Source organism: Chlorocebus sabaeus, chromosome 14 (assembly GCF_047675955.1).
Source record: "Chlorocebus sabaeus isolate Y175 chromosome 14, mChlSab1.0.hap1, whole genome shotgun sequence".
Classification (NCBI taxonomy): Eukaryota; Metazoa; Chordata; class Mammalia; order Primates; family Cercopithecidae; genus Chlorocebus; species Chlorocebus sabaeus.
In genome coordinates, this window is record NC_132917.1 from 85,213,402 (window position 1) to 85,726,447 (window position 513,046).

A 513,046-nucleotide genomic window follows, 5' to 3' on the forward strand; every position below is an offset into this window, starting at 1 on the left:
TACAGGTGTGAGCCACTGCGCCCGACAATTTTAACCATTTTTAAGTGTACAATTTAGTGGCATTACAATGTTATCCAACCATCACTATCCATTTCCAGAACTTTTTCATCATCTCAAACAGAAACTCTGTACCCATTAAAAAATAACTCCCTGTTATCCCCTCCCCTTAGTCCCTGGTAACCTGTATTATAATTTCTGTCTTTATGAATTTGCTTTTTAGTGGTACCCCAAGCTATGCCCTGGTGCTTCCTGGGGAGGGGGACAGGGCTGTTCCACACAGACAGAACAGCCTGCCACAGCACTGTTGTGAGCTCCAGGTATAAACCAGGCTTGTGGAACCTATTATCACTGCTCCCATCTCAGGCTTAGGGTTTCTTTTAGTTGTGATCAAAAAAGGGAGAAAATAGAATTTGGGAGTAGAGAACTTCTTGGGGAATTAATGTCATGAGAAGATAGCTGCCATCATTGCCAGGCTCACCTCATGCCTCCTGTCACTTTATGATCTGGCCTGCAACGCCTCACTCATAGTCAGTCTCTTATTCTAGGACCCACCTCCCAAGACAGACCTTGAAAATAACCATCAAGAAGGCTTTTCAGCATATTTATTTATTTATTTGTTTGTTTATTACAGACAGGGTCTCACTATGTTGCCCAGGCTGGTCTCAAACTCCTGGTCTCAAGCAATTCTCCCACCTGTGCTCCCAAAATGCTGGGATTACAGGCGTGAGTCACCAAGTCCAGCCCCAGCATTCATGTTTAAGATTTATCATGCCAGGCAATGTACTAAACACTTTGCAGTCACCACAACAATATCTCATGGGATCTTCCTGACACGTCTTAGAGAAAGGCATTATCATCCCATCCTACAGATAAAGAGACTAAAGGTCAGAGAGGTTGATCACTGCCCCAGGACACTTGTTAAACAGATGCTCCTTTTGGAAACCATCTCTAGAACAGCCCTGATGCTCAGGCAGAAAGCATCACAAGGAAGTACTCTATCTAGCTAGCAGTCTTCTCTCTCTTGGCTGTCTTGTTGCCAAACTCTGGCCCTCACGTGACCCCAGCCCTGCCTCTTCTTCCATGAGGAAGACCCCTTACCATTACACATCCCCTTTCGCCGCCCCTGGCTCTGCCCGCAGTCCCCCTCCCTGGTCATACCAGAAAGCAGTCTTTGCACAGCCTGAGCCCAACCTGATTCTTCACTAGTGACAACTGAATCCTCAAGTATCTTCAAGTTTGTCTCTGTCCCAAGAGAAGCAGGGCAGGGCTGAGAAAGGATGATGACGGAGTTTGGGTCCTTGGGAGGGAACTGCAGACTTCACCGGCAGGGAGAGGACTTTGCACCCAGAGAGGGAAGCCTGGGACTTGGTCCTAGACCATGGCCCATGGCAAGGGGTCAGCACAGCTGGTGGAGCTACAGGCCTGCGTGGCGCTGTTGGAGGACCAGGTAGTCTGCAGTCAGGGTCCTAGGGCCTTAAGGTGGCCCAGGGAAGGATTCAGTAACACTGGGAAGTCAGATGGGAGGGCAGGTGGGGTGTGCGTGGCCTGTCCACAGGCTCTGCTGGTCCTCAGGATGGAGCTTACAGGTAGAGGACACAGGTGACTGAAAGTGCACAGGACCTGCCAGGAGCCTTGGAGTTGGGCAGTGTTCTGGGCCAACAGCTTGGACTAGAAACTGAAACCAGCACAAATTCTCACATCTGGACCCTGAGGTCGGAAATGGGTAGGAAGAGATGGAGGTAGGGGCTGAGATGGGAGCCGCTGGACCTTACGACTCACCGGCCTCCTTTCCCAGGCAGCTGAGTTTTAAATTTTATTTAACAAATATTTATTTAAGATTTACTCTGCATTGGCCGGGCACGGTGGCTCACGCCTATAATCCCAGCACTTTGGGAGGCCAAGGCGGGCAGATCACGAGGTCAGGAGACCAACCTGGCCAATATGGTGACACCCCGTCTCTACTAAAAATACAAAAATTAGCCGGGCATGGTGGTGCATGCCTGTAATCCCAGCTACTTGGGAGGCTGAGGCAGGAGAATCACTTGAACCCAGGAGATGGAGGTTGCAGTGAGCCAAGATCGTGCCACTGCACTCCAGCCTGGGCGACAAAGCAAGACTCCATCTCAAAAAAAAAAAAAAAAAGATGTGCTATGTATCAGTAAGCATTTTATACATACTACTTAATCCTCACAACCCTCTGAGGAAGGAATTGTTAACTCCATTTTACACATGGGAACGCTAAGGCACAGAGAGGTTAAGTGACTTGCCCAAGGCCACCCAGGATAGGGATTCAAACACAATCAGCCTGGTTGCAGGGCCCTTGCTCTTTACCACCAGGAGGGGAAGTAACGGGCTTTTTCCCCTTCTAAAAGGAAATAGCTCTTGTTTTTCCTGATTTCGAAAGGAACTAAAAAGACACAAAAATATTTAAACAAGATAAAAGGGTATAAACAGAAAAGAAGTCTCTCCAGTAGCCCTTATTAGACACAGACAAGTTTACTTCTGGTTTATAATGTTGCATATTATAACTAGCTCTCGGGAGATTAAATTTGCAAATCAGAATGACAGGCAGGCCCAGTGTGTTGCAAGACTGGGAAACTACGGAAAGCAAGGACTTGGACAGGGAGGAGGAAGTGTTGGGAGTGGTGCATAGTAACTTGTGGTGTCTCTAGAATGAAAGGCCACAAAGGGCATGTTCCAGGGGTTCTAAGGAGGCCCACAGGCCCAGGGGTGGGAGGCTCTGGCACTTATGAATATTCCAGGCTGGCTGTTGGGCCTTCAGGAGCAGAGGCTGGCCCTTGGCAGTGGGCACAGCTGCGGCCTCAAGCTGGCAGGCTGCAGAGGACATCCAGCTTGGCTGCTCTGACACCTTCTCCTGCCCTCTCCCAGCTTATCTCCTGGGTCTGGGACTGGCAGGGGAAAGTGAGCTCCCCTAGGCCCCACCCAGCTTCACTTAATGAGCCCCTCTAGGAGCTCCAGCTGTCAATCACTCTGGCTCCCGGCACAGCCCAAATGTGACTTCAGCCTTCATATTAGGATGAGGCTGGTGAGAAAAGATGCTGGGCATAGCAGCAGCAGGTCTGGTCAGGAGGGCAGTGACTAAGGACTAGCATTTCCTAGGGGATGAGGGTCCCCAGCTCCAATGGGAAGTGGAGCTCCTAAATGATTGGATTGTTTTTCTTTCCTGGCACTTCCAAGAAGCCCAAGGCTACCTTTCTTTCCAGGGTCCCCACAGAGTGTGAGGTGTCTGGGGGAGAGAGTAGAGCTTGCAGGCTAAGCACAGATCAGGTCATGCCCTCACAGGATGAGTGGAGAGCCTGGAAGATGGCGAGCGGCCAAGAAGCCAAAATCAGAAAGCCTGGAGGGGAAACAGAGCAGAGCAGGTGCTCAGGAGCCACCTGGAGATGTCATGGTCTGCTCTGCCATCCGCCCTTCTCAGGGAACCTGCAGCTACAGGGCCATGCACTGAACCACAGGACTCAGGTCTGGAGGGCCTCCGGTCTGTGCCCTTGGTTTCAGGAAGGCTCATTAAGTCCAGCAGCTCAAGGAAAGGGAATTACATCACACTTATGAACACTCAGAGGTGGGGACATTGAAGGCCCTCTCAAAAGCTGCCTACCTACCACAGTCCACTCTCTCTGGCCCCCAAAGACTCAGAACCCCCTCACATGCAAAATGCATTAACTCCTTCCCAAAGTGCCCTAAATTCTCCTTCCATTTCGGCATCAGCTCAAAGTCCAGTTCCGCATCATCATCTCAATCAGGTCCAGGTGTGATGGAGGCTCCTGGGGTGTAGCTCCAACTTTCAAGTGTGTTTCCTCTCCATCTGTGGATTCATGAAAGCAAAGAGACCAGATGTGTGGCCCGCATCAATCCACCTGACATGCAGTGGTGGGACAGACATGGATCACTGTGGTAGAGATTCCTGCTCAAAAATTGGGAAAATGAGACGCAAGAAAACCACTGGTCCACAGAAATTCTCAAATCCAGCCGATTAAAATGTTGGGAGTTCCTTGATGAGGTTTCAAGACCTAGCAATAATTCTCCATGACTTTTGCCTGCATCTTTTAGGCTCTTGGCTGGGCCTCTGAGCCATCCCTCCTTTATCATGAAAGGTAAAAATCCTTTGCACCTGAATGGTTTTCTCAGCCTGTTTCCTCCCAGTAAAATGTTGGAGGTCCAAAAGACTTCTTTCATTTTGTGCATCTTAGTCCCTTTCAACCCAAGCTGGCAGTATTTCTGCTTATATAATTTTCTCAAAAACTTTGTGCATCTTCTGTGACTCTCACCAGAGTTCACTCTATGTGTCAAAAGTCTTGGGCTTCTGCTGGTGGCCGATGCTCTTAAACTTCCTGGAGGACCTATTGTTTTACTGGAAAGGAGCGGGGAGGGACACCCTAATTCTCCTGAAAGAGCCCCGTGTGTGACTAATACTCTGATTCTTTGGTCTTTCTGAAGTCTTAATGAAAGGTGGTAGGTCACACCTTTGCCTTTATTTTATTGCCAGACCATGTTTTCCTGACAGTGCTCAGAAGTAATATTTTTCTTCTTTTTAGAAATGGGGTCTCACTCTGTTGCCTAGGCTGGAATGCAGTGGCACAATCTTGGCTCACTGCAGCCTCCACCTCTCAGGCTCAAGTGATCCTCCCACCTTAGCCTCCGTAGTAGCCGGGACTACAGGTGTGCACCATCATATCCAGCTAATTTTTTTAAATTTTTGTAGAGATAGAGGTCTCACTATGTTGCCAAGACTGGTCTTGAACCTCTGGACTCAAGCAACCTTCGTGCCTCAGCCTCCCAAATTGTAGGGATTATAGGCGTGAGTCACTGCATGCAGCCAAGAAGCCATTTCTTACCTTTCATATAGTTTGCCATCTAGAGAGACTGCAAACTTTCAAAATCATAAAGTCCTGGCTCCTTATTTGTTTAATAGTTTTAATAGTCCTTCCTTTGATTTCTCTTTCTCCTCTTGCAATTTACTATAGGCAGCAAGAAGAAACCAGGAGGCATCTTCAATACTTCACTTGAAAATCTTCTTAACTAGATCACCTAGTTCATTAGCCACATATTCTGGCTTCCACGTGATTTCAGATTGACATGTCACTAAGCTTTCTATCACTATACAATAAGCACACACCCATCCTTCCTCTAGTTTCTAATAATATTTTCCTCATTTCCTTTTTAGCCCCCATTGGCAGCCTCCTCAAAGTCATGATGTTTACTAACAATGTGTTCAAGGCAATTTAGGCTTTTTCTAATATGCTTCTCAAAATCTTCCCAGCCTCTGCACACCAAGGGTTCCAAAGCTGCTCCCACACTTTTAGGTGTTAGTTAGCAGCAGCCCCCCATTTCCAGTTACCAAAATCTGTATTTGTTATCAATGGAGGCACAACAAATTACCCCAAAACGTAATGACTTATAACAACAACACTTATTACCTCATAGTAATAAGTAGTTTCATAGTTTCTATGGCATGCAGATTGCATGGCTTGCTACGATCAAGGTGTTGACTGGGGCTGTGTTCTCATCTGAAAGCTTGACTAAGGAAGGCTCCAGTTCCATGCTTACTCACATTATCGTTGACAGGATTCAGTCCCTCAAGTGTTGTTGGATCAAAGACCTCAGTTCATTGCTTGTTGTAGGCTAGCAGCCACCCTCAGTTTATTGTCGTGTGGGTCTCTCCATCAGACAACTCACAGCATGGCAGCTTGCTTCATCACAGCAAGCCAGTAAGATGAGCCAGAAAAAGAGAGTTTGGGCAGCACAGAATTCACACTCTTTTGTAACCTGAGCTAGGAAAGGGCATCCCATCAATTTACCATATTCTATTTGTTAGAATCAAGTGACTCGGTCCATCCCATGTTCAATGGGAGGGGATTACATGAGAATGTGAATACCAGGAGGTGGAGATTGTTTGGAGCCAGTTCAGAAGCTGCCTACTACATAAGCCTTTTTGAAACTCTCCCCACCTATGGATTTGAAAACACCACACTTGCCAAGTCTTACCCCTTCTCAGCCTTCAGAGATATTGGTGGACCTCAGTTGTCTTCTCATACCACACCTTCTTCCTAGCTGAACTTAATTCCATCGCTACTAGTGACTCTGGGATTCACATGATTAGAAGTACTCAGAGGTACTAAGCTGGCTAGAAGACAAGGCAAGACCTCCTAAAAGGTACAAGGAGTAATATAGTGAATAACCATGTCTTCATCACCAATTTAAGAAATAAAACAAACAATACCAGTTCAGTCCCTGGGCCTGCCTTTCTATTTATATTTTATATGTTCAGCCTTCTCTTCAGAGGCAACTGCTGTCCTGAGTTTGGTGTTTCTTGCTATTATGCATTTCTTCATATTCTTACTACATGTATATGCATTCTTAAGTCATATTTATTATTGTTTTGCATGGTTTAAACTTTCTGCAAACATAGTCATATTATATGCATTTATCTGCTTTGTGTTTACTCTTATTATGTATGTGAGGCTTACCCATATTAATACTTGTGGGTCTGGTTTATTCCTTTCCATTGCTGCATAGTATTCCACTGCATAAACATACCACAATTATGCTCTTAATGAACATTTAGTCTGCTCTTATAAACAATGCACAATGAATATTCTATGTCTCTATTAGCCATATGTGGAAGAGTTTCTGTAGAGTATGGGCTAGAAATAAAATGTAGGATATGTGCATTTGCAAATTTTCTAGATAATAATAACTAGTTCTCCAAAGTTATTGTCTTGAATTTATTCTCCTACCAGCAATGTGTAAGGGTTCAATTTACTCCCTGTTCTTAACATCTGAAGTGTCAGGCATTGAAGTATTTGTTATATGGTGGATGTACAATAGAATGTCATTCCACTACCAGCAGTGTGGTAGACAAGATATTCTTAGGGCATCTCCTATGAAAATGAGAAGAAATAAGAAAGAGAGAGGAAGAAACGAAGGAAAAAATGAAGGAAGGAAGGAAGGAAGGAAGGAAGGAAGGAAGGAAGGAAGGAAGGAGGGAGGGAGGGAGGGAGGGAGGGAGGGAGGGAGGGAAGGAGGGAGGGAGGGAAGGAAATCCTAGATCTTGCCTAAACCATTATTTGTATTGCTTTGCTGGGTTTGTGAGAAATGGAGAGAAATTTTCAAGAGGGAAAAGTCTTGAGAGGCAGAGGTGCCCGGACAGTAAATGCTACCTGCTACCTGCAGTCTTGTAGTCAAGAGATTGATCCTTGGGCCAGTAGCAAAGGGCTGGAATGGGAACTTGGCCTGAGACCTGATGAGAGGAGATAGGAACAAAGAGGGTTAAAGTGACCCTAGGAGAGTGGCTCTCTGGCATGCAACAAAAGAAAATGCAAATTATATTTGGAGGAAACCATCCCCAAAGTAAGCTCTAGGGATTCCTCCCAGATTTAGATAAACCAAATATGAACTCACAATTCATTATCACCAAAGAAACAAAGCTAGAAACACAAAAATATGAAAGCAACAAGGGACTGTCAGTAGCAAGACAGATTTTAAAACAAACTAAGGGTTTAGAAATTAAAAATATAATTGTTGAAATAAAAACTCAATAGACCAATCTCCCTCATGAATATAGATGTGCAAAACCTTAACAAGTATTAGCAAATAAAATTTGGCAATATATAAAAAGAATTATACCTCATGACTAAGCAGGGTTCCAGGGATGGAAGGCCGGTTCAATATTTGAACATCAATCAATATAATTTACCATATTAATAGGCTAAAGAAAAATACCTACGAGATTATATCAATTGATGCAAAAAAAAAGTATTGGACAAAATTCAACACTTTAAATGATTCATGTTCATTATTAAACAAATGACTCCAGAAAAATAGGAGTAGAGAGGATGAATCTCCACAGAATGATGCTGAGGAAAAAAAGTCAATCCAAAAGGTTACATACTGTATGATTCCATTTATATAACATTCTTAAAATGACAGAATTATAGAAATGGGGAATGGCGAATAGATTAATGGTTGCCAGAAATGGGTGGGGTGGGAGAAAAGTATGGGTGGGTATAAAAGGGCAGCATGAGGGATTCTTGGGTGAGCAAATGTTCCATGAGATTCCATAAGCGTGATGGAAATATTCTGTATCTTGATTGCATAATTGTCAATGTCCTGGTTATGATACTGTTCTGTAGTTTTGCAAGATGTTACCATTAGCAGAAACTGGATAGAGTACGTGGTATTTTTCTATGTTATTTCTCCAAACCGCATGTGAATCTACCATTCTCTCAGAATTAAAAGTGAAAAAAAAACTACTCCATGGAAGAGTTAAAGAGAAGAGTATATAAAGATGACGAGAGAATTTATCCAAAATGGAAAGAGAGAGACCAAGGAGATAGAAAATAAGAATAAGAAAATAAGAGACCGGGCGCGGTGGCTCACGCCGGTAATCCCAGCACTTTGGGAGGCCGAGGCAGGCGGATCACGAGGTCAGGAGATAGAGACCATCCTGGCTAACACGATGAAACTCCATCTCTACTAAAAATACAAAAAATTAGCCGGGCGAGGTGGCGGGAGCCTGTAGTCCCAGCTACTCCAGAGGCTGAGGCAAGAGAATGGCGTAAACCCGGGAGACGCGGCTTGCAGTGAGCCGAGATCGCGCCACTGCACTCCAGCCTGGGCAACAGAGCGAGACTCCGTCTCAGAAAAAAAAAAAAAAAAAAAAGAAAAGAAAGAAAATGGAAGAGAGGCATCTTTGAAGTGATAATGGCTGAGAAATGTCTAGTACTGAGGATAGACTAGAACCCATAGCTACAGGAAACAGGATAAATAAACATGAGTCAACACCTGAACACACTGCAGTGGAAATGCAGAACACTTAAGACAGAAATATTTTAAAAGACCACAGGACATACTGGCTAACACGGTGAAACCCCATCTCTACTAAAAATACAAAAAATTAGCCGGTCGTGGTGGCGGGCGCCTGTAGTCCCAGCTACTCGGGAGGCTGAAGCAGGAGAATGGCATGAACCCGGGAGGCGGAGCTTGCAGTGAGCGGAGATCGCGCCACAGCACTCCAGTCTGGGCGACAGAGCGAGACTCCGCCTCAAAAAAAAAAAAAAAAAAAAAAAAAAAAAAAAAAAAAAAAAAGACCACAGGAAAAAACTCACAACACCTGTAAAGAAGCTACAATTAGATCTGCAGTCAATTTCTCATAGCAATTATACAAGCTAGAACACAGTGAAATTATATATGCATACACACCCACATAAAATAGGAAGATCTTTTTAAAATAGACTTTATTTTTCAGAAGAGTTTTAGCTTCACAGCAAAATTGAATGGAAAGTACAGAGACTTCTCATATAATCCCTGTCCCTGCCAACCTTCCCAACTAGGAATATTCTACACGGGAGTGGTGCATTTATTAAAACTGATGAAACTGGCCGGGCGCCGTGGCTCAAGCCTGTAATCCCAGCACTTTGGGAGGCCGAGACGGGCGGATCACGAGGTCAGGAGATCGAGACCATCCAGACCATCCTGGCTAACACGGTGAAACCCCGTCTCTACTAAAAAAATACAAAAAACTAGCCGGGCGAGGTGGGGGACGCCTGTAGTCCCAGCTACTCGGGAGGCTGAGGCAGGAGAATGGCGTGAACCCAGGAGGTGGAGCTTGCAGTGAGCTGAGATCTGGCCACTGCACTCCAGCCTGGGCGACAGAGTGAGACTTCGTCTCAAAAACAACAACAACAACAACAAAAACTGATGAAACTATATGGACACACAGTTATCACTCAAAGTCTATAGTTTAGTCATTATAGTCATTAGGGTTAGCCCCTGGTGTTGCACGTTCTATGAGTTTTGAAAAACGAATAATGAACTGTATCTATCACTATAGGATCATGCAGAATAATTCTATTGCCCTACAAATCCTCTGTGATCTACCCACTCATCCCTTTCTCCCCTCAACCCCTAGCAACCACTGATCTTTTTACTATCTTTTTTTCTTTGTTTTTTACTGTTTCACTTTTCCCAGAATGTCATATACTTTGAATCATACTGTATGCATCCTTTTCAAATTGGCTTCTTTCACTTAGTAATATGCATTTAAGTTTCCTCCATATCTTTTCATGACTTGATTTCTTTTTAGCTCTGACTAATAATCCATTGTCTGAATGTACCAGGGTTTGTTTATCCATTAACCTACTGAAGGGCATCTTGGTTGCTTCCAGGTTTTGACACTCATGAATAATGTTGCTCTGTGCATACATGTGCAGGTTTTCTGTGCACATAAGTTTTCCATTCATTTGGATAAATATCAAGAAGCATGATTGCTAGGTTGACATGTTTTTTAAATTGTTTTAAATATTTAATTTACATACCATGTGATTCTCCCATTTAGAGTGTACAGTTGAGTGTTTTTAATGTATTAACTATCACCACAATCAATTTTAGGACATTTTCATCCACCCTTAAAGGCACCCCATATCCATTACTGTCACTCCCCTATTCTCCCGCTCCTCTCGCCCCAGCCCCTGGCAACCACTAATCTGCTTTCTGTCTCTATATATTTGCCTATTCTGAACATTTCATATAAATAGAATCATACAATACACAGTCTTTCCTGACTGTAATCCCCGCTACCTGAGAGGCTGAGGCAGGAAACTCACTTGAACCCAAGGGGCAGATGTTGCAGTGAGCCGAGATCGTGCCACTACAGTCCAGCCTGGGCAAAAGAGCGAAACTCTATCTCAAAAAAACAAAAAGCACACATTGTCAGCTGGGTGCACAGGCATGTACCTGTAATCTCAGCTACTAGGGAGGCTGAGGCAGGAAGATTGAGTCCAGAAGTTTGAGGCCAGCCTGAGCAATATAGGGAGACCACATCTCAAAAAACAAAAATAAGTCTGGGCATGGTGGGCCATGCCTACAATCCCAACACTTTAGGAGGCTGAGGTGGGAGGATCTCTTGAGCTCAGGAGTTTGAGAACAGCCTGGGCAACATAGTGAGACCCCCATCTCTACAAAAAAAAAAAAATAGCCAGATATGGTGGCACACACCTGGGGTCCCAGCTACTCAGGAGGCTGAGGTGGGAGGATTGCTTTTGCACAGGAGTTCAAGGCCACAGTAAGCCATGATCATGCCACTGCACTCCAGTCTGGGTAACAGAGCAAGACTGTCTCAAAAAAAACAAACCGAAACAAAAAATCCCCCCAAAATAAAAATAAGCGTTGGCACTCAGAATTTTGTCAATGTATCTCCGTTGCCTTTTATTTTTCAATGTCGCCATTTCTTTTAAAAATTAAATACCATTGGCCAGGCGCAGTGGCTCAAGCCTGTAATCCCAGCACTTTGGGAGGTGGAGGCGGGTGGATCACGAGGTCAGGAGATCGAGACTATCCTGGCTAACATGGTGAAACCCCGTCTCTGCTAAAAATACAAAAAACTAGCCGGGCGAGGTGGCGGGCGCCTGTAGTCCCAGCTACTTGGGAGGCTGAGGCGGGAGAATGGCGTGAACCCGGGAGGCGGAGCTTGCAGTGAGCCGAGATCACGCCACTGCACTCCAGCCTGGGAGACACAGTGAGACTCTGTCTCAAAAAAAAAAAAAAAAAAAAAAAAAAAAAAAAATTAAATACCATCCTATGCTAGCTTAGTGAATATAGTATCTTATGTCTCTGAGAATAGGAACTATAGTTTCTTTGAGATTTTCTTTTTTTCTTTTTTTTTTTTTTTTTGAGACGGAGTCTTGCTCTGTTGCCCAGGCTAGAGTACAGTAGCGTGATCTCAGCTCACTGCAGGCTCTGCCTCCCGGGTTCACGCCATTCTCCTGCCTCAGCCTCCCGAGTAACTGGGACTACAGGCGCCCACCACCACATCCGGCTAATTTTTTTTTTTTTTTTTGTATTTTTAGTAGAGACGGGGTTTCACCATGTTAGCCAGGATGGTCTCGATTTCCTGACCTCGTGATCCACCTGCCTCGGCCTTCCAAAGTGCTGGGATTACAGGCGTGAGCCACTGTGCCCGGCCTTCTTTGAGATTTTCTTCTGCTCAGCCTCCCATGAATAAAATTCAGTTAGAAATTGGAATATACTGTTGTTGTGTAGCCGCATGCCCCCACAGTGGAGGCACTTGAAATGATCTTCAAATTGTAGTGTCCACTATAGCCCCTTGAGGAGTTTCTAAAAACTACACATACACCTTCCCGCACCCAGATGTGCTGGTGCAGCGGCTCTGGAAGAGGGCTCATGAATGCACCTCTCAGCCAGCCCACAAAGGCATTTCCACCTTAGTGGCTCCCTGGGAAGGGGCCCTGCCTCTGGATGTCTTGGGAATTAAGTCACATTGTGGTTCTGCTTCCATCTCGAACTTGCAATTCACGTCATCCTCCTGAGCCTCAGTTTTCTGACCCATGGAACAGAGAAAATACCCACCTACCTTCCTCACCCCGTGTTATGTGGACTAATTGAGATGACTGGAAAAAAATCTCTGCAAACCACTCAGTCTTCTCAGGTTGTAAGGGAGAACTATGATGATTTGTGCTGTTTTACCAGCTGAGGGAGTCCTACTATGTGTCCTACCATGTGATGCTACGAGAGGTGCTCAGCTTCTCTGATTATGAAAGGAAAAATTTGGATGCAGTGGTTTTTTTACCCTGTCTGCCCATTGGAATCACCTGCCAATACCTGGGCCCACCTCTGGAGATCCTGCTCCAAAAGGTCTGGAGTGGAACACAGGCATCAGCTTGTTTGAAGATGCTTCCTGAATGATTCTCACATGCAGCCGAGGCTGTACCACAGGCTAGGTGATCAGGAAGGCCTCTGTCAGCTCTAAAAATATTCCAAGTCCTGCGGGGATTGCCAGGCCAGAGACACAGATGGTAGTACCGGATGGGCTGGGGCTATCACAGCAGTTCTCGGCTTCCCCAGCTCTGCTCAGCTCCAGCCAGATCCTCTTCCCAGCCAGCAGGGCCCCCAGTTCACTGTGGCATGAGCAGCTCAGACTGTAAGAGGTCACAGCTGTGCACCTGGCAGACGGCCCCAACACACTGATCCGTGCAGCCTTCTGAGACATCAGCTGCGGGTGGGCTGGGAGGTCAGCTGTCTGGGGGCCAGCTTAGTGCTGAAGCATTTGCAGGCATTGGGGAGTGGGGACTTCCAGCCAGGAGGTGCTGCATTTGAAAAAAAAAATGTTTAAAAAAGTTTCCTGGCTTCATTAAAAAACACACGGTAATTATTAAAAACTTCAACAATGGCCAGGTGCAGTGGCTCATGCCTGGAATCCCAAAACTTTGGGAGGCCGGGTTGGGTGGATCATGAGATCAGGAGATTGAGACCATCCTGGCCAACATGGTGAAACCCTGTCTCTACTAAAAATACAAAAATTAGCTAGGTGTGGTGGTGCATGCTGTGGTCCCAGATACTTAGGAGGCTGAGGGAGGAGAATCACTTGAACCCAGGAGGCGGAGGTTACAGTGAGCTGAGATCACGCCACTGCACTCCAGCCTCACCGACAGAGGGAGACTCCATCTCAAAAAAACAAACAACCAAAAACACAGAGAAATCTTCAACAGCACAGAACAAGGTAAAAAAGGAACAACAAAAATATCACATGGTACGCCACCATTTAGCAATAATCTCTGTTTACACTTGATAATACTTCCAAATGTCCGTGTATGTCATGGCCCTGACAGTTACCTTGTTGAGTGTTTACTCCAGGGCAGGAAAAAGCTAAGGCCTGACTTCATGAAACTGTCACAGGACACAGGATGGCGGGGACTCCTATGACTCCCTTCCCACGGGTTGAAGAAATAGGGTGAGGAATCTGCCCAAGGTTACATCTGGAAGGTGCTGGACTTCAAGCCCAAATCTGTCCAGCTCCAGTGTTCTAATACTAATTTCTACCAAGTGCTAAAGTAGTGGCAGGTTATATTATAGAAATTGTCTTTCAAAAGAGTGAGTTCTGGGTCCTTTTTCACTTAAGGTCTCCTGACCTTTCGCCAAAATCATCAAAATGCTTTTGTTTGTTTGTTTGTTTGTTTCACCAGTGATCAAAGAAAAGCAAATCAGCCAGCTGCAGTGGCCCATGCCTGTAATCCCAGCACTTTGGGAGGCTGAGGAGGGAGAATTGCTTGAGCGCAGGAGTTAGAGACCAGCCTAGGCAATACAGTGAGACCCCCATCTCTACAAAAAATAAAACATTAGCCAGGTGGCCGGGCGCGGTGGCTCAAGCCTGTAATCCCAGCACTTTGGGAGGCCGAGTTGGGCGGATCACGAGGTCAGGAGATCGAGACCATCCTGGCTAACACGGTGAAACCCCGTCTCTACTAAAAAATACAAAAAACTAGCCGGGCGAGGTGGCAGGCGCCTGTAGTCCCAGCTACTTGGGAGGCTGAGGCAGGAGAATGGCGTAAACCCTGGAGGCGGAGCTTGCAGTGAGCTGAGATCCGGCCACTGCACTCTAGCCTGGGTGACAGAGCGAGACTCCGTCTCAAAAAAAAAAAAAAAAAAAAAAAAAAACATTAGCCAGGTATGGTGGTGTGTGCCTATAGTCCCAGCTACTTGGGAGGCTAAGGTGAGAGGAATGCTTGAGCCCAGGAGATCAACGCTGCAGTAAGCTATGATTGCATCACTGAATCCCAGCCTGGGTGACAGAGAAACCTGCTCTCTCAAAAAATAGGGAAAATATCATTTTTTCACATATCACATTGGCAACATTTTAACATAAAACAAGACACATATGAAGAGTTTTAAATGAATGTTCAAATACCTTGATTCAGTAATTTCATATCAAGGAACCTATTCTAAGAAGACAGAGAGGTAGTGGAAGATTTATTCATAAAAATGTTCATCGTGACATTATTCAGAGCTGTGAAAATTGCTGTGGAAAATAATTTGAATGTATAACACGCAACCTCAGAAAATTATGCCAGCACAAAATATCATACTAGAAAGTATATTTAAGGTTGCACATGGTGGCTCACACCTGTAATCCCAGCACTTCGGGAGGCCAAGGCAGGCAGATCACCAGAGGTCAGGAGTCTGAGACCAGTCTGGCCAACATGGTGAAACCCCGTCTTTACTAAAAATACGAAAATCAGCCAGGTGTGGTGGCAGGCGCCTGTAATCCCAGCTACATGGGAGGCTGAGGCAGGAGAATCACTTGAACCCTGGAGGCAGAGACTGCAGTGAGCTGAGGTCGTGCCATTGCACTCCAGCCTAGGTGACAAGAGCAAAACTCCATCTCAAAAAAAAAAAAAAGTATATTTAATAGCACACGAAAATATTTCCAGTATATGTAAAGTGGAAAAAGTAGGATATGGTTCTGATTTGGTGACATTTGTAAAATAAATCCATATAAATTAAACAACATTTCAGTCTTCTTATTACCTAGTAATGTGAAAAGGAAAGGGAAGCTTAGGGTATGGTCAGGACAGGTAGCATTCAAATATAGGCTCGCGGCATACTCACAATTCCTTCTGTTGGTGTGGGGGCCTGCCCAGAAATAGACAGCTAAATAGATTTCAGAAGAGATCTCTATACGGGCCAGAAGGCATCTGCCTCCCAAAGTGTTAAGATCCTGAGTCAGGGCATAACAAAACAAACAAACAAAAAACACACAAAACAAAAAATGGTTTCAGACATGGACCCCAAAGCAACAGTGCCAAGGCCATAGGATCCAAATTACAGATATCAATGTACAAGCAAGTTGCTTCTCCTACCAGTAACAATGAGGCACAGCTCCCTGGTGCATAGCAGAAGGCTGTCTTTACTTAATGATTGCTATGGCTTGAATGTGTCCCCCAGAAAATATGTGTTGGAAATGTAATCCCCAGTGTAGCAGTATTGGGAGATGGGGTTCAATGGGAGTGGTTTAGATCATAAGGGCTCCACCCTTATGAATAGATTAATGCCAATTTTAAAAGAGCTAGACATTGCAAATTCAAGCTCTTGCTTTCTCTTACCATGTGATGCCTTCAGTCATGTTATGATGCAGCAAGAAACCCTCACCAGATGCATCCCTCAATCTTGGACTTCCCAGCCTCCAGAATCATGAACCAAATAAATTTCTGTTTGTTACAAATTAGCCAGTGTGTGGTATTCTGTTATAGCAGCACAAAACAGACTAAGACAACAATGGCTAGTGACACTCTGAGCAAGGCTGGGAGGCCAGGGTTTGCAAATATGAATAGGAACAGCCTAGAAGGACAGTCCAATGTTACCAACACTTATCTCTAAGTGGTGGGATTAACCAATTATTTTTCACCTTTTACATTTCTGTTTTTTCTAAATTTTTTTTGTCCTAAATACATATTACTTTTTGAAAATTCTTTTTTTTTTTTTTTTTTTTTTGAGGCAGAGCCTGGTTCTGTCGCCCAGGCTGGAGTGCAGTGGCCGGATCTCAGCTCACTGCAAGCTCCGCCTCCCGGGTTCCCGCCATTCTCTTGCCTCAGCCTCCTGAGTAGCTGGGACTACAGGCGCCCGCCACCTCGCTCAGCTAGTGTTTTGTATTTTTTTTTTAGTAGAGACGGGGTTTCACCGTGTTAGCCAGGATGGTCTCAATCTCCTGACCTCGTGATCCGCCCGTCTCGGCCTCCCAAAGTGCTGGGATTACAGGCTTGAGCCACCGCACCCGGCCGAAAATTCTTATCAAGAAAAATGTTAAACATATCAAAAGTAAAGAGACTAAAAAAAATTAATCTTCCTCTGTCCATCACTAAGCTTTGGCTATTCTCAACATTCTATCAAACCTGTTTTATCTCTCCACACCCCAATTTTGTTTTTTCCTCAGTATTTTGTTTTATTTTATTGGGACAGGGTCTCATTCTGCCACCCAGGCCAGAGTGCAGTGGCACAATCATGGCTCACTTGAAGCCTCAACCTCTCTGGCTCAAGCAATCCTCCCACCTCAGCCTCCCAAGTAGCTGGGACTACAGGCACATGTCATCATGCTCGGTTAATAATTTATTTATTTTTAGAGACAAGGTCTCACTACGTTGCCCAGTTTGGTCTTGAACTCCTGGCTTCAAGTGATCATCCCTTGCCTCAGCCTCCCAAAGCTGTGGGATTATAGGCATGAGCCACTGTCCCTGGACTTTTCTTCAGTATTTAAAAACAAATCCTAATTTTTCCACGTGAGGCCAGCAAAGCCCCCTCGAGTTGTCTCCTATGTCCTTTTCAAATGACTTAATTGGTCTTTGACAGTTTCTGTGCTTCCTGGCACAGCAAGATATTCCTGCTAGTGCTAGATATTTTTAAATGGTCACAAATTCCGCTCATTCCTGTATGCAGGCTTCTTTGCAATACGACTTTGCAACTTAGAGTTGAGTGGACTCTTGAACAATATGCAGCAGGAGAAATGGGAGGATTTTGCTCCCCCAAAGTACAACAAGGCCCTCTGTTAAAATGACATGTTACCTAATTCCTGTTAAAATGACATGTTACCTAATGCCAAAGAGGTTTTATGTAATACAGTAAAATTAACAACATCTTTATCCAGCCTCTCCCATCAAGACATATGGTTTATTTCTCCTACCTTTGAATCTGGACTTGGCCATGTACCTTGCTTTGGTCAATGGAGCATTACTGATAGTGTAGAGTAGCACTGAGTTCATTTGGCTGAGGCCATTCTCAGTTTTGACACAAGACGGGGAGGCTGCTCATAGAGGATGAGCTCTGTATTGTGTGGAGCAGGATGGCAAGCTGATGGCGTAAGCCCCAATCCGTATTAGTTATCCGTTGCTGAATAACAAAACACTCCAAAATTTACAACCAACAATTATCATCTCATATTATGGTTTCTGTGGGACAGGAATTTGGTAGTTTAGGTAGGTGACTCTAGCTCAGGCTCCCATGAGGTTGCAATCAGGATGTCATCTGGGGATTCAGTCACCTGAAGGCTTGACAGGGTCTGGTGGGGGTCTACCTCCAAGATGGCTCCCTTACTGGACTATTGGCAGGAGGTTTCAGTTCCTCACCATGTGGGACTAGTGTCCCGACATGTTGGTTTCTGGTTTTCCCCCAGGAGAGTGATCCGAGAGAGCTCATGGAGAAAGCCACAACGCTTTTCTTTTCTTAGAGACAGGGTATTGCTCTGTTGCACAGACTGGAATGCAGTGGTGCAATCATTATTCACTGTAATCTCTAACTCCTGGGTTCCAGCGATTCTCCTGCCTCAGCCTCCCACCTCACTGGGACTACACGCACGTGCCACCATGCCTGGCTAATTTTTAAAGTTTTTTGTACAGACAGGGTCTTGCTATATTTTCCAGGCTAGTCTCAAACTCCTGTCCAAAAGCAACCCTCCCGCCTTGGCCTCCCAAAGTGCTGGGATTACAGGTGTGAGCCACCATGCACAGCTGCACATGCTCTGTATGTCCTGATCTTGAATATCACACACTGTCACTTCTGCCACATGCCATTCACTAAGCAAATCACTAGGGATAGCTCATGCTTAAGGGGACGGGAAAGGGGAAATAGGCTCCACTTTTTTTTTTTTTTTTTTTAATACAGAGTCTGGTTCTGTCACCCAGGCTGGAGTGCAGTGTCACGATCTCAGCTCACTGCAACCTCCGCATCCCGAATTCAAGTGATTCTCCTGCCTCAGCCTCCTGAATAGCTGGGATTACAGGTGTGCACCACCATGCCTGGCTAATTTTTTTGCATTTTTAGTAGAAACGGGGTTTCACCATGGCCAGTCTGGTCTCGAACTCCTGGCCTCAGGTGATTCACTCACCTTGGCCTCCCAAAGTGCTGGGATTACAGGTGTGAGCCAGCTCCACCTTTTGAAGGGAAAAATATTCAAAACTTTGTGACATATTTTAGAACACCAAACTCTCTCACTCAAATTTCCTTTCCCAGCTTCCTTATCACTGCCGTTTTACTCACAAGGCAAACACGCCTTACCAGTTTAGTAGAAAATAAGAGGTAAAGTTTCATGCTAAAAACGGAGTTTTTAGTGCTGCAGCTTAACTGTCTATCCTTCTCATTTTGCAGTTACTGTAAACATTGCAAAATGTGAATTGCATATATTAGAAGTGATGTGTATTTTGACACATTCATCATTTTTTCAATTTTCTCATGTAGATATTTACCATACTCTTCCAGTTATATCCTCTTAGAACTAGCATTTGTGTCTTACCAACATGTTTGATAGTCCAATATGCTGATTTTTGAAGATAGATGTAGTATAAAAAAGAAAAGGGGGATTCAAAGCCTAAGCTTACAGAACTTCCCTTTTTTCCTTTTTTTCTTTTTCTTCTTCTTCTTTTTTTTTTTTTTTTTTCTTTTTTGAGATGGAGTCTCACTCTATCACCCAGGCTGGAGTGCAATGGCACGATCTCGGCTCACTGCAACCTCCACATCCCAGGTTCAAGTGATTCTCCCGCCTCAGCCTCCCAAGCAGCCAGGATTACAGGCATCTGCCACCATGCCTGGCTAATTTTTGTGTTTTTAGTAGAGACGGGGTTCCACCATGTTGGCCAGGCTCGTCTAGATCTCCTGACCTCAAGTGATCCACCCACCTTGGCCTCCCAAAATGCTGGGATTATAGGCATAAGTCACTGCACCAGCTTTTTATTTATTTATTTATTTTTAAGAGACAAGGTCTTGCTATGTTGACCCCAGGCTGGTCTCTGGTCTGGAACTCCTAAGCTTAAGGTGTCTCAGCTTCCCAAGTAGCTGGGATTATAGGCACTCCTCCCTGTACCTGACTACAGACACTTCTCAAATTAGCGATGAGAAATTTCAGTTTTCTGAGTCATTTCAATGCACTAGAGAACAAACGACACAAAAAAGTTCATCTACATAATTAAAGATATTTGTAAATGGACTTTACACGGGCTTTGTGTTTTCTATTCCTTTGTGTGTCATCTGTGGTGAACAACCTACACATTCAGCAATGGCTCCCACAAAAGTAAAAAGATACTTGACTACAAATCACAGTCATTTGACAAGTAAAGGGGCTGATTATTGTAAGTAGTTACTGGAATCTTCAAACAGGCTAAAGTTTTTAAAAGTCACAAGTAGCAAAAAGAGTCAGGAAAAAAATTAGTAGCAGAATTATTGCCTAGGACAGGAAAAGTCATATAGTTAATGAGACATTAACAATGCCAGATGGAAACTTAGAGTTGAGTGGACTGTAGAACAATATGCAGCATGAGAAATGGGAGGATTTTGCTCCCCCAAAGTGCAACAAGGCCCTCTGTTAATGACATGTTACCTAATGCCAAAGACATTTTTATGTAATACCGTAAAATTAACAACATCTTTATCCAGACTGAGTCAAGAGATGTCACCAATAAATATAATACCTTAACATTTGTAATATTTGTAAATTGCAATAAAATTCAACGTCATTTTTCGGCTGTAAAGAGCTGCCACAAAATCCATCAAGAAAATGTAGGAATTACACATATATATGCAGCTAACAACAGAAATGCAAAATATGTGAAGCCAAAAAGTGAAAGAATTTTAGAGAGAAATAGACAATTCGACAATAATAGTTTAAGATTTATATGCTTCATTTTCAATAATGAGTAGAACAACTAGACAGAAGGTCGACAAGGAAATAGAAGACTTGAACAGCATTAGAAACCAACTAGACTTAACAGACATCTACAGAACACTCCACCCAGCAAAAGTGGAATCGAAATTTCTGTTAAGTGCACATGGAACGTTCTAAAGATAGATCATATGATGCTCATAAAACAAACCTCAATAAATTTAAAAGGATAGAAATAATACAAATTATGTTCTCCAATTACAATTAAATGGAATTAGAAATCAACAGAGGGAAATTTGGTATATCCACAAATAGGTGGAATTTGTTTTTTAATTATTGACTTGAAGCTCATATAGGTGGAAGTTAAACAACATACTTCTAAATAACAGAAATAATTTTTTTATTTTTTATTTTTTTAGACAGAGTCTCACTTTGTTGTCCAGGCTGGAGTACAACGGTATGATCTCAGCTCACTGCAACCTACGCCTCCCAGGTTCAAGCGATTCTCCTGTCTCAGCCTCCCAGGTAGCTGGGACTACAGGTGCCCACCACCATGCCCGGTTAATTTTTCTATTTTCAGTAGAGATGGGGTTTCACCATATTGGTCAGGCTGGTCTCAAACTTTTGACCTCAGGTGATCCACCTGCCTTGGTCTCCCAAAGTGCTGGGATTACAGGCATGAGCCACTGCGCCTGGCTAAGAAAGAAATTTTTAAGGCCGGGAGCAGTGGCTCATGCCTGTAATCCCAGCACTTTGGGAGGCCAAGACAGGTGGATCATGAAGTCAGGAGTTCGAGACCAGTCTGGCCAACATAGTGAAACCCCATCTCTACTGAAAATACAAAAAAATGAGTGGGGCATGGTGATGTGCACCTGTAATCCAGCTATTCGGGAGGCTGAGGCAGGAGAATCACTTGAACCCGGGAGGCAGAGGGTGCAGTGAGCCGAGATTGCACCACTGCACTCCAGCCTGGGCGAGAGAATGAGACTCCATCTCAAATAAAAAAAAAGAAAGAAAGAAATGTTTAAAAATCAGAAAATACTTTGAGGCAAATGAAAATGAAGGCACACATACCAAAATTTATGGGATACAGCACTAGCAGTGCTTAGAGAGATATTTAGAGCTGTAAATGCCTACATTAAAGAAGAAGAAAAGTCTCAAATAAATAACTTAATCTTCTACTTTAAAAAAATAGGAAGGGGTCTGGCATGGTGGCTCATACCAGTAATCCCAGCGCTTTGGGAGGCTGAGGCAGGAGGATTGCTTGAGTCCAGGAGTTCGAAAGCAGTCTGGGAAACATGGCAAAACTCCATCTCTACAAAAAATACAAAAATTAGCTGAGTGAGGTGGCACAAACCTGTAGTCCCAGCTACTCAGGAGGCTGAGGTGAGAGGATCACCTGAGCCCAGGGAGGTTGAGGCTGCAGTGAGCCATGATTGCACTACTGCACTCTAGCCTGGGAGACAGAGTGAGACTCTGTCTCAAAAGAAAAAGAAAAAGAAATTAGAAAGAGAAGAGCAAACTAAATCCAAAGCAAATGGAAAAAAGAAATTAACAAAGATTAGAACAGAGATACATGTAATACAGAATAGAGAAACAACAGAGAAAATCAACAAAACCAAAAGTTGGTTTTTTGAAAAGATCAATGAAATTGACAATATTTAGCTAGAATAATCAAGGGGGAAAAAAAAAGAGAGAAGACTCAAGCGACTGAAATCAGAAACTGAAATCAGTAAAGAGGAAATTTACTACCAACCTTACGTAAATAAAAAGGATTATAAGAGGCCGGGTGCAGTGGCTCATACCTGTAATCCCAGCACTTTGGGAGGCTGAGGTTGGTGGATCACGAGGTCAAGACATCGAGACCATTCTGGTCAACATGGTGAAACCTTGTCTCTACTAAAAATACAAAAATTAGCTGGGCATGGTGGTGTGCGCCTGTAGTCCCAGCTCCTTGGGAGGCTGAGGCAGGAGAAACTCTTGAACCTCGGAGGTGGAGGTGGCAGTGAGCCAAGATCATTCCACTGCACTCCAGCCTGGCGGCAGAGCGAGACTCCATCTCAAAAAAAAAGAAAAAGGATTGGAAGAGACTACTGACCAGGCTCACACCTGTAATCCCAATGAATTGCTTGAGGCCAGGAGTTTGAGACCAACCTGAGCAACATATAGCGACTCCATCTTTTTTTTTATATTCTTTTTTTTTTTTTTTTTTTTTTTTTGAGACGGAGTCTTGCTCTGTAGCCCGGGCTGGAGTGCAGTGGCCGGATCTCAGCTCACTGCAAGCTCCGCCTCCCGGGTTCACGCCATTCTCCTGCCTCAGCCTCCCGAGTAGCTGGGACTACAGGCGCCCGCCACCTCGCCCGGCTAGTTTTTTGTATTTTTAGTAGAGACGGGGTTTCACCGTGTTAGCCAGGATGGTCTGGATCTCCTGACCTCGTGATCCGCCCGTCTCGGCCTCCCTAAGTGCTGGGATTACAGGCTTGAGCCACCGCGCCCGGCCCTGACTCCATCTTTTTTTAAAAAAAAGTTATTTAATTAGCTGGACATAGTAGGATGCCCATAGTCCTAGCTATTTGGGAGACTGAAGTGGGAGGATTGCTTGAGCCCAAGAGTTCAAGATCGCAGTGAGCTATGATCATGCCACTGCACTCCAGCTTGGGTGAGAGAGTGAGACCTTGTCTCTTAAAAAAAAGAAAGAAAGAAAGAAAGGAAAGGAAAGGAAAGGAAAGGAAAGGAAAGGAAGAAAAAAGTATGTCAACAAACTGGATAACTTAGATGAACAAATTCCTAGATAGACAAAAACTGCAAAAATTACCTGGAAAGAAATAGAAAATCTGAATATATTTATAACAAGCAAAGAAATTGAGTCATTAATCTAAAAGCATTCAACAAAGAAAAGCTACCAGATGGTTTCATTGATGAATTCCCCCCAAATGTTTGAAGAAGAACTAACACCGACCCTTCTCAAACTTTTCCAAAAAATAGAAGAGGATGGAATACTTCCTAACCCATTCTATGAAGTCAGTAGTACCCTGATACCGAAGCCAGATAAAGACATCACAAGAAAAGAAAACTATGAACCAATATCCCTATGCATATAGACACAAAGATCCATAACAAAACACTAGTAAACAAAAGTTTGCAACGTATAAAAAGTTTTATACACCATGACCAGGTGAGATTTATCTCAAGGATGCAAGGTAGGTTCAGTATATGAAAATTGATTAATATACTACATCACATTAATAAAATAAAGGACAAAAACTATGCGATCATCTCAATACAATTAGGAAAAGCACTGGACAACATCTAACACCCTTTCATGACAAAACACACTTAAATTAGAAATGGAAAGAAATTCTCAACCTGATAAAGGGCATTCTGAAAAACCCATAGTTAATAGCATAATTAATGGCGAAAGACTAGATGCCTTCCCCCTAAGATTAGGAGCAAGACAAGGGTGTTCACCAATTGTAATCCACATAGTACTGGAGGATCCAGCCAGGGCAATTAGGCTACAATATGTAATAAAAGCCATCAGGATGAAAAGGTAGAGGTAAAGCTATCTTGATTTGCAAATCATATATATAGAAAATCCTAAGGAATCTAGTAAAAAAATTATTGGAACTAATAAATTTAGCAAGATTGCAAGATATAAGATCAATACATAAAAATTATATTTGCAATGAACAATCTGAAAATGAAATTAGGAAAACTGTTTCATCTACAATACCATCAAAAAGAATAAAATCCTGGGAATATATTTAACTAAAGAAGCATAAAATTTATACTCTGGAAACTATGAAAATATTCATGAAAGAAATGCAAAAGTCCTAAATAAAAAGAAAAATATTACATGTTCATGGATCAAAAGACATAATTTTTTTATCTTGGTGGTCATATTTATTGGAAGAGCTTGAGAGAAATGAAAATACCGTTTAGCGTAGTTATGAGTTATCTGCAAATCAACTCATTTCAGGAGTGGAAGAATCCCCAGAATTATTTCTTAATATCAGAATGTATGCAAGTTTCTCTTTGGAATGTCTTGTACATTTAGGGAGGCCACTGTGCAAAGTCTCCTATTTTCCATACAGGACAAATTCTTTGTTTCAGCCAACTCTCAGTGGAGGGGCAACCAGGACAATGACATCTCCCTGGACAAAGAGCACTGGAATATTCTATTTCATTGATTTATATATCTCTTCATATGTTTCTTCATCAATGTCTACAGTAGTCACAGTTTCTTCCACATCTCCCAAGGTCATGTTTAAATGTTGATCATAAGCATGGTAATCTGCCTCAAAACTCTCGGTCATTTCTCATTTTCACATAAATTAGTTCATCTAGGCTGAGCCTGATAAAATCCAGGGGCTCCTCTACAGTGTTGGTAGTTTGTTGCTGGTCTACATTGTTCGCCATGTTTACAGAAGACGTAAATATTTTAAAATGTATGTATGTATTTTATTTATTTATTTATTTATTTATTTATTGAGATGAAGTTTCACTCTTGTCACCCAGGCTGGACTGCAATGGCGCAATCTCAGCTCACTCTAACCTCTCTCTCCTGGATGCAAGCCATTCTCCTGCCTCAGCCTACAGAGTATCTGGGATTATAAGCATCCAGAACCACACCTGGCCAATTTTTGTATTTTTAGTAGAGACGAGGTTTCACCATGTTGCCTAGGCCTGTCTTGAACTCCTGACCTTAAGTAATCCACCCACCTTGGCCTCCCAAAGTGCTGGGATTACAGGCATGAGCCACCACGTCCAGTCTATTTATTTATTTTTACCATAAGACTTTTTTGTGAATACTTAATATTGTTAAGGTGGCAATGCTCCCCAGATTGATTTACAGATTCCATACAATTCCTATCAAAATCCTAGCTGACTTCTTTGAATAAATTGACAGGCTGATTCTAAAGTTTATTTGGAATTGAAAGGAACTGCGAATAGCCAAAATAATCTTGAAAACGAAGAACAAAGTTAGAGGACTCACGTTTCCTGATTTCAAAACTTAATACAAAGCAACAGTATTCAAGATAATGTGGTACTAGCATAAGGACAGATACATTGATCAATGAACTAGAATTGAGAGTCCAAAAATAAAACCATGTGTCTACAGTCAACTAATTTTTGACAAAGATGTCAAGATCATTCAATGGAGAAAAAATTGTCTTTTCAGCAAATGATGCTGAGAGAACTGGTAGCCATATGCAAAAGAATGAAGTTGGCTTCTTACCATATACAAAAATTAATTTAAAATGAATCTAACACCTAAGTGTAAGAGCTAAAACTATAAAAGCCTTGGAAGAAAACATGAAAGTATTGCAAGAAAAATATTGATTACCTTATATTTGGCAATGGATATTTAGATATGATACCAGTAGCGCAAGCAATCGAAGAAAAAAAGATAAATTGGTCTTGATCAATATTAGAAACCTTTGTGCTTCAAAGGACATTATCAAGAAAGTGATAAGACAGTCCACAGAATGGGAGAAAATTTTATAAATCATATCGCTAATAAGGGATTTATAGCTAAACATATAAAAGACATAAAAAACTCTTACAACTCACACTCAATAAAATACAAATAATTAAATTTTAACATGGGAAAACTACAACAAGGTGAAGGGACTTAGCACTATTGAACTGTATATGTAAAAGGACTAAGATGGTAAATTTTATGTTGTGTATATTTTCACAATTTTTAAAAGTTTTTTAGGCCAGATGGGGTGGCTCACGCCCATAATTCCAGCATTTGGGGAGGCCAAGACAGAAGCCCAGGAGTTTGATACCAGTCTGGGGAAAATAGTAGGACTTCATCTCTACAAAACATTTAAAAATTAGCCAGGCATGGTGGTACATGACTGTAGTCCTAGCTATTCAGGAGGCTGAGGCAGGAGGACTGCTTGAGCCCAGGAGTTCGAGGCTGCAGCGAGCTACAATTACACCACTGCACTCCAGCCTGGGTGACCCAGCAAGACCTCATCTCTGAAAAAACAACAACAACAACAACAAATTTTTTTAATGGGCAAAGGTTCTAAACAGACATTTCTCCAAAGAAGAAATAGAAATGGCTAATGAGCACATGAAAAGATACTCAACATTATGAGTTATCAGGGAAATGCAAATCAAAAGTGAGATACCACTTCACACCCACTAGTATGGTTATAATGAAAAAGATAGTAACAAGTGTTATTGAGAATGCGGAGGAATCAGAACCCTCATATACCGCTGGTGGTAATGCAAAATGGTGCAGCTGCTTTGGAAAACAGTTTAGCACTTCCTCAAATGATTAATTATAAAGTTAACATATGACCTAGCCAATCTACTCCTAGGTGTACTCCCAGAAGAATTTAAAACGTATGTCCACATAATAACTTTTACACAAATGTTTATAGCTTCAGTATTTATAATAACCAAAAAGTAGAAACAACTCAAATGTCTGTCAACTCACAGATCTATAAAGAAAATGTAGAATGATACATCCAAACAATGAAATGTTATTTGGCCATAAGAAGGAATGAAGTAATGGCACAGGCTACAACGTGAATGAACCTGAAAACATTATATTTTCATAATGATATTATAATCATTTTATATGATTCTATTTAAGAGATTAGTGGTTTTCCTGGGCTGGGATGCATTGGGGAGAGAGGAGGTCACAGCTGAAGGGTATGGGGTTCATTTTTGAGGTGATGAAAATGTTCTAAAATTGACTCTGGTGGGCTGGGCGCAGTGGCTCACGCCTGTAATCCCAGCACTTTGGGAGGCCGAGGTAGGAGGATCACGAGGCCAAGGGTTCAAGACCATCCTGGCCAACATGGTGAAAGACCGTCTCTACTAAAAATACAAAAATTAGCCAGACGTGGTGGCATGTGCCTGTACTCTCAGCTACTCGGGAGCTGAGGCAGGAGAATCGATTGAACCCACCAGGTGGAGTTTGTAGCAAGCCGAAATCAAGCCACTGCACTCCAGCCTGTTGGCAGAGCAAGACTCTATCTCAAAAAATAAAAATAAAAAAAAAAATTGACACTGGTGATGGTTGCACATTTCTGTGAATATACTAAAAACCACTGAATTTTATACTTTCAAGCAGTGGATTGTACAGTATGTGAATTATATCCTGATAAAGCTGTTTAAAATTGTTATGAAAAGGAAAGAAATAGATTAATTACAATAAAGGTTGAACTAAGCTTAATATTTTTCAAGAAAGTTTGGTTAAAAAGTCATTTTTAGTTTTCAGTGGGGATGAAACATGCACTATATATCACAGTTGATCAGCATCTTGTGTAGTAGAAATTTGTAACAAGGCTTTGGATTTTTCTGGATAAAGTAAAATAAGGAAGACATTTTTAAAACGAAAAGGTTTCTTTACCTATACTATGGATTTGCATGGGAGTTGACATCCTTTGTGGACTGGAGGGACCACACAAAAAGTGTGTGCTAATAAGTTCAGCAAAATGCACAACTCACAGGAAAAAAAAAAAAAAAAAATTATTGGCCGGGTGCAGTGGCTCATGCCTATAATCCTAGCACTTTGGGAGGCCAAGGTGAATGGATCACCTGAGGTTGAGAGTTCAAGACCAGCCTGACCAACCAGGAGAAACACCATCTTTACTAAAAATACAAAATTAGCTGTGCGTGGTGGTGCTTGGCTGTAATCTCAGCTACTTGGGAGGCTGAGGCAGGAGAATCACTTGAATCAGAGAGGTGGAGGTTGGGGTGAGCCGAGATCGTGCCACTGCACTCCAGTCTGGGTGACAGAGAAAAAGTCTGTCTCAAAAAAAAAAAAAAAAAATTCTCTACTCAAAATGGCATTACTGATTTATTGCTGAATGATTATATCTACATCTTATTAATCACGCTAATGTACCATGAGCTATAGGTATAATTTTTATGCAGGGATTCTCTGAGACCTAAAAATCATTTCAAGAGTTGTTCTAAGCAGTACGGTGGCTCATGCTTGTAATCCCAGCACTCTGGGGGGCCAAAGTGGAAGGACCACTTGAGCCCAAGCATTTGAGAGCAGCCTATGAAGTTTAGTGAGACCTCATCTCTACAAAAAATACAAAAATTAGCTGGGCATAGTGGTGCGTGCCAGCAGTCACATCTACTCAGGAGGCTGAGGTGGGAGGATTTCTGAAGTCCAGGAGGTCCAGGCTGCAGTGAGTTCAACTGCAGTGCCACATTGAACGCCAGCCCGGGTGGCAGTGAGTCCTTGTCTAAGAAAAAAAAAAAAGGAGTTCCTCTGGAGTGAAAGATTGGGAAAGACTGCTCTATAGGCAACCGTTTCTGCTTTCATTATTTATGAAAATATACTTTTAATATATAATTTATATATTCATATTTCCACACTTTTCTTACCCAAAGAATGGCACACTACGCACTGTTCTGTGTCTTGCTTTTTTCCATTTAGCCATATTTTCTGGGATCCCTGGAGGTAGATAGGGGGTCTTCTCATGGCTTTTTACATCTATATAGGACTTCACTGTATAGATGCAACATTCAGATAGTCCCCAAACACCATTTTTATTATTTCCAGTCTTTTATTATATAGTGTTGCAATAGTGTTGCAATGAACTGTCTTGTTTCTATGCCATTTACTGGTTTTGCTAGTGCGTCTTGGGATAGATTCCTAGAAGTAGGATTGCTAAATCAAAGGGTAAATGCATATTCCTTTTCATTAGATATTGCCAAGTTGCCTTCCACAAAGATTATATCATCTTGCATTCCATGAGCAATGTATAGGACACCCTGACTCCCTACATCTCATCATCAGAGTATGTTGTCAAACTTTTGGAGTTTTGCCAATCTGATAGGGGAGAAATATTATCTCGGGGTGATTTTAATTTGCACTTCCGGTCAGGCGCAGTGGCTCGTGCCTGTAATCCCCGGACTTTGGGAGGCCGAGGCAGGCGGATCACTTGAGGTCGGGAGTTGGAGACCAGCCTGGCCAACATGGTGAAACTCTGTCTCTACTAAAAATACAAAAATAAAATAAAATAGAATAGAATAAGCCGGGCATGGTGGCACACGCCTGTAATCCAGCTATTTGGGTGGCTGAGGCAGGAGAATCGCTGGAACCTGGGAGGCGGAGGTTGCAGTGAGCTGAAATCACGCCACTTCTCTCCAGTCCAGGTGACAGAGCCAGACTCCCTCTCAAAAAAAAAAAAAAAAAAAAAAAAAAAAAAGAGAGAAAGAAAACAAGTTGCACTTTCCTCATTATGTAAAAGGCTGAGCATCTTTGCTGTTTGCCTTTCTTTTAGAGACAGGATCTCGCCAGTCACCTAGGCTGGAGTGCAGTGGAGTGATCCACTGCAGCCTGGACCTTCTGGGCTCAAGCAATCCTCCCATCTTAGCCGCCCGAGTAACTGGGACTACAGGCATGTGCCACTGCATCTGGCTGATTTTTTTATTTTTATTTTTTGTAGACAGTGGGTTTCACTATGTTGCCCAGGCTGATCTTGAACTCCTGTCCTCAAGCGATCCTCCCATCTCAGCCCTCTCAAAGGACTGAGATTACACGCATGAGCCACTGATCCTGGCCTCTCTTTTTTACTATCTATGTTCATATCTTTTGCCCTTTCTCCTTCATGATTCTAAAAATCATGAACTCTTTGTATGTTAGGAGTGTTAGTGTGTTATGACTTGTCAATACCTTTTGACAGTTTGTTAATGTCTTTTAAATATTTTAGTTCTTCCTCTCTCTCTCTTCTTATCTCTCATGTTTGCAAATAATTTTTACATCTATATAATAACAGTTATCAGTCTTTTCTTCTATAGCTTCTGATTTTAAAGTTATAAATGTTTTCCCACTCCCAGTTTAAAAAGACACACTCAGTTTTTCTTCTAGTACTTGTTTACATTTTTCATATTTAGATCTCTTACCCATTTGCCATATATTCTGGTATATGAGAAGAATGAAGCTGATGTTATATTTTTGCATATAGGTACACGGTTGCAGTTGTCTCAATACCGTTTGTTTAAAAGTTTGGCTCTTCCCCACTGCTCTGAGATACATCCTTTCATTGATCTGTCTATTCATATACCTACACTATACTCTTTTAATTACAGAAACTTTATAACATTTTAATGTCCTGGAGGGCTAGCCTCCCTATGTATCTCTTTCTTAAACAATTTTACTATTGTTGCTTGTTTATTATTACTATTATTATTATTATTTTGGACACAGGGTCTTGCTTTGTCACCCAGGCTGGAGTACAGTGGCATGAACTTGCCTTGCCGCAAACACTGCCTCCCAGGTTGAAACAGTCCTCCCACTTCAGCCACTCAAGTAGCTGGGACTACAGTCTTGTGACGCCCTGCCCAGCTAATTTTTGTATTTTTGTAGAGATGGGGTCTCACTGTGTTGCCCAGGCTAGTGTTTATTCTTTTTAAAAAAATCTTTAGATAAAAAACTTGTAAGACTACAAAACTATCAAAATCTCGTGGTAATTTCCACTGGGATTATGATTAATATGTCATTTAATTTAGGGAGAACTGACATCTTTATGACAGAATCTTCCTATCCAAGATCACAGTATGTCTTTCCATTTGTTTAAGTCCACGTTTGTGTCTTCCATGTGTGTTTCATAGTTTTTACTCATATAGGTTTTGCACATTTCTTCTGGTCTACATCAAATATTTTACTTTATTGTTGCTATTTTAAGTGGATCTTCTCTCTCATCTCTCATTATATTTTCTGTTCTTTTTATTTTTTTTTCTTTCATGACACAGTTTCACTCTGTCACCCAGGCTGGAGTACAGTGGTGTGATCTCGGCTCACTGCAACCTCCACATCCTGCATTCAAGCGATTCTTGTGCCTCAGCCTCCCGACTAGCTAGGATTACAGGTGTCTGCCACCACAGCCAGCTAATTTTGTATTTTTAGTAGAGATAGGGTTTCACCATGTTGGCCAGGCTGGTCTCCAACTCCTGACCTCAAGTGATCCGCCCACCTTGGCCTCCCAAAGCGCTGGGATTACAGGCATGAGTCACTCACCGCACCAGGCCTTCTCTCATTATATTTCCTAATTTACTTACTGTTTGTATATAGGCAGATGTTTTTTACGTGTTGATTTTTTTTTTCTTTTTTTTTTTTTAGATGAAGTTTTGCTCTTATTGTGAGACTGAAGTGCAATGGCACAGTCTCGGCTCACTGCAAACTCCGCCTCCTGGGTTCAAGCAATTCTCCTCCCTCAGCCTCCCGAGTAGCTGGGATAATAGGCATGCACCATCATGCCTGGCTAATTTTGTATTTTAAGTAGAGAGAGGGTTTCTCCATATTGGTCAGGTTGGTCTCAAACTCCTGACCTCAGGTGATCTGCCTACCTCGGCCTCCCAAAGTGCTGGCCGAGCCACCACACCCATCCCATGTTGATTTTTATATCCAGTTACTTTACTTAGTTTGCTTATTGTTTGTGAGAGTTTTTCTTTCCATCCTTTTGGGTGTTCCAACTAAACAATTATGTTATCTATAAATAGAGATTGCTTTATCTCTTTCTTTTCAATTACTGTGTTTCTTGTCTGATATGATTTCCCTTGTATAATTTGTTTTAACTAATACTTCCAACATAATGTTCATAGAGGAGATAGTAGACATTATTCCTCACTTCAGTTTTTTTTTTTTCTTTTTTTTAGACAGAGTCTCACTCTATCGCCAGGCTGGAGTGCAGTGGCACAATCTTGGCTCATTGCAGCCTCTGCCTCCTGCGTTCAAGTAATTCTCCTTCCTCAGCCTCCTGAGCAGCTGGGACTACAGGCACATGCCACCACGCCGAGCTTACTTTTATGTTTTTATTAGAGATGGAGTTTCACCATGTTGGCCAGGCTGGTCTTAAACTCCTGACCTCAGGAGATCTGCCCACCTGAGCCTCCCAAAATGCTGGGATTACAGGTGTGAGCCACCGCGCCTAGCCAGCATTTTAAAATTAAGATAAGAGGCTAACCCTTGAGGAGTTTTATATCTATATAATCAGATTTGAATTGTGTCATGTGCCTTTTCACATTATTGTTGTGAGTTCCCCTGAAAACAGATGAAGAATTGTCTGCATATTGTTTATGTGGGAAGGTGAGCCCAGAGAACAAGCGTGAGAAATAAGGAGGAATGAAACAGGGAAAGCCAATGCAAGATGCACTGACCAGTTGGCTGGCGTTATAGGTAACCAGTGCTTGATTCTGTGGAGCCATCTGAGGAGCCTTATGAAATGTGCTTCAGAACTGTTTGCCAGGTAATGAAAAGCTAGCTTTGATCAAGATATCTCACATATAAGGGTTGACCATATATGAATGCTGAGAGGGTTTCTGCCGGCATCCATGGCACAGTGTCAGAGAAGCCTTGGAGCAGGAAATAAGCATTATCTTACAGCTTCTGTGGGTCAGGAACGCAGGAATGTCTTAGCTTGATGGTTCTGGTTCAGGATTTCTAATGTGGTTGCAGTTAGGACATCTATAGGTCCTGCAGTTATCTGAAGGCTTAATTGGGGCTACAGAATTCACTTCCTACTGACTCATCCATATGCTTGTTGGCAGGAAGCCTCGGTTCCTTATCAGGCGGACCTCCCCATTGGTTGCTGGAGTGTCCTCACAATATGGCAGCCAACTTTCCCCAGAGCCAGTGATCTACAAGGGGAGGGGAATTAGACTCCACCTTTTGAAGGGAGGAATATCAAAGAATTTGTGGACATATTTTAAATCCAGCAAACTGTCATAATATAATCCAAATAGATCCTGACTATCTGAACATCCTGAAGAATATCACATTGATCCATTTTGTCAATAACATGATGTTAATCAGACCACATGAGTAAGAAGTGGCAAGTAAGTTGAAGCCTTGGTAAGATACACATTTTCCAAAGAATGAGCGATAAATGATAAATCTTAGGAAGATTCTGGGTCCTACCACATCAGTGACGTGTATAGGGATCCACTAAGATGGAAGTACAATACTTGTTAGCCTCTTCGGGTTCTGGAGATGGTATGTTTTATACGGGGGAAAACTACTCTGACTCATTTACTGAATCACATGGAAGGCTGACAACTTTGAATGGGGTCCAGAGTAATGAAAGGCTCTACAGCTGGTTCATGCTGCATTACAAGCAACCCTGCCACTTAGGCCAGGTGACCCAGGAGACTTTGTGATATTAGAGCTTTCTGGGGTGCAAAAACACCTGTAGGAATGTGTGGAAAACCCCAGACAGCTATATGCCACTCAATAAATTGTTCCCGGCATACTCCTGGGTCATGGTAGAGATGAAACAGCTGACTATGAGACATCAAGTGGCCTGTGGTTAGAGCTGCCCATCCTGAGCTGGTTTCTGTCAGACCCATCAAGTCATAATGTTGAGTGGGTCCAGCAGCAGTCCATTATAAAACTGCAGTAGCATATCAGGATTGGGTATCAAGTAGAGCCAGAGGCTAAAAGTAAGCCACTAGCCACATGTCATCCTGTCAACCAGTACTGTTGCATGGATGCCTTTCCCTGTATTCCATTTATGTCCACATAGAAGGTCTTATGACAAACTGATGGAGGAAGCAAAGGCCAAGTTTGATACTGGGATGCACTAGGTTGATTTGTGGGTATAAACCAAAAGCAGACTGGTGATACACTGCTGTCTCACTCAGAGTGGCCCTGAAAGCATGTTGACATGAAATACTCTCATGGTTGGAGCTTTAGGAAGTATGTCTGGTCTTCTACTTTATGTGGAAAGAGAATTGGCCCAAGATGAAAATATACCCAGAAGTGAAGGCAGTGGCAAATGGCTTAATTAAACAGGGACCTGAAAGGAACGAGATTAGAATACTGGGGACAATATTGGAAAGAAGCATGTAAATCAAGAGTCTGCAAACTTTTTCTACAAAGGATCAGAGTAACTGTTTCAGACTCATGGGCCATGTGGTTTCTGTTGCAACTGCACAGCTCTGCTGTTGTAGTATAAAAGCAGCCATATTCAACACATAAATAAGTGGCATGGCTGTGTTCCCATAAAACAGGCAGTGGGTGAATTTGGCCTGAGCTTTAGTTGCCAACCCTTGGTATAGATGGACCCAAAGAAATGGGCAAAAGAAAAATGTGAATATCTTTTTCTGCATTTCATTGACCACATGACAACATCCACCAACAGAAGACTGACTGGACAACCAAATAGACAGGATGACTCAACTAGTTGACATTAACTACCCTCTGTTATCACTCACCCCAGTTCTGGCCAGATCAGCTCACGAATGGAGTAGTCATATGGCAAGGTTGGAGGCTATGAATGGCACAAAAGTATGAGTTCCTACTTACTAAAGCTGGTATTGTTACTTTTGCAAAGCAATGCCCAACCTGCCAGCAGCAGAGGCCAATGCTGAGTCCCCAGCACGGTATCATTCTTCGAGGAGACCAACCACCCACTTTCTGCCAAGATGATTACTAGGCCCTTTCCACTCTAGAAGGAGCATTACTTCATCTTGACTGGAATTAACACATGTTCTAGTTATAGTCTTACCTTTTCTGCCTGCAGGGCCTTGGACAACACTCTGCAAACTCACAGAGTGATATATCAGTATGGAATTCTGCATAGCATTGCCTCTGACCAAGAAACCTAACTTACAGCAAGAGAGTGTGGCAATGGCCACATGACAATGGGAGCCACCAGTCCTGTCATATACCACATCACTCAGAAGCTTCTGGACTCAATAAAGTGAGGGAATAGCCTTTGGAAACCGTAGACAAGATACCAGGATAGAAATGATACTCAACTCGGCGCAGCAGCTCAGGCTGGGCACAGTGGCTCATGCCTGTAATCCCAACACATTGAGAGGCCAAAGCAGGCGGATCACAAGGTCAGGAGTTCGAGACCAGCCTGGTCAATATGGTGAAACCTCGTCTCTACTAAAAATACAAAAATTAGCCGGGCATGGTGGCAGGTGCCTGTAGTCCCAGCTACTCAGGAGGCTGAGGCAGGAGAATCATGTGAACCCAGGAGGTGGAGGTTGCAGTGAGCTGAGATCATGTCACTGTACTCCAACCTTGGTGACAGAGCGAGATTCCATCTCAAAAAAAAAAAAAAAGGGAAAGGAAAAAAGAATTGATACTCAATAAAAATAGGACATCATCTTCCAGGATGCAATATACACCCTAAATCAATGACTATTACATGATATTTTATCCCCAGGAGACATAGTACATGAGTTTGGAAACCAAAGAATGTCAATAGAAATGGCCCCACTTACCATCAATCCCACTGGCCCAGTTGGGAAGTTTGTGCTTCCCATCCCCTCAATTTTAAGGCCTAGAGATCCTGGTTCCCAGAGGGGAATGCTTCCACCAGGAGACATGGTAAGAATCTCCTGTAGCTATTGCCTAGTCACTTTAGGATCCTTGTGCTGAGAGACATCAAGAAAGGAAAGTAGTAACCATACTGTCATAGGTTATTGATCCTCATCATCAGAAGAAGATAGGGCTGCCATTACTCAATAGGGATAGGGAAGAATGTATTTTGCACCCAAGTGGTTTACTGAGAAATCTCTTGGTACTCCCTGCCCAATATTTATGGTAAATGGACAAGGACAGCAGCCACAGTCTAAGAAGAGCATGATGACCATGGCTTTAGGCCACTCAATAATGAGGGTCTGGGCCACCCATCAGATAAGCTATCTAGACCAGCAAAGGTGCTAGCTTAGGATGAGAGAAATCTAGACTCCTAGATTAGAGTGTATATTAAAGGAAGGAGACTGTGGCTCAAGACCAGCTGAAGCAGTGAGGGTGATAGTTTGTCCCAATAACCTTCTTCTCAAAATTTTTCCAGGAAAGAAACTTATTCAGAATCCTGGACCTGTTCCCAGAATTGAATGCACAAAGTAAGCAGATCCAAGTGGTGCAAGGGATAAGCTGTAGTGGATGCTGTGGTATACCACACAGAACTCCCCCTTTAGGATTGAGCTACTCATTTCCCCAGCTGCCGGGAGCTTTGTCTGCCAATGGCTCACAGCCGAATCCTTCTCTAGAAATTTCTCTGGGCAAAAGAGAGCTGCCTTGCCCAAGGTTTTGCCCCTACTGTGGCGGCAGTCCATATCCAACAACTAATCAATATAGGAATACAAAGGTCTGGCACCCTTGCCTCAATTTGGAGCAAATCTAAAGGAATATTCCAGCACTAAAGCTTCCTGTGAGATCCATTAAGTCCTCTCTTGCAATTGTTGTGAATTCAACTTTTCCATCTGCCCAGCCGTGACACAAACACACACACACACCCCCACACCCACAATGTTGAAGGTCTCCCCTATGAGCTCTTCTCCAGAAAGCAGGGCTGCTCACTGCTTGGTGGATATTGCTTCAGATTTCTTTTCTATAGGGCCAATATATCTTTCATAATTTGGAGAAACAATAATAAATTAACAATATTTTAAGGACCAAAAGATGGTAAGAAATGGGATTAGAAAATACCAGAATTTGTTAATCTTAGGGCTCTCAGCAGTAAAAGCTAACTCGCTTTATTAAAATTGTGTGTGTATGTGTGTGTGTGTGTGTAGAGCATGTCCAACTTTAAGATACTAAAAACTTTTTAAGCTACGATCAGAGAAAAGTGCTTGGGTGTCATCTCCTCTTTCAAATCAGAGAGAAAAATAACATAAAGCATGAGAACAATAAAAATAACACAAAATGGCTAGAGGCCACACTGTCCATAATAAACTGAGAAAGGAAAATTGACTTGTTGGAGGAAAATACTAAATAATAAGCCGTTTTTATAAATTGTCATCTTCTCTTTCTTTTTTGTGGAGACGAAGTCCTGCTCTGTCACCCAGGCTGGAGTGCAAGTCGCGATCTCTGCTCACTGCAACCTCCGCCTCCCGGGTTCAAGTGATTCTCCTGCCTCAGCCTCCTGAGTAGCTGGGATTACAGGTGCACACCACTACGCCTGGCTAATTTTTGTATTTATAGTAGACACGGGGTTTCACCATGTTGGGCAGGCTGGTCTCGAACTCCTGACCTCATGATCTGCCTGCCTTGGACTCCCAAAGTGCTGATATTACAGGTGTAAGCCACTGCACCTGGTCGTCATCTTCTCTTTCTATACATAGACCATGTTGAGATTTCCCCCATTGGACCACAAGTGTCCTTAGCAGCTGATTTGTCTGTATAATCAGGACCAGACAAGACATTTCATGGTTCTGTTTTCCAGTTTCATAGATGAGAAAACCAAGGCTTCAGAATACTAAGCTGACTTGTTCAGAGTCACATAGTAATGATTAGAACCCAGATGCAAACTCAAATCCTCACGGCTTTCAGTTTGCCATGTTTTTCTTTCTGGCGACAACAGGAAAGACAGGTTGATGGCACAATCCATTTTTTAAATTCAAAGAATACTTAATAATCATTTATTGAGGTGATTCAGTGCAATTTTTGGTAGATGGGAAAATCCTTCAACTCACGGAATAAGTAGGCTATGCACTCTTGTTCAAATCTTAACTTACCCATAAAATGATTTAATTCCATATCTGCAAAAAGACATAATGATGTAACTAAAAAAAATTCATTGTGACCACAGCAGATTTGTCATGAACAGGCATGCAGTAATATGAAAACACTTCAAATATACACTTTATATTAAACTGGTGTTGCATGCCAGGAACATTTTGAGCCACCTGGAAGGAATATTTATTTCTTTAGAAATGATTACCCTCCCAAAAAAAAGTGCAATTAGGAAACAATTTCTCCAGGTAATTAATGCTCTGTGAAAGAAATCTAGAACAAAAAAAGTAAATAGCTTTAGACTTTGCAGTCAAGATAAGAACAAAACAAATCCTCACCCCCTCTCCACCCCCTCAGCCTCCATTCCTGGTGTATCAGAACAACCACCAGTGATTGCTGCAAGAAATTATCCCAGATTAGAACAAAAACCATTTGTTATGCTTTATACTTTATTTGCCAGTTTGCAGATGATGCTAAAATATGTTGGTCAAATTGACAAAAAGAAATGCAGACTTCTACATATATTCTATTTACTAGAAAATAGCACTAGCTTTAAAATTAGCAGCACAAAATTGGACTTGGGAGCAGTTTACAAATTGGCATTCCTCTATGTTCATGCTCTGTCAAATCTTTGTGTGACTTTTATGTATTGCTAGAGTAGCATGGAGAAAATAATGAAGGATGTTTGAAAAAAGGGGGAAAATCACCCACTTCATCCACCACATGAACACATTCTCATTTTCCTTAAAGACCTTGTCCATATGTGTAATGTAATGATCTGGTACCTATAGTTTTCCATTGTGCTATGTATTGTTTAGCATTGTCTGTGTTGCTACATAGTTCTCTTCAACCTCTATTCAATGTAAAGGAGATGACAGAATCTTAGAGTTTATGTGTGTACACACACACACATATTTATCAATTTCTAATTTGATTACAGTTTACAAACTCAGAACAGGAATATTATTGCATTGACTTACTTTTCAAAGAGCATAGCAGCAAAAGTTCAGCTGTTGAAGAATTTGATGTTACTGAGCATTTAATCAACCTTTCAAAAAACATGATTGCAGCAAGACTTTGAGGTGAAAAGTCCAGATTTTATAAACCTTTTTTTTTTTTTTTTTTTTTTTTGAGACGGAGTCTCGCTCTATTGCCCAGGCTGGAGTGCAGTGGCACAATCTCGGCTCACTGCAAGCTCCACCTGGGTTCACGCCATTCTCCTGCCTCAGCCTCCTGAGCAGCTGGGGCTACAGGCGCCCACCACCACGCCCGGCTAATTTTGTTTTTTTTTTTTTTTTTTGTATTTTTAGTAGAGACGGGGTTTCACCGTGTTAGCCAGGATGGTCTCGATCTCCTGACTTCGTGATCTGCCCACCTCGGCCTCCCAAAGTGCTGGGATTACAGGCATGAGCCACTGCACCTGGCCAAACCTTTCCATTTTTGTGCTTTTGTCTTTTGAGCATTTTTGTCATCGCTTTACCTCAATTTCCTAACAAAAGATATTTTACGGAAATTCCCATCTGGTCTCAACTGAAGAAAGAAGTACAGGAAGTTGCCCTCTTCCAGGCCATGAAAGTCAGTGAGATCCATGGGCCCAAGAGGTCAGGTGTAAAGGGTAGCTGGGCCAGCAAGGGTGGAGACAGTGAGCTCTCCCTAGGTCTGCAGTTGCACAGATGGGAGCAGAGGAAGGTAAGAATGAGGGGCAGCTGGTGCTGTCCCAGGGCATTGCATGGCTCTCTCTGTTTTACCTCCCTGAGAGACTGCAAATTCCCCAGGGCACAAACCATATCCTGGGCAAACTTACCACTAGGTCAGTAGCTGCTGAATTCATGAACAGATGGGTTAATGAACTTACGTCTTGGAGAAAGTTTTGAGGCATTATAGAAAAGTGGAAATCGGCCGGGCGCTATGGCAGATGCCTATAATCCCAGCACTTTCGGGGGCCAAGGCGGGCAGACCACAAGGTCAAGAGTTCGAGACCAGCTTGACCAACATGGTAAAACCCTTCTCTACTAAAAATACAAGAATTAGCCGGGTGTGGTGGCACGTGACTGTAATCCCAGCTCCTCAGGAGGCCGAGGCAGGAGAATCGCTTGAACCCAGAAGGTGAAGGTTACAGTGAGCCGAGACCACACCACTGTACTCCAGCCCAGGTGACAAAGCAAGACTTCATCTCAAAGAAAAAAAAAAAAAAAAGAAGAGGGGAAATAATAATAATGGCCACAAAGTTGTTAGTTTACTTATGCAACAAGTATTTATTGTGCATATACTATTTGTCAGGTATTAATTATGTTGACTATGTTTTCATATGCTTCTTGTTTATTTGGATATACTTTTTGATGAAGTATCCAGTCAAGTATCTTGTCTATTTTCTTCTTGGGTTGTCTGGATTTTTCCTTATGGGTTTATGTAAGTTCTTCATACATTCCAAATGAGTCTCTGGTCAGATATGTGTAAAGCAAATATTATCATCTTGTCTGTGGCTTGCCATTTTACTTTAATAATGATGTTATTTAAGAAATCAAAATTTTTGGCTGGGCGCGGTGGCTCAAGCCTGTAATCCCAGCACTTTGGGAGGCCGAGACGGGCGGATCACGAGGTCAGGAGATCCAGACCATCCTGGCTAACACGGTGAAACCCCGTCTCTACTAAAAAATACAAAAAACTAGCCGGGCGAGGTGGCGGGCACCTGTAGTCCCAGCTACTCGGGAGGCTGAGGCAGGAGAATGGCGTAAACCCGAGAGGCGGAGCTTGCAGTGAGCTGAGATCCGGCCACTGCACTCCAGCCTGGGCGACAGAGCGAGACTCCGTCTCAAAAAAAAAAAAAAAAAAAAAAAAATCAAAATTTTTTACTTTGGGAGGCTGAGGCGGGCAGATCACGAGGTCAGTAGATCAAGACCTTCCTGGCTAACACTGTGAAACCCCATCTCTACTAAAAAAAAAAAAAAAAAAAAAAATCAGCCGGACGTGGTGGCACGCGCCTGTAATCCCAGCTACTCGGGAGGCCGAGGCAGGAGAATTGCTTGAACCCAGGAGGCAGAAGTTGCAGTGAGCTGACATCGCACCACTGCACTCCAGCCTTGGTGATAGAGCAAGATTCCATCTCAAAAAAATAAATAAATAAATAAAAATTCTTAACTTTTCTTTTTGAGGCAGGGTCTCAATCACAGCTCACTGCACCCTCAACCTCCTGGGCTCAAGCGATCCTCTCACTTCAGCCTGCTAAGCAGCTGGGACTACAGGCAAGTGCCACCACACCCAGCTAATTTTGTATCTTTAGTAGAAATGGGGTCTTGCCATATTGGCCAGGCCCGTCTTGAATTCCTGGGCTCAAATGATCTGACTGCTTCAGCCTTCCAGAGTGCTGGGATTACAGGCAGGTGTGTGCCACCACGCCTGGCTCAAAAGTCTTAAGTTTAATATAGACCAGTTTTCACTTTACATTTATAGTTAGTACTCTTGGGTCCTATTGAAGAAATCTTTGCTGACATCAAGGTTATGAAGATATTATCCATATTGTGTCCTAGGAGCTTTGTTGTTTTACTTTAAGTGTAGATCTACAATCCATCTGAAATGTATTTTTGGGTATGCCTTGAATTAGAGATCAAGGTTCTTCCCTCCATATGGATGGTTGCTAATGCCACCCTTTCTCTCTTTCACTGACATGACAACTTTATCAAAAATCAGGTACCATATAAGTGTGGATCTGTGTCTAGATTCTTCCCTTAGTCTAATTGTCTAGACTAGCACCAGGAAGGGGTATTGCACATTTCTTTTTTTCCTTTTTTCTTTTTCTTTTTTTTTTTTTTGAGAACAAGTTTCGCTCTTGTTGCCCAGTCTGGAGTATGGTGGTGCAATCTCAACTCACCGAAACCTCCGCCTCCTAGGTTCAAGCAATTCTGCCTCAGCCTTCCTGAGTAGCTGGGATTACAGGCATGCACCACCACGCCTGGCTAATTTTGTTTTTTGTTTGTTTCTTTCTTTCTTTCTTTTTTATTCTTTTATTTTTATTTATTTATTTTTAATTATACTTTGAGTTCTAGGGTACATGTGCACAATGTGCAGGTTTGTTACATATGTATATATGTGCCATATTGGTGTGCTGCACCCATCAACTCATCATTTACGTTAGGTATATCTCCTAATGCTATCCCTCTCCCCTCCCCCCATTCCATGACAGGCCCCGGTGTATAATGTTCCCCACCCTGTGTCCAAGTGTTCTCATTGTTCAATTCTCACCTATGAGTGAGAACATGTGGTGTTTGGTTTTCTGTCCTTGCGATAGTTTGCTCAAAATGGTGGTTTCCAGCTTCATCTATGTCCCTACAAAGGACACGAACTATCCTTTTTTATGGCTGCATAGTATTCCATGGTGTATATGTGCCACATTTTCTTAATCCAGTCTATCATTGATGGACATTTGGGTTGGTTCCAAGTCTTTGCTATTGTGAATAGTGCCACAATAAACATACGTGTGCATGTGTCTTTATAGCAGCATGATTTATAATCCTTTGGGTATATACCCAGTAATGGGATGGCTGGGTCAAATGGTATTTCTAGTTCTAGATCCTTGAGGAATCACCACACTGTCTTCCACAATGGCTGCGAATCCGTCTGGTCCTGGACTTTTGTTTGGTAGGCTATTAATTATTGCCTCAATTTCAGAGCCCGTTGTTGGTCTATTCAGGGATTCAACTTCTTCCTGGTTTAGTCCTGGGAGGGTGTATATGTCCAGGAATTTATCCATTTCTTCTAGATTTTCTGATTTATTTGTGTCAAGGTGTTTATAATATTCTTTGACAGTAGTTTGTATTTTGGTGGGATTGGTGGTGATACCCCCTTTATCATTTTTTATTGCATCTATTTTATTCTTCTCTCCTTTCTTCTTTATTAGTCTTGCTAGTGGTCTATCAATTTTGTTGATCTTTTAAAAAAACCAACTCCTGGATTCATTGATTTTTTGGAGGGTTTTTTGTGTCTCAATCTCCTTCAGTTCTGCTCTGATCTTAGTTATTTCTTACCTTCTGCTAGCTTTTGAATGTGTTTGCTCTTGCTTCTCAGGTTCTTTTAATTGTGATGTCAGGGTGTCAATTTTAGATCTTTCCTGCTTTCTTTTGTGGGCATTTAGTGCTATAAATTTCCCTCTACACACTGCTTTAAATGTGCCCCAGAGATTCCGTTATGTTGTGTCTTTGTTCTCATTGGTTTCAAAGAACATCTTTATTTCTGCCTTCATTTTGTTATGTACCCAGTAGTCATCCAGGAACAGGTTGTTCAGTTTCCATGTAGTTGAGCAGTTTTGAGTGAGTTTCTTAAACTTGAGTTCTAGTTTGATTGCACTGTGGTCTGAGAGACAGTTTGTTATCATTTCTCTTCTTTTACATTTGCTGAGGAGAGCTTTACTTCCAACTATGTGGTCAATTTTGAAATAAGTGCAATGTGGTGCTGAGAAGAATGTATATTCTGTTGATTTGGGGTGGAGAGTTCTGTAGATGTCTATTAGGTCCGCTTGGTACAGAGCTGAGTTCAATTCCTGGATATCCTTGTTAACTTTCTGTCTCGTTGATCTGTCTAATGTTGACAGTGGAGGTGTTAAAAGTCTCCCATTATTGTGTGGGAGTCTAAGTCTCTTTGTAGGTCTCTAAGGACTTGTTTTATGAATCTGGGTGCTCCTGTATTGAGTGCATATATATTTAGGATAGTTAGCTCTTCTTGTTGAATTGATCCTTTTACCATTATGTAATGGCCTTGTCTCTTTTGATCTTTGTTGGTTGAAAGTCTGTTTTATCAGAGACTAGGATTGCAACCCCTGCTTTTTTTTGTTTTCCATTTGCTTGGTAGATCTTCCTCCATCCCTTTATTTTGAGCCTATGTGTGTCTCTGCATGTGAGATGGGTCTCCTGAATACAGCACACTGATGAGTCTTGACTCTATCCAATTTGCCAGTCTGTGTCTTTTAATTGGAATATTTAGCCCATTTACATTTAAGGTTAATATTGTTATGTGTGAATTTGATCCTGTCATTATGATGTTAGCTGGTTATTTTGCTTGTTAGTTCATGCAGTTTCTTCCTATCATCGATGGTCTTTACAATTTGGCATGTTTTTGCAGTGGCTGGTACCAGTTTTTCCTTTCCATGTTTAATGCTTCCTTCAGGAGCTCTTGTAAGGCAGGCCTGGAGGTGACAAACTCTCTCAGCATTTGTTTGTCTGTAAAGGATTTTATTTCTCCTTCACTTATGAAGCTTAGTTTGGCTGGATATAAAATTCGGAGTTGAAAATTCTTTTCTTTAAGAATGTTGAACATTGGCCCCCACTCTCTTCTGGCTTGTAGAGTTTCTGCTGAGAGATCTGCTGTTAGTCTGATGGGTTTCCCTTTGTGGGTAACCCAACCTTTCTCTCTGGCTGCCCTTAATACTTTTTCCTTCATTTCAACTTTGGTGAATCTGACAATTATGTGACTTGGAGTGACAATTATGTGTCTTGGAGTTGCTCTTCTCGAGGAGTATCTTTATGGCATTCTCTGTATTTCCTGAATTTGAATGTTGGCCTGCCTTGCTAGGTTGGGGAAGTTCTGCTGGATAATACCTGAAGAGTGTTTTCCAACTTGGTTCCATTCTCCTCATCACTTTCAGGTACACCAATCAGACACAGATTTGGTCTCTTCACATAGTCCCATATTTTTTGGGGGGCTTGTTCATTTCTTTTTACTCTTTTTTCTCTAAACTTCTCTTCTTGCTTCAGTTCATTCATTTGATCTTCAATCACTGACACCCTTTCTTCCACTTGATCGAATCAGCTGCTGAAGCTTGTGCATGCGTCACGTAGTTCTCGTGCCATGGTTTTCAGCGCCATCAGGTCATTTAAGGTCTTCTCTATGCTGCTTATTCTAGTTAGCCATTCATCTAATCCTTTTTCAAGGTTTTTAGCTTCTTTGCAATGGGTTCGAACATTGGAGAAGTTTGTTATTATCGATCATCTGAAGCCTTCTCTCAACTCATCAAAGTCATTCTCCATCCAGCTTTGTTCCATTGCTGGTGAGGAGCTGCATTCCTTTGGAGGAGAAGAGGTACTCTGATTTTTAGAATTTTCAGCTTTTCTGCTCTGGCTTCTCCCCATCTTTATGGTTTTATCTATCTTTGGTCTTCAATGATGTTGATGTACAGATGGAGTTTTGGTGTGGATGTCCTTTCTGTTTGTTAGCTTTCCTTCTAACAATCAGGACCCTCAGTTGCAGTTCTGTTGGAGTTTGCTGGAGGTCCACTCCAGACCCTGTTTGCCTGGGTATCACCAGCAGAGGCTGTAGAACAGCAAATATTGCAGAATGGCAAATGTTGCTGCCTGATCCTTCCTCTGGAAGCTTCGTCTCAGAGGGGCACCCAGCTGTATGAGGTGTCGGTCAGCCCCTACTGGGAGGTGTCTCCCGGTTAGGCTACTAGGGGGTCAGGGACTCACTTGAGTAGGCAGTCTGTCCATTCTCAGATCTCAAACTCGGTGCTGGGAGAACCACTACTCTCTTCAAAACTGTCAGACAGGGACGTTTAAGTCTGCAGAAGTTTCTGCTGCCTTTTATTCAGTTATGCCCTGCCCCCAGAGGTGGAGTCTACAGAGGCAGGTAGGCCTCCTTGAGCTGTGGTGGGCTCCACCCAGTTCGAGCTACCCAGCCACTTTGTAATTTTGTATTTTCAGTAGAGACGGGGTTTCTCCATGTTGGTCAGGATTGTCTCAAACTCCCAACCTCAGATGATCCACCCGCTTTGGCCTCCCAAAGTGTTGGGATTACAGGCATGAGGCACTGTGCCCAGCCAGGGCATTGCACATTTCTAACAAGTCTTAAAATCTTTTAGTGCAGACTGGGTGTGGTGGCTCATGCTTATAATGCTAGCACTTTGGGAGACCGAGGTGGGTGGATCACTTAAGGTCAGGAGTTTGAGACCAGCCTGGCCAATATGGTGAAACCCTGTCTCTACTAAAAGTACAAAAATTAGCCAGGTATGGTGGCAGACACCTGTAGTCCCAGCTACTCGGGAGGTTGAGGCAGGAGAATCAGTTGAACCCAGGAGGAGGTTGCAGTGAGCTGAGATGGCATCACTGCACTCCAGCCTGGGTGATGGATTAAGACTGTCTCAAAAAAAAAAAAAAAAAAAAGAAAAGAAAAGAAAAGAAAAGAAAAGAAAAAAAAGAGAAGAAATAAATAAATAAATAAATCTGTTAGTGTAAGTGTTTAGGTTTTGTTCTTCAAGGTCATCTATGCTATTTTTAGCCTTCTACATGCCATATTGTTTTAAAATGTAGGTTTTATTAGTATTCAGGTTTGGTGAGACTGACAGACTAGGTCACAACTGCTATTGAAAAGATAATTTGTTATTCATAGTACCCAAAAAGACAGGGCATGCAGCACCACACAGGGCCACGTGGGGAAGTACCATGGCCAGTTAGGAGGCAGAAGTGAGGAGAAAGCATGGGTAAGAGCCTCTTTTTGTGGTTTTCACAGGTACTATGGGAGAAGCGGTTACAGGCTAAGAAGGACTGGCATTGGTTAGTTTGAATAAATTCAGTAGGCTCCAGGGAGCAGGGGCGGTCCTGAGCTGTCTGGTACCTGGCCCTGGGGTGATTAGGGAAGGGGAATATTGAGGAGTAAGAGCCCTGTGAGAGTGCAACAAAGGAGGAGGTTGGAGGGTATGGGCTCTGGATTGGTTGTTTTGCATCTGAAAGGCTCCCTCACAGGAGAGCCATTTGCTATTTCTAGGAATTAGCTAGCTCTGAGAGGGGCAGTCTCTCCCAGGTCAGCAAGGCCTCCAGGATCTAAAAGATTAATAAAATACAGAAAATAAAAAACATGACTAATACACATATCTATTGTAGAATCAGCTTGTCAATTTATCCACACACACACACACACACACACACACACACGGTTTTGTTATTGGGTTTATATTGAATCTATTCATCAATTTGAGTAGAATTAACATTTTTATAATATTAAATATTCCAGTTGATGAAAACAGAATATTCCTACCTTTTCTTTCTGTTGAAGTCTTCTTTAATTCCCATGAGTAATATTTTTAGTTTTCTATGTAGATGATTTGCATATCTTTTGTTGAATTTATTTCTGGGATTTGGTGAATTTTGATGCTATCTAAATGATATCATTTATTTGATTTTCTCATTGTTGATTGCTAGTATGTAGAAATGCAATTGACATTTGTTATATTGATCTATAGAGAGATTTTGCTAAATTCACTTAATTCTAATAGTTGATGAATTCTTTTACATTTTCTTACATACAAATCACGTTGTCTGAAAATAATGAGTTTTATTTCTTCCCTTCCAACTAATATAATATACCTTTTCATTCTTTTGAGACAGAATTTCTTTCACTCTTGTCACCCAGGCTGGAGTGGAATGGTGAAATCTCTACTCCCCGCAACCTCGTCCTCCCGGGTTTGAGCGATTCTCTCACCTCAGCCTCCTGAGTAGCTGGGATTACAGGCACATGCCACCATGCCCAGCTAATTTTTGTATTTTTAGTAGAGATGGAGTTTCAGCATGTTAGCCAGGCTGGTCTTGAACTCCTGACCTCAGGTATTCTGTCCCTCTCGGCCTCCCAAAGTGCTGGGATTACAAGCGTGAGGCATCACACCCAGCCTTTTTTTTTTTTTTTTTTTTTTGAGATTGAGTCACTCTGTTGCCCAGGCTGGAGTGCCGTGGAGCAATCTTAGTTAATTACAACCTCCAGCTCCCAGGTTCAAGCAATTCTCCTGCCTCAGCCTTCCCAGTAGCTGGGATTACAGGTGTGCACCACCACACCCAGCTAATTTTAGTATTTTTAGTAGAAATGGAGTTTCACCATGTTGGTCAGGCTGGTCTCAGACTCCTGACTTCGAGTTATCAGCCCATCTCACCCTCCCAAAGTGCTAGGATCACAGGCATAAGCCACCGTGCTCGGCCCTTTTTCATTATTTTCTTGCCTTATTATATTGTCTAAGATTTCCTATTGTAAATCTGAATAGAAGTGATGTTAGCAAGCATCCTTTTCTTATTCCCAATCCGAAAGGAAAAGTTTTCGATATTTCATCAAGCATGATATTTACTGTATTTTTTGATTGACAACCTTTACCATATTACAGAAGTTCCTGATATTTCTAGTTTGCCAATAGCTTTTATTTTTTAAAAAACTATACATAGACACTGAATTATATAAAATAATAGTATCTATTGAAGTGATCATATGGTTTTTCTCCTTTATTCTGTAATTGTGGTAAATTATATTGATTAAATTTTTGAATGATAAATCAATTGTCAGTCTTGGAATAAATCCAATTTATCATGACTTACTATTCTTTTTATTTATATTTAAAATTTTTATTTAATTAGTTTATTTAGAGCTGGGATCTCCCTATGTCACCCAAGCTGGTCTTGAACACCTGGCCTCAAGTCTTGACCTTCTGAGTAACTGGGATGATAGGCCTGAGACACTGCACTCAGCTCTATTCGTTTTTTATATATAGCTGAATCCAGTATAATAATATATTATTTTGGCCAGGCACAGTGCCTCATATCTATGATCTTAGCACTTTGAGGGGCCGAGGCAATCATATCACAACCTGGCCAACATGGTGAAAATCCGTCTCTACTAAAAATACAAAAAAATTAGCTGAGTGTGGTGGTGCATGCCCGTAATCCCAGCTACTTGGGCAGCTGAGGCATGAGAATTGCTTGAACCTGGGAGGCGGAGGTTGCAGTGAGCTGAGATCGCACCACTGCACTCCAGCCTGGGTGACAGAGCGAGTCTCTGTCTCGAAAAAAAATTTGTTTTTTATTTTGGATATTTGCATATATGGTAATGAGAAAGATTGGTTGTAATTTTCTTTTCTTACAATATCTTTGTTAGTTGTAGTATCAAGATTATGCTGAACTTATAAAATGAGTATTTCTGCTTTTTCTGTTCTCTGGAAGAGTTTATATAAAATTGTTTATTAGTATCCCTAGGCTGTTGTAACAAAGTACCTCAAATTGGACTGCTTAAAACAACAGAAATATATTCCCTCATAGTTGTGGAGGTTAGAAGTCCAAAATCAAGGAGCAGCAGCGTTGTTGGTTCCTTCTGAGTAGGCTCTGAGGGAGAATCTGCTCCATGCCTCTCTTGTGACTTCCAGTGAAGCCAAACCTCAGTGTTTCTTGGCTCACAGATACATGGCCTCCATCTTCATCTGGCATTCTCTCTGCCTTCTTATAAGGACTCAAGTCATATTGGTTTAGGGGCTCCAGCATGACCTCATTTTAATGAACAGCATCTGCAATGCCCTATTTCCAAATATACTCACATTTGGAATTCTGAGATACTGGGGGTTAAGACTTCAACATATCCATTTTTGGAAGGGACACAATTCAACCCATAGCAGATTGTGTTATTTGTTTCTTTGAAAGTTTAGAATAATTAATCAATGAAAGCCATCTGGGTGTACAATTATATCGTAGGAAAATTTTAAATTATGGATTTCTTTTTTTTTTTTTTTTCCATACAGGGTCTCTCTGTTGCCTAGGCTGGAGTACGGTGGCACAATCACAGCTCACTGAAGCCTCAATTGCCTAGGATCAAGTGATGCTCCCCCTCAGCCCCCAATAAGTAGCTGGGAGTTACAGGTGCTCACCAACACATCTGGCTAATTTTTAAATTTTCTGTAGAGATGGGGTCTCCCAATCTGCACAGGCTGCTTTCAAACTTCTGACCTCAAGCAATCTTCCCACCTCAGCCTCTGAATCTTTTAGGATTACAGGTGCAAGCCACGGCACCTGGCCAGATTCCACTTATTTAACAGTAATAGACCTATTCAGATTTTTCAATTCTTCTTATGTGAGTTGAGGTCAAGTTTTTTAAGGAATTTGTTCATTCATATAAATTTTCAAATTTATTAGCACAGTTGTTCATAATATCCTTTTACTACTTAAGTATTGATATGTTTTGCGTTTTATGGTTCCCTTTCATTACTGTACTATACTTTTTCTTCTTTTTTTTTTTTATTTTTTTGAGACGGAGTCTGGCTCTGTCGCCCAGGCTGGAGTGCAGTGGCCGGATCTCAGCTCACTGCAAGCTCCGCCTCCCGGGTTTACGCCATTCTCCTGCCTCAGCCTCCCAAGTAGCTGGGACTACAGGCGCCCGCCACCTCGCCCGGCTAGTTTTTTGTATTTTTAGTAGAGACGGGGTTTCACCGTGTTAGCCAGATGGTCTCCATCTCCTGACCTCGTGATCCGCCCGTCTCGGCCTCCCAAAGTGCTGGGATTACAGGCTTGAGCCACCGCGCCCGGCTATACTTTTTCTCTTTAAAAATATATTTTATTTTTAAATAAATAAAATGGAATATATTTGCATAATTTCCAAAATTGTAGGGATATTCAAATTTCTTGTTTTCTTTTAAAATTGCTTTTTAGCTTATCTCCACTGTGGTCAAAAAACATACTCTGTATGGCAATTCTTTGAAATTTGCATGTGCACTTAATAAGCATATAGAGGTCACAGGTAGTGGCTCACACCTGTAATCCCAACATTTTGGGAGGCCGAAGTGGGCGGATCACTTGAGGCCAGGAGTTCCAGACCAGCCTGACCAACATGGCCAAACCCCATCTTTACTAAAAATATATATATACAAAAATTAGCCAGGTGTGGTGGCACGTGCCTGTAATCCCAGCTACTCCGGAGGCTGAGGCAGGAGAATCGCTTTAACCCGGGAAGTGGAGGTTGTAGTGAGCCGAGATCGTGCCACTGCACTTCTGCCTGGGCAGCAGACAGTCTGTCTCAAAAAATTAAATTAAACTAAATTAAAAAATAGGGCCAGGTGCGGTCGCTCATGCCTGTAATCCCAGCACTTTGGGAGGCCGAGTATGGTGGATCATGAGGTCAAGAGACTGAGACCATCCTGGCCAACACGGTGAAACCCGTCTCTACTAAAAATACAAAAATTAGCCGGGCGTGGTGGCACGCGCCTGTAGTCCTAGCTACTTGGGAGGCTGAGACAGGGGAATTGCTTGAACCCAGGAGGTGGAGGTTGCAATGTGCCAAGATTGTGCCACTGCACTCCAGCCTGGCGACAGAGCGAGATTCTGTCTCAAAAAATAAAAAAATATATATTTTTAATTTTTAAATAAATAAAATGGAATATATTTGCATAATTTCCAAATTTTTCGGATATTCAAATTTCCTATTTTCTTTTTAAATTGCTTTTTTTTTTTTTTGAGACGGAGTCTTTGCTCTGTCGCCCAGGCTGGAGTGCAGTGGCACGATCTCATCTCACTGCACGCTTCACCTCCCGGGTTCACACCATTCTCCTGCCTCAGCCTCCTGAGTAGCTGGGACTACAGGCGTCTGCCACCACACCTGGCTAGTTTTTTGTATTTTTCAGAAGAGACAGGGTTTCACCATGTTAGGCCAGGATGGTCTTGATCTCCTGACCTCCTGATCTGCCCACCAGCAGCCTCCCAAAGCACGGGGATTACAGACGTGAGCCACAGTGCCTCGCCTTAAAATTGCTTTTTAGCTTATCTCCACTGTGGTCAAAAAACATACTCTGCATGGCCATTCTTTGAAATGTGCATGTGCACTTAAAAAGCATATAGAGGTTGGGCGCAGTGGCTCACGCCTGTAATCCCAGCACTTTGGGAGGCCTAGGCGAGCAGATCACTTGAGGGCAGGAGCTCGAGACCAGCCTGGCAAACATGGTGAAACCTTGTCTCTACCAAAAATACAAAAATTAGCTGGGCGTGGTGGCACACACCTGTAATCCCAGCTACTCGGGAGGCTAAGGAATTGCTTGAACCAGGGCAGCGGAGGTTGCAGTGAGCTGAGATCACACCACTGCACTCCAGCCTGGGTGACAGAGTGAGACCCCATCTCAATTAAAAAACCAAAACAAACAAACAAACAAAAAACCCCATATAGATTCTGCAGTTGTTGTTGTAATGTTTTCCATATATGTCAAGTTTATTAATTGCATTGTTCAAGTTTTCTATATTTTTGTTGATTTTCTGTGGTTTGTTCAGTCAGTTACAGAAAGAGGTATATTAAAATTGCCAGCTATGATTGTAGTTTTGTCTATTTCTCCTTTCCATTCTGCTTTTACGCATATTTTCGAAACTGTGTTATTAGGTAAATGCAAATTTTGAGTTATTTTATCTTCCCCTTTTATCATTACAAAACGTCCCATTTATCTCTACTAATATTTTTGTTTTAAAGCCTACTTCATCTAATATTAGTATAGATAAATCAGCTTTCTTCCCCGCACCCCCACCCCGCCCCCAGCCACTGGAGACAAGAGTCTTGCTCTGTGGCCCAGGCTGAAATCTGGAATTTAATGGCAGAATCTTGCTGCGTCCTGGTTTCAAGCAAGTCTCCTGCCTCAGCCTCCCGAGTAGCTGGGATTACAGGCATGTACCACTATGCCCACCTAATTTTAATTTTTTAAGTTGAGATGAGGTTTCACCTCATCTTGGCTAGGCTGGTCTTGAACTCCTGGGCTCAAGTGATCTGCCTGCCTCAGCCTCCTAAAATGCTGGGATTACAGGCATCAGCCAATGCACTTGGCCTAATCAGCGTTTTATTATTATTTATTTATTTTTAGATAATGTCTCACTCTGTCGCCAGGCTGGAGTGCAGTGGCACAATCTTGGCTCACTGCAACCTCTGCCTCCTGAGTTCAAGTGATTCTCCTGCCTGAGCCTTCCAAGTAGCTGGGACTACAGGTGCATGCTAACACATCCAGCTAATTCTTGTGTTTTTAGTAGAGACGGGGTTTCACCATGTTGGCCAGGATGGTCTCAATCTCTTCACCTCGTGATCCACCCGCCTCAGCCTCCCAAAGTGCTGGGATTACAGGCATGAGCCACCGCGCCCGGCTAATCAGCTTTCTTTAGGTTAGCATTTTTATGTTTATCCTTCTCCCTCTTTTTACTTTCAACCTACTTTGTCATCACCCCAAGGGTGTAGCTTTTGTAAGCAGCAGGTAGTTGCTTTTTAAAAATATACTCTAAAAATCTTGTCTTTAAGTTTGGAGTGTTTAGATCATATACATTTAAAATAATTTCTGAAATTTTGACTTTATTATTTTAATATATTTTTATTTGTCCCATTTGTTAATTTGTGTCTCCTTTCTCCTTTCTTGCTCATTAGTTAGTAATATTCTTTTTTTTTTTTGAGATGAAGCCTCCCTCCGTCACCCAGGCTGGAATGCAGTGGCACAATCTCGGCTCACTGCAACCTCTGCCTCCTGGGTTCGAGTGATTCTCCTACCTCAGCCTCCCAAATAGCTGGGACTATGGGCATGTGCTGCCACGCTCGGCTGATTTTTGTATTTTTAATAGATAAGGGGTTTCACTGTGTTGATCAAGCTGGTCTCAAACTCCTGACCTCAGGTGATCCTCCTGCCTAGGGCATCCAAAGTGCTGGGATTACACGTGTGAGCCATCACACCCAGCCAGTAATACATTCTTTAATGATTCAGTGAGTGTTATTCTAGGGATGACCACATGCATTCTTGACTTTAGAGTGTACCTTATTTATTTATTTATTTATTTATTTATTTATTTATTTATTTATTTATTTTTCCAGACAGAGTCTTGCCGTCTCTCCCAGGCTGGGGTACAGTGATGCAATCTCAGCTCACTGCAACCTCTGCCTTCTGGGTTCAAGCAATTATCCTGCCCCAGCCTTCCTAGTAGCTGAGATTACAGGTGTGCGCTACCATGCCCAGTTAATTTTTGTATTTTTAGTAGATACAGGGTTTCGACATGTTGGCCAGGCTGGTCCCGAACTCCTGACCTCAAGTGACCCACCTCCCCTCAGCCTTCCAAAGCGCTGGGATTACAGGCATGGGCCACCAGGCCTGGCCTGCTAAAGTGTGCTTTAAATTCCTACTTTCACCACTTCTCAGACAACCCTAGTTTGGTTCAATGCCATATCCCCCCTCTGCCTTTTGTGCTATTGTTGTCATGTATTTTATTTTATTTTATTTTATTTTATTTTATTTGAGATGGAGTCTCACTCTGTCACCCAGGCTGCAGTGCAGTGTCACAATCTCAGCTCACTGCAACCTCCACCTCCCGGGTACAAGCAATTATCCTGCCTCAGCCTCCTCAGTAGCTGGGATTGCAAGGGTGCACCACCACATCCAGCTAATTTTTGTATTTTTAGTAGAGACAAGGTTTTGCCATGTTGGCCAGGCTGGTCTCAAACTCCTGACCTCAGGTGATCTGCCTGCCTCAGCCTCCCAAAGTGCTGGGATTACAGGTAAACCACTGCTCCCAGTCCCCATTGACTACTGATGTTATTTTCAATGTCCTAAACTCTTTTGGCAATGGTGAAAGGCAAGTTTATTTTCTCTGGACATAATTCTTCTTTTTTTTTTTTTTTGAGACGGAGTCTTGCTCTGTCGCCCAGGCTGGAGTGCAGTGGCCGGATCTCAGCTCACTGCAAGCTCCGCCTCCCGGGTTTACACCATTCTCCTGCCTCAGTCTCCCGAGTAGCTGGGACTACAGGCACCCGCCACTGTGCCCGGCTAGTTTTTTGTATTTTTTAGTAGAGACAGGGTTTCACCATGTTAGCCGGGATGGTCTCGATCTCTTGACCTTGTGATCCGCCCGTCTTGGCCTCCCAAAGTGCCGGGATTACAGGCTTGAGCCGCCGCGCCCGGCCTTCTCTGGACATATTTCTGTGGCAACTGCTCTTGAGTACAATTTAACTCACCATCAGTAAATAGCTCTCCTTGCTTTACTAACAAGCCTCTAGGACACTTACTTTGTGAAGAAATTTTGCTGTGTGAGATATTCTGATTTCAATTTTTTTTTGAGATGTTGTTTCGCCTTGTTGCCTAGGGTGGAGTGCAATGGTGCGATCTCGGCTCACTGAAACCTCCGCCTCCCAGGTTACAGGCATCCGCTACCACGCGGCTAGTTTTTGTATATTTAGTAGAGACGGGGTTTCGCCTTGTTGACCAGGCTGGTCTTGAATTTCTGACCTCAGGCGATCCACCCTCCTCGGCCTCCCCAAGTGCTGGGATTACAGGTGTGAGCCACCGTGCCTGGCCCTTATAATCTTTTCCAACCACTTAAAAATGTAAAAAAAGTGGCCAGGCAACACGGCTCACACCTGTAAAACCAGCACTTTGGGAGGCCGAGGCGGGCAGATCACCTGAGGTCGGGAATTCGAGACCAGCCTGGCCAACACGGAGAAACCCCATCTCTACTAAAAATACAAATTAGCCAGGTGTGGTGGTGCATGTCTGTAATCCCAACTACTCAGGAGGCTGAGGTAGGAGAATCGCTTGAACCCACAACAAGAGTGAAACTCTATCTCAAAAAAAAAAAAAAATCTTAGCTGAGACCATACAAAAACAGGCAGCAAGCTGTAGTGTGCATGCCCTAGATGGTTGTTTTTGGTTTGGTCTCTATGCCTGCTGCTGCAAATCACCAAATTTTCTGAGGGGATGAAACAGCAGTAAATATAAACTCACCTGAATGAATTTCCCTTCTGGTGTTTTGACTCCTCACGTCCTGGCTGACTTGGTTGACAGCGATGCCTTCAACTCACCTGGGTTTTGTTTTATTTTGGTATTTTATCCAGAGTTTATAGTTGTTCTTGAAGAAAGAGTCAATCTGACATCAATACCCCATTAGAATGGGAAGTGGAAGTCTACATGTTAGTTTTAATTTGCTACTTTTGCTTACCATTATGAGCTTCCTTCTACATTGACAAACATATTTCCACAATGTCATAACATTCCATTAGATGAAAGCACATAACTTCGTAATTCCCTATAGGGGACATTGAGATTGTTTCTAGATTTTTTTACTGTGATGAACACACGTCTACAGGTTTATTTGTGTATCTAGTTGTTTCCTTCAGATAAAATCCTAGAAGTACGTGGGTAAGTCAGAGGTTCACATTTTTAAAGGTATTTCACAGGTATTGCCAAACTCCTCGTTAGAACTGTTACACAATGGTCCAGCATCTATGTGCTTCTTAGCACAGTGGCCAATGCTGGGCGTTACCATTCTTTTCTTCCTTTGCCAATCTGACAGATGAAAACTGGTGGTTATCTCAATGCTGTTTCCATTTGCATTTCTGGTTTATAGGTGTGGTAGGCTGATAATGGCTCACTCCCAAAGCTACATCTATGACCTAATCCCTGGAAACTGAATGTTTAAGGAAAAGAGGTCTTTGCAGATGTGAAGTTAAGGATTTTGACAAGGGCAGGTTATCCAGGTGGTCCTTAAATGCCATCACAAGTATCCTTTCTCTCTCTCTCTCTCTCTCTCTCTCTCTAGATGGAGTCCGCGATCTTGGCTCACCACAACCCCTGCCCTCCGAATTCAAGCGATTCTCCTGCCTCAGCCCCCTGAGTAGCTGGGATCAGAGGAGCCTGCCACCGCGCCTGGCCAATTTTTATTTTTAGTAGAGACGGGGTTTCACCGTGTTGGCCAGGCTGGTCTTGAACTCCTGACCTCGTAATCCACCCACCTCAGCCTCCCAAAGTGCTGGGATTACAGGCGTGAGCCACCGTGACCAGCCACAAGTATCGTTTCTTATGAGAAGGGGACAGAGGGAGATTTGTCACAGACAAAAAAAGGAGAAGGCAATGTGATTACAGAAGCAAGGGTGGGAATGATGTGGTCACAAGCCCCCAGAAGCTGCAAGAGACAAGGGTAGATTCTCTTTGGAGCCTCCAGAGGGAGCATGGCCCTGTCAACACCTCGATTTCTACTCAGTGAAACTGACAGTGGACTTCTGTCTTCCACAACTGTGAGAGGATAAATTTCTGTTGTTTTAAGTCACCAATTTTTCGTGATTTCTGACAGTAGCAACAGGAAACTAATACAATAGGCTTTTCATATATTTATGGACCACAGACATGAAAAATCGTCTTTTAAATCTTATAAAAATAAAATAACACGCAATAATACAAAGAGTGTGATTCTATTTATGTAAATCAGAGTATCTGTAAAAATGTTTACATATGTTCATAACTGCCTAGGAAAGTGTCTGGAAGGATATATACCAAACTAGTAACAGTGGTTAACCAGAGGGAGTTAACTGAAAGTGGTTAACCAGAAGGATACTCTATCCTGGGGGGGAAAGAGGAACTTTTATTTGTTACTCGATACTGCTCAAGATGCATCTGTTATTTGAAAACGTTTTATGAGACTTTGTGAATGGCTTTGGAGATCACTGGACAGGCAATTTTCCCTCGCAATGAACCAAATCCAAAAAGGCATATCTGCTTGTTGTAAAGTTCATAGAAAGCAGAAAACTATCTCTTTTCACTTATCCTTTCCCAGAAATAGTCACTGATAATAATTTGCATCTTCTCAGATTTCTTTCTACGCAGAAGTAAATGTGTATAATTCTTTTAAAAACAAAAATAAAATAGTGAATGTCATATACAGTGCTTCATTTAAAGATGTTCCTCCAAAATCAATCCAGGTCCATGTGCCTGTGTGTGTGTATGGGTTGGGGAGGGTGGTGGGGACACTGCATAGAACTGGCCAGCTGCATGGACTGTGGCTGTAAAGAAAGATGAAGAATGCATGTCACCAAGCTCTCTGATGCTTTGAACCTAGCATATGTGGCTTTGTCCATATGGGTGGGCACCTCTGTAGAAACTCTTCTGCCAGTTGTGCTGAAAATAGTTTTACATAGTTCCATACTGTCTTCCAAGCTGTTTTCAAAGTTTATGCTCTAATAGTTCCCCACGGTGGCTAACACAAGATACTATTCATTTTCTTCAAACTTTCCCGCACCTTAATGTCATTGAAACAGGCATTTCTTTACTAAAAGAAAAAAAATTTTTTTTTGGAGACGATGTCTCGCTATGTTGCCCAGGCTGGTCTCAAACTCCCGGGCTCGAGAGATCCTCCTGCCTCGGCCTCGCGAGTAGAGGGAACTACAGGCACTGGTACTCGCACCACAGGCATTACTTAGGTATGAGGCTGGTTGAGCATTTTTCTCGTGTTCATTGGCTACTCACGCAGCTTTGTGAATAGCTTCGGAGATCACTGGACAGGCAATTTTCTCTCGTAATGAAACAAATCCAAATTCTTTTCGAACCCAAGATCGCGATTTTTCGATTTAGGACCTAGCCCCAAACAACGAAGAAAAGGTGATTTTCAAAATTTCAGCGTGGGAATCTGTATACCTGGACAAGGTCGAAAACCTGGGCTGGGGGTCGCGTTGGAACGCCACAGTAAAGAGGCACGGAAAGCCGCCGGGCATTTTGCGGGGTCCCATAAATGTCCCCAGTCTCTTGGTCTGTGCATCGAGCTCGCGCGCGCTCGGAGGGACTCCAGGCAGGGGGAGGGCCCTGCGGCCAGTCTGTGCGTCTGAGGCTTTCCCGCAGGGGGCAGTGCCGCCTGTCCGCCAGCGCCATACGGTGGGAGGGGGTGTGAACCTGCGCGGAGTTCTGGGGGTTCTTTGGGAGAAAGTTAGGGGACGCGGAGGGGTGGGGGCAAGACTTCCAGGACTCGAGGGAGGCCATGGGGAGGGCCGCCGAGGGTGCAGGGTGGGGCGCAGGAAGGAGGTCCGGGCGAGTTTGGGGTTGGGGGCGGTGCACGCTGCAGGGACACGCAGCCCCCGGAAGGTGCGAGTGTGAACGTGAGTGTGAGTGCGTGTGTGTGTGTGTGTGTGTGTGCGCGCGCGCGCGCGCCGCAGCTCTCCGGGTTCCGCGAGGCGCGCGGGTGTCAGCTTGCAGCCGGGGCTCCTCCCTCCGGCCCCCCTGCCCAGCCCGGCGGTCCCTCCCTCCCTCCCCGCTCGCCCCTCCCCGGCGGGCCAGGGGCTGGGACGCCCCGGCGGAGCAGGCGGCGGCGGCGGCGAGTTGGGGAGCCCTAGGCTCGGCGCTGCCGGAGGGGCCCGAGCCGAGCCGCCTGTGCCCCGGCCGGGCCGCGCCAGGCCCGCTTACCGCGGGGCCACGCCCTGTCAAACTTTGTTGCGGCGGCGAGCGCAGCGGGCCGGCGAGCGGGCGGGAGGGGCGCCGGGCCGGGCCGGGCCGGGCAGGGCGCGGGCGGCTAGGGGCTCCGAGAGCTGCGGCCCCGGCCCGCGGCCCCACCATGCCCCAGCTCGGCGGCGGGGGCGGCGGGGGCGGCGGCGGCGGCAGCGGGGGAGGCAGTGGCTCCAGCGCCGGGGCAGCAGGCGGAGGGGACGACCTCGGGGCGAACGACGAGCTGATCCCCTTCCAGGACGAGGGGGGCGAGGAGCAGGAGCCGAGCAGCGACAGCGCCTCGGCGCAGCGGGACCTAGACGAGGTCAAGTCGTCCCTGGTCAACGAGTCGGAGAACCAGAGCAGCAGCTCGGACTCGGAGGTAAGGAGGCTCCGCGGCCGGCCCCGGGGGATCCCGGCCCTGCGTCCGCTCACCCGCTCTCGCCTTTGTGTCTCCTCCGCAGGCTGAGAGGCGCCCGCAGCCCGCCCGGGACACTTTCCAGAAGCCGCGGGACTATTTCGCCGAAGGTACGTGCCCGCCGGGACAGCCCCCCACTCTCGATCCCCGCTGCGCTCCGCTGCTCAGCCCAGGCGGCCCACGGTCCCCCTTGCTCGGGTGTACGCACTCTTGTCCTCAGCCTCGGCAGCCCCCGTGGGGCGCGCGTTGGGGGCGCTCGGGTCCCCAGTTCCCGCCCCAAGCCCCCTGCCGCGGCGCTGTCCCGGGGGCCCGGGCCTCACCTCAACCTTGGTCTTGTTCGCAGTGAGAAGGCCCCAGGACAGCGCGTTCTTTAAAGGACCCCCATACCCTGGGTACCCCTTCCTGATGATCCCGGACCTGAGCAGCCCGTACCTCTCCAACGGACCCCTGTCTCCCGGAGGAGCGCGCACCGTGAGTGCGCGTCGAGCGCGCCCGGGAGGGTGGGAGGCCGCGGCCCGCAGGATGCGCCCCCGGGCTCGGCCATGGAGTGGGGGATGGGGCCTCCTGCGCCGATCCCAAGCAGAACTTGTTTGCGGAGTTGAACTACTCTCTGGCGGCCCAGCGCGAGGCTGCGCTGGCCAGTGCCTGGATGAAAGTAAAGTTCCTTTAACTTCTCCCCTCTTGCGGGTTGAGGTTTTGGAGTCCACCTCTGGGATCTTCGTTGGTCTCCAGAATTCTTCGCCTGCACCGAAGGAAACTTGGATTTGTGCCCGCTTTGGGGGGGTCTCGCTTTCCTTCTTGGAAATCGGTCAGCTTTCTCTGGCAGTGGGGCAAGGGGCCTGGGGAGCTGGGTTGGCGACGTTGTCCTCCGACTGCGGGTTCACTGGGCTGCTGCAAGCTGGTTCCTAAGAAACCCAGTTTTCGTGGCGGGTTATTCACAGCCCCTGTTCCCACTCCCAACCCTCGCACTGGGGCCTCAGCTTTTCTGCGGAGCTAGTTCTGAATTTTATACTCGTGTAGATGATTTCGAGGCGACCCGAGGCATTCTTCAAGTTGAGGAACTTGGCTTTTTCCCCCTTTTGTCGCCTGCTTTTCTCATTTAAAGCGAGCGCTGCGACACTTTAAACCTGTTAATGGGCGCGTATTGTGTGCTGCGCGCTGGCATTTAGAGCGGTGATTAAGCAAATTGACCGGGCCCCAGACGACGTGCAAATGAGGGCGGATTCCTTCGCCCCCTCTCTCTGGCTCTAAACTCCCGCCCCCCGCGTTGCACGGGGTGCAGCTGGGGGCCGGCGAGGCCTTTGTGTCCCCCAAGCCGCCACTCCACCCCTAGGCTCTCTGCCCAGGTACTGGGTCTGATGACAGATCTTGGGTGAACGCCTGTCTACTGTGTGCCAGGCCCCCTCGTGCTGCTGCTTGGGCGCGATGTGCATCGTAGTTCTTTGCTTCCCGCCTAGCTACCCAGTGCCCGCCACTTCGTTGTCGACGGTGGGTAAGGGGCAGGCAGTGTTGGCCTCTTAGGAGCAGGGTCCCAGCAACCCACTTTATGCTAAGGCTGCCCTGAGGTAACGATGATAATTAAAGTGTGCTGGAGAAAGGCTAGGTGCCGAATGGCCATTCCTGCTGTCACTGTACAGCGGTCGGTGGAGAGCCAAGGCCTCCACATTTGGTTCAGCAGGGGCGCTACCATCACCAGATGGGTTGGAGGGGGATTAACGGGGGCGGTGGGAGAGACTCTGACTGAGGGAGAGGGGAATGGGGAGTGGGACCACACAGACCTCACAGTTTTGCCCCGCGAGGTAGGGAGGCCTTGCTGGCCTGGAGCACCCCAGGAAGTCCTGAATGTAAGTGTCACTTTTGCAGTGAAAACTGAATGTGAGTCTATGGCTGTTGCTTTTTCTCATTAGTGTTAAAAGAAAAGAGGTGCGTGCCAGTCAAAGGCGGGGGATCCACAACCTACTGTAGTCTTCTTTAGGTTTTCAGTGATTCCCACCAGTGCCCACACATGTAGCTTAGTTCTGTAAGTTTTGGTGGGATTCCTGTAACTTTGGGTATGGGGGAGAGTTAATGCCTCTAAAGTCCCATGTTTCCATTTACCATTAGGGTAGCTAGAGAAAGGGGTCTGGGAGGCACTAGCATCTGTGCATCAGCCCTCAGCCAAGTCCTGGTGCAGTTGAAGTCACCAGAAATGACTATTTCACCATCAAATATGACTATGGCTCCCTCAAGGCTATTTCTCCATGCACCCATTTCTCTTTAGGGCATTTTGATTCATCCAGGCTCTGCTGTCTCCTCTCCCTAAGAGCCCAAGTGAAACAGATTTTTGTTAGTGTCCCCTCCTTCCTTCCTTCTATCATATTATGTGTTCTTATGCCTAAGAACTTCCAAAGGCTGATTCTTGCTGATCCTGGAGATTCCTGATTACTAAATCCAGGCCTGTGTGGGATTTTGGAGCCCTCCTGAGGCAGCCGACCTTTCGTCTCTGCGTGCCTCTCTGACTGTCCTCGTTCATCTCTGCAGCTGTTCCCTGCCCTGGCCCAGACACCATCCTCCTTTCAAGCCTCCTAGGACTTGTACTTTCTTGGGGACTTAGTATGTCCCATCCCACTCCCATACCTACATTTTGTCTTCCTGGTGACTTGCCCTTACAGAAGTTAGTTCATTTCCCAGTGTTTCTGTGTCTCTGTGTGCCTTTTGCTGTGTTAGTTCACTGATAAACTGGGGAAGTGTCCTGCCATTAGGTCAGCACAGTTAAACCTAATTTGACCCTGTTCTTTTGCTGCCAATAAGTAAAGCAAATGAGGAAATATTTAAGCACTTGGTTGTCTGGACTATAGGATGGAGATAATGGTTTTCCTCTGGACGATTCTATTAATATAATTAAGGTAATTGTCACTGTAGGCAAATGGTAGGTACAGACAAAGTGGCCTTCTGTTGGTTTCCCAGCCTGGTAAAATGAATGTGGATAGATATGGGTGGGGATTGAGAAGGGAGGAAAGTGCCCAGGATACATGATCCGATCTCTCTGACATCTTAGGTCTTTTTTATTGTTTGGCCTCTAAATTGCACCACTTTAGGCTTTGCTGCTCTAAGGCCTAGAGGTAGTATAAAATTAGGTGACCCCAGTTATCTGCTGCTCTAACACTTCCTCTGGAAATACCAAGCCAGATGCATAAGTGGGAATTGGCTGGAGTATTTTCAGGGTGTTAATGAACCCTAGGAATAGCAGGCAGGAGGCTTCAACAGCCTCACCCACTGGCATAATCCTGCTGAGACCACTGGGGCTGGCCCATCCTACAGTCTGGCCATCTCTCCCCATGAGCCATCACCCTTGCCCTCCACTCTGGTTTGGCTGGGATGCTAGGAAGTAGCCTTTTCCTGAGGCTCTTTAGAGAAGAGGTCCCCTCAGCATGGGATGTGGGCCAAGTCTCTGTGAGCTGCAATTGCTTCTTGTCTGGAGGCCCAGGGACCCTGTGAAGAGAGGAATAACTGCCACAAACCATTTTTCAAATAATCGCATTGAAATTATACATTCATTTCTGAAAAGGCTTCACGGTTTACTAAACCACTTTGGGGCTGTTGCTTAGAACTTTGTTAGGAAAATGTAAGTTGGCTAGGTGCGGTGGCTCACACCTGTGATCCCAGCATTTTGGGAGGCCAAGGCGGGCAGATCACCTGAGGTCAGGAGTTCGAGACCAGCCTGGCCAACATGGTGAAACCCCATCTGTACTAAAAATACAAAAATTAGCCAAGCTTGGTGGCGGGCGCCTGTAATTCCAGCTGCATCGGAGACTGAGGCCTGAGAATCGCTTGAACCCAGGAGGCAGAGGTTGCAGTGAACTGATATCATGCTACTTCACTCCAGCCTGGGCAACAGAGTGAGACTCTGCCTCAAAAAAAAAAAAAAAAAGAAAGAAAATGTAAGTCAACACATTAGAAAGTGAATGCCAAAAATAGTTTAAGACAAAAAAGATCCAAAAAGAAAATGTTGAATGTGGTTCAGCAAGCCAGCTACCACGTGATAGAAAGTAGTTTGACTGTGACCATGAAGTGAGTGCTGATGACATTTTGGGAAGAAACACTTCTAGGTAGTATTGCTCAGGAAGTCTGTGGTTTTTGTGTCCATCTTATAAATTTCAGAACCTTTCCCTTTTTTTTGTTTTTTTTTTTTTGAGACGGAGTCTCGCTCTGTCACCCAGGCTGGAGTGCAGTGGCTGGATCTCAACTCACTGCAAGCTCTGCCTCCCGGGTTTATGCCATTCTCCTACCACAGCCTCCTGAGTAGCTGGGACGACAGGCACCCGCCACCTTGCCCAGCTAGGTTTTTTTTTTTGTATTTTTTAGTAGAGACGGGGTTTCACCGTGTTAGCCAGGATGGTCTCGATCTCCTGACCTCGTGATCCGCCCGTCTCGGCCTCCCTAAGTGCTGGGATTACAGGCTTGAGCCACCGCGCCCGGCTTCAGAACCTTTTTGTGCAGCACAAGCACACAAAAGGCTTTGCTTCATTATTTCTTAGACCATCTCAAGTCAGGTTTTTGTATGAAATTATCCTGGTCCTCAAACGCGTGCTCATTTTTAAGTCCTTTATATCCCACTGCTTCCCTTGGGCAGTCTTTCTTATATCCTGGGAGCTCCTGTTCTTCCAGACCCAGAGGAACCCAAGCAGAAATCTTTGTATACGTATGAAGAGGTTGTCTGTTTTTAGGAGTTGTATGTAAAAGCTAAGGAAATCTTTTCTTTTGGAAGATCAGTATAAACATACTGCTTTTGGTAAAATTCTTTTGAGCCATTTCATCTAAATATAACTTCTGTTTCATTTTTTTTTTTCTAAATATAACTCAGAGTTTAATGAGGGCTTTTCACATGGAACAAGCTTTTGAGAGGGCCTGTGTTGCTGAAGTTTTTGTCCTTGGATTGCTGAGGTGATATTGGTGACAAACTCTGTAGGGAAGGACTGGGAACCTGTCAATCTTTTTTCTTTGGTTGGGTGGATTGGGCAGGGAATAGCTGACTTGATTTGTTATAAGTTTGGAAAGTTATAGTTTGGTTACATTCTTCATTGATCACACTTTTAGGGATTCTTGAAGAAAAGGGAGGCCCCACACACACACACACACACACACACACACACACACACACAATCAATCAATCTAACAGTATATTCTAGCCTTTACAGTGATGTGCAGTGTTACTAAAATAATTGGGAAATAAAGAATGTAAATGATTAACTCACTGGAAAATCTTTTAAATCTTCTATAATAGGAAGGCCCTACTTACATTCTAATTTAGAGATACCTTTTACTTGCCAACCTAGGGAAATTTAGATTTGCACCCCCCCCCCTTTTTTTTTTTTTTTTTTTTTGAGATGGAGTCTTGCTTTGTTGCCCAGGCTGGAGTGCAGAGGTGCGATCTTGGCTCACTGCAAGCTCCGCCTCCCAGGTTCACACCGTTCTCCTACCTCAGCCTTCTGAGTAGCTGGGACTACAGGCGCCCGCCACCATGCCTGGCTAATTTTTTGTTTTTAGTAGAGACGGGGTTTCGCTGTGTTAGCCAGGATGGTCTCCATCTCCTGATCCACCCGCCTCGGCCTCCCAAAGTGCTGGGATTACAGGCGTGAGCCACCGCACCCGGCATAGATTTGCACTCTTATATTTGCACTCTTAAAATGAATTCCTAACTCCTCAACTTCTTCAACTAAAGTCTGTTGGATACCTATCGTGGGCGATGGCTAAGGGACCATGGGAAACAAGATAAGACCCAGACTTTGCCCTAAAGGATTTAAAAATTAAGTAGGAAAGAAGTCAGAGTAGCACTGTAATAAGAAGTTAAGAGGCAGTAAAGCCTGGAGGAGCATTTTCATAATAGAAATTGAGAAAAATTGCTTCCTGGGTGATCCAGGAAGGCAGGTCAAAGAAGTAAGTTTAAACTAGTCCTTAAAACTCAGTCATTCTTTAATCCAGGTAATTCTTGTTAATTTAGAAGAATGTAAATAGTAAGAGGAGGCATTTAGAGTGAAAAAGTGGAAGTCCTCCTTCACTCTCACGGTGGGAGCCAGCACCAGGAGAGCAAAGACATGGAGGAAGGAAAAGTTCAGGGCAATTTGGGATAATGCAGCTTATTTCAGTTCCATTTGCCTGGAAGGATAAGGGGCCAGGACATGGGCTAAGGAACCTAGAATGCCAGGGAAGGAATCTGATCTTATTCAAGAGGCAGCAGAGAACCATCAAAAGTTAGGCAGGGAAGTGACATGACTCGTACATGTGGCTAGAAAGATAATGGTGGATTGGAGGAGGAGGACCTGGAAGGGGATAGAGCAATTAGACTCACAGGAGCCAGGAGTGAGGTGAAAAGGGCTTCAGAGTAGCAGAGTGGAAAGGAAAGGTGGGATGGGAGGAAGTGGGATTCTTGTCTGCACCTCTGTGGGGTGGGGAGGTACCAGATCCAGAAAGTGGCTGATGTGACAGTTAATTCCTGGTGTGCAGGCTCGGGCACCTGGGGACTGACTTCTGCAGGTGGGGAGGCCTTCCCAATCTCTGCCTCCCCAGTGGTGGACAGATGCTTACTGAATATTTTGGCAATAACAGAGCCCACACAGTCTATGAGAGGCTGTCATTAGGAGGAACCCCTTGGTTTCATTGCAGACACGTTAGGTGTGAGGGGATATTGAGGGGATGATTGAAACTGGGTGATGTAAGAGAGGTAGAGAAGAAGGGGAAGGGATGCTTAGAGCAGGGACAGAAGTCATTGAAGGAGGATGGAAGGGAGCACTGGGTAAGGTAGGAGAAACGCTTAGGAACTCCCCTCCCCCTTTCTTTTCCCTCCAGCTTCCATAATGTTGCGTGAAACATGAAAGAAAGGGGGAGGCCAGGTGCGGTGGCTCATACCTGTAATCCCAGCACTTTGGGAGGTCAAGGCGGGTGAATCACCTGAGGTCAGGAGTTTGAGACCAGCCTGGCCAACATGGTGAAAACCCATCTCTGCTAAAAATACAGAAATTAGCTGGGCATGATGGCAGGTACCTGTAATCCCAGGTACTCAGGAGGCTGAGGCAGGAGAATCACTTGAATCCAGGAGGTGGTGCCTGTATCCCAGCTGCTTAGGAGGCTGAGGCAGGAGAATTGCTTTAACCTGGGAGGCAGAGGTTGCAGGGAGTCAAGATTGCGCCATTGCACTCCAGCCTGGGCAATAAGCATGAAACTCCATCCGAAAGGAAGAAAGAATCCAGCCTGGGCAACAAGAGTGAAAGAGAGAGAGAGAGAGAGAAAGAAAGAGAAGAGGGGAGGGAGGGAGGAAGGGAAGAAGGAAAGAAGGAAGGAGAAAGAAAGGGAGTGTCCTTGGTGCTAGATGCCACAGAGAGAGAGGGAACAAGAAGATCGAGGAGTCAAGAGGAGCTTTTGAGCCAGATGCTGTGGCTTGTGCCTGTAATCCCAGCTACTCAGGAGGCTGTGGCAAAAGGATATTTTGAGGCCAGAAGTTCACGACCAGCCTGAGCAACATTACAAGACCCCAACTCTAACAAAATTTTAAAAATTAACTGAGCATGGTGGTAGCTCAAGAGTTCAAGGCTACAGTGAGCTATGATTGTACCACTGTACCCCAGCCTGGGTGACAGAGTGAGACCTTGTCTCTAAGAAATAAATAAAAATAAAAAATAAGAGGAGCTTTTGGAATTCAGCTATTAGGAAGTTACTGGTGCCCACGGAGAGAAGTGTTCCAGACAAGTGGTGGTGGTAAAGGCAGAGAGAAGAGACATTAGCTTAGTGCTTCCCAAGTAGAATAGCCAAGGTGCCAAGCTGCAGACTGGTCTCAGGTGTGGGCCAGTGCCTCCCCCTCAGCTGGAACCCCAGACCAGACTCCCGCAGTTTCAAGCAGCCTCCTCTTTCTATCCTGGTGTACTTTCCACATCCCAGTACCACCACGGGGAACCCCGAAGATTCTAGACAACCCATTTCAAAACCCTGACTATGGAAAGAAGAGGGAAGGGAGGAGCTGCAAGTTTGGGAGAAAGTATATTAGTATATTTGGGATGCTGGAGTGGGAGCCTGTTTGTAGGAGCCATAGGGCAGGCTTGAAGATGAATGGGCAAGAAGATGAGAGTAAGAGGAGGTGAGACTGAGCTTCAAAAGCAGTCAGCCTTCTTCCTTCGTCCATGGAGGGTGCTGTATAGCAGGTGTCCTCCCAGTTTTAAAGACGAGCCCAAGACTTGAAGATGAGGTTTTAGGGGAATGCAGAGGTGAGTTGGCAGAAATGGAGAGTGTGCATTGGAGGACCAGATGGCTTCTTGGTATCTCAGGAAAACCAAGGGCAAGTTGGCTAGAGTGGGGGCCCTGGAATTTTGTTGGCAGCAGGGAGACTGCAGGCCCTTCCTCTCTATCCTCTCATAAAGCCCAAAATGTTGGGAACGTTTTAGCTACATGTTAGATAATGAAATGTTCATGTATTGATTGAAAGGCATGGCACACCTGGGAATTTTTTCCTCCTTTTATTTTCTGGAGCTGGCTGATTTTGAAGAGGGATAGAGAATCAAAATACACTTTGTGCCCTGTGTGGTGGCTCATGCCCATAATCCCAACACTTTGGGAGGTCAAGGTGGGCAGATTGCTTGAGCTCACGAGTTTGAGACCAGCCTGGGCAATATGGCAAAACCCCATCACTACAAAATATACAAAAGCTTAGCTGGGCATGGTGGTGGGCACCAGCTTCTTGGGAGGCTGAGGATCACTTGAGCTTGGGCATGGAGGTTGTAGTGAGCCATGATCACGCCACTGCACTCCAGCCTGAATGACAGAGTGAGACCCTGTTTCCAAAAACAAAAACAAAAAATGTGTGTGTGTTTGTGTTATCTGTGTATATGTACACACAACACAGACACAATTTGTGTGCAGCTAGGGGCAGATATTGAGATATCGAAGTGATAAGTAACTGGGGATAGGGAAGGACTGGGCACTTAAGAGCACATAGAAAACTGCCCCAGATTGTCTATTTTAATCTGTTTTTGGAGGAGGTTTTTGTATATCCCATGTTTTATATTATTTCTCCCAAACTGGATTAGATTTAGTGAATAATAAAACAAATGCAGTTTCCAAAACCTTGGTGTTCAGAAATGAAGGGAACCATGAGGGCAATGAAGGGGACTTGCCCTTTTCCTCTATGCTGTATGTGCTGCCCAGGGAACAGCCCCAGGACACTACAGTTTCTTTCTGAGACTCACAAGGTGTTAGCAATGCTCTGAGTTCACTCTATTGATAGATACGTTTAAGGTTCTCAAATAAATTTCAAACTTCTAAATCTTTCCTTTTTATTGTGTGCATAATCTACAGATTAGGAAAATGATCATCTAATTGAGAAGTATACTTCAAAGTTTGAAAATAAAATCATAAAAATGTTTTCCTAAACATAGCCTTTTTCAGAGTTTTTGTGGATATGGTCAAGGGCGATGACTCTAATTACCTGGGGTCCTCAGGACAGGAAATGAGCTCACACTCATGTTCTCAAACTGTGTCACAGCATTTTTGGAAATCTATTTTCATTTTTATTCAAGAGGAGGAACAAGGCCTCAAGTGTTCACCCTAATTGTAGAAAATAAACATAAACATGCAATTCACAAAAGAACTACTATAAATGGCTGCAAATATGTGAAACTATGTTCAACTTCCCAGGGAGTCAAAAAATACTAATTAATACAAGAATCATCTTTGGCCCATCACATTATGGTTTTGTCTGAAGAAGCCTCTTCAATGCTGGCAAATGTGTGGTAAAATGGCTGCTCTGGCTGCTCTTTTTGGCTGTTCTTAAAGGGCGTAAATAGCTCCACCCCATTTGGAAAGCACTTGGCAATGGCTGCTAAGACTTTAATATTTTTCATAGCTTTTAACCTGCTAAGAAGTAGATACTTGTTCGCATTTTGCTGCTGTGCAAACAGACTTGTAGAGGTCAAGTATCTTGTACAAAGTTACATTGCTGGTAATTGATGGCGCCAAGATTTGAACGTGGTTGTGAGTCCGAAGTCTAGGTCTCCCATTCTGCCCATGTGACTTTACACACATGTCTGATGTAACTAGCCCCTCCTCCTCTCCAGAGAAGGGCACTGACCTTTGTTTCCCAGTTCAGAAATCCTGGTATGAGTTATCAGCTGGGGTTGAGGGTGGATAGATTTGTTCCAGCTTTACACATTGGACCTGAGAATGTACTTTCCTGTTGTAGAAGCAAGTGACAGTTGTGGTTGAAGTTGCTTCCCCAGTGCAGCACTCCAGAGGAGTTAATGACCTTTAGTGGGCTGCCCCAGGAACTTCATCCAAGGAAAAGGTGCTTACCTGCTAACATTTGACCTGTTTGAAAATTGGGGATTATTTTTCCTCGTTGAAATTGGTGAGGGTTGGAAGAATACACAAACGAGTCTTTGGTGTGGAAGAATACCGGAGGAGTAAACTTACTATTCTCGCAATTTGGGTTACAACATAGTTTGGTTAACAAACCCAGCTCTGGTGAACCAAGTGTGCAAATATTATTTCCTTATGGTTCATCTTTTAAAATATTTTATAAATTGGTTGCTTTCTTTAAGTTCTTCGCAAATGAAAACTCAGTCCCAAAAATCTATAAAAGACTATTTCAGCGATAATTGACCATTAAGGAAATACATACTAGGCTGTGTGCGGTAACTCACGCCTGTAATCCCCACGCTTTGGGAGGCCGAGGCGGACAGATAGCCTGAGCTCAGGAGTTCGAGACCAGCTTGGGTAACGTGGCAAAACCCTGTCTCTATAAAAAAAAAAAAAAAAATAGCCAGGAGTGGTACCATGTGCCTGTAATTCCAGCTACTCAGGAAGCTGAGGTGGGAGGATTGCTTGAGCCCAGGCTGTTGAGGCTGCAGTAAGCCAAGATCACGCCACTATACTCCAGCCTGGGTGACAGAGTAAGATCCTGTCTCAAAAAAAAAAATTTTTTTAAACAATAAAGAAATACATACTAAACATTTACACAGTTATTTTGGGAATTGCAGAGGGGGTATTTGTCTTCTTTCCCATCCCCCTTTCTCTCTGTGTGTGTGTGTGTGTTTAAGATGGTTAGAAATCATGAAATTCCACCGGGCACAGTGGCTTCCTCCTGTAATCCCAGCACTTTGGGAGGCCAAGGCGGGAGGATCACTTGAGGTCATGATTTCAAGACCAGCTTGGCCAACATGGTGAAACCCCATCTCTACTAAAAATACAAAAAATTAGCTGGGTGTGGTAGCACACACCTATAATCCCAGCTACTCGGGAGGCTGAGGCAGGAGAATCACTTGAACTCAGGAGGCAGAGGCTTCAGTGGGCCGAGACCATCCCACTGCACTCCAGCCTGGGTGAAAAAGCGAGACTTCGTCTCAAAAAAAAAAGAAATCATGACATTCCATACTTTTTCCTTTACTTCCCGAATGACATTCCAATAATAACATGGTGGAAAGATTAACAAAGGGGGCTTATGATATGATTGATAGAAGGTGGGGAGGCTTTTGGGGTTCTACCTAAGCCATCCTAGAGACCTGGGTATTGCAAAGCACATAATCTTAGATAAATATCTTAGACCTCATTAAAGTGAATGGGGCTATTATACGTAGGAATGTCTATAGAGAATGTGTGGAGAAAGCAGAAAGGTGTAAGTTTGAGAGATGGCAACTGTGATTAAGGAACGGATGGATCTCATTGATAATGAGGAAGAAAAACAAAAGAAATAGGAATGAGTGGTATGAAAAGCAGATCAATTTACAAGTCCAGATTTGTTGGCAGTAGTGCTTTCTGATGTTTGGGACTACACTCCCCTCCGTAAATTCCAAAAAAGGATATGTCAGTGTCATTAAACTGAGCTGGATTTGCAAGACATACCTTCTAGAGGTGGTTGGGTGTTAGACCCTGAGATTCTTATCAAGGACCCTGCGGGAGTGTCCTCTAGCCCTCTCAGCTCGGTGGAACCATCCCGCCCATCCAACAGGTGAGGAGCACAAGCTCAGGGCAGTTGTTGACCTGCCCAAGGGCAAACAATTAGGAGTGATGGAAACAGGACTAGGGTCCGTCTGCACTCCACAGTGGTAAGGCTTCATCTTCCACCACTCAGGGAAGTACACAGCCAGCAGTGCTCCAGAGATGATGTACCTCTTTTTGTTATGTTATTATTTTATTTTATTTTTCATTTATTAAAAACAAAATAGAGACAGGGTCTCACTATGTTGCCCAGGTTGGTCTCGAATGCCTGTGTTCAAGGGATCCTTCCACCTCGACCTCCCAAAGTGCTGGGATTACAGGCTGGAGCCACCGAGCCCAGCTGAGATAATGCACCTTGAAATACTTCTTTATCTAAAACATAACACCTGACTCACAATAAGTGATTCAGTTGTTGATTGTTGACAACATGAATATTTAAACATCAATATTAAAAAACAGCCCCATAAGCACCGTTAATGTTCCAGGGCACTATATCACGCTGTTCTAACTGTTCCTACGCTGAATTCTTGTGCATCTGATATTATCATCTCTATTTTATGCTTGAGGAAGCCAAGACTTTCACAGTAAACCAGGGGCCCAGAGTCACCTCCCCAGAAGGTGACAGAGCCAGCATTCCAGCTGTGGGGGGTTCTAGTTCCACCAGGCTGCAGTTTCCCTCCACTGAAAATTGAGCACCAAATTGACATGACAATGCATGAAAATGCCATTTGGGGCAAGATTCAAAGAAATGGTGTGTAGAAGTAAAAGATGAGTAACATCCCTTGGCATATATTCTTTTCAGTGGCCTTCCTTCCTTCCTTCCTTCCTTCCTTCCTTCCTTCCTTCCTTCCTTCCTTCCTTCCTTCTTTCCCTTCCTTCCCTTCCTTCCCTTCCTTCCTTTCCTTCCCTTTCTTTCCTTTCTTTCCTTTCTTTCCTTTCTTTTTTTGATGGAGTTTCTCTCTTGTTGCCCAGGCTGGAGTGCAGTGGCGCCATCTTGGCTCACTGCAACTTCCATCTCCTGAGTTCAAGCAATTCTCCTGCCTCAGTCTCCCAAGTAGCTGGGATTACAGGCACCTGCCACCACACCCAGCTAATTTTTCATATTTTTAGTAGAGACAGGGTTTCACTGTGTTAGCCAGGATGGTCTTGATGTTCCAACCTCAGGTGATCTGCCTGCGTCGGCCTCCCAAAGTGCTGGGATTATAGGTGTGAGCTGCTGTGCCCGGCTTCAGTGGCATTTCCATCCCTTCCACTCAGGAGGCATTTTTAGTGCCTGACGTAGAATCAAAGCCTTAATAGCTGGCTGATTTACAGTCTCAGGGGTGGTGTTAATTGCTATCTTAATCTTTCTTTGCTTTTCTGCACTCTGCAGCTCCATTGATTCTGTTTTTCCCAATGTCCAAATTCTCTTGTGTTTTTCTTCTGATACTTTGAGGTGGTACACTTGGTTCCTTAAATATCATATGTGAGATGTTAACAGTTCTAGGTGGAGGTACACTGGCAATCAATCCATTCACCCAACTTCTCTGTATGTTTGAAAAAATTTGGAATTAAAAACCCAGGATAAATAAACTAAGTCCTATTTCTTCAGCCACATTCAAAGTCCCTGCGGTCTCACCTCTGGAAACCCTGGGGTCTGCCTGGGCGGTGTCCTCCACCTCAGGCCAAGGTTGCAGCAGGTCCTTATTCTATTGTCCATGATGAAGCTTTTAGTGGGGGATCCGGGTAGCAAAATACCCTCACCCTGTCCTCACTCTGTGGAATCTTCCCTATAATCTGAATTGGGGATTGCTTCTGTGTCCCCCTCCCACCTATCACTCTTCCCCTGCCCCTCCTCACATGATGCTGTGGGAACCCAAACCCCAGCACCTCCTAGATGAGGGCAGTGGTAGAGCACCAGCTGGAGATGGGGAGAGGAGGAAAGACAGGGAGGGGACACCTGGCTCTTGGGGTCCAAGGGGATTCCAGAGAAGGTGAGGGAGAGGAGCCCCAGTCCCAGAGATTGGGGAGGACAGGATCTTGGGGGTCCCAGCTGGGCCGGGGGCCCCAGGACCCTAGCATTAACGTGTAGCCCCTGTGCCGCTTGTGGATGAAGCTGCCCTTGCGGATCCACTCAGTGGCAGACATGGTGCCTGGGTGTTAAATCTGTACACCATATGTAATAATGGTGGGCATCTGTTTGGTGCCTTAGTTTGTTGCCTCGCTCATACTCCTGACCAGCCCCACATCCTCATGCATGTGTGGGTGTAACTGTACATTGGATATACAGATGCGCCCAGACTTAGAATGGGCTTACGTCCAGATAAACCCATCATAAAGTCAAAAAAATGTTAAGTTGGACCATCATAGGTTAGGGACTGTCTGTAGTTTTTACTTATTAGTTATGTTATTGACTTAAACTGTGTTCCGGGTGGGATGCATAGAGGAGAGGTACCATGGGAGGGTAAGAGTCTCGTAGGAGTATTAGAGTGCATGAGCTGAAAATACTTTGCTTTCTACTTTACAACCTAAACTTTTTTGTGTTATAAAATCCTTGTTAGGGAGAGTGAGACACTGGTGCTGAAGCTTTGGAGTGGAAAATGGGTCATCTTCACAAGGGTGTTTGCAGTCGATGCAAAGGAGAGTTCATGCAGGAAGGGGCTGGGATGGGGAGAGTCTGTGGAGTCTGGGACAGCCCTTTAACAAGCAGTTCCTTGGATCTTGCATGGAAAGAGAGGAGAGGAACTTGTCTGGAGAGAAAGAAACCCAAGGCTCCATCCAACAGGGATGGAGAATATTCTATTAACAGGCCAGCCCTTGTCCCTCCAGGTGGCAGTGTGTCTAGGGCGGTCTGGAACTTGGTCTTGGTCGTGGTCTGCGGAGCACTGGGTCCCAGCCGGGTCAGGAGTTGGCTATGTCGCTCTGCCCCAGGACCCTCAGGGAGAATGGGGATAATGACAGTCATAATGATAAATGGGGGCGGACAGTGCTTTGAGAAGCACTGAATTAACACTTTGTCTGAATGGACTGCGTTTTAAAATCAGGATTTGTCCGAGGCTGAAATGAAATATCAGCATCAGAGAATCTCCAGGATGTAAAAAGAAATTAGAAATGTTACCAAAATAATGTACAGTATTATCACAACTGTATTAAGATGTTTAGTAGCCAAATATTTTAACCAACATCTTAACAAGTGGTTACAGTATTTAACAAGTTCTTACAGTATTTAAAATTTTTTTTTTTTTTTTTTTTTTTTTTTTGAGATGGAGTTTCGCTCTTTCGTCTGGGCTGGAGTGAAGTGGCGTGACCTTGGCTCACTGCAACCTCTGCCCCCGCAGAGTCAAGCGATTCTCTCTCCTGCCGCAGCCTCCCAAGTAGCTGGGATTATAGGCACCCACCACCACACCCAGCTAATTTTTGTATTTTTAGTAGAGACGGGGTTTCACCATGTTGGCCAGGCTGGTCTTGAACTCCTGACCTCAGGTGATCCACCCGCCTCGGCCTCCCAAAGTGCTAGGATCACAGGTGTGAGTCACTGCGCCCGGCCCTTAAAAATTTTTTTTTTATAGGAAATGACTAAATGTAGTCAGGGGAGAAGCCAGAAATACATAAACAAAAGTAATTAGTACATCAACATCAGTATTTAGTGCATGTTTTGAATTTACATGGTTGTCAATTCCCTTTTCAAAAACTTAACATATAACTTTAACATAATCACCAGTTTGTGTGAGTTCTTGATCAAAGAGCTATCAACAAGGTGATGTGCATATATATATGTGTGTGTATATGCACACACTAACTTTATAAATAAGTTAAAATTTACATGTAGGATATATATAAGCAATATAATATATAAATATATATTATATTTTAACTTTTAATTGTAGAATAATTTCAGTCACAGAAAATATACAAAAATAGCACAAATAATTCCCTTGTACTTTCCCCTAGATTTGTCTTCTTTCTGTAACTTTTCTTTTTTTGAGAAGGAAGTCTGGCTGCAATGCCCAGGCTGGAGTCAGTGGTGCCATCTCAGCTCACTGCAGCCTCCACCTCCCAGGTGCAAGCAATTCTCCTACCTCAGCCTCCCAAGTAGCTGGGATTACAGGCACCAGCCATTACACCCAGCTAAATTTTGTGTTTTTAATAGAGACAGGTTTCACTATGTTGGCCAGGCAGGTCTCAAACTCCTGACCTCAAGTGATCTGCCTGCCTTGGCCTCCCAAAGTGCTGGGATTACAGGCGTGAGCCACTGCACCTGGCTCTGTAACTTTTTTCCGAGTCATTTGCAAGTAAGTTGCAGGCGTAATGTCCCTTTACTTAAGGGGGCATTATTTGCTAAATTGCATCTCTGATACATATAGAGCATATTTGTGAATCTAAATAAGAAGAAGGAACAAGATATGTTCTACAAACAAGGACATTCGCCAAAGTGCAATTACTGAAATCAGGAAATTAACATAGAGACAGTGCAATTGTCTCATCTATGGAACTTACTCAGATTTTGCCAGTTGTCTTACTGATAGATGTCTTTTGTAGCAAAGGAAAACATTTTTATTTTTATTTACTTTTATTTATTTTTTTAAAACATATTTACTTTTATTTTTATTTTTTGGCTTTAGGATGAGTCCAAGATCACGTCTTACGCTTAATTGTCTCTTAGTCTCCTTTAGTCTAGAAGTTCTTTGGTCTCTGTCTCATGTTCTTGACTCTTTAAAGATTACAGGCCATTTATTTTGCAGAAGGACCTTGACTTTTCTTTTTTTTCCCTGGTGTTTCTTCATGCGTAGCTTTAGGTTGCACATTTTGGGCGTGAAAGGTATGGTGGTGTTCTTATTGTATCTTCTCAGGAACATTATCTATTTTTCCCATTACAGGTGGCACTAATTTTGTTTTCTTGGTTAAAAATCATGTGTTCCAGGTTTTTCCAAGAAAGTTACTACTTTTCTTCTTTGTAATTAGTCAGTACTTTATGGGAGATACTTTGAGACTATGTAAATATCCCATTTCTCATTAAACCTTTACCCAATGATTTTAGTGGCCATGGATGATTCTTGCCAGAAACAATTTCCACTGTGACAGTTGCCAAATTGATGATCAGTTTTTAAAAATTGACAGTTAGGGCAGGAGCAATAATTTTTTCAGTTGCTAGATTGTTTCTGTGACACTTAGAACATATTTGTGAATACTAAATAAGGTGAAGGTATAAGATATCTTGGGGTCTCTCCTTTTTAAGAAATAACAGGTTTTATTTTCTCTGAAGCTTTTATAGTCTTTATTATGTCTGGATCAAAGACGATTTATCAAGAAACTATACTGCAAGATTTTGGAGTTTTTTCCATATGAAATGTTGAGATAGCAAAGTTGACATTCTGCTCAGCATTTTTCATAGGATGTGAGTAACTTCCTAATTAGGTTTTTATCTTGATGACTCCTGTGGAGTTTTTCACAGTCTGGATTTTGCTAAATGCAACCTCATGATATCTTTTAATATGTTTCTCTGTCCCCTGAAGTTCTTGAAGATTGTTAGATTTAGATTTTTGGTCAAGATTCAGAGTGTTTCTCTCTTGCTCTCCCCCATTCCTTCTCTCCTTTTTAACTTATTTTTGCAAGATTGCTTCATATAATAGATGTTGTTTTCCATCAGAGACACTGATTGTCTCTCTGTGATGTCAGCAGCTACTAATTATCAGCACACACATCCTTTACCTCATTCGCAGTTTCAAAATGATGATAGTCTATTTGTATCATTCCCTTGTCTATCAGTTATAATATTTTTTAAAAGAGAAACTACCCCTCACCAACTCTTCAGTTACCTCAGATCAGAAGTCAGCAAACTAAAGTCTACAGGCTAAGACCAGTTTGCTACTTTGTTTTATAAATAAAGTTTTATTAGAACACAGCTATATTCATGCATTTGCATATTGTTTAGGGCAGCTTTGGGGTACTACAAGGTACCCAATTAATTAGCTGTGATTGAAGCCATATGTGGCTCACAGAGCTGGAAAGATTTTCTATCAGGCCCTTTGCAGTAAAAATTTGCTGACCCTTGTTTTAGATCATATGGGGAAAGCAATTTAAATGCCTTATTCTTTCCCTTTATATACCAGTTTCCTCCTGGTTTCATGGCACCCTGTAAAGGTGACCAATGAAGCTTAAGGATAAAATATTATTATGAAATAGATTTAAACCTGCTTAATGTCTTTCCATCCATTTGCAATTATTATCCTATTGATACCCGAACTGTCCCACCTTTAGTCTGCTGGAGCCTCTTCAGGCTGGCTCCTGAGTCCTTGTGACACAATCCTGGTGGTCTTGGATGCTTCTCTGCTTACTGGTCTGGTAGGATAGTCCAGGCACACCTTGTACATTTGTTGTCCCAGACCAGGAGATGGCCATTTCTAGAAGGAGCTCTGTCTTCTTTTAATGGAAAATGTTACTTACAGACCACTGTCTGAACCCTAGGGTTGCATATATAGCTACTAAAGGTTATTGTGTTTAATGTCATGAGTGCACTAAGCAGTTCTGTAGAGACTAGAGGTAGAATATAATATGCCTATTGTAATTTTAAAACAATAAGCATTTATTTGATCTAAAAGGATACACCATTCTCTCTCTCTCTCTCTTTTTTTTTTTTTTGAGACAGAGTTTCGCTCTGTCGCTGAGGCTGGAGTGCAGTGGCACGATCTTGGCTCACTGCAATCTCTGCCTCCCAAGTTCAAGCAATTCTCCTGCCTCAGCCTCCCAAGCAGCTGGGATTACAGGCGCACACACCTCACCTGGCTAGTTTTAGTAGAGATGGGGTTTCACCACGTTGTTCAGGCCAGAGTTTAAGACTCTAGACCTCAGGTGAACTGCCCACCTCGGCCTCCCAAAATGCTGGGATTACAGGTGTGAGCCACCACGCCCAGCCTATTCTCTTTTTTTAAATGTACTCTTAATATTGGTGATTCTGTTCATCAGTCCCACTACTTAATAATTGTATAATTTTACATGATAATTGCTTTCTACATAAAATTAATATTTTTCATGCTTATATTTTACTCTTTCAACAAAAAATAAGCATACATATTTCTACCAACTTATACATTTCAACCAAAGGGTCACAAGGAGATTTTCACTCAAGTTGCACGTGGAATGTTTACCTATTTTTGAAAGGGCATGCTCAGATAATGACAGCAGGTTCGAACAACATGCTTCATTTCCTTAGTTCTCACATTGCTACACGGATGAGATATGTTGGTCATCTATGTGATCACATCATCATCGATCAGCTAGAAGTTCAGGCCTTCTGAAGATTCATGCTAAACCTGGATAACAGATTTCCATTGACTAGTGTAGGCTGAAGCCATATTTTGATGTATTCCCAGGATCTACCTCATAGTTGCAAAGATTAAATAAGGTTCCATATAAGCATGTAGAACAGTGCCTGGCACACACAGCAGGGCTTTGTTAAGAAAAACTCATTATCTGTTTTAGCGGTCCTAGCTTTCAGGATCTTGCTAGCCTCTATAATGTTTTTTGTTTTTTTTTTTTTTTTTTTGGAGACGGAGTCTTACTCTGTCACCCAGGCTGGAGTGCAGTGGCGCGATCTGGGCTCACGCAAGCTCCGCCTCCCAAGTTCACGCCATTCTCCTGCCTCAGCCTCCCAAGCAGCTGGGACTATAGGCGCCTGCCACCACGCCTGGCTAATTTTTTGTATTTTTAGTAGAGACGGGGTTTCACCGTGTTAGCCAGATGGTCTCCATCTCCTGACCTCGTGATCCGCCCACCTCGGCCTCCCAAAGTGCTGGGATTACAGGCATGAGCCTCCGTGCCCAGCTAGCCTCTATAAAATTTAATCTCTACACTGCACTATTCCTAGGACCCTTACTTATGTTTAATTTTGGATTGCTAGTTTTCTAGAATTCATATTCTTAAAGATCCTGGCTGTCCTATTTCTCTTTTGATGATCATTGCCCCTAACACCATTCTTTGCACACAAAGTCTGCCTTCTCTCTGCATATGTGTGAATATCTGTTATGTTTATTTACATTTCCCTCTTTTTTACGCACAGTATGTAATAAACAGCAAAAAAACTGTCTTTCTCTTAGACATTTTAGGTTAACAAGAGACATCATTGTTCACTTCGGGTATTTTTCCATGTGTAATTTTTGATAAGTTGATTGCTAGTGGTTGTTCATTTTTATTTTGCTTTTTATGGAAGTTTTCTCAATTCATCCCAGAATTGAGGCTGTACATCCTTTTAAAAAAAAATAAAGCCGAGATCTGTGCTAGAGTTAGAACATTGAATCTGGCTCGCTGGTTTGTGTCTGGACTTCCCTTCATCTATGTTACTGGGAGTATGTGAGCAGTTGTAGAGGCCATATCGTTTTATAGGCCTGTGCCAAGGAAAATACTTGAGAATTACATTAGCAACTCCAAGGTATTTTGGCTGCTCTGAGAGGACACATGATAGTTTTCCAGTTATATGAACAAGAGCTTTTGTTTTAAAGTTTCTTATAGGCTGTGAGAACAATAGTGCCTCTTTCAGTACTTCCCAGAGTAACATCCTTGGGATGTTAATAGGTAGAACATGCTGGGCTTCATTTCTGCAGGACTTCTCAGGCCTTTAACATGCCAGTGAATCTCATAGAAGGGACTGTATTATGCAGGATTCCTTGGGTTTATTTGACCAAGGCTTTCCTTGTGTTTGGAATACTACCCCTCCGCCTACTCCCCGTCACGCCATGCGTAAGTCTCGCCTCATACTTCCCTGCCTGCCAGACTTAGATGTGGTTCCCTGCTGTAAGTTCTTGGCTCTCTGTACTTGAGCACATTTCACTGTTGGTAAATATGTGGCCTAATAATGATCTGATCCTCTGGATCCTAAACTCACTGAAGAAGGCAGGCAGTGGGTCTGTTTTGTTCCTTCCCTCCTGCGTTCTCAGCACCAGACATAAAGAAGACCATCAAACAAGTGTTTGCCGCCCAGATGAGTGAAGCACCCATAGAACTTTTTTTTTTTTTTTGAGACAGAGTTTTGCTCTGTCACTTAGACCAGAGTGCAGTAGCACAATTTCAGCTCACTGCAACCTCTGCCTCCTGGGTTCAAGTGACTCTCCTGCCTCAGCCTCCTGAGTAGCTGGGACTACAGGCATGTGCCATGACACCAGCTAATTTTTGTACTTTTAATAGAGGTGGGGTTTTACCATGTTGGCCAGGCTAGTCTCAAACTCCTGACCTTGTGATCCTCCTGCCTTGGCCTCCCAAAGTACTGGGATTACAGGCATGGGGCACCACACCCAGCAGAACATTTTTTCTCCCAGTAGCATCTCATGGTGAGAGGTGAAGCCAGCTAGACTTCCTGGGTCAAATGGGGACTTGGAGAACTTTTCTGTCTTACAAGAGGTTTGTAAAATGCACCAATCAGTGCTCTGTAAAAAGGCACCAATCGGTGCTCTGTAGCTAGTTAGAGATTTGTAAAATGGACCAATCAGAACTCTGTAAAATGGACCAATCAGTACTCTGTAAAATGGACCAATCAGCAGGACATAGGTGGGACAAATAAGGGAATAAAAGTTGGCCACCCCAGGCAGCAGCGTCAGCCTTCTCGGGTCCCCTTGTGGAAGCTTTGTTCTTTCGCTCTTTGCAATAAATCTTGTTGCTGCTCACTCTTTGGGTCCGTGCCACCTTTAAGAGATGTAACACTCACTGCGAAGGTCCGCAGCTTCATTCTTGAAGTCAGCGGAGACCACGAACCCACCGGAAGGAACTAACTATGGACACAATGGGACTTGTGTTCCACAGAACCCACTTTGAGAACCATAGATCGGTCTATGGAACTGCTCTAGTCTTGGTACTTCATTTTCAAGTACAAATAGCTAGAATACTGTAGATCTTCATAATTCTAGTTAATTTACTTCATGTTTTCAGCTAACAGAGAAATGTTAACTAATTTAAAGATGAGGCTCAGCACTTGAAATAGTTTGTCTTAGTGGCACACAGAGAATCAGCCAGGATTAGAATGTTAATTTCCTGATACCTGTCCTAGGGCCAGTTACCCACCAGGCCCTTCTGCACCCCACTCTAACGTTGTTAGTTACATAAATAGGAACCAGTGTTTCAGACTGTTGGGGGAGGGGGGAGATCAGATGCCCCTTTGTACACTAATTAACGCAGGCAGAACAAAAGGCCCAGCTTGGTTTTCAAGTTCAAGTTTGGCTCATATGTGGTCCTCAGTGAAGATTATGATCTTGAATAAATTAAAAACAAATGTTAAAGAAGTCATAATGAGGTAAAAAAAAAAAAAAAAAAGGAGTTCAGGATTCTGGTCTTTAAGGACTCAGTGAACAGACTTCTCTTTAAGCTGATATTCACCTCCCCCCCTCCACTTTACCAGTCCCTCTTTGGAACTCCTGTGTTCCGTCTTCGTGATTATTGTTCATTTTTACTTCAATGAGCCAAGTGGGTAGGTATGTATGTCTATGGTCTCATGTCGGTGAGCACAAGCCTCATTCACCAAGCTCTGCTGAACTAGGAAAATAGTACATTGAGAAGTCTGGTCAAATCCACTAAGTCAAAGGGATTTGCACGTCTGGCAACATGCCCTCTTCCTCAGGAATGACCACCGCAGCCTGCTGCCCCAGCCCAGCTTCAGCTTCCTTTTCCTCCAGGGTGCTCAAGGCGAGTGTTCGGGGAGGGAGCACACAGAATCCCCCTGTGTTCTTCTCCCCCAGGCCGAGTTCCCAGTACATTCTTGACCAGGGCAGACCAGATGTGGGGAGCTCTGGGGCCCAGTGCATTTATGCATTAAATGGGACTCTGTATGTATATGCCAAATTAGGTCTGCAGGCAGTCTTTACGAGCACAGTAACCATTTTACAGATGTAAAGAAGCTCAAAAGTCCTGTGTATGTTTGTAGTCTCATTCCCTGTAAAGTTTCCATGAGCACATTTCAAGGCCTCTGTACACAGAAATTGAGTTTCTCTGCTCTCACCAGCTTACCTCTTCGCTGAATCAAAGTTCGCATCGTATTATTTTGTGTGTGTATGCGCATGCACGCACATGTGTGCATGACGAGTAAGTTCTCAACTTGGGGCGGCATTGCCACCCAGGAGACATTTGGCAATACCTGGAGATATTTTGGTTAGAAATATTTTGGTTAGACTTGGGTGGGGCTGGGGGCACATTCTGCTAGTATCTAGAGGGTAGAGGTCAGGGATGTTGCTAACCATCTTACAATGCATAGGATGATTCCTCACAACCAAGAATTATCTGGCCCCAAATGTCCATAGCCGAGGCTGGGAATCCCCGCTGTACATAGACACATACATAAAAATATATTCAGTATATATTTATTTACTGGAAGAGGCCTTAGAGATACCATTAGAATTTTAGTTATAGTTGAGGAAACTGAGGCTCAGAGAGGTGAACAGAGTTCCTAATATCACAAAGCTCTGGGGAAGCATAGCAGGCCCGGAACCTGGGCTTCTGGCTTCTCTGAACAGTACTTTTTGCAGGGATGATAGTTCTTTCTGAACTACTGCTAGATTAAGAACCCTCATTCTTTGGGTGTTCTCTGTGTCCCAGAGGAATATTGCATACATTACTTTGTTTAGTCCTCAGAATGACCCTGCAAGTAGGAACTGGTTATTCTTCCTTTAGTCAAGAGGAAATCAAGACCCAGAGAGGTCAAGATCCTTGCCTGAGGCCATTCAGCAGCCTGGGGCAGGCACTGACTTGGAAATCAGATTTACCCAGCCCCTACCATGTGGCACCGCCTCCCCCAGGGCCATGCTGACAGCTTCTGTAAGCCTGAGGGACAAGGCAGTGAAGATGCGGAACTGGGGACCCACGGGGTTCCTTCCAGTAGTTGCATTCGGAAGCTCCAGTTGGGAAATGGTTAATAATGCCTGATCTTTGTCCCTAAGAGGCCCTGAGTTATTGAACCCATAGGGTTTTCGGGTCTGCAGCCCTTGCTTAGGAGGCCTCTGGGTGAAGAGCAGGAATGATGGTGGCCAGTCTACCTGCAAGGACCAGGGGAACTGGGTAGGGGCAGGACGGAGGGGTCCTGACTGCCTCTCCTGCCTTCCCCTCCCCTCCTCTCCCTCCTTCCCTCCTTTAGGAAGGTCTCAGGTTAGTGGGAGGTGAGGGGCAATTAGTGGTAATTGTTCATCATTTGTGCAGATGGGGCATGGCTTTTAGAGGTGCCTTCTGGGATGGAGAGAGCCTGGGAACTCAGAATGCTACATGGTGGACAGAGGAAAGCAGGCATTTCCAGCGAAGGAGGAAGGTGTGGGGTTGCTCCTGGGAAGGTCAGCTTTACCTATTCCCAGCCATAGTAGTGTAAGGTGCTGGGTGAGTGGGCAGAAGGTGGGGCAGGGGCTAGGAGAGCTGACGGCAAGTGTGGTGCATGGCCCTCAACGTCCACCCCAGTCTAGTCCAGGACTCCTGCTCTGGCTTCTGCAGCCAAACCCGAACAACAGACTGGTAATTGACTTCGTTTAGCTTCCTGTGCCCACCAGCATGGCACTTTAGAACACAGGAGACCCAGTCCCCTCTGGGAGTCCCGTCTCTCCCCTCTCCTTTTGGGTCTGGTGTCCGGGAGACCACGCACATGACTCCTTGTGAAGCTGAAGCCAGTCCAGAACTCCGAGGCCCAGATCCCCGCGGGCTGTTTTAGTGCTTATTCAGTGTATTTTGTCTTGGGGTGATATGAGCCTGTTTAAAAATAATGTCTGCCCAAACTCTTGCCTGAGAGAGGTTTGGGGGCAGAAAGAAAGCTCACATTTGAGTCCTAAGAAAAATCATCATGTCTCGATTGCCAAAATCAGTATAGCTCAGGCCACCTTAGTTTTGGGGGTGTGATAAAGTTTTTACCTCTTTTGGAAAAAAACTCCTGGGATTTTCTATCATGGATATATCTTTCATCTACATGTCCAGCTTTAAGAAAATGTGATTATGCCTCTCTGTAAGTGGATAATTGAGCAGAACAGCATGCTCATTTCTCTCTGTCAGGCCTCGGGTGAAGCGCGGCCCTTTGGAGGTGGTCCAGGCCCTGTGGCTGCAGCTCACCTACTGAAGGGCCTCCTGGTACCGCCACAAGCTGAGACCCAGCCACACTTTCTGTTTGTCCTCAGAAGGTTTGCTCCACCCTAACATAGATCTCTGCTACTGAAAAATGTGTCTCTAAATCTACCTGTATTTCCATCTCTGGTTACAAATTGTCTTGACCCCAGGCAAGCTGCTGTCTCAGAGTTGGCTGCAAGGATGTTGAAGCATAATCCAGCTTTGTGGTAGAGGAGGGCTTCGCAGCACCCTGGATGGTGGGGTTCAGCCTTGAATCAATAAATAGCAGCAGGCTCCAGCTTCAGGAAAAGGGGAGTCCTGGACCAAGAGAGATTGGCGTTTGAGACAGGAAACACTTCCTGGTGTTCTTGCAGTGTCTGCGATTTCTTCCCAGCCTTTTAGGCCTTTCCTAGGGTTTACAGGCTGCCCCCTTGAGCCTGCGTTCTCCTCCTGATGGTGCCCATGCTCTCCGGGCTCCCTGGGCAGACCATTCCCCTCAGGAACCTGGTCTCCTGCTCAGCCTGCAGCTTCTGTAGGTTTAGCTGTCTGTTGGTTGCTCTGGGCTACTCAGGGACCAGTTGTGCAGGCACTGTCCTCTTTTGGCCTTTCTCCCGGCCTTACCAAGTTGTGGTGGTTGTCTGCATGCCCAGTGAAACCTTCTGCAGAAAGGACCAGGAAGGGCACACATTGGCTGCCTGCACTTGGGAAAATCTGAGGGAATGTGAAGGGAAACAGGTTGGCAGTTCCTGGTGCCTTCCAGACCGGTGCTTGCCCTCTCCTCTGCTTGTGGTACAGGCCCTTTGACCTATTGGAGATGGGAGAAGCCCCAAAGAAATTCAAGATCACTTTCAGGCATCCTTGACCCAAGGCCTATGGGAAGGCTTGCGCCCTGGGATGCTTGGGGTAAAGTGTAACATCTGGCCTTCTCTGAGTCCCTCTCACTGCAGACCTGGCCTGACATCCTGCTGGCCTTGCTGGTTTCCTTCTGCCCCTCACGAAGTCCCTCCTTGCTGGCTTTCTCCTGTGCCAAGGGGGCCCAGCTTCCTCCCTAAGCATCTCTGTTGCTTCCCCCTTTGCCTGGCTCCCTCCTCTCCCCAGGCTCCCTGACGGATGGCCACTGGCTCTGTAGGTTTCATAGGCACCTGGGACACTGTCACATGGTGGGGGAGTTTGCGCCACGTTCCATCTCCAGCCAATGCTTTTCTCCCTCTACCTAAAGGCTTTTTTCCTTTCAAAAATTTTAAATTAGCATACAGAAACATTGAGTCTTTGGGTAGACAGTTTACCAGTTTTTAACACATGTACAGATTCATGTAACCACCACTATACTTCCAAATTCCTAAAATCTCCTGTGCCACTCCTTTGTAGTCATGCCCCCTTCCCCCTGGCAGCCACTGCTCTGTTCTCCAACATTCCAACAAAGATTTTTTGGCCACATTGTGTGCATCTTCTGAGAAATGTTGTTGGTACCTTCGGACGTAGAATAAAAGACACGCAAATCACCTCCACTCTCCTGAAGCCTCCCATCTTCCTTGGGATCGCAGGCAAGTGTCACCACACCCAGCTAATTTTTGTATTTTTGGTAGAGATGGGGTTTTACCCTGTTGGCCAGGTTGGTCTTGAACTCCTGACCTCAGGTGATCAGCCCACCTCAGCCTCCCAAAGTGCTGGGATTGCAGGTGTGAGCCACTGCTCCTGGCCTTATTTTTTGAAGTCTTGGTACACCTTTAAAAAAAAAAAGAAGCAGCAGGCTGGGTGCAGTGGCTCACACCTGTAATCCTAGCACTTTTGGAGGCCGAGGTGGGAGGCTCCTTGCTTGAGCCCAGGAGTTCCAGACCAGCTTGAGCCCAGGAGTTCCAGACCAGTCTGAGCAACGTGGCGAAACCCCATCTCTACAAAAAGTACAAAAATTAGCCGGGTGTGGTAGCAATCCCCTGTAGTCCCAGCTACTCAGAGGCTGAGGTGGGAGGATCACTTTGACTTAGGTAAGCAGGCGTTGCCGTGAGCCTAGATGTGCCCCTGCACTCCAGCCTGGAGGACAGAGCAGGACTCTGTCTCAAAAGGGAAAAAAAGGCAGCAGCTTAGTTTTGTTCCAGAAGATTATTTGCAAACGTCAGTAAGAATCCACGCATCACTCCTGTTTAATCCGTGTAAAACAAGGGTGGCTGTTGGGGTCTGTCCGTGTGGAGGAATGAGGACCACTGTCCATTGGCCCACAGATACATGCATGCCCTTAGTGGGTCGGCTTTCGGGAATACACCAGCATCCGTAGAGCTGAGGATTTACCATATGCCTTGTCCTCAGAAAAATCCACTTCCCCTGCCCGTGTCGCCCTGATTACTGTAACAGCTTCAACGCATGAACCAGATTGTTCTCATTTAATGAAGTGTTAACTCTGGGGTCTCCAGGATAACTTGCAGTTGCCCAATTTCCTGGTGAATTTTCAGGTTCTCTAGTGGTTTGGAGACATGAATGAACGCAGGATATTTGTTAAGGTAAATAAAGTCTGTGAAGTGTGATTTACTTTCTTGGTTTTTGGCGCCAGAACTTGAAGTGATGGGCCCTAGCTTGAGGGGCACGGAAGTCAGTGTGAAGCCTGCAGTTATCTTTGCAGGAGGAAGAAGCTGGGCTCTGAGCTGTGAGCAAGGGAGGTGCTTCGGGGCTAGCAGGGCTGCTTCACTGAGCTGGGAGCTCTCCTGCCCGCCCAGGGCTTGCTTCCCCTGCCTCCTGGGATGGGGATGGCTGGCCTCAGAGGAAGGGAAAGATTGCTGTTGGCAGAGGATGAACTCACCCCTGCGGTGTTGGTCTCTGGTCTGGGGAGCCAGGTTAACACGTGAAGCTCGAGCAGCACAGAAGTCCCTGTATCTGTCTTTGTGCAGATTTGGTCCAGGGTAAAAGGATGAGAGTGCCTTTCCACACTGTGGCCTGTGGGTTTGTGGTGATTAACTTGCGGTGGGGCCTGCACTCTAGGGTCGTCCACTTGGTCAGGTTGGTGCCAGGATGCTGGCCTGAGAGCAGGAGCCAGGGCTGGAAGCAGGCCTGGGCGTGGCTGAGTCTTTCGAGGGAGAGCTCAGAGGCTTGTGGTGATCAAACAGAGCTGGAGGGGGAGCCGGGGAACAGTCCCACATGGGAAACAGAGGCTAAAGGTCTAGCGAGGCAGGCCCAGCAAGGCAAGCCAGGTGTTGGGCCACAGGCCTGGTGGTCCGCCCTCAAAAAAGAGGCTTGGAGAGCAGCCCCCTGAAGTTCCCCCAAAAGTTGAGATTTAAAAAAAAAAATCAGAATGCACATGCCTAGCTGGGTGTGGTGATGCGCGCCTATAGTCCTAGCTACTCTGCAGGCTGAGGCAGGAGGGTTCCTTGAGCCCAGGAGTTTGAGGCTGCAGCGAGCTATGATTATGCCACCGCACCCCACCCTGAGCAACAGAGGGAGACCCTCTCTCAAAAAAAAATAAAAAATAAATTAAAAAAAGAAAGTCTGCATGCCTGACTTCTGTGCCCAGAATCTCTGGACATGGGGCCCTGGAACATACATTTATTCAAGGCTCCCTTTTAAAAGTTGGTACACAGGTAGGGTGGCCGCAGTGGGGTCCCAGGCTGCTCTGTGGATCCAGGCAGAAGGCAGCCCCTGCTGGAAGGTCAGGCACTACTTTACCCAAGCCAGGCCACCCCTTATTAAACACCAGCTTCACTCAAACAATGGTTCTTAAATTTTCTTGGTCTCTGAAGACGTATTTTCTCTATTTTTAGCCAAATGGAATGATTTTAGTCCATCATGGGTGAAACTTTCTGATATTCTTTAGTCCCCATGGAAGACTTTCTTGTTTCTCCTTTAAGACCATCTCTGGGGTCACGTTTGGTTGCCTTGAGGGTGTTTGAGTCTCTGCCACAGGGACACTGATAGATAAGGACCTGAGTTGCGGTATGCTCCGTTTTGTGTAGCAGCTGTCAGTTTATTTCTGGAATGAGACTGAGCTTCTGGAAGTCTGGGCATTTGGTTTTGGTTCACCTTTGAGCTCCTGGCATGGAGGAGCTTTGTAACACAAGCTTCCTGAATTGATGTTTTAGTGAAAGGGAGTCCTTTTCAGCTCCCTTTTTCCCACCATTCCCCGCTGTTCATCAGAATTACTCATCCACATGTAGCCAGTAAAGGGCGCCGTAGACTGAACCTGTAGGAAACCAGACTCCAGGCAGCCCCAGAGCATGCTCCCCAGAACCACTAAAATAAACACAAAATGCACTCTCGCCGGATTCTGAGAAGGAAAGGCCCTCCAAGGTCGTAGGGTCCAGTGGCTCTCAACCCTGGCTGCACATTTGAATCATCTGGGGAGCTTTTTAGAAATGGTCATGCCCAACCTCCACCCACAAAGATTTTGATTCAACTGGTCTGGGGTGGGGCTCAGGCTTTGCTGGAATTTTCTGAAAGCTCCCCAGGGGCTTCTAATATGCAGCCAAGTTTGTAAACCACTGCTCTAGTTGAAAGCTCCTCACTGAATATCTGAATGAAAGGATTAAATAGATCCCTGCCTGGTGAGGTATTGGCCCCCTCCCCCATAAGACCATGGGCTGGTGGTAGAGTTGCCAGCAGTTCATTCCTGGGTTCCCTATGCCCCTCCATCACCCAGTCCCATCATCCAACAGACCTACTTTGGACCATCCCTCCTGCCCGACCAGAAGCAGACTCCGAACAGAATCTAATTTCACATCCATCAGTGGGCAAACATAAAGGATGTGATAAGCTCCAAAGTAAGATCTCCTTGTTTCAGGCCATACGTTTGATTTTGAATATTGTATTTTTGTATTAATTTGTTAGGGCTGCCATAACAAAGTACCCCACGCTAGGTGGTTTAAACAACAGGAAGAGTCATTGTCTCACAGTTCTGGAGGCTGGAAGTCCAAGATCAAGGTGTCAGCAGGATTGGTTCCCTCTGAGGCTGTGCGGGAGGGATCTGCTCCAGGCCTCTCTCCTTGGCTTGTAGGGGGCTGCCTTCTCCCTGTGTATTACACAGTAAGACTGTGTATTCATACAGTCTTCCCTCTGTGGGTGTCTGTCTCTGTTCCTGCTTTTTATAAGGACAGCAGTCCTATTGGATTAGGGCTTACTCTAATGACCTCATTTAACTTGATTATCTCCTTCTGTGGATACAGGGTCTCCACATAGAATAGGTACATAGTACACCCTGTCTCCACATAAGGTCACCGTCTGAGGTGTCCCGGGGGTTAGGACTCCAACATAACTTTTTTGCTGGGGGTCTGTGAGGGGGATTCAATTCAACCCATAACAAATATCTTCCAAGCTGGCCACTTTGACTGCAGCCTTTTTGGGTAGCTGCATATTTTTTTTTTCCTTACACCCACTCTCACCCTCGAGTTGCTCAAAACACAGAGCCCAGGCCTGGTTGCCTATCAGCGTTCAGTGTGAACCTGCCCACTGGCTGGCGTCTGCTCTCTGGCTTCTGGGTACACTCGGAGGATGATTGTTTGCATTCGGGCTCCTCCAGAGATGAATATAATTCAGAATCCCTAATTTCCTCATAGTGGCAACAGTGGCTGAAGGGAGAGGTGAACTGTGAGGGATGGGCCCCCCTTGCCTAAGATGAGGGCTGGGATCAGGGGCTGGTGTTAAACATCAGCTGGAGCGGATTGTGAAAATCCTTTGGACAAGAGGGATTTGTTTTAAAGAGAGGCTACTTTGGAATGGACATGGATTCTCGCTAATGAACAGGTGAGGGAGTGGCAGGGATGTGGAGAGGGGGCAGCTTTCCGTTCCCGTGGCTATTCTGTATCAACCGCTGGGGTCCGAGGCTCTCAGCTGGAGCCCACCCACAGACAGAATTCAGGGAAGCTCCAAAAACCTGAATGGAAAGAAATTACATTTTATTTTTACTAACTGAAAATTTGCATTTTCTTCAATTATGAATGTAGGCTATAAACCACAGGGACATTAACAGTACCCATGACTGTCACCAATAGCAATTGCCATTTAAAAAATGTTTGCGGGTACATAGTACAGCTATGTATTTATGGGTACATGAAAGCAAAGTTAATTTTTTACAGCATGGTAGAGTCGTTGTAGATGTCTTGATATACTGTTATCCTTAGCAATTCTTAATACTTCAGAGTTAAGGTTGTTACGAGATTTGCTGCTAGGTCTTATTTAATATGTTAATTAAATATTACCATGGTGGAATATTTAAAATATTTTGATAACTACATCTTACTGTAATTGGTTTCCTTTGCAATACTGTGTATTTAATTTGTGCATTAAGCATCATTCTGAGGAGGCCTCTATGGGCTTCCCTACCCTACTGAGGAGGGGTCTGTGGCACTGACAAGGATAGGGATCCTTGGTTTGCATTTATAGTAACTGTTTCCTGTTCCCAGTCAGTGAATAAATCCTGTAAATGGAGATAACTCTAGATTACAGTCTTGACCATTGTTTGATTTAGTAATAAATTTACAGCTCTTGTTTTTGGCTCCTTGAGGCTAAGCCATATGTGTGCATGTGTGTGTGCCAGTGTAGACTAGGGCTTGCCTTCTTTTCAAAGACATCAGAGATTAGGTAGAAGCTTTTGAACAAGCCCAGCCTTAAATCTGCCCTCCAGTCCTGTTGGATCCTTTTTGGGAAAGCTGGTTCCTGTCCCTGGCCAGTCAGTCTCAAGTGAGTGGGGCTGAGAGGAGCTGTGGGCAAAATAACCGCCCACTCCCTCCAGAGTTACATGCCCTGAGACATGACCTTCTGGGTCACTCTGGAAATGTGCAAACCCTGTTCCAGTGCCCAAGTGGCCTGTGTTGGAGACGCTGAGGCTGGTTGGCTGACAATGCTAAAGCTGGGGTTGGAAGACCTGTTTGGGGCAGCCTGGAAAAACATGTATGGTGCCAGATCATGGGCCCTGGTTGATGTGAAAATAAAATCTGATATAGATCTAGGTTTATGGAACTTGGTTTGTTTTTTGTTTTAATTCTTATTTTTAAATAATGATAGACTTAGGTAGTTGCAAAAATAGGACATAAGATTCGGGAGAACTCCTTCCTCCAGCTTCCCCAGTGGTGTCATCTTATGTAGCTGAAGTTCAATATCAAAACTAGAACATCGCCACTGGCACATTACTGTTAACTAGACTACAGACCTTCAGTCCTCACCATTCTTCATGTTTTCTCTGTGTGTGTGTGTGTGTGTGTGTGTGTGTGTGTAGTTTGCGTGGACAGGTCTATGCAGTTTTATCCCATGTATACATTTGTGTAACTAACACCACAATCAGATACAGAGCTGTTTTATGGAACATATTTTAAAACCTGATCGGGAAGCAAATGGCAGTGAGTTTGCATCAGTTCTGTTTAGCCTCAGGTCACAGTGGTGGTTGTAACATCTGCCTCCTGAGTCACCTGTCTGGTCAGCCTTGGGGCTGGAGGTAGTGATTTGACAGTAGGGCTGAGCCCCAGAGCATTTGGAGTCCAGTGCTAGGTGGGCTATTTACAGGGCTCAGCCTGGATCTGGAGCACTGCAGCAGGAGTCTTGGGTGCCAGTGGCCTCTTGCTTCACAGGCACAAGCACTCTGGGGTTAGACCTTGGGAGCAGAGTCTGTTTCTCTGGGCTGGAGAGCAGGAATAATGTGAGTGAGTGGCAGGGCACAAGGGTACCAGCTGGGTTCTCAAGGGTTCAGAGAAGAGCTCCAGGCCTCACAGGCAATGAGGGGACAGGTCGGGAATAAATAGAGATGCCCTGACTAGACATGGGAGGCGTGGTAAGGGTTGTAGGGTAAAGTCGTAGCCTGGTGGGCATGAGAGTACCCAGGAGCCCTGCCCCATCCTTCCCATGCACACTGGAACTGACTGTGCTGAGTACAGTCAGATCAGACACCACTGCTGGGCATGGCTTCCTGCAGCCTATAATGTGAGATCCGATTACCACAGTAGATGGGAAGGCGTTTGATACAAATCCCAGAACACACTCAAAACTAAGGTGGTGGTTTTGTCCCAAAGCCGCTCATGTGTCGATTGTCTCTTTAGCACCTCTCAGTTAACCAGGACATCTGATTAAGTGGAAAGCTACATTCTCCAACCACAAAGGATAACAGTGTTCATACTGTGTCTGGGTTTTATAGTTTTAGATATCTGGCAATGCTAGTGCGTGTATTTCTATTTTTATTTTTTGTTTGTTGTTTTTTCCAGTTTCCTTGGTTAAAGTTTTCAGCTAGGTACTTACCTTCATAGTCGGAGATAATGCCTGTTCTACACCTGCAAGTGTCATTCTCCTGCCCCACCTTTTCTCCTGGCTGATTCCAGCAATGTGGGACTGCCTGGGGGGTAAGGGGCTAGCACATGGCACAAAACCAGCTCCCAAGAGCAAGTAGTTGGGTACAACCACTATGGAAAACAGTATGGAGGTTCCTCAAAAAACAAAAAATTAATTAAAATTTAAAGAATTATATGATTGTGCAATCTCATTACTGGGTATATATCCAAAAAAATTGTGAAATCACTGTCAAAGAGACCATCTGTACCCCCACGTTCACTGCAGCACTATTCTCAATAGCCAAGTTACAGAAACAACCTGAGTGTCCATCGACAGATGAATGGCTAAAGGAAATGTGGGCTCTGCGCATAAGGAAATATCATTCAGCTTTTTAAAATAAGGAGCCAGACACGGTGGTTCATGCCTGTATTCCCCAGCACTTTGGGAGGCTGAGGCAGGCAGATCACTTGAACCCAGAAGTTCGTGACCAGCCTGGCCAACACAGTGAGACCCCGTGTCTAAGAAAAATACAAAAATAGGCTGAGCATGGTGGCACGCGTCCGTAGTTCCAGCTACTCAGGAGACTGAGGTGGGAGGATCACTTGAGCCCAGGAGTTCGAGGCTGCAGCGAGCTGAGATCCCGCCACTGTACTCCAGGTTGGGCGACAGAACAAGACCCTGTTTCAAAAAAATAAATAAGGAGAAGGAAATCCTGCTGTTTGTGACAACAAATGGATGGACCTGGAGAACATTATGCTAAGTGAAATAAACTAGTCACAGGACAAATACTATATGATTCTACTTATATGTGGAATCGAAAATAGTCAAACTTAATAGAACGTTGGTTGCCAGGGAATGGGGGAAGAAGGAAATGTGTTGTTCAGTGGGTATAAAATTACAGATATGAGATGAGTCAGGTCTACAGCTTTGCTGTACAACATAGTGCCTCTAGTTTAGAGTTGGGTACTTACAATTTTATTAAGAGGGTAGATCTCATGTTAAGTGTTCTTACCAAACACACACACACACACACACACACACACACACGCGCAAAGGGAAACATGGAAGCTTTTGGAGGTGATGATGTGTTTATTACCCTGACATGGTGATGGTATCATGGCTGTATGCACATGTTCAAACTCATGAAATTATCTATATTAAATATGTGCAGTTTTTTGGTATACCAATCATATCTCAACAAAACCGTAAAACGAAAAGAAAAAAAGAGTAAGTGTGGGAACAGTGAAGATGGAGAAGGAGGGGTAGGGGTGGTTTAACCAGGCAGGCCCCACACTGTCCCTGAGGGGGACATCCCAGGTGGTGTGGGGGTATCGGAGAGCTGGGGAGCTGGGTGCTGCCGAGTCTGAGCACCATCCACTGCCTGGTAGAGCTGCGTGGACTGAACCTGGGAGCTGCAGCCCCAGGCAGGCTATCAGAGGAGGGCCACAGGTCCATCTCCATCTGTAAATACAATACAACCTTTTTTTTTTTTTTTTGAGACAGGGCCTCACTCTGTCATCCAGGCTGGCGTGCAGTGGCGCGATCTTGGCTCACTGCAACCTCCGCCTCCCGGGTTCAAGTGATTATCCTGCCTCAGCCTCCTGCGTAGCTGGGACTACAGGCGCCCATACCACGCCCGGCTAATTTTTGTATTTTTAGTAGAGACAGAGTTTCACCATGTTGGTCAGGCTGGTCTCAAACTAATTACCTCAAGTGATCCACCCACCTCGGCCTTCCAAAGTGCAGGGATTACAGGTGTGAGCCATTGCACCCAGGCTAAATATGATTTTTGAAACTAAACTTATGTCAGGAGGACAGGGTTGCTGCAATCCCAGGACAGAATAAATCTGATTGAGAACCTCCTGCCTCTATTTCCTCCATTCAACTTCCCTTGCCCATTAGTATCAGTTTCATCTTCCAAAAACACCATCATTTCATAACTTCATTTCTAGGAAAGCCACAATTGCTGCTCTTCACTTCACACACCAAGTCTAAACTTCCCTGTGTAACTCTCAAAGCTTTCCCGGTCTGATCTCACTGTGTCAGGTCAGCCTTCCTTCTTAGCAGTCCTTCATTCAGCAGTCTTTGAACCTTCCCCACTGAATACACCTAGTGCGCTTCTACCTCCTTCCAGACTCTACCCCGCAGCATGCTGGCCTATCAACTTTGGCTTTGATGACCTGACCTGAGCTCCAGATTAGCCTGTTGTCCGCAGTTTCTTTTGTTTGTTTGTTTGTTTGTTTTTTTAATGAGATGGAGTTTTGCTCTGTTGCCCAGGCTGGAGTACAGTGGTGCAATCATAGCTCACTGCAACCTTAAACTCCTGGGCTCAAGTGATCCTCCCATCTCAACCTCCCAAAGTGCATATTTTCTCATATGTACCTCACAATCGAACACAATTGCCTTATTATAGGATGTATTGTCTTATAACTGCTACATGTCATTTATCTATGTGTGATTAGTGAACAAGATGAAGCATATTGTGTTGGTCCCTAATTGTTTCAGTGCAGAGGCCTTGTCTCCCTAGCCAAGGGGAGGGGAGGGACTTTTAACCAAGGCTGCATTTTTTGGTCCGCCTTGGGCACCTATGCTGCCATGTACCTGCATCTGTGCTGGCTGGGTGACAGTACAACCAGCTCCCATGATGCAGGGCCACACAGCCCTGGTCTGCATTCTTCCTTGGCAGACTCTTCCAGCACAGACTGGAATTTATAGTTACGGTAGTCATTAGCCTGGAATGCAAAGGGCTGGCAATCAGGATTGTTTAAGCTAATGTTTAGGTTTTACTTGGGCACAAGATAGTTAAACTCATTTTGAGATAACTGTGAAAGATCCAAATTGAAAAAGAAGAGCCAACAATACTTTCTTGTTACTAAAAGTTGATATCGCATAAACCTGCTTTCTGCAAACTTGGACCTAGAGCATGACAAGATAGCCTTGAAAGATGAATATTTCAGAGAGAGGAGGATGAGATCCCAAGGGCCAGCAGTGTGCTCACTCTCTGGAATAGCTCCTGCAGCCCAGTGAGTAGAGTTGTGTACCCTGCCTTCCCTTCATTGTGGGGACTGGAGCTGACTTCGCTCTGCTGGGTCATCTTAGGGTTGGGGCAGAGACTGTATCTTCCATAGGTGGATTTCATTTTCAGAAGCATCAAGCCTGGCATTTTCAACAAAGTGAGCAATCTTTGACTGTAAAATCAAGTCAATTTTGGAGGAATAAAAGTCATACATATTCATCAAAAGAAAATGGAGCAATATAGAAAATTGAGATATAAAAAAATTTAAGGAGCAAATAGCTGTGCTCAGGGTTTGGAGTGCCAAATCATGGGTTTGTTCCTGGTGCCATGCCACTGTGTTCTAAAACAAGCCAGAGCCTCCAATGATAATCAGTAGCTCTTCTTGGTTCCTTTTGCCACTGCCTTCCTGCTGTTATCCAAAGACTTCTTCCCTTATTGTAAAGGGAGAGGGTTCTCTCTGATTCTTCTTCCTCTCTCTCTCTCTCTCTCTCTCTCTCTCTCTGCTAATTGGAGAAACTTCTGTTTCATAAAGATCTTAGTACCCGGACATCCCAGGAAAGAAAAATGGTGCCCAGGAAACCCACTCAGAGTGGAGTTTTGAAAGTGAGTTTTTCCTGTCTGCCCAGCAAGCCAGCACATAGTAGGTGTGATGTAGTCTCCCTTGCTGCAGCCACTCCCTGACTGGAACCACAACAGGAGGACAACAGGTGGGCTGTAGACAAAATTATTTCCTTGGATTTTCATGCCTAGGGACATCTTGGAAAATGCACATCTTGAAATTAGTTCTGTAGCCACTTGTCAAAGGAATAATGAGGCTGTTGGTTTTTTAGACTGGGAAAGTGCCTGTTCTCATGCTGCTAATAAAGACATACCTGAGACTGGGTAATTTATAAAGAAAAAAGGGTTAATGAACTAACAGTTCCACGTGGCTGGGGAGGCCTCACAGCCATAGCAGAAGGCAAAGGAGAAGCAGAGGCACGTCTTACATGGTGGCAGGCAAGAGGGCATGTGCAGGGGAACTCCACTTTATAAAACCGTCAGATCTCGTGAGACTTATTCACTATCACGAGAACAGCACAGGAAAGACCTGCCATCATGATTCAGTTACCTCCCACCAGCTCCCTTCCATGACTCGTGGGAATTATGCGAGCTACAATTCGAGATTTAGGTGGGGTCAGAGCCAAACCATATCAGAAGGAGTATGTCAGAATGATTTGGGGGTGCCGTTTTAAAATGCACATCCTGGGCTTCACCCCTGTAATTTCTGCTCCAGATAGGACAAGACTGGGAATCCACAAGAACTTCTAGGGTAATTCTGACCACAGCCAGGCTTGAGAGCTTTGTGGTGTGTACTGCTAGTCACACGACTGGGCAGTAGACATGAATGAGATGATCTGCCTTTGTCAGAGACCTACAGAGCTGCTGTTGTGGGTAAATATTGGGAAGGCCAGGCCTCTTCATAGGGTTCGTATGAAATAGCCATTTTTATGAGTCTGAAATAGTCGATGGTTAGCAATTCTATGCAGTTTGACTGATAGACCCTGGAAGTGAGGCTGGCTGGGCCTGGAGTTGACCATCTCCTGCCTGGTAGCTTTGCAGCCTTGGCCAAATAATTTGGACTCTTCAAGCCTCCATCTTGCATCTCCAGAATGGGGATTATGACATCTCCTTTGCCACATTCTTGTAAAGTGTAGAGTTTACCATGTACATGTCACATGTCCCTGGTACCTCAGTAGCTACTGTTTTTATCCTATTGGGATAAGCATTCCCATCTCCCCCCACCCCATACTGCCCGAAACACATCCCAGGTTACTGCCTGAGTCCTCGTGGACCTTGGGGAGACCAGTTTCTCAGTCTTCACTGCCCCTCGGTGTTCTCCCACACCATCCAATGAAAAGGGCAGTGTCCTCCCCGAGGCCTGTTGGAAATGTCTCCTTGACATTGCCTCCAGAAGGCCCTGATTGCAGCCACGTGTCCACCAGGGGAGCCCCGAGGTGCTTCCCACCTCACATCACACTCAGCCATGTCCAGCTTGGTATATCAACAAGCATCAGACAATGATGTTAGGGCCATGGGGTGTCATTGAGGTGATGGTCGGTCCTCCTGTCCCTCGGAGAGAAGGCAGAGTTCTTCCCACTGAGCTGACCTCCCCGTGGCCCCTCTGGCTGCCACCCCCACACCAACTTTGTTTGATCCGTACTTCTTATTCCCAGACCCACTTGGCACACTCTTGTCATATGGCCTTTCACTTGTTCTGTGTGTCCTTCACCTAGAACATTCTTGTTTGTTTGTTTGAGACAAAGTCTTGTTCTGTTGCCCAGGCTGGAGTGCAGTGGCACGATCTCGGTTCACGGCAACCTCCACCTCTCGGGTTCAAGCGATTCTCCTGCCTTAGCCTCCTGAGTAGCCTCACAGCTAATTTTGTATTTTTGGTAGAGACGGCGTTTCACTATGTTGGTCATGCTGGTCTCTCCTGACCTCAGGTGATCTGCCTGCCTCGGCCTCCCAAAGTGCTGGATTACAGGCATGAGCCACCGCACCTGGCCACCTACAATGTTCTTTATCCTTCCCCATAACTGCAGGCTTGCTCCCCACTCCTTCCCTCCTTTAGTTTAACTGTCACCTCCTTGGTGAGGCTTCCCCTGACCACCCTATTTACAATTGCAGCGTCTGCCCCACCCCCAGCCCTCTTCACCCCTCTCCCAGGTTTATTTGACTCCAGAGCACTCCCGCCATCATTGGTCATTGCCCGTCTCCACTCACTACCATGGAGCACCACAAGGGCTTGTTCACTGCTCTACCCCAGCACCCGGACAGTGCCAGCACACTGGAGGTGCTCAAGAAACATTTTAAAAAGAATGAATAAATGAGTGGTAGCAGTATTTTAAAATACCGAAATTTGCCTCCTTTGCCGCACACACCTTATTTCCTGAGAAAAGTTAAACTTGCCAAATAAATCTTCCTTTCAAAAGGAAAATGAAGATAACAAGCTTGTCTTCTCCCCACCTTTTTCTGCTCTGCCTCAGCAGAGGGGCCTCACAGGGTGACTGATTGAAACTATTCATTCTGAGCATTGGCACAAGCACAGACCTGCCCTTGCACAGTTGAGCCACAGGGGTGTTGGAGGAGCAGGGGAGTGGGTACGGCGGGGGCGGGGGGCTCCAAACAGCAGGTAAGTGTTGGCCCACAGCCTGACATGGAGCACTGGAGACAGGCAGGAGGCGGAGAAACAAAAACAGCACCATGGGGGGAGATATAGAAGCACTCTGCGGGGAGGAGGGGCACGTGATTTTGATCACAGCACAGGGTACCTATTGATTGAATTATTAATAAAGATTAAATTGAATCACACATATCCTATATATGAAGGCAGGGGAATCGCATATACATTCATGCCAGTTTTTGTTTTTCAAGAGACGGCGATCTCGAACTTCCTAAACTCAAGGGGTCCTCTGGCCTCAGCCTCCTGAGTAGTTGGAACTATACGCACGTACCACGGTGCCTGGTTTAAGCCAGTTTTTAAACAACTACTGAGATTTGCATTCCATAGAATTCATTCTTTTTTTTCCTTTTTTCGTTTTTATTTTTGAGATGGAGTCTCTGTCTTGTCGCCTAGGCTAGAGTGCAATGGCGCAATCTCGGCTCACTGCAACCTCCGCCTCCTGGGTTCAAGTGATTCTCCTGCCTCAGCCTCCTGAGTAGCTGGGATTACACCACCATGCCTGGCTAATTTTTGTATTTTTAGTAGAGACAAGGTTTCACCATGTTGGTCAGGCTGGTCTCGAACTCCTGACCTTGTGATCCGCCCACCTCAGCCTCTCAAAGTGCTGGGATTATAGGCGTGAGCCACCACGCCTGACCAGAATTCATTCTTATAAAGTGTACAATTCAGCGTTTTTCAGTATATTCATAGGATTGTGCAACCATCACGACTATCTAAATTTAAAATATTTTCATCACTGCATTAGCAGTCACTTTGTTCTCGTCTCCCCCAACCTTTGGCAGCCACTGGCCTTCTATTTCTATGTTCTGGACCTGTCACATAAAGAGAATCATGCAGTGTGTGGTCTTTGTGATTGGTGTCTTTCACTTAGCCTAGTGTTTTCAAGGTTCCTCTGTGTCATTGTGTGTATCAGCACTTCCTCCCTTTTTGTTCCCAAATACCGTACTGCATTATATGGATATACCACATTTTGTTTATCCATTCATCATTTCGGTTCGTTCTACTTCGTGGCTACCACTGAGTCATTGGAAATGTGACGCAAGGCTCAAGGCTAATGGGGTTTCCTCACTTCCAAAAAAGAGGTGATGTTGCCCACCTGGCAGGTGGGTATGAGGCTCAGCAATGGTACATGCATCTCATTTAGCTGGTCACTGTCAACTCCAAAAATGAGCCTTCCCCATTTCTGTGGCTGTTCTGTGCTGGTGTGCAGTGTGTAAGATGGTCAGTGTTCCTGTGTCTGAACTCATTATCCTAGCACCTGAGACCCTCCTCATGGGATAGCATCCCCCTGACTCCACCCGACAACCATCATTTCTCTTCAGTTTTCATTCCTGCCCAACTGGTTTCTTCACGATCTATGCCCAGGGCCTCCAGCTTTCTCACCCTTGGGCCCTGCTGGGGCATCCAGCCTCTGCTGTTACATCCTCGGGTCACTGCAGGTCTCTGCCCGACCCTACCTTTCTTCCTCCGGACCTCATATTAGACCAGCTCCTCGGGCCTTTTTGGACATGACTGTCTCAAAGTGTTACTATGTATGGTTTTTTGTTTATGTGTGTGATTTTGTGCCCTTGATATCGTTGATTCACCTATGGCCTCAACCAAACCCTCACTGTAACATGGCACAGGCAGTGCCATGTGACATCCTCGTCCCCAGCCCGCCCGGCGCAGCTCACAGTGGGCTCTCTGTGAGTGCTGGCTGGCTCAGTGTCTGGGAGTTGTGAGCCCTTTGCCATGTAACTGGAGAGGGTGGAAGTGTGAATGGAGACACCTGCTCAGTTGTACAATGTTCTTTGGACAGGGGATCAGGTTTAAATCAGTTTGAAGCCTGCTTTACCACCCCCTGCCCCCACAATTGTTATTTCCTGAAAGCATATGGATGGCTGAGCTAGCTGAAAAATTACCCGAATTTTGATAAAAATTTGAACCATGGATTTCCTTTCTGACCATGCCTAGCTGTGTAAATTCCACAGGATAGTAATAGGTGCCCAGCCACCATCCAGCAAGACCTCTGATAAGGTCCATGCGGTGGGGAGCCACCGGGGCAAGTGCTTCCCCTCTCTCCTGGTCATAGGCTTGAGCATGGGTAGCCAGGATGGGGGGTGGGTGCAACTTGAGATAAGCAAATCGACAACAATGAGGTACGCCCTGCCCCGTTCTTTGTCCTCTTGTCAACTTGTGATTTCCCAATGGATCAGATAATCCCCAGTAGCAGATAACTCTGCTGAATTTTTTCACTGCCTCTCTGTTATCTGTATTCATTGTCTGCCTACATAGTAGTGAACGGAGAAAAAAAAGAACATTAAAATAGGAAGCTGGGAATGGCAGGAAGAGGGACTGTAGGCCTGGTAAACAAAAGTTGGCTGTAACATGAGCCAGGATATGGAAGCGTGACCAATACTTTGGACTCTCTCAGTGCTGGCCCTCAGCGGTTCCTGGCTCTCTTCCCTCTTTCGCTATCACCAGCCATGTTTAGGTCAGTCTTTGTTTTTGGCTGTTGTTCCTGAAGGCACATTTATCAGGTGGATCTCTTAAAATCAGGGTTAGGGATTGAAAGTCTAGCTGGGATAATTCCTGTGAAGACAGACTTCCCTCTGATGAAATATTTCCTAGCTTTTGTAGGAAGCCATCTCCTCCTCTTTGCTGTGATAAGAGGTGCTCCCCACCTTTCTGCTTCATGGCAAGGGTTGAAAATGATGGTATTTGTAGGGCATACTGGAGTGAGCCAACAGGCTGGAGGCAGCCAACCCTGGGCATGCAAAGAAGCACCGGTTGGAAGCTCTGGTGTAGCTCTCGTGCAGCAGCAGTCCAGGCCCTGGGACATCTGAGTTTGAGGCGTCAATCCTCCGCTGACTGACCACATGTTTACCCTGCAGCCTGTTGTGGTGTGAAATGAGATCTGGAGCACCTGAGCTCACCAGTGTCTGCAGGTAGATGATTATTTAATACCTTCTTCCCATACATCTTCATGGTCAGGAGACTGGACCTTGGCAATTCTGTTGTTAGCTCCACTTGTAGGAAATTTCTCCCTTATATTTAGCTGTTGTTTTCTCCTCCATTCCACTGTCTGGAGTCCCCATGGCAAGTTCACATCCTCTTTCATGTCCCTGGCTCCAAACGCTTTGGTGTCTCCAGGTAAGTAGTTCTCACTTGGGTTATGACCCTCTCATCCTTCATTATCCTAGAAAAATAATGCTTTTCTGAAAGTTGTATATTCCATGGGAAAATCAGTAGATCTTGGAAGCCTGCCATCTTAGTCCGTTCTGGCTGCTATAACAAAGTGCCAGCCAGGCGCAGTGGTTCACGCCTGTAATCCCAGGACTTCCGGAGGCCGAGGAGGCAGATCAGTTGAAGTCAGGAGTTCAAGACCAGCCTGGCTAACATGGTGAAACTTTGTCTCTACTAAAAATACAAAAATTAGCCAGGTGTGGTGGCGGGCACCTGTAATCCAAGTTACTCAGGAGACTGAGGCAGGAGAATCGTTTAAACCCAGGTGGTGAAGGTTTCAGTGAGCTGAGATCACACCACTGTACTCCAGCCTGGGTGACAGAGCGAGACTCTGTCTCAAAAAAAACAAAAGCAAAGACAAAAACAAAAAACCAACCACAAAGTGCCAGAGGGTGGGTGGACTATATAAATTGCAGACTTTTATTCTCATAGTTTGAGAGGATAGAGGGTGAGATCAGGGTGCTGGCATGGTCGGGGTTTGGTGAGGGCCCTCTTCCAAGTTGCAGACTGCTGACTTCTTGCTTTCCTTACACAGTGGAAAGAGAACAAGCCAGCGCTCTGTCCTCTTCTTATAACCTCTTCTTATAAGGGCACTAATCCCATTCATCACGGCTCCACCCTCATGACCTAATTACCTCCCAAAGGCCCCACCTCCAAATACCGTCACATTGGGGATTGGATTTCAACATAGGAATTTGGTGTCAGGGGTGTGGGGCACAAACCCCTTATATATTTGCCATATGTTTTTTAAAATTTTTAAGTATAAAGGCAACATCCACCACATTATATAAAAAGGAGACCTGGTGTGGTGGCTCATGCCTGTATTCCCAGCACTTTGGGAGGTCGAGGAAGAAGGATCACTTGAGCCCAGGAGTTTGAAAGTGGCCTGGGCAAGAAAACAAGACCCCAGCTCCACAAAAAAATAATAAAAAACTAGCCAGGTGTGGTGGCGCATGTCTGCAGTCCCAGCTACTCAGGAGTCTGAGGCAGAAGGATTGCTTGAGCCCAGGAGTTTGAGGCAGTAGTGAGCCATGATTGCGCCACTGCACTCCAGCCTGGGCAACAGAGCGATACCCTGTCTCTAGAAAATAAAGAAATGAAAAAAGGGAAAAGATGATTATAACCCTACCATCTAACCTGTTTTCATTTGAGTCTTATCTTTGTCTTTATTCTGATGAATTCATATTATATATAGTTATAATCAGAGCATATGTACACCATTTTGGTGGTTTCTTCATTTCACTATATAATAATTTCCCTCAATGTTCTAGGCATTGTAAGGTGAAGACAACAGAACATAGATATCATGTAGCTGCACTAAGCATTGAGATGGCTGCACACCATTCTGTGGAACGGATATAGAGTCATTTGTTAACCAGTGATACTGACAGAGAGCAAGCAGATCAGTGAAGACAGGAGCAGGGCCCCCGACCCCTAGAAAAAGCAGGGACCTTGCCAGGTGAGGAAAAAAATGGTGTGAGGTAGGGCTACACTACGCTCTCAGAAATGTTTCCATGGACAGTAAGCTGTTTAGAGGGGAAAGGAATAAGCTTTTGAGCCATTTGAATTATTTAGAAGAAAAAAACACAGTGCCTTTCTTACACACTTTTCAGAATTTCCTGTGTTTTCACCTGTCATTTGCTGTTTACTGTTTGGGCTTCCTTTCTTGGTAGTAAACACAGTTTGTTTTGTTTAGCCATTTCCTTCCCCCTCAAATACCAACACTGATCGATTCAGTCTTTGCCTGAGTCATGCATGGTTCATGTATCTCTTTCCTTTTATCTATCTCCCCTTAATTCACGCTATTTACTGAACTCCTCCTGTACACCCAAGGCTCCAGAAGGAGCTGGAGAAGGGGTAGGGTGGCAGGGGTGGGAAGGGGACAACTGTGTGGAAAGTCAGCAGGACTGGAATCCTGGCATCTAGGCCCTTTCACGCTCCTGCTCAGAGGGCTCACTCTCTCCAGGCCAGGAATGCTGATATTTAATGAACACTTACTAGATGGTTATTTGTCCATTTTATAGACAGGGAAATTGAGGCCTGCCAGTGTTAACTGACCTTTCTAAGGCCTAGAATCTGAGGTTGGTGCAGCCTCACTGAAGCCCTGGCTTAGCCATGGTTGCCACCCATCCTGTCTGAGCTTTGAGAACCATGGAAACAAGACAGGCAGGGCTGTGTTTTTAGACACTCTTGTCTTAGGTGTCTCAAGGTGGGGGTCACTTTGGAGCCTCAGCCAACCCTACTGTGATTGGATCTTCTGCTTATGGCCTGTTTCAAGGGGAAGTGTAGTATGGGGAGACAGTCAAGAGGATGGATAGAAGAAAGGGGCTGGTTAACCTGAGAGGAGAGAAAGTACCCACCTGTTAGAGCCTGGGGCTGATAAGGGAGGGCTCCTGAAAGACAGAGCTGATGCTTCTCTCCACCTCTGAGCTGCTTTCCCTCCAGAGCCAATGGCTTCTGCAGGCGTTGTCGTCTTTTGCTCCTTAACAGCAAAAAGAGACTAATTGTCTTTATTGCCATGTTAAAATCAATAGAGCCACTCACCCTGAATTCAAAATAATACTGACCTAGGGAATTAAATTGGGACCCCCTGTGGTTTGTTTCCTACTAGCCAGGCACAGAACAGTTTCTTGTTTCCCTTGGAATGAAACACAGCCCGAGTCCTGGAGGAATAGTTCTCAAATGCACCCGGATCATCTGGAGAGCCTGTTAACACACAAGCTGGACTCCACTCCCAGAGTGTTTGATTCGGGGATTCTGGGGTGGGGTCCTGAGAATTTGTATTTCTAAGTTCTCAGGTGATGCAGATGCTGCTGGTCCCAGATGGGACTCTGAGAACCTCTATACTAGGTCATCTCTCAGATTTGGGCCTTTGTTCTCATCTTCCCCCTCCAAAACCTAACATAATCCACTACATGTGGTAGAGAGCCATCTAAAAGAGAGTTTCAGTCAAGGGGCTCTGGCTCAGTCCTGGAGCTGAACTGCCCCCTCCCTTGCTCTGCTCACATCCTTTGCCCCTGAGGCTGAAACCCTCCATTACCTGCCGCTATGCAGGGATTAGGATTAGAACAGGGCTGAGTGGGCTGGTACGGGGAGGGCCCTGCTGTAGTGTTGGTTTAGCTCCTTTTAGCACAAGGAATTTGATGAGCTAAGCATTTTCCATGGCAAGTGCATAAAAAAGATTTCTTACCCTTTTTTGAAAGAAAGAAATATATCCTTTCTCTTGAGTCATCACTATTGTTAGTTGCTGAATGAAAATAAAAGGCTTAAAGCTCTGGTCTTTGAACACTTTTCTCTGGGTGCCTTTCTCAAGCTGTAGAAGATCTCTCGGGTTAATTTTTAATAATTGTTAATGGCTTCACACATAGGGGGCGTCTTGCCTTCCTGTGTAGGGTGTCACTGCCCAGGACATGGCTTAGCCGGGTTCTGGGAACAGCTGCAAGGACGGATGGAGAAAGGGGTAGGAGGCACCAGCTGGGGAGAGGGCCGAGAAGATCTCCTTTGAGAGATGGGGAGGGAGATGTGAGGCTGAGAATCTGGTGTTGAGTTTCTAAACTTCTGATCTGCAAAGTCGTTGTTTTTTTTTTTTTTTTAATTACTTTTTTTACCTTTTTTTTTTTGTAAAGACAAGATCTTGCTATGTTGTATGCTACCCAGGCTGGTCTTGAGCTCCTGGCCTCAAGCGATTGTCCCTCCTTGGCCTCCCATGATGTTGGGATTACAGATGTGAGCTACCACACCCCAAAGTGCTCTTTTTGTTGACCAGTGTTGTGTGAGCCCAGCTACCTGGAGGGTGTGTCTACCTGCCTCATGACGGCTACATCCCACACGTTATCATACCCCTCAAATGTGCCTTCCAACCCCACACAGATTTCTTGTGGTTCCCATCCTGGTGAATCTTCTTGGTTATCCACATTAAAGACCTCAGTGGAATCTTCCACACCACCTGGCTCACGATGGTCTCTGCTCCTTGCCTTTCACATTCTTCAGAGGCTAGTGACCTCCTAAAGTGAGGATTGAGGAAATAACAACCATGATAAGAGTTACAGCTGACCCTGGAGTGTTTCCTGTGCACCAGGAGCCCATTCCAAGTAGCTGTATTTATTCACTCACGTCATCTGTAGCAGCCCCAACACGTAGGTTAGGGCCTATCACTAGCCCCATTTATAGGTGAGGTAGCTGAGGTGCTGGGAGGTTGCATGATGTGCCGAGCGTCTCACAGCCAGCAAATAGCAAGTAGCTAGACTGCTTCCTACCTGGCAGGTCTGAAGCACATGATTCCTAGCCGCAGCCTTGCTAAGGGCCCCTAACAGATGGTGGCCTTCCCCTGGCATCCAGAGTGGCTCTGCTGACTGAAGAAGTCAGTTGTTTCTCCTCTGCAGTTCCTGAGGGAAGGAGAAAAGGGGGAGGCTGGTGGGTTCAGGTTTCATAGACCTAAGAGGCCAGCTGCCCTGTGGCCCCTGCTGAGTCAGGGCTTCTTTTGGGGGATTAGGGAGGAGAGTTGTGAGAGAAAGAGGTGCAGAGAGCAGGGAGCACCTGAGAGAGGGCTGGAAGAAATGGTAAACAGATGGACCCGCCCAACGAGAGTGGCCAGCATGTGCATGTAAGGGGCAGGCAGCATGGAGGGAATGTATTCCTTGTCTAACTTGGCATATAGCCAAAAACTAGGTGTAAGTGAGTAAACCACAGCCTCCAAAACTGCCCCAGGGAAAGGCCCTGCTTTGGAAAGTAGAAGGAGGTATGGGAGGCTCCCAGAGGTACAGGTGTGCCTCCGTGCTGGGCCTGGGCCCGCCTGCTGGGGACAGCAGCAAAAGGGAGCAAGTAACCCAGAGGAAAAAAGAACTATGTGTGTGACTGTGTGGTGGCCAGGAGAGGGTTCAGCACACAAGGGGAACCCCAGACAGCTCCCAGAGCCAAGGGGAAGCATTCCTTTTTATAGTTGAATGATCCCAGGGGAGCAAAAGGCTGGCTGGAGGAAAGGAAGAGGAATTCTGCTTGGAGGAGAAAGTCTGGGACCAAACTGTGTCCCTAGCTAAGGTTACTGGTCCATGTGTCTGCACCTTAAATCTAAGACCATTGGTTCCTTTGTGCCTGTGTATATCCTCAGGGAGGGTTTCCAGGGCGCTCATCTGGTGTTGCTCCTCTTCGGGGCACCTCACTCATTGACCATTAAGCAAGCATTGAGGGGGTGTCAATTTAACAAGTGTCTTGTGTTCAGTGCCAAGGCCAGGGGTACGTACAAGGCATGCTGAATGCAGTCCCTGCCACAAGATCCGTATTTCAATAGGGAGGGAGATGCAGAACTTTGTGTAAAACTGAAACCTTATCGGGCGGGCCCTGTGGTGTCTAAGGCCACACCAGGAGTCTCAGATCCTGCCAAAGGACAGGGGAAAAGGGAGCAGCTGGTGGACATGGTGAGGAGGCAGGATGGACGGGGCGCCTGAAGGAGTTAAGTGGGATTTCAGTTGGAGAGGAAAACCAAAGACGGCAGGGAGAGATGAGGCCCTCCAAACTGAACTTGCTGGTCAGATGGGAGATGGACATCCAAGCCTCTCCATGAGGTCTGGCACGTGGTCTGGGGCACGGTCTGTTCTGCAGCCGTAGCTGCTGGCCTGCGGGACCTGCAGGTAGAGTCTCTGATACTCACTCTTTGTGAGTTAAGGCCAGATGCAGGCTTCAGACACCTTTAACTGAGAAGCAGGTGGGTGCTGGCCTGGGATGCCAGGGAGCTGAGGGTAGAAGGAATGTGTTAATGCCAGCAGCTGTTATCTGATCCTGGCCCTCTGTGACTTCCTCTTCACCCATTGTTAGCATACCAGCCAGACTGAAGGAATGAATGAAGTGGGTAGAGAGGTTCCCAGTCAGGCTGTTCCAGGCAGGATAAGATAACCCTGGTTTTCTGCACTCCAGAGAGCTTGTGCTGCCAGCTTTTGATGCTAGAAAACCCCAGGTGGGACATGACCCTTTGAGTAGACTGGATCTGAAACTGGTGATGATGACTGCTTCAGTAGGGACAGAATAACCACTTTCAAAATAACACTCCAAATGGCTTAGCACAATACAAGTTGATTTCTCTCTCCGTCACAGTCCAGTGCAAGTCTGCATCAGCACTGCCTGTTCATTCAGGAATCCAGATCTTCCTGTCTAAGAGCTCTGCTGTCTTCCTGAGTGGTGGCTCCCACTTGGAGTGTCAGAATCACCTGAGGACTTGTGAAAATACCTTGCCGGGTATAAAGGTCCTGAGAATCCGCATTGCCAACAAATTCTCAGAGGATGCCAATGCTGCTGGTCCTTGGAGAACACTGAGAATCCCTGTTCTAGGGTTTCGTGGTTCCACACTAGAGCATCTGCTTCAAGGGGTGAGAGAGAGCAGAAGTCGGACACAATGACCTCACTTCACTCCAAGGAAGCCTGAGAAATGTAGTCCTTTTGTGCACCCAGGAGGAAAATCAAGTGGTATTGTCTGTGCCACAGTGAAAAGGGGCAGCACAGAGCCTGGTTTAACATGGTCTCTGCCTGAAATACTAGATATCAAAATGCATTTCAAATGGATGGGCAAGTCAGCCAAGAGTGTCACTGACTCATAGGCACAAATGCCTTTCAAGAAGGCAGATCATGAATGGAGGTCATTACTAAATGTATAACTTGTCCTATTGTGCTGGCATCAAGGGGAGTCACCTAGGACTTGGGTTCCTAGGACGGATGACCCGTGGTGTCCCCAGTCCAAGCTTTATATCCTAGGCCTAGGGAAGAATGCGTCAGACAGTAGTCAGATCATTGTTGGACCTGATGGACTTTGCTTCTGACATTTCCATGATTTCGACATGGCTTTCTTGGTGTCTTTGTTGCCTGGTGTCTCTCAGAGCCCATAACCCTGCTGGCTTGAATAAGGCAGTAGGTGTTTTATATTCAGAATCTTAGCCATGGTGAATAAGCATGTCATATATAGTTCAGCCCTGATTTGGGGGAAAATCATCGGGTGAGTCAGCAGGTTTTCTGCCTGTGCCCAGCATTCTGAAGGATGTAAGAGAACATGACTCCAGGATGTTTGGAGAGGCAAAAGCAACCCAAATAAAGTAAGCGAGGACTTAGTGCAGACTGCAAGTGTCTTGGCCAGAGGTGGCATTACAGAGCCCAGCTCAGGATACAGAATGGCTCCAACAACTCCGTACTGCTCAACCCACTTCTGGAGCTTCAGGCTTAGTTATAGAAGCTGCAGTTTCACCAGCACTTAGACAAACAGATGACAGCAAGGGTCTGGGAGGCCTCCGCCTGGAGAAGAGGGAAGTCAAGGGGCATTTCAGCCTTTGAAATCTTTGTAAAGTTGGGTTGTGGTTGTGGGAAGAGAGGTGATATAAGGTGTAATTCCAGGAAGGAGAGCTAGGCCTAAGTTCTCCTCTCCTCAATGGAGTAAGGTTGATTTTTTTTGTTTGTTTTTTTGGTTTTTTTGAGACAGAGTCTCGCTCTGTCGCCCAGGCTGGAGTGCAGTGGCCGGATCTCAGCTCACTGCAAGCTCCGCCTCCCGGGTTCACGCCATTCTCCTGCCTCAGCCTCCCGAGTAGCTGGGACTACAGGTGCCCGCCACCTCGCCTGGCTAGTTTTTTTTTTTTTTTTTAGTAGAGACGGGGTTTCACCGTGTTAGCCAGGATGCTCTCGATCTCCTGACCTCGTGATCCGCCCGTCTCGGCCTCCCAAAGGAGGTTGATTTTTGTCTTGGGGTATGTGGGCACCAGAGCTGTTTACACAGTTTGGCAGATTTCATGTTAAGGAAATGATTTTGGGAAGAAAAGCAGGTGTCCATGTGGGTTAGAAATCTAGAAGGGCATTTTCTATGGAGTGAGCCTTTAGCCAAGCTCTAAAGGCCAGGTAGGATCTGGGTGATCAGGAGGACGCTCCAGTCAGCAGATGGGCAGTGAGGCAGGGAAGAAGGGTGGGACCAGGCCTGGTATCAGAGCTGGGGCTGGCAGGGGAGAGACAGCGTCCAGGAAAGTGGAATCCGCCTGAAGACTGCGGAATCTTCCATGGGGAAGGTAACCCGGAAGCGGTTTCAGAAGTTTGGTTGTTAGTATTCAGATTGGGTATTGGAGGAGAATGAGGGGACAAGGGGCAAATTCAAGAGCCAGCTTCCAGGAAATAGGTCTATAGTCCTTGGTGGTTCTGGTGTCTAGATGATGATGGTGATCATGAAAAAGTCTCTTTGCAGCCCCAGCCCTCAGAGCATGCAGGTTGGAGGCCAGGTTCCTCACCTGGAGAGCCCCGCAGAAGATGATCTCATCAGCCTACCCCTTTCTTGGCCCATCTTCATAGTGTATAAGGACAAGGCCGCAGCACTTGGACCCTCTCTCAGGGGGTGCTGCTGTGCTTAGACTGAGACGGTGGCCCTGCTGATGTTCCCTGCCCTTGCTATGGGGTGGGACAAGGCTAGGGAAACTAACGGCTGTGCTCCCCTCTCTTCTACCTGGGGTAGGTCTTTGCTGTTCAGTTTGGTCAGGCGGCCTGGGCAGTCACATGAGTGATCCCTTCTCATCCTCCCAGCACCCTTACAAGGCAAAGATTCTTAGCAGCCGATCTGTTTTGTTTCTGACTGAAACGAGCTCAGAGAGTCAAGGGCCTGGCCCAGGGTGTCACAGCAAAGTTCAGTGACAGGTTCTGCCTGTGTCTCAGTTCTCTGACTCCACATCTAGAACTTGTTCTCTTCCCCCATTCAAGAGCTTTTATAGCCCCAGATGAAGAATTTCATATTTCTTAGGAAAGTGACTACCTGGGCAAGGACTTAGCAACGCCTGAGAAATTAGCTTCAGGAGAGTGTGCCTTAGTAACATAAGTGTCATAATAACCAGCCTGTATTGAGGGTCTGCTCTGTGCCAGGCCAGCGTTTGAACTCATGAATCTGCATCACAGCATTTTTTTTTTTTTTTTTTAAGAGATGGTGTCTTACTCTGTCACCCAGGCTGGAGTGCAGTGGTGCGATCATAGCTCACTGTAGCCTGAAACTCCTAGGCTAAAGCGATCCCCCCCGCCTCAGCCACCCCATTAGCTGGGACTACAAGCAAGTGCCACCACACTCAGCAACATCACGTCTTACAGAAGAGGAAATGGGAGGCACAGAGAAGAGAGAGGTTAAATGAACTGTCTGGGGTCACACAGGTGGAGCCAGTTTCAAGCAAGAGCCAGCCAGTAGAGTCTCACACTTAACCACAGGGCAGCCAGAGCTCCTCATGGAAGCTCGCTTGTTTACGTGGCCCGGCTCCAGAGAGGGTTGTCCTGTCTATCTCTGCTTGTGGGTTGTCTGGGTAGGCTGCATTAGAGAGAGAGGATATGTCTCAGCCTGACACACCACACTCTGCTGAGGTTGTGGCAGCCCCTGGTTTGGGGTTAGGACGTCTTAGGAAGTGGCAGCTCATGCCTGTGGCGGGTTTTTGTGATGGGCTGATAGAGAGGAAAGTGGTCAGAACTGGGAGGGCCCTCACTGTGCGGGTAGCCCCATGTTGGTTGAGGCCTCCTAGTCTGTGTGTATGCACTGCTGCCTCATTTAACTTGAGGCTTATATCCTCGGAGCAGCCTGCCAGGAGATAGAAGTTTACCTCCCAGTCAGGAGACAATACAGGGAACTTTTTTTTTTTTTTGAGAGGGAGTCTGGCTCTGTTGCCCAGGCTGGAGTGCAGTGGTGCCATTTCGGCTCATTCCAAGTTCCGCCTCCTGGGTTCACACCATTCTCCTGCCTCAACCTCCTGAGTAGCTGGGACTATAGGTGCCTGCCACCATACCCGGCTAATTTTTTGTATGTTTTAGTAGAGAAGGGGTTTCATTGTGTTAGCCAGGATGGTCTCGATCTCCTGACCTTGTGATCTGCCCGCCTCGGCCTTCCAGACGTGAGCCACCGCCATAGGGGACTTTTTTTTTAGAGCTCGTTCAAAGTAACATGGAAAAGCTGAAGATTCTCTGAGTCGCAGTGGCTCCTCCTTGCCATGAGGGGGAGCCATCCGGAGTCAGCGCTTCCTCTGAACACATCCTGCTTGGATGGGACAGGCAGCCATGGTAGCCATAGAGCACATGGGCCTACACTGCTTGGATTTAAATTTTCACTCCTGTTGTTTCCATGATGAACATTCCCCAGTTTCTATGCCATAAATTTATAATTTGGGAAATATGATCACCACTACCATATGGCTCCCATTGTGTCTTCTAATTTAGCAAAGATGATAAATTTGTTTCTAGAAAGTTTTAGGGTTAAAAGCATTCAATTGGATTTGATTCGTTGGAAGTTGGTGATGTGCCTGATGTATCTGTAACAAGAATATCCCATTCTTCAACCATGCTGCACACAGAGTTAGAAGGAGTCCCAAAGAAGGCATTTGCCTGAATAATTCCATAAAACATCTATGTAAAAGAAGACATAAACGGAGGAAGGAAAATACTAGGTAGGTAATAAAGACATTTTTCATACTTTTATCCTGTTTGGAATATAAATTCTTTGTTCTCAGCTAGATTTGTACTATACTAATTGAGGAAAGATAACAACGAACCTCCACCCTTTGACATGTATATGCACTTCTTTTCTTTGCATGTGAATTGGTGGGTACCGTGTATAAATGTCTGCACGTGTTGGCTGAGTGTAGTTTGGTGAACATTCTCCATCCCCTGCCCCCAGCCCTGACTAAGATGCAGAACCAGATACACATTTTGGAAGAATGTTGTCAAGTAGGTGGAACTTGTCAGAACGTCATCTTTTTCCTCTTACCCCTCCCACCCTCATTCATTCTCCAAGTGCCCTTTTCATTTCACTTCCTTTTAGAGCTCCTCTCAGCTGTCAGCTAGAGAAGACCTGATACTCTGATTCACCCCAAGATTCAAAGCTCTCATTTCTTATCTCTCACAAAAGAATTTTCTGGATGAACTGTTAAACCAAAGGTATGACTATCTAATAGTGGAATTTCACTCATGTGGGACAGACTAGATGGGGAGATATTAAGGAAAGAGACTCTTCCTGGTGTACCCAGAATTATAGAACTCAGATGTCCCCATGTGCCCTATGTTTCTTGCTGAAAGTTTTATAGTTTTGTGTTTTACATTTAAGTCTTAAGTCTTACGTTTAAGATCCATTTTGAATTACTTTTCGTATAAGGTGTAATGTTTAGGTTGAGGTTGATTTTCTTTTTCCCCCTCCTGTGGATGTCCACTTGCTGTAGCACACTTTGTTGAAAGGACTACACCTCACCATTGAATTGTTTTTACACCTTTGTAAAAAAGCAAGTGGGCAGTTTGTGTTCCCTATCGTGTTCTGTTGATCTCCATGTGTAGCCCTCTACCAAGACCATGCTGTCAGTTACTGGAGCTATATAGTAAGCCTTAACACTGGGAAGAGAGATTCCTTTATTCTTTTTCAAAATAGTTTTGGCTCTTCTAGGGCCTTTCTCTTGTGTTCACAAAGAAACTTATACATGTGAATATTCATAGCACCTTCATGCAAAATAGCCTCAGTCTGGAAACTATCCAGATGTTCTTCAGTGGTGTATGGTTGACCAAACTGTGGTGTATCTACACCATGGAATACAGCAATAAAAAAGAACAAATTATTGATCACGTACAACAATATAGGTGAGCCTCAAGGAAATGATGCTGAATGAAAAAGTCAGTCTCCAAAGGTTATATACTACATTTGCCATTTATATAACATTCGTGAAATAACAAAATTATAGAGAGGGGGAACAGATGAGTGGTTGCCAGGGGCTAGGGATGGGGAGAATAAAGGAGAGGTGTTGCTCAAAAGGGGTAGTGTGAGAGAATCTGGTGGTGATGGTACAGTTTAGTATTTTGATTGTGGTTGTTACACAAAGCTACACATGTGACAGAATTGCATAGGGCCACACACATGCAAACACACACACACACACACACACACACACGAGTGTTTGTAAAACTGATGAAATCTGAGTAAGTTCTGTGGAGTGTGCCAATGTCAATATCCTAGTTTTGATAGCATGCTAGTTAGCTATGCAAGATGTTAACATCGGGGGAGGCTAGGCTGGATGCTTGGAACCTCCTTGTACACTTTTTTTTCAACTTCCTATGAATCTATAATTATTTTGAAATAAAAAGTTAAAACAAAACAATATTACATTCTGTTTATGTCACATCAAGAATGACAGACCTGTAAAAATACGCATATATGGTTGCCTCTGCAAAAGGAGGCTTCATTTGATTTCTTAACATTTTATTTCTTAAAAAAACCTGGTCTTGAAGCAAACATAACAAATGTTAACATTTGTGAAGTTAGGATGATGGATTTTATTTGTTGTATTTTTCCTTGTCCTTTTTTATGTATGTGAATCATTTCATTATTTAAAAAATAAAATAAATATAAACAAAAGCAATAATTATGCCAGGGTATGTATCTCCCTGGTATCTTGATCCACTCAAAAAAGTGGTCTGAATGTTTAATATTTCCTTAGTAAACTGCTACTTGGTCACAGGCTTCTCTCCATGAATTACTAACTCGGGGTTGGGAAGCCTAAGAACATAATCCATCTTTTTTATTATGACAAGCTAATTTAATTTTAATTGCTCCTTATAGTATTGCATTATGAGGAGGAACTATCTTTAATTATCTTTTTGGGGGGATGTTTCTAAAGTAATATGATCTCAGAAGCAGAGCATTGTCCCTCCCAAAGTAGCCACCTGACTGTGAACTTAAAATATTTGTGTGCAACAGTGTAAATAGACTTCTCTGCTCCTCCAACTGGTGGAGCCTGCCCTTCCCCCTGAAGCAATTAAAAGAATTCCAGGTGGGTGGTTCTCCCCTTCCAGGTCCTATTTAAAAATACAAATGTCGCTTCGAGGATTTTTTTTTTCCTGGAATATATCAAGTGAGTGACACAAGAATTGGGACTCTCCATTCCTGATTTAAATATTGGCCATGTCCTTTCAAGATCGTTTTTCTTGGTGACATGTTAAACAATCTCAGGTCAGTCTGCGTCCTTAAAGATCACTGTGGGTTTCAGGAATGCTGCTAACAGGTAGATGTACACGATGGGCACACGGAGGCGCCCTTCAGCACCTTTGGCTCAGATCCCCATCCTGCTCTTAAAGAAAAGGGCATTCTGTTATTTATTTGTTGGATTTTAATTTCTGCCTCTAGCCCTCTTAAGGCTTCTCCATGTAGTGCCATCCTCTGCTGCAGTTCACCATCGGGGGTGGGAGTGGGGGTGGGGGTGCTGTACAGTTGGCGGCCAAGGATGCCATTGAAAAGTGGAGAAGTCTTCACAGTGCTCTTTGTGGAAGGACGCCTCCCTTCCCGTGGACAAACCCCGGGGCTGGAGCCCTCCCGGCTGCCCAGTGGCTTTTGTGTGTGTGCAGCTTTCAGCTCCTGTCCATCAGGCTGAAAGGGCCCATTCAGGGGCATTCATGCGCCTCTGAGACCCCGGCCGCCTGGACACAATCAGCTGAGAGGGGCGCTGCGAGCCCTGCACATGAGAATGCGCCCACTCGGCCTGCCTCCAATTGTTTGGAGGAGCCCAGGGCCCAGGAGTGAGCCCAGAGGAATGACACTGGACAGCCACTTGGGGTTCATTCATTCCGTGCACTTGGAGCCTCTGGAAGGGAGGGGTGGGAATACCTTGCAGTGAGCTGGGAATGAGCAAGTTCAGGGCTGCTAGGGCTAATCTTTGGTCCTGACCTTCAGCTTTTATCTGTGTGTACACCTCTTGAAGCCCCTGCTTAAGGGTAGAGACCTTGCCTTCTTTATCTTTATGGTCCCACATACCTGAGGCACTCAGTAAGCCCTTGTTGAAGGAGTGAACTGAATTGCTGCTCCTTTCATGTAGCTCCAGGCACACTGATGTACTTTACTATCCTCCGAATAGGCCACAGAATATTCTGCCTCTTGGGGTGTGATCAACCTACTGAAAAGACTGGAATCACCTCTTAGTTCAAAGAGAGTAGACTTTGAGATCTTGGAGGGAGGAAGGACATTTTCAGGGTGGGAAGTTGCCGTAGAACAGGGTGCTGATGGCCAGGGATCTGCATTTGGAATTTGAGAGGCTGAGTAAGGAGCACCGTAGGCCTCTGCAGAGGCCAGCCTTGGGTGGCTGGTTTGCAGGAAGGGGCAGGACCTGGTGCTGACTTGGAACCAGTGGTGGTAGATGTGGAGATGGGAGAATGGACTTCATGGTCACCCTGTAACTTGTACCATTTGGCAGCCAACACCCTCGGAACCTCTGGCACCTGATGACTGACCTAGGAACGTAGGGGAATGAAAAGCACAGGCCAAGATGCTAAGGAGCCTTTGTGTTCCTCAGTTTTAAAAAATTTTGTTTAAGGATCACAGCAGCAGCAGTCGCAGTCGTAGCCAAAGAAATAGTAGAATCTTCTGTTTATTGGGAACTTACTGGACTAAGGGCTTTGTACATAATACTTCACTGACTTAAGCTGTTCTGTTGTGATATATGCCCATGTATGAGTGGTAAGTGCGGTAGGCACTTTAAGGTAGGAAAGGTTATTATTCCCATTTATGGATGCAATACCTGAGGCTCAGAAATACTAAGTGGCTTCCCAAGGTGAGTGGTAGAGCTTCAGTGGAAACAGGGGCTTAGACTCTTAGCAACTCAGGTGAGGGCTGCTGCCAGCATTAATGACTGTGGTGCAGTGAACTGAGTTATCTTTGTAATTTCTCCTTCAGTTTTAAGTGTTAAGAAAGAAGGAAGAAAAGGAAACATACCTCTACTAGTCTTTAAGAGCCTTATAACTTAGTTGGAGAAACGTAGCACACAATATAGAAACACCTTCCAGGCTGCCAGTGCTGAGTGGCGGTATCCATGCTGAGGACAGGTAGGGAAGAGCTTTCCTACTTGTCACATACCCTGGGGAGGTGATCACAAACCCACTGCATGACCTTCCTCCCAAGGAAGGAGTTAGGTTGCCCCATGGCTAAGGGAGGGATGTAGAACCACTTAACATGACATTGGTTTCAAACCATCTGGTCCCACCAGCTTCTTCTGTTAGGCACAGGTGTTATGTGACATCTCACAGACCCTGATCTGGTGCCAGCCTAGGCCAGATCACCGAATCCTGCCTGGCCTTAGCTTCCTGCACTACGCAATGGTACAGAAATGGGATGGCGCCTCTCATAGGGTTAGTTAGTATTTGCATACTGTGTGCTCTGTACTATTCTGTTTAGTGCATTTAGAAGTTGATTTCCTTAGCTGGGCACGGTGACTCATGCCTGTAATCCCAGCACTTTCGGAGGCTGAGGAGGGCGGATCATGAGGTCAGGAGTTCGAGACCAGCCTGGTCAACATGGTGAAACTCTGTCTTTACTAAAAATACAAAAATTAGCCAAGTGTGGTGACAGGCACCTGTAATCCCAGCTACTCGGAAGGCTGAGGCAGGAGAATCGCTTGAAACTGGAAGGCGGAGATTGCAGTGGGCTGAGACTGCGGCATTGCACTTCAGCCTGGGCAACAAGAGTGAAACTGTCTCAAAAAAAAAAAAAAGTTGATTTCCTCATTGGATGTGACCAACTTCCTACAGAGGGAAGAAACTTCATATTCAGGTCCCCTAGGATAAAGCTTTTCATAGGGAGGGGACAAGAATTTAACTCCAGGTCACCAAGAGAAGTCATTTTGCAGCATGGAATTTGGTACACTTTTGTTTTCACTATGGTCCCAGAATCCTTTGTCCTCTGCCAAGGGGAGACTGTGCTGCATAAGGCTGGGTGTTCCAGCTATGTAGCCCTGTGCCTGATGGCAGGTGCAGCCACAGTTAGCTGAGGGGCAGTGGTTTCCATTCAGAGGTCTGTTTCCTTCTACCCTATTTCACCCTAATGAAGATATGTCATCTTGCAAATGACTACATGTTTTCTCTCCTCCTCATTTCTAATCCTGAATTTAAGCATTGGAAAGAGCTTGAGCAAATCAGTCAGCTATCGCTCCCCCACCAAACTCAAGTCTAGTCATCTGCAAAATGGGGCTAGCAGTGAAAACAGTATGAGTTAAATGAGATGATACATGTCAAACATGTAGAGCTCTAATTTTTTTTTTTTTTTTTTTTTTTTTTTTTTTTTTTGAGACAGAGTCTCCATCTGTTGCCCAGGCAATGGTGTGATCTTGACTCACTGCAGCCTCCGCCTCCTGGGTTCAAACGATTCTCATGCCTCAGCCTCCTGGGTAGTTGGGATTACAGGCATATATGCCCAACTGATTTTTGTATTTTTAGTAGAGATGGGGTTTCAGCATGTTGTCCAGGCTGGTCTCAAACTCCTGGCCTCAGGTGATCCACCTGCCTTGGCCTCCCAAAGTACTGGGATTACACATGTGAGCTGCAGCACCTGGCCTGACTAATATTTTTTCTTTTTCTTTTTCTTTTTTTTTTTTTTTTGAGACGGAGTCTTGCTCTTTCACCCAGGCTGGACTGCAGTGGCACTATCTTGGCTCACTGCACGCTCCGCCTCCCGGGTTCATGCCATTCTCCTGCCTCAGCCTCCCAAGTAGCTGGGACTACAGGCGCCCGCCACAAAGCCTGGCTAATTTTTTGTATTTTTAGTAGAGACGGGGTTTCACCATGTTAGCCAGGTGGTCTCGAACTCCTGACCTTGTGATCCGCCCGCCTCAGCCTCCCAAAGTGCTGGAATTACAGGCATGAGCCACCATGTCCGGCCTTTTTTTTTTTTTTTTTTAAAGAAACAATGTCTACCTCTATTGCCCAGGCTGAAGTGCAGTGGTGTGATCACAGCTCATTGCAACTTTGAACTCCTGGGCTCAAGCGATCCTCCTGCCTCAGCCTCCCGAGTAACTGGGACTACAGGAATGCACTATGATCCTTGACTAATTTTTAAATTTTTTTTGTAGAGAAATTTTTGTTTCTCAACCAAGTTTTTGTTGCCCAGGCTGGTCTTGAGCTCGTGGCCTCAAGCAGTCCTCCCACCTCAGCCTCATAAAGCACCGGGATTACAGGCATAAGCCACTGTGCCCGGTCCGTCTGACTTACCTAATTGGGTAATCACTCAATAAAATGAAGTTCTTATTTTTTCGTTTGAATTAATTGTATCGATACCTGGGAGAAGCCAAAGGTTGCTTTGGTAGTTGTGACTCCATTGACTAACCCCGTTTACTGTCCTTAATATTTATGTAGAGCACTCAGGCTAAAATGCCCATGGCTTCCCTGTCCTTTTATCCTCATGGGTGATGGAGAGTAGAGCACAGAGGGCCAAGTGACTTGTCCAGTTTGTGTAGACAGTGACAGTTCCCCATACAGGGCTGTTTCCACAGCTGAGGAGTCAAAGTCTCAGGCAGGTCTCAAAGCTGGCAAGTTTAGACTAAGTGATATTTTGTCTGGGTGGGATTCTGATTGTGCATTTTTCTTTTTTCTTGCTCTAAAGGACATTATTAGGGCCCGGTGCAGTGGCTCATGCTTGTGATCTTAGCACTTTCGGAGGCCAAGGTGGGAGAACTGCTTGACCCCAGGAGTTCAAGACCAGCCTAGGCAACAAAGTGAGACCTCATGTCTGTGTTTAAAAATGAATAAGTAAATTAATAGAGGACATTATCAGTACAACTGGCAGCATTTGAATAAAGTCTGTGGATTGAGTGATAGAATTCTACCAGCAGTAATTTTCTGTTATTTGTTCCTTCTCCTCTACCACTGTTCCACTTGACTAGCATTAAAAAAATAAAAAGCAATTAAAATAAATAAGATGGCAATTTTATGACTAGGTAAACTGGTAATGTAAGAGAATGTCTTTTTGGGGAAATATACACAGAAGTATTTAGACAAAAGGGGGCATCATGTGTACATCTTGCTCTCAAATGGTTTGGGGAAAAATGCATATGGAGAGGGAGAGAAAGATAAAGTAAGTGTAGTTAAATGTTAACATTTGGGGTATTTAGGTGAGGGGTATGTGGAAGTTCATTTTACTATTCTTGCAAACTTCATGTAAGTCTGAAATTATTTTAGTATTTAAAAGTTAAAAAAAAAAAAAAAGGCCTCCTCTGGCTGAGGTGGTAGGAGGGTTAATATGAAAAGATGGGAGAGGGGCTGTGTGATGGAGAGGGGTGGGGTAGAACCCTGGAAGGTGAACCCCTGGGAGTGGAGGACTGAAGACATGTGAATGAAGAGAGGAGAAGAGGGGGAATAAACCATATAAGAAAAGTCCCTGAACAGGGCACCATCCCACCGAGACAGGAGGGATTACCTTCAGGAAATGATGTGGGCAGACTCTAAGGCATTGCCAAGTTGGAATTACAGAATTCAGGAGTGGTGGCTCACACCTGTAATACCAGCACTTTGGGAGGCCAAGGCGCGTGGATCACTTGAGGCCAGCAGTTTGAGTCCAGCTTGGTCAACATGGCAGAACCCCATCTCTACTAAAAATACAAAAATCAGCCGGGCGTAGTGGAGCACACCTGTAATCCCAGCTACTTGGGAGGCTGAGGTAGGACAATCAGGCTGATAATGAGCCAAGAGAAGAGAAGAAACCAAGTCTGCCAAGAGAAATATCATGAATTTGGACCTTGGAGAATGAAAATTGTAGGAAAAGTAGGCAGGGTGGATGGGCAGGGAAACCCAAAGCATGGTCGGGGGTCCTCTGAGGATGATGGGGATCCTGCGACTAAGGCCAGCCAAACCTGAGTCTAGAATTGCGTGCCCCCAGGTGCCCTTGAGCCCAGGGTAAATAGCTGCTGTGATTACAGCAAGCGGCAGTGTGTGCCGTCTCACAGTAAACACTCCGGGAGTGGGTTCTCACAGAAGAATCAGGAGGAAACCCCTGGCATGAGATTTGGAGCGGAATCCCCCTCAAGTTCTTGGGTGGTGGCAGCAGCTGCTGTGGAGTCTCTGGTGCAATCCTTTGGTTCGCAGGCACACTGGTTCACGTTTAATCACCACAAAAATGCTGCTTCGTGTGAAATTATACATGAGTAGTCCTTATTGCAAAAGGTTTAAAGCAAACAGAAGGAATACATCAGAGGCCTCTTTCAGCTCTACCCCCTAGTCCCACCACTGAGGTAACAGGTGTGGACAGTTCATCTCCCTACAGTCCTTTTTCACTACGCCCTGTGGCGTAGTGGCCAGGACTACGGGCTTTCGAGCAAGATCATCTGGGTTCACGAACTACCTCCACTACCTACAAACTTTGTAACCTTGAGCAAGTTACCTACCCTTTTTCTATGCCTATGTTTTCTCATCTGTAAAGTCAGGATAATAACAAAATAATCCCGACTGTTATTATCGTGATAATAACATGATATGCCTTCATGATAGGGTTGTCATGGAGACTGAATGAGTTGGTAGGTGAAAAGAACCAGCACCTGGCACAGTCAGTGCTCAAGAAATGTTAGTGTGCGCGGGATGCGGTGGCTCATGCCTGTAATTGCAACACTTTGGGAGGCTGAGGCGGGAGGATCACTGGAGCCTGAGAGGTCAAGGCTGCAATGAGTTGTGATTGTGCCACTGTACTTCATCCTGGGTGACAGGGCAAGGAGACACTGTCTCAAAAAAATAAATAAATAAGATCTCATTACATATGAAGACAGATTTTCTTGCTGGCTTGCTTGTTTGCTTGCTTTTTTGCTTTCCTTTCTTTCTTTTTTTCCTTCTTTCTTTTTTTGAGACAGGGTCTCACTCTGTTGCCCAAGCTGGAGTGCAGTGGTGGGATCACGTCTCACTGCAGCCTCAACCTCCCAGGCTCAGGAGATCCTCTCACTGTAACCTCCAGAGTAGCTGGGACTACAGGGGCATGCCACCACTCTCGGCCAATTTTTATATTTTTTGTAGAGATGGGTTCTCGCCATGTTGCCCAGACTGGTCTTGTAATCCTGGGCTCAAGCCATCCTCCTGCCTTGGCCTCCCAAACTGCTGGGATTAGAGGTGTGAGCCACCATGCCTGGCACTATTTTCTTTCTTAAAATCCATAAAAGGAGTCCTACTCTGAATATTTTTATCAGTAGCATTCTTAGTTTTGAGCAGTAAGTATCAGCTGACTGAGATCAGAAAAGGGATTTCTTTAAAGGACATTGGGGTGGTTCCCAGTCTTGCTGGGACGGCTGTGGACTCAAACCATGGAGACCAGGCAGCAGCCCAGTCTGTGGCCACAATAGTCACAAAACCAGAGTGGTGAGGACACTGTGCTGTTCATGTTGCTGGCATTTTTCAGCTTCCAGAGTGGGAGGTGAACCCTGCGTCCTGCCAGGACTCATACGAGAAGCAAGGATTCCTAAACTCAGGACAGGAGTTCAGATGCCAGGGGCAAGTGTATCCCTGAATAGTTTATGATTCATTTGAGCCTTTTATGCCCACATAAAAGATGTCATTCTTAATCTTCTCTTAAAGACAAACTTCACTATATTGCTTAGGCTGGAGTCAAACTCCTGGGCTCAAAGGATCCTCCTGCCTCAACATCCCGAGTAGCTAGGACTATAGTGGCGCAGGCCACTGCACCCAGCACATATTATTCTGAGCATTTAGAATATGCTCTGCAGCAGTGATTCTCAGCCCAGCGGCACATTGGAATTACCTGGGGAGCCTGGATGATTTGGAATGTCCAGGCCGGGCCTGGTGGTGGGTCCCAGCCATCAGGACTTCTTTTTCTTTTTTTTTTTATTTAAAGAGACAGGGTCTCACTGTGTTGCCCAGGCTGGTATTAAACTCTTGACCCCAAGTGATGCTCCCACCTTGACCTCCTAAAGTGCTGGGATTACAGGTGCAAGCCACCACACCCAGCCCGGAGTTGATAAGGTTCCAGGCGATTCCAGTGTGTAGTCAAGGTCAGTAACCACAGCTTCTAGAGGATAGGGCATTTAATAATCACCTCTATCTTGGGTAGGTGATGTTATTCCGAATTTATACATGGGAAACCAAGCCTGAGAAAGCATTCCTGCCTTGCTTTATGTCACCTAGTAAGTGAGGCATTCCTACTGCCCAACCCCTTCCCCTGACTGCAGTGACTACTGCTGCCTGCCTGGATGGGGAGGAGGAGCAAGCCTCTTCCTCACCTCCCGGCACTCCCCAGCCGCACCAACCTCCTGCAGGCCGTCCAAACTCCACCGTCTCAGGGCCTTGCCTGCAGGTTTCTCTGCCTGGGTTGGTGTTACCCTCACTTCTCACTTGGACAGTTTCCACTCACCGCCCCCAGCCTAAGTGAGGCCTCCTCTTCTTTTTCCTTTGTGATAGTAAAACAGTATGTGATTGTATATGTATTAATACATTAATCCCAGCACTTTGCAGGGCCGAGGAAGGTAGATCACCTGAGGTCAGGAGTTCGAGACCAACCTGGCCAATACAGTGAAACCCCATCTCTACTAAAAATGCAAAAATTAGCTGGGCGTGGTGGCAGGCTCCTGTAATCCCCGCTATTTGGGAGGCTGAGGTAGGAGAATCGCTTGAACCTGGGAGGCGGAGGTTGCAGTGAGCCGAAATTGCACCACTGCATTCCAGCCTGGGCAACAAGAGCAAAACTCTGTCTCAAAAAAAAAAAAAAAGTAGAAGATTTAGGGAGCGGGGCAGCGCAAATAGGCAAAATGTCCGGTAAGGCTCCTTGTGGGACAGTGATGAAAAAAACACCAACAAACACTGATTTAACTAAAGGCTATCCTAAGATCAAAAGGCAGTCTACTAAAAGCCTGTTAGCATTTGCTACCACTTATCTGTGGAAATTAAGATGTTTTTTGGTTCTCTGAAATCAAAACAAAATTCAAAAATAAAATGCTAGCTGATGTGGCTGATATAAGATGATACAAGACAACGCTCAATCATCACCATGCCTTTTAGGATGCGGCAAAACACCTTTGTTCTTCTCATGGATTCATCTGATTTTTGTGTTGGAGATTTGCATGAGATTTTGCTCGTTACTGAAAATGTTTCCTCTGCTGAGAGTTTGAGCAAACTCCTGGTTGTGCGGAGTGGCCAGGGTTGGGCTCAGCTGGCCAGGTGGCAGGTGCAAAGCAGGATTCTAGAAGGGAGTCTGCCTGTGGCCTCATAGAGGCAGCTTACTTCAGTGAGCAGTGTTGGGTGCGGGAGTGAGGAAGTAGAGGTGGCAGAGGAGGGGTGCAGTGGGGCTGTCAGGGCCATGTGAGGCTGTCTGCAGGACTCCTCAGAAAGGTTCAGTACTCACGTTCAGTGCAAGGAAAGACAAAGACCTTTATTGCTACAAAGTCGGGTGGGGGACTGAAGTCCTCAGATGGTCTACAGGCTTGAAAACCAAATCAAGTTGACCAGCAGCCTTCAGTTACAGTCATGTGGTATTGCTGCGACTTCTGAATTTCCCGTCTGGGGTTTTATTAGCTTTTAGTGAAAGGCGACATTGTGAAGAAACCCAGATTAGAATCCAGCTTATAAAACAGCTGAATGAGAAAGTGGGATAGGGGAGCCAGGAAACTACGTAGAAAATCATTGAGCAATTACTCAACACAATTAAAGCCCAAACACCACTGTCTCATGTGCACTCCTTGAGCTGGCAAGTAGGGAAGTGGGTGCGGTGCCGGAGCCCAGGGAGAGGTATCTGTGGCTCCCTCGCTTCTGGTCTCAGAGGCCTGGAGGGTTCTCTGTTCTGAGCATTTTCCATGAGCAGGGGCTGGTTTCAGGCCCAGACAGACTCCCAAAGCTAAACAAATGAACAGCCCTTGCTGGCCATGACTTTGCCATTTAGAAATGGCTTTGGGGCTCAGAATGAATGGTGAGCCTAATGCGAACCCAACTGACAGACTTCAGCAGCTTTGGGGAAAGTAATAAAAATGAGCCCAGGAGTTTGAGACAAGCCTAGGCAACAAAGTGAGATCCCGTCTTTACAGAAAATTAGCTGGGTGTGGTGGCACACGCCTGTGGTCCTAGCTATTCTGGAGGCTGAGGCAGGAGGATCGCATGAGCCCAAGAGGTTGAGGCTGCAGTAAGCTCTGTTTGTGACACTACACTCCAGTCTGGGTGGCAGAATGAGACCCTTTCTCAAAAATAAAAAGAAAAAAGAAAATGAGACCAGTAGTGGTCTAGATAAGTGAGCACTTTCGGATGGCTTCCCAGAAATAAGTAAGTGATGTAAATCTCAACTTCCCAGCCCTGTAAAGAAGAAAGATTTTTTGCGGGGGTAGGAGGAGGTCGGGAGGAGGCTCCATTTCATCAAATCTGAAGGTAGACTTGAGAGTTTATAGTTTTTCCAGACTGTGAGACTCCACCCAGCCTTTCTGTCTTTGCCAGTGCCAGGATGCTACCTGTCCTACCACCTGTGCTGAGCGGGTGTCCCTAATGTCCGTGATGGTTCAGGCTAGAGTAACTAGAAAAAGAACTCAATTAGGTTCCCAAGGAAGAAACTGTAATTCAATCCCTGCCCAGCTCACAATGGTGACCTCAGTATGTGTCTTAGCCATTTTGCATTTAAGATTCTCCGTCTATAAAATGGCAATCTGCTGATCTTAAAAAAAAATGTGGAAAAGACAATAAAATAAAATCCCAGTTCTACTGAGTTCTAACAGCCAGAAACCATGAGCCATTTAAAATTGTGTTTGTCTCATGTTTATGAGAAAGGATGAAATAACAGATATCTAAACCAACACCAGGGACTCTTTGAAAAGCTCAAATTCTAGGGCAGTGGTTCTCAACTCTGGCTGCACATTAGAATCAACTGGGGAGCTTTTGAAAAACACCAGTCCCCAAACTCCACCCCAGACCAATTAAATCATAATCTCTAGGAAGGAGGTCCAAGCATCTGTATGTTTTTAAAAGCTCCCCAAGTGATTCTAGTGGGCTGCCAGGGTTGGGAGTCATTGTTGGGGTATGCCAGTTGGATATAAAGATTCAGATCTATTTCTAGAAATATTATACAAGATAATTTTTTTATTTCTCTAATAGCTGAAAAATATATCTTATTTATTTTTTAATTGAGATATAAATCACATACCATGAAATTCATCTTATTAAAGTATGCAATTCAGTGGCTTTAGTATACTCACAGAGTTACGCAACCACCACCACTCTCTAATTCCAGAAAAAACCCTTAGCTGTTAGCAGTCACTCTCCTTCCTGACAACCACTCTTCTACTTTCTGTCTCCATGGAATTGCCCATTCTAGGCATTTCATCTAATGGAATCATACAACATGTGGCCTTTTATGTCTAGCTTTTTTCACGTAGCATAACGCTTTCAGGGTTCACTTGTATCATAGCATGTATCTGTACTTCATTCCATTTTGTTTCTGGATAATATCCCGTCGTGTGGATATCCCACATTTTGTTTGTCCATTCATCCGTTGGTGGACGTTGGGGTTGTTTCCACTTTTTGGCTATTGTGGACAGTGCTGCTGTGAGCATTCACATGCAGGTTTTTGTAAGGATGTATGGTTTCAGTTATATTGGGTATACAGTTGACCTTTAAACTATACAGGGGTTAGGACGCCAACCCCTCCTGCAGTCGAAAATCCATGTATAACTTTTGGATCCACAAAACTGAACTACTAATAGCCTACTGCCAATTAACAACTTATTTTCTAAGCTATATGTATTATATACTGTATTCTTACAATAAAGTAAGCTAAAGAAAAGGAAATGTTACTATGAAAACCATAAGGAAGAGAAAATACTGTATTAATACCGTAAGTTTACGTTGTCTGTCTACAAGACGAATTGTCTATCTGAAATGACAGGCAACCACACAGCCGCAGACCTCAATTTCTGGTACACATCAAGCAATTCAACTTTTTCCTGTAATGTCATGACCCTTCTCTTTCCTTGGGAGCACTTTCAGCATCACTAGTGGCACTTCATATGGGGTGCATGGTATTATTCAGGGTTTACGGTATTGCACTAAACACGATGAAAACTACATGAGAACCGCAAGAGATCACTTTTTATTGGAATAAGCAGTTTGCTGGAGAGATGAACTGCTCACATAGAGATCACTAGCATCTAGCTGTTGGATACCTGTGACACTTGAGTTCACAGCAGTAGCAACAGGAGGTGGCTATGAAATTATTACAGTAGTGGCCAGGTGCGGTAGTTCACGCCTGTAATCCTAGTACTTTGGGAGGCCAAGGCAGGTGCATTACCTGAGGTTGGGAGTTCAAGACCAGCCTGGCCAACATGGTGACACCCTGTCTCTACTACAAAAAAATTAGCTGGTGCAGTGGTGCGTGCCTGTAAGTCCAGCTACTCAGGAGGCTGAGGCACAAGAATTCACTTGAACCCGGGAGGCGGAGGTTGCAGTGAGCCAAGATCACACGACTGCACTCTAGCCTGGGCTACAGAGTGAGACTTCGTCTCAAAAAAAAAAAAAAAAAAAAAAAAAAGGCAAAAACAAAAAAATTATTACAGTCATACACTATGTACTGTATTTAATTTTATGCAGTGATTATTTAATATTGCATCTTTGTTTACATTTCTCTTGACTATAAATGGTGCCATGTACAGTCTGTTTGTGCAAAAGTTTTGATAAATTTTAATGTTTTATAATAGATTTATGGTAGTCAATGATAAAATAGACTAGTATGAACATATATTTTATGCATTCATGACATGCCTTTTTCTTAATTTTTTCAACATTTCTAGGCTACATAGTTTACAAGTTTTTCCAAATTGTCACGAATCTCCAAAAAATGTTCCAACATATTTATTGAAATAAATTCACATATGAGTGGATCTACAAAGTTCAAACCTGTGTTGTTCAAGGGTCAACTGTATATCTAGGAGTGGAATTGCTGGGTTACACGGTCATTTTATGTTTAACCATTTGAGGAGCTGCCAGCCTGTTTTCCAAAATGGCTACACCGTTTTACATTGCCACCAGCAGTGTATGAGGGTTCCGGTTTCTCTGCATCCTCATCAACACTTGGCATTATTTTCTGTCCTTTTGACTATAGCTACCCTAATGGATGTGAAGTGGTATGTCATTGTGGTTTGGTTTACCTTTTCCTGATGCCTTATGATATCGGGTACCCTTTAATGTATTTATAGGCCATTGTTAAGTCTTCTCTAGATAAATATCTATTCATGTCTTTTGACATTTTATTTATTTATTTATTTTATTTTATTTTTTTGAGATGGAGTCTTACTCTGTCACCCAGGCTGAAATGCCGTGGTGCCTCTGCTCACTGTAACTTCTACCTCCCAAATTCAAGTGATTCTCCTGCTTTAGCCTCCTGAGTAGCTGGCACTACAGGCACATGCCACCACGCCCGGTTTTGTATTTTTGGTAGAGACGGGGTTTCACCATGTTGGCCAGGCTGGTCTCTAATCCTGACCTCAAGTGATCCTCCCGCTTTGGTCCCCCAAAGTGCTGTGCTGGGATTACAGGCATAAGCCACCATGCCCGGGCTCTTTTGACCTTTTAAAATTGAGTTATTTATCTTTTTATTGTTGAGTTGCAAGAGCTCTTTCTTTATATATTTTGGGTACTAGATCCTTATTAAATACATTATTTGCAGATATTGTCTCTCATTCTGTGGGTTGTCTTTTCACTTTCTTCATAGTATTCTTTGAAGCACAAAAGTTTTTAATTTTGATGAAGTCTAATTTAGCTATATTTTCTGTTATCATTTGTGCTTTAGGTGTCATATCTAAGCAACCACTGCCTAGTCCTAGGTCATAAAATATATGTCTTTAATTTCTTCTAAGAGATTTATAATTTCAGCTCTTAGAGGTCTTTGATCAATTTTGAGTTAATTTTTATGTACAGTGTTAGGTAGATTTTATCACCCCGAAAAGGTAGGAGTCCTGCTTCATTCTGTGCAAGATAACTTGATCATACTAGAATACCGGAGCAGGCCATGGGGCTTGGGAGCTCCAGTCCCTTATTGTAATGGTGAGGCATGTTAGGTGCTGTGAGGTTCAATTGAGAGATAAACACTGACTCTAAGGGCCTATTTGAACCTAAAGTACCTTGTAACTCTTATGAAAGGTTAAAGTGTGTTCTCCATGGTTTCTATGTTCAGTCAATTTTAATAGCATTTCTAACATTGGGAAGCTAGAACTGATTTCTGAGGTATTATGTGTATCTTAACACCAGATTAATGAACATGACCAGAACATTGCATGACTCTATCACAGGTGAGCTGCCAACGCACTGTCATATTTTTAAAGATCTTAATTCTTTGGTAGATAACCAAGATTAGTTGAAATGCAAGTTCGGATTATGGATACATCAGACTCAGCTAAATGGAAAATGTATACCATGGAAGAAAATTAAATTCCAGCCAGGCATGGTAGCTCACGCCCGTAATTCCAGCACTTTAGGAGGCCAAGGTGGAAGGATCACTTGAGGCCAGGAGTTCAAGACCAGCCTGAGCAACATAGCAAGACCCTGTCTCTACAAAAAAATTTTAAAATTAGCCAGGCATGGTGGTATGTGCCTGTAGTCACAGCTACTCAGGAGGCTGAAGTGGGAGGATCACTTGAGCCCAGGAGGTCGAGGCTGCAAGGAGCCATGTTCACACCACTGCACTCCAGCCTGGGTGACTGAGACCCTGTCTCAAAAAAAGGAAAAAAAAAAAACACAAAGAAGAAAGAAAAGGAAGGGAAGAAGGGAAGAAAGTAAGTTCTAAACAGATTAAAAAGAAGTTTAAAAAAATTAAAAGATACCTTTAAGAGTTTTGAAAACGATGTTGAAGCATCCTATAAAAGCCACCGCAAGTGATAATGATGTGATAATAGACCAAAAGAACGCAAGGGAAATCTTCTAAACAGACTCAAACTATACAGAGAGGGGCAGTTTGGAAGGGGAGTTAGATCCCTACCTCATGCCATACTCAAATATATCAACTGAATGAAAGATTTATTTCATTATTCTTTTTACATTTAATAAAGAGGTGCTTGCTAATGGAAGTAAAAAATTCAAATAGTACAAGTAAAATGAAATTCTTCCTTGACTTTATTTTCCCCTCTCTGCCTAGCTCCACTGTACTCTCACTGCTATTTGGTGTGTGTTCTTCCTGGCTGATTTGAATATATACATATACAACTACTATGTATTATTTTGTGTGTTTTTTAACACAAAGAGGATTCTGTTATTTCTATTTGATAACTTGCTTTCCCCCCCCACTTAACAGGGTATCTCAGAGACCTTTCCAGATCAGTACATATGGGCTTACCTCATTCTATTTAGCCACTGTGTTGTATTCCATAGTAGAGATGTACCTTGTAAGCATTCCCATATTGGTAGACATGTTAAGAAAAAAAGAACATACTTGAACACACCTTTGTATGCCCAAACTAGTCTTTCTCCAGCATAGATTCCTAGTAGCAGATTTACTGGGTCTGATGGTATGTGTGCCTTTTATTTTATTGTATTTTTTAGAGGCAGGGTCTTACCATGTTGCCCAGGCTGGACTTGAACTCCTGGTCTTAAGCAAACCTCCCACTTCAGTCTCCCAAGTAGTTGGAACTGTAGGCACATGTACCATGCCCAGCTAGCATTTTAAATTTTAATAAATTCTGCCAAAATACCATCCAAAAAAAGGCTTTGTGAAATTACAATTTTATGAATAGTATGGGAGTGATACCCTTGCCAACTTTTAAAAAATTTAACTTAATCCAATGGGCAGAAATTATACCTCATTGTAGAAGGTATTATTTAGTTTTTTTTCTTTAGTCTATACACAGAAAACTACCTGGAGCTCTCTTTGACAGCACATATACTAAAATTGGAACAGTACAGAGAAGATTAGCATGGCTCCTGTGCAAGAATGGTGCACAAATTTGTGAAGCATTTCATATTTTAAACAACGTACTTAGAGATAGAAAAGAGAAAATTACCTAGAAGTGGAATGAGATTAGGAGAATTAGGAGGATTCGATAGAATTTTTTTCTAGTTAGAATTTTTATTTTCTAAATTGAAATTCTAGTTTCAAGGTGTTGTAAAATAATACAGTTTTAATTTCAAGCTGTTTTAAAATAATAAATGTATATTGCTTTTGGAACTTGAAAAAGAATAAAGATATGTTTAAAAGAAAAATAAAGCCCTCTGGCAACGTAATTTATGTCGCATTTTCTCTCAGTGCTGAGCAGGCCTAGAGTTGAAGGTGGCAGGTGAACTGTATATTAAAAGCCTTTGTCTTCCAGCAGTAGCAATACGGTACTTCTGTATGGCCAATTGTCAACAAAAGCCTGAGCGTTTTGTGTCTTGAAATGATGGACTCATGTGCAGATAGATTGTTGTGTGCATCTGCACTCCCGGCCTGTTCGTAGAAGACTTCCAGGGCAGCAAGCAGAAATGCTCGTCAGCCCACATTCTTATTTATTTATTTATTTATTATTTTTAATACAGAGTCTCACTCTGTTACCCAGGCTGGAGTACAGTGGTGCAATCTTGGTTCGCTGCAGCCTCCACCTCCCGGGTTCAAGCCATCCTCCCACCTCAGCCTCCCAAATAGCTGGGATTACAAGCCTGCTAATTTTTGGATTTTTTTTTAGTAGAGTAGGGGTTTCACTACGTAGGCCAGGCTTGTCTCGAACTTCTGGCCTCAAGTGATCTACCTGCCTTGGCCTCCCAGAGTGTTGGGAGGCGTGAGCCATTGCACCTGGCCTCCACATTCTTGATTCTGGTTGCTCAAGCAGTTTTCTCCACTCTTGTGCTTCTTTAGAGCAGTGGACATGATGTAAAAATTGAATGTTACCACTTTAGTTGGATCCTGAAGATGGATAATTCATTGATAAGGACTGTCATCCACTTGGATGCTTTCTTCAGAGTCCTGTCACCAAGAACGGATTGGCAGTCCACTCTGTAATTCACAGCATGCCTTTATTACTGACAAAGTTCCAAGTGAAGGTAACTGTTAACTGGGACTATTAACTCCCTCTTGTTGGGCTCCTGTACCCTGTCTGCAGGGGCTAGGGCTAGTGGCCATGATGAGAAATGAGCACACATGGCTCAAGAACAGAGCCTGTGATTTGCCCATTGGTACTGAGTCTGCCTTGATGGGAAGTCAGTGGCAATTCTTCCACCTACACATCACTGACCTTGCCTTGTTGATGGCCATCTTATGTGTTGGCTCTTGACCAGAGAGGCTCTGCAGTCACTCTGTGGGGCTGTTTGACCGCAAAATATGTCAATGGGTTAGTGGTTTTATGCCAAGGTAAGATTCTGATAGAAGGCAGTTAAGGTGGTAGTGTAAAAGCGAGGAACAATCATGGTTCTTCTTGAATACAAAACAGTGTTCTCTGCCACTAATTGATTGACTGCGAAGTCCCAGCCTCCAGGATGGGTACTCTTTGTAAGTCATGATTTCATTTAATTTTCCAAAAAGTCCATCCCACGACCTGTAATCTCACAGCTAGCGTGTGACCAACACTATATTGAGAGTGGGGTTTATGCTAATCCAGACTCAGCAAAATCTTGACTAACTGGGACCCTTTCATCTCATCCAACATATTTTTGGGGTCTCCTATGGGCCAGGCACTGGTCCTGGTGCTGGAAGTCCAGAGATAATGCCTCCCTTCAAAGAGTTTCTAGTTCAATAAAGAGAGCCTCATTTAATCAAAAGTGTTGCACATTCTATACTTTTAGGAGAAAATTAATCCCAGGAAACAAACGTCTTAGGAGATATTTTACTCTAGGGAAAAAAGATAATCCAATCTTTTAAGGATTTGTTTTTAAGACAATACACATTAAATCATTCTCCTGAATGTGAATGTTGACACCACTCTCTGGTCAGAAATGTCATTCAGAACAACAGTGTGAAGGGACTTTCGTGGTATTCTGTTGCCCAAAGTGTTTCAGCTATGTTTACTCCTCATACCAAGATTTTTCTCAGACACTCAAGAAGCGTCTTCACATCTTCATTGATGCAGAACAAATAGGAATTTAAACCCACATTTTCATAGTTGATTTTAGTACTCTTTTATAATCAGTGTAGGAGCAAACATTTTAAGTTTGTTCATCCCTTCTATAAATCTTGTAAATAAAGTTGATACTTGCATGTCACTGATGAATTCACTTCCAAGTTACCACCTGCGACCTACCATGCACACAGAGCAGTGGTTGCTGGCAGGTGTGGTCTGACCCTTCTTGTCTTTCACACCACTTTGTCCCTTGTCACAACCAGCAAGCTCCCCCCACTGCACCTGCCTGCGTCCTGTGTGCTCTGCACATCCCTGATTCCCTAATTGTACACAGGTTCTTCCTTTTTTCTTTCTCATGGCACCCTTGGGCACTTATCCGAAACATAGCTTTGTATTTTTTTGTACACACAGCTGCCTGCTAGCTGTCCCTCTAAGAGCAAATACTGTGTCTGTTCTCTTCACCCGTGTATAAAATGGTCATCATGGTGCCTCACTCATCATTAGCTTTTACTAAAGGGTGGGTAGATGGAACGTGAAAGGGTAGGTGGGTGGCTAGATGGACAGATGGAATAGTTCTTTCACCAAATAGAGATGGCCCCTAACTTATGATGGTTTGACTGAACAATTTTTTGATTTTACAATAGTCCTAAAGTAAAACACATTCAGTAGAAACCGTACTTCAGTGCTGTATTCAACAGATTACATGAGATATTCAACATTATTATTATTATTAATTTTTTTTTTTTTTTTTTTTTTTTGTGAGATGGAGTCTCGCTCTGCCGCCCAGGCTGGAGTGCAGTGGCCGGATCTCAGCTCACTGCAAGCTCCGCCTCCCGGGTTTACGCCATTCTCCTGCCTCAGCCTCCCGAATAGCTGGGACTACAGGCGCCCGCCACGTCGCCCGGCTAGTTTTTTGTATTTTTTAGTACAGACGGAGTTTCACTGTGTTAGCCAGGATGGTCTCGATCTCCTGACCTCGTGATCCGCCCGTCTAGGCCTCCCAAAGTGCTGGGATTACAGGCTTCAGCCACCGCGCCCGGCCTCAACATTATTATTAAAAAGGCTTTGTGTTAGGCGTTTTTGCCCAACTGTAGGCTAATGTAAGTATTCTGAGCACGTGTATGGTAGGCTAGGCTAAGCAATGATGTCTGGTAGGTTAGTTCTATTAAATGCATTTTTTTTTTAGACAGAGTCTTGCTCTGTCGCCCAGGCTGGAGTGCAGTGGCCGGATCTCAGCTCACTGCAAGCTCCGCCTCCCGAGTTTACACCATTCTCCTGCCTTAGCCTCCAGAGTAGCTGGGACTACAGGCGCCCGCCACATCGCCCGGCTAGTTTTTTGTACTTTTTAGTAGAGACGGGGTTTCACCATGTTAGCCAGGATGTTCTCGATCTCCTGACCTCGTGATCCGCCCGTCTCGGCCTCCCAAAGTGCTGGGATTACAGGCTTGAGCCACCGTGCCCGGCCTATCTGGCTAATTTTTTGTATTTTTAGTAGAGATGGGGTTTCACCGTGTTAGGCAGGATGGTCTCCATCTGACTTCATGATCCGCCCGCCTCGGCCTCCCAAAGTGTCGGGATTACAGGTGTGAGCCACCGTGCCTGGCCTATTAAATGCATTTTTGACTTAGTATATTTTCAGCCTACAATGGGTTTATCAGGATGTAACCCCATTGTAAGTGGAGGAGCATCTGTACTTGAGTATGGGGTACTTTCTAGTACTGGCCTGTTGCAGTGAATCAGATGTCACCTCTCAAGTCACCTTCCGGCATGGGAGAGAGAGATATGTGTACAACGTGTCAGGTGGGGATGGGCACCACGAGCAAATAGAGCAAGTAAAGCAGAGTCAGGCGGGTAGAGAGAAGAGGTGGGGATATTGTTGTGCATGTGCGTCAGGAAGGGCCTCATAGAGAAGGTGATATTTGAGCAGAGACCCGAAAGAAGTTGAAGGGATGAGCCATATCTAATTCATGGCTAAATTCTCACTTCCGTGTTTTCAGAGTGAATTCTATCTATGTGTCTATCCTGTCTCATGGTGCAGTTTTAGTTTTTGCCACACATCTAAAACTAAATACACCAGGTTTAGTGGAGGAGGGTCCCCGGGAGGATGGGAATGGGAGCTGCCTCTTTTTGTGGAAGGGACAATTCCAGAGTGGGAAAAAGATACTTATGGGCCACATTTTTTATATCTCCAATTTACTTTTTATTGTCTTGAGGAAGTAATAGATCTTTGAAAATGTACATTTTTTTTACTTCTCCTCTTCAGAGACAATATGAAATTAATAAGAACAAGATTACAAAACATTCTGGACTTGGCAGGTTCAGCCTCACTTATATGTCATTGATTTCTTTACATTTTTCTCTGCATCTGTTGTAGGATTTTATAGGAGTCATAGAATAATGGGGTCAAATATTTCTCTTAATCTGAAAGGCGCCACATGAAAACAGGGTGGTCTGGTTGTAAGCGTTTCCTCCAAGTAGGACAGACGAATGTTACATATCCAATTCAGGTAGCAGGCAAGCTGTTTCCGATTGCCAGGAAGGCCCTTAGAACAAGCTGGCCTTCGTAAGTTAGGCTAGAGAGCGAATGAGGCAGTATATCTCTAAGCAGTAGCCCAAAGAGGAAAGTGATTGCTGTCTCCAATGGAGGGATCACAAAGGTGTGGAAGCCTGAGTGATATGTTCGCCTTCCTTTGCCTGCAACTGTGGACACAGTTATATGTGAGGCGGTGGCACTTGTCCTATTCGGGTACATGCATGAGATGGAAAGGCTTAACTGACCATTCGGCAGCCCTTTCCAAACTGGGTGTTTCAGTGGCAGTGCCAGTACTTGCTGGGAATCCTGCTGCTTTTCATGTGGGCTGCCCATTGCTTATGCTCTGAAAAGGCAGTTTGAAACCTCAGTGTCCTAAGGAGCATCTTGGGTGAGAAGAGATTGGGAAATTACACAGAAGATGCTCAGGAACTTCAAACCTGGAAAATGCCAGGGCGGTAATTCTCAAAGTGTTGTCCACAGACCCCTGATTCAGAATCATCACAGGTGCTTGTCGAAATGCGGACTCCTGGGCCCATTCCAAGGCACAGAAGGTGCAGCATTGGAATTGAGGGGCTGTCTCCCAGGGCTGACACGCACGTACATGCAGGCAATGGGGAGCGACATCTTTGCATAGAAACCCACTGAGGCAGCTGTTGCATTTCCTGATTATGAGGTGATTTATTTCCTCTAAAAATGTGTCCTATCACCCCTTCCCAGGGAGTCTAATTTAGCAGATCTGGGGTGGTTCCAGACAGGGAAATCAGATAGAATATTAATGAATTAGGAAACTGTTTTCATTTTTTAGCAGGGAGATCTATTTGAGACATGGGTGTCTCTTGGTAAAATATAAGGCAATTGGATCTCCATATTCTTAGAATCTTGGCAAAGAGAAGGATTCAGAAGGGCCCCACTTAGGTTGTGCCCATGGGGAACTGGATATAGTCTTCACAGGTCAGTGTTGATTCAGCAGTATTTCTTGAGCCCCAGCTCTGGGTGAGGCCCCATGGGGAGCACTTCCAGCCATGCTACCATTAACTGGCTCCTTGTAGTAACCCAGCTGTGCATTTCCCCTTGCCTGCTCTGAGAGGCCTCGCTCCTGCCTGGCCCCTTCCCCACACTCATGGGCATCCCCATCTCCATTCTACCTTCTGCCCTGCTGGGGAGGCTGAGGACCCAGCACAGTTATGGCCCCTGGCTGGAGCCCTGTAGTTTCTCCCCTCGGCAGGCATCTCCACCAGTGCCATGGGGTTGGTGCTAGGTAGACAAGTGTGAAGGGCTAGGAGAGGGGGACAGGGGTTTTACATTGGCACAGTAGCCAAGACGACAAAGGTTGGAAAAGAAAAGGTAAAACTATCACAGTTTGCAGATGTCTACCTGGAAAACCGAAGAGAGTCAAGTGAAAACCCATCATAGCCAAGACTCGTCCAGGGGAGGAAGAGGTTTCACCAGGCCGTTGAAGGAAGTTTCAGAAAATAGTGTGGAGGGAGAGCTGGGTTCATCCAAGTTGTTCCCAGCCCTTTGTCCTTGTCTATTAGGGCCTCTTTCTTTCATGGGCAGTGGCAAAGGAGTGGCGACTTAGTGTTCTAAATAATAACACGGTCATTTCCAGAGTACTTGCCATGTGCCTGGCATCGTTCTAAACATGTATATCAACTAGTTTAATCCTCACAACAGCCCTGTGAGGTGGCGATTTCGGTCAGCATCACCTCATTACCTCCACATACAGGGAGGGAAAATGAAGTGTGGAGAATTGAGGCAACCTGCCCAAGGGTCACATAGGTAACAGGTGGCAGAGCCTAGGAACCTGCATGAGGCACCACCCACACTGCACTGCCTCCTGTCACACAGCAGGATGGGTCTGTCTCCCAGAGGCACCTTGACTTCTGCACTCATAAAACAGGCCACACAGTAGGGATTCAGTATGCATTGTTGAATAGCTTTCATCTCTAGGGCAGTTTTGTCTTCAAGGCAAACAGTGGCCTGAGAGCTCTGAGAATTTAGGTGTCCAGGGATCCAAGTGCTTTCTTATTTACTGAGAGATAGGCATGTCTCTGGTGAGATCCTGCCAAACATAAACTCCTCCTTATTAATAAATTTAGGAATTATCTGGAACCACCAACATGGAGACTATCAACAATATTTACATCAGTTCTCTGAGCTGAAAGGTGTGTGCACAGCACTGCCCCTGATGTCTGTGACTTTCAGTCAGAGACTTAACCTCTCTGATCTTCAGATCTTCACTGGTTTAAAAAGAAAGAGCTGGGTCAGTATTACCAACTTCAACAGGTCATTATGAGGATTAAATGAGACAACACATGGGAAGGGTCTCATCCAGTGCTGGCTCGTAGTGGGGTCTCCGTGAAGGTAAGTCTCTCCCTGTGCCTCCCAGGAGGGCCAACAGCTATGTGGGATTTCACAAAACATTGATGCATTATAGGACCTGCTCCCTGCCCTCACCTAGCTTATAATTTAGGCAAGAAGAGTTTCTGAAACCACAGACATAGAAATCATAATTCCAGGCCACAGCAGGGGAGACCCCACATGGCAGTGCCTGGTCTGGTCTTTCGAGCAGGCATGACCTGTGGCCACGGGCCCAAATCCCTTGTAGCTGTGATTTGGGGCAGGAACAGTGATTTTACAAAGTTAAAAAAAAAAGTCATGTAAAAGTCCAGACTTTCAGCCAGGCATGGTAATCCCAGCTCATGCCTGTAATCCCAGCATTTTGGGAGGCCGAGGTGGGTGGGTCACCTGAGGTCAGGAGTTCAAGACCAGCCTGGCCAACATGATGAAACCCTGTGTCTAGTAAAAATACAAAAATCAGCTGGGTGTGGTGGCATGCACCTGTAATCCCAGCAACTTGGGATGCTGAGGCGGGACAATCGCTTGAACTTAGGAGGCAGACGTTGCATTTAGATCGCGCCATTGCACTCCAGCCTGGGCAACAGAGCAAGACTTCATCTTTTTTTTTTTTTTTGAGACGGAGTCTTGCTCTGTGGCCCAGGCTGGAGTGCAGTGGCCGGATCTCAGCTCACTGCAAGCTCCGCCTCCCGGGTTCACGCCGTTCTCCTGCCTCAGCCTCCCGAGTAGCTGGGACTACAGGCGCCCGCCACCTCGCCTGGCTAGTTTTTTTGTTTTTTGTTTTTTTTAAGTAGAGATGGGGTTTCGCCGTGTTCGCCAGGATGGTCTCGATCTCCTGACCTCGTGATCCACCCGTTTCGGCCTCCCAAAGTGCTGGGATTACAGGCTTGAGCCACCGTGCCCGGCTACTTCATCTTAAAAAAAAAAAAAAAAAAAAATCCAGACTTCTAGCCTGTCTTGAAAAATCAGGAGGTATGGCAACAATGGGCTCAAATTCCTGCATGGTAACAGTCAGCAGCCCCTACATGGTCTGTGGCCACCCCTCCTGCAGAGCTCTGTGGTGTGTCTGGGCTAAGAGTGGGGCTGGGTTCAAACCCTGGACCCACCACTTACCAGCTGGCATGACCTCAAGCAGGTTACCTGACCTCTTCTGTGCGTCTGGGCAGCGGCAGTACCTATGTCCTGATCTTCTTGTGGGGATTTGCTGAGCTTCGGTCTGTGTAAAAGGCCAGAAGCACCTGATAATTATTATTGTGGCTGCTGTTATTATCTTGACTCCTCTCTGCCCAACCCTGGGAAGCATTCATGTGCTTGCTCTGTGGGTTGGAAGAAGGAAAGCTCATCGCAGCCTGGGGATTGATGGATTTTTTAGAGGAGCTGTCTTTTGAATTGGGCCTGAACTGCCTGAGGGAAAAGCCATGGTAGGCAGGGGGACAGCAAAAGTAAAAGCGCAGAGGTGGAAAGTGTGCACCATGTCAAGTGGCTGTCAGCAGAGTCCTTTTGTGACTGTTAAGGGGTTTTCTTTTGTTTCTGTGTGAGTTGCAGATGGGTTTGGGCCTTGGTGCACGTCAGTGCCTTGGACCCCTGAGGAAGGATGTCATCATCCCCAGGTTGGGCATGCACAGTCTTTTTTAGGACAGCGAGATTAACCCGCTGAGCAGGCTGTGGGCAGGGTCATTGTGGGGTCCAGACAGAGACGTGGGGAGGGTCAGAGGACCCTTCTGTGTCATTACAGGAGTGGGAAGTGGAATGGCCCCAAGATGTCCCCTGGGACTCAACCATGACAAAACCTTGTCCCTCAGCAGAAGAGAATCTAGAAAATCTATCTGGCGGAGTCCTGGAAGTGGGTGAGGTGTGGGGTGGGGTAAGAAGGGGTTGTGCAAGACCGGACTGGTGACCCAAGGGAGGCCCAGAAGACGCCTTGAAGGGGAGCACAAAGATGGGGAGGAGAAGCCTCCAGTTTCCCTGTGGCTGGAGCAGGGGAGGGTTTGGGCGCCAGGTGCATGAATGGACCCCAGCTCCTTTTTGGGTGGGAGCAGCCATGACAAGGGACTGTATTAAACTTCGAAATGCAGAACTCTAGAGTAGCCTATGTCTATGCTGATTTTAAGTTCTGAATTTTCTGGTGGTCCTTATTATAGGTAATGAGACATATTCCCCACAAATCAGTGATATCCTATAATTCTACAGTTTCCACATCCCAATGACACCTCTCTGATTGTCTCACACTTAGAAGTAATACCCAAAAATAGCCTTTGAGGAGTCCCATGCCTGGGGTTTTATTTGGAAGGTAAGGTCACTGTATTTATGTATCAGCCACAAATACTTGAATGAGAATGAAAATTCCTAAGGATTTGCCATTTCCGGCTGATGGCACTAGATCCCTTGGAAATGTCCCATGTCATAATATGCCAACACATTTAGAATTTTCAACAGTCATGGAAACAAACAGGTGCTTGGGGCAGCTAAAAATAACCACTCTGGGAAGTGAAACTGGGGCAGTGCCAAGGAGCTAAGGTGGGCAGTACCGCGCTTTCGGGAGAGGTCAAGACTGTGGAGAGAAGGCCAAGAAAAGAAAATTCTGCCCATGACCCTCCTCCCAGCACCCAGGAGTGTGTTTTCTTTTCTCAGAATCTCTCTCCGATGTGCTAGCTCTTTTTGTGTCATCTCAACTGAAACATCTCACAGCTCCAACCCACTGCTCCCATATCTTGCATAGCTTTCTGTCCAGATTTCTGAATTAAAGACTGGATCCAGAGAGTGTCCCACTGTGCATGGATGGGGGGCTTCCTCTCGCCACAGTGAGATGCTCCTGCTGCCATTCTCACCCCGGAACACCCCTGACTTAGCCACCGAGGACCTCTGGGGTGGTGAGAGGCGCGAGGGATGATCGGGGAGTGCTGTGCTCAGCAGCCTGAACTGTGTCAGGGAGCCCAGGCATTCCAGCCCGTGTCATCCTCCCCCTCCCGTGAAGAGCCATAGCCACATCCTCCATGCCCTGCTGCACTTCCCCTGAGGAGTGAAAGATGGTGGCTGTCACCATGTCAAGGATGACGGGTGGCAAGAGGGGTAAACACAGCTTGTTACTACCAGATTCGATTACCGGGTGATGCTCAAAAACAAATGGCCTGGGGCCTCTCTGCCCCTTGAGGGCAGGGGCAGTCTTAGTCACCAGGAGCAGGGTTCCGTGAGGAGGCGTTAGGGATGTTGTGGAATCATCTCCCAAAGCCAGTGCCAGTCGATAGGACTAGTTGTGTTATCTCGAGTTTTCATTGTTGGTAGTTTTGAATTGGGAGCCGTGATTTGACCCTGAGAATAACCAAAACTATACAAAAGACATGTATATTCAAAACAAGACACAATAAGGCTCAAAAACAGAACTGTCTATGGTGATAAAAGTTAGAGTAGGAGTTACCTTGGGGGCAGAGGAATGTTGGCTGGGACAGTATATGCAAGCACCTTCTAGAGTGGTTCCGGAATGTTCTATATCTTGCTCTGATGGTGGTGACACAAGTTTATACAGATGTATTAATTGAGCTGTACATTTAAGATGTGGGGAATCGCTCTGAACCTATTCTAGTAGCGGGGGCTCCCCGAGTTTTAAAAAAGATGTGTACATTTTACTGTATATATACTATATCTCAGTGAATAAGTAACAAATAAAGAAAAAATATGCATAAGGGTGGACTGTGAACAGAGACACCTTGGCAGCATTTGAATAACTTAGCTTTTACCATATTTGGAGTTTGCTATCCCCTGGTCCTAGGTGCTAAAAACCTGATTTGGTTCAGTCCGGACATTTAAAACACCAGACACCGATGGAGAGTAAAATAATGGCAAGTCTCTTCCTAGTTTGACCATCAAGAGAGTAATTTGGAAACTCCATCCCTGTGCCCTGAAACCAGAGTCTGTCCATCCCTCTATAATTAGATGAGCTTCCTGGGGCATCAAGGTCAAGCAGATCCAGCTCTGAATTGCTGTTCTGCCACTTTAACACCAGGATCTTCTAAAAAACAGTTGCCCTCTCTCAGGTTCCGTTTCTTTGTGAATTGGGTGAACTCTTGAGTGTTCTTTAGCAAAGGAGTACCTGTAACGTGCTCCGCCCAGTGGTGAGTCCGTAGCAAGTGATCAATAAATGCTAAAGACGCTGATTGTCGTCGTCGCTACTATCACGAAATTGTGCAGCGTTCCAGGGAACTCCAGGGAGCCACATACCCTCGCCAGTGATGTACCTCTACAATGGCTTCAACAAACAGTTCCCACACGATGCAACTTTTCCTACAGTTGGGCGGGCTCCAGGGTGCAGAGGCCCCCTCTGGCTTGGCAGGATGGCTTGGCTGGAGCCTGTGCTGGTTCTCAGAGCGGGAGCATGGTCGAGTTGGCCAACAGTGTACCCACGTTGAAGCAGCTGTGCCGAACATCTGGCTCTGATTATCTGGCTGGGAATGGCCGGGGGTGGGAGCACTGTGATTTATAGATTGCTCCTTTGGCTGTAAATCCCATCTGTAATTGTGACTTCTCTGTCCCTAATTGTTTGCAGAGAGGAGCGGAGCTCAATGGCTTACAATCCCTGGCAGGGCCCAAGGCTGCTGAGGGGGAGGGATGGTGGTGGTGGTGAGGTTTGTTGCTAGGACACGGCTGTCTTTGTTTTGGTCCCTGCTCAGCAGTGTTTTTAAGGCCCTGTATACATTTCTCTGTATTGTTAATGTAATTTGTTCAGGCAGTGAACAGCCAAGTTCAGCCGAAGGAATCCGATACTCATAACAGAAACACCAGAGGCCAGGTTTTTGTGGTCAAATTAGGGTTTTGAGGCCTCTGAAGAGAATGAAATGTTGGCGCTGGGCGGGGGGACAATCTCCCTTTCTCCTCTTGTGCTGATGCTGGCCTGGGTTCAGCTTCCTTGAGGAGCTTGGCTTTGGGGCACCAAGTCCACTGCATTCAGGGCTGTATTAGGTGGGGAGCCCGGCTGCCCTTCTCCGAGAAAGGGAATGCAGATTTTATTCAAAAGGGAAGAAAGAGCACTAACAAAGTATGAGCAAGTTTGGGCCCTGCCTGCCCAGCCTTTCCTTCCCCCTGGCTCTGGGCAGCATTTCCCCCCTCCCCCACCCTGCATCACTTGACTGGTGAGGAAATAATAGCTGGGCTCTGTTGAGAAGGTATGTGACTGTGCAAAATGCAATTTGCCCGTTTCCGCTGCCCATGAAGACCCGACAGCCCACTTGCCATCTGGGAACCTCGCGCCCTGCTGTGCTTGGAGTTTTCGGAAACGATGGATTCCAAACAACTTCCAGTGAGCGGTTGGTGATATTAAGTTAACTCAGTTCATCTTACCCTTTTTATTTTGCCTCAGAAAGTAAAATAAGATAGAAACAAACATACCAGCCCACAAACATTCCCATGCTTCCTTTTGCTTCTAGAATGCGTATGTTGGGAAATTAATCAGACCAACGTTAGCCCCTTCCTCCCAGCCCTGGAAGAATGCCTGGTGTGCATGCATCCCTCTCTCCAGTTAGCAATTACCAAACACCTTCTGTTGTTACCAAGGAGAGCGTGATAGGGTCCCAGCCCTCCAGAGCTTACAATGTAAGAGAACAAACAGGAACATGAGTCTTTACAATACCTGCGATGAGTGCCAACAAAGTGGAATAAAATGTCACCTGAAATACTTGAGAAAGGGGCTGCTCAAGCTTGGAGAAGGAGGCAGAGGCTTTGGGGAGATGTTTGATCTGAGCCTTGCAGGAGAGAGTCCAAGCATGGGTTCTAGTACTACCCGGATGCAAGCCTTCCTCTCCCTGTGTCCCAGCAAGGAAGAGTTGCCTTCTTAATGACCCCATTCATTGTCCCCAGAATGTGGTGATTTACCAGAAGTCTTCGGAGGCAAGCCATCTCCAATTCAGAAGGGGAATCCCATGTGTGTGTTGAATATGAGGCATTGTTTAAGACACCTCCAGCCCTCACCACATTGGCAAACTAAGAGTGTCAACTTGAAACAAGTGTATCCATTATGGCCATTTTCACTCCACAACAAATGTTTGTAAGTGGCCACCTAAGCTTGTGAACTTCCTAACTTTGATAATTACAAATACGAGGTAGATAAGATTGAAGCAAACCTGGCAAGTTATACTGACTTGCAGCTGAAGCACTCTGAGAAACAGAACAATGTGTTCACTGAAGAAGGAAATCAAGGTGTTCTACACTCTTAATTTCCAAGGTCTTTGTTTAAAGTGAATGAGTTCAAAAGAGGGAAGACACATTCTGCTCACGTTTGATGTCACTCACTACTCATGTCGCAGTATTGGAGTGTCAGAGCCTGTGTCCCAGCTTCTTCCCGTGGGCACCGTGCTCTTAAGCCGTACAGACTCGGATGTTCCACTGCCGACCAGTATCCTCACCAGTGATCCCAAGATGCTGTTGAGGCACTTTTCTTTTTGAGAGTTTACTGACACCCTACCCACCACTGAGTAGCATGTTCCTTGCCCATGATTCCCTTCTGTACTCCCTCCCCCCATACCCTGTACAGGCCAAGTATCCCTTATCCAAAATTCTTGGGGCCAGAAGTGTTTTGCAGTTTTGGAACTCTTACTGGATTTGGGAATGTTTGCATTAAACTGACCAACTGAGCATCTGTAACTGGAAAATCTGACATGCCCCAGTCAGCATCTCATTTGAGTGTCATGTTGGTACTCAAGAAGTTTCAGATTTTGGAGCATTTAGGAGTTTGGATTTTGGGGTTAGGGATGCTCAACTTGTACTAGCACTAAATTGGGTCTAACCAGTTTTTATCAAAATAACTTTTTTCTTGTTTGTCTCCTTCTCTAGACCATGGAATTCCTTGGGGTCAAAAATCATGTCCTCTTCTCCCATGCCTAGAATAATGCCCAAGAGGTGTTCACTATGTATTTATAGGGTGAAATTTTCTTGTATATGTCTTATATCTCTTAAGAAATTGGTTTTCCAGACAATAAATGCTCCCTTTTCAAAGCACTATAATTAACTCTAGCTGTTTTTGATTTAAAATGTTCTCAAATGCATCCCACACTTTTCTAACTTTATTTATTTTATTTATTTATTTATTATTATTATTATTATTATTATTATTATTATTATTAAGACAAGATCTTGCTCTGTCACCCAGGCTGGAGTGCAGTGGCATGATCTTGGCTCACTGCAATTCCGCCTCCCGGGCTCAAGCAATCCTTCTGCCTCAGCCTCCCAAATAACTGGGACTATAGGCACATGCCACCACGCCTGGCTAATGTTTGTATTTTTTGAAGAGATGGGGTTTCACCACATTGCCCAGGTTGGTCTTGAACTCCTGAGTTGAAGGGATTTGCCCGCCTTGGCCTCCCAAAGTTCTGGGATTACAGACTTGAGCTACCACGCCCAGCCTTATCTGACTTCTAGTAGTTCCAAACATCTGTATTAAAATCATGAACTAGGAAATGTTTAGTTAAAATGTCTTTTTATTCCAATGGGGGGCGGGCAGGAAACTGGTGATAGTGTTCTCTCCTAAAGCTTTTGCATTTTTACCTCTAGGAGAGATCCTTGGATATTTACCCAGGCTTTTCCTGACTTGATAGAAGAACTGCTTGGTTATTGGATAGCGCAGTCATCTGCAGATTAGATGGCAACTGACCATCTAGGCAGGGGAAAATATGAGAAGTAATAAGATAAAAGGATACCCTGTGATGGACGGTCATAATGGTGACATAAGATGTTCAGAGCCAGGAGCAGTGGCTCACACCTGTAATCCCAACACTTTGGGATGCTGAAGCGGGAGGATCACTTGAGGCCAGGAGTTCAAGACCAGTCAGGTCAACATAGCCAGACCCTGTCTCTACAAAAAATAAAATAATAAAATAGGCACACAACTGTAGTCCCAGCTACTCGGGAGGCTGAGGTGAGAGGATGGCTTGAGCCCAAAAGTTAGAGGCTGCAGTGAACCATGATTGTGCCCCTGTACTCCAGCTTGGGCAACAGAGTGAAACCCATCTCAAAAAACAAATTTTTTTTTTCCCCCAGAAAAGGCTGTTGTATGCTTTCCATTGAAAGAAAGAAGCAGGATCAGAGAAATGCAGACTAAAACAATGAGATGGCAAAAGTTAAAGTCTAAGAATACTGGTGTTGGCGAGGATGTTTGTTAATAAATGACACATTTGCGTATTATGTTGAAGAATGATTTGGCAATATCTAGTAAAATCAAAGATGCACATATCTTATGACCCAGCAAATCTACTACACATGAGCACAAGGGACATGAACAAGAATATTCCTTGCTGCAACGTTTACAGTAGCATAAACTAGAAACAACATATGTGGCCATGTATGTATTAAATAAATAAATATAGTCATATAGTAGAATATAATGAATTAACTCAGGTCTACATGTATTAACATGAATAAATTCCAAAAGTCTACTCATTAGAAAAAGTAAGTGGCTAGGCTGGGCACAGTTGCTCACACTATAATCCCAGCACTTTGGAAGGCCAAGGCAGTGGGATCACTTGAACCCAGGAGTTCCGCAAGATCAGCATAGGCAGCATAGTGAGACCTCATCTCTTTGAAAAGAAAGAAAGAAACAATAAAGGGCTAAAAGATACCTAAAATGTAGTGCCATGTATAAGAATGTTTGTAACTCCCAATAGAATGAGAACTGCATTTGGTTATACAGGAGAATGCCCTGGTGTTTAGGAGATGGGGGCTGAGGTGTTTGAGGGTAAGGTGTTACAGTATTGACAAATGACTTTCAAATGGTTCTGAAAAATAAAAATGTGTGTGTGTGAATACATACACAGGGGAGGGAGGTAAGCAAAGACAGTGTGTGAACGTGTTAATGATGATTAATCTGGATGAAGGACAGATGGGTGTTTATTGTGCTTTTCCTATAACTTTCCTTTAAAATAGAGTTTTTCAAAATAAAAAAATTGAAGACACTCATTGAGCCCATAAATTGTGGATAATACATGTGTAGTGAAATATATTTAGTGAAAAACATGCAGAGGTATGACAAGCAGTACCTTTAGGACAACAGTTACTTCTGGGAGGGCAGATAAATGAATGACAGATCGGATACTTAAGCTGTATCAATAACACTTTATTCTTTAAGAAGAAAAAAGAGGTGGGGAGCTCTGAGATTAATATGGAAAAATGGTAAACTTTCAATCTGGGGTCCATTAGTGTCTCTACTTACTTTCTCTACTTTAAAATATGTGTGTGTATGTATATATATATATATATATATTTTTTTTTTTTTTTTTGAGACGGAGTCTCACTGTCACCCAGGCTGGAGTACAGTGGCGCAATCTCAGCTTACTGCAACCTGCACCTCCCAGGTTCAAGCGATTCTCCTGCCTCAGCCTCCCGAGTAGCTTGGACTACAGGCATGTGCATCCACGCCCGGCTAATTTTTGTATTTTTGGTAGAGACGGGGTTTCACCATGTTGGCCAGGATGGTCTCGATCTCTTGACCTCATGATCTCCCTGCTTCTGCCTCCCAAAGTACTGGGATTACAGCATGAGCCATTGTGCCCAGCCTATAGTTTTATAACTAAATGATAGTTTATTCCATAACTAAAAATAACATTTTTTAAACTTCAGAAAAGTGGGAATAAATAATTTAGTTTTCATTTTAAAATTAAAGCTTATTTTGAAAGTTATTATGATGCTTAAAAGAGAGAGAAGATATATTTTGTAGCTCTATCCACTGGAAAAGGTTAGAAACAATGATTATCTGAATAGCACTGACTGGCTCCAGTGCTCAGATTATATTCTCCAAATACCATTTCCCAGTTAAAATAAAACCAGGCTCCTGGTAGAAGGAGCTGATTTGATGTATCAGCCTAGATGTATTAACCTGGAATATATTGTTATACAAGAAAGCATGAAAACTACTGAAGACCATTAAAGACCCAAGTCTGCTGTTATGGACTCAGGTACTAGGACTGCTAGATCAGAAGGACTCAGCAGCCAACCTGAATAAGATGGAAAAAATGAAATAATTAGATCATCAAGAATATATTATATTTATTAAAATCCTTAAGTTCACAGTGACACCAAAAAACACAACCAAATAAACAACAACACTGGTCTCCTTTGGAGGACAACAGGGAGCTAAGTCATTATTTTCAGTGTGTTAATAGAGAGACAGAATCACGCATTTATCCTGCCTGTGCTGTGTGCTGTGTGCCACTGGGCCAGTAGTTGAGGAAAGTTTCTCTTTACAGAAATATTTCAGCTAATAAATGAAGAAGAAATAGTCTTGTTCCCTGTCTTAGTTCATTTTGTGTTGCTGTAACAGCACACCACAAACTGGAGAATTTATAAAGGAAAGATATTTACTTGGCTCACAGTTAAGGAGGCTGGGAAGTCCAAGGGCATAGTGCCGGCATCTGCTCAGCATCTGGCGAGGGCCTTCTTGCTGCGTCGTCCTATAGGAGAAAGGCAAGAGAGTTTACACGTGTGTGTGCACAAGATGGCAGGATGGAGGATGGGGGGCAAACTCATACTTTTATCAGGAACCCCCACAGTAAGGACATTAATACATTTATGAGGGCACAGCCCTCATAACCTAATCACCTCTTAAAGTTTCCACTTCTCAACACTGTTGCATTATGGATTAAGTTTGCAAAACATGAACTTTGGAAGACATATTCAAACCATGGCATTCCCTCTCCCCTAAATAAAGTAAAATAACATTGAACCCGAATTTGATCAAGCCTCTAGATCTAATTATTAGTTTACCAGAAATACAATTCAGAAGAACATGTTAGACTGACACCATGAGGATATGATTAGCAAAATCCAGACTTTAAAAAAAAAAAAAAAAACTACAGGAACATCCACGAATAGTACGGGGGCGTGGGCAGGGTGGAAACAGGGAAAGAGAAAGACTCCTAAAGATTAAAAGGCTAAAAAAGACTAAAGGTGGCCAGATGCAGTGGCTCACACCTATAATCCCAGCACTTTTGGAGGCCGAGGAGGGCGGATCACCTGAGGTCAGGAGTTCGAGACCAGCCTGACCAACATGGTAAAACCTTGTCTCTACTAAAAATACAAAATTAACCAGGCATGGTGGCACATGCCTGTAATCCCAGCTACTCGGGAGGCTGAGGCAGGAGAATCAGTTGAAACCAGAGGGTGGAGGTTGCAGTGAGCCGAGATCGGCCATTGCACTCTAGCCTGGGCAACAAGAGTGAGACTGTCTCAAAAAAAAAAAAAAAGACTAAAGGCATGGTGGCTTATGCCTGAATCCCAGCATTTTGGGAGGCCATGGTGTGGATTGCTTGACCTCAGGAGTTCAAGGCCATCCTGGGCAACATGGTGAAACCCCACTATGGTCTCCACCAAAAATACAAAACATTAGCCCGTGACAGTGGTATGCACCTGTCAGCCCAGCTACTTGGGAGGCTTAGTTGTGAGGATTTCTTGAGACAGGGAGGCAGAGGCTGCAGTGAGCCTAGATTGCAGTGCTGCAGTCCAGCCTGGGTGACAGAATGAGACCCCATGTCAAAAAAAAAAAAAAAAAGGTTAAAGGCTTTAAAAAAGAATAAAAGACATAAATTGACCAATAGCAAATGTATGGACCATGCATCGGATCCTGATTGAAATAAACCGTAGGGAAAAATTATTTGTAAGTCATAATATTAGAAAATTATTGTTAACCCTTAAAAACATTTTTTAGGATTTTAAAAAATTTCCTGCTTTCTAGAGATAACACATAGGAATATTTACCAATGAAGTGATAGGCTATCTGGGCTGTGTTTCAAAATAGTCTTGGGCTTATGGGTGGATGAGCAAGGAGTGGGTGGGGGATGGATGAATGGAGATGGGCCATGAGCTAGTAACTGTGGAACCTGTTGGTGGCTTAACCAGATTCATTATATTGTTCTCTCTATTTTTGTGTACTTTGGAAATTTTCCAAAAAGGTTTGTTTTTGAGGTGGAATCTCACTCAGTCACCTAGGGTAGAGTGCAGTGGTACAGTCATAACTCACTGTAGCCTCAAACTCCTGGGCCAAAGCAATCCTCCCACCTCAACCTCCTGAGTAGCTGGGACTATAGGTGTGTGCCATCATGCCCTGCTAATTTTTACAAATTTTTTGTAGAGACAGGGTTTTGAACTCCTCACCTCAAGCGATCCTCTTGCCTTAGCCTCCCAAAGTGCTGGGATTGCAAGCATGAGCCACCATGCCTGGCCACAAAATAAAAGGTTTTAAATATTTCATTTTTATTCACCTGTCAGAATCCCAGGTAGAAGTTAGAGTGTTCGGTGGATGGTTGAGTGTCTGAGCAGGACCCCACAGCCAAGGGGGGTTAGAGGGAGGGGCCGGCAAGGGTAGGGAATAAGTCCTGATCAGGTGAGCTGCTGGAGGTGGATGTATGCGGTGTGTGCTTCCCCACGTAGAGCTGGATAGATATTGGTGTGCTGAGAATGAGAAGGGGGATGAAGAAAGATGCAAAATCCAGCAAGAAGTACCCAAAAGCAACCACCCACAGCAAAAAAATGGGAGAATGAGCGATTTAGCCCCACAAGGCATACACTTTCTAAGACTTTACAAATAAGAATACCTTTAGTCCCTACAGCAACCCTCTCATGAGGTAAGTGCTATTCTTTTTCCCTATTTACCTTATTTTTCCTTTTTTTATTATACTTTAAGTTCTAGGGTACATGTGTACAACGTGCAGGTTTGTTTCATAAGTATACATATGCCATGTTGGTTTGCTGCACCCATCAACTCGTCATTTACATTAGGTATTTCTCCTAACACTATCTCTCCCCCAGCCCCCACCCCCCAACAGGCCCCAGTGTGTGATGTTCCCCTCCCTGTGTCCATGTGTTCTCATTGTTCAGCTCCCACCTATGAGTGAGGACATGTGGTGTATGGTTTTCTGTCCTTGTGATAGTTTGCTGAGAATGATGGTTTCCAGCTTCATCCATGTCCCTGCAAAGGACATGAACTCATCCTTTTTTATGACTGCATAGTATTCCATGGTGTATATGTGCCACATTTTCTTTGTTCAGTCATTTATTGATGGACATTTGGGTTGGTTCCAAGTCTTTGCTATTGTGAATAGTGCTGCAGTAAACATACATGGGCATGTGTCTTTATAGTAGCATGATTTATAATCCTTTGAGTATATACCCAGTAATGGGATGGCTGGGTCAAATGGTATTTCTAGTTCTAGATCCTTGAGGAATCGCCACACTGTCTTCCACAATGGTTGAACTAGTTTACAGTCCCACCAACAGTGTAAAAGTGTTGCTATTTCTCCATATCCTCTCCAGCACCTGTTGTTTCCTGACTTTTTAATGATTGCCATTCTAACTGGTGTGAGATGGTATCTCATTGTGGTTTTGATTTGCATTTCTCTGATGGCCAGTGATGATAAGCATTTTTTCATGTGTCTGTTGGCTGCATAAATGTCTTCTTTTGAGAAGTGTCTGTTCATATCCTTTGCCCACTTTTTGATGGGTTTATTTGTTTTTTTCTTGTAAATTCGTTTAAGTTCTTTGTAGATTCTGGATATTAGTCCTTTGTAAGATGGATAGATTGCAGAAATTTTCTCCCATTCTGTAGGTTGCCTGTTCACTCTGAGGATAGTTTCTTTTGCTGTGCAGAAGCTCTTTAATTAGATCCCATTTGTCTATTTTGGCTTTTGTTGCCATTGCTTTTGGTGTTTTAGTCATGAAGTCTTTGCCCATGCCTATGTCCTGCCTAGGTTTTCTTCTAGGGTTTTTATGGTTTTAGGTCTTACATTTAAGTCTTTAATCCATCTTGAGTTAATTTTGTGTAAGGTGTAAGGAAAGGATCCGGTTTTAGCTTTCTACATATGGCTAGCCAGTTTTCCCAGCACCATTTATTAAATAGGGAATGCTTTCCCCATTGCTTGTTTTTGTCACGTTTGTCAAAGATCAGATGGTTGTAGATGTGCAGTGTTATTTCTGAGGGCTCTATTCTGTTCCATTGGTCTATATATCTGTTTTGGTACCAGTACCATGCTGTTTTGGTTACTGTAGGCTTGTAGTATAGTTTGAAGTCAGGTAGTGTGATACCTCCCGCTTTGTTCTTTTTGCTTAGGATTTTCTTGCCTATGCAGGCTCTTTTTTGGTTCCATATCAAATTTAAAGTAGTTGTTTCCACCTCTGTGAAGAAAGTCATTGGTAGCTTGATGGGGATGGCATTGAATCTATAAATTACCTTGGTGAGTATGGCCATTTTCACGATATTGATTCTTCTATCCATGGGCATGGAATGTTCTTCCATTTGTTTATGTCCTCTTTTATTTCATTGAGCAGTGGTTTGTAGTTCTCCTTGAAGAGGCCCTTCACATCTCTTGTAAGTTGGATTCCTAGGTATTTTACTCTCTTTGAAGCAATTGTGAATGGGAGTTCCCTCATGATTTGGCTCTCTGTTTGTCTGTTATTGGTGTATAGGAATGCTTGTGATCTTTGCACATTGATTTTGTATCCTGAGACATTGCTGAAGTTGCTTACTAGCTTAAGGAGATTTTGGGCTGAGACAATGGGGTTTTCTAAATATACAATCATGTCATCTGCAAACACAGACAATTTGACTTTCTCTTTTCCTAATTGAATACCCTTTATTCCCTTCTCTTGCCTGATTGCCCTGGCCAGAACTTCCAATACTGTGTTGAATAGGAGTGGTGAGAGAGGGCATCCCTGTCTTGTACCAGTTTTCAAAGGGAATGCTTCTAGTTTTTGCTCATTCAGTATGATATTGGCTGTGGGTTTGTCATAAATAGCTCTTATTATTTTGAGATACGTCCCATCAGTACCTAGTTTATTGTGAGTTTTTAGCATGAAGGACTGTTGAATTTTGTCAAAGGCCTTTTCTGCATCTATTGAGATAATCATGTGATTTTTGTCGTTGGTTTTGTTTATGTGATGGATTACGTTTATTGATTTGAGTATATTGAACCAGCCTTGCATCCAGGGATGAATCCAACTTGATCGTGGTGGATAAGCTTTCTGATGTGCTGCTGGATTTGGTTTCCTAGTATTTTATTGAGGATTTTTGCATCGATGTTCATCAGGGATATTAGCCTAAAATTCTTTTTTTGTTGTATCTCTGCTAGGCTTTGGTATCAAGATGATGCTGGCCTCATAAAATGAGTTAGGGAGGATTTCCTCTTTTTCTATTGATTGGAATAGTTTCAGAAGGAATGGTACCAGCTCCATTTTGTACCTCTCCCTATTTTACCATTAAGGAAGCTGACACACAGATAAATTACTTGCGTAAGACAGTAGCAAGTCCTTTAAGTCACTGGCAAAGCCAGGATTTGAACCTGGGCTAGCCTGGAACCTGGCTTCTTCGCTGCTGTGCCACACTGCGCTTCTCTATGTCAGTGCAACTTCCAAGTTTTTGTGGAAATCTGCGACCATAAAGTAGCTTCCTCTCCCAACTTCTCTATTCTCTTAGTTCCCATTCTCCTAATCACCCAAACTTGCTGACTTCAGCTCTTCTCTCCCTCCTGTCCCATAATAACCACTCACTCCTAGGTTCTGTGTATTCTCTAAAACTGTCCTCTGATCCCAGAGCCATCTCTCAGAAGATACAGTTTGTGGTTTTCCAGCCAGGATCACTGCGGTAGTGCCCCTGACTCCAGCTCTTCCCTTTCTGTTTATCTCCTTTTCTTTTTTTCTTTTTTTTAACCTCCCAGTGCACCACTTTCTCCATGTCATTCTCGTGCTTGCAAACCTTCAAGGCATCCTCATTGACCATAGATTGAACACAAGATCTTGCTTCTGAGGCAGCGAGAACAGTCAGGGCTTGGGTTCAAATAGTACCGCTGCTGCCGTTTTACCCTGTGACTCTGCAGGATGGGGATGGGACTCACTCAGGGAGGCTTTAAGATCAAATGTGCAAAAGCATACATGGAGTGCCTGAGACAATACAAGCACTTGATCCCCAGAGTGAGTTGGTGTTTAACAAATGTTCACCCCGATGCTGTTTTGCTCTTTTTCCAGCATCTACCTTGTACAACAACTTTACCAAATCCCTTCTACTGGATATCTTTGGACTTCTCCTCCTGCCCCCACCCCTTTGCACTTAGCTCTGCTCACTGCATTGATCTCCTCTGCTTACACTATCAAACCCCTGCTGGACTCAACTAAAGGAGCCTCTCTCCCCCTCAGGCCTTGGTGACCTGTTCTTCCCATGTACTACTAGAGTACTTGCCACTTGAACAACACCTGGGTTTTCTGGACCATTCGATTTTCAGAAAACTTGGTGGGGGAGAGGGACTGTCAGAGTAATACCCCCTCTTTTTATTTTTATTTTTTAACCAAGTAAGCATATTAAGAGAAACAACAATCCTAATTTCATTCGAAAAAGAATATTTTAATAATAACAAAAAGAGTGGATGGGGGACAAGCTCACCCTAGAGCAAAGGACAGTCTTTTAAATTATATAAGCTTAGCTTTAGTTAAAAACTTGCCTCTTGGCCGGGCGCAGTGGCTCACGCCTGTAATCCCAGCACTTTGGGAGGCCGAGGCGGGTGGATCACGAGGTCAGGAGATCAAGATCATCCTGGTTAACATGGTGAAACACCATCTCTACTAAAAAATACAAAAAATTAGCCAGACGAGGTGGCGGGCACCTGTAGTCCCAGCTACTCAGGAGGCTGAGGCAGGAGAATGGCATGAACCCGGGAGGCAGAGCTTGCAGTGAGCCGAGGTCGTGGCACTGCACTCCAGCCTGGGCGACGGAACCAGACTCTGTCTCCAAAAAAAAAAAAAAAAAACACCTTGCCTCTTCGTTCTTGTTTCTACCATTCTAATAGAAACCAGTGATGCCTGCCACTTATTTGAGTGCATATGGCTCATTTCCCATCCTCCTTATAAGCTCTGGATTCTGGACTGGGCACAGTGGCTCACACCTATAATCCCAACACTTTGGGGCCCAAGATGGGAGGATCTCTTGAGACCAGGAGTTCAAGACCAGGCTGGGTAACATAGTGAGACCCTGTCTCTACAAAAATAAAAATTAGCCAAGCATGGTGCCTTGCACCTGTAGTCCCAGCTACTCAGGAGGCTGAGGTGGGAGGATTGCTTGAACCCAGGAGTTTGAGGCTGTGGTAAACTATGATATCCCTGCTGCACTCCAGCCTGAGTGACAGAGCAAGACCATGTCTTGGAAAAAAAAAAAAAAAAATCAGTCACAAACATTTTCATGTTGTTTGGGTATTTGTTTTTCCATTCAACATTTAATCCTTGAGTAACTCCTAGCAGTCTGGGCAATGTCTTAGGGACTAAGGTATTAAACAGATAGGAGGCTGGGTGTGGTGGCTCATGCCTATAATCCCAACACTTTGGGAGGCCAAGGCAGGAGGATCACTTGAGCCCATGGGTTCAAGATCAGCCTGGGCAACATAGCAAGACCCGGTCTTTATAAAAAATTTGAAAAATTAGCCATGCGTGGTGGTGCACGCCTGTAGTCTCAGCTACTCGGGAAGTTGAGGCGGGAGGATCGCTTGAGACTAGGAGGTCAAGGCTGCAGTGAGCAGTGATTGCACCACTGTACTCCCGCCTGGGCAACAGAGTGAGATAAAATTTTGTTTAATAAAAATAAAATGATAGGGTTCCAGCCTTAGAGGGACTGCATTTCAAGTGAGAGAGAGGGATGAATGTCCAGTCACCAGTGGGGACGTTGTGCTGAGGAAGGGCAGCCTCGACCTTGAAAGGGAGGGAAGAGGTGGATTGGGGCTCCCTTCAAAGTATGCCACCTGACTTGGGGTTCCCAGGGAGTTCAGAATGGTTGGAATTTAGTCACAGGAAGCAAGGAAGGAGATGTTGAGAGATGACCTAGGGAGGTAAGAGACCAGCCCTCAAAGTCGTTCTTTATCATTCTTAGAAATTTGAACCTTAGGCCGGGTGCGGTGGCTCATGCCTGTAATCCCAGCACTTTGGGAGGACGAGGTGGGCAGATCACGAGGTCAGGAGATCGAGACTATCTTGGCTAACACAGTGAAACCCCGTCCCTGCTAAAAAAAAAAAATACATAATAGTAGCCGGGCTTCGTGATGGGTACCTGTCATCCCAGCTACTCAGGAGGCTGAGGCAGGAGAATGGCGTGAACCCGGGAGGCGGAGCTTGCAGTGAGCCGAGATTGCACCATTGCACTCCAGCCTGAGTGACAGAGTGAGACTCTGTCTAAAAAAAGGAAAAGAAAAGAAAAGAAATTAGAACCTTAGGCCGGGCGCGGTGGCTCACACCTGTAATCCCAGCACTTTGGGAGGCCAAGGCATGCGGATCACGAGGTCAAGAGATTGAGACCATCCTGGCCAACATGGTGACAACCCATCTCTACTCAGCATACAAAAAATTAGTCGGGCGTGTTGGCACGCACCTGTAGTCCCAGCTACTCTGGAGGCTGAAGCAGGAGAATCACTTGAACCTGAGAGGCGGAGCTTGCAGTGAGCTGAGATCGCGCTGCTGACTCCAGTCTGGTGACAGAGCGAGACTCCGTCTCAAAAAAAAAAAGGGAAAAAGGGAAGGAAGGAGATTGGAACCTTATTTTGAAGGAAACAGGAGCTATTGAAAACGTGTCCTATAACCCCAATTGTGCTAAAGAGATGAAGAGAGGAAGAACTGAAATTATAGGAACATGTGTACATGTGTGGCTCTATTCTGACAGGACACTAGCTGCACACCAGACTGAGTCACATACAGAGAAGCGGGGAGCACATTCAAAGGGGACATTACTTCGTCTGTCTTGAGCTACTGGAGAGAGAGAAGGGAAGGGAAAAGCATGTTGATTAAAGAAAATTTGGAGATTGGGGAAGATTGTTTTAAATGTTACTTAATCATCCAGCCACCAATATATATCAGTTTTAAAATGGTGGTCCGGGTTGGGTGCAGTGGCTCATACCTGTGATTCCAGCACTTTAGGAGACTGAGGTGGGTGGATCACTTGAGCTCAGGAGTTTTGAGACCAGCCTGGCCAACATGGGAAAACCTGTCTCTACTAAAAATTCAAAAAAATAGCCAGGTGTGGTGGTGCAGCGGAGAGTCCCAGCTACGTGGGCAGCTGAGGCAGGAGGATCGCTTGAACCTGGGAGGTCAAGGCTGCAATGAGCTGAGATAGTGCCACTACTATTCCAGTCTGGATGGCAAAGTGAGACCCTGTCTCAAATAAATAAATTAAATGTTGGTCCACTTTCTGCCAGACCTTTCTTCTGGTGTATAAGTTTTCTGCTTCTCTTTTTCAAATATCATTGTCTTCATACTGAGGTACAACTTGGTGTCCAGCTTTTTTCACTTCGTATTTTATCCTAAGCACTTTCTTCAGTTGACTTCCCTGTTTCCCTGTTTTTAGAAACTCAGGTTTTTCTGGTGCTTTACTCTCATAAACAATAGGGCAGTGCATGATTCTTACGGATTAAGCTTTTTCTGAATTTAGGATTAGTACCCTGGAGTACAATCCTAGACTCGGGCTCATTGAGTACAAGGCTAGAAACATCTTTTTTTGAGATAGAGTTTCACTCTTGTTGCCCAGGCTGGAGTGCAATGGTGTGATCTCGGCTCACTGCAAACTCCACCTCCCGGGTTCAAGTGATTTTCCTGCCTCAGCCTCCCAAGTAGCTGGGATTACAGGCACCCGCCAACACGCCCACCTAATTTCTTGAATTTTTAGTAGAGACAGGGTTTCACCATGTTGACCAGGGTGGTCTCGAACTCCTGTCCTCAGGTGATCCACTCACCTCAGCCTCCCAAAGTAATGGGATTACAGGCATAAGCCACTGACCTCTTGATCCGTCCACCATTGCCTCCCAAAGTGCTGAGATTACAGGCGTGTGCCACCGCGCCCAGCTGACACTGCTTTCTGTGAGGCAACTTTGTTATTGCGAAGAACCAGTACCACTAACATGCTTTTTTAAAAAGCAAAAATTTTAATAGCCTCAAGGCTGCATGCACATTGCCAGAGGAAAAGCCTGAGGGGATGGCTTTTTAATTTGCTGTTAGTTTTCCATAAAGGAACAAATGTCTGAAACTTTCCAAAGCTTAGTCTAAGTTTGAACAGATCCCTGTGTCTTGAAATCTTGGTCCCCTCAGGATTAATGCTCTGTTTAGAGGGAGAGAACATATAAATGTTCCCAGAAACATTATAGGGTACTTGAAAATTCTTTGAAACATATGCAAGTATCTTGCAGATGAACAAGGTTACTAAGCCGGCCAGCAGGAACAGCCAGGTCTAATGTGTACCCCCAGGAAGCCAGGCCTGTTGAGGTGGGTCTGTTAGAGAGCCCTGGGCTGTAGGGTTGCCCACCTGACTCAGCCGTCCAAGCATCTCTCCTCTGTCTGGCATCTCACCCTAGCATCCTGGTTTGTATTCCTACTTTGAGTTGAAACTGGGCTTTTCCACTCGTGAGTAGCTCTAGAAGACCTAAGAACCACTTCACATCTGAGAATGGTCAATTGTTGGCTGAGATCACAGAGTTATCTGGTCCAACTGTTTGTTGCCTGGCTTCTGCCTGAATACCTGCAGTGAGGGAGGCAGCCCAGAGCAAACTGAATTCCTCCTGGTCCACGTGACAGCCTTTCACTTTTCCGAAGATCACCTTCCTCACACTGATGACCTCGTACAACATCATTTTGAATGTCCTCAGCTCTCTGCACGACCCACCCAATACTCTAGGCCACCTGGAAGGGCGTATCCAAGATCAGGACACGAGTCCCTGGGCACCAGGGAGTATGCTGGCCACTGAAGCAGCTTCTTTTTCCAGCACCCATGTTGTAAAATTGAGTCCCCCAAAGTATTTTTTTTTTTTGAGACGGAGTCTCGCTCTGTCGCCCAGGCTGGAGTGCAGTGGCCAGATCTCAGCTCACTGCAAGCTCTGCCTCCCGGGTTTACGCCATTCTCCTGCCTCAGCCTCCTGAGTATCTGGGACTACAGGCGCCCACCACCTCGTCTGGCTAGTTTTTTTGTATTTTTTAGTAGAGACGGGGTTTCACCATGTTAGCCAGGATGGTCTCGATCTCCTGACCTCGTGATCCGCCCGCCTGGGCCTCCCAAAGTGCTGGGATTACAGGCTTGAGCCACCGCACCCGGCCTAGTCCCCCAAAGTTAATGTCCACATGTGTAACTGTCCCTCCCACCATGTCCCCTCCCACACACTATTTCCCACCCCCGGCATGGATATAGGACATCATTTCTGTTAACCTTGTGTTGGTGGGTTTATCCCATTTTTCTAGCGTCGTGTAGGGGTTCTGGGTGTAGACCCTCTGGTCAGGGTAGGTTCAGATCCCACCCTGGGTAAGTCAGCTTCCCTGTGCCTCCGTTTCTTCATCTGTAAAATGAGAGCCTCAACAGCCCCTACTTCAGATGGTGCTCATGAGGATTGAGTTAACGTTAGCAAAGGACTTCGGATGGTGCCTGGTATGCTGTAAGATGGGTGTCATTTCTCATTGTCACACCGTTGAGAGTCCAGATCTTCATCATGTTCCCTCCACATCTGACCAGTGAGCCTCCCAGATCAGCAGCCCACAAGGCGATCGGGTCAGGGCTGAGCAGCTGCCAGAAGAGGCTGGAGACTTGAGGCTCTCATGCAATCCATTCTCGCCTTTGTCTGCTTTGTTCAGGGGGGTCATTTTGTTTTCTGCTCTGTGTGTGTTTGTTTTTGTGGTTGTTATTTTAAGTCTCTCTCAGGAACGCTTTGTGATGCTCAGCCCGGCCAAGCGATCTGTATACATCCTCCATTATTTCTTCTCCATTTCTTTTTAATCAAATTTCCTCCTCTGAACTTCTACCCTCAGATTTATTCATTATCCAACAAATACTGATGGTGCAGCTCCATGGCCCAAAGCTGTTCTGGGGGCCACAGCAATGATATGAGTGTCCTGGGGAAGCTGACGTTCCACAGAGATAAGCAACCATCCATCTGTCTCATTCCACCAAGACCTCTGTGAGGTCCTGTTGACCCCTTTGCTTGATGATCTTGTTTGTTCACCCCTGTGCAGCATCTGGGCATTAAACCCTACTTTTGCATCCTCCTTCCCACTGTTTTCTCCTACTAATTAAGGGGTATCTTCTCCACTGTTATTTTTCTTCCAGTGACATATTCAGGAAGAGCAAGATCTCAAAAAATATAAATGTTGATGTTCCCCACCCAATCCCGGTTGTCATTAGAGTGTTTATACTTATCCACGCAGTGTTTCAGTTCTGGAATACATTCATCTTTACCTTACCCTGGTTAGTGATAACAGCACAGGAATTAAAACCAGTGGGCTACTGTTCAGCTTGGCAGGTGTAACTTCAGAGAACAAAGGGGATTCTTTTTTGTTTTTTTTTGTTTGTGGTATTGTTTTTTATTTTTTATTTTTTGAGACAAGGTCTCCCTCTGTCATCCAGGCTAGAGTGCGGCGAAATCACAGTTCACTGCAGCCTCGACCTCCTGGGCTCAAGAGATCCTCCCATCTCAGCCTTCTGAGTAGCTGGGACTACAGGTGTGTGCCACCATGCCTGGCTAACTTTTGGGTTTGTTTTGTAGAGACGAGGTCTCCCTATGTTGCCCAGGCAGGTTTTGAACTCCTGGGCTCAAGGGGTCCTCCCGCTTCAGCCTCCCAAAGTGTTGGGATTACAGGTGTGAGCATCCACGCCCAGCCTGGGGATTCTTTGTCATTTTATCCTGACCTGAAGAGTCAGCACACTTTCTTTTTGTTCTCTAAAAAGGTTAAATTCAGACATGGTTTTTTGTTTGTTTGTTTGTTTGAGACAGAGTCTCGCTCTGTCACCAGGCTGGAGTGCAATGGCGCGATCTTGGCTCACTGCAACCTCTGCCTCCCAGGTTCAAGTGATTCTCCTGCCTCAGCCTCCCGAGTAGCTGGGACTATAGGCGTATGCCACCACGCCCAGCTAATTTTTGTATTTTTAGTAGAGATGGGTTTTCACCATGTTGGCCAGGGTGATCTCGATCTCTTGACCTCGTGATCCACTCAACTCGGCCTCCCAAAGTGCTGGGATTACAGGTGTGAGGCACCGCGCCCAGCCATTCCACTCTGATTTTAAAGGTTGTGGAAATTTTGGTAGAAACCCTGCCTGGTAAGTTACAGATGGCACTGCATCTTTTGAAGGAATGCCCCCATTCTTTCAAAAAATTGATTTCACGAATTCCCAAACAAATGCTGAAGAATTTCTCACCTCTGAGAAGTCTTGGACCACGTATGCCCCATCCACTGGAATTTATGTTCTACCTGAAGTGGATCGCCTACTTGACTTTTAATTTTTTGTCTGTGGGTTGATACCTTTCTAAATCACAAAAGCACCATGATGCCAAAGGTGGTGAAGATGCCAAAAGTGGTGAGGTCCAGGAAACTCAGAACAGGGCTTTGTCCTTTCATGGACACATGGAAAGAAAGGTGAGGTCAGCTTGAGTGTGCAGATGTTGGCATCATCGAAGGTGAAAGGGTGGCTTGGATTGCAGAGGCTCTGGGGGAGAGGGTTACTGGGGATGGGCTGAGGTTTGGGGATTTAACTTGTTTCTCAAGGGTGTTCTCAAATCCTGCTCTGGATAATTCCCCAACTACCGTTTAATCAGCTGCATTAAACCCTGCCCTGTCTAGTGCACTGTGCTCCAGACAGGGCTCTCCTGGGCTCCCAGTAATAGCTCAATTGTGTGTAAGTGGCTGTGAAGAGGCTCTGTGTGCTGGATGAATAGGCCCCGTCTCCATGGAAACCAGCGCTGACTGAGGGGCTGACCTCTGACCCACTTGTTGCCACCATACTGTTAACCACTGGTACCTCTTTGGGTGGAGAAAGGAAGCAAGGAAATGGCTGTCAGAGTTGTTTTCATTTTCCCTTAGTTTAGGCCTGGGTCTACACTAAGTAGAAATAACATGCTCATATTAATCCAAAGCACTTGGATGTGAATTTGGCTTCATTAGGGACTCTGTCTATCCCTACCCTATCTCCCTGAAGCCATTTTTTTATCCTACAATCTAGGATGCAGCCGAGTGAGCAGGGTTGGTTTATCACCACCCTCTGGGGATGCCAGGAATGTGGCTCCTAAGGGGCAGTGTGGAAAAGAGGAAGGCCCTGTCCTGGGAGCCTCACCCCCTAGGCTCAGGGCTGGCTCCCTTATGGTGTGACCATGGGCACATTTCCTCCTCTGTACCATGGAGCTAATCCCTACCTGCAGCCCAGAACCCTTGCGGAGCTCAACTAGGAGGAGGCAGCCAAGGCGTTATACCTGTGACGTTCTCCACTAGCCAAGGCATTAGGATCTCAAGGGCAAAGGCAAAACGTGTACCTTTTTGGCAATGACATAAATAAAAACTTGGCTACACCTTATAAGGGGCCAGGTGCAGTGGCTCATGCCTGCAATCCCAATATTTTGGGAGGCCAAGGTGGGAGCATTGCTTGAGCCCAGGCGTTCAAGGTCAGCCTAGGTAACATAGGGAGACTCTGTCTCTACCAAAAATAAAAACCCACCAGGCTGGGTACCGTGGCTCATGATTGTAATCCCAGCACTTTGAGAGGCGGAGGCAGGAGGATTGCTTGAGCCCAGGAGTTTCAAGACGAGCTAAGCAATATAGTGAGACCTCGCCTCTACAAAAAAAAATCAAAAACTTAGCCAGGCATGGTGGCATGCACTCAGCTACTTGGGGAGCTGAGGTGAGAGGATCGCCTGAGCCCTGGAGGTCAAGGCTGCAGTGAGCTGTGATTGCACCACTGCACTCCAGCCTGGGTGACAGAGCAAGACCTTGTCTCAAATCATGCCCCTAACACCCCCCACCCCTCCAAAAAAAAAAGCCCCAACCTTGAGAGTCAGGATGGCTTTAACAACCCTGAAGTGAGTTATTTGCTCTGGCCCTGTCTGTATCAGCGAGTATTTCAGACCCTATACCACTCTGTCCATACAGGCAGATTTTTCTGGACTCTGTCCTTTGCTTTGAGATGACTTGGGTTGCCATGGTTGTCCTGGACTCCAGGAGACATCACAGGCAAAAATCAGGTCCATACTTCCCTGGTTTGTCTGCAGAGAGGCCTCTGGTGTGGGTCAGATCCAGGGACTTTCCTTCTATGTTTGCAGCTGGAGGCCTCTGGATGCAATTATGTGAACCCCCTGGTGTGTCCCTGGAGCCCCAGAATGTAAGAACGAATTTTCAAGAGAAAGGTGAGAGACAGGTGCTGGGCTTTTCAGATTTCTGGCTGGGGGGCACCCGGTAAGATAAGTCAGGTAATTTCTTGAAAAGGAAAGAGAGCCTTGCAGGGGATCAGTTGTATGTATCTAACCATGTGTCATGCTCTGGGGGCTGTGTTGGGTTCAGGGGCAACCTAAGGTAAACAGGGCCTCGAGTCTGAGCTCCTGGGAGAAAGTCAGAACGCAAAGTAACAACTTCATTTTAGAGGAGCGTCAAAAGTCTCATGGCTTTCTAGGAATTGCAGTGATAGGGACCAGGAGGAGAGGAGGAGGGACTGCAGGGTCATTTGCAGTGACTGAGATTTCCAAATGCTTTGTTCCCTAAACTTGTCTACCACCACGGGGCTAGGGCATCAGCTCTTTGCATCCCTCAGACCTCAGGTCACTGTTGTAAGTTCTTTTCTTGGCACTGTGATCTCAGATAACCTGCATTAGTCTGAAATAGGATGCTGAGATGCCACCATAGGCTTAGGAGGGGTGCTTTCTAGACCTGTCTGGTTGGGTTTTCCCATCTGCCCTGGAGTATGGTCCAGGAGGTGGTAATCATTTGGAGCACCTCTTAGGACTGGAGAGGCCCAAAATACCTTCAGGCCTTTTGTTATAGTTCTAAGGTGTTTGTTAGAACTCCTGGACAGTTTGTCTAGTGGTTTGTTGTATTTTTTTTAATTTCCAGCAACTTGCCCACACACTTGGCCACGCCTTGGATTGAGAAGGATGCAGTGGTGCAATCACAGCTCACAGTTATAACAGGGATCCACTCTGAAGGATCCCTGTGGCCCCTGCTTGGAGCCCTGGTAACTCCCAGGCCTGCAGTGCAGCCCCCTCTCAGCCTGTCGCTTGCTGTCTGGGGCTTCCACAGTGTGGAGCAGCTGCTCCTTTTCTGGGCTACAGGAAGGCTATGTACAACCTGCACAGGCATCCACAGGATAACTCACTCCAAGCGGTTCAACATGCTTTTCCATCCCCAGAAAGTGCTATTATCCGCATACCAACTATTTACAGGAGATTGGGTTGGGGGCAGCGTTCCCTCTGCCCCAAGTTGTGGGGAGCCAGAAATACACATATATTAACCCTGGTCTTGGAGAGTAGAGAAGAGAGCATCTCTTCATTCTGCAGCTGTGTAAACAGTGGGGTGGGGGGTGGTGTTGCAAAGCTAAGGATAATGGGGGAGGGAGGAGGGGCACGAAGAAGGAGGGAAGGGGGCTGGTGGGGGGGCTGCCAAATCAGGCAGGGTTGGGGAGGGGAGGGTAAGAGCAGGAGGCCTAAAGCGGGGTTCGCAGGCTCCCTGGCTCTTCACATATGGAGGACATGCCTCCACAGAAGCAGGAGGCATGCAAGCAAAGAGAAGTGCGAGCGGACAAAGAGGAAAGTGACGCGGGAGGGAAGGTGATGCGGGCAGGACCCGACAGGTGGTAGCATTCCAGGCGAGGGAGGCTTCCGCCGTGGGCCACTGGGGTCAGCGGGAGGAAAGGCTCTCCCTGCCTGGCTCAGTTGAAGCAGATGATTATTAGGTTCCTGCTGTATACCCAGAGCAGCTCTGGCGCAGTGGTAGTGAGCGAGGTGGGTGGAGATTCAGTTGTGTAAGACATGGGCACTATTCACTAAGAGTCCATAAGCGCATGGGGAAGAAAGGCCACACAGACGACTCCTGGCCTCAGCCCTTTGTGTCCTGTGAAGGGTTTTGGAGGAAGGGGAGGAGCCCCGAAGTCAGGGCAGGCAGCGGGAGGCGGGCTTAGGAGCTTCAGCTGGAGCAAGGAAGGCTGTTCTCCAGGTATAGGGGGAAGGGCACAAGCAGAGACACGGAGCCTTCAGCTGCCTCCTCTGCAAGGAAGATGACTACTCTTCTGGGGCTATTCAGAGCAGCATCTTATCCAGCACATGGCACCTGTGGTAGGAACTGAGTCATCCCGCATAGCCAGGGCCGTGGTTCCTTCATTGATTCTTCCTTCAACACTTCCTTATGGATTGCCTTCTGCCTCCAGTCACTGTTCTAGGATCTGAGGATGGGGCAGAAAACCACACAGGCAAAGTCTGTGCCTTCATGGATATCACATTCTGCTGGGGGGAAACAGACAGTGAACAGATGGAAACACCCAGACAGTAATGATACACCATACAGAGGACTGTGCAGCACAGTGGGCTAGTATCTGAGGGGCTACTTTAGGCTGGGTGGACAGGGAACAATCTTTCGGAGCATTTTATTTATTTATTTATTTATTTATTTATTTATTTATTTATTTTTCTTGAGACAGGGTCTCACTCTGTCGCCCAGGCTGGAGTACTGTGGTGCAATCTCCGCTCACTGCTGCCTCCGCCTCCTGAGTTCAAGCAGTTCTTCTGCGTGAGCCTCCTGAGTAGCTGGGACTATAGGCATCCACCACCACACTGACGAATTTTTGTATTTTCAGTAGAGATGGAGTTTCATCTTGTTGGCCAAGCTGGTATTGGAGCATTTTAAACAGGGGTCCAAGGGTATGACTTCATCTGATATAAAATTTAACATAATTCCCTAACTACTGTGTAGAAAAGAGATGGAAGGAAGGGATAGGAGTTGGGTCCCTGGGGGTCCCTTTTTGGAGTTGTATTTACCCCACTTCCCTCACTGGACCAGGCTGCCAGGCTGAGGCTCCCGCTGCAGTCCCTGTATGTTCTTTCCTAGGCTGTCGGAGGCCTTCCCTGTTGTGGTGCTTTGCCCTCCTTCCCTGCTGCTGTAAGGGTTGCTCCCTGCCCTCCAGACCCCCTCCCTGCCCTGCCATGGACACAGACCCCAGGCAGCATCCTTCCCCCTCATGCTGGGCACAGCGTGGACTGTTTCTTCTCTGTGTGCAAACTCTTCCCAACCCATCATGCCCTGGAAAATGCCATGCCCCTAAATGTAGTGGGAGCAGTGGATTTGGCCCAGGGCTGTCCCTGGCCGCTGGATGACTTTGCACCAGTCTCTCCAGGGTGGTACTGTCCAATAAAAATGCAATATAAGCTGAAGCAGTAATTTTAAATTTTCATGTAGCCACATTAAAAGAGAATGAAGATTGGGCGCGGTGGCTCACGCCTGTAATCCCAGCACTTTGGGAGGCTGAGACAGGCGAATCACTTGAGGTCAGGAGTTCGAGACCAGCCTGACCAACATGGTGAAACCTCTACTAAAAATACAAAAAATTTAGCCGGGCTTGGTGGCACACACCTGTTAATCCCACCTACTGGGAAGGCTGAGGCAGGAGAATCACTTGAACCTGGGAGGCAGAGGTTGCAATGAGCTAAGATCGTACCACTACACTCCTACCTGGGCAACAGAGCAAGACTCCATCTCAAAAAAAAAAAAAAAAGAATGAAAAGGAAGCAAGTAAATTAATTTTAATAGTATATCTTATGTAAGCCAATTCATCAACAGTATTAGCATTTCAACATGTAATCAGTTTAAAGACTGATTACTGAGACATTGGTTCTTTTCTTGTACTGAGTGTTCCGTGTGTGTTGCCTGTGGCCCGCATGCCATTTCCAGGGCTCCATAGCCACATGTGGCAAGTGGCCACAGCGCTGCATGGAGCACGTTGCACAGAGCAGCTCTGGGAGCCTCCCTTTCCTCCTCTGCACAATGGAGATGATTATGTCCCTGCACCTCCCTCTCTCACAAGGCTGTTGTGAACACAGAGGAAGCCGGGAGACTGCTGTGGAGATGAAGGATGTTTTAAACCTCAGGCTGTCGTCGCAGAGGGTGTGGATGGCAAATCGGAGAGGAGTCAAAGGGCTGATGTGGGAACTTCCCTCCTGATTCTAACAGTTCCCGTGTTAGAGGTGAAGGAGATAACTGAGAAACACACAGATGATAAAAACCCATCGACAGGGCATGGTGGCTCACGCCTGTAATCCCAGCACTTTGGGAGGCCAAGGCAGATGGATCGCTTGAGGTCAAACCCCATCTCTACTTAAAATACAAAAAAAAAAAAAAAAAAATTAGCTGCACATGGTGGCGGGTGCCTGTAATCCCAGCTACTCTGAGGCAGGAGAATCGCTTGAACCCGGGTGGCAGAGGTTGCAGTGAGCCGAGATCACGCCAGTGCACTCCAGCCTGGGCCATAGAGTGAGACTCTGCCTCAAAACAAAAAACAAAAAACAAAAAACAGTTGCCTGAAATAGTGCTTATACTTACAGATTAAGTCACCCAGGGGCAGAATTTTGTGCCTGCTGAAATTTGAAAAACTAATCTTGCAGCAAAATAGAGAAAAATATGTTTCTTTCCTAAACTATGGTAATAGTAAAAGTATGCGATGCTTTTTGTTAAGTTTTATTTTAATGGAAATATTAAATCTGTGCCTTTTGTTTTTGTTTTTAAGGAAATGGAGAAAGGAAGGAAGCTGGAGGGTTTAAATTCATTATGCTAGCTTTAGATTCTGTAAAATCAGGAAATCAGAAAGTACAAGTTCTCAGAGTAGTGACATTTAACTCGATTGGGAAGGGCCCGCCCAAGGTCACCCTTTTAAAGGGTTTGTCTTCCTTTTCAACATTTTTTACACAGCATGTCTTTTGGAGCTCAGCAGTTTTTGCTCTCTTTCTTTCTCAGTGTGGGAACAGAAGTTGGCACACGAGCGTTTCCTCATTTGACTCTTGAAGTGCCCTGTCCTCAGTGCCTTCTACGTGGTGGTGCATAGTAGAAGTTTGTTGACTGACTGAGTCTAGAGGATGGGAGCAGAGGAACAGCAGGGAGGAGCCTCTTCCCACTATTTGGTCCAGAGTAGCTGCACTTTTTTTTTTTTTTTTTTTTTGAGATGGAGTCTGGCTCTGTCGCCCAGGCTGGAGTGCAGTGGCCCGGATCTCAGCTCACTGCAAGCTCCGCCTCCCGGGTTTACGCCATTCTCCTGCCTCAGCCTCCTGAGTAGCTGGGACTATAGGCGCCCGCCACCTCGCCCGGCTAGTTTTTTTGTATTTTTTAGTAGAGACGGGGTTTCGCCGTGTTCGCCAGGATGGTCTCGATCTCCTGACCTCGTGATCCGCCCGTCTCGGCCTCCCAAAGTGCTGGGATTACAGGCTTGAGCCACCGCGCCCGGCCAGCTGCACTTTTTTGTTGTTGTTGTTTTGAGATGGAGTTTCATTCTTATTGCTTAGGCTGGAGTACAGTGGTGCCATCTTGGCTCACTGCAACCTCTGCCTCCCGGGTTCAAGTGATTCTCCTGCCTCGGCCTCCTAAGAGCTAGGATTACAGGCACCTGCCAGCATGCCCAGCTGTATTTTTAGTAGAAACAGGGTTTCACGATGTTGATCAGGCTAGTCTCGAACTCCTGATCTCAGGTGATCTGCCCGCCTCAGCCTCCTAAAGTGTTGGGATTACAGGCATGAGCCACCACACCCGACCTGGATGCACTTTTAAGCAGTCCTTGTTCATGGATGATAATTCAGGCCCCAGATATATTTTTATTTTATTGACTTCCTTAGAAACTTAAAAAAAGAAATTAAATACAGCCACTGTTTATTTTTAGTATTTTAACTAAACTCTCTGTTGGACTCTATTTGTATTTCCTTAGGACCTGGATGACTCCGTGAGTACAGGAATAGTTTGCTTTTTGGTAAATATTCCTTTCAGGTTTCTCTTTGCTTGCTTGCTCTTTTGCTGGGGGGCGGTGGGGTAGGGGGCAAGAAAAGATTTTTGAATCACCAGAACCTAAGAACATCTGTAAGTCTAAGGGACCATCTTAAAGAAGCCAGTGAGAACTTCTTCCACTATCTGGATCACTTAAAATCAAACCAAGCATTTACCTACAAGGCCCCAGGGGCTCTGACATTTATGATCTCATAATTCTTCCATTGATACCATGAGGCTGGAAACCTTATGGTTGCTGGCTTCCCTGGGGCCCTCGGCTGCCTCTGGGCTGCCAACATAGAACCCACGTCACATAAAGCCCTGGCCCAAGTAAAATGCCAACATCCGGGCCAAATCCACACTTTTCCATTTGTGAACAGGTTGCACTTAAGAATTACTTCCCTTCTTTCTGGGAAGTCTCAAATAATAGAAGGAATTGTCCTCCATCCCCTTGAGGTTTTGTCAGCTTGACGTCCTCATCCAAGCCTGACCACAGCCGTTATGACAGCATGAATGCAAACACCACCTCTCCTGACCTAGACGCTGCACCCAGCTGTGCCCACTTCTGCTGTAGGGAGAGTCAGTGAGGTCCATCTACAACCTTCCTCCTTTTCCTTGAATGGGGCTTGGCATTGAGGTTTGTGCACACCCTGTATAGAAGGCAAGTGCTAAGGCCCAGCCTTGTCCCCAGGCTCAGTTTTTCTGAAGACTTTGTCACTCCTGCTCACAGCACCCACTTTCTCCCCTTCCACATAGGATGTGTTGCTTCCTCCTGTTTCTTCTCTTTGCAGACCTCCAGTTTTCTGTCTCCTTCAAGAAATATCACCAGGGCCTCTATCTCCCCTTTTCTCTGCCTCCCTGTTGAAGCAGATGTTTTACCTCAGCCTTTCCTAGTACACTGTACTATTTTAAAAACTCTTGAATGAAAGGGCATGTTTTCCTTTCCTTTCCCCGTTTAGATTACACACCTCTGGCAGTGTGGCCTCCCACAAGTCTTAAAGATCTCAACGCACCAACATGTTGGCACATAGTAGTTAACAATAAGTAACTGTTCAATTGGCTTCTAGTTGAACCTCATATATCTTGGTTAACATGTGCAGGATTGGTATGCGTTCAGCCCCAATTATTCCACCCTTAGCTCATTTTTGCAGTTTATTAATAATCAGTTGGCATGCAGTTTCGAAAGAACTAATTCTGTAATAACATGTTTTGGCTACTCCTCGGCGCCATTACATGCCTGAGGTCCCTTGCTGTCCCTTTGTGTTTTTGATGAAAGGTAACAGCCTAGTGTTTCCAGCCATCACCCAGAGGTGGGAGCAGATCCGGCTGCTGCAGCTTATTGCTAGGAATGGGTGAGGCTGAGTGGAAGCCTTAGTAACTCAGGTGCGACTCTTAAGCTTTGATTTCCGAAAGGGCCATTTTGTGCCTTACTCGTGAAGTGGCCTTTTGTGACATAGTGGCCCCCTCTGTGCAGGATTCGAGGGGACGGGAGGGGGAACATACCCAGCGACTCCACGTGGGGAAGTTGCATTTCCACATCATTCACAGGGGATCCTGTGTTTTTGGAATTGTCTGGGTGTGAACAGCATAAGAGGTGCTAGAAACTCAGCAAGGGAAGCAGGAGCTGGGCCAGGAGGAGAAGACTGGGGATGGGCTGAGGAGAGAGAAGTACCTGGCCAGAGGCAGCCCCAGGCATGGGTCTTGGGTTCTCAGTAGGCAGGATTCTGGCTCGGGATGAGAGGTGAGGCTTCATTCAGGAGATACACGCTGAGCCACCCACTATGTGCCAGGCACCCTAGAAAAGGCCAAATATTCATATTGTGACTTCACACGGGTCCTCTGCCGGGAGGAGCTGCCCTGCTGGCCACGGACCACGTTGTGAACAGCACCCCCTGGGGTTGGAAGATGTGGTGGGCGGGGTCCAGAATCCAGCCGCAGGGAAAGAACCAGCAGGCAAACTGTGGGATCCTGGCCTGCTGAGAAGTGTTCAGGGTAAAGTTTGCTCGTTCATTCATTTATTTTATATTTATGGAAGGCCTCACAGGGAGGTGACAAACTCTATAGACACATACACGGAGGAAGAGCACGCCAAGCAGAGGGAACAGCAGGTACAAAGGGGATGGCACTTGGCAGGTTCCAGGAGCAGGCAGAACAGAGTGACTGGAGCAGAGTGGGCAAGGCTAGGGGGCAGCACTTAAGGAGGCACAGTCAGAAAGGGGACAGGGGGCCAGTCACAGGGGCATGCAGCCCATGGTGAAGCCTTTTGACTGTGAGATGGGGAGCAGTGAGGGGTCCTGAGCAGAGAGGTGACATGATCCAACCTTTATTTTAACATAGTGCCGTGGCTGCCATGATATAGACCGGAGGGGTCAAGGGTAGAAAATGAGAGACAGGTTGTGGGGCCACTGGGGCCTGGATGGTGGCAGTAGAAATGGGGAAAGTTCTCAGATTTTGGCGCCGTTTTGAAGGAAGACTGACAGGATTTGCTGATGGACCAAATGTGGGAAGCAAGAGGAAGAAGAGTTAGGAATGAATGGCTCCCAGGCCGTGGGAAAGAAGGAAGTGTCATTGACAGAAATGGAGAAGACTGTGGGAGGGGCAGGTTTGGGAGGAAATAATCAGGAGCTCTGTTTGGGACATGTTGTATTGGAGATACTTTTTAGACATCCATTGGGGAGGGTGATAGGCAGTGGGGTTGTTGGGTCTGGAAGTCAGAGATGAGCTCTAGATTAGAGACTGAGACTTCAGTCATCAGCATGTTGATGGTACCGGAGGAGACCCCTGGGACTGAAGCTGAGAAAAAAAGAGGTCAAGGGCTGAGCCGTGGGCACTACAGCTTTTGCACACTGGAGAAAAGAGCAGGAACTGGCAAAGGAGACTGAGAAGGAGCAGCCAGAGAGGTAGGAGGAGACCTGGTGAGCACCGCTTTCCTGCAGCCAAGGAGGGGAGTGTAAGAAGGAAGAGGGGGCCGGGCCCGGTGGCTCAAGCCTGTAATCCTAGCACTTTGGGAGGCCGAGACAGGTGGATCACGAGGTCAGGAGATCGAGACCATCCTGGCTAACACAGTGAAACCCCGTCTCTACTAAAAAATACAAAAAACTAGCCACGTGAGTTGGCGGGCGCCTGTAATCCCAGCTACTCGGGAGGCTGAGGCAGGAGAATGGCGTAAACCTGGGAGGTGGAGCTTACAGTGAGCTGAGATCCGGCCACTGCACTCCAGCCTGGGCGACAGAGCGAGACTCCGTCTCAAAAAAAAAAAAGGAAGAGGGGCTGCTGCTGAAGGTCGAAGGTCGAGTGAGATGAGGGCTGAGAAACAACCATTAGGTTTAGCAAAGGCAGGTTTCTGCTGTCCTCAGACTTGGCACTCTGCTGGGTTCCAGGACAGATTCCAGAATAGAATCTGGTATCAAGACAGATACCAGGGAGAGGAGGCTCTTCAAAATCCCAGGCATGTCTGGCCCCCTAGGAGACTCAGGAAAAAGTCTCCAGACTTGGAACCTGGACTGGACTCCCTTATCTGAGAAGGTTGGTGTAATCAATAGTTTGGTGTCAGGCTCCCATAGAGAATGGGGTGAAGCTCACTATGGCTCAGCACTGGCTTAGGATAGTGGGCCATAGGGGGTCCCCTTCTCGGATGGAAGACTGAAGGCAAGCCTCTTCACCAGGTATCAGTCATCAGTCCCTCTTCCCTCTAAGATGGGCCAGGTCAGCTGATAAGGCTTCCCACTGGCACAGTGCAACCAGAAGCCCCAGATGGGGACCTGGAACCACATGGTTCATCTTTGAGCTACAAGGTCAGGCCTGTGCCTGTTTAAAACAGACCAACAGTTGCCCATATACCAAAAGCAGTTTGTCAGATGGAAACAGTTAAAGGATGGCCATGTTCCTCTTGGGCAGTGCAGTGCCGGTTTTGGTCACCCAGTGACTGACCCGCTCTCCTTTGTCCAGAAAGATCTCCATGTGAATGGCAGTCAGGTGCCCCCCGTGAGTGTGGCTTAGGACAGGACTGTCCACAGTGCTGACTCAATGCAATGGTGTTACTGATTGCTGCTGCTAGTGGTGGTGGTTGGCTTGGTTCTGGCCTCCAGATGTAACAGTGCCATCCAGGCAAGTGAAATCATGCATTGGGAAAAATTGATGATGGACATCTCAACACAGTTGGGTAGAGTTTCCCTTGCAATTACTCGTAAGCTTCACAGGCTTAGTGGAATCTTAAAGTGCCCTCAAAGGAAAACTCAATTAGATCAAAGTGGATTTAATTACTTAATGAATTCTAAATGTGTCAAAATTGACAGGCAAGCTTGTTTGGGGGCCTGGGAGAGGGAAGTACTATGAAGAGTGTCACATGCCTTTCATGACAGAGCAGAAGGGAGCTCACCTCCCACACAGCCCCACCCACATGTTCCCAGATTGACATACTTAGGACTCACATCCATTATCTCATTTCATCCTCAAAATAGTTCTAAGAATTAAGTGCAGCTGGTATAATCACTCCTATTTAATAGACTGTGAGCTTAGGCTTATTGAGGTGATGGATTTGCCCCTGGCAAGGGGAGGCTCTCCACGCAGGTCTCCTGACTTCTCCATCTGGCCATTGCTCAGTGGGGGACGAAGTAGCCCCTCTGACATGTGTACTCACAGATATTGCCATCAGCATTTATTAATAACAGATGAGCCAAGGACTCAGCAGAATTGCAATCCTAAGGACTCTCAAGCATTTCTCTCAAGATATTTGTTTCTTACCTCATGAAATCATGCAGTCTAGTCATTATCTGATACATGTACCCCCATGATGGTTTTGACCACCACCCTTCTTCCCTCGTGTCCACTTGTAGAACGGGAGAATTGCTCTGTGCCTGATGTCACCATAGGTCCTGGCTACCCACCATTCTCTGTAAAGAGTGAGTGCCAAGAGCTTTCAGTGAGGTACATTCCACTGGAGTGGGAGGTTTTAGCAGCTCTTTCCTTCATAACTGAAACAAGTGATTGATTGTGCTATTACCAGGCTGTGTTTGTTCTCCCCGCTGGGTTTGCATCCCTACAAGAAGCCCCCTCTGTCTTTTTGCAGGTGCTTGAGCAAGTACACCTTGCTAGTGAGCAGTTCAACAGACTCCATTTTCTTAGAGAAACTGGTGAAGTGAACAGAGCTTACCAGGATACAGTCTCCAAATTAGCACAGTACGTTTTATTGTTATTAATATTACCATGACCACTATTATTAATAGTCTCTCCCTCTTACACAAACACATTCACTCATATGCATCCTATTTCAGAAGGTTAATCTTGTTAAAGACTGACATAATTTTCACATTTTACTTTGAACACCGAATACAAGTGTAGGAGGCCAGAAAGCAACAGCTAAGTTAGACCCTAGTCCATAAATTCCAATCCCTCATAAGAAGAAATCTCTTCCAATGAGACCTTTTGTTTTTCCTGCCCCAAGGTGAATGTTTTGAGAAACTTTGCATCAAATCAGTTCAGATACTTGTCTTTAACTTGCAAAACTTAAACAAATGGACTTTTTTCTACTAGCACTATTTTAGGATTCACAGAAAATCCAGTCTCCTTCTTAAGCAGTTGAATTTAGGTTTTTGCCAAAATTGTGAGGGTTTGAAAATCGGCTTTAAATTTAGAGCATGCCTATGGTAAGGTTGTGCGGGTATCCTATGGCTCTGTAGAATTAAGCATTAACATTGCAGCTGGATTCTATTTCTTTGTGAACATGCAAATTAACATCTTCAGTGGCTTCCTCTGCCTGCATACTTATATCAGCCTCCAAATGTGTTATTTGTTATTAAAATCACCATATTTATGTGTGGAGGTTTGCGGTGACTTTCCCAGATGCAGTGATCCTAATTGTAACCATACAGGTTATTCAAACATAGCTTGGGTATTTAAAACAGAAGTGAATCTAGGCCAGCATGCAGTTAGTTGAGTGTAATGTAGATGTGAAAGGAGTCCTTGTGGCCGGTAGTGTTCGGTTCTGTTAGCTCCAAGAATATATCTTCCTATGGCGATTAAATAATGTGCAACTGACCTGGGTCCTTCCAGGTACCTAATTTTAAACCAGGAGTCATAATAGATTTATAAATCTGTAGGCTTTACTGGTATTTGCTTTCTGTGAACAGGAAATCTAGGGAGGCTGCTAACTTCCCCACTGCAATATGGGAGGCAGATGTTCCCCAAATGTGACTTTGGGGGCTCTCTGGGGTTTAATAACAAACACTTGCTTGGTTATTGGGACTGGTGCTTCTTCAACTCACACATCCATGGGAACCACCTGAAGAGATTGTGTAAATGCAGATTCTGCTTCAGTAGGGCTGTGGTGGGCTGGAACTCTGCATTTCTAACACAATCACACATAGTGCTGATGGTACTGGTCCAGGGAGCACACTTGGAGTAGCAGGATCTGGAGCCAAATAAATACAACCCAGTCTCCAAACTAGAGCAGACAGGCCCCCAGGAAGCTGTTTCCATGGGCCCTGGATGTTACCAGCCTTCCCGTCCCACTTATACACACTTACATTTGCAGAGGAGAAATGGTGAACACCTGACAACATTTGTTTAATTTTTATCGTCGTGGGGCCTTTTGGGAGGGAGGAAGAAGAGTATCTCAGCCAACCACCAATTCCCACCCCCAAAACCATCAAGATTGTTAGCATTGTGCTTGTAGTTTTCCAAAAATGTACATGAACATGGCTGATCCACCCACTTTGACCTTGCCAATAACAGAGGCAGCTCAGCCAGGAGTGAGTGATTGGTCCAGAATAAACCCACCTAGGTGGCAGTCAGTTCTTTACTGCCCTGTTTAGACCTGGCCTGAGGATTGACATTTCCTTTAACTGTCTCAAATGAGAGCTATCCTGGGCTGCTTCCAGCAACCCGCGCCTCCTCCCAGACTCTGCAATCCTGTGGGTGCTCCATAAATACTTGTTGACTGACTTGACTCATTCCCTTGGGGAGGGAAGAAAAAACCAAGAGGAAGTAGGGAAAGGGGGAGTGAACTTGGTTTTCTTTCTCTTGTAAGTATCATAAGGAAATACCGAGCCTGATGTCTGACTGTTGGCAGAATATGACTGTTTGCATTCTACAAAGTAGCATTTGAAATTTTAGTTTTTATTTTTCACTAGTTGCAGTTTTTCTCTTTGGGTAATGAATGCAAAAAGTGGTTCCCTTTGGAGTTTCCAACTGGGAACCCAGCAGGAGAACCAGCTGCTGACGCTGCCACTACTGCTAAGGAAGAAGTGGTCCCTCGCTGGCCTGTGCTGGTGTGGGCCCCGATTCTTGTGCAGTTACCCTTGCATGGGTGAGCAGAGACCTTCTGGGTTTTTGCTCTGGCGACACCCAGTTTTTGATTGTTTACAGGCTGAGTTTTCCCTAGTTGTTCAGCTGTGAGAATCTGAGGATATATTTGTTCTTTCCTAATTGCATCCTGGGCCTCTTTCCTTTTTTTCCCTCCAGAAGTGGAAGGCATTTTTCTGCCTTGACAAAGTGTACCAAGCAAAGGGGCCTGTTGTACTCCAGAACCCCCTTCTCAAGGTGACCTCAGTTGCCACTCATCTGCTTTTCTGGGGAACCTTCCTCACAGCCTGCACAGCTGTCTCCCTTAAGAACCCTTCCTGGTACAAAGCCTCCATAAAATTCATTTGCTCTTGAGTCTTAGCTCTGGTGGAGCATATTCCTGAGTTTTTTTGCACACTGGGCCTCCATCCAGGCCTTTTCCTGGGAGGGTAGAAAACCCATGGGCTCTGGCGGATGGGGAAAAGCCCTCAGTTCTGGATCTGGAAGCATCACTTACCAATTGCAGCCATGAGCAAGGTTTTGCTATTCTGTGCCTCAGTTTCCTCATCTGCGAGAAGGTGATAACACTATTTCTTTATCCCACTGTGTTCTGAGGAGCGAGTGAGTTTGCAGTGTAAAGACATAGGCAGTGCTAGGGACAGAGAAAGGTAACATTTGTTTTTGTTGTTTTTCTGTAGCATTTGTATCTAATTCAGTAGACTGTGTGCCCAGTAAATTGAGTCCTTTAAATTAATGATAGAAAGAGAAGTGGGGAAATGGGTTATAAGCAGTGATGTACTGGTAAATATTTAACAGTCAGCTCCTGGTGGGGAGGATTGTGCCCTGATTAGTGTTTGCCAATTTCCATGATGTAAATACTCTCCCCGTGGCTGATTTCAAGCTACCAATGTGACATCCCTGAACACTGAGTTTGAAGGAGATGCCAGTACACCAGTGCCAACTGCTCTGGTCCACTACTGGAAGGCATCTGCAATAGATCAGAGCCATAAGGCGCCCACCACCCCTGACCTTCTCATCTTGCCACGCACAGGAATTGGTAAGTGGGCCTTTTAAAAAAGCACTTGGTAATATATTAAATATTAAACATAGACTAGTTCGAAAGTGAGATTTTTTTTTTTTTTTTTTTTTTGAGACGGAGTCTCACTCTGTCGCCCAGGCTGTAGTGTGGTGGTGCAATCTTGGCTCACTGAAACCTCCACCTCTTGGGTTCAAGCGATTGTCGTGCCTCAGCCTCCTGAGTAGCTGGGATTACAGGCGTGTGCCACCACGCCCGGCTAATTTTTGTATTTTTAGTAGAGACGGGGTTTCGCCATGTTGGCCAGGCTGGTCTCGAACTCCTGGCCTCAAATGATCGCCCACCTCAGCCTCCCAAAGTAGTAGGATTACAGGCGTGATCCACCATGCCCAGCTGAAAAATGAGATTTTTAATAAGCCTGGCTAGCTTTGTATTACACTATTTTGTGTTTTGTGTGTGTTAAAAGCTCCCAAGTTGTGCCGTCCCCTGCAAAGAAAGCCCTGAATGCACAGAATTAGGCACATCTTGAGGACAGATAACCTTTGAGAGAGACCTTTTGGAGCCACTAAAGGAAGGCAAAGGAGAAACTGTAGTCTCGGAGAATACTTAGTGTTCAGACTGAGCAGCAAAAAAGTGTTAAAAGAAGTAATTAACAGCTGGATTCTAAATAGCAGCTAAGAGTTAGGCAGGGGCCTGAGAACATGGCCTGAGGCCACCAGAAGGTGGGAGAGAGATAAACCAGCCTATATTTAGGAGTAAAACAAATGGCAGGATCAGGGCCCACTTTGTATTTAAGAGGTTTGTGTGGTTTGTTTACTTGGGTTTTGTTTTTTGCTGTAACTAATTTAACAATTTAGGAGTGGAAAGAAAAATTAACCAATTTATCTTGCTGTCTGAATAATGTTTTGCAATAACCAAGAATAGGTCAGTGGACCAAGTGGGTAGGTCACTGCCCTGCTTAATGACCCATGTCCGGATATTATTATGTCTAAATTATAATCAGCACTCATTTCCATTGCACACAAAGAGAAGCTTGTGAGGAAGAAATAAAAAGCCTTTGCCTTTTATTGTGTACAGTATATAGTGTAAACAGTAGGGGCCTAATACATGTTTGTTTCCATAAAGGCTTTTTCTAGCAGCTGTGATCAGCAGGGGAAAGGACCTGCCTAAAGGCATCACACCGCTAATTGGGGCCGAGTTAGAACCCAAGTCTCTGGGCCCGGCTTGAGGCTGTTTACTTCTTCAGGACAGAGGGGACCATCTGGATATAAGAGCTGAAGGAGAGAGACCAGACCAGAGCGTCTATTCAGGTCGCTCTTGTAAATCGCCGCTTTTTGATAGTTCCCTGTGACTGGCATCTGATTCAGAAAATGTCACAAGAAGTTACCTACTGCTTGCCCCTTAAACTAGCTGACGGTTTCCCATTCAAGTTCAGATTGCAATTCAGAGACACTCTAGGCTAGGCGCAGTGGCTCACGCCTATAATCCCAGTACTTTGGGAGGCGGAGGCAGGCAGATCACTTGAGTCTCAGGAGTTTGAGACCAGACTGGGCAACACAGCAAAAGCTATCACTACAAACGGTACAAAAAATTAGCCAGGCGTGGTGGCACATACCTGTAATCCTAGCCACTTGGGAGTCTGAGGTAGGAAGATCACTTGAACCCAGGAGGTCAAGACTGCAGTGAGCCGTGACTGTGCCACTGCACTCCAGCCCAGGAGACAGAGTGAGATCCTTTCTCAAAACACATACACACACACACACACACACACACTCTCTCTCACACTCTAGATGCTTCTCTGCTGCTGTGTGTGCATTGGGTGGTACAGTGACAAGAGGGCTGGGGGAGGCAGACGTCACAGAAAGGACTCTGAGGGAAGTGAGTGGTGCACCCAGGGAAACTGGGGCCATGGGTGGTCCTCCCACATCCTTCCCGCAGGCTAGCTGTGCCTCTGGACTCTCGGTTGTTTTCATCTAAGGAAACTTATTTTGAAGCCATATTCATGGCAGTTGCAGGTACCCACCCCTGAGCATTCGCAGGACTTGTAGATAATTCACCTACATGGTCTCAGGCAGTTACACCCTGTGATAATTTATAGCCACCCGTTCAGGCAGACAATTCCACATGAGCGTTTGCTATCACCCTGCTACCCTGACCCAAGCCTCAGTGTGACCCATCGGCATGGCCTCTCCAAAAGAGGTCCGTTCCCTGGGAGTCTGGGGAGTCCCTGACTCCCGGGAGAGTAGCAGAGCCAAGAAGGGGGAAAGACCACAAAGAAGCAGTGTGTTTTTGAAGGAGTGAATGTTTTCTACAGCCCATTTCCAAAGAACAGTCTAGAAATGCTTGCACACAAACAGTGTCATCAGAGTAAGTGTGTGGTTTCCAAGCAGCCCCCACCACAAGCTCTGTGAGGCCTGTCCTTGCCAGGGAGCCCAACCTTAGCCCCTAGTGTCTAGCTCCCCAGGGAGCTTTTCTGAGCACTAGTCCTCCCTTCTCTGGGCCCAGATCGGCAGGCTGCAACTTCTAGGGCTGAATGGATGGCAGCTGAAGGAAACAGAACGGCTTTCTGATTTTAAAACCTCAGAAAACCTAAAAACTTCATCTCTATTGCTTACTTTAGGAAATTTTAGGCCCTTTCTCAGAGGGCCTAAAATTAGACCTTCTCCACTCCCAACCAAACCATGTCATGACATGGAAGAATGTGGTTCCTGACCTAATGACCCATTTCTGTAAAAATGAGGTAGGATGTGTAGACAGTGTAGTAAGACTATGGAACAATAGACCATGAGCCAGTGTCACCTTCAGTGTAAACATTAGGGATCCAGGCTTCTGAAGAAGTGTTGGAAACTCTATTAAACCACATAAGTTTGGGATTTTTCTTTCTGTAGCATACATATGTGGCTTAGTGTTTGATTTTAAAAATAGGATGTTCATGGCCATTTTCATGAATAGTTTGACAGCCAGTCAGAAGTGTAAATGTCATTTTACCTAAATGCAACTGCTGTTGTTCCTAAGGACAGAAACCTGCTCACATGGGGGTGCGGGGAGGTCTGGTCAGTTGGCTGTTTGACCCACCTGGTTACGACCTCCATGCTTTGTCCTAAGTTGGCTGGTTCACGCTGGCAAGTCAATGCAGAAATATTGGTCAGGTTCCTACTAATTGTAAGGATTGGGTTGAACGTTGCAGGAGGTAAGTAAAAGATGAGTGAGGTCATGACCTTATATAGGAACTGTCTGTTGCCTGGTCCACCAGAGCCACAACACAAGTAGTGGAACTGATCTCAAGGCAGGGAAAGGTTAGTGTCACAAGAGAAGAACAGGGAGCTTTGGAGCGTCAGAGAAAGAAGGGTATTAGGCTATCTCCCTGACCTTAAAAGAAATCTTCCCCCTTTTATGACAAACCCACAGCCAATATCATACTGAATGGGCAAAAACTGGAAAAATTCCCTTTGAAAACTGGCACAAGACAGGGATGCCCTCTCTCACCACTCCTATTCAACATAGTGTTGGAAGTTCTGGCTAGGGCAATTAGGCAAGAGAAAGAAATCAAGGGTATTCAGTTAGGAAAAGAAGAAGTCAAATTGTCCCTGTTTGCAGATGACATGATTGTATATTTAGAAAACCCCATTGTCTCAGCCCAAAATCTCCTTAAGCTGATAAGCAACTTCAGCAAAGTCTCAGGATACAAAATTAACGTGCAAAAATCACAAGCATTCTTATACACCAGTAACAGACAAACAGAGAGCCAAATCATGAATGAACTTCCATTCACAATTGCTTCAAAGAGAATAAAATACCTAGGAATCCAACTTACAAGGGATGTAAAGGACCTCTTCAAGGAGAACTACAAACCACTGCTCAGTGAAATAAAAGAGGACACAAACAAATGGAAGAACATACCATGCTCATGGATAGGAAGAATCAATATCGTGAAAATGGCCATACTGCCCAAGGTAATTTATAGATTCAATGCCATCCCCATCAAGCTACCAATGAGTTTCTTCACAGAATTGGAAAAAACTGCTTTAAAGTTCATATGGAACCAAAAAAGAGCCCGCATCTCCAAGACAATCCTAAGTCAAAAGAACAAAGCCGGAGGCATCACGCTACCTGACTTCAAACTATACTACAAGGCTACAGTAACCAAAACAGCATGGTACTGGTACCAAAACAGAGATATAGACCAATGGAACAGAACAGAGTCCTCAGAAATAATACCACACATCTACAGCCATCTGATCTTTGACAAACCTGAGAGAAACAAGAAATGGGGAAAGGATTCCCTGTTTAATAAATGGTGCTGAGAAAATTGGCTAGCCATAAGTAGAAAGCTGAAACTGGATCCTTTCCTTACTCCTTATACGAAAATTAATTCAAGATGGATTAGAGACTTAAATGTTAGACCTAATACCATAAAAGTCCTAGAGGAAAACCTAGGTAGTACCATTCAGGACATAGGCATGGGCAAAGACTTCATGTGTAAAACACCAAAAGCAACAGCAGCAAAAGCCAAAATTGACAAATGGGATCTCATTAAACTAAAGAGCTTCTGCACAGCAAAAGAAACTACCATCAGAGTGAACAGGCAACCTACAGAATGGGAGAAAATTTTTGCAATCTACTCATCTGACAAAGGGCTAATATCCAGAACCTACAAAGAACTCCAACAAATTTACAAGAAAAAAACAAACAACCCCATCAAAAAGTGGGCAAAGGATATGAACAGACATTTCTCAAAAGAAGACATTCATACAGCCAACAGACACATGAAAAAATGCTCATCATCACTGGCCATCAGAGAAATGCAAATCAAAACCACAATGAGATACCATCTCACACCAGTCAGAATGGCGATCATTAAAAAGTCAGGAAACAACAGGTGCTGGAGAGGATGTGGAGAAATAGGAACACTTTTACACTGTTGGTGGGATTGTAAACTAGCTCAACCATTATGGAAAACAGTATGGCGATTCCTCAAGGATCTAGAACTAGATGTACCATATGACCCAGCCATCCCATTACTGGGTATATACCCAAAGGATTATAAATCATGCTGCTATAAAGACACATGCACACGTATGTTTATTGCGGCACTATTCACAATAGCAAAGACTTGGAATCAACCCAAATGTCCATCAGTGACAGATTGGATTAAGAAAATGTGGCACATATACACCATGGAATACTATGCAGCCATAAAAAAGGATGAGTTTGTGTCCGTTGTAGGGACATGGATGCAGCTGGAAACCATCATTCTTAGCAAACTGTCACAAGAACAGAAAACCAAACACCACATGTTCTCACTCATAGGTGGGAACTGAACAATGAGATCACTTGGACTCGGGAAGGGGAACATCACACACCGGGGCCTATCATGGGGAGAGGGGAGGGGGAGGGATTGCATTGGGAGTTATACCTGATGTAAATGACGAGTTGATGGGTGCAGCACACCAACATGGCACAAGTATACATATGTAACAAACCTGCCCGTTATGCACATGTACCCTACAACTTAAAGTATAATAATAATAAATAAATTTAAAAAAAAAAAAAAAGAAAAAGAAATCTTCCCCCTTTTTACTACCATTATAAGAGTTTACCTACTCCAGCCCCTGTGCATGCTAAGCGTTCACTCAGTTAAACCACCACACAATCTTCGGAACTAGATTATGCTAATACCTTTTCAACATGTGGGAGCTGAGGCTCAGAAAGATTAACTTTAGATAAGATAACGACTGGTAAAGGGTACAGTCGTGATTCAGTCCTAGCTCAGCAGATCCCACTGTCATCTGTGACTTTGCAGGGTGGGAGGGAGTGGCAGCAGGAGACTGAGTGGGAGCCCTTGGGTCTTTGGGATGGTTTCACCTTTGGAAGATCCAGGCCCCTCTTGCCATGAGAGTCCCACGAAGGGCTCATGGCCTGGAGCGGGTGGAAAGGCAGGAAGCCCAGCTGGGCATGGAGCAGCTGGAGGAGTGCCTTATTTGAGGCTGCTCTTGCATCATCTCATTAGGGATAATCATTTGTAGACTTGCTGCCACTGCAAACCATCAGCCCTGCTCAAATTTTCCCTGCAGCAGTGATGATGAAGTGATTCCTTAAAAGAACTAAGTACTAAGAAGTGATTCCTTAGCAGAACTGCTGAGTAACACAGTTAATTCGGACTTGGGGTGGATGTCAGTGTGAAATAGGGGGTCTTCTGAGTTATAAAACCTTTCAAAAGGAGCACAGGTTTATTGCTTCTGAACTTCACCAGGAATTGAAGCCAGATTGGCAAGGGGGTTCCCTGCACGAAGTCATCTGTGTGTCTCTTGTAGGTCAGTGATGCTTTTTCCTGCATCTGGGGGCTCGAAGGTTGTTTCATGGCCATTTAGATATTCCCCTTAGAGTCTTGCTTGCAGTTAATCTGTACTGTCTGTAAAAAGGGTTTGCCTAGCAAAGGTAAACTCCAGCACCCCGACCCACATTAATGAGTTTTGCCTGTGTAAACCACGTTAATTGTGGTTGTTGCTTTTTAATTGTCCTGAAGTTTCTTGTATGTTAACTGCCCCAGGCTAGAACTCTGGTTTCTGTTCCGTTGGGGGCTCTATTCTCACTCCTACCCAAATAGCCTCACCAGTCTGCACTGAGATCTGCTCCTCTGCCCCCAGCCTGTCTGGCATTAGTACTAAGAGAATGAAGCTCAGAAAAACAGCCTCACTGGCCTAGACGAGGAGGCACAGGTATGTGGGGAAAACAGGAGTGGATGCCACAAGGTTTTCTTGTGAGGGTCTGAAACTACCAGGTCAAGAGAAGAAAGACTTCAGATTGTCACTGTTGGATGTCTTAATATGAGGAAGGACTCAAACAGAGCTGTCCGCTGCTGCAACTGGCTGTCTTGAGAGGTGGTGACCTTTCTCCAGAAGGGTGGAAACTGTAACCAGACAACTACTTGGTGAAGCAGCATACAGAGAGATCGCCCTTCTGATGATGCGCCCAGTCTGAGGCCTCACTAGGCCAAGAGTGCGTCGCCTGGGAGCTTGTTAGAAACTTACCATCCTGGGCCCCACCACACACCTCTTGACCCAGACTGCATCTTAACAGGATCCTCAGCTAATGCATGCAATTGTTCACTGCCAGGGCCTCCAGTTCAGGACCAGGGTGCATGAGCATCACCTGGAGGAGATTTCTAATACAAATGCAGAGGCTGAGCTGCTGGCCTAGGACATGGAAGGATCATTCCCATACCTCACAGTCCAGCTCTCTCCCCATTCCCTCCCCCCTGCTTGCTGTTGCGTTTCCAAGTTCATGCCTGTGTGCACACCTGTACCCAAGGGAATAGGAAAATGGCTTTGACGTATTGAATCATGTCTACAAGCTGCTTCAGTCAGGGTTCCTGCTTGCTGAGAGACCAGACAGCTTTCCCAGGGAGCCCTAGGGCAGGGGCCTGAGGCACCTGCTTCCTGTTACGTCCCCTGAGGACTCCGCTTTGCCAGGAGAAAGGAGAAGCCTAAACAGGGTGGGCCAAGTCTGCGAGGCCTGCCTGGGGCTGCCCTTTGCCTTCCCAGCGCTTCAGTCCCTGATCGTTCAGGCCCCTTGTAGGCCAGAATGTCCCAGATTAGATGGGATGGGAAGGGTGTCTTCTGGTTGCTGTAGGCCCACATTAGGGGAGTACCCTCTTCGGTCCCACCTGGGGCAGGTGCCCAGAGCCAGGAATGAGCCACCTGTTCCTGTGTGTGTGGAGTCTGGGAGCCCCTTGCACTGTTGGCCAGTGGTCACTGTGCAGTGATTGACTGGGCTCAGCGTCTGTAGCCTTTGTCTCAGCCCCTGGCATCCCTCCCCGAGGATCATTGTCTGGGTTGGTGGGTGTTAATCTGCAGCTCCTGAGAAGCTGCCTGGCAAATGGGAGGTTAATGTGCAAACAGCGGGGAGCATTGTCCGTGTGTGAGGCTGGACAGCAAGTGGGAGGGAAATAGTTAAAAATCCTATTCATGGCCCAGGAGGGGAGGAGGGGTGGGCGCAGGAGCAGGCCCGGCCTTGTGCTAATCTTGCTGGAATGTAACTAGTTCGGGCAGTTTCTGGCTTCGATGTGTTCTGGGGCCGGTTGGCGTCCCCCCAGTACATCGACGTTGCGTCCACGCACCGAAGGCTGCTCTTTGTGTTCTCCGCAGCCACAACTTAGAGGCGACCGAGTCAGACTGCTTTAAGTTGTAAGGATGGGGAGGGAGGAAGCTCAGCGAGGCAGTTGTGCTATCCACGGTGGGGGAATCCACAGGCTCCTTCTCTGTTGGAGGATTTGGGTGGGGGAAGGGAATGGGCAGAAGAGAATGTTCAAGGAGAAAGACCCCAAACCTGTTGGGTCAGGCTGCTCAGCTGCCTGGAGGCCTGGGAATGCCTAGGGGGAAGCCCCTGCTTCCGGACACACAATCAATTACATATAACAGTGGGGCCTTGTGTGTGTGTGGGCGGGACACTGGGAGGAGTCGGCTCACAGCTCATGTTTTAATGCTTTACAAGGAGAGTGTGTTCATGCATTGCTTTTGCAACTTATAATCAATTTAAAACATTCTATATCTTGATCTAGGCTGGTGGTTACATTAATATTTACATATTGAACCAGGTGTGGTAGCTCATGCCTGTAATTTGGGAGGCTGAGGTGGATGGATCACCTGAGGTGTCAGGAGTTCGAGACCAGCCTGGCCAACATGAAAACCCTGTCTCTAATAAAAATACAAAAATTAGCCGGGTGTGGTGGCAGGTGGCTGTAATCCCAGCCACTTGGGAAGCTGAGGCAGGAGAATCCCTTGAACCTGGAAGGCAGAGGTTGCACTGAGCCGAGATCGCACCATTGCACTCCAACCTGGGTGACAGAGTGAGACTCTGTCTGAAAAAAAAAAAAGAAAAATACATATTAAAAATTTACTAGATCCTGGGCAACATAGTGAGACCCCCACCTTTACAAAAAATTTTAAGAATTAACTGGGTGTAGTGGCACATGTCTGTGGTCTCAGCTACTCAAGAGGCTGAATCAGGAGGATCACTTGAGCCCAGGAGTTCGAGGCTACAGTGAGCTCTGGTTGAGTCATTGCACCTCAGCCTGGTCAACAGAGCAAAATCCTGTCTTAAAAATTCATTGAGCCGCATATGAGATTTGTGTACTTGCTTGTATATACATATTATACCTTAGTTTTAAACATTTTAAATTAAAAAAATAAAAATCCCTCCTTCCTGACCTTCCAAGGCCTTGGCTGGCCAGCACAGCGGCAGGAAGGAAGAACAGGGTCCCCGGCGTAGCTCCAGGGCATCCTCGGACTGCCTGGTGGAGTTTGCACTGAGCTCCCACACCGCTGTTTGGAAACAGAATGAAGTTGCACAGCAGCCAGATTCTGGGGCTTCCCCACCCAAGTTTGCCACTTTGCTCACGGGATTTGAAGAAAGCATCAAAGGCAGCAGCTTTAGAAAATAGCTCCAAGGGCCCCACTTGGTGTGAGGTCACCTTCTCAGCTCACAGAGGGCTGTGGTGCCAGCTGCTGGCCACACATGCCCACGGGGCTGCTCTGGCCCTGCCTGACCCTGACTGGCTTCCGCGTGCACCCTGTGGGGAGCCCACGCCCACTGCACGGCATACCCACCAGGTGCTGCTGCCCTCCTGAACTCTGTGGGACACGCTGCTGCCCACATGGGGACTGCCCCAGAAGCAGGACCCTGGATTGCTCCTCTGCTGCCTGCCCCCTCCTGCCACATAGTGAGGGTTCCACATTATGAATGTCATGGTTCCTTCCGGCTCTTGATTTTCCATGATTCGGGATCAGGAAATGATTTTCCTCTGAGTATTTTTAGGCCATGAGACTCAGTATAACAGTCAAATCCTGGCTGCACAACCCCTAGCTGTGTGGCCTTGGATAAATTAAAATCTCTCTAATCTTAGTTTCCTCATATGTGAAATGGGAATAACAACAATACTAAACTCAGTAGGGCTGATGAGGATTAAGTGAAAATCAGACTAATGTTGTATTCATTATCTGGGATAAAGGTTAGCCTGTATCATCATCATAATCAAAACCACACGCCACAGTGTGCCTCACAGTCCAGTGAGCCGAATCCTTGCCTGTGCACACTGTACCCCTAGACCTGAGAGGGGGGCCCTGCTCTGACCACCCCAGCCACTTCCTTCCTGACCAGACCAGGAATCCACGGAGCTGAGGATCCAAAGAATGGGATCCCGAGGCTTGAGAGCCTGCCTGGCTCTTCCCTGGACATGCACCAAGCCACTGGTGTGCACACCTGTAGATTGAGGTGGAGGGCTCACATTTGCCTGGGGCTGAGCTTTATGGGGGGCTGAGATGTCTGGGGTGTTTCCATGTGTGGTCCCAAGACCTCGTAGGACAAGATGGAACTGGGAATGGTGGGGGTGCCAGATCGGGCTCTCTTACCACCACCGCATTCTGGTACAGAACCCAGGAGTCTGGGAATTCTAAATTCGAGCCTGGCCTTTTCATAGCATTCATATTTGTCAAGGGAGGAGGACAGAATGTATTTAACAGTTTGTCAGCTTGAGTTACAACTTTTACATGTGTAAGCATATGGACTTACATCTATGTTCTTGTCCCAAACCCTGCAGATATTGGGGTTGGGGGGCTGTCTGCATGCCCTTCCTTTCCCAGTGAGTGACCATCACTGACCTCTGAGACTTAAGACAAATTGTAGCCATGCCCACCTCCGAAGCTATCTTTAGGAAAACAGTGTCCTAGGTCCTTTCAGTTCAAAACCCTTGCTTATTTGTTAATAGGAATACATTGGTTCTAGAATACAACCTTGCCCTGTGGAAACTGCCATCTGCACTCTCCAAGGTCTAGTTCAGATCCCACCTCTTGGCTTCACTCTGTAATACCCCCACACTCTGTGACACCCCCACTCTATGACATTTACCATTTGGGACGGAAGCCCTGTCCTCCCTACCTATAGCTGAGGCCACCTCCCAAGACACATCGTCATTCTGTCCCCCACAGCACCACACACAGCGGCTGCGCATGGTGGATGCACAGTGAGTATTTGTGGAATGAGCGGCCGAGCCGCTGCAGACTGATGAGTGTTCTGGGGCCTGTGTTGGTTTTCTAAAACTGCTCTGTCGGTAAGCACGCCCCCCCCCCACACCCCCCCCAATCCCCGTGTAAATGTATTCAGATCCTAAAGAAAATCAGGCAGCCACCCTTTAAAAAGCCCGATAAACCCCTTCATTTGTATTATCTTTGGGCAGGGTTTGCTCGGGAATTTGTATCTGTAGGAGATCTTAGTGCTCGCTGCTTGGAGGCAAATTGTTGGCATTCATTTGTTCTTTCAGTGGCTTGGCCCTATAAAGCAGAGGTCTGGCCTGAGGGAAAATTGTGAAAGAATCTGAGTTTGTCTGTGGGGTAGAAATTAAACAGCTTCTCTAGGCCTTGCCCTCAAACTTCAGCCCTGTTTACTATTGAAGACTGTATGTCTCAAGGGGTAAAGAGAGCCGTGGGATAATGGAGACTGAAAAAATGTTGAGATTTAGCCATTTTGTTTTCTTTTTTCCTTGGAGAATAATCTTTTGGGAAAAACTTGGATAGAGACCCTTTGAGCCATACAATTTTTTAAAGTTGAATTCAAGCCTCTAGTCATGGCTTGATTCGTTTTTTTCTGAACAATGAACAAAGAAATGCTGGTAGAGAGCCTTGAAATGCAGGGATGTTGAATGAGGAAAGGAAAAAGGAGGGCGGTGAATGTTCCTGAGCACTGGCTGGACCCTGCAGAAGCTTCCGATCATTCTGGAGGTCTGCAGAACTTGGTGGCTGGGACACCAGATATTGTGCATATATGAGGGGAGGGCCTCTGAGAACTCCCAAGAGGCCCCCAGCACCCCCCAGCTGACCTTTCACAGTTGGCACTAAACTGCAGGCTTCTCTCCTTTGTCCATTTCCAGGTGCAAATTGCAGCACCTGGAACTAAGACATCCCTGGAGGGCAGAACTTCCAAACTCACCCCCATTCATTAAGGCAAACACTGCTTCATCCACAGTGTTACAGTAACATCAGCAAGAAGAAATGATGATCATGGTTGATAGCTGTCAAGTGCTTACAGCGAACCAGTTGCTTCCGGTGCCCTTCTCTATTTAATCTTGGTATGGCAGTGTACGGTCGGCAGGGGACTGGAATTTAAGCAAAAGAAGAAATACTGATGTTTCCAATTCATCATTTAAAGAGACCTTCTACGTGGCCGGACACGGTGGCTCACATCTATAATCCCAATACTTTGGGAGGTTGAGACGGGTGGATTGCTTGAGCCCAGGAGTTCAAGACCAGCCTGGGCAACATAGTGAGCCTCGTCTCTACAGTACAGGAAAAAAAATAGCAGGGCATGGTGATGCGTGCATGTAGTCCCAGCTACCCGGCGGTAGACGTTGAGGTAGGAGGATTACTTGAGCCCTGGGAGGTCAAGGCTGCAGTGAGCCAAGATCGTACCACTGCACTCCAACCCCAGGGACAGAGTGAGACCCCATCTCAAAAAATAAATAAACAAATAGACTTTGTACGCAAGGCCTGGCCATTTGTTAACCCGTGTGAAAGATGTTTTGGTGGCCATTTAATGAACATATGTTGAATAATGTGCTCTACTGTGTAAGATACAAAGGGAAAAAAGATACAAAAGGAAAAAAGAAAACTCAGTATCACCTCAGCCCCTTCTGATAGAACTGGTGTGTCCAAGCGGCAACATCCTAAAATAGTTGTCCTCCACTCTGGGATGTAAAAGAAGTTCTTCTGGGATTTGGTTTTATTACAGTGACCAAGAATTTGCTCTCCCTCAGTTATCACATCTACTGTGACAGGCCCTGCACACGTCCTGTGAGATCCTACCTGCCAAGAACCCGTCTGCCATTTCTCATTAGTATCTTTGTGGTTTGCAGTCACCTATGTAGAATTTGTACATATACTCAAGTGTTATTAGTTTTCAATTACTTCCTCAATTATTGCTGGGGTGTGTGTGTGTGTGTGTGTGTGTGGGTGGTATTTCGTAGCCAGAGCTACAAAATGTATCTCCAATAATATTAGTAGAATTTCTTCAGCCCCTAAAACCCACCGTAAAAGTTAACTATAATAACAAGGCCCGTAGGCCTGTACACAAGGGCATTTGGTTTCTATCGAAGTGTATTACACAGGCCAGACCTCTGGATTCTCCACCTCTGGAGAGCTGTTTAAAGCAGGCATTAAAAGGAAGATCATTTTCAGTGTGTTTGTGATAATGAAGCATGTGTGTGCTCACGAAGGATACCTCCCTGGACAATGCCTGGAAGAGGACTTTGTGAAGTGGAGGCTGTACATGATTCCACCAGCAAGCATGTATCTTGACAAAGGTTGTAAGGACAAGAAGTTGTGCCTTAGCTGTAACCAAAACCCAGCCTAAGCAGTCAGGTGAGTTGAAGCAGATGTTGTCAAAGCTAAAAAGAAACCAAGCATGGTGGCTCACACCTGTAATCCCAGCACCTTGGGAGGCTGAGTGAGGCAGTGGGATTATTGAAGCCAGGAGTTTGAGAGCAGCCTGGGCAACATAGCAAGATCCCATCTGTTAAAAAAAAATCAGCTGAGTGTGGTGATGTGTGCCTATAGTCCCAGCTACTCAAGAGGCTAAGGTGGGAGGATCACTTGAGCCCAGGAGGCCACAGTGAGCCATGATCATACCTCTGCTCTCCAGTCTGGGCAACAAAGCAAGACAGCATCTCTTTCTTTTTTTTCCTTTTTTTTTTTTTTTTTTTAATACAAACAATCCCATAGCATTTATTGCCATCTTGTAATAATCAAAACAATACGAATAAATGTTCATATCGGATAAAGGACATCTAAAAACAAACTGTATCCTTCTCAACAATTTCTCACTTCATTGATCATTTCTGGTTGGAGACACTTTGTAGCAGAGTAATATCTCCTTTTAGCATGATCCAACCCAGTTTTCTTGACTTTGTTTTAGAATGAATCTCTTCCACATCATCTAATAACAAGGTTCAGATACTCATTAAAACCAGTGATACAGCCTTCTGTCCACATATTCCCTTGCTCATAGAGCCACACCTGAATCCACGATCTGTTTTGTAAGTGTCTGAAGATGAGGTTGATGGGCTGCACCATAACCTTCTGCACTTTCTGGCCTGGCCATGGTACGCCGTAGTGGAATTCCACAAAGAGCACACCTGCACGCTGCCTCTGAGAGCAACTTCCAGAATCAAGACACCGTCTCTTAAAAAAAAAAAAAAAGCTTAAAAAGAGTAAGATGTAGGTTTAGGGCTACCTCCCCTGAGGAATTCTTTTGGATCCCTCTAGCCTCGGACCAGCCAAGCAGAATATGGAGAAAGGAGTCTATAGAGGCTGCTGTCAAGTTCAGGGTGAAAATACGAGCATTTCCAAGCATTTCATCAAGGACTTGTTAAAGATCCAGGTTTGGAGTCTCCAAGGAAGAGTTTTTTTAAAGATGTTGCCAAAAGGAAAAGAGATCAAACCAGCAGAATGAATTCCCCATCATATACATGGGGGATACCCAGGAACTCACAGGGTCTCTTGGGAACTCTGAAAGCAGTTAGAGAACAAGCATATGGGTTGTGGTCCCTGGAGTTGGAACCTGATGCCATCCTCCAATAAGTTCTCCAGCGGATTCCCTCTGGAAGGCTACTCATGGACCCGGGGAGAAATGACACCAAGAGTGGGGAACTAGAGGCTAACACTGGCACCTGCTACTGCAGTGGCTTCAGATACCCTACCCCTACCCCAAATTTGGGCCAGACCAGGGGCTGTGGAACTCCAGAAAGAAGGGCCTCAGAGCGAGGGAGAAGGAGAGAGTGTCATCTACATCATGACAGTTGCACACTTTCCACATGCAACTGAGGAAAGCTCAGGTCCCTCAGCAGCCCTTTGCCTGCACTTGGGCCAATGACCAAAGGTACCCAGGGTGGTGGTCCAGTCACTGGCGAAAGCATGGCAGCCTTTTGGCAAAAGACTTGGGGACGTAAATAGTGAAATACTCAGAGAATGGAGTAATTGGCTGGCTAGAACATGAATGGAGGGTGGTGTTGGGAATAGGCAGTTGGAGATGGGAAGGGTAGGCCAGGGCCTTAATGCCCACAGAGCAGTTAGGTTTTTTACTGCAGGCATTGGGGAACCACTGGAGCTTTTGTGGGGTTGGATGGGGGTGGGGGGGAAGTAGCAATTGCAGGAAGGGTGGGCTGGCCTGGGGAGGTGCTGCAGGCAGGAGAGCAGCTCAGTCTTTACAGAGGTCCAGGGCAGTGAGCAGCAGAGAGAAAGGGAAACAATTGGAGAAACAGTCCAAGTTAGAATAACAAGACTTGGTCCCCTGTCAGTTGTAGAGAGTGCGGGAAAGAGAAGAGGCCAGAATGATGCCCAAAGTTTGTACAATCCTCAGGGTGACCGCATGTCCTGGTTTACATCATCGGTCATAATTGTTAAAGGTGTTCCCTTTCACTTTCAAAGGAGCCCTGGTTGATAGGATAGAGGAAACAGGATCAGGGCTGGATTTCGATGAGTCTGTATGGGATTGAGCTGCCTGTAGCATGGTATCAAGGAAGCACTTGGAGATGAGGAGGAAGGCTGGAGCCAGCTGCAGAGATGAGCATGATCACCAAGTGGGTGCCAACCTGCAGGGGGAGGAGGAGACTATCCAGAGAACACCAGCTTTCGAGGCATAGGCCAAGGCCCTGAGGAGCGGCTGGAGAGGTAAGTGGAAAACCAGCCGAAAGGGTACCCCAGAAGCTGAGGGACCTCTTAGGGAAAAGACCTGGAAGATGACATTGGGTTTGGTAGTTAGGAGGTCAGCAGTGGCCTTAGCGAGAACAGGGCCAGTGACGTGGAAGGCAGGTGGCAGTGGACTGAATGATTGGAGGGAGTGGAGGGATTGACAGTGGGGGTTTGAGGGTTTTGTAAAGAGCTTGTAAGGGAGAGACGGCCTCAGCACAGGGCCCATCCAACTGTGGGTCTCCAACCAATTGCACTGATTTTTCCTGCCCATTTTTCCTTCTTTGAAGGGAAAAATGGAAATGGAAGAGGAAGAAATCAATGGCCCATTTGAACCACGACTTTGAGTTTAATTCAGCATGTGTTTGAGTGACTCTGAGTGAGTACTCCTGACCTCCAGGAATGGATAGAATGGAACATGGAAAATCAAGGTGAATCAAATGAGAATTTGGCCAATGGACTTACAAAAAAGTGTTCAAATGGGCCACACCTACCCAGTCTGGTGCTGTGCATGTATCACAAATCCTCGGACATGAGATGGAGTTGTCACCTGGTCAGTGATTGGGTTTCAGAGTCTGGACAGGAACTGGGGACTCAGGAAGGAAGTGGCAAAGATGTGGAATTTTCGGGTCATCATCAGGCCTGAAGAAGACCTGATCACCACCCAGTCTCGGTCCCCAAACAGCTGCTTGTGAAAGTTCTGTAACCAACCTCACACATAGGCTATGCCTAGAATTGGTGTTCTACTAGGTCACTCAGGAAATGACGGGGGATTTGAGAAATGTTTTTAGAGCTTTTGTGCTCTGAAATGTACCCTCCTTCCCAGCCCAACTAGCCTAGCCTGGATGCTTGAAATTCCATAAAGACCAAGCCCTAGATTTGATTGGAGAGTTGGGGGAATGCGTTGCAGCCCCTCTCCCAACCCAGAAAGAAGGCATGTAATGTGCTAACGCCGTGAGGAATGTTTATGGCGTATGGGTTATGATAGTGAATTTGTCCAGTAAACCATCAGGAAACTTGTGTGGGCATTTCCTGTCTCACCTTCTGATGGCTAATTTATGAGGGCTCCTCTCAGGTTATAGATCCTCCATTTTTACCAGAAGCTTCCACCTTGAGCCTTATAATGGATCCGCTGGAATGAAGATATGTATTCTAGGCAAGGATTTAGGTAGCGGAGAACCATGAACCTGGCACACCATGGCACTAAACAGTGTTTAATTGGTAAGTGGGTTTATGCTTGCTCTGGGCTGTGAAAGAAGAATGTAGAAGAGCCAGGACCATAGATCCGGGAAGGTCATCTTTGAAAGAGAAGCCCAAATAATGGGTAGAAACTGCAGAAAGTTATGGAGGGGTAGGTGTGAGCATTTGGGGACCACTCTGACCTCACATTAACATTACCTGGGAGCTATAAAAAAAAAAAAAAAAATAGATGCTTGAGCCCCACCCTGGAAGAGTTAAATCCTAATGGGGAAGGCGGACAGGAATCAGTGTTTTTAAAGCTCCTCCCAGCAACCCTGATGCCAGTGAGACTGAGAACTAGCAGACTGGGTTGTCTTCTCTGGTTGAATTGGCGTCCAGACCTTCCCCCAGAGGGGAATCCCTCTGGAAGGGAAAGAGTGGAGGAGAGTGTCCAGGGCGGGGCTGTAGAGCGGACCCTTCCTCAGCCACGGAAGGACTCATGCAGCTGGCAGTCACAGCACTTACTGGCCCCAGCTTATGTTGCCCAGGAACCACTGAAGGGTTCCAAATGGCTGAGGTCACATTTTTCCAGGCCATAATGGGGACGATTGGGAAGGTTGTCAGGGGCAAGACCCCATTCAAAAGAAAACAGCACTCAGAAGTTCAGAAATGAGAGGCTGAAGATTTGAATATAGACTTTACTATTTTTTTTTTCTGAGTGTTTTTATATATTTAATTTTTTTAAATTAAAAAGTGATTCCCATTGCGCATATTTGCATTTACCTTTTAAAATCAATGTATGTTTAGCCAAAAGAATAAAATAAAAACATCCATAATCTTGTCGTCCAGAGAGATAAGTTCAACTCACCTCTTAATATATGTTCTTCCAGATTTCTCAACACATACATAAAGATACCTGTTTTACAAAAGTAGGATTCGATACATGTTTTTTCTTTTTTTAAGCACTCCCCATTACACAGGTGGAAATACATGTTTTGTATCTTGCTTTTTCACTTAACAGCGTAAACACCTTTCTGTTTCTGTAAATAACCACCTGCTACATAAATTCAGATGTCATAATTGTAGCATAAAGCATTGAGTATCTTTCAGCTATTATAAACAGCTCTTCAGTGAACATCCTTGCATTCTATATTTTGCTTGCATCCTTAATTATTTCCTTAGGAGGCGCTCCTAGAGACAATAAGCCTTCAGAAGACTTGATACATACTTCCAAATTGCACAAGAAAGGATTTACTAATTTACTTTCCCACCAACAGGGTATTAAAAAGTGCCTGTGGTAATTAAAGGGGGAAAAGGCCACTGCCAACATGAGAGACTAAAAGTATTTAACTCATTACTGAGTTCATAACTTCTTTGTCTCACATTCTGCAAACAAATGGGAGTAGAACCCAGAGATTTTCTTTGACGGCTTGGTGCCCAGCCCAAGATTTTTGTTGTCTGGCCCACCAGGTCACCGGCTCCGGGGTTTTCACTGCAACAGGTATCCTTGTCCAGGGCCTTTGTTTCCCGCTGGTCATTGGCCCAGCATGCTTCCGGTGGGCACTTGGCAACCACCAGGGGGCAGTGTGGAGCTGTTGAGCATGCTTGGCATGCCTTCTGGCTTATCCATATTGAAATTTTGAATAGTACAAGTATTATTTTGTTGTGTTTTATGACTTCTCAGATTGGTATTTATAATATTGATTTGCTTACACTAGTATTTCATCCCTTTCCAATTATTTTTATGTTTATATGTTGTAAAAAAAATAACCTAATCCATCATAGCTCTTCTGTAGCTGGAGGCCAGGACACCTGGGTTGTTCTGATCCCAGCTCTGCCGGTGTCCTCTGTGACCTTGGTGGGACAGCTCACCCCATGGGCCTGACTGCCTTTATCTGAGGAGCGCCAGGATGGGCTGCAGGAGTGGTGTGTTTTCTTCTCTTCCAGCACTAGCATAATGAAAGGATTAAGAGTTGGCCTTGACCGGGTGTGGTTACTCATGCCTGTAATCCCACCACTTGGGAGGCCGAGGCGGGAGGATCACTTGATTTCAGGAGTTCAAGACCAGCCTGGCCAACATGGTGAAACCCTGTCTCTACAAAAATACAAAACTTAGCCGGGTGTGGTAGTATGCACCTGTAACCCAGCTACTTGGGAGGCTGAGGTGGAAGAATCACTTGAACCTGGGAGGCGGAGATTGCAGTGAGCCAAGATTGTGCCATTGCATTCCAGCCTGGGTGACAGAGCGAGACTCCATCTCAAAAAAAAACAAAAAAAAGAGGTGGCCTTTGGGGCTGGGTGTGGTGGCTCACACATGTAATCCCAGCACTTTGGGAGGCCAAGGCAGATGGATCACTCGAGGTCAGGAGTTCAAGACCAACCTGGCCAACATGGTGAAACCTTGTCTCTACTAAAAATTCAAAAATCAGCTGGCATGGTGGTGCACACCTGTAATCCTAGTTACTCAGGAGGCAGAGGCAGGAAAATCACTTGAGCCCAGGCGGTAGAGGTTGTAGTGAGCCAAGATCACACCACTGCACTCCAGCCTGGGTGACAGAGAAAGACTCTGTCTCAAAAATAAATAAATAAAGAGTTGACTTTGAGATAGACTTGGGCAAGTTAGTTAACCTTTTTGTACTTTAATCCCTCCATCTGTTAAATGAGGATAATAATAGCATCAACTTATAAGGGTGTTAAACAAAATAACACATGGAGTATCTGGCACAAGGTAACTCATCGCTAAATGTTTTCTTTAAAGAAATCTGTTTATCCAAGATTTATGCAGACAGTTTCCTGTCCTTGGCTTTGGCACACACTTATTTGCTTATCTGAAGTGATATTAATATCAACCAGAGTATGAATTTCAGAAGTGCTGTATTCCACAGCAGGGTTGAACGGCAGAATCCCAGCATCAAGGCCCCCAGCTACAAAAGAGTTAGGATGTTTTTGCTTATTTTTTATAATATATTAACTATAGGGGAAAATATAAAAATAGAGGCAGATATGATATCGGTAAATGTTTTTTATTCGATCATTTTAGGTAAATGGAGTCTTACTCGCCTGATAGGGTCTCCACTGGCAGCGGACCTTCCCATTCCCTTTATCCATCATTCTCCCAAAAAGTGATGGTTTCTCTGTTCTCACCCTAGGTCAACTAAATTAGGGTCTAGGGCAACAACCCCAGGAGTGTGACCACTAATTGCCTTTGAATACAACATTTCCACTAGAGCTGCCTGGGAGGCAACACCTCCAGAGAGAAGGACTTGCACCTCTAATTTGGTTAATCCTAGAACACCCTGCAGTAATCATCAAGCACCTCTCACAAATGTTATGCTGTGCTAAAGGCTGTGGCGACCCAAAGGGCAAATAAGATTGGATGCTTTTTTTTTTTTTTTTTGAGACGGAGTCTTGCTCTTGTCACCCAGGCTGGAGTGCAGTGGTGCGATTTCGGCTCGCTGCAACCTCTGCCTCCTGAGTTGCTGGGATTACAGGCTCCCGCCACCATGCCCTGCTAGTTTTTGTACTTTTCATAGAGACCAGGTTTCACCATGTTGGCCAGGCTGGTCTCGAACTCCTGACCTCAGGTGATCCACCCTCCTCGGCTTCCCAAAGTGCTGGGATTATAGGCGTCAGCCACCATGCCTGGCTTGGATGCCTTTCTGAAGCAGCAGGTTAAAAAAAAAAAAAAAAAAAAAAAAAAAAAAAGACTGGATGCCTATCCCCAAATTGCTTAGGAGAAGCTAAGCGAGGAAATGTGAGCCTGGCTGTGAGCTGGAAAGTCAGCGGGCAGCAAGGTGTGTGACCGACCTGGAGGAACAAGTGTGGGGCAAGGTAAATGTAAGTGAATTGCAAGACCGTGGTAGTTGAGATGGAAAAAACACAGGACTTGATGGGCTAGATGATAAAGTGAGGAAGAAAGTGGAGGAATAGATGTCTGAGGTTTTGACCCTGCAGGTACGTGAGAAGAGAGAGAGAGTAGATCTTGGTGAGAAGCAATTTGGGGAGAAAATAGTGGTGTATCCTGGGAAGCTCTGACCTTTGAGTTTGTGTGCAGAACCTCTTTCTCCAGTTCCTAGGGGTGCCCTCATCCACAACTGGCAGTGGCCCCTGGATGGCCACAAACATGCAATCCTACAGCAGTATTCCCCAGATGTCACTTACTCGCCTAATCTTTGCCACATACCACCTATACTATTTACATAATAATTTTTTTTTGAATTGATTCACTTTTTTCCACTTTTTAAAAATGGAGCTTCACTGTAAGCAACGGTATCCAAGATATCAAACTTTGCCTGTAACGTGTATGTCTAATTGTATATATGTATATACATGTGCATACACATACATAAAAAATACACATACATATTTATGTATTTATAATTTTGTTTGGCTATATATATACATTTTTGTTTTGTTTTGTAGAGATAGGGTTTCACCATGTTGCCCAGGCTGGTGTTGAATTCCTGGGCTCAGGTGAGCCTCCCAAAGTGCTGGGCTTACAGGCATGAGCCACCACACCCTGCCAAAAATACATACATATTTTAAGGCCTATTAATGTAAATATTTTAGGTACTAAAAAATAGGAGGTGTTGTTTAATAGAATTGAGATGGGAACTGGAAACAACACTCTTCATGAAGTGAGGAGGAAGAGGCATGATGAGTTTGGGTATTGTGATAATGCACACAAGGTATCTGACACACATGCCCATAATCAGTGGAAAACTTTTTTTTTTTTTTTTTTTTGGTGGCATAAAGACAAACTTTATTGAGGCTGTCAGCACTAGTTCTCTTTCTCCTGCACAGTCTTGGTTCCCCGGAGACGTCCAGTCCGGCGGGCAGCAATGAGACCCACTTTGCAGCCAGCAGGGGCATCTCTGCGGATGGTAGAGGGCTTGCCGATGTCCTGGTGGTTGCCATCTCCGAAAGGATGCTCCACAGGATTCATGGCCACACCCCGTACTCGTGGCCAGCAGTTCCTCTTTGCCTTATATTTGTGGTAGGCCCGGCCAGCCTTCAAGATGGGTTTGTCAATTCGGCCACCTCCAGCCACCACACCAACCACAGCTCTGTTGGCTGAGGAGATAACCTTCTTGGAGCCGGAGGGCAGCTTCACACGGGTCTTCTTGGTCTCAGGGTTGTGGGAGATAACGGTGGCATAGTTCCCTGATGCCCGGGCCAGCTTGCCACGGTCTCCAGGCTTCTCCTCCAGGCAGCACACGATCGTACCCTCAGGCATGGTGCCCACAGGGAGCACATTGCCAATGTTGAGCTGGGCCTTCTTGCCGCAATACACAAACTGTCCCGTGTGAATGCCCTCGGCGGCAGTGAACAGCTCCGTCTGCTTCTTAAACCGGTACGGATCCCGGAAGACCACCTTGGCGAGCGGTGCGCCACGGCCCGGATCGTGGATGATGTCCTTCACGATACCCTTGATGTAGCCGTGCCGCTCGGCGAAATCCACGGCGCGCAGGCGCGCAGCGCCCTTACGGTGCTTCACATGCGTGCGAAACACAGACCCGGCGCCCTTCCTCTGTCCACGGATCACACGGCCCATGGCGACGGGTCCAGCTCACTAGCGCGGCCGAAAGAGGAATCAGTGGAAAACTTCTCAGCCCTTCCACTGTCCATCATAACTTCCTGCACGCTCCCTTCAATATGGACAGAAAATCGTGTTGTTCCCTGAGATATGTAAGCCTCATGTGCACCCACATTTGCATACACACTAGGGTAGGGTGCAGGACCCGTTCTTCAGGCTCCTTTATCAGGAGCAATGGCCCTGTGTAGAGGTGGCTGGTGTGACCCTTATTCTCCTGTGTCCTTGTTCACCTGTGAGGTCAGAGATCTCTCCTGGAACTGTCCGTCTATGGAGGGGCCGCCTCAGACATTTCCCCTCTCCTGGTGCCCAGGAGTTGTTGACTTTGGCCAGCGGCTGGGTCTGCAGGAGCCGCGGGGAAAGGTTCTAGGCTGGAAGGCAGCTCCAGGCTGCCTGGCTGTTCTTTTGTGTTGAGTATTTCACTGGCCCCAGATAAGCGCTTCCTGTTCCCCATTGATTATACACAGATCCTGCTTCCTTTCCCCTCAATACCTGGGATGCTTTCCAGCTTCTCCTCCCATAGGGGAAAATCCATAAACTTTAGAATTCTCAGGCTTGCTTTTGGTCAATGGACTTTCTGCAAATTATGACTGTTTTTGCCATCCAGTCATATTCCTGGTGAAGCCTTCACCGCCGTCTAGGAGCTGAGTTCCGCTTTGTGCCAGTCAAGAGAGATGCTTCTATGACCTGGTTTCTGCCCCCTCCTTCTCACCCGACAGAACATCTGTATCTACCTCCTGGCCTAAATCAGAGAGAATAAATAGACTGCACCTTACACGTCAGTTTTAATCAACTGTTAGTAGCTGCCTGGTATATCGTGTTGAGGATTCTGAGGTCTTACCCAGCTTTAGTAAGAAAGGGTACCGTGGTCTACTAGCAGTGTCTGCCACAAGCACAGAGGGATGAGACCGCGCCTGTGCTCCGTATTTGCTATCCCAAGATTCCAAGATCAGTTGGAAGTTTCTTATTTGTTTATTTATTTAGAGACAGTCTCAGTCTGTCACCCAGGCGGGAGTGCAGTGGCATGATCACAGCTCACTGCAGCCTCGAACTCCAGGGCTGAATTGATCCTCCCAGCTCAGCCTCTCAGGTAGCTGGGACTACAAGCGTGCACCACCACATCTGGCTAATTTTTTTTGTATTTTTGTAGAGACGGGGTCTCACTTTGTTTCCCAGGCTGATCTTGAACTCCTGGGCTCAAGTGATCCACCTGCCTCAGCTTCCCAAAATGCTGCGATTACAAGTGTGAGTCCCATTCCCACCCACAAGTTTCTAGAAGGCAGAAATCATGTCCTTGTACCCTTAGAGTTTCAACATAACCGCCCAGACCCTGTATTCTAAGGCCAGTGTCAAGTAAATCCAACAGCCTCCAGCAGGCTCAGTTTCCTTTTTTTTTGGAGACGGAGTCTCCCTCTGTCACCCAGGCTGGAGTGCAGTGGTGCGATCTCAGCTCACTGCAGCTTCCACCTCCCAGATTCAAGCAATTCTCCTGCCTCAGCCTCCTAAGTAGCTAGGATTACAGGCGCCTGCCACCACACCCGGCTAATTTTTGTATTTTTAGTAGAGACGGGGTTTCACCATATTGGCCATGCTGGTCTTGAACTCCTGACCTCGTGATCTGCCGGCCTCAGCCTCCCAAAATGCAGTTTCCCACGCCCAGCCCAGTTTCCCATTTTTTAAATGAACGTCATAATATCTTCTTTACCTATATCCAGGAGTCAGTAATAGCAAATCAGATAATTAATATGGAATGCTTTCAAAAGTAAAACAACTATGGAAGTATATCCTGCCTGCGGGACCCAGCACAGATGCCACTTCCTCTGTGAGGTTTTCAGTTATTCCACGATAACTCTTGCCCATTGCAATCCCTGTCTTATCTGAACCTGTCATTTGTAGGCTTATAGTCTAGTTATTTATGTACTTTAAAAAATCTCTCCTGTGGTATATCATGCACATAAACAGACACCTTTTAGATGAGATACTCACTAAACATCGATGGAGGGCCCTGTACAGAACTGTCACTGCATCGTGGTCATCTGGTAGGCAGTCCTGTAAGAACAGGTAGCTTCCTGCTAGCTTTAAACAGCATCGTTTTATATTTTAGAAAGATATTTCTAGAGGCAAGTGAAGGGTAGACAGGAAGAGATGAACTGAGACCAGGAGACTCAGTGGAGAGAGGATTTGGGACCCCTTCATGTCTGTCCACTACCCTATTCTTGGACAAGAGACATTTTGTCAGCGTGAGGCAAAGCAACCTGCCGATGTGGCTGGCAGCCCACCACCACCCCTTTCAAACTGGGTTGCCCGCACCCCCGCTGCCTTCCTCCTGGGTGAAAACCTGCAGGAGCTCAGGCAAACCCAGAAGGCTGCTGCGGGGGCCTCTCCATGGAATAGGCTCCAAAGATGTCCAGAAGCCATGAAACTTGGTGACCCAGAGCAGGTTAGAGGGGGTGACTAAAGGCATTAAAGTGGATTCTGTGGTGTCTGGTTAGGTACACTGAAGGCACAGGATTGAAAATAATTCATCTGGCGTTACTCTTAATAGCTTTGCTTACTGTTACTATGATATAAGACATACTGATTGTAAAAATTTCAAGTGAAGAGGAAAAATACAAAAAAGGAACTAATAAAATTGCCTGAAATGTTAAAAATCCAGCGATAACATTTGGGTGACTATGCTTCCAGATTATTTAACTGGCTCTTCTCACTGAACAGTTTGTCCAGGACAGTTTATTCAAGTCAATAAATGTGGATGGCCAGGCTTGGTAGCTCAAAGCTGTAATCCCAAGCACTTTGGGAGACTAAGGCGGGAGGATCACTTAAGGTCAAGAGTTTGAGACCAGCCTGGGCAACATAGTGAGACCCTGTCTCTACCAAAAAAAAAAAAAAAATAGCCGGGTGGTGTGGTGCTAGCCTGTAGTCCCAGCTATGCAGGAGGCTGATGTGGGAGGATTGCTTGATTCCATGAAGTTGAGGCTGCAGTGAGCTACAATCGTGCCACTGTACTCCAGCCTGGCCGACAGGGCAAGACCCTATCAATCAAGTTGAGGCTGCAGTGAGCTACAATCGTGCCACTGTACTCCAGCCTGGCCGACAGGGCAAGACCCTATCAATCAATCCATTAACCAATATATCAATAAAAAATCACCCAGAAGGCATGCAGAACCTGCAGCCACAGGGCAGGAGGGAGGAGAGGCTTCCCCAGAGCTGCCCATGGCATGTGGTAGTTCAAAAGCCAGTTGCCTTTATTTTCTTTCTGAAGTCATCCATGGCCTTGCAAAGACAGGAGAGTGTCTACAGAGACAGTGGAGGGAGTGGAACAGAAGCCAGCCTGCTGGGGGCTGAGAAGTACCTGGGAGGTGGGGAGGGCATGTAAGCAGCCTGTGTACGTTCTGGGAAGGGAAAGGAGGAGAACCAGAAGGGGCAGCTGCCCACCAGCAGCTTCCTGGGCTCTCCTCCCACCGCCTCCTCACTCACAGCAGCCCACAGACTCAGCCTCAGCTCCTCCTCTCTGGCCTCTTCCCCCGAGTGAAGATCAAGTGCAGGAGGGGTTGCACCGGCTGTGCCAGCTGCAGGGAGCCCACAGACCCCTCCTGTGTTTCACCTGCAGTGACTCCATACTCGTCCTCCCCCGTCCCTGCCACCCAGCAGATTGTGTGCCCACTTCCTCTGTGCCACACACATCTTTTTTCCCTCCTTCAGATCATCACCCATACAGAGGACAGTTCGCAGCCTCGCTCATTACAAAAGTAATGGAAACTCCAGCAAGGGACTTTTTTTACCTGTCAGTTTGGCAAAGTTTAAACAGTTTAATAACCTTGTATGGGCAAGGAAGTGGGGAAATAAGCCCTCTCCCAGGTTGCTGTTAGCAGTGTCAACTAGGAGAAATTTAATAGCACTCTTCAGAACTTAAATGTGCTTATCTTTGACCTAGTGATTCTCCTTGCAGCTGGAAATGTGTCCTCCCACTATAGACATACATGGGCGACATGGTGAGCGTTCAAGGGTGTGCACTGCAGCAAAGCCTGGGAAACAGCTCCATGTCTGTGAGCATGGGCCCCTCGAGTGTGTTGTGGCACCACGCTATGGTGGCTGCTATGTAGCTGTAACCCAGGAGGCACCACCCTATGGTGGCTGCTATGTAGCTGTAACCCAGGAGGCAGCTCTGCGGGGAGGGCTGTGGGACCAGCCCTACTATGCTGACAAATGGAGTGGGGGCAGAGTGGCATGGGTGGGTATGTGCAGGCCGGAGAACAGGCTGCAGGCTGCAGGCTGTGAAGGAGAAAGGCATTTGCTCTTTCAGCCCAGTCTGAGCTCCTGGTCAGAGGCCAGCAGGTGGACTCTGCATCCCGTGGGGGCAGAGCAGATGTTCTCACCTGAGGGCCTGAGGGGAGGGAAGCATGTCAGTAGATTCCCAGGCACGCAGCAACAGGGGAGAGACAGAGGGAGGGGCCCGGCAGGGTTCACCTCAGGGAAAGGAGGACCGGGCCTCCAAAGTCAGTTTCCACAAAGACACTTCCTGCAGCGCGTTGGTGACTGGGCAGTGAGCACGGACACTGCCCAGGCCCAGCAAACCCAAGGTCACAGCCGGTGGGAGAGGCAGCTTGCGACTCAGCAGGCCCAGCACTCCAGGCTGCAGAAATGCAGACCCAAAAACAAGTTGAACTTTGACATTGTTTGAAAACCTAGGGCTGTGTCCCAGGGGTCCCCCTGGTCAGAGCCACCACAGAATGGCTATGCCTAGTGCTCTGGGAGCAGAGTTTTCCCTCCTCCAGAGCACGCAGCTGTCAGGGGGACATACCTAGCCAAGTGTCCGACTCTCCATCAAGACCTCAAGCAGGCGCACGTCAGCTGAAAACCATGTGTGTCTCAGCTTTCCAGCCATCCCAGCAAGTCAGGACACATCTGAGACCACTGCCCCCCCAACCCAGCTCCTGCCCACGTGCATTGGTGTGCCCGAGCCAACTGGCACCCAGACAATTGGAAGCATCTCTTCCGCACTGCTCATCATGGTACCTTGAAATCAGTGGGCGTATTTACACCATGAATACCAGCAAATGCTTTGGTTTTTCACTTTGTTTTTTGCTTAGAGAGCCAGTTGTTAGGTATTTACCAACACACCACTGAACCAGACCTCTCTCCCCACGAAGCGCCATAGATCTATGAGTGGCCAAGCTCTGTGTTAATTGGCTCTTCCCCTCCCCCAGGTAAAGTGCAGGTCACAGGCTCATAGAATACCAATAACTTACACATTTAGTGACTGATCACAGATTTCTTACAAGCTCCTCACATGCCTCACACTCTGCCTGGTCCTCTCCAGTGTGAGAGGACACTCAGCTTGAGTTTGACAGCCACACGTGAGATAATCACTCTGCCAGGCAGTAGGTGTTCTTATTCCTGTTTTACATGTGGAAACCAGAGGTTCTGAAAGGTGAGGTACACAGGCACACAGCTTGTAAGTGGGGTTCAGCTAGGACCCTTGATTCCATATTTGTTGAACACCTCAACACTGTCAGCACTCTCAGTGCCCTCTGTGTTTAGACAAATAGCTGCATTCGATTTTTCCTTCCAAAGGAGACCATCTAGTCCAGGCCCCTGCTTCAGGCTGATGAAGTAAAATATTCCCATTTTAAAGGTGAGAAGATGGAGTCCAGAAAGGTTAGAAAGAGCCTGGAACCCGGATCTCTTGCCTCTTGTGCTCTAAAATGAAAGCTTGACTTCTGAGGGGGAGCCAGTTTTTAAAAACAAACCTTGTGTCAAATCTGGGAGGCAAAATTGCCAGGTTCTTTGGAATGGGAGGGGAAAACAGTAGTTTGAGATCATCCAAAAAAGAAAGAGTCATTTGGGGAAAGCCGGGGAAAGAGGTGTTTATGGTGAAACTGACACCTAATTGACACACTCTTACTATTCAGTCATGAAATGCTTTTGGACCCCTCTGCTACCAGTGCATGGGCTTTAAAACCATTTGTTGACTAAATGCTGCGACAGGTGCTAGAGAGAGCAAAGTAACTTCATGGGTTTAAGACCAGTGCAGGCTGGGTGCACTGGCTCACCCCTGTAATGCCAGCAGAATTGGAGGTGAAGGCGGGCAGATCACTTGAGCTCAGGAGTTTGAGACCAGCAAGGGCAACATGGTGAAACCCTGTCTCTACCAGAAGTACAAAAAATTAGGCAGGCGTGGTGGCGCATGCCTGTGGTCCCACCTACTTGAGTGGCTGAGATTGGAGGATTCTGGAGCCCAGGAGGTGGAGGTTGCAGTGACCTATGATTGTGCCACTGCACTTACGACAGAGCGAGACTCCATCTCAAAAAAAAAAAAAAAAAAAAAATACCTCAAGAAAGAATCTAACCTACACTCAGGTAAAACAAAAAATGTCGTGTTTGGGATTTAGTGCCATCCACAAAGTTACACAAAGGCGTAAACAACTCATTCTCAGGGATAAGAGTATAAAACTTCTTTTATACTTTTGCCCCTGGTACTTTGTCTAATCCATCTTGTTTGGAAACAAGTTCTTTACACTTTCATTTTCTCTTATTGACTGCTGAAAACTAAAAATGTTTTCCCAGTTGGGAAAGCTTTTCTGTCTCCCTATTCCCAAATTCATTGCTAGTGTTGATGTATTTTCAAACTTGGATCCATTTGTGAACTTTACTACAGAAGATAGAAACGGGTCTCCAGGAACTGGCCAAGTTGGGCATCCCAGCCTCCATGCTACGTTTACATATTCTCGGCAGAACTAAGCCAGTTACTGTGAGAAGCGGGCATTGCCCACGAGTGAAATGGGCTCCCGTGTGTGTTGCCTCTCTAAAGGCTTCAGGGAGAGGCTGTTCAACCCCACATTACAGATGTGGAAACTGGGCCTAAGCTCACTGCATTAATACAGCATGGGACAGGGTTTCAACACATCATGATTGCCGGGTTCTAGGTGAGGAATTGAGCTGCACGCATGATCCTTGAGGAGCTTACAGTCCCAAGGACAGGCAGAGTGTGTAAATGAGGAAGAGTAGCCTGGTGAGTGTTGTGGGAATACCGTGTGCCGCTCCTCGAGAGCGACGGACTCTTGGAGGACTCATGCCAGGGAGGGTGACCTTGGGAGAACTGGGTTTTGAAGAAGCGGTTCAAGTTTCCCACGAGTGAAGGATGCAGTAAAGGCCGCAGCAGGCCGGGGAGCAGCGGGGCCACGTGGTGCATTCAGAGTGCAGTGAGGACTGTGCAGCCGGGGTTGGGGGTGTGAGGGCGGAAGCCAGAAGGATAGGGTGGTGCGGGATTGCTGGTGAGTTTGGGGGCTTTATCTCTTGACCCCAGAAACCAACCAGGGAAGTGTTTTGAGCAGGGGAGAGATTGGCTGGTGTTTAGAAAGCTGACTCTGGTAGGATTTGCAGTACAGTCCAGGTGAGAAACGACTGCAACTGTGGCAGAATGGAGAGGGGAGGCACAGATCACTTCTTCACATTTGTCATTTATAATATGGTTATAGTATAGGTTCCTGTTACATAGAGCCTCTAAGAGGACAAGGAGAGCATTTTGAATAATGTCATTGTCACTGTGGTGGGAAGCCGCCTGCACCCGGGGTTTGGGGGTAGCCTTGGGTTCTGGGTGGCAGTGGGACTTTAAATCTCCTGAAGAGCCTGGGAAACCCTTGCTTCTCTATCACAGGGGACCCTGGCTCTGGGTCCCCAAAGTCACTATTTACCATAGGGGTCCAGAGAGGCAGGAAGGACCGGTCACCAAAACTGGGACCCTTTGCGTCTGCTGATAGGCGGGTGGCCAAAAATGGGCGAGACTGTGGCTGGAGAAAGGGGCGCTTTATCTGCCTACTGGGCCTGTCCTCTAGAAGCAGCGGAAGGCGTTCTCTGGGCTGGAGTTTTCTCACCTGCGCAGTTTTGGGAGCTGACTTGTTTTCCTTGCGTGCAACTGTGGGAGCTGTGGATTCTGTAACATGAAGCTTTGTTTCCTCTGTTGCCCAGGCCCTGCTTAAAGGCTTTTCTGTGAGAACGTGTGAACAGGGAGAATGTGGGCGTTCCCCAGAGCCCTGTAGAGTCCTGTTCACACTAAGCAAGTGTGGGACAGGGTGAGGACGGCTGGGGCGGGGCCCTCCCTACCTTCTGGGAGCCGGAGGGTTAATCTCCATAGCTCATTGGCAGTCCTGCCTCTGTACAGGGCATGCTGGGATTTCCTCCCAGCTGTTTTACATCACGAAGATTTGTGTGTTGGGGAAATTCCAGGGCACAGCTGCAATTAATCTGCTCCATGGCTCCAATCAAAGCGAGGAGTCTGTAGGATGGATTCTCCGCCTCCCTGCAGGAAAGGGGGCTCTAGCTCTCTAGTGACAGCATCTTTCGGAGGGACCCTTCCGGAGATCCACATTGAGTAGAAACAGCCCTCCTGGCCAAATGCTCACCCCAAGGAGGCTCTAAGGAGGAACCCAAAACATTGAGAAAGAGAGGAGCAGAGCCCCTCTAAATAATAAAGCCACAAGAACACTGATGGCAACACTCGATAAAGATGTTACCCAAAGAAAAGAAAACTTTGTTCACCTTTACTTAGGAATGTAAGTCAAAAATTTAGAACGTGATTAGCATTCCACAACATAGCATAAGAAGGAACAAACCACCATGACCAAATAGGGCTTACCTGGGAAACGCAAAAATGCCTTCATGTAAGAAAATCTATTGCTATATATACATCTCATACATGAGTCAAATAAGAGAAACCACATGACCATTTTGGTAAATGCTGAGAGAAAAATGCAACAACTGCTCCAATGAAAACAATGTAAAAATAGGATTAGAATCATCCTTCCTTAACAAGGTAAAGACGTGTTTTAAACCACAGCCTCAATCTACTTAACTGGGAACCACAGTAGCAGAACCCCAGTCCCCAGAAAAGAGTTTCTCAGATTCAGTGAGATTGGAAAACTGCATATCTGTCCTGTCTTTGGTAGTCATGATGCATGTAAATCGAAGACAGTAGTACCTGCCACTTGGGTTTGGTGTTTTCCTTTCTATTTTTGAGTATCCAAAAGAGAGTATTTAAGCCATAGAAAGCACCCCAGAAGTGGGAGCGATAGCTGTTGCTTGGCCATCAGTTGTACTGATGCCGTACATCATTTCTTCTTTTTTTTTTTTTGACGGAATCTCACTCTGTTGCCCAGGCTGGAGTACAGTGGCACAATCTTGGCTCACTACAACCTCTGCTTCCCGGGTTCAAGCGATTCTCCTGCCTCCTGAGTAGCTGGGATTACAGGCACGCACCACCGCGCCCAGCGAATTTTTTGTATTATTTTAGTAGAGATGCGGTTTCACCATGTTGGCCCAGTTGGTCTCGAACTCCTGACCTCGCCATCCGCCCGCCTTGGACTCCTAAAGTGCTGGGATTACAGACATGGGCCACCGCGCCCGGCCATCATCATTTCAATGTGTTATGTTCCAGTGGACATCCCCCAGTGGGGAGGTGGCTGAACCAGCCTGTGTACACATCTTCGCTATGCGCAGAAGCCCAGCCATGACACACTGGTCAGGAGCTGGGCCTTGCAGAGCCACTTAAATGTAGCCTAGACTGGGCATGGAGAATCCAGCAGTTTTAACCCGCCCACATACCATTACCATGCAAAGAATCTAAGCACAGTCGCCCATCACTTGCTTCCCCAAGGACGTGCTCCCACCCTGAGTGACTGCCCTCGGGTGATGGTGGGGTTGGCCTCACAGCTAAGAAGAGCTTTCTTGGCTGCACATGGTGGCTCACACCTGTAATCCCGGCACTTTGCAAGAGCGAGGCGGGAGGATTGCTTGAGCCCGGACATTGAAGACCAGCCTGGGCAACATAGCAAGACCCCCGTCTCTAAAACTAAAAAATAAAAATAAACAAACAAAAGAACTTTATTTCCACGCTAGTTGGGCTGGGCCTGACCTAGGAATTCAGAACTACCTGGCCACCTTCAAATGTCTGGTTCTGCAGTGGAAGAGGATTACAACGGGTGTCGTTGGCTCCTGCTGCCCCAGTTCATGGTTCTGGGAAGCTCAACTGTCCCTTCAGAGGTGTGATGGAGAGGCTGTCCGTGGCCAAGCTGTAGGGACTCCAAAGTCTTAGAGCTCTTCCTCCACCCCCATCAGTCATCTCCAAATCTTAAAAAGATGAATAGAAAAGAGTAAGCGACGATCCTCCGTACCCCTGCCTCCCAGAGTGAGTCCCTCCCTGCACAGCGCCCCCGCACCACCCCAGGCATGGCTGGAGCAGGGTGAGTCCCAGTGAGATGCTCACTGTTCCCAGGACCACCTCTCCTTTCTGCTCTTTTCCCTCACACTGCCTGACTTATCTCTAGGGGACCAAGTATCAATGGTAGGCACGGCCAGTGGTCTCCTCCCAGCAGAAGCCAAGACTTCTTGTTATGTAGATAAAACAAGTGCGTGGTCAGACACCCAAAAGAGTGGCTATTACTGAACACCCTTGCTATGAATGTGTGTACAAAAGACAAGCATATATAAATGTACCTGTACCTTGATATCCCTAGCACCAAGGCAGACAAACCCTCATGGAGCTCATGGTGTATTAGGTACCAGCTCCTTGGCCACTGGAGCAGTGATTCTCAGTTGGGAAGGGAAGAGTCTCTCCCTCAGCCCCAGGAGACATTTGGCAAAGTCTGGAGACATTTTTGATTATTTATATGGGAGTGCATCAGCATTTAGTATTATAGGTAGAGGCCAAAGTCGTTGTTAAACTTTACAGGACAGCCCACCACCCCCAATAAAAAAAAATTATACAGCCCAAAATGTCATAGTGCCGAGATTGAGAAACCCTGCGCTACAGTCCTACAAGCCAGCTCTGCCAGACAATCTGTAAGGTCACTTGAGAGTATTATTTAAGACCCAAAACTCTAGCACCGTCCCAAACCAGGGTTCACGTTTCTTTGAACCGCCCCCATATGATCTAAGGACATCCCGGTAAGCCAACAAGAATGAATGTGTGTCTTTGTGGCCCTAAATAGGGAGCAGATGCTGGTAGAGTTGATGGATTTTAGGAACCCATCTGTCCTGTTTAATGTTAGGGGCTATAGATTTGGGATACTTCTCTTCAGCACCTTATAGTTGCTATTGCAGTTCAATTTTTAAAACCAGAAATGTTCAAGTTGTTGCTTCTAGAAAAACTAGTGTTTAGGCTTTAAGTGCAAGCTCTGGGCACCTTCGGCATCCCTCCAGGAGAACACTGACATGCATGGACCGGTTTCTGGATGGCCAGCCCCGTGCAAGACAGAGAAGGAGAGAGAAAACACATCCGAGCAAAGAAAAGGCTGTGGGTGGGGAGTTGAGGAAGACAGTCTTAGGAAAAGCTTTATGACTCGGTGTTGTGAAAGATGTGGGATTTGAAGTCAAGAGACCTAGGCTCTGGCTTCAGCTGTCTTGTATGAAGTTGGGCAAGCCGTTTAGCCTTTGCTTATGTCCATTAGCTCCTTTTTTTTTTTTTTTTTTTTTTTTTTGAGACAGGGTCTCACTCTGTCACTCAGGCTGGAGTACAGTGGTGTGATCTCAGTTCACTCCAACCTCTGCGTCCCGGGTTGAAGTGATTCTTCTGCCTCAGCCTCCCAAGTAGCTGGGTCTACAGGTGTACACCACCACGCCCGGCTAATTTTTGTATTTTTAGTAAGAGACAGGGTTTCACTATATTGGCCAGGCTGGTCTTGAACTCTTAACCTCAAATGATTTGCCCACCTCGGCCTCCCAAAGTGCTAGGATTACAGGCGTAGCCACTGCGCCCAGCCTAGCTCCTTTTAAAATTTGGGGTAGTCACCCCTACTTGTAATTGCGGGGTTGTTGTGAAGATTATACTGGGTTTTATGTGTGAAAATGCTTTGACAACTGCAAATGTAGCACAAATGTTATTCACAGTGGAAATGAGTTTTAACTAATACCAATATTTGCCCAGTGCTTTTAACTTGCCACAGGCATTGAAATCCCAGTTACTTCATGTAGTGTGTGTGGGCTCTGGGTAGGGGAAGGGATGGGTGGTGGTGGGAAGGGAGGAAGAAGATAGGGTAGCAGAGGACAGGGACAGAGGTGAGACCCCATTTGAGGGGTGGGGGTACAGAGGTCACAAAGTGAAAAGACTGTCTTAATTCATAGGGCTTCATTCCCACTTCGCACCAGGTCTCCCACGCCAGGCCTGCTTGGCCCATCCCATGTGCTAGGCTGGTCTATGACACATGTGGCCTTAAGTTGTTCCTGCCCATGGACACCTTTTTGAAAGTCCAGTCCCTGCCGTCTTGGTCAAGACTTATGGTGAATGAAGAGCAAAGGGGCCTTCTGGGGCTCTTCCCATCGCCCTCCTGCTCCTGTACACAGCAGAGCCAAATTGTGGTGGGTTTTTCCTGATATTACATGACCAGAGCCAGGGATGATTCAAAGGCTTCTTTTTTTTTTCTTTCTTGAGACAGAGTCTCACTCTGTTGTCCAGGCTGTAGCACAGTGGCACAATCTTGGCTCACTGCAACCTCCGCCCCCCAGATTCAAGTGATTCTCCTGCCTCAGCCTCCCAAGTAGCTGGGACTATAGGCCTGCGCCACCACATCCAGCTATTTTTTGTATTTTTAGTAGAGATGAAGTTTCACCATGTTGGCCAGGCTGATCTTGAACTCCTGACCTCAAGTGATCCGTCCGCCTCGGCCTCCCAAAGTGCTGGGATTACGGCGTGAGCCACTGCATGCAGCCAAAGACTTCTTTCTGTGAAACTTCCTGGAGCCACCACTTTCCATTACAGCTTTCATTCTTAAAGGAGTCTCAAGAATTCTGCAGAGGCTGCTTGCGGGTCTGCTGCCCAGAAGCAACCTGTCAGTGTTGACACTAACACAACATGTGTGCTTTTGCTCCTGGCAAAGACTAATGGTTTGCTTATGGAAATAATAGGCGTCATTTATCAAATGTCTCCCATGTGCGAGGCACTGTGTTCAATATGTGACACTGTCCCTAGTCCTCCGAGCAACCTGTACTGTGAGTGATAATAACCTTGCCTTACAAATGCTGAAACTGGGACTCCGAGTTGTTAATCACTCGTTCGGGGTCACACAGCCTGTGTTGGCAGAGTAAGAGCCTGAACCCATGAATGCAGGGTTCCGGAGCCCAGAAGGGCCCTGCTCCACTCAGCTCATTCTTTCCAGGCTTTTGGCAAGGACTGTGCCATGCCAGAGAGAGAGAGAGAGAGAGAGAGAGAGGGAGAGAGAGTTGGAGAGGTACTGTTTGGTTTGGGTTTTTTGCACTGATGTGGGAAAGAATGGGGTACTGAGTAATCTTTTCAAGGTTGAGAGACGCTATAATGAAGTAAAGCTCAGCGTCCTTGAGTTGGGGTAGATGTTGCCCATGACTCTGTGTCAGGCAGATGACTTTTATTCATTCATTCCCAGATACTTCTGGACAGCTGTTTCGTGGGGAGCATTGTGTGTGCATGTCGTAAGCGCTGGAAATGGATGGGGCAGGATGGCCGTCTGGGAGCCTCTGCTTCCTTGATCAGCTCTGCCTGTCCGTGACTACAGCATAGGGAGGGGACTTGAGCCTCACCAATAGGTTCTTTGACTATGTTGATTGGTTGTGCTGAAGTGGATCGGTTCTCACCGCCACTTAAACTTCAGCTTAGTTGCCATTCGTGTCCCCACCAAAATGACAGAGGGCATGGTGAGGGTGGTGGTGATTGTAAATATATGCTTGCCCCTGTTATAATCATTTGGAAATCGATCCAGTACAGGGCATGTGGCGTGAAAATGCAGGCCACCCCAATGGCCTGCCCCGGCGCCCTAACAGCAGAGCCCAGCAAACTGTGGGTACTTGTGAGGCCTCATCTCACCAACAGCTTTTTCTTTTCTGTTCCCTGTACAGTACCTGCAGATGAAATGGCCCCTCCTCGATGTCCCCTCCAGCGCCACAGTCAAGGACACAAGGTCACCATCTCCAGCACACTTGGTAAGTCTGTTTCACCTCAAAGCACCAAAGGGCCACTATTCCTGGCCTCATCCCTTGCCACTGCCTTCTGCCATCGTGCTGAAGCAGATGGGGTCCAACAGTGTTTCCTCAAATGTGTGAGTACAGTGAGGAGGAGCTGAGTGCTTGGGGCTCCAATTGGGTTGTGACCTCAACACACACACCACACCGCCTTGGATGTTGTGTAATTGGAAGAGCTGCCCCCCAACCCCCACGGCCCTGGCTGCTCACCTGGGTTCATCATGGAAGCCTGCCTCCGATCCTTCCCGGCTGCCATCTGAACCTGCCGCCCACTTCACGTGGGTAAGGGTGGCCTCTCTCTCCTGTTGAGGCTCACCCAGAATTGCCTCCTCTTCTCCCTCATAGCTGCCAGGCAATGTTGAAGAGGCTCTTCTGCACAGGATGTTATAGGAAATGATTTAATAGGACATATGCAAACAAATGCTCCTCAGGGCATCCGAGCCTTTTCTGCCAGGCCCTGTGGCAATACCAGCTGGAAAGGAGGGTCTGGACAATCCTGGGAGACTGGAGCAGTAGGTCCAAGCAGTTCCTTTGACCTCTTCAGGACATGCAAAGGACTGAAACCCATAGCTGATAAGAGATGCTCCTGGAACAGAGCCAGATATCCTACTTTCCTGGGTTTTCCTGGGCGCTTGGGTCAACAGTTGCCTTAAGACGCACTCACCCCACAAGCTGACTGGTGCTTGCCCACTGTACAGTGAGCCTCAGAATCAGGGGATGCGGTTAGAAGGGAACCCCTTCCTGCATGGCCTGTGCATTTTACAGACAAGCAGACCTAGGGCTTCACTGTTACTGCCCTGTACTAGGTATGAGGCATTGGGCTTCTATGATGTTTATTAAAGTTTAATTATAGAAAATTTTAAAGATGTGTAAAAGTAGAGAGAATTATATAATGAATCTCCATGTTCCCTTCACCCAGAATTTCCCTCCTGCTACACTGGGTTTTAAAGCAAATCCCAGACATTATTTCATCTCATAGGACATTTTAAGAGATGCTGATAATTCTTATTCATTAAAAGCTTAGAGTCTAGCAGAAGAGAAAGAAGATGTGTGCAGAAAGCTAAATAAATGCCGGGCGCGGTGGCTTAAGCCTGTAATCCCAGCACTTTGGGAGGCTGAGACGGGCGGATCACGAGGTCAGGAGATCGAGACCATCCCGGCTAACACGGTGAAACCCCATCTCTACTAAAAATACAAAAAATTAGCCGGGCGTGGTGGTGGGCGCCTGTAGTCCCAGCTTCTCGGGAGGCTGAGGCAGGAGAATGACATAAACCCGGGAGGTGGAGCTTGCAGTGAGCTGAGATCCGGCCACTGCACTCCAGCCTGGGCGACAGAGCGAGACTCCGTCTCAAAAAAAAAAAAAAAAGAAAAAAAAAAAAGCTAAATAAATAAGGGTGCAGGGAGCCCGTGTGAGTTCCAGTAATCAGGAGACACACTCCTGTGGAGCCCTTGGGATTTTACACTGGGATCTACAGTGGGATGCCACATGCAGCTCTCAGGTGATTGTCACAGCCATCACCAGGGAGTCAGGCAAGGATGACAGTGGAAGGAACTGTGAGTGGCGGGACCAGCCATCTAGGAAAGGCAGCAGGTTCTGCGGCCAGTCGCCAAGGCACAAGCTGCTCGTTGAACAAGCACCCCACACCTCAGGCATAAGCCAGGGTAGTGGCCAAGTATGAGGCGCAGGTGCCCTCTAGTGGTGCCAGTCAGTCCTGGTGGAGGATGTCCGGACCACATCTGCCCACCCTAGACCTGGCTGGTGCCCCGCACCTCCCCCCAGTGCAGCCATCTCTGTTTCAGATCTGTGCCTTCCTCCACCTCTCCTGTGCCGTCCCCCAGCCCACTCCTGAAGACCTGAGATGACTGGGCCCTCTGTCTTAGTGTCTCTCTGAATACTGTCGCATCTCCATCTACTTTTCAAGAACGTTATTTCCGGCCGGGCGCAGTGGCTCAAGCCTGTGATCCCAGCACTTTGGGAGGCCGAGACGGGCAGATCATGAGGTCAGGAGATCGAGACCATCCTGGCTAACGCGGTGAAACCCCATCTCTACTAAAAATACAAAAAAACTAGCCGGGCGAGGTGACAGGCGCCTGTAGTCCCAGCTACTCGGGAGGCTGAGGCAGGAGAATGGTGTAAACCCAGGAGGCGGAGCTTGCAGTGAGCTGAGATCCGGCCACTGCACTCCAGCCTAGGTGACAGAGTGAGACTCCGTCTCAAAAAAAAAAAAACAAAAAACAAAAAACAATAACACGTTATTTCCCTTTAAAAACTAACACATGAGGCTGGGTGCGGTGGCTCACGCCTGTAATCCCAGCACTTTGGGAGGCTGAGGCGGGCAGGTCTCCTGAGGTCAGGAGTTCAAGACCAGCCTGACCAATGTGGAGAAACCTTGTCTCTACTAAAAATACAAAATTAGCCAGGCGTGGTGGCGCATACCTGTAATTTCAACTACTCGGGAGGCTTAGGTAGGAGAATCACCTGAGCCCGGGAGGTGGAGGTTGCAGTGAGCCGAGATTGTACCATTGAACTCCAGCATGGGCAACAAGAGCAAAACTCCGTCTAAAAAAAAAAAAGGCATGGTGGCTTGCACCTGTAATTGCCGCTATTTGTGAGGCTGAAGCAGGAGAATTGCTTGAACCCGGAAGGTGGAAGTTGCAGTGAGCTGAGATTGCGCCATTGCACTCCAGGCTGGGCAACAGAGCAAGACTCTGTCTCAAAAAAAAAAAACCTGACACATGGGGGCCGGGTGTGATGGCTCACACCTTTAATCTCAACACTTTGGGAGGCCAAGAGGGGAGGATTGCTTGAGGCCAGGAGTTTGAGACCAGTCTGGGCAACATGGCGAGATCTCTACACAAAAAAAATTTTTTTTTTTTTTTTGGAGACGGAGTTTCGCTCTTGTTGCCCAGGCTAGAGTGCAGTGATGTGATCTTGGCTCACCACAACCTCTGCCTCCTGGGTTCAAGCGATTCTCCTGCCTCAGCCTCCCAAGTAGCTGGGATTATCTGCCTTCCTCAGCCTCCCAAAGTGCTGGGATTACAGGCGTGAGCCACTGCACCCAGCCAAAATTTTTTAAATTAGCCAGATGCGGTCATTCACACCTATAGTCCTGTCTACTCAGGAGGCTGAGGCAGGAGGCTGTCTTGAGCCTGGGAGTTCGAACCTTTGGTGAGCCATGATTGCGCCACTGCACTCTAGCCTGGATGACAGTGTGAGACCCTGTCGTGAACAAAAAACAAAACTAACACGTGTACTCTGAGTTTCCCATTTTTCCTTTTGCACAGAGCAATCCTTCTCTGAGAAATGAAAGAAAAACCCTGTGTTCAGCCTTCCTGCCCCTGTGAGCACCGTCCTGTTTCTTTTTTAATGTTTACCACCTGACTTCCCTCACCTCTGTCACCTCCTTTATTCTGCCACTCCACTGTAGCCCAGCTCAGCGCTCCAGTCGCCATCTAATAACTAACTCCACTCATTTTCCTGCTTTTTTGCAACACAGCTGACACCCAAGCCTTGACTACGCTCTGCTTCCTGTAAATCTTTTCATTGACTCTGAGATACTGTATGGATACACATAATCAGTTGTTTGTCCTTTCTAAGCTTCCATTTTCTTTCTAGACTTTCATTCAAATAAATCAGGTCTTCATGATCACTTACTCTCAATGTTTGTGACAGAAAAATATCCCATCAAGAGAGTTGTAGGACTCTCAAGAAAGTTCTTCACCCACAGTTCCAACTGCCAGACAAACATCTGACCATTGCAGATGTGTGCTCTGCAAATAATCAGCCAGCATTGTGGTGGGGCAGGGGTCCCTTATTTTGTCTAAGGGCAGAGAAGCATGAACCGTTACCACACATGGCATTATAGATAGCAACATGGATAATTTTCTAGTATATGTTATATTATCATAGTCTGTATTGGAATATAGCAAAGCAGAAACAGGCCTCAAAAACTTAAGGAACATTCATGGGAGAAAATCTTAACATTAACTGGGAATTCAACAGATGGGGAGAAGACCATCATTCTGAATTTTTGAGGCAGAGCATCTCATTCCAACAAGAGGTGTGGATGTGCAGGAGCAAAACCTGAGCTACCCGGGGAGGAGGGTATATGAGTGGGAGGCTGTATAATACACTTGGTTGAAATCCCAGATCCACCTCTTTCTATTTATGCAGCTCCAAGCAAATTACCTCATCTCTCTTTGCCTTGGTTTCCTCATCTATTAAATGGGGATTAGAAGAGGACTGACTTCATAGAGTCGTTGTGCAAAAATGAGCCAGTGTATTGTAATTAGTCTAGAATTGTGCCTCTACTACAAAGTAAGTCCTCAATAACTATTAGCTTACTACTCCCAGCATCACCACCACTACTACCGCTACCTCTACTATTATTAAATGAGAAGGAAAGAACAATGAAAATACTGTTTAATTAGCAAAACTAAGAGGTAATGAGGGCCTGAATTAGGTGCCAGAATAAATGGACAGATTGCAGAGGTAACAGAGATAATAAGCCTATAGAATTTAGCATCTAATCCCCCAAGGATATGATTTAATTGGTCTGGGGTGCGGCTGGTATCTTAGTTTTTAAGCTCCCCAGGAGATTCTAAGGGGCAGCCAGAGTTGAGGATCATTGTTGTAATTGCAAATCACAGACCAGAGGCGGAGTGGAAGGAGGACCTAGAGACATCCCAGTTTACTTGATGCGGCTCTCCAGGCTAGACGTGTGAACAGGACTTGAAGGTTTTTCAGAGGGAGTCACAGAGGTTTGGACACTGGCTTTTTTGTTAAAATACTCGAGCTTATGAAATGTATTTTAGAGTCAGGAGTAAAATATTTAAGATGAGATTTGCCCTGGGAGTTGAGCAAGTGAAAGAAACAGCTTGCATACTTGCAGAGATTTAGTGAGTCATGTAGAAGCTGCCTAACAAGGAAGTATGTCTAAGCAAGTCACAACTGGGCCAGGGTGCAGGATGAAGTTAAGTATTAATAATTTGGATTTTACACCTTCAAAACAAGCTCTAAAGACTAACAGTAACATTATATAAGCAACTCTTTGTAAGATCCGATCAGTGTAATCTCATCACTTGCAGATTATTATCCAGACCTCTCACCATGGCCCCACATGCCAGGTGCCTGTCTTCCCTCCACTCTCCCGCAGGAGCACTGTGTCCAGCCACACAAAACACATATGTGCCCCTCTAGAATATAAGCAACACGAAGACAGGAATCGCATCTGAGTGCCTGTTGTAATGCTCGGGAACATTTGTTGAATGAATGGAAGAATGAACGGTCTGGTAAAAAGTTAATAACCCTTCTCTACCCATATTTACCCAAGATCCAACCCCTTTTTTCTTTCAGAACTGTTTTTTAATTTTAAAAAATCTTTTTTTGAAACCATAAAAGTAATGCATGTACTATGTAGAACTCTTGTGAAAATGCCAGAAAACACAGAAAAAGATCTGTAATCCCACAACCCACAAACATTTTGTTCAATAGTATTTCAGTCTGGGGGTGGGGGTTGTGTGTGTGTGTACTTATAACTTGCTTTCTATCTGGTGATCAAAATGCTACCTGTCCAGGTAGATGCCTAATAAATTCTACTGAGTTACAGGCCAGAGGCCAGAAGACAAATAATCTAGGTAATTTGGAAATGGTTGCAGTTCTCCAAAACTTTAGAGTGACTTAATCCAGCTTTTTGGAAAGTGGTCAGATATTCATGGTTTTTTTAAATGCAAATTTTAGCTGTTAGGCCGAGCATCCAGAATCAGAAAAGGGACCTAGGGAGTAAGGAGTTGAGGGATAGAGGAAGGTGTAGAGAAAAATCTACATGAGGTTAGTGCAAAGGCAGAAATATCTACCAACTTTGAAACTTTGCCACCTCTCTCTTCCTGGTTGCCTTTTATTTAAACATTTTAAATATAGATATAGATGGTTTCCAGTTGTTCGTTTGTTTTGAGACAGTCTCACTCTTGCCCAGACTGGAGTACAGTGGTGCAAACTCAGCTTACTGCAAACCTCCGTCTTCTGGGTTCAAGAGATTCTCCTGCCTCAGCCTTTCGAGTAGCTGGGATTAAAGGTGTTCACTGCCATGCGCAGCTAATTTTTTTGTATTTTTACTAGAGACAGGGTTTCACCATGTTGGCCAGGCTGGTCTCGCACTCCTGGCCTCAAGTGATCCGCCCGCCTTAGCCTCCTAAAGTGCTGAGATTACAGGCACAAGCCACCAAGCCTGGCCCAATTTTTTATTTTTTTCCCCGAGACAGAGTCTCACTGTTTCGCCCAGGCTGGAGTGCAGTGGCATGATTTCAACTCACTGCAACTTTCACCTCCCAGGTTCAAGCAATTCTCCCTGTCTCAGCCTCCCAAGTAGCTGGGATTACAGGCGCCTGCCACCACACCTGGCTAATTTTTGTATTTTTTAGTAGCGATGGGGTTTCGCGTGTTAACCAGGCTGGTCTTGAACTCCTGACCTCGGGTGATCTGCCTGCCTTGGCCTCCCAAAGTGCTTGGATTACAGGTGTGAGCCACCGCGCCTGGCCCCATTTTTTAAGCTAAAGTTAACATCCTGTGCATATATTTTTATACGTGTGCGCTTTTCCCCCATTTAAAAAAAATTAGAGATAGGGTTTCATTATGTTGTTCAACCTGGCATTGTACTTCTGGCCTCAAGTGATCCTCCTACCTCAGTCTCCAAAAGTACTAGGATTACAGGCATGAACCATCATGCCCAACCTCCCCATTTTTAAGATACAATTTACATATAGTGAAATTCACACAAGTATATAGTTCTGTGAGTTTTGACAAACTTCTACAGTCATACATGAGTTCACCACAATCAAGATATAGAACAGTTCTCCTAGTCAGCTTAGCTTGATATGAAAAGTAAAATTAAAAAAGATATAGAACAGTTCTGTGTTAGGGTTCTCCAGGGAAACAGAACCAAGGTGATGTATGTGTATATAGTGAATGAGTGAGCGGGTGAGTGAGAATGTGTAGAGGGAGAAAGATTTAAGAGGGTAGGCTGGAGACTGGCAGGAAAGACTTACTGTCTTAAGTCTAAAGGCAGTCTGCTGGCAGAGTTCCATTCAATTTTCAGGTTCAATAATAATCCTCTTTGGCACCATTCATTCTCTGTCCTTCCAGCCCACCAGGATGGGAGCTGGGAGCTGTGCCCCTGAGGCCCTGGGCGGCAGCCACACCTTCTGAATCCCCTCTTGGGGTCATTCTTCCCTCTTCTTGAAGTATAACAAATGTTTGCAGCCGCATCACTATAGCCCATTCTATAGAAGTCTGACAGCCTTCTTTCCCTTCGTCCTGTCTTTGTCCGCTTTAATCCAAAAGGGCAATATTTCTGCTCAGGTGGTTGATTGAATCCATGAGTCATAACCCCAGTCTCCTTAGTATCTGATTGTCCAGCCACACCATTGGTGTTCTCTCAGGAACACACCTCATTTTTTTTGCAGTGAGGCTAGGCTGAGAATTTTCTAAATTTTCAAGTTCTGGTTCCTTTTTGCTTAACAATAATTTACTTCTCACATTTTACTATAAGCAGTAAGGAGAAACCAAGCCGCATCTTCAGCACTTTGCTTAGAAATAACTTGTGCTGAATATCTAAATTCATCACCCACAAGTTCTACCTTTCACAAAACACTACAACATAAGTCAGTCATGTTTCTTCGCACTTTGTAACAAGAATCACCTTTCCACTAGTTCCATTAACATGTTCCCCATTTCCATCTGAAGCCTCACCAGAAGCACCTTTAACATCCATATTTTTGGGGTTTTGTTTTTGTGTGTATGTGTTTGTTTTGGTTTTGGTTTTGTGGTTTTGTTTTTGTTTTTGAGACGGAGTTTCACTCTTGTCACCCAAGCAGGAGTGCAATGGCACGTGATCTCAGCTCACTGCAACCTGCACCTTCTAGGTTCAAGCAATTCTCCTGCCTCAGCCTCCCGGATTTTGGTTTTTTGTGTTTTGTTGAGACAGGGTCTCACTCTGTCACCCAGGCTGTAGTGCAGTGGCATGATCATAGCTCACTGCAGCCTCAAACTCAAGCATTCCTCCCTACTCAGCCTCCCAAGTAGCTAGGACTATAGGTGTGCACCACCACGTCCAGCTATTTTGATTATTTTTTGTAGAGATGGGGTTCCACTATATGGCCCAAGCTGGTCTTGACCTCCCAGGCTCCAGTGATCCTCCTGCCTCAGCCTCCCAAAGTGCTGGGATTACTGGTCGTATATATTTTTAAGGGAGAATGGGAACATTTAAATGGTAGCTGCCTTTGGGAAGTGGGGAGGAGCATAAGACTGGTGGAGTGTTTAAAAAGATTTAACTTTCTGTGATGTTTTATTTAAGAAAAAAGAACAAAATTTAAAAGCTATAAAAACAATCCCACGTGGCAGGTTTTGGGTGTGGTATCATTCTTTATACTTTTCTGTGTTTCTCAAAAAATATTTTTGTAGACTTTATGTCTTAAGTCAGCTATTTGTCTTTTTTGTCACCCACGCTGGAGTGCAGTGGCACAGTCTCGACTCACTGCAACCTCCACCTCCCGGGCTCAAGTGATCCTCCCACCTCAGCCTCCCAAGTAGCTGGAACCCCAGGCATGTACCATCATGCCCAGCTACTTTTTTGTATTTCTCATAGAGATGGGGTTTTGGCATGTTCACCACGCTGGTCTCAAACTCCTGGGCTCAAGCAATCTGGCCGCCTTAGCCTCCCAAAGTGCTGGGAATACAGGCACACCCAGCCCAAGTCAACTATTTCTTTGATAATGCTGTGTAACAAACAATTCAGTGGCTTACATTAGCTAACATTTCTTTTTCCACTGATTGACCTGTGGGTCACCTGGAGTGACTCTTTTAGCTTGTTAAGGGGGAGGTTCAGGTCTTTTCCACATGGCTCTTATCCCAGGACCAGGGGCTGTCTAGGGCATGTCCTTCTCATGGCATGTGGCAGACACAAAAGAAGGGAAGCATATTGAAAGCTTCTTCTCACTTCATTTCATGTCTGCAAATATTTCATTGGTCAGATCAAGTCATAAGGTGATATGGTATGGATCTGTGTCCCCACCCAAACCTCATGTCTAACTGTAATCCCCAATGTTGGAGGTAGGGCCTGGTGGGAGGTGACTGAATCACGGGAGTGGTCCTTCATGAATGGTTTAGCACCATCTCCTGGTGCCATTCTTGTGATGGCGAGCCAAGTTTTTGCAAGATCTGGTCATTTAAAAGTGTGCAGCACCTCCCCCCACTCTTTCTCTCTTATTCTTCCTCCACCATGTAAGATGCGCCTGCTCCCCTTCACCTTCCTCCATGATTAAAAGTTTCCTGAGGCCTCCCCAGGAGCCGAGCAGGTGCCAGCATCATGCTTTCTGTACAGCCTGTGTAACTGTGAGCCAATTAAACCTCTTTTCTTTATAAATTACCCAGTCTCAGGTATTTCTTTATAGCAATGCAAGAACAGACTAATACATTAGGGACAAGTCTAATACTGATGGGGCAAGGGAAGGAAAGAGAATTATAAATAAATAATAAAAGCAAACACATGGCTACATCCTGACCTGTTGATCTTGTTTAGTATTTGAGATTCAAGAATGTAGAACAGGGCGGGGCGCGGTGGCTCACACCTATAATCCCAGCACTTTGGGAGGCCAAGGTGGGCGGATCACGAGATCAGGAGATCGAGACCATCCTGGCTAACACAATGAAACCCCGTCTCTACTTAAAATACAAAAAACTAGCCGGGCGTGGTGGCGGGCGCCTGTAGTCCCAGCTACTCGAGAGGCTGAGGCAGGAGAATGGCGTGAACCCGGGAGGCGGAGCTTGCAGTGATCAGAGATGGCGCCACCGCACTCCAGCCTGGGCAACACAGTGAGACTCTGACTCAAAAAAAAAAAAATGAAGAATATACTCCAAACAGAAATAAATTATTATTGCAAGTGTTAACAGTCTCGTGTCCAATTACTTTCTGTCAGTGTTTAGTATCTTCAGCAGGATCAAAACTAGAATTTCTCTTGGTTGTCATCTTCTCAGTATTCGAAGGACCCACCAAGACTGTTTAGACACTGGCAGCATCTTCCTAATCATCTCGTTGGTGGGTCTCTTGGGCAGGCATCGGAGTCATCTAGGGAACTTGTTAAAACAAAGATTGCTGAACCCCACCCCTAGAGTTTCTGATGGAATTTAGATGTGGCTTGAGGAATTTTTTTTTTTAATTTTTCTGAGACCGAGTCTCGCTCTGTCGCCCAGGCTGCACAATCGTGATTGTGCAACCTCCACCTCCTGGGTTCACGCCATTCTCCTGCCTCAGCCTCCTGAGTAGCTGGGACTACAGGCGCCCACTACCACGCCCGGCTAATTTTTTACGTTTTTTAGTAGAGACGGGGTTTCACCATGTTAGCCAGGATGGTCTCCTGACCTCATGATCCACCCGCCTCAGCCTCCCAAAGTGCGGGGATTACAGGCATGAGCCACCGCGCCCAGCTGAGCATTGGGAATTTTAAAAGCTCTCTGGATGATTTCAGCTTTGCAGCCCTTGTGAGAACCATTTCTAGAACAGTGGTTCTCAAACCTAAGCAGGCACCAGAGTCATCTAGAGAACTTAGTGAAACACAAACCACTGGACTCCACTCCCAGAGTTGGATTCAGTGGTTCGCAGTAGGTCAAGCCTGAGAATTTACATTCTAACAAGTTTCCAGGTGATGCTTAGGCTGCTGGTCTGGGCTTTGAGAACCACTGAGCTTTGAGAACCACTGGCATAGGGGCATTGTCTGCACTAATAATGGTAAACACTCAGTTTTAGCATTGCAAATTGGGTCACTCTCGGGAGCAAACTGGAGAGTTTCCTGTCGAAGTATTGATTGCTGAGCCAGTGCTGGATGTTCTCTTAAAGAGCATCAATAGCTCTGCCCCAGCTGTGAGCTGAGAAACCTGATGCTGCTTAACATGCCAATTCTCAAAAATATTCGTTGGAATTTCCCTTTTACAACTGTACATATAGCCAGGCTCAGTGACTCACACCTGTAATCCCAGCACTTTGGGAAGCTGAGGTGGGAGGATCACTTGAGCTCAGGAGTTCGAGACCAGCCTGGACAACATAGTGTGACCTCATGTTTACTAAAAATAAAAAAAATTAGCCAGGCGTGGTGGCGCATACCTGCAGTCCCAGCTACTCGGGAGAGTGAGGTAGGAGGATTGCTTGAGCCCAGAAAGTCGAGGCTGCAGTGAGCCATGATCAGGTCACTGCACTCCAGCTTGGGTGACCAAGTGAGGCCCTGTCTGAAAAAAAAAAATTAATAAAATTGTACATAGCTTCTCCATCTTCTCACCAGTATACCTGTGTAGATGCAGAAATCTCCAAAACCCATAGCATATCCTGTTGGTGCTCTGTACTACCCTCAATACTGATTGTAATTCTTAGTACACAGTATTAACTTCTGGGTATTATTTTAACTCCCAGAAAAGTTTCAGGAATAATACAAGGAACTCCCATATAACCTTTATCCATATTCACACATTTTCCCCTTGGGCTTTATGCTTTTCTGTTTCTCTTTCTCTCTTTTTTTCTTTTCTGAAAAGTTTGAGAGTAACTTGGAAACATTGTGACCCTTTACCCTTAAATATTTTAGCTGTATTACCTAAGAACAAAGGCATTCTCTTAAATAATCATGGTACAGTCCTCAAAATGAAGAAAGTGACGGTTACCTTTTTTTTTTTTTTTTTTTTTTTTTGAGACAGATTCTCATTCTGTCACCCAGGCTGGAGTACAGTGGCACGATCTCGGCTCACTGCAGCCTCCGCCTCCTGGGTTCAAGTAATTCTCCTACCTCAACCTCCTGAGTAGCTGGAATTGCAGGCACCTGCCACCACGCCCAGCTAATTTTTGTATTTTTAGTAGAAATGGGGTTTCACTATGTTGGCCAGGCTGGTCTCAAACTCCTGACCTCAAATGATCCACCTGCCTTGGCCTCCCAAAGTGCTGGGATTATAGGTTTGAGCCATCACACCCACCCAGTAACATTAACTTTTCATATTATTATCTAACTCACAATATAGATTGAAATTTTGGCCTGTGTCCCAGTAATGTCCGTGATAGCCATGTGTTTCTCCGGGTCCCGGGTTCCACCCGGCATCATGGATTACATGTAGCTATCATGTCTCTTTCGTTTCCTTGAATCCAGCAGAGCTCCTTAGCCTTTCTTTGTCTTTCTTGACCTTCACATTTTTTGAGAAGTACAGGCCAGCTGTTTTGTAGAATGTCCCTTAGTTTGGGTTTGTCTGATGTTTCGTCATGGTTAGATTCAGACTGTGCATTTTTGGCCAGAATGTCACTGCACTAAAGTTGCATCCTCGGTACATCATTTCAGGAGGCAGCCCTACAGTCTGCCTTTGTCCCAGTATTAGTGATGTTAGCGTCAACTGTTTGGATTAGGTGGTGTCTGGCAAACGTTTCCACCGTAGGGTAACAATTTTTCCCTTTGTAATTAATAAGTGTTTTGTAGGGAGAGGCTCCGAGGCTAAGCCAATGCCCTATTTCTCATCAATTTTTCACCCACTAGTTTTAGTAGGTAGTGATGGTTTTCCACCTGCATCATTCCTTCCATGCATTTCTGCTATTGAGCTTTGGCATCTTTGAAATTCTTACTCATGTCACCTAGCTCCTTGATCTTTGTATAGACTGGAGTTGACTTTCTGGCAAGTCACATTTGTGCCACTTGTAACAGTGATGAGAAAGTCACTGATAGATACAGAGAAAAAAAATTAAAAAGCCATTCTACAAATAGTGTTTCTAAAGAAGAGACCAAACCAAATGAAAAGAGGCAACTAAGAAAGTTAAAATGGGCTCTAAAAACAAAAACTTGAATTTATGGATCGAAAGAGCTCCTTTGAATTCTATAAAACTCAATGAAAATTGACATTCACCTAGACACATCCTAAAAACAATTCAAATTGCAAGGGTTTATAAATGTTTTCCTTCAAGCATCCATGCAGAAGAGAAGAAAAGGCCAATGCCAAAGGAACAAAAATAAAGGTAACCTTAGGACTGTCTTTTTCCACCCTTAATACCAGCAAACAGTGAGAAGAGAAGAGTTTGGGTAAGGAACGGCTTATTCAAAGAATGACAAATTGTGTCCTACTTGCAAAGATCTCAAAAACATACCATTGCTCAGAAGGACCTGAAAGCATATTCCAGTTCCCTGAGCATTTTCTGTCTCCTGTTGCCCTGCAGAGACTCTTGACTTACCTTCACATTTTTCGTAGCCTGCAGCACGCCGCTTTCAGGAGCTGAGGAAGTATTTGTTGACACATCCATACAGACCCTCATTCTCTCTGCCGCAGTCCACTGGCCTGCTGTGGGTCCTCACACGTGCTATGGCAGGCATACTACACTAGTGTTTCTTCAGCCAAAGTGTCCTTTCCCACAATCAGCGTGTCCAGCTCCCCACTTCTTTCAGTCATTTTGAAAGTCATGTTCTCAGGCCAGGCGCAGTGCCTCACACCTGTAATCCCAGCATTTGTGGGGCCTAGGCAGGCAGATTGCTTAGTCCAGGAGTTCGAGACCAGCCTGAGCAACATGGCAAAACCCCATCTCTACGAAAATTACAAAAATTAGCCCAGCATGGTGGGAAGATCCCGTGAGCCTAGGAGGCAGAAGTTGCAGTGAACTGAGATCACACCACTGCACTCCAGCCTAAGGGGACAGAGTTGAGACTCTGTCTCCAAAAAGCAATCATTTTCTCATTGACATCTTCCCTAGTCATCCTGCGAAACATCCTGTTTAACCTACTCACCCCTCTATATTTCTTTTCTGCTTTCTCTTAGTTTTTCTTCTTAGCATTTTAACATTGTATTAAAATATTTTAGTAGACTTACTTATCGATCTAATATTTTTTATTTTATTTTATTTTTGTTTGGGACAGAGTCTCACTCTGTTGCCCAGGCTGGAGTGCAGTGGCATGATCTCAGCTCACTGCAACCTCCGCCTCCCGGGTTCAAGCAATTCTCCTACCTCAGTCTCCCAAGTAGCTGGTATTACAGGCGCGTGCCACTACACCTGACTAATTTTTGCATTTTTAGTAGAGATGGAGTTTCACCATGTTGACCAGGCTGGTCTTGAACTCCTGACCTCAAGTGATCCACCTGCCTCAGCCTCCCAAAGTGCTGGGATTACAGGCATGAGCCACTGCACCCGGCCTATTTTATTTTTAATACGTGTTTTATTTATTGTCTTCCCAACTAGAATATAAGTAGTGTGTTTGTTTGTTTGCATTGCTATAAAGAAATGCCTGAGGCTTGGTAATTTATAAAGCAAGAGTTTTATTTGGACTTACGGTTCTGCAGGCTGTACAGGAAGTGTGGTGCCAGCATCTGCTTCTGGGGAGGGCCTCAGGAAGCTTCAAGTCATGGCGGAAAGCAAAGGGGGAGTAGGTGCATCTTGCAGCGAGAGAGGGAACAAGGGGCAGGGGGTAGGTGCCACACCCTTAAACAATCAGATCTCACGTGAGAGAGTGAGAACTAACTTATTACCATGAGGAGGGCACCAAGACATTCAAGAGGGACCCGCCCCCATGACCCAAACACCTCCCACCAGGCCCCACTTCCAACAACGGAGGTCACATTTCAGTATGAGATCTGGAGGGGACAGACATCCAAACCATATCAAGTACCATGAGAAGAGGTATTTTTACCTAAATAGGTAAGATTCTCTATGGCTTCCACAAGACCTAGAACAGTGCCTGGCACATAGTAGATCCAAAAGTACATGTTCTTTTTTATTGTTATGATCCATATTTTCTGCAGGGCCAGGTAGTTCAGCAACGCAGCGACATCATCAGAGACCCAGGCCCTTTGTGTCTCTGTCAGCCTCCTCCCCTTTGGCTGCCCAACTCGGTGCCTGCCCTACAGATTCCCCACAAACATTTAACCAGTTAACGAAAGGGTGAAGGGCCGGGTACAGTGGCTCATGCCTGTAATCCCACTACATTGGGAGGCCAAGGTGGGCAGATCACTTGAAGTCAGGAGTTCAAGACCAACCTGGCCAACATGGTGAAACCCCATGTCTACTAAAAATACAAAAATTCGCTGGGCATGGTGGCGCGCGGCTGTCGACCCAGGTACTCGGGAGGCTGAGGCAGGAGAATTGCTTGAACTTGGGAGGCGGAGGTTGCAGTGAGCCGATATCGCACCATCGCACTCCAGCCTGGCGACAGAGCGAGACTCCATCTCAAAAAAAAAAAAGTATGTGAGAGAGGGCACATGGCTTCCTAGGGAGACCAGAGTTTAAAGACATTTGGCTTGTACCAACTCTACAAACAGACTGAAATAGATGGGAAACACCTGAGCTAAAAAGAGCTGGCCTGCAGGGCTTGCCTGAGGATTTAGGTCTGAGGTGGCTCTGAGGGGCTCTTTGGATGCTTCTGGATTCAGCTGCCTGGCCATGCACACCCATGCCCAAGCTTGTGTGTTTTGTCCCTGTTGGGGTTATCCACAGCGGAGTGTGGGTGGTGGTTCCCTGCATTCCTAGTCCTCGGTTTGGGTTTATGCTGTGAACATCCTGCCCCTGGAGGCAGCTGAGGAGAGAAAGGAGCAGGAACTTTTACTGGGACAGAACCCTGCAAGGAGAACCTTCCTTCTGGGAGGCCACATCCACTTCCCGCAGTCTCTCCTGGTTCATTTTGTGGACAATGATGCCACCTAGTGGGAAACAGTAAGAACTCACAGCATTTCGACAACTTTACATAGATTTTCAAATAAAAATTTCCCTACTTTAGCCGGGCGCGGTGGCTCAAGCCTGTAATCCCAGCACTTTGGGAGGCCGAGACGGGCGGATCACGAGGTCAGGAGATCGAGACCATCCTGGCTAACACGGTGAAACCCCATCTCTACTAAAAAATACAAAAAACTAGCCGGGCGAGGTGGCGGGCGTCTGTAGTCCCAGCTACTCGGGACACTGAGGCAGGAGAATGTCGTAAACCCGGGAGGCGGAGCTTGCAGTGAGCTGAGATCCGGCCACAGCACTCCAGCCTGGGCGACAGAGCGACGACTCCGTCTCAAAAAAAAAAATTTCTCTACTTTGTATTAGGTTGGTGCAAAAGTAATTGTGGTTTTGCCATTAAAAGTATGGCCAAAACCACAATTACTTTTGCACCAACCTAATGCTTAATTCTGTTACCCATTGAGTGCTGTTTGCTGGTTTCTCCTCAGGCCAAACTACAGCACGTGAGCAATCAGGATTTCCTAATGCTATCACCAGTTTTTAAGACGGCTATAAATGATGTAAATAAATGTAAATTTAAAACTGTTGCAGAGGCTGGGCGTGATGGCTCACACCTGTAATCCCAGCACTTTGGGAGGCCAAGGCGGGTTTGGGCGGCGGGGGGCATCGCTTGATGTCAGGAGTTCGAAACCAGCCAGGCCAACATAGTGAAACCCCATCTCTACTAAAAATACAAAAAGCATTAGCCGGGCATGGTGGTGGGCGCCTGTAATCCCAGCTACTTGGGAGGCTGAAGCAGGAGAATCATTTGAACCCAGGAGGCAGAGGTTGCAGTGAACCGAGATCACACCACTTGCACTCCAGTCTGGGTGACAGAGCGAGACACCATCTCAAAATAAAATTAAATAAAACTAATGCAGAGGCCCGGCACAGTGGCTCACACCTGTAATCCCAGCATTTTAGGAGACCAAGGTGGGTGGATTGCTTGAGCCCAGGAGTTCGAGAACAGCCTGGACAACATGGCAAAATTGCGTCTCAACAAAAAATTAGCAAGGCGTGGCAGTGCGCACCTGTAGTCCGTGCTACCTGGGAGGCTGAGGTGGGAGGATTGCTTGAACCTGGGAGACAGAGGCTGCAGTGAACCAAGATTGCACCACTGCACTCCAGCCTGGGCAACAGAGTGAGACCCTGTCTCAAACACACACACACACACACACACACAAAACTGATGCACAGAAAGTCTTAATGAAAGGAGATATGCCAAAATGACCATAGTGACAGGGTTAGGATGGTGTGGTTAGTTGTCTAAATGCTTTGTGATACAATTATGATATAGTTTGTATTTCTTAGAAAGTTTGTGTTATTCATAGTACATTTTTTTAAGTAGTAGATCATGGTGAAAGTAAAGTTGGAAAATATGGAAAGAGACAATAAAAACAAAATTACTCATAGTTTCACCACTCAAACATAACTGTTGTTTACATTTTTGGTGTGCTTCTATTTAGCCTTTTTTTTTTTAATTACAGAGTTTATTTATTTTTTAATTGCGATTATTTATTTTCACTCTGGTAATAATTCTATTTCATTTATAATACTAAAAGTCACGCTTTAGACAAAGCTGTTTCTAGAAACTCTACCATTAAGATGCATTGGCTTCCTGGATATCTGATCTTAAAATAATTTTTAACACTTTTGTGTAATATGTTCATGTATATGGAGATATCTTCAAAAACAAATAATTGGACAGGTGAAAACAGTAAGAAGACAGTAATTTTTAAATTCACTGTGCAACATCCGGTGAGCCCGCCAGCCGCCAGCAGGGCCCAGCTGTGTGCTGGCACCACCTGGTGGTCATGGTTATGAACAGTTTAATTCTCCGCCTCTCCTCTGCTTGGCACACTGAAAAGGAACAAGGTTGTGGTGAGCTCAAGGATACCCAGGAAATCTATGGATTGGAGTTTGCATTATGAGTACCAAATAGGCACCACATGAAAGGAAAGAAAGGGCTCATGGAATCTATGAAATGAAAAATTCAAACAGGAACTTTTGGAGTTGTAGCCCTTGGGTCACCTCCAAATCATCATTTTTACAAATCGCTCTCTCTTTTTTTTTTTGAGATGGAGTCTTGCTCTGCCACCCAGGGGCTGGAGTGCAGTGGCACGATCTCGGCTCACTGCAGCCTCTGCCTCCCGGGTTCCAGTGATTCTCCTGCCTCAGCCTCCTGGGTAGCTGGGACTATAGGCGCACACCACCACGCCCAGCTAATTTTTGTATTTTTAGTAGATACGGGGTTTCACCATGTTGGCCAGGCTGGTCTTGAACTCCTGACCTCAGGTGTTCCGCCCACCTTGGCCTCCCCAAATGCTGGGATTACAGGCGTGAGTCATCGCGCCCGGCCACAATTCTCTTTTAAAAAGAAATCTCTTCTCCGCTTGTAACTCATTTATCTTACTACATTCTCTTACAAAAAACAATGTCTGTCCTTTCTCTGTGATAGATAAGTTTTACATTTTGAGAAGGTTCTGGGAGAGGCAGGTTGTACAAGAGAAAACATTCTTGTTTATTAGAGCCATAAACAGCTGATATGAATCCCAGCTCTGCCACTTACTAACTGTGTCCCAGGCTAAGTCATGTAATCTTTCTGGGCTGTTCCCTCTTCTCTGGAATGGGGGTAATCACAACTTCTTTTCTAGGTTATAAGGACTAGACATTATGCCTAGTGCTGTGTTTGTAGTGCAGGCTTCAGTGACGTGTAGATGTTTTTAAAATAAAAAGCCTTATGGATAAGGCAGATTAGGTTGAAACAATTAAAAAGTTAATTCAGTTTACCAATTCTTGGACGCACAAGTTTTTCCCATGTTAACGTCTCTAAAGATGTGTCTGTGGTGTGCCAGCGTTTTTCTTTCTCAATAGCTTTATAAAATAATGGTGCTCCTTCCATTTGCTGGTGTTTTACACAGAATGTGGTAATGAGGTCAGCAGAATAAAGTGCTGCAGAGAGAAGTGTTGCAAGCGCTTTGGGGTTGTGTCTGTAAAGCCTGAATATGAGATTTGGTGGTATGAGGTCTAATGGGGACAACTCTCCCCCTGCCCTGTTCGCAGTCCCAGACTTGAACCTAACAGCGACTGTTTCTATGAAGTTTATTTCAAAAATGTGTGTTAAACCTTTTCAGGGCCGGGCGCAGTGACTCACACCTGTAATCCCAGCACTTTGGGAGGCCGAGGCAGGTGGATCACCTGAGATCAGGAGTTCAAGACCAGCCTGGCCCACAGGGTGAAACCCCATCTCTACTAAAAATATCAAAAATTAGCCGGGCATGGTGGCAGATGCCTGTAATCCCTGTTTCTCCAGAGGCTGAGACAGGAGAATTGCTTGAACCCGGGAGGTGGAGGTTGCCGTGAGCCGAGACTGTGCCACTGCACTCCAGCCTGGGCAACAGAGCAAGACTCCATCTAAAAAAAACCAAAAAACAAAAAAAACCTTTTCAGATTCAGTGAGATGACACAGCGCAGATCATCCCCCAGCAGCTTGTAGTATTTTCCGCATACAGTGCACGCGAGGGGAGCGATGGAGGGCTGTCTTGTGGGAGAAGCTGGAGGGTGGGTATGATCCCTTCTCAAGTCCTGCTACTTCCTTCTCTGCTGTGTCCACTGCTGTCAACTCTCAGGGACTGTTTTGAGGACTGAATGGGATATTGCCTGGAAAATACCTGGCACGTAGTTGATTCTGTAAATAACAGCTGGTCGTACTGTCTATCTCCTTGGCAACTATTCCTGGTCTCTTTTTCTCTCTTTCAGTCCAATAAAGTTCCTGTCGTTCAGCACCCACATCACATGCATCCGCTGACTCCCCTCATCACCTACAGCAATGACCACTTCTCCCCCGGCTCCCCTCCCACCCACCTCTCCCCAGAGATCGATCCAAAGACAGGTAAGTGGTCTGCCACTCAGGCAGCGCTGCCGCAGGGCAGGTGGCTTCTCTTTTGTGGGAACATAACAGCCCTTGAATCAGGTTGACCTGGGGTCAAACCATCGCTCTTTGTCTCGGGAGTCTTTGGACCTTGTGTGCTAACTTTAGCCTTGTCGTTTTTTTCATCTGTACCTCCCCGTACCTTCCCCACCGTAGGGTCATAAGGCCCAGAGGGAATTCAGCAGTGAAGCACAGGGCCTGGCTCCACAGGCAACGTTTGGGGTGACTGCCCAAGTCCAGCCCCGCTGTGGGCCGTGCTTCCCTACACCAAGACACCTTTGCCCGAAACTGAACATTTTTCAATAGATTTCATCAGTCTAAGCAGACATAGAAGTGCAACCATAAAGCAGTGAGGCCAAACTGGCTTTTATTTATTTATTTATTTCAGACAGTCTTGCTGTGTCGCCCAAGCTGGAGTGCAGTAGTGTGATCTCAGCTCACTGCAGCCCGGGCTCAAGCAGTCCTCCTACTCAGCCTCCTGAGTTGCTGTGACCACAGGCGCATGCCCCCATGCCCTTGCCCAGCTAATTTTTGTATTTTTAGTAGAGATGGGTTTTTGCCATGTTGCCCAGGCTGGTCTCAAACTCCTGGGCTCAAGCAATCAACTCACCTCAGTGTGGGGATTGCCAGTGTGTGCCACTGTGCCCAACCTGAGCTGGCTTTTTTTGTTGTTGTTGACAACAACTTGCCCACCAGACCTGTCCATTCCAGGGAGCCACCGTCTTTATAGCATTCACACAGAGTGGCCAGGGGAAGGCAAAGCGTTTTTGGGGCCCCTCTTTGGAGAAATAAGTCACTACAAGTGACAGATCATGAGGAAGACACATGTGGAGGAGGAATCCAAAGTTTATTTCTCCATGAATGAGGCGGGCTTTCTAGAGACTTAGTTCACCAATGACTCTTGTCATTGATCTTGTGGGTCCTGTCCTCTCTTCCAGGACACTGGCTTCTATATCACAGCCAGCTGGAAGGTACTCTTCACAGAGATGGAATCCATGCAGCTAGAGAAGGGTGCATTAGTCCTGCCTTCCCTGAGTGTGTCCTTGACTGACTGGTGAGAGCTGCTAGGGAGGTGACAGAGGGCAAGGACAATGCCACAAGCGCCCGCTAGGCTGCAGAGCAGCAGGGACATAGGGCAGGATGCTCCCATTTGATGTTCGTTGCGACGCTCTGGCAGGGCAAGGGGCAGTCTGACACATCTCTCTTTGGAAGCAGGAATCCCCCGGCCCCCTCACCCATCCGAGCTGTCACCGTATTACCCACTGTCTCCCGGAGCTGTCGGACAAATCCCCCACCCCCTCGGCTGGCTCGTCCCACAGTAAGGAACCCACAGCCTCTCTTCCCCCTGCTCCCTCCTTGCGCCGAGCCCTGCCTCTGTGCCCTGCGTGCCCTGCACTGTGGAGCCCCCTCAGAGGCAAGCCCAGGACTAAGCCTCCCTGCTCCCGCCCGGGCAGCTTGCTCCCGGCTCTGCCTTCCCGCTTCCTTCCCTTATTTCTCATCCCCTCTTCCCAAGCGCCTCTCCTCCCCTGCCCTGAGCTTTCCCAGTGTGCTGACCAGATTTCCTCACCCTCACAGGCAAGGCCAGCCCATGTACTCCCTTCCTCCTGGTGGCTTCCGGCACCCTTACCCCGCCCTCGCCATGAACGCCTCGATGTCCAGGTGAGTTCCGGGGCTGGGGCTGTCCACGTTTGTCTTAGCGACCACGCCATTTCTGACCATGAAACAGCTTTTCCTTGCCAGGTAATGAGCCAGCATAGGGCTCACCCTTCCCCCAACCTCTCTTTGGTCAAGCACCTTCTTGTGCCCCGCGCTTCCCACCCCCAGGTCAGAATGGAGACCACAGGGTCACTGTCCCCATCTCTCCAACAAAAGGATTTCAAAGCCCCAGCGCTCTGCCTCCTGCCGTGGGCTCTGGTACAGAAGCATTTTGAGGACAGGTGCTCCCCGACTTAGGACAGAGCCACGTCCTGATAAACCCATCATACATTGAAAACACAACTTTCACCTTAGAATATTTGCAACATATGATGGTTTTATCCAGACATAACCCCATCTAGGTCAAACAGAGTACTGAATTCATACCGTTTTTGCACCATCATAAAGTCAAAAATCCTAAGTTGTGGACTGTCTGTATATTGCACTGAAGCCAGGGACTGGGAGATGATGGATTTTTCCTGAAATGATGTCAGGAGAGGAGACAGTGAAAGGGGATTTCTGTCTTAGGGACCAGCTCTACCTGACAGTGAAAACTCTGAGGACAGAGGAAAAGCCGCCCACAGCCTAAGCCCTTCTTTTCCCCAGCGTGCCCGGGCCTCTGACCCTCCACCCCTTTTGTGTGTTTCATCCCGCCTGCTTCCAGCACCAGATGGGCAGCCTGGGTGTTGGTGGGGAGAGGGAAGAGGCATTAGGCATCTCCCAAACCTGGTTCTCTAGAAGACGACAAATAGCCTTCTAGTCCTCAGACTCGGCCCCACGGACATACCTGTGCCCTCAAGGCAGAGAGCCACCGTGTCCTCTGCCGGGTGGCAGGTATCCAGCCTGAATCCCTCTGTTATCATTTGTTTCTATCCGGTGCACAGCCTGGTCTCCAGTCGGTTCTCTCCTCACATGGTGGCTCCTGCCCACCCTGGCCTGCCCACCTCAGGGATCCCCCACCCTGCCATCGTCTCCCCCATCGTCAAGCAGGAACCGGCACCCCCCAGCCTGAGCCCTGCAGTGAGCGCGTAAGTAAACGGCAACCTGGATTGCGGGTGGGAGGGTACAGGCTGAGAAGAGGGGTGTCCACGCACTGAGCAGCAAATGCCATGTACTCTTCTCTCTCGGTGTCACTCAGCAGGCAGCACAGCCTTCCCAGCCAGGCTCTCCCTCTCCGTCGGGACTTACTCCCTTGGACCTTCTGGGTCCCTGTCCTTTCAGGGACATGGTGCATCTTCTCTCCTATTAAGAAAAGATTTACTGTCAGGTCTCAGAGGCTGAAGAGAACCTGAGAAAGCTTTTAACTCCCCCTCCTCCCCACCATAAGGTATATGGAAGGGTGAGGCCCAGAAAGGAGACAGTGTTTTCTTAAGGACTCATGGTGGCCTGGTGGCCTAGCTGAGACAAGCACCAGGGTCCTTCCCTTGGCCGTGTGCCATAAAGATGGCAGGAAGCCAAAGTCAGTGCTCCCTGCAGATCCCAGGAGACCCCACCCTTGGTTCTGCCCCGAGTGTCCCACACTGTGTCCTGTCACCGTCGCCAGCACCTGCCAGCTCCAGTGAGAGCTCATCTCAGCACCCCCACCACGCTCTGTTCCTGTCAGGAAATTAGAGAGTAGATTTTCAAAGAATCTGGCTTGGAGATCATTCAAAGGTGGGAAACTAGGGGAGGAAGGTGCTCAGGCGCTGAGCGCAGCCATGGGGCCACTTGAATTAGCATCCAGGCAGCCCGCGCCCCTCCCCAGAGACAGTCAGCAGCGTCTCAGTGACAGGCAGGGATTGATGAGTCGTGTAACACCTGACACATACTAACCTACAATCACGTGCCTTCCCAGGAAATCACCAGTCACCGTGAAAAAGGAGGAAGAAAAGAAGCCCCACGTGAAGAAGCCTCTGAATGCCTTCATGTTGTATATGAAGGAGATGAGAGCCAAGGTGGTGGCTGAGTGCACCCTGAAGGAAAGTGCGGCCATTAACCAGATCCTGGGAAGAAAGGTAAGACCTGCCCTCACCCTCCAGGCCACGGGGGCAGCATCCCTGCATTGATGGCTCCGTGTCGTCTCTGACCCTCTCTCCCCCAGTGGCACAACCTGTCTCGAGAAGAACAGGCCAAGTACTACGAGCTGGCCCGGAAGGAGCGGCAGCTTCACTCGCAGCTCTACCCGACCTGGTCAGCCCGGGACAACTACGTAAGTGCACGCTCTGGGCAGAGGACGCTCAGACCCCAACAGCAGCCTCTACAAGAGGAGGAAGGGCAAAGGAAAGCAACTGCATTTATAGAGGACTCTTAAGATGAGGGAGAAGCCCATACTTCTCTAGAAATAGGGAAGACGTTTTAATTCTCAGGAAGTCAACAAGTCCTGAGGACGGACTTCAGTTTATGCATTTCCCTTTGAACTGGACTCTGCCCTCGATTTCATAACACAGGGCACATGGTTAGCTGTGGTGGGAAGAGTGTCTCTAGCTACTCCTAACCCATGGCTCAAAGACCAGTGTGTGAGCCTCAGGGGGCGTGTCTCTGAGCTCCCGGAAACCAAGCTAATTTTTGCATGCGTGTTCTTCTTTGCTTTTCTTCTGGTAAGAGGACCTACAGTTGCATCAAACTTTCAAAGGGACCTGGGACCCCTCAGAAAAGATCAAGAAGCACTGTTCAAGGCCTTCCAAGAAGGCCTTGGACACCCAACCTGGAGGGGAAATGCATTTGTAGGGGAGGAAGGGCTCCCTCTGCCTCCTCGCGGGTTCCCACGGGTGTGATCTGAATCGTTTCTCTCTCCACACCCTCCCTGAGGGATCAAGAGCAGTAAAGGGCAACGTCCTGTATTCTCTCTGATCTGGGAGCCCCTGAGAAGCCAGCATTCTTCTCTCTCGGCTTAACTCTTCCTTTTGCTATATTTTCCAGGGTAAGAAAAAGAAGAGGAAGAGAGAAAAGCAGCTGTCCCAGACACAGTCACAGCAGCAAGTCCAGGAGGCAGAGGGTGCGTCTGGGGGCACTGGCCTCTTCTGCTTTTCCTTCCGTCACAGCCACACCTGCCCATGCCGTCTCTAGCTCCATGACGGGTCAGGGCTTCTGCCTCGGTGTTCGCAGGCAGGTGTTACTACCCCTTTCTCGAGGTGGCCACTTAAGAGGCTCTGAGATGTGAAGGCATTTTCCCAGGTACTCTGCTTCAGTGGCGGTGGTAGGATTTGATCCCAGGACTTTGTCACTTCAAAGCCTAGGCACTTTTTAATTCCGTTGAAAAGTGAATCATCCTACCTGAGGGTTAATGGAATGAGGCTGAAATTGTTTTTGAAATGCCCTTAGGAAAACAGCACATGAGCCCCTGACATCCCACCTGTCAGTGGATCCAGGACAGCCAGGGTTTCCTTGGATGTTTCTTTGGTTGAACACCAGAAAAAATAGTTTGCTTGGGTTTAGGAGGCACTTTGTGTCAAAACCATGTATAAAATCTCTTTATACCAGAATCATGCCTAGCACAGAAAGATGCTCACACTGTGACGACTATTATTAATATTTAGGTCACACCTCTATCTCATGCTTACTCCAGGACAAGTGTATCGCTGCTTGCATGATGTAAAGTGCTTTCAGTCTCTCTCCTTCCTTCGTCCCTTCCTCCCTCCCTGCCTCCCTCCCATTCTCCCTCCCTTTCTCCTTCCCTCCCTCCCTATTTCCTTCCCTCTCTTTCTCCCTCCCTCCCTTTCTCCTTCCCTGCCTCCCTATTTCCTTCCCTCCCTTCCTCCCTCCCCTCCTCCTTTCCTTCCTTCCTTCCATTACACATAGGAGTGCACATGAGTGGGACCCGTGCGTGCTGCGGAACCCACTGTCTGGCACGCTGCTCAGCAGGTATCGCTCTCTCTGACTGTGTTAATACCATAAGCCAGAGATTTCAAAGCAAACCGGAGATTCATCCCAAAAGTTGCGAGCTTTAGAAAGGGAGGGTGGTCCTGTGAGACACTGAGCCATCTTCTCTCCAATCCGATGCTGGGTGGATCTTCATCAGTTTGGGCGTTGCCTCTTCTCTGTGCGCTGGGTATTTGTGAATGCAGTTTCCTAGTCTTGAAAGCCTTGGAAGTAATGTCAGGTCCTCGCCAAAAGCATGCCTGTGTCTCCAAAGCACGTGTATCACCAGGGCTGTTCTCAGCCTCCGCCTCCCAGAGCTATAGCTGCTCACTCTTTCTTGTATTTTCCCCCTAGGTGCTCTGGCCTCCAAGAGCAAGAAGCCATGTGTTCAGTACCTGCCCCCCGAGAAGCCCTGTGACAGCCCTGCCTCCTCCCACGGGAGCATGCTGGACTCCCCGGCCACCCCCTCTGCAGCGCTGGCCTCACCAGCTGCCCCTGCTGCCACCCATTCGGAGCAAGCCCAGCCCCTCTCCCTCACCACCAAACCAGAAACCCGGGCCCAGCTGGCTCTCCACTCTGCTGCCTTCTTGTCAGCTAAGGCTGCAGCCTCCTCCTCTGGCCAGATGGGCAGCCAGCCTCCCCTCCTGTCCCGGCCCCTCCCCCTTGGGTCCATGCCCACAGCTCTGCTGGCCTCTCCCCCGTCCTTTCCCGCCACACTCCATGCCCACCAGGCCCTCCCGGTGCTACAGGCCCAGCCTCTTTCCCTGGTCACCAAGTCTGCCCACTAAGCTGCCCCCTGACCCCTGCAGGCTGTCACATGACTCATTGAGTAGTAATGATTCAGAAGAAAAAGAAAAAGGAGACTTTATTGGTCAATATTTGACCACTCTGGACTGTTCTGTAAAGTGGCTGGTAACAACAGCACTTTACAGTTTGTAGATGTAACCAGTAGCTGATCTTAAGGCTTTTTTAAAAAACAAAACAAAACAACAAAAAAAAATCTTTATAAGAAAAAGAACTGAAAAGTAGCGTGCTGTTCGTCCCGTAGGTGCTGTGGTGGATGGACCTGGGCAGAGGGTGCCTCTCTCTCTACCTCTCTCGCACTTTCTGTCTCCTGTCTCTTCTCGCCCCCGCCGCCTGCCCCAGCTTCTCCCACTCCATCTGCAGCTCTGCCATTGTGATATTTCCTGTTACCCAGTCCAAGTTTTCATCGTCTGCTCAATACCGTGGGTTCTTCTTCGTCCTCTGTCCTCTGCCCAGTGTGAGGCCATCACCATGTGAGAAGACATCTTGGCCTGATTTGCTGCCACCAGCATCCCCTCCCTCAGTGGGCCCAAACTCGCCAACCCCAGCTTTCAGTGGAGCAAGTGGGTCCTCTGAAATGGTTTCCCCCCAACCCCCCCATTTAAAGGGACTCAAGGTGCCTGCCACTTCCTCAGCGAAGAAGTCTGTGTTCCTCCCTGTCCTTGCCAGTGGCGATCATCCCCTCACAGCCCCAGAGTGGCAGGCAGGACCGGCCCCATGGTCTGGCTCCTGTCACCTGGGTCCGTGCCAGCACAATCTGCCAAAGTTCTAGAGACCTTGTTCCCTTCCCCATCACCTCACATGCTTCTTCTGTGTGTATTTCTTTTTGTTTTTATGGTTTTTGGAGCAATTTAAATTCCCAGTTGTTTATTTTCACAAAAGAAAATAAAATTGCAGTTGCAAGACCTTTTCTGAGTGTTTTCTTTAGTGCTTTTGTTGAATCAAACCACCGGTTTCACTTCCAAACCCTGTGTTAGACTTTCGCATATATGCAAAGGAAGATTGCCACTTGCCACAGGGGAATGTAAGGCATGCCTGACACCCTCAGAAAACCTGAGCCCAGCTTCCTGTCTCCAATGTACACAGGCCAGTCAGTGTCTGTGACTGAGCTGCAAAGGGGGGAATCATGTTTACCGTTGATTTAAATGAATTTGCCACCTGGAAGACATTCAGCTTATGCTTCTATCACCCATTTGACTTGTAATTGCCAAGATGTGAGGAAGCATCTTTTGGACACTTTCCATAGTATCTAGCACCACAATTAATTTTTTTGTAACAGTTTTATGGAGACATACTTCAGCCATTTAAAGTTACACTTCACCCATTTAAAGTATACAGTTCAACCGGCAGAGCCGCTCTTGCCTATAATCCCAATGCTTTGAGAGGCTGAGGCAGGAAGATGACTTGAAGCCAGGAGTTCAGGACCAGCCTGGGCAACATAGCAAGACCTGATCTCTTAAAAAAAAAAAAAAATTAGCTGGGGATGGGGACTACAAGCCTGTAGTCCCATCTACTCAAGAGGCTGAGGCAGGAGGATCGCTTGAGCCCAGGAGTTCAAGGCTGCAGTGAGCTATGATTGTGCCACTGCATTCCAGCCTTGTCGACAGAGTAAGACTCTGCCTCAAATAAAAAATGTATACAATTCAGGCCAGGTGTGGTGGCTCACTCCTGTAATCCTACCACTTTGGGAGGCCGAGGTGGGTGGATCACCTGAGGTCAGGAGTTTGAGACCAGCCTGGCCAACATGGCGAAATCCCGTCTCTACTAAAAATACAAAAATTAGCCAGGCATGATGGTGCGTGCCTGTTATCCCAGCTACTCAGGAGGCTGAGACAGGAGAATCACTTGAACCCGGGAGGCGGAGGTTGCAGTGAGCCGAGATGGCGCCACTGCACTCTAACTTGCGCAACAGAGCAAAACTTCATCTCAGAAAAGAAAAAAAAAGTAGACAATTCATCGGCTGTATGTTCAGAGTTACGCACCTATCACCACAGTCGATTTTAGAAAGATTTTGTCAGCCCCAGAGGAAGCCCCATATCCTCTGAAAATCACTCCACATTTTGCCCATCTCCCCCAGCCCTAGGCAACTGCTAATCTACTTTCCGTCTCCGAACTTGTCTATTCTAGACATTTCATATACAGTCATGCATCGCTTAGCACCTGAGACAACGTTCTCACAAATGCATCGTTGGGCAATTGCACTGTGCGAACGTCATAGAATGTAGTTAGAAAAACCCAGATGGGGGGCCAGGCGCGGTGGCTCAAGCCTGTAATCCCAGCACTTTGGGAGGCCGAGACGGGCGGATCATGAGGTCAGAAGATCGAGACCATCCTGGCTAACACGGTGAAACCCCGTCTCTACTAAAAATACAAAAAAACTAGCCGGGCGCGGTGGCGGGCGCCTGTAGTCCCAGCTACACGGGAGGCTGAGGCAGGAGAATGGTGTGAACCCAGGAAGCGGAGCTTGCAGTGAGTGGAGATCGCGCCGCTGCACTCCAGCCTGGGGGACAGAGCGAGACTCCGTCTCAAAAAAAAAAAAGAAAAGAAAAGAAAAAAATCCAGATGGTATACACACCTAGGCTATGTGGTCTAGCCTACTGCTCCTAGGTTACAAGCCTGTACAGCATGCTACTGTAGTGAATACTGTAGGTGACTGTGACACAGTGGTGAGCGTTTGTGTATCTAAACTTAGAAAAGGTGGCTAGGTGTAGTGGCTCACGCCTGTAATCCCAGCACTTTGGGAGGCCAAGGCAGGCAGATCACCTCAGATGGGGAGTTCGAGACCAGCCTGGCCAACATGAAGAAACCCCGTCTCTACTAAAAATACAAAAATTAGCCAGGTGTGTGGCACATGCTTGTAATCCCAGCTACTCAGGAGGCTGAGGCACAAGAATCACTTGAACCCAGGAGGCAGAGGTTGCAGTGAGCCAAAAGTGCACCACTGCACTCCACCCTGGGTGACAGAGTGAGATTCTTTCTCAAAAAAAACAAAAACAAAACATAGAAAAGGTGCAGTAAAATCTGGTGTAAAAGATAAAAGATGGGCCGGGTGTGGTGGCTCACACCTGTAATCCCAGCACTTTGGGAGGCCGAGCAAGTGGATCACCTGAGGTCAGGAGTTAGCGACCAGCGTGGCCAACATGATGAAACCCTGTCTCTACTAAAAATACAAGAATTAACGGCGTGGTGGCGGGTGCCTGTAATCCCAGCTACTCAGGAGGCTGAAGCAGGAGAATTGCTTGAACCCAGGAGGCAGAGGTTGCAGTGAGCCAAGATTGCACCATTGCTCTCCAGCCTGGGCAACAAGATCAAAACTCTGTCTTAGAAAAAAGGCCGGGCGCGGTGGCTCAAGCCTGTAATCCCAGCACTTTGGGAGGCCGAGGCGGGCGGATCACGAGGTCAGGAGATCGAGACCATCCTGGCTAACCCGGTGAAACCTCGTCTCTACTAAAAAAATACAAAAAAACTAGCCGGGCGTGGTGGCGGGCGCCTGTAGTCTCAGCTGCTCGGGAGGCTGAGGCAGGAGAATGGCGTAAACCCGGGAGGCGGAGCTTGCAGTGAGCTGAGATCCGGCCACTGCACTCCAGCCTGGGTGACAGAGCGAGACTCCGTCTCAAAAAAAAAAAAAAAAAAAAAAGATAAAAGATGGCAGAGCTGTATAGGGCATTTCCCAGGCATGGAGTGTGCGGGACTGGGAGCTGCTCTGGGTGTGTCAGTGAGTGGTGAGTGACCGTGACGCTGTACACTTAGGCAATACTAGGTTTATACAGAATTATTTTTCTTCAAGAATAAATTAACCTTAGTTTAACTTTTTTACTTTATCAACTTAAACACTTTTTGGCTCTTGTAATAACACTTAGCTTAAAACACAAATACATTGTACAGCTGCACAAAAATATTTTCTTTATATCCTTATTCTGTGAGCTTTTTTCTAATTAAAGTCTTTTTGGGGGCTGGGTGGAGTGGCTTACGCCTGTTAATCCCAGCATTTTGGGAGGCCGAGTTGCGCAGATCACTTGAGGTCAAGAGTTTGAGACCACGACCTTGAAACCCCAACTCTACTAAAAATATAAAAATTAGCCGGACATGGTGGCAGGTGCCTGTAATCCCAACTACTAGGGAGGCTGAGGCAGGAGACTCTCTTGAACCCGGGAGGTGGAGGTTGCAGTGGGCTGAGATCACACCACTGCACACCACTCTGGGCAGCAGTGCGAGACTCCTTCTCAAAGAAAACAAAAACAAAAACTTTTTTTTTTTACTCCTTAAACTTTTTTGTTTAAAACAATAAAAGTATAGCAAATACATAAACCAGTAACATGTCATTTCTTTCATTAAAAAGTACTATAGGCTGGCACGGTGGCTCACGCCTGTAATCCCAACACACTGGGAGGCCGAGGAAGGTGGATCACCTGAGGATAGGAGTTCGAGACCAGCCTGGCCAACATGGTGAAACCTTCTCTACTAAAAATACAAAACTCGCCTGTAGCCCCAGCTACTCGGGAGGCTGAGGGCAGATAATCACTTGAAGCTGGGAGATGGAGGTTGCAGTGAGCCAAGATCGTGCCATTGCACTCCAGCCTGAGAGACAAGAGTGAGATTCTGTCTCAAAAAAAAAAAAAAAAAAAAGTACTATTTACTGCACATAATTCTGTGTGATAGACTTCTTTATATCACTGGCAGTGCAGTGAGTTTGTTTTCACCAACATCACCACAAACATGTGTGACACTGTGCATTGCCTTAGGATTGCTGTAGTACCACTAGGCAGTAAGAATTTTTCAGCTCCATTATAATCTGAGGGGACCACCCTTGTATATGCAGTACATTGTTGAACATAAGCAGTTATTCAGCCCCTGACTGTTTCTTTGAAAAGGAACCCTGACAGCAGAGAAAGGCCTGGATTTCTATCAGATGGGCTTCAACCCTTGAGGTTTCTCCAGGGCTTTGGGTAAAGGAAAGACAGAGTCCATACACACACAGGAATGGATGCAGAGCCAGGGAAAGGAAGCCCAGAGCAGTTGTAGGATAGTCTGAGAGCCCTTAAAGATATTCACTCACTTTGCAATTTCCCAGGTGACTGCCTTGCCAGAGTCTAGGTAGCTGGACTCCAAGGTCTGAGCAATGGGCATAGTCAGAGAGAGATCCAAGGGGGCCGTGGGCCTTCCTCTTTCCCCGGGGCTCACAGACACTCAGCCAAGCACTTGTGCCTGCAGGTGTCAGTGTGAAGAAGGGGCATGAGTTGGTGAACATCTATTGCCCCATTGCGGTCTCCAACACAGGGCTGTTCAACACCTATGAGCACCTACTGCCGGGGAATGCCCGCCGTCTGCCAGGTAAAAGGCGGGTCTGCACTGCCCCTCTTGCAGGTTCCCCAACGTGTCCCCTTCTGGAGCCAGCTTGCTCCATTTGGGTCATGCTTCCCCTCTTCTTGGCCGGCCCTCTGACTGTACTTAAGCAACAAGGTGAGAAGGCTGCCTCTAATGTCATCCTAACCCTACCACTGAATGTTGGGGAAACTGAGGCCCATACAGATTAATTACAGTCCTGAGGCCACTCAGCTGAAAGGGGCAGGGCTGAGTGGAGTAGCTGGTCTGATTTGAAAGCTCCAGCTCCTCCCACTCTTCCGGGCTGAGCGGGTTTCCAGAGAAGAGGCCTCAGGAGGAGAAGCAGGAGAGCAGGCAGCCCACAGGGAGCAGAGCCGCTGAGCCACCGCGGCTGAGGTCCCGCCACTTCATGTAACTGGATGCATCTGGTGTGATCTGAGGAAGGGAGGCTGCTGGGAAGGGCGAACCAGGAACCCAGCAGGGGTGAGAGAGAGGGGCCCAGATGAAGGGCTCAGGCTGGGGCGGGAGCTGGAGACCACAGAGCAGCTCCGATGTGGTGTGGTGGAAACCCTGGCTGGTGCAAGAGCCAGAGAGCAAAGAGCCCTGACCCCAAAGGGTGGGCCCGGGACTGCTCCCTGAGGAGCCGGGGAAGGGGAGAGCAGAGTAGGCTGGGGGGTAAAACAAGGTCCCGGCCTTCCTCATGGGGACTGGGTGGTATGTGAGTTGTGATTGTCTCCAGGGCATAGGGTGGCTCCACCTATGCCAGCCTCTCTTTCCCTTGCCCCACGTGGCTGGGCCTACAGCCTGCACGGCCTCCCCTCTCTCAGACCTGGGGAGCTGAGGGGGTGAGGCAGAGACAGCCCAGGGGCAGAGTATGGGGGTTAGGCATGGTGCACAGACAGCCTCTGCCTTTGTTACTTCCTACCTTTCTCTCTGTGACACTGATCTCCCTTCTCCCCTGTCCCAGGACCTCTGGGCACTGACACTGTCCTGGCCAGGCCCAGCATCTTACCCAGGCAGCCCAGCTAGAGCCATCTGTCCCTCTTGCACTCCATCCCTGTTCCTGTGTTTCTTCCTCCTGAATACAACCTGAGGGCCTCACAAATATTTAGTTATACGAATGAAGCAGGCCAGGCGCAGTGACTCATGCCTTCAATCCCCAGCACTTTGGGAGGCCAAGGCGGGCAGATCACTTGAGGTCAGGAGTTCGAAAATAGCCTGGCCAATGTGGTGAAACCCCATCTCTACTGAAAATACAAACATTAGTGGGTGTGGTGGTACGTGCCTGTAATCCCAGCTACTCGGGAGGCTGAGGCAGGAGAATCGCTTGAGCCTGGGAGGCGGAGGTTGCAGTGAGCAGAGATCACGCAACTGCACTCCAGCCTGGGCGACAGAGCAAGACTCCATCTAAAAATAAATGTTTTTTAAAAAAGGAAAAAGCAGAGGAGCCAGGGGCCCAGCATCCCTCAGGCAGGTGCCAGAGCTGGTCCCGGGAATGGGAAGACAGCAGAAGAATCTGTGGGGGCAGTTTCTGGAATACTGGTCTCGGGTCATCTGCTGAGGAGTGGGGAAGCCCAGCTGTTTAGGTCTGGGGGACATCAGGTGCCCCACAGTGGCTGCGGCCTCTGCCATAGTGCAGTTCTTCCCTCCTCCCTCCAGCTGAGTCCTGAGATGCCAAGTACCAGTCAGGCCACCTGCCTTTGCTCACATGCATGGCATCCCTCTGGAGGCCTACGTGTTCTGACGTCACACTAGGAATCATGCATGTTCACTCACTCCATGGCTGCATAAAAGTTAATCCTGAAATCAGGCTGGTAATGAGCTGCTGTTCACGTGTGTGGTCTTCATAGAGGGAGCCCAGTCACGCGCTTCCCACTTCAAGACATGAAGGGGAAGATGGGAGGCAGTAAGCCTGACCCTCCTGCAGGTGCTAAGCCAGTTCATGGGGGTTGAGGACCAGGGCTGGGCGTTGCCTGCCTCTGAAGGGGCTTGGAGCACAGACGGGGGAGGTGGAAGAATAGGAACCCAGGGCAGTGTCCTTCCCAGGTAAGAGGAGACAGAAGAGCAGACGCCTGCCAACGTCAAGTTGAAATAGCTGTAAAACTGGCCTGGGCACTGAGGATAAGGCTCAGGACACAGTGAGCGGGCACCCTGAAGCTCTCCTGGGAGCAGGGAGTGGCAGTCTCTGGTCATAGTTCACACAGGCACCACCCACTCCCCTTGGCAGGTGTGAAGCAGCAGCTGGGGATGGTGCGGCCTGGCTTAGGCATGATGTCTGTTTTCATCTGCCTGCAAGGCACCAAGGAGGACCTGCATCTGCCGTCCACCAACTACTATGTTTACTATGACACGGACATGGACCAGGCGTAAGGTGCACGTGTGTGTGTGTGTGTGTGTTGCACGTGCCTCCCTGCTTGACTCAGAATGAGCAGAGGATATGGAATGGGAGGAAATGGGCAATATCTAATTTGCTCCTGGAAGTTTGTCACCTCAAGGCTGTGGCTCAGCTTCACCCCTGTGGGGAGTCCCTAGGGCTGAGCAGTCCTTACAGTGGTTCTGGGGTTTTGAGGACAAAAGCCTGAAGATTGCACCACACTCCTGTCACACGCAGGATGGAGCGCTATGTCTCCATGCCCAGGGAAAAGGCTGCGGAACACATCCCTCTTCTGTTCATCGCTTTCCCATCAGCCAAGGATCCGACCTGGGAGGACCGATTCCCAGGTGGGGCTGCGGGTCCTGGGTGAGAGGCTGGAGGGAGGGGCCGGGCAGTAGTAATATCAGCTCTGACCCCCAGGCCGGTCCAGCATGACCATGCTCATACCCAGCGCCTATGAGTGGTTTGAGGAGTGGCAGGCGGAGCTGAAGGGAAAGCGGGGCAGTGACTATGAGACCTTCAAAAACTCCTCTGTGGAAGCCTCTATGTCAGTGGTCATGAAACTGTTCCCACAGCTGGAGGGGAAGGTAGGGGGTAAAATATTTGGGGTGGTGACGGACCTCATGGTGCGATTTCTGCCCTTTCCCTGCAAAGACAGGGGAATCGGGTCCCACGACATGAGCCCCAGGGAAGGACAGGGCACCCATACCCGCAGTCAGCAAATGGGAGACAGTGGAAGAGGGAGGGGAGCCAGGATCTCACGTGCCCGCCCCACCCTTTGTGCCCTCAGGTGGAGAGTGTGACTGCAGGATCCCCACTCACCAACCAGTTTTATCTGGCTGCTCCCCAAGGCGCCTGCTACGGGGCTGACCACAACCTGGGCCGCCTGCACCCTCATGTGATAGCCTTCTTGAGGGCCCAGAGCCCCATCCCCAACCTCTACCTGACAGGTATACTCACTGCCCCATGTTGTCAGGACCTGAGACCCTGGGCCCCTGTTGCCCAACATCCTCTCTTCCTGTCCTCAGGCCCTGCTGTCCCCTGCAGCTTCCCATCCCCTGAGCAGGGCTGCCTGGGCAGGCTGTGGCCCCGGTCCTGATTGGAGCCAGCTCTGGGTGGCCCTCATGTGGAGGGAAGAGCACCAGGGCCCCACCCTCCCCTGGGCCTGCCTGGGTCACACTCAGGGGCCTCTGCTCTTGCCTCCTAGGCCAGGATATTTTCACCTGTGGGCTGGCCGGGGCCCTGCAAGGTACCCTGCTGTGCAGCAGTGCCATCCTGAAGCGGAACTTGTACTCAGACCTTAAGGATCTTGGCTCTAGGATCCAGGCACAGAAGAAGAATTAGTTCCATCAGGGAGGAGTCAGAGGAATCTGCCCAATGGCTGGGGCATCTCCCTTGACTTAACCCATAATGTCTTTCTGCATTAGTTCCTTGCACATATAAGGCAATTTGGTTCTGATTTGGTTCTGATTCCTGAAGACAGGCCTAGTTTAAATCACAATTCCGAGTCTGGGGCAATGGAATCATTGCTTCCAGCTGGGGCAGATGAGATCATTATGCCTTTTATAACATCCTGTCCCTACTAACAGGGTATTGACTTGGATAGCTTGATGTCTCATGACGAGCAGCGCTCTGCATCCCTCACCCATGCCTCCTCACTCAGTGATCAAACAGAAAATTCCATCGGTGGATAGAACCCCTGGCAGTGTTGTCAGCTAAAGCTGGTGGGTTCAGTTCTGTCTTGTGGCTTCTGCTCTCATTCACTTAGTGCTGTGCTGCACAGTTCTACACTGTCGAAGGAGAAGGGAGACTAATGAGGCTTAACTCAAAACCTGGGCATGGTTTTGGTTGCCATTCCATAGGTTTGGAGAGCTCTAGATCTCTTTTGTGCTGGGTTCAGTGGCTCTTCAGGGCACGGGAAATGCCTGTGTCTGGCCCGGTGTGGTCTGGAGCTTTGGGGTAACAGCAGGATCCATAAGTTATTAGCGGGCACGTCAGATGATAATATCCAATTCATATGGAAGTCCTGGGTCTGTCTTCCTTATGATCGGGGTGGCATCTGGTTCTCGATGTGCCCGCATCAAGGCACCTTCAGGGAGCTCAGTACCTGAGCCTCAATCAAGCCTCATCCTCCAAATATGCGGGGAAGGGTGATGCAGGGAAGGGTGACGTCAGGAGTCAGGTCATGGACAGGTTAGAAGATTACCTTATTGTGTTGAGACAGGCTGCAAGGCATTCCAGACAATGGCACAGCAGGGGACAGCACAGGGAGGCAACAGAGTGTTCCCAGCAATGGCCCAGCTACTGAAAGCAACAGAGGCAGCCAGGCTGGGAGGAGTCAGGTGGTAGGAGAGTTGGTCAGGAGCAGAACATGGAAAGCCAGAGAAAGTGTGCAAAGCTCAGAAATGGCATCTGCAATTACTGGTACCCGTGTGTGTTGGATGGAAGGTGAAGGAAGGCTCAAAAGGCATAAAAAGGACCTTTCACTTATGTTAAACTGACATGCCAAAGGTCTTATTGTAGTTCATCTTAATGTAATATTCATAAATTTATTGACCGGGTGCCGTGGCTCACGCCTGTAATCCCAGCACTTTGGGAGGCCAAGGTGGGCGGATCACGAGGAAGAGATTGAGACCAATCCTGGCCAACATGGTGAAACTGCATCTTCACTAAAAATACAAAAATTACCTGGGTGTGGTGGCGCACACCTGTAGTCCCAGCTACTCAGGAGGCTGAGTTAGGAGAATCGCTGAACCTGGGAGGCGGAGGTTGCAGTGAGCCAAGATCGCACCACTGCACTCCAGGCTGGTGACAGAGCAAGACTCTATCTCAAAAATAAAATAAAATAAAATAAATAAATGTATTAAATCCATTGCTTTAACATTTTGAAATTTATTTTGGTTTCTGTTCAACAAAACAAAACAAAACTACATTGGGATGGCATTAACTGAAGCTCGGAAAAACATTATGCACTGAAAAATACTTCTCATTAGACCGCAACAAGCTTTAAAAAAATAAAATTAAGTAATTAAGTTACAAAAAGCTGAAAATATAAAACATTGTGGAAACAGTAGCCATCTATTAACTGGGAAAATACAAAAGAAGAGAAACAATTTCAACTATTAATAATGTATCAAACATGAAGTCTGGTGAATTAAAGGTGTATCTATCAGAGGGTGAAGGGCTGGGCTTACCCACTGACATACTATACAGCTCAGACCCAAACCCTTCACAAAGGAGACTCTAAGTTTACATCTGACTTGCGGAACTAGCTGAATGGAGTCACTGTTAGCTCTGGAGATACCATTAAATTAAACCTCAAAATCTCTCCCAAGGACTCTTGCTCAAGCAAGTCACACTAAACCCAACCTTTCTAACAGGGGTTTTCAGGAAACGGCCTGCAGAAGCACAGCGTCTGGTGCCTCACACAGCTTCCTCCACACTGCAAGTTCTCTAGTTCTCATCACGCCCACAGCATCTGGCATCAGGTTACCCTGTACAGTCAAGGGCCATAGAATTAACCAGCAGGGAAATTCCAGAGGTTTAGAATTCTATCAGCACGTGTCACTGGAAGCCATCATGGGGGTACTACGTCAGAGCATATGTAACTAGCTGTCAAGTCTTTCCCCGTTGCCTCAGCCTTTCTACACAGACTGGCCTTCGACCTCCCCTGAGTCCGGAACTAGACTCTTTCAGCAACTCTATTCAGGGATCTGCAGCAGGAAAACTGCTTCCTCTATTAACATATATGACTGAAGCACAGATTTGTCTAACAGAAATCACCCTTCACCCAGAAGCTGGGCGCAGAAAGGGAAGCCCTTAGCTGACTATAGGAGGTGCCTCTTGTGGCTGCACGTGCTTCTTATACCCCCCAGCTTGAACAATGCCTCAGCCAGCTCACCCTCATCCACACAATCTCCAGGAAACATGCTTCAAACATTCTATCTTTGAAAAGACACCATGCAGAAAATAAGTTTTCCTTTGTTGTGTGGTATTTTCTTCAGTGCCTTTTTTTTTTTTTTTTTTGAGACGGAGTCTTGCTCTATTGGCAGGCTCAAGTGGTGCAGTGGCATGATCTCAGCTCAGTGCAACCTCCGGCTCCCGGATTCAAGCAATTCTCCCGCTTCACTCTCCCTAGTAGCTAGGACTACAGGTGCACGCCACCACGCCCGGCTAATTTTTGTATTTTTATTAGAGACAGGGTTTCACCATGTTGGCCAGGATGGTCTCGATCTCTTGACCTCGTGATCCACCCACCTCGGCCTCCCAAAGTGCTGGGATTACAGGGGTGAGCCACCGTGCCCTGCCTTTCTTCAGTGCAATTTCTAAAGAGAAACTTAAATCCTGTTGTATTCTTTCAACACAAGCAATGATACTTCTCAGAGTCTGCTCAAAAGCTCAGCTCTGTGGACTCCGTGACAATATGTACTCGTCCACTGCCATTCCTCTTGGTTTCTGAAACCAACCTTTCTTCCTGCTCTCCTCTTCAAGAGCAAAACCCAACACGTATAAGGCCACAGCAAGTGGTAGCCAGGAAAAGCTGTGGGACCCCACATTTGAGTCACATCCATATGGCATGGAGAAAGAAAACATATCTGCCAGAAGGAACTGAACTCTGGAAGTCCTAAGGAAGGTCACCATGCTCGGCAGACAGGAAAGCATTGCCAAGGGCTGTCCCTCAAGAACTTAGTTTAGTTGGGGAGACCAGAAAGACTTCAGATCCTGACTGCCCTGGTTTGTTGAAGTTCTGAAAGGAGTGGCATGATGAAGAGCTAGTGGAGCTGAGGGAAGGAGTCGACAGCGTGGGGTGGGGTAGTGAGGAAGGTGTACGAGGAAACGAGCTGGGCCCTGAAGAAACAGGCAGATTGGGGAAGGCAGGAGAAAGAAGAGAAGGAAGAGAAAACTAACCAAAGCCGGAAAGTCGAGGGCACAGCCAGAATAAAGGCACAGATGGGCACCCCACAGGAGGGACCTTGGCCAGGTTGGGATGCAGAGAAAGGCAGGAGGGTGTCAATCTATAGCATCCTGAACCCCAAAAAGTCTGTAACTGGATTCTCTAAGCCTCGAGAAGTTCAGACCAAAGCTTCAGACCAGGGCAAATATTTTGGAAAGATCAGTCTTTCCAAGATTGAACTTCCTTCCAAGAAGCTGCACAGGAAACCCAGTAAATGTGGATCTGAAAACAGAAAATCCAAGAGAGAAGTAAAACGGGCTGGGGGTGGGCAACAAGAGAAGCAAGGAAAACGAAAAGACTGTAGCTAAGGATCTTTTATTTTTTAAAAAACGGATAGGACTTTGGTGATGAGAGAGAAAAAGGGCAAAAGTCTGCAGTTAGGAATTCAGGTGACTGAAGACTGACCTGGACAGTTGGAAGGGGCAGGCTGATGGGAGAAGAGAGAAATTCCTTTCTGTGACAACCAAGCTGAACTATTCGATACCAGCAGCACTGGGTTCTTTAGGTACTAAGCCAAGACAGAGACTTGGGAATCACTCACTCCAAGGATGAAGAATGGATGTGAATGGCTAAGGAGACAGTCAAAGGAATAGAGAGGCCTGGCTTTGAGGGCCTCTTTCCCACCAGCACAAGATAAGGCAAAGGACCATTTGTCAGAGACATCAAGAAAGGGGAATTTCCATTTGGATGGTCAACAGTGTCCAGTTCCATCAAGGACAAGACTAAGCTTTGAGAAAAAGCCATGGATTTGGTAATCTGATAACTGGTAACCTTTAGAAAAGCATAGTTGACAGACAGAGACCGAAGTGAGTTGGTAAAAGTCATGAAGAGAATGAATGGCAACTTAAGGGAAGCAACATGCTGGAGAAGTTGAGTAGCAGGATGAATAACAAATAGGACAGTTGGGAACAGAAAAATCCAGGTGCATATGAAGGTGGAAGGAAAGGAGCTGGTATAGATGGGCACAATCAGAAAACACGAGGAGGGGAAAGGCAGGGATAAGGGAGGCAGGCAGGGAGAGAGATGTGCAATAGCCACGGTCTTAGGGGATGCTAGAGGAGCCTAAAAGAAGATTCCTCAGGTTGGTGCAAAGTATTAGAAGACTGATGCATCAGTACAGAGAATGACCCAAGGGTAGGTCTTCATTCCTTACCTCCATAAAGTAGGCTACCTGCCAAGAATGAAAATGTCAACTCAAAGCTATGGGCTGTTTTAAGCAAGGTGGAAGATAATATAAGAAGCATGGTCCTTTCTTCAGACTTACTGCCTTGACAGCACAGAATCATCTTTTGTCCCTCATCTCCCAAGTTATTGGTACTTCCCTGAGATCAGCTCAAAAACAACTCTCTTTAGGCTGTCTACAAAGTGGAAGAGCATGACTAGAAGAGATAAACCTTCAAACAATAGTGTGGTCTAAGACACTAACCTCACTTATCCCAGGGGAACCCACAGAATCTCTGCATTTGCATTAACTCCTGACATGGCATGGAAGAATAATTTTTATCAAATGCCCTTGGCATCTTATATCAGATTAAAGGACCATTAAATACACTGAGGTAAAAATGGGCAGAGAGTATGGTTAGTTTCTATTAATAAATCTAAGTCTATTTTAGGCAACAAAGGCCAAATGGACTTTGTGGGAAATGTATCTCATAAAAGCCCTTTGGAAAAACTGCAGCCCAAAACCAAAACCCTCCTTCATGTTTTCTCGTTTGAAACATGAAGTTGCCCTATTTCAAAAAGTTCCTACTGAGTATGATTGTGTGAAAGATCACACTATTTCAAATCATATTTATTTTAAAAATCTGTGATGGGACAGTGGCCTATTAGGAAGCCCAAGTTCTGTTTTATGCTCGGCACAACCAAGTGGAGGCTGATTCACTTTGTTTCAAGTTACATAAAATAATCAGAAAATCAAGAAGATCTCATGCTAGACAGGTTAGACTTGCACCCAGAAAAGCATTTTTTTTTTAACCTGCTGTTTTGGTTTGCTGCTGAAGTCTTTGAAGAGAATTATGTATTCAAAGTAGCTCTTTGCCCGTTGGCATTTCCCCATCTTCTATGTCTTCTGTAGGGCACATCCCCCCCAAAGTAAGAGGCCTTAGTAGAAAAGCACTTCTACCTGCAGTTTTCCCCTAGGTCTGCAGAGAGAAACAGTGAGAGTGCAATGCCACAATCAAGGGCCAACTTTCCTACAGAGCCCGGGCCCCAAGGGAGGGTGGTCAGCAGCACAACCTGCCCAGACTGGGATATCCCTTTGGTCATAGCCGTGTTTCCACATGGCCCTCCACTCACACTCAGAGGAGGAATGGATGGAAGCCACCAGCATAAATAAGGGGAACACAGAAGAACGATGTCACCAAAGTGCAGGTGCAAACCCCAAAGCAACCCTCTACCTCTGCCAGCCCAGACTTGTCACTAAATCCTAGAGGAGGGTGTCTCTTAGGTCACAGTACTTTTTTCTTCATTTCTTTTGATTTAGAAACAAATCAGCAGGGAGGACAAGGTTCTCAAGGACAAAAAATTCAAAGCTGAAACGAGAGCAGCACAATCCATTGGTGACGTTCATCTTTTTCCAGAGGAATGTACCATTCTGTTATGACTTTGGGGAGAAAAAAAAGATCTTTTAGGAGGTGCAGGGAATTCAGAATTAAGACATACTGATCCACCATCACAGAAACAGCAATTAATTAAAATAGCACACAAAATGATTTTTAAAGTTTGAAATGAAACATAACACTAGAAAGATATACACTTGGAGAGATAGGAATCCTGGCTACTGCTTCATACTGTTCTGTATTGTGAATTATTTACATGTGTTTTTTGTTTTTGTTTTGTTTTGTTTTTGAGACGGAGTCTTGCTCTGTCGCCCAGGCTGGAGTGCAGTGGCATGATCTTGGCTCACTGCAACCTCTGCCTCCGAAGTTCAAGCGACTCCCCCACCTTGGCCTCCCCAGTAGTAGCTGGGATTACCACGCCCAGCTAATTTTTATATTTTTAGTAGAGATGGAGTTTCACCACGTTGGCCAGACTGATCTCGAACTCCTGACCTCAGGTGATCTGCCTGCCTCGGCCTCCCAAACTGTTGGGATTACAGGCGTGAACCACTGTGCCCAGCCACGTGTGTATTTTTAAACAAATCATAAGCCGGGCATGGTGGCTCACGCCTGTAATCCCAGCACTCTGGGAGGCTGAGGTAGGTGGATCACTTGAGGTCAGGGGTTCAAGACCAGCCTGGCCAAAAGGGTGAAACCCCGTCTCTACTAAAAATCTAAAAATTAGCTGGGTGTGGTGGTGGGTGCCCGTAATCCCAGCTACTCGGGAGGCTGAGGTGGGAGAACTGCTTGAACCTGGGTGGTGGAGGTTACAGTAAGCCAAGATTGAGCCACTGCACTCCAGCCTGGACAACAGAGTAAGACTCTGTCTCAAAAACAAACAAATACCAGCCTAGACAACAGAGTGAGACTGTCTCAAAAACAAACAAATATCATAAAAAGGGGAAATACTTAAAGTCAATTATCTGAAAAGGTAGTAGTCCAGAGCTAAATTGTAAAGCTGGCCTATTGGACTAGTTAGCAAAGATGTTGTGAGTTCAGTGGCTCGTGCTGTAGCTAATACTGAGTTGTACAAGAGAATCATGTTCCCTGCAGGAAGTTTGGGAACAATTCATACTTGGGCCACCAATGGTTCTTTGCCAATGTCCTGCTTGTTGCTATGCTGAAACCAGAAGGAAGGGTGCACGCTGGTAGCAACGTAGTAGAGTACACTCTTCCTACTTAGACAGATTGTCTTTAGAGACCCTTGCTCAGCTCTGCTGCCATGGGGTGTGTTGAGGGAAGTCAGGGACCCCAAACGGAGGGACCGGCTGGAGCCACAGCAGAGGAACATAAATTGTGAAGATTTCATGGACATTTATCACTTCCCTAGTAATACTCTTATAATTTCTTACGCCTGTCTTACTTTTTTTTTTTTTTTTTTTTTGAGGCGGAGTGTAGCTCTGTCGCCCAGGCTGGAGTGCAGTGGCCGGATCTCAGCTCACTGCAAGCTCCGCCTCCTGGGTTCACGCCATTCTCCTGCCTCAGCCTCCCAAGTAGCTGGGACTACAGGCGCCCGCCACCTCGCCCGGCTAGTTTTTTGTAGTTTTTAGTAGAGACGGGGTTTCACCGTGTGAACCAGGATGGTCTCGATCTCCTGACCTCGTGATCTGCCCGTCTCGGCCTCCCAAAGTGCTGGGATTACAGGCTTGAGCCACCGCGCCCGGCCCGCGCCTGTCTTACTTTAATCTCTTAATCCTGTTATCTTCGTAAGCTGAGGATGTACATCACCTCAGGACCCTGTGATGATTGTGTTAACTGTACAAACTGATTGTAAAATGTGTATATTTGAACAATATGAAATCTGACTGTAAAACATGGGTGTTTTAACAATATGAAATCAGTGCACCTTGAAAAAGAACAGAACAGCAGCAATTTTCAGGGAACAAGGGAAGGCAACCATAAGGTCTGACTGTCTGTGGGGTTGGGCAGAATAGAGACATATTTTTCTTCTTGCAGAGAGCCTATAAACGGATGTGCAAGTAGGAGAGACATTGCTAAATTCTTCTTCTAGCAAGGAGTATTAAATATTAAGACCCTAGGAAAAGAACTGCATTTCTGGAGGGAGGTCTATAAACGGCCGCTCTGGGAGTGTCTGTCTTACGCAGTTAAGATAAGGACTGAAATATGCCCTGGTCTCCTGCAGTACCCTCAGGCTTATTAGGGTAGGGAAAAAAAATCCCACCCTGGTAAACTTGAGGTCAGACCTGTTCTCTGCTCTCAAACTCTGTTTTCTGTTGTTTAAGATGTTTATCAAGACAATATGTGCATAGCTGAACACAGAACCTTATCAGTAATTTTAATTTTGCCCTTTGCCTTGTGATTTTTGCTTTGCCCTTTGCCTTGTGATCTTTATTGCCCTTTGAGGCATGTGATCTTTGTGACCTACTCCCTGTTCATACACCCCCTCCCCTTCTGAAATCCCTAATAAAAATTTGCTAGTTTTTGCAGCTCAGGGGGACATCACGGTCCTGCCAATATATGATGTCACCCCCAGAGGCCCAGCTATAAAATTCCTCTCTTTGTACTCTTTCTCTTTATTTCTCAGACCAGCCGATACTTAGGAAAAATAGAAAGAACCTACGCTGAAATACTGGGAGCGGGTTCCCCCAATAGGGGTGGAAGGAGGGCTTATCTCTCTGACAGAGGAATCAATTGGCTGTACTCAGGAACTCCAGCCCACAGTGCTTAAGCCAGGCTCATGTGGGGAGTTGGAGGCCTATGTGCTTCTGGGCTTCTGTTTCCAGTGAGCGTAGTCTAGCGCTTTACCACATAAAGTGTGGATCCAGTGGCATTTGTTTTCACCTGAGAACTTCCTAAGAATGTAGACATAAGCCGGGCATGGTGGCTCATGCCTGTAATCCCAGCACTTTGGGAGGTTGAGGCGGATCACCTGAGGTTGGGAGTTCGAGACCAGCCTGACCAACATGGAGAAACCCCATCTCTACCAAAAATACAAAATTAGCTGGCGTGGTGGTGGCACTTGTAATCCTAGCTACTTGGGAGGCTGAGGCAGGAGAATAGCTTGAACCCAGGAAGCAGAGGTTGTAGTGAGCCGAGATTGCACCACTGTACTCCAGCCTGGGCAACAAGAGCGAAACTCTGTCTCCAAAAAAAAAAAAATGTAGAAATATAGGCTCCACCCCCGATCAAATGAATCAGACAATGTTTTTTATCAAAATTCCCCAAGGTTATTCAAATGCCTATTAAAGTTTATGGAGCGCTGGTAGAATGCAAAAAGCTCAGGACTGGGAGACCAGGGAGTTGCTATCAGGTCCTGATTTTGCCACTAACTTGCAGTAGAAACTTAGCGGAAAAAAAAAAAATGAGTGTTTCTGTGTGGGCTTATTTCCTCAGCTGTTAAGGGAGGGAGCTGCTGTAGAGTATTCGAAGGTCTCTTCTAGCTCTAACGTCAGAGATATGTGTATCTAGATGTTTCTAGTTTGTTGTCTAAAAAGGGCGAATGCAACAGCAACAGCACCCCCAGAATCGGCCACTGCTGCCATAGCAAACGCAAGCCCACTACTGGGTCCATCTAACGTTAACTATCCCTCCCGTGGACCTGGCTCCTCCTTCCTTACCTTCTGGTCCAAGCGTTGGTAGTCACTGGCCTTTGGCCGCCGGGTGACTTTAGATCTTTTTCCTTCCAGGACAAAAGCAATGATCTGAGGAAAAGAAAAAGAAAATGATTAACAGGTAATGACATAGTTCAGTCTCTGAAATCAGAGGCAGTCACCTGGTAGCATATTTGTCAATGACCCTGACTGTAGAAAGAGCAGTACACTCACAGAGGTCTATTTAAACTATAATCAGTTTAAAAAAGACAGAGCCTAATTACATCAGAATCTTTTGTATTGCTTAATAGGAAATAACAAATAGAAGGCTTTCTGAGTTCTAGCGTGTGGGAGGAAGTCTGTATGATTCATTCAAAGGTACACAAGTCAAGGATCTATCAACTCCTTCCTAGAGATATCTACAATAGAACATTCCTTTAAAAATAATCATAATCAGAATTTCCTATCTACAAATGTACTCTTTCGCCCCACGTTGCTACATCAACTATACTATCACTCTCATTTCATGACCAAGGTTACCCTGCATAATGGACACTTGGACATAGAATAACAAATGCACTTTTTTGGCCGGGCGCAGTGGCTCAAGCCTGTAATCCCAGTACTTTGGGAGGCTGAGACAGGCGGATCACGAGGTCAGGAGATCAAGACCATCCTGGCTAACACGGTGAAATCCCGTCTCTACTAAAAAATACAAAAAAAACTAGCCAGGCGTGGTGGCGGGCGCCTGTAGTCCCAGCTACTCGGGAGGCTGAGGCAGGAGAATGGCGTAAACCTGGGAGGCGGAGCTTGCAGTGAGCTGAGATCCAGCCACTGCACTCCAGCCTGGGTGACAGAGCGAGACTCCATCTCAAAAAAAAAAAAAAAGAAATGCACTTTTTTTTCTTTGAAGAAAGGTCTCACCCTGTCACCCAGGCTGGAGTGCAATGGCGTAATCATGGCTCACTGAAGCCTCGACCTCCCACAGTCAAGCCATCCTCCCACTTCAGCCTCCAGACTAGCTGGGCCCACACACGTCCACCACCACATCTGGCTAATTTTTTTATTGTATGTAGAGACGAGGTCTTGCTTTGTTGGCCAGGCTGGTCTCGAACTCCTGGGCTCAAGCGATCCTCCCGCCTCAGCCTCCCAAAGTGCTGGGATTACAGGCATGAGCCACTGCACCCAGTCAGGAATGCACATTTTTACTAAAGGTCTTCCCCTCTATTATTTCTAGCCACAGGCCTCATGGCCAGAAATGGACTCTCCAATTTTAAGCAGGTTACAGAGACTAGCTTCTAAATTTTGGGGGCTCAATACGAAATGCAATCAGAGTAGTTGCTAATAAACAGACCAAACCCTGCCGAAAAAGTAACAGTTGTACGTTTCTGTGTAATTTCTGGGCTTTCTTCTAATTATTATTAATTGCAGAAGTCCCTGGGCTCCTTGCTGCTGGTATTGAAGATGTAGTAATTGAAACTATTCTCTGTGCCACTGATGGAAAAGAGAATGTTGGGAAAGGAAACTAGAAATGATATGTCGTCTCAAGAATGGAAAAAGGATGGAAGGTACGTGCTTTAACTGTCAAGTACTCAGGTCCTCTGAGGCTGTGAAGGGCCCAAGTGCAAAGTTATGGGAGGAGATTCCACGTCAGGTCAGATCCTAATAATGGCCTAACTTGGCTCCTAATGCAGTAGCAGAGAACATTCAAAGTAAACAGATGACAGGATAAAAACACGATTCACAAAACGAGTAAAAACGCCTAATGGGGCCCGAGGAAAAAAAATGAAGTTTGTTTTAAAGTCCCCAGTGCTCACGGGCATCCAGTGATAGGATACCCACCCAAACCCAAGCTTCCAGGGTGCTGGAAACTCCACTCCCCTCCTGAAGGCCGCTCTAGACCTACCTTCCGCTTGTTGTGATGAGCGATATAGAGGACTGCCACAAGAATGGCTGCAGTCACCAGATATGCAAAGAAGTGGCTGCTCTCCGCGCTGGCACTTCCAGAACTCTCCCCATAACCGTCATCCTTCTCGCTACCCCTGGAATCCAAAAGTGTTCCTTCACGGTTTTCACTGGAGGCAGAACTGGACATCTTTTCTTTCTCTTCTTTGGGCGGTGAGCCCTCCTCGGGTCCTGTATCATCATCTTCAGCCTCTTTGGGCTCCACATCCTCAGTAGGCTCTGAAGACTTAATTTCCTCCTGCGGGGAAGAAATGAGGTCAGTGTCCTCCCCAGATTCGGTTTTGAAAGCATGAGGAGAAAGCTTCCCTTTGTCAGCTAACTGGTTTGTGTCCGCCTTGGGGAGCTCCTTATTATCAGAAGGGTTGGAGACGGGCTTGGAATGGTCTTTCCTGGAAGGCTGCTCTGGAACCACCTTGCTAGGGCCGTCTTTTGGGGTCTGCTCCTCCGCACCTGACTTGCTAGACCCGTCTATTGGGCCCTGCTCCTCTGCACCGGACTTGTTAGAGGCGTCTTTTGGAGTCTGCTTCTCTGCACCTGACTTGCTAGGGACGTCTTTTGGGATCTGATCCTCCGCACCCGACTTGCTAGAGCCGTCGGCACCCGACTTATTAGGGACGTCTTGTGGGGTCGGCGCCTCCGCACCCGATTTGCTAGTGCTGTCTTTCGTGGTTTGCGCCTCCGCACCCGATTTGCTAGTGCTGTCTTTCGTGGTTTGCGCCTCCGAACCCGACTTGCTAGGGCTGTCTTTTTGGGTCTTTGCCTCCGCACCCGACTTGCTGGAGCTGTCTTTTGTGATCTGAGCCTCCGAACCTGACTTGCTAGAGCTGTCTTTTTGGGTCTTTGCCTCCGCACCCGACTTGCTGGAGCTGTCTTTTGTGATCTGAGCCTCCGAACCTGACTTGCTAGAGCTGTCTTTTTGGGTCTTTGCCTCCGCACCCGACTTGTTGGGGTTGTCTTCTGGGGTCTGCGCCTCCGCACCCGACTTGCTAGGGCTGTCTTTTGAAGTCTGCGGCTCTGAATCCGACCTGCTAGGGCTGTCTACTGAAGTGTGCGGCTCCGAATCCGACCTGGTAGAGCCTCCAGGCCGTTGGCTCAAGGTGGGGTAAGTAGAGACGTTTTCTGTAGAAGGCCGAACTCCAGCTTCCTCTTTCTTGACACTTGCGGTGTCCGAGAACGGCGCGGCTCCTAAAATAGAAAAATGAGTTAGCACCAGAGAAGGGCAGGCCGGAAGAAGGAACTCCTCAGAGCTGGAAGATATCGGGAGCAGCGGGGAAACAGGGATTGGGGGGTGGGGCGGGAGATGATGGCGAGCGGAGAGGTGGGTCGGGCAGGGAAGAAGCGAGCCTAGAAGTTACCTGCCCAGGTGAAAATGGGGGACCTGGGGGCAACAGTGGCATGCGGGATAGAGGGTCTTACCAGCCGCTGCGACGCTCAGGAGGACTAACGCAACCACGAACCTCATCCTGCTCGAATAGCGCTTCCGCCCTCTAACGCTCTCGCGAGATCCGCGCGCAGGGCCGCTCTCCAGTCCCGCCCCTGCTGCGCGCGTCTTTCCGTCTCCGGCTTCCGCCAAGACAAAGGGCGAGATTTGCTGGGGCCGCTGCTGCTGATGTCTGCGCTCGCCTTCCGCTGCGGTGGTTACGGTCGCTGAGTGGAAGGTGAGCCTCTTATTCCTGGTTTCTCGTCTCTACCACAGCCGCAACAGACTGGCCCTCCGTTTTTCGTCCTCTCCGCCGCGTACTTCCGAGACCTTACAGGCATAGCTGGAGCTCCCTGGCCTCTCGCACTGGCAGCGGAAGTGAGGTCACTAGCGGCAGACGCCTCTTGGCCACCACCATCCTGTGCTTGCGTTTCTATGCTCTGCTTTTTTCGTGTTTCCCTCTTGGTAGTATACAAACATGCTGTGCTCTGGTCTCTCCCATGTGGGAACAAATCCATCCGATCACCTACAAAGCGTTGCCTTCGCATCCCGGCCCTCCTCCTTCCCTACCCCACAGAGACGGTGTTCTCCGAGGTCGTCAAACATCTTTTCCAAAAAGTGCAGCCTTTTTCTGGTCGTAAAAGTACAGAAGCAGAAAACAAAACCTGACTGCCACCCTTCCGGGATAATCACTATTAATGTTTTAGTGTATTGTCTGCCCTCTAAACATTTAATGTTTTTGAATAGATAATACAGTATAATGTTTCAGAAATGAGAACCAGATTTTAAAGTAAATAGACCTTTCTTAGAAGAGTCTTCCTACTCCTCCACAGGTTACCGCTTACATTAGTTTATTATGTTTCCATTTAGTTTTGTAAAAAAAAAAAAAAAAGGACACTTTCCCTTCTTAATTAGTGTATTTCTCTTTTATTTTATGCAGATTTATTTTCTCCGCATATTGGGATAATCAGGTAAATGGTTTTGTATCCCACCGTTTACAGTTACTGTTATGTTTATACATTAAATGTTTGAAATCACTTTATGAACGATTGCCAGGCTTGGTGCTTAGGAGACAGTGATTTAAGAAATGATAGGTCTTAAATGAGATTACATCAAGTTAAAAAGCTTCTGCACAGCAAAGGAAACAGTGAAGAAATAACCTACATAATGAGAGAACTATTCGCAAGCTATCCATCCGACAAGGGATTAATAACTAGAATATATAAGAAACTCAAGGAAAAAAATATAATTAAAAAATGGGCACCAGCCAGGGCAACATGATGAAACCCTGTGTCTACCAAAAGTACAAAAAATTAGCCGGGCATGGTGGCCTGTGCATGTAATCCCAGCTACTCAGAAGGCTGAGGATGGGAGGATTATTTGAGCCTGGGAGGCGGAGATTGCAGTGAGTGAGCCAAAATCTTATCACTGCATTCCAGCCTAGGCAACCATCTCAAAAAAAGAAAAAAAAAAAGGGCAAAAGACCTGCTGAATAGACATATCTCAAAAAGATGATATACAAATGGCCAACATAGAAATGGTATGTGAAAAGATGCTCACTATCACTAATCATCAGGGAAATGCAAATCCAGACCACAATGAGAGATCATCTTAGCCCAGTTAGAATGGCTGTTATCGAAAGAAAAAAAAAAATACGTAATGTTGACAAGGATGAGAAGAAAAGGGAATGCTCATATCCTGTTGGTGGGAATGTAGATTAGTACAGCCATTATGGAAAACAGTATTGGCAGGGCATGCAGGCTCACACCTGTAGTCCCAGCACCTTGGGAGGCTGAGGCAGGCAGATGACTTGAGCCCAGGAGTTCGAAATCAGCCTGGGCAATGTAGCAAGACTCTGTCTCTATAAAAAAATAAAGGAAAACAGCACAGAGTTTCTCAGAAACTAAAAATAGAACTGCCATATGATCCAGTATTCCCACTGCTGAGTATGTATCCAAAAGAAAGGAAATAAGTATGTCAAAGAGATATATACTCTTGTAATCCCAGCACTTTGGGAGGCTGAGGCGGGAGGATCGTGTGAGCCCAGGAGTTCCAGACCAGACTGGGCAACATGGCAAGACCCCATCTCTCTCTTTTTTTTTTTTTTTTTTTTTTTGAGACAGTCTTACTCTGTCACCCAGGCTTGAGTGCAGTGGCACGATTTCAGCTCACTGCAATCTCCATCTCCTGGGCTCTAGTGATCCCCCACCTCAGCCTTCCAAGTAGCTGAGACTAGTGGATCTCATGAAAGTAGAGGTGGCTACCAGAGGCTGGGAGGGGATGAGGAGAGGGAAGATGAAGAGAAGTTGGTTAATGGGTACAAAAATACAGATACATAAAAAGAGTAAGTATGTTCTGTAGTCAATACAGTAGAAAAATTATGGTTAACAATAACATCGTATATTTCAAAAGAGAAGAATTGTAATGTTCCCGATACAAAGAATAGATAAATATTTGAGGTGATAGATATCCCAGTTACTCTGATTTGGTCATTAAATATTGTATACCTGTATAAAAATACCACATGTACACCATAAATATGTACAACTATATAAAAAAAATTTTTTTTGAGACAGAGTTTTGCTCTTGTTGCCCAGGCTGGAGTGCAATGGCGCGTTCTTGGCTCAGCACAACCTCTGCCTCCCAGGTTCAAGTGATTCTCCTGCCTCAGCCTCCCGAGTAACTGGGACTACAGGCATGCACCAGCACACCCAGCTAATTTTGTATTTTTAGTAGAGACAGGATTTCTCCACGTTGGTCAGGCTGGTCTTGAACTCCTGACCTTAGGTGATCCACCCTCTTCAGCCTCCCAAAACGCTGGGATTACAGGCGTGAGCCACCGCGCCCAGCCCTATATCAAGTTTTTAAGGTAGGTATTAACTTCATGGAGCATGCAATCTTTTGGGGTACATAAATATTAAATATCTACACAAACGTGTGCGTGCATGCACATTCCAAGAACTGCCAGAAAGAAAAGTACAGAAACTATGAGATCATTTGAGGAAGGGACCCTTAAGCTGAGAACTGAAGGTTGTAGCTGTGTCCCAGGTGAAGAGGAAAGGAAGAGGAGGATGAGCTTTCCTGGCTGAGTGCACAGCATGTATTAGGTTGGTGCAAAATCAATTGCGTTCTGGCCGTTTGACAAAAACAGCAATTACTTTTGCACCAACCTAATACAATGGTCTGCAGACAGGTGGGAACCTGGTATTTTGTGTAAGTCTAAAGACTACAGTTGTCAGATAATAGAGAAGAAGGAGAAAGGCAGGAAAGAGGCTGGAACAGAGCCAAATTAAAGAACAAATGATCTGAGAATTGTCTAGAACATGAATCTACTAAGCACAAAAAGTACAACAGGAAATATGCCAGTTAACTTTGTGGGTTTTGTTTTGTTTTGAGATGGAGTCTCCCTCTGTTGCCCAGGCTGGAGTGCAGTGACGTGATCTCAGCTCACTGCAGCCTCCGCCTCCCGGGTTCAAACGATTCTCCCGCCTCAACCTACTGCCTAGCTGAGATTACAGGCACCCACCACCACGCCCGGCTAATTTTTGTATCTTTAGTAGAAACGGGATTTCACCATGTTGGCCAGGCTGGTCTGAAACACCTGGCCTCAAGTGATCCACCCACCTCGGCCTCCCAAAGTGCTGAGATTACAGGCATGAGCCACTGCGCCCGGCCATATGCCAGTGAACTTTGATTGAAATGTAAACTAGTCCCACTCCTGCCAGAAAGAACTACAGCTGCCAGGGGAAATAACTCCTCTGTAGTCTACTGAGTACAATATTTGGCTTACATGATGTGCAGTTCTAGTCAATTAGAATTCTTCAGAATTTCAAGGAATAGTACATGTAGTGGCATATAATTTTCAGGAACAAGTGCTTTATTTTTATTTTATTATTATTTTTTGAGACAGGGTCTCATTCTGTCACCCAGGCTGGATATTTTTTAATTTAAAAAACAATTAATATGTTCTCAGTATGTTTCTGTGTCGAAGAAAATGTCTGTCACACATACACTCATTACTGAAGAGAAAATAAGAGTTACAGGAAGTGAGAAATCTTTTGCCAAACTATTTCAGAACCTTGACTCCACTTTGGCTGAAAGAAATGAACTGGTAAATCAATTTGTTTCTAAAAGAAAACTCTGGCCAGGTGCAGTGACTCTTGCCTGTAATCCCAGCACTTTGGTTGGGAGGCTGAGGCTGGCTGATTGAGCCCAGGAGTTCAAGACCACCCTGGGCAACGTGGTGAAACCTCGTCTCTACAAATAATTTTAAAAATTAGCTGGGCATGGTGTGCACCTACAGCCCCAGGAGCACTGAGATGGTAGAATTGCTTGAGCGTCGTAGGTGGAGGCTGTGGTGAGCTGTGATCAGGTCACTGCACTCCAGCCTTGGCAACAAAATGAGACACTGTCCTAAAAAATGAAAAAAAAAAAAAAAAAAAAAAAGGATTAAATTTTGGCTGGGTGGGGTGGCTCAAGCCTGTAATTCCAGCACTTTGGGAGGCCGAGGCAGGCGGATCATTTGAGATCTGGAGTTCGAGACCAGCATGACCTACATGGTGAAACCCTGTCTCTACTAAAAATACAAAAAAAGTTAGCTGGGCATGGTGGTGCATGCCTGTAATCTCAGCTACTTGGGAGGCTGAGGCAGGAGAATCACTTGAACTTGGGAGGCAGAGGTTGCAGTGAGCTGAGACTGCACCACTGCACTCCAGCTTAGGCAACAGAGCAAGACTCTCTCAAAAAAAGGAAAAGAAAATTATTTCTATCTCCCCTAAATAAATGTCTGACTAACATTTAAAGATACTGGCTTATCAAGGGTATGTGTGTCTGGTGAGGGAACAGTAAATTATTAAGCCTGACCTGGTGTCCAAATTACTAGACAATAGAGGAAAGGAGTCCAAATCATGCAGAACTCATGGGCCATGTCTAGTGTTTTATATTTTATCTTAACAATAATGATATTGCTAAAGTTTTAAGTAGGGGAAAAATAGAATTGGGATTTTTTAAAGACAGTCAAATTTAGCAATGGGGTGTTATATATTAACACCAAGTGTAGTGATACTAATGTTAATAAGTTGTGATAACCCAATACCATCACACCAGCTAAGGGTGGGGAGTTTTTGTTGTTTCAATTTATTTTTTATTTTATTTTATTTTTGTTTTTGAGACAGTCTCACTCTGTCGCCCAGGCAGGAGTGCAATGGCACAATCTCGGCTCACTGCAACCTCCGCCTCCCGGGTTCAAGCAATTCTCCTGTTTCAGCCTCCCAAGTAGCTGGTATTACAGGCGCCCACCACCACACCCAGCTAATTTTTGTATTTTAGTAGAGGCAGGGTTTCACCGTGTTGGCCAAACTGGTCTTAAACTCCTAACCTCAAGTGATCCACCCACCTTGGCCTCCCAGAGTGTTGGGATTACAGGCGTGAGCCACCGGGCTCAGCCAAATTTTTAAATATTACTCTGGTTGTATCGTGAAGAACTTGAGTGGGGAGGGAGGAGTGAATTTAAGAGTTGAGAGACTAATGCAGTAGTTCAAGTAGGACTAGTGTAGGGACAGTGAGAATGGAGGAAAGTAATTGGACTCAAGATAAATCTGAAGGTAATACTCACAAGCCTTGAAGATGGGCTGGGTGTGGGGGAAAGGAGTGATGGTGAGGAAGGTGTGGAGGTGTCCTTTCCCTGAGGGAAGGAACACTAATGGAGAAGCAAGTCTGATGGGGGTGGGACATATAAAATGAATTTGCTTATGGTTAATTGCTTCTGTGTAGTTTGGACCATGAGACAGCCGGGTGAAAATATCTAGTTGGAAATGTGATCATGGAGTTCAAAGGTAAGTATAGGAACAATTTTTCTAACTAAATATTGTTCAAAACAGGATTGTTAATGGTTTCATAAAAAGTAATCTATTAGTTTATCGTAATTGTGACAGTTCTCTTACTATTGGACATCTGTATTATTTTTAGTTTTCTATTGTTAGTAACTATTGTTAAGTACTGGTTAGGTGCCTTTTAAGATAAGATAAACCCTCAGAAAGATTAAGTAGGCCTGTTAGAGTGGCTCATGCCTGTAATCCCAGCACTTTGGGAGGCCAAGAGGATCCCTTGAAGCCAGGAGTTTGAGACCAGCCTGGTCAACAAATTGAGACCCTGTCTCTATAAAAAAATTTAAAAATTAGTGTGGCTTGAGACCAGGAGTTGGAGATTACAGTGAGCTATGATCTCTGCATCCCAGCCTGGGTGACTGAGTGAGAACCAATCTCTGAAGAAAAGAAAGAAAGAAATAAAGATTAAGCAATTCTATTATTTTGCCAAAGCTTTGATAGCAGTGAGTATTATTAATCTGCCAAATAGATAGGAAAAACATAGTCCTTAAGTGTTATTCTTTAATACTTATTGCACAAATAATTTACATGACCTTGGACAATTTAATTACTTTAAATATTTGTTTCTTTATTGTTATTATTATTGTGTTGAGACAGGGTCTCGCTCTGACGCCCAGGCTGGAGTGCAATGGTGTGATCTTGGCACACTGCAACCTCTATGTCCTGGATTTGAGCAGTTCTCGTGCCTCAGCCTCCTGAGTAGCTGGGACTACCGGTGTGTGCCACCATACCCAGCTAATTTTTATATTTTTAGTAGAGACAGGGTTTCACCATGTTGGCCAGGCTGGTCTTAAACTCCTGACCTCAAGTGATCCGCCCACCTTGGCCTCCCTAAGTACTGAGATTATAGATGCATGCCACCACACCCAGCCTATTTCTTCATTAGGAAATGGAAATTAAAATGTTAAGAATTAGATGATTCATGTAAAATATAGTGTTTAACACTATATGTAGCATATAATGCTCTAAAATTATTATTGTAGTATGTTCATTATAGAAAAATTATAAAACAAAGATAAACCAAAGTAAGAAAGATGTTTCTTTTTTTTTCCCCTTTTTTTTTTGAGACCGACCATAGCTCACTGCAGCCTTGACCTCCCAGGCTCAAGTAATCCTCCCACCTCAGCCTCCCAAGTAGCTGGGACTACAGGTGCACGCCACCACACCTAGCTAATTTTTAAACTTTTTGTAGAGACAAGCTGCTGCCCAGGCTGGTCTTGAACTATGTTGCCTAGGCTGGTTTTGAACTCCTGGGCTCAAGCAATCCTCCCACCTCAGCCTCCCAAAGTGTTGCAATTACACATATGAGCCACCATACCTGGCCAGAAAAATATTCTTAATCGAGAGCTATTATCATTAATATTTTGTTGGTCCTCCTTTCCTATAGTAATATATGTGCATTTAATTGTTAACCAAAAATAAAGCAAGTTATAAAGCCATATGTTGGCCGGGCACAGTGGCTCACACCTGTAATCCCAGCACTTTGGGAGGCCAAGGCAGGTGGATCACTTGAGGTCAGGAGTTCAAGACCAGCCTGGCCAACATGGCATAACCCCATCTCTGCTAAAAATACAAAAATTAGCCAGGCATGGTGGCGGGTGCCTGTAATCCTAGCTACTCGGGAGGCTGAGACACAAGAATCACTTTAATCCAGGAGGCAAAGGCTGCAGTGAGCTGAGATCGTGCCACTGCACTCCAGCCTGGGCAACAGAGCGAGATTCTGTCTAAAAAAAATTAAAACAGGCCGGGCATGGTGGCTCATGCCTGTAATCCCAGCACTTTGGGAGGCCAAGACGGGAGGATCACGAGGTCAGGAGTTCAAGACCAACCTGACCAAAATAGTGAAACCCCATCTCTACTAAAAATACAAAAATTAGCCAGGCATGGTGGTGTGTGCCTGTAGTCCCAGCTACTTGGGAGACTGAGGCAGGAGAATCACTTGAACCTAGGAGGTGGAGGTTGCAGTGAGCTGCGATCTTGCCATGCACTCCAACTTGGGCAACAGAGTGAGACTTCGTCTCAAAAAAAAAAAAAAAAAAAAAATCCTTATGTAAAATTTTTACCTTGCAGGCCTCTTTGTGGCCTTTAGTGCTATACCTAGTCAGGTCAGTTGTCTTCTGGGACACTATCTCATTGTTTTCCATCATTTCTTTTCTCCACATCCTTTGAGATCAACATACAGAAATCAACTGTGTTTCTATACCTTTGCAGTGGACAATCTGAAAATGAAATAAGAAATAATTGCATTTCTGAATAGTATTTTAAAAATCCATAGAAATAAATTTAACGAAAGAATTGCAAAATTTGTGTTGTGAAAACTACAAAACGTTGAAAGAAATTAAAGAAGACCTAAAGAAATGGAAAGATATCCTATATTCATGGATTGGAAGACAGAATTTTGTTAACATGGCTATGCTCCCCAAATTGGTCTACACACAGTTTCTATTAAACACAGTCTCTATTAAGATTCCTGCTGGCTTGGTGCAGAATCGACAAGCATATTCCACAATACATATGGAAATGCAAGAGGCATAGAAAAGCAAAAACAGACTTGAAAAAGAATAAAACTGAAGGACTCATACTTCCCGGTTTCAAAACTCACCAAAAAGCTGGAGTAATTAGGGCAGTGTGCTACTGGCAAAAAGACATGAAGAGAAGCATCTTTGTTAACTACCTCAAGAGGTCAGCTTCACAATTTAGCCCTGGACTACTAGCTTCTCAGATAATTGGCCTTAAGGAGTTTCCCCTCTTCATTATAACTTTTCTTTCAATTGGGGGAAAGAAAACTACATGTAAATAATTCAAAATAATACAGAACAGTGTGAAGCAGAGTCAGGATTCCCATCTCTCCATCAAGTGTATTTCTTTCTAGTGTATGTCTGATTTCTAACTGACTTTAAAAATCATTCTGTGGGGCCAGGCATGATGGCTCACATAATCCCAGCACTTAGGGAGGGCTGCAGGTAGGAGGATTGCTTGAGCCCAGGAGTTTGAGATCAGCATGGGAAACATAGCAAGACCCCATCTCTACACACACAGACACACACACACACACACACACACACACACACACACACACACACACATTAGACATGTGGCTCTTGGCCTGCTGTCTCAGGTATTTGGGAGGCTGAGGTGGAAGGATTGTTTGAGCCCAGGAGGTCAAGGCTGCAGTGACCTGTGATCGCACCACTGCACTCCAGCCTGAGAGAAGAGTGAGACCCTGTCTCAAAATAATAATAATAATAATTTTGTGTGACTTTTTTTTTTTTGAATCAGAGTCTCGCTCTGTTGCCCAGGCTGGAGTGCAATGGTGGGATCTTTGCTCACTGCAGCCTCTGCCCCCTGGGTTCAAGCGATTCTCCTGCTTCAGCCTCCTATGTAGCTGTGATTACAAGTGCTCACCACCACACCCGACTACGTTTTATATTTTTAGTGGAGACAGGGTTTTGCCATGTTGGCCGGGCTGACCTTGAACTCCTGACCTTAGGTGATCGGCTGCCTCGGCCTCCCAGAATGCTGAAGTTACAGGTGTGACCCACCACTCCTGGTTCACAAACTCCATTTTGCCTTTGGCAGAGGACATGTTTTCTTTCTTCATGCCCTCTGGGTATGAAAGGGGTCCCCAAGCTTTTCCTGGCTACCACTTGCTCTGACCTTATACATGTTGGGTTTTGCTCTTAAAGAGGACAGCAGGAAAAAAGGTTGGTTTCAGAAACCAAGAGGGTTGGCAGTGGATGTGCAGATTTTGTCACGGAGTCTACAGAGCTCAGCTTTTGAGCCTCTGAGAAGTTTCATTTCTTGTGCAGAAAGAGTACAACTGAATTCAAGTTTGCCTTTAGAATTGCACTGAATAAAATACTGCACACTAAAGGAAAGCTTATTTTCTGCACGGTTGTCTTTTCAAAGACAGAATATCTGAAGCATGTTTCCTAGAGATTGTGTGGATGAGGGTGCGCTGGCAGAGGCATCACTCAAGCTACGGGTGGTGTGTAAGAAGCACATGGAGCCACAAGAGGCACCTCCTATAGTCAGCTAAAGGCTTCCCTTTCTCTGCCCAGCTTTTGGTTGAAGAGTGATTTTTTTTTTTTTCTTTTTTTTTGAGATGGAATTTTGCTCTTGCCCAGGCTGGAGTGCAATGGCACGATCTCGGCTCACCACAATCTCCTGGGTTCAAGTGATTCTCCAGCCTCAGCCTCCTGAGTAGCTGGGACTACAGGCATGCACCACCACGCTCGGATAATTTTGTATTTTTAGTAGAGACGGGGTTTCTCCATGTTAGTCAGGCTGGTCTCGAACTCCTGACTTCAGGTGATCTGCCTGCCTCGGCCTCCCAGAGTGCTGCGATTACAGGCGTGAGCCACTGTGCCCGGTGAAGGGTGATTTCTATTAGACGAATCTGTGCTTCAGTCATGGATGTTAATAGAGAAACCTGTTTTCCTGCTACAGATTCCTGAGTAGAATTGCTGAAAGAGTCCACTTCTAGACTCAAGGGTAGTCGAAGACCAGTTTATGTAGAAAGGCTGAGGCAACTGGGAAAGACCTGACAGCTAATTACATATATTCTGACATAGTTCCCCCATAGTGGCTTTTAGTGACACATGTGCTGATAGAATTCTAAACCTCTAAAATTCCCCTGCTGGTGATGCTGGTGTCTTCTTCTGTGCTTGTTTGTACAGGGTAACCTGATGCAGAATGCTGCAAGTGTGCTGAGAGCTAGAAGGCTGTGAAAACTCTTGCTAGGAAGGTTGGGCTTGGCATGACTTGCTCCAGTAGGAATCCTGGGGAGAGATTTTCAGCTTTAATTAAACAGTACATCCAGAGCAAAGGGTGACTCTCAACTCAGGTAGTTCTACAGGTCTGATGTGAATTTTGCCAAATCTCCCAATTTGTTTGTTTTGTTTTTTCAGAGAGAGGGTTTGCCCTGTCACTCTGGTTGGAGTGTAGTGGTGTGATCATAGCTCACTGCAGCCTCACACTCCTGGGTTCAAACAATCCTCCCACCTCAGCCTCCCAAACTACTGGGATTACAGACATGAGCCATTGTACTTGGCCAAATCTCCCAATTTAGAAATGCCTCTGTAAAGGGTTTGGGTCTATGTTTGGTTTTTTTGTTTGTTTGTTCTGTTTTGAGACGGGGTCCCACTCTCTTGCTCAGGCTGGAGTGCAGTGTCACAATCTTGGCTCACTGCATCCTCCACCTCCCGGGCTGAAGTGATCCTCCCACCTCAGCCTCCTGAATAGCTGGGACTACAGGGGCACACCACCATGCCCAGCTAATTTTTCTGGGCGGGTGTGGGTGAGGTGGCGACTTTATTTATACAGACAGGGTTTTGCCATGTTGCTCAGGCTGGTCTTGAGCTCCCGAGCGCAAGTAATCTACCTGCCTTTGCCTCCCAAAGTTCTGGGATTACAGGCGTGAGCCAAAGCACTCAGCCCTGAGCTGTATGGTACTTCAAACTGCCAATACGCCAGCCCCCGACACTCTGATTGGTATTCCTTTAATTCATCAGACCCCATGTGCAATAAATGACTGAATGTTGAAATTGTTCTTTGTTTGCCCAATCAGTAGATGGCCACTTTTTGTAACTTTATAATTACTTAATTTTATTTTTTTAAAGCTTATTTTGCTGTTTTTCAGTGTATAGTGTTTTACTGAGCTTCTGCAAATGCCATCACAGTTTTGTTTCGTTGAACAAAAAACATAAACTTCAAATGTTAAAGCAATGGAATCAATAAATTTATTGTTACATTAACGTGAACTACAAAGCAACCTTTAGTATATCTGATACCAAAGACATAACTGAAAAGTCATTTTGCCAAACCTTGAGCTTGCATTCACATACCCATCTAACTCTCACATGTGCTAATTAACGGCAAATGCCATTTCTGGGCTTCGCACACATTCTGTCGCTTTCCCTTTTCTGAGGTGACTTCCCTTCCTTACCCCACACCTCCCAGAGCTGTCCCCAGGTGTGCCCTTGCCTGGACAGCCCTGCAGCCTGCTTCAGCCCAGCAAAGTATTCATCTTACCAGTCCATGACCTGATTCCTGACGTTACCCTTCGCTGCATCACCCTTCCCTGCGTATTTGGAGGATGAAGCTTGATTGAGGCTCAGGTACTAGCTCCCTGAAGGTGCCTTGATGCTGGCACATCGAGAACCAGATGCCACCCCGATCATAAGGACGACAGACCCAGGACTTCCATATGAATTGGATATTATCATCTGACGTGCCCCCTAGTAACTGATGGATCCCACTGTTACCCCAAAGCTCCAGACCACACCGGGCCAGACACAGGCATTTCCCGTGCCCTGAAGAGCCACTGAACCCAGCACAAAAGAGATCTAGAGCTCTCCAAACCTATGGAATGGCAACCAAAACCATGCCCAGGTTTTGAGTTAAGCCTCATTAGTCTCCCTTCTCCTTCGACAGTGTAGAACTGTGCAGCACAGCACTAAGTGAATGAGAGCAGAAGCCACAAGACAGAACTGAACCCACCAGCTTTAGCTGACAACACTGCCAGGGGTTCTATCCACCGATGGAATTTTCTGTTTGATCACTGAGTGAGGAGGCATGGGTGAGGGATGCAGAGCGCTGCTCGTCATGAGACATCAAGCTATCCAAGTCAATACCCTGTTAGTAGGGACAGGATGTTATAAAAGGCATAATGATCTCATCTGCCCCAGCTGGAAGCAATGATTCCATTGCCCCAGACTCGGAATTGTGATTTAAACTAGGCCTGTCTTCAGGAATCAGAACCAAATCAGAACCAAATTGCCTTATATGTGCAAGGAACTAATGCAGAAAGACATTATGGGTTAAGTCAAGGGAGATGCCCCAGCCATTGGGCGGATTCCTCTGACTCCTCCCTGATGGAACTAATTCTTCTTCTTCTGTGCCTGGATCCTAGAGCCAAGATCCTTAAGGTCTGAGTACAAGTTCCGCTTCAGGATGGCACTACTGCACAGCAAGGCACCTTGCAGGGCCCCGACCAGCCCACAGGTGAAGATATCCTGGCCTAGGAGGCAAGAGCAGAGGCCCCTGAGCGTGACCCAGGCAGGCCCAGGGGAGGGTGGGGCCCTGGTGCTCTTCCCTCCACATGAGGGCCACCCAGAGCTGGCTCCAGTCAGGACCGGGGCCACAGCCTGCCCAGGCAGCCCTGCTCAGGGGATGGAAAGCTGCAGGGGACAGCAGGGCCTGAGGACAGGAAGAGAGGACGTTGGGCAACAGGGGCCCAGGGTCTCAGGTCCTGACAACATGGGGCAGTGAGTATACCTGTCAGGTAGAGGTTGGGGATGGGGCTCTGGGCCCTCAAGGAGGCCATCACACGAGGGTGCAGGCGGTCCAGGTCATGGTCAGCCCCGTAGCAGGCGCCTCGGGGAGCAGCCAGATAGAACTGGTGGGTGAGTGGGGATCCTGCAGTCACACTCTCCACCTGAGGGCACAAAGGGTGGGGCGGGCACGTGAGATCCTGGCTCCCCTCCCTCTTCTACTGTCTCCCATTTGCTGACTGCGGGTATGGGTGCCCTGTCCTTCCCTGGGGCTCATGTCATGGGGCCCGATTCCCCTGTCTTTGTAAGGAAAGGGCAGAAATGACACCATGAGGTCCGTCACCACCCCAAGTATTTTACCCCCTACCTTCCCCTCCAGCTGTGGGAACAGTTTCATGACCACTGACATAGAGGCTTCCACAAAGGAGTCTTTGAAGGTCTCATAGTCACTGCCCCGCTTTCCCTTCAGCTCCGCCTGCCACTCCTCAAACCACTCATAGGCGCTGGGTATGAGCATGGTCATGCTGGACCGGCCTGGGGGTCAGAGCTGATATTACTACTGCCCGGCCCCTCCCTCCAGCCTCTCACCCAGGACCCGCAGCCCCACCTGGGAATCGGTCCTCCCAGGTCGGATCCTTGGCTGATGGGAAAGCGATGAACAGAAGAGGGATGTGTTCCGCAGCCTTTTCCCTGGGCATGGAGACGTAGCGCTCCATCCTGCGTGTGACAGGAGTGTGGTGCAATCTTCAGGCTTTTGTCCTCAAAACCCCAGAACCACTGCAAGGACTGCTCAGCCCTAGGGACTCCCCACAGGGGTGAAGCTGAGCCACAGCCTTGAGGTGACAAACTTCCAGGAGCAAATTAGATATTGCCCATTTCCTCCCATTCCATATCCTCTGCTCATTCTGAGTCAAGCAGGGAGGCACGTGCAACACACACACACACACACACACACAGACACATGCGTCTTACGCCTGGTCCATGTCCGTGTCATAGTAAACATAGTAGTTGGTGGATGGCAGATGCAGGTCCTCCTTGGTGCCTTGCAGGCAGATGAAAACAGACATCATGCCTAAGCCAGGCCGCACCATCCCCAGCTGCTGCTTCACACCTGCCAAGGGGAGTGGGTGGTGCCTGTGTGAACTATGACCAGAGACAGCCACTCCCTGCTCCTAGGAGAGCCTTGGGATGCCAGCTCTGGCACCTGCCTGAGGCATGCCAGGTCCCTGGCCACTCTGCTTCCTTCATTTAACTAAATATTTTTGAGGCCTTCAGATCATGTTCAGGAGGAAAATTCACAGACAAGGGAAAATTTTAACCAGATGGTGGGAGGGGGGTAGGAGGGACAGGTGACTCTAGCAGGGCTGCCTGGCCAGGACAGTATCAGTGCCCAGAGGTCCTGGGACAGGGAAGAAGGGAGGTCATGGTCACAAAGAGAAAGGTAGGAAGTAGCAAAGGCAGAGTCTGCCTGTGCACCATGCCTGACCCCCCTGCTGTGCCCCTTGGCCATCTCTGCCTCACCCCTTCAGCTCCTGAGAGTCAGAGAGAGGGGAGGCCGTGCAGGCTGCAGGCTCAGCTACGAGGGGCAAAGAAAGGAGAGGCTGGCACTGGTGAAACCACCCTATGCCCTGGAGACAATCACAACTCACATACCACCAGTCCCCGTGAGGAAAGCCAGGACCTCGCTTTAACCCCCAGCCCGCTCTGCTGTCCCCTTCCCTGGTTCCTTAGGGAGCAGCTCCCGGGCCCACCCTCTGGGGTCAGGGCTCCTTCCCCTGCTCTCTGGCTCCTGCACCAGCCAAGGTTTCCACCACACCACATCCGGAGCTGCTCTGTGCTCTCCAGCTCCCGCCCCAGCCTGAGCCCTTCATCTGGGCCCCTCTCTCTCACTCCTGCTGGGTTCCTGGTTCGCCCTTCCCAGCGGCCTCCCTTCCTCAGATCACACCAGATGCATCCAGTTACATGAAGTGGCGGGACCTCAGCCGCGGTGGCTCGGCGGCTCTGCTCCCTGTGGGCTGCCTGCTCTCCTGCTTCTCCTCCTGAGGCTACTTCTCTGGAAGCCCCCTCAACCCAGAAGGGTGAGAGGAGCTGGAGCTTTCAAATCAGACCAGCTACTCCACTCAGCCCTGCCCCTTTCAGCTGAGTGGCCTCAGGACTGTAATTAATCTGTATGGGCCTCAGTTTCCCCAACATTCAATGGTAGGGTTAGGATGACATTAGAGGCAGCCTTCTCACCTTGTTGCTTAAGTACAGTCAGAGGGCCGGCCAAGAAGAGGGGAAGCATGACCCAAATGGAGCAAGCTGGCTCCAGAAGGGGACACGTTGGGGAACCTGCAAGAGGGGCAGTGCAGACCTGCCTTTTACCTGGCAGACAGCGGGCATTCCCCGGCAGTAGGTGCTCATAGGTGTTGAACAGCCCTGCATTGGAGACCACGACGGGGCAATAGATGTTCACCAGCTCATGCCCCTTCTTCACACTGACACCTGCAGGCACAAGTGCTTGGCTGAGGGTCTGTGAGCCCCGGGGAAAGAGGAAGGCCCACGGCCCCCATGGATCTCTCTCTGCCTGTGCCCATTTCTCAGACCTTGGAGTCCAGCTACCTAGACTCAGGCAGGGCAGGCCCCTGGGAAAATGCAAAGTGAGTGAATATTTTCAAGTGCTTTCAGCCTATCCTACAACTGCTTGGGCTTACTTTTCCTAGCTCTGTACCCACCTGCGTGTGTGTGTTTGTGTGTACTCTGTGTTTGAGCCAAATCCCAGACAAAGCTCAAGGGCTAAAGCACTTCCAGTGGAAATCCAGGCCCTTTTCTCTGCTGCCAGAGTTGCTTCCAAATACTCTTTAATACTCTCCAATCGGGGCTGAGCACATTGGCTCATGCCTGTACTCTCAGCACTTTGGGAGTCCAAGGTAAGAGGACTGATTGCTTGTATATAGGAATTCAAGACCAGCCTGGGCAACATAGTGAGACCCTGTCTCTACAAAAAAAAAAAAAAAAAAAAAAAAATTAAAAAAAAATTAAATTAAGCTGTATGGGGTTGTGCACACCTGTAGTCCTATCTCCTCAGCCAGACGAATGGGTTCAGCCCAGGAATTAAACGCTACAGTGAGCTCTGATGACACTACCACACTCTAGCCTGGGCAACAGAGTGAGACTGTGTCTCTAAAAAAATGAATGAATGAATAAAATAAAAATCAAACCCTGCAATGATGCCTTATCCTGGATAAGAGAACCTCTGAAATCTTACAGCAGCCTGTGCAATGTGGTCCCTTCTGTGTGTCCAGCTCCATCCATCTCTGCTCACTCTCACTAAACTCCCACTAAACTATTAGGCAGAACCAATATCAAACAGCTGAGAGTCAACCATTTTTCACCTACAAAAATGGCAGTTTGTCATTGTTCAACCTAATACTTCTGGATGCCTGAAAACACTCAGCTCTTTCATGTCTCCATGTTTTTGTGCATGCTGCTTCCCCTTCCCGGAATATTCTCCAACCTCATCTGTTTGCTAGGTTCATCTCACCCTTTATTACTCAACTCCACACTGTGCCTCCAGGAGGCTTCCCTTGTTCCACTATGCTGTCTGTTACCCCCATCCTTAGCACAGTCCTCCAGATGGCATGTAAATGAATGGTTTTTGTTTTTGTTTTTGTTTAAGACGAAGCCTCACTCTATTGCCCAGACTGGAGTGCAGCGGCGCGATCTCAGCTCACTGCAACCTCTTCCTCCTGGGTTCACGCAATTCTCCTGCCTCAGCCTTCCAAGTAGCTGGGATTACAGGCTCCCAGCACTGTGCCTGGCTAATTTTGGTATTTTCAATAAACACAGGGTTTCACCATATTGGCCCGGCTGGTCTTGAACTCCTGACCTTGTGATCCACGCACCTCGGCCTCCCAAAGTGCTGGGATTACAGGCGTGAGCCACAGCGCCCGGCCCTGGCTAATGTTTGTATTTTTGGTAAAGACAGGGTTTCACCATGTTGGCCAGGCTGGTCCCAAACTCCCGACCTCAGGCGATCTGCCTGCCTTGGCCACCCAAAGTGCTGGGATTACAGGCATGAGCCACCGGCGCCCGACCTCTTTTATCTCTATCTTTTATTACCTAGCACTTGAAAAACAAATATATCTGGATTGTATTTACCTCAATTGATAAATCTACCTTGCTTCCTGGACCCCTTTCAGCTAGGAGAACTTGTTCACGGACATCAGAGAAAACCTTGCCCAACTGACATCCACCTCTCTCTTACCACCCAGTAACTTATCAGTCTCTTCTACTAATGGATTCTCTCAGATCACTGATGGCCTTTTCTCCTTGATTTTTTATTTTGCACTGGGTCCCCCACTTATCACCTCCTTCAAAGGTTCCTCTGATAAATGCATGTCTATACCAGCCCAGTTTTTCCCAGGCCTCTTTTTGTCTGTTTCCCTGGCTTCTTTAAGCACCCATTAGTCATGGATGGCCTGTTCTGTTTAACAGACTCCTTCTTGCACAGACCCTCTATTCCAAGAGTAATTTATACTGGGATTCGGAGTCCCTATCCAGGTTACAGCATCAATCTGAGCCAGTGTAATAAGGTTCTAGGCCTCACTTTACAGACAGAGGCAGGGAACCTTGCTGGCCTCCATACTACCCTGTGGAATCTAAGGTTATTCATTCATTCCATCGGTCACTGAGCAACATTTATTGAGCCTCTAATATGTGCTAAGATTTATAGATACAAAGATAAAAGACAGTCTCTACACTCAAGAAGACAATTGGCTGGTCACGGTGGCTCACGCCTGTAATCCCAGCACTTTGGGAGGCCGAGGCGGGCGCATCACAAGTTCAGCAGATGGAGACTCTCTTGGCTAACACATGGTGAAACCCCGTCTCTACTAAAAATACAAAAAATTAACCGGGCGTGGTGGCAGGCACCTGTAGTCCCAGCTACTCGGGAGGCTGAGGCAGGAGAATGGCGTGAACCTGGGAGGTGGAGCTTACAGCGAGCTGAGATCAGGCCACTGCACTCCAGCCTGGGCGACAGAGCAAGACTCCATCTCAAAAAAAAAAAAAAAGACAGTCATAGATTACTGGGTAAATAATTTTATCGGCCGGGCGCGGTGGCTCAAGCCTGTAATCCCAGCACTTTGGGAGGCCGAGACAGGCGGATCACGAGGTCAGGAGATCGAGACCATCCTGGCTAACATGGTGAAACCCCGTCTCTACTAAAAAATACAAAAAACTAGCCGGGTGAGGTGGCGGGCGCCTGTAGTCCCAGCTACTCGGGAGGCTGAGGCAGGAGAAGGGCGTAAACCCGGGAGGCGGAGCTTGCAGTGAGCTGAGATCCGGCCACTGCACCCCAGCCTGGGCGACAGAGCCAGACTCTGTCTCAAAAAAAATAAAAAATAAAAAAATAATAATAATTTTATCTATTAAATAAATAACAAAATACTGTTCTTTGGGGACCATGCAATCCTTTATTTTTCTTTTTTTTTAATTTTTTTTTTAGACAGTGTCTCACTCTGTTGCCCAGGATGGGGTGCAGTGGTACAATCTCGGCTCACTGCAATCTCTACCTCCCGGGTTTAAGCAATTCTTCTGCCTCAGCCTCCCAAGTAGCTGGGACTACAGGTGCATGCCACCACACCCAGCTAATTTTTGTATTTTTAGTAGAGATGGGGTTTCACCATATTGGCCAGGCTAGTCTCAAACTCCTGACCTTGTGATCCGCCTCAGCTTCCCAAAGTGCTGGGATTACAGGCATGAGCCACCATGCCCGGCCATATGTTTCTTTTTTTTTTTTTTTTTACTTTTTTTTTTTTTTAACTTTTTTTTTTTTTTTTTTTAAAGAGACAGGGTTTAACCATGTTTCCCAGGCTGGTCTCAAATTCCTGAGCTCAAGCGATCCTCCCATCTCAGCTTCCCAAAGTGTTGGGATTACAGGCGTAGACCACCATGCCCAGCTGATCCTTTATCTTTCCTGCTTCCTTTTTATTTCTGGACTAATCACTATTCCTGGACCCTGCTCTGGGGCAGATTCTCACCTTTAGCCCCCATAAGAAGGTCAGTTCTCCTACTCCGTCTGGTCTTAGGGACACCTCAGGTCTCGTCCACACCAACCCAGGGACCCAGAAGGGCAGGGCAGGGCTCTCACCACAGGCTTTCCCAGCTGAGTCCAGCAACACACTTTGCACAGTGGCCCTTGTAAGGACAGCGCCCCCAGCCCGCTGAATCACAGGGATGGTATGGAAGGCAATTTCACTGGAACCCCCTCGGGGATAAAAGGCTCCTTTCAGGTAGTGGTTAACCAGCAGAGCGTGCATGGAAAAGGCACTGTGACGGGGGGTGACACCTGCAGAAGGAAGGAAGGGTGGTGAGCAGGCAAAAGCAGGCACCAGCACCATTCAGAAACGAATGTGGAATTCTGTGAGATAACACATAGCCCAGTCTATCCAAGGATCCACACGTTCCTCAGGGTTCAAGGCAGTCAGAAGAGACTTTCCATCCAGTCATGGGGTACCTTAGAAATCTTGGCACCAGTAGGAATATCCTCCCTGCAAACTGCCATGCTGCCAAGACCAGGGAAGACAGTGTTGGTTGAACTGAAAAATCATCCAGGGCATGGATGAAGAGAATTTTGACCAAGGAGTCCAGCAGGTGGCCAGACTTCTCATCTACAAGCTCCACAGGGCCTGGGGTTTACACTGCTCCATATCAGTCAGTCAGGCAGGGTCAAGAAGAAAGACTGAGAGACGAGAGGGTAGCCCTTCCTCCTCCAGAAGCTGCCCAGAGCCCATGGCCAGTACCTACCGTAAGTGGGGAAGATGTAGCTGAGCACTGCCTGGAGCTCAGAGGAGGCCCCCAGCTGCTGCAGGACCTCAGCCAGGCTCTGGGTGGATGCATGAAGGAATGGAGAGAAACGAGTCAGCAGCCCACACCTGTCGAGGAGCTGAATCACGGGCAATGGGAGGAACTTCAACAGGATGGCATGAGTGACTCCATTGGATACCACCTGGGGGAGTGAATGAGGAGAGCAGGCCTCACCTCTGGAACCGCTGTGACAGAACTGCTATCCCCATAGCCTGGACCAGCCGGAGGATCCAGCAACACTTACCCTTGACTGAACTTTGCTGAATTTGACTTTTAAAAAAAATCTATACTCTGTGAATTTTTCCTGTCCTACACTTGGATGAGTCCTTCTTTTACTTTTTATTTTCCTGCTCAAATTCCTTTTCAAAAATCCCAGTCTGGTCTCGGATGAGTAAAAAGGAGTAGTGATCTGATGTCACGGAAGCCAGCCTAGTCAGGGAGGAGAGCAGGGCATCCCTGGAGGCCAGGGGGACAGCAGCAGCCGTGCAGTCAAGGCTCCAGAGAGAGAGACAGAGAACTGGATGAACTCGGGTGGAGGCTGAGCTAAGAACAGATATGACTCTTCCTCCCTTCCTGCCTCTCCCCACTGCACTCTCCACCCCCAGTGCCTCCACTAATAATGAAGAAAGTCAGTCTTGTCGGGAATAAACTCTGGGTCCTCAGCATGTCCATGTTACCTTAACCAGCTTTATATACTTGTCAATGATAGCTTCCTCCTGTGGAAACTTCTCTTTGAGGCCCTGAATGTAGGCTTTCTCTCCACTGTACATGGGGTACTCCTTTCGGCCATTAGGCCCTTCCAGTACCATGATGTCAAAAGGAGAAGACATGGGAACCCAGTCCAGCTGCCCTTCAGTGATCTGGTCCAAGATAAAACGGCCAATGCTGCCCTCCTCCATACGCCCAATGTAATGGATTCCTGTTGGGAGATGGAAAAACAAGGTAGTAAAGGCATACGAGAATTGAGCCCTGGAAAGGTGGCTGAGGAAGTGAGGTGGAAGAGGTTATCTGGCCTGGCCAAGTTCATGCCCAGAGTGAGCTGCCCACCCTGTCTGTAGGGAGGTGTCACAGCAGAAACTACCAGATCCCTGCCCGGCTCAACTCCCAATAGCTATGCTGTCACATAAGAAAAGTGCCCAGAGGCTGGGCACGGTGGCTCACACCTGTAATCCCAGCACTTTGGGAGGCTGAGGGAGGTGGATCACTTGAGGTCAGGAGTTCGAGACCAGCCTGGCCAACATGGAGAAACCCCGTCTCTACTAAAATACAAAAAAATTAGCAGGGTGTAGTGGCCCACTTGGTGGGATTACTGAGTGTAATCCCAGCCACTCAGGAGACTGAGGCATGAGAACCACTCGAACTCAGGAGGTGGAGGTTACAGTAAGCTGGGATCACACCACTGCGCTCCAGCCTGGGTGACGAAGTGAGACTCTGTCTGAAACAAACAAACAAAAAAAGTGCCCAGAGAGAAGACGGCACTTCCAAAACAACAGAAATGCTCAGTATCACCCCACAAGGGCTGCTCCAAGCCTCTTCAACATATAGCCATGCTCCCAACCCTTTTCCACACAAGCCTTACCTGTGTCAAATTCAAGGCCATTCTCTCCAAAGGTATGACAGGAGCCCCCTGCCTTGGTATGTTGTTCCAGCACCAGGACTCGCTTGCCAGCTTTCGCTAGAATTGCAGCTGCAGCCAGACCCCCAAAGCCACTGCCAATTACCACCACATCCAGCTTCTCCGGCACTCGGCTGGCTGAAAAAGCTACAGCAGAAGGGCCAAAGGGTGGGTTTCTCAGGCAGGGGCAGGGAAATAGCAAAGATAGGGAAACCAAAGAAGACTTCTCTAGCTTGTACAGTGCAAGAAACCTCTCGAGCAGTTTGGCATGGAACTCTTGACTAACATGTTTCAAACATTTCACCTGGGAATACTCAGAACCAGCCAGGCAGATTTGGGGTTTTGTGTTTTTGTTTTTTGAGACAGGGTCTCGCGCTGGCCCAGGCTGAAGTGCAGTGATGTGATCACAGCTCACTGCAGCCTTGAACTCCTGGCCTCAAGCAATCCTCCTGCCTCTGGCTCCCGAGTAGCTAGGACTACGGGTGCATGCCACCATGCCTAGATAATTTATTTTTATTTTTATTTTTATTTATTTTTGAGACAAGAGTCTCGCTCTGTCACCCAGGCTGGAGTGCAGTGGCGCAATCTCCGCTTACTGCAAGCTCTGCCACCCGGGTTCACGCCATTCTCCTGCCTCAGTCTCCCGAGTAGCTGGGACTACAGGCGCCCGCCACCACGCCTGGCTAATTTTTTTTTTAATATATACTTTTTAGTAGAGACGGGGTTTCACCGTGTTAGCCAGGATGGTCTCGATCTCCTGACCTCATGATCCACCCGCCTCGGCCTCCCCAAGTGCTGGGATTACAGGCATGAGCCACTGCGCCCGGCCTGTTTTATTTTTTATAGAGACAAAGTCTTGCTATGTTGCCCAGGCTGGTCTTGAACTCCTGGCCTCAAGTGATCCACCCACCTCGGCCTCCCAAAGTGCTGGGATTACAGGCATGAGCCACCATGCCCAGCCCACAGGCCGGGTTTCTTTGGAAGATGCAGGGTCTGCAAGCAACAGTGGAGTAGCTGGGTCTTATGGTGGCTCTTCCAGGTCCTGATGGAAAGGCTTGGGCAGGACAGAACTGCTCAGAGGCTGCAGCTCTGAGAAATCACAGCACCAGCCCGTCCCATAGGGAAGGTCTGGGGGCATTGCTGAGGGAGGCAGCACCTTCTCAGAAGACAAAACTGGATAGCAAGTGGTGCTATACGGGTACTTCCAACACAAGATCTGTTCTTTAAATCACTGGCAAAGAACTGAGATCTGGGATGTTTCAAGATACAAGAGAACTTGGCAGACTGCTTATTTTTTGAATGTTTTTAGAGAGATCAATAGTAAAAAAAAAATTTAATATGTAAATATATAAGATAAATATATGAAACAAGTTTCACAATGCAATACTTAGTGGAACTACGTATCATGCACTCTGATATTTTTTATTCTACTGCATTCTAAAATGTTAGTTGTGACCCAGCACGATGGTTCACGCCTGTAATATCCCAACATTCTGGGAGGCCAAGGTGGGCAGATCGCTTGAGGCCAGGAGTTCGAGAGCCTAGACAACATGTTGAAACCCTGTCTCTACTAAAAATACAAAAATTAGCTGGGCACGCACACCTCTCGGGAGGCTGAGGCACGATAATCACTTGAACCCAGGAAGCGGAAGTTGCAGTGAGCAGAGATCGCACCACGGCACCCTAGCATGGGCAACAGAGCGAGACTCTGTTTCAATAAATCAATAAATAATGCCAGTTGCAACTCACTAAATTGATTTCAGAGCCCACTAATAGATCACAACGCGGTTTGAAAAACAGTTAAACTAGTCATCTCATTTTTAGACCAGCCCAGGTAGGGGCTAATGGTTATGCAGCAAATTAGTGACAGTTCAAACTAAAACTCAGTTCTCGGAAGTCCAGATGATTAGTCCTTCCACTTAGAACAGTACTGTCTCCGATTGTGCAGCAAGATATGACACGGAGAATTCTAAAATGCACAAGTGAGAGGGACTCTGTAGAGCAAACAGATGATCCATTATTTTTTAAAGCAGCAGAACTCTTTAAACCCTAGAAGCAACCACAAAATATGTTTTAAAGATGAGAGTGGAGAGCAGGCTCTGAGCCTGAGGCACCCTGTTGAATCTCTGCCAAAGTTTCAGAACTAGGGTTCAATCCTTACGACTTGAGACCATGCAAAGCCTGTTAAATCACCAGACGGGCAAAATGCAATTTCCTATGCAAGTTGGGACACATTTCTGTGTTGTCCCCCACACCCCTGAGCTCTCATGGGAGGGTAGGTGAAAAAGTTAAAGTCCTGGAACCAAGTGGAGGAATGTCTCTTACCAGGTCCGTGAGCTGCCGGGATTACAAGTGGCAGGGCGGGTGCCAAGACCTTGCAAACCAAGGACAGTCACCGCGCCCTTGGGACTACTATTCCCGGGGCCTGCTAGGGCGAAGGCTATGGGGCCTGCTAGGGCGAAGGCTATCGGGGCCTGCTAGGGCGAAGGCTATCGGGGCCTGCTAGGGCGAAGGCTATCGGGGCCTGCTAGGGCGAAGGCTATCGGGGCCTGCTAGGGCGAAGGCTATGGGGCCTGCTAGGGCGAAGGCTATCGGGGCCTGCTAGGGCGAAGGCTATAGAAGTGTCGGACACTAAAGCAGGGCTCCTCCCCGTGCAAGGAAGCCCTCCCAGTACTTTACATATGGGGAAACTGAGGCCCGGGTCTGGTAGCGGCTGCCTTGGCAAAATGAGAACCCAAACCTGTGAGAATGCCTGAAGTGCAGCCCCGGATCCCAGGGTCCCTCCTACTACCTTGTTTGAGAACCTTCTTCCTGGCCTCCTTGTCAGTTACCAGGGGCGCTGGTGGCCGTTTGACGTCTTCGGAGAAAGGATTCGGGGATTTGCCAGAGAACAGTCCCGAGTAAACTTTGCAGACGACGGCCAGCAGCAGCACGCTCAGAAGCAGCACCAGCGGAAGCCACATTTCGCCGGCCTCGGGTCGGGTAAATGGGACAGCTCCGACTGCGCTCAGCCTCTAGGACTGTGGCTCCGCCCGGGCTAATTCGCTCTTCAGTCAGGAGGCGGAGGCAGCTTTGAGCACTAATTAACCAGCCAGCCAGCCAGCCAGCGAGAAGCCAGCAATCTGGTGACGATTGACCCTCCCGGCTCTCCGTATTTCTTTTGCAGCGCATGGTTTCCATTGCCTACTGGGAAGTGTAGTTCTCGGGGCCAGGGGAGACGGCACGGAAGAGGCCTGTGCGCAAGAGCAGATGAGGCCTAGCAGAGGCGGCGGGATCTCCAAGTTTGGAAAGCTGTGTTAAGGGTGAGAACGCGTTAACACCTGCCAAGGGGTTAACCCCTTTGTTAAGCTCCCTAACCCCTTTGATAAGCTGGTTGGTGCCTTTGTGGAGCTAGCAGCCGGCCTGAGGAGGGAGGGAGAATGTGATCCGGTGGAAACGATGACTGCAGGGCGAGACAAGGCCTAGAGTTGTAAGACTGAAAGAGAATCCCGACTGGGAGACAGGAGTCTTGAGTTCTGGTCCTGGCTCTGCCCTGGACTCGCTGCCCTGAGGTGTTAAATTGCTTTCCTCCTCTTACGCCTCCAGGCAATGCGAAAGTTCTGTCCAAAGTCCGCACACAACCCCTGTCTGACTGGGTATCTTGAATTGAAATCTCTGTTCTGCGCATCACAGCCGGTGAGCCTGTGGCTCTGTGCCCCTCAACATGGCCCATAGTTTTGTCCTGGGAGCCTGCCTCGGACAGAGTCCTTTATGGCGGGTCCCTAATGACACCCCATCCGTGGGGAACCTGGGGGACGGGGAGCCGCCTACGGACGAGCACGGTGAAAGGATCAGCGAAGGGCCGGTCTAATTTAAATTCCTATGCAGAGAGTCTAACCTCCAGCAAGCAGTTGAAGAATCATACCCCCTCCTTGCCTAAAGTGGATGCACAATGAATACTTGATTTGAGAAGGATCCATTTTTATAGGAAGGCTGTTAACTTAGGTCCAACTATCAGGAACTTGCCTTTGAGTACTTCCTTTTTTGACAGTTGTTGCTCTTTTCTTCTCTGATACAGACAGTGACTGTCCCTACTGAAGGCCCCAGGAGTAGTCCAGCCAGATGTGGAAAACTGGTCACGATTCTACGCTACTTGGTTCATTTTCTACACAGCAACAGAAGAGCCTTCCTGAGACTGCTATTACCATACCCGCCTGTCATCTTGCCAAGGCTGGCCAATGTGTGTTTTGGCATACATAGGCTGTCATGGAGGCCATGGTGGAGGAAAAGGAAAGGGGGGGCAGATGTTGAGGCCCCAAAGGCCACAGTGAGAACAGTTCAGTTCCTGAGGTGCCAAGACTAAGGGGGCACTGTCCTGCCCCCAGGATTACAATGAGCCACATGTCCAGCCCAAGAGCCAGGAGGTATTCTTCCTCTCAGTGTTAGTAATCAAAGCATCCTGACACCAGCAGCCAGTTCTTATGGAATCCTGATCATTATTACCACAGTGGAGGGCTGAACTCGTAGAGAGGCTACCCTCCTTCGTTAGTCACCCAAGCCTGTGAACTATGATTGTCAGTTGTATGTGGGCCATCTGCCCACTTAGGATGCAATTTTTGATGTGACAGACATCCCAGATGTCCAATTCCCCCGTGATGAGGTATGAGCCTCGTCCAGCCCTTTTCCTCAGGGAAGCAATGTCAGATGAAAGACGTAGAGTTGCCCAAACTGGCTAGCCAGTTTGTACTGCCACATGTACAGTGTTGGTGATAACTGAGAAAGGTTAGAACATTGTGTTGCATTTTGAATTTCTACCATCGTTGGAACGAGGTCTAGTATTATCAGCCCCAGACCCAACCTGTGTGTGAGGCCTAAACAAAGCCTGAGCACTTCAGCTAAGACGACCCACCAAGTTGCCACCTTTAGCCTAACCCCTTTGATAAGCTGGCCCAGGTGCCAGTAACTCCATTGTCAGAAACAGACCCCATCCCTTCTAGTGGTGTTGCTGCCTTTTGGGCACAGAATCCAGCCCACAGACCCCTGCATGGTTCCCTTTTTGCCGTCCTGTGGCATGGGTAGTAAGAGGGAAGCATTTGGCTGGGGCAACTCGTTCATTCAGAATAAATTCACAGCTGCTTAAATTTTGTCAACAGGCCGGGCGCGTTGGCTCACGCCTGTATTCCCAGCACTTTGGGAGGCCGAGGCAGGTGAATCACGAGGTCAGGAGTTCGAGACCAGCCTACAACATAGTGAAACCCGTCTTTACTGAAAATAGAAAAATTAGCCAGGTGTGGTGGTACACACCTGTAATTCCAGCTACTTGGGAGACTGGGGCAGGAGAATCGCTTGAACCCAGGAGGCAGAGGTTGCAGTGAGCCGAGATCGCACCACTGCACTCCAGCCTGGGCAACAGGGCAAGACTCCATCTCAAAAAAAAAAAAAAATTGTCAGCAGAGGCATAACTGAATGATGAAACCAGTTTTCTTTTTCAATGTCCTTTTTTTCTTTTGGGCAGAGCCGAGGCTTCAAAGACCTCAGGGGACTTCTCTCAGTACTCACAGAAACCTCCTACACCCTCAGATGGCACAAAGGGACCATTTTCTTACTCTTAGTCTGAGTGACTGCCAAGAAGGAAGGCAAAGGTAGAGGAACTGGATCTCTGGCTCTCCACATAGCTTCTGATCTCAGACCTTATTAAAACCCTTTCTGGGCCCAAAGACAAAGCTCACATGAACAAATGATTTTGAGTCATGAATGAAAAATCTTGCTTGAGTCATGAATGAATTCAGAGATAGACAGGTAAGCATGCACTCTTATTTGGGAAAGATGGTGTTGGTTTGAGATATATCGTTAAGTATAGTAAGAATATCTTAAGAGAATATGAAGCTTTAGAAAAATTTAGAAACACTCATTATAGTTCTCTTTGTTCGATAAGAAGGAGCTTCTATTCACCTCAGGGTCAATTGCTTTTCCTGATAGCTTGTTTTCTGACTGAGTTACGAGATTTTTGTTTTCTTTTTGCTTGGGTAGTGGGGAGAATTTCATTGAGAAATCACCCTCAATGAAATTGATTTGTATTTCATTGATTTGGATCATTTACCTTACTAGCCTCTTCCCTGTGAAATGCTTGCTTTGGCCTGATCATCCTCAGGACTCAGTTCAATGTGATGTGATGTGTCTTTGTATAAGCTGGGCACCTAACCCTACATACCTTACCTTTCATGCTACCTTGCCCACCCAAAAATGGTCTTAAATGGTGGCTGTGGCATTCAGTGGCCAGACTGGGACAAAGCCTTTGCTTTGGGTCTCCAGAAAGATTTTCTTCACTGTAGTAAGATGTGAACTGTTCCAAAGAGGGAAGTCTTTGGACACTGGAGGGGACTGAATTGGAGAAGGAAAGGAAGGATGAAATGAATACCAGGTACACAGACCCCTGCAGGAAGTTGTTCAGCACAATGAATCACCAAATATTTTAGAGATAAAATTTCAACAAAAATTTGAGACAAATATTTTGTGCTTAGTACTGTGCCAATGGGTGTGAAACATATAAAAGAAATATAAGAGCCTGGGCACAGTGGCTCACACCTGTAATCCCAGCACTTTGGGAGGCCAAGGTGGGTGGATCCCCTAGGCCGGGAGTTGGAGAGCAGCCTGGCTAACTTGATGAAACCCTGTCTTTACTAAAAATACAAAATTAGCTGGGCATGGTGGTGCATGCCTGTGATCCCAGCTACCCAGGAAGCTGAGGCAAGAGAATTCCTTGAACCCAGGAGGTGGAGGTTGCCGTGAGCTGGGATCACACCATTGCAGTCCAGCCTGGGTGACAAAGTGAGACCCTGTCTCCAAAAAAAAACAAGAAAACAAAAAAAAAAATGTAAGAGAAGGTCCTTCTACAGGCCTTTTGCAGAGGAACTTTTGCTGTATACAAGGGTTACTGGACTTACGGGCATGAGACAGCATTGTAGCCCCAGCTAGTCAGGTAGGTTGCCTTGAGTAGGTGGAATTGACCTTGATCAGAGAAGAGGGTGAAGGTGTATTCTGAAGGAAAACTACATGAATGAAGGAATGGAAGTGAGGAGAGGATCTGCCGCAGGTGTGTTGATTGTATTACAGTGGGAAATCATAATGTTTAGCCATCATGAGCTCCGTTACCAGGGAGTTTGGTTAGCTGTGGGGTGTTTTGGCCTCCATCCTTGCTCTGGAACATGAAGAAATGAAAGGTATGCTTAATGAGCATTAGTTGGAAACGGGAAAAAAAAAAAAAAAGCAGAAGGATTAGAGTAACAGGATGATCTGGGATTCCAGGGCTTTGGCATAATACATTCACATGGTTCAAAATCCAAAAAGTACAGAAGGATATACGTATTCTGAAGAAACCGCCTTCCACCCTTGTCCCCCAGCCACTCAGTTTTTCTGCTGGAGGCAAGGCTACTGCTTCCTTGGGTATAACTCTGAAAATGGTCTCTGCAGAGACAAGCAAATGTGCTTATGTACTTTTAAAAAATAAAATGGTAAAATAGTGTATAGACTTTGTCCTTTGCTTTTTCACCTAACACATCATGAAGATTGTCCCATATTGCTTGTAAAGCACTTTCTTATTTGTCTTTATGGCTATATAGTATCTTACTGAGTGAATGTGCTTTTATTTATGTAATCAGCCCATTAGTGAACATTTAGGTTTTTCCAGCCTTTCGCTATTATAAACAATGTGACAAAGGATCACACTATAAATGTAAACATGTCGTTTTGCACATGGATGATTATATCTGTTAGATAAATTACTAGAATGCAGTATCAGGCCCCACATATACAAAACATGTATGATTTTGTTAGGTACTGTCAAGCTGTAGGGGTGGTAATAGTTTAATCTCCAGTGTGTTGTGCACTCTAGTCAAGGTACATGTTATCAGACTTTTCGATCTTTGATAATCTGACTAATAAAACAGTAGTTTTACATGACTTTTTTTTTTTTTTGAGATGGAGTCTTTCTCTGTTGCCCAGGCTGGAGTGCAATGACACCATCTTGGCTCACTGCACCCTCTGCCTCCCGGGTTCAAGTGATTCTCCTGCCTCAGTTTTTCGAGTAGCTGGGATTACAGGTGCGTGCCACCACGCCCAGCTACTTTTTTGTATTTTTAGTAGAGACGGGGTTTCACCACGTTGGCCAGCCTGGTCTTGAACTCCAGACCTGAGGTGATCCACCCACCTCAGCCTCCCAAAGTGCTGGGATTGTACAGGCGTGAGCCACCACACCCAGCGACGTGTTTTTTTGTTTGTTTGTTTTAATGAATGAGGTTGAACATTTGTTCATATGTTTAAAACCAATTTGTGATTGTGCAGGATGGCTCGTGTCTGTAATCCCAGCACTTTGGGATGCCAAGGTGGCTTGAGCCCAGAATTTGAGACCAGCCTGAGCAACCATATGTAGACCCCATGGCTACATGGGCATGGTGGTGTGCACCTGTGGTCCCCGCTACTTGAAAGGCTGAGGTGGGAGAATCCCTTGAGCCAAGAAGTGAGTGAGCCATGATCGTGCAGTCCCAGGTGAAGCAACAGAGCGAGGCTCTATCTCAAAAAAAAAAAACCCAACATGGAGAAATCCCGTCTCTACTAAAAATACTCTACTAAAAATTAGCCGGGCGTGGTGGTGCATGCCTATAATCCCAGCTACTCAGGAGGCTGAGGCAGGAGAATTGATTGAACCCAGGAGGCACAGGTTGCGGTGAGCTGAGATTGCGACATTGCACTCCGGCCTGGGCAACAAGAGCAAAACTCCATCTCAAAAGAAGAAAAGAAAAACCACCATTTGGGTTACCTTTTGCGTAAACCGTCTGTATCCTTTTTCTAATGTTTCCACTGGGTTGGTTTTCCTTTTTTTTTTTGAGACGGAGTCTCACTCTGTTGCCCAGGCTGGAGTGCAGTGGTGTAATCTCAGCCTACTGCAACTTCCACCTCCCAGGTTGAAGCAATTCTCGTGCCTCAGCCACCTGAGTAGCTGGGATTACAGGCATGTGCCACTACACCCAGCTAATTTTTGTACTTTTTAGTAGACATTGGGTTTCACCATGTTGGCTAGGCTGGTCTTGAACTCCTGACCTCAAGAGATCCTCCTGCCTTGGTCTCCCAAAGTACTAGGATTACAGGCGTGGGCCACCGTGCCCGGCTGGTTTTTCTTTTTTGCCTTAATGATTTTTTTTTTATCTGAGATTAAACTTTATTAAAGGTACTTTTCCAGAAAATTCAGTAAATATGGTAATACAGGAAGAAATTTAGGCTCATAAGTCTTTTAAATTTTTACATAATCTTTAATGATGTTGATCAGGAAATTCTTTCTTTGGTAGAATTACTTCTCCAGTCTGCAGAATTGTATCACCTGGGAATATTCTGGGCTTCTTTTCAACGATGCCATATGGTTTTTTTAGATACATGATACTTCGCGGTGCTCTATATGTTCAGAGAAACTTCTCTAGTAACGAACAGTAGAAATGATGGGTTTTTTTAAAAAAAAAAACAGTAGAGACAGGATCTCCTCATGTTGCCCAGGCTGCTCTTGAACTCCTGGGCTCAACAATCCTCCTGCCTCAGCTTCCCAAAGTGCTGGGATTATAGCTGTGAGCCACCACACCTGGTGATTTTTAGGATTTTAAAAGAACACATTGAAAAATTAGCTCTGTATCTGTGAAATGAGTTACAAACGATTGGCTGAGTATTTTGGTCATTTTTTTGTTTTTAATCTGTAGCAGGGGATAGGTTTGGCTGAGCAGAAAGGCCATAGCAAACTGCTTCACTAAACTTCACTCACTCAGAACCCTCAGACTTTAAAGAGCCAGGAAATCGGTATAAAACTTTTGAGATAACAGTAACTAAGCTTTTTGCAGTTTTTCTTAGGACCAGATTAAATAGAAGTTTTCCTTTACAGTATGGAAAGTATGGTTGATATCTCTGGAGTTCAACCTTTTTTTGTGGTACTGGGAAAAGGTGTGACATTTACCTTTGCAGGGACACAGATGGAGCTGGAGGCCATTATCTTTAGCAAACTAACACAGAACAGAATCTATATACCACATATCCTCACTTATAAGTGGGAGCTAAATGATGAGAACACATGGACACACAGAAGGGAACAATGCACACTGGGGCCTATTGGAAAGTGGAGGGCGGGAAGAGGGAGAGGATCAGGAAAAATAACTAATAGGTACTAGGCCAAATACCTGGCTGATGAAATAACCTGTACAACAAACCCCTGTGACACAAGTTTACCTATGTAACAAACTTGCACATGTACCCCTGCACTTAAAAGTTAAAGAAAAAAAAGGTATGGCATTTAAACTATTATCTTTGGGGGATTAATATGTGCCTGGGAGATTGACCCTTGTCTGTTTTACAGGGCAAAAGAATGTCTGCTGGATATTCTCCATCATATGACAACGACAAGAGTGTTCTGGCTTTCAGAGGAATCCCTGTACGTATCCCCCACACCTTGGTACCTTCTGCCAGGGCTTTTGTTGTGTGTTACCGTGTGGTGCCAGAACTATGCTAGACACTGGGGACACAAGGGTGGCGTAGACCTTAGCTTCCAGGAGCTCACACTTGAGGGGAGTGAGGGGAGGGTGTATGGAATACAAACATACAAAACAACTTCTATTTAATAAGATAATTGCTATAATGAAGCAGGCTATAAAACGCAGAGAAAATACCAAAGGCATACCACAGTCTGAAATGAGTGTATGAATTTTTGTTTATTTACATTCAAGGTGGACATACACTTGTCCCCAACATCACCCAACTTCCACATCATAGTTGAAGTTTTCCAGGTACCTCAATTTAAAATTGATTTCAAGGCCAGGCACAGTGGCTTATGCCTGTAATCCCAGCACTTTGGGAGGCTGAGGCAGGCGGATCACTTGAGGTCAGGAGTTCAAGACCAGCCTGGCCAACACAGTGAAACCCCATCTCTACTGAAAATACAAAAACTAGGCCGGGCGCGGTGGCTCAAGCCTGTAATCCCAGCACTTTGGGAGGCCGAGACGGGCGGATCACGAGGTCAGGAGATCGAGACCATCCTGGCTAACCCGGTGAAACCCCGTCTCTACTAAAAAAAATACAAAAAACTAGCCGGGTGAGGTGGCGGGCGCCTGTAGTCCCAGCTACTCGGGAGGCTGAGGCAGGAGAATGGCGTGAACCCGGGAGGCGGAGCTTGCAGTGAGCAGAGATCCGGCCACTGCACTCCAGCCTGGGCGACAGAGCAAGACTCCGTCTCAAAAAAAAAAAAAAAAAAAAAAAAGAAAATACAAAAACTAGCTGGGTGTGGTGATCCACACCTGTATTCTCAGCTACTCGGGAGGCTGAGATGGGAGGAGCATTTGAGCCTAGGAGGTGGAGGTTGCAGTGAACCAAGATCAGGCCGCTGCACTCCAGCCTGGGCAACAGAGTGAGACTCCATCTCAGAAAGTAAATAAATAAAAAGTAAAAAAAATAAAATTGACTTCAGTCACCCCATCAGGGCACACTAGATCCTTTTGGCCTCCAGTGTCAAGGACATTCAGTACAGTGGATGGGAAGTGTTTGTGTATATGGGGGTATGTGGATTCTATCCTCACACTAAAGGTCAGCTGCCTCTACAGATCTCAGAGTTGAAGAACCATGGCATTCTCCAGGCTCTGACCACAGAAGCTAATGAATGGGAGCCACATGGTAAGGTTCCCTTCAGGGCCCTTGGAGTCTGGGTAGGGCCCTTGGAGTCTGGGTGGGACCCAAGTCAGACTTTCCCATGGATCTGCTGTTCATCATTTGAATTTCTCTCACTACTTGTCTTTCAGAATTTTGTAGATTTATCATTCGTTGGGGAAAAGTAGAATCAACACTGAATTAGGAATCAAAAGACTTGAGTTCTGATCTTCCACTGCTAGTGGTTTACTCTGTGCCTCTGGGCAAGCCATATGATCTCTCATATTAGTACCTCCCTTATCCTCAAAGGGATGTTATGAAAATGAGACACCATATGGGAAAATCCTTTGAAAAGTTGTTCTACTTTATCTGCTTTGCAAGGCGCTTCCCCATACTATATTTAAGTTCACTTCACTTGCCAAGTGATTACGGAGAAAGGTACAGTCCAACCTGGCCAACATGGTGAAACCCCATTGTATTAGTCTGTTTTCATGCTGTTGATAAAGACATACCCAAGACTGGGAGGAAAAAGAGGTTTAATGGACTTACAGTTCCACATACCTGGGGAGGTCTCACAAACATGGTGGAAGGCAAGGAGGAGCAAGTCACATCTTACATGGATGGTGGCAGGCGAAGAGAGAACTTGTGCAGGGAAACTCCTGTTTTTAAAACCATCAGATCTTGTGAGACTTATTCACTGTCATGAGAACAGCACAGCAAAGACTGGCCCCCATGATTCAATTATGTCCCACTAGGTCCCTCCCACAACACATGGAAATTATGGGACTTACAAGGTGAGAGTTGGGTGGGGACACAGAGCCAAACCACATCACCATCTCTACTAAAAATATTTTAAAAATTAGCCAGGTGTAGTGGTATGCATCTGTAATTCCAGCTACTCTGGAGGCTAAGGCACAAGAATTGTATGAACCCAGAAGATGGAGGTTGCAGTGAACCAAGATTGTACCACTGCACCCATACCTGGCCACTAGAAATATGAACTTTTAAAAAAATAATATATATTTTTTTAGAGACAGGGCCTTGCTCTGTCCCCCAGGCTGGAGTGCAGTGGTGCAATCATAGAACTTGTGGGTTCAAGCAGTCTTCCCACCTCAATCTCCTGAGTAACTGTGTATCACCAGGCCTAGCTAATTTTTTTTTTTTTTTAAGAGACAGGTTCGCCGGGCACAGTGGCTCACACCTGTAACTCCAGTACTTTGGGAGGCCGAGGCAGGCAAATCACAAGGTCAGGAGTTCAAGACCAGCCTGACCAACATGGTTAAACCCCGTCTCTACTAAAAATACAAAAATTAGCTGGGCGTGGTGGCGCATGCCGGTAATCCCAGCTACTCAGCAGGCTGAGGCAGGAGAATCACTTGAACCTGGGAGGCAGAGGTTGCAGTGAGCCGAGATCGTGCCACTGTACTCCAGCCTGGCAGCAAAGCAAGACTCCATCTCAAAAAAAAAAAAAAAGAAAAGAGACAGGTTCTTGCTGTGTTGCTCAGGCTGATCCTCACCTTAGCCTCCTAAGTATCTGGGAATGTAAGTGTGAGCTTCTATGCATAGCTAAAAAACATTCTAATATAGGAACATCATTTGGACATCTGTGAAGTTTCTTTTAAGGGAATTTTATGTTTATAGTGACAAACCCAGCATTAATATATTAATAATTTTTAGTTTAAATGCATATATATATATATTTCCCCCCTCCCAGGGACAGGGTCTCGCTCTGTTGTCCAGGCTGAAGTGTAGTTATGTGATTATAGCTCACTCCAGCCTTGAACTCCTGGGCTCCAGCAGGGACTACAGGTGTGCATTACCATGCCTAGCTAATTTTTTAAAAATTTTATGTAGAGACGGTCTCATTATGTTGCCCAGGCTGGTCTCAAACTCCTGGCTCAAATGATCCTCCCACTTTGGCCTCTCAAAATGCTGGGATTACAGGCATGGTGGCATGTGCCTATGTCTCTGGCTAACTAAAAAAAAAAAGTAAAAAATAAATGTAGGCTGGGCACAGTGACCCACGCCTGTAATCCCCGCACTTTGGGTGGCTGAGGCGGGCGGATCACGAGGTCAGGAGTTCTCTACTAAAAATACAAAAATTAGCCAGGAGAACCGCTTGAACCCAGGAGGCAGAGGTTGCAGTGAACCGAGATCGCACCACTGCATTCCAGCCTGGGCAACACAAAAAAAAAATAATAATATAATAATAAATAAATAAAAATGTAAAAAAAGAATTAATAAGCTGACTCAATTGGCAGTGCTGTTGACTATATGAGTAAGTGGAAGAGAGCTGAAATAAAGGAGACAATTATAAAAAGGAAAAAAGATAACTGAATTAATATGAGCTGTGTTAATTATCCTGAATATTTGTCCTTTGCCCTTGTGTTCTTCTGTTGGTCGGGGAAAACAGTATTTATGTCACACGTAGGAAGCGTCTGCCTCGTTCCAAGAGAAAAGGAGAAGAAGCTCTTAATGTGGTTTGGGCATTTGTGTTTTTAGGCACCAGCTTGCTATTGCTGGTGGAAACCTTGAACTTTTGCTGACTAACCTGTTTTGATAGCATATTCTCACCCCCTTGCCACTGTGGTTCCTGCTCCTGGCTCACAGACTTTGATCAAGCTGTGTGTTGGCAAGGGCGTATGGGGTTGGGGAGGGATTGGTTAAGTTGCTGGTACATGAGGCTCTGACAGGTGAAGAATTAATAAATCAATAAAGCTGCATGAAGGTAAAAGGGTGAAGGATCCTGTTCAACTTCACAATAAGCATTGCGTCCTGCTGTTCTACTCATCCCCTAACCCCGTTTTTTTTTTTGAAACAGAGTCTCACTCTTGCCGCCCAGGTTGGAGTGCAATGGCGCAATCTTGGTTCACTGCAACCTCTGCCTCCTGGGTTCAAGTGATTCTCCTGCCTCAGCCTCCCAACTAGCTGGGATTACGGGCACCCACCACTGTACCCAGCTAATTTTTTTGTTTCTTTGTTTTTTGTTTTTTTAGTAGAGACGGTTTCACCATGTTGGCCAGGCTGGTCTCGAACTCCTGACCTCAGATGATCCACCCACCTCAGCGTCCCATAGTGCTAGGATTACAGGCGTGAGCCACTGCATCCAGCCTTCTCTTCCCTTTGTGTTCAGCCACTTTGTCCCTCCTTTTTAGCTCTTATGCTGAAAGCAAGTTTTATTTTCTTGATCATCCAAGGTCGAATATTCTCTTAAAGCTGTCTTAGAAACTCCAAGGCTCAGTGTCTGCTACTCCGGAGTGGAGCGGGTGAGATGGAATTTCCTAGAGGTCCAGACATTTAGGACCCTGGACCCATCTCACCCGCTGCCTCTGGCCATTGCCGTGCTGGACCTGAGCCCACACCTGTGTTGATGATAGTGGCTTACCTTTGGGCCACATGCTGTCCTAGTAAGTAGAAGAATTACCCTATCCTCACAACAGCCCCATGAGGGGTTACAGATGATAAGTAACTTGCTTGAAGACATACAGCTAGTAAGAGGCAGAGATGAAGCATTCACATGTAGTTTGGCTCTCAAGTGTACTTTCAGTAACTATCCTCTACTGCTTCCCAGCCGCTTTCTCTTCCTTATTATCTATTAGTGTCTGGTAGCATTTCATTTAATCTGCAGGTATATTCTCCCTACAATTTATTGCCATGTGATGTCCTCAGCCAAGATTGTGAGGCAGAGAGGAGCTGTCCTAACCTACTTTACCACTGAGGCTGGAGAGGTCATATTTTTGGTATTAAACTGGAGTCTCTCCATCCTTCACATTGTTGATGTCCTCTGTAGCAAACTGGAAAAGTCAGTGACAGAAGATGCCGCTAGCAGTTTGAGCCAGAGAGTGACAGCTCTGGTTTGGAGAAAAGGGCTGGGTGGTGGCTCTAGAAAGCCCATCCTTCTGCTTTTTTTCTCCCCCTTGTATTCTGCTTTCATTCATTCATTCATTCATCAGACATTTGTTGAGCACCTATTATGTGTCAAGCTCTGTGCTAAGCTCTGGAAAACCTGGCCCTATGTAGCTCACCATGGAGCAGGAGAAACAATGACTAGTCTATGATAAGCACGGGTTGTCAGGGTCTCACAGAGCAGTGACCCCTCATCTGGACCCATGAGATCAAAGAAGGCATCCAGGAGAGGATGGTGTCAGAGCTAACTGAAGAATGAGAAGGAGCTGCACCAGCAGGGGTTGGAACTGATGGTGGCAGTGCCTGGAGTCTTGATTCCAGCAGAGGGAGAGCAGTCTGTGAAAAGGCAGCAAGGGTGGGAGAGGGCAGAGCACATGGAGGAACTTCAGGTAGTTCTGGATGGCCCTGGGGCAAAGCTAGAGAGGTAAGAAGAATCTACAAATGTTCCTCGAGTTAAGGTGAACTTCCATCCCAATAAACCCATTTGGAAGCAAAAAATATAAGTCGAAAGTGCATTTAAGGCTGGTCCGAGTAGAATGATGTTTACAACGAATTGATCACAACCAGTTACAGATGTTTCTGTTCCTTCTCCACTCCCACTTCTTCACCTGACTAGCCTTTAAAAAAACAAAAAATTTAAAAACAAAAAGAAAAGAAAAATGCATTTAATATCCTGATAAATCCATCTAAAAGTCAAACAATTATAAGTGGAACTGTCACGAGTTAGGAACCATCTGTAGATCGTGAAGTTATGTGGGTACTGTGCTGTAGAGTATGGGTTTTATCTTGAGGACTATGGAGAATCCCTGGAGGGTTTTGAGCAGTGATGTCTGATCTTACTTTTCTTTTTTTTTTAAGGCGGAGTCTCGCTGTGTCGCCCAGGCTGAAGTGCAGTGCCACGATCTCTGCTCACTGCAAGCTCTGCCTCCTGGGTTCACACATTCTCCTGCCTCAGCCTCTGGAGTAGCTGGGACTACAGGCGCCTGCCACCATGCCCGGCTTATTTTTTGTATTTTTGGTAGAGACGGGGTTTCACTGTGTTAGCCAGGATGGTCTCGATCTCCTGACCTTGTGATCCGCCCGCCTCGGCCTCCCAAAGTGCTAGAATTACAGGCATGAGCCACCACGCCTGGCCCGATCTTACTTTTCAAAAGCTCACTCTAGCAAACCTGTGAGGAGAGGATCAGAGGGTGTTAAGACCCAAGGCAGCTGGATGTGGTAGTACATGCCTATAGTCCCAGGTGCTCAGGAGGTTGAAGCAGGAGGATTGCTTGAGTCCAGGAGTTCTGGGCTGTAGTGTGCTGTGCTGATCAGGTGGCCCCACTAAGTTCAGCATCAATATGGGGACCACCCAAGAGTGGGGGACCACCAGATGGCCTAAGGAAGGGTGAACTGGCCCAGGTCAGAAATGGAGCAGTTCAAAAATCCTGTGCTGATCAATAGTGGGATCATACCTGTGAATAGCCACCGTACTCCAGTCTGGGCAACACAGTGAAACCCCATCTCTTAAAAAAAAAATTAGGCCCAAGGCAGGCAGACAAGGCTGGGATCTGCAGTAGAGGCCCAGACATACTTAGATCTCAGAGGGTCTCCTTTTCTCCCACTATTGCAGTTGTGAGTACAGAGGTGGTCAGAGCCCAAGAAGAATGGGAAGCTGTGGACACCATCCAGCCAGAGACAGGTAACTGTAGGAATGCTGCTGTCTCCCCATAGCCCCTCTGCCAGCAAAGGCAACATTCACACATATGGCAAATGTTTCTGTGAGTCTGGGACTAGGAGACAGAATTCCTAAGAGTGCTCATTTTAACTATATAACATAGATTACAATATCTTTTTCAAATCCGAATATGATGATATCCTATCTATGGAGGAAACCAGAGTGAAGGCCATGGAGAAAGGGCTGCCATCCCTGTCCATCTTCCACCCAGCCGTGAGAGAAGACAGGGTTGACCTTGGTTAGGGCAGCTTCTACAGAGTGGCGAGGTTGGGCAGGAGGATGGAGACAGGGCCCCTGTGTGAGGCTGCTCAGGTTGTTTACTGCACAAGGAAATCCCTGGGGATGGGAGCTGAAGCAGTCTGCTGGAAGGCTCTGAAGGCTGAATAAAAATTGTCTCTTGTTTCTTTCTAAGAGGTTTGGATGAAGCAATAGAACTAGGACTTATATCTAGCCTGAGCCTCTATTGAGCTCCTGGGGCCAGTGAATAGTATCAGCCATCACCTATATTGCTAACTGATCAGTTAATTCCCTATTGGCTATAACAGAGGTGTGTGGTTGGGGGTTCCTGTACAGGATGTAAGAAGGGAAGAGTGGAAATTAGGAAAGGCCCCTAAACAAACTAGTTGCATGCTCTTATGTGGGTACCCACCCCAGGCAGTGACTTGCCCCCTCACAGATGAGAGAATTTAGGGATCACCTTGTGGGGCAGATCTGCCCCATACTCACTGCAGAGGTTGGCCTAGCACGACTGAATAGCCTAGTCCAAAAAGAGAGTCATCTTCGCAGATAATGCCAGCCTCTTGAAAGAAGATTGGTTGTAGCTGTAGGTGTCTGATGTTCAACTGAAAGTCAGTGCTTGGCTTGGAGGTGACAAGTAGGAGGACCTCAGTAAACGTTTGCTGACAGAATGACTCCTATAAATCCTGGCATGTCTTCCCTTTTTCCACAGGGAGCCAGGCTAACTCAGAGCAGCCTGGGCAGCTAATCTCCTTCAGTGAGGCCCTGCAGTACTTCCAGACTGTGGACCTTTCCTCCTTCAAGGTATGATGGTAGCAGGGTTTGGAGCCTCAAGCAAAGTGCCTTTTCCCCAGGAGCCAAGCTTCTGTCCCACCAGGATAGGGCACTGGGCAAGCAAATCTCCCCTAAGATCTTGGTGCCCAGGATCATGGGTGGCCTAGGACCCATACTTCATTTGGGGCCTTGGTAGCTTTTGTGGGACTGTGCCCTTACAGCTCCTGTGGCCCTGTTGTTCAGGGGCCTGTATAACTGTTTCTCCACTCTTCCCTTTTAGGGATGGGGACATCTAGAATCAAGTACTAGGCAAGGCTAACTGTTGAGGGAGCTGAGTAATTCATGGCCAGTGGAGGAAAACCTTCCATTCCCTCAAGGAACCAGAAGCTATTTAGGAATTTAAGAAAGATATAAGTTGGAAAAAGAAGAAATATTTGGGGGAATAAATGCTAGGGGTGGGTTAGGTGCTGGGCATAGTGGCTCACACCTGTAATACCAGCACTTTTGGAGGAGTTTGAGGTGAGGGGGTCACTTGAGCCCAGGAGTTCAAACCTACAGTAAGCTATGATCACACCTGGGCAACAGAGTAGGACCCTGTCTCTGTAAAAAATAAAAAAAAACTGGGGAGCTTTCTGGGACATATTGAGTAACAATACATTTAGATAAATGTGATTTCAGGTCTTCTACTTAAATCCTGGCTCAGGGGAGAGAGGCTAAAAAGATAGGAACCAAGTTGTTTTATAGGACCCAGAGAGCCAAAAGCTACCGAAATCAGAATGTTCTAAGGCTTGCAGTAGTGACCCTGGGCCATGAGAAGCCAACATGACCTCACTTGGGAAGTGCTGGTTGTGACCAAAAGATCCCAGCTACCCTTCAGAGTCATCTAACTCCAGTGAATCCCCACCTCCTGGGAAACCTGTCCTGGCATTTGTCTGACTGCCTGGGGGAGCTGGGCATGTGTAACCCCTGTGGGAGTTAGTGGAATAGCTAGTTCTGGAAAAGCCCAGAGGACTAAATGCAAATAATGGCTGATAATACCTACCCTTGGGGATGTCTCTTTCACCTTGCAAAAAATCTGGGAGCTGGAAGAGCCCGGCTCTAGAGACAACAGGTGCCTTGCAACTTCTGCCTCCTTCCCCTGGCCCAAAGACCAGCCAGCTAGCTGGGGGAATTCCTTTCTGCAAGCGCTGCCTCTGGTCTGAGCCTGATGGGAAGTTGGTTAAGGGAGATGAAGCAACACTCTGCCCATTGCCTGCAACTTCTTCCCCAGAAAAGAATCCAGCCAACTATTCGAAGGACTGGGCTCGCTGCCCTTCGACACTACCTCTTCGGGCCTCCAAAGCTCCACCAGGGCCTTCGGGAAGAAAGGGACTTGGTCCTGACCATTGCTCAATGTGAGTGCAATGTGAGCCCACAGGGGAGTTGCTGCATCTGCGGTGAGGCAAGACCCTGTGTGCTGATACTGTTGCTGAGGCTAAGCCAGGAATATTGCATGTACCGTGGTTGGCGGGTGAGATTGGGAGCTGAGAATTGGAAGTCTTGAGCACAGTCCAGATCTCACATTCTCTGAGAAGCACCCAGTTCTCCCATGAGGGGCAATCTGGCAGACAGTGTGGGTGTGTTTTGGGGCAGGTGGCCTGGATAGCCAAGACCCAGTGCATGGCCGAGTCCTCCAGACCATCTATAAGAAGCTGACCGGCTCCAAGTTTGACTGTGCCCTTCATGGAGACCACTGGGAGGACCTGGGCTTTCAGGGTAAGAGGAAGGAGCAGCTCATCTTCTTTTTCATGCCTCTGATTCCAGGACTAGAGTGAGAGGCCAGGTCGTTCTCATCCAGCACTATGAGGGGGAAGATCTCAGGGGAGTATTCTGGGAGGAGGGTGTAGCAAATGCAAAAGCCGTGAGGGGGCGCCTGCTTTCTCTGCTTGAAAAATAGCCAGAGTAGGTCTGGCGTGGTGGCTCATTCCTGTAATCCCAGCACTTGGGGAGGCTGAGGAGGGTGGATCACTTGAGGTCTGGAGTTCGACACCAGCCTGGCCAACGTGGTGAAACCCCATCTCTACTAAAAATACAAAAATTAGGGCCGGGTGTGGTGACTCATGCCTGTAATCCCAGCACTTTGGGAGGCTTAGGTAAGTGGATCATGAGGTCAAGAGTTTGAGACCAGCCTGGCCAACATAGTGTAACCCATCTCTACTAAAAATAGAAAATTTAGCCAGGCATGGTGGTGTGCACCTGTAATCCCAGCTACTCAGGAGGCTGAGGCAGGAGAATTGCTTGAACCTGGGAGGCGGAGGTTGCAGTGAGCTGAGATTGCACCATGGTACTCCAGCCTGGGCGACAGAGCAAGACTCTGTATCGGAAAAAAATAAAAAATAAAAATTAGCCAGGCATGGTGGCACGTGCCTGTAATCTCAGCTACTCAGGAGACTGAGGCAGGAAAATCACTTGAACCAGGGAGGCAGAGGTTGCAGTGAATGGAGATCACACCACTGCACTCCAGCCTAGGTGACAAAGGGAGACTCTGTCTCAGAAAAGAAAAATAGCGAGAGTGTGGCTGAGGTGGAGACGAAAGGGACAGGAGAAAAGATCACTTGGTGGTCTTTTAGGCTGTTGTATACATTTACTCTAAGTGATATGTAAAACACTGGAGTGATGTGACTTAGAATCTGGCATTTTTGGGTTTTTTCCTCTCTAAAAAATATTTATGAAAATTTTATCATATATTATTTTACTTTCTGAGTGAAACAGAATCATTTCACCAGTTTTTAGGTTGTACTATTTTTTTTCAAAACCGTATCAAATTGGCCAGGCATGGTTGCTCATGCCTGTAATCCCAGCACTTTGGGAGGCCAAGGCAGGTGGATCACCTGAGGTCAGGAGTTTAAGACCAGCCTGGCCAACATGACAAAACACCATTTCTACTAAAAATACAAAAATTAGCCAGGTGTGGTGGCACGTGCCTGTAGTCCCAGCTACTCAGGAGGCTGAGGCAGGAGAATTGCTTGAACCCAGGAAAAAGAGGTTGCAGTGAGCTGGGATTGCACCACTGTACTCAGCCTGGGTGACAGAGTGAGACTCCATCTCAAAAAAATAAAAAATAAAAATAAACAAAACCATATCAAATTATATTTGTATAGAATAGGGAAATATCTTAATTTTGAAAGGAAACTTTAAGGCAGGGCACAGTGGCTCACTCCTGTAATCCCAGCACATTGGGAGGCTGAGGCAGGCAGATGACTTGAGGTCGAGTTCAAGACCAGCCTGGCCAACATGGTGAAACCCCATCTCTACTGAAAATACATAAATTAGCCGGGTGTAGTGGCATGCACGTGTAATCCCAGCTACTCAGGAGGCTGAGGCAGGAGAATCGCTTGAACCTGGGAGGTGGAGGTTGAACCCAAGATCACACCACTGCACTCCAGCCTGGGTGACAGAACAAGACTCTGTCTCAAAAAAATTTTAAAAAAATTTAAAAAAAAGATAAAAGGAAACGTTATGTACTCCTAATTAACTGGTGGTCTGTTGGTGTGGCAACATGGTTACGTCCCTGTTCCCTCTCTCATCTATCATGTAATCGTCTTAAATGTATCCTCTCTATATATAGAGAATCACACCAGCAATGTTAAGATTTTTGTTTCAATCAACAAACATAATTTTTTTGAGGAGGGGTTCTCGTGAAGAACCAGAAAACCTGCTAGACAAATTATAAAAGAGCTGTGACACTGCAATAAACGTAATTTCTAAATCTCTGGAGAAAAAGGAAAATCTGGGCCAGGCACGGTGGCTCACGCCTGTAATTCCAGCACTTTGGGAGGCTGAAGTGGGAGGATCACGAGATCAGGAGTTCAAGACCACCCTGGTCAAAATAGTGAAACCCCGTCTCTACTAAAAATACAAAAATTAGCTGGGCATGGTGGCACGTGCCTGTAATCCCAGCTACTTGGGAGGCTGAGGCAGGAGAATTGCTTGAACCCAGGAGGTGGAGGTTGCAGTGAGCCAAGATCTCACCACTGCACTCCAGCTTGGGCAACAGAGTGAGACTTGGTCTCAAAAAAAAAAGAAAAAGAAAAAGAAAAATGTTGTGTTTACTCTTTCCATTGTTTGTTCTTCCTTCCTAATATTCCAAAGTTCCCTCTTTTATTTTTTTTCTATTTCAAGGACTTCCTTTAGTTATTCTCTTAGGATAGGTCTGCTGGCTATAAATTGTCTTTGTTTTCCTTCATCTGAGAATGTCTCAGTTTCCTCTTCACTTCTGAATTCTGTGGATATAAAATTCCAGGTTGACACTTCGTTTTATTCAGCACTTGAAAATGTGCTGCTTCCTTCTGGCCTGCGTAGTTTCTGATGAGAAATCCACTGTCATTTGAATGATCTCTCCCTCGTAAGTAAGGAGTTCATAGTCTCTTTCTGCTTTCAAAATCTTTTCTGTGCCAGGCATGGTGGCTCACACTTGTAATCCCAGCACTTTGGGAGGCCGAGACAGGAGGATTGCTTGAGACAAGAAGTTCAAGACCAGCATGGGCAACACTGCAAGACCCTATCTCTACAAAAAAAATTTTTTTTTTCTTGAGATGGAGTCTCACTCTGTTGCCCAGGCTGGAGTGCAGTGGCACGATCTCAGCTCACTGCAACCTCCACCTCCCGGGTTCAAGCAATTCTCCTGCCCAGCCTTCTAAGTAGCTGGGACTACAGGCCTGTGCCACCACACCCAGCTTTTTTTTGTATTTTTTAGCAGAGATGGGGTTTCACCATGTTGGCCAGGCTGGTCTTGAACTCCTGACCTCAAGTGATCCACCTGCATGAGCCTCCCAAAGTGCTGGGATTACAGGCGTGAGCCACCATGCCTGGCCAAAAAAAAAAAAATTTTTTTTTAGTAGCCAGGTGTGGTGATGCACGCCTGTAGTCCCAGCTACTGGGCAGGCTGAGGCAGAAGGATTGCTTGAGCCCAAGAAGTGGAAGCTGCAGTGAGCTGGGATCACACTACACCCCAGCCTGGGTGACAAAGTGAGACTGTCTCAAAAGAAAGATCTTTGCTGGCCGGGCGCAGTGGCTCACGCCTGTAATCCCAGCATTTTGGGAGACCGAGGCAGGCGGATCATGAAGTCAGGAGTTCGAGACCAGCCTGGCCAATACGGTGAAACCCCGTCTCTACTAAAAAAATACAAAAATTAGCTGGGTGTGGTGGCACGTGCCTATAGTCCCAGCTACTTGGTAGATGGAGGCGGAGGTTGCAGCGAGCTGAGATTGCATCACTGCACTCTAGCCTGGGCAACAGAGCAAGACTCCGTCTCAAAAAAAAAAAAATCTTTGCTTTGTCTTTGGTTTTCAGGAATTTGACTGTGATGTGTCATTGTGTGGATTTCTTTGGGCCTCTCTTGTTTGAGGTTAGCTCAGCATCTTGAGTCTGTAGGTTTGTGTCTTTTGCCAAATTTAGTCAATTTTCAGCCATGATTCCTTTAAATACTTTCTTCAGCTCCACACTTTGTCCTCTCTTGTGGGATTCCAATGATACAAATGCTATCTTTGTTCATTTTTAAAAATCTTTGTTATAGCCTCAGATCTCTAAGGCTCTGTTCATTTTGGTTTTTGCTTTTCTGTCCCTCTGTTGTTCATATTATGTAATTCTATTGTTACTGTCCCATATTCAAGTTCACTGATTCTCTCCTCTGCTGTCTCTGTTCTCCTGTTGACCCCATCCAGAGAGTTTTTAGTTCTAGTTATTCTATTTTTCAGTTCTAAAGTTTCTATTTGGTTATTCTTTATATCTGCTGTTTCTTTACTGAAACTTTCTATTCTTTCATTTTTTCAAAGTGTATTTGTTCATAATTGCTTACCAAAGGCATTCTATGGTAGATACTATAGTCATTTTCTATCATTGCTGTAATAAATTACCGCAAACCTAGTGGCTTAAAACAACACAAATTATTATCTTACAGTTTTCTAGTTCAGAAGTCTGACTCAGGTCTCACTGAGAACCTGTGTTCAAGATCAAGGTGTTGACAGCACAGTGTTCTTTTTGGAGGCTCTGGAGGAGAATCCATTTCCTTGCCTTTTGCAGCTTCTGGAGGCCACCTCCATTCCTCCATCTTCAAAGCCAGAAACAGCATCTCTCTGAGCCCGATTCTTCACAACTCTTTCTCTGGCTCTGGGCTTCTGCCTTTCTTTTACACTTTTAAGGACCCTTCCGATGACATGGGGTCCACCCAGACAGTCCAGGATCATCTCCCTTTCTGCTGATCAGCAACTTTAGTGCTACCTGCAGTCTTAATCCCCTTTGCTATGTTACATAACATAGTCATAGCTTCTGGGGACATGGCCATCGTGGGGCGGGGGGATTATTTTGCCTACCACGGCTGCTTTAAATTCCTTGTCAAATAATTCCAACAACTGTGTTATCTCAGTGTTGGTGTCTGTTGATCATCTTTTCTCATTCAAATTGAGAATTACCTAGTTCTTGGTGTAACAAGTGATTTTTTATTGTATCTTAGACATTTTGGATAGTTTGTATGAGACTCTGGATCTTACTTAAATCTACTTTAGCAGGCCTCCTCTGTTACTGTGCCAGCAGGGGAAGGAGGGACGTCACCTTGTTACTGCCAGGTGGGGGTGGAAGTCCAGGTATCCCATTTGGCTTATACTAATACCAAGTTTGAGACCAGCCTGGCCAACATGGCTGGTGGGGCAGGGGTACCTCGTTACTCTTCCTATGTGACTTCCACATCGCACAGGAGGCAAGGGGCTCCTTACCCCTGGGAAAGATAAAGTCCCAGCTCCCCGCTGGGCCTTCTCTGATGCTACCCTTGTGGAGCTAAGGGTGCCTTGACAGTCAGGCCAGGATGGAAGTCTAGGGTCCCTACTCCGCCTTTTCTGGAGAAGATTGGGGATAGGGCCACAGTTTTCTCTGTGGTGTTTTGCTGCAGTAGGGTGGGTGTTGGCTAAAACTTTCTGTCTTGCTACACTGCCTCTTTCTCCACGCTTTGGCTAGAGAGAGCAGCTTTCCTTGGGGCTTTTTAGTCTGCTCCCATTGGCATTTCTGGGTTGCTGTCTTCTCCAGCACCACTTGGGATATATTAGGCAAAAAGAAACCCAGGAATTCACCAGAGAGTCATTTCTCAGCTCTCAGGATTCTTAATAAGTCTGTCTTCCCTCCTTTCAGAGTCTTCTGTTTATTTTATATAGTAATGTCCAGGGCTTTTAGCTGTACTTAGTGGGAGGAATAGGCAGAAAGTGCATAATTCATCTTGTTCCAGAACTGTAAATTCAGCCTTTTTTGTTAAGGATCACTCTGGTTGTTTTGTGGAGAAGTGACTGTCAAGGGTCATAGACAGTGGCAAGAAAACTAATGTGGGAGGCTGCCCCAGGGCGCTGGGATCCCCATTTGGTGCGTAGCCCCTGCTTAGCTCATTAGAATGAGCCCCACAAGTGTGGCAGAAAGTGGACCTGTGCTGCTTATGCTCTCCTAGCCTGGGAAGAGGCCAGTGTCAGGGCAGCTTCCCACGGCAAGCTCTTAACGCATTGCTGGCTGTCACACCCTGTTTCCTCATGGCCCCTGTTACAGGAGCGAATCCAGCCACAGACCTGAGAGGCGCAGGCTTCCTTGCCCTCCTGCATCTGCTGTACCTGGTGATGGACTCAAAGACCTTGCTGATGGCACAGGAGATTTTCCGCCTGTCTCGTCACCACATCCAGGTGAGACTTTGGTGGGAAGCCAGAGGAAAGGAAGGGGCTGTGGAGCTAGGACCTGAGTGGCCCAGAGGGCTCCCAGGACAGCTGAGACAAACCAGGAATGGGCTTCCCCATCAGTCTGACCTGCAATGAAATATGAGCTCTACCGTTTATTAGCTGTGTAGCTCAAGCAAGTTCCTGAACTCCTCAGAGCCTTGACTCCTTCATCTGCAGAATGGAAATCATAATGTTGTTAGAAATGCTTGTTCTTTGCTGCCGTAAAGAAATTGCACTTGAACGTTAATTTCTTCAGCAAGGCTATTTTTTTACTTTCTACAGAAAGGGTACATTAGCTAGCAGTTTTGCCACAAGAGTACACTGAATAAAGGAGACAGGGTCATTTATAACTTGACCCGTCTACTTTACTGCTGTGTCCGGTTACTATTGGCTGGAACGGGACTTCACATTCTGTATTTGTCCTGATTGGCTAGCAACTTAGAACTTTTTAAAAGAGGCAAAGGCAGAGGAGAACAAAGGAAGGGGGAAGTAACTTGTGGAATGCTGAGAAAGGTAAAAAACACCTTCAAATAAGGATGAGGAACAGGCTATGACTTAATGCTTGCTTGGACTAGTATAAGCATGCCAGGGCAATATTTAGGCTAAATTGTGGGAGCTAAAAACATAAAGTACATTGATTTCTTTATTATGGCTAGTAGATATTTAAGAATGTTAGCAGAGGTCTTTGAATAAATTTTGCTTCTAAGAGAAGTTACTATTTAACTTAAGTAGATGGGGAGGAAAGTCTTTGAAGAGGAACCTCTACTCTCCTTTTTACAGTGTGAGCCCCGAAAATCTGAGGTCTCAGTTAATTTAGAAAGTTTATTTTGCCAAGGTTGAGAACACACGCCCGCCCATGACACAGCCTCAGGAGGTCCTGATGATATGTGCCCAAGATAATAAGAGCACAGCTTGGTTTTATGCATTTTAGGGAGACATGAGACATCAATTAACATATGTAAGAATGAACATTCATTCGGTCCAGGCGGGATGACTAGCAGCAAAAGCAGGAGGACTCCGAAGCAGGGAGGGGGCTTCTAGGTCATAGGTAGATAAGAGATAAATGATCACATTTGAATTTCTGATTAGCCTCTCCAAAGTAGGGAATCAAATATGCATTTGTCTCAGTGAGCAGAGGGGCAACTTTGAATAGAATCGGAGGCAGGTTTGCCCTAAGCAGTTCCTGGCTTGACATTTCGCTTTAGCTTAGTGATTTTGGGGGCCCAAGATCTATTCCTTTCACATTTTCCCCCTTTTCTTTTTTGAAATCTTTTGGAGAAAGCATTTTAGAAGAAAATGAATCTCTGGCCTTAGGTTTCATCTGATCTCTTATAGCTAGGATGGTTTATTCCTAGACGGATAGGTTCTGAGTTATTAGGAAAGTTCATTTTTGGAAAGTTGTGAAGTCTCATGTCCTATGAAGAGAAAATACGGGAGAAAGGGAGAAAACAACAAACAAAAGAACAATCCTAGAAAATCAATATAGGACACATTACTCTGAAGTCTATATATCAGTAAGCAGGTATGAAAGTGGCTTATGTGTGTAAATAGGTTGCTGTTATTTTCTTCTGAAGTTGTCTGGCTTCAGTTTGCAGGGCTGCAAGAAAGCACGGCTTAGTTTTCAGTAACTCCAAATTAGGAAAATGGAAAAAAAAAGGAGGCAAAGAAATTGAAAACATTATTTTGTTTTGTTTTGTTTTTTTGGAGACAGAGTCTCGCTCTGTCCTGTTGCCCAGGCTGGAGTGCAGTGGCGCGATCATGCACACTGCAACCTTTGCCTTCCAGGTTCAAGCGATTCTCCTGCCTCAGCCTCCTGAGTAGTTGGGATTACAGGCACACGCCACCATACCCAGCTAATTTTTGTATTTTTAGTAGAGACGGGGTTTCACCATGTTGGTCAGGCTGGTTTCAAACTCCTGACCTCTGATCCACCCACCTCAGCCTCCCAGAGTGCTGGGATTACAGATGTGAGCCACCGTGCCCGGCCAAAAACATTATTTTGAAGGCTTGTAGCCAAGGAAAATTAGAATTCAGCACAAACTGTAGAAAATTATTAAAATTGAAAAACATTAGGCAATGCTAGGATCTCATGACAGGTGTACTATAGTTTTTAAAACATAATTTTTCTTTCTCCAGTTTCCTGTTTTTACTAAAGACAAATCATGGTAGGAACGATTTGCTTTATAATACTTGGCCAGATTATTTGTATAAAATACAGCAAGAATAATTATTTTTCACATAGGCTTTTTTAAAACATTGACTTTGATGGGACTTTGTTATTTAGAAGGAATCTCAGGCAAGACTTTTTTAAAGCCAAGCCTTGCCATGGATTTGTACCATCAAATATCTATGAGTTGGGTGAATTTCCTCTCCTCTTGAGGTTCCAAGATAAACCTGGGGCTCCTGGGCCTGTCGTAAAGTAACATTCTTTTCTTAACACAAGTCAGAAACCCTGTTCAGGGACTGTGTACACAAAATATGAGGCCAGTTTCCCAAGGGCTTTATTGGCTCCATAAATCAAGTTTGATTCCTTGAAAGAAAGAACACGGTTCCAGTCAAAGCCTTGGTAAAATAATCAGTTTCTCCAGTTGTGTCCTGTTACCAGTGAAAACAGATTCTTATTGTGCTTATGCAAATAACTATATTGCCATAAATTAAGAGTACTCACAAATAGTTTCCAAATCCTGGAGAAATCAGATAGAGAGAAACAAATATGTTCCAAATTTTGGTCATAGGAATATACTAAATTGTTAAAAGCTGTCAATAGCTCAAAAGAAAAGTTTGAAGACTCTGAAAAACAAAACAAAGGATCAGCAATGTTTTAAGCAAAAAGCCAAAAAAATTATTTCAGTCCATGCAGTTAATTCCTGTTCTGCTTTGATATTCATGAGCATTTGAGCTCTCCATGAGTCTGAAAGTTTATCCTCTATTCTTATGTCACAGTCTTCAAAGTTATCAGAAACCTGCATTCAAGAGCCCCTGTTAGAGTTTTATAGATGATGATTATTATTCATTTATTTTTAGACTAGTCTTGCTCTGTCGCGCAAGATGAAGTGCAGTGGTGCAATCTTGGCTCATGGCAACCTCCACCTACCAGGTTCAAGCGATTCTACTGCTCAGCCTCCCAAGTAGCTGGGATTACAGGCACCTGCCACCACACCCAGTTAATTTTTGTATTATTAGTAGAGACAGGGTTTTGCCATGTTGGCTAGGCTGGTCTTGAACTCCTGACCTCAAGTGATATGCTTGCCTCAGCCTCCCAAAGTGCTGAGATTACAGGCATGAGCCACCATGCCCGGCCTATTACAGCTGATTATAAAACCACCTTCTAAAGAGGACCAAGCAACACAACAATTGTCTGTGGATGACAAAGTTTTAGGGAAGCCATCAATGACACAGTTCATAAGAAAATGTGTTACCTCTGTGGCACACAACAATTTAGCATAACAGTTATAATTATTACTGACAATATCCACTAAGTTATATCAGAATTATAGGAGTTTCCCATAATTTTAGAACACATACCAATAACATATTTATACAAATACAGCCCAAAGAAAATAATAAACCATTTCATATTTAACATTATATAATTTTTATACCAAATACAATTTTTATACAAAATAAGCCAAATTATGTCATTTTTGGACATTATGGAGACTTACATCTTAAAGGATTAATCAGGTCAGAAAAAGACATAATTTATGATTTGATTTTGGAAAGTTTGTCAAATATTAAAGGTTTAAAACTTGATATCACAAAATAGGATCGCAGGACATTGTAAAATAAGTCATTCTTTTAACCAAAGCGATAACTCAAGGATTTCAAAAAGAAGGTGAAAATATCCATTCCTTGAGAGTAGAGACTTGATTTTTCAATCAATAAGCCCTAATAAAAACAGCATGAAGCCAATTAAATTTGTTTTTCAAAATTTTATAAACAATCTATAAAATTTTAATCTTGACCATAAGATATAACTTCCATAAGCCTTTTATAACCTTTATAACCTTTCTTAAGGAGTTGCTTAATGCTTCAAGAAAATCTTGTTAATTTGACACAGGGGGTCACGTGCTGCTTTTGCATCAGTGTACCTTTGACATTCATGATTAATTTATAAAGAAACTTTACCTATTTTATCTTTCAAAAATCAGCTCTTACAATCTCATGCACCCACCTCTTCTGCAAGAGTCCCTGGGCCTTGAGGAGTTGAGTAGCTTTAATTTCTGGCCCTGTGTCTTAGGGATGCAGTTTATCCTGATTGGCATCTTCTACCAGGCCTGAAGATGAGGCTTTAATTGCTGTCAATGTTTAAGATTTGGCAAGGCATAGGGCTGGGTGCGGTGGCTCACGCATGTAATCCTAGCACTTTGGGAGGCGAGGCGGGCAGATCACGAGGTCAGGAGATCGAGACCATACTGCCTAACATGGTGAACCCCATCTCTAACTAAAAATACAAAAAATTAGCCGGGTGTGGTGGCAGGTGCCTGTAGTCCCAGCTACTTGGCTGAGGCAGGGGAATGGCATGAACCCAGGAGGTGGAGCTTGTAGTGGGCCAAGATCACGCCACTGCACTCCAGCCTGGGCGACAGAGCAAGACTCTATCTCAAAAAAAAAAAAAAAAAGATTTGACGAGACAGCGTCCGAGCCCCAGAGCAAGGTGTTGGCAGATCTGAAGACAGCATGTACACAGCCATTCCCCAGAGTGGCTCTCCATTCCCAGGCTCAGTGCAGGATCCAGGCCTGCATGTGTGGCGGGTGGAGAAGCTGAAGCCAGTGCCCGTGGCACGAGAGAACCAGGGCATCTTCTTCTCGGGGGACTCCTACCTAGTGCTGCACAATGGCCCAGAAGAGGTTTCCCATCTGCACCTGTGGATAGATCAGCAGTCATCCCGGGATGAGCAGGGGGCCTGTGCCGTGCTGGCTGTGCACCTCAACACGCTGCTGGGAGAGCGGCCTGTGCAGCACCGCGAGGTGCAGGGCAATGAGTCCGACCTCTTCATGAGCTACTTCCCACGAGGCCTCAAGTACCAGGAAGGTGGTGTGGAGTCAGCATTTCACAAGACCTCCATAGGAGCCCCAGCTGCCATCAAGAAACTCTACCAGGTGAAGGGGAAGAAGAACATCCGTGCCACCAAGCGGGCACTGAACTGTGACAGCTTCAGCACTGGGGACTGCTTCATCCTGGACCTGGGCCAGAACATCTTCGCCTGGTGTGGTGGAAAGTCCAACATCCTGGAACGCAACAAGGCGAGGGACCTGGCCCTGGCCATCCGGGACAGTGAGCGACAGGGCAAGGCCCAGGTGGAGATTGTCACTGATGGGGAGGAGCCTGCTGAGATGATCCAGGTCCTGGGCCCCAAGCCTGCTCTGAAGGAGGGCAACCCCGAGGCAGACCTCACAGCTGACAAGGCAAATGCCCAGGCCGCAGCTCTGTATAAGGTCTCTGATGCCACTGGACAGATGAACCTGACCAAGGTGGCTGACTCCAGCCCCTTTGCCCTTGAACTGCTGATATCTGATGACTGCTTCGTGCTGGACAACGGACTCTGTGGCAAGATCTATATCTGGAAGGGGCGAAAAGCGAATGAGAAGGAGCGGCAGGCAGCCCTGCAAGTGGCCGAGGGCTTCATCTCGCGCATGCAGTACGCCCTGAACACCCAGGTGGAGATTCTGCCCCAGGGCCGTGAGAGTCCCATCTTCAAGCAATTTTTCAAGGACTGGAAATGAGGGTGGGCGTCTTCCTGCCCCATGCTTCTCTGCCCCCCACCGCCTGCCTACTTGCTTCTCTGGCTGCCTAGTCAGTGCAGAGGTGTCCCCTGCAGGTGTTCAATAAAGGAGACAAGTGCTTTCCCAGCTCTTTTCCTGCAAAAAAAAAAAAAAAGATTTGACAGGACATGGTGTTCTTTTTTAGACCCAGGAGTTAAAACCCTGTAACTCAATGTCGCAAGGACTTTTTTTTTTTTTTTTTTTTGAAACAGAGCCTCATTTTTGTCACCCAGGCTGGAGCGCAGTACGTGATCTTTGCTCACTGAAACCTCCACCTCCCCAGTTCAAATGATTCTCCTGCCTCAGCATCCCGAGTAGCTGGGACTACAGGTGCGCACCACCGTGTCCATCTAATTTTTGTATTTTTAGTAGAGATGGGGTTTCACTATGTTGATCAGGCTGGTCTCGAACTCCTGACCTCAGGTGACCCACCCACCTTGGCCTCCCAAAGTGCTGGGATTACAGGTGTGGGCCACCACATCCGGCCAGTACCTTAAAAGCACATACAGAAAGATACATGGATGTAATAACCTTAATTTAAAAACAAGATAATTCAGTTACTTATCTAGGGATGGGTCTCAGGCTGTAGACTGCTGTCTACCACCCTAGAAGCAGGAAAAAAGCAAAAACAAAAACAAAAAAACCCAGCTCATCTTCCCTGTTAGAAGTGAGCTCAAACTCCAGAAAGGAGTTACCTGCCTTCCATTGTCATCGAAATAGGAAATCTTGCCTTCCTTGTTAAAAGCAAGTAAAACTCCAAGTAAAAAGAGGAGTTGTACAACAAAATAAACTTTAGATCTTGTTTGTTTGTTTTGAGATGGAGTTTCACTCTGCCACCCAGGCTGAGTGCAGTGGCGCAATCTTGGTTCACTGCAACCTCCACCTCCCGGGTTCAAGCAAGTCTCCTGCCTCAGTCTCCTGAGTAGCTGGGGTTAAACAGGTGCCCGCCACCACACCTGGCTAATTTTTTGTATTTTTAGTAAAGACAGAGTTTCACCATATTAGTCAGGCTGGTCTTGAACTCCTGACCTCAGGTGATCCATCTGTTTTGGCCTCCCAAAGTGTTGGGATTATAGGTGTGAGCCACCGCACCCAGCCAAAGATCTTCACCAAATTTGGGGAAATCAGGGATTCTCTGGAGGGGGTGTTCTCAGACCCTCCTCAGCAAATTGTTGTATTGGTTTGAGCCATAAAATTAGCTCATACTGGTACCAAGCACTGATAGGAGATTTGTCAAAGGTCAGGGACATCTCCACTCAGAATCCATCCATAGTTACCAAAATGTGAACCTTGAAAATCTGAGACAGGTCTCAGTTAATTTAGAAAGTTTATTTTTCCAAGGTTGAAAATGCACGGCTGTGACACAGCCTCAGGAGGTGCTGATGACATGTGCCTAAGGTCATCAGAGCACAGCTTGGTTTTACAGTTTTAGGAAGATGTGAGACATCAATTAAAACTGTAAAATGAGCATTGGTTCCTCCGGAAAGGTGGGAGGACTGGAAGCAAAAGTGGGATGAACCGGAAGCAGGGAGGGGGTTTCCAGGTCATAGGTAGATAAGAGACAAATGTTGTGTTCTTTTGAGCATCTGATTAGCCTTTCCAAAGGAGGCAGTGGGATATGCATTTATCTCAGTGAGATACTTTAATTTATAATAATTTATCTCAGTGACTTTGAATAGAATGGGAGGCAGGTTTATACTAAGCAGTTTCCAGCTTGACATTTCCCTTTAGCTTAGTGATTTGGGGAACCCAAGGTATTTTCTTTTCACAATAGAAACTTCAGCTGGCTCACTGGGAAAATTAGAGACAATGTACAAAAGTAGCAAGCACAGCTGTGATGTTGCTGTTTCAACTCTTTGCCCTCCCTGAGGAAATCCGTTGCACAGGGGTAGCGTCCCTTGGCCCTGAAAGAGAAGAGTTGGCCTTCACGTGTCCAAGAGGAGGAGATGGACCTCCATGAATCATGTGAGCCACAGGCTTACCAACAGGCCAGAGGTGCTTTGGTAGCTCCTCTGTCTCTGTCTGGACCTGCCCTCTGGTGTTGGGTTTTATAGTTTTCTCAAGTAGCAAAAGGTGGCAATCCCTCCATCTTATTTTTATTTTTATTTTTTGAGACAGATTCTCATCCTGTCACCCAGGCTGGAATGCAGGGGCACAATCATAGCTCACTGCAACCTCGACCTCCCAGGCTCAAGCAGTCCTCCCACCTCAGCCTCCCAAGTAGCTGGGACTACAGGTGTGTGGTACCATACCCAGCTAATTTTATTTTTTAATAGTCTCTCCATTTTAGAAAACAAATTTGACCTGTTTCCTGCCATCTGTCTATCCCATATTCATGGGACCTAGGATTCATTCATTCACTGAATGAAGATTTTTTCAACATCCCTTGGTGCTAGTTATTCTTCTTGGTGCTTGGGATACATCAGTCGGTAAATAAAACAAGATTCTTCCAGCAGAGATGACCATAAGCTCAGTATAGCAATACGTTATAGAGTGCCCTACAAGATAATAAGTACTAAGGAAAAAATAAATAAGATAGAGTTGACGGAATGTGGAGAGGTGGTTACAGTATTTTTATAGGGTGGTCAGGGTAGCTGTCATGAGAGGGTGAGACTTAAACCAAACCTTGGAGGTGGGAATGTTAGCCAAGCTGATATCTGGGAGAAGAACACACCAGGCAGAGGGATTAGCTAGAACTAAGGACTCAAGAAAGGAATGTGTCTAGCATAGGTAATGAGTAGTAGGGAAGCCACCTGGAGTGGAAAGAACACAGGAAGGGCAGTAGGAGAGGCAGTCATAGAGCTGATGGGCCAGAGGGTGCAGGACCTAGCAGGCTATGAAAAGGACTCTAGACTCTAGGTTTTATGCTGGGTAAAATGAGGAGCCACTGCAGGGCTTTGAGCAGCAGAGTGACACAATCCAACTTGCCTTTTTTTTTTTTTTTTTAATGGATCCTACCAACTGCTAAGTTAAGAATAATTTCCAGTGAGGGCTGTTGTAATAAGTTAGAGATGATACTCGTTTGGACCAGCATTATTTTCAGAGGTGTTGGTGCAAAGTGGTCAGATTCTGGTTGTAGAATGTCGAGTATATGGGCTTAAGAGAGTAGAGCCAGCGTGTTTTTCTAATGGACTGGATGTGAGTTTAAGAAAAAAAAAAAGGGCTGGGTGTGGTGGCTCACGCCTGTAATCCCAGCATTTTGGGCAGAGGCAGGAGGATCACTTGAACCCAGGAGTTTCAGGCCAATCTGGGCAACAGCAGGACAGAGGGAGACCCTGTATCAAAAAAAACACAAACAGGCTGGGCGCAGTGGCTCACGCCTGTAATCCCAGCACTTTGGGAGGCCAAGGCGGGTGGATCACAAGGTCAAGAGATCAAGACTATACTGGCCAATATGGTGAAACCCTGTCTCAACTAAAAATACAAAAATTAGCCTGGCATGGTGGCGTGTGCCTGTAATCTCAGTTGCTCAGGAGGCTGAGGCAGGAGAATCGGTTGAACTCAGGAGGCAGAGATTGCAGTGAGCCGGGATTATGCCACTGCACCCCACCCTGGCGACAGAGCAAGACTCCGTCTCAGAAAAAAACAAAAAACAAAAAACCACAAAGAAACACTTTAGCTTCCTCTCTTATAACATGTGAAAATAATTTCAACCTCACAGAGGCGTCCCAGGTTGTAGATAAACAATGTAAAGCGCCAGGCACATTAGGCACTATCTCGTGTTTTTTAAATCAGTTGAATACATATCTGCTTACACACACACACACATTCACACACACGCACACACACACTCACAAGCATCAGTAAGGTGGATCCGTTCTTGAATCTGAAACATTTTCTATGCAAAACAAATACTCATACAGTTCCTGCCACCCAAGCAGTTTTTCATTTCTAACTTGTACTGAATAGCTCTATCTTTTTAGAAGAAACACCCATTAAATCTCAAGGCTTCCCATATGCCTGTCTATTCCGGGACACATTGAAGGGGACCAGAGTGGGCCTTCGTGAGTATCTGGTCTGGAGATATACTGGGACCTCACAAACTGAGGAAGTAGGCATATTCTCTGGTCTTCATGATTCAGGAAGGGAATATCTGGGTCAAGTTTGAGAACTGTGGTTGTTAGCTTATGAAACGGTGTGGTCTCTTGGAGGGACATTGCTTTGTTGTATCAGATGCCCAGAGGTTGAGGAGTATCTTAGCTATCACTGGTCCAGCCCTCTCATTTTAGAGGTAAGAAAACAGAGACCAGACGGGAAATGGCTTCCTCAGAATCCTCCAGCTGAGATCAGTCTCGAAGTCTCAGAGATCAGTCATCTCTGACCTCAGTTCTCCTTCTTGTGGCTTATGAAGACTCTCTTTTAAGACCTGCCTGCAGAAATATGGAAACCATGGTAGAAACCACGGTATATTGCCGGCTCAGAATCCCCCATTTGTTTTCAAAGAAGGGCTTGAATGAGGTGAGGGAGCAAGTCACTCAGATGTCAGGAAAGAGCGTCCAGGCAGAGGGAACAGCAAGATGAGAGAGGAGATCCTGCATACTTCAGTCTTCACACACCTAGACTGGCCACTCTCACCTGTCTCTTATCCCTTCGCCTGCTGGCCTTTGAGGAATTCATCAGAGACTTTTATTTACTCCATGTCAGACAATAAGAAACAATAGCAGGCCGGGTGCAGTGGGTCACGCCTGTTATCCCAGCACTTTGGGAGGCTGAGGCAGGTGGATCACGAGGTCAGGAGTTCAAGACCAACCTGACCAACATGGTGAAACCCCGTCTCTACTAAAAATACCAAAGTTAGCTGGGCGTGGAGGTGCATGCCTGTAATCCCAGCTACTCGGGAGGCTGGGGCAGGAGAATCGCTTGAACCCGGGAGGCAGAGGTTGCAGTGAGCAGAGATCACGCCACAGTACTGCAACCTGGGTGACAGGGCGAGACTCTGTCTCAAAAAAAAAAAAGAAAAAGAAAAGCAATAGCGGTAAAGTCAACAATAATGTATCATATACTTAAAAATTTGTTAAGAGGGCTGGGCACAGTGGCTCACACCTGTAATCCCAGCACTTTGGGAGGCCAAGGCAGACAGATCATCTGAGGTCAGGAGTTAGAGACCAACCTGGCCAACATGGTGAAACCCCATCTCTACTAAGAATACAAAAATTAGGCAGGTGTGGTGGCCCATGCCTGAAATCCCAGCTACTCCAGGCTGAGGCAGGAGAATCATTTGAACCCAGGAGGCAGAGGTTGCAGTGAGCCAAGATCGCTCCACTGCACTCCAGCCTGGGCAACAGAGCCAGACTCTGTCTCGAAAAAAAAATTTTGTTAAGAGGTTAGAGCTGGCTGAGTGCGGTGGCTCACGCCTGTAATCCCAGCACTTTGGGAGGCCGAGGCGGGTGGATCACCTGAGGTCAGGAATTCAAGACCAGCCTGACCAACATGGTGAAACCCTGTCTCTACTAAAAATACAAAAATTAGCTGGGCATGGTGGCAGGCACCTGTAATCCCAGTTACTCGGGAGGCTGAGGCAGAAGCATAGCTTGAACCCAGGAGGCGGAGGTTGCAGTGACCTGAGATCATGCCACTGCGCTCCAGCCAGGGCAGCAGAGCAAGACTCTGTCTCATGAATAAATAAATAAATAAATAAATAAATAAATAAATAAATTTTAACTTGACCGGCAACACTCATGAATCTTGAAAACAAAGAGTTTTCCAAGAGAGAATCTATAAGATCAGAATACCAACTGGGGGATATAGTCCTACCAGCAGCCAGTCTCGTGCTCTCCTAAGGAGAGAGTTGAAGTTTTAGGTACCCATGGGACAACCTGTTAAAGGAGAATTGTCCCAAATTGCAAACGCTAGGGGGACTCCCAGACTCCCAGACTCCCATCCATCCCAGTGGTATGGAAGTGCTTCAGCCACGCTGTCCTAAGAGTAGCGCTACAGCACAGTCGCACTGAGAGAGGCACCATGTATCGGGTTCCCTGCTGGCAGGCCAGGAAGCACTTTATAATGATGCTTACTGGCTGGGCACGGTGGCTCACGCCTATAATCCTAGTACTTTGGGAGGCTAAGGCAGGCGGATCACTTGAGGTCAGGAGTTTGAGGCCAGCCTGGGCAACATGGCGAAACCCAGTCTCTAATAAAAATACAAAAGTTTGGCTGGGTTGCTGGCGCATGCCTGTAATCCCAGCTACCCCGGAGGCTGAGGCATGAGAATCCCTTGAACCTGGGAAGCGGAGGTTGCAGTGAGCCAAGTTCACACCACTGCACTCCAGCCTAGGCGACGGAGTGGGACTCCGTCTCAAAACACACACACACACACACACACACAAATAATGCTTACTTACAGACAACAATTTGTATAGTTTTCTAAGCAGTTTCCATCACTCCATTCCATCAACACGCCCATCCTGTGAGAGAGGCAGGGCAGAGATGAGCCTCATCAATCTCCCCTTGCAGCAGAGGAATGTGCGGGTAAGAGAGTCCAAATGTTTCTGAACAAAGCCATAGCTCGTGCGTGGTGAAGCTGGGCCTAGCCCTGTCTCCTGGCCTGGCGGTGGCGGTGGGCTCTGTACAGCATTGATTCCCAGCCAGCAGCACACCCTGAAGGGTCACATAGCAGTGGGAGTGCAGATGCTTAGACTTTCCCCATCAGAACCACTCAATTGGAATCTTCAGGGTTGGGGCCAGGTCAGCAGTAGCCACAAAAGATGCTCTGGTCTTCCTGCTTCAGCAGACAAAGGTTTCTAAGCCCAAATGTGAGGCATGAGGATAAATGAAATTGTAAATGGAGGCACAAAAATGTCCAGGTCTGAGTTCCTCTGTTGTGTTTTAGTCAGTTTCCTAATCACAGCCTCAGTGCAGTATTTTAGCTCTAAACAATGCTTCTTAGGTCTGAGGGAACTTCTGAAGGAAAGGAGACATGTAGATCTGAAATCCAAGTTTTTACCGTTTTTTGATAAGTAGGCTTTTTTTTTTTTTTTTTTTTTTTTTTTTGAGTTGGAGTCTCACTCTGTCACCAGGCTGGAGTGCAGTGGCACGATCTCAGCTCACTGCAACCTCCGCCTCCTGAGTTCAAGCAATTCTTCTGCCTCAGTCTCCCAAGTAGCTGGGATTACAAGTGCCCACCACTACACCTAGCTAACTTTTGTGTTTTTAGGAGAGACGGGGTTTCACCATGTTGGCCAGGCTAGTCTTGTACTCCTGACCTCAAGTGATGCGCCCACCTCAGCCTCCCAGATTGCTGGGATTACAGGCGTGAGCCACCACGCCTGGCCAATAAGCGGGCTTTTTAAGAATGTTCCCAGGCTGGGTATGGTGGCTCACGCCTGTAATCCCAGCACTTTGGGAGGCCGAGGCAGGCAGATCACCTGAGGTCGGGAGTTTGAGACCAGCCTAATCAACAGATCAACATGGAGAAACCTCGTCTCTACTAAAAATACAAAATTAGCCAAGCATGGTGGCACACGCCTGTAATTCCAGCTACTCAGGAGGCTGAGGCAGGAGAATTGCTTGAATCTGGGAGGCAGAGGTTGTGGTGAACCAAGATCGTGCCATTGCACTCCAGCCTGAGTAACAAGAGTGAAACTCCGTCTTAAAAAAAAAAAAAAAATGTTCCTGAGAATGGATGAACATTAAGTCCAGGTCCTCTGTTAATAATGTTGTTACTATACTGTTCTTCTCATATTTATTTTTAGATTGAAAAAAATCAAGGGAAGGGATGATATTATGCAAGTATATATGATCATTAAATAGGCAATACGTGAAGGTACAGAGGTGTACATGAAGGTCAGCACCAATGCTGTTCTCAGCTACCCATGTTGAGGCAAGGATAATACTGATGAACATTTGTTAATACCTACTTGGGCCAGGTGCAGTGCCTAGTATTTTGCACATGTGATCTTAAGTAATGCTCACGGCAACTCTGTGAGGTGGGTAGTGGGATAAAATGTTAACTGTTGACAAAATCTATCTCATAAGGCCAGGTGCGGTGGCTGATGCCTGTAGTCCCAGCACTTTGGGAGGCCGAGGCAGGAGGATCACTTGAGGTCAGGAGTTTGAGACCAGCTTGACCAACATGGTGAAACCCTGTCTCTACTGAAAATACAAAGTTAGCCAGGCGTGGTGGCACGTGCCTATAGTCCCAGCTATTTGGGAGGCTGAGGTAGGAGAATCCCTTGAGCCCAGGAGACAGAGGTTGCAGTGAACTGAGATCACGCCACTGCACTGCACTCCAGCCTGGGCAACAGAGCAAGACTCCATCTCAAAAAAAAAAAAAGGGCCGGGTGCGGTGGCTCAAGCCTGTAATCCCAGCACTTTGGGAGGCCGAGACAGGCGGATCACGAGGTCAGGAGATCGAGACCATCCTGGCTAACACCTGAAACCCCGTCTCTACTAAAAAATACAAAAAACTAGCCGGGCGAGGTGGCGGGCGCCTGTAGTCCCAGCTACTCGGGAGGCTGAGGCAGGAGAATGGCGTGAACCCGGGAGGCGGAGCTTGCAGTGAGCTGAGATTGCCACTGCACTCCAGCCTGGGCGACAGAGCGAGACTGTCTTAAAAAAAAAAAAAAGAAAAAAAGAAAAAGTCTGTCTCATGGAGTTGTTGTAATGATTAGTGACTTGACTCTATCCAGTGTGGCACTAACGCTGGATTTCCAAGCATTCATTAGGTTCAATGATTCCTAAGAGACTCAAGGGACTCTACTTATAGTTATACTTAACAGTTCTGATTTAGTACAATGGAAGCAAAATCAGCAAAGGGAAGAAGTGCATGGGACAAAGTCCGTAGGAAACCAGGTGCTAATGTCCAAGAGGCCTCTCCCAGTGGAATCAGACAGAACGCACTTCATTCTTCCACTGCCAAATTGTCAACACGTGTAAAATGTCACCAATCAGGGAAGCTCATTAGAGGTACCTTGTACTCAAGGTTTTTACCATGACATACTGGTCATGTAGGCATCCTCTGCCTAGCACATACCAAAATTCTAGAATCGTAGAGGGAAAGCTGGTGTTCTGCATAAAGTATCTTTTTTGTGTTTGCTTTTTTGAAAAAAAAAAATGTGTTTTTGTAGAGACAGGATCTCACCATGTTGCCCAGGCTGGTCTTGAACTCCTAGACTCAAGTGATCCTTCCGCCTGTAATCCCAAAGTGCTGGATTGTGAGCCCTGGGCCCAGCCAGCAAAAACTATCTTGTTTGCCTGAGCAGTTGAGGAACAATGTTAGGAAATGATGGGAACCATCTCAAAATCCAAGTTCTCAGCTGTCAGCCATGGCCTGATCTAAGAATTTTCTAAGGCTCAGGCTCTAAGGAGTCTCAGGCCTGCTGTGTTAACTTTTTTCTGCACAGCACTCAAAGTTTATTTCCTTTTTGATTTTGAGAGATGGGAAGGCTGAGTTTCACAGAGGTTGGGTGGCCTTCTCAAGGACACACAGCTACCAGGTAGCCAGGCCAAGATCTGGAATTCAGGTATCATGGAAGACCCTGAGAAAAATCTCTGTGGAGCCAGAAGAGCTTCTGCAGTTCAACACTGTCCAGAACTTTCTGCAGTGACAGAAGTGGTCTAGATAGTGGAAATGCACCATCCAGTACAGCAGCCACTAAGCACACATGACTACTGAGCACTAGAAATGTGGCTAGTACCACTAAGGAGCCGAATTTGTGTTTGTTTTTAATGTTTAATTCATTTAAATAGCTGCATGCAGCTGGTCGCCACCATACTGGGCAGTACAGTTCTATACTATAATGTAATGGATTTTTCTTCAATTGGGAAGCAGGTGGGATAAATAGATCTTGGTTCTTGTTCTGTACTAAAGAATGCACTGGTCTATGTGTTCCTCTCACTTGGCGCCCTTGTGTATGTGCAACAGGGGAAAATAACATGTCATGTCTGCAAGTTCCCTGAAAAAAAAAAAGACCCTTTCCATTCAGCGATTATGCAAGCTTGGTTTCATTGTTATTAAAGAAAGGAGCTTGCCTGACTAAACATAGAGCATTAAAGCTGCCCCCGTAGGGGATTCTGAGGCCGGTCCTGGTGAAGCTCCCTTGCTGGACTCAGGCTGCCTCCTCTCGGCTTCTGACCTGCACAGCCGGTTCTCAGGCCTCTGTGTTATCAGGAAACGGGGTGTGCCGGCAAGTCAGGATGACCTTCTACCCATGTGCGTCTTCTCTGTCTGCCTTAGTATGAGGCGCGAGTGAGCAGCCAGACAACCAGAAGCCCAGAGAAGGGGAGAAGAGACTTTAAAGTCTCTTCCTGTAGGGCTAGTTAGAGCACTGAACTTCTCTTCTGTCTTCATCCTGACGCCAGGAGGTGATATGGGCCCAGGGGGTGGGTCTGCTGCAGGCCAAGGAGAGCTCATGGATGATGAAGAGGCTGGAGAGCTAGCACGGGGGTTATAAACACCAGCTCTGGAGCAAATAACCTCAGTTGGTATCCTGGTTCCCATGCCTTAGGAAAGTTACTTAAGGTCACTGAGCCTTAGTTCCTCATCTGTAAGATGGGAAGAAGATTATTGGGAAAATTAAGTGAGAGTAGTAATAATATCAGCTGTTGCCTCTGGGGCTGTGCTTGCCTGCGAGCCACACCAGGCTGCAGATGACAGGAAACACAGTGAGAGCTGGAGTTGCTGCTGACTGGGCGCCCCCTCCATTCCAGCAATTCCCTTTCTGTTTGATGTCCGTGAACATCACCCACATCGCCATCCAGGCCTTGAGAGAGGAGTGTCTTTCCAGGTGAGTCCCCAAACACCAGCTGGTTAGAGTGACCCAGCAAAGCCTGGTTCATCCCCACTCTGGCTTCATTTTCCCCAGCTCTACTCCACCTGCCGGCTCCTGGAGGGCCTGGACAAAGTCCCCAGGCACCAGTCTTCCCAGGACATCTCTCCTCCCACCCGTGGCTTTAGATGTCAGGCTCCTGGGGAATGGTGGGGGCATCCTGGGTTTGGGCTTGCTCCCCTGGGGAAATGGGGAGGGCGGGTGGGAGGGCACCCAGGTCTCAGCCTTCATCCACTGCTGAGCAGGTCACCCCACCTTCTTCCTGCAGAGAGTGTAATCGGCAGCAGAAGGTCATCCCCGTGGTGAACAGCTTCTATGCCGCCACATTCCTCCACCTTGCACATGTCTGGAGGACACAGCGGAAGACCATCTCAGACTCCAGCTTTGTCCTCAAAGGTGTGCTCTTTCTTCTGGGGAGGCCTAGGCTCCTGAGTGCACAGTGTCCCGGGTTCAGAGAGTCCAAGGTGGTTGCTAGACTGGTTTTAGCTGCAGTTCTTCCCCATCCACACTTTCTCAAATTCTAGCTTACCAAAATCTCCATCACCCACACCCTGGAGCCTGCTAGTTCTCCTTTCTCTGCCCTGACTGTTGCCCCTTTCTGGCCTTATACTAATGACGAGCATATATTCTGATCAAAAATTGGGAGTTGGGGTCCAATAGTTGGACTATTCAAAGTTGCAGTTGTCTGGACAAGGTAGAGTGCGTGGTCCCTGTGTCTGTATCTGGCTCCCCGGGCTACCTCTCTGGTGATCTCTCCATCTGAGGCTCCTTCACCTTTCTCTCCATGGGATAGGGGTTGGGGGTGCTCCCTAGAGCTGCTAGGCTTGAGGCCCTGACTGTTGTGTCACCAAGACCCCCCTCAAGCCTTCTGCTCCCCAATTCTCTCTGTTGCAGACTTGGAAGTATTGGCCAAGAAGAGCCCACGGCGGCTGCTGAAGACCCTGGAGCTGTACTTGGCCAGAGTGTCAAAGGGACAGGCCTCCTTGTTGGGGGCACAGAAGTGCTGTGGGCCAGAAGCCCCTCCCTTCAAAGATCTCACCTTCACAGGCAAGAGTGACCTGCAGCCTCACTCTTCCTAAGGCATGTGGCTGATCTGAACTCCGAGATGGATGGAGGTGTAAAGACTGAGCTGCAGGGGCTTTCACAGGGTCAGTGGAAACCATGTCAGGAGGCTGGCCAGGCCGCACCCCTTGCTGTCTCAGCAGACGGGATATAGGAAGCTCCTGGGCTTAGCTGTGGAAAACCAAGTACCCTCACTGGGATGGGACATGAGGGCAGCTAGACTTCACCCCCTCCCTGCAGACCTGCCTCCAAAGCAAGGAGAATTCTGCCTTAATCTGTGGGCTCCAGTCTCCAAGGTTGAGTTCCAGTGTATCCCACTGGGAGTGAATGGATCATGAGGTGGGATGGCCCCATCTGGATGTTCTGCAGATCCACACATGGAAGGAGATTCCCAAGTAGAGGCAGCCAGAATTCTAACTCCCTGGCGGCGGCGGGGCTTCCAGGCACTGGTGTCTGTGTTGTTAGAACTCAGAGGAAGAGGGCAGGGGCAGCACCCGATGGGGCAGCATGATCCAAGCAAGGGGCCTGGTCCTCAGTGGGGCTGGGGTACGGAGGTACCTCACCAGGTGGGTGTCAGGCCCCCTCTAGAGTTTCTGGCCATTCACTTACCACTCTGTTCTCCCCCTGACCCCCGCTCCATTGTTTATGATGGGAAAATGGACATTTGGCTAGGTGTCTCTCATGGCTGCTCCATCCTAGCCCCCACAAGCTAGGGCTTTCTTGTGTAGAGGCTGTGCCCGCCCCATGATGGGTTTCTGGCCTAATTGAGGGAAGGAGGAAATTCATACCAGCAGTTTTCAAATAAAGGAATTGTTCCAATTAAGCATCTTAGGTGTTTTTTTCCAAGACAAGTCTTGCACCATCCTGTGGTCCTGTTGTTCCAGGACCTGGTTAGAGCCAGGCACACCCAAGGTGAAGGCATAGGTAGGTTCCAGCCTGGTCATGGGCTCCAGGAGACAGAAGGTTGCCGTGCTACAGCCAAACCCTGCTGAGTTCATAGGACGTCCATCCTCTGCTATACTTACACGCCCAAAGACTCCTTGCAGGGTCTAGCCAGTGGATGAGGTAGCCCAGTTCTTGTTCAGATTGACTGGTATAAGGGCATCCGCATAGCATTTTTCCTGCATCTGCTTCTAGGAAAGGCCAGCAGTGTTGGTTCCTTCCTGAAAGAGCCTCCAGGCCAGGGTACCTGAGCTGGGGAGTGGGGGGCAGGTAAGAGCCCCACTATGCTGCCTTCTGTCCTCTGGACTCCCTCATGTGGAATGCTATGAAAGACCACTATCTAGCCCTGCAGGCCTCTTTAAGTCTGACCTACTGCAGGGGGGAACCATCATAGAGGTGGGGAAGAGAGGTGGCCACCCAGGCCTGGAGGGGAACTCCTGACTGCTGTCAGCAGAATGCCTCAAGGGTGGGGCTGGTAACAAACCAACCCCATAGTTTGCCTTGTGTTGTCTGCCGGACCTGAACTAACCCTTTCATTCACAATACTTCCAGTCTGGTCCTCAGCTAACCAGCAAAGATGGCAGGGAGATTGCTGGGCATGGCATGGCAGGAGCTGGAACGCAGGGGAGAAAAGCTGCAGCTCGGCCTCCACTTTGGAGCATCAGGTTGGGTGATTCTTCCCTCTGCAGGGTCCTTTCTTCCCACCTCCCACCTGTTTAGTGCCCCCCAGATGACAGAGTACTCACAGCTTCAGACCCTGGAACATTAGCAATGATGTAGTCTGATAATATTAAATTTACAGTTCTGTTAATGAACTGGTGGTGAGAGGTACCTGAACCCTCTGAAAGTAGATGCAAAAACCTTTTTATTTTTTTTTTAAACAGGATCTCACTCTGTCACCCAGGCTGGAGTGCAGTGGCGTGATCTCGGCTCACTGCAACCTCCACCTCCCAGGCTCAAACCATCCTCCCACTTCAGCCTCCTGAGTAGCTGGGACTACAGGTGTGTGCCACCATGCCCAGCTAATTTTTGTATTTTTGGTAGAGATGGGGTTTCACCATGTTCCCCACGCTGGTCTCAAACCCCAGAGCTCAGGCATTCTGCCTGCCTCTGCCTCCCAAAATGCAGAGATTACAGGTATGAGCCACCGTGTCCAGCCACAAAAATCTTAATCTGTGTATATTTATAGGGAAAGGGCCTAGGCCTTTCATAGGAGGATTAAAATACTCCCTACCTCTACAAAGGTTGTCAGAACCACTAATGTAGTGCAACCTTTATTCTCTCCCCTTTAAAAAACCATCCCTGGCACCTGCTCTTTATGTAGACTGTCAAGTAGGGCTGAGAAGTCTGCGGAGAAGATAGGGAGGCAGATGCACAGAGGAGCTCATTTCTTTTTTACTTTTATTTTTTGAGTCAGAGTCTCTGTCACCCAGGCTGGAGTGCACTTGTACAATCTCGGCTCACTGCAACCTCTACCTCCCGGGTTCAAGCGATTCTCCTGCCTCAGCCTCCCAAGTAGCTGAGATTACAGGCATGCACAACCATGCCCGGCTAATTTTTTTGTATTTTTAGTAGAGACGGGGTTTCCATGTTGGCCAGACTGGTCTCAAACTCCTGATCACAAATGATCCGCCCGTCTTGCCCTCCCAAACTGCTGGTGTTACAGGCATGAGCCACCGCACCCGGCCGGGGTATCTTTGGTTCTTGGCACAAAATCAGCAAGTTCAACTTGCCGATTGATCAGAATTTTTGTTTTGGGATGAAAGAATCCAATTTCTAGAGCTTGGAAGCCACATTGCCCAGAGGACCTGGGGGTGAGGGTGAGTCAGGGTGGTTGCAGCCTTGCCAAGCCTCATGGCCTCTGGTCCGAGCTGACACAGGCTCACTCACACCCTGCTCGTGGCCCCCGCGCATGCCTTCTCAGATGGGACCTCTTTTTGGCTACTGCATTCTCCCTGCTATTCAGCTCTCTAGCCTCTGACATCCAACCACCGCTTCATTACACAAGAGAATGAACCAAGGTCTAGCAAAGGAAAGTAACTTGCCTGGGATCACAGAGGCAGGGTAAGAACCAGACTGAAGACTGTCCATGCTAGCCTGGTGCTTTTCGCACAGCCCTGCAGTGGCCCTGGGCTCACCAGCCAAACATGCAGTGCAGTGTGCCTACGAAGTAATAAGCCAGGCTTGGTACAGTTGTGAAAAGCTGGACAGCTTTTCTTGCTCAGCGAGCAATGCTGGCGAGCATATGTCACTTGAAGCCGCCTGGCAGTGCTTTATTAGGGCATCTGAGGAAATACTGGCTTAAATGGAGCTGCATCCCAAGCCCATCGCCACAACCTTCTCCCTGTTGGGAATGTGAGACTGAACTGAACCCCTGGATGAAAGTGATCCTGAGGCCTGGCACTGTACCACCTCCTTATTGGGTTCACAGCAGTCCCTGCAGGCCTGGCTGGGACTCCTCAGTCATGCAAAGCAGCTCTGGTGCCTCCAAGGCTGTGCAATTGTCATCTGTGTGCTACTCCACCCCCAGCATGGGGATGAACCCAGGTGAATAGGTGGGTGACAGAATCAGCCCAGGTCAGGCGGTGCAGGAAAAGAGCTGGGAAAACACTTGTCTCCTTTATTGAACACCTGCAGGGGGCACCTCTGCACTGACCAGGCAGCCAGAGAAGGAAGTAGGCAGGCGGTGGGGGGCAGAGAAGCATGGGGCAGGAAGACGCCCACCCTCATTTCCAGTCCTTGAAAAATTGCTTGAAGATGGGACTCTCACGGCCCTGGGGCAGAATCTCCACCTGCAGGGACAGTGGGGGAGAAGTCTGATTCACAAAGTTGCACATCTGCCTCAGCCCGGGAGGACAGGACGGGGCCAGAGCCAGGGAGGAGAGTGTGGGCGCCCGGCCTGAGTCCATGTGCAGTCCAGGCCAGGAAAGCTCCCCTGGATGAGCCACGAGATGAGAACCAAGGTTTCAGGGACGCAGACAGAAGCAACAGACTGCTTCAAGGACGTGGATGCACAGTTCAATAAACGCCACCAACTGTAGGTGAGCCCTGTCAGCTCCCCGCGGGATGACTTGTGGACACTGTGCTGCGGCTGGAGGGGTGGCACCAGCCAGGGGCAATCGCCCAGAGGAGGAGCACCCAGTTCTCTGTGTGCCCAGGGGAGTGCTGCCCAACATCCTCTTTGAAAATAATAAGTATTTTGACATTTTGAAGGACTGAGATGGGCTTTCTCACTGGATGGGTCTAAGAGGGAGGCCTGGTTGTTCCTGACAGTGCCCGAGGCGCTCTTGCCCTTCCTGGCCAATTTGAGGGGTCAGGGGCCACAGGAAGAGCCCTAGGAGGAGGGCTGGGGGCATGGGCATCTCCTCACCTGGGTGTTCAGGGCGTACTGCATGTGCGAGATGAAGCCCTCGGCCACTTGCAGAGCTGCCTGCCGCTCCTTCTCATTCGCTTTTCGCCCTGGATCATAGGAAGGAGATTTTAAAAAAGATCAGGGACCCTCTTTAGCCCCCATCCCATTTTTCTTGAGGAAATTTAAGGGAGTCCACAGAAGAGCCAGCAATTTTTACAATAAATAGACCAGGGGTCTCAAGAATGCTGAGGGGCTCTTTGGAGATGTGGAGTCAGTCCCTTAAGAATTTTCCCACACTGGTAGCACCAAGGTAGATGAAAACCCCTCTTCTGCCCGGGTCTGATCATGCAAACCTGTTCTAACCTGGGCCCCTTGAATATTTCAGGGAGAGGAACAGGTGTTCACCCTAGCATCAGACTGTGAGGTTACAGGTCTCCTTTTCCCCCAGGACCCCTCACCTCTTGAGTTCATCAAGCCTTTTCTGAAAAACTAAATAAGACAAAGGGTACAATTTATTATAGAGGTGAACTTACTCCCATAATGCTGGCAGGGCTACACTGGCCTAACGGTTATGCTAACTAAGTGCTTACAAAAATGAAGACCCCACATAATCCAGTCATTTCTGCTGGCAGTCCTGAGAACTCAAACTGCTCATTCCAGGCTTTTTTATTTTTACTTTTTCTGAGACACAGTCTCGTTCTGTCACCTAGGCTGGAGTGCAGCGGCACCATCACAGCTCACTACAGTCTCAACCTCCCAGGCTCAAGCAATCCGCCCACCACAGCCTCCCGTGTAGCTGGGACCACAGGTGCACGCCACCACGCTCAGCTAATTTTTGTTTTTTTGTAGAGAAGTGATATTTTGCCACGTTGCCCAGGCTGCCACACATTTTTCCAAGGAAATGATGCCGAAACGATGCCATGATGTGGTTGTCTCTCTAGGCAGGCTATAAAATGCCATGAACTACAATGTATCTGAAATTAATATGCTGGATTCCTTCCTCTGTCAACTGACCAGCTGCCCCCCTACCCATGAGATCCTTCTCTTCCTGGCCTCCCAAGTCTCCTGTTTCTCCTCTGGTTTCTCTTTCCATAGTGGTTGGGTTCCTTGCTCCGGTTTACACATGCTTCTGTGGGCCTCTGGGAACCCCCCTCTGCTTGGCATTGGTTCTATGGGATATGTGCCCTCTGGCAGTAGAGAAAAGGCAGCCCTGCCGCGCACGCACGCCTCTCTCTTCCCACTTTTGCTGCTCCCAGCTCCTTCCTTTCACCTCTATCTCTGCTGAGTTTCAGAAGCAATACTATGAAATGCCTGGTAGCAGCTATCTGTAGATACCCACCTACTTGTCTGCCTTCCTGACCAGGCTAGGGTCTCGCATTTTCTCTGCCTTGGTTGACCCCACGACTGGGTGTTGAGCAAATGCTATTGCTGAAAATTCTCAGACCCTAGACAGACTCAGAACAAGTTTGTTTCATTTTCAGTCAAACCAAGTAGAACAGGCTCTGCCCAACAGTGTTTCTATTTCCAGAAGATAGAATCTCTTGGAAAAACCAGTTCTACAGGTTCACCACTCACTGCATAAAATGATGTTTAAGTTGTCTAAAATTCATTTCTGTCAAACCTTGAGGCAGAATCCCAGGATCAGGGATCCCAGAAGCCCTGAAAGTCTAGAGCTTGGCTAGGGCAGTGGTTCTCAAAGTGTGGTCCCTGGCGCCAGCGGCACAGACGTAACCCGGAAACTTGGTAGAGATGCCCGTTCTGCCCCACTCCAGACCTAATCAGTCAGAATCCCTGGGGATGGAGCCCAGCCATCTAAACAGGCCCTGAGGTGATTCTGAGGCTTGCTGAAGTTTCAGAGTCATTGTCTAGAATTTAGGAGGTAGGAACAGCAAAGAGAAAATGGTGAGGCAGTGGCTCATGTCTATAATCCCAGCACTTTGGGAGGCCGAGGCAGGCGGATTACTTGAGGTCAGAAGTTTGAGACCAGCCTGGTGGTGAAACCCCATCTCTATTAAAAATACAAAAATTAGCCGGGCGTGGTGGCGGGCACCTGTAGTCCCAGCTACTCGGGAGGCTAAGGCAGGAGAATCGCTTGAACCCAGGGGGTGGAGATTGCAGTGAGCTGAGATTGCGCCACTGCACTCCAGCCTGGGTGACAGAGCGAGACTCAGTCTCCAAAAAAAAAAGAAAGAAAACAGTGATGCCTGTGCCATGGCTCACGCCTGTAATCCCAGCACTTTGGGAGGCCAAGGTGAAGATCACTGGAACCCGAGAGTTTGATACCATCCTGGGCAACACAGAGAGACCCCATCTCTATCTTTAAAAAACATTTTTTAAAGAGAGAGAAAATGGCCAGCTAGAAGCACGTAGGCTCCCTGAGGCTGTCTTTTACAAGCAGCTGGACAGGCTGAGCCCTGCAAAGGGAAGCCTGCCCAGGTCAGAGAAGCTACAGGCATCTCAGGCTGTTACAGAGGAGCCACGTACCCTTCCAGATATAGATCTTGCCACAGAGCCCGTTGTCCAGCACAAAGCAGTCATCAGATATCAGCAGTTCAAGGGCAAAGGGGCTGGAGTCAGCCACCTTGGTCAGGTTCATCTGTCCAGTGGCATCAGAGACCTGGGGAAGACGGACAGTGCCTGATCTCACCCCCCACACACCAGCCCTCACCTCAGCCTGAGGAGGGGGAGGCTGGCCCTCCCTTGCTCCCTCCCACTCTGCCCCACTGCCCACCGCCCAGGTCCCAGGAGCAGACAAGAGAGTGAAGACCTGAAAAGCAAATTCCAGGCAGCCACACTCCCTCCCATCACCCCAATCCCTGCAGCACAGGGGCCCCGAACCCATTTGGAAATTAGGTGGATTCCAAATTACAAAGAAATGCACAGAATTCAAGAAAGAAAAGCTCAGCATTGGCTTCAAGCCTTCACCAAGCATGGGCTGGAAGTGAGGTGCACTCATCTCAGCAGGGCCTGCCTTCCGCCCACTCCCCATCCTCCTCTCACTCCCAGTCCTGTATAACTCCCCACCTCCCACCCCGGTTCCAGCCCCACCTTCCCCCTGCCTTCTCCCCTCCACCCTGCTTGCACGCAGCTGTGCTGTGCAGGCTCCCACCCTCCCTGCTGCCGGGTCCCAGGGCAGGCTTGTGGGGCCCACCTTATACAGAGCTGCGGCCTGGGCGTTTGCCTTGTCAGCTGTGAGGTCTTCCTCGGGGTTGCCCTCCTTCAGAGCAGGCTTGGGGCCCAGGACCTGCAGGGGCCGGAGCAGGTCAGGTTTATAGGGACCCCTGCCCTGGAACTTCCCAGCCCATCATGCCCAGGGTCACAGCTTCTGGTGGAGCAAACTGTGCCCTGCACTAGGGCACCCAGCAGAGGTGAGGTGAGTGTCCAGCCCACCCCACCAGCGAGGCTGCTCAGCCTCGAGGATGAGCATCTACTCAGAGGGGCACCCTGTGAGCTGGCCACAGCCCAAGGCAGTACCCCAGATGCCCCCTGCCACCCTCCACCGGCCACCCTCAGCCCTCAGCTCATCACCACCTCTCTTGGCCACTTTCAAGCAGAGGCTCCCGGCTGCCCACTCCAATGTCCCCCAACCTGGATCATCTCAGCAGGCTCCTCCCCATCAGTGACAATCTCCACCTGGGCCTTGCCCTGTCGCTCACTGTCCCGGATGGCCAGGGCCAGGTCCCTCGCCTTGTTGCGTTCCAGGATGTTGGACTTTCCACCACACCAGGCGAAGATGTTCTGCAGGGAAGCAGGAAAGCCCGGGTCAGAGCCAGGTGCCTGTATCCTGCTCCCCGGCTCAGAGAAGGGCCCACAGCTCTCCCTCTCTCCTCTCTGAACTGTCCCTGAGGCAGGACAATCAGGAAGGCAGAGCAAAGCACAGAGGGCTCTCTGAGAATGCCCACGACCACCCTCTGCAACTGTTTCTCTGCCCACCTGCCATCTGTCTTCCTTTCTTTTTTTTTCAAGACAGGGTCTCACTCTGTCATCTAGGCTGGAGTGCAAAGACATGATCATGGCTCACTGCAGCCTCGACATCACAGGCTCAAGCAATCCTTGCACCTTAGCTTCTAAGCAGCTGGGACTATAGGCACGTGCCACCATGCCTGGCTAATTTCTTAATTTTTTGTAGAAATGGGGTCCCACTATATTGCCCAGGCTGGTTACAAACTGCTGGGCTCAAGCCTCTTTCTTTTTCTTTTTTTTTTTTTTTTTTTGAGATGGAGTTTCACTATTGTTGCCCAGGCTGGAGTGCAATGGTACCATCTTAGCTCACCGCAACCTCCACCTCCTGGGTTCAAGAGATTCTCCTGTCTCAGCCTGCCGAGTAGCTGGGATTACAAGCATGTGCCACCATGCCCGGCTAATTTTGTATTTTTAGTAGAGATGCGGTTTCTCCATGTTGGTCAGGCTGGTCTCGAACTCCCGACCTCAGGTGATCTGCCCACCTCAGCCTCCCAAAGTGCTGGGATTACAGGCGTGAGCCACTGCGCCCAGCGCCTCTTTTTCTTCCCATCACATATCTCCTATGTTTAATCGTCTCTTACCACCTATCTCCACCTACTAGAAAGTGAGCTTCATTAGGACATGAAGGTTTTGTTTGGCTTTGCTCACTGCTGTGGGTCCACTGCTAAAACAGAGCCTGGCATGGATTTAGGTGCAAAATAAATATTGACTGACTGAGTGAAGGACTGGATGGGTGAATGGCTGAATGTCTCCTTGAGCGCAGCATCTCACACTCCTACCCACCGCCCTGCCTGGCAGAGCCCCTGTCACCTCTCCTCTTCTGGTAATGGAGAGGTCTGTTCACCCATCCCCTTCCTTGTCTCAGCACGTGTAGGCCTCCTCACCAAGAGCTCCTGGATTGATTTCTCTGCCCCAAATCTTCACCGCCACAAGATGCAGCCCATACTCCTCAGCCAGTCAATCTCCTCATGACCTGGGGATCACCTTCCACCTTCCTTAGCAATTTCCCACTCGCTGCTCCTGTCCCCCAGCCCGGGTCCCAGTCTCATTAGACCCCTGGTGTGTGCATGTCTGCACCTTTCCCCGCCTTGGTGGCTCAGCTCACCTTCTCCCTTTGCCTGGAGTGGCATCTCCCCTTCTATAGGTCTAGCCCAATGTCACCTTCCTGGGACAATTGGCTTCGGCTCAGGCTAGAGGGCCCCTCCCTGCCTCAAGCCCCCCCAGCACATGGCAGCTGTCCCCCTTAAAGTCCTCATCACATCCTGCCTCAGGTTATGGCAAGTGACCGGCCCATCTTGGCTGCCTCCCCAGAGCGAGCGTTTATGGTCCCTGTGCTGGCTCAGAGAGGGCATCATAGATTCACTGAATGAAGAGATCAGTGACTGAATTAATGAATGGTCTGGCAGGCAGTGAACTCAGAGGCTTCCAAGAGGGGGGAGAAAGCTCCAGAGCATCAGAGGCAATGTCTAGATGGCAGAAGGAGGCTGGCATCAGTCCTTACAAATATAGGGATGTTCTCCAATGGTCAGAGGGCTCTGACTTGGAATGGGCTTACAGCTTCTCAGCTTCTCTCCCTCTTTCCTGGCCTCCTGCCCCTCTGTCCTTGTAAAGGATGGTGCCAATATGGAGTGCTCAGTCTGGCCAGCCTACCCACCTGGCCCAGGTCCAGGATGAAGCAGTCCCCAGTGTTGAAGCTGTCCCAGTTCAGTGCCCGCTCGGTGGCACGGATGTTCTTCTTCCCCTTCACCTGGTAGAGTTTCTTGATGGCAGCTGGGGCTCCTGTGGAGGTCTTGTGAAATGCTGACTCCACACCACCTTCCTGCAGCCCAGACAGCCCATCTGAGTGGACTGACAGGAGACCCAGAGCCCTCTGCACCCCATCCCACTGGGAGACGGGCAGAAAGGTGGGGATCCAGCCCCAAAGGCACCCGGGTCTTCTGCAGTTAAGAACCAGCCAGAAGCGGGGCTGGCTCTGAGAGAAGCTGCAGGGTGGGGGTGCCTGGAGGTGGGCTCTGACCTGGTACTTGAGGCCTCGTGGGAAGTAGCTCATGAAGAGGTCGGACTCATTGCCCTGCACCTCGCGGTGCTGCACAGGCCGCTCTCCCAGCAGCGTGTTGAGGTGCACAGCCAGCACGGCACAGGCCCCCTGCTCATCCCGGGATGACTGCTGACCTGGGACAAGTGGGAGAGGGCAGGGCAAGGCCCTTGTGATCCATGCCAGACCCCTCCCTCCCCTGCCTGGGCCCAACCTTCCCCCATCCAGATCCCCTTACCTATCCACAGGTGCAGATGGGAAACCTCTTCTGGGCCATTGTGCAGCACTAGGTAGGAGTCCCCCGAGAAGAAGATGCCCTGGTTCTCTCGTGCCACGGGCACTGGCTTCAGCTTCTCCACCCGCCACACATGCAGGCCTGGATCCTGCACTGAGCCTGGGAATGGAGAGCCACTGCGAGAAGAGAGAGGGTTGACAGCAGCCTGGACCCACTGGCCCAAGCATAGCCCTGGGCAGGCCTGGCGACTGCAGTCTGGGGATGAGGAGAGCGGTGGGGAGGGGCAGCCCTTGGAGGTGAAGAAGGGGAAGTTGTGAAAGGAGATGGGGCATGCAGCTTACCTCTGGGGAATGGCTGTGTACATGCTGTCTTCAGATCTGGAAAGCAAGAAGAAGCCATTATTATTACAAATGCTGCAAAAAGGACCTCTCACGTGGGACTGGAAAGGCCCTTCCCAGTAGCCAAGTACTTTCATATTCATCAACTACTTCATCTCTAGGAGCCCTAGTTCCATTATGCAGACAAAGAAAATGAGTCTCAGAAATTCTAAGTCTAAGGCCACACAGTTAGTGAGTGGTTCATGGAAATAAGGTCTCTGACCCCTGGGCCAGGGTCTTCCCTCTTCTGAGATCTCACAGACATTAAAATAAGAGCAGAAATTAACAGAAAACAGAAACGAGAGAAGAGTAATGAATCTTTTTTTTTTTTTTTTTGAGACTGAGTCTCACTCTGTTGCCCAGGCTGGAGTGCAGTGGTGCGATCTCACCTCACTGCAACCTCCGCCTCCTGGGTTCAAGTAATCCTCTGGTCTCAGCCTCCCAAGTAGCTGGGATTACAGGCACCACTATCACACCTGGCTAATTTTTGTATTTTTAGTAGAGACAGGGTTTTGCCATGTTGCCCAGGCTGGTGTTGAACTCCTGACCTCAAGTGATTTGCCCAACTCAGCCTCCCAAAGTGCTGAGATTATAGGCATGAGCCACCATGACTGGCCTCAAGTTGGCTTTTTTTTTTTGGAGACAGAGTCTCACTCTGTCACTCAGGCTGGAGTGTAGTGGTGTGATCTCAGCTCACTGCAACCTCTGCCTCCTGAGTTTGACTCATTCTTGTGCCTCAGCTTCCCAAGTAGCTGGGATTACAGGCCCACACCACCACGCCTGGCTAATTTTTGTATTTTTAGTAGAGACAGTGTTTCACCATGTTGGCCAGGCTGATCTTAAACTACTGACCTTAGATGATTCACCCGCCTCGGCCTCCCAAAGTGCTGGGATTACAGGCATGAGCCACTGCACCCGGCAAGTTGTTTTTTTAAACCAATAAAATTGATAAATCTTTAGACAAACTGATTAGCAGAAAGAGAAAACACAAATCTCAATACAGAAATGAGAGATATGAGATCACCACAGATTTTACAGATATTAAAAGGATAAAGGGAATATTATAAAAACTTTATGCCAATATATTCAACCACTTATATAAAATGGGCAAATTCCTTCATAGATACAAATTATGACAGTTCACTCAAGAAGACACAGATTATCTGAACAGTGGCCATATCTATTAAGGAAAATAAATCTGTAGTAAAAAACTCATTCCCTCCAAAACCCAAGCCCAGATGGCTTCATTGGTAATTTCTACCAAAAATTTAAAAAGGATATAATATCAATTATACACAAAATCTTCAAAAAAAAATAGATGACAGAACACTTCTCAATTCATCCTATGCTGCCACCATTCTCCTGATAACAAAACCAGATAAATAAATTACACAAAAAGAAAATTACAGATCAATATTGCTCATGAACATACACATTAAAAAATTTACAAAATTTGGCTGGGCACGGTGGCTCATGCCTGTAATCCCAGCACTTTGGGAGGCCAAGGTGAGTAGATCACAAGGTCAGGAGTTTGAGACCAGCCTGGCCAACATGGTGAAACCCTATCTCTACTAAAAATACAAAAATTTGCTGGGTGTGGTGACATGTGCCTATGGTCCTAGCTACTCAGGAGGATGAGGCGTGAGAATCGTTTGAACCCAGGAGGGAGAGGCTGCAGTGAACTGAGACCATGCCATTGCACTCCAGCCTGGGTGACAGAGTGAGACTCCATCTCAAAAAAAAAGAAAAAAAAAAAAGAAAATTAACAAAATTTTAGCAAACGAAATCAAATAATATACAAAAAATAAACCATGATGACCAAATGAGGTTTACCCCAGGAATGCAAGGTTGGTTTAATATCTGAAAATCAGGGTGACAATAGCTAATAATAATGCAGTGTATATTTCAAGATAGCCAGGAGAGAGGATTTGAATGTTATCATCACAAAGAAATGATACATGTTTAAAATGATAGATACGCTAATTACCTTGATTTGATCATTATACAGTGAAACATCACACTGCACCTGCTAAGTATGTACAACTATCATCTGTCAATTATAAATTTAAAATAAATAAATAAAGCAGCTCACAATGCAAAAAAAAAAAAAACCACCAAAATTTGAAAATCAATGCTATCCACCCTATTAACAAACATCTATGTGTAATCATCTCAATAGATGCAGAAACAGCATTTAGCAAAATTCTACATTCATTCCTAGTTTTAAATTTTTTCAAGCCTGGGCAATAGAGGGAGACCCCAACCCTACAAAAATTTTAAAAATCAGCCAAGGCCAGGTGCAGTGGCTCACACCTGTAATCCCAGCACTTTGGGAGGCCGAGGTGGGCAGATCATGAGGTCAGGAGTTCGAGATCAGTCTGGCCAACATGGTGAAACCCCATCTCTACTAAAATACAAAAATTAGCTGGGCGTGGTGGCATGCATCTGTAATCCCAGCTACTCGGGAGGCTGAGGCAGGAGAATTGCTTGAACCCAGAAGGCAGAGGTTGCAGTGAGCCAAGATCATGCCACTGCACTCCAGCCTGGGTGACAGAGTGAGACTCTGTCTCAAAAAATAAATAAATAAATAAATCAGCCAAATGTGGTAGTGCAAGCCTGTAATACCAGATCCCAGCTACCCAGGAGGCTGAGGAGGGAGTATCGCTTGAGCCCAGGAGGTAGAGGCTGCAGTAAGCCAAGATCATGCCACTGAACTGCAACCTGGATGACAGTGAGTCCCTGTCTCAAAAAAAAAAAGAAAAAAAAATTTTTTTTTTACCCACAAACTAGGAATAGAAGGAAACCTCCTTAACTTGATAAAAAGGCATCTGTTAAAATACAACAAACAAACCCTTCACCTAACATTATACTTAATGGCTGCTCTAATTCTAAACTCCCTCCCTGGGAAATTTCACCCACTCCCAGGCATCAGCTATCAATTCTGTACGCCCAGCTTCCCTCAAATGCCAGAATGATGAACATCATCCTTATTCTGTGGGCCAATGGGAGTAACTTTTTCTGGACAAAAGTCATTCAAAGGAAAAAATGCTAAACACAAGCATTTAAAAAAAATATATTATCTTTTGAAAAAATTCAGAAAATGTAAGCGCTACAGCTCCACTCACTGTCGCTTTCATAGGTTCCCATCACTAGAGGATTTCTTTTTTTGGCTCAAAATGCAGAGATCACAGAGCCAGCATGCACTCCGTACATAATACAATTCATGCTGTGCATCCATTCGGACAGAGTCTGTGTAAGGTGAGCCCCAGTGGCACGGGGTAAGGGCTTGGGGAATTGGAGGGTAAAAATGCAAGTTGGCACCATCAGGAGATCCTTGGGGGCTGGGGCAGCAGGATCAGGAAGTGCAACATTTGGCGGGGGCCAGGGAAGTTGGGGGTCAGGGGAAGGTAGATGACAGAGCAGAAGGTATTAAGTCTGAGTAGGAAACAAAGAGGGACGGGTCAAGGGCAGTGATAATGGATGTGAAATGCTGTGTGAATTATGACTTTCCTTTTCCTTTCCCAACCTACAAAATAGTGGAAGGCATATTTTGGCACCACGATTCCGGAGGAGGAGCCACAGACAGCAGAGGTTTGCAGAGGGAAACTTTAAGGTTTCTCCATCCCACAGAGGATCACATGCTGCGCCCACATCCCCTGCAACAGGCAGCCCGGCCTGTGACCCAGGCCTGAGATGGTGAAGTGGCTGCCCCAAGCTGAAGCCATCAGGGAGAGCTAAGGAATGAGACGTGGAGTGTGCCAATTGTCAGCTTTACTATTTTTCATTCTGTGTTTAACTCAAAATCAGCCAACATGCCAGAGAGCCACATCAGGGTTTGGATGAAAGGGGTTTGGCAGGCAGGGTGCAGTGGCTCAGGCCTGTAATCCTAGCACTTTGGGAGGCCGAGGTGGGTGGATTATTTGAGGTCAGGAGTTTGAGACCAGCCTGGCCAACATGGTGAAACCCCGTCTCTACTAAAAGCACAAAAATTATGCGGAAATCACTTGAACCCGGGAGGTGGAGATTGCGGTGAGCCAAGATCTGTGCCACTGCACTCCAGCCTCGGCAATGGAGCAAGACTTGGTCTCAAAAAAAAAAAAAAAAAAAGAGAAAAGAAAGGAGGTTGGCTGCCTGTTAGAATGACCATGGGACCTGATTAAAATGTTGGTACTGAAAAATATTCTTTGCTTGGCCAAACTTTAATCAGGCTTCTGAACCTCCCTGTAGGCCCATCTGTGTGCTTGAAAAATCCAGTTTTAGCAAAAGAACCCTGCTAAGGCCATTTAGCCAGAACCCCCTACCCTTGATATCTGGTCAATCTGATAATCGTCAATATCTGAATGGGTTCCTCATCCCCCTGCCCCCGCCGCCCCGTGATGTCTGATCACTTTGGCCTGTATTAAGCAAGAATCCTGTTAGGGGCCGGGTGCAATACAAAATTAGCTGGGCATTGTGGCGCATGCCTGTAATCCCAGCTACTCAGGAGGCTGAGGTAGGAGAATCACTTGAACCTGGAAGGCAGAGGTTGTGGTGAGCCAAGATCACGCCATTGCACTCCAGCCTGGGCAACAAGAGCGAAAGTCCGTCTCAAAAAAAAAAAAAAAAAATCCTATTAGGTCAGTCTAGCCAGCATCTCTTTATCCTTGACATTTCCTCTTAGTAATTTTCTTTCTTTTTTTTTATTTTTGAGACAGAGTCTCACTCTGCTGCCCAGGCTGCAGTGCAGTGGCACTGTCTCAGCTCATTGCAACCTTTGCTTCCTGAGTTCAAGCAATTCTCCTGCCTCAGCCTCCTGTGCAGTGGGATTAGAGGCATGCACCACCACGCCTGGCTAATTTTTTGTACTGTTAGTAGAGATGAGGTTTCACCATGTCGGCCAGGCTGGTCTTGAAGTCCTGACCTCAGCTGATCACCCACCTTGACCTCCCAAAGTGCTAGGATTACAGGCATAAGCCACTGTGCCCGGTCCATATTTTTTTTCTTTAACAGTGCCCAAGCCCCTGGTCTGAGGATCTGATTCCACAGGTCTGGAGTGAGGCTTGATCACCCATACTTTGAACATATGCTCAAAGTGATGGTAGTACTTCCAGTGAATTCTGTCCAGAACAGTGTCAAATGCTCGCCTGCACATTAGAATCATTTGGGGGCTTTTGAAAAACCCCAGTGCCAGCCAGGCATGGTGGCTCACACCTATAATTCCAGCACTTTGGGAGGCCGAGGTGAGTGGAATGCTTGAGCTCAGGAGTTTAAGACCAGCCTGGGCAACATGGTGAAACCCTGTCTCTACAAAATATATAAAAATTAGCTGGGCGTGGTGGCACATGCCTGTAATCCTAGCTACTTGGGAGGTTGCAGCACAAGAATTGCTTGAACTTGGGAGGTGGAGGTTGTAGTAAGCCGAAATCACACCACTGCACTCCAGCCTGGGCGACAGAGTGAGACTCTGTCTCAAAAAAAAAAAAAAAAAGTAATTTACAGAAAAATAAGAAAGAAAAACCCCAGTGTCTAGCTTCCGTATTGGACTCATTAAAACCAGACTTTCTGGGTGGAGCCTGGATATCAGTGTTTGAGAAGCTCCAGATGACTCTAATGCTTGGTCAGGGCTGAAACTCCTGCTGCCTCATCAGATCTCTGTCCTTTTGTTCCAGTCTCTCCTGGGGAAGGGTCCACCCTGACCTCTGGCCTTTCATTATTTCCCCTTTCCCAGCCCTCTGTCCAAGCCCACAGCTCCTCGAGCTTCCTCAGTGTCCACGTTCACCCTTATATCCATTAAAGCCCCGTCATCCTAGGCTGGGCGCAGTGGCTCACGCCTGTAATCCCAGCACTTTGGAAGACTGAGGCGGGTGGATCACCTGAGGTCAGGAGTTCAAGACCAGCCTGGCCAACATGGTGAAACCCCATCTCTGCTAAAAATACAAAATTAGCCAGGCATGGTGGTGCATGCCTGTAGTTCCAGCTACTCAGGAGGCCGAGGCAGGAGAATCGCTGGAACCCGGGAGGCTGAGGTTGCAGTGTGCTGAGATGATGGCACCACTGCACTCTAGCCTGGGCAACAGAGCAAGACTCCGTCTCAGAAAGAAAAAAAAAAAAAAAAGGTTCCTCATCCTTCCAGGCCTGTATCAAGCCCCAGCTGTCCAAGGCAACTTTCAGGGCATTCAGTGGCCTCCACCTTCTCTGGGAGTCCTCCCAGCCCTCTCCCCTGGGAGCACATACTTTAGCCTGTTTTATAGCATAACCTGGCTGCTTCATGTCTCAACTGAAGCATGGTGGCACGTGATGGCACAGAGGACACATCTGATGCCTCTGTTCCTCAAGCAGCCCAGGAATGAGTCTATTCAACTCCACTCAAGGTCTGTGCTGGGGGCTTGGCACTGGGGGAGAGGTACACAGAGACAAAGAATAGCCCATGTTTCATGGTTTAGCTGCAGGGTGCAGTGAACAAGGGAGCCATCATACCCAGTGAAACCGCAGACAAACTTCCTCTAGGTGGAGAATGTCACAGAATCACAGATGTCAGCATTAGAAAGTGCTAAAGTTCTTATCTAGTCCTACTCTGCCTGCACCACCCTACACATACCCACACACGCACAATGCAGAAATCTCTTCTATAGCATCCCTTACCATCCTCTGCTTGAAGGCTTCCAGTGATGGGGAACTCACCACCTTACCAAACAGCCTCTTCTACACCTCTTAAAGACTTTACTTTTCCCCACTCTGCCATAGTGTGGTGAGTTACGGACCTGCCCATCTCCACTACCACACTGTGGGGTCCTGTAGGGCAGGAAGTGTATTTTGCCTCTAGATCTAGCGGGAACCTCATGCAGGTGCTCAAAGAATGCATTCGATTAACTGGACCTGCTGGGCTCCGATTATTAGACTGGGGTGGCACCTAAGGGATAGCCCAGGATTTCAAAAGGCTGGGACAGGCTGGAGCAGCCCCAGGAGGCAGACAGCAGGGGCTAGAGGTCCCATCAGACTGCCACGGGGCTGGGGGTGGGGAGGAGGCAAGCCCTGCTGCCTATCCCATGGTCCTGACTTAGGCTGTCTTTGAGGACACACTGGGGGACCTGGGAGAGGGGGGTGCCGTTACACACACCTTTAAGGAAAGACTTGACAGCCATCAGAGGGACAAAAATCCTGCCGGGGTCCAGTGGTACCTTTACCTTCCTCAGATCCTGATTTCACTGACCCCCAGTAGGTCTCTTCCCTTCACAGTCCCTGCTTGCCCCTAGGTGTGAAATGAAACAGCACCTCCCCTTCTCCTGGAGCAGGGGTGGAGAGGTAGGTGTCCACACTAGAAACCACACCGGCTCTCCCAGCCTGGGACATGGCATTCTCAGAATCTGGGTCCAGAGGCCTCATTTGGGGATTCCAAATGGTTTTTCCCCTGATACCAAATAGGTCTCCTACCCTTCCCCAGGTTCCACCACTTCCTCCCTCCCCACATCCTACCTCAGACAGTCCACCTAGACCCTCAGCCAAGGTCTTCCAGAGTTTGCAAAATAATCAAATGTGCCACTTGCATTTGAATTCAAATGGCTAGGACTGCCCTGCCCCCTCCCCAAGCCACTCGCAACCAAATAGCCAGTCACACCACAGTCCTGTCTTGGGGACAGGCAGCTTCTAATCTGATTTCACCTCTAGTCTGGCTGAGGGCCTTCAGGAGCAGTGTGGTGGCCTCTTTCAGGAGGTCTGGCACAGCTGGGACAAGCCCTGACCCAAGAGTCCCTCCACGTGCAGCGTGGGCACAGCCCACCCATCCTCCCCGGCAGCTTCGCGGCTGCCATCAGATTAGGTGCCTGGAGCCTGGCATTAGGCTGGCAGGACAGTGGGCTGAGGGAACACCACCCCGGCACAAAGTGATATCCAGAAATGTGGGTCTCTGTTCCCAGACCACCACCGCCGGCCCTCGCCTGCCCACCCAGGAGGGTACCAGCTAGCCTCGCTGGCAGCCACCCTGCCACCTTCACTTTTCAACACTCCTACCTTCCTTTCTTGCTCCTACTTCTGCTTCGTAGGTTCGTCTTCCTTCCAGCCTGCCCCACCCGGCTTCTCACTTCCCTCTTACTTCTCTGCCTGCCCCACCCACCAGCCCCACCCCTGGGCTCTTTCCCCAGCCGGTGTGGAGGCCATGTCCCCCGACAGGGAGGGGCAGGCAGTGCTGGGAGGCCAGTAGGCCTGAAGCAGAAGAGCAAGCACTGGGGTGGGCAGTGGGTATGCCAGGCCGTCTCCTCAGAGGGGCCCACAGGGAGGCTGGAGATCCACACAGTCCCATCACAATGGCCTGAGCCCGCTGCAGGTCACGGCCAAGGCAGATCAGGGAGGGCATCTCTGAGTCTGAGACCAGCAAGGAAAGCCATGCTCTCCATTCAGGGCCTGGAGCAGGCGCTGCACAGCTCCCACCGCTGCTGGGTTAGTCACATTTCCTGGGCAGGGTCACTGGCTCCACATCCCTTTTTCCTCCTCCCTCAACTTGTCTTTCTCCTTGCCCCGAAAGCAAGTGTTTGACGTTTTTTAAGATCAGCTTTTTGGTTTTTATTTTTATTTTTTCTGACACAGGGCTCACTCTGTCACACAAGCTGGAGTGCAGTGGCATGATCACAGCTAACTGCAGCCTTGATCTCCTGGGCTCAAGCGATCCTCCTGCCTCAGCCTCCTGAGCAGCTGAGACCACAAGCCTGCACCAACACGCCGACTAATTGTTTTATTTTTTCTGGAGACAGAGTCTTGCTACCCAGGCTGGTCTAGAACTCCTGAGCTGAAGCAATCCTCCCACTTCGGCCTCCCAAAGTGCTGAGATTACAGGCACCGGCTACTGCGCCTGGCTAAGCTCAGTTCTCAGGGAGTGGCTGAGGCCATAAAACATTCTTTGCCATCTTCCGCATGCCACGCTGACGCCTCTACCCATTGATCTGCTTCTCATTCACCAGATGTTTATCAACATGCCTTTTGGGCCTTGGGCCCTCTGAGAGACAGCCCATCCAGAATTGGCCCGGGGCAACTATCCTTCCTACATCACAGTCACCGGACCGAGACCACACCCTAAAGCACGTCTCCTCCAACTCACTGGCTTTCCGGAGGACACTGAGGTCCTGAGAGCACAAGAGACTGCCCACAAACACACAGGGAGCGGAAGCCCCCGCAAGGGAGGCTCCCATTCCCTTCTGAATCCCTGGGGGAAGGATGAGCGGACTCGGTATGAGGCTCCAGGAGAAAGTGAGCACCCAGTTATGCAGCCACACAAGCGTGGCTCCTCTGCCACGCTTGGAGCCAAGCTGGCCTGTCCTGGAAAGGTATTGGTCAGCAGGCTGGCTTGAGACAAGGCTCCAGGTTCAGGGTCAAGGCCTGGGGCACTGGAGCAAAATCTAGAACAAGTCTTCCTAATTAGCAGACCTTCAAACCAAACCTCATTATTTGACTGCATAGGAAAAGTCTGGAGAAATTATAGTACTGGATGGGCTGGGCATGGTGGCTCACTCCGGTAATCCCAGCACTTTGGGAGACTGAGGCAGGCTGATTACCTGAGGTCAGGAGTTCAAGACCAGTCTGGCCAATACAGTGAAACCCAGTCTCTACTAAAAATACAAAAATTAGCCAGGCATGGTCATGGGTGCCTGTAATCCCAGCTACTGCAGAGGCTGAAGTAGAAGAATCGCTTGAACCCAGGAGGCGGAGGCTGCAGAGAGCGGAGATGGCACACTGCACTCCAGCCTGGGAGACAAAGCAAGACTCCATCTCAAAACAAACAAACAAACAAACAAACAAAAAAACTGGATGAATGTTTCTTATTGAAATGAAATTGATAAAATTTCACTAGAGCAAGACAGGAAGTTAAATGTTCTCCCCAAAGAACATGGCCTGTAGCTAGCTTCCAAGTGTCTCCATGACCAAACTGCCAGCCTTAAAAATAGGGTAGTGTGGGCCGGGCACCGTGGCTCACACCTGTAATCCCGCGCACTTCTGTAATTCCAGCTATTCAGGAGGCCGAGGCAGGAGAATCACTTGAACCCGGGAGGCGGAGGTTGCAGTGAGCCGAGATCGTGCCATTGCACTCCAGCCTGGGTGACTGGGCAAGACTCTGTCTCAAATAATAATAATAACAACAATAATAATAGGGTAGTTTGGTGGAGGGTGGGAGGAGGGAGAGATTCAGGAAAATAACTAATGGGTACTAGGCTTAATACCGAGGAGACAAAATAATCTGTACAACAAAGCCTCAAGACACAAGTTTACCTACATAACAAACCTGCACATGTACCCCTGAACTTTAAAGTTTAAAAAAGAGAAAAAAGGATAGTTTGCATTGGAATCTCAGTAGGGCCTAGTTCCCACAAAACCAGAGGCTGGGCAGTTAACCTGGTAGAGTGATAAGAGTTAGACAATTTGGCTCCTCACTCGCTGTGCAAGTGACTTCACCTCCTGGAGCCTCCCTGTGCCCCAATCTATAACACGTGCACACAGTTAAATGTGAAGAGGAAATGAGATCCTATGATTAATGAGCAAATAATACATGCTCAATAAACCCAAACTTCTTTCTCTTCCCTTTAGTTTTCACTGTGCCAGCAGCACCAGAGGGTAGCAATGTGCCTGGCCCCTCCCCGCAGAGTACTCTCCTGTTTCCATTCCCAGCCCCAGCGCTGGAAAGGTTCATTGATGTTGGTCACACCAGCGCATACCTTGGGTAGCTCTTAAGTTCTGGCTTGTGTGACCCACGGAGGGGACAAGGATCAATGGGAATCACTGTTCCTCACACTCAGCCTTTCTAGGCTAAAGCCTCTCCCATCACCACAGAAAAAAAAAAACGAGGGAGAGCTTTCCACATAACAGCTAAACAATTGACTGGGCACAGTGGCTCACACCTGTAATCTCGACACTCTGGGAGGCTGTGGCGGGCGGATTACCTGAGGTCAGAATTTCGAGACCAGCCTGACTAACGTGGCGAAACCCCGTCTCTATTAATAACACAAAACTTAGGCCGGGCGCGGTGGCTCAAGCCCGTGATCCCAGCACTTTGAGAGACCGGGACAGGCGGATCACGAGGTCAGGAAATCGAGACTATCCTGGCTACCACGGTGAAACCCCGTCTCTACTAAAAAAAAATACAAAAAACTAGCCGGGCGTGGTTGCGGGCGCCTGTAGTCCCAGCTACTCGGGAGGCTGAGGCAGGAGAATGGCGTGGACCCGGGAGGCGGAGCTTGCAGTGAGCTGAGATCCGGCCACTGCACTCCAGCCTGGGCGACAGAGTGAGACTCCGTCTCAAAAAAAAAAAAAAAAAAAAAAAAAAAAAATTAGCTAGCTGGGCGTGGTGGCGGGCGCCAATAATCTCAGCTCTCAGCTACTCAGGAGGCTAAGGCAGGAGAATCGCTTGAACCCGGGAGGCGGAGGGTGCAGTGAGCCGAGATCTCACCATTGCACTCCAGCCTGGGCAACAAAAGCAAAACTCCGTCTCAAAAACAAACAACAACAGAGAAACAAAAGGGCCGGTCGCTCAGCCGAGGACTCTTGGGAGAGGCTAGGAACTCAATGCACATGCTAATAAGTTATCTGGTAACGACGCTCTAGAACTAGTTTTTTACCAGACGCACAGTGTTCCTACCCTTGTGGTCTCCCCTGAGCACTACTGCTTAGTTTGTCCCAAATGAAGTAAAATAAAGCATTTCTTTAGCACAGACCCAACCTCTCCCGCCTCTTCTTACAGGAAGCCAGGAAACGGCGCGCCTCTAAGAGCGGCCCCCGGCTGTGGGAGAAGAGGAGGGAGCGGGGCGCTCCCGAACCGGTTAAGCCCGTTCGACCCCTACAGAGGGAGCCCGGGTCCCCGGCGACCGGACCCCGAAGCGCGCTACTTGCCTGCCAACACCTTGCTCTGGGGCTCTGGGCGCTGTCTCAGCCGCCCCCCGCCCCCTGGAGCTGCGCAGCCAGGAGCCGCCCGCAGTGAGTCAGAGGGAGGGGCCCGGCCGGTCTGAGCTGGCGGGGCGCCCCTATGGGAGACTGGGGCACCCGAAAGGGTCCTAGAATTGGGGGTGAGAAGGAAGATATAGGGGAAGCTAAGGACAAGCTTATTATGCTGTAAACTTTGCGAGAGAATTGCAGTGTTCACTTCCATTCAATCGTTAGGCCCCCGGCCTCAATCACCCTGTGACTAGCTACTGTTCTGTGAGAGCCTACTATGTGCTTGGTGCGCCCTCACATCTACCATCATTATTCCTGCTGGAAACATGAAGTCTTGAGGAGGCTCAGAGAGGGTAAGTAACTTGTCCACAGTGTCACACTGCTAGTTCAGTAGCAAAACCAGATTTTTTTTTTTTTTTTTTTTTTTTTTTTTTTTTTTTTTTTTTGAGACAGGGTCTTCCCTGTCGCGGGACCTGGAATGCGGTGGTGTGATCATGGCTCACTACAGCCTCAACCTCCCAGGCTTAAGCAATCCTCCAGCCTCAGCCTCCTGAGTAGCTGGGACTGCAGGCATGTGCCACCAACGCCCAGCTAACTTCTTCTTCTTCTTCTTTTTTGGAGAGATTGGGTCTCACTCTCTTGCCCAGGCTGGTCTCAAACTCCTGGGCTCAAGCGATCCTCCTGCTTTGGCCTCCCAAAGTGCTAGCATTACAGGCACGAGCCACTGCACCCAACCGCTGAACCAGGATTCTAACCCAGGCTGATCTGACCTGCAACACCCGATCCTTCTGTTCTTTATTCAGAGGAAAACAGGCCAACCAGTGTCTGCACCAGGAGGCCTGGCCTTCTGGAAATGTGTTGGACAGTGAAGGGTCTACAGTTCCGCTTTGGCTCCTGAATGTGACATAGCCAACCCATGAGAGATGTCAGTTGACAAAGAGCATGAGGGTCAGGCCATGGCCTCGTGACACAGTGGTAAGATAATTTTCTGGGAGGCAGCTTCAAAAATCCCAACCAGAATAAGTTTTTCTGAAGCCCACGGGTGGGGCCTAGGGTAAGGAAACAATCTTGCTATCTGGTTGACCTCAGACAAGCACACTCCAGCAAGGAGTGCACAGAAACCATCTCCCTCTGCCTACTATCTGCCTTTCTTTGACCAATTCTGCTCACTCTGCAGACTCAGCTTAAATATCCCTCCTCTGAAACTCCCACCTCAGGCTCCCCAGGTATTCTGGACATCAAGCCACTGGGCCACCTGCATCTACACCCCCATGGAACACTTCTCAGGCATACCCGATAGCAAAAGTGGACTTGGATCCATGGGCAGCCTGGCCTGCTTCCAGACAACTGGGTCTCTCCAAGGTCGTTCAATAGTCCTCCCAGAGCATTCAGTTTTGTTTTGTTTAGGTCAAATTTATAGTGAAATGCACAAATCATGTGTAGATTTAAATGAGTTTTGACAGATGCAACACCTATGTAACCCACATCCCTACCAAGATATAAAACACTTCTATCACACTGGAAAGTTCCCTCCCCACCATGTTTTATGGTGTACCACAGGTGCCTCCTCCACCACAATGTTAGCACCTCTAGCCAGGTACCATGTCAAGTCATCCTTGCAACCTCAGCATCCTGCCTAGCACCCAGCAGGTAATAGGCATTCAAAAAAAATTTTACTGAATGTATTAACAGATCAGACAGCAAAACCCCCACATTCTAATACTGCCCAGATTCTGTTGCCTTGGGATAATCCCTTAAGACTTCCTAGCCACAGATTCCTTACCTGTGAAACAACCACAGAAGCCCCCATCCTCTTACCTTGGAAGGTTGTGAGGATTCAATGAGAGGCTGCTTTTTTCTTTTTTCTTTCCTTCCTTCCTTCCTTCCTTCCTTCCTTCCTTCCTTCCTTCCTTCCTTCCTTCCTTCCTTCCTTCCTTCCTTCCTTCCTTCCTTTTCTCTTTCTTTCTTTCTTTCTTTTTCTTTCTTTTTTAAAGACAGGGTCTTGCTCTGTCACCTAGGCTCTGGAGTGCAGTGGCATGATCATAGCTCACTGCAGCCTTGAACTCCTGAGCTCAAGTGATCCTTCTGCCTCGGCCTCCCAAAGTGCTGACATTACAGGAGTGAGCCACTGTGCCCAGCCGGGAGGATCTGCAAAAAGAATGAAGGCCTGGACAATGCAAGGTACCATTACCATTATTAATAAACTCCTACTTCTAGGATGAACATCTGGCTGAAGAAAACCAGGAGAAAGAAGCACTGGACACTGGCTTCCGGGCTTGGCTGCTTGGGCTCTGGCCAAGGTCTGGGGATGTCCAGGACAATCAGCTTTCTGCTTCTGTGTCCATAATCTCAGGGTATGGACTCATTTCCAGTGCTGAGAAGTTCTGAAATTGCAAGATTCTTCCTAGCAAGTTCCTGACCTGTCTTCTAACTACCATGCCATGTGGCCCTCTCTGGGCCTCAGTTTCCCATCTGTGAATGAAAGCACTAGACTCGAAGGGTCCCTTCTGGCTCCTCTAATTCCAACCCAGAGGCACAGCTCATGCTGAGCAGTTGCATTTCCTCATCACGGGGGACTGACAGGGATCTTTTGCAATGCTTAATTCCAGCATCAAAAGTCCCCCAAATATTCCTTTTTTTTTTTTCTTTTTTTGAGATGGAGTCTCACTCTCGTCGCCCAAGCTGGAGTGCAATGGCACAATCTCAGCTCACTGCAACGTTCCCCTCTCCAGTTCAAGTGATTCTCCTGCCTCAGCCTCCTGATTAGCTGGGACTACAGGCACACGCCACTACGCCCGGCTAATTTTTTTGTATTTTTAGTAGAGACGGGGTTTCATTTTGGCCAGGCTAGTCTTGAACTCCTGATCTCAGGTGATCCTCCTGCCTCGGCCTCCCAAAGTGTTGGGATTATAGGTGTGAGGCACCTCACCTGCCCCAAATATTCCTTTGAAGACATTGATTCGGGATGCTTCTAGTCATTAAATTTGATTTGCAAATGAATTTTTCTGGATCACCTCACAGGCCCTGGGGAATGGCCAGGGGTCTGGGTAGCCATATTTTCTGAATAAAGCTCAAAACCAAAACTTTGGTTTTGCCTTTTCTTAAATCACTGATAGGTGCTCAGGGGCAACCAGAACAGTGACATGCTGGAATTCCTTGTGACTTCTTGGGAAAGTGGGACTGTCCAGTACAGCATGAGTGGTCTGGGGAGGGCACCAGGTGCCTGGGATGGGGGGACGAGTCCTACTCATCTACCTACCAACACTACTGAGTGCTGCCACTGTATGCCAGGTGCTATCTTTGATATGATTTTCTCATTTAATCCTCGCATTTACTCTCTAATATGGATCCTCTTATTATCCTCTTTTGACAGAGGAGGAAACAGAGATAAAGTAGGTCAAAATCACTTGTTTTAGGTCCCACTTAGTAAGCGGTAGAGGATGGGTGGGAAGCCACATTGTGGGAGTCCATGCCCTCCCCACTATCACTGCATGCTGGCGCCAGCTGCGAGTCCTTTCACATGCAAAGAGCAAAGAGCTAGCTCAGCTCTTACTTATTTATGTGAGGCACACTCTGGCTCATGTCGCCCAGGCTGGAGTGCAGTGGCACCATCTCGGCTCACTGCAAACTCAGCCTCCTGAGTTCAAGTCATTCTCCTGCCTCAGCCTTCCGAGCAGCTGGGATCACAGGCATGTGCCACCACACCCGGGTAATTTTTTGTATTTTTAGTAGAGACGGGATTTCACGATGTTGGCCAGGCTGGTCTTAAACTCCTGACCTCAAGTGATCCAGGAGACCTCAGGAGACCTCAGTCTCCCAAAGTGCTGCGATTATAGGCCTGAGCCACCTCGTCTGGTCTCAGCTTTTGCTCTAGATACCTTGCTTAAAAAAATATGTTTCAAAATAATTATAGACTCACAAAAAGTTGCAGAAACAGTACTGAGTACTGATAGATGCTGCAACCTAGATGAATTTTGAAAACATGTTGCTAAGTGAAAGAAACCAGTTACAAAAGAAACCAGTTACATACACATACTGTATGGTTCCATTTATATGAAATGTTCACAAAAGCCAAATCTATAGAAAGTAGATTAGTGGTTGCCTAGGGCTGAAGAGGATGGAGGGGGTTGGGGAAGGGACTGCTAATGGGTACAGGTTTATTTTGGGGATGATGAAGTGTTCCAAAATTAGATTGTGATAATGGTTACACAACTCTGAACATACTAAAACACTGAATTGTACACTTTAAATGGGTGAATTATATGGTATATTATATCTCAATAAAATTGTCAACAAGCAAAGAAAAAGTGAAAGGGCTCTGTAACCTTTGAGTTTCCTGACCCATCTGCACCCCACTTAAAAAAATTAAAAAGGTCTAGGGAAATCTTATCACCCAGCTTCTCCCAAAGGGGATTTCTTACATAATTATAGTAAGTGTACCGTCCCTTTTCCTTTTTTTTTTTTTTTTTTGAGACAGAGTCTCACTGTGTAACCCAGGCTGGAGGGTAGTGACAAAATCACATAATCTCAGCTCACTGCAACCTCTGCCTCCTGGGTTCAAGCGATTCTCCTGCCTCAGCCTCCCAAGTAGCTGGGATTATAGGCATGTGCCACCACCCCCGGATAGTTTTTGTATTTTTAGTAGAGATGGGGTTTCGACATGTTGGCTAGGCTGGTCTTGAACCCCTGATGTCAGGTGGTCTGCCCGGCTCGGCCTCCCAAAATTCTAGGATTACAGACGTGAGCCACTGCGCCCGGCCATACCCTCCCTTTTAAGGCGAGGCTCTTGAAGGCCCAGACCTTTTCTCCAGTGCGTTCAGGTCTGATCCTGATGATAATAACACCTCACTCATACTCCGCACTTTACAGTTTACAAAACACCCCTCCTCCTCACCCCCTCCCAAACCCGGTTTATTTTTATCGTTAAAGCAGAGTTGAAGGCCAGGGTGGACCATAAGTTTTCTTGGTCACAAGAGACTTCCTCCCTCCCTGGGCTCCCCTCTGTAGTGGTGCCAAATAAAAATTTGATCCGTCAAGCCTGTGGTAACCAGCGCTAATATACACAGCCAGTCCTGGGTAGGCCTGTTCATTATTGTGAAACACTACTGATTGCACACTCTTACATCGAAAGGGCCCAGGACCTCGCCTGGCCCAGCCTTGCCTGCCAGGCCTGGGCTGGGTCTCCCAGTCCAAATTCTCACAAGAGGGCCGACTCAGGCCAGAGCGCGCCCCTCTTTGTGCCTCAGTTTGCCCACCTAGAGGTTAGTCCCGTAGGCGTGGCGGGTACATCTCAGGATCGGCAGAAAGTGCCACTGGGAGCCCAGCTGGAGTCGCGGGCCTTGCGCCGGGCCCACTGTCCAGATTCAGGGCTCACGAGAAAAACGAGGACTCAGGAGAGCTGCACGCCCGGCCAGAGCCCTAGAACCCTACGAACTATAAATCCCAGCAGACCGTGGGCCGCGGGGCGGGGTCTCGGAAGCTGCGGCCTGCGGTGCCTTTGCTGAGCCCAGGTCCGGAAGGCCTTCGGGGACGGGATCACCACAACAGACCGGACACACACACACACAGTCTCTCACACACACAGTCACACACACACGCTCGCGCCCGACGGGAGTACAACAGAGCCCCCCGGACACACACAGTCACACACACACACGCTCGCGCCCGACGGGAGTACAACAGAGCCCCCCGGACACACACAGTCACACACACACACGCTCGCGCGCGACGGGAGCACAACAGACCACCTCCCCCGGACACACACAGTCACACACACACACGCTCGCGCGCGATGGGAGCACAACAGACCCCCCCCCCGGACACACACAGTCACACACACACACGCTCGCGCGCGACGGGAGCACAACAGACACCCCCCCCCCCGCCGGACACATAGACACACACACGCACACACACACACACGCTTGCGCGCGCCCGCGCGTTCTGGCCCTACCCCTACAAACTACAAATCCCGGCAGGCAGCGGGCCGTGGGGCGGGGCCTTGGGTGCTGATCCGGACGCACCAGGCAGGGTGGGGTTCCGGTGGCTGGGTGGAGGCTCTCCTGCTGGGGAGGAGATGGCCTTCTCTTCTCACAAACCCAGCTCCCCACCCCTGCACGCGCCGCTCTGCCCTGGAGTCGCTGGTCCGAGCCCTCCTTCTCTGCGAACCTGAGCCCCGCCGTGCCCTCCCTACGAGGTTGGGGCCGTGGGAGAAGATGGTGGGCGGGGGGTTGGGCCCACAGCCTAATAGGGACGCAGAGTGGCCTCCTGAACCCTTCCTCCATCGCCTAGAGTAAACTCCCATTCCTGGAGGGAGGAGCAGCCCAGACCCTGAGACTGGACTAGGTCCGTTAGGGTCCCTGTGTGACCTGCAGGACTCATGGAGAAGCCCCCGGAAGGCCTGGGTCCTCCAAGTCAGGGATGTAGGTTCCAGGGTGTTCAGGCCGCGGTATCTGACCATCGTCGGCGCCCTGCGCCCAGGCATCAATTTTGCATGGCAGAGTCAAGGTGAGGTTAGGAGGCTGCCCGGAGGTAATAACCAGGTCACTCGCATTCACCATGCTCTCTCTCAAAGCACTCTCCTCACACCTCAGGGTCAAATGTCAGAACTCTTGTCCTAACTTCCCAGGTTGCCCAAAGAGCTTCTGAGGCGCTACAGAAGGGACTTACCCAGACCCTTCAGTGCAAGCCAGGAACTCAGGGTCCGGCCTGCTCGGTGGGATGAGCTGTACTGAGGCCCTACTTCATCCACCCTCCTGGGCCAGGGTGGCCTCTTTCCAGAGGCCTCTTCTCAGCTGATTTCTGGCTCCCAAGTGGGAGACTCAGGTTACACCTGTATCGGGAGCAGTGACACCACAGTGGCCAGCAACTCATTGGACTTTCTGTCTCTAACTCCATTTTCAGCTTTTACACTTCCTGATCTGGGCATATACTGCTACATCCTGGATCATCAAGGAAGGAGGAAAATAGCTAGTCAAAGAAGGTTTAGCCATGACCTTGTGTGTCAGTGAGATGTCATTCTTGTGTGATTAGGTCTAGGCGACCTACTTCCTAGAAACACTTCATTTAATCTCTAAACAACCTAGAAACAGCTCCAGAAGGGATATTCAAAGTAGATTGCCCAGACTCTCTTGATAGCAGATGTGGGGTTCGTATTAACTGGTCGAGTGGTCTCTAAGCATGCCCATTTCTGCTTGGGAAGTTCTCAAAGGTTCGGTTTTCTGAGTGTTTCTGTTACAACAATCAGCCTTTTGTCGAGTAGCCCTTCTGCCCCTAGAGACGAGAGATAGGTACCATAGAAACTTGGAGACAGCTATTGACTAAGTCCCTGGACTCTTTTAAGAAGAGTCCATTCTCTCTTTTTTTTGAGACGGAGTCTCGCTTTGTCGCCCCGGCTGAAGTGCAGTGGTGCAATCTCGGTCCACTGCAACCTCTGCCTCCTAGCTTAAGCGGTTTTCCTGCCTCAGCCTCCCAAATAGCTGAGATTATGGGATTACAGACGCACACCACCATGCCTGGCTAAATTTTGTATTTTTAGTAGAGATGGGTTTTCACCATGTTGGCCAGGCTGGTCTCCAACTCCTGACCTCAGGTGACCAGCCCACTTCAGCCTCCCAAAGTGCTGGGATGACAGGCATGAGCCACTGCACCTGGCGTGAGCCCATTCTCTTATTATTAGAAATCTTATTATCAGAATGTGAGCTTCTGCATTCCAAGGCTTAGCACCAGACCCCAAAGTCAGTAATGACCCTTGGGACACGCAGTGTGCCAAAAGCCGTTTAATGCCCATTCCTGCCCCTTAAAGATCCAATCAGCAAATCAGCAGGGTACAGTTAAAGTCACAGAGCAGTATTGTTAGGTCATTACAGGGAATGTGGCTAAGGAAGGGCAAAGCCCAGCAAAAGTTGGGTTCTTTCGCTCCATGGGCCTTGCCTTTATTTACCTTCCTGATGACTAAAGCCTGGGTCGGTGGTCCTCCAGGCCTCGCCTCTTCCACCATCAGCCTCCGGGCCCAGGAAATGAGCGACAGGCTGCCATGCCCCTCCTAACCACCAGGGGTCGCCCTCTCCTGTGGAATGACTGCTCAGGTCCCCACAGTGGCCCGGGAGGGGATGAGGGAACTGTGGCTTTGGCTCCGTGTACATCGTATGGCCTTGGCCAACATCCATTCTTCTTTGGCCTCGGCTTTTCTGTTGGTAAAAGGGAGCGGGAGTGATCGATCTCAGGACCCTCCAGGACCATCAAGGAAGGAGGTGGGGTTGGAGATGTCGGGGAGACACCATGTCCAGTCTCTCCTAAAGGGGAGGGTAGAAGAGGGGCTGGGAGCAGGAGAAGCTTGGCTCCCGGGCTTTGTGCTGAAGAAGGAAGCCTAAGCAGGGCCATGTTACATTTGGTGGAGGAGTGAGAGGGTAGGGGAGGAACAAGACGCTGGCCGCTCCCGCTAAGGAAGGCAAATAGAGGAAAGGACCCAGTGGGGTGGAGAAGGTCAGCCAGAGGTATCCAGAGAACCAGAGAAGGTGAGTGTGAGGGAGTCCTTGGTGATCCATCTGCACTGGGGAAAAGGGTTTTCAAGAGATAAACACGGCCGGGACCTCGGGGGATTGTGCCTCAGCCTAGGCCTGGTAGTCGATGACATATGGACAGGAAATGGGCAAGACACGGGCCTTTCAGAGAGGAGAGACCAAAGATGTTTGCAGAGAGGCAGGCTTTGCACAACCTGTAAAGAATGAGTAAGACTTGAATAGCAGCTACAACAAATATTGATTGAGAGCCTGCTGTGTGCCAGGCTGTGGGCCCGGCTCTTGGAATTTGGCCGTGAACTTGGCAGACACAGTGGCTGCCCATTTACATAGCATGTAGTCAAGTGTGGGAGTTTATAGTCTAGCTGCGAAATAAACCTGTAGGTTTAATTATGGTGGGAGCTCAGAGAGTGGGGTAGGGGACTGCCCTGGTCTGGAACCCCTGCTGCTGAGGAAGGGTCACCTGAGCTAGGGCCTGCAGGAGGAGGGAGGAAAGGGGCCAGGATGTTTCAGAGGAGGAATAGCAAGTGTATACACCAGATAAGAAGGGCCTGGTGGAGATTAGAAAGGGTGGAAAGAAACCATGTCACACTGTGTTTGCAACCACTCTCCCCCACAACCAGCCTCACCCAGGTTTCCTGTGCACTTGGCCACCTCCTGGGCTCTCTTGGGGGCAGAAACTGGACAGCTAAAGAGACTGTGACTGAGTGCAGGATAAAGAGCCGAGGTGGAGGGGAGAGGGCTGGGCTCTGGGAGACGGGGACATCTGTGAAGAAGATATTGCCATTTTGGGGGCAACAGTTTTTGAAGTATGATACACATATAGAAGAGTCCTTTTTTTCTTTCTTTTCTTTTCTTTTCTTTTCTTTTCTTTTCTTTTCTTTTCTTTTCATTGTTTTGCTGCATATTAAGAATGCCCTCTTGGCCGAGTGCAGTGGTTTACGCCTGTGATTCCAAGACTTTGGGAGGCTGAGGCGGGTGGATTGCTTGAGCCCAAAAGTTCAAGACGAGCCTGAACAACATAGTGAGACCCCATATCTGTTTTTAAATTTAAAAAATAAAAAAGAATGCTCTCTCTCTTTGTCATATTCAGTAAGAATTGAGTAAATATCTAGAAATTTAACTAAAAGTTCCTTAAGTCAACAGGAAGCAGAATGGTCTGCCTGGGCCTCAGTCATGTTGGAAGAGCAGAGAGAGAAGATGAATGTGAGGAAGTCCCTGGGAAACAATGGAGGGACTGGGACTGGGGAGGTATGAAGGGCCTGATCTTTCCAGGCATCAAGAAGCATTTGGTCTGTGTTCAAGGAGCCATGAGGAGTCACTCAAGGGTTTTAGGCAGAGCTGTGACACGACCAGAGCTACTATGAGCAAAGGTTCCGGAACAGGGCAGGGCAGGACAGGTGAGTGGGACAGACGGAAGAGGGTGCTTCTGGCTCAGACACTGTACCCTAGAGGCTGGGGAAAGCCAACCTCAACTTTCAGCCCTGAGCCTAACCCTTGGAGAACCTGAGCAGAACTAGTGGAATGCCCTCCAGAAAAACAGACAAACTACACACCAGACTTTTGTTTGTTTGCTTGCTTGTTTGTTTTGTTTTGAGACGGTGTTTCACTCTTGTCACCCAGGCTGGAGTGCAATAGTGCGATCTCAGCTCACAAAAACCAGACAAACTACACACCAGACTTTTGTTTGTTTGCTTGCTTGTTTGTTTTGTTTTGAGACGGTGTTTCACTCTTGTCACCCAGGCTGGAGTGCAATAGTGCGATCTCAGCTCACTGCAACCTCTGCCTCCCAGGTTCAAGCAGTTCTCCTGCCTTAGCCTCCCTAGTAGCTAAGATTGCAGGCACGTGCCACCACAACTGGCTAATTTTTGTATTTTTAGTAGAGACAGGGTTTCACCATGTTGGCCAGGCTGGTCTCGAACTCCTGACCTCAGATGATCTGCTGGCCTTGGCCTCTCAAAGTGCTGGGATTACAGGCATGAACCGCTGCACCGGCCGGTTTTTTTTTTTTTTTTTTGAGACGAGTCTCACTCTGTTGCCCAGGCTGGAATGCAATGGCACAATGTTGGTTCACTGCAACCCCCACCTCCCAAGTTCAAGCGATTCTCCTGTCTAAGCCTCCTGCGTAACTGGGATTATAGGTGTGTGCTACCACGCCCGGTTAATTTTTTATATTTTTAGTAGAGACGGGGTTTTACCACGTTGGCCGGGCTGGTCTCGAACTCTTGACCTCAATGGATCCACCTGCCTTGACCTCCCAAAGTGCTGGGGTTACAGGCGTGAGCCACTGTGCCTGGCCAGCAAACTACACACCAGACTTTCTACCCACTGCCAGGGGAGACAGAGGGATGGTCTCTCACAAAGCTCTGAAACTGTGGCAAGAAATGATTGTGCACCAGGGAGGGATGGGGCAGAGGCCTCTTCTAGGGAGCCATCTGTCCCTCGCTCTGTCAGCCCTTCTTTGCCCATCACAGCTGTCCCCAGAGTCAGCTGAGTCAGCAGGCCTGTGACGGCAGCAGGCGAGGGAGGAAGAGGGGCCTCTGCCAGCTTGTGCGAAGCCAGCCCCATCATCCATTGGCCCAGGACAGCCCCTTCCCTCCATACTGCAAACTGCTGTCCACCAGGATTGCCCCTGGCTTTAATGTGAACCCAACCACAGAGTTCAGTTGGCTGTAGGCCCTTCCACCAGGAACGTCTTGGGCCTCTAACCTGAGCACCTGCTCTGGCAAAAATGTCCTGAGGACTCAAGGCCCCTTGCCCTCATGGGGGCTCCTCCACATGCAGCTCCCTGCCCCACCATGTCCCCCTATTTCCTCAGGGACAGACCTCTCCCCACACACTTGGCCCTAACCTCATGTTCAGAAAGTTCTTTCCTTTCTACCCCACCTAAACTTCAGTTGCCTTTGTGGGTTCCCACTCTGCTTGGAGAGGAATCCTTGTGTCATCAGTACCTCTCTTCCACTCCCCTCAAGAACGGAAACCTGGCTTTCCCGTACTGGCCCCCACATAACCTCCCATTGGCCTGGCCTCCTGCTCCCTGGCCCTACCTTCCCCTGGTGTCTCTGTCTTCCTGTGCTTCCTCATATTTGAAGTCCAGATCACATCTCCCTCCGTCTTTCCCTTCCTCCCTTCTTTTTCTTTCTCTCTATATTGATTTTTTTAAATTATAAAAATAATTAATGGTGTGGCACAGTAGGTCACACCTATAATCCCAACACTTTGGGAGGCTGAGGCAGGAGGATCACTTGAGGCCAGGAGTTTGAGACCATCCTGGGCCACATAGCAAGACCTCATGTCTACAAAAAATGTTTAAAAATTAGCTGGGCCTAGTGGTATGAGCATGTAGTCCTAGCTGCTTGGGAGGCTGAGGCTGGAGGATCACTTGAGTCCTAACCTAAACTTGAGGCATGAGTTTGAGGTTGCAGTGGTCTATGGTGGTGCCACTGCACTCCAGCCTGGGTGACAGGGTGAGACCCTATCTCTAAAAATAAATAGTCCTGGCTGGGCACGGTGGCTTACACCTGTAATCCCAGCACTTTGGGAGGCTGAGGCAGGTGGATCACAAGGTCAGAAGTTTGAGACCAGCCTGGCCAACATAGTGAAACCCCATCTCTACTAAACATACAAAAATTAGCCGGGCATGGTGACGCGTGCCTGTAACCCCAGCTACTTGGGAGGCTGAAAAAGGAGATTCGCTTGAACCTGGGAGGCGGAGGTTGCAGTGAGCCGAGATCATGCCACTGCACTCCAGCCTGGGCAACAGAGCAAGACTCCATCTCAAAATAAATAAATAAATATTCCCAAGACTGTACAGGTATAATGCTATCACATTTAGTTCTTTCTGGTTCGACCTTCCCAGGAGACACCCATACCTGGGTTCACTGTTTGGGTTTCTTGGCATCCATTTGGTGGTCCCACTGACTCTGAGGTTTCATCCCCAGATTAAAGTTCTTTTTTTTTTTTGAGACGGAGTTTCACTCTTACTGCCCAGGCTTGAGTGCAGTGGCGCAATCTCGGCTTACTGCAACCTCTGCCTCCCAGGTTCAAGCTATTCTCCTGCCTCAACCTCCTGAGAGCTGGGATTACAGGTGCCTGCCATAATGCCTGGCTAATTATTTTGTATTTCTTTAGTAGAGACAGGGTTTCACCATGTTGGCCAGACTGGTTTCAAACTCCTGACCTCAGGTGATCCACCCGCCTCAGCCTCCCAAAGTGTTGGGATTATAAGCATGAGCCACCATGCCTGGCTGGATTAAAGTTCTTAACTGAAAGTAAGAGAAACAGACTCTAGCTAGTTTAGGCTGGAAAATAATTTATTAAAACTATTCTGTAGCTCATAGTATCTCCAGCAGGGCCAGAGAGTTAGCCAGGAATAATGTCCCAAAGGTCACAGCCAAGCCAGCCTGGCAGAGCCATCCTGGGCACTGACACCACTGTTTGCCAATGCCACTGATTTGGGCCCTGGGTGGTGGTGCTAAGGGCTCACCCCCCTAAGCCTCTGGAAACAGGATTTGGCTGTCACCACCCTCTCAGGGTGCCTTCGTCTTGGTGCCTGCTACAGATTCAGAGTCTGGCACGGGGCCTCTGGCTGGCACAGCCTGCACCTCAGTGGCAAGGGGAGGTTGGGAAGGCCTCACCTGGCTTCTGCAATTGGAAACGAGGATTCATGAGGTGGAGAACTCCCCAAATGTAGGGCATGTTTAGCAGCCAAAAAGGATGGCAGATGTCCCCTTCTGTTCTTGGTGAGCCCAGCCACCCACATCTCCGCGGCTCTTCCTCCACATGCTGTGCTCTCCCACCTCTGAGACCTCTGACCACAGCCTGCTTACCTGTCCCCCTGCAGGTCCTCAGAGCCACCTCCAGACTCCTCCTTGCAATGGATCTCACTTCACTCACACCAGGGGTCCCGGCTACACTTCGCCATCTGCTCTGTCTGCTGGCAAAAATGACCTTGAGTATTTCTTCCATATGTAGGTTTTTGTCCATGGTTCCAGGCTCATAACTCCCACAGCTCTGTTTAGAGCCTTTGGTTATGATGTTGGCTGTGTTAGGCTTCAGGAGCAGGCCTCGGGAAACAGAATCTCTCTGGCTTTGTCCTGTCCTCCTTTCACCTGCCCAAGGCTGGACTCTAATCTTCCTCCACCTTTGTGATTGTGTGACCCTAATTCCAGAGAGGGTCCTGCCTCATACGCTGGGGGAAGGAATGCTGTAGGCATGAATCTTCCATAAAAACCCAAGAGGCCTGGTTCAGAGAGCTTCTGCATAGCTGACCACGTGGAGGCTCCTGGAATGTGGTATGCCCAGGGAGGGCACAGAGCCTCCACACCCATTCCCACTATTTCTGCCCTATGCATCTCTTCATCTGCATCCTTTGCAATATCCTTCGTAATAAACCAGTAAACATAAGTAAGTGTTTCTCTGAATTCTGTGAGCTGCTGCTCCAGCAAATTAATCAAACCCAAAGAAGAGGTTGTGGGAACCCCAGCTTGAAGCCAGTTGGTCGGAAGTTCTGGAGGCCCAGACTTGTGCCTGGTATCTGAGGTGGCAGGACGGGCCTGTTGGGGACTGAGCCCTCAACCTGTGGGCTCTGACTCTGTCTCCAGGTAGGTAGTATTGGAAGTGGATTGGAGGACACCCCACTGTGTCTGCTGCAGAGCTGATTGCTCACTGGGTGGTGGGGAGAACTGCCCACCCTGCCACCACATTTGGTCACAGAAGTCTGCTCTGTGTTGATTGCTGTTGTGTGAGAGCAGGGGAGAAATCCATTTGAGTTTTTTCTAAACTAGGCTGTGTGTTTTCTGAGGGTGGATTTAGACTGCCTTGGGCCCATGGCCTGTTCTCAGTAGCTGAGACCTGAAAAAGTTGGAGAATCACTTTGTGCTGTGGAAGGACCATAAAACAGGCACTTAGGTGCTGCCGGACAATGGGGCATTATACCTTCAAAATGTGAATTTCTAGCAAGTCCGCTTCCAGGAATTCATCCCAGGGAATATCTATGGTGTGTACAGAGCAATTCCGTGCCAAAGATGGATACAGAGGGTATCCCAATCTGCCTGTGTGACGACATGAGGCCACAGAGGCAGGCCTCTTTCCTTTCCCTTCTCCCAGATCTGCCCAGGCCAGTGCCCCACCCAGATGGCATGGACTCTGCCCTCTGCCTGGGGCCCTTTCACTCACCCAAGCCCTGGCATTTGCCTATGCAAAGCCCTGAGCAGAGAAGGGAGGTGGCTAGAGGGAGGGCAGCGTGCACTGGGAAACTCGCTCAGGCTAAGGTTTACAGTGGGGTGGTGTCCAGAACCTCCTACTGACCCTGATTCCAAATGAGGCCCCCTTGGGTGAGGGAAATTGTCCCTTGCCTTATGGTTTAAATGTGGAAGAAAGGTCAGCTGGGAGTGGAGGACAAAGAATAGACCCAGTAGAACCAATTCTGGGTGAGGATTTGTTCTTCTTGTTTTTTCCGTTTTTCCCTTTGTACCAAATGGGCCCCCTGTGAAGCCACCCCAATGACTCTTCTTGGTTTCTTGGATGCCCTTTTGCCTGCAGGTCCCAGGAATTGTCTGGTCTTCCTCTCCATCCCTGGGTGTCTCTCCAGTGCCCCCAGCCTGGTGGCCTCCAAAGATGCAAGTACATGGGCTTATTTCTCCTTTGCACCAACAACCAGGATGCCACCGAAGTAATAAGCACCAGAAAGCTCCAGGGCCTTAGAAGTCCTCGTGTCATCATTCATGATTGGGCTCTGTGTTTCCTCATTCCCTGACTTAAACAGTCAGACACCAGGCCCCGGCCCTCATTTTTATCGCGACAGAGTTCCAAAGTTCACTCAGGTAACAGAGCCCCTGGAAGTCATAAGCTCCTTGAGGAAGGTCACAATTAGCACTGCTAATTCCATCGTAGGAAAGGAGGGTCCAGACCCAATCCTGGTGAGGTACAGAATGCTTAGCTTTTAGGGCACAGGCTCTGAGGCAGGCAGAGCTCAGGTTGAATCCCATTTCCAACACTTGCTAATTGCATGACCTCAGGAAAGCTATTCAACTTCTCAGAGCCTCAGTGTTATGACTGAATTGTGTTCCCTTAAAATTCATATGCTAAAATCCTAACCCCCCATGTGACTATTTAGAGATAGGGTCTTTAGGGAGGTCATTAAAAATAAATAAGGTCATGGGGGTGGGGCCCTAATCTGAGAGTGTGGGTGCCTTCATAAGAAGAAGAGTTACCAGAACCGCCTCTCTCTGCGCGTGCACAGACAAGAGGTCATGTGAGGACAGAGAGAAAGCAGCTGTTTACAAGCCAAGAAGAGAGGCCGCATCACAAACCAATCCTTATGGCACCTTGATCTTGGACTTCTAGCTCCAGAACAGTGAGAAAATGATATTTCTGTTGCTTAAGCCACATAGTTTGTGGGTTTTGGTTATGGCAGCCCGAGCTGACTAATACACTCAGTTTCCTCATTTGAAAAGCAGGGATAAAACCAGTACTTGCAGCATGACGTTACTGTGAGAATCCAATGAGGAAACACACGTAATGCCTGCCTGCTTCGTTTTCCTATGGCATCTTCAATGCCTGGAACAGTCTCTGGCAGACAGTGGATGTTCAATAAATACCCACTGAATGGATAAATGCATCCATCAAAAAATGAAGCTGTCACACTAAATATGAGAGCCTCTTTCTAAGCGCCTCCCTCACCTTCATTTCCTTAATCATTGGTTACCACTCACCAGCAAACGACAACAGCAGTAAAGCGTTTAAGAAAAGTGTCTGCAAGGCCAGCCTGCTGTTTTTAATTGGATCTGCCTAATAACGTAATGTTGTCTATGAGTTGAGAAAGGTGACACTTATCAGAGAGCTGAAGGAAGCCTGAGAACACTGGTCCAGCTTAACTTTTCCTCTTGTTGGGCAGAGGGGCTGGAGACCACAGACGGGGGAGGCCTGCCTTGGGGAGGCTCAGAGACCTGGGGTTGGGCTCTGGGAGTGTCCTGGATGAAGTTGGTCTGGGGTTGGAGGCCACAGCAGATCTACCTTCCTGGTGTTTAGGAGATGCAAATGATGGGAACAATGGAGCCCTTGTCCCCAGGCCATTTGTGGCAGATCCTGGGCTCCAGGGAGGCAAAGCTTCTCTGCCTCTGCCATGGTAAGATGTGGTCCCAGGACGGGACAGCCCCAGGTACACAAACCTGCCCACCCGGGAGGCCCAGGACTCCGCCACGGAGAGGCATCCCGGCTGCACTGACCCCTCTACTCTCCACCCTGGCTCTTTCCAGGACAAGCGCAGTGGGAGCAGGCCCCGGTGAGTACTGGGGCTCCTCTCTCCCCTGCCTTCCCGTCTTGTCTCTCTCTACCCCTCCTCTCCTGGGCACAGCCATCCCAGGAGCTGTGCTGACTCTGCCTGGCTCCTCTCTGCCCAGGGAGACCATTCACACGCCTCCACTTCCTGTCAGCACTAGGGCTCCCTGGCTCCTGGCTTTCCCAGGGCACCAACTCATGCAGTTATGCGCCCACTGGCACCAGCTCTGCCCCCAGCCGCCTCCTCTGCTGCCCTGCTCCCAGGGCCTCTGTCAGTCACATTGTCATGGATGTGAATGTCCCACAACACAGTGTCTGTCTCATACAAACTCGAGGGCCCCTTGGGCAGAGTTGACTAGAATGTGCTTGCAGGCTGTGGCCACCGCTCCCACCCCCCAGATGTGTAGGTAAGTGACACAATGGGTCAGGGGGGCCCAACAGACTGGGATCCCTTGCAAGTCAGGTCCCCCCAGAGTGACTCTGCACACCTCCTGCCTCCCAGAGCCCAGCACTGCTGAGTCACAGGGGCCTAGCTCTCCCATCTGTCTTGGCCAGAATCAAGGGTGCGGGGGACAGGGGATGGGCATTGGTGGAAGGGCCCCTTGTTTCCAAACTGCCTACCTCAGTGGCCCTGCGACAGCATTGGAAATACCTGTGATGAGTGGTTTCTTTGAGTTGAAGCACTGAAGCTGTCCAGGGTGGGTGGTTTATTATACTGGGGAAAGGTGGGCAGGGAGGAGGTGAGGCCAGCCTGTCTGTCCAGACTCCCCAGGTTGGAGAGAAGATGCTCCCAGCCCTTCCTTTCTGCCTGCCCCAGGGACTTGGAGACACAAGGTGAGTCTGGCTACTGAGGTTGGGGTGGGGGAGGCAGCTGCTAGAGCCTGCCCTGAACACCCTCTCCCCTCCATTCCTGCTGTGCATCCCTTCCTCCAGGCCCAGGAGGAGGACGAGGAGGAGAATAAGTACGAGCTGCCGCCCTGTGAAGCTCTGCCCCTCAGTCTAGCCCCTGCCCACCTTCCTGGCACTGAGGAGGACTCCTTGTACCTGGGTGAGGGCTGGGAGGTGGGAGGCAGGGAGACCAGGTGCTTGGGTAGGGCAGGAGGGTCCCCACAAGACAAGAGGGCATAGGCCTTGCCTCTCCTCCCCTCCCCGCACTGAGGCAGCAAGGGAGGCCTCAGCTGGCAGTCACCAGGGCCTCTTGGTTAGGCAGGGAGAGAGAGAGATGAAGGAACTGAGGGAGGGAGGAGGGGAGGGACGAAGAAGAGTGGGAAGGGAAGAGGAGGAGTGGTGTAACCAGGGCAACAGCGGGGGCCTGGCATTCCCCTTCTGAGATCCCAACACTTCTTCAGGCCAAGGGCGGGGGTGCTGGGAGAGCCCCGGCTGCCGCTGGCATCCCACTCCCACTGCTCAGCTCCTCGGCCAGGTGGGGGCAGGGAAATTGCCCGCCTCCAGTTGCCATGGAGACTGGGCTGTCAGGAAGCCAATGAACAAGGGGAGTGAGGGAAGGAGGAGGAAATGGAGGCTGGTGTTGGGGGGGGGGCGGGAGGAAAATGGGAACCTACCTGGGAGGAACCCACCAACTCACAACACATGCGGTCTTTTCCAGATCACTCTGGCCCCCTGGGTCCGTCAAAGCCATCGCCACCCCTGCCTCAGCCCAGCATGGTGAGAGGCCTCCCCAGAAGTCCCTCCTTCCCCACTCGCCCCACCCCAGGCTGCCATTTCCCAGTGAGTGAATCTTAGAGGCATCTCATTTGCAAGATTCCCCCACATTTGCATTCAAGAGGCCCCTGAAAAATCAGATGCCAGATGCATGAGAAGCCAGAGCCTTGCCGCTGTCAGTCACTCCTCCAGCTCGCCTGACCTGGTCCTTCCACCCTCCCCTTCAGCTTCCCCCACAGTGCCCTTCTCATCTGTCTGAGGGGGAAGGGAGGGGCTCAGCTGCCCTTCCCTTGGATTCCGGTACCTGAGGACCCCTCCCCATCTCTAGAGTGAAGAAATCCCTTCCTCAGCTGCCAGTCACTGCCAGCTCCCATTCTCACCTTTATCCCAGTGGGACTTTATGGATTTTGAAAGCTACCACCTTTATCATACATTTCACTGGAATTTTTGTAAAAAGCAGGGAGTGATTCACAACAAAGAAAGAGCCACAGGGTAGAAGCAAAGAGAAGAGTCATCCCTTTTGTACATTTTTTAAAGCTACACAGATACAAGTGGTCCCATCCCATCCTATCCTGCCCCATCCTTGCCCTCCTGGAAGGAAACTGGTGCCTCAGTTTCCTTCCCTCATCCGCCCTCACGGGCCCCACAGTGCCCACAGCTGACGGGAGCAGTGAGCCTGCTGGTGGCCAGGAAGCAGAGACCTGTCTTCGGGAGGCGAGGTAATGGTGATGTCCTCTCTTTCTGTGGCTCCACCCTGGGACGGGGAGTCCTCCCACCACGGAGTAGAGCTGTGCTTGCCTGACATGGGTCTCATACCCTGCCCTTTCATGGCACTCCCCTGGCTGTGCCCCTTTATACCTACCAATCCTCTAAGGTAGGCAGGCAGGCGGCGGTGTCTCTAATGAAATGAATGAGGAGACTGCGGCCCAGAGATACGAAATGCTGTGCCTAAGATCCCACAGAAGCAGTCTGCTCTTTTTTTTTTTTTTTGGCTCGGCTGCTCGGATTTTTTTTTTTTTTTTTTGAGTCAGAGTCTCACTCTGTTACCCAGACTGCAGTGCAGTGGCACGATCTTGGCTCACTGCAATCTCTGCCTCCCGGGTTCAAGTGATTTCTGGCTAATTTTTGTATTTTTAGTAGAGATGGGATTTCACCATGTTGGCCAGGCTGGCGTCGAACTCCTGACCTCAAGTGATCTGCCTGCCTTGGCCTCCCAAAGTGCTGGGAATTACAGGCATGAGCCACTGTGCCCGGCTGCTATGATTTTTTGAACAGTCCAAAGTCTTTGGAGCCAGGCCTGGCAAGTTTGCTGGGAGGTCAGGACAGGCGACACCATAGGGCTGTGCAGAGAACTACTAGGGGATGAGAAAAGCTTTCTCATGGGGTTTCAAAGCTGGCTCTGAGATGCCCTCCTCAGAGGCGCCCTAAGGAGTCTCTGTTCTTTCAGCCTCAGTCCCACTGAATTCCTTTCTGCTCCCTGCCCTGCGTGACAGGTGGTTCTCTCCTTTTCCTTCCAGAGCAGGGTGCATCGTCCAGAGTGGTGAGCAGCCCTTCCATCTCCTCCTCACTTTCCAGGGTTCTGGTTAGGAAACCGCAGGGGTGGGGTGGGGGGTTAGAGAGGAGAAATATCCCTGAAACCAAGGGAAAAGGCCCAGAGCAGGGCCCCTGCCCCTTGGCCACAGGCCCCTGGCAGGCAATGAGCCAGCTGTCCTGAGGGTGCTGCCCAGGGCTCCTCCTCACAGTCTCCGAGAGCTGGGTCCCGTGGGCACCTCTGAAGGGGAAGGTGCTAGTGGGATGCCCCCTCTTGGACAGAGGAGAAATCGTAATCATTCAAGCTGGCTCCCAGAAGGGATCACCATGTGAGGAGGGAGTGAGGTGCCTGCCACTCTAAATCTAAATCGATGGCTCCTCCCCCAAAACCCCTAGTCCTTAATGGAACCCCAGGACTGGTTAAACCCATGGTCCCACACACCCCTCCCTACCTTAGGTGCTAGGCCCTCCAAAGAAACCTGATGAGGACCTCTACTTGGAATGTGAGCCCGATGCAGGTGAGCCCCTCCCTCAGCTCCAGATCCCTCCTGCCGGAGTCCCTCAGCTGCCTACAGCACAACACTCTCTCCTGGCTCCATCTGCTTCCCTTGCCATGCACACCTCAGGCCCATGCACGCCTCCTTCTACCCCCTGCCCCCGCAGCTGTCCCCTAGAAGCCACCTTTGCCCACCCTCACTCCACCCCAGCTCAATAATCTCCTTCTTCTAGCAGGAAGGAAATCGTCTTTTCCCTCTGTAGCCCCAGTTGGGAGCGCCTCCACTGCTGAGGTGAGGAGGGGCTGGGAGCAGGCTGTAGGGAGGGGTTCCGGGAGCAGAGCCTGAGAGTCCTCCCCCAGGAACCCTCTTGGGCTGAAGGATGCACCACCGTGAGAACACATATTGAACACACATGTGCGGCACCCCGCCGTGCCCCAGACAGGGACACCTCTTTTTTCTGCCTGCGGGGGACTCAGTTGAACAAAGGCGATGGGAATGCAAATAACTGCACCCTGTGTCCTCGGCTCCCCATGCCGGATCGAGTGCCCTGGCACGTCTCTGAGTGGCTGTGTGTATGCACAGGACAGTGACCTGCTGGCTCAGCCTTGGTACTCAGGGAATTGTGACCGCCATGCTGTTGAGAGTGCCCTGCTTCGCTTACAAAAGGTGGGCAGCCACGGACCCTGGGTCTTCTCCGAAACCCCTTCCACTCACAAGCTGTAGCTGGCAGAGCAGTGGGGAGCAGGAGAGCCAGGAGGGTTCTGGCCTCATGATGGCTCAGGGCTGTGGGAGGCCCATTGGAAGATGAGGTTGATGGCTGGGGTCTCCTCCACAGGATGGGGCCTACACCGTGCGCCCCAGCTCAGGGCCTCATGGCTCCCAGCCCTTCACCCTGGCAGTACTTCTCCGAGGCCGGGTCTTCAACATTCCCATCCGGCGGCTGGATGGTGGACACCACTATGCCCTGGGCCGGGAGGGCAGGAACCATGAGGAGGTGGGAGCCGGAGGAGGCAGGGGCCTAAGGAGGGACAGCAGAGCAGTATCCCGGGCCCAGCCAAGAGCATTTGTCTCGGGAAAAACCCTCATTTTGTATCTTTCTGGGGTAGGCAGAAATGACAGAGCCTAGAGCCCTGAACTCCTTCCCAGATGCCTGGCCCTCTGGTGGGGAGGTGCCCCTCCTGCCATGACTCAGTCTGCATAGGGTCGAGGTAGGGGCCTTTGTGCCTTTAATGAACCCAGCTGGGAGGAGGGTGGAGTCCAGGATCTTCAGACTCTCGTCTACTTCCCCCGAGGACTCAACGTTGCACCCAGCATTTGCCAGGATGCAAACTAGAGACACCCATCACACCGCTCCCCACACTGGAGTACCAGGGCAGAGGCATGCCCTGGGGTCAGTTTGATCTAGCCTTGGACATAGGAGTCTGGCCAGCGGCGTGCCCATGGGTGCAGCAGCAGGAAAGTTGTCTGAGGCCTGGAACGGGGCAGCAAAATGGCAGTGGAGCAGCATGGGGCAAGCAGGAAGGAAGATATCTAGAAAAATGTCAAAAGTCCCTTTGCCAGAGTCCCATAGTTGCCTCAGGAAGTTGCTCCCAGCATGAGGCTCATGGGACTCACGGATGCTCTGCCTCCCTGGCCAGCTCTTCTCCTCCGTGGCCACCATGGTCCAGCACTTCATGCGGCACCCTCTGTCCCTTGTGGACAGACACAGTGGCAGCCGGGAACTCACCTGCCTGCTCTTCCCCACCAAGCCTTGAGGCCACAGTGAGGTACACATGGCCTTTGGCCCCAGTTTGCTTCTTGCCCCGCCCAATCTTGGGCTATCTTCCTCTCTCCTTTCCCACCCCTCCTCACCCTAGCCTTTCCCAGTGCCTGCAAGCAGCTTTAATGGGAAAAGGCTGCCTGGAAACCCAGGGAAGGGTCCTGGAGTCCCCACCCCGTGCTCACCTAGAGCCTCACACTGCCTTCTCTGTTGCCTCTCCAAGACTGACACCCTCTTCCCAGCCTCCAGGAATGCAGGTGTCTGCCCAGTTCACTAAGTCCTGGATGAAGGAACCGTGGTGACGTCTCACATCTACTTGGGGGCCTAGGGCACCCTGAGAGGGACTGGCCTGCCTTGTACAAGTTTGCTTTCAATAAATAAGAAAAAATTGTTGAATAAATTATTGAATCTGCTAAAGGAAGCACAGGTGGCCTGCACGAGGGAGGCCCCACGGTTCTCAAGTGTCACAGGGCAGACTAGCCTGGAGTTATGGAGATGCAGGAGCCAGGACCGGGCGGAAAAGGCCAGTCGTTTCTACCCCAGATTGAGGCTTTTACTTTCACATGCTCTGTGTGGTGGAGGCCAGGCCGAGTGGCTGATTTTTGTTTTGATTTGTGGGAGTTGGGGTGGGGAAGGGAGGGAGGCTCAGTGCTGTCTGACACCCTATTAAAGGAGAATGGAGTCCATTACCTACTCCTCCAACACCTACTTAGGTACAGTGCTCCCAGGGGAGTGATGAGCCTGATTTTGGGAGCTTGGTGTTGTCTAGAGGAGGGGAGACAGTGGGCCCCGATCTGATGCTCCAGTCTAGGGTCAAAGCTAGGGAAAGCTGAACAGTGACGCTCAGAGAAGACAGGACGGCGGGCGAGAGCTTGGGGGACGGTGGGAGGTGGAGGGGCGCTCCAGGTCCCCAGGCGGTCAGGCGGAGCTTGGGACAGGGCTCGGGACAGGGTGCGGACCCCGAGGCCCAGGGAGCTCCGGGTGGCCGGCGGCCTGCAGGCGGGCGAGGGCGTCGGGCGCCGCAGGGCAGGCCACGGGGCGGGGGCGTCTCGGGCCCTGGCGTGGCGCCCGGAACACCCCGTGCCGGAAGCTCCATGTGACCGTGACTCCGCAGAACCCGCAAGCGCCGCGAAACAAAGGGCGGCTCTGCGGCTGCCTCGCGCTCAGGCTGGCACCGAGGGACCGGACCCTCATCCCACTCCGCACCCCCGGGCCTGCTGGCCCTGCTTGCCTTGCGACCCTGGGCTCTGGCAGGGCCGGGAGGCGCGGGAACCCCGCTGGGGATGGGGCCGGCGGGCGGGCACTGAGGACACTGAGAGGCAAGCGCGAGGCTGGGGGCGGGGTGCGGGGCGGCAGGGCGTGAACGGTCTCCGTCACTGCCGGCTCCTGCGGATTACTGCCTTGGAACCTTCATTTCTTGCTTGTAATAAGGGGAAGATAATCGTCCCTACGTAATCGTCCTCCGGTTAGGAAGCTTAAGTGAGACATGCCACATAAAGGGATGCCTGCGTAAAGGGGTGCCCGATGGGGGGAAGGAAACACTCACCGAATTCGGGGCAATTAGCTGCCACTGTCAAAATCGCTGGGAAGGCACAGTTATTGGCCAGGGCACCAGGAAAGGGTACGGGCTGGGGCAGCCGGCATAGGGGTGGGGGCGGGTGGACACCGGTGTGTGTGTGTGTGAGGAAGAGACCAGCAGCAGGGGCCTCTAGCAGAAACAGGAGAATAGGAGACCCCAAGACACGCCCTCAGCCTCACTGGCCCCTCCCTGGTTCTCTCCAGACCCTGGCCTCCGTCCTCCACACCTTCCCCAGCCTCATCCCGCAGGCCCGCAGGGGCTGTGGAAGCTAGGGAGCTTGGCACCTTGGGCTGGGACTCAAAGTACAGTCAGCCCCCTAGTATCTCCGCAACAGCTTTACAGGTTCCACTTTCCTAGGGGAGCTCTCCACTCTGTGGCCACAAAGGCCTGGGGGCTTAGGGGCCTGTTATTACTGAGCCCCACAGCCATGAGGCCTTAAGTCAGGGGAGTAGAAGTTACAGCCCAGAGCTCCGGAAGTTAATGGCCCAACAGGGACTCTGATTTTTCCCATCTTAGGGACTAACTTCAAGGAACTAGCTTCCATTCCTCCCCTCCCTGGGGAGAAAGAGAGGAGGAACAGCCAGGCAGTGGGACAGTGTGTAAATGGGGCCCTTGAGGGCAAAAAGGAACATGTTGCCTGCCCAGTGCCTCCTAGGCTTGCAGGCCTGAGCACATGGCCCTTGTCCGGGGAGCCTTCACCACTCCCCCAGCCTGGGCCCAAGTACTTAGGCCATCATCTCTTCACTCCCAGGACAGACCGGCTAGTACTACCCACTACTGTGTATTCAGGGCCTGGAATACAGTAGGTGGCGCATATTTATTGAAAGAGTCATCAAATAGGTCAAGTCTATTCTGGATTCCTCTAAAGCTGATAACATTCTTTTATCAGGGCCTCCTTTGTTAAGAGAAAAGTCCAATCCAGTGCTGTCCAATAGAACTTTCTGTGACGATAGAAATGTTCTATATCTGCATTGTGGAGTACAGTAGCCACCAGCCACTGGGGGATCATCAAGCACTTGGAATGTGGCTAGTGTAACTGAGGAACTGAATTGTTCATTGACGATTTAATTACTTTTAAATAGCCACATATAGCCAGGGATTCCAAGTCTCGTGCCTTCCCAAGTGTGAGGGGCAGTGGGAAAAGCTGGAGAGGTCGGCAGGGGCTAGGTCTGGAGGAGCGTGGGAGGCCTCCATAAGGCACTGGGGAGTCATGGAGGCTCTGAGCAGGGGTGGATGCAGGAGGGATGATGGTATCCTAGGAGCATCTCTCTGGTTGTGTAGTGCTGAATGGGCCAGAGGGGCCGCATAGAGGCCGGGGGAATATTTAAGGGCTGATATTTAAGAATGATATTCTTATCATTCAGGTGAGACATCACTCATTGATTTTTCACCATGCCAGCATCCCTCCAAGTACCCCATCCACATTTCCTCCCACCCAGCAGGCCAGATTCTAGAAAATTCTAGGCAGGGTCACCAACCAGGGGATTAAGTCTTTGAGAAGTGCCGTTTGGAGGCTGGGTGAGGTGGCTTACACCTGTAATCCCAGCCCGCTGAGGCGGGCAGATCACTTGAGGTCAGGAGTTTGAGACCAGCCTGGCCAACGTGATGAAACCCTGTCTCTACTGAAAATACAAAAATTACCTGGGCCTAGTGGGACATGCCTGTAATCCCAGCTACTTGGGAGGCTGAGGCAGGAGAATTGCTTGAACCCGGGGAGGTGGAGGTTGCAGTGAGCTGACATCGCGTCACTGCACTCCAGCCTGAGCGACAGAGCAGGACTCTGTCTCAAAAAAAAAAAAAAAAAAAAAAAAGTGCCTTTTGGTGAAGAAGCCCGTGTATTATATACAGACAATGGGTTACCTGTCTCCAGTGGCCGGGGAGGGTCTGTAGGACATGGGAGCTGAGGGACTCTGCAGCTGAGAAGGGCATGAAAGCCTCAGCAAAACCACACCTGCCAGGGCTCAGAACATGGTCTAAGCAAACTTCTGCTAGGCTTTCAGCTTTTGGTTTCTGAAGAGGCAGCCTGATCTTTGGTGAAAACATGGACAGAAGGACCCAAGTTTCATTCTGGCTCAGCTACTCACTTCCTGCTTAACTTTAGCCTCAGTCTCGCCACTTTTATTTTATGTTTTTGAAACCTAGTATCACTCTGTCACCCAGGCTGGAGTGCAGTGGTACAATCTCTGCTCACTGCAACCTCCACCTCCAGGGTTCAAGCAGTACTCCTGCCTCAGCCTCCTGAGTAGCTGGGATTACAGGTGCCCGCCATCACACCCAGCTAATTTTTGTATTTTTTTTAGTAGAGATGGGTTTCACCATGTTGGCCAGGCTGGTCTTGAATCTCAAGTGATCCACCCACCTTGGCCTCCCAAAGTGCGAGGATTACAGGTGTGACCCACCATGCCCGGCCAGTCTCTCCACTTTTAAAATGGGGTTAATAATACATATGTCTCAGGATTGTTGTGAGGATGAGAAATGATATAAATAACATGTATAGGCTGGGTGCAGTGGCTCACACCTGTAATCCCAGCACTTCATGGGACCACGGTGGAAGGATCACTTGAGCTCAGGAATTCGAGAATAATCTGGCCAAAAAAAAAAAAAAAAATCCATCACTACGAAAAAAATTTAAAAATTAGCTGGGTGTGGTGGTGTGTGCTTGTAGTCTCAGCTACTTGAGTCTTCAAGGTTGAGGCTGCAGTGAGCCGTGATCACGTCACTGCACCCTAGCCTGAGCAACAAAGCAAGACCCTGTCTCAAGAAACAAAACATGGATTTAATATATACTTTGCGGCCATAGAAAAAGAATGAGATCTTGCCCTTTGCAGAGACATGGATGGAGCTGGGGGCCATTATCCTTAGCAAACTAACACAGGACCAGAAGACCAAATACCGCATGTTCTCACCTGTAAGTGGGTGCTAAGTGATGAGAACACATGGATGTGTAGCAAGAAACAACACGCATTGGGGCCTATCGAAGAGGGGAGGGTGGGAGGAGGGAGAAGATCAGGAAAAATAACTAATGGGTACAAGGCTTAGTATCTGGGTGATGAAATAATCTGTACAACAAACCCCTATGACACAAGTTTACCTATGTAGCAAACATGCACATGTACCCCTGCACTTAAAAGTTAAAAAGATCCATATACTGACTGAGTGAGGTGGCTCACGCCTGTAATCCCAACACTTTAGGAAGCCAAGGCGGGACGAGCTCAGGAGATTGAGACCATTCTGGCCAACGTGGTGAAACCCCATCTCTACTAAAAAAAAAAAAAAAATTAGCTGGGCCTGGTGGTGGGCACCTGTAGTCCCAGCTACTCAGGAGGCTGAGGCAGGAGAATCGCTTGAACCCAGGAGGCAGAGGCTGCAGTGAGCCAAGATCACGCCACTGCACTCCAGCCTGGGAGACAGAGCGAGACTCCGTCTCAAAAAAAACAAAAACAAAACAAAACAAAAAACCCTGTATACTTAGCCTAATACAGAGCTTGACATGTAATAGGAGCCATATGATTGGTACCTAATAATAATAATAACTGTGATTTGGCAAAGCTTGGTTCAGGTCACTTTTGTGCCGCATTTTTAAGGACTTAGTCTTTCCCAATATACACACATACTTACGATGCCTTTAGGCGCTGTAGGTACTGTAATAATTATTGTTGTTGTTTTTTAAATTTTTTTTTCAGGGAGCTTTCTGGTAAAAACTGGAAAGCCTGCTAGACGAATTCTAAAAGAGCTGTAACATTAATAATGATTGTTTTGTCTGCCCACCGGGCTTTCCTGTTCCCCTTCTGGTAACACAATCCACTTCCGCCACTATAGATCAGGCATGTGACCTAGGTCTGACTGGGACCAAACACGGCCGTGAAAACCTCTTCACGTTGAGAGAGAGAAGCCAGCCCTCTTTCCAAATCTGAGCTGCAAATGGCCACCTTTCCTGCCATGTGAAAAGAGCAGAAGTGAAGCAAAGACAAAGGAAAAGAGTCTTGGAGACTTTGGGTCCTGCCCCAAAGCCACAGTATTTGCCGTAGTGCCCCTCCCAGTTATGTGAGCTAGAAACGTCCTTTTTGGTTTAAGCTGGTGGGAATATGGCTTCTGATCTTTGTAAAGAAGACTCCAGGCCGGGTGCAGTGGCTCACACCTGTAATCCTAGTGCTTTGGGAGGCCAAGGAGGAAGGATCGCTTGAGCTCAGGAGTTTGAGACCATCTTGGGCAACATAGTGAGACCCCTGTCTCTACAAAAAAATAAAAAGAAAAATATTAGCAGGGGTAGTGATGTGTGCCTGTAGTCCTAATTACTTGGGAGGCTGAGACAAGAGGATTGCTTGAGCCTGGGAGTTCTGGGCTGTAGTGTGCTATGCCATTCTGGTGTCTGAACTTAGTGGCATCAGTATGGTGACCTCCCAAGAGTGGGTGATCACCAGATTGCCTAAGCAGGGGTGAACCTGCCCAGGTAGGAAACAGAGCAGGTTAAAACTCTTGTGCTGATCAATAGTGGGATCCTACCTGGGAACAGCCACTTGCAGTACAGCCTGGGCAACACCGTAAGACCCCATCTCTTAAAAAGAGAAGAAGAGGAAGACTCCTGCCCAGTATAGGCACTCATGTCAGGGAGGTCAGGAGATTCATCTGAAGCACAGAGCAGTTAGTGGTAGAACTGTTAATAGAACTTAGACTTGTCTGGTCATCTCTGAATTTACCATAAACTATACCATACATTCCAGTGTTCACTCACAAATAGTAATTGAGTGCTTACTATGTGCCAGGCACCAAACCAGCATCTCACTTTTTCTCTACACCTGCTGAGGGATTCTCCCTCCCCAGCTTAACTCCCAGTCTCTAGGAACCCTTGAGTCAGGGGACATGAGAAACAGCCTTTCTCTACCAGGATAGGGCCCAGCACACTCACTGTCTTCCCAGAATCAATATTCCCAGAACTCTTAAGTGCTAAGGATGCAAGAGGAGTCAGTCAGCTACCCACCCACCTACCCTCGTACTTACCTGCCTACCTACATTCTGTGGTTCTGCCCAGCATGGAGTAAGTCCTAGCCCTGGCCCAGGGACCCCAGCTAGGCCCCTGCCTGCACACCTCTCTGAGCAACTGTGCTCCTGTTGCCCTCATGTCTGCAGTGATCATTTTGGGGAATACTGAAGTTGTTTTCAAAGTGCTTTTGGGCTGGGCACAGTGGCTCATGCCTGTAATCCCAGCACTTTGGGAGGCTGAGGTGGGCAGATCACTCAAGCTTAGGAGTTCGGGATCTGCCTGGGCAACATAGCGAGACCCTGTCTCTGTAAGTAAATAAAAGTACTTTTGATCTAAATTCTCCTGAGTGTTCCCTTTCTTTACTTTGCAAAGCTGGTTGAAGAGAAAGAGAGGTGGCAGGAGCAGAAGGATGTCAGGACAGTAGTTTCCAAATCTGGTCCTCAGAACACCCATGGACCATGATGATGATCGCCATGTCATCATTGGTGACCAAAAAAAAAAAAAAGAGAGAGAGACAGAGAAAAACACAACCTGTGGCATGAGCATTTTTTTTTTTAAACAGAGTCTTATTCTGTCACCCAGGCTGGAATGCAGTGGCGCAATCTCAGCTCACTGCAACCAGCATGAGCTTTTTCTGTGCAAAACTATTCCATTTAAGGGCCTTCTTTTAAATGGAAGTCAAGTTATTCCTCCTTTCTTGGTGTTAAATTACATTTTCTTGGCTGGGCGTGGTGGCTTACGACTGTGTTCCCAACACTTTGGAAGGCCAAGGCGGGTGGGTCACCTAAGGTCAGGAGTCCAAGACCAGCCTGGCCAACATGATGAAACCCCGTCTCTACTAAAAATACAAAAAATTAGCTGGGCATGGTGGTGGACACCTGTAATCCCAGCCACTCGGGAGGCTGAGGCATGAGAATCGCTTGAACCTGGGAGGCGGAGGTTGCAATGAGCTGAGATTGCGCCACTGCACTCCAGCCTGGGCAACAAGAGCGAAACTCCATCTCAAAATATATGTGTGTGTGTGTGTGTGTGTGTGTGTGTGTGTGTATTCTTTCAAGTCACTTGATTTTGCTGGGCCTCAGTTTCCTCATCTTTAAAATAGGGTGAGATGGGCAGGGTGGTTGGCCTCAAGGATCCCTAAGGGTCTTTCCAACTCCAGTATTCCTATTAGAGGCTGCCTGGGACTATGCCTCTCCCACAGCCTGGGCCGCCTCCCAACTCCCACCCCACTCACCCCAGCACCCGCTCCCCTGTGCCCCCCACCAGCCCTTCTACTTAGCTTCACAAGGTGTGCCCTCCTAAGTGTCCTCTGGGGAGAAGTGCCCCCTCCACCACTCACTCTGGATTCCCAGGAGATACAGTGGATAAAAGGCAAACGTGGGTTTCAGACATTCTAATGTGGATTGACCCAGCTTCCATGCAGCTGGGAAGTTGGAGGGACAGAAGATGGGAGATGAGGAGCAAAAGCACAACAGGCACCAGGGTAGGGGCTGGGTGGGGAAAGAGCATTGAAAGGGAGGTTCTGGCCAAGTCATAATAGCATAGATTCCTTGGACATCTGAGCTGCTGGGCTCCAAGGCTTCCTTGTCCTGGCTCCTCACATTATAGATGAAGAAATTAAGGCCCACGGAGGGGAGAGGTGTTTGTGAATGGAGGGAAACGGGTAACTACATTTTTCCTCTAGCAGCTCCTCAGCTGAGGGAAAGTCCTGCCTGTGGGAAGGAATCAAGGAAGAGATGTTGGGAAACTGAGGCCAGAGCACTATTAGGACTCACCAGGACAAGGGCCCTGGGTTCCCGTGAGCCTGTGTTCCTGCTCCCCCGCCTACTTTCTGTTCCAGCTCCTTCTCCAATCTCCTTTCCTTTGCCTGCAGACCTCAGCTCTGCTCTCAGGACATCCCAGATAGCAGCCCTGATGCTCAGAACAGACTTTTCTCCCCAGTGCACATCCACTTTTGCACCTCAAGAAGATCCAGGGATAAAGAAGGTACCAGGCAATCCCAAACACTGGGGCTGGGTCCCAGGGAGAACAACTGAGCCAGCCGTCTCACCTGCGAACCTCCCGTCACCTTAAGCCCTGAGATGCAATGGCAATCATCCATGGCCACTTTGGAAGCCTCCCTGATGCACTGTTGCCTTGCACCTGCAGCACCTGCAGCTGTTGGTGGGGGCTCATTTTTATATTTAATTTTTTGGAGACGAGGTTTCTCTCGCCCAGACTGGAGTGCAATAGTGCAATCATGACTCACTGCAGCCTTAAACTCCTGGGCTCAACTCCTGGGCTCAAGCAATCCTCCCCCCTCAGCTTCTTGAGTAGAGCTGAGACTACAGGGCACACTACCATTCTGGTTATTTTTTAAATTTTTTGTAGAGACAGAATCTCACTATGTTGTTCAGGTGGGTCTCGAACTTCTTGGCCTCAAGTAATCCTCCTGCCTTGGCCTCCCAAGGTGTTGGGATTACAGGCATGAGCCACTGCTCCCAGCTGGAGGGTCATTTTTAAAGCGGTGATGTCATGACCAGAGAGAAACCAGCCCCCACAGTTCCCAGATTAGCCTGGGAGATGCCCACCAACTTAGGAAGGCTTCCAGCAAACAGGCCTTGGGCAGGCTGGGTGATCTCCCAGGCCCTAGGCTGTGTCTGCCCTTAATTGCACAGAATGTTCACTGCCTGGGAAGCTGGGAGCTGGGACAGCTGGGCGACCTGGAAATGGAGGGGCTGAGGAGCTCTAGGCTGGCCTGCTCCTCCTTGCCACCCTCTTCCTGATAACAACAGACAAGGCTGGGAGGCTCCTGGGAGCCTGCTGCCTAATTCCCAGGGCCTGGCAGCCAGCCCTGCAGCTGATGCAAGACCAGGGGTGGGTGAGCTCAGCTTGTCCCCAGCACCCAGAGCCTCTCGCACCTGGCATGGCCTTGAAAATGCATCTATTCATGCCCCCTCTGCCTCAGCCTCTTAGAGTACAGCTCCATTCCTTCTGAAAGTATAGGGGGGCCACCTAAGGATCTGGAAGGAGGCCTTGCTTGTGGAATGGGGTGGGAATTAGGCAGCAGGTTCCCAGGAGCCTCCTGGCCTTGTCTGTTGCTATCAGGGAGAGGGTGACAAGGAGGAGCAGGGCAGCCTGAAGCTACTTAGCCCCTCCATTTCCAGGTCATTTCTGAGCATCTCTGAGTCAACCCCACACCTCTGCATGGGCAGCCTAAGAGCAGTGTGGGGACTAGAGCCCCACCTCTAGGGACCTCTGCAGTGGAATAGAGGGGCCGGGCTCCCTGCGGGCTCTGCCCCTCAGGGTCTGTCCACACCAGCCCACTTCCTCTTCTGGGAGAGGTCAGACAGCCCCTGGGAAGTCTCCAGACCTTCTTATGCTGTGAGAAGATGGACTTTCCTCCTCTGGTTCTCCCCTTTTACTGGACATCCAGGCCCAACGTAGGAAGGCTGGGGCCTATCACTCTTCAACAGCCCTCAGGTGTCATCAGCTCAGGACCAGGATTCATTCAGCGTCTATTTACTGAGAGCTCTGTCATAAGAATGTGACAAATAATAACTGGACACATATCAAATGCATGCCTCATCTTACAAAGTACTCTTGCAATTAGTGTTTTGAGGGATCCTAATGATGATGCGGTAAAGTAGGGAGGCCTTAGGTGGAGAAGCTGAGGCCCAGGGAGCTGAAGTGGCAGAACCAGGAGTCACACCACAGGGTCTTCCCATATCCTCCTGATACTTTAGTCCTGCCCCATGCACATGCACTGAGCAGGAGGCGGGCTGCCAGCCACATGTTCGACTGTCACAGGACACCAGCTGGGACAGGGAGCAGAGAACAGTATTTCCCATGGGCAGTGGTGGATGTAGGCTGGGAGACCAGGACTTGTGGATTTAGGGTAGTGGCATGCCAGAGCCACACCTGTCTGCGAGGGACTGGAGACAGGCTGAGGAGCAGGGAGGGTACGTGGAGCACTGGCGCTGTGCCTCCTTTTACCGTAGCTGTTTGCTTAGACAATACTCAGCTGTCCTGCTGAGCTCAGGCTGGCACCAGCGGGATTGGGTCTGTTGCCTGGGGATTGAGGCTGGCTACAGGACCGGCTCCTCCAGTTCTGGCCAAGGACCAGTGGCCTTGGCCATTACTGGCCTCCTTGCTGATGCCAGGGTTGAACAAGGCCTTTCCAGTCTGCCCATTGTATCTGGGGCCTGCCCTTTCTCCTCAACCCCGTCTGACCGTCTCTGGGGGCCCCTGCACCCACCTTCATGACTCCTGGCCAACCCTCCCAGCAGCTCTTGCAGCATATGCAACTTCTGCTGCTGGCGAGCTCAGGCAGCTGGACTCATGGGCAGGCGAGAACACGGTGCCCTGCACTGGAGGGCAGGCACAGGCTGTGCCAACTGCACCCACCTCTCCCAGACGTAGGCCTGGCAGGGAGGCCTGTGGTGTAGGCAAGAACTCTCTGGAAAGAGCGATGAGGAGGCCCAGCCTGCTGAGCACTCCAAACCCTTCTTCTACTCTCCTGTCCTTTCACTGAGAGGAGATCTAAAGAATAAAGTTTGGTTGGGTGCGGTGGCTCACGCTTGTAATCCCAGCACTTTAGGAGGCTGAGGCGGGCGGATCACCTGAGGTTGGGAGTTCGAGGCCAGCCTGACCAACATGGAGAAACCTCGTCTCTACTAAAAATACAAAATTAACCAGGCATGGTGGCACTTGCCTGTAATCCCAGCTACTCGGGAGGCTGAGGCAGGAGAATCACTTGAACCCAGGAGGTGGAGGTTGCAGTGAGCTAAGATCGCGCCATTGCCCTCCAGCCTAGGCCACAAGAGCGAAACTCCACCTCAAAAAAAAAAAAAAGGAATAAAGTTTAACTCCTGACTCTGCCCCAACCTGGAACCAATTCCTAGAACCACCTGAATCACTTTTTTCTTTTTCTTTTTTTTTTGAGACAGAGTTTCACTCTGTGCCCAAGCTGGAGTGCAGTGGCATGATCTCAGCTCACTACAGCCTCTGCCTCCCGAGTTCAAGTGATTCTCGTGCCTCAGCCTCCCAAGTAGCTGGGATTATAGGCACCCACCACCACGCTAATTTTTGTATTTTTAGTAGAGACTGGGTTTCACCCTGTTGGCCAGGCTGGTCTAGAACTCCTGACCTCAGGTCATTGGCCCGCCTCGGCCACCCAAAATGCTAGGATTACAGGCATGAGCCACCGCGCCCGGCTCATTTGAATCACTCTTTTTTTCTTTTTTTTTTTTGAGATGGAGTTTCGCTCTAATTGCCCACGCTGGAGTGCAATGGCGCGATCTCGGCTCACCACAACCTCCGCCTCCCCAGTTAAAGCAATTCTTCTGCCTCAGCCTTCTGAGTAGCTGGGATTACGGGCATACACCACCATGCCCAGCAATTTTATATTTTTAGTAGAGACAAGGTTTCTCCACGTTGGTTAGGCTGGTCTCAAACTCCCAGCCTCATGTGATCTGCCAGCCTCGGCCTCCCAAAGTGCTGGGACTACAGGCATGAGCCCCTGCGCCTGACTGAATCACTTTTAAGTTTGATTTCTCTTTATTTGTTACTAGACATTACAATTACATGGTATTACATTTAAAAAGTGCAAAAGAGTATAATACACAAAAAATCAATTCTCCCCCCATGCACCTGTGGCTCACCTGCCCCGTTCTCCAGGGGCAAGCAGTGCTACCAGTCTTTTGTATATCTTTCCAAAGATAAGGCTGCATTAACCACTGAATTTTTTTATTATCTGAACTCACATGGCAAGGTCACAACTCACTTAACTCCTATGCTTGGGATGAGGAAGGACAAACTCCTCTGCTTTGAACATTCCTTGAGAACCAAAAGGAAATGACCAGAGACAGGCTCTTCCCATCACAGGCCCTCACTCCAGTGCTCTCTCCCCTCATATCCCTCCACCTGTTACCCCACTGGACTCCCAAGGCAGAAGCGAAGAACAGATGGTATTGGCCTCCTTGTTTCTTAGGAAACCTGAGGATCTGAGAATTAAGGAGACCCAAGGTCGCAGCTAACAGGGGCACCCTCAGTTTTTCATATCATCGCCCCACTTCCCTATTATCTTCTCTTCCCTTGAGTTCTTAAATATGAGCTTGAGTTCTTAAATATCTCACCAAAACTTGTCTGTGGAGATCTCAAGGACATGGTCAAGGACTCTTCTTCTTGGATCATCTCTTGTGAGCTGGACTCTGAGCTGGGCCCCAGAGCAGCCTCTCAGCAGTGGCTGAGGACGCTGGCTGAATGCAGTGAGAGAGGGAGGGGGTCTGCTGTTCTTCCAGGGGCACCCCGAGGCCCTGCGGTTTCTCCCAGGACACACACACATCCCTGGCCACCAAACCCACTGGCCCACGGACCCTGTGCCTCATGAGTTCCTTTTTGCGCAGCTGGCTCTGTTAATGCCCCTGCTCAGAAGACCAAGGCCGTGGGTTGGCTCCCTTGGGGTGGGGCCTCCCATGGTGAGACATTCTGTTCCTTGGCCATGAACTGAACAGAGGGTTGCACATTATAACAGGATGACAAAAAGAGACTGTCCCTGCATGAAATGGAAAATGCACAGTTCTCTAGCGGAAAGGGTGACTCCTCCTGTGATCCCCTCCTCCTCCCAGTTCCTTCTCACCCCACCTCTACGATCTGTGGGGTTTTTCTGAGATGAGCCCTCATCTGTTATATCTTCACATTCTGTCTTTGACATAAAAGCTAACTTCAATAAAGCAGGGCTTGGCTGGGCGTAGTGGCTCACGCCCGTAATCCCAGCAATTTGGGTGACCAGGGAAGGTGGATCACCTGAGGTCAGGAGTTCGAGACCAGTCTGGCCAACAAGGTGAAACCCCATCTCTACTAAAAATACGGTAACAAAAAAAATTAGCCGGGCATGGTGGTACATGCCTGTAATCCCAGCTACTTGGGAGGCTGAAGCAGGAGAATTGCTTGAACCTGGGAAGCAGAGGTTGCAATGAGCTGAGATCGCACCACTGCACTCCAGCCTGGGCAACAGCCAGACTCCGTCACAAAAAATAAATAAATAAAAATAAAGTAAAGCAGGTCTCTCTCTAAACATCACTGAGTGCCTAGAAGAATCAGGTTCTCAGGAAACAGGATAATAAGCAGGCTTCAGAGGGTATGAGCTGTGGCTGATTAGTAGTGCAACAGGGACAAGAGGAGAGTTTTATTTATTTCAGAGAACAGAAAGTAGCTGCCATGGCTGTTTTGTGAAACCAGGCTCAGTTCTAGGGTGGGTTTGAGGACATCACTGCAGTGAGAGACCCTGAGACGCGACCCATGAGCCAGAGGGGCTCTGACTTGAGAGGATCAGAAGGCCGGGCTGCTGGAGGGAGAAGAACAGGTCAAGTCACGGGGCTGGAATCAGAGAGGGGATTCCTGAGGATGGAGAAGGGTGAGGGGATGGCGAATCTATGGTGTGACAGGCCATGGGTCACAGAGAAGGGATCTGGAGGCTCCATTTGGGTGTTTCTACCACCTGAAAATTTGTGTGCTCACCAAAGAACTCGTCTGTTCTAACACCTGGGACCCTTTCCTGCTTCCTCATTCTGCCCAAGGTGTCACTGTACTGAAGGGCCAGGGTCTCACCTGACACTCACCAGGCTCCTGAGAGACCAAAGCTCTATTGTGGCTGTCAGGCCCCACCTGCCTACCTGGAATTTCATCCATGGTCTCCTGACAAGTGCTGCTCCCCACGGCACCCTCATCGCCTGTTCCCTCCTGATTTCCACTGCGGTGTCTGTGTGAGGCGGAAGAGGATGACTGCTGCATTACATTGGATGGATTGGCTGTTCAACCATTGACCACTAAAAATGGCAGCCTCTGTCAAGTGCAGTGGCTCACGCCTGTAATCCCAGCACTTTGGTACACTGAGGCAGGAAGATCGCTTGAGCCCAAGAGTTTGAAACCAGCCTGAGATACCCCATCTCAACAACAAAAATTTTTAAAAATATTAATGGCTGGAAGTGGTGGCTGACTCCTATAATCCCAGTGCTTTGGAAGGCCAAGGAAGGCAGATCACTTGATCTCAGGAGTTCAAGACAAGCCTGGAAACATAGCGAGACCCTACTTCATTTAAAAAAAAAAGGTAAAAGTAAATTTTAAAAAACGTAATCAGCTGTGCTGGTGTGTGCCTGTAATCCCAGCTACTCAGGAGGCTGAGGCAGAAGAATCACTTGAACCTGGGAAGTGGAGGCTGCAGTGAGTCATGATCATGCCACTGCACTCCAGCCTGGGCAACAGAGGGAGATCCTGTCTCTCAAAAAAAAAAAAAAAAAAAAAAAATGGCAGCCTTTCTTTAATACAGCCGTAATGACACCAGGCCTCCAGGGTAACTATTGACAAAGTGCTAGCCCGATCACCCACCTATAGCATGAATTCAGTCTATGAACAACACTAATAACAGAAACACGAGGGTTCACATTTTATTTTTTTAGAGACAGATTCTTGCTTTGTAGCCCAGGTTCGCCTTGAGCTCCCAGGCTCCAGTGACCCTCCAGCCTAAGCCTCCCGAGTAGCTGGGATTACAGGTGTGCTCCACCACACCCGGCTGGGATCATGTTTATTAAACACATCCTTACTTGGCCTCTAAGACACCACCCTTTCTGGGATCTTCTTTAACATCACTAGCCCCTCCTTCCCCATTTATATTTCTGGTTTCTCTTCATTTTCCTGATGTCAAAATACTGCAGGGCCCCAGAAGGACTGCAGGAGTCAGTCCTTCTCTTCTCTGTCCTTGTTCACACTCCAGGTGACCTCATCCAGGCTCTTAGCTTTAAGATCAATCTCTCTATGCTGACTTCTCCCAAATTTGTATCTCCAGCCCTGACCTGTTGCCTGAACTCCGGGTTTGAATATCCAACTGCCTAATCAACACCGTGACCTGGGTGTCTAATAGACACAGCTGGCAAAATATCCAAAATTAAAGTTTTATTTGTACCCCAGACCTGCTCCTTCTGCAGCCTTACCTAGCTCAGTAAACAATACCTTCATCTTCTCCATGCTCATACCAAAACCAGACAAAGGACTCTTCCTTGACCTGTTTCATCTACTCAAAATCGACATTAATATACCAGCAAGGCTAGACATGGTGGCTCATGCCTATAATCCCAGCACTTTGGAAGGCCAAGGTGGGAGGATCACTTGAGTACAGGAGTTAAAAGGCCAGCTTGGCCAACATGGCAACACCCCATCTCTACAACAAATACAAAAATTAGCTGGGCATGGTGGTGCTTGTGTGTACACCCAGCTACTCAGGGGGCTGAGGTGGGATGATCGCCTGAGCCCGGGAGGGCAAGGCTGTAGTGAGCTGAGATTACAACCGCTGTACTCCAACCTGAGCGACAGAGCAAGACTCTGTCTCACAAAATAAATAAATAAATAAATTAAATAAAATAAAAATAAATAAATCAGCAAACCCTGTTGACTCTACCTTCAAAATATACCCACCACTGGCCCTGCTGCCACTAATCCTAGCCACTGAAGTCTTGACCACAGCCTACCAGGCCTTGGCCCGCTGCCACCTCCCTGGCTCCATCTCCTGCCACTGACTTTTCCCTTGACCCCTGCCGCACTGGCCTCAGACACGCAAGCCCACTCTTGCCTTGAGTGCATTGCTGTCTTCTCAGCCTGAAATTCTCTCCCCCAAACACTCACAAAACTGGCTGTTTTGTTTCCTTTTGGTCTCTGCTCAGATGTCACCCCTCAGTGAGGCCTCCCCACACTACTCTAAGACAAGCAAATCTTCCCACACTCCACATTCTAGATTCCTCCTCTTTGCATTTTTTTCATATCATATGTGTGTGTGTGTGTGTGCACGTGAGTGCACGTTTATAGAAATAAAATATCACGGCTGGGCGCAGTGGCTCACACCTGTAATCCCAGCACTTTGGGAGGCCGAGGTAGGCAGATCACAAGGTCAGGGGATCGAGACCATCCTGGCTAACATGGTGAAACCTCATCTCTACTAAACAGAAAAATTAGCCGGGCGTGGTGGCAGGCGCCTGTAATCCCAGCTACTCAGGAGGCTAAGGCAGGAGAATGGCGTGAACCCAGGAGGTGGAGCTTGCAGTGAGCAAGATCGCATCATTGCACTCCAGCCTGGGTGACAGAACCAGACTCCGTCTCAAAAAAAAAAAAAAAAAAATCACTAATTTCCAAATTTCCTGAATTGGGCGATGACTGCTCTAGCTACTCCCTGCTCGACAGGGGCAAAGAAGTCTCACTCTGTCCCCCAGGCTGGAGTGCAGTGCCACGATCTCGGCTCACTGCAACTTCTGCCTCCTGGGTTCAAGTGTTTCTCCTGCCTCAACCTCTCGAGTAACTGGGATTACAGGCGTCTGCCACAATGCCTGGCTAATTTTTGTATTTTTAGTAGAGATTGTGTTTTGCCGTATTGATTAATCTGGTCTCAAACTCCTGACCTCAAGTGATCCACTCACCTTGGCCTCCCAAAGTTCTGGGATTACAGGTGTGAGCCACTGCACCTGACTTTTTTTTTTTTTTTTTTTTTTTATTGAGACGGGGTCCTGTGCTCTGTTGCTCAGGCTGGAGTGCAGTGGTAGTATCATGGCTCACTGTAGTCTCAATCTCCCAGGCTCAAACCATCCTCTAGCCTCAGCCTCCTGAGTAAATGGAGCTATAGGTCTGTGCCACCATACCTGGCTAATATTTTAATTTTTTGTAGAGATGGGGGGTCTCACTATATTGCCCAGACTGGTTTTGAACTCCTGGGCTCAAGGGAGTCTTCTGCCTTAGCCTCCCAAAGTGCTGGGATTACAGGCATGAGCCACTATGCTTCTTCTAGGCTATTTATTATGTCCCTCTCCTCTCTAAACTATAAAAACTCAATGAGGATGAAGAATTTGCTGGAATCGTTTCCTGCTAGAGCCTAGCAGGTAGAACAGTGTCTGGTACATAGTTCGTGTTAAAAGAAAAGCTTCAGCTGAATTAAATGTAAAAGCTGAGCAATGAATGATTCCCGAATCAGGCAGCCTCCTGAGCCAGAGTAGGCCCAGAGACTGCAGTGTAGCCACGTGGTGGAAGAAGATTTATGGACAGAAAAAGGAAAGTGACACACAGAAAACGGAAGCGAGGCTCAGAAACAGCTGGATTGGTTACAGCTTTGCATTTGCCTTATTTGAACACAGTTTGAGGAGTTGGCCACATTTGATTGGCCAAAACTCAGTGATTGGCATGAGAGTAGATCACAGTTTGTTTACACTTCCATTTAGGCTGTAGTTCATGATGTACAGAGAAACCTTTAGGCCAAAATTAAAATATGTAAGGAGGCCAGGCGCGGTGGCTCACACCTGTAATCTCAGCACTTTGGGAGACCAAGGCAGGCGATCACCTGAGGTCAAGAGTTCAAGACCAGACTGCCCAACATGGTGACACCCCGTCTCTACTAAAAATACAAAATTTAGCTGGGTGTGGTGGCGTGCACTTGTAATCCCAGCTACTTGGGAGGCTGAGGCAGGAGAATTGCTTGAACCCGGGAGGTGGATGTTGCAGTGAGCCAAGATCATGCCATTGCACTCCAGCCTGGGCAATAGAGTGAGACTCTGTCAAAAACAGAGAAAGAAAGAAGGAAGGAAAGAAAGAGAGAGAGGGACGGAGGGAGGGAGGGAGTGAGGAAGGAAGGAAGGAAGGAAGGAAGGAAGGAAGGAAGGAAGGAAGGAAGGAAGGAAGGAAGAGAAAGAAAGAAACAAAGAAACTCCAAAAAAAAAAAATTAGCCAGGCATGATAGTGGATGCCTATGGTCCCAGCTACATGGAAGGCTGAAGCAGGAGGATCACTTGACCCCAGGAAGTTGAGGCTGCAGTGAGCCATGTTCATGCCACTGCACTCCAGCCTGGATGACAGAGCAAGACTCAGTTTAAAAAAAAAATTGACCAGGTGCGGTGGCTCAAGCCTGTAATCCCAGCACTTTGGGAGGCTGAGACGGGTGAATCACGAGATCAGGAGATCGAGACCATTCTGGCTAACACGGTGAAACCCTGTCTCTACTAAAAAATACAAAAAAAAAAAAAAAAAAACGAGCCGGGTGAGGTGGCGGGCGCCTGTAGTCCCAGCTACTCGGGAGGCTGAGGCAGGAGAATGGCGTAAACCCAGGAGGAGGAGCTTGCAGTGAGCTGAGATCCGGCCACTGCACTCCAGCCTGGGTGACAGAGCAAGACTCCGTCTCAAAAAAAAAAAAAAAAAAAAAAAAAAATTACAACCCATCCACTAATCACAAATCCTGCATTCTAATCTTCTAATGCCAACAGGAAGGAAGTAAAGGCATGTATAATGATGTATAATGGGCATAGAAAGACAGTCAGGCTTTGGCCAGAGGAAACATAGAAAGGCGGTCTCTCCCAGTGTGTCCAGAGTTGGTTCCTTCCGGTGGATTCGTGGTCTCACTGATTTCAAGAATGAAGCCATGGACCTTTGTAGTTAGTGTTACAGCTCTTAAAGGTGGCACGGACCTAAAGAGTGAGCAGCAGCAAGATTTATTGTGAAGAACAAAAGAACAAAGCTTCCACAGCATGGAAGAGGACCCGAGTGGGTTGCCACTGCTGGCTGGGGGTGGCCAGCTTTTATTCCCTTACTTGTCCCTGCCCATGTCCTGCTGATTGGTCCATTTTACAAACCTCTAGCTAGCCACAGAGTGCTGATTGGTGCGTTTTTACAGAGCACTGATTGGTGCATTTTACAAACCTCTAGCTAGCTACAGAGTGCTGATTGGTGCATTTTACAATCCTCTTGTAAGACAGAAAAGTTCTCTAAGTCCTACTCAACCCAGGGAGTCCAGCTGGGTTCACCTGTCAATCCCCTCTCAAACAGGACACCCCAACTGCTGTTGGGAACTGGACAATGACCGCTCTAGCTACTTCCTGCTGGATAGGGGCAAAGAAGGGGCCCTGCAGTGGTAGTGTCCCCCAGAGGGGAACTCTCTAGGTCAGCCAAAGGGTCAGTGGGTCGGTCCAGGGGTCCTTGGTAGAAGTTGTTAGTTGAGCTTATTTGGGGTTCCTCCTATCACCTGTAGCTTGATGGCATTGATCCTGGAGGAAACAAATTTGAAAAGGAGGTTAAAAATACAGGGCCCGAAGGCGAGTAATAGCAAGATGACTGTCACAGGACCTAGAAAGGGGAGAAGCCATGTCGCCCAACTCCAGAGGTTGGTATAAGAGTTTGAAAGGCGTTGTCTGATTTCAGAAGCCTTTTCCTGTAAACTCTGAGCAGTGTCTCATACTATCCCTCACTGCTTAGTGTGAAAACAACACTCTTCCCCTAAGAAGGTGCAGTCTTCCTTTCTCAACAGTGAGGAGAGTCACTACTGCCAAAGAGTCTATTTGGGATCACAGAATAAGGATAGATTTTTTTTATTTCTTGCAAACTGTCTGAGAAATCCTTTGAGAGTGTGTGGTAGTAGGATAGTGAAGTGGACAAACCTGCTATTCCGGTTCCTGCAGCAGTGGCCACTCCTAACCCTATACGTAGGGGTATTAGTTATATGGCCCTGCACTGATGGACTTGAGCTTTGAGGAGCACTGATAGAGTCTGATTTCCTGGGGCAATGTTAATGTTGGGACTTGGGAAGTCTAAAGCGCAGATGCCTGTCCAGTTGGTGGGGAGCCAGATAAAGGTTGAAGTTCAACATAAGAAGAATATGCCTTGGCTGGATAGACAGAAATTTTCCCTGGCTTTTAAAGGAATAGGATACAGTGTTTCTTAACTACTTCTATCTCTCTCTTTGACTTTCTGTCTTTCCCCTCTGTCTCTCTTTCCCCTCTGCTGATCTTTCCCTGCCTCTGCCAGCTGCTTATGCTGCTGTTCTCCCCTCTCCTTCCCCTTTTTGATGACTTCAGCCGTGTAAGACTGCCACCTCCTTGGGTTTTTGCACTGCATGCAATAACTCCATGATTTCCTTGTGGTATTTAATGGGGGTTGCTATCTGTATATACATTTATTCTTTTCCCCTTTCCCAGTCCTAAGGCTTGGGTAAGTGCCACTAGTTCTGCTAACTGGGCGCTGGTCCCTGGGGGAAGAGGCTTACTTTCAAGTACTGTTACATCACTAACTATGGCATAATCTGCCCTTCATATCCCATTATCCACAAATGAACTTCCATCGGTATATAGGTTAAGGTCAGGATTAGCTAAGGGGACTTCTAAGAGATCCTCTCGGGCAGCATAAGTCTGGGCTACAATTTGTTGGCAGTCATGCTCAATTGTTTCCCCATCCTCTGGGAGAAAAGTGGCAGGGTTGAGGGTCACACATGTGCATATTTGAAGCCCCGATCCCTCAAAGAGTAGCACCTGGTATCTAAGCAGGCAGTTGTCTGATAGCCATAAACTTCCTTTGGCAACTAGTATGCCATTTACATCATGAGTAGTCCAGACAGTGAGATCCTTTCCTTGTATTATTTTGATAGCCTCTGATACTAAGATGGCCACCACTGTAACTACCCAAAAACAGTGAGGCCAGCCTTTTGCTATTATATCAATTTTCTTTCTTAGGTATGCCACTGGTTGTGGGGTTGTCCCATGAGTCTGAGTAAGGACTCCAAGAGCTATTCTGGATCTCTCCATGACATATAAACAGAAGTTTTGTCCTGTGGGAAGGCTTAAGGCCGGAGTTTGTACTAGGGCCTGCTTTAAGGTTTTGAAGGCTGTTTCTGCCTCTGGTTCTCATTCTACTAGATGAGTATTTGCCCTCTGGGTCTCTTTGATTAGAGTATAGAGGGGCCTGACTATCCTGCTGTATTGGGGATCCATAGTTGGCAAAGGCTGGTGATTCCAAGGAACCCCTGCAACTGTTTGGTGTCTTAGGGCAAGGATAAGCCAGTATAGGCTGTATTCATTCCTTGCTGAGGGCCCTAGTTCCTCTGGCTAAGATTAGGCCTAGATATTTGACTTGTTGTAGGCAGAGCTGGGCCTTCCATTTAGATGCCTTGTAGCCTTGATTAGCTAGGAAGTTCAAGAGATCTAGAGTAGCCTGCTGGCACGAGGCTTCTGAGCTGGCAGCCAAAAGGAAATCATCCACATACTGGGAGTCAGAGTGCAGGGGAATAGAGAAGAAGGCATCCTTGAGGTCCAGAACCTTGAACCATTCTGCTTCCTCTGGTATTTGAGAGAGCAGGGTATAGGGGTTGGGTGCAACTGGATAGAGAGGAATTACTGCCTCATTGATGAGTCTAAGATCTTGCACTAGTCTCCAGTGACCATTCAATTTTTGAACTCCTAGAATTGGGGTGTTGCAGGGACTGCTGCATTTTCTTACTAAGCTTAGAGCTTTTAAATGTCTAACCATATCCTGTAATCCTTTATGAGCTTCAGGCCTTAAGGGATATTGCCTTTGATAAGGTAAAGCGGTGGGGTATTTTAGCCTGATTTGGACTGGGCAAGCAGGGAACAACAAATGAGTAACTTGTTCCCCATATTCATGTAGATAATAGCTCCAGCTTTGGCTAATATGTCCCTCCCTAATAAGGGTATGGGACTTTCAGGCATAACAAGAAAGGCATGTGAAAAGAGCAAAGTCTCCCAATTACAACTGAGGAGGTGGGAGAAATACCTGGTTACAGGCTGTCCCAGGATTCCTCAGATGGTAACAGACCTTGAGGACAGCTGTCCGGGGCAGGAGATTAACACTGAGAAAGCCGCAGCAGTGTCCAGGAGGAAGTCAATTTCCTTGTCTTCAATGGTTAAACATACCTGGGGCTCAGTGAGGGTGATAACATGAGCTAGCATTTGCCCTGGGCACCCTCAGTCCTGTTGTTGGATCATCTGGTTGGGGGCTTCTGGCCCAGAGAACCTTTGTCCCCTGGGGCAGTACACCTTCCAGTGATTGTCTCAGCATAGTGGACAAGAGCAAGGGGGTGACTTGTTTCTCATTGGACAATCTTTTTTAAAGTGTCCTTGCAAACCACACTGATAACAAGCCCTACCGGGTGATTGGCCTGCTCCATTTCCTGTCCTTTTGAACCACAAGGTTTGTTTGTCTGAGGGCCATGACAAAGGCTGCAGCCTTTCTCTGATCTCACTTTTACTTTTTGGCCTGTTCTTCTTGGTCCCCATTATAGAACACCGAGGTTGCCAGGTTTAATAATGCCTCCAGATTTTGTTCAGGGCCTGGGGCTCATTTTTGGACCTTTCTTCTGATATCTGCAGCTGACTGGGTAACAAACTTATCTTTGAGGATCAACTGACCCTCGAGGGAATTGGGAGGGAGTATATTTTCTTAAGGCCTCCCATAGCTGCTTGAGGAGGGCGGAAGGATTTTCTTCCTTTCCCTGAGTTACGGTGGACATCACTGAATAATTCATGGGCTTTTTCCTAATTTTCCTTAGTCCTTCTAGAACACAGGTCAACAGATGTTTATGACTCCAGTCCCCATGATCTGAGTCGAGGTCCCAGTGAGGATCCATACTGGGGATAACTTGCTGACCAGTAGGGAATTTGTCCCTTTCTTCAGCTGTCATTCTATCATTTACTTGACTAAGATACCAGGTATCTCCAAACTCTTGGGCTGCAGCTAAAGCCGCATTCTTTTCATTAAAGACCAGGGTTTGATCTAACAATAGCATGACATCTCTCCAAATGAGGTCAAAGGTTTGCCCTAGACCCTATAGGACATCTGTATACCTAACAGGATCATCTGAAAACTTCCCCAGGTCTACCTTGATCTGCTTTAAATCAGAGAGGGAGAAGGGGACATGTACCCAGGTTGGGCCAAATTCCCCTCCCGCTACAGCTTCAAGGGGACATAACCAATAGCCAGGGGTTTTTTGTGGTCCTTTGGAGATTTCTTTTCTTGTTTGCTTCTGGGTGGGGGAGATTCTGGGTGGGAGGCTTATCTTTAATAGGAAGGGGAGCTATAGGAAGACTAGGATATGGAAGTAAGCTGAGAGGTCCTCCTGTGGGATGTAAACTGCAAGCTTTGCATAGTTGTGGAGTATCCTTCAATGAAAAGAAAGCTTGGACATAAGGTATCTCACTCCTTTTGCCTTCCCTCTTACAGAAAAGGTCAAACTGCAGGATAATATTGTAATTTATACTCCCCTCAGGTGGCCATTTTTCCCCATCAGAGAGAGAATACTGGGGCCAGGCCAAAGTGCAGAAAAAAATGAGCCACCTCTTTTTCAGGGTTTGCAGGTCAAATTGGTCCTAATGGCTTAGGATGCATTTCAAGGTGAGCCTGTTGATGCCTGAGTGTTTCCCATCTGAAAGAAAAAAAACGCCCATGGTTTTGGTTTGTTTGTTTTCCCCCCTTGCTCAAGAACCCGCAATGGTCCCTGGACCCTGCTGATAGGAATAGCTGCACTCACCAACACAGCAGCAGATCCCCCTCTTGCTCAAGAATCCACAATGGTCCCTGGACCCTGTTGATAGGAATAGTTGCGCTCACCGATGCAGCAGCAAAAACACTAGTTTTCCTCCTAGACCACAAGGAGGACCGAGGAAGGTCAGATTTAGTGACCCTTACTAATGCATTCTTGAAAACCTATTAGTGTACTAAGCATTTTTTCCTGTTAGCACTGGGACCTTACCCTTGTTCTATAAAGATTATATGCCCCAAAAATTGAGTGGAGGGCCATACCCTGAGGGAGGGAAGGGATTTCTAGGGTTGGAAGAGTGACGCCTTTTGTCCTCACTTCTCATCATATGAATAGGAAGGATATCATTTCTGAGGCTCCCCACATCCTAGCTTTGGGAATAGCCTTTGTTAGGCTTGCTAGTCTGAGGAGGGATCCTAAAATTCCAGATAGTTCCCCCTGACAAAATGGGGCTTTGGGCAAAAATTATGTCTTTCTGATTGGTGAACCTGGCTGCCTAAAGAAAAGAACAGAGTCCCAAAAATTATACTAGAAATCATTCTTATAGAAGAAACTGGAAAAGTACCACAAACAGGGAGTGGTTTTTAGAAGTGGGACTAGCCTCAGAGAAGAGAGGCGAGAGGAAGTTTGTCTGAGAGGTGTTAGGACCCAGGAGGCAAGAGTCGGGATACATAGAATAGATGGGCAAGTGTCGCTTGGGCGATGTGATTTTGAGAGTTCTGCTCATGGCTACAGGGCCAACCAACTTTTTGTTGGAATCCCGGAGCTGAATAGCTTTCCTCTCTGTTGACCCTCGGCTCAGCCCAGAAGTACAGGAAAAGCAGAAGCTGGTTCCAGGAAAACCAACGCTCCCAATGCCAAAGAGTCGGGGTTGTTAGAGAGCCCTTTCCCAGAAGGCCTGACACCCGTGTCTTTAGTCCGGCAGCTGCACTAGTCGTTTTTAACTGCTTGACAGGTGCCCAGTGTTTAGCCCCCAAATTCTAAGGAAAAGTAGGACAGAATAGTAAGCAAAAAAGGTCCGATGGTACTCACCACTTGGCAATAGTCCCCTCATGGTTGCGAAGATGTGTCCAGAGTTGGTTCTCTCTGGTGGGTTTGTGGTCCCGCTGACTTCAAGAATGAAGCCGCGGACCTTTGTGGTGAGTGTTACAGCTCTTAAAGGTGGCACGGACCCAAAGAGTGAACAGCAGCAAGATTTATTGTGAAGAGCGAAAGAACAAAGCTTCCACAGCGTGGAAGGGGACCCAAGTGGGTTGCCATTGCTGGCTGGGGGTGGCTAGCTTTTATTCCCTTACTTGTCCTCACCCGTACCCTGCTGATTGGTCCATTTTACAAACCTCCAGCTAGCCACAGAGTGCTGATTGGTGCGTTTTTACAGAGCACTGATTGGTGCATTTTACAAACCTCTAGCTAGCTACGGAGTGCTGATTGGTGCATTTTAAAATTCTCTTGTAAGACAGAAAAGTTCTCCAAGTCCCCACTCGACCCAGGAAGTCCAGCTGGCTTCACCACTCACCAGCAGGGGACAGACAAGTAGGAAGGGACAAGGAGATCAGAGGGCAGGAGTGGAAGCAGGGTGGGAAGGAGGGGGAATTGGGACCCTGGGAGCAGTGACAGGTAAGATAAGGTAGGAGGAAGGTATAGAGAGCTATGAAAAGTAGCTCAGGCTGAGGAATTTGGACCCAACAAAGGAAGCCTGAGAGTGGGTTGGAGACACTGCAGGTGGGGAGGCTGCTTGGGGATGATGAAGGATTTTTAGCAGAGATAACTCAAAGAGCAATGCAGTGTGGAGGTTACAGGACCGGGAAGAGTCTGAGTTCACTCCCAAGGTGAGTGGCTAGTGACTGGGTGAAAAGTCAGGAAGGTGAAAAGGCTCAGGAAGAGGGAAAGGGCAGGATGGGCTCAATCCTGGTTGTTGAGACTTGGCTGGGAACAGGTCTACGAGCTATGATGTACCAGAGGAGACTGTCAAGATTATCAAGCGGATGTTTCCATGAGGAGACGCCACTGAGGGAAACAGAGGGTGGAGGAAGAGGCACAGGACACCTCTCCAGTGTAGACTGTCCACTGCCCCTAGACCAAGCCTGCACTCCCCGGCCGGGTGTGCAGGGCCCTCCACATCCCAGGCCTACTCACTTCCTCCTGCCTTCTCTCTCACTCGGAGAGGCCCTCCACTCCCAGGGGACTGTGCCTCCTCCAGCACTAACTCTTCAGTCACACCACTTTGCTTGCCTCCATGGGCTGGGCTGCCATCTTCCCTGATGGTCTCATGCTTCCCAATCCTCAGCTGCATTGTCAGTTCTGGAGCACCTGATGCCTGGAGCCACAGCAGTGGGCACACAGCATAATCCCCACAAACAACCCTTGACTTGACTTCCCTTTTCGGCTCTCCTCTCACCACCCAAACTTCAGCTCTGTCAGCCTCACTCCCCGCTGATGGCCGAGCTTGTCTCAGAGTTGTAGGTAACCTTGGCGTTTGTGCCACACGTTGCTGACCAGGGGCAGACTTAGCTGTGTAAGCCTGGTTCAGACTCCTCCAGCAGTCACATAGATCAGCTTTAATGTGCCCACGAATCCCTGGGCTTTTTGTTTAAATACGCATTCCAGTGGGTGAGCCTGGGCTAAGCTGGAGATCTGTGTTTCTAACAAGCTCCCAGGTGATACTGATGACCACGCTTTGAGTAACGAAGACATGGAGGACTTTTGGCTTCAGTTTTCACATTCACCACAGAGAGCTCTGACCACTTCACTGGGTTACCACGGAATCAACTGAATTCGTGTTTGTGAAAAGAAAACAAAAACCAAAGGTGCTGGGCAAATGTGAGATTCACCATCTATCCCATGTCTTGCTGCCAGGATGATGGTAATAAATACACAAAAGTCCTTGATTGCTTAGCAGATGCCCAACAAATGTTAGGTGCTCCTCGCCCAGAGCCTTCAAGTTTGAACTCAGCCGCTGAGTGGGCTCTCGGCTCATGACTTCATTCCTCTGCTCACTCCACTTATTGGATCTGCTGTCACTCTGGCTTGGCCTTGATCATATCTCCCCATCCCCTCCCATCAGCCCCACCATAACACCCCCTTTTTTTTTTTTTTTTTTTTTTTAAGACAGGACCTCATTCAGTTGCCCAGGCTGGAGTGTGGTAGTATGATCATGGTTCACTGCAGCCTCAAATTCCCACCTCAACCTCCCAAATGTGTGGGACTATAGGTGCAAGCCACCACACCTGGCTAATTATTTGTGTAATAGAAATGGGGTCTTGGCCAGGCATGGTGGCTCACACCTGGAGTTCGAGACCAACCTGACCATCATGGTGAAACCGTGTCTCTACTAAATACAAAAACTTAGTCGGGAATGGTGGCACATGCCTGTAATCCCAGCTACTCTGGAGGTTGAGGCAGGAGAATCGCTTGAACCTGGGAGGCAGAGGTTGCAGTGAACCGAGATCGCACCACTGCACTACCGCCTGGGCAACAGTGAGAGATACTCTGTCTCAAAAACAAAATTAAAAAAATGTTTTTAAATAAATAAATAAAAGAAATGGGGTCTCACTATGTTGCTCAGGCTGGTCTTGAGCTCCTTGGCTCAAGTGACTCTCCTGCCTTGGCTTCCCAAAGTGCTAGGATTACAGGCATGAGCCACTGCACCCAGCCCACAGACGGTTTTTGATGTTTGTAACAGAGTTCCATGCTGACGCCAGCCTTTTCTGGGTGGGGTTTTATTCTGCCTGATTTGTGTGTCAACTTGACAGCCACAGCCCTCTCACTGCCAGATACAATAGGATAAATGTCACAGTCATTACCAGCAGCGGATGATTAAAATGGTGACTAACTGGGTACCTGTGCCAAGGGAGAGGTAGGAGTTGAAAATAATTCCTAGGTTTCAAGCCTGGGAGGTGCAAGAATGATGAGGTCAATTTGGAGCATTGAACCCTGGGGCCAACGTGGGTGAGACAACAGGGTGGAAGAGTTCCTCAGGCGGGGGGAAGTGTGGGACTGAAGGTGAGGGAGAGGGCGTGGGGGTTTACAGATACCCATAGAGATGTAATCGCTGAATCTGCGTAGAGAGAAAAGAGCAGAAGACTGAGGATAAGACGTTTGGAAACATCTGTTTATTCATGTAGCCAAAATAAATTCCAGAAGAGGGTCATTTTGGCCAGGTTCTCAAGCAGGCCATGTTTCTTCCCAGGTCCCAAATGGCTCCCATCCTGGCCCTAGCACGGAGGGGCATAGGGTGGCGGGCAGGAGGGCAGTGGGGTCTGGGCCTCACTTTCACAACAGGTCTCAAATTTAGACTCGTGATGTTATTTCCAAATAGGATTATATCATACCTACAGTCACAGATAGAGAGGCCCTGTCAGCTCCCTCGTCCCATCCAGGTGCAGCGAGCATCAGGTTTCCTGTGAACATCAGCTCCCACCAGGAGCTGGGAAGGGTCCCTTTTCTAGGGATTGTCCTTCTCCATCTCTGTGACTGTGTGAGCCACCATGTGTGTAATGTGTCTCCACTGTCCCTGCCACACTGTCGGTCCCTCTTGGGACAGGGGCCTATTCCCACATACAATCATGGTGCTGTACTCCTCTTGCCAAAATTAATTGGTAGAGGAGAACACCTGACTCAAACTGGACCAACATGTCACTTAAAGGGGGTCAATGTGTCACTCTCCAGGGGTTTTGTTGCCCTGTTTGAGAGTCAAATGTATTTCCCTATGTAAAATTTAAAGTAACGACAACAAAAAGGTGGCAGAAATCAATGAATATTTCCCCTCTGGAATCCACTAACATGCTGGTGGAGGAATTTGTAAATAGACATAAATGAATAAGAACAAAGAGAACCTGTGAGGAGATAGAGCAACAGATTTTGGAAGCTAGATATCAGTGATTACTGAGAAGAACTGAGAATGTTGAATACTGTCAGCTGCAGGAAAAAACAAGTGGTAACAAAGTAGTAACCCAAGAATCCCCTAAAAGCCTCCAGGTACCACCTGAAGTAAGGTTAAAGATGAGCCTAAAAATGAAGACTCATTAAATGTCTATTTTAGAAACAGTTAGGGCTGGGCGCAGTGGCTCACGCCTGTAATCCCACCGCTTTGGGAGGCCAAGGCGGGTGGATCACCTGAGGTCAGAAGTTCGAGACCAGCTTGGCCAACATGGTGAAACCCGGTCTCTACTAAAAATACAAGAATTAGCTGGGCGCGGTGGCATGCACCTGTAATCCCAGTTACTCAGAAGGCTGAGGCAGGAGAATCGCTTGAACCCAGGAGGCAGAGGTTGCAGTGAGCTGAGATCGCGCCACTGCACTCCAGCCTGGGTGACAGAGCAAGACTCTGTCTCAAAAAAAAAAGAAGAAGAAGAAGAAGAAGAAGAAGAAGAAGAAGAAGAAGAAGCAGTTAGACCTCAATCCCTCCCCCATTGCCCTCCAGTGAGTGACTGTCCCTCCTCCACCCCAGCAAAAGACACTCGTGGCTTCTACTAGGAAAGGATAAAACTGAGGTTTTCTGTGCTAAGAGTCATCAGTTACAGTTGAGAGCTCGGGTATCTTATTGGAGTAGGATCACCCTTCACACTAAATGAAGATACCGACATCTCTTGTCCCCCACTCAGTAACCAGAACTCTGGCAGTCACATTTTTTCCATCTGGGCAGGAGATTGGAAGAAACATTTCCAGGAAATCTGACGAAGCCAATTAAAAAAAAAAAAAAAAAGAAAGAAAAGAAAAGAAAGCCGTGCAGATACTGACATCAGAGGTTTCCCAAAGTACTGGCCCAGCAGGATCATCTACTGTGAAGTCCGCAGTGGACAATCCCCCATGTGTCCATGGGGCTTCCAACTGGTTTTTCTGCACCCCACTCTTTTCTTTTTTCTAAGTTTTATTTTTTTTAAAGACTAGTCAAATGCAGCAATGAGAAGGGAAGAAAGAGTAGAACAAGGAGTTTGATCTGTAACTGACAGTGAACAATCAATTCAGATAACTCACTACCTTCAGATCAATGTACCCCACTCTTTAAAAATGTCTGCAGACAAGAAGTCCCTAGGATGGTGACCAATTGAGATCCCAAAATCCTCCTAAATGGAAGGCCTAGGCTAGGTTGTGGTGGCTCATGCCTGTAATCCCAACACTTTGGGAGGCTGAGGCAGGTGGACCGCTTGAGATCAGGAGTTTGAGATCAGCCTGGCCAACATGGTGAAACCCTGTCTCCACAAAAAAATACAAAAATTAGCTGGGCATGGTGGTAAGCCCAGCCCATGGCCCACCAGCCACTCTCTTGGGGCACAAACAATACTCTTAAGTCTTTATTAGTAAGGACATTTCTCCAGGCACCTGAGAAGAAAGTTCAGAGTTCATGTGGCCTAGAATAACACCTTGTGATAGTGAGGGCATAGACAGGCAAGAACTCTTCCCTGAACTGTCAGTAAGAATGTGCAACTAGATGGGCCTCTCTGGCAAGCAACTTGGTAATACACACAAAACACTTTCAGAATTTACATTCCCTTTGACACAGCAATTCTTCTAGAAATTTCTATGGAAGAAATAATTAAGGATGCTAGCAGAACTGTTTAGACTAGCAAAAAAGCTAGAAATGACCTAACTATCTAACAGTAGAGAATTTGCCAACACATTTATATGATGGAATTACAGTCAGCTGGCAACATCCACTATAGTAGTTTTAAAACAAATTTTGAGTGGATGTGTCAATAAGTCAAATTTATTTTTATTATGGAGTAACCATTTTGGTTAAATTTTTTTTCAGGTTTTTTTTTTTTTCTTTTTTGAGACAGAGTTTTGCTCTGTCACCCAGACTTGAGTGCAATAGCACAATCTCGGCTCACTGAAACCTCTGCCTCCTGAGTTCAAGCCATTCTCCTGCCTCATCAGCCTCCCGAGTAGCTGGGACTATAGGCACGTGCCACCACGCCTGGCTAATTTTTGTATTTTTAGTAGAGATGTGGTTTCACCATGTTGGCCAGGCAGGCCTCGAACTCCTGACCTCAGGTGATCTGCCTGCCTCAGCTTCCCAAAGTGCTGGGTGAGATTACAGGCATGAGCCACCGTGCCTGGCCCATTTTGGTTAAGTTTTAAGAGGTACAGAAATTTAAATTAAGTTATTATACATACTGTGAAAGTTCCTGATAATAAAAGGAAATTTCAGTTTGTCACAAATACAGTAGTTTTTCTAAATTGTATATAAATATATCTCTTCAAAGATAGAGACTATGCTGCCCACAAATCTCCTGCAATGCATTTGTTTCACTTTTCAAATAAACTCCACACAGGTAGTGCATCTACTGTTATATACCAAATTATAATCTGCATTATACATTGCATTTTCAGGTATTGAATTACTAATGTGTCTTTACTACAGCCAATTATATTTACAATGTAATTCAACTAGAACATACTATTATAGTATAGATATTACTTAAATCATATTCATAAGGCTATGAACATATTAATAAAGTACATTACACATATATTTGTGAAATTCTGATACCTTCGAATAGCAATAGATTGATACAGAATAAACCAGAAAATCTAATAATCTGGCTTATTCTATACATAACCATGGTCTTGGTCTATGTGTCTGGTCTACATATAGTTATTGAACTTTCACTGTATTATAAAAATTTGAAGCATACCAAAATTTTTCAAGGAAAAAAAGTAAAAAACAAAAATAAAATAAATTTGATCTAAATTCCTCCATTCAGAATAATTCACTGTTGACATTTAGTAACTATCATTCCAGATGTTTCTATGTAAATATACAGATAAAAATGAGAATGAAAGATTGTATGTGTTTGTGTGTGTGCACATGTGTAGGTGACAAAGAGAAATAGTTTACAGAGAATGGAAATATCCATGGTAGCAATACAAAAAAAATGAGACCACATTTTCTTTTTTTTTTTTTTGAGACAGAGTCTCTCTCTGTTGTCCAGGTTGTAGTGCAGTGGCATGATCTTGGCTCACTGCAAGCTCCACCTCCCGGGTTCAAGTGATTTCCCTGCCTCAGCCTCCCAAGTAGCTGGAATTACAGGCACTTGCTATCATGCCCAACTAATTTTTGTATTTTTAGTAGAGACAGGGTTTTGCCAAGTTGGCCAGGCTAATCTCGAACTTCTGACCTCAGGCGATCCGCCCGCCTCAGCCTTCCAAAGTACTGGGATTAAAGGCGTGAGCCACTGCACCCAGGCCCACTTTTTCTCTTTTTTCTTTTTTTTAGACAGAGTCTTGCTCTGTTGCCCAGGCTGGACTGCAGTGGCTCAATCTCAGCTCACTGCAAGCTCCACCTCCCGGGATCAAGTGCTGGGATTATAGGCGTGAGCCATGGCACCCGGCCACATTTTCTTAAAAAACAAAAGCATGACTTTTTTTTTTTTTTGAGATGGAGTCTCACTTTGTTGCCCAGGCTGGAGTGCAGTGGTGTTATCTCAGCTCGCTGCAACCTCCACCTCCCACATTCAAGCAATTCTCTGCCTCAGCCTCCCAAGTAGCTTGGATTACAGGCACCTGCCACCAAACCATGCTAATTTTTGTGTTTTTAGTAGAGATGGAGTTTTACCATTTTGGCCAGGCTGGTCTTGAACTCCTAACCTCGTGAATCACCCACCTCGGCCTCCCAAAGCACTGGGATTACAGGCGTGAGCCACCGCACCTGGCCCTTTTTAATTTTAAAAACCTTTTTGACTCTTCTGTGATAACACTTAGGTTAAAACACAAACACATTGTACAGCTTTACAAAAATATTTTCTTTCTTTTCTTTTCTCTCTCTCTCTTTTTTTTTTTTTTTTTTTTTTTTTTTTGAGACAGAGTCTCCCTCTGTAGCCCAGGCTAAAATGCAACGGCACGATCTCGGCTCACTGCAACCTCCACCTCCCAGTTCAAGCAATTCTACTGCCTCAGTCTCCTGAGTAGCTGGGATTACAGGCATGCGCCACCATGCCCACTAACTTTGGTATTTTTAGTGGAGACGGGGTTTCACCATGTTGGTCAGGCTGGTCTTGAACTCCTGACCTTGTGATCCGCCCACCTCAGCCTCCCAAAGTGCTGGGATTACAGGTGTGAGCCACCACGCCTGGCCTTCTTTTTTCTTTTTTGAGACAGGGTCTCACTCTGTCATCCAGGCCAGAGTGCAGTCGCATTATCAGGGCTCACTGCAGCCTCAACCTCCTGGGCTCAGGTGATCCACCCACCTCAGCCCTCCACCTTCCACCCAGTGGCTGGGAGTACAGATAAGTACTGCCATGCTGGCCTAATTTTTAAAGTTTTCTTTGTAGAGACAAGGTCTTGCTATGTTGCCTAGGCTAGTCTCGAACTCCCAGGCTCAAGCAATCCTCTCACCTCAGACTCCCAAAGTGCTGGGATTACAGGTATGAGCCACCACACCTAGTCAAAAGTTTTTTGTTTTGTTTGTTTTGTTTTTTGAGACAGGCTCTCCCTGTGTTGCTCAGGATGGAGTGCAGTGGCTCAGTATTGGCTCACTGCAACCTTGACCTCCTGAGCTCAAGCGATCCTCTCACTTTAGCCACCGAAGTAGTTTGGGACTATAGCCACACACCACCACACCTAGCTAAGCTTGCTTATTTTTTGTAGAGATGAGGTCTCACTATGTTGCCCAGGCTAGTCTCAAACTCCTGAGCTCAAGTGTAATCCCAAAGTGTTGGGATTACAGGCTCACCACTGTGCCTAGCCCAAAAATTTTTAAAAATAAAATTTTTAAAAATGGAAAAAAGTGACCAGGCATAGTGGCTCACACCTGTAATCCCAGCACTTTGGGAGGCTGAGGTGGGAGCATCGTTTGAGATCCTGAATTTGAGGTTGCAGTGAGCACTCTAGCCTGGGTGGTGACAGAGTGAGAACTTGCATCAAACAAACAAACAAACAAAAACAACTAAGACACACACACTCACATTAGCCTAGGCCTACACAGAGTCAGGATCATTGATATCCCTGTCTCCCACCTCCACATCTTGTCCCAGGCAACAGGAATTTTTCAGGTCTATTATAATCTTACGGGATCATCATCATATATGCAGTCCATTTTTTATCAAAACACTGTTATGCAGTACATGACTGTATGTATTAGTCTGTTCTCACATTGCTATAAAGAAATACCTGAGACTGGGTAATTTATAAAGAAAAGAGATTTAACTGGCTCCTGTTTCTGCACGCTGTACAAGAAGCATGGCAGCTTCTGCTTGCCTTCTGGGGAGGTCTCAGGGAGCTTTCAGTCATGGTGGAAGGCAAAAGGGAAGCAGGCATTTTACATTTTACATGGTGGGAACAAGAGGAAGAGACAGAAGGGGAAAGATGCCACAAACTTTTAAACAACCAGATCTCATAATAACTCGCTCACTATCACAAGAAGAGCTCTGAGGGAATGGTTCCAAACCATTCATGAGAAATTTGCCCCTGTAATCCAATCACCTCCCTCCAGGCCCTACCTCCAACACTGGGAATTACTATTTGACATGAGATTTGTTGGAGACACAGATCCAAATCATATTACTGTACTTCTATCATTTTAGTCTTTCATCATCTATACATTCTTTGAAATCATAAAGTATTTACTGGACTCTCTTTTCCACAAAGTAATCCTTATTCTGATGTATGTTTTTCATTTATTTTTTGCTTATGTGTCTTAGTCCATTTTGTGCTGCTATAAAAGAATATCTAAGGCTGGGTAATTTATAAAAATCAGGAAGTTATTGGCTCATGGTTCTAGTCCGAGAGCATGGTGCTGGCATCTGCTCAGAATTTGATGAGAGTCTTCCTATGGCATCATCCCATGGCAGAATGTGGACGGGCAAGAGAGAGCAAGAGAGAGTGGTCAGGGAAGGGAGCCTAACTTGTCCTTTTATAAGCAGCATATTCCTGAAATAATAGCATTAATTTATTCATGAGGACAGAGTCCTCATGACCTACTCACTTCTTAAAAATCCCACCTCTCAACACTGTTGCATTGGGAATCAAGATCCCAGTACATGAACTTTGGGGGACACATTTAAACTGTAGCAGGTGGGGACCACTTATGATCTAGGAGCAAAGTGAAGGAAGGGGGTTGGAAGTTTCACCATTCAGGGAACAAATTTACTTTTCTCCCCTCCATGGTTAACATTTGGTATTTAGCCTTCCAGACAAGATACATACATAATTTTTCCTCACAAAATGAGATTACCATATACATGCTATTTTTTGTTGTTGTTGTTTTTTGAGACAGAGTCTTGCTCTGTTGCCCAGCCTGGAATGCAGTGGCACCATCTCGGCTCACTATAATCTGCGCCTCCCAGGTTCAAGCAATTCTTATGTCTCAGTCTTCTGAGCAGCTGGGATTACAGGCACACACCACCACACCCAGCTAATTCTTGTATTTTTAGTAAAGATGGGGTTTTGCCATGTTGGCCAGGCTGGTCTCGAACTCCTGACCTCAAGCAATTCACCTGCCTCAGCCTCCCAAAGTGCTGGGACTATAGGTGTGAGCCACTGTGCCCGGCTTTACATGCTATTTTGTAATCTGTTTTCTTCATGTCATACATGCCAAGCATGTTTTTATGTCATCAAATATATCACTCTCACATTATTTAAGTAGCATTCCATTGGCACGATATATCACATTTTGTTTAATCCAATCCCCTATTCATAGACATTTCTATTGTTTACAGTAATTTATTATTGGAGTCAAACTGATGCACAATTTTAATTTTAATTTTTTTGAGACAGAGTCTCACTCTGCTGCCCAGACTGGAGTACACTGGTGCGATCTTGGTTCACCGCAACCTCCGCCTCCCAGGCTCAAGCCATTCTCCTGCCTCAACCTCCCAAGTAGCTGGGACCACCGGCATGTGGCACCACATCCAGCTAATTTTTGTATTTTTAGTAGAGATGGGGGTTGTACCTTGTTGGTCAGGCTGGTCTCGAACTCCCGACCTCAAGCGATCTGCCCACCTCGGCCTCCCAAAGTGCTGGAATTACAGACTTGAGTCACTGTGCCCAGCCAGACCTCCTCTTAATCCCTGTGTTTCTAATTCCACATAACTTTACTGTCGCCCTTAAGGTCTGTGTCCCCAAGTCCAGAGCATTTCAGATTTAGTTCCTTCAAGGCCCGAATCCCCAATTTCCTGCTTATACTGGTGGTCACCCTGGTTTTAAGGAGTGGAGGAAGGGGCCTATGATCTAGCAATTCAATATTCAGCTGTTTCCACCCCCACCTTACACACAGTCTCTGGTGCCTTCATGGAGTCTGCAGACGTGTCAAACCGTACCTTCCTGCACTTTGCTACCCTAGTTGCTTCTCTCATCTACCGATGTTTCCTGAGTCATGTGGGTGCGGGTGAGGATTGGCCCTTTTCTATTCCTTCACTGGCTTTTCAGTAAGGTTTTGGGTGGGGGAGGATATAAATACCACCTTGTTTAACTGGAAGCTGCATTAATTATACAAAAATCTTTGTGATCATTGCTCATCTTTGAAAGAGACCAGTTATTGGTTAAAAATTAATCTGGAGAAAGATGAGGCAAGTGACCTGGAACAGACCACAGTTTTCAGCTGACTTTTTTTCTTCAAACGACTTATCACCAAATGTGTTTTCTCCTCTGTCTTGGGCCATATCCCCCATTTTCAGGATGTAGGAGGTCAGTGTAGCAACAGACCCTAAGATAGACTTTCTAATGATTGCTGTTCCCTTAGCCCCTCTCCTCTGACTCCCTCTCCAGCAGCAGTTTTCTCATCTGGGAGGCTGAGACATAGATGGTTAACATGGATCTATACATAACTTCTCTGTTAGTTCCACCTCTCCCACTCCCTACTGTTTGGGTGAGGGAGAAGGGACAAGATGGAGGAAGGTGAACAAGAAGGCATAATCCATGTTGCTTCCGGGTTCTTCCTCACCAACTTTCCCGCGCACGGGAAAATGCAGCCCGCCCAGGGAAGATACAGATCAACTCAGCATGCGCCAGGTGATGTCAATCCGAAGAGATCGAAACTTACCCGGCCACGCCTACGGAGACGCCCCTATCACACCCTTATCCCGCCCACTGCCCTCCCCCTTCCAGTACCAATGCATAAAAGTCCGCTGCTGGCAGGAGGCGGGGTGACTTCTTCGGCCCCCGCATTTGTGGACCGGAGAACATCACCCGAGAGCGCCGGCGCGACTTCCCTGGCCCCCCACACCTGAGGACCAGAGAACCTCGTCCGAGAGTGTATGCTTATTTGCAATAAAAGACTGCCACTTTCTTATGTACTTTGGCCTCATGTTTAATTACTTAGCTCTCCTAAATTAAGTTACATTAAGTTAAATTAAAACAAAACATCTACATCCTGCAGGGTAGAACTGACTTCTCTGGAGTCATTCCAGCTGCTTGCCTTTTGTGGTTCTAAATAATGGATCATTAAGTTGGACCTTCCAGAACAGTGCCCTTATCTGTACTTGTCAGTTTGGGATTGTGCCACCACCAAGCCTTTGAAGCTAAAGACAGGTACAGGAATGTTTAGCACTGTCTGTAATAGCAAAAAGCTGAAAACATACAAATGACTGTCACCAGGAGGATGAGTAAATACAACATCACATACTCATATCATCGAACACAATTCTTCAGTGAAAATGAAACTATCACTGTACATGGTAGTAGTTAGGGGTGTGTGTATGTGTGTGTGGTGGAGGGGGAGGGTGGTGGGCAGAGTCTCACTCTGTCCCCTAGGCTGGAGTGCAGTGGAGCAATCTCAGCTCACTGTAACAATCGATTCTCCTGCCTCAGCCTCCCGAGTAGCTGGGATAACAGGTGCACGCCACCATGCTTGGCTAATTTTTGTATTTTTGGTAGAGATGGTGTTGGGGTCCGCGTGTTTCCTAAACAAAGGAATGAACACACAAGACAACACAAGACAAGACAAACATGGCGGCCGCCTCGAATGGCGTGCTCTGCTTTATTTTATACAGTCGTTTGTGGAATGTTGCCAAGTCACAAGACACATTGTTGTTTTTCTGACCTTTCCCTGACTTTCTGGATTTTCAAGATGTTTACACATAAACAAGCCCCCAACGCCCTGCTTCGTTTGCAAGAGCAGGACTTATCAGGAACGTCTCATTTGCGAGCACGTAGTCCTCTACAGATGGGATTTCACTACGTTGGCCAGGCTGGTCTTGAACTCCTGACGTCAAGTGATCCACCTGCCTCAGCCTCTCAAAGTGCCGGGATTACAGGTGTGCCACCACACCCGGCCGCAGTTGAGCCTTAAAAGCACACAGCTAAGTGAAAAAAGTTAGTCGCAGAAGACTATATACTTGACTGAATGATTTCATTTATATAAAATGCAAAAGTTCCCTGGAACCGAAACATATTGTGTGAGAAAATATGCAGGAAGAATAACACTCAGAAAAAGAAGGGAATTATTATTAAGTTACGTTCAGGATGGTAGTTATCACGGGCGGGAGAGGAAGAGGATGTGACTGAGGAGGGGCACACAGGAGTCTTCAAAGTCACCAGTTAAATTCCATTTTCTTTTGTTTTGAGATAGGGTGTTGCTATGTTGTTCAAGCTGGCCTTGAACTCCCAGACTCAAGGGATCCTCCTGCCTCAGCCTCCCAAGTAGCTGGGACTGCACAAGTACACCACCAAGCCCAGCTTCTATTTTCTTAAAGCTAGTTAACAAGTACATGTTTTCACTTTCGTTATTAGTGAAACTACACACATGTTAAGTACATTCTTTGTTGGAACAATATTTCAAACTAGTAACTGGAGTGATTACTCTCTTTCCTCGTCTTCTAAAAGATGGAGTTGTTTCTCTTTTTGATTTTTGGAGGGTTTTAAGGTGGGGAGAGGAGTAAAAAATAAAATACTTTTTTTTTTTTGAGACAGTGTTTTGTTCTGTCGCCCAAGCTAGAGTGCAGTGGCACCATCTCAGCTCACTGTAACCTCTGCCTCTCAGGTTCAAGTGATTCTCGTGCCTCAGCCTCTTGAGTAGCTAGGATTATAGGCTCCTGCCACCAAGCCCAGCTAATTTTTGTATTTTTAGTAGAAACGGGGTAGTAGAAACGAGGTTTCACCATGTTGGCCAGGCTGGTCTCAAACTCCTGACTTCAAGTGATCTGCCCGCCTCAGCCTCCCAAAGTTCTGGGATTACAGGTGTGAGCCACTGCGGCCGGCGTTGTTTGTTTGTTTGTTTTTGTTTTTGTTTTTTTGGTTTTTTTTTTTTTTTTGAGACGAAGTCTTGCTCTGTCGCCCAGGCTGGGGTGCAGTGGTGCGATCTCGGCTCACTGCAAGCTCCGCCTCCCGGGTTTCCGCCATTCTCCTGGCTCAGCCTCCCGAGTAGCTAGGACTACAGGCGCCCACAACTGTGCCCAGCTAATTTTTTGTATTTTTAGTAGAGACAGGGTTTCACCGTGGTCTCGATCTCCTGACCTTGTGATCCGCCCGCCTCGGCCTCCCAAAGTGCTGGGATTACAGGCGTGAGCCACCGCGCCCGGCTGTTTGTTTGTTTTTGAAACAGAGTTTTGCTCCTCTTGCCCAGGCTGGAGTTCGGTGGCATGATCTTGACTCACTGCAACCTCTGCCTCCTGGGTTCAAGTGATTCTCCTGTCTCAGACTCCCAAGGAGCTGGGATTACAGGTGTCTGCCACCATGCCTGGCTAATTTTTGTAGTTTTGGTAGAGATGGGGTTTTGCCATGTTGGCCAGGCTGGTCTCGAACTCCTGATCTCAGGTGATCTGCCCACCTTGGCCTCCCAAAATGCTGGGATTACAGGTGTGAGTCACCATGCCTGGCCAAAAAATACTTTTATCACTCCCTTCCTCCAGCTGTCTATGACTTTCTCCAGGGGGTAAATAATTCACATACACAGCCTGTGAAGGCGCTGGCATTATGGACCTTGGATTTGCAAATAACACTGAAAAAAGCAAGTCCACGGAAAACTGATAATCAAGAAGCTTTATGACTTCCAGGATTGCTTATTATTAAAACCCCTGAAAGGAAAATGGCTTTAATTCAGAAACTGGCTTGTGGAGTGGTGGCGGGGCAGTGGCGAGGCAGGGTTGATGCAACGGGAACTGGAAGAAGAAGCTACTGTGAGGGGAGGCCTACCCACATCCGGCGCCCTAGTGGACTGGCGCCATCTCAGCTGGCATGACATCTGCTGGAGCTGTAGGTATTTCTCCCACTCAGGAGCTCTGGATCTGTTGATGCCCGCATATGTGAATTGGGCCCCAGGGCTCTATGCCATGGCCTAGAAAAGGCTTCATGTCAGAACTTGGTGGATGGGGGTCGGGGAGGGGTGGGAGGTGGGACAGGCACCATGCCAAGAAAGGTCAACAGAGTCTTGTTGTGCCTGGGAGGGAATTTGGACTTTACCCTGAGAGAAATGAGAAACTGTTCAAGGGTTTCAGCCAGGAAAAGGCAGGATAATCTTTTTTTTTTTTCCCGATAGGGTCTTGCTCTGTCACCCAGGCTGAAGTGCAGTGGTGCAATCGAATAACTGGGACCACAGGTGCATGCCCTCACACCTGGTTTATTTTTTATTAATATTGTTTTGTAAATATAGGGTCTCACTGTGTGCCCAGTCTAGTCTCAAACTCCTGGTCTCAAGCAAGCCTCCTGCCTCAACCTCCCACAGTGCTGGGATTATAGGTGTGAGCTACTGCACCCGGCCCAGGATACGATTTGATTGAGAAAATACATAATGAAAAAATGCTACGCACAGTAAAACTTCAGTGACTCATTTAAAGGAAGCTATACTGTATCATCACATCAGCAGCTACATAGATTATGAGAATGTCCATATGTAGGCAAAAGATATTTTCATTCTACAGACAATCCTGAGGACATGTAAGGATTTAGGAACATTCGGCAAAGACCCTGTGCCCTAACTCCCCACTCCCCTAGGGCTGAAGACTCACAGTTTAGGCATTCCTGATCCAGTTAATGGCAATGTTAAACTGTTCTTTTCTTTTTCTTTTTTGAGATGGAGTTTTGCTCTTGTCACCCACCCAGGCTGGAGTGCAGTGGCACGATCTTGGCTCACTGCAACCTCCACCTCCCAGGTCCAAGCAATTCTCCTGCCTCAGTCTCCGGAGTAGCTGGGATTACAGATGCCTGCTACCATGCCCAGCTAATTTTTTGTATTTTCACCATGTTGGCCAGGCTGGTCTCGAACTCATGACCTCCCATGATCCACCCTCCTCGGCATCCCAGAGTGCTGGGATTACAGGTGTGAGCCAGTACCCCCGGCCTGAACTGCTCTTTTTGACAGCAATGAACAAGTTCAGCTTCATCTTTCCTTAGGTTCGTAAGACCATGTCTCCAACATCAAAGGAAAGCATGCCTTCTTATTTGTTGTAAGGGACACACAACCAAGTTACCATTTAAATATATGTGAAAAATAAAAGAGGATCTAATACTCAACATGTATTTATACTATTTAGGACTGTCAGCAAGACTCTATTGCCCATGTGATTTTATAAATAGTATTATGACAACAGTTTAGAATTTGTCTGACTGCACATTGACTCATTTAATCCTCACAACGTCTGCTGGGGTAGGTGCTGTTATTGCAGTTGGCATACAATACAATTGATTATGTAATTTCTTGTTGAATATTCATGTTCTATGATCAGTTCCATGAGAGCAGGAAGCTTGTCTTGTTTATCCTTGTGTCCCTTTTGCCTACAACAGGGCCTGGTATGTGGTAAGCATTCAGAATGTATTTACTGAATAAATTTTGTATTCCCCTTTACAAGTGAGGACAGAAAGGCTTAGAGATGTTAAATAGCTTACCAACCGTTAGGTCACCAGCTAATCCAAACTCACATCTGTTGAACTTCATCTTCTTACTAGCTCTCAAGTAGTCTAAGGTTTTATAAAGATCACATAGCTTGGTCCAGTTCCTAGCTATTAAACAGAAAGCTATTGAGAGATTAACAAACACCTTTTTAAAGATTCTTCCTTTGTTTTTAACCTAGGAAGACATAAAACAGAATTCTGAAAACATAAAACAGAATTCAGAGGAGAGTGGTAGTGGAATGGTTGTGTTTAAACTTGCCATGTTTTATAAAGACATTACATTGAGAAATTCACACCTGGCATTTGAGAACAAAAGCTGGCATAGAACTTGGAGGAAGTATTGTTAGGAATTCACCCAATTAAATCTTCCTAAGCTTATTATCTATAAAGCTCATGTTTTATTAAAATATAGCTCATATGGCTTTATAGCTCTTTCACCTCAACTGAAATCTTTGGTAGGGTTGTTGGGGGGCCTCCAGTTTTCATAGCCACCCGGTATTGATCATTCTTACCGCTGACATGGTGAAGCTCCGTCTCTACTAAAAAAAATAATAATAATACAAAAAAGTAGCCGGGCGAGGTGGCGGGCGCCTGTAGTCCCAGCTACTCGGGAGACTGAGGCAGGAGAATGGCGTAAACCCGGGAGGCGGAGCTTGCAGTGAGCTGAGATCTGGCCACTGCACTCCAGTCTGGGCGACAGAGCAAGACTCCATCTCAAAAAAAAAAAAAAATAGTTGGCCAAGGAAGCCTGGGTCCTTGCCAGCCCCTTCACCACACCCAGCCCTGCCCCGGAACAAATTTCCTTACAAAATACCCAATACTCCAAGGCCTCTGGAAGAAGCATGGAAAACTAAGATTACCGTTTTCCATAGGAAGGATATTGAAGTAACTTTCACAAGCTACCTATGGTAAAAGATGGAATGTAAAGTCTTGGAGAAAGGGCTGTAGTGGGAGTAAGTGGCAAGTCCTGGCCTATTCCCATTCCATCCCATTTCTAGGCAGGAGTCTAGCCAAGCTGCCAACTGGGCCCCAGCCAGACAAGACAAGAGCAACTGATCTGTGAACATACCCTGCCCAAGAGATGAGCCCAGACCTTGTCTTCTCTCTGGGTTCCATCACCCAGAGTGTGAAGAGAATGGGAACTCCAAAAAACCAGCCTGAGACTTCATACTTTCTCTCTCACTGCAATGTGGGCAGAGGCCCATGTGCAAAGGTCTCAGGAACTTGAATTCCCTGTAGTTTTAGTAACTAATATTGGTATAGATTTTGACAGTACAACATTTTTTCACATGCATCTTTCCACTGAGGTTGATACACAAATATTACTGTCCCCAAATTAGAGATGAACAAAGAGATTTCATTACTTGTCTAAAGCTGTATCACTCCCTGCATATCCAGCCTCCTGGTGGACTATTGTTCAATCATGAGTTTGGCTTTCCTCCCTCTTCAAATCAATCATCTGTGACTTTTACATCACTAGCACTCAATCTTTGGTGGATGCTACGTAGAGAATCTAAGGAACACTTTGGGTTCTCTTTCCAGAAAAAAGCACATCTATACACACACACACACACACACACACACACACATATCTGTTAGCTCTCAGGACTCTTGGTGATCCCCTGATGACCATGGACACAGGGCTGAGAATTCTTCTTTTATAAATAATGTATGTGAGACCAAAGGGACATAATAACCAAACACAATGTGTAAACCATGATCGAATCCTGGTTCAAAAATTCAGCTATGGAACACATTTCAGGAACCACTATAAAAATGTGAATACGGTATATATATTAGGTTTCATTATGGAATTTTCTCAGGTGACGCAAGGGTAATTTTCTATGATGTGATAATAGTGTTTATTATTATCAGAGTATCCTGATTTTTAGGAGATACCTAAATATTTTGGGGTGACATAATATGAAGTTCTTAACGTATTTTCAAATGGTTCAGAAAAAAATATAGAAAGATACAAGATTGAACCACATGAAATTTGCCTATATATATATATATATATATATTTTTTTTTTTTTGGCAGGGGATAGAGTTTCGCTCTTGTTGCCCAGGCTGCAGTACAATGGCAGGATCTCGGCTCACTGCAACCTCCACCTCCCAGGTTCAAGCGATTCTCGTTTCTCAGCATCTCGAGTAGCTGGGATTACAGGCATGTGTCACCGTGCCCGGGGAATTTTGTCTTTTTAGTAGAGACGGGGTTTCTCCATGTTGGTCAGGCTGGTCTCAAGCCCCCAACCTCAGGTGATCCACCCATCTCGGCCTCCCAAAGTGCTGGGATTACAAGCGTGAGCCGATTTACAAGCACCCAGCTGATTTAACCTAATTTATAAAGGAAATATTGTAAACTATTAAAAGTAGTTTAATCTGGGTGGTAGTATATGGATGTTAATTGAAAAGTTATTTTAACTTTTCTGTACATTAGGAAATTTTGCATGATACATAAATTTTCATAATAAAATGTGTGTGGAGGGGAATAGTTTCTGTTTCTTTGTGATAGCTCTCAAATCTGCCACTATATTAGTTACCTATTACGGTGGAACATAACAAATTACCCCAAAATTTAGTGGTTTAAAACTACAAACATTTCTGGGTATAATCAAAAGAATTGAGAGCAGGGACTCAAAGAAACATCGCACACTCATATATTCATAGATCATTATTCATAATGTGCAAAAGAGGGAAGGAACCCAAGTGTCCCTCCACAGATGAGTGGATAAGGAAAATGTGGTATATACATACAATCGAATACTATTCGGCCATAAAAAGGAACATAAAAAGGAACAAAATTCTGACATGTGCTACAATCTGAATGAACCTTGTAGATAAGCCAAGTCACAAAAGGCTAATGCTACATGATTCTATTTATATGAGATAGCTAGAGGAGAATGGTGGTTGTCAACAGATGGGGAAGGGGAGATGGGCAGCTGTTTCTTAATGGGTGAGTTTCAGCTGGTAAAGATGAAAAAGTTCTGGAGGTAGATGATGGTGGTGGTTGCACAACAATGTGAATGTATTTAAACCACTGAACTGTACACTTAACTGGTTCAAATGGGCCAGGCACAGCGAGGTGTAGTAGCTTGTGCCTGTAATTCCTGCACTTTTGGAGACCTAAGCGGGAGGATCACTGAGGCCAGGAGTTCAAGACCAGCTTGGGAAACATAGTGAGACCCATGTTTACAAAAATACACAAATTAAAATTTAAAAATTAGCTGGGCTTGCTGGCATGCACCTGTAGTCCTGGCTACTCAGGAGACTGAGATGAGAGGATCGCCTGAGCCCAGGAGTTCGAGGCAGAAGTGATCTAGGATCATGCTACTGTATTCCAGCCTGGGAGCCTGGGCAACAGAGCAAGTGCATTCCAGCCTGGATGACAGAGCAAGACCTCAGCTCAAACAAACAAACAAACGAAAACCAATAACAACAACAACAAAACCCCAAGAAACCTCAAAATTCCAATCTAGTTACTACATATAGGTCAAAGTTCAGTATCTTTGGGTGGCACAAAGGTCTTCTGAGCTGGTGACTTATAAACTAAAAGACAATCCATCCAAAATAGTGACTGAGAAGTATAGGTTAACATGATGACAGCTCTCCTTCAGCAAAAGGAAGAGTGGGAAGCATGCAGTTATCACTGCACCAAGTCCAACTGGGGAGGAGTGGAGGCTTCTAGCCACTGGTGTCACTGGCACCTTGGGTTATTGTAATCTCCCAGGATAGAAATAAAGGGAGATCGGCCAGGCGCAGTGGCTCACGCTTGTAATCCCAGCACTTTGGGAGGCCAAGGCGGGCAGATCTCAAGGTCAGGAGATTGAGACCATCCTGGTTAACATGGTGAAACTCGTCTCTACTAAAACTACAAAAAAAATTAGCCAGGCATGATGGTGGGCACCTGTAGTCCCAGCTACTCGGGAGGCTGAGGCAGGAGAACGGTGTGAACCCAGGAGGCAGAGCTTGCAGTGAGCTGACATCGCACCATTGCACTCCAGCCTGGGCAACAGAGCGAGACTCTGTCTCAAATAAATAAATAAATAAATAAATAAATAAATAAATAAAGGGAGATTACCAGATACAGCAGCAAAGAAAAAGTTCATTTTAGCTTGTGCACAAGGGAGCCAGCACCAAGAAAGGAGAAGGCACGGGCTCCTCCCCAAGATTAGTCTGTGGGTTAGTCTTTCTATAAGGGTCACATCAGGGTGTGTAGAGGAGGGATTTTTCTAGTGCTTATGCAGTGCTAAACATGCTTCTTCATACATTGTATGTAGTATTAGCATTTTAAATCTCTATCCCTGGGCATGATTTTTAGCATTAAAATAAGAAAGGGGTAATTATAGGTTGAAGTTTAAGTCTAACTGCACATGCAGTGCTCCAGAGAAATCCCTAGCCCCCTGAAATAGGAGCTTGTGGTTAATGGTTAATGGCTTCTTGAATCTTTTGTTACTGATTGGCTGAAAGTTAGATAAGCTAGAGCTTGAGTGAGGAACCGTTGTTTGTTTGTTTGTTTTGTAGGTACAGGGTCTCACTATGTTGCCCAGTCTGGCTTTGAACTCCAGCAATCCTCTGGCTAAGGCCTCCCAAAGTGCTGGGATTACAGGGACCAGCCACCACACCTGGCCTGTGAGACAAGGACTTTTACCCTCTTCCTCCAGACCATCTTAAAAGAGAGAACCAACCAGCCTGCCTGTCCACTGGCAGTGGGGTAAGCTGCCTGGTTAGCCCGTCTGGCAGCCCTAGGTTCTCCCATCTGGGAGAAGCAACCTAGTCTATTGTCCTTTGTGGCCATGGCTCTGCCTTCTCTGAAGTTCCTCCCTTTCCCTTGTGCCCCATGGCCACATCTGAGTGGGCATGGAAAGTACGCTTCTTGGAGCTGCACAGCATTTACATTGTTTACTGCTGGTGCCTATTTAGGGCCTGGGGTATGCCTTAAGGAGTTGAACTGCCACAGATTGTGGCAGACCAGTCTTGAAATTTCTTTGGCAGTCTTGAGATTTATCAAGCTGTACTCTACAACTTGTAGGCTTTTATGTAAAGATGTTGTAATTCAATAATTTAAGAAAGGTGTGTCTTGGAAGCAATGGAATACAGTATGTCAAGGGAATGGCCGAGCATGGTGGCTCACGCTTATAATCCCAGCACTTTGTGAGGCCAACGCAAGTGGATCACTTGAGGTCAGGAGTTCAAGATCAGCCTGGCCAACATGGTGAAACCCCGTTTCTACTAAAAAAATACAAAAATTAGCCAGGCATGGTGGTGGGCACCTGTAGTCCCAGCTACTCGGGAGGCTGAGGTGGGAGAATCACTTGAACCTGGGAGGCAGAGATTGCAGTGAGCCAAAAGTGTGCCATTGCACTCCAGCCAGGTGGCAGAGCGAGACCCTCTCTCAAAACAAACAAAGAAACAAAGAAACAAACAGCATATGAAGAGGAGACAGATGGGCAGAGCAGAGACAGCAACTGCCAGATGAGGGTCTCTAGGGTTAAAAGAAATAATCTTGGTTCCAAGTGGAAGCAAAAATTTGGGAGTCTAGTAAGTTTTCAAGGAAACTCTTGTTGTGTGTGGTTGTTGTGTGTGCTAAAAACTACATTATTTTAGAACCATCAAAACTAACCTATAATGTTAGAAGTCAGGAAAGTGATTACCCGTGAAGGGAGTAGTGACTGGAAGGCTTATGTTATGGCTGATGTTATGTTTCTGGATCACACAGGTGTGATCACTTGATGAAATTTTATCAACCTGTACTCTATGATTTGTGTGTTTTCATGTACCTATATCATCCATATTTTTGTGTGTGACTGTGATTTGTTTATTCTTATTGCTGTCTAGTATTGTATCATGTTGCTATTACCACAAATTATGTATCCATTCCACTGTTTGATAGGTGTTCGGGGGTAGTCACCAGTTTAGTAAATAGCGCTGCTATGAATATTTTCAGGTTTGTTTGTTGATGAATTTACGTACATGTTTCCGTTGGGTATTGTTCCAGCTACCTATTACTGAATGACAAAGTGTCCCAAAATGTAATGGCACCAAACAACACTCATTTTATTAATCTCACGGGCTCTGTGAGGAACTTAAACGGGGCATGGAAGTTATGGTTCGCTCTGCTCCACCCTGCCTGGGGCCTCAGTTGGGAAACCCAGATGGTTGGGGGTGACTTGAATGGCTAGGGCTGGAGTCATGTGGAGACTTCTTGCTCACAAATCTGGTGTCTGGGCTGGAATAACTCAAAGCCTGCACTCACCTGAGACTAAACCTCAAGTTCTCTCTCCCTAGCCTGCCCCTGTGACTTAGGCATCCTCACAGCAGGGTGGCCTTGATGTGGTCAAACTTCCTACCTAGAGGGCCAGGAATCTAAGAGCAAGTATTCTAGAAAGAAAACGGGCCAGGTGCAGTGGCTCACGCCTGTAATCCCAGCACTATGGGAGGCCGAGGCAGGTGGATCACCTGAGGTCAGGAGTTTGAGACCAGCCTGGCCAACATGGTGAAAACCTGTCTCTACTAAAAATACAAAAATATTAGCTGGGCATGGCGATGGGTGCCTGTAAACAAAACTGCACATACTCAGCACTGGAATTTCTGGGCCACAGAATTTCATATGCTTAGCTTTAGTGCTACCAGCCAATTTTACAAAGCAATTATATCGGCGTTACCACCGTGAGCAGTGTATGAGCGCTTTGGTTGGACTACATTCCTTCATTTTTCATTTTAGCTATTCTGGTGGCTGTGAAGTAGCAGCACACTGTGATCTTAATTTGCATTTCCTTTGGATTTTCCTGATGCATAATGATACAAGCTATAGTGGACTGAATGGTGGCTCTAAAAGATATCAGGTGCTCAAACTTCAGGAAGTAGTGAATGTTGCCTTACATGGTCAAGTTTTTGCAGCTGTGATTAAATTAAAGATTTTGAGATGAGATTATTCTGGATTATCTGGTGAGCCCTAAATGTCATCATAGGTGTTTTTACAAGACAGAGTCAGAGGGAGATTAGATATTCACATAGAAGCTGAGGACAAGGCCAGGTGTGGTGGTTCACACCTGTAAGCCCAGCTCTTTGAGAGGCTGAGGCAGGTGGATCACTTGAGGCCAGGAGTTCAAAGCCAGCCTGGGCAACATGACAAACCCCCATCTCTTCTAAAAATACAAAAATTAGCCAGGCACAGTAGTGTGCTCCTATAGTCCCAGCTACTTGGGAGGCTAAGGCATGAGAACCACTTGAACCTGGGAGGTGGAGGTTACAGTGAGCCAAGATCGCTCCAGTGCATTCCAGGCTGGGTGACAGCAAGACTTCCGAGACTCCACCTCAAAAGAAAAAAAAAGAGGTTGAGGGCAAGATGGAGGAGTGATGCAGCCACAAGCCAAAGGGAGCCAGCAACTACCAGCAGCCCCCAGAAGTTAAAAGGGCCAAGGAATGGATCTTCCTCAGAGCCTCCAGAGGGAGCATGGCCTTGCCAATACCTTGATTTTGGACTTCTTGTCTCCAGAACTTTGAGAATAAATTTCTGCTGTTTTTAAGCCACCATGATTGTGGGAATTTGTTACAGCAGCCCCAGGAAACTAACACAAGCATATTTTTATTTGTTTTTTCACTGTTATTTTGTCTTCCTTTATGAAGATAAAATAATGAAGATAAAATATACTCACTCATGTATATTGCCTGTTTTTTACTGGGCGGTCTGCCATTTGTTTATTGATTTTTAGGGTTTTAAAAATGCATATTCTGGATATAAACTGAACTGGTTCAAGTTCTCTTGGAAGCAGAGATTGAGGTGGAGTTAGATGTGTCAAAGGAGCCAGGTGTGGTGGCATGGCCGTGTACTCCCAGCTACTCGGGAGGCTGAGGCAGGAGGACCACTTGAGCCCAGGAGGTGAAGGCTGCAGTGACCTATGATTGTGCCACTGCACTCCATGCTGGGCAACAGAGCAAGACTTTGCCTCTTTTAAAAAAATGTTTTTCAGGCCAGGCACGATAGCTCACGCCTGTATTTCCAGTACTTTGGGAGGCCAAGGCAAGTGGATCACCTGAGGTCAGGAGTTCGAAACCTGCCTGGCCAACATGGTGAAACCCCATCTCCACTATAAATACAAAAATTAGCCAGGTGTGGTATGAGTGCCTGTAATCCCAGCTACTTGGGAGGCTGAGGCAGGAGAATCACTTGAACCTGGGAGGCGGAGGTTGCAGTGAGCTGAGATCATGCCACTGCTCTCCAGCCTGGACAATAGAGTGGGACTCAGTCTCAAAAAAATAAAAATAAAAATAAAAATAAATAAACCTGGAAGCCAGGAGCAGTGGTACGTGCCTGTAGTCCCAGCTACTCAGGAGACTGAGGCAGGAGGATCGCATGAGCCCAGGATTTCGAGTTCAATCTGAGCAACATAGCAAGACCCCACCACTAAAAAATAAAAAATTAATAAAAAAGAAATTAAAGCAGAGAATTAATAAATATTAAATATTTATTAATTCATTAAAAAAACAAACTCATTACATGTTAACATCAGAGTGATGAGGCAAGGCATGGTGGCCCATGCCTGTAATCCCTGTACTCTGGGAGGCTGAGGCAGGCGGATCACTTGAGGTCAAGAGTTCAAGACCAGCCTGGCCAACATGGTGAAACCCCATCTCTACTAAAAATACAAAAAAATTATCCGGGAATGGTGGCAGGCGCCTGTAATCTCAGCTACTTGGGAAGTTAAGGCAGAAAAATCACTTGAATCTGGGAGGCGGAGGTTGCATTGAGCCAAGATCATGCCACTGTACTCCAGCCTGGGCAACAGAGCAAGACTCCATCTCTAAATAAATAAATAAATAAATGGGCCAGGCACAGTGGCTCACACCTGTAATCCCAGCACTTTGGGAGGCCAAGGTGGGCAGATCAACTGAGGTCAGGAGTTCAAGACCAGTGTGGCCAACATGGTGAAACCCCATCTCTACTAAAAATACAAAAATTAGCCAGGCATGGTGGTAGGCCCCTGTAATCCCAGCTACTCAGGAGGCAGAGGCAGATGAATCACTTGAACTCGAGAGGTGGAGGTTGCAGTGAGCTGACATTGCACCATTGTACTCCAGCCTGGGCAACGAGAATGAAACTCCATCTTGAAAAATAAATAATAAATAAATAAATAAATAAATAAATAAATAAATTTACATAACAAGTCTTACCTTTCTTCATTGCCATCTTGTTTTAACTGGGTCTTCACATTCTTCTTCCTTGGTTTAGGCAAATGATGCTATAGTATTTAGATCTGAAGTCTCAGCTCCATGCTTTTTTTTTTTTGAGACACAGTCTTGCTCTGTCACTCTCTCTGTAGTGCAGGGATGCAATCTCAGCTCACTGCAACCTCTGCCTCCTGGATTCATATGGTTCTTGTGCCTCAGCCTCCCAAGTAGCTGGGATTACAAGCATCCATCACCATGTCCAGCAAATATTTTGTATTTTTAGTAACGATGGGATTTGCCATGTTGGTTAGGCTGCTCTCAAATTTCTGGCTTCAGGTGATCTGCCAGCCTTGGCCTCCCAAAGTGCTGGGATTACAAGCATGAGCCACTGCCTCCAACCAGCTCTGTGCTTTTGAGATATAAATTTTCTACCTTGTTCCACCTAAGAAGCATCCCTTTAGAAATGCAAATTTAGGGTTCCTTAGCTAACAATTGTTTAGGGCATTGAAATGGGTAATTGAAAGGCTGATAGTTTGAATGGGGAAAAGAAAAACTATTTGAAAGCTGGCAAATGAGAAATTGTTAAGGAAACTGTAAGTTAAGGAAGCTATAAGTTAAGGAAGCTCTAAGTTCTGCTTCTGTCTGTGGGTCTCTATGTCTATATGTACTATGCATATGTGATGACATTTGGTAAATAAAGCTAGTTTTTAAATTATTAGTAAAATGTGCTAGGTGCAGTGGCTCACACCTGTAATCCCAGCACTTTGGGAGGCTGAGGCGGGCGGATCATGAGGTCAGGAGACTGAGACCATCCTGGGTAACATAGTGAAACCCTGTCTCTACTTAAAAAAAAAAAAAAAAAAAAAAAAAAACCACAAAAATTAGCTGGGTGTGGTGGCACGTGCCTGTAATCCCAGGTACTCGGGAGGCTGAGGCAGGAGAATCACTTGAACCTGGGAGGTGGAGGCTGCAGTGAGCTGAGATCATGTCACTGTACTCCAGCCCAGTGACAAAGCTAGACACCATCTCAAAAATAAATAAATACATAAATAAAATAAAATAAAATAATTAGTAAAAATGAAATTGGAAGGCCATATGTGGTGGCTCACACCTGTAATCTCAGCATTTTGGGAGGCCAAAGTGGGCAGATTGCTTGAGCCCAGGAGTTGAAGATTAGCCTGGGCAACATGGCAAAACTGTGTCTCTATAAAAAATACAAAAATTAGCCAGGCGTGGTGGTGTGTGCCTATAGTCCCAGCTACTCAGGAGGCTGAGGTGGAAGGATCACCTGAGCCTGGGGAGGTTGAGGCTGCAGTGAGCCGTAATCACTCCACTGCATGCCATCCTGGGCGACAGAGTGAGACCCTATCTCCAGAAAAAAAAAGAAGAAGAAAGAAAGAAAGAAAAAAGAAAGACAGACAGAGAGAAAGAGAGAAAGAAAGAAAGAAAGAGAGAGAGAGAGAGGGAGGGAGGGAGGGAGGGAAATTGGAACGGCTTTAGAATGGTCAGTTAAATATAATTGTTTTTGCCTGGGTCTACTGATCAGACAGGTTTACATTGTCTCTATTATATGTTTGTTTGTTTGTTTGTTTGTTTGTTTGTTTTTTGCTTTTGTTTTTGAGATGGAGTTTTGCTCTTGTTGCCTAGGCTGGAGTGCAAGTGGTGAGATCTCAGCTCACCACAACCTCCATCTCCCGGGTTCAAGTGATTCTCCTGCCTCAGCCTTCCAAGCTGAACTACAGGTGTATGCCACCACATCTGGCTAATTTTTGTATTTGTAGTAGAGACAGGATTTCACCATGTTGGCCAAGCTGGTCTCGAACTCCTAACCTCAAGTGATCTGCTCACCTTGGCCTCCCAAAGTGCTGGGATTACAGGCGTGAGCCACCGCACCCAGCCTATTACATGTTTTAAGGTCATAAAACTGCTGCTCCTGTAATATTTCTTAAATTTGCTTGATTTGTCTGCGAGCTAAAGCTGTAAGGTCTGGCTGCTGGGCTCCCTGAAACCTTGCACACATCTTACTGTATGATTGTATTTGGTTTTGAGTCTCTGGATTCTGGGGTCTGGACAGGTGACCATAGTGAGGCCTGCAGAAATATGCATGTCCTCACTCTTTGGACCACCAGCTGCAAGGCAGAGCCAAACCCAATATGGCCCCATCATCCCTGGCTCAGCTGTGCTACCTGGCCATGCTGGATGTGGTTTGATCCTCCAGGAATTTGCTTCACAGCTCTTTCCTCTGTCCCAAGCTCTATGCCTGATGTGTAAATTCAGGACCCAAAGGGCACAAAAAAACAAAAAACTACTAAATGTAAGCAAAACAACTCTGTGTACAGCATGTATAAAGAAAAGCAAGATATATTTGGGGGGATAAAAGTTTTAAAGGCATTAAGATGTGTGTTTGTTGAGAAAAAATAATTTTGTATATTGAAGAAGTTATTTAAAGGTTTTCTTTGTTTGTTTGTTTTTGACAGGATCTCTCACTCTGTCACTCAGGCTAGAGTGCAGTGGAGCAATCATGGCTGACTGCAGCCTTGACCTGCCAGGCTCAGGCAGTCCTCTCACCTCAGCCTCTTGAGTAGCTGGACTATAGGTGTGTGCTGCCACATCCAGCTGATTTTCTCTTTTTTTTCTTTTTTCTTTTTTTTCTTTTTGAGACAGAGTTTTGCTCTTGCTGCCCAGGCTGGAGTGCAATGGCTCCATCTCGGCTCACCACAACCTCTGCTTCCAGAGTTCAAGCAATTCTCCTGCCTCGGCCTCCCGAGTAGCTGGGATTACAGGCATGTGCCACCATGCCTGGCTAATTTTGTATTTTTAGTAGAGACAGAGTTGCTCCATGTTGGTCAGGCAGGTCTTGAACTCCTGACCTCAGGTGATCCACCTGCCTCAGCCTCCCAAAGTGCTAGGATTACAGGCATGAGCCACCGCGCCTGGCTAACCCAGCTGATTTTGAAACTCTTTTTGTAAAGATGGGGTCTCACAATGTTTCCCAGGCTGATCTCAAATTCCTTGGGCTCAAGTGATCCTCCTACCTCAGCCTCCCAAAGTGCTGGGGTTACAGGCATGAGCCACTGTGCCCAGCCTTAAAGGTTGTTTTTAAATGAAGAAAAAAGATATCAATAACATTAAATGAAAGTAGAAAGTTGGGAAGAGAAAGAGAATAGAGAAAAAAGGTATAAGAGATTATAAAAGGTTTGTGAAAATCTTGTGGGTCAAAAGCTGACTGAAACTGGATGGATTTATAAGGTTTTAATTATTTATTTATTTTAGAAAACTGATGTTTATTTTCCATCAACCTTATTTCCACATTGCTTAAGAGACTATAGAGGAGTAGCTTAAGCCCACTCAGTGGTTGTTCCTACCCATTTAGTGGCCTGAGCAGTGGACGCTGCAGACCAGTCTTCCGTGGCAGGCTGAGCACTCCACTCTTCAGTAGGAACCTGCTAAATAGGCACAGAGGGCACCTGCATGCTTTCAGACCAGTGTGCAACTTCAGGCTGAGGAGCAGTGAATTCAGGAGGGGGAGCAGTCTATTTACCCTGAAATTCCTTCTTGATCACAGCTTTTTTAGCAGCTCTTCCTTATCAACCTTCCTTCTCAATCGGTTCAGGATCTCTAAAAAAGTAGAGATCAGGTATAACCTCCCTTGGGTGTTCAATGGAGATGGTGTCATGCATGCTCAGAACTTCTCAGGCCAGCCTCCACATCAAACCCACTGAATGAGCTCTCTTGTTGTATTTAATGGCAATGTCCATACAGTACAGAGGAGAATCTGTGTTACACAGAGCTGTGGTAGGCAGGTTAACATAAAAGTCCTATGTAGGAGGCCACTGGTCAGCTCTGGGACCAGTAAACACCAGAAGACATGGCCCCCAGAAGGTTGTCTGGATCTGGTTAGTGAAAGTTCCAAGAATGAAACAGCCAGCAATAGGAGTGGCTCCAATGGCAGCAACAACTTCAGCACTGCCAACCAGGTAGTATTCCTGGAGGATATGATGCTAACATCAGCGGGGTTTTCAATGGCACAAGCTGCCAACATAAGCTTCTCCAGATTTATGATGTTGATGCCATCACTTTTCCATTTATAGATGTGCTGTTCCATTTGGAAGTCAAGGTTGGTGCTACCTAAGTGGCTTTCTGCTGCAAGGAACTTGAGGACACCCTTCTCCTTAATTTCCAGAACAATCACTCTCCAAACATTGTAAAAGTTTCTCTTTAAGTTATGACAGGGCTGGACACAGTGTTTCATGCCTTTGATCCCAGCACTTTGAGAGGTTAAGGTATGAGGATTGCTCAAACCCAGGAGTTTGAAACCAGACCTGGCAGCATAGTGAGACCCCATCTCTATTTTAAATAAATAAATAAAAAGTTATGATGGGAATCCAGAACAATGGATCTATGGTCCCTTCTCTAAGTAGTGAGGAAAGGCAAAGTTTCATTAAAGTTAGCTTTAGTATTGATAATACACTATACGGAACTAAAATTTGATTTTATCTTTTGAGTAAGAATTTTGTATAGTTTTGTTGTTTTTGTTTGTTTCAACAGTCTTACTCTGTTGCCAAGGCTGCAATGCCATGGCATGATCTCAGCTCACTGCAACCTGCACCCCCTGGGTTCAATCGATTCCCATGCCTCAACCTCCCAAGTAGCTGGGATTACAGGCATGCACCACCATGCTCAGCTAATTTTTTTGTATTTTTGGCAGAGATGGGGTTTCACCACATTGGCCAGGCTGGTCTTGAACTCCTGACTTCAAGTGATCTGCCTGCTTCGGCCTCCCAAAGTGCTGGGATTACAGGCGTGAGCCACCAAGCCCAGCCTGTGTAGGATTAATAAGAGATAGTAAAATATTTTTGTTCACCTTTGAGTAAACTGCAAAAAACAAAAAACAAACACAAACAAACAAACAAAAACGGAAGAGACAGATTCTATCTCAGGCTGTCTTTATTAAGTCTTTCGATTGTTAGAAGAACAGACTATTTTCTATCCGAGAATAAAGGTTTTTGCTTTTTAAAACCTTTTAATTATCACTTTGGCTAAATAAATTTTATCCTATTTTTGTTGTTGTTTGTTTGTTTTTGAGATGGAGTCTCGCTCTGCCGCCCAGACTGATGTGTAGTGGTGCGATCTCGGCTCACTGCAACCTCTGCCTCCCGGGCTCAGCAATTCTCCCGCCTCAGCCTCCTGCGTAACTGGGATTACAGGCACTCACCACTACACCCAGCTAATTTTTATATTTTTAGTAGAGACGGGTTTTCACCATGCTGGCCAGGCTGGCCTCGAACTCTCCCTCAGCCTCCCAAAGTGCTGGGATTACAGGCGTAATCCACTGTGCCCAGCCTCCTATTTTGATTTTTAAAATTTTTGACAGGCTTCTCAAATCAAATTTTAAATTCAAAACAAAGTCTTTTAGGCCACAAACTAACTTTGCAATGCTACAGGGGGCCCCTCAGCATCCAAAAGAGAGATAATAAACAGGCTTATTTAATATGTTCAATGACATGGGAAGCATTGTCAAAAAAGAAATGATGTTTAACTTTCTTTCTTTTTTTTTTTTGTTTTGCTTTATTGTTTTTTTGAGACAGGGTTTTGCTCTTGTTGCCCAGGTTGGAGTTCTATGGCGCAATCTCGGCTCACCGCAACCTCCACCTCCCGAGTTCAAGCGATTTTCCTGCCTCAGCCTCCCGAGTAGCTGGGATTACAGGCATGCGCCACCACACCCGGCTAATTTTGTATTTTTAGTAGAGATGGGGTTTCTCCATGTTGGTCAGGCTGGTCTCAAACCCCCGATGTTAGGTGATCCACCCTCCTCAGCCTCCCAAAGTGCTGGGATTACAGGCGTGAGCCACCATGCCTGGCCTAATGTTTAACTTTCAAATTACATTTTGGATATATTATTAATGTAGGTTCCAAAATTGGCTGGGCACAGTGGCTCATGCCTGTAATCCCAGCACTTTGGGAGGCTGAGGTGGGTGGATCGCCTGAGGTCAGGAGTTTGAGACCAGCCTGGCCAACATGGTGAAAACCTATCTCTACTAAAAATACAAAAAAAGTAGCTGAGCATGGTGGCAGGCACCTGTAATCCCAGCTACTCAGGAGGCTGAGGCAGGAGAATAGCTTGAACCTGGGAGATGGAGGTTGCAGTGAGCCAAGATCACACCATTGCACTCCAGCCGGGGCAACAAGAGAAAAACTTAGTCTCAAAAACGAACAAACAAACAAAAACATAAAACTGTATGAGTTTCCTAAAATTCTGATATGTCTCGGTATAAGTCACAGTTATGGCTATTATGTTAAATTATTACAGTCCACAGAAATAACCAAATTTCCTTGTCAATTGGGTCTTTATGACCATTTTAAATTGTTTCCACAGTTAATTACTTAATTCTGATGCATTTTCTGAAAGTTCTTTACAAGCAAGTAAAATCACAGAGTGTTGTGTCTTCAAGGAGGTTCATGGAAAGAATATAAAGGACCTTGACAAGCACTTTTTTTTTTTAAGACAGAGTCTCATTCTATCACCCAGGCTGGAGTGCGATAGCATGATCTCGGCTCATTGAAACCTCTGCTTCCTAAGTAGCTGGGACTACAGGCATGTGCCACCAAGCCCAGATAATTTTTGTATTTTTTTGTAGAGACAGGATTTTACCATGTTGCCCATGCTGGTCTTGAACTCCTGAACTCAAGTGATCTGCCCGCCTCAGACTCCCAAAGTGATAGGATTACAGATATGACCTACCATGCCTGGCCATTGCCGGATTTTCATGCTAAATCGGCAAGTACTGAAATTGTTAGGATACGCAGTTTGAATGAACTCCATGGTCCAAGTCAGATTACCTGTGATAACCCAGTTTTTATTTATTTACTTATTTTGAGACAAGGTCAGGCTCTATCACCCAGGCTGGAGTGCGGTGATGCAATTGCGGCTCACTGTAACCTCCTTCGTCACCCCTTCCCCACTCCCCACCTAAGCCCTGCAAGTAGCTGGGACTACAGACATGCACCACCACTCCTGGCTGGTTTTTGTATTTTTTGTAGAGGTGGGGTTTCACCATGTTGCCCAGGCTGGTCTTGATCTTTGAGTTCAAAGGATCCATCTGTCTCGGCCTCCCAAAGTGGTGGGATTACACGTGTGAGCCACCACACCACGCCAACCCAGTTATTAAACAGTACTATTCACCTAAATTGGAAAAACAAAATTGGTATTGAAGAAGATATATACCCAATGTTAAGCATAAACTCATGGAGAGCCTGGACAGCTGCCTTATCTTCCACTCTTAAAAGCTCTATACTCCATGACACATTATGATAGAGATTAAATGATCCAAATAGAAAATGTGTGCATGTGTGTGTGTGTATATGTGTGTGTGTGTGGTGTGACTGTTTTAAATTGCTAAAACGGTTTTTGACCAATGTTTGGTTTGTGAAATCCATAATTCTGGGGAAACAATAAAAACTTCAGGTACACTTCTGCTACCTGATTGGCCATTTGAACATTTATAGAGGGAGTTCATTCAATTGTCATTCAGAATGCTTATTTTCTGGTTGTATAGAAGCTTTCACATGAAAGAAGTCTGATGATCTAACAGTAGCTAAAAGTTTATTAGGAAATGTGTTTTTTTCAGGGGGCATTCCTGGAGAAATCTCCAGTGATAAAGGTATTTGTTTCATTGAACAAATTGTAAAACAGTTAAATAAGAAACTACAGATAAAATAGTACTAGGCAAAGCTAAGTAAATCAACTGGATTGCCTTGGTCAAAGGTATCGCAGATTGATGACAATTAGATCCACTTTCAGCAGAAAACATAAGTTGACCCTTTATAAAACAGTCACTGGAAAGCCTATGCCCCTAAATAATAGAAACTCATGGCTGGGTGTGGTGGCTCACACCTGTAACTCCAGCAGTTTGGGAGGCCGAGGCGGGTGGATCACCTGAGGTGAGGAGTTCCAAGCCAGCCTGGCTAACGTGGTGAAACCCCATCTCCACAAAAATACAAAAATTAGCCAGGCGTGGTGGTGCACGCGTGTAATCCCAGGTGCTCTGGAGGCTGAGGCAGGAGAATCCCTTGAACCCGGGATGTGGAGACTGCAGTGAGCCGAGACTGAGCCACTGCACTTCAGCCTGACTGACAGAGCGAGACTCTATCTCAAAAAAAAAATAAAAACAAAAACAAAAACAAAACAAAACAAAACAAAAACTCATGTATCTTCTGCTCCTAAACTTTGATATGACTGACTGTGGCTTTAATGTATTATGCCAAAGTGCATTTTCACCAGGTAAAGGAAGCTTTTCATGATCCACTGACTGAGGACAATTAAATCCTTCATGATCTAGAACACAGAGATTGGGTCTTCTAGAAACAACAGAGAAAGACTACCCTTGCCACTCACACTGCAGCAAAACTTTAGGACCTTGAATCTTGGGTCTGTAATCTCACAACTCAGAAGGGCCCCTCAGAAGACTCTTGGAGCTGTATAACTGTTGGAGACCTTAAGGTAAAGCTAACCAGGGAAGTTTCTCCCTAGAAGCAGATGGAATCCTAGATGTGGAAAGCTTTCTCAAGATCACAGATCAAGACTTCTTTGCCATCATGAGACTTTTACCTATCTTAATTTTTTTCCTTGCTTATGCCTCTATGAAGATTAGAACCAGAAAAAGTCTCGTGTGGATCCACGGGGTATACTTTTATTTGTGGAGGATTTCACAGCTAACCTTATGCATGAGCAACCTTATGCCTTGATGGATAGAAGATGAAGGGCCAAAGTGGGTGAGGAATTTTCACGGTACCTTTGTAGCTCCATGATCAGTCAGAAACAGAACATTGGTCTATTTCTTTTAACCTACATTATACGTTGAAGCAAACATTGCCAGGGGGCCTTCACCCTTCTGAATGGGCATAAATTGTTAGGTTGCTTTTTCCATGATTTGGGGTAAATGAGGCAATGATTAGAAATTTGTCCCTCATAATAGGCTCTATAGCAGATTGTACTATAAACACTACGCTAAAGACTTCTTTGAATTTCTTGCTAAAGTTGTGCTACATAATAGAACTGCTCTAGGCTACTTACTGGCTGAACAGAGAAGAATCTGTGCAGTTGCTGACTATATATATATATATTTAGAGACAGGGTCTCACTATGTTGCCCAAGCTGGTTTCGAACTCCTGGGCTCAAGCAATCCTCTTGCCTGGGCCTCCCAAAGTGCTGGGTTACAGGTGTGAGCCGCCATACTCAGCCAGTTGCTGACACTTCTTGTTGCACATGGATGAATACATCAGGTACTATAGAGATCCATTAGCAGGGGATTAACAAACTGGCTGCTTGGTTGAAACTCACAGACCCTTTATCAAGCTTATTCTTTAATCTATTTAATTTTAGTTGGTTCAGTTCATGAGGACCCTGGCTAAGCAGCATACTCCAAACTCTCGGTATTGTCCTTCTGGTAGTCATAATAGTCGTCTCCCTGGTGAACTATATCCTCTCAAAAATTGTAAATATTTACATGCAGCCATCCATAGAATGTCAAATGGTCTCTCTTCAACTGGGATGACAAAATATCAAAGAAATACATAATCATGAGGACACAGTAATCTATGAAAGACATGTTGAGACCAGAAGCCCAAAATGATCATAACTGAGAGCAGCAATTAGCGATGTTTTGCTCACACTCTCACTTAAGTGACAACATGACCAAAAGGGGAGAATTGCTCAACAAAACTATGGGAGGCCACTGTTTTGGATTGAACTCATGCACTAGGCCCCAACAGGCTAGATTGGATCTAACCAAATGGAGTCCCTCATGCTAAATGCAGCACAATCAAACTAAAACTTTAAGGAAGCATATGGATCCCCAAAGAGACCAGGATTTTTTTCTCCAGAAAAGAAGGGATTATAGTATAATAAAGAAGTCCTCTCTGCTCTAATCTTTACAAAAATGTAATCTAAATTCTTCATTCTCATCTTATAAAACACACTCTTCTGCTGTTTCTCAGTGGGATTTGAAACCAGGTAAGTCTACTTGCTATGGTGACAGAGTGACAGCAATATATAAAGTCTGGTCAACCTCTTCATTTTAGGAGGTTGAGGTTGACTAAAAGGAAGAAATTGTTCAATTAAGTTTAGCCTAAAGCTGCCTGCTTACATATTTTAAGTTTAGTCTGTATACATAATAAACTGTAACCTAACTGGATGTGTAAACAGACAGTACCAATCACTGAGTTTTAGCAAATCACAGGTGGTCAACTGTTCAAACCATGTTCAAATAAGACAAACACCGATCTGTAACCAACATGGCTATTTCTATACCTCACTTCCACTTTCTTTTTCAATTTTACTTATTTATTTATTTAGAGACAGAGTCTTACTCTGTTGTACAGGCTGGAGTGCAGTGGTGCAATCTTGGCTCACTGCAACCTCCGCCTCCCAGGTTCAAGAGATTCTTCTGCCTTGGCCTCCTGAGTAGCTGGGCTTACAGATGTGCACCACAACGCCCGGCTAATGTTTGTATTTTTAGTAGAGAAGGAGTTTCACCATTTGGCTAACCTGTTCTCAAACTCCTGACCTCAAGTGATCCACTCGCCTTGGCCTCCCAAAGTGCTGGGATTACAGGCGTGAGCCACCACACCTGGTCTGATTTCCATTTTCTGTATGTCATTTTCCCTTTTTTGTTTTTGTTTTTGTTTTTGTTTTGTTTTGTTTTGAGACAAAGTCTTGCTCTATCATCCTCCAGACTGGAGTGCAGTGGGATGATCGTGGCTCACTGCAACCACCACCTCCTGGCATCGAGCCATCCTCCCACTTCACCCTCCTGAGTAGCCAGAACTATAGGTGCACACCACCATGCCCAGCTAATTTTTTTTTTTTTTTTTTTTAATAGAGACAGGGTTTCAACATATTGCCCAAGCTGGTCTTGAACTCCTGGGCTCAGATGATCCGCTCTCCTTGGCCTCCCAAAGTGCTGGGATTAGAGGCGTGAGTCACCACCCCTGGCCCATTTTCCTTTTCCTGTCCATAAATTCCTCTCTGACCACATGGCAGCACCAGAATCCCTCTGGTTCAGGGAGTTACCGGATTCATGAATCATTCTTTGCTCAATTAAACTCTGTTAACTTTAAAATGTCTAAACTTTTTCTGGCCGGGCATGGGGGCTCATGCCTGTAATCCCAGGTGGGTGAATCACCTGAGGTCAGGAGTTTAAGACCAGCCTGGCCAACATGATGAAACCCCCATCTCTACCAAAAATACAAAAATTAGCTGGGCAGGGTGGCAGGTGCCTGTAATTCCAGCTACTTAGGAGGCTGAGGCAACAAAATCGCTTGAACCCAGGAGGCAGAGATTGCAGTGAGCTGAGATCGTGCCACTGCACTCCAGCCTGGGCGACAGAGGGAGACTCTGTCTCAAAAATAAATAAATAAAATTTTCTTTTAACATGTGTAAGACGCTGGGCGCGGTAGCTCATGCCTATAATCCCAGCACTTTGGGAGGCCAAGGCGGGTGGATCACCTGAGGTCAGGAGTTTGAGACCAGCCTGACCAGCATGGTGAAACTCTGTCTCTACTGAAAAATACAAAAATTATCTGGGCGTGGTGGCAAGTGCCTGTAATCCCGGCTACTCAGAGGGTGAAGCAGGAGAATCACTTGAACCCGGGAGGAGGAGGTTGCAGTGAGCTGAGATCATGCCATTGCACTCCAGCCTGGGCAACGAAGCAAGACTCTGTCTCAAAAAAAAAAACAAAAAACAGAAAACGTGTAAGAGGAAAGGTCTTATACTTACTAATATAAACGAATTGAGAACCAAATGCTCCATTCGCCTGTCCTGCTGCTCTGGAGATGTCACCTCTCTCCTACTGCTTTTGAGGCCCAGGTTTTCAGTTATTCCCAGGCTCCTTTGTCATGTCGTCCTTGCCTTCCCTCAAGCACTCATGACCAAAGAATAAGTAGGCCAAGTAGATAACGTTCTTTAAAAAGAGTGCAGAGTTCCTGCCCTATTCATCTCCACTTTCCAAATACCTTTTGGCTTCAGCTTATCTCATTTTTGCAGCTTTAGGACCTAACGAAAACTGCCCATGAAGGAGCAGGCAGGTTCTCTCTTTGTGAAGAGGCTCCTTGTGCCTCCAGCTGGGGGAAGCGCTAGAACTGCAGTAACAAGAAGAGCACCCAAGAAATCAAGTCTGTTTCCTTCCCCATTTTCAGAGGACTGTGGAGATCTCAAACAAAGCCAGCTAGGCACAGATTTCTTTAGAGCCTTGGGTTCTTTCCTGTACCAAACATTTTAAATTGTTATGCAAATTATAAATTCGTCAGCTTTATCCTTTATGGCTTTTGGCTTTTCAGTCTTGCTTGGAAAGAAGTTTCCTAATCCCCATATATATATTTTTTAAGTTCTTCTTTACTTATTTCTGGTACTTTCATGTTGTTTAACTCCTCAATCCATTTGAGATTTATTCTGGGGCTCTCCCCCAAATTAATGGGTTAATCCCTCTAACAGCATTTCTCCACTTTTTTGAAATGTCCCCTTTAAGAAGTAAAATATGGCCAGGCGCGGTGGCTCAAGCCTGTAATCCCAGCACTTTGGGAGGCCGAGACGGGCGGATCACGAGGTCAGGAGATCGAGACCATCCTAGCTAACACGGGTGAAACCCCGTCTCTACTTAAAAAAAAAAAAAAAAAAAAAAGAAGTAAAATATTCTTTTTTTCCCATTGTTGTTTCTGAATTGGATTCTGTTCCATTGATTTATTCCACTGATTCAGGGTCAGCACCATGTTGTTTTTATTCTTATAGCTTCAAGGTATCTTTTGATATCTAAAAGGACATCCTCTTGTTTTTCTTATTTTCCCAATTTTTCTTGGTTGTTTTATACTTTAGTTTTGCAACCTAGAGCAAGTTATATAAATCTGCATCTGTTTTCTCACCTGAAAAGGTTAAGACTGTGGGCTCTGCAGCCTTTATATTGTCTGGGTACCAGTAAGGGTCCACCCAGGGAAACAGAGTCTTCTAGGGGGGCCATCTGGTGGGATCTGAAACCCCATAGAAGCTGCCTGATGGGAGCTGAGATCATGGAGGGAGGGCCTGCAGGGTAGATGTGAGAGCCACCTAGGGACATAACTGTTGCCAGAGACACTACAGGAAGAAGAGAAAGAGAGACAGATACCTTGGCTTCTCTCCACCTCCTCGCTCTCTCCCAGCTTTCCATTGGCTGAACCAACCTGGAAGCCAGAGAGCAAGGGAGCCTGGGAAACGCAGTTCTCTGTGATATAGCACAAAGGCTCAGAAAGGCAGAGAATTAGTCGGAGAGGAAAAGGCAGTTGACCACAGCTGTTTGTTAGCTGTGTGACCTTGAGGAAGTTAGTCAACCTCAGTTGCCTTAGTTTCCTCCTTCAAAAAGTGGAGATGAATAATAATAGTACTTTCCTCACAAGGCCATTGTGAAGATTAAATGCATTAATACATGTTACATATTTTGTATTGTTTAATTTAATAAGTGTTATTTATTATTATTGTATAAAATGAAGATAGCAATACCTATCTTGCAGACAACTATAAAATGTTTACAGGCTGTTCTGCCTATGGAGTAGTCATTCTTTTTCCTTTATTTTCTTAATAAACTTGCTTTCACTTTAAAAAAAAAAAAAATTTTTTTTACAGGCCAGACATGGTGGCTCATGCCCGTAGTCCCAACACTTCGTGAGGTCAAGACAGGAGGATCATTTGAGGCCAGGAGTTTAAGACTAGCCTGAGCAACACAGTGAGATCCAGTCCCTACAAAAAAATTTAAAATTGGGGTAAGGGGGAGGGTTTCAAATTTTAAAAAAATTAAAAATTAGCCTTGGCCAGGCATGGTGGCTCATGCCTCCCAGCTACTTGGGAGGCTGAGGTAGGCAGATTACCTGAGGTCAGGAGTTCAAGACCAGCCTGACCAACATGGAGAAACCTCATCTCTACTGAAAATACAAAATTAGCTGGGCATGGTGGTACATGCCTGTAATCCCAGCTACTTGGGAGGGTGAGGCAGGAGAATCGCTTGAACCTGGGAGGTGGAGGTTGCGGTGAGCTGAGATGGCGCCATTGCACTCCAGCCTGGGCAGCAAGGGAGAAACTCCACTTAAAAAAAAAAAAAAAAAAAAAAATTAGCCATGTGTGGTGATGCTTGCCTGTAGTCCTAATTACTCAGGAGGCTGAGGTGGGAAGATCACTTGGGCCTAGGAGTTCGAGGCTGCTGTGTGAGCCCTAATTGCACCACTGCACTCCATCCTGGGTGCCCCCAAAAAGAGGTTTGCACCATGTTGTGCACATAATACTAGGTACTTCATAAATGTTAGTCCCCCTTGTAGCCCAGTGCCTTAGTGTGTGCTCACTAATGTCTGTAGCTGATAATAACAATGGCCTTGACCTGGGGAGGCAGATTTTTCTTGCACCGCCAGAGATCTAGGAGGACTCTGGAGGGCTGGGACTTCAGTAGTCCAGGCAATGCACCCCCCTACATCAGCGTATATGAACACACACAGGGATGCATTTGGAGTCACATCTGCATTCTTTTCTGGAGCTTCTCTTCTTGATCCCATTGGTGCCCCTTCTTTGATTTTAGCCTGAATTTTTTTTTTTTTTTTTTTGGCTCATGCTGATAATTGTCTGTTTTTGCACTCACATACATGCTGCCAGCCTTCATGAGCATACAACTTCCTGTGTGCATTAAATACTTTACCACCTATTGCCCCAACTGATCCTCCCAACAAGCCCCCTGATGCAGCCAGGGAAGCTTCACTATCCCCATTGAATAGTAGCAGAAGCCAAGACTTTGAGAGGACAGGTGTCTGAACAAAGACCCACAGGGAGTAGACTGAGTAGTCAGGACTTGGGACGAGGCCTTCTCACTCTAGCTCAGGACTCTTCCTGCTAATATCCCAGGCTGCCTCCACAAGCATGTGTGAGTTAATGCACACACACACTCACACTAATACACCCACCGCTAAACACACACATAATAGATTCAATATCTCTGAAGGAAGGGTTCATGCCTTATCCATTTCCTGCTACAGATAAAGTACCTGGCAGCTGAAACATAATAAGTGATTGTGGAATTGAGTTGACCTTGACTGCTACACTGGACCCCCTTGAGGGACTAACAAGGAGAACACAGATGAGGGCCACAGCCAAAGCCAGAGCCAGAGTCCAAGTCCATCTTGACAGAACTCAGACAAGACTTTGGCCCTCACTTCTGGCTCCATCCATGCCCCTCATAGCACCCACAGAGCAGAGGGGCCTGGTCACAAGGAGGGGCTGAGATGCCTGGGGAAATGGATCTGACCATGTGAGCTGAGGCTTCTCTGAAGGTGAGTCTTAACCGACCCCGCCCTAGTAGTGGTGAATCGAGTGCCCTGCCCTGTTCTATGCTGCCGAGAGCAGTGTCTGAACCACGAGCGCCTTTTAACGCTGCAGGTTCTGCCGCAGGACGTGGAAAACCTTCTTCTAGAGGGGCGTGTGAGAACTCTGGCATGCTCCAAAACTACTGTGCTGGTCAACCAATTGCCTCAGCTGGCTACCCAGGGTCTGGCACCCACACTGGTCCCTGGCAAGCCGTTCTGCACAGAGGTTTTCACACACATGGGCATGGAGCACTGGCAGGAAGTACGGGACATTAGAAATTAGAAGCCCAAGCTAGTAACACAGATCACCATTCAGGCTTCACTTTTTGCCAGCCACTTCTACATAAATATATCTGGTTCTACCCTTCACCCAGCCAAGGCATGGGCGCTACTGGCCTCTGACTCAGCTCTCTTCACTGGCCTCAGCTGTTAAACCTGCTCCCTTTTGCTATTCTGCAGATGCTAAGCATGCAACTGGTTTGGTATGGCTTTGCATCCGTGCTCTTTCTCATAATCCTTAGATGGGAGGCCACTGTGTCCTCTGGGTCTGCAGGACTTCCAGGGCAGGGGCACAGGGCAGGCCCAACACAGGTGTCCAGGGAGCTGCTCACACTACTGCTGTGTGCTCTTGGGAGTCCTGTCGGCTGTTCCATTCTCCTCTCTGCCCACAGAGGTCACAGTGCCCTTGCGAGTAAGCAGGAGAAAGCAGGGTCATGAATTAGCAACTGGAAAGGATACATGCCAAAAGCCTTGCTGTGAAATCCAGGACCCCGCACCAGCTGCCCCAAGGTCCCTCTGGCTCATTTCCTCCTGTTCTTTCCTCACGTCACTCCTTATTTTTCCTGGAACACGCCAGGCCCACTTCTGCCCCAGGGCCTTTACATCACATGCCATCCAGAGAACCTGGTGCTCCCTTCCGGGTTCCTGCTTAGCTTTTGTTCTAATGTCTTTTTCCTTTTTATTTTTATTTTTATTTTTTTGAATCATGGTCTTGCTTTGTCACCCAGGCTAGGCTGCAGTGGTGTGATCAATGCTCACTGTAGCTTTGAATACCTGACCTCAAGTGATCCTCTCGCCTTGGCCTACCAAGAGCTGGGATTACAGGCATATGCCATGGTGCCCAACTCTAATGTTATTTACTCATTGAGGCCTTCCTTAGCTGATGTCTCTACAATTGCAAGCCCCTACCCCTCCCCACCCCCCACCATCTGCTTTTTCCTTGGTGCCTGTACCGTCTATCTTATCTCATTGATGGTTGCTCTCCCCACCTCAGTGTTTTCATCTGTTTGCCTGCTGCTGCATCACCAGCACTGCAATGGTGTCAGTGATATCTGTTAGATGCATGAATGAGGGGGGCTGGACTGTGAGCTGATGAGGTTCTTGCTATGGCTGACTCCAGGCAGCCATGTGGTTTGGCCCAGTTCCACTCCCTTCTGGGTCTGACTCAATTCATCTGGGTAATGAGGAGGGCACATGAGCTGCTATGTAAGCTGCCCTCCAGCAGTAATAATTGATGAGTCCAGGCAGTATCCACTTACCATGCCAAAGAGGTCCAAGCAGCAGGCAACAGGGGAAGGGAGGCAGGAAGCAGCTGCCAGGATGACTAACTGGGATCTCATGTCATTGGCCCCACGTGCCAATCCTTATAGGCCTCAGCAAAGCTCAGGACTATTAGCTCCTGAGACTTACACAGTCTCCTTGCCTGACCTGTCCCTCAGTGACACTTGAAAAATAACTCAGTCAGGCATGATGGTACACGTCTGTATTTCCAGTTACTTGGGAGGCTGAGGCGGGAAGATCACTTGTGCCCAGGAGGTTGAGGCTGCAGTGAGCCCTGATCACTCCACTGCATTCCAGCCTGGGCAACAGAGCAAGATTCTGACTCAACAAACAAACAAAGAAACAAATAAAAAAGCAAAAGAAAAATAAAAAATAACTAATAACTTCATTTTCATCTTACAGTGGTGACACGGAGGCCTGGAGCAGGAATACAGGCTGACACCAGGCAGCCATGTGGTTGGGGCCAGTCCCGCTCCCTTCTAGGCCTGATTCAGTTCATCTGGCTAATGAGGAGGGCACATGAGCCTTCTGTACCGGCTGGGCCTGCTGCCTCAGTGACCACCAAGCCAATTGTGTGTTCCCCTTATTCAGCACCTTCATACCTTCATACCTTCATCCGGTTTTGCCCATCTGAGCTCAATCAATTCTTCCATCTTCACAGGGAGGTAGCCTTCTCTCAGTCCCCAAACCCTTGATAAGGGAACGCACCACCACCTCGCAAGCCTACCTGACTTGAGTGTATCACAGTTTTCCACCTAATTATTTGTTGTCCTGGATTATTTCATGTATGTATGTCTGATCTCTCCATAAGACTGTAAACTTACTGAGGGCAGAGACGACACTTACCTTTCCATATCCTACACAGATTTAGCCTGGTGCCTATTCACTGGGCGATCAGTGATGAGTTTACCTGGATTTACTAATTTGTGATATTTACAAAGAATACATTTGGGAAAATGTATATTTGTTTACAGATGTTAAAAGGAAAATGTAAAATACAAGGCTGTATGTACAGCCTGATAATCACAGTGTCGACTATATGTTCATATGGGTAAAACTGGAAGGCAATTGGTAAAAATAAAAATAGTAGTGTAAGGGCTGTTAGATTACGAGTGATTTGTTTAAATAATCTGTGAATATTGTTACTGAATTGTTGATGCATTTCAAAAGTCTTTTTTTTTTTTTTTATCCTAACCAGTAGACCACCAGGGATAAAATGATTTTTAAAAATACATAGAGGGCTTTAGGAGTCATTGAAACATTCTACTCTTGGATGTAAGCTCATTAAGTCTTTCTTAGCGACTACTAGGGAATGGTAACAGGGTGGGTGGGGGGCTTGGCAGTCTTTTTTTTTTTTTTTTTTTTTTGAGACGGAGTCTCGCTCTGTGGCCCAGGCTGGGGTGCAGTGGCCGGATCTCAGCTCACTGCAAGCTCCGCCTCCCGGGTTCACGCCATTCTCCTGCCTCAGCCTCCCAAGTAGGTAGCTGGGACTACAGGCGCCCGCCACCTCGCCTGGCTAGTTTTTTGCACTTTTTAGTAGAGACGGGGTTTCACCGTGTTAGCCAGGATGGTCTCGATCTCCTGACCTCGTGATCCGCCCGTCTCGGCCTCCCAAAGTGCTGGGATTACAGGCTTGAGTCACCGCGCCCGGCCGGCAGTCTTTTAGAGACTTTACTCACGGAATATTTATACAAAAATAGCTGAGCAAAGGAGGAAAAATATTCAAAGTTGATTTTTTTGCCTGCAAACATTAATTCCGTGGGGAAAGGACAGAAAGATAAACAGTTTAAAATAACCAAGTGAAATCATGTGAGCTTTTCTCTCTCTCTCAACAAGGATGGGATGTCCATGAAGTCTCTTGGAGCTTCCCGGTTTTTTTGTGCTCTGAAGCTCCAGCAGTGGGGAGTGGGGCTGAAAGAGGGAGACAGTGGGTGGTACGCCCATCCCTCCAGGCAGGAACTGCCCTGGCACAGGTTTCCTCTTGATTCCCTAACTGCTCTTTACATGTTTATTTTATCTCTATCAGACTGTGGGCTCTCACAGATGAAGACCATACTCTTCCTGCAAAATGCTCGGTCCCACAGCACATGTAATATCTAAGAGGAACCTGAGAGGTCACTGGTCTAATTCCCGCATCAGACAAGAGAGGACCAGACTCAGAGGCATGTGCCACAGCGACACAGCCAGGTTTCTTTGGGGGCCTGGTCTCAGAGAGCTCTGGACTGCTCAAGCCTGTCCTTGACAGTGGCTTTGCTCAGCCTGGACATTCAGAGTGTCCTTCTGATACGAGTGTATTGAGTCGTCACCCCTGGGCCAGAAAGATGGCAAAACAAAGATGAGAAAAGGTCAAAATACCAAGCTCCCTAACATTGAGCATATTATAATTCAGAGGGAAAGATAGGGCACGTCCACAGACAACGAGAATACAAAGCAGAAAGCAAGGATGAGTTGCAAGAGGCACATACCTAGTCGGGAAAGAGCCTGTTGGGGAGATGCACTGAAAAAGGCTCCAATGGCATTAAGCCAGCCCTTGAATGGGGATCAAAATGATGCAAATGAGGTCAGAGAAACTGAATCAGTTCATTTATTTAACAAATACTTACTGACAATCATGTGCCAAACAAGGATCTAGGTACTCAGGAAACATCTCTCTACTAGCCTCATGGAGCTTACATTCAAACAAGGGTGGGGGACAGATGCTAAACAAAATATATAAGTAAAAGTAGGTTAGATGGGCTGGTGGGAATGTAAAATGATGCAGCCATTGTGGAAAACTGTATGGTGGTTCCTCAAAAAATTAAACATAACATTACCATTTGATGCACCAATTCCACTTCTAGGCATACACACAAAAGAATTGGCCGGGTGCAGTGGCTCATACCTGTAATCCCAGCATTTTGGGAGGCTGAGGTGGGCGGATCACGAGGTCAGGAGTTCAAGACCAGCCTGACCAACATGGTGAAACCCCATCTCTACTAAAAATACAAAAATTAACCAGGTGTTGTAGTGCATGCCTATAGTCCCAACTACTCGAGAGGCTGAGTCAGGAGAATCGTTTGAACCCAGGAGGTGGAGGTTGCAGTGAGCCGAGATCTCACCACTGCATTCCAGCCTGGGCAACAGAGCGAGATTCCATCTCAAAAAAAAAAAATTGAAAGCAGGGACTCGAAGAGATATTTGTACACTCATGTTCATAGCAGCATTATTCACAATAGCCAAAAAGTAGAAGCAACTCAAATGTCCTTTGACAGATGAATGGATAAACAAACTATGGCATATACAGACTATGCAATATTATTCAGTCTTTTTTTTTTTTTTTTTTTTTGAGATGGGGTTTGGCTCTTGTTGCCCAGGCTGGAGTGCAACAGCGCAAACTCTGGCTCCCGGGTTCAAGTGATTCTCCTGCCTCAGCATCCAAAGTAGCTGGGATTACAGGCGTGCACCACCACGCCCAGCTAATTTTGTATTTTTAGTAGAGGTGGGGTTTCACCATGTTAGTCAGGGTGGTCTCAAACTCCTGACCTCAGGTGATCCACCCGCCTCGACCTCCCAAAATGATGGGATTACAGGCGTGAGCCACCATGCCTGGCTAGTCAGTCTTAAAAAGGAACAGAATTCTGGCTGGACACGGTGGCTCATGCCTGTAATCCCTACACTTTGGGAGGCTGAGGCAGGTGGATCACCTGAGGTCAGGAGTTCAAGACCAGCCTGATTGCCTGATCAACATGGTGAAACTCTGTCTCTACTAAAAATATAAAAATTAGCCAGGTGTGGTGGCATGCACCTGTAGTCCCAGCTACTCAGGAGGCTGAGACAGGACAATTGCTTGAACCTGGGAGGCAGAGGTTGCAGTGAGCCGAGATTGCACTACTGCATTCCAGAATGGGCGACAGAGTGAGACTCTGCCTTAAAAAAAAAAAAAAAAAAAAAAAAAAAGGAGGCCTGGCATGGTGGCTTACGCCTGTAATCCCAGCACTTTGGGAGGCCGAGGTGGGCGGATCACAAGGTCAGGAGATCGAGACCTTCCTGGCTAACACAGTGAAACCCCGTCTCTACTAAAAATACAAAAAGTAGCCGGGCGTGGTGGCGGGCACCTGTAGTCCCAGGTACTGGGGTGGCTGAGGCAGGAGGATGGCGGGAACCCAGGAGGCGGAGTTTGCAAGGAGTGGAGATTGCGCCACTGCATTCCAGCCTGGGTGACAGAGCAAGACTCCATCTCAAAAAAAAAAAAAAAAGAGTAACAAAATTCTGACACAAGCTACCACAATCCTCAAAGACATTGTGCTCAGTGAAATAAACCAGACATAAAAGGACAAAGATTGGCCAGGCTTGGTGGCTGGCCGAGTACAGTGGCTCATGCCTATAATCCCAGCACTTTGGGAGGCCAAGGCAGGTGGATCGCCAGAGGTCAGGAGTTCGAGACCAGCCTGGCCAATGTGGTGAAACCTCGTGAATACAAAAATTAGCAAGGCATGGTGGAGGATGCCTGTAATCCCAGCTACTTGGGAGGCTGAGGCAGGAGAATCACTTGAACCCAAGAGGTGGAGGTTGTAGTAAGCCGAGATCATGCCACTTCACTCCAACCTGGGCGACAGAGCAAGACTCCATCTCAAAAAAAAAAAAGAGAGAGAGAAGGATTGTAGGATTACAGTTACATGAGGCACCTAGTGTAGTCAAATTCACAGAGACAGAAAGTAGAATGGTGGTTACCAAGGGCTGGGGGGAGTGGGGAACGGGGTGGGGGGTAGTGTTCAAAGAGTATAGAGCTTCAACAGTTGAGGAAGATGCAAAAGGTCTGGAGATGGATAATGGTGATGGCTGCACAGCAACGTGAATCTAATTAATGCCACTGAACATTTACAAACTATTAAAATGGTAATTTTTATGTGGTGTATATTTTACCACAGTGAAATAAGTAAATAAAATAATTGGGAAGGGAGTAGGTTAGATGGTTTAAGTGTCATGGGAAAAAAATGAATAAATCAGGGAAGAGGGATGGGGTGAAGCATCAGTTTTCAACAGGGCAGCCAGGGTGGCCAGGGAAAGACTCACTGAGAAAGCAGGATATGAGTAAAGACCTGAAGGAGGTGAGGGAGTGAGCCATACAGCAATCTGGGGGAAGAGTGGTCCAAACAGAGGAATCAGCAACTGCAAAGTTCCTGAAGCAGGAATGGCAATGGGGCCACTGTGCTAGAGCCATTTTCTTTATTTTATTTTACTTTATTTTACTTTATTTTATTTTTTAGATGGAGTCTTGCTCTATTGCCAGGCTAGAGTGCAGTGGTGTGATCTTGGTTCATTGCAACCTCTGCTTCCTGGGTTCAAGTGATTCTCCTGCCTCAGCCTCCCGACCAGCTGGGATTAAAAGCATGTGCCACCACGCCCCTCTAATTTTGTATTTTTAGTAGAGATGGGGTTTCTCTATGTTGGTCAGGCTGGTTTCGAACTCGTGACCTCAGATGATCCACCCGCCTCGGCCTCCCAAAGTGCTGGGATTACAGGCGTAAGCTACCATGCCCGGCCAACTCTGTGCCTCTTCGATCAGTTCCAGGGGTACCAGGGAAACTGCTTATGAGTGGAATTTAGAAAAATCTCCCCCAGCAGTGGGGGAAAATGCACAGTGCATAGGACCTTTTTTGGGTGGGGAGTTGGGAGAATGAATGTATTAATCTTGTAGTGAAGTCACCTTAGATCCTAGTCGTTATGCTTCTTTCAGGAATATGACCACTCAGACCATAAGAGTGGATGTGACCACAGTTTCATTTCTCTGGAAATGATTCTGCCAGAACAGGAACTGAGAATTTTTTCTCTGTGACCTCTGGGTGAGTTTGTGTTCCATGAGAACATTGGGCTTTGCATTTCTCATTACACTGCTCTCATAGCTCTTGGGTTTGGAAGAGGTCACTGTCATCAAACTTTTTATGACTTTAGCCCTCAGAGAACCAAGGACAAAGGTGAATAAAGAACATATCCAAGGTAGAAAGCTCCAACACCCCCGAGATGTTTACTTTCCATAAAACCCGGAGTCTCACGCCAGAAGCATTACATAAAAATAAAGCCAGGGTAGCCAAATGCAAACTGTAGAGTTATCAACAGTGATGTGAGATGAAGTCTTTTGTTCAAGATCCTTTACTTGCCAGATGCAAAAGATAGTAAAATGGATTCTTTTATTCTTGAAACTTTGCCAGCCTCAAGGCTAATGCCCACTACAGCTGCATTAAAGGCTCTGAGGATCTCTGCCAAGTTGTGTTGATGGCTAAGAACCAGCGATGATTTCAGGGGACCTTTCTCAATCTGCCAGCCCTGCCATCTTGGCCTAGCCCACAGGCCACTGCCTGACCCAGTCTGATTTATAGCTCCCATGGGATTGCTGTCAAAAAAGGATCCTGTGGGATCCTTTCATAGAGGCTAATACTCACAGAACGCTTTTAGAAAACGAGCTTAAAGTTTAATGTTGAGGGATGTTGTGGGCCTAAGGGTGGTCCTGGAGGGACCTTCTCTGAAATTCTGTGCTAGGAGCCAGGACTCAGTGTGTCTCAGCCACAGTGTTGTGGAAAGAGCATAGGATTGAGGGACAAGAAGTCCAAGATCAGTTTTTCTTCAACTTTATTTCAGTATAACTGGCAACTAACAACTCTACATATTTAAGGTGTACAACTTAATTTTTTTTTGGCGGGGGTGGGGGTGTTTGTTTTTTTCTTTTGTTTTGTTTTGAGACGGAGTTTTGCTCTTGTCGCCCAGGCTGGAGTGCAGTGGCGTGATCTTGGCTCACTGCAACCTTCTGCCTCCCGGATTCCAGCAATTCTCGTGCCTCAGCCTCCCAAATAGCTGGGATTACTGCCAGCTACCATCATGCCCGGCTAATTTTTGTATTTTTAGTACAGATGGGGTTTCACACATTGGTCAGGCTGGTCTCGAACTCCTGAGCTCAGGTGATCCACCCTCCTCGGCCTCCCAAAGTGCTGAGATTATAGGCATGAGCCACCATGCCCAGCCCGTTTTTTGGTTTTTTTTTTAGAGACAGGGCCTCTGTCTGCTGCCCAGGCTGACTACAGTGGTACAATCTCGGCTACACTGCAACCTTCACTTCCCAGGCTCAAGTGATCCTCCTGCCTCAGCCTCCCAAGTATCTGGGACTATAAGTGCATGCCCTACACCTGGCTACTTTTTTATTTCTTGTAGAGATGAGGTCTCTGTATGTTGCCCAGGCTGGTCTCGAACTCCTAGGCTCAAATGATCCTCCCACCTCAGCCCCGAAAAGTGCTGGGATTACAGGCATCAGCCATCATGCTGGTCCAACTTAATGTTTTGATATAGGTATACATTATGAAACAATCACCACAATTAAGACTATTAACATGTTCATCACCTCACATAATTATCTATTCATTATTATTATTATTATTATTTTGAGACCGAGTCTCCCTCTGTCACTCATGCTGGAGTGCAGTAGCACGATCTTGGCTCACTGCAGCCTCTACCCCCGGGTTCAAGTGATTCTTGTGCCTCAGCCTCCCAAGTAGCTGGGATTACAGGCATGTGCCACCATGCCTGGCTAATTTTTGTATTTTTAGTAGAGTCAAGGTTTCGCTATGTTGGCCAGGCTGGTCTTGAACACCTGGCCTCAAGTGATCTACAAGCCTTGGCCTCTCAAATTGTTGAGATTACAGGCATGAACCACCATGCCTGACCTATTATTTTTTCCTTTGCTTTGTTTTGTTTTGTTAGAGTCTCACTCTGTCACCCAGGATGGGGTACAGTGGCAGGATCTTGGCTCACTGTAACCTCTGCCTCCCGGGTTCAAGTGATTCTCCAGCCTCGGTTTCCCAAGTAGCTGGGACTACAGGCGTGCACCACCATGCGCAGCTAATTTTTGTATTTTTTAGTACAGACAGGGTTTCACTATATGTTGGCCAGGCTGGTCTTAAACTCCTGACCTCAGGTGATCCACCTGCCTTGGCCTCCCAAAGTGCTGGGATTACAGGTGTGAGCCACCACGCCCAGCCCTACTATTATTTTTTAAAAGGAAGTCTGAGGTTTACTCATGGATTCACCTCTGTGCTGGATATCTTCTGTTGCCTACTCCACCTGGGAGCCACTCCCTACTCTCTCTCTTCAGTGCCCAGGAGGCTGACATGTGTAGAAACCTCAGCAGGCCCCCTTGAACTCTGGCTTCCAGTAAGGCCAACGAGGGTCTCCGTTAGGGAATCAGAGGGGTTGGGTGTTAATTATCCTGAGTTCTTAGACCTAGGAGGTCTCTGTGCACTGACACTGGAGGCCTCTCCAGTTCCGGTGACCTAGCCCTCCTTCCTCCCTGCGTGGCAGGCCTATGTAGCTCCCCACAACAACACACCCTGTGGCTTCCCTGCACCCTGCCCCTACTTTTGTAAAGAGTTCCTTTATTAGGTTCTGCTGAAATTATCCAACTGGAGTGTGCCCTCTGTTTCTTGCCAAGACCCTGACCAATGTAGCCACCAATGAGTCCAGTGACCCTGGTCACACCACTTAAGCCCCGTGGCTTTGGTTTCTTCATCTTTATTTATTTATTTTTAATTTTTTTATTTTTAAAAAATTTATTTTTATTCTTATTATTTTTGGGTTTTTTTTAGATGGAGTCTCGCTCTGTGACCTAGGCTGGAGTGCAGTGGCAGGATTTCGGCTCACTGCAACCTCCACCCTCAGGGTTCAAGTGATTCTCTGGCCTCAGCCTCCAGAGTAGCTGGGATTACAGGTATCTGCCACCACGCCTGGCTAATTTTTGTATTTTTAGTAGAGACGGGGTTTCACCATGTAGGCCAGGCTGCTCTCGAACTCTTGACCTCAAGTGATGTGCCCACCTTGGCCTCCCAAAATGCTGGGATTACAGGCGTGAGCCACCGTGCCTAGCCTAAAATGCCAGTTCTTACACACTCGCTTCACGGCTCTTTCACAAGGATTATAATAGATATAAAGCACGAAACAAATATAATCTTTTTTTTTTTTTAAGATAATGTGCTTTCTAAGTTTCACAATTCCAGAATGCCTAAAAATAACAAGTTGTCTTTTATATCAAGATACTGCTACCAATATTCAATGGCTCAAATATGAACTTTGAGCAGTTTTTCTAAAATTCACAATGGTTTTTACTGAGTACCCAAAAGGCTAAACTAGATTTCACTCTGATAAACATAATCATATTACGTGACTCAATAATATTAAGTCCTAAAATCTGTCCCAACTCAGGCAGATAAGAGAGCTAAGATAAAAACATTTTTAATATTTTGTACCCAACAGGGTAGTAATGATTTGTATTTTATTAGAAAAACTCTAAATAAAGACATTTGCATATTTTTCATTTTAGAAAAATAAAAACAGATTTGTTATCACCATTGGCTACCAAGATATGGTGCTGGAAAAAATATATCGCTAGATTTGAAAGATAGGTCCCCACTTTAAGTGCAAGTTTCTTTTTTGTTTTTGTTTTTTTTTTTGAGACGGAGTCTCGCTCTGTCGCCCAGGCTGGAGTGCAGTGGCCCGATCTCAGCTCACTGCAAGCTCCGCCTCCCGGGTTCACGCCATTCTCCTGCCTCAGCCTCCCGAGTAGCTGGGACTACAGGCGCCCGCCACCGCGCCCGGCTAGTTTTTTGTATTTTTTAGTAGAGACGGGGTTTCACCATGTTAGCCAGGATGGTCTCGATCTCCTGACCTCGTGATCCGCCCGTCTCGGCCTCCCAAAGTGCTAGGATTACAGGCTTGAGCCACCGCGCCCGGCCAGAGAAATCCTAGTTTGGTGTTACAAAACTTGAGCTCAGACCACAGGGATTCCGTAGCCGACGAGGATGGGATTCGAACCCACGTGTGCAAAGCACAATGGATTAGCAGTCCATCGCCTTAACCACTCGGCCACCTCGTCTTCAGACTCTTTTTTTGAGACGGAGTCTCACTCTGTCGCCCAGGGCTGGAGTGCAGTGGCCAGATCTCAGCTCACTGCAAGCTCTGCCTCCCGGGTTTACGCCATTCTCCTGCCTCAGCCTCCCAAGTAGCTGGGTCTACAGACGACTGCCACCTTGCCCGGCTAGTTTTTTGTATTTTTTTTAGTAGAGACGGGGTTTCACCAGGTTAGCCAGGATGGTCTCAATCTCCTGACCTCGTGATCCGCCCGTCTCGGCCTCCCAAAGTGCTGGGATTACAGGCTTGAGCCACCGTGCCCAGCCCTAAGTGCAAGTTTTGATGCATTCTGTGTGATCTTAAGCAAAGCATTTAATCCCTCTAATGTTTTTTTTATCAGGTCTGTATTCAGGTGAGAGTTCTCACTTAAATGTTAGATCAAAGTGAAAGTCCTTTGTAACTGAAATTGGGCTATTTGTAATTGATCCCCCAAGGCTTCTTTAAATACTGTCATCTCTGATTATTCTTATCTGATTAGGATATGGAGAGGAAGCACTGAGGGCTGCCCTGATTTGAGATTCACAGGGGAGCCGGGCGCGGTGGCTCAAGCCTGTAATCCCAGCACTTTGGGAGGCCGAGACGGGCGGATCACGAGGTCAGGAAATCGAGACCATCCTGGCTAACACAGTGAAACCCCGTCTCTACTAAAAAATACAAAAAACTAGCCGGGCGAGGTGGCGGGCGCCTGTAGCCCCAGCTACTCGGGAGGCTGAGGCAGGAGAATGGCGCAAACCCGGGAGGCGGAGCTTGCAGTGAGCTGAGATCGGGCCACTGCACTCCAGCCTGGGCGACAGCGCGAGACTCCCTCTCAAAAAAAAAAAAAAAAAAAAAAAAAGAGAGATTCACAGGGGAATGGCCCTAAGTCTTTGAGGAAGACAGTGAGGGGACCAGGCAGAAGGAGGGCCAGAAGTCCCAATTGAATTGACCTAGTAGTTTTTTTGTTTGTTTTTTTTAAACCGAGTCTCACTCTGTCATCCAGACTGAAGTGCAGTGGCGAGATCTTGGCTCACTGCAACCTCCACCTCCTGGGTTCAAGCAATTATCCTGCCTTATCCTCCTGAGTAGCTGAGACTATGGGTGTGTGGTACCACACCAGGGTAATTTTTGTATTTTTAGTAGAGATGAGGTTTCACTATGTTGGCCAGGCTGGTCTTGAACTCCTGACCTCAGGTGATCTGGCCGCCTCAGCCTCCCAAAGTGCTGGGATTATAGGCATGAGCCACCACACCCAGACTGACCTAGCATTTAAGAGGTTTTAGCCATGCTATGTTGGCTATGGTTCAGACACAGAAGTGAGCTCAGGGGTGAATAAAACAAAGGCCTTTCCTTCAAGGACTTTAAAGCTAGGGAGCTCCATGTAACATGAGGAAATTTAGTGTGGTTCACACAAAGAGCTTTTCAGGACGCAAGGGAGAGGCTGAGCCTCAAGTGGAGCCTGGGTCCGAGACAGGACATGGCACCTGTGCAGGGAGGAGGCTGGCTGTGGGGAGGGGCAAATGACTCTAGGAAGGTAGGACTGAGTGGGGCTGCCCAGGTCTTCAAAGTCAAGCTTGACAAAGTTTGCATTCAATGCATTAAGAAATAGAAGACTACTGTGCATTTTTTAGCAAAACAATACCAAAGTAAGGCCAGGCAAGGTTGCTCAGCCTGTAATCCCAGCACTTTGAGAGACTGAGGGGGGTGGATCACCTGAGGTCAGGAGTTCAAGACCGGACTTGCCAACATGGTGCAACCCCATCTCTACTAAAAATACAAAATAGCTGGGCCTGGTGGCGGGTGCCTGTAATCCCAGCTACTCGGGAGGCTGAAGCAGGAGGATTGCTTGAACCCGGGAGGTGGAGGGTGCAGTGAGCTGAGATCACACCACTGCCGTCCAGCCTGGGTGACAGAGCAAGACTCCATTTCAAAAAAAAAAAAAAAATCCCAAGGTGAAAGTGAATTTTTAAGAAAATAGGTTTTGGCCCGGCATGGTGGCTCACGCCAATAATCCTAGCACTTTGGGAGGCCGACTCAGTGGATCATCTGACGTCAGGAGTTTGAGATCAGCCTGGCCAACATGGTGAAACCCCATCTCCAGTGAAAATACAAAAATTAGCTGGGTGTGGTGGTGTGCACCTGTAGTATCAGCTACTCAGGAGGCTGAGGCAGGAGAATCGTTCGAATCCAGGAGGCAGAGGTTGCGGTTGCCCGAAATAGTGCCACTGCACTCCAGCCTGGTCGACAGAGCCAGTCTCTGTCCCCCCAAAAAAAACAAAAAACAAAAAAAGGGGGTGGGGGTGGAGGCGGGGAATGGGTTTTGCAGCGATAGGCAGGATGAAGTGGCAAGAACGCAGGGGAAAAAAAATAACACCAAGCAGATTTTTTTTCACTACTTTTATTTCTTATTTTATTTATTTATTTATTTTTGAGATGGAGTCTCGCTCTGTCACCCAGGCTGGGGTGCAGTGGCGCAATCTCGGCTCACTGCAAGCTCCGCCTCCTGGGTTCACGCCACTCTCCTGCCTCAGCCTCCCGAGTAGCTGGGACTACAGGTGCCCACCACCACGCCCGGCTAATCTTTCGTATTTTTAGTAGAGATGGGGTTTCACTGTGTTAGCCAGGAGGGTCTCGACTCCTGACCTCGTGATCCGCCTGCCTCGGCCTCCCAAAGTGCTGGGATTACAGGCGTGAGCCACCATGCCCGGCCTTTTTTTCACTCCTTTAAAGACAACTAGATACTTGCGGTGTAACCCATGAATTAGGATGGGTGGTTGTACTCCCCTCACAGAAAAGTCCTTCCCAGAATAATGTATGTTCTCCCTTTATCATATTTTTTAAAAACCAAGGTGTAAAATCAAGCAATGTTCTCCCTTTAGACATTGTTTATCTACTCTTCAGAACAAGAAGCTTGTGCTATTGTGAGGTGACTGTCATGGCACTACAGGTCCCAAATCATATGGGGACTCTGCTCAGCACCCTGTGGATTCACAATCACAGATTTCCACTCCTCACACTCCAGCTACAAAAAAATATATTGTATAGACATTTATATGCGTATGTATGGGCATTTTTAAAAAAGCATTCGTGCTTATGCAATATTAACCCATTGGTATTTCAGAGATGGTGACAGAGGTCTGATCTGGCACCCTTAGTTTCTTTGGGAATCAGCGTTCCTTTATCAACTCACCCTCCAGACTTGGTTTAGCAGCAGAAGCCTATCTGGCTCTCCCAGGCACAGGCTTTGGCCCTTCCTGCACAGCCTCAGAAGTGCCTGGATCACCTCCGTCAGCAGCTAATGACCTTCTGTCTCAAGTTCAAGTTGTTTGTTTACCTTTCTTAGGCTGAGTCATTAAAAGAAATGTATTAGTTTACTTCTTCAACTTCTCTATTCTCTAGAATTTAGCTTCCTTATTTTACACACGACAAGATAAAGGAGTTATACTGGATATTTTGTAGCAGATTCGGGGTGGGGGATGACGGTGGGGGGAGACAGAAGGAGGGCCTGATCTGCAATAGAAAAAGACAGAATGATTCTTGTATTAATGTTTGTTTTTCATTTATTTTTTTTCCCTGCATGATCATGTTCACCATCATGTCCTGAAAGGCAACACCTAAGGGCAAAGAAGATGTGGAAGAGCCTGCCCCACCTGACTGCCATCACCCCTGCACTCTGGGGGTTGGCAATCCAGCTGGGCAGCATGCATAGAATGACCTGGATTTTCTGGGCCAGAATAGAAGTCAAGAGGAAGGGGAGATGCACAAAGGCCAAGGTAGTCAGAGAAGGTTTAGATGAGAAGAGGCCCTGAAAGGTGTGTGGGACCTGGAAACGGCAGAGTGGTGGGTTCTGGGCAGGGAGGCATCCAAAGTGAAGCTGTGTCCGGGCACGATGGCTCACGCCTGTAATCCCAGCACTTTGAGAGGCTGAGGTGGGCAGATAACCTGAGGTCAGGAGTTCAAGACCAGCCTGGCCAACATGGTAAAACCGTAAAAATATTTTCTAAAAATAGAAAAATTAGCGGGTCATGCGCGTCCCTGTAATCCCAGCTACTCAGAAGGCTGTGGCAGAAGAATTGCTTGAATCCGGGAGGTGGAGATTGCAGTGACCTGAGATTCCGCGACTGCACTCCAGCCTGGGCAATAGAGTGAGAGATTCCATCTCAAAAAAAAAAAAAAGATGGCTGGGCGCGGTGGCTCACACCTGTAATCGCAGCACTTTGGGAGGCCGAGGCGGGCAGATTACGAGGTCAGGAGATCAAGACCATCCTGGCTAACACAGTGAAACCCTATCTCTTCTAAAAATACAAAAAAAATTAGCTGGGCGTGGTGGCAGGTACCTGTAGTCCTGGCTACTCAGGAGGCTGAGGCAGGAGAATGGCATGAACCTGGAAAGCGGAGCTTGCAGTGAGCTGAGATCCGGCCACTGCACTTCAGCCTGGGCGAGACTCGGTCTCAAAAAAGAAAAAAAGAAACAGAAAGGAAATGAAGCTGCAGAGGCCAAGACGGGCTGGATGTATCTAAAGAATGTGGCATGTTGCGGGGCTGGGAATGCAGAGACGGGGGTGAAAACCTGGGAAAGCAGAGCCTTGTCACAGAGCAGGCACTTGGAACCCAGGGTCTCTGGCCAGCTTCAGGGGTCCTGAGCCCTGAAACTGTGCTTCAAATGGGGTGTGTTTGTGCAAGCTTCTGCAGAGATGGCCATAGGAGTCAAAGGAGTTTGGGGAGAGATTTACATGCGTTGGCTAAAGGTTCTGGTTTCTATGGAAACCAATAAGTTTGGGAGTGGAGAAGAAGCGAGGTATCACGGGAAAAACAGTTTTTAGATGTGGGGTTTGTTGTTGCTATTGTTTTAGTTTTTATTTTTTATTTATTTATTTTTTTCTGAGACGGAGTCTTGCTCTGTCAGCCAGGCTGGAGTGGAGTGGCGCAATCTCAGCTCACGCCAACCTCTGCTCCCAGGTTTAAGCAATTCTCCTGCCTCAGCCTCCGGAGTAGCTGGGAGGGACTACAGGTGCATGCCATCACGCCTGGCTAATTTTTGTATTTTTAGTAGAGACGGGGTTTTGGCATGTTGGCCAGGCTGGTCTCGAACTCCTGACCTCAGGTGATCCACCTGCCTCAGCCTCCCAAAGTGCTAGGATTACAGGCGTGAGCCACCCCGCCAGGCCTAGTTTTTTTTTTTTTTTAAAGATTAATCCAGGAATGGTGAGTTAGAATGGAGAGGAACTCAGATGGGGAAACTTTAAGTTTCAGTCCCTTTTGGTATAGGCATGATGTGAAAAAAGGCCCCAAAACAATGAAGGAATGGGCAGGAGAAACATCAGAAAAGATGAATTGGCAAGATTTTATGACTGCATGTGATAGGAGAAAAAGAATGTCCCAGTGACCCACAGGTGACTAAGATTTTAGCCTAGGCACGGTGTAACTAGGTTTCTGCATAATGTTAGCTTATTTCTATAAGTTACTGCTTTTTGGGTTTTTTGTTTTTGTTTTTGTTTTGAGACAGAGTCTTGCTCTGTCACCCAGGCTGGAGTACGGTGGTGTGATCTTGGCTCACTGCAACCTCCATATCCTGGATTCAAGCAGTTCTTGTGCCTCAGCCTCCTGAGTAGCTGGAATTACAGACATGGGCCACCACGCCCAGTTAATTTTTGTACTAGTAGAGATGGGTTTTTTTCATGTTGCCAGGCTGGTTTTGAACTCTTGGCCTCAAGTGATCCATCTGCTTTGGCCTCCCAAAGTACTGGGATTACAGGCATGAGCCACCGCTCTCGGCCTAACTTACTGATTTTAACAAGAGGTTTTGCTTACAAATTGTACCAATCACAATTTCTGGAGGATCATTTTCTTGAGGGATCAATGTGCCTTCTCAAAAGGATGTATGAGAGGTCAATAAACTTTGAACTCCTTCCTAGACAGGAAAGTTATGCCAGGACACCCTATCAAGCTGACAGTGTCAAAATAGGTCAGTTTCCAGGAGAAAGTCATGAAAGGCCTTAGGGATTCATTCATTGGTTTTCACTATGATATCCTTTTTTAAAATAATTATTATAAAGACAATGCGTAGAGTAGAAAAAATAGGAGAAAGGATTTCTACTTTTGGCTTTGGCAAATAGATCCCTGAACAATCCTACTGACTGAAGTAACAAAATGCTCAAAAAAGTTTAATATTTATTGAAAGTCTACTACAATCAAGACAATTTTGAATTTTAAAACAATGAGGTTTTTTTTTTTTTTTTTTTTTTGAGATGGAGTCTTGCTCTGTCTCCCAGTCTGCAGTGCAATGGTGCAATCTTGGCTCACTGCAAACTCCACCTCCCAGGTCCCAGCAATTTCTGCCTCAGCCTCCCAAGTAGCTAGGATTACAGGCACGAGCCACCATGCCCAGCTTAACAATGACTTTTTTTAAAAATTGAGATGAGGGTCTCACTATGTTGCCCAGGCCGGTCTCAAGCTCCTGGGTTCAAGTGATCCTCCCTTGGCCTTCCAAAGTGCTGAGATTACAGGCATGAGCCACCGTGCCCAGCCAAAACAATGATTTTTAAAGGCAAGCTATAATAAAGAAATTAACTTAAATTCCAATTTCACTTAGTTGAGGAAATATTAAAATTTTTATTAGCTTGAAAAGAAAGTAAGGTGATTAGTCAAAAACACTGCTTGTTTCCAGATACCTGTTTGGTTTTCACTGGGATGTTTTGGCTTTGGGTCCACAGAGTTTGCTCTTGTCTGTATGGCTCTGAGTGGTGCCTGTAAGATGGAGAGAACACTACAGATGAGATCCGCCGAATCATCTAGGCCAAGTTGTCACCTTTCACTCCCAGAAGTGTGGCCACTGTGGTACAAGCTGACAAGCTTCTCCCTGGCCCTGCCTCAAAGTCCCTCTCCAACAGGTCTGATAGATCCCAAAGATGAATGCAGCAGGGCCTGAGGCTTGGGACTACATGGGAAGATGGAGAACTCCCTCAGAAAAACAATCAAACATCATAAAGGTAAGTTGACAATGTGCAAACTTTAGGACCCAGAAATATCCCCAGAGAAACTCTTGACCATGGACCCCAGCAGTCACACACAAAAATGTTCATAGCAGCATCTGCGTGGCCAGGCGCGGTGGCTCACGCCTGTAATCCTAACACTCTGGGAGGCCGAGGCGGGTGGATCACGAGGTCAGGAGTTTGAGACCAGCCTGGCCAACATGGTGAAACCCCGTCTCTATTGAAAATACAAAAATTAGCCGGGCATGGTGGCGGGTGCCTATAATCCCAGCTACTAGGGAGGCTGAGGCAGGAGAATCACTTGAACCTGGGGGATGGAGGTTACAGTGAGCCAACATCGTGCCATTGCACTCCAGCTTGTGTGACAGAGCAAGACTCCACCTCAAACAAATAAACAACAACAACAAAAAAACATAGCAGCACTTGCCAGTACTAGCAAAAAATCTCAAGGCCAAGTATAGTGGCTCACACCTCTAATCCCAGCACTTTCGGAGGCCAAGGTAGGTGGATCACTTGAGTCCAGGAGTTTGAGACCAGCCTGGGCAACATGGCGAAACCTGTGTCTAGAAAAAAAAAAAATTAGCCAGGCATGGTGGCACACGCCTGTGGTCCCAGCTCCTTGGGAGGCTGAGGTGGGAGGATCACTTGAGCCTGGGAGGCAGAGGTTGCAGTGAGTCATGATCCTGCCACTGCACTCCAGCCTGAATGAGAGCGAGACCCTGTGTCAAAAAAAAAGGCAAACAACCCAAATGTCCATTGATAGGAGAATGGAGAAGAAAACAGCAGAAGGGTCACACGGTGGAATATGAGACAGCTACAGCTGCAGCACAGATGTCACATACATCATGTGAAGAGGTGAGAATAGCAAACTGAAGAATATGTGCAGTATGATTTATTTTATACAATGTTCAAAAGCATGCAAAACAGCATATTGTTTACAGACGCATATTTTGGAGGTAAGATTATGAAGAAAAGCAAGATAATTATAAACAAAATTTAGGAGGGGGATGGGATGGAGAAGGGCAGGCAAAAGGGCTTTAATGGTGTTGGTTGTAATCTGTACCTTAAACTGGGTGTGGGTAGTAGGGTGTCCATTTTTTATACTCTGCTCATGTGATCTATTCTTTTGCAAGCATTTAACATTTAATTAAATTTTGAAAAACTAGATGTAGCAGAGGTCTCCTCAAAAAATATAATTACAAAACGTTATCCTCCTAATCCCAGAACTCAAAACTCATCAACTCTCTCTTTGTTTAACAGTCAAACAAACAAAAAAAAGACCAAGTTAACATATAGAGCAAATATAGATGGAGAAAAATGACCCAAGTGGCTGAATTTCTCTGTCTTCTGGATCACATTTGTCTTTTAGCAATTTTTTTTTTTTTTTTTTTTTTTTTGAGACGGAGTCTCACTCTGTCACCTGGGCTGGAGTGCAGTGGCGTGATCTCAGCTCACTGCAACCTCTGCCTTCCAGGTTCAAGCAATTCTCCTGCCTCAGTCTCCCAAGTAGCTGGGACTACAGGCGCACACCACTACGCCCAGCTAACTTTTGCATTTTCAGTGGAGACGGGTTTTCACCATGTTGGCCAGGCTGGTCTCGAACTCCTGCCCTCAGGTGATCCACCCACTTTGGTCTCCCAAAGTGCTAGGATTACAGGCGTGAGCCACCATGCCCGGCCTAGCAATTTAAAAAAATATTTAGGCCAGGCACAGTGGCTCACCCCTGTAATCCCACCACTTTGGGAGGCCAAGGCAGGCAGATCGCCTGAGGTCAGGAGAAGAAGACCAGCATGGCCAAAATGGTGAAACCCCATCTCTACAAAAAATGCAAAAATTAGTTGGGCATGGTGGCAGGCGTCTGTAATCCCAGCTACTTGGGAGGCGGAGACAGGAGAATCCCGTGAACCCAGGAGACCGAGGTTGCAGTGAGATCATGCCACTGGCACTCCAGCCAAACTCTGTCTCCAAAAAAAAAAAAAATTCATTCATTATTGTAGTCACAAATACTTCTTCAGCATCTCATAAACCAAGCAATAAAGATAAACAAGGACAGATGCTGCACAGCAAAAGCACTGGAAGCTGGAGCAGTGCTTCAGCCACAGGCAACTGGGCCTTAGGACATGTACTTCATTTATTTACTTCATTTTTTGTGGAGATGGGGTCTTGCTGTATTGCCCAGGCTGGTCTCAGACTCCTGGACTCAAGTGATCCCACCTCGGCCTCCCAAAGTGTTTGGATTACAGACATGAGCCACCACCCCCACTGGGATCCGTACTTTAGAGCAAGCAGTGGTCCCCTAAACTTTTTGGCACCAGAAACCAGTTTTGTGGAAGATAATTTCTCCACAGACGGGTTGGTAAGGGGGATGATTTGTGGATGATTCAAGCACATTACACTTATTGTACACTTTCTTTCTTTCTTTTTTGAGAGGAACTCTTGCTGTCGCCAGGCTGGAGTACAGTGCAGTGATCGCCGTGATCTTGGCTCACTGCAATCTCCACCTCCTGGGTTCAAGTGATTCTCCTGCCTCAGTCTCCTGAGTAGCTAGGACTACAGGTGTAAGCCACCATGCCCAGCTAATTTTTATATTTTTAGTTACCATGTTGGCCAGGCTGGTCTCGATCTCTTGACCTTGTGATCTGCCCGCCTTGGCCTCCCAGAGTGCTGGGATTACAGGCGTGAGGCATGAGCCACCACACCCGGCCTATGCACTTTATTTCTATTATTACATTGTACCATGTAATGAAATAATATACAACTCACCATAATGTAGAATCAGTGGGAGCCCTGAGCTTATTTTCTTGCAACTGGATGGTCCCATCTGGGGAGGATGGGAGACAGTGATAGATCATCAGGCATTAGATTCTCATAAGGAGCACATAGCCTGGATCCCTCATGTGCTCAGTTCACAGTAGGGTTCCAGCTCCTATGAGCATCCAGTGCTGCTGCTGAGCTGACAAAAAGCAGAGTTCAGGTGGTAACGCAAACCATGGGGAGCGGCTGTAAATACAGATAAAGCTTTGCTTACTGGCCTGTGCTCACCTCCTGCTGTGCAGCCTGGTTCCTAACAGGGCACAGACTGGTATTGGGGTGGGGGATTGGGGACCCCTTGCTTTAGAGAGTAATAAGAGCAGATGTCTGTTGCATGGCAGGCCATGTTCTAAGCATTTTACATATTCTATACAACACGTAGGAATTCACTGGGTCCTCACTTTGCAACAATCCTAATGAGGTAGATGTTATCATGATCCCCATCTCACAGAAGAGGAAATTGATAGGCACAGAGGGGTCGAGTGACCATCCATAAGGTCACACAGCTTATAAGTGCTGAGCCAGGATTCAAAGTCTGACACACTGGTGTTCCTGACCACCACACTCTGCTGCCCCTCATGCTTCCCTGAGAAGGTGACACTCTGGCTGAGACCTGAGTGATGAACAGCAGTCAGGCAACAGTAGAGGAGGGAGATGAATGAAAGGCCAGGCAGAGGGGGATGGATGAAAGGTCACCTGAAGGTCATACAAGGAGTTAAAATAAATATTTAGTCACACAGAGTGTGAAAGATCCATCCAGCTGAGAATAGTCCTCCTTCGTTTCGTTTCTTTTGGACCTTGGCTGAAAAGGGCAGTGCAGGGATGAGGCGAGGTCTGGGGGAGGTGGTTTGAGCTCTGTGGTCATTTTCTCTGGGTAAGAGGCAGACCTTGGTGCCAGGATCTGAGGGCTTCTAAAGGCCCTGGCAACAGCTACCAGGGCTCCTGGGAAAGTCCACAGGCATCCAGGACCCTGCAGCCTTGGCAGCCCCTCAATCCCCTCTTGGCCTTGTTTCCCAAAGGACCCAACATCAATCAGGCACAAGAACCTAAAGCACGACCTAGCAAACAGCTGGCAAACTATTTTTAAAATCCAATTTAAAGTTGTATATGTATAAGCTCCAGTGGATTTCTCTGGGGAATTCTATCTTTCAAGTGGAAAATTTTTTTTTAAAGTCAAATAAGGTAATCTCTATTTTGATTCCCATCAAACCCCAGTGTGGGGCCCTGCAGCAAACGGTAAGTGCTAATCCACTTTAAGCACAAGCAAGTCAGAGCTTGGGAGTCAGCGAGCCTCCAGGATCCAGAGAGAAAGGTCAGGACTGCTGATATTTATCATGTTAACACTGTTAGTGTGCGTTTGACTCTGTCCAGCACAGGAAAAGAAAGAAAAGACATGAATTTTGGCTGCTGGAGTGGAGGAAAGCCAGGCTTCCGGGATCTGCCCATAAGTTGTGCAGCTCCTTAAACCTTAGATTCCCCCTAGCTCTCTTCCAAAAAAATAAATACATAAATAGAGGAACCAAAAGAGACAAGAGGGAGAGAGCAGGGTTCTGAGGCAGGAAATGGAGCAGAGACAGTGAGAGGCAGGGCAGAGGGATGGGGAGGCATCAGGCCCAGCACTCCACAGCCTGCTAGGCTAAGCTCAGCCATGGCCTTTTTTGTGATTCTGCAGCTGCCAAGCTTAGGCCTCAGGCGCCGATGGAGCGATAAAGCATCTATCTTGTGCCAGGGCCAGCAGCACAGTGTACCCTGCAAGGTCGGCAGCTCTTTGCTTCTCCCAACAAACACCTTTTTCTGCATTCAGCAACCCAGATTTATTTGTCTGGGCTTTTCATCTTTCTGAGATCTAAAGTTACAACTTGGACAGATAGATCTAGAGAAGGATTTCTCCTACATTTTCTCCCCTACAGTGCACTTTGCAAATGTCATTGCTCCTGCCTCACAGTTTCTGTTTAAACATAAACAAAACACAAACTTTAGGATAATCTAAAAGGACCCTTGGCTACCTGGGGGGTCAGATCTGCTGTGGCTACCCTTTCCCCCACTCTGCCCCCACCAGTCATGTTCCAAGCAGGCAAGGTATTGAGACATTGGAAGGAGAGAGCAATGCTGGACAGACATCCTGGGGTGGAGAGGGGAGGGTCCCAGAGTGAAGAGAGAGAACTAGAAGGAAGCTCCTGACAGAAACGCTTTGTAATTTGCCTACCATGAAGGGGTCCACAGAGGTTACAGGAGGCTGCTTTCAGTAAAAAAGGCAGTTCCACTGGGAGGGGAGTAGGCCAGGGAGCCCTACCTGCCCCTTCTGTCTGCAGTCATGATGTATGTGATCATAGTTTCACCAGAAAGTTCATGTTCAAGTATAACCATTTAAAAAGTCATTCTTGGCTGAGCGCGGTGGCTCATGCCTGTAATCCCGACAGTTTGGAAGGCTCAGGCAGGCGAATTGCTTGAGCCCAGGCGTTCAAGACCAGCCAAGGCAACATGGCGAGACCCCCGTCTCTACAGAAAAATACAAAAATTAGCTGGGCGTGGTGGCACACACCTGTAGTCTCAGCTACTTGGAAGACTGAAGTGGGAGGATCGCTTGAGCCCAGGTCAAGGCTGTGATTATGCCACTGCACTCCAGCCTGGGTGACAGAGTGAAACTCTGTCTCTAAATAAATAAAAAAAAATTAAAAAATATATGGCAGTGGCCATAAACTGCTTATAACTGCATGCAACAGTATGGATAAATCTAGCAGATACGATGTTGATTTAAAAAGTCAGACACAAAAAAATATACTATTTTTGGTCCATTTTTTAAAATTATAAAAACAGCAAAAACTAATCTATTAATTAGATTAGTTTAACTAATCTGATCTTCCTGGAGAAGCAGATAAAAAGTGTAGGCTGGGCGCAGTGGCTCACGCCTGTAATCCCAGCACTTTGGGAGGCTGAGGTGGGTGGATCACCTGCGGCCAAAACCAGCCTGGCCAACATGGTAAAACCTCGTCTCTACTAAAAATACAAAAATTAGCCAGGCATGGTGGTGGGCGCCCGTGATCCCAGCTATGTGGGAAGCTGAAGCAGGAAAATTATTTGAACCCGGGAGGTGGAGGTTGTGGTGAGCCAAGGTCACGCCACTGCACTCCAGCCTGGTTGACAGAGTGAGACTCTGTCTCAAAAAAAAAAAGAAGGGGGGTGGTAAAAGAGTTCAGAGGGACTTCTGGGGTGCCGCCATGCTTGGTTTCTTCTTCATCTGGATGCTAGTTGTATGAGGTGTGCTAGTTTGTGGAAATTCTGTGATCTATACACTTCCCAATATGTACCTTTTCCTGCATGGATGCTGTATATCAATAAGAAAAAATTAAGGATGAAAAAGCCATCATGCATGGTATCAAGCTTATTGAAGGAGACAGTGAGATAATTTTAGTTCAGCATGGCAAATGCGGTAACAGGAAAATACATGATGTGTGTTATTAGCAATACAGAAAAGGAGGAACAAGTATCTCAGGCTCAGAGATGTGATAGGGTCATGGGGGCCTCCTGAAGAGACACTAGAGCAAAATAGGAGCTGAACCTCATCCTCAGAGGCTGAATGCACTGCTTGAAAAAGAAGATGAGTATGGTTTCAGGCACATTGATGGAGGGAAAGATAAGATGTTAGAGGCACTCACCCCTGAGGGCCTTGTTTGGTCCTTGAAGTAGGAAGAGGAGATTGGCCACAAAGATCAGAGTGGAAGTGAGAGAGGAGAAGTGAAGCATCTAAATGATATTCTAATAATTTTGAATAATTGGTGAATGAGAGCCAGAGCCCACCAAGGAGAAGTTTAAGGAAAAAAACTGACGGTTGGCATGGAGGTGTAAATCGTGAATTTGGAGGAATCTGGAGTGGAGTTATTCTTATTGGCTGAGTGGCCTTTTTCAGGAACAGAAACAGAAAATCCAGAGGTGGGGTTTTAGTGGGCAGATGTGGCAAGAGCAGGAGAATTGGCACTGGTGAGGAGTGGCCTAAAAAACCAGCCATGGTGTCCAGCCAGGAGCACAGAACAGTCATCTGTGACCCCACTCCCTCCTGGTTTTCCTCTCCCGGCTCTGATCACTCCTTCTCAGCCTTACTGCCGGGTTCCTCTTCTTCCACCCAACCCTTAAGGGTAAGGTGATCTCTAGGGTCCCACTCATTTGGTCTACACAATTTCCTTATATTGAGTTTCAACTGCCACTTTCTCTGATTTTGCTGTGTCTTCAAAAGCAAACTGCTCCACGTCTCATCTACATCGTCCATCTTCAACCCAGAATTCTTGGAGCACTAGATCCATAGATCTGCTCAATGTGTTCACATGCAGCATGTTCCTCAACTCATCATTTTCTTTTTTTCTTTTTATTTATTTATTTATTTATTATTATTATTATTATTATTATTTTTGAGATGGAGTCTCGCTCTGTCACCCCGGCTGGAGTGCAGTGGCGCTATCTGGGCTCACTGCAAGCTCCGCTCCTGGGTTCATGCCATTCTCCTGCCTCAGCCTCCTGAGTAGCTGGCACTACAGGCGCCTGCCACCATGCTTGGCTAATTTTTTTGTATTTTTAGTAGAGACGGGGTTTCACCGTGTTAGCCAGGTTGATCTCGATCTCCTGACCTCGTGATCCGCCCACCTCGGCCTTCCAAAGTGCTGGGATTACAGGTGTGAGCCACCGTGCCCGGCCAAAAATACGCTTTTTAAAATTAGACTTACATTCACCTAGTATAGAAAATTCAAATAATATAGAAAAGTGCCAAATAAAAAGCAAAATTTACTCTTCCTCCAGTCCCCAGTGCCACTCTCCAAACGCTACCACCACTTGTTTTGAATCCTTCCTGAAAAGTCTACATATACCTGTATATCTCTTTTTTAATCTAACACAAATGAGATCATATTACCTTGCATATTGTTTTCTGGCATAACATATTTAGAAGAACTTTCCCTATCAGCATATATACTCCTACCTCCTATTTCAGTGATTGCATACTTTTCCATTACATGGATATATTTAACCAGTCTCCTGCTGATGGATGTCTAAGTGCTTTCCAGTTTTTTGTTATTACAATGTTTCAGTGAACATCCTTGCACATGATTTTGGCATAATTTTTCCAGCAAAATTACCACTAGGCAAATTCCTAGTGGTAGAATTGCTGAGTCAACCAGTACCTGCATCAAAATGTTGACAGACATTGCTAAATTACCCTCCAGAAGACCTGAATCTATTTGTACACTCCCAGCAACAATGTATGAGGGTGTCTGTTCTCCATAATCTTGTAAATACTGGGCATTACACAATTTTTATTGTTTTCTAATATGATAAAAAATGGAAACTCATTCTGCTTTACATTTCTTTGACTATGAGCGAGGTTGAATATCTTTTCACATACTTATTGACTATTTGTATTTCTTGTAATCTGTTCACATCCTCTGCCTGTACGGTGGTTACTTTATGAGTCCAGCTGTCTGAACCATTGTCTATTGACCTAGGGAAGTTAATAGAGTGATAGAACTCCATGAATTTCACCTTTTCCAAGTAGGAGCCTCAGTCAATCAAAGAAGATTGAACAGCCCTAAAATGTTCAAGTAAGGGACTGCTCGCTCCTGGTGCTTTCTGTCCATTGGTGCTTAGCTGACCACCTGACTGCTAGAAACTCCTTGATCATCCAGAGCTTTCAAGTTGGAGCAGTCGGCCGGGCGCGGTGGCTCACGTCTGTAAAACCAGCACTTTGGGAGGCTGAAGCAGGCAGATCACAAGGTCAGGAGATCGAGATCATCCTGGCTAACACGGTGAAACCCCGTCTCTACTAAATATACAAAAAATTGGCCAGGCGTGATGGCACGTGCCTGTAGTCCCAGCTACTCAGGAGGCTGAGGCAGGAGAATGGCGTGAACCTTAAAGGCGGAGCTTGCAGTGAGCCGAGATCGCACCACTGCACTACAGCCTGGGCAACAGAGCGAGACTCTGTCTCAAAAAAAAAAAAAAACTTAGCAGTCACCATCTTCTCCCTTCTCCCATTTGGTGCATAACATCAGGAACAGGTGGCAAGGGAACTGACCAGGCCCAGAGCCATTTGTCTCTTTGGGAAATAACTGCAGTGGCACAAATCAATAAGCTTTGACCCAGTACTTCTACTCTGACCTATTATTCTACTTTGGGAAATCTTTCCTAAAGAAAGAATTCCAAATATAAAAAAAACTTCTATGCACAAGAAGTTCATTTACAGTGTTAAGTAATGGAAAACTAACTTCAAACAGCCTGTATGTACAACACTCAGGAATTGCTCAGAAAATCCTTTGAATTTATTATCATGGAGTCGTTAATGATTACGAATATAAAGACAGGGTGATGACAGAAAAATGCTAATAATACAATGATTTAACATTTGATGAAACTAATACATTTACACTATTTACATACAAATATATTTAAATTATACTTTTTAAAAACCCAAAAGGTATGTTAACAGCAGTTTTGCTAAAGAACTGGCAGTACAGGCCGGGCGCGGTGGCTCAAGCCTGTAATCCCAGCACTTTGGGAGGCCGAGACGGGCGGATCACGAGGTCAGGAGATCAAGACCATCCTGGCTAACCCGGTGAAACCCCGTCTCTACTAAAAAATACAAAAATCTAGCCGGGCGAGGTGGCGGGCGCCTGTAGTCCCAGCTACTCGGGAGGCTGAGGCAGGAGAATGGCGGGAACCCCGGAGGCGGAGCTTGCAGTGAGCTGAGATCCGGCCACTGCACTCCAGCCTGGGCGACAGAGCAAGACTCCATCTCAAAAAAAAAAAAAAAAAAAAAAAAAAGACAATTTTCGTAATTGAGATATAATTCACATACCATAAAACTCACCTTTTTGATGTATGTCAGTGATGTTTAGTATATTCATAGTGTTTTGTAACCATTACCACTATGTAATTCCAGAACATCTTTATCTCCCCAAAAAGAAACTCCATACTCTTAGCAGTTACTCTCCATTCCCTTCTTCCACCAGCCCCTGGCCACTACAAATCTACTTTTTGTTTCTATGGATTTGATTTTCCTATACTGGCTTTTTTTTTTTTTTTTTTTTGAAACAGGGTCTCACTCTGTCAACCAGGCTGGAGTGCTGTGGCACAATCACAGCTCACTGCAGCCTCAACCTCCCAAGCTCAGGTGATCCTCCCACCTCAGCCTCCCTAGTAGCTGGGACTACAGGTGTGTGCCAACCACGTCTGGCTAATTTGTGTATTTTTTGTAGAGATGGGGTTTCACCATGTTGCCCAGGCTGGACTCAAACTCCTGAGCTCAAGTGATCCTTCTATCTTGGCCTCCCAAAGTTCTGGGATGACAAGATGAGCTACCGCACCCAGCCCAGACATTTCATATACATGGAACTACACATTGTAAGGTTTTTGTCACTGATTTTTTTCACTTAGCATAATGTCTTCAAGATCCATCTATGTTGGCTGGGCATGGTGGCTCATGCCTGTAATCCCAGCACTTTGGGAGGCAAGGCGGTCAGGAGTTCGAGACCAGTCTGGCCAACATGGTGAAACTCCATATCTACTAAAAATATAAAAAACTAGCCAGGCATGATGGCAGGCACCTGTAATCCCAGCTACTTGGGAGGCTGAGGCAGGAGAATTGCTTGAACCCGGGAGGCGGAGTTTTGCAGTGAGCCAAGTTCATGCCACTGCACTCCAGCCTGGGTGACGGAGGGAGACTCTGTCTCAGAAAAAAAAGAAAAAAGATTCATCCATGTTGTGGCATGTATCAGTACTTTATTCCTTTTTATGGCCAAATAATATTCCATTATATGGATATACCACATTATATTTATCCACTCATCAGCTGATGTACATTTGGTTGCTTCTACCTTTTGACTACAATGAAAAGTTGCTATGAACATTTGTGTACAAGTTTTTGTGTAAACATGTGTTGCAGCTCTCTTGAGTATATACCTCGGAGTGGGCTTGCTGGGTCATATAGTAACTATGTTTAACTTTTTGAGAAACTACAGAACTGTTTTCCAGTGTGGCTGCACCAGTTTACATTCCCACCAGCAGTGTACATGTGTTCCAATTTCTCCACATCCTTGTTAACACTTGTTAGATTCAGGATTTGTCAACATTTTCTCTCATTCTGTGGGCTGTCTTTTCGCTTTCTTGATAGTGTCCGTTAACACCAAAGAAGTTTTTAATTTTGATGAGGTCCAATTTAGCTCATCTTTCTTTGGCTGCTTATGTTTTTGGTGTCATTTCTAAGAAACCAAGATGATGGGCCGGGTGCAGTAGCTCACGCCTGTAATCTTAGCACTTTGGGAGGCCAAGGCGGGCCAATCACCTGAAGTTAGGAGTTCAAGACCTGTCTGGCCAACACGGCGAAATCCCATCTAAATTAGCCTGGCATAGTGGTAGGTGCCTGTAATCCCAGCTACTTGGGAGGCTGAGGCAGGAGAATCACTTGAACCCAGGAGGCAGAGGTTGTAGTGAGCCAAGATTGCACCACTGCACTCTGGCCTAGGTGACAGAGTGAGACTCCATCTCAAAAAAAAAAAATCATGGCGCTGGGCGCGGTGGCTCATGCCTATAATTCCAGCACTTTGGGCGGCTGAGGCAGGCGGATCACAAGGTCAGGAGATTGAGACCATCCTGGCTAACACAGTGAAAACCCGTCTCTACTAAAAATACAAAAAATTAGCCGGGTGTGGTGGTGGGCGCCTGTAGTCCCAGCTGCTCGGGAGGCTGAGGCAGGAGAATGGCGTGAACCCGGGAGGCGGAACTTGCAGTGAGCTGAGATGGCGCCACTGCATTCTAGCCTAGGCAAGAGTGTGAGACTCTGTCTCAAAAAAAAATAAATAAATAAAAAGAAATCATGGCAGGAGGTCAAGGGGAGAGAGTTAGAGCCTGGCAGCGCCAGTGTTGGTGGCAGCAATAGGCCTGGCATGGGCAGGATTCCAGGGAGAGTGCAGAGTCTGTACACACCAGGCGATGCCCACAAGGGCTACCCATCAGGTAACTTATGACAGGTAGTTCTCAAGGCCCAGCCAGACTACAGACACCATGAGTGTAGTCCAATCTCCAAGTAAGATTCTCAAACTAAAGGAATGCCTAGGACAGTGTTGCCCCTGGATATAGAGTATCTCAGGACACCGAAGCTTAGGCTGGGACTGTGACAGTATCCATGATATGTATGGGGGTGGGGGTGTCTATTGTGTATATTTTGCTTATTTGAAAAATAAAAAGTTCAGTGGTCCATCAGGTGACAAATGACTTCAGAAGAATCAACACAATGAAGCATGGGTTGGCTGTCCTTCTTTTCACAGAGGGCTCTGCAGTGGTGATGGCACTTCTGAGGCAGGTTATCTGGTATTTGGGAGCTTCCCCATAGACGGTGTGTCATGGAAAATGCTTGCTTTGGCCAGGCATGATGGCTCATGCCTGTAGTCCCAGCACTTTGGGAGGCTGAGGTAGGCAGATCGCCTGAGCTCCGTTGTTCGAGACCAACCTGAGCAATATGGTGAAACCCTCTATCTACAAAAAAAGATATAAAAATTAGCCAGGTATGGTGGCATGTGCCTGTAGTTCCAGCTACCCAGGAAGCTGAGGTAGGAGGATTGCTTGAGCCCAGGAGGTTGCAGTGAGCCAAGATTACAACACTACATAGAGAGAGAGACCATGTCTAAAAAAAAAAAAGAAAAGCCTTCTTTCCTTGCACTGGGGGAGCTCACTAGGCTGAACCACTGCCGCCTGGCTGCTGTAGCCTCTTTATTTACCACACTCCACACCCTAGAGATAACTCACATTTGCTGCTAATCTTTTTTGGTTAACTTGCAGAAATTATTCTTACAAATTTTTACAATTTCAAATAACATGAGTTAGTACAGGAAAAGTATAAATCCCACCCACAGAGATACTCTGTGGCATGCAGATTCCCAGAATTTATTCTATGAACCAAAAAAATATACACTTGTGGCCAGGCATGGTGGCTCATGCTTGTAATCCCAGCACTTTGTGAGGCTGAGGCGGGCACTTGAGATCAGAAGTTCGAGACCAGCCTGGCTAACACAGTGAAACCCCGTCTCTACTAAAAATCCAAAAAGGAGAGCAGATGACAGCATTCCCAAGTATCTTCTGCCCCTAGAGTAAAGGTGAAGATCCATACAGACACACAGTCATGGCACCACCTCCTCTTTAGGTCTGATTAATTTGCTAGAGTGGGCCAGGCACGGTGGCTCATGCCTGTAATCCCAGCACTTTGGGAGGCGGAGGTGGGCAGATCACCTGAGGTCAGGAATTCGAGACCAGCCTGGCCAACGTGGCAAAACCCGGTCTCTACTAAAAATACAAAAATTAGCTGGGCATGGTGGCAGGCGCCTATAATCCCAGTTACTCATAGGCTGAGGCAGCAGAATCACTTGAACTTGGGAGCGGAGGCTTCAGTGAGCTGAGATCGCACCACTTCACTCCAGCCTGAGTGGAAGAGCGAAACTCTGTCTCAAAAAAAAAATTTTTTTTTTTGCTAGAGTGGCTCACATTACTGTGGCTCACCTGTCAGCCTCCAGCTGTTCAGCTCTCCAGAAGCTCTCTGAACCCAGTTCTCCTGGGTTTTTATGGAAGCTTCACAACCTTAGCATTCCTTGTCCCAGGGTATGGGGTAGGACCATCTCTGGAATGAGGGTGTTATGGCCCACCATCGGAAAGGCAGGGCAAGATTAAAGTCCTGCCTTGGGGCTGGTGAAAGAGAGGCAGGAAAGAGTCAGAGAGATTCTGTTTCCTGAGGCCTGTTCCTGAGTCCTAACACTCCCAACACTGTAACAAAAGACTGTATAACAAGAGCTATGGGAGTTAGGAACCAGGAACCATGGATAAAAACATATATAGATTCACACATATATTAACATCACATCTATCAACGAGGTTGAGCATTTTTTTCATATGTTTATTGCAATTTGCATTTTCTCCTTGGTGAGCTACCTACTTACTTTATGTTGTGTATATTTTCCCACAGTAAAAGAGAAGGAAATGATTTACAGCTCTACATAGTATCCTAGAGAGATGGTCATGAAAATTGTTAAGAAAAAAAAAATCCATGTTTCTCTGAATAGTAAGATGCGTGCATGTGTATGTTCACAGAAAAAGGAATGGGAGGATATAAACCAAATTGTTAATACTAATGACCTCAGGGAGTATGCAGTATTTACTGTTTGGCTATAAGAAGGGGCATGAATTTAGAGGTCAGATCAGGCTCAAGTCCCTAGCTCCATTACTGATTTGATGTGTGACATGGACGAATAACCTGCCACTTTCTTCATCTGTAAAACAGGAAGAGAAATAGAGCTGTTGTGAGGAGTAGATATTACAACAGTGCCTGTCACAATAAAGTGTAGCTATTGTCATCATATTATAATTTCCTTCAGTGTCTTCTTCACTGTACCGTATCTATTCTTCCATTTAGGACTTCTTTATTGGGACTGTAAAAATATTTAAGTATCAAAAGAGAAAAACATAGAAATAAAAACAAAATACAAAAAGCCTAATAATGAGGGGGTTCACATAGGACTTGTTTCTGATCCCACTAGAACTAGCTTGCCTCTGAGGCCATCTAAGCTTTGCCTCTAAAGGACTGGCACAAATTTGAAGACACGTGACCTACATTTCTTTCTTCTTGGCCTGTCTTCACATAGAAGATGCTCTTAAGACACATAGCCTAGGAGCCTCCTTCTCAACATCTCCACAGCTTCCCTTGCTCTTTGCTATCCCTACTGTCACCTTCCTCTTTTCTTCTGCCACATGAACAGCTTCTTGCACTGCAAATGTTTTCTGGAACTCTCTCCCTGACTGACAGGCTGATAAGGAGTTATTTTATTTGCTGTTTGAGTTACAAATACCATTTTTATCCAATCTCAACTTTGCCTTTTTTGTAGGGCTACTGCTACATTAATGTTCTCTGGCTTGAGAAATCTGAAGCCTTTAGGCAGTGATTAGATTTTTCCTATGTGCTTTACAACACTTCACATTCAACAAATTCATTAATGATAAACAGGAAATAAACCAATAATTTCTCCTGGTTTAGTTCACCCTTAGGACACTCATCTATGAAATCAGAAATCTTATTCCTGTCAGAACAGGAGGCCATGTGCTTTCCTGTTAACAAAGAAGTCTTAATTTTATTAATTACAATGCTTACAACTAAAACAAAGCAGGACCTCTTTCCATCGATTTCACATGATCGCCAGAGTCTCTTATTTCTCTGCTCCCTTCTGCCATCTTTTGTTTGTTTGTTTGTTTGGTTTTTTTTTAGACGAGTCTCGCTCTGTCACCCAGGCTGGAGTGCAGTGGAGCGATCTTGGCTCACTGCAAGCTCCGCCTCCCGGGTTCACGTCATTCTCCTGCCTCAGCCTCCTGATTAGCTGGGACTACAGGCGCCCACCACCATGCCTGGCTAATTTTTTGTATTTTCAGTAGAGACGGGGTTTCACAGTGTTAGCCAGGATGGTCTCAATCTCCTGACCTCGTGATCTGCCCGCCTCGGCCTCCCAAAGTGCTGCCATTACAGGTATGAGCCACCGCGCCCGGCCCCCTTCTGCCATCTTTATATTCATTCACCTTTCATTTCCTTCCCTTCCTTTCTTGTTTCTCCCTCTTGAACATTTCTAAGCACCTTGTGTGCGCCAGGCATTCAGTAACAAAGCTTGAGCAAAACAGCCCACCTTCTCATTATCATGGAACTTACAAGCCTAACTGGGAATTGGAGACATTCATCAAATAATCACCAAATCTAATTTTAAACTGTACTTAGTGCCATGAAAGAAAACACTTTGTGACAAATCTATGTAGACCAAGGCTTCATCCAGGAAGTGGTAGCTGAGCTCGAGTGAGAAGGATGCGGAGTTAGCCAGACATCTCCCCACATTTAGAGGGCCGAGTGGGCAGAGACCAGGATTGTCATAGCATTTGCTCCTGGGTCTGACTCACAGATGTGCTCGTAAATATTTGTGGAAGGGAGGAAGGGACAATATGAATAATATAAAATGAATGAAAATGTGTCCTGCTTTGTTTTGATAGTATGCAATTAATAAAATTAACTGCTACTAACTAAAAAAAAAAAAAAAAAATCTAAACTAGAAGACAGAAAGGGGAGTGTGGCACAAGACAAGGTTGCAGAAGTAGCAGCCAAATCACACCGGGGCCTTGAGTATGTAGAGATTTCAGTCTGTATCCCAACAACAATTGAAAGCCACTGAAAGTAAATCACAGGAAATAGAGCTAATTTTTTTACAGCTTACATTAAAACAAATTATGTAATAGATGCTGTGCTAGACTGTACTTGCACTATTTCAATCCTTGAAACAATCCTATGATGTACTATTAATATTCCAATTTTACAGAATGAGGATACTGAGGCATAGAGAGGTCGTGACTCCAAACCCCTACTCTTACTGTATTACACCTACACACTATTCACAAGTGAGAGAAGTAGGTAAGCAACTATGTACAGCTGGTTCTCATCTCCTTGGCAGGCCTAGCCCCACTGTGGAGTTGGTAGCACAGGGGTATCAGGATTTATTGACTTTACGCCCCTTGTTCTGACTCCCTAATAAAATAACCTTCTAATTATATTCTGGCTTCCCATATAGATTTTTCTGCTGGGAAATAATGCACTGACCAGCCTACACACGCGTTTTGTTCCAGTTGACAATTTTATTGCTCATTGTAAGTTAATTGGCATTCTGCTTAAAAAAAGATAACAAACAAAAAAATTTAATAGTCTTATACAGTTGCTTTCCCATGAAGAGTTAGCTTGAAAAGTAAAAAGCAACGAATAAAAATATCATGATCTATTGTCTCTTTTGTGGTCGAACCTTTTCTTGCTGGCTGCTGTGGTCACTGAGTATGGTGATAAGCCCTTTCTTTACCTTCTTTGTCGGTGTTCCCAGCACAGCTCAAGTGCTTCCTTTGTTTCCCGCTGAGCCTTTAGCAAATCCCACCTTTCCTCCCTCACCGGCGGAGAGGATTGTTCTAGGGGAATGCACCTCGTTCTACTGCCTCCAGCAGTAGGCAGCTGGAGACTGTTACAAGGGGTCTCCTTCACCTCCCCAGCGTAAAGTGCATCCCATGCTAGGCGCAGGCCGTTCTCTGAGAACCTCATTAAACCCGGCGTTCTTGTCACGCGCTCCGCTCAGGGCCACCGGGCCACCAGGCCACCAGCCCCTGACCAGACTTGCACTGAGGCCCAGCCCCAGAACAAGCTGCGGAGACCCCCGCCCCCAAGGCGGGCTCCCTCCAAACGGGACTCCCTACTCCTTGCTGGCTCAATTTTTGTTTCGCTCTTTTCCCCTGTCTATAATTCCTTTATTGGGCAAAACTGGGACAAACGCAGGTGGACATTTTAAAGTGAAAGCTTAATGAAACAGCCCATTCCACGCCGTCAAGAGTTGTACTTAAGCACATTCAAGGGAACTAATAGCCCCTACCCACCAAAAAAGAAATGTTCGTTCCATATTCTCCTGAACAGAGGATTGAAACATCGATTTTTTTCCCCCCCTTCAAAGGCACAGTTAGGCCACAGGGCAAGGACGGCCTTGGGAGCGGCCTCCTTTCTCTCTGGGGAGAAAGACTGGAGCGCTGCCTCCACTTTTAAGTCCACGAAGGGCGAAGGGCGAGGGTCCCTCAGAAACTTGAGCGCAGGGGAGCGAGGAGGAGGGCGATTGTTTAAATCGATGGCAGCACCCTCATTGATCTGCTTTCTGGCCATCTTCAGCAGAGCCATTCACCAGGAAATGACTAGAAGGTGGGCCGGCGCTCCTCAGATTTCCCGGGGCCCGCAGCAAGCCGGGCGGGGACGCCGAAGGAAGACCGTGAGGAGCCCTCGCTGGCCAGCCAAGATGGCCACCTTCACATGGCCGACCGCCACCGGCTCCCTGCCACCCGGCATCTAGAGGCGGGGCGGCCAGAAAGACCCCAGCCGAAGCACAAAACCTCCGCGATTCCCGCCGCCTCCGCTGGGGGACGCGACCTCCGGGAAAGCTATCCCGGCCAACGGTCGGAAGGGAGGTGCCATGTCACAGCACAGGGGAGCGGGTCCGGCAAGCCCCAGTCGCTTTTTCTCCCACATCAAACAAGGAAGAGCAAAACCCCCCGTCTCCTCGCGTCTGCATTTTTCCCCTAGCTCTAGCGGCTCAATATAACTAAACGGTCCCTGGAGGGCCGGGTTGCGTCGGCCCCTCCCGCGGCCGCGCAGTGTGGTTCAGCCCGGGCTCCGCGGGGCGCGCTGCCCTTCCTCCTCCGACCCCCGCGCAAGTGGTGCATTGGCGCGCGGCGCCGAGAGGCGGGGCCCGAGCCGGGCGCGCGCGGGCGGTGCTCTATAAATACCGGGCCGCGCCGCCCGCCGCTTCGTTCGCTCCGCGCCGCCTGCCTGCTCCGAGTAGGACGCTGTCCGCAGCTTGCGCATTTCGCAGCCGCTGCCGCCTCGCCGCTGCTCCTTCGCAACGCCACTTCCACTCACCGACACCAACATGAACGGACAGCTCAACGGCTTCCATGAGGCGTTCATCGAGGAGGGCACGTTCCTCTTCACCTCAGAGTCGGTGGGGGAAGGCCACCCAGGTGAGGGGACGACCTGAAGCGAAGCGTGGGGCGGGGCGGAAGGCAGCGCCGAGGTCCGGCGGCGGCGGGTCCCGCGCGGGTTGTCCTCGTCCGCCCGGTGGTGGGAAGAGCGGCGACCGCGCGCTTTCCTCGTGGCGCCGCCAGGGCCTGGCGCGTGGCCGCCGCTCCTCTTCCCCCTCCCTTTCCTCTTTTCCCCTCCTCACTCCTCCCCTTCCATTCGGTCGCGCGCCTCGGCATGCGGAAGGTTCCAGAAAACGGGAAGGGCGGGGGCTGTGGTCGCTAACGTGTTCTAGCCGGGAAGGGAGGGCACTGTTAACCCCTCCAGGTCCTGCCGTCTGACAAACCTGGAGTGGGCGACCCGAGCCGCCCCGCGTGCTCGCGTCCGGCCCTCGGGAGCGCGCGCCCCGCATTGCAGCGGCGACCACGTGTTTGCCGCATGTGGTGTCTGGGCGAGGGGGAGCCGTGGGCCTCCCTGGCTCTCCTGGCCCTCGGTTTGAGGGGTGGGGGGCCCATGCCTCGCGACGTCGTCTGGCTCCACTGCCTCAGTGGTTAGGTCTTGACCACACACTGGAGAATACGCACATGCTCTTCGGCGGATATGGCCTTGCCTTCAAGGTGATGGCCTCTGACTAAATATAGCGCATGTGGAAGAAGGCAGTCCTTATTTGGACCCCTTGTGAAAAGGATGGGAAGGATGAATTAGGAGCTGCCATTGCTTTGGGTTCCCTTTTAAATTCTTCGGTGCTGCCGTTAGTCAGGGTTTTACTTCAGACTTTGTCCGCTTAACCGCCATTATGGGGATCAATTGGCACGTGAAGGAGGAGTAAAGCTATTTCCAGGAACTGAAAATCTAAGCCTGAGCATATCGGCTAGTAAAGATGTTTATTTGGCTCCTAAATTAGGCTGTTTCTGCCCTTAGAATGACCGCAGTAGCTATCTGGTGGCTTTAGGGTCTGGTCAGTTTACTGTGCCCATGATGAAATTCCCGTTAAGTAACTTAGTGATGTGAGAGGACAAACCCGGGATCTAGATGAGTGCTGAAGGTTAGCTGTTAACACCAGTTAGTAGTAGACTGAAGTCTTAAGCCTGCAGTCTGGCTTCCACATTGTTTGGATTCTGTTTTGGGTGGTTATAGAAAATTGAGAAAAACGAACTTGGATTGGGGGATATTTACTTTTTCCTTCTTCCTCCTAAACAGTAGATGATAAAGCAGGGAGAAGTTGGACATGGATATGTTTGAGGATTTTCTACACTGTTGAGCTTTTGTTTCCTGCCTCCTAATAACAAAATCAGATAATTGCCATTTTAGTCACAAAATGCCTTTCCTTTAATTGTTTAATTGAATTCTCTTGTTGCTTATTATAATTGGTGCTCCTTAAGATTAGGGAAACTGGCCTGTGGCCTCAGTTCTACCAGAACCCCAGGTGCACAGGGGTTTGGTACAGTTTTGGAAGTGAATATGATATAGGGCAAATTCTGTTCTTTAAAGGAGATAGGACTAACAGTTCACCTTTCTGGTGGTTGGTTAGATTTATAATGCAAACCTTGAATTTTAGGGGTAACGTGCATATACAATGAATTAAGATGTATTAAGCATGTTTCTTTAAAACCTCCAAAGATTTTACAGATAGTTACAGGGAGGGAACTTGCATATATAGATAACTTTGTTTAAAGTTAAAGAAATTGAGCCAGGAATTTCTCTTTTCCAGATAAGATTTGTGACCAGATCAGTGATGCTGTCCTTGATGCCCACCTTCAACAGGATCCTGATGCCAAAGTAGCTTGTGGTAGGTTCAGAATGGGTTTATCAACTGGTGGAAAGATAGCATAAAAATTATTTTTACAGAAGTGATGCTTGAGTTGAATGTCTCTTTTTATTAGAAACTGTTGCTAAAACTGGAATGATCCTTCTTGCTGGGGAAATTACATCCAGAGCTGCTGTTGACTACCAGAAAGTGGTTCGTGAAGCTGTTAAACACATTGGATACGATGATTCTTCCAAAGGTGTGTTTTAATAATTTTGCTCATTTTTTTCTAGGTAATAGCTAGTGAGGTTTGAAGAAACTCCAGTTCTTGCTAATCCTAAACTCAAGTTGTATTTTACTATACACTAAGCCTTATTCTGTTCATTCTTTAAAAGGTCTAATGGTTTAGCTATATCTGATTTCTTCAGCAGTGTTTAGAATTCCAGATAATTGCTGTAAACGGGAGGTATTTCTAGGACCTAAACAAGATGTGTTTTTTGCTTATAGGGTTCGACTACAAGACTTGTAATGTGCTGGTAGCCTTGGAGCAACAGTCACCAGATATTGCTCAAGGTGTTCATCTTGACAGAAATGAAGAAGATATTGGTGCTGGAGACCAGGTATCTTGGTGTAGAGGCTGTTTTAATCTCTTCTAACATTAAATTCTGGAGCTTGATCACATTGGTGACTTTTCCTTCTTTAGGGCTTAATGTTTGGCTATGCCACTGATGAAACTGAGGAGTGTATGCCTTTAACCATTGTCTTGGCACACAAGCTAAATGCCAAACTGGCAGAACTGCGCCGTAATGGCACTTTGCCTTGGTTACGCCCTGATTCTAAAACTCAAGTAAGTGATGATCATAAAGCTTGGTTGTCTTCATTACATCAGCATAGAAGATCATAATTTTGATAATAGCTAACTGAAAAAGCATTTGTTTTGCTGTATTGTAACTTCAGGTAGAGAAACAAATGCAAAGCTATTGTTTGGTATACTGTTCTGATGACCTGTGTTGCCTTCAAGGTTACTGTGCAGTATATGCAGGATCGAGGTGCTGTGCTTCCCATCAGAGTCCACACAATTGTTATATCTGTTCAGCATGATGAAGAGGTTTGTCTTGATGAGATGAGGGATGCCCTAAAGGAGAAAGTCATCAAAGCAGTTGTGCCTGCAAAATACCTTGATGAGGATACAATCTACCACCTACAGCCAAGTGGCAGATTTGTTATTGGTGGGCCTCAGGTAATGTCATTTCATTGCATTTTTCTAGATTTTTGATGGTTACTTAAAATTTTGCCCACTACATTTTTTTCAGGCTTTCTGAAACCTACATGTGAATCATCGGAGGATATTTGCTGAGTGAATTCAGAATAGGCAACCGTATCCACTTGGAAAGCACTAGGCATAAAGTAACTTAAATCCTGTAATTTCAGGGTGATGCTGGTTTGACTGGACGGAAAATCATTGTGGACACTTATGGCGGTTGGGGTGCTCATGGAGGAGGTGCCTTTTCAGGAAAGGATTATACCAAGGTCGACCGTTCAGCTGCTTATGCTGCTCGTTGGGTGGCAAAATCCCTTGTTAAAGGAGGTCTGTGCCGGAGGGTTCTTGTTCAGGTATATACTCTTTATATGACTGCAACGATTAAAAGTCATGTAAGTGGGAGGGTATTTAGTAGTAATCTACTTAACTGCTTGTTTTATACCAATGTATTACACAAGTATGTGGGTCTTTTCAGTCACTGATTCTTATGACATTTGAATCCTTTTAGGTCTCTTATGCTATTGGAGTTTCTCATCCATTATCTATCTCCATTTTCCATTATGGTACCTCTCAGAAGAGTGAGAGAGAGCTATTAGAGATTGTGAAGAAGAATTTCGATCTCCGCCCTGGGGTCATTGTCAGGTAAAGATGGTAAAGCCTATTGCTAGTCAAGTATTGAGGGTGTGGGTGCGTGTATATATACACTTAAAGCTGAGGAGGTGAAGGTGTGAAGGAAGACTCCTCAAATGGAAATATATTTTAATTCCTAGAACAGTTTTGAACTGCTGCCTTAGTGAAGACTTAGTTATTAGAGAAATTTAAAATTATGGTGCTCCATGGCTTAGGCGAACCACTCTAGAGAATCTTCCAGATTTGGTATTTGGGAGCTTTGTGCTCTTCTTACCTAAGGGTGTTAAGAAAATAGAGATAAAGTGGGATGCTCAAGGCTTGTTACAGTGTAAAAACCATGGTAGGGTGTGGGCAGCGGGACCTTGGTAAGTATTCTTTGATCTCAGATGAGCTTTTTGACAATTGAAATTTCTCAGAATAATGACAAGTTTTCGTATTTGTTGAGCCAGGGACGGAAAAAACAACTATAGTTACTAATAAGGACTGTGCAAGGAGTTTGGACACCAGGGAAGTAACACTTTTGCCACAAATTTTTTTCCTAGCATATCCCAGAGAACTCATTTGCCAGAGCTCTTGAAAATGAGTCTTGCTGATTGTTTTGCTTTATTTTAATTTATTGCTACATATTAAGTTACGGACTTGTATATTCCAGGGATCTGGATCTGAAGAAGCCAATTTATCAGAGGACTGCAGCCTATGGCCACTTTGGTAGGGACAGCTTCCCATGGGAAGTGCCCAAAAAGCTTAAATATTGAAAGTGTTAGCCTTTTTTCCCCAGACTTGTTGGCGTAGGCTACAGAGAAGCCTTCAAGCTCTGAGGGAAAGGGCCCTCCTTCCTAAATTTTCCTGTCCTCTTTCAGCTCCTGATCACTTGCAGTCACTCTAGTCAATGACATGAATTTTAGCTTTTGTGGGGGACTGTAAGTTGGGCTTGCTATTCTGTCCCTAGGTGTTTTGTTCACCATTATAATGAATTTAGTGAGCATAGGTGATCCATGTAACTGCCTAGAAACAACACTGTAGTAAATAATGCTTTGAAATTGAATCTTTGTGCCCTATCACCCAACGCTCCAAAGTCATAATTGCATTGACTTTCCCACCAGATGCTGAAAATGTCCTTGTAATGTGCACGTAAAGTACTTGTAGTTCCACTTATAGCCTGTCTGGCAATGCCACAGCCCTGTCAGCATGAATTTGTAATGTCTTGAGCTCTATTATGAATGTGAAGCCTTCCCCTTACCCTCCCTGTAACTTGATCCACTTCTAATTATGTAGCTCTTTTGTCAGGGAGTGTTCCCTATCCAATCAATCTTGCATGTAACGCAAGTTCCCAGTTGGAGCTCTAGCCTGACATCAAAAAAAGGCAGTTACCATTAAACCATCTCCCTGGTGCTTATGCTCTTAATTGCCACCTCTAACAGCACCAAATCAAAATCTCTCCACTTTCAGCTGTCTTTTGGAGGACGTACGTAATAAGGTTTTAATTTAGTAAACCAATCCTATGCATGGTTTCAGCACTAGCCAAACCTCACCAACTCCTAGTTCTAGAAAAACAGGCACTTGGCAGCCTTGTGATGTCATACAGAGAAGTCACAGGGCAGTACCTGAGGGTCTGTAGGTTGCACACTTTGGTACCAGATAACTTTTTTTTTTCTTTATAAGAAAGCCTGAGTACTCCACACTGCACAATAACTCCTCCCAGGGTTTTAACTTTGTTTTATTTTCAAAACCAGGTCCAATGAGCTTTCTGAACAGCTGGTGTAGCTACAGAGAAACCAGCTTCCTTCAGAGAGCAGTGCTTTTGGCGGGGAGGAGGAAATCCCTTCATACTTGAACGTTTTCTAATTGCTTATTTATTGTATTCTGGGGTATGGCGTAAGTACAGAGAAGCCATCACCTCAGATGGCAGCTTTTAAAAGATTTTTTTTTTTCTCTCAACACCATGATTCCTTTAACATGTTTCCAGCATTCCCAGGTAGGCCAAGGTGTCCTACAGAAAAACCTTGGGTTAGACCTACAGGGGGTCTGGCTGGTGTTAACAGAAGGGAGGGCAGAGCTGGTGCGGCTGGCCATGGAGAAAGCTGACTTGGCTGGTGTGGTACAGAGAAGCCAGCTTGTTTACATGCTTATTCCATGACTGCTTGCCCTAAGCAGAAAGTGCCTTTCAGGATCTATTTTTGGAGGTTTATTACGTATGTCTGGTTCTCAATTCCAACAGTTTAATGAAGATCTAAATAAAATGCTAGGTTCTACCTTAACTGTGTCTGTTACTCATTTCTGTTACAGTGCTTTGGGGCCAGGCATGGTAGTACATGCCTGTAATCCCAACACTTCGAAAGGCTGAGGTAGGAGGATCACTTGAACATAGAAGTTGGAAGCTGTAGCGAACCATTATTAAGCCACTGCGCTCTAGCCTGGGTGACAGAGTTTGGCTCTTGAAAAATGCTATCATATGAATATGACCTGAGAATACTGTATGTGTATCTCTAACCCTCAATTGCAATCCATAATTAGCCATAATTGAGGAAAATAACCTCAATCCCTAGACCCACTGTAGGCATTTAAAGGCCTAAGCAAGATTTGGTCCTAGTCTACTTAGGCCAAAATTTATGTGTCCTTATTGCAGTAGCCATTCAATGCCATTTTTAAGTTTTCAACTAAGATGCAGAGCTTCAAACTATTGAAGGCATAAAATTCACTACAAGTATTAACCTGGAAGTGGTAATGTCCAAGTCCTGGCAATTTAAGCCTATTAATCTGCATACATTTTTAAATTAGGAGCTTCTTTTTAAGGGTTGTAGTTTCATGTTCCCATTTGAGAAGTTCTAAAACATGATTTCTAGTTTATCTTGGAGAGATACATATGCAGATGAAATTAAAATGCTATAAATTTCCAAAGGCTTAAATTTCATTTATGGCGGGTTGTATAGAAAATCCATAGACCACACTGGCCTTGAACCTAGGAGCTACATGCTTGGAATACATTTCTAGCAGCATCTGAATGGTAGTCCAGCTTTTTACTCTGCAAATGTAGAGCCAAGGAATGCTTGCTTATGCCTGTTTGCATGGAGACTTGAAATCTGGAGTCTGCACCGTGGCTCACACCTGTAATCCCAGCACTTTGGGAGGCCAAGGTGGGCAAATCACGAGACCATCCTGGCTAACAGTGAAACCCCATCTCTACTAAAAATACAAAAAAATAGCTGGGTGTGGTGGTGGCTACCTGTAGTCCCAGCTACTCATGGGAGGCCAAGGTAGGAGAATGGTGTGAACTGGAGAGGTGGGGCTTGCAGTGAGCTAAAATCGCACCACCACACTCTGGACTGGGCAACAGTGAGACTGTCTAAAAAAGTTGGAAATCTGGGCATGGTAGCTCACGCCTGTAATCCCCGTGCTTTGGGAGGCTGATAGAGGTGGATCACCTGAGGTCAGACTGGCAAACTGAAACCCTGTCTACCAAAAATACAAAAATTAGCTGGGTGTGGTGTCAGGTGCGTGTAATCACAGCTACTCAGGAGGCTGAGGCAGGAGAATCACTTGAACCCAGGAGGCAGAGGTTGCAGTGAGCTGAGATGGCACCACTGCACTCCAGCCTGGGCCAGAGCAGGGCTTCTCAAAAAACTTGGAAATCTGTTGGGAAGTAGGGGGAGAGCAAGGTTAAAACCTATGCAGGTATATCAATTAGACTTGTTCCAACTTGAGAACCTGAATTTTGCATGTAATTGAAATGTTCCAGAACAAGTCTGGCAGTTAAAGGAGTTTTTAGATACCAAATACACTACAGATAACCATATTGGCTACATTCGGGGAATGAGCATGGATAGGTGCCTCGAAGTTGGTAGACAGCGTAAGTTTTCAAAAGTAACCACTTTAAGGTTATGTTCAGTATTTGTTAAGTAAACAAAGATTCCCCAACCTTCAAGGAGCTTGTGGACTAAGGGGATAGTGTCCTGCCCAGCCTAGGGGAAAAGTATCCTAAAGGTATTTAAGGTGGTGGGTGAACATTAGGCCACAGAGAACAGAAGCGAAGGAGGGAAAGCATAACAGCAGGGGATGATAAGGGTGATTATAAAGTTAAGAATCAAAGCATTGAGTATGACTTAAAGGAATGTCTTTAGGTTGAAAATTCTGTATATAACCTGCCTAAAAAGTTTCAAAGGGGATGGATACCCATCAGGGGCAAAGATCCAAATCCTGAGGGTAGAATGAGGAGGATGTATACTAAAGTCTTTTGGCTAAAAGGACATTAATAGCCCGTTTTTAGAATGGCTACAGTTGCAACCCAACTTTACCCCACTGAACAACCTTTGTTACCAGTATTTACATGACCACTTTTTCTTTCCACCTCACCCTACCCCCAACATTTTCCTTGGAAAAATCGGTCAGAGAGGTGGTATACTAACAGTCTGGGGAAGGCAGCATCCTTGCCCATATTCAGAAAAATACTTTTCCAAGTGTCTTCTGCCAAATAACTCTTGGGACTTTTGTTACCAGTCAAGTAGGTACAGCGAGTTTGGCAAACAGAAGGAAAGAGCTAAACTTGCTGGCAAACGACATAGTACCAAGGTATCTTCTATCGTGTTACTATGAGAAAAGATCTGCAAAAGGATTGAAAATCAGCGTCCCTCCCACGCATTCTTACAAAGTAATCAGGGGACCCTGCACCACAGCCATTGCTTGCCTATACAATACCTTGAATTAGGGATTTTCCACCAAACCCCACTTGGCCTCCTCAGTGGTGGGGGAGGGAGGCAATCTGCTTGACAACTAACATGTCGGCCTTGTCCGGTCTATCCCTAACTAATGCTAATACAAAGGTTGAAAATACAGATGTAGGTAGTGATGAAAACAGATCTGGCTGGGTGCAGTGGCTCACACCTGTAATCCCAGCACTTTGGGAGGCCAAGGCAGGTGGATAGGTCAGGAGTTTGAGACCAGCCTGGCCAATGTGGGAAACTCCGTCTCTACTAAAAATACCAAAAATTAGTTGGGCGTGGTGGTGGGCACCTGTAGTCCCAGCTACGTGGGAGGCTGAAGTGGGAGAATCGCTTAAACCCAGAAGGTGGAGGCTGCAGTGAGCCAAGATCGTGCCACTGAACTCCAGCCTGAGTGATAGAGTGAAACCCTGTCTTTAAAAAAAATAGATTCAAGAGGTATCCAGGAGGTAAAATTGATGGGACTTGGCAATTATAAGAAATGCAAGGAAAAGGGAAGAGTCAAGGCTGATGACCTAGAGATAACAGCTTGGTTAAGGTATAGAGCTGCCATTCAATAATAAAGAATAAGCAAGTCTGAGTTGGGGGTGAATGTAAGTTCTGTTTAGGATGAACTGAGCTTGACAGCTCTGTGGGATATCCAGGTGGAACTTAGACCTATATGTCTAGGGCACAGCAAAGAAACCTAGCATCACTGGAAATCCTGGAGTAGACACAATCATCTGAAGTATGTATAGTGAAAAGGCAGTGGCTTAGGAAAGAACCCTGGGAACACTGTCCGAGGAGGAGTAGGGGAGAGTATAAGAGAAGCCTGCAAAAAGAGATGCAATTATTTACAGAAGTTACTGAGACTGCCAATTTACTACCAGTCCCTGCTACAAGTCCATGAGCTCCCAAAGCAGGGATCCTTTCTTATAACCCTGCATTCTCGCTTCCTAGCTCAGTGCCAACCCTTTTCATTTTCACTGAACTGAGGAGCTTTCTGAGTTACCTTTGTACACCCAAATGTACAAAATGTCTAAGCATTCCCTAATCCCTTACTAAATTTGGTTAATTCTTACTTTACCTCCCCTTCTGCTCACTAAAGGCTAGAATAATACCAAATACTAAGCTTATTTTTAGAGAAAATCTAGCAATCATCTAGATTTCCTTATTTAACTTTGATGCTGCTATTCTGACTGCTCTCATAAGTCAGAGTTTTGCTAGTGAAACACTTACTGGGTGTATATAGATAATAGGAACAAAGAAGGACCAAAATTGCAAGGAAGATAAATTTATGTGCATTTACAACCTGACCACCATCCAATTATACTTTTAATTAAGAAAACACATTTTAAGCTACATTATTTCAGATTATCAGTGATGCTGAAAATTCCAAGTGGCAGGGTGCGGGACCTTAAGTCAAATAGACGTTAAGTTCAAACCATCAGTCCATCCCTCACTAGCTATATGTCTTTGGGCAAATTATTTTACTTCTCAGCCTAATGTGGTAAGGCAGGTAACACTGCTCACACGGTGTGTAGCACATAGCAAACACTTGGGAACAGCTACTCATCGTGGTATATTAAATTGCTTTTCCCCAAGGGCCACTTTATTTACTTATTTTGAGATGAAGTCTTGCTCTGTTGCCCAGGCTGGAGTACAGTGGCTTGATCTCAGCTCACTGCAACCTCCACCTCCCAGGCCCAAGCGACTCTCATGCCTCAATCTCCTGGGTAGTTGGATTACAGGCACCTGCCACCACGTCCAGGTAATTTTTGTATTTTTAGTAGAGACGGGGGTTTTGCCATGTTGGCCAGGCTGGTCTCGAACTCCTGGCCTTAAGTGATCTGCCCACCTCAGCCTCCCAGAATGCTGGGATTATGGGCATGAGCCATGGCACCCAGGCCCCAAAAAGCCACTTTAAACCTTACTCTTACCATCTTATCCTAGGAAGACAGTTTCACATTGCTTCTAACCTCCTCCTGGCCTCTCAATCTTGGATTGTTAAATCTTATTTGCTTTATTTCCTTGGTTCCTCTAAGTTATAATCTTGGAGTTAAAAACAGCTTTAGACCAAAAAAAAAAAAAATGCAAAAAACTTTTGAGAATTTTTTTCAAATAAATGTCCATTGCATAGAATGGGTCTGTGACTGGCTGCTTCTACATCTGCACCCAACATCTGGCCCCCTTCAGAACTCTGAGTGGACAGGATCAGGATTTGACTCAGGAGGATTAGGATGTGAAGAATCCATGTTTGAAGGACTCAGTTCTCCAACTGGCTCAAAGGGTCTCAAGTTTGCATAAGTCACCTCCTGGGCCAGCTGCTCCAGGGAAGGGCGGCCTAATATCAGATTTCGAAGTGAGATACAAGTCATCAGGAAGCTGAAAAACAGGAAAAAGCAGACCAAGTTCAAACTCCTGTTTCACCAGAAGAATTTCAGCTAAAGCCCTTAGAAGGCACCTGGTCCTCGCTCTTCCCACACAGGCATATATGGGAATCTCGCCCCAAGTGACCCTCCATCTCCCAGCTGGAAGGGTACCCCACTCTTTATACAGTCTGGTAGAGGATTCCAGGATAGGGTAGGAACAGCCCACAGAGAGGCTAGAGATAAGCTAAGGCAGAACAAGAAAGCAGGCCATCAGATATAGGCCACTTATTCTTCCAGTAAATCAAGGAGAAGAATGGCAGAAAAAGATATCTAGCACTAAACTGTCCTTTCCTATATGAGTCTCTAGTGTTACCCTCCCCAGGGGAAAGTTACCAAGCTTGCCAACATATGATGGCAATGACAAATACTGTTGTGAACTTACCTGCGGCGAAAGACATAGAGCTTTCGCAACAAGAAGTGGAAGAATCGCTCGTGGAAAGGAGTATTTCGCCGGCGTTCAATCGCCTGGAGCCTTTGTTGGCGTCTGAGAAAGGTCTGAACCAGAGGTGTTGGCTCAGGGCCCCCTTTTACTTCCCCTTCCAACAGAGGCTGCAGCTCTGGGGGTAGAGGCCCTGTTTCTGCCCGGAAGACAGAAAAAAGGAATCACTGAGATGGATCACTCTCTCCCCTTAGAACTCCCCTTCTGCCAGCTAGAGACTTCAAGTTCACTCTTGAATGGCTAGAACATCATTCATAACCCCGACTTCTTGAAACCAGGGGCTATGGCTATCTCAGTCCAAATGTTCATACACTCACCACTTCCATTCTCCACCTTTTCCTTTAATTCTTGCAGATATGCCAGGTCTTGCTCCAGTGCAAGCTCTGTAGTGTTGACATAGATGTACATGTAGCAGGAAGGGCTAGGTGATGTCGTATACACCTTATGGTACTCACCAGCAGGCAACTGACAAGGGAGAAGAAATGGATAAATTTCATCAGCTTTTCTCTAGCCAGCCTATGGCCTCCCTACTCTGACTCTTGGCTTCTTTCTACTCAATTGTGTTTTGGAATTGAAAGTAACTGACTTCTAGAATCCTGGATGAGGCTATTCACAGTCCGAGGGGCCCTTGTTTTTTGAGATCCACTGCATTACTGCTATGGTAAAATATTTTCAGTCTATAATAAATGAACCTTGCTCATCTAAGCTTTCTGCCATTGTTTTTTAAATTGTTAGGGGTCTCACTATGTTGCTCAGGCTGACTGAATTCCTGGCTTCCCACCTCAGCCTCCTAAGAAGCTGGGATTACTGGTGTGAGCCACTGCGCTCAGCTCTTTCTGCTGTTGTTAATCCCAGCAAAATACCTGCATTTTTTCTCCCGCTCGAAGAGTCTGGTTCTTCTGTTCTGCCACAAGCTCCACAGTCACTTCCCCCTGCAGCAGCTGGATGCTAGTGTTGCCCAGGTCTTCACTCACAAAATTTTCCAGGTGCAGTCCTGCCAGACCAACAGAGTTCATCATCCCACCCTATGGTAGAGTGAACTCACTCCCAGCCAGAACAGAGACATCACACCTTTACCACCATCATCTCCTTAGGTTTCAAAAACATTCCCTCTCCCCTCCCACCACATGGAATGTCCCTAGCCAAGGCAGTCAGAAGGAAAGACAGAAAAGCCTCTCCTCACTTTCCTCCATACCAGGGAAATCTGCAATGAAGACCACCTCAGTGTGGTTGTCCAGGCTGCTCTTGATTTCCTGTAACTTAGCCCTCCAGGGAGACAGGTCCATCAAGAGTGGTTGCACCCAGGATGTGCGCTGAAAGGGGGACCAAGCGGCCTGCACGATGTCCACACGAGGGTCAAAAATCCTTAGAAAGAAAACCATGTTCTAAGGACATCACAGCCACCCACCCACCAGAACTTCCAGTTCCGTCCCTTTCATCATTCCCAAGGACAGGGAATAGAAGTAGAAGAAATGGCCTATGTCAGCATGTTATTGCCAGTCCAGGGCAGAGAGAGAAGGCAGAAGAGATCTGGAGCACTGGGAATAATCGGGGTTAGCAGCTACCTGAGAAGGCATTGTGTTAACAGTGTTTAAAAGAACAAGTCAACTCACTTTTCTCCTGGATGATGGTGCCCCCTGCTGGAAGCAACCAGCTATGCCCACAACCAGATCAATGGGGACATGCACTAGAGGAAGGACAGCCTTTTAAGCAAGACAAATACCAGGAAGCAAGGGCTGTTCATCTTGGTAAAAAGAACTGTGCTTCATTTTTTTCCCACTCTCTGCTCCCCTTGCCCACCTCTGCTGGAAGCGGTCATTGATGGAGACCCAAATATCAAAGTAGATCTGGGGCTCAGTGACATTATACTTGGGAAGCAGGCGGCTCAGGCAAGTGGCATATTGCTTCAGCATGTCTGCATGATCCTTCCATCGCCGGCTCTGTGTAAATACCTGCCCCAAACCCCCATATTAGTCCCACCTCAACATTATCAACTTCCCAGACAGGTCATGCACTGCCAATGGCACAATGAGATCCCTGCCTGCTGCCCATTCTGGTTAGAAAAAAACGGAACTTGCCTTTGGGAATGAATTTTTCATTGCTGGGCTAGTGGTGCTTACTTTTCCTAAATCTAATCTCAGTTCAAGGAAATGAATGACATTGCCCTATCTCAACCCACACAAAAGATAGTTCAATCTGGCTCTTGAGAAAAGGCAAAGCAGACTCAAATTTGTTTTGCTTTATGGTGTGTGTAAGACAAAACCAGACCCCAAAGCACAAGCAGGCTCTGAAGAACAGTAAATTGTCAGCATCAGACATCTCACCCCAGGGTTAAGATAGCCCAGTTCGCCAGTGCGGCCATCACGGTAGGTGATCTTCACGTGCTGGTGGGAGCGGGAGTGCACCATCATGTCCCAGGAATAGCCGTACAGCCCATTTGTCCAGTTGTTATAGCCCTGGGAAGGCAGCGCAGAGGGGATTCAGCTCAATACTTCTCACTGACCCCATCCCCTACCAAGAAGGGGCTGCGAAACCAGCCCTTCTTTCCCAACTGTTGTCATCCGTCCCTTTCTAAGCCCAGTGTACACTCCACAGCCCCTACAAACCTGGGTGAGAAAATGAGAATAGGGCAGGAATAGCTGCTCCAGGAGGTAGAGCAGAGTAAAGGCAGCTCCCAGCTGATGGCGCAGCCCTGGTTTCTGGCCACCTTTGCCCTGGCTCCTCTTATACACACAGGAAACACTGGGCTGAGGGGCTGCCTTGAGGGGCAACAGTTCTTGCAACCTCTGGGGGCAGTGGGACACCAGCTTCCGAGGCCACTCAGGGGAACAGAAGACAGGGCTGCTGGCCAGCATGACGTAGGAGAACATACCTAGGAAAGCAGGGAGAAAATATAAATTTCAGGAGGAGTTTGGTTGGGCCTCTTCAACCCTGTTCCCTTAGGAGACTTCTCCCAGGTGTTTCACTGAAAAGGAAAGCAGTTCTTTTTTTTCTTTTTTTTTTTTTTGAGACAGATTCTTGCTCTGTTGCCCAGGCTGGAGTGCAGTGGCATGATCTCAGCTCACTGCAACCTCTGCCTCCTGGGTTCAAGTGATTCTCTTGCCTCAGCCTCCCAAGTAGCTGGGATTACAGGCATGCGCCACCATGCTCAGCTAAGTTTTGTATTTTTAGTAGAGACAGGGTCTCACCCTGTTGGCCAGGCCGGTCTCGAACTCCTGACCTCAGGTGATCCACCCACCTCGGCGTCCCAAAGTGCTAGGATTACAAACGTGAGCCACCACGCCCAGCCGGAAAGTAGTTCTTAACTGTAAGGTATTTGTTCTTCCTGGAGATTCCTTACTGTACAACATACTAAGCCCAGAAGTCCCAATCCTCTTATCCCCATTTATGCCTACTTCATAGTGACTGCCCTGGGTTTAATTTAGCTACTGCTCACACCACCCTCTCCCACTCCCAAACAATGCCTCTGGCTATTAGCATCCCTTCCTGCAGAACTATGGTTCCTGTTTCCTACCAGGCTACAGGTACTGACCAATGCTGAAAAGCTGGGAATTCATGCAGTGGAAGTAGGACACAAAGAACAGGCCAATGGATCTTGAGGCATCAAAAAAGAGCAGGAAACCAGCTGAGAGGTCAAGCAGCAGCCCACCCCAGTGCACGACCAGCAGGCTAGTCAGCTCCTCGGACAACAACAGTCTGCAAACACATGGAGAAAGTTCAAGCACCAGCCCACTAGAGAACACATCAGTCAAAGCACATTCACAGCACAAATGTGCCTTGGCTACTCCAGTGGCTGGGTAGATGCCTAAGGTACATAATCCACCCATGAAAACACTCCTCTAGGTTGTTTGTTGTTGTTGTTCAAACGAAGTTTCACTCTGTCACCTAGACTGGAAGGCAGTGGCATGATCATGGCACACTGTAGCTTCAAACTCCTGGGCTCAAGCAATCCTCCTGCCTCAGCCTCCCAAGTAGCTGGGACCACAGGCACATGCCACCATGCCTGTTTTTAAAATTTTTTTTGTAGAGACAGGGTCTTATGTTGCTCAGGCTGGTCTTGAACTCCTGGGCTCAAGCAATCCTTCCACCCTAGCATCCCAAAGTGCCGGGATTACAGGAATGAGCTACCATGCCCAGCCCCCTCTACATTTTCACAGCTTTAGGTGTTCAATGTTTTCTAACATATCCTTTGTAATAAGCAAGGGCAGATCTCCTAGGACAAAATCTGACTGAGATGTGTGTGTGTTGTGGAAGGCAGGTTCCCCACGGAGGTCATGAGTGAGAGGAAACGTTAAAAGGTAAATGCTTGGCTAACAAAATAATGAAGTCAAACTCCAGGAACTGGAAAATAACAGGGAAGAAAAAAGAGAATAAAGTAAAACAAGAGGAAAGAAGAAATGGGAAGAAGATAGAAATCAGAGAGGTGACCCTTTGTTTTGTGGAAGTGGTAATAATGGTTTTGTCAGAGCCTACACAGTGAGTGCCCATCTTCTCAGTACATCAGCTGCAGGGCTCTGATGGGAGGCTACAGTGGCAAGGCAAGGACACAGACACCATCCAAGGCAGTTGCTGAGGGCACTGGCTCACTCACCGAGTCAGCCAGTTCTGGCTCTTTCCTTTCCTTTTTAAATTTCTTTTCCTTTCTTGCCCATCTATACCATATATCTCCCAAGAGCAGCTACGGCTTAGTCTTTTGATACCACTGACTCTGCTTCCGCTGAATGGGGAGATGAGTGGACGAACGAAGGCATATGGCAAATTCAGGCAAAGTAGGAACAGGTGCCATTACTGAGAGAGATGAGTCACCTGCTCTGTCCCCATGCCTCCAAGAGGCCTCCACCGTGACTGCCACTCACTTGAAGGGACTGAAGAGCCAGTGCCGGGACAAATATTCCATGGAATAGCCTTCAACCCAGTCTGCATCCAGCTTTTTCACACCCGCAATGAAGTACACAATGAAGATCTGAAAATAAAATGTAACATAAAGTTCAAGCCAAAAGAGTCTTTTCTACAGATAGGCAAGAATAAAATAAGGAGCATATAGTTAGGACAACTTTAATCCATGCTCCTGAGTTACAGTCTTTGACCCAAATATTATAGTCCTTGACCCAAATAATCTACTTACATATTTTTTAAATGAATAAAACAAATACTGATCTGAGTCCAGGGCCCAAGGAAGAATAGACCCCGTCTTCTATTCATTCATCTCAGAAATTCACTCATCCAACCAGCATTTATTGACATCCAACCAATGCCAGCGATAGTATCAGGCACCAAGGAAGAAGTCATAAAGCACAGACTGAATCCTTTCTCTTTGTCATGAAGATTCCAATCTAGCAGGGACAAAGCTCTAGTCTTTCCTTGACAAATGAGAGAATTCAGAGATTAAGGGATTGGAAAAAATGAGAAGCCAGCCTAGTTTTCCAGCAAAGGGTAAAAACAGAAGATCCAGGGAGGCAGCGGAGACTGTAGTCTGGCAGTGGGATGGCCATGCTGACCACATGGCTGTCAAGGAGTTCCTCCCTCTGTCCTAAAATGCCATACCTGGCCACGCAGCACTGCATAGTTCCAGAGGGGCACGTGGGCATTCCTCCTACGGGCATTCAGTAGACCGTCCACGGACCTATACCGAGGGAGGTAAACATAGGGGGGTGCTGCTTAATCCAGCTACCATCCCATCTTTCCTTTTATACACGATAATCCTATCTATCCTGGGCACATCTCCCATATCCTCCCTGGTTATTCTGAGACCTTTTAGAATTATATGAGCAAATTCTAACGTGATTATACAAGTCATAGAAGAAATATTGCTACTAAGTTATAACAGCAAAAATTCAGTATTTCTTGTTAGCTCACAGTTGAGTTTGTTGTAATGGATCAAATCAGGAAAAAAGGACTACAATACTAGAAAATTACTGAAAAAGGGAAGGAATTTGGAGTGTTTGAAAAGCTATGTGTATGTAAATAAATATGCATTGTATTATCTTTAAAACAAAAATCAAAACACTCAACAGCAGAGTAACACACAACATAAACTAACGTTTCATAGACCTGGATGCCAGGATCCAGTATAAGAGGGTCCCTGCTAAAAGCTTGTATTCTGGAAGAGAACTGATAAACCCAGGCTACTAACACCAGATGTACTCTGGGGAAGCAGAAGCAAAGCATGTTTTCAAGAAGTAGAAGCTGGGAAAGAGGCAGCTTACACTGTGGTCAAGAGCACTGGACTCTGCAGTCAAGAACGCCTGGACTTACTGCCGTTTCTTAACCACTAGCTGACCTTAGGCAAATTCTTCACTGTCCAATACTCAGCTTCTTTATCTTTAAAATGGGAACAGGCCAGGCTCAGTAGCTCATGCCTATAATACCAACATTTTGGGAAGCTAAAGTGAGAGAATCGCTAGAGCCCAGGAGTTTGAGGTTGCAGTGAGCTATGACTGCACCACTGCACTCTGGCCTCGGTGACAGAGCAAGACCCTGACTCCAAAAAACAAAATGTGAATAGCACCATCGACCTTATAGGGTTTCAATGAGGAAAAATTCTAAATATTTAGTATAGTGCCTGCCATGTGGAAAACCCTGAATAAATGATATGTGATTTTTTCAAAATGCATAAAGTCATAAAAATGGAAATTCTGACTAGCCTGAGCAACATAGTGAGATCCTGTCTCTACAAAAAATTTTAAAAATTAGCTGAGTGTGGCCGGGCGCGGTGGCTCACGCCTGTAATCCCAGCACTTTGGGAGGCCGAGGCGGGCGGATCACGAGGTCAGGAGATCGAGACCATCCTGGCTAACACGGTGAAACCCCGTCTCCACTAAAAATACAAAAAAATTAGCTAGGCGTGGTGGTGCGTGCCTGTAGTCCCAGCTACTCGGAGGCTGAGGCAGGAGAATGGCGTGAACCCAGGAGGCGGAGCTTGCAGTGAGCCGAGATGGTGCCACTGCACTCCAGCCTGGGCGACAAAGTGAGACTCTGTCTCAAAAAAAAAAAAAAAAAAATTAGCTGAGTGTGGTGGCACACACCTGTTGTTCCAGCTACTCTGGAGGCTGAGATGGAAGGATCACCTGAACCCAAGAAGGTTGAGGCTGCAGTGAGCTATGAGCACACCACTGCACTCTAGCCTGGGTGACACAGTGAGATGCCATTTCAACAAATACCCTCACAACAGAACTTTTCAGAGATATTCTATCAAAACTGCCTCAATTCTCTAAAATCAGAGCTGGCCATTCTGAATGAGTTTCAAATTTTACCAAAGGGGTATTTGTATGTGTGTATTAACAAATAGGCTGGGCGCAGTGGCTCATGCCTGTAATCCCAGCACTTTGGGAGGTCGAGGTGGGAGGATTGCTTGAGCCCAGAAGTTCAAGACCAGCCTGGGCAACAAAGCAAGACCCCATCTCTATTTAAAAATAAATAAATAGGCCGGGCGCGGTGGCTCACGCCTGTAATCCCAGCACTTTGGGAGGCCGAGGCGGGCGGATCACGAGGTCAGGAGATCGAGACCATCCTGGCTAACACGGTGAAACCCCGTCTCTACTAAAAATGCAAAAAATTAGCCGGGCGAGGTGGCGGGCGCCTGTAGTCCCGGCTACCCGGGAGGCTGAGGCAGGAGAATGGCGTGAACCCGGGAGGTGGAGCTTGCAGTGAGCCGAGATCGCGCCACTGCACTCCAGCCTGGGCAACTGAGCCAGACTCCGTCTCAAAAAAAAAAAAAAAAAAGAAAAAATAAATAAATAAAAAGAAAAATAAATAAAACTTAATAACTGTTAATGAATTCAATGTTTGAGATTTTTTTCCCCACTCATTTTATTGACACCTATTTTATTGCTTCTCACTCAACATATAAAGAATCCTTAAGGTCATCTGCCATGCCACCTCATCTTCAAATCCCTTCTCCAACTCCCCTGGGAGACAGTCACCTAAGCCAGAAATGGGGAAGGGTTACCTCCTCCCAGAACAGCAATGCTGAGCAGCCCTGGTGGGCCCTCTTCTCCTGACGTGAACTCTGCCTCACAGCAACTTCTACTTTTGGCTCTAACTCTGCCCTTCTGGGCTTACACAGAGAGAGTCTGCTCCCTCTTCTACATAACCACCCTTGAAGTATCTGAAAACAGCTATGTCTGGCTTTAGTATTCTCTTTTTCTCTCTAAGAGGGTTACAAGAAGTGAATAAATCAAGGCACCTGGGGAGATATGGAAAGAATGAAGGGGTGGGATGGAGACATTTTGCTTTTTGTCATCCCAAGTGCTCCAACTAGTTGGCCCTTTCCCCTCCCAAATCCACCCAGATCAAAGTGACCTTGGAACCATATTTTGCAAAGCATGACTGAAAATATCCTGACAGGGGCAAATTCTAGAACCTCACTGGGCCCCTATCTCTGATAACCATCCTAAACCAGCCAACCCCTCCCCTTTGTCCCCCCAGACTCATACCAGTAGTGGTTTGCATCCATGAACGTCAGCTGAAAGGCCAACAACCCATACAGATAGGAGTGGTTGTTCCATGATGTCTTGTCCAGGAGAAACACATACCAGTATGGCAGCAGGAATAACACACAGCTTATCCGGTAGCACAGGCCCAGCATCATGCCCAGTGCCCCTGGGATTTGTAGGGAGAGGATTAAGAGGTCAAGAGATCACCACAGGCCCGGTTTCCCTGGGCCAGGATATGGTTGGAATTAAGAAAAATCAAGCATTGTATAATCAGGTAAAACTAAACGAAAATTAGATGCTATCTTAACATTTTAAAAAGAATTATGGGACAACAGCTCAGGTAACACACAGGTCAACAGCATGAAATTGATCACAGCAGAAGTGAAATAAGGTGCCAGACTTTGACCATTCACCAGCATGCTTCTATTTCTGTGTTTCTGGCAGGCCAGTCAATATTTCCATCTCTCCCACAGTTCCCCTCACCCAGAAACATGATGGTGTAGACAAGATACATCCAGTCAAGTGGCAGTGGGCGTAGGGCATCCAGCAAGGGGAAGCGGCACACATCCAGCCCATCAAGGTATTTTCGGTCCAGGGAGCTGAGTCCCCGCTCCTGGGGAATGTCTAGCACCATCAAGAACCCTAAGAAGGCAATAGGAGAGTTGGTCATTGGGCCTCAGCTAAGGAAGCAGTAGAATACAGTGGAACACAGTTGAGAGTGTGCAGCTCCAGGGTCAGACTTCTTTTCTAACTTTGGCTCTGCCATTTATTCAGTATTAATTATTGAGTGCCTACTCTGCACAATACTGTATCAGTTGTGCCATCTAGAACAGCCCCTGCAGCTCAGTTAACCAATTCCCCATTTGTGAGAAGGGGAATATGTCACAGGACTACAGAGAGGATTAAATTAGGGAATTGCACAAAATGCTATAAAAACTGTTAGGGTCTTGACAGCTATGAAGATCCAACCTACTGAGCTTCAGAAAGTGCTCTGGGAGGCAGGGCATGGTGGCTCACGCCTGTAATCCCAGCACTTTAGGAGGCCGAGGTGGCCAGATCACTTGAGGTTGGGAATTTGAGACCAGCCTGACCAACATGGAGAAACCCCGTCTCTACTAAAAATACAAAAAAATCAGCCAGGCGTGGTGCCACATGCCTGTAATCTCAGCTACTCAGGAGGCTGAAGCAGGAGAATCACTTGAACCCGGGTGGCGGAGGTTACAGTGAGCCAAGATCACACCATTGCACTCCAGCCTGGGCAACAAGATCGAAACTCTATCTCAAAAAAAAGAAAGAAAAGAAAAGAAAAGAGCTCTGGGAGTTCTTCTCAACCTTTTCTGCTTCCTGGCACACCCCAAAAACTGTTGCATTTCGTCAACACTCTGGGAATAAACAGAAGGGGCTACTCAGATCAGGAAGCCAGCTTGAGATAAGGCAGGTTTCTCAACCTCAGGACTCGTCACATTTTGTGCTGGTTAATTATTTATTGAGAGGGATTATCCAACGCACTACAGGACATTTAGGAGCATCCCTGACCTCTATACAGATGCCAGCAGTCACCTATTCTTCCTCCCCCAAGTTGTGACAACTAAAAATGTCTCTAAACATTGCCAAACGTCTCCCAAGGAGCAAAACTGCCTCCAGTTGAGAACTACTGGGCTAAGGGGACTAATATCTCCGCATATCTGTAAACCATTCCAAGCACACCATGCTGCGGCCTCAGTTAAGAAGCTCTCAATTAGAGAGTCACAGCCAAAATGTACGGCCCCGGTGACCCCCTGCTCTGTTTCTCTGAGTCCTCTGGGCAACCTCATGCCACAAGCAAAATGGGTCACTGCTGCCTGGCCTCTACATATCATACAGCCTGAGATCAAAGCATTTCTAGCTGGGCTCGGTGGCTCATGCCTTTAATCCCAGCACTTTGGGAAGCTGATGTGGGTGGATCACCTGAGGTCAGGAGTTTGAGACCAGCCTGGCCAACATGGTGAAACCCCGTCTCTACTAAAAATACAAAAATAAAATAAAATAAAAAATTAGCCGGGTGGGGTGGGCGCCTGTAATCCCAGCTACTTGGGAGGCTGAGGCAGGAGAATCGCTTGAACCCGGGTGGCGGAGGTTACAGTGAGCCAAGATCGCACCATTGCACTCCAGAATGGGCAACAAGAGCGAAAGTCCGTCTAAGAAAAAGAAATAAGAAAAAAAGCATTTCTGACCACCAAGTAAATCCTAACTGGAGGAGGCAAAGTAGGTTTAATCCTAAACTTCGAGAAGACCTCTTCTTTTATACCAATATCTTCAGCTCTGAGGAAAAGGGAGCTAAGTCTACTTGCAACCAAAAAATCGACGATTGTCACTCTCCCACTCCCAACCAACCTGCTCCCACCCATAAACTAGACTCACCAAAAAGAAAACGAAAGACAGCCAGGCTTGCAGGGTCCGTTGGTCGATTCAGCAAGGTCACCAGCCTCCGCCAGCTGGACAAATCTGTCCACTCAAAACCCAAGAGTTTCCCCATTCGGCTGCCCTGCCTGGGCCCTGGGATCAGTTCAGCCTTGTCTTTCTGTACTTTATCTGCAACCAATAATTGGAGAAAATGTGTGTGTGGGGGTGGGCTCCACCTCAAATCACAGAAATCACAGCACCAACGGCCCAGAGCTTCCGCCCACCCAGGTTGGCTCAATAAGGTTGCCTCAATGATCTGACTATAGGAAACATCCCTGCAGTGCAGCCCCTTCTCCAAGATACCCCAATGTCCCAAAACCCCTCAGACTACAGCTCCCTAACAGCAAAGTGTTCCCGAATATCATCATCGTCCAGAAGCCGCAGGCTGCAAATGTCTCACAGCACGCCACGCCCCCTTCCCGACGGAGGCCCCCCCCTCACCAGGAGACACTGGGCGTCCTCCCTCCCCCGCCCCTCTGAGACCAGTGCTCCTCGGAACTCTCCGCCGGAGGGCGGGGTCCTAAGCCTACCTAAGCTGGGCGAAGTCCGCGCGAACCGGGCAGACACCGCCATTGCTCTGCGCAGGAGGAAGGTGGGTCACAGCAGCCGCGTCTGAACAGAAGCCGCCAGGAAAATTTGCTTCCCTAGGCTCCGCCTCCCGACGCGTCAGCAGCTGTGCGGCCGGCCGCAAAGCGCCAGCACTGTCGTAAGTACTCCCCCCACCGGCGGCGCTGGATTCCTTGCTTGGCGGCAGGGGGTGGAACGAGGAGCCTTGGGGCGGGGCAAAGATACCCCTTAGTGCCGATGGTCCCCAGGCGCACGGCCCGACTGGCATTTTATGCCTTCCGAGGGGCGTCTTCTTTTTAAACACTGAAAAGAGTCTGAGTTCCCCAACTTCCTTGGGTCCTCCCCGACACCATTAGTCCTCTCCGTCGCTCCGTCCCTGCAGTGCTCTCTGGTGTGAGGGATCGGGTGCAAAGGGCAAACTTTTTGTCAGATATTGACGCCGAATTGAGGATGCGCCTGGAAGGGCTGCCCGGGTTTTGAGCTATTGCAAGACCCCTTCACTTTACTTTCCAGGACCTGCAAAGAACCGAGGTTTCAAAGCGGTAGGGGTCGGGCACTGCCCACGCTTGTAATCCCAGCAGTTTGGAAGGCCAAGGCGGGAGGATCGATAAAGAACAACAACAACAACAAAAAGGCAACAACATAAACAGAAAAACCACTGAAAAAAAAAGTTAGCTGTGTGTCGCGCGTTCCTGTGGTTTCAGCTACTCGGGAGGCTGAGGTGGGAGGTTCGCTTGAGCCCAGGAGTTCGAAGCTGCAGCGAGCTGTGATCGCACCACTGCACTGCAGCCTGGGCGACTGAGTGAGACCCTGTCTAAAAACAAACAAACAAACAAACAAAAAACACAGGTGCAGCAGCTCACGCCTGTAATCCCAGCAATTTGAGAGGCCGAAGCGGGCAGATCATGAGGTCAGGAGTTCGAGACCAGCCTGGTCAACATGGTGAAACCCCGTCTCTACTAAAAATATGAAAGTTATCCGGGCATGGTGGCGCGCGCCTGTAATCCCAGCTACTCGGGAGGCTGAAGCAGGAGAACCACTTGAACCCAGGAGGCGGAGGTTGCAGTGAGCCAAGATTGCACCACTGCATTCCAGCCTGGGCGACAGAGTGAGACTCCATCTCAAAAAACAAACAAAAAGCGAAAAAGAAAGAGAAAGGAAAGAAAAGGCGGGAAGAAAAGAAAGAAGGAAAATAAAAAGCAGCCAGGGAAACAGGAACAACATAACCGAAGAGGGGATACAGAGCAAGGGCAGTAAGTAGAGTGTGGCCCATCAGAGAAGGTTCTCAGGCGAGTCTGGAACAGAATTGCAATACCTAAATCTCTCCACTGGGTAGCCATCAGGAAAAGAATAAGGCATCCCAGAGAAGTAGTTCTCAAACTGTTGGGTCTTGGGAACCATTTACAGTGTTAGAAATTATAGAAGATCCTAAAAGCTTTGTTTACATGGATTATATCTTTTAATATTTGCCATATTAGAAATTTTTTTGGCTGGGCGCGGTGGTTCACGCCTGTAATCTCAGCACTTTGGGAGGATGAGGCGGGTGATCATGAGGTCAGGAGATCGAGACCATCCTGGGTAACACGGTGAAACCCCATCTCTACTAAAAATACAAAAAATTAGCCGGGCGTGGTGGCAGGTGCCTGTAGTCCCAGCTATTCGGGAGGCTGAGGCAGGAGAATCGCTTGAACCCGGGAAACATAGGTTGCAGTGAGCCCACATTGCGCCACTATACTCCAGCCAGGGTGAAAGGGCAATACTCTGTCTCAAAAAAAAAAAAAAAAAAAAAAAAAAAAAAAAACCTTTCTAGCTTGTACTACAAAGGAAAAAAAAAAATGCCATGTTTCTGTAGTCTCAGCTATTCCCAGCTTTTCTGGAGGCTGAGGCAGGACAACCACTCAGTTCAGGAGTTTGAGACCAGCCGGGGCAACGTAACGGGATCCATCTCAAGGTAAAAAAAAAAAAAGCTATCAAGCCATTAAAAAACATGGAGGAACCTTAAATTCATATTGCTAAGTGAAATAAATCAATGTGGGGCCGGGCGCGGTGGCTCACGCCTGTAATCCCAGCACTTTGGGGGGCTGAGGCGGACGGATCACGAGGTCAGGAGATCGAGACCATCCTGGCTAATACGGTGAAACCCCGTCTCTACTGAAAATATAAAAAAATTAGCAGGGCGCGGTGGCAGGCGCCTGTAGTCCCAGCTACTCAGGAGCCTGAGGCAGGAGAATGGCGTGAACCTGGGAGGCGGAGCTTGCAGTGAGCTGAGATTGTGCCACTGCGGTCCGGCCTGGGTGAAAGAGCGAGACTCCGTCTCAAAAAAAAAAAAAAAAAAAGAAATCAATGTGGAAAGACTACAAACTATGATTCCATCTATATGACATACATACATATGTATATGACATATATGTATATGTATGTATATATGTATGTATATGTATATATACATATATACATGTATATGTCATATACACATATATAACATATATATGTATTTTTTTGAGTCAAAGTCTTGCTATGTTGCCCAAGATGGTCTTAAACTCCTGGTCTCAAGCAATCCTCCTGCTTCAGCCTTCCAAAGTGCTGGGATTACAGGCATGAGGCACTGTGTTTGGCCCCAACTGTATGATATTCTGAAAAGGCTAAACTATGGAGACAATAAAAAGATCAGTGACTGCCAGGGAGGTGGAGTTGGGGGGAGGAAGGAATGGTAGGTGGAGCACAGGGGAGTTTTACAGAAGTGAAACTATTTTGTATGATGTTGTAATAGTGTCATGGTGGATACATGTCACGTGTGGAAACCCATAGAATGTACAATGCAAAGAGTAAAGCCTAATGTAACTTATGGACTTTGTTAATTATAATGTATCAATATGGACTATTTTTTTTTTTTTTTTTGAGACAGAGTTTCCCTCTTGTTGCCCAGGCTGGAGTGCAATGTCTCGGCTCACTGCAACCTCTGCCTCCCAGTTTAAAGCGATTCTCCTGCCTCAGCCTCCTGAGTAGCTGGGATTACAGGCACCCACCTTCACGCCCAGCTAATTTTTTGTATTTTTAGTGAAGACGGGTTTTCACTATGTTGGCCAGGCTGGTCTTGAACTCCTGACTTCAGGCGATCCACCCACCTCGGCCTCCCAAAGTGCTGGGATTACAGGCATGAGCCACTACGCCTGGCTGGACTATGTTAATAGTATACCAATACTGGCTCATCAGTTGTAACAAATATACCACACTAATGCAAAAGATTAATAATAGGAGAAATGGGAGCCTGAAGGGGGATATGGGAACTCTCTGTACTTTCTTCTTCTTCTTCTTCTTTTTTTTTTTTTTTTTTTTTGTTTTGAGACAGTCTCCCTCTGTTGCCTAGGCTGGAAGGGCAGTGTCGCAATCTTGACTCACTGCAGCCTTGACCTTCTGGGCTCAAGTGATCCTCCCACCTCAGCCTCCCAAGTAGATGGACTACAGGGTGCATCACTGCACCTGGCTAATTTTTTTTATTTTTTGTAGAGATGGGGTTTCAGATTTTGCCCAGCCTGGTCTCAAACTCCTGAGCTCAAGTGATCCTTCCTCTTTGGCCTCCGAAATTGCTGGGATTAAAGGCGTGAGCCATTGCTCCCAGCCTGGAATTCTCTGTACTTTCTGCTCAATTTTTCTGTAAGCCTAAAATTGTCCCTCCAAAATAGTCTGTCAGTTAATTACTTAATTTATTTATTTATTTATTTATTTTGAGATGGAGTCTCGCTCTGTCACCAGGCTGGAGTGCAGTGGCACAATCTTGGCTCACTGCAACCTCCGCTTCCCACATTCAAGTGATTCTCCTGCTTCCTGAGTAGCTGGGACTACAAGTGCACACCACCACGCCCATCTAATTTTTGTATTTTTAGTAAAGACAGGGTTTCACCATGTTGGCCAGGACGGTCTTGAGCTCTTGACCTCGTGACCTCGTGACCTCGTGATCCACCCACCTCAGCTTCCCAAAGTGCTGGAATTACAGGTGTGAGCCACCTCGCCCTGATCTGCCCACCTCGGCCTCCCAAAGTGCTAGGATTACAGGTGTGAGCCACCTCACCCGGCCTAGTCTGTTAATTTAAAAATAACCATAGGCTAGGCACAGTGGCTCACACCTGTAATCCCAGCACTTTGGGAGGCTGAGGAGGGAGGATTACTTGAGCTCAGGAGTTTGAGACCAGCCTGTGCAACATGGTGACACCCCATCTCTACAAAAAATTACAAAAAATACAAAAAGTAGCCAGGTGCAGTGGTGCATGCCCGGAGTCCCAGCTACTTGGGAGGCTGAGGTGGGAGAACTGCTTGAGCTCGGGAGGTCGAGGCCACAGTGAGCTGCCACTGTGCCACTGCACTCCAGCCTGGACAATGGAGCAAGACCCTGTCTCAAAGAAAGAAAGAGAGGGAGAGGGAAAGAGAAAGAAAGAAAAGAAAAAATAGGCTGTGGCCGGGCGCGGTGGCTCACGCCTGTAATCCCAGCACTTTGGGAGGCCGAGGCGGGCGGATCACAAGGTCAGGAGATCGAGATCATGGTGAAACCCCGTCTCTACTAAAAATAGAAAAAATTAGCTGGGCGCAGTGGCGGGCGCCTGTAGTCCCAGCTACTGGGGAGGCTGAGGTAGGAGAATGGCGTGAACCCGGGAGGCGGAGCTTGCAGTGAGCCGAGATTGCGCCACTGCACTCCAGCCTGGTAGACAGAGCGAGACTCCGTCTCAAAAAAAAAAAAAAAAAAAAAAAAAAAAAAAGAAAAAATAGGCTGTAATTGACTTACTGCTTGTATTCTTCATCAAAGAATGCAATTGGACACTGTCTGCTTTTCTGGGTGTGTGCATCAAAGGGATACTTGAAAGTGAAAACAATGAGAGAAATATTTTAAAATCATGTCTAATGAGGGTCTAGTATCCAGAATATGTAAAGAACTCCTGCAACTCAACAATGAAAAAGACAACCCAAATAAAAATAGGCAGAGGGGCTGGGCACAGTGGCTCACACCCATAATCCCAAAACTTTGGGAGGCCAAGGTGGGAGGATCGCTTGAGGTCAGGAGTTTGAGACCAGCCTGGATGACATGGTGAAACCCCATCTCTACAAAAAAGTACAAAAAACTGGCCGGGTGTGGTGTCCACCCCTAGTTAATTTTTTGTACAAATCTGGTTTCTCCATGTTGCCCAGGCTGGTCTCAAACTCCTGATCTCAAGCAATCCTCCTGCCCTGGCCTCCCAAAGTGTTTGGATTATGGGCGTGAGCCACTGCACCAGGCCAAAGGTTAGTTTATCTGCATGAGTGCTTTTTCTTGACAAACCATGAGACAACTATTGTATGCAGAAGTGCCATATGCATATTTCCCATTTCTTCACACAAAATATTAAAAAGACATGTACTGTAGGGTCAAGATTTAATACAATTAATAATTTGTACTGCTTCATCAAGGATTTTCTTTTTCTTTTTTTTTTCTTTGAGACCGAGTCTTACTATATCACCAGGCTGGAGTGCAGTGGCATGATCTTGGCTCACTGCAACCTCCGACCCTGGTTCAAGTGATTCTCCTGCCTCAGCCTCCCAAGTAGCTGGGATTACAGTCACGCACCCAACACACCCAGCTAATCTTTGTATTTTTAGTAGAGACAAGGTTTTACCATGTTGGCCAGGCTGGTCTTGAACTCCTGACCTCAGGTGATCCACCTGCCTCAGCCTCCCAAAGTGCTGGGATTACAGGTGTGAGCCACTATGCCTGGCTTCATCAAGGACATTCTTAATAGAAAGTGGCACTTTTAAAAATTGCAAGTGCATGGCATTCAGGAATACAATGGCTACTACTACAATTTGATGCCATCATCTTCATTTCTGCTTAGTTGCCAGCACTTTTACCCACCATTGCTTTTGCATCATCAGTACAAATGGCAGCCGTTAAAAAGGCAAATACCTCAGTAATTTTGTCTTCGAAGCTCCCAGGAGTTCCTAGGCCACACACCGAGAACTATTGTCCTAAAGGAAAAGAATGGCAGAGGTAGACACATAAAAGGGGCTATTGGTACCAGACAGATTTATAGCAGGAGGAATCACCAGGCAAACTGTGTTCCCGCTGTTGAGGATATAGCTCACTTCTAGGTTATCCTAACAGGCAAGGCAGGCAGGTCAAGTCACTGTTTTTTTGTTTTTTTGTTTTTTTGTTTTTTTGTTTTTTTTGTTTTTGAAACCAAGTCTCACTCTGTTGCCCAGGCTGGAGTGCAACGGCACGATCTGAGCTCACTGCAACCTCCGCCTCCTAGGTTCAAGCGATTCTCCTGCCTCAGCCTCCTGAGTAGCTGGGATTACAGAGCCTGCCACCACGCCGGGCTAATTTTTGTATTTTTAGTAGAGACGGGGTTTCACCATATTGACCAGGCTGGTCTCAAACTGCTGACTTCAAGTGATCCACCCGCCTTGGCTGCCCAAAGTGTTGGGATTACAGGCGTAAGCCACCATGCCTGGACCCATCTTTCTTTCTAGAGACAGGGTCTCACTATGTTGCCCAGGCTGGAGTACAATGGCTATTCACAGGTGCAATCCCACTACTGATCAGCATGGGAGTTTTGACCTGCTCTGTTTCCCACATGGGCCGGTTCACCGCTCCTTAGGCAACCTGGTGGTTTCTTGCTCCTGGGAGGTCACCATAATAATGTTGAGCTTAGTGCAGATACCTGATGGGCATAGCACACTATAGCGCAGAACTCCTGGGCTCTAGTGATCCTCCTGCCCCAACCTCCCAAGTAGCTGAGACTACAGGTACCTGCCACCACACCTGGCTTTTTTTTTTTTTTTTTTTTTTTGAGACAGGTTCTCACTCTGTCACCCAGGCTGAGTGGCATGATCACAGCTCACTGCACACGACATCCTGGATTCAAGTGATCGCCTTGCCTCAGCCTCCTGAGGAGCTGGGACTAGGCGTGCACCCCCATACCCGGCTAATTTCTTATATTTTGGAGAGACAATGTCTCACTACGTTGCCCAAGCTGGTCTCAAACTCTTGAACACAAGTGATCCTCCCACCTTGGCCTCCAAAAGTGCTGGGATTATAGGCATAAGCCGTTGCTCCCAGTCTGAGATGGATTTCTTAATCCACTATCAAATACTGGCCCAAACGAATTCAGTTTGGCTTAGGAAATTTGTATCAACTCTTCTAGGACTACTCAGTATTAATGCTTCCATTAAGTTCAGCATTTATGGTCTGCTATGTGCTAAGGACTGAACAAGTTACAGAGAGGGAAAAATGACTAAATTGTAGCCTCTGTCCTCTAGGAGTTAAAGGGTAAGGAAACAGATGATAATAATAAAAGAATTTTAAAATAATAGGATAATAATAACAGTAATAGAATGTAGAAAGTCACAAATACTGTTAAATAAGTGCTATGGGAGCATTGAGGAAGAAATGAATTACACTAGGGAAATCAGGAAAGCTTTTTTTTGAGACAGGGTCTTCGGGTCTCACTTGGGCTTTGAAGGATGGGTGCAGTTTTGAAAGGAGAGAGGGAAATCACGTTCTTTTCAAAATTTTTTTTAATTTAAAAAATATTTTGGCCAGCCCCGGTGGCTCACACCTGTAATCCCAGCACTTCGGGAGGCCAAGGCAGGTGGATCATCTGAGGTCAGGAGTTCAAGACCAGCCTGGCCAACGTGGCGAAACCCCATCTCTACTAAAAATACAAAAATTAGCCAGGCATGGTTGTGCATGCCTGTAATTCCAGTTACGTGGGAGGCTGAGGCAGGAGAACTGCTTAAACCCAGGAGGTGGAGGTTGCATTGAGCTGAGATCGTGCCACTGCACTCCAGCCTGGGTGACAGAGTGAGACTCCATTTCTAAAATAAGATAAAATAAAATAAAAAGAAAATCGGCCGGGCGCAGTGGCTCATGCCTGCAATCCCAGCACTTTGGGAGGTTGAGGAGGACAGATCATGAGGTCAAGAGATCAAGACCATCCTGGCCAACATAATGAAACCCTGTCTCTGCCAAAAAAATATAAAATTTAGCTGGGCATGGTGGCAGGTGCCTGTAGTTCCAGCTACTCTGGAGGCTGAGGCCGAAGAATCGCTTAAACCCTGGAGGCGTTTGCAGTGAGCTGAGATCACGCCACTGCAGTCCAGTCTGGCGACAGAACGAGACTCTGTCTCAAAAATAAAATAAAATAAAAATAAAAAAAAATAATAAAATAAAAAATATTTTATAGAGATGGGGTCTCATTATGTTGACCAGACTCATCTGGAACTCCTGCCCTCAAGGCATCCTCCTGCCTTGGCCTCCCAAAGTGATGTGATTACAGGCATGAGCCACCTCACCCAGCTGGAAATCAAAAGTTCTTAATACTCTTGGGTGAACGAGAGTATTCTGTGTAGGAAACATACAGCTAATAGCCGGGCACGGTGGCTCACACCTGTAATCCCAGCATTTAGGGAGGCCGAGGCGGGTGGATCACGAGGTCAGGAGTTCAAGATCAGCCTGGCCAAGATGTTGAAACCCCATCTCTACTAAAAATACAAAAATTAGCCAGGCGTGGCATCGGGCGCCTGTAATCCCAGCTACTTGGGAGGCTGAGGCAGAGAATTACTTGAACCTGGGAGGCAGAGGTTGCAGCGAGCTGAGATTGCACCACTGCACTCCAGCCTGGTGACAGAGTGAGACTCTATCTCAAAAAAAAAAAAGGTATAGAAAAAAGAAAAATACAGCTAATAAATGAGCTTGCTAACTCAGTACCTCCAGTTTTTCCTTTCAGGACCAATATACAAAGATTTGTGATATTTAGCATTCATTTATCCATAAAATAGGCCAAAGTTTAGGAAAGAAATTTCTCAATAAATGCTTTCCAACAAAAATCATCTTTCTCTGCACTGTGGAGAAAGAAGCTTTCTTTCAGACTTCTCAGTTCAATATCTGAAAACTTTAGTGAGTTGCCTACATGTATAGGAAATACGTCATATACTACAAAGGGTACCAAAGTGAGACTCAGTCCCTGCCTGCGTTTATAGGACTTAAAGTGTTGGAGGGGGTCAAATATGTATGACAAAGTGTGTGAAAGATTCTTTGAAAGAATTAAAATGTGATGGAGATCAGAACAGGAACAAGTTAGCTTCGGTGGGGAAATCTCTAAAGCTTCATGGAGGCTATGTCTTAAATGTGAATAGAATTGTCATAAGCAGTGATGACTGAAGGCTTTAGGCAAAGATATAGAAGGGGAATGGTGTACGATGTTTGAGAAAGGACATGTAATTTGGTTGACTGGAGGGCTGGGAGGTGAATCTAATGGGAGAGAAGTTTAGAAAAGCAGGTTGAGAACAGTCTTGGAATGCCATTCTAAGAAGTCTGGGCTTTATCCTGGAGGCAGGATGGAGCATACAATATGTGTTTCTGGAAGACAGTAATCAACCACGGAGGAATAGATGGGAAAAGAAAGGTGAATTTAGAGGGGATTGGAATTGTCCAGGGAGGAGATCATGCTGCTGGCATTAACCAGGAGGCAGGAGCTGGTGGACCAAGGAGGTGGTGGATATGAGAGGCATGACCAAGAATGAACCAATTGCCTGATTTTTGTGCCCCTGTAAATAAATAAATAAATAAAGTATGAACTAAGGCTTGGTGATGACCTTGCATGTGGAGCATGCTTTGTGGTTCCTAGCTTGAGAAACAGGTAGAATGGGATCCCACCCAGGAGGAGGAATGTGGAGAAAAGATAAAGGGTTTGGTTTGGGTGTTGGACATGTCTGTGAACTGTCCAGGGCATTGGAGAAGCAGCATTGGTAGTTGAGGGAGAGGCCCAGGCTAGACATAATACATTTGGGGATTGTCCACAAATGGCTATTGAAGCCGTAGAGGCACTGCACTTCCCTATAGGGAGACCAGGGTTTTCTCAGCCTCAAAACAATTAACATTTTGGTCCAGATTCTTTCTTGTGAGAGGGTGTCCTTTGCATTGTAGGATATCTTAGCAACATCCTTGGCCTCAACCCACCAGACACTAGTAGCACCCCTACCACCAGCTGTGACAACCCAAAATGTCTCCAGACACTGTGAAATGACACCTGAAAGGCAAAATCACCCCACTGAGAAACACTGCTCTAAAACGGAGCTGGTTCTCCTCAGAAGTCGGAAGATGACCAAGGGGCCAGGCACAATGGTTCAGGCCTGTAATCACAGCACTTTGGGAGGCCGAGGCGGGCGGATCATGGGGTCAGGAGATCAAGACCAACCTGGCTAACACGGTGAAACCCTGTCTCTACTAAAAATACAAAAAATTAGTCGGGTGTGGTAGCACGTGCCTGTAGTCCCAGCTATTCAGGAGGCTGAGGCAGGAGAATCACTTGAACCTGGGAGGCGGAGGTGGCAGTGAGCCGAGATAGTGCCACTGCACTCCAGCCTGGGTGACAGAGTGAGACTCCATTGAAAGAAAGGAAGGAAGGAAGGAGAGGAAGGAAAGGAAAAGGAAAAAGGAAAGAAAGAAAGGAAGGAAGGAAGGAAGAAAGAGAAACGAAGGAAGGAAGGAAGGAAGGAAGGAAGGAAGGAAGGAAGGAAGGAAGGAAGGAAGGAAGGAAAGAAAGAAAGAAAAAGAAAGAAAGAAAGAAAGATGGCCAAGGGCAGAATCTCTGGGTTCTAGGGGCACATTCAGAGAGTAAAAGGGCACATTAGGAGACAGGTGGGATGGCCAGCAGTGTAACAGGCTACAGAGAAAAGGTTTGGAAACAGAAATAAACCTTGGCAGTGGTGAGAACTTCATGATCCTTCAGGAAGCAGGTTCGGTTGAGTCTCCTGAATGTACCTTTTCCTTGTTCTCCAGCCTTTTTCCTCTGAGATATAGGAGTAAACTGCCCAACTGAGGCATAAATCAGAAGACTGGGATATATGCCAAGGGTTATGTACCTGAAAGTTTGCTTGGTTCCCTTTTCAGGTGGTAATAGTCCCTTTCTCTTAGTTTCTCATTCAGTTTTCTCCATGAGTCTCCTTTTTCTTTTCCTTTCTTTTTCTTTTTCTTTTTTTCTTTTTTTTTTTTTGAGATGGGGTTTTGCTCTTGTTGCCCAGGCTGGAGTGCAATGGCGCAATCTCAGCTCACTGCAACCTTCGCCTCCCCAGTTCAAGCATTTCTCCTGCCTCAGCCTCCTAAGTAGCTGGGACTAGAGGAATGTGCCACCACGTCCAGCTAATTTTTTGTATTAAGTAGAGACAAGGTTTCACCATGTTGGCTAGGCTGGTCTTGAACTCCTGACCTCAGATGATCCACCTGCCTTGGCCTCCCAAAGTGCTGGGATTACAGGTGTGGGCCACTGTGCCCCACCTTTTTTTTTTTTTTTTTTTTTTTTTTTTTGAGATGGGGTCTGGCCCTGGCTCTGTGACCCAGATTGGAGTGCAGTAGGGCACGATCTCAGCTCACTGCAGCCTCCACCTCCAAGGCTCAAGCAATCCTCCCACCTCAGCCTCCCAAAGTAGCTGGGACTACAGGTGTGTGTCACCACGCCTAGCCAATCTTTACATTTTCAGTAGAGACGGGGTTTTGCAGTATTGGCCAGGCTGGTCTCTAACTCTCGGTCTCAAGAGATCCACCAGCCTCAGCCTCCCAAAGTACTGGGATTACAGGCATGAACCACCGCACCCAGCCTATCTTAATCCCATTTTGCAAATGAAGTGACTTGCCTGAAACTGCACAGCCAGGGGTAGTAGTGTAGAAGAGTAGGAGATCAGATGTCACCCTAGTCTTTTGAACACACAGGGAATTGCTAGGAAGTTGGGGCTTTATCCTGGAGGCAGGGTGGAGCATACTTAAATACCTGTTTTGGGAAGATAGCAATCAGTCACAGAGGAGTAGGTGAGAAAAGAAAGGTGAGTTTAGAGGGAATTGGAATTGTCCAGGGAAGAGATCATGCTGGCATTAACTAGGAGGAAGGGGCTGGCATGGAAAGGAGGAGGTGTATATGAGAGGCACGACCGAGAATAAACCAAGATTTGGTCCATTGCTTCTTGGGCTACAACTCCTACGACCTAGCAGTTCAGCAGTTTTTCCCTACAAAGTCACTTTACAAAAAAAAAAAAAAAATTATATATATATATATACACACATATAAAATGTTTGAGGCTGGGGTGGTGGCTTACACCTGTAATCCCAGCACTTTGGAAGGCTGAGGTGGGCAGATCACTTGAGGTCAGGAGTTCGAGACCAGCCTGCCCAACATGGTGAAACCCTATCTCTACTGAAAATAGAAAAATTAGCTGAGCGTAGTGGCACAGGCCTGTATTCCCAGCTACTTGGGAGGCTGAGGCAGAAGAATCACTTGAACCCAGGAGGTGGAGGTTGCAGTGAGCCGAGACTGCGTCACTACACTCCAGCTTGGGCAACAAGAGTGAAACTCCTTCTCAAAAAAAGAAAAAGCAAAAAGAAAAAGACAGGGTCTCACTATGTTGCTCAGGCTGGTCCTGAAATCCCAGGCTCAAGCAATCCTCTCACCTCACCCTCCCAAAGTGCTGGGATTACAGGTGTGAGCCACCGCACCTGGTCTACTGAGTTTTTTGAGTGCTAAGCACAGATGATGAGGTAACTGAGGCTTACAGTTGTTATGCGAGTTTGTCCCAGGTCGTGTAAATATTAAGGTATGGATCAGCCACCATGCCCAGCAATAAGCCACATTACAATATATATTTTAACGTTTTTTACTAATCACATAATTTACATTTTTCTACTGGCCAAATTTTAAAAGTAAGAGAAACAGGGCTGGGTGCAGTGGCTCACGCCTGAAATGCCCACACTTTGGGAGGCTGAGGCAGGAGGATTGCTTGAAACTAGCTACAATGAACTATGATTGTCACCCAGGTTGGAGTGCAGTGGTGCAATCTCGGCTCACTGCAACCTCCGCTTCCCGGGTTCAAGTGATTCTGTTGCCTCAGCCTCCCGAGTAGCTGGGATTACAGGCAATCACCATCACGTCCAGCTAATTTTTGTATTTTTAGTAGAGACGAGGTTTCACCATGTTGGCCAGGCTGGTCTTGATCTCCTGACCTCATGATCGGCCCACCTCAGCCTCACAACGTGCTGGGATTACAGGCGTGAGCCACCATCCCTGGCCGAAATTAATTGTATTAATCTTTATTTAACTCAATATAGCCAAACATTATTGCACCACATAATCAATATATAAAATTATTATTATTATCATTTTTAGTGACAGGGTCTAGCTCTGTCACCCAGGCTGGAGTGCAGTGGCACTATCATAGCTCACTGCTCTCTCACACCCCTGGGCTCAAGTGATCTGTCTGTGCTAGCTCTCCAAGCAGCTAGGACTATGGACATGCACCACCATGCCTGGCTAATTAGGATTTTATTATTAATTAATTAATTTATTTATTTATTTATTTTGAGACAGAGTCTCACTCTTGTTGCCCAGGCTGGAGTACAATGGTGCGATCTTGGCTCACCGCAACCTCTGCCTCCTGGGTTCAAGCAATTCTCCTTCCTTAGCCTCCAAGTAGCTAGGATTACAGGCATGCGCCACCATGCCTGGCTAATTTTGTATTTTTAGTAGAGACAGGGTTTCTCCATGTTGGTCAGGCTGGTCTCGAACTCCCGACCTCAGGTGATCTGCCCGTCTTGGCCTCCCAAAGTGCTGGGATTACAGGTGTGAGCCACCACGCCCAGCCAATTTTATTTTTTTATTTTACTTTATTTATTTTTATTTTTTACATCATCATCATTATTATTATTGTTTGAGACAGAGTCTCACTCTGTCACCCAGGCTGAATTGCAAGGGTACAATCTCGGCTCACTGCAACCTCCGCTTCCAGGGTTCAAGCAATTCTCCTGCCTCAGCCTCCTGAGTAGCTGGGATTACAGGCATGCGCCACCATGCCCGGCAAATTTTGTATTTTTAGTAGAGATGGGGTTTCGACATGTTGATCAGGCTGGTCTCGAACTCCTGACCTCAGATGATCCACTGCCTCAGCATCCCAATGTGCTGCCTCCTGGGTTCAGAAGGCAGGGATTACAGGCGTAAGCCACTGCGTCCAGCAGTTTTATTTTTTTTATAGAGACAGGGTCTTGATATGTTGCCCGGGCTTATATATAATATTTGCTGAGTGTGGTGGTTTTTGCCTATAATCCCAGCACTTTGGGAGGTTGAGGTGGGAGAATCGCTTGAGGTTTGGAGTTTGAGACCAGTTTGGGCACACAACAAGACACTGTCTCCAAAAAAAAAAAATTAGCTAAACATGGTGGCCCTTGCCTGTAGTCCCAGCTGACTGGGGAGGGTGAGGTGGGAAGATTGCTTGAGCCCAGGAGTTCAAGACTGCAGTGAGCTTGAACACACTGTACTGCACTCTAACCTGGATGACAGAGTGGGACCCTGCCTCTAAAAACAACAACAAAAAAGCTACAGGGGTCCGAAGTTTATTTAAAGCCTTTAAAAAGGTATTTGTGGCTGGGCGGGTGGCTCACGCCTGTAATCCCAGCACTTTGGGAGGCCGAGGCAGGTAGATCACCCGAGGTCAGGTGTTTGAGAACACCCTGGCTAACATGGTAAGACCCTGTCTCTACTAAAAATACAAAAAAAATTAGCCGTGCCTGCTGGCATGCACCTGTGGTCCCAGCTACTAGGGAGGCTGAAGCAGGAGAATCACTTGAACCTGGGAGGCAGAGGCTGCAGTGAGCCGAGATAGCGCCATTGCACTCCAGTCTGGGTGACAAGAGAGAAACGTCTCAAAAAAAAAAAAAAAAAAAAAAGGTTTTGTGTCTGGATGTGGTGGCTTACACCTATGATCCCATCACTTTGGGAAGCCGAGGAGGGAGGATTACTTGAGAGCAGGAGTTTGAGACCAGCCTGGGCAACATGGTAAGACCCCCATGTCTACGAAAAGTTTTAAAATAAATTAGCCAGACATGGTGGTTTGCACCTGTAGTTTCAGTTACTGGGGAGGCTGAGGCAGGATGATCGCTGTAGCCCCAGAGTTCAAGGCTGCAGTGTGCTACAATCATGCCACTGGACTCTAGCCTGGGTGACAGAAGGAGACCATCTCAAGAAAACAAACCAAAATAAACAAACAAAAAAAGTATTTGTTGGAAAAGTTGACATTTCCTCCTTGGAACTGATTTCTTCTGGAATGGGTCAAGAATGTTCGTTCCCTTCTGAATGTCCCTGTTATTGTTCTTCTGTCTTGATAAACACTGTCAAGGAAGAACAGATTTTCTCCGGCCTGGAGCCAGGTTAGTGGAAAAGTCCTTTGCCTTGGGCCCCTGCTCTGGTACACCAGGGCAGTCTTCTGATCACTGATCACTGACTGGGATCAATTACCTCTGTGGTGGTCCCTGAAGGGAAATGCAGAATTGCTGAACTCTGGAAGGGAAGGAGGGGTTTGGTGAGCCATCATTACAGACACTGTGCTAGTGGCAGTGCCCTGCACATGCTATCTTTTTTTTTTTGAGACAGAGTCTTGCTCTTGTTGCCCAGGCTGGAGTGCAATGGCATAGTCTTAGCTCACTGCAATCTCTGTCTCCCAGGTTCAAGCCTCAGCCTGATTCTCCCGCCTCAGCCTCCTGAGTAGCTGGGATTACAGGCACCTGCCACCATGCCTGGCTAATTATTTTGTATTTTTAGTAGAGACGGGGTTTTGCCATGTTGGCCAGGCTGGTCTCGAACTCCTGACCTCAAGTGATCTGCCTGCCTTGGCCTCCCAAAGTACTGGGATTACAGGCGGGAGCTACCATGCCCGGCCTCTTTTTGCTTCTTACCAGCACTGTCTTAGCTAA

The 513,046-nt window shown here is 46.8% G+C and overlaps 10 protein-coding genes, 1 long non-coding RNA gene, 4 other non-coding genes and 2 pseudogenes across 33 annotated transcripts; 7 read left to right on the forward strand and 10 right to left on the reverse strand.

Annotated features, from left to right (window-relative positions):
• Positions 1–24,507: 24,507 nt before the first annotated feature.
• On the reverse strand, positions 24,508–25,191 carry LOC119627121 (U6 snRNA-associated Sm-like protein LSm3 pseudogene; annotated as a pseudogene).
• Positions 25,192–57,834: 32,643 nt separating this feature from the next.
• On the forward strand, positions 57,835–240,077 carry TCF7L1 (transcription factor 7 like 1). The gene is made up of 12 exons (XM_007970027.3): positions 57,835–59,254; positions 59,337–59,400; positions 59,634–59,761; positions 213,026–213,109; positions 232,660–232,792; positions 234,047–234,149; positions 234,407–234,490; positions 235,411–235,554; positions 236,361–236,520; positions 236,607–236,714; positions 237,425–237,500; positions 238,718–240,077. Exons 1-12 carry the CDS (start codon positions 58,433–58,435, stop codon positions 239,149–239,151), a joined length of 2,340 nt encoding a protein of 779 aa, XP_007968218.2. The 5' UTR covers positions 57,835–58,432; the 3' UTR covers positions 239,152–240,077.
• On the forward strand, positions 130,553–130,659 carry LOC119627506 (U6 spliceosomal RNA). The gene has a single exon (XR_005243692.1). It is a non-coding gene; the product is annotated as a U6 spliceosomal RNA (small nuclear RNA).
• Positions 198,295–199,159, reverse strand: LOC103219949 (large ribosomal subunit protein uL2-like). The gene has a single exon (XM_038007174.2). It carries the CDS (start codon positions 199,124–199,126, stop codon positions 198,353–198,355), a length of 774 nt encoding a protein of 257 aa, XP_037863102.2. The 5' UTR covers positions 199,127–199,159; the 3' UTR covers positions 198,295–198,352.
• TGOLN2 (trans-golgi network protein 2) lies at positions 235,592–261,497 on the reverse strand. Of its 4 annotated transcripts, none has more exons than XM_073023125.1 (4): positions 261,344–261,497; positions 259,869–261,112; positions 257,993–258,076; positions 235,592–235,768 (listed from the first exon to the last, which is right to left on the reverse strand). In XM_073023125.1, exons 1-4 carry the CDS (start codon positions 261,387–261,389, stop codon positions 235,661–235,663), a joined length of 1,482 nt encoding a protein of 493 aa, XP_072879226.1. In that variant the 5' UTR covers positions 261,390–261,497; the 3' UTR covers positions 235,592–235,660. The 4 variants fall into 4 exon arrangements, with proteins under 4 accessions (XP_072879226.1, XP_072879227.1, XP_072879228.1 ...); XM_073023126.1 differs by lacking the exon at positions 235,592–235,768 and adding an exon at positions 248,612–249,687; XM_073023127.1 differs by lacking the exon at positions 235,592–235,768 and adding an exon at positions 249,736–254,477.
• LOC103219951 (all-trans-retinol 13,14-reductase-like) lies at positions 241,750–248,215 on the forward strand. Its single transcript, XM_073023327.1, has 6 exons — positions 241,750–241,812; positions 244,297–244,498; positions 246,717–246,855; positions 247,101–247,210; positions 247,284–247,450; positions 247,654–248,215. Exons 1-6 carry the CDS (start codon positions 241,750–241,752, stop codon positions 247,960–247,962), a joined length of 990 nt encoding a protein of 329 aa, XP_072879428.1. The 3' UTR covers positions 247,963–248,215.
• ELMOD3 (ELMO domain containing 3) lies at positions 261,487–327,392 on the forward strand. Of its 4 annotated transcripts, none has more exons than XM_007970033.3 (16): positions 261,487–261,585; positions 262,288–262,318; positions 267,120–267,181; positions 286,137–286,272; positions 287,028–287,373; positions 288,465–288,748; positions 293,337–293,411; positions 294,574–294,643; positions 300,135–300,203; positions 301,189–301,280; positions 302,521–302,644; positions 302,883–303,005; positions 308,812–308,942; positions 325,389–325,465; positions 325,776–325,903; positions 326,402–327,392. In XM_007970033.3, exons 6-16 carry the CDS (start codon positions 288,725–288,727, stop codon positions 326,584–326,586), a joined length of 1,098 nt encoding a protein of 365 aa, XP_007968224.3. In that variant the 5' UTR covers positions 261,487–261,585; positions 262,288–262,318; positions 267,120–267,181; positions 286,137–286,272; positions 287,028–287,373; positions 288,465–288,724; the 3' UTR covers positions 326,587–327,392. The 4 variants fall into 4 exon arrangements, with proteins under 4 accessions (XP_007968224.3, XP_037863105.2, XP_037863106.2 ...); XM_038007177.2 differs by having other exon boundaries at positions 288,465–288,591; XM_038007178.2 differs by lacking the exon at positions 288,465–288,748.
• RETSAT (retinol saturase) lies at positions 272,951–286,104 on the reverse strand. Its single transcript, XM_073023124.1, has 11 exons — positions 285,762–286,104; positions 282,935–283,117; positions 282,033–282,274; positions 281,296–281,497; positions 280,640–280,837; positions 276,871–276,990; positions 275,479–275,617; positions 275,114–275,223; positions 274,874–275,040; positions 274,511–274,670; positions 272,951–274,253 (listed from the first exon to the last, which is right to left on the reverse strand). The coding sequence occupies exons 1-11, from the start codon at positions 285,931–285,933 to the stop codon at positions 274,114–274,116; spliced, it is 1,833 nt and encodes a 610-aa protein (XP_072879225.1). The 5' UTR covers positions 285,934–286,104; the 3' UTR covers positions 272,951–274,113.
• LOC119627416 (U7 small nuclear RNA) lies at positions 304,918–304,978 on the reverse strand. The gene has a single exon (XR_005243610.2). It is a non-coding gene; the product is annotated as a U7 small nuclear RNA (small nuclear RNA).
• On the forward strand, positions 312,121–314,828 carry LOC119627284 (macrophage-capping protein pseudogene; annotated as a pseudogene).
• A 2,719-nt stretch (positions 327,393–330,111) lies between the features above and the next one.
• LOC103219957 (macrophage-capping protein) lies at positions 330,112–356,049 on the reverse strand. 7 transcript variants are annotated; one of them, XM_038007182.2, is made up of 10 exons: positions 356,032–356,049; positions 337,438–337,473; positions 337,100–337,272; positions 336,844–336,998; positions 336,481–336,645; positions 334,452–334,601; positions 334,015–334,107; positions 333,348–333,480; positions 330,882–330,970; positions 330,112–330,303 (listed from the first exon to the last, which is right to left on the reverse strand). In XM_038007182.2, exons 2-10 carry the CDS (start codon positions 337,458–337,460, stop codon positions 330,238–330,240), a joined length of 1,047 nt encoding a protein of 348 aa, XP_037863110.2. In that variant the 5' UTR covers positions 337,461–337,473; positions 356,032–356,049; the 3' UTR covers positions 330,112–330,237. The 7 variants fall into 7 exon arrangements, with proteins under 7 accessions (XP_037863110.2, XP_072879231.1, XP_007968225.3 ...); XM_073023130.1 differs by lacking the exon at positions 356,032–356,049 and adding an exon at positions 355,386–355,402; XM_007970034.3 differs by lacking the exon at positions 356,032–356,049 and adding an exon at positions 349,321–349,407.
• Positions 356,050–362,521: 6,472 nt separating this feature from the next.
• SH2D6 (SH2 domain containing 6) lies at positions 362,522–371,975 on the forward strand. 5 transcript variants are annotated; one of them, XM_038007183.2, is made up of 13 exons: positions 362,522–366,009; positions 366,140–366,165; positions 366,534–366,568; positions 366,925–367,209; positions 367,768–367,826; positions 368,473–368,542; positions 369,341–369,363; positions 369,811–369,871; positions 370,083–370,141; positions 370,433–370,516; positions 370,686–370,844; positions 371,488–371,616; positions 371,852–371,975. In XM_038007183.2, the coding sequence occupies exons 1-12, from the start codon at positions 366,007–366,009 to the stop codon at positions 371,602–371,604; spliced, it is 981 nt and encodes a 326-aa protein (XP_037863111.2). In that variant the 5' UTR covers positions 362,522–366,006; the 3' UTR covers positions 371,605–371,616; positions 371,852–371,975. The 5 variants fall into 5 exon arrangements, with proteins under 5 accessions (XP_037863111.2, XP_072879234.1, XP_072879232.1 ...); XM_073023133.1 differs by having other exon boundaries at positions 366,925–366,995; positions 367,095–367,209; positions 371,488–371,925; XM_073023131.1 differs by having other exon boundaries at positions 362,522–365,238; positions 365,913–366,009; positions 371,488–371,925.
• Positions 371,976–374,995: 3,020 nt separating this feature from the next.
• LOC140713356 (uncharacterized) lies at positions 374,996–384,551 on the reverse strand. Its single transcript, XR_012095394.1, has 3 exons — positions 384,286–384,551; positions 381,522–381,682; positions 374,996–377,420 (listed from the first exon to the last, which is right to left on the reverse strand). It is a non-coding gene; the product is annotated as an uncharacterized lncRNA (long non-coding RNA).
• Positions 376,871–376,932, reverse strand: LOC119627413 (U7 small nuclear RNA). The gene has a single exon (XR_005243607.1). It is a non-coding gene; the product is annotated as a U7 small nuclear RNA (small nuclear RNA).
• A 64,612-nt stretch (positions 384,552–449,163) lies between the features above and the next one.
• TRNAS-GCU (transfer RNA serine (anticodon GCU)) lies at positions 449,164–449,245 on the reverse strand. Its single transcript has one exon. It is a non-coding gene; the product is annotated as a tRNA-Ser (tRNA).
• Positions 449,246–474,423: 25,178 nt separating this feature from the next.
• MAT2A (methionine adenosyltransferase 2A) lies at positions 474,424–480,541 on the forward strand. Its single transcript, XM_007970026.3, has 9 exons — positions 474,424–474,647; positions 476,357–476,434; positions 476,529–476,651; positions 476,900–477,012; positions 477,096–477,239; positions 477,414–477,632; positions 477,824–478,006; positions 478,162–478,295; positions 478,936–480,541. Exons 1-9 carry the CDS (start codon positions 474,557–474,559, stop codon positions 479,036–479,038), a joined length of 1,188 nt encoding a protein of 395 aa, XP_007968217.1. The 5' UTR covers positions 474,424–474,556; the 3' UTR covers positions 479,039–480,541.
• On the reverse strand, positions 479,064–497,403 carry GGCX (gamma-glutamyl carboxylase). 3 transcript variants are annotated; one of them, XM_007970022.3, is made up of 15 exons: positions 497,256–497,400; positions 496,684–496,854; positions 494,767–494,925; positions 494,284–494,449; positions 491,393–491,471; positions 490,705–490,811; positions 489,381–489,544; positions 488,455–488,720; positions 488,173–488,304; positions 487,649–487,800; positions 487,044–487,213; positions 486,712–486,842; positions 486,166–486,313; positions 485,792–485,981; positions 479,064–485,362 (listed from the first exon to the last, which is right to left on the reverse strand). In XM_007970022.3, the coding sequence occupies exons 1-15, from the start codon at positions 497,296–497,298 to the stop codon at positions 485,170–485,172; spliced, it is 2,271 nt and encodes a 756-aa protein (XP_007968213.3). In that variant the 5' UTR covers positions 497,299–497,400; the 3' UTR covers positions 479,064–485,169. The 3 variants fall into 3 exon arrangements, with proteins under 3 accessions (XP_007968213.3, XP_007968212.3, XP_072879236.1); XM_007970021.3 differs by having other exon boundaries at positions 485,792–485,987; XM_073023135.1 differs by lacking the exons at positions 479,064–485,362; positions 485,792–485,981; positions 486,166–486,313; positions 486,712–486,842; positions 487,649–487,800 and having other exon boundaries at positions 487,101–487,213; positions 497,256–497,403.
• Between the last annotated feature and the right edge of the window lie 15,643 nt (positions 497,404–513,046).

Excerpts from the sequence above, each read along its gene's own strand:
- TCF7L1 (XM_007970027.3), top strand. The coding sequence starts at position 58,433 with ATGGGGAGGGCCGCCGAGGGTGCAGGGTGGGGCGCAGGAAGGAGGTCC. Across the intron at positions 236,521-236,606 it reads ACCAGATCCTGGGAAGAAAG|TGGCACAACCTGTCTCGAGA; the intron begins GTAAGACCTGCC and ends TCTCTCCCCCAG. Across the intron at positions 236,715-237,424 it reads GGTCAGCCCGGGACAACTAC|GGTAAGAAAAAGAAGAGGAA; the intron begins GTAAGTGCACGC and ends TATATTTTCCAG.
- LOC103219949 (XM_038007174.2), bottom strand. The coding sequence starts at position 199,126 with ATGGGCCGTGTGATCCGTGGACAGAGGAAGGGCGCCGGGTCTGTGTTT.
- LOC103219951 (XM_073023327.1), top strand. The coding sequence starts at position 241,750 with ATGTGGTCTAGCCTACTGCTCCTAGGTTACAAGCCTGTACAGCATGCT. Across the intron at positions 247,211-247,283 it reads CTGGGAGGACCGATTCCCAG|GCCGGTCCAGCATGACCATG; the intron begins GTGGGGCTGCGG and ends TCTGACCCCCAG. Across the intron at positions 247,451-247,653 it reads TCCCACAGCTGGAGGGGAAG|GTGGAGAGTGTGACTGCAGG; the intron begins GTAGGGGGTAAA and ends TTGTGCCCTCAG.
- TGOLN2 (XM_073023127.1), bottom strand. The coding sequence starts at position 261,389 with ATGAGGTTCGTGGTTGCGTTAGTCCTCCTGAGCGTCGCAGCGGCTG. Across the intron at positions 261,113-261,343 it reads CCTGAGCGTCGCAGCGGCTG|GAGCCGCGCCGTTCTCGGAC; the intron begins GTAAGACCCTCT and ends TTTCTATTTTAG. Across the intron at positions 254,478-257,992 it reads ACCAACGCTTGGACCAGAAG|TATGTCTTAATTCTGAATTC; the intron begins GTAAGGAAGGAG and ends ATGGTGGATCAG.
- RETSAT (XM_073023124.1), bottom strand. The coding sequence starts at position 285,933 with ATGTGGCTTCCGCTGGTGCTGCTTCTGAGCGTGCTGCTGCTGGCCGTC. Across the intron at positions 281,498-282,032 it reads AGTATATAAAGCTGGTTAAG|GTGGTATCCAATGGAGTCAC; the intron begins GTAACATGGACA and ends TCACTCCCCCAG. Across the intron at positions 274,254-274,510 it reads CCCCAACCTCTACCTGACAG|GCCAGGATATCTTCACCTGT; the intron begins GTATACTCACTG and ends CTTGCCTCCTAG.
- ELMOD3 (XM_007970033.3), top strand. The coding sequence starts at position 288,725 with ATGAATGAATTCAGAGATAGACAG. Across the intron at positions 293,412-294,573 it reads TGGCTTTCAGAGGAATCCCT|ATCTCAGAGTTGAAGAACCA; the intron begins GTACGTATCCCC and ends CTGCCTCTACAG. Across the intron at positions 325,904-326,401 it reads CTCCAGCTTTGTCCTCAAAG|ACTTGGAAGTATTGGCCAAG; the intron begins GTGTGCTCTTTC and ends TCTCTGTTGCAG.
- LOC103219957 (XM_038007182.2), bottom strand. The coding sequence starts at position 337,460 with ATGTACACAGCCATTCCCCAGAG. Across the intron at positions 337,273-337,437 it reads TACACAGCCATTCCCCAGAG|TGGCTCTCCATTCCCAGGCT; the intron begins GTAAGCTGCATG and ends CTCTTCTCGCAG. Across the intron at positions 330,304-330,881 it reads AGTACGCCCTGAACACCCAG|GTGGAGATTCTGCCCCAGGG; the intron begins GTGAGGAGATGC and ends CTGTCCCTGCAG.
- SH2D6 (XM_038007183.2), top strand. Across the intron at positions 370,142-370,432 it reads GGAGCGCCTCCACTGCTGAG|GACAGTGACCTGCTGGCTCA; the intron begins GTGAGGAGGGGC and ends GTGTATGCACAG. Across the intron at positions 370,845-371,487 it reads AGGGCAGGAACCATGAGGAG|CTCTTCTCCTCCGTGGCCAC; the intron begins GTGGGAGCCGGA and ends CTCCCTGGCCAG.
- MAT2A (XM_007970026.3), top strand. The coding sequence starts at position 474,557 with ATGAACGGACAGCTCAACGGCTTCCATGAGGCGTTCATCGAGGAGGGC. Across the intron at positions 474,648-476,356 it reads GGTGGGGGAAGGCCACCCAG|ATAAGATTTGTGACCAGATC; the intron begins GTGAGGGGACGA and ends TCTCTTTTCCAG. Across the intron at positions 476,652-476,899 it reads ATACGATGATTCTTCCAAAG|GGTTCGACTACAAGACTTGT; the intron begins GTGTGTTTTAAT and ends TTTTGCTTATAG.
- GGCX (XM_007970021.3), bottom strand. The coding sequence starts at position 497,298 with ATGGCGGTGTCTGCCCGGTTCGCGCGGACTTCGCCCAGCTTAG. Across the intron at positions 488,305-488,454 it reads ATTCTCATTTTCTCACCCAG|GGCTATAACAACTGGACAAA; the intron begins GTTTGTAGGGGC and ends CTGCCTTCCCAG. Across the intron at positions 486,314-486,711 it reads GAGCGGGAGAAAAAATGCAG|TTGCCTGCTGGTGAGTACCA; the intron begins GTATTTTGCTGG and ends CTCCCTTGTCAG.